The sequence below is a fragment of the Chiloscyllium punctatum genome, chromosome 2 (genome assembly GCF_047496795.1).
Source record: "Chiloscyllium punctatum isolate Juve2018m chromosome 2, sChiPun1.3, whole genome shotgun sequence".
NCBI lineage: Eukaryota > Metazoa > Chordata > Chondrichthyes > Orectolobiformes > Hemiscylliidae > Chiloscyllium > Chiloscyllium punctatum.
The window spans coordinates 146493179-147069894 of record NC_092740.1 but is presented as its reverse complement, the minus strand read 5'-3'; the positions used below and the strand labels follow the sequence as shown (position 1 = coordinate 147069894).

Sequence of the window (576716 nt, the reverse complement as noted above, 5' to 3'; positions counted from 1 at the left end):
TACCCTTCCCTTAATCGCCTTGGATCCCCTATTTCCCATTGCCGAGGACTTCTTATTTCTCGTATTATCCCGTGATAATCTATCACAATTTAGCCAATTCCCGGACCTTCAGTCCCGTGATCGCCCAGGTTCCTTTGCAGGCACCCCCGGTCTTTGGATTCCTGTGTCCTACGTCACTGTGACACAGATCACAGGCACCCCGTAGGTACACGTTCCTCCTCAAACACGGTCTCTGCAAAATCCCTCACAGGCGAGCCCCGGTCTCTAGATACCTGAGTCCCACGTCTCTGTAGAAAAATCCACAGGCACCCCGTAGGTCCCCAGGCCTCCGGAAACACGGTCCCCGCAAGTTTTTTCTTACCTGGGTTCGGTGCACCGAAATTACTCGATCGTTAACCGTCCCCACTGCCTCGGCTACACCCCTCCTTTGTTTTCCTGAGCCTCCCGGGTATCACTCGCTCAAGCCGCGTGGGGCGACAAGCAAGGAATCAGGGACTGCCGAAATCGGCAGGGTGCACCTTCTCTGATGTCCTTCCTCAGCTCCCCTTGCGGCCGGAGTGTTGACCGGATGAGCCCCCAAGTTGTTAGAAACGAAAATTGCTTCTTAATAATCGCTCTAGACAAATTCAGGAAAACAAAGTTTTATTAGCAAGTCTGCAGAGTCGGGCACCTTTCTGAGTAAAAGGCGCGCTGAGGCTTACAAAGTTTCTCATTATATACAGCACAAGTCCCTCCCCTCCTTGGTTCTAACGAGCCATGAGGTTCACATTCTTAAAAACATCATTATTCTCCAACTTGCATCCTTATCACAAAGTCTGCAACAAATGTCTTCAGACCCTCCCCTTCATGCCTCCAGACCCTAGAGGTGTTATTTTTCTCTCCCTGTAGTCTTATCAGTCAAAGACTTATTCTTCTCTGTCTGTGCTGTAGCAGATGTCTCTGTATCAATCTGTAGCAGATGTCTCTCGAGTCGTTTCCCTGTCCTGCAGTCTTTATCAGTCAAGGACTCATCCTTCCCTGCCTGTGTTTATGGTTTCATCAATCAAGGGCCTGCTTGTTTTACTCTGCTCACAAACTGCATGCACTATTTTAAACTATTCTACTTTTGAGTATACAAAATGTTTTAAGAAAGCAAAAGTCTAATGTTTTTAGAAAAGAAGTCACTCTGCTCACAAACTGCATGCACAATTGTAAATCATTCTACTTTTGAGTATACAAAATGTTTTAAGAAAGCAAAAGTCTAATGTTTTAGAAAAGAAGCAAAAGTTTTATCTTTTATTATAGATCAGTCTGTGGTCTAGGCACATCTTAAAGTTGCAAACCGAAATTACCTCTCACAATTCCACCCTTTTCTCTTTTTAAGATGTGCCTAGACCAAGATAAGCCCCCCCCCCCCACCTCCTTAAGGGCCCGGGAAATCCTTGGTCTTTCGCAGCAACATCACCTTAAGTTCCCGTGTCCCATGTTGTGGAACCACCACTGCCTGGAGTCGGGAAATATTTTTCTGAATTAGAAGCTGAATACAGGGGATTAGGCAGGGTAATACGAGAAGAAGAATCACAATCCCCCCCCAACCATCAGTAGCGCCGTGCGCCACCAACTACCACCTAGGAGACCACCCCACCATCCGATGCCACTAAGAGGACGCCAAGATTGTACTGGCACATGGGCCAATTTCCGAATTTCACCGGAAATTTCCAAAACCGCTTTACCATTATCGTCAATTTCTAGGCAGCAGTTAGTCAGATTAAACTTCCCGCACACGCCCCCCTCCGAGGCCAACAGATAATCCAAGGCAAGTCGGTTTTGATATATAGCAGCCCTCATCTGATCCTGCTGCTTAGCCAGCAGCTCCAGGGCCAGGGCAGTCCGGTTAGTAATAACCTCTACGACTGCTTGGAGCCTGATAATTCGATTTAACATATAGATAGGAGTACGGTATCCCCATGATCCGTCCTGTGCCCATGTAGCTGGCCCGTAGTATTCAATAATCCGGGCCGGTGGCCACTCATCCCCCCAATCACCGACTTGGATATCCCTTGGCGACCTACGGAGGGAGTCAAAGAGTTTAACTCCCAAATCATCGCCTTCCTCCCGGGGTAATAGGAAGAACGCAGGTCGTATTAGACCCAGGAAGCATACCCCAGCCCATCCCATGGGCAGTTTGGAGTATGCCTGATTACCGCATATCCAAAATAGGCCATCTGGAGCAGGCCCTCCCTGCCTCACAACGTCATCCCACAGCTCCTTTACCACAGGGACGCCCTCATAAGGACCAGGACCACTGCAATTCCAGTATTCGGGCTCCTGGCCCCGTGCCAGAGTCTGGACAGGAGTATCCCAGCATCGACTCCCCTGACAACCACCACCCCAGGCTCTCATCATGTCATCGGAAGAATCAGCACCTAGTTCGTTAGAGGAGGAATCAGTACGTAATGGAACGCAATTTTGATGACCTCGGTTTGCAATGTACCAAGTAATATCCTCAGGCCACCATACTCGTGTGGTCGCATCCAATACACTCTGACAGGGACTAATTCCTACCTCCACGGTCCCCTTGCCTTCAACACATAACTGGCCCTCAGGGCTATTTGTCAGTCTCCACCCCTGGCTTTTCCTTTCGTTGACATGTGTCCAAGTGGTTTGAAGCAATTCCCATATGTCTAAGCTGTGACCAGTCCACGGCCATTGTTCTGACATATGCGGCCCCCCACAAACCCAGCAATTGCTAACATTTAAAACAGTGGCTATCCTAGAGGTAAGATCAATAAACAGGTTTTGTGTTACATCAGGGAGCTCAATCCTTTCTTCTACCTCTTCGTATACAGATGGCACTTTAGAGACCGCGACCATTCTTTGACGGTCTTGCCCTTTCCCCAACCCCCGATCAGTGTTCTGTACCCTGGTCTCCTTGACTCTGTCAACCTGCTCTCTGAGCAACACGGAGGATAGGCCCCACTTCCCAGTTTTGCTAACACACACCCAGTGGTCATTTTTAGGGCATCCACGGACTTTGCCACCGTATCCTTTATTATACACCTGATAATAGGGTCTTCCGCCCTCCCGACATTCTTGCCGTGCATTCACATCGTAACACCGATCGTCCACATGGGAGTGAGAAACAAATGATCCCGAGTAGATCCGACTCCCAAGCCTCACCGTAGTCCGACATTTGTCACATCTCCCCTCACCCTCCTCCACATACAGGAGTAAACTGATCAATATCCCCACCAATACAGTCCAAGTAGAGTTCATTATTGCTGTCTTTTCAGTTTTACCACCAACGGCTTGTCCCCTTGCTCGCATGTCCAAGTGCTTTCTTCTTCAGACGGAACAGGCCCCTTTATCCTTGACGCGTGGACCCACCCTTTTTCTTTTGTCCGAACAGCTGCTTCAGTTGTTAACAGAACCAGGAACGGTCCTTCCCACCGCGGCTGGAGCTTTTCGGCCTTCCAGGTCTTAACAAGTACCCAATCTCCGGGCTCCACCTTATGCAGGAGGAAGTCGAGCGGTGGAGTCTGTGCCAGGAGACCCTTCCTCCGGAGTTCTGCAAAAGAACGGGATAAGGCCAGTAAATAGTTTCTGACAAATACATCTCCCCCTTGTAGAGTGGGACATCCATCAACCTTACTCCAATATGGTAATCCGAACAGCATTTCATAGGGGGAAACCCCGACATCCCGGCGAGGTGCCGTACGTATCCTCAATAGGGCAATTGGCAGGCACTTCGGCCAAGGTAACTTAGTTTCTAACATCAGTTTAGTCAATTGGGTTTTGAGTGTGCCATTCATTCTCTCAACCCGACCCGAACTCTGAGGATGCCAGGGTGCATGGAATTTCCATTGGATACCCAGGGCAGTACAGATCAAATGGTGTAGTTTAGAAATAAAATGCGTCCCGCAGTCTGAGTCGATAGATTCCATTATGCCATACCTCGGGATTATGTTCTCTAACAACAGTCGGGCCACGGTTGGTGCATCGTCTTTGGCAGTTGGGAAAGCCTCTACCCAGTGAGTGAAATGGTCTACTATTACTAGCAGATATTTCCATCGCTGCACTGGGGGTAATTCTGTAAAGTCGACTTGGATCCTCTGAAATGGCCTAATTGCGAGGGGCTGACCACCGGCTGGCATAGAACGCATGGCTTTCTGGTTAATACGCCGGCAAGTGGGGCATCCGACTACCTCTTGTTGGGCTAATGTGTGTATCCCCCTGCATACATAGTCTCTCAGGATCGTGTCGCACATGGCTTGCACCCCCCAGTGGGTCTGATGGTGTAATCGGTGCAGAATACCCCGGGTGATCTGTTTGTTCAGTACTTGTCTCCCATCAGGAACCGTCCACTTCCCGTTAGTATCTAGCCGGGCACCCAATTGATCCATTTTATCAATCTCCCCCTGGTTGAAGACGGGTTGTTTAGCGAGCCCTTCCCTTAACGGTATTAATGTTAATAATTGTACGGGTTTTTCGACCGCTGCCCGCTTGGCTTCCTCATCTGCCAGCCGGTTTCCCACCGCTTCCGGTGTCGACCCCTTCTGGTGGCCGGGTACATGGACTACTGCGAGTTCCGTAGGTAACGCCAGGGCCTCTAACGTTAGGCTGATCATTTGTTCGTGAGCCAATTCTTTTCCCCGGGAGGTTATCAATCCTCTCTCTCTTTCCAGATTTTTCCGAAAGTATGAACGATTCCGTATGCATACTTTGAGTCAGTATATATGGTCCCCACTTTCCCTTCCAACAACTTCAGGGCCCTCTGGAGGGCGTACAACTCACAGGATTGGGCTGACCACTTCCCGGGCAGTCGTCCGGACTCGATCGTCTGTTTCGTTGCACCATCTATGACAGCATAGCCACTGTACCGTACCCCACTGATGCACCGGGAGGACCCGTCGATGTACAGTTCCTGTCCTTCACCCAGCGGGGCTTCTTGCAGGTCCTCTCGGCTCTTGGTCTGCAAGTCTACAAATTCCACACAATCATGCTCCTGTTCTCCATCTACAGGACGTCCGTATAGAAACTGGGCTGGGTTGCAACTGAGATCTTTTGCAAAATTGAGATCGTCCCCGGTCATCAAAATCGTCTCATACTTCAGGATGCGAGAGTCTGTTAACCAGCGGTGTGCCTTCTGAGCCAGTATGGCACTAACCGAATGTGGGGAATATACTGTGATCCTTCCTCCAAAGGTAAGTTTTCGGGCCTCTTCCACTAACATTGCCGTAGCTGCCACTGCCTGTATACAGGTCGGCCATCCACATGACACAGGGTCTAACATTTTTGACAAAAATGCAACCGGCTGACGTTTCCCTGCCCGCAGCTGGGTAAGCACGCCCTGGGCAATTCCGCCGGCGCTATTGACATATAACTGGAACGGTTCCTTCAGGGTGGGTAAAGCCAATACCGGAGCTCGGATCAGTTTACTTTTAATAATATTAAATCGCTGCTCCTCCTCATCTGACCAGTCCACCTTTTGTACTTCTTGTCCCAGTTTGTCGTACAAGAATTTTACTAAAGTGGTGTAACTTTCAATCCATATCCGGCAATATCCTACTAGCCCCAGGAATTGTCTGATTTCCTTCTTCATCCTGGGTATTGGCATACCCGTAATCCCTGATATTTGTTCTGGCGTGATACGGCGATGCCCCTTACTGACTTGATGGCCCAGATACCTTACTTCTTGCTCTACAAACTGGAGTTTTGTCCTGGAGACGCGTAGGCCCTGTTTCCCCAGGAAGTTCAGCAGGGCAACGGTGTCTGCCCGTACTTCCTCTTCTCTTGGTCCTGAGAGTAAGAGATCATCGACATATTGGAGCAATTGATTTTCCGCGTTACACCGAAATCCTCCTAAGATCTGCTCCAGTATTTGTCCAAACAAGTTGGGTGACTCCGTGAATCCCTGCGGCAAGACCGTCCACCTTAACTGTCGCTTTCGTCCTGTGAAGGGATTCTCCCATTCAAAGGCAAAAAGGTTCCGACTTTCTTCGTCAAGGGGGCAACTCCAGAAGGCATCCTTCAAATCTATTACGCTGAACCATTCGTGTTCGGGGGAAATTTTACTCATTAACGTGTAGGGATTGGGTACCACCAGGTACCTAGCCTGGACTACTTCATTCAACCCCCGCAAGTCTTGCACCAGCCTATATGTCCCATCCGGCTTCCTCACAGGGAGTATTGGAGTATTGAAAGGGGACATACATTCCTCCAGTAGTCCATCTGTGATTAATCTTTCTATCACAGGTTGTAACCCCTCGCGTCCTTCCATAGCAATCGGGTACTGTTTCCTTCTTACCGGGCCTTTTCCTGGTAACATGGTGATTTGGAGAGGTTTGATGTTTAAACCCCCTCTGTTCCCGTCTCGGTACCATACTTCCGGGTCTATTTGTTGATCATCTTCTTCGGTGAGGGCGAACAACCTTACCACTATTTCCCCGTTACTTGGTACCGTTCCGATCCCTAGTTTGACCTGCAAGTCTCTTCCTAACAAATTAAACCCCGCCGATGGCAGTAGAAGGAGGTCTCGTTTAGTAGTTCTGTCTTCATACCCAATTTCCACGTCCTCCACCACTGGGACTTGTAATTTCTGTCCTCCAATTCCAGATACCCCCATAACTTTTCCTCCTGCTCGGGTGCCGGGGGGTATTTGGATTATACTTGATCTTTCGGCTCCCGAGTCCACCATAAATGTGATCTCCGATCCTTGGGGTCCTACTTTCAAGTTTACCAGGGGTTCCTGTCTATAGTCCTTTTGCCCCAAGGGTAGGAACCCCCGACCTCCCTAATCTTCCTCCATTAGTGCGTACGACCGCACTTCCCGCTTGTAGCGGGGGCACTCCCGTTTAAAATGTCCCTCTTCATTACAGTAGTAACATCTGAGTATCCTCTTTGTTTCCCTGTCGCGGTCTCACGTTCCTCCACTCTTCCTTTGTTCCGGCCATGGTTCTCTTTTCCTCTGCTCTTGCCACGACTCTCCCCTTTCCTGTTTCTGCCACGGCTCTCCCTTTTCCCTTCTTCCAGCTGTCATTTGTTGCACCGTTTGCATCATTATCTTTGTCGCCTTCTTTTGCTTCTCATCGTCCCTTCTCACAAACACCTTTTGCGCCTCCCGTAGTAGTTCACTTAGAGATTTACTATCCCAATCATCCATTTTCTCCAACTTCTTTCGTATGTCCGGCCAGGCTTTTGATACAAACTCTATCCGTATGAGTTGTTGCCCCACGTCCGTCTCAGGGTCCACCCCAGCGAACTGCTGCAAGTTCTTCCTAATCCTGTCTAGGAAGTCTGTAGGGGTTTCCTCCGGGTTTTGATGATTACCAAAGGCCTTGGTAAAATTGTGCCCCTTCGGGGCTGCCTGCCTTATTCCTTTTATCCAATATTCCCGCATGTCTCTCATGTTGCGCCGTCCTTCCTCCGTGTTCTTATCCCACTCGGGGTCGGTGAGGGGAAACTTCTGCTCCCCTCCTTCTCCCCCCTCTTTCTCCCAGACCAACAGCGCAGCTTGTCGTATCATCTGTCGTTCCTGGCTAGAGAACAATGTTTTCATGATGGAACACATCTCTTCCCACGTGTAAGTATTCGGACCCAGGAACTGATCTAATTGTTCAGCCAGGCCCATGGGGTCCTCTAGTAGACCCTTCATCTCCCTCCTGAAATTCCGTACTTCAGTACTCGTCAAGGGAACGTTCACATATCCCGTCCCTCCTTCCTCGCCCCCCATGGGCACTTCCCGGAGTGGATTCATTAATGCAATTGAGGTAGGGTTTTGTCCGTGACCCCTTCCAGCTCGAGATCTGGTCTGCACCCCTGAGGTAGCCTGTGATTCCTCCCCTTTTTCTTTCCCTTCCCCTGATTCGTCGTCACCCGGAGGAACATTTTGTGGGGCAGACGGGGTCACGTAGGGCGGCGGTAAGTGATCTAAAGGTTCCCATTCTTTCTGTCTTCTCGAGTCTTCATTAGTTGCCTGCATTTGGCAAGATATCGCAACCAGTAGCCAACAAAAGGCATAATCACTTTCTTCTAGATTATCACCCGGTTTTGAATTGACATATAAAATGAGAGCTTGCCGGACCCAGTCTTCGTCAGTACCGAATCTAGGCCACCACACTGAGTCGCCCTGAATAGGTTTCTGGGACCACTTTTCACAGTATTCTACCATCTTCTTTTTAGATTTTCCTTTTCTCCCGCCCTGATTCCAATTATTTAACATTCTTCCTAACGGACTATCGTCAGGTACCCCGGGGTATGTGTCATTGTCCCTGTTTAAGCCTACCCTTCCCTTAATCGCCTTGGATCCCCTATTTCCCATTGCCGAGGACTTCGTATTTCTCGTATTATCCCGTGATAATCTATCACAATTTAGCCAATTCCCGGACCTTCAGTCCCGTGATCGCCCAGGTTCCTTTGCAGGCACCCCCGGTCTTTGGATTCCTGTGTCCTACGTCACTGTGACACAGATCACAGGCACCCCGTAGGTACACGTTCCTCCTCAAACACGGTCTCTGCAAAATCCCTCACAGGCGAGCCCCGGTCTCTAGATACCTGAGTCCCACGTCTCTGTAGAAAAATCCACAGGCACCCCGTAGGTCCCCAGGCCTCCGGAAACACGGTCCCCGCAAGTTTTTTCTTACCTGGGTTCGGTGCACCGAAATTACTCGATCGTTAACCGTCCCCACTGCCTCGGCTACACCCCTCCTTTGTTTTCCTGAGCCTCCCGGGTATCACTCGCTCAAGCCGCGTGGGGCGACAAGCAAGGAATCAGGGACTGCCGAAATCGGCAGGGTGCACCTTCTCTGATGTCCTTCCTCAGCTCCCCTTGCGGCCGGAGTGTTGACCGGATGAGCCCCCAAGTTGTTAGAAACGAAAATTGCTTCTTAATAATCGCTCTAGACAAATTCAGGAAAACAAAGTTTCTCCAACTTTCTCCATTATTCTCCAACTTGCATCCTTATCACAAAGTCTGCAACAAATGTCTTCAGACCCTCCCCTTCATGCCTCCAGACCCTAGAGGTGTTATTTTTCTCTCCCTGTAGTCTTATCAGTCAAAGACTTATTCTTCTCTGTCTGTGCTGTAGCAGATGTCTCTGTATCAATCTGTAGCAGATGTCTCTCGAGTCGTTTCCCTGTCCTGCAGTCTTTATCAGTCAAGGACTCATCCTTCCCTGCCTGTGTTTATGGTTTCATCAATCAAGGGCCTGCTTGTTTTACTCTGCTCACAAACTGCATGCACTATTTTAAACTATTCTACTTTTGAGTATACAAAATGTTTTAAGAAAGCAAAAGTCTAATGTTTTTAGAAAAGAAGTCACTCTGCTCACAAACTGCATGCACAATTGTAAACCATTCTACTTTTGAGTATACAAAATGTTTTAAGAAAGCAAAAGTCTAATGTTTTAGAAAAGAAGCAAAAGTTTTATCTTTTATTATAGATCAGTCTGTGGTCTAGGCACATCTTAAAGTTGCAAACCGAAATTACCTCTCACAAGACGAATTATTACAAGATTTTGGTTTCAACTTTGTCAAATGCGCTTAATTGTTCACCCAGCCAACTTGAGAATTCACTAACGTTTATTAGTCCCTGAAAGTGCTGGGGAAGTGGGTACAGGTCTTGTTGGTTGACTTGAATGGTTTCAGATTGAATTCGGGTGTCCCCTGGGAGGTGGAGAAGACTGGACTCTGTTGATTTCTTTATGCTTAACGGAAGCAGCAGTTGGAGCTTAGGACTGAAATATCGAGCAAGTCCAAACCTTCAGGCCGGACATAGAGCTCCGCCCTAATCAGCTGTTTAAGGTTTCCGAGAACACATTTTGTCGCAACAAGATTTATTCTCCAGGCGTTGGTCACCCCCTTCCACAGCAACTGAGACAACAAACAAAAAACATTACTGTTGGAGTGAAGTGTGGACACTACCCCTGGTGACTGGACCAGTTTCAGAGTGGGGTAAGTAGCACAGAGCCAGTTAATCGAGGCGGAGGTTTGACTGAACTCGGGACGGTCAGCGGTGCAGAGAGATCACAGGGAATGAAACTGAAGAGAACCTTCTTTCGTTTCAACAATGCGACGAGAGGTGCGATAGCCGAATATTCCTGAGTAATTTTGAAGCAGTTTGATATCAGGCAGCGTAAGGAGTGTGGGGGCAGGTTCTGTGTGTGTGTGTGTGTGTGTGAGGGAGGGAGGGAGGAGGAAAAGGGGATGAATATGGGAAAACGGTAGGAGAAACTGCGTAGAGAGAGAGAGGATGGAGGAGGGCAGCGAGGAGAAAGGGAGGGATAGAGAAGGGGTTAGGAGTGAGGAGGAAGGAGGGAGAATGGAGGGAGGGGCGAGGAGAGAGTGGAGGTAGGGGGAAAAGATGGAAGGGGGAGGGGGAATGAAGAAAGCGAGTGAGGGGCGAGGACAAAGGAATTGGGGAAGGGAGGGATTGTTCAAATCAGAGAATCCCTGGAATGTAGAAACAGGCCATTCGGCCATTGAGTACACAGCAACCCTCAGAAGAGCATCCCCTCCAGACCCACCCTATTCCCTTAACCCTGTATTTCCCACGGCTAATCCACCTGGCCTACACACCCTGGGGCAGAAAGGGGATGAGGCTAGTGAGGAAGAGGGAATGGGAGGAAGGATGAAGGGGAGGGTGAAATGGGGCGGTGACAGGGAATGGTGAGAGAAGGAAGAAAGGAAGGAAATTTGGAGGATGGGAAATGAGGAGGTGAATGTAGGAAAACAGGTGCATTGAGCTGTAAAGGGGAGATAATGGTTGGTGAGGAATACCGTTGGAGGGCTTGGAGGATGGGGAAATAAAGAGATGGAGAGTATGAGGGAATATGTTGGAAGTGGGAGAGGGTGAAGCGCACTGATGCCGGAGAAAAAACACAAGGAATGGAGAGGATGGGAAGAGCAATCAGGCAAGGAAAAATGGAAGAGGACAAAGAGGGTGGGAAGTGGACATGAATGAGGCAAAATGAGATGTGGTTGGGGGTATTAGTCAGGATGGGTAGCAGATGGGAGAGAAGACAGTGGAGGCTGTGGGGAGACTAGCCAAAGACAGGAGAGGAGAAAGATTAGGGTGAAATGAAGGGGATAGGGAAAGAAGAGGACAGGGCAGGAAGTAAGAAAGGATGGGAGAGACAGCAGGCTGAGATGGAGGTAAGAGAGAGAGTGTTCTACCTCACCGGTGTTCATACACTGATAATCAAGTCCCACTTTTCCTGCCTTCGTCGTTAAAGTTAAAAACGTGTCACAGACAGAACATGATCAGGGCAATGCCTTGACCAGTCCAAAAATGAAAATTTAAAGTAAATTTGGCTGGAAACCGTCAGTTATCAATCACAGCTCTTAGCAGAGTGCACTTGAAAACCAATCAGCAGTCTCCTCTCACACAGTATCAATATCGTTTTCCTTTTACTTTGTTATTTTTTGCACATTTTCCTGATTGATGGAAAATAAAATGTTTTGACACTCTTGTCAGCAATACACAAGTTTTGTATTATCAAATACAATTGGATTCATAATTTTATTTGGAGCATCTTTCATCTTTTGCAGAGACATTGATGCCTTTCTTCTAACATTTTGTTCAATTTCCCCAGAAAGATGGCTTCCTCAACATCTCCCAACATGACTCCTCTATTTAAGAAGGAGGATAATTTCGGGTATCGAATACCTGCATTGCTCCACATTCCCGATACAGATGTGCTTTTGGCAATTTCTGAGAAGAGATTGGGTCCCCACGATGAAAATGCTGATACACTTATGCTCCGAAAGGGCACATACAATAAGTCTTCAAAGAATTTTGAGGTAAACTGAAAGAAACATATAAAAAGCCAGAGCATTGTGTTTAATATTTGTGTTGTTAGTTAATTTACTAAGTCAATCTGGAATAGTGTGTATAAGTTTGGATTTATTTAAGAAAAAAATGAGAAGGCCACTGAAGCAGTTTGGAGAAATGCCATTTGAATGATATCTGGAAGGAGGGAGCGTTCTCGTGAGGAAAGGTTGGATGGTTTGTACCTGTATCCAATGGAAATTGGAAAAATAGGAGATGGTCTGATTGAAACACATCAGATTTTGAGGTCACATGACAGGATGGATGCATAAATAAGGGGGCAGAGATTAGGACTGAGGGACACACTTTAAACACAAAAGATCCACCTTTTGGATGGAAATGAATATTTTATTTCTCTCAGGGTTGATCTTTGCAAGAATGGTAAATACTGGGTCATTGAATACTCTAAGGCAGAGGTAGTTGTATTCTTAACTAACAAGGAAGTAGATAGTTATCAGGGATAGGTGGGAATGTGGCTTTGGAGCCAAAATCAAATTGACCATGATCTATTTGAATGGCAGCCCAGGCTAATGCTTCCGAATGGTCTATTGTTGTTCCTGCTTTATATGTTTGAAAGTGGAATGATTAGAATTTGTTTCCAGAACTTCAGAGCTGGTGGCAAGTTAATGTAATAACCCTGCCCTTACTTGATTTGCTCTTGGTTTTATTTTCGCAGTGGGATGATGTCACATGTATTGAGTCTGCACGACTAAAGGATCATCGATCCATGAATCCTTGTCCTGTCTATGACAAAGAAAAAGGCAAGATCTTCCTCTTCTTCATTGCTGTCAAGGAGAAGGAAACTGAACAACATCAAATACAGAGTGGGAGAAACGTCACACGACTTTGCTTTGTCACCAGCGTGGATAAAGGAAAGAAATGGAGCTCTCCTACTGAGTTGACAGATAATCACTTTAACGATTGGGCAACATTTGCTGTGGGGCCAGGACATGGTATTCAACTCCAGTCTGGACGCCTGCTTATCCCAGCCTATGCTTATAAAAAAAAGCCCATTGGCCAATCACATGCTTTTACCTTTTATAGTGACGATCATGGAGAGATCTGGTGTGTTGGGGACTTCCTTTCCAAAGAGGAATGTGGTGAATGCCAGATTGTGGCAATGAATCAAGGGAATGAATCTGAAATTGTTTATTGCAATGCTCGGAGCATGAAGCGTGATGAACACCAGTATCGCGTTCAGGCTTTTAGCACAGACGGTGGAGGTACTTTTACAGATGGGTGCCTGGTCAAAAAGCTAGTTGAACCTCCAAATGGTTGCCATGGCAGTATCATCCACTTTCCAAAATCAAAAATTTCAAATCCCCATACTAAAAGTGTCATTGAAAATGATCATTTTCAGCAAGAGAAAGATGCATCAAAATCCACAGAGGATTTTGAAATTATATTATTCTCACATACAACAAACAAGGAATCACGTAGGGATTTAGGAATCTATCTCAGTACTTACCAAGGTCATCCACTGACCTGGACGGACCCTTGGATCATTTGTCCCGGTCCCAGTGCCTACTCAGAACTGGCTTTTATTGAAATTCCAGGGATAGAAATTCCTCTTGTTGCCTGTTTGTTTGAACGTGGATCCACATCTGAAAGTGAGCAGATCTCATTCACTGTATCCCAAGTTGATGCGATTATTCAGAACATTCGAGAAATAAAACCTCAGGACTCATCCATCTCACGGAAAAGAGGCCAGCATTGTTGCTGTACTCTCTTCTGATAGCCCTTCATCTGAGGTGCTTTCTGTCTTAATTAAACAATGCAAGGATATTATAACTATGCAGGTTGCTTTCCAGTAGTTCAGTTTGACAAAAGCAATGTAGTTGCCCTATATATAATGTACTGCAAAAGTTACCAAACCCTATTTGCTCTGTCTCACATTTCTCTAGTCTGTTACTAACCACACACCCCTGAACCCCAATGTGCAAAGCAAATGGTTTTATTCATCTGGAGAAGACTGTTTTCCCTTTTAAACAAAAGGCATTTCATTTTAACCTGCTGCATGGTGTGCTTGTTGCTTATTGGAATATTCACTAACTCCAAGAATGTAAAACTATTGGGAAGGAAAGGCCTGTGCTGTATTTGTTTATGATGCTGTTACAACCCTGGTCAAAGTTGGATTGGAAGAAGTACCAAACATACAGAAAACTGATCACGCCACTTGTACAATAAAAGCAGATTTGAAAACTGATTTGTGGTGTGACGTTATTGATGATCTTTTAGATTTTTTTCATTCACAATATAGACCACTCCTCTGGAATGATTAAGTCTATAGCTTGCCTTCTTATCCGAAGCAGCTTTCTCTCAGGATTGATCTTTGGAAGGATGGTGATGATTGTGTCATTGAATACTTCAAACAGAAGTAGTTGGATTCTTGACTAACAAGGGAATAGATAGTTATCAGTGTTTGGTCGGAATGTGGAATTGAAGCCAAAATCAAATCGACCATTTTCTAATTGAATGACAGTGCAGGCGAATGCCTCTGAATGCTGCTCCCACTTTATATGTTTGAAAGTTGAACAATCAGAATTTGTTTCCAAACTTTAGAGCTTTGGAAAGTTAATGTAATACCCAGTCCTACTTGTCTAACACATGTTTCTTTTATCAGTGGAACGATGTAACATGTATTCTGTCTTCCCGAGTAAGTGTTCACTGGTCCATGAATCCTTGTCCTCCCTATGATAAAGAAACAGGCAGCACCTTCCTATTCATTGCTGTCTCTGGAAATATAACTGAGCTGTATCAAGGGTAAGGGAAAGTCACCATGGTCTTACCAGACCATAAGGCAGCATGTCTCATTTGAGGGAGATGACTGGTGTTGGTTTAACCTGAGGGTCACCACATCTCAGGTGAGGAGAGAGATTGAGAAGAAGAATCCCTCCTCATCCCGGCTGGTGCAAGAATTGAACTCATGCTGTTGACATAATGGTTCCAATGCAAGTTTTGTTATTAGTGGAAGCTGGTCTGATGTACTGCTGTGATGTGCAGTTACATGGAACAAACTAATGATTGAACATTGGGGAATTGCAGCTTCAGTTTGATCAGGATGGGAAATATGGTGAAGGTTTTTAACAGTGAAGATATCCTTCGTGCAGGAATCATGGTGCTTTAGCTTTTCCAGCGGGTGGCAGCACCACATTACATCCAAATGTAAGTAGAAAAGTGCAGGAGAAAATCAGCAGGTCTGGCAGCATCTGTGGACAGAGGAGTAGAGGTCATGTTTCAAGATTGGGGAATGAGGTATGTGAGAGTTGTGAGTGAATGAAATGCTTACAATAATGATACTATTCTTAAAGCTCACCTGCTAAGTTTCTCCTGCACTTTTCTATTTACATTTGGATGTAATGTGGTGCTGCCACCCACTGGAAAAGCTAAAGCACCATGATTCCTGCAAGAAGGATATCTTCACTGTTAAAAACCTTCACCATATTTCCCACCCTGATCAAACTGAAGCTGCAATTCCCCAATGTTCAATCATTAGTTTGTTCCATGTAACTGCACATCACAGCAGTACATCAGACCAGCTTCCACTAATAACAAAACTTGCATTGGAACCATTATGTCAACAGTGTGAGTTCAATTCTTGCACCAGCCGGGATGAGGAGGGATTCTTCTTCTCAATCTCTCTCCTCACCTGAGATGTGGTGACCCTCAGGTTAAACCAACACCAGTCATCTCCCTCAAAAGAGACATGCTGCCTTATGGTCTGGTAAGACCATGGTGACTTTCCCTTACCCTCAAGTGGAGTGAATGTGTGGGAGCTGAGATAGTGGTGTTTACCCTTTCAGATAGCAGAAGACCGTTGAGCTTCTTTCTACATTGTGGTGCATCCTGCGTCACCTGGGATACAGTGCTGAGCCCAGCTACAGTTTAGGTCAAGGCTGACTTGGGCTGATGGTGTCACCTCCTGTGGAAGTCAGCAGGATAAAGGCCAGCCTCTCGCATCCAGATGGGGTCCGCCAACATTTCCAGGTCCATGTATATGCAGCAGGGAGTGAGCCTTTCCTCCCACTGGGCCATAATAATAATAATGGTCAAACAATACAGCATGAGGGCGAGTTTCTGAACTTGCAGCATCTGAAGTGGTGAGGCACAGGTGAGCTTTAAGAATAGTATCAGCACTTTCACCTCCCCAACCACAGCATTCCTCAAGAGAGGAGTCCAAGAGATGGTTATATCATGAGGTGAAGAACAGAGGATTGAGTGAGGAAAGTTGCTTAGAGCCATGGCAGACTGGGCAGGAATCACACCTGACACAGCACTTCAACTATGAAAGGGAAAGTTTAATTCTCTGTCCATTTGCCGATTAAGATTGGAACCCCAACCCTGAGGGTGTAGGGACAGAGGATGTCCTATAAAATGGTGTCATTGTCTGGCTGGAGTCTTATGCTTCAGGCACCTCTATGATACCTTACAATGATGAGTTGAAGCCAAAGTCAAAAGGCCATACTTTGTGAATATTTAATTTCCAGACATTGCTTTTGTGTCGTAAACACAAGGCTGAACAATGTATTAAATACAAACTGACTTTGGCATGTAGAAAATTAAACAGTTCCGTAATCTGATGAACATACCTACTTTGAACCTAAAATATTTGTTTTCAGCCCCAATCACAGAAAAAAGCAGACAGACAAATACAGTTAATGGATAAATAAAATAACAAATCTGGCCAGGTTACTTAAATGGCTTGATAATGTATTGTTTCATAGGTATAGATGTGCTATTCCTTGGCTGTTTTCCCTTAAACATTGATCAGGGTAACACTGTCCATTCACTCAGGCAAAAGACAGCAATACTATTTCCTCTGTTTGGGTTTCTGGTGCATGAAAGTAGGCAAAGAGCTTTCAAATCATCACATTGTCTCCCAGAACCATCTCACAGAAAACATAGTTTAATAACAACTTTAATTCTATTTCTGCCCTGATACATTCATCAATTCTCCCTGAAATTTAAGTCAGAATTTATCTCTGTCTCATCTGTTCATTAAAAATATTAGTTAGCTCCCACATCCAAATCATTCATACATTTCGTGAATAGCTGGGGCCCAAGCACTGATCCCTACACTACCAACTAATCATTGCAGGCCAGCAATCTTGTAGAGTGTGAGGGACTCCTTTATCCTGACAGCATTAAGCACACGAAGTGAGCCCACAAGTACCTTCCTGTTTTTTTGCAGATGATCCACTGTTGGCTGGGAGGGGCAGCTGTTAGGACGATGCAGAGATGGTTCAGTGTGATTTGAGCAAGTTGAACAAGTGGAGAAATTGATGGCAGGTGCAATATAATGCGGATAAATGTGGGTTTATCCACTTTGGGAAAAAACAGGAAGGCAGATTCCGATCTGAATGGATGTAAATTGAGAGAGGGGAAATATGGAAGGAGATTTGTGGTGTCCCTATATACCAGTTGCTGAAGGTCTGCATGAAAGCACAGCAGGTGGAAGAAGGCAAATGGTATGTTGGCCTTCACAGCGAGAGGATCAGAGTACGGGAGCAGGGAAACCTTGCTGCAATTATATACGGTCTTGGTGAGACCACACAGCTGGGTAGTGTTTTGGTTTGCCCATCTGAGGATGGCTGTGCAAATAGCAAGACTGCAGTGAAGGCTAATGAGACTGGGAAAGGTGAGACTGATGTTATGAGGAGAGGTTGAAGCGATTAGATGAGATGACTAGATGCCCAACAGTGTGAAAACAGGTCCTTCGGCCTAACCAGTCCACACTAACCCTCCAAAGAGTAACCCACCCAGACCCATTTCCCTCTGACTAATGCACCTAACACTGTGGGCAATTTAGCATGGCCAATTCACCTGACCTGCACATCTTTGGAGTGTGGGAGCAAACCGGAGCAACCAGAGGAAACCTACGCAGACAGGGGGAGAATGTGCAAACTCCACACAGAGTCACTCCAGGCTGGAATTGAACCAGGGACCTGGTGCTGTGTGGCAGCAGTGCTAACCATTGAGCCCCCGTGCTGCCCAGGTTAGGATTACATTTGCTGGAATTCAGAAGAATGTTGGGGAATCTCAAAGAAAGCTATAAAATTCCAACTGTGCTAGGGAGGGTAAATGCAGGGAAGAGGTTCCTGATGACCAGGGGTCACAATCTAAGGACATGGAGGAAACCATTTTGAACTGAGATGAGGAGAAATTCTTTCACCCAGAGAGTGCTGGGCTCTGGGAGAAACATCACATGACTTTGCTTTGTCACCAGCAGGAATAAACAGCGGAATTGGAGAGAAGTGTTTCCCTTGGTGGGAGTGTTTGGGAATAGAGCATATTCCCAGAATAAATCGGTTCCCAATTAAGAATGAGACGAGGAGGAACTTGCTCTGAGGGTTGAGTATTTGGAGCTCCTTCCCACAGACAGCCGAGGGGGGTGGGCAGAGTTCTTGTATATATTTAAGGCTGAAATAAATTGATTCTTGATCAGTAGAGGAATCCAGAGTTCCAATGAAAAGGCAGGAAAGTGGATGTGAAGAATGTTGGATCAGCCTTGGTCCATTTGAACAAAGGTGTAGAGGTGGATCAGCCGACTACACTTCCAATTTATTATGATCAGTCTGAGTCGTTTGAGTGCTGTGTTGCTTGGTATCCAACAACTAATGGTGCAATATGTTTTGATTTATTCTCCCATCGACGTGATCATTATTGGTTAGGCCATCACTTGTTGCAAACACATGCCAAGTTACCCTTGATAACTACAGCATTTCAGAGGGCAGTTAATACTCAATCTGAACACTGGACCTGGAATTGCATCTAGACCAGAATGAGTGATGATAGATTTCCATCCTTAGATGTAATTAATTATTGAATGAAATAGATTTGTACAACAACGATGAATTTCATGATCACGATTACTAAGACTAACCATCAATTCCAGATTACGAACAGAAGTTAAATTCCACCACATGGTAGAATTCAAGCCATGTTCCCAGATCATTAACCTGGGCCTCTTGATTATTAAACCCATTATGAGGCAATCTTGCCCTGCATGTATAAGACTGGTTAAAAAGTAAAATACTGCAGTATAAAAATCTGAAATAAAGTCAGAAAATGTTGCAAGTACAGTTCTGGCAGGATCAGTGAAGAGAAACCAATTGAACAATGTCAGGTTTATGACGTTCTCCATTCATTCCTGGAATGTGGATGTTGGTGCTCAGGTTGTTATTATTGCCTACTCCGATAAACTCTGGAGACAGGAGCAGTGAACTTCCTCTTTCAGCTTTCACAGTGAAGAAGGGAGGTCCAGGATTTGATCCAGTGCCAATGAAGGAGTGACTGAAAACCTCCAAGTCAGGATGCTGTAGGGTTTGGATGGGAGATGAAGAAATAGCCATTTCTATTATTTTCCATTTATGATATGTTAATTTTTGGTGGTGGAGATAGATGGCTTCCTTGTTTACCCATTCTTTGGTTGATCGCATATATTTTACAAAGGTAAACACTTGGAAAGTTGGCAAACTTGACTTTTTATGCTGTGATTAAACCATTTTCTTTCATAAGAACAATAAAAAATAATATTGTACTTCATCTAGTCTAATTATTAGAAGTTTTTTGCTTCAATTTGGCAAATGCACTTATTTGCTCACAGCCAACTAGATGGTTCACTATTGTTTATTGGTCTCTGATAGTGCTAGTAAAAGGGATACAGGTCTTGTTTGTTGACATGAATGGTTTCAGACTGAATTCAGGTGTCCCTTTGGAGGTGCAGAAGACTGTATTCTGTTGATTTCTTTATGGTTACAGAGGTATCAGTTGGGGACTTAGTACTGAATTGTCGACCAAGTCCAAACTTGTGCGTTTGAGTGAGCAGAGGCTGGATAACGAGCTCCGCCCTGATAAGCTTTTTTAGATAAATTTCTAGGAACACACCCCTGCATCAAGATTTATTCCCCAAGTATTGGTCACCCACCCTGCACAGCAACTGAGACAACCAACAAAAGATATTTCTGTTGCGAGTGAAGTGTGGACACTGCCTCTGGTGACTGGACCAGTTTCAGATCGGGTAAGTAGCACAGAGCCAGTTAATCGAGGCGGAGGTTTGACTGAACTCTGGACAGTCAGCGGTGCAGAGAGATCACAGAGAATGAAACATGGACGCTGACTGGGGTGGGGGTGTGGTGGCTAGGGGGTGGGGGCGCGGATGGACGGGGGTGGGGTGCAGTGTTGGATGGGATTGGGGGGGTGGATAGGGGTCAGGATGGAGTCAGATGGTGGGTGGATGAGGCTTCAGCAATGCTGCAGGTCCCTTACACACAAGTGTGTGTCTGCTCAGAAACAAACACTGAGACAGAGAGAGGAAGCAAGGCAGGCAGAGCAAGGAAGAAGGAAACTTCAGAAAACTCCGAGCCCCAGAGGAGAGGCATTGAATCAATTAACAGAATAATCAATTATCTGAATTAAATAGTGCCCACCCATCATAATCGAAGTTCCTCTGTATTCTGAAACCAGACTTCCAGGCCTAACAACAGATACATCAATGGGTTGACTCTTAGCAAGCCATCGAGAACCATCAGCAACATTTCAAGGTGATTAAAAACAATTAATTTGATACAACTGAATGGTCAAGTCCTTGGAAAATTCTGGAAGGTTGCCAAGAGGCTTTAAGAACCTGGCCTGGCAGGACTCAAGTGGGCCCCACTCTCCAGCCTACATAGAGGCATGTTGGGATATAGCAGTGACCAGAGCAGTTCGACCTCCAACCAGACAGAGAATCAACCCATTATGAGGGGAACAAACTGAACAATAAGACAGACCAGTGAAAGTTGTGAGTATCTCAAAAGTATTTGTTTCTAAAGAATCAGATAGTTAGAAATAGAATTTTTAAAATTGTAAAGTTTAATTCTTACCTTTGTTGTGTTCAAATAAAGTCATAACCTTGTTCACAGACTGAAACCTTGTGCTCTGCAGTCCTTTCCTGATACATGCTAAGGTACCTGGGTAAATCAATATTGTGTACAATGGTCAAGGAGCGCACAGAGTCTGCGAGATTCCCTGTTCCATACAAAACATATGTTATTGATCATACAAATACGTAGAAAATAATCAAATCCTTCCATAAAAGAACATCACATGTTAAAGCATTTGCACGAACAGTTCTAGCTCTTCAGGCTGCAGTAGGTGATGTTACAACAGCATGTGGTTACTCGTTTGCTGAATTCTGTATATTTGCATGTAAAGCATGAAACCTCGCATGTAATAATTTTAACCATGGCACACTGAACAGCTGAAGACCAGCAACAAGGTCATGTGTAAATAATCTGGACTAAATCTTAATCTTTTTTGGCAAAGTCTGAGTCGCGTTGAATTTCCATTGGAGGGTTTGTTGCCATGAGGCCTAACCAGTTACCTCAAGATATCCTACCGCACCTCACTGATGACCAACAATGTCCCTATGTCATCTCTTACATCTGATTTCCACCCCATCCTACCAGATGCCATGGATGATGAAATGATCAATCCCATAAAATAATTTTAAAAATTATTTTGTGGGGAGAGTAAGAAGTGCAGCTCCTGTGTTATCCCCCCCTTTCTTCCCTGTTCCATTTTTAGCTGTGGACCTGTATGATTGCCGTTTCAGGTGCTTTTTTGTTTTGCATGGAAATTGCATCCAAGGACATCTCGATTATTCCACAGCTTTCACAGATCAATTCAAAACCAATTCATTACTCGCATGAATTATCTATCTGACCAGTCCACAAATATACTCACAATTTGAATGTGCTTTTGCCTCCTGGGATTTCAATGTAGATGTAGATTTCATAACACTTCAATCTTTGTCAAAAGCTTTTCCTATGGTTGTCAATTTCAGATTCCTGCCTTCACGTCATCTAAGTGAGACCAATGTTGATCGCCATGTTCTGGTTTTGCTTACTTAGACAAACTGGCCAATCTCATTCCAGATCTGGAAGATAGACATTGGTTCTGATAGACATTTATTACAGACATACAGCAATAATTTATACAGGAAAGCACGGCATTTTCACACTACATGCTGCAAATTGCATTGACAATGGCCACCAGTCAATGTTCTACACTCTGGCTATTTGTTCACTTGCATTATCCCTCTTAAAGTCACATCACAATATTCAGTGCCACCTTTTATAAAGGAGGGAATTGAAGACAATACGTAAGAGACTCATAAGAATGGTTCCAGGAATTAGGAATTTTAGTTGTGTAGATACTTTGGAGAAGATATGCCCATTTTCCTCAGAGAAGAGATTTAATAACGATATTCAAAATCCTGAGAGATCTGGGCAGAGTTGTTCCCAATGGTGCAAGAATCAAGTACTACAGAGAGAACATATTTAAAGCAATTTGACAAAAAAAGAGTATGGACAACATGAGGAACAACATTTTCAGGCAGCGAGTGACGATTATTTGGAATAAGCAGCCTGAGAATGTGGTGCAGGCAGGTTCAGTTGAATCAGAATCACACAAAACCAGGTTATAGTCTGGCAATCACGTCACCTGATGAAGGAGCAGTGCTCTGAAAGCTTGTGATTTCAAATAAACCTGTTGGACTATAACCTGGTTGGACTCTCCTGCTCCTTGGATGCTGCTGACCTGCTGTGCTTTTCCAGCACCACACTCTCGAGTTTAACCTGGGGTCACCTGACTTCTGATTTTGTCCGCCCCAGTCCAACACCGGCACCTCCACATCAAGATTCAATTGAGGCACACGAGGAGGAACTGGATTATTCTCTGATGAGGAAAAATATGCAGTTTAACAGAAATAGCTCCAAAGTAAACTGTCACTTTAGAAAACCAGGGCTTACACATCACTTGGATATTGCCAATTTGAAAGTCTGTCTGACGGCAGTCAGATGAGACACCTTCTTTCTGGAGGGTTGTGGGGGAGGTGGGTGGGTGTTGGTGGGTGGGGAACAGGAGAAGGCCAGGCTCACAACTAGGCGTGCACTCAGCTGGTGAGGACCATGACCTTATAGAGTGTAGTCTGGAGCAACTGGGGCCAGTGTAGGAAAGAGTTCTTCAATAGTCTTATGTGTTCTATCAAGGAATGCCAGACATTCAGGACAGGCCTAAATTTCAAATCTCACCCGAAATCCCAGCTGAAGCAGCAAAGCGATGCATGCTACTCCTGAACATTGGATAAACCTTGCCAAATGTACTTAGTTACCCCCTCAGCAAAGCTCAGCACCATAGTGCTATTGAAGATCTGCCAGCATTGATATGGCAGTTTCTCATATTAATGATCCACAGGGATTGGCCATAAAAGCCAGCAGTGTATGGATATTAGATTAGATTAGATTCCCTACAGTGTGGAAACAGGCCCTCCAGCCCAACAAGTCCACACCGACCCTCCAAAGAGCAACCTACCCAGACCCATTCCCCCCTTCACCTAACACTACGGGCAATTTAGCATGGCCAATTCACCTAACCTGCACATCTTTGGACTATGGGAGGAACCCGGAGCACCTGGAAGAAACCCAAGCAGACATGGGGAGAACATGCAAACTCCACATAGACAGTTGCCTGAGGTGGGTATTTGAACCTGGGTCTCTGGCGCTGTGAGGCAGCAGTGCTAATCACTGTGCCACTGTGCTGCCCAAAGTGTCTTAACTCAGTCTCATTTGTCCTTACAAGAGAAATGGACTCTCAGTGCTCACAAAAAGCCCCAAGTAGGAAGAGGGGAACACCAATGCGTGACTACAAGTAAGTTGGAAAATCTGAGATGGGCATCCCTGGTGGAGAGAATGAATGGAAATTGCAATGTATAGGTTGTTGGGGAGTTGATGTCAATCTATTTGATGCACCAGGAAGACTCAACACTGCAGGGGCATCTGTTTTAATGCCTCTAGTTCTCATGATCACTTTTTTGTCACTTGAAGCTTCAAACATTGAAGCAGGCTGTTGTATCTGCAGCAGGCCAAGTACTGCTATGCGATACTTTAAAGCAAGCATTGTCACATGTGCCCAGATATAGCCACCTTTGAGGAACTCTGCATGCTTATAGATTGAGTAGAACTGGGCGATAAGCACATCATGGGTGTGCAGGAAAGATGAGACACTGACAGTATACTCTACCACTTCCTCTGACAGCTCATTCCATACATGCGCCAGCCTCTGTGCGAAAAATTTGTCCTTTTTTAAATCTTTCTCCTCTCAACTTAAACCTATACCCTCTAGTTTTGGACTCTCCCACCTTGGGAAAAGAGCTTGGCTATTCAACTTATCCATGCCCCTCATGATTTTATAAACCTCTATAAGGTCATGCCTCAGCCTCCCACACTCCAGGGAAAAATGTCACAGCCTGTCCAGCCTCTCCTTATAACTCAAACGTTCCAATCTTAGTAACACCCTTGTTAATCTTTTTTGCATCCTTGTCAGTTTAATAACATCTTTCCTATAGCAAGGTGACCAGAATTGTATGCAGTATCCAAACCATGTAAAGAAAAGTTATTCAAGCCAATGTTTTCCCCTTTACCAACATCACTGAAATAAATTATCTAATCAAGATAAGAGAGACTGACACCTTCTCTGTGTAAAATACACTTGCATTTCCCATGTTATTATAATACCTAAGATTTCTAAATACTTAATTTACTATGTAGTCTTTGAATGCCTTGAGGTTATGAGGGGTACCATATAAATGCAAACTTTTTTTTAATTCATAAAAGAAATTAGTTTTAAAAACACAACAGGTTATTCAATGATTAGAATCTGACTGTGTGGTTATTATGCTGAATAGAATGATCATAGAATCCCTAAAATGCAGGAAGCAGCACACAACAACCCTCCGAAGAACAGTCCAACCAGTCCCAACCCATCCCTGTAACCCTGCATTTCCCACGGATAATCCACCGAGACTGCACGTCACTGGACGTTATGGGCAATTTAGCTTGGTCAAACTACCTAACCTGCACATGTTTGGTCTATGGTAGGAAATCGGAGCCCCTGAAGGAAACCCATTCTCGGGGTGAATGTGTAAACTCCACACAGTCACCCGAGGGTGGAACCAAACCATGCTCCCTGTGCTGTGAAACAGCAGTGCTAACCACTGAGACACTGTGCCGCCCAAGGAAGAGAACACCTCCCGAAAAGAACGTTACCAACAGCTACAGCAAGAAACCACGTGAAGAAACGGAAGAGAAGAGAAAATATGTTTCATAATCATAAAAACAAAATTGAAAAGGGGAGTGAGAGATAAGAAATGAAATCAATGTTTGTTAGTAAATACTGCAAATTATAGTGGAACAGAGAACAAATGCTACAAATAACTGAAGGTAAGGTTTTGGAGTAGAAAAATCAACTTTGACCTTTTTTTAAGGGGATAGGTAAATTTGTAACTTCAGTTATGTAAATGCTTTAACTGAGTTATTAATTTTTACTGCTTCAGTAAATATGTGCATTACAGCCATGGAAAAGTAGAGGCATACCTAAGTTGTAGAGACATGACTATAAATACTAAAAACAGTACATCATATCGGGCCTACATTTGAAGACCACTACTGGGATGTATGAATATAAGAATAATTTTGAACTTCAAACTTTCAAAGTATTTACGTCACTTACATAGTAGGAACTACGGATGCCCTCAGCATAGATGATGCAATTCCTGGGCTTAATTAGATATAACGAGCTTTGACATACCCTGTGGTTGTGAAAGGTGTCTGTTAAATGCAAATAATATCTTCCAGTATTACTGGTCTAAACTAATAGCAATGTAATGTAGACATTTTTCTTTCTTAACATTTTATACAGATGTGAGGTTCCAGCAAGTTTTGCATTTTGTCCATTAATGTATTCTGCTCTCTTACTGCTTCTAGAAGGTTCCTGGGTACCTGCTCAAGAAACTTGCCTTTTCTTGATTGTTTACATGTCCTTATCAGTGTTGGTCAGCAAAACCCTGCACCAAAATCCATGATACCTTATAAATTCTAATGACTTCTAATTATAGATCTAGGTAACTGAATTGTCCCATCTTCGTATAGTTTGTTCACACCATGTGAGTTACAGAACCAGCAAAATTATGCTAATACAATCTTTGCCTCAAAACTCCAAAGTGACTTTATTTTGACTTCAAAATAAAACAATTCCAGGCTGAGGAATGCCAATTGAACACTATGTGAACTGAAGAAAAGTACATTTCTGGACGGAATCTGGATGACACATTGTGGTTGCTTTCTCAATGTAAAATGTCCCACATGACCTGAAATAATAATTGACTGCAATTCACAGAATATCACGTATATTTAAATCACCCTTTGACGTTCTCTGATGTGACTATCACTGAGTTCCCCATAATCAACAGACTGAGGGTCTGAACTCGACTAGCCAGATAAATACAATGGTTACAAATAGGTTGGAAGTGAGAAATCCCATAGCGAGTAACTCACCTCCTGACTTTTGAAAGCACCTTCCATCTCCAAGGCACAAGTCAGAAGTGTGATGGAATGCATCCTCCCTTCCGTTCGATTGTCACCTTACTATGGTGGAGATGCTTGATTAGACTAGATTAGATTATCCACAGTGCGGAAACAGGTCCTTCAGCCCAACAAGTCCACACCGACCCTCCAAAGAGCAAGCCACCCAGACCCATTGACCTACTCCCTACTAATACACCTATCACTATGGGCAATTTAGCATGACCAATTCACTTAACCCGCACATCTTTGGACTGTGGGAGGAAACCGGGGGAAACCCACGCAGACACGGGGAGAATGTGCAAACTCCACACAGACAGTCACCTGAGGCTTGAAGCGAATCTGGGTCCCCGGCGCTGCGAGGCAGCAGTGCTAATCACTGAGCCACTGTACCGCCCCTTTGTCCAGTGTTCCAGTGATCCCGTGAATGATTCCTTCAGGACTTCTCAACTTCTATCAGAGCCACCAATGACAGTAATATCAGAAGGAACAAAGTCCTCAACAGTGATCCAGGCGTAAGATATTCATGTCATATTAATGGGTGCGATGGTGAATCCCATTCAACAGGCTTCCTTGCCACTGGAACTGGATTCCTTTTCTGTCAGGGACCATGTGTCTACTGATCAACATCACAAGGCATCTGCCCAGTGGAATACCAACTTCACTGGGGCTGGCCAAATGCTTGGGATGCCTGAGTTCTGACTGCTGAAGCAAATCTCCTTTGCCGAGCTCAAGGTAGGCACTTGATTGAAATAAGGACAAAGGAAGTATTTCAAAGACTACCTGAAGGTTTCTTTCAAGGAATGTACAATGTGGCAGACCCTCATTTAGAAGAAACAGGCTCCTGCACCAAGGGACAGAATTCTTTAAGAATGCTTGTCAGCAAGAGGAAGTACAGAAAAAGAACCGGAGAAAGAAGTGCCAATGTTCTCAAAGCAAGGGATCAATTTCATATCCCAGAAATACCTGCTCAATTGTAGTCAGACTTATAGCTCTAAGATCAGGCTCATCATCCACACAAAGACACAGAATTTTCGATAACGATGGAATGCTCCCCTCTGGCCTAGATGGGTGCAGCTCCCACAATACTCCAGAGGCTTAACACCAACCAAAACAAAGCAGCCCATTTAACTGGAATCACATCCACAATCATTCATTCCCTCCAGTGCCAACATTCAGTAGCAGCAGTGTGTACCATCTACAAGATGTAGCACAGAAATTCACCAAAGTTCATGAGACAAGCTTATTCAAATACACAACCATTACCGTCGAGAAGGACAAGAGCAGCAGATCCATAGGAACACCACCCCTCCAAGCTACTCACCATCCTTACTTGAAAATCTTTGTTCCTTCAATGTTGCTCTGTCAAAATCCTGAAACATCCTCCAATGTGGCATTGTGGGTACACCAAATGGACTGGGATGATGGCCTAGTGGCATTGTCATTAGACAATTAACCAGAGACCTAAGTAATGTTCTGGGGGTTTGGGCTTGAATCCTGTCAAGCCACATTATGGAATTTAAATTCAATAAAAATTGCAATTAAGGGTCTAATGATGATTATGAAACCATTGTCGATTATCAGAAAAACCCATCTGGTTCACTAGTGTCCTTTTAGGAAGGAAATCTGCTGTCCTTACATGGTCTGATCTCTGTGTGATTCTGAACTGTCTGCCGGGCAATTAGGAATAGGCAGTAAATATTGGCCAAATCAGGTATGCCCAAATCCTGTGACATGAACAAATACAAAAATATTAACATTTCACTTAAACAAAAAAAGTAATCACCTAATATCACGTGCAATTAAAGAGTGTGCAAGATGCCAAAAAGAATCTGAAAAATATTTTTTCAATCAGATAGTACGAGGCATTTCTGCATTTTGTTTGGAAATTATTTCCTTTCTGCTTAAGCACACCAAGCCTCCTGAGCATCAAATTCCCAAAGCGTGTGCCAACGTTATGACACACTTTAAGACAGTACTTATGGTGGCGAGGCCTCTGCTGAACTGGATTACAAAGGCTTATTATCCAATAACCCGAAATATTTCCATTGTATTTGGTGTCCACAGGATTGTCTAAAATGAGACAGTGGGCTCACTATCTGACGAAGTTGAGATCAGAGTGGTGTTGGAAAAGCACAGCAGATCAGGCAACATCCGAGGAGCAGGAAAATCAACATTTCGGGCAAAAGCAGATGCTGGAACCTGTACTAAAACAAAAAATGCTGGAGGTTACAGCGGGTAAGGCAGCATCCATGGGGAGAAAGCAAGTCTAGATGAGTCTAGATGCCTCTTGTTCTGGTGTCATCAAGACTTAAAACATGTCTGACCTGCCATGATCTCCAGCATTTTTTGACTATCTGTGATTGCTCCATATTTTGTTTTAATTTCTAGGAGCAAAACACATAAATCATGTTGGGAGACCTGCACCTGCTTTATGTTAGGGCACATATCGCTGCAAGCACTTGGCCAGCAGTTCATTTGTAAATGTCTCAAAGTTTCTGAACAGAATAAATTAGATTAACTAAGCAAAAGTGTTAATTCAGGGGAGGCAGTTGTATGCAGTGGTAAAGTCACCGGACTAATAACCCAAAGGCCAAGGTTACTGCTCTAGGAGCGGGAGTTCAAACCCCACCATAGCACCTGCAGGAATTTAAATTTAATTAATAAAACTGCAATTAAAAGGTAGCATCAGTGTGAAATCATTGTTGTAACTCCCTTTAGGGAACAAAACTGAAATGTGCCTCCAGACTTGTAGCAATTCAGTCGACTCTGAAATGGCCGAACAAACCACTTGGTTGAATCCAACCACTACAAAGTTTAAAAGATATGAAACCAGATGGACCAACCCAGGCAGTGGAAATGACAACGGCAAATCCATCCCTGCTGACCCTGTAATGTCGTCCTTACTAATGTCTGGGTACAGCTAAAATGGGAGAACTGTCCCAGAGTCTAGCTCAACAACAACATGATGTAATCATATTCATCAGACAAATTCTCAGATAACTCTGACACCATACCTGGGTTAGATGCCATAGCCAGGAGATTAAGATCAAATCTGGTGACAGTGGTATACAATCAGGAGGGAGTTGGCCTGGGAATTGACGCTATTGACTGTGAACCACAACATCAAATCAAACATGGACAAAGAATCCTCTTACTAATTAACACCTAATAGTGCTAATTTTAATTGATGACCTGTACTCCACTTTAAACAACAGCTGGGGAGAAAGCATCGAGAGTTACAAGGCTGTACTCTGGATGTGGGACTTCAATTCCCACCAGTAAGAGTGGCTCAGAAGCATCACTACTGACTAAGCTGCCAAGATCCTAGTGTGAAGTTATTTATTTTGGACGGAAAAAGGATAAAGCATGGTACTTTCTAGATGGTATGAAGTTAAATATAGTGCACATCCAAAAAGACTTCGGGGTTCAGATCAACGGATGTTCAAAATGTCATGAGCAGGTGCAGAAAATAATCAAAAAAGCAAATGGAATGCTTGCCTTCATATCCAGAGCACTGAAGTATAAGGATACAGATGTTATGCTTCAGGTAGACCTCATTTGGAACACTGTGAGCTGATCTGGGCTCCACACCTTAAGAAGGTTATATTAGCCTTGGACGGAGTACAACATAGGTTTACAAGAATGATATCTGGACTTCGGGGGTTAAGTTATGTGGTGAGATCATACATATTAGGTCTATTTTCTCCAAAACTTAAGGTTAAGGTTTGATCTGTTCAAAATCTTCAATATATTAAAGGGAAAGGTGGGTTAGAGAAAAATAAACTATTTCCACTAGTTGGGGATTCTAGAATCTGGGTATAGCTTGAGAATTATGACCAGACTGTTCAGGAGAGATGTTAGGAAGTACTTCTACACAAAGATGGTAGACATTTGGAATTCTCTTCCATAAATGGCAATTGATGCCAGATTAGTTATTAGTTTTAAGTTTGAGAATATCTTAAGCAAATTTATTAAGGGAAATGGGCTAAAGCCAGATATATGAAGTTAGGCCACAGATCAGCCACAATCTCATTGAATGACGTAAATAGGGTTGAGGGGCTGAATGGTCAACTCCTGTTCCTATGACAAAGCTGCTACTAGGTCTACTACAGCTGGTGAGAGAATCAATAAACAGGGAATAACTTACTTGATATTATCCTCACCAACTGATCTGCTGCACATGCGTCTGACCATCACAGTATTAACTTGATTGCAAATTGCACAGTCACAAAAACAAATTGCTGGAAAGACTCAGCAGGTCGGGCAGCATCTGTGGAGAGAAATCAGAGTTAACGTTTCAGGTTCAGTGACCCTTCCCCAGAACTGCACAATCCTTGTGGCAATTAAATTCTGTCCTCACATTGATGATACTCTCCAATAGGTTGCATCGCTGTTAAATGGGGTCGACATGAAACACATCTAGCAATTCAAAACTGGGCATCCATGAGATTTTTGGTCCATCTGTTTTCAGGTATATGCAGATTGAGACCAATTCCACCATTTCCAAGTTTTACTGATTTTTATGATGTTACACAATGTAAAAATATGAAAAGGCAGCTTTCCTTGACGCTATAACATGGTCTACCAAGAATTCAACATTTTGAAATGGAGCCAGATGAGTTGACACGGTAGAGTTCGGTAGTTGCATTATATCTGTATACCATATATACTTCTGATATTCTGCCTACTGCTGGTCAAGGTGGCATGGAGTGTCCAAGGACTGCAAAGATTCAAAAGGCAGCTTGTTGAACAAAGACCTGCCCTTGGGGAACAGTGCTTAATGTCATTTATTGGCCAGGACACACTACTGCTCCATCCAGGTTAGGGATGGTTACTGATCATGAGTGTGTATCTGTATGATAGAAGTAAGAGAGCTGACAATTACATAATGGCTTTCATGACCTCAATATGTTCCAAAGCACTTTAAAGTCAATGAAATGTGGACATTGCAAAAAATGCAGGTGCCCATTTGTGCACATCAAGTTCCTACTAAAAGGATACAGGACAGGCATTCTGATTTTTAGCGAAAGAAATTAAGGGACAAATATTTGCCTGGACACTTGCATAACAGCAGTGATTTCCAGACTGGAATCAGAGCTTTGAATGCTGATATTACCATTCAAAGAAGAACTGAATGTATACATGAAAATGAAGATTAACAGGACTCTGAGTAAAGGGAGAAGATTTGGAATTAATTGGGCAGCTCTTTCAGAAAATTGGGATGGCATTATTCTTTAATAAAGAAGCTTTGGACTAATTAAAGATGTTGTTGGATCCAAACAAATGGGGCTCGAGCTGCCTGATGTTCTTGGAATATACTTTTTCTCAGTAAGCACAAGAGATTCTATAAGCGAAAGTAAAATGTAAATCTGTGCCAACATGGGAAAAAAAACAGTCTGTGGAAATCTTCAAATGTTTCTCCCCCAGGAACCTTTACGAGAGCCCCACATAAATCAAGGTTTTATTTTGTACAAATGTGTCAGATGACATTATTTTCTTTGTTCATGTGAAGAATGCATCACTGGCTAGGCCAGCATTTATTGCCCATCCCTAATTGCCTATAGTGCAATTAAGACTCAAGCACAATGCTGTGGGTCAGGAGTCACATGTCAATTCCCTTCCCTCAAGGACATTTGTGAACCAGATGGGTTTTCCAACAATTGACAATGGATTCATGGCCATCATTAGACCTTTAATTCTAGATATTTTTTGATTGAATTCAAATTTCACTATTTGCCTGGATTCAAACCCAGGTCCCCAGAATATTATCCGAGTCTCTGGATTACCAGTCCAGTGATAGCACCACTAGGTCATCGCCTCCCCGATCAATATTAAAAATACAAATACAATACACCATACTCTTTAGACATGCCATGAGCGCACAATAATGAATGAGGAACGATGTGTAGTAATATCGTTACAGGGAATGTGTTACAATTGTAGGATTTGGTTTCACAAGAGAGAATATGAATAAAATGTAACGTTAAAGGATTTCTTGGAATAATCTTGTCAAGACAAGTTTTGCGGTGAATGATGAACTCTTGGGAAACCTGATGATCTCAGCCACCAATTTGCTGTTTCTCTGTCTTACAATTTTATGATGGCAGGTTGGAGCATGCAGGTGCAAGGGCAAGCCAGCAATAGGATCTTTATGGGTATAGAAACAATATTTCTCATTCTGTTTCCCCAAATGACACCAAAGTTGTGGGTATAGCAGACTACAACTGACATTGATCAGATGGGCTGATGGGTTGGAGCGCAGCAGATTGAGTTTAATTTAGATAAATGAGAGGTATCACATTTTGGTAAGGTCAACCAGGACAGGACTTATACAGGTAATGGTAGGGTCCTGGGAGTGTTGCCAAATAAAGAGATCTTGAGTGTAGGTTCATTGTTCCTTGAAGGTGAAGCTGCAGGTAGATGGTGTAGTGAAGAAGCCATTTGGCACTCTTTTCTTTATTTGTCACTACATTGAGTATAGGAATTGGGATGTCATGTTGTGGCTGTACAGGACATTGGTTAGCTATGTTTGTAAAACTGCATTCAATTCCAAACTCCCTGCTAAAGCAAAGATGTTGTTAAACTTAACAGGGTGCAGAAAGGATACACAAGGTTGTTTCTGGAATTGGAGGATTTGTGCTATAGGGAATGTTATAAAGCTGGTCCCCTTTTTCTAAAAGCTATTCCTTTTCACAAGGATACTGTGCCCTTGGATTTTTTTCAGAGGGGTCATAAACTAGCTCCCAGGTGACTAGTTTGGTACAGAGATGAAAATGGATGTTTGAGAGACCTTAGTTTATATGTAAACAGATTAGACTTCAGGCCAAAGTGGTCATGTTTTAGAAGTGATCGGTGAAAGGGGGGTGGTTAGCTCTCTAACTGAGCAGTTCAGTCCAGAATGAATTAGAAGTTCAGCAGTGAACTGTGTGAACAGGCTCTCTCTCGCTCTCTCTCTCTCTCCTTCTGTCCTTCTAACTTCAACCTGTAAGTATTTGCTCCATTTTTAACTGTTTCTTAAGGGGGTTTGCTTATTGGGACTGTTGTGTATATTCAGAACAGCATAATTGAGTCAAATTTGGATAGACTGAGATCTGTAGGGGCTCTTTATTCTGTTCTTTGTGTTTCATTGTGTAATTTTGTGAATAAATTTTTTTGTCTGTTTTTAAACCTGATAGTCAACCTCACTAACTTACTCCGGGTAATCTTCACTGTATGCTTATCGAAACAAACTGCAAAGTTATGGTCTAGGCTGCCTGCGTAAGAATGTTTTGAGTGGTCTGGCCTAGCCCATAACAGGAGAGCCTGAATAGGCTGGGTCTATTTTCCCTGAAGCAATGGAGGCTGAGGAGTGACCTTATGGAAGGTTATAAAATCATGAGGGGCATGAATATGGTCCTGTTGTACTCTGGAGTAACCTGCTTTTCTGTCCACTACACCAGCAATTTTGGTGTCATTTTCAAATTTGATAACCATACATCCTATACTGACATCCAAATCATTCATATAAATGACAAAAAGCAATGGACCCAGCTCCAATCCTGTGGCACACTGTTGGTCACAGGCATCCAGCCTGGAAAGCAACCCTTTACCATCACCATTTATCTCCTACCTTTGAGACAATTTTGCATCCAAATGGCTAGCTCTCTTTGGATTCTTGTGATTTAACCTTGCTAACCAGTTTAACACACCTTGTTGAACGCCTTGCTGAAGTCCATACAGACGTATCCATCGCTCTGCCTTCATTGATCTTCATTATTGCTTCTTGAAGAAACTCAGTCAAGTTAGTAAGACACAATTTCCCATGCATAAAGCTATGTTGACTATCCCTAATCAGTTCTTTCCTTTCCAAATACATGTAAAAACCTGTCCTTCAGAATTCCCTCCAACAACTTACCCACCACTGTCGTCAAGCTCACTGGTGTGTAATTGCCTGGCTTTTCCTACTGCTCTTGTACTCTTCTCAGATTCTCTCAATCCTGACATATGCCTACTTCTTTTCCTTGACCACAGCCTCAATTTCTCTAGTGATCCAGCATTCCCTACACCTACCAGCCTTGCCCTTCACATGAACAGGAACATTGAGCCTCTGGACTCTCACTATCTCAGTTTTGAAAGTCTTCCATTTTCCAGCTGCCTCTTTGTCTGCGAACAGTCGCCCCCCCGCCCCCTCCAGTCAACCTTTGAAAGTTTTTCTTTTTCCATAACTATTTTAAAACTAATAGAATTATGATCACTGGCCCCAAAGTGCTTCCCCATTGACGACCTCAGTTTCTTGCTCTTCCTTATTTCCGAAGTGAAGGTTAGGTTTTGCTCCTTTTCCAGTAGGTACATCCACATACTGAATCAGAAAATTTTGTTGTACACACTTAACAAATTCCTCTCCATCCAACCCTATAACACTATGGCAGTCCCAGTCTATGTTTGGAAAATTAAAATCCCCTACTGTTATTACCCTATTATTCTTACAGATAACGAAGATTTCCTTAGAAATTTGCTTCTCAATTTCCTGCTGACTGTAGAGGTCTATAGTACACTCACAATAAAATGATTATCCCTTGCTTATTTCTCAGTTCTACCAAAATAACTTCACTGGACATACTACCTGGAATGCCACTCCCCTTCTCCTCTTGCCTTCCTTTCTATCCTTCCTATAGGATCTGTACTCCGAAACATTAATTTGCCAGTCCTGTCCATCCCTTAGCCAAAGTTCTGTAATAGCCACGATATCCCAGGCCCACGTTCCCAACTTGCCCTGAGTTCCCCTGCTTTACCTATCAAGCCTCTTGCATTGAAATAAATGCAATTTAACTGATCAGCCCTACCTCCTTCTCAGTCTTGCTCCTGTCTTGACAGTTTGACTTGCTCCTTTTGTCAACTATATCAGCTTCAGACTTACCTCTTTTCTCTCCATTTCTTTGGGTCTAACCCCACCCCTCCCCTCTAGCAAATCTCCCCACCATTTTATTAGTCCCCTTCCAATACAGGTGCAACTGATCTTTCTTACACAGGTCACGTCTACTCCAAAAGACATTCCAAAAATGCTAATTCTTCTTCATTGCACCAGCTCTTCAGCAACACATTCATCTGCTGTTACCTCCTTCTCCTATTCTCACTCACTCATGGTATTAGGAGTAATCTAGATATCACTACCTTCAAAAGACCTATTTTTTAACCACGTGTCCAATTTCCTATATTGTTTCATCAGAACCCGGTCCTTTTTTCTTCCTATATCACTGGTAGCAACATGTACAATGACTTCCTGCTGGTCACTCTCCCATTTGAGAATATTCTGTCACCTCTCTGAGACATCCTTGATCAAGCAGGCAACATGCCGTTCTGATGTCGACTGCAGAAACATCTGTCTGTGCCTTCAACTAGAGAGTTCCCTATCACAATCGATTGCTTGGAACCTAGCATACCCAACATTACAGTAGAGCCAGTCTCAGCCCATCACCTCCTACATTTTCCATGACAGCCTACTTTGATTGAGATGGGAATAGCCACAAGACACTCCTGCACTACCTGCCATCCCCTCCCACTATTTGTAAAGGTAACCCATCTACCTGGTTGCATCTACAGTTTTCCTACCTTTCTGAAACTGCCATCCATCATACCTGCTGGCTCCCATAAATTCCTCATTGCCTCCAACTGCCGCTCCAAGTAATCTATACGATCGGACAGGATTCACAATCAAACACACTTCCTGCAGACGTAATCATCAGGAAAAGTGAAATTCTCTCTAATCTCCCACAACCAATAGGAAGAAGATATCTCTCTACTAAAAGCCATCTTTGCACTTTAAGAATCCACAGACCCAGAAAACAGCACAATCTTACCGATCCAAAAACATTGCTCTCAGATAACAGTATCGATGGCGTATATTTTTTAAAAAAATCAGGAGATATATCTCAATAAAACATATCTGATAAAAAAAACCCATGCTATTGTAGATTTACAAAAAAAGCATTAAGATTCATGTTTTATAAGACAAAAAAAGTACACTTAGCTGATCCTCAGCTGTGAGTAGTTCCGATAATGAGGTCTCTCCAAGATCAGCAACCTCTTCAATATATCCTGATAACTAAAGTTTCTAATTCTGGAACTAGTTTATGAAATTTGATAAAGTCTATCAACATGCTTAAAGTTAGTAAGCAGTTTAAACTAGGGGATTTTGTGGAGTTACAGAAAATTGTAAATAGTAACCCAGAATACAGCACAATCTTACTTCCCTGAAAACACTGTTTTCTTATAACATAACCCATGTTTTACATGAAAAGAACTTTCAAGAGATATATTTCAAGAAAACGTATATAATAAAAAATCCTCATCCTTCTTATTGTAGATTTACCAAAGAAAATTAAGAATTATGCTTTATAAGACTCAAAAAGAACACTTGGCTCATCCCCAGCTGTGAACTCTGATAACGAGGTCTCTCCAAGATCATCAACTTCTTCAATAAATCCTGATAACTGAAGTTTCTCATTTCTGAAACTGGGTTCATGAAATTTGATAATGCAAAAAATGAATTAAGCCTATCAACATGCTTCAAGTTGGTATGCGGTTTAAACTGGGAGATTGTGTGGAATTACAGAAAGATGTAAATAGTAACTTTGATCTAAGTATTTTCATACTGAAACAAGTTCACGAACAAGGTAACCAAACCATACGGACAGACCTAGTGAAAACACCTAATGAGCAAATTCTGCTGTTTTGCAGGCAATGTTTCCAACCACTCGCCATCCTGAAAGGAATTTTATCATTTCTCTTCTAATGTAACAAACCTAATGCAAGTTAATAATTGCCATTTTTTTGGACTACTAGGAACGGCAAATGGAGTTTAATTCAGAAAAATGCAAGGTGTTACATTTTGGTAAGACAAACCAGGATATGACTAACATAGTTAATGGTAGGCACCTGGGGAGTGTTGTCAAACAGAGAGGTGCAGATGCATAGTTCTTGAAAGTAGTGTCACAGGTAGACAGGGTAGTGAAGAAGGCATTTGGCATGCTTGTCTTCATTGACCAGAAAAGTGTTGGGATTGGAGTTGGGACGTCATGTTACAGCTGTACAAGACATTGAAGAAGTCACTTTTGGACTACTGCATAGAATTCTGGTCACCCTGCTATAGGGAGGATACTATGAAATTGGAAAGGGTGTACAAAACACTCACAAGGATATTATTGAAGCTGGAAAATTTAAATTATAAGGAAAGACTGGATAGGATAGGACTCTTTTTTTCACTGGAGTGTAGCTGGCTGAGGGGTGAACTTATCAAGGTTTATAAAATCATGAGGGGCATAAGTAAGGTGAATAATCAAGGTGTTCTCCCTAGGGCAGGGGAGTCCTAAGCTAGAGGACATAGGTTTAAATGAGAGGGGAAAGATTTCAAAGGGACCTGAGGGGCGATGTTTTCACACAGAGGGTGGTTCATGTATGGAAAGAGCTGCCAGAGGAAGTGGTAGTGGCGAGTACAATTACAACATTGAAAAAACATTTGGATAGTTCATGGATAGGAAAGATTTAGAGGGATTTGGGCCAAATGCAAGCAAATGGGACTAGTTCAGTTCAGGAAATATGGTCGGCATGGACAAGTTGGGGCAAAGGGTCTATTTCTGAGCTGCATGACTCTGTGACTCTAGATGGTGAAGAGGCAGCACTTTATTGCTAGTGCTAGCATACTCCAAGTATAATATTCGGTAGTGGCACATCACAAGCAAGGCAAAAGTGACACTCTTGTCCTCATTTCAGTGTCTTAAGGCAGCTGGACTAAATTAAACTGACCGCTAATACTCTGTTTCAAACAGGACTCTGGGAGGTGGGTTGTCTATGGAAGGTAGGCCATATTTGACTAATTTGGAAATTAAACAAGATACTAACTATGTTGAAGGTACACTTTATACTTCAAATTTATTCATGTCTCAACAGCCCATTTGAGAGGTATTTAAATAGTTCTGGTGGCTTTTTTCAATGATTCTTTTTCAAGAGGTAGGTTGTCATTGGTACGGCCCGCATTTGCTGTCAAGTTATCCTGGAGCAAGTGTTGCTTGGTGTGTTCCTTGAAATAATGCATTCTGTGTAATGAAGACTCTGCCACCATGCAGTTAAGGTAGGGAGTCCAAGATACTAGCCCTGCTGTAGTGCCAGAATGCCAATACATGCCCAAGCTTCAAGTGCAATATGCAGTGCAGATGGGCAATGGCAGAATAAGTTAAGCAAAATTATGCAGCATTTTGATCATTTTGCAATCTCAGTTCAACAAAGAGAACAAATTGATCCACTCTGCACCTTCCTGAACTAATCTAAAATACCTCTCTGATGTTGATTATGCAGGAGTGGCAAGTTTCAGGATGAAGCAATAAGACTTGTTATTAAAAATAATATTGCATGAACACATCTCTTGGCACAAAGGCAAAATTCAGACACAACCTCTTACATGCAGTTCTCCAATTCAGGAGGAAACAACATGAAGAGAGATTTCAGAGAAAGTAGCAGCTAGGAATAATTCACTGAAGCTTCCGAAAGCTCAAACAGTTTCTGATGCAAAAGCTTGAATAGAAAGCCTGGTTTGTGAGAGCTGGTCAAACCATTCGGGCTGCTTCCATTTTTCCAACATTTTAATAAAAAGAAACCTAAAGACCTCACACCTTGGTTACTCTAATGGTTCTGGTAAACTGTTCAGCACCTCTGCCTTACAACCTGTCTAGAAAAACCCAGGACAAAATAACCTTTTAAAGGACAACATCATCACATCTACAGGACTTGAAACATGAACTGGTTTGCACTCTGGATCTGCTGAGTTGTCAAGCGTTTTCCGTTTTTTTTAATGTCAGCTTACCAGCAACTGCAGAATTTTAAATAAAAACAAACTGCTGGAGAAACTCAGCAGGTCTGGCAGCATCTAGGGAGAGAAACACAGTTCATGCTTCAAGTTTAGTGACCCTTCTTCAGAATTGCAGTATTTTAGAGATTTACTTCAGTGACACTGAATCATTTATTAATAGTGTTGCAAAAGTGTTGGTTCTTTAAAGGTAATACTTTGAGTCAACATCATTTTTTATGGTAGCACTGAAATTAAAAAAAGACACATCATTAAAATTTCCCTTGACAGTAATTATAAAAAGCATGAAGAAACAACCAAATTAATAGCAAAGCAAATGAATTACATTTCGTAGACTAAATATTGGAAAGGAAGGGAAGACTGAGTGGGAACTACTGTTAGTTAAGGAATATTAAAAGAGACATCAACTAAATTCTCTTCTGGAGTTGTCTTTTAAAATTATATAATTATGCAAATCACTATTTTAAACACTGAAATAATTAATAATTGGCAATTATTTTCCCTTTCCTTAGGGAAAAGAGAAATGCTTGTGGCTAATTAGAGAAGTTAAATATGGCATAACAATAAAGGAAGTGGCTTACAAAATAAGTCAAACACAGAAGTAACTTTGCAAATACATGGCCTTTAAATTAAAAAAACATGACTAATCAATGGAGAAAGAATGAAAAAATGGGAATCACAAAAACAAAGAAAATAGGAGTGGGAGTAGGCCCCCTCTTCAGCCCTAAGAACTACACATAACTCCTTCTTGAAAAAATTCAGTGATTGGCTTCAACTGCTTTCTGAGGTACAGAGTTCAATAGGCTTGCTACTCTCCGGATGAAAAAAAATTCTCCTCATCTCAGTCCTAAATATTGTAAAACTAGGACCCTTGGTTCTGGGGTTGGGGGCTAGGATGTGGGAGAGGTCAGGGCCTAAAATTATTGAACTCGATATTGCGTCTGGAGGGCTGCAGGATCCCCAAGCAGAAAATAAGGTGTTTTCCTTCCAGCTTGCACTGACCTTCACTGGAGCACTGTAGCAAACCTGAACCAGAGATGTTGGCCGGGGTACAGGGTCATATGTTAAAGTGGCAGGCAACTGGAAGCTCGGTCTTTTTTGCAGGCAGAATGTAGATACTCTGCAAAGCCAGTCCGATACGTCGTTTCCCAGTGTAGAGGAGACCACATTGTGAGCAGTGAATGCAGTAGACGAGATTGTGTGAAGTGCAGGTAAAGTGCTTTCTCTACACAGATGCTGCCAGACCTACTGAGCTTTTTCAGCAACTTTTGTTTTTGTTTCTGATTTACAGCATCTTTAGTTCTTTCAGTTTTATTAAGTACAGCAGTTTTGTTCCTAAAGGACATTAATGAATCCGCTGGGTTTCTCTGACATGCTTTCATGGTCACCATTATACTTTAAAAAAATTTAAATTTTTTTTACATGCTGACAGGTCATAGAGTCATAGAGATGTACAGCATAAGAGCAAACCTTTCGGTCCAAATTCTCGATGCGACCAGATATCCTAAATTAATCTACTCCCACTTTCCATCACTTGGCCCATATCCCTCTAAACCCTTATTCATTTTACCCATCCAGATGCCTTTTAAGTGTTGTAATTGTATCAGCCTCCACCACTTTCCCAGCAGCTCATTCCATACACACCACCCTTTGCATGAAAAAGTTGTCCCTTGGATCCCTTCTAAATCTTTCCCCTCTCACCTTAAACCTATGCCTTTGAAGAGCTGAACCCCCAGGGGGGTGGTCTCTCGGTTCCGTGATCGGTCAATAAACACACCGTAAACGACTCTTTGTCAATCACATAAGCAATTGTTTATTCTTTGATACAGCTGGGTCAGTAGACTCTGGTCAGACCAGAAGAATGAGTATTCCTAGACCACCAAAAGAATCCAATAACTTACAGAGTTTGCATAGAGTTTATATACGTTGTTCAAAGTCAGACATGGAGCATGATCGCATAGTAACAACCAATCAAGTCGTGCAATTTTTGCCTTAGCCTATCATGATTTCTTGTAAATAACCTGTTCTTAGAATCATCTTTGTCCTGCCCTGTGGTTAGGGTTAACCATTAACTTCTGCAATTAACCTGTGGGTTTCAGTCTGTGGTTTCTTGTTTCTGTCTGGTTCAGTGCAGTTTAACAATGTAGAAGCCATTTTGTGCAGCTCCTTCAGACATTTTGTCCTACCTCCCAGATGCCCATATCCTCAGAGGGAGACCTCCTCCGACCCCACCTCCTGTAAAATCACGATTCCTTACTCCCAATTCCTCCACCTCTGCCATATTTGCTGCCACGAGGACCAGTTCCACTCCAGGACATCTCAGATTGCCTTCTGTTTCAAAGACTGCAATCTCCCCTCCCACATGATCAACAATGCATTCCAGTGCAAATTCTCCACTTCCCACACCTCCACCTTTGAACCGCACCACTCCAACCGCAACAAGGATAGAACCCCCACCCCCCGGTCCTCACCTTCCATTTCTCTCCCCACCCCTATATGCGTTCTGCAGAGATCATTCCCTCCATGACTCCGTCCTTAGGTCCACACCCCCCCACCGACCCACCCTCCACACGCAGCAGGAAGCCTGACTGGAAATGAACATCCTTTATTGTTGAACACAAAAGTAGAGCCACGATTTGTGGGGTACATAGGCCAGTCCTAAGGACAGACAGTTCTACAAACTCATCCCTAAGCCTGCTTTATAAAGGGCTCAGATGATGAGTTCTAGCTGGACAGGCCATTGCCTGTTTCCAAGGGAACTCATATTCAATGAAGTCCACAGGGGTCTAAAGGGAGATTATTTAGTGATTCCCTTGAGCAAGTATGGGTTCTCAAAATCCCCAACTCTAAATCATTATCTATTGTGAACAGTTGGGCCCCAAGTATTAAGCCTCGTGGTACCCCACTAGTCACAGTCTGCCAACAGGAGAAAGACCAACTTATTCCTGCACTTTGTTTCCTGTTCACCAGTCAACAATTCATACCTGTACATTACCTCCTATCCCTTGTGCTTTAATTTTTCAAACCAGCCTTCTGAAAATCTAAGTATACTACATCCATTGGCTCTTATTTATCAATTTTGGTAGTAGCATTTTCAAAAAACTCCAAGTATATCAGTCATGATTTCCCATTCACAAATTCACGCTGACTTTACTCAACCAGATCATTTTTATCCAAGTGTCTATTTAATCACATTCTTCATGATAGGTTTAAGCATTTTCTACCGATATAAGGTTAACATCAAAATCATTTGCTAATTTCTTAGCTTGCTAAATTTATTTTAAATCCAGTGTGGAGACTGCAAACATATGAACATTTTTTTGTGACATGTCACATGATAGCCTGTCATTTGTTTGATGTTGGGGTCAGTTAGCTGAGTTGGTTGGGTAGCCAGTTTGTGACATAGCATGATGCTAACAGCATAGGTTCAATTAAGTCAACACAAAGGTCACAATTTTTTCACCTCACCTCACACCTGAGGCATGGTGACCCTCAAGACCCCATTTATGTAATTTCTTTCTGTAAGTCAAAATGGCATCATAGTGTGATATATAATTACTTTTCACTGTACCTTTATAGATACGTGACAATAAATAACTCATAAAACACAGGTTAAACTCATCTCTCTGTAATGAAAGAACAGCCCTATGGTTCTCTGGGACTAAGGCAACTTTACTTATTATTTGTTGAATGTGATTTTTTTTATCACTGCTATTAATCATTGTGACATAATTTGTCTGAATTCATTTGGACGCGGAGTTTGCCTTAGCATTGCAAAAGAAGATTTTTGCATTGTTTTTGATTCCGTGGGAAAGAACACAGAACGACACAGCTTTGAGCAGAATAATTCAAGCTGCTGGCAGACCTTGAATGAATTCAGTGCTGAATCTCAGAATGATGCTGCACAGAAAGAGGTCATTCTGCTTGTCATTTCTATCCCGGCTCCTCAGCCGAGCCATTCAATTCTTCCTTTAGTCAACTCTCATCTGTACAGTACTACTAAATCAATTATGATTGTCCTTTTAGGTAATGCTTTCACATCACCAATTGTGGAAATCATATTTCTTTATGTTAGCTTTGATGTCTTTTGCTAATTGTCTTAAGTCTGGGCCCCCATTGAACTTGTTATCACTGAACAACTCATTTCATTTCAATAAAAAGATCTAAATGGCAGTGCAGATGTGACAGGGTGGAAGGTTAACTCCTGCTCCTATGTTCTATGCCAATATGTGAAAATTTGGTTACTGGATATGACTACTAGGTGAAACATTTTTTGTTCCAGTCTTAATCAGATCTCTCCTCTAATTTTTTCAATGCCTCTTCCTGCTCTCACCTCAAAACTAAAACTTTGTTTCCAATACGTACCCCAACACTACCAGGAGTTGATGCATTTGAGTGACTAAATATCCACAGGTCCCTGAAGGTAGCAGGACAGGTCAATAAGAAGGCATATGGAATCCTTTCCTTTATTAGTTGAGACATAGAATATAAGAGTAGATTAGTACTGTATAAATCATTAGTTAGGCCACAATTTGAGTTGTTTGTGCATTTCTGATCACCTCATAACTGAAAAGGATAAGATTGCACCAGAGAAGAGAAAGAGGAGATGTCAGGATTGGAGATTTGCAGATACAGGAAAAGATTGGGTAGGCTGGGGTTGTTCCCCTGCCAACAGTGGAGGCTGAAGGGTGATTTGATTGGGGTACACAAAATTCTGAGGGGCCTGGATGGAATGATTGGCAAGAGCACTTGATGGAATGATTGTGGGCGGCACGGTGGCACAGTGGTTAGCACTGCTGCCTCGCAGCGCCGGAGACCCGGGTTCAATTCCCGCCTCAGGCGACTGACTGTGTGGAGTTTGCACGTTCTCCCCGTGTCTGCGTGGGTTTCCTCCGGGTGCTCCGGTTTCCTCCCACAGTCCAAAGATGTGCAGGTCAGGTGAATTGGCCATGCTAAATTGCCCGTAGTGTTAGGTAAGGGGTAGATGTAGATGTAGGGGTATGGGTGGGTTACGCTTCGGCGGGGCGGTGTGGACTTGTTGGGCCGAAGGGCCTGTTTCCACATTGTAAGTAATCTAATCTAAAGCACTGTGGAGGGAGCATTCTTAACCAAGCCTTGAACTGGTGCAATAGCTAGCAAGTATCTTGATTCAAGAGATTAGGTTGTAGAATGGGTTTGGGTGGAATTGAAGAATATCATTGTAAAGAAGCCACCTGTAGGGATTCTCTAAGGGCCAAGAACAGTAACTATGATGTAGAAAACAATACGCTAGAAATATCGGGTGCTTGTGATAAAGGGATGGCAATAATCATGGGCAAATTTAACTTACATATAAACTCAAAACGTCAGATCAACAATGATAACCTGAATGAGGACTTCATGGAATGCTTAAGACATAGTTTCTTAGAGTAGCACATTCAGGAACTAATGAGAGAGCAGTCTAAGCTAGACTTGATATTAATGTGACAAGAACAACTATTGACCTCAGAATTAAGATGCTCCTAGATAGTAAAAATCACAATATGATTAGAATTTTATATTAATTTGAAAAAGAGAAGAGTTGGCCTAAGACTAGCATTTTAAATTGAAAGAAGGGCAACTATATGGGCATTAAAACTGGGCTAGATGAAGTGAACTGGATTACTAGGATAAGATATAAATTAACATAGAAGCACTGGCAGACAACTAAGTGGAGATTTCAGAATACTGTGTTGGGAATAATAAAGAAAATACTGAGGGTGGATTGACCATCTGTTGTTAATTAAAGTTAAGGCAAGTGTTAAACTTAAAGAAGAAGCATATAATTATGCAAACATGAGTGGCAGATCAGATGATTGGACAGAATAATGAGTGGCAGAGAATAAATTTAAAAAAGCTAATCAAGAGAAAGGATTTAAAATATGGCAGAAAGCTAGCTAGAAATGTAAAAGGTAGAGAGCCAGAGTTTCTACAGGTATCAAAAAGAGAAATAAAGTTTAAAAAATGTTGGTCCTCTGGAGAGTCAGTGAATGAGGAATTAATGGTAGATATTAAGAAAATGGTGTATGAAATAAACTCTTTCTTCACTATTGAGGAAACAAAAAACATTCCAGTAATAGTTGTAAATCAGGAAATGGGAGAGAGGAACTTAGTGAAATTGCAATTGTCAGGAAAACAAAATTGAGCAGCAAAAAGATGAAGCTGAGAGCTAATAAATTCCTATGTCTCAATGGATTTCATCCTAGGGTTTGAAAAGAGATGACCAATGAGATAGTAGATGCACTGATATTAATTTTCCAAAATATGCTAGATTCTAATAAGGTTGCATCAGAGTGGAAAGTAGCAAATATACCTCCTCTATTCAAGAATGAGGTGATGCAGAAAACAGGAAACTATAGGTTAGATAGCTTGAGTTAGTTATGTGGAAAGTATTAGAATCAATCATTAAAAAGCTGGGTACATGGTAAACATGGCAATTGAGATAGTGAACATGGTTTTTGAATGCAAAGTCATGTTCAGCAAACTTATTGGAGGTTTTTGAAGGGATAACATGCACTGTGGATAAGGGGACCCTGCAGATATACTGTATTTGGATTTCCAGAAGGCATTTGAAAAGATGCCAGATAAGAGACTATTTTGCAGAGTTGAAGGGAATAACATATTAGCATGGATAGAAGATTGGTTGAAAACAGAGACCACGTATAAGTGAGTCTCCTAGTGGTTGACAGGATATCATCAGTAGAGTGCAACAAGGATCTATGCTGGAGCCCTAACTTTTTACGATCAATGTCAATGACTTAGCTGAGAGGAGTGAAGGCATGGGAGTTAAATTTGCTGACATCACCAAGTTTCATAGGAAAGCAGTTAGATATAGCTAGGTTCACAGCGGGGGCAAATTGTGGCCATTAGAATACAATATGGGAGAATATGAAGGTTGTCGGGAAGAATAAAAAGTGGAATATTATTTAAATAGAGAAGGACTGCAGAATTCTGAGATGCAGATAGACTTGGAGTTCCAGTCACAAAGAATCAGTATGTAGCTACAGCAAGTAACCCAATAAGGTTAATGGAGTGTTATCCTTCATTATGAGAGGAATTGAACATGGAAGTGAGAATGTTTTGCTTTGGCTATGTAGGACATTGATGAGACCACATCTCAAAAACTATGTTCAGAGTTGGTCTCCTTTTTTAAGGAAGGATGTAAATGTATTGGAGACAGTCCAGAGGAGGTTGAATAGATTAATATCTGGAATGAGTGGGTTGGCTTATGAGGAGACATTGGACCGAAAGGGCTGGTTTCCAACGGAGTTTAGGAGAGAGAGGGGTGACCTGATTGAATTGTATATGATCCTAAGTGGTCTTAATGAGGACATGGAAAGGAAGTTTGTCCAGAACTAGAGGGCGTTATTTATAAACTAGGGATTGTCCTTTACTACTCCTCATTCCCATTTGCTGTCCCTCGAGAGAGGTAACATTCTAATTACTATTTTCCTGTATATAATAGTTGAAATAAATGTCTGTTGGCTTCTTCAATCTATGTTCTATACCATAACATTCATACACAGCTTTTTCTGTTATTGAAGGTAAGTATTGCCATATCAGGGGACAGACTCACACCACAACGCAAAGGTGTGTAGGTTAGGTGAACTGGCCATGTTAAATTGCCCATTGTGTTCAGGGATGTATAGGTTAGGTGCATTAGTTGGGGGTAAATGTAGAGTAATAGGGTAGTGGTCTGGGTGGGTTACTCTTTGGAGGATCGGTGTAGATTCTATGATCCTGGCTAATGCGCCAAGCCATCCTGCTACGATTGGTGAATTTTCTGAAAACATCATACTACTATTCCTACCTCCAAACACAAAATCTCTCATTCAACCCATTGACCAAGGTGAATCTTATTATTTAAGATTTAACAGGCTGATTGAAACTACTAGGTAAAAACAATGACTGCAGATGCTGAAAACCAAATACTGGATTAGTGGTGCTGAAAGAGCACAGCAGTTCAGGCAGCATCCAAGGAGCAGCTTGTTGGATGCTGCCTGAACTGCTGTGCTCTTCCAGCACCACTAATCCAGTGATTGAAACTACTGCCTGGGATAATAAGGACAGTGTTCTACAAGTTTGGAAGAACTTTAACATCAAGAATGCTAGTGTCATTATTGTGGAGGCCTGGGATGGTGTCAGTACAGATAGCCTGCATTCAGTTTGGCAGCAGCTTCTCCCGAATATTTTTCAAGATTTTAAAGGATGAGAAGAGCCTTGAAATCCAATTTTTTTGCCTGCAATACAGTCTAAAAAAAATCTTCCAAAACATCAACAATAAGGTCAGAAAAACATTGCCCCGTCATCAAACCTTTTTTGCTTGACCCAAATTGATGCCTAGGTAGACTTAAAGTAACCCTACAAGGTTCGCGGATTGGGAGAATGGCATACCACCATAGGCGCAAGCATTAAATCATCACTGGCATTGGCACCCAGCAGCAGTTATATGATCCTTTGCCACTTTAAAGCCTGGAGCATGTGTTTCATTCTTAGAAAGATAATTTCTTGCTGGCATTCACTTCAAGTATAAACCTGTTGGATTTAAGTTGAAGACTTGATCTATGGCGTAGCCTTTCTCGTCACTTTCTTACTGTGGGAGGAAATGCTAGCGCACGCTTCTTGTCTATGCAGGTAGATTCACCAATAAACTTTACGTTATGGAATGCGTAGCAGTTCTTAAAACCACCCACTGCTAGCACTAAAGGCAGGCACATTTTGAGCAAGATTTTGAGCTTTTGTCTTTAGATCTTCATAAATTGATAAGATTTCCTCTTTTATGGTGAGAAAGATTGTCCCAGATCTAGCTTTTCTTCCTGTATTATCGCCTTTCTTTTGCATACACTACCTGCAATTTTATCACCAGGACACTTCTTGCTAACATTCTTGTCACTATGCCCCTCCATTTTTGCAAAAGAAAATCTGGGAGTAGATTGTGTGATACGTAGGAACAAGAACAAATTAAAAAGGCCAATGGTATGTATAAGAGGCATGCAGAAATTATACAGGAATTATACAGGAATTATACAAGGATTATATAGGAATTATACAGGGATTATACAAGAATCTCCTTGTCACAGAGAGAGCAATGAACATTCATTAGTTAAACTTTTGAGATGAAGCTGCTCAATGTATTGTACCGTACCTCTTCCTTGCTCTGATGGCAGCTGATATTGATGCATGAGCAGAACGGCATGGAGACTTCAGTGCTGATATTGGCACATACACAAAACAAATTTTTGCAAAATGATCGCTGCTGGAATCACACTGTTACAAACAGAGGTAGACAATCGCAAAAGTACCGTTCCCTAATTCTTCAGCGACGATATGGCCAAATTGCATTGCCGAAACACGCTTTGTATGAGAACTACTTGTAATTGACAATCTAGTCCTCCAAAGCCCCTTGGGGATGAGCGACCATGATATAATTGAAGTTGTCATCAAGATGGAGAGTGTTGTGGTTGATTCTGAGACGAGGCTCCTGAATCTAAATAAGGGATGCTATGATAGTATGAGGTGGGAGCTGGCTGCGATATGATAATTATTATATTGGGGAAGGGATTACGATGGATACCCATTGGCAACCATTTAAAGATCACATGGAGGAACTGTAACAATTATTCATTCCTGATTGACACAAAAAGAACACAGAGCTGGTGGTCCAACCATAGCTAACAAGGAAAATTATGGACAGAATCAGAGCCAAAGAAGGAGTATACAAAGTGGCCAAAAAAGCAGACTGGAGGATTGGGAGTAGTTTCAATTTCAGCAAAGGAGGACAAGGTGATTGATTAGGAGGGGAAAGATGGAGTACAAGAGTAAGCTTGCAGGAAACATAAAAACTGACTGTAAAAGCTTCTATAAGCATGTGAAAAGGAAAAGATTAGTGAAGATGAATGTCGGTCCCTTACAATAAGAAACAGCGCAATCTATAGTGAGGAACAAAAATATGGCAGGCCAATTAAATACTTTACTTTCATAAAGGAAGACACAAATAGAGTAACAAAACTGTTGGGAACAAATGGTCTAATGAGAGAGAGAAACTGAAGGAAATCAGTATTAGTAGGGAAATGAAACTAATGGGATTTAAAGCCAATCAATTTCCATGGCCCATTAATGTACATCCCATCACACATAAGGAAGTGAACTTAGAAATAGTGGATGTATTGGTAGTTATTTTTCAAAATGTTATGACTCTGGAACAGTTCCTATAGATTGGAGGTCGTTCATGTAACCCCACTATTTAAAAAATGAGGTACAGAGAAAATGGTAGTGGGGAAAATGCTAGAGTCCATTATAAAAGAATAAAGAGCAGATCACATGGAAAACAGTGTCAGAAATGATAGAGTTAAAAATCACACAACACCAAGTTATAGTCCAACAGGTTTGTTTGGAAGCACTAGCTTTCGAGGTGCTGCCTCTTCATCAAGTGGTTGTGGAACATGACCATATGACACTGAATCTATAGCAAAAGGGTTACAGTGTAATGGAGCTGTAATTATATATTAAACAACTTTAAGTTAAAAATCACACAACACCAGGTTATAGTTCTTAAACAAATTTAGATTAAGTCTTTAGAATGGGATATAGTGTTTTAGGTTCTTTAATAAGCAAATCCCAGAATTACATTCTCAAGGTGGCATCAGCTTATCTAATAATAGGCATCATCTCAGCTCAGACAATGCATTAAATGTGTGAAGGTAAATGTGCCAATGTTGAATCAATTCTATTTCTAAAATCTGTATTGGGAAACAAGGAGGTGATTGAAATCTGGGTGTCCTTGTTCGCCAGTCACTGAAAGTAAATATGCATATGCAGCACACAGTGAAGAAGGCAAATGGTATGTCAGTCACAATACCACAGTTGTTGTATTGTGTGCAGTTTTGGTTCTCTTTATCTGAGGTGGGATATTCTGACTGTGGCAGGGGTGCAATGAAGATTTACCAAATTAATTCCTGGGAAAGCAGAACTGACACATGAAGAGAGACTGGGTTGGTTAGGACTATGGTCATGTGAGTTTAGAAGAATGAGGGGGTGGTCTCATAAATAAAACCTATAAAACTCTTCAGAAGACCAGACAGAGTAAACACAGGATGGATGCTCCTGATGCCTGGAGAGTCCAGGACCAGAGGTCACAGTATGGATGTGGGGTAAACCATTTGGGACAAAATTTCTTCACACAGAAAGTGGTGAGCAGTTTGAGACCAAAACATTGAATGTTTTCAAGAAGAAGTTAGATATAGTTCTGAGGACTAAAGAACTTATTGGTTAAGGAGAGAAAGAAAGTACAAGGGACCGAGTTGGAAGATAAGCCACAATCTTATTGAATTGGAGAACAGGCTCAAAGGGCTGAATGGCCTATTCCTTTTCCTATGTTTCTATGACTCAAGCCTTCCATTTCAACTTTGCCAATAACTTGCTGTCAACCAAGTCATTCCAACCTGTTGTACAATGGACCAATTATATAGGTTTCTTTAGAAGACTGAAAACAATGACAATTTATGTGACAAGGCAAGTAAAGATGTATTTCAGATGTTGGAGAATGGTTGGAATGCAGCCAAATTGCTTTGGGACCTGTGTTCATGTAATTATTGCATTGCTCAGGAAATTAAATCACATACTTGAAAGCTGCACTTGGAAACCAATTTTGTGAATTTTTCTCAATAGTTTGTAAGCATTTGTCAACGTTTGCAATTCAAAATGAATAAGTTGTTTGCTGGAGTAGTCAGAATAAAGTAAACTAAAGCTTTACTATTATCTCGGGATAAGTCCAGTAGGTTTGACTTATGTTTTTACCACCTCCCTTTGGATCTGGGCCAGTGTGTGGAAATTCATAATTGCGAGACCAGCCAGACTATAAATGCACTGACTTTGGGCAAAGAAGCAGAGAATTGCCTGAGTCTGTACGACCAGCAGCTAAAAAAGAAATGAACTGCAGAGCTATCTTCATCATCTTAGCCATCCTGATGCTTTCTGGACAATTGACAGATGGTAAGAGATTTGTTGTGCTTCTCACGGACCCTAATCATGTTGTTTACTTGCTGAACAGTAAAGTTATAACAGAAATCTTCAACTTGATACAATACTGGGCACACCTTAACGTGTGAGAGACTGGGTGAGAGGCTTTTTTTGCCTCGTTGGTAGAAATTAACTAGTATCAGTGTGTGGCGACCATTTGCATATAGGTCCATGAGCTTTAGCTCTCACAGCAGTTAAAATGTTAAAGGATGATCTGATTGAAGTCTTCAAGATATTAACAGGAAACGATAGGATAGATAAAGATAGACTATTTCTACGAGTTGGAAATTTTCGAACTAGTGGGCATAGTCTGAGAGGTAGGGCCAGACTGTTCAGAAGAGATATTGGGAAACACTTCTATAGACAAAATGAATTAGAGGCTTGGAACTTTCTTCCACAACCTCTGGTTGATGCTAGATTAGTTGTTATGTTTAAATCTGAGAGAGATCAATCTTTATTCAGCAAAGGTGTCAAGGAATGTGGAGGAAAGTCAAATATATCGAGTTAGGCCACAGATCAACCATGATCTCATTGAATGATGGAACAGGTTTGAAGGGCTGAATGGCCTACTCCTATTTCTATATCCTAAATGATTCCTGCTACAATCTGACAGCCTGTTACTTCTGAATGGGAAAATAGTTCTGAATGCTGATGAGGTTTCATATTGTGGGAGATAGATCCACAAAGAGAGAATTATTTTAAAAAAAAGATTGTGAAAAACTACAGTATTAGATATTAACATTTCACATGGCTTTCTGTGCAGGCCGAGCCATTGGTGTAGTGAAATTTGATCTGCGCTGTCATTGTATCAGATATGCACTCGGGATCCCCCGAAAGTACATCAAGAAACTTGAAATCATACCCGCAGGTCCACACTGCGCCAAAGTTCAAATCATGTGAGTAACTTCATTGGAGCTCCTTAACAGCATTGTTGAAAGATGTGGTGACCCACTTTAATGATCCTTACCCCTGAATGCATGGCCTGAGAAAGAGCAGAACGATTGGTACAGAATCTCCACAATTATTGGATAGTTTGAAAATAAAGATAACCAGTTGCACACTTTCTATATACCCAAACCACGAAGTCAAACTAACATTGTTTGTGTTTTTTTTTTCAGTGCAACCCTTAGAAAAGGAAGGAAGGTCTGTGTGAATCCAAAGGCAGATTTGATAAAAAAGATAGGAAGGGCTTTGCAATGGTACATTTTTATTTTGTACAAAATCCTAATACTGTGCATTATTTTTATTGCGAGGGGCTTTCTATTTATGAAATGCTCCAAAACTTAAAACCAGTATTCTGTTGCTAATAACAAATCCCTTTCTTTTATAGAAAAGAAGATAGTTGAGGGGAAATGGACAATCCCTTCGAACTGATTAGTAACTCTTGCAAGATTGCCGTTATTTCTGGTGATTACGTTGGTTGAACCTTTCCAGATAACTTTGTTTGAAAGGATACGTGTTATTAACACCAAAACCTGCCTGAAATGAAAGGCTCATGTCTTTTCCTGTTGGGTCATGTATTAATTTCCAAACACCTACAGATCCATCTGTGTGGAGTTTGCACGTCCTCCCCGTGTCTGCGTGGGTTTCCTCTGGGTGCTCCGGTTTCCTCCCACAGTCCAAAGATGTGCAGGTCAGGTGAATTGGCCATGCTAAATTGCCCATAGTGTTAGGTAAGGGGTAAATGTAGGGGTATGGGTGGGTTGCGCTTCGGCGGGGCAGTGTGGACTTGTTGGGACGAAGGGCCTGTTTCCACACTGTAAGTAATCTAATCTATCTTGGCAGATACTTCATGCTTACTCAGCGGTCAAGAGTCCCTTTCTATAACTGGAATTTCGATCTAGAGTGAAGTGTTGAGAGGGGGCATAGGGTCAGTACTGATGGCCAGTATATTTGCACTGGTTTAAGTCCTTTCTTTTACTCTGAGTAGATTCAGAAATACTTAAAAATATTTGTTTCATCATTGAAATTTACATCACAGTTTTCCATAAAACATACTTGTCAATCATTACCTGGAAATACTTCAACACAGTGCTATAATTCCACACTGGAAATAATATGTTATTGTGGTGGAAGTGTTAAGATAATAAACTTTTCACTCTGTCCTATTTCCTGCCTGGGTTTTTTTTTGTATGTTTAGATTATTCTTCATTATCATGTTGGTACTGAGTGTAGTCATCGGTTGTATGGGTTAGCTTAGTTGAAGAAGTTACCAACTTGCAGCCAGGTCAGTAAACTGAGGGACACTGGCTTGCTTACATAACATAGAAAGAACAATTGATACTAGATGATCAGTTATAGAAATAAATTATGATTTTTAAAAATAATTCATATTGTCACATGTAATTTGCAATGAGTTTTTATCTCAGATCAGTCAGGTTAGTTGTAGTTTGGTCTATGTTGTTTACTAGATGGAAATGTTTAAAGTCCAAATAGCAGTCACTACTTCAGACAAGTGCTCATTATAATATAATAGTGTTCCCACTCAATGTCAATTCTACTCAGTCATATTCAGTAACTGCGCAGAACAGTATGCATATCTACATACATCATTTAAAGCATTTTTAATATAAGAAGCTCCACGTGTATTGAAGATTGTTGTATCATTGACATTTTTATTCTTCATTGTCAGCTATATGTTTATAACTTATGCCAATACTTAAAATGATTATCTTCATTTTAATGTTATGGTCAAATAAAATGTATGTATTTACTTCTTAATTCTTGCTTCTTGGTTTTACAACAATAAAGGAAATGTTTATCTCTTATGTGTGATTTCTAAGTCTGAGATGAGTTACAGCATGCTGAGAACGAGTAGCGAAAAAGTAAATACATTTTGACTTAGCAATAAAGACTCAGTTTTGTGAGGTTGACACTTTAACCCACACTTTGTATCATGGGGCTTCTCTCTGTGGCTGAATTAGGACTTAATGATCTCTCTAGCTATTAGATATTACACAGTTATTGCCCCAGAGCCCATTTCAAGCAATTTTCATCTGCCATCAACTCTTTCACGGGCAGCAGTTTACAATCAGGAGGTGTGGGAGATGCAGAGAGTGATACAATTTTGCAAGTGGGTGAGTAGTCTGATTACCTGACTTGTGAGTAGATTTGCTTAAATATTCACAGCAGGATGTTACACTAGTTGTAGAATTGATTAATATTTACTGGTGCAAATGAGTAGACTCTGCTCCATCCATCTTTCCAGCATGTTGGCGGTGTAATAAATATTCCTGAAAGAGACTGAAAGAATGAAATTCCAGCCAAAATGTTTTTACAACCTCTCAATGTCACATTTAGGCATGTTTTAGACTGAAGTTGAATGACTGCATTTTCATAACAGTGTAATACAATAGGATTAAAGCAGAAGGCATGTAAAGATTATGAAGCACATTCAAGCCAGTTAACAATGCAATTCAATACACTGAGAATTAACATCTAGGACAGGCCAGAAAAGAAATAAAGCTGACAAACTATACAGGGAAAATATCAAGACATTTCTTTTAGAATGTCTTGGCTGAATTTTGTAAAGCAGCAGTGAGGGGATAACAAGGCATGTCAAAGTCAGCTTTTGATCGTGTTCGAAACTACCCAGAAGGTCAATATCAAAAGGTCAAGTGTGACTGTAAAGGTCAGTGTTGATGTCCTGAAAGTTGAGGTTAACAGAGAAACATCAAGGATGATAGGAAGGGCCAATGATGATGGACACTATGCCATCAAAGACAGAGTAAGAGTGATGGAGTGAGATTGCATCTTAAGACTTCATTGGTTGACCACCGCGTGATAGTGAGGTGCCAGCCACTCTGCCTTTGAACAGGGGTGCCACTCATTGCTGCTCCTACAACCAACCACCTCACCACTTCTCACAGCTTCTGCTGTGAAAAACAAACCAAAGCTGTAATGAATTCCAGCCCAGTAACTAACTTGTGGAGAGCTCCGCCTTTTAGCTGGAAAATATCTCTCAAACTACGGGGCGTATTTTCAAGGTGAGAGGAGAAAGGTTAAAAAAGGACACGAGGGGTAACTTTTTTTATGCAGGGAGTGTTTCGTATGCGGAATAAACTGCTAGAGAAAGTGCTGAATGCAGGTACAGACATAACATTTAAAAGAGATTTGGATATGTACATGAATAGGAAAAGTTTGGAGGGATAAGGGCCAAGTGCAGGCAGTTGGGACTAGTTTAGTTTGGGAACGTGGTCAGCGTGGACTAGTTGGCCTGAAGGGTCTGTTCCATCATGTATGACTCAATAATTGATTGTGACTTCATATTTACCATAATTCTTCCCACCATGGAATAACAAAACCATAAGACATCAATGTTTGCATTCATATAATGAGTGCAATTCTGTTTATCTATTCAGAAGAAAGACACAAGAAAGTAATATGAATGACATATTGGGATTTATAATGAGAGTGGTGATGAAAGCCTGATGAAAGGCTTTTGCCCAAAACATTGATTTTCCCGCTCCTTGGATGCTGCCTGACCTGCTGTGCTTTTCCAGCACCACTCTAATCTTACTCTGATCCTCAGCATCAGCAGTCCTCACTTTCACCATATTGGGATTTATGTTAGTTCTGAATGGACCCCTCAAATTTCAAACCTAATGTTGCTTTTTGTATACCTTCCTTGCAGCCATAACTTTGTATTTGATGCTCTGTTCAATCACCTTATAAACTTTGTGTCTTTGTATGTTATGATCTGCCTGTACCGCATGTAAAACAAAACTTTTAACTGTACGTAGGTACATGTGACAATAATAAATCAATCAAGTCAAATCAAATTAGTTGTTTGATTTGTTCTCTACGGGTTTAAGATTGAGACTTGTGTTCAGCATCATTTGCATAAAGCAAAGAGGACAAAAGGCATGGAACAAACTGTTATGGTGGTATATGGCAATGGGGGCCAGAGAATTATGGTCACAAAATTGGCACCACCGGCTGGAAGATCTTTTCCAACGATATGACTTCCTCTCTCCTCACCATTTGAAGAAGAACAAGGTATTTAAATTGTGTCTTGGTTAATATCATCTGCTCATTTACCTTCTTGTTATTTGTAGGACTTTGGTTTAAATGAAGTGGCTGCCACAGACATGGTGGGACTGAATGTTCTCTTTCCGTGCTTTACCATTTTGGGGCTCTGTGAAAGGTAATGCCCCATTTTGTTAGGGAGTATTTCTATGGGAGTGGAAGCTCTGGACCCTCTGCTGAGTCCCCATTCTTGCTGAAGTATGCCTAGTGAGACCTGTGATACCAGCATTGAGGTTATGTCACATAGCAACTGAAAATTTACCGTGGGAACTCAATATCAAGAGTCACTAACCCTTTGCCAATATGCCAATGGTAATGTAATGGACATTAAAGATCTTAGTTTTTAAACTGGACCTCATTTTTGTCATCCTTAGTCTTTTTGTGTACGTCATCATCCGGATCACAGGAAGGACTGGAGAGTATATATACATTTATTTTAATGAGCTTATCAGCTTGTCTGAAACATGAATTCGAGATACAAGCTCCCCTTTGTTATACACCTGATAATAACTAGCCGGTGAAGGAAGAAACCAGAGACAGTCTTTATCTGGAACAGAAACAGAAGTTGCTGGAAAAGCTTAACATGTCTGGCAGCATCTGTGGATAGAAATCAAAGTTAATGTTTCGGGTCCATGACCCTTCCTCAGAACCGAAGCTGAAACGTTAACTCTGATTTCTCTTCACAGATGCTGCCAGACCTGCTGAGCTTTTCCAGCAATTTCTGTTTTTGTTTCTGATTTACAGCATCTGCAGTTCTTTTCAATTTTATTTACCTGGAATAGGTTTATTGACAGAGTGAAACATTAGATTTTAGATTTAGTTTTATTGTCATGTGAACTCAAGTATGGGGTACAGGTGTACAGTGAAAAGTGTTCAAAATCACCATGCACGCTGCCATCTTAGGTACAAAACTTTAGTTACAGAAATGGAAAAATGAAATAAGTTAAAACATTCAGCACTACAGTCTTCTGAGCATAAAAGTAAATAAATAAAGTAATAAAACTTAAAATGTCAAACATTACGGTTCTTTCTTGAGGCATGGACCTGGAGATGCTCCAAGAAAACTCACTCTCCCCTGCATGGTGCTGAAGCTTGCCTGGGCACACCAGGCTTCCCAGCCGCTCGGGAGGCTTCAGCCCCAACCACTACATCGTTGCTGACCATTGCTGTCACCATTTGGGCTCTATCCACTGCCATGCTGCTGCCCCGATGGCTTCAGTTTTATGAATGCGTGAGGCCTACACCGGGCCTACTCTCTCTGTGCTGGGTTCACAGAGGCCCTCTGCCGATGCCATCTGAGCTCATGAGGTAGATGGGGAAAACAGAAGGTAGGGGAAAAACACACAGGAGAAAGAGAAGAGAAATAGAAGAAAGCAAACAAAAGCAATTAGTGAGGATGAGGAGCCTGAATCCACTACGAACTTGGAGAGACCGATTTCAGGTATACATCTCCTCACCCCACTCCACTCCACTCCACCCCACCTCAATCCACTCCACCTCACTCCACTCCACTCCACTCCACTCCACCTCAGTCCACTCCACCTCACTCCACTCCACCTCACTCCACTCCACCTCACTCCACTCCACCTCACTCCACTCCACCTCACTCCACTCCACCCCACTCCACTCCACCCCACTCCACTCCACCCCACTCCACTCCACCCCACTCCACTCCACCCCATTCCACCCCACCTCGCTCCACTCCACCCCACCTCAGTCCACTCCACCCCACTCCACTTCACACCATTCCACTCCACGTCATTCAACTCCACATCATTCCACTCCACTCCACCATTCCACCCCACTCCATTCCACCCCACTCCATTCCACCCCACCCCACTCCACCCCACTTCACCCCACTCCTCCCCACTCCACTCCTCCCCACTCCATTCCACCCCACTCCACCCCATCCCACTCCACCCACTCCACCCCTCTCCACTCCACTCCACTCCTCCCCACCCCACCCCACCCCATCCCACTCCACCCACTCCTCCCCACCCCACTCCTCCCCACTCCATCTCACTCCACTCCACCCCACTCCATCCCACCCCATCCCACTCTGCTCCACCCCTCCCCATCCTACCCCACACCACTCCACTCCACCCCATCCCACTCCACCCCATCCACCCCACTCCACTCCATCCCACCCCACTCTACCCCACCCTACCCCACTCCACCCCACCCCACTCCTCCCCACTCCATCCCACCCCAACCCACTCCACCCCACCCCACTCCACCTCTCCCCTCCCCACCCCACTCCACTCCACCCCACCCCACCCCTCCCCACCTCACTCCACCCCACCCCACCCCTCCCCTCCTCACCCCACCCCACTCCACCCCACCCCTCCCCTCCCCACCCCACCCCACTCCACCCCTCCCCACTCCACACCAATGAGTGCCTCTTTGAATGTGCTTAAATAACTACCCAGTAATGGCCCTCAAATATACTTCAACTGATACAATTAACACCTTTGGAGAGATTAGAGGTTTAAAACAACAACTGCTTACCCCCTTTTCAGGGGCAATTATGGGTAACAATAAACACTGGCTTAGTGATACTCAAATCACGTGAAAGAATTTTTAAAAAGTTGTCTATTTTCTCTACGACCTCAACTTTTATTGTTGGCTGATAGATTTAGCACCTAAGGCAATTTGGTGTCAAAGGTAAAAAAGCTTACAATTGAACTTCATTACTGTTCTCATGCTCTGACAAAAGCATACTGCCTTACACTGTCTCGGTCTGATTCACAAAAACATGATTTAGAAAACAGATAACAATTTCTAACAGTGTGCAATAGCAAAAGCCTGAATATGTTTATTTTTTTGTTTTAATTTATCCACAGTATGTTATCTGAAGCTCAATACTGAGGCATAATGAGGGACTGCACAAAAACTGCTGCCAGCTACTTAGATGTTTTTATAAGACTGGTCAGCAACTCAAGCACAGATATCATTGTGAGTTTTTCTTTTGCTTTTTCTATCAAAATTTGAGTATTTAAAATTAGGAGCTGGGAAATTAAGAATTTAAACTAGGTTACAGTAGCAACAAGTGAATTTGGTCTTCTATTAATACTAGTAAGAGTCATTAGCAGTGACCCAAAGACCTCATGTCCAATGACATTGAATTTCCGAGGTGGACAGTCATACTCAATACTTATAAATAGGCAAAAGTAAGGACTGCAGATGCTGGAGATCAGAGTCGAGAGTAGATTAGATTAGATTACTTACAGTGTGGAAACAGGCCTTTCGGCCCAACAAGTCCACACCGCCCCGCCGAAGTGCAACCCCACCCATACCCCTACATCTACCCCTTACCTAATACTACGGGCAATTTAGCATGGCCAATTCACCTGACCTGCACATCTTTGGAGTGTGGGAGGAAACCGGAGCACCCAGAGGAAACCCATGGTGCTGGAAAAGCACAGCAGGTCAGGCATCATCTGAGGAGCAGAAGAATCGACATTTCGGGTGTAAGCCCTTCATGAAGAGCTTTTGAATCCTGATGAAGGGCTTTTGCCTAAAACATTGATTCTCCTGCTCCTCGGATGCTGCCTGACCTGCTGTGCTTTTCCAGCACCACACTCTCAACTCTAATCTCCAGCATCTGCAGTCCTCACTTTTGCCTATTTACACCTAATCATGAGAGGCATAGTTAAGGTAGATAGCCAACAGTTCTTCCCCATGGTAGGGGAGTCCCCATGGTAGGGGAGGGCATAGATTTAAGGTGACAGGGACAAATACAAAAGGGTCCAGAGGGACAATATTTTCCACACAGAGAGTGGCGTGTGTCTGGAATGGGCTGGCAGGTGGAAGAAAGTACATTTTCATCATTTAAGAAACACTTAGATAGGTGCACATCTTAACCCTAATCTCTATCACTTGTCATCCATGGAATTTGTTTATCATAACCTTTCCCCTCACTTTTCTCTTTGTTGGGAATGTACTTGGCTTTGTTCAAATTATCACTTCTTTAATGGCAGTCCATTATTCAGTTCCTGTTTCCCATGCCATCTTTGATTGAAATATATCTGCCCCAGATCCAATATTTCCCAACTGGAATAATCTTTCCCTCAGTTAATTTATTCCAGTTTGGATAGTCTGGCCAACCTAAAACTTATGGTATAATGATCATTGCCCCAGAGTGTTCTCCTGTTGACACTTGACCTAATTGCCTCACCTTATTTTGAGGAACAGTTCTCATAGGACTGAAGCCATACTGCTTTTTTAAATTCTCTGAACACAACTTAGGTAGTCTTGCCCTTCACCTGACAAAGGAGCAGCGCTCCGAAAAGTTTGTGATTTCAAATAAGTCTTTTGGACTATTGCCTGCTCTCATATGACTTCTGACTTGGTCCACACTAGTCCAACACCAACATCTCCACATCCTATTATCCCAGCAGATGTTTGCATACCATAGTTCCCCATGATAGTTACTCTATAATTTATGTACATTTCTGTAAATGTCTTGCAAATTTATTTGCCTACATGTCTTCCACTAGCTGCTGGCCCATGGATTACACTGAACAACATGTTTGCACTGTTTTCCTTAGCTGTAGTCAAATAGATTCTGTCCTTGACCTCTCTCTCCAGCAACTGCAACGTTCTCAATCAATAAGGCCACCGATCCCCTTTTCTCCCTTTCCCTTCTTTTATGAATGCCTTATATCTAGAAAGATTTTACATGCAGTCCTTTTTTTAATCATATAGTTTTTCAATATGCTAACATGCATGTGTAACTGACTAACCTTGTTTATTGCATTACATGCAGTCACAGACATGCACAGTAACCCTGGTTTAGACTGTAATATATTCCACTTCCAATAATCTTTCTTCCTAAATTACTGTTGCCTACTTTAAAGCTGTCTGTCTAGCCTAGTGCTCTGTGTGCCACGATTGCCAAATGACTTTAAATCTTCCCCAACAGCACTAGCAAATTCCTCCAAATGTATATCAGCCTCCACTCTGTTCAGACCCAAACCAATGAGTTTGGATATGACCCATCTCCCCCAGAACTGCTCCCAATGTCCCAGAAATCAAAAGCCACCCCTCCTGCACTATCTTTGCTGTCAATGTATGTATTCATCTGCTTTATCCTCCTATTTGCATAATCATTTATGCGTGACCCTGGGATAATCTGAAGAATTCTACTTTTGAGAAGTCTACTCACTCAATTTTTATTGTTGGTTGATGGACTTAGCATCTAAAACAGTTTAGTTCCACACAAAATAAATCTTACCTTGAACTTAGTTCCCATTCTCATGTTCTTCGAAACACATACTCCTTTACACTGTCTCAGTATGATTCACCAAAATGTAGATAACATAGAATCACTGCAGTGTGGAAGCAAGCCATTTGACCCAATGAATCCACACCAACCCTCCAAAGAGCATCCCATCCAAATCCATCCCATCCCTGTACTTCTGCATTTTCCATGGTTAAAATATTTAGCCTGCACATCCCTGTATAATGCAGGGCAATTTAGCAAGGCCAATCCACCTAACTTGCACATCTTCCGACTGTGGGAGGAAATCGGAGCACCTGGGGGTATCCCATGCAGACACGGGAAGAACATGCAAACTCCACACAGACAGTCAATCAAATCTGGGTTCATGGCGCTGTGAGGTAGCAGTGCTAACCACTGAACCACGGTGCTACCCCAAACACTAACCAATTTCTGACATTTGTGCAACAACAAAAACCTCAATGTGTTTCTTTTTGGTTCTTTTTTTAAGCCAAAGTATATCATCTGAAGCTCAATATTGAGGCATCATAAGGAAGACTTCTGCTTGCTAATTTCGGACCCAACTTTCAAATTCTAACTTATAGACAAGGTGGTTAAAAAGGCATTTAGCACACTTGCTTTCAGTGCTCAGTCCTTTGAGTATAGGAGTTGGGAAGTCATGTTGCGGTTGTACAAGGCATCGGTGAGGCCTCTTCTGGAATACTGGGTACAGTTCTGATTCCCCAATTATAGGAAGGATTTTATTAAAGCCGGAGAGGGTTCAGGAGAGTTTTACCAGGATGTTGCCAGGTATGGAAGGTTTGAGTTATAAAAAAAGGCTGGATAGGCTGAGATTTCTTTCACTGGAGCATGGGAGGTTGAGAGATAACTTGATAGAACTTTATAAAATAATGAGGGCTATAGAGAAAGTTAATGTAGAGGGCTTTTCCCAAGGACAGGGGTTTCCAAGATTAGGGGGCACATTTTTAAGGTGAGAGGAGAGAGATTAAAAAAAGACACGAGGGGCAAATTGTTTACACAGAGGGTGGTTTGCCTGTAAAATGAACTTTCTGCGGAAGTGGTGAATGTGGGTACAATTACAATGTTTAAAAGACACTGAGATAAGTACATAAATAAGGGAAGGTTTGGCAGGATATGGGCCAGGAGTAGGCAGATGGGACTAGTTTAGTTTGGGATTATGTTTGGCGTGGACTGATTAGACCGAGGGGTCTATTTCCAAGCTGTATGACTCTATGACTATGCAGAACCACATCCTTCTTTCTGCTTAGCTCACTGGTAGTAAGGGAAATCAATATCCTCCCCTTTCAGGACATACTGTAGCTGGTCAACAAAATCCTTGACCTTGGCTGCATGGAAGCAACCTGAATTCACATCTGCATGCAGTCATATTAAAACCTTTCCATACCCCTGCCTTTCCCTAACTTCTCAAAGGTATTGAGCCTCCTACCACTATTAGTGTGTCCTGTGTACTTTCAAATGGGACATTGGTTTCGATTGTCTCTTTGATGACATCTCTCAGAGTCTTTCCAGAGGGTTTGAGCACAAGGAGGTTGCTCACAGCCTGAACCCCCCCCCCCCCCTCCACCCCCCACAGCCTGCCCCATACAGATCAAACAATGCCTTTTTCTAATTGGTTCAATGCATTCCTTCCACAGGTCCCTTCCAAACCAGCCAATGAAAATACGATTTCGATTGAAACTCCAACTCTAGCAAAACTAAGAGAGAGGTACAGGTCTCACTGATAAAGGGATGGGGGGATGGGGCAGCTTGAAGGAGTGGGAAAAATCTGGGGGTCTTGTGTTGGAAGATAGGAAATAGAAATAGAAAGTGGACTATCCCATTGATAACTTTGAGCCATCGATTTGATTATCCGCTTCAAAGCCTCTTTTCCCTTTACCAGCTTTATTTCCTTGTTATTCAAGCTATTTTACACCTTACTTCCCTATCCCGGGAATAACACATTAGGTAAAGCTTTCTCCAGATGCTCCAGAAAACCTTCCGGTGAGGATATCAGTTCTGCTCATCTTAAGGTGTAACCCGTCCAGTTTATACAAGTCCCACTTGCCCCAAAATAGGTCACAGTTCTTCAGAAATCTCTCCCTCCAACATCACTTCTGCCTCCATGTCATTAATATAGCTAAAAATCACACAACACCAGGTTATAGTCCAACAGGTTTAATTGCTAGTGTGCTTCCAATTAAACCTGTTGGACCAAAACCTGGTGTTGTGAGATTTTTAGCTTTGTACACCCCAGTCCAACACTGGCATCTCCGAATCGTCATTAATATAGATAGTAAAGAATTGAGGCCATAGGACTAATCCTTGTGGCCGTGCACTAGTTATGTCTTTCTAACCAGATAAAGACCCATTATCCTTCCTCAGATGCTGCCTGACCTGCTGCGCTTTTCCGGCAACACATTTTCAGCTCTGATCTCCAGCATCTGCAGTCCTCACTTTCTCCTCTCCATCTTCTATGTTAACCAGTCCTCAATCTATTAACCCCAGTGAGCTCCTACCTTGTGCAACAACTCTTTATTAAATCAATTTGACACAAGTTGCTCTCCCTCAAACTCCTTCAAATTCTACTGTTATGATCGCTACTCCCAAAGGAACTTTAATTATGAGATCTCTTATTTGTCCTACACTATTACACATTACTAGATGAAAAATAGCCTGTACCTGGGTAGGATTATACTACAATTTACTGCTCTAAGAAACAATCCCTGATTTACTTTAGAAATTTACCTTCCAGGACACCCTGATAGTGCCTGTAGATCTTGCCCTGGCTGCTGCTGCTGAGCAACATGAAGGCTACTCACAGCCAGCAGCAAGTAGACATCCTGATTTTCATGGCAGGCATTCTTAATGTCAAGCTTGCTTGGTGCATTTACTAAACCGGGAAGCTGCATATTAATGAGATGAGTTGTGATGTTAGCAAGGCATTTAACAAGTAATAATCCCCACTTAATTGGAATCTCACCTCACCTCAGCAAAAACATAAAAGTTGCAATGAGATGCTTTCGACACTGAGATGCGCCTCAGTCTAATTCTGCCACAAATCTCACGACTTCCACATCTTTCAGATTCTGCCCCATAACTGGGCAAGAGCATGGCAGATGGAGAACAATGTGAGTCTTTGTGAGGCACTGGAGGCTAATAAACAGGTGCAGAAAGCAACTTGAAAGGAAAATGAAATTTTAGCGCCAGGAGGATCTCAGTGCAGGAGAAATCACATCAAACAGTGTTGAGTCCACAGCTAGAGTGCTGTGTACAGTCCTGATCCCCCTGCCTCAGGAAATTCATACTTGCCACAGTGAGAGCGTACAGTGGGGGATCACCAGGTTCATTCCTATCAGAAGAGGTTGAGCAGATGGGGCCTATATTCACTGAAGTTTCAGTGCATGAAAGGCAATTCTATAGACAATTACAAAATTCTTAAAGGGATGGACAGGGTGTTTGTGGGAAGGATATTTCTCCAGAATGTGGGATTTAGAACATGGGATGCAATCGCAGTAACCAAAAAAAAGGCGTTCATTCAGGACTGAAGCAAAGAGGAACTTCTTCACTTTGGAAAGCTCTAGCCCAGAGGACTAGAGAAGCTCAGTCTTTAAATTCAAGATAGAGATTGATAATCTCCAGTTACTAATGACATTAAGGGATACGTAGATAATTCAGGAATATGGCATTGATGTAGGTCAGCCATGATCTAGAATGATGTGGAAATGCCGGTGTTGGACTGGGGTGTACAAAGTTAAAAATCACACAACGCCAGGTTATAGTCCAACAGGTTTAACTGGAAGCACACGAGCTTTTGGAGCGTCGCTCCTTCATCAGGTGATTGTGGAGGGCTCAATCCTAACACAAAGAATTTATAGCAAAAATTTACAGTGTGATGTAACTGAAATTATACATTGAAAAATTGATTGTTAAGCCTTTCATCTGTTAGAATACAGTGATAGTTTCACTTCTTTCATGTGTAAATCACAAAATCTTTTTTTTAAAAAGTTGCATTCTTGGGTTAGCTGTTAACAATGGTGATAGCTAAACAATATGTTGAAGGTGTTGGCCCCCTGTGTTCTCTGTCTATGCCATGATGTTTAGATTGATTCTAATCTAAAAAGTGAGATAACGGAGTTTTACATAAATTCATGCAGTTTTTGAGCTTAGAGTTCTACATGAATGCATGCAGTTTTTGAGCAAAGTACAATGTAACCCTGAAAGTACAAATTCACCCCACAAAATATAGGTGTGCATGTGGGTCTTTGACTGTCTGTGTGTCTATCTGTGTTGGGGGTTATGAGTGTGAGAAAGTGTACGTGTGTGTGTAGTGAGTGTAGAGTGTCTTAAGTCTGTGAGGGGGTGCATGTGTGAGTGTGGGAGTGTGTGTATCTGTAAGGGTGGTCTAGAATGGCAGCACAACCTTGAGGGGCTGAAAGGCCTGTCCCTGCTCCTATGTTTCACTGAAAGATTCTTCATAATGAATGGTTTCTCTTTAACTTTACGTTTGGAGTAGTCCAATGGAGATTGAACTGCAGCCGCCTTATATATTGTGATTATCTGCTGCCACCTCATGGAATTCTCAAGAATTACAACCAACGTATTGCCTTTGTGCATACCTTCATTAGGTTACATTCATTTGCCTTATTTTGTAGAATTCCAGCTTTCTCATATTTAGACCTTAATCTTAAAAGATGGTGTTCCTTGGAGCCCAGGGTGTCCTGCATCATCTTCAAACCCTCATTACTGCCACACAAGACGATTACTATCCCCATTCCCCCACCCCCTCCCGATCCATACCAGTTAAAATCACACAACACCAGGTTTTTTTGTCCAACAGGTTTAATTGGAAGCACTAGCTTTCAGAGCGCCGCCCTTCATCAGATGGTTGTGGATGAAGGAGCATCGCTCCGAAAGCTAGTGCTTCCAGTTAAACCTGTTGGACTATAACCTGGTGTTGTGTGAGTTTTAACTTTGTACACCCCAGTCCAACACTGTTATCTCCAAATGATATCCAGATTGAATCCCACGTTTCACATCCTCAGTGCCCACTATTTGGCTCTGAGTTGAGCTTCAACTCCAAGGACTGCATGAAAACACTACCTAAGTTAAATTGTGCATAATCTTCCAGCTCTACCTTTGCATCAGTCGATCTGTTGTTGAAAACATCACTCACTTCTTTGTCACTCCAATGATCTACTCAATTCCATACAACTTTCTTCTCCCTCCACCCCATGATCCATAAACAGGGTGGATCTGATAGAGTTATTGCTTATACCAGTTCCTGATCAGCTGAACTGGTTTCATCCTATCCTTTCCCCGGTCCTGCTTTCCCGCTTTTCCTACATCCCTGACTCTCCTGATGCTTTTCAACACTACTCCACTTGGCTGAGCTTGATCACATTGAACAATGTCCCCTCTAATTCAAAGTTAAAAATCACACAACACTAGGTTATAGTTCAACAGGTTTATTTGGAAGCACCAGCTTTCGAGGGTCCTGCCTCTGTACCACAACCACCTGATGAAGGAACAGCGCCTCAAAAGCTAGTGTGCTTCCAATTAAACCTGTTGGACTATAACCTGGCGTTTTGTGATTTTTAACTTTGTACATGCCAGTCCAAAACTGGCACCTCCAAATCATCCCTCTAATTCAGTTCACTTCTTCCAAATTAAATGTGCTACTCCCTTCCAGAAGTATGTTGAAAATTTCTCATTTCAATCATATTCTGGACCCTCCCACACTGATATAAATTGGAAAATGTTATTAAATTTGCTTCTGAATTTAAGTCTTTTTTCAGTTTAATGTGGTCAGTCCCATTTGTGACATTTTCTTTATCTTCCTTGACTCTTCTCTTGGGCCTGACCAGTTTGGTCAGGGGTGCAACTGCCAAGCTGTTTTTCATGGGGAACATTGAAATCCCCCATCCAGAGTACATTCTGTGCCTTACCACCCTCAGTACTTCCAATAAATGTTGTTTTACATGGAGGAGCACAAAATTATTAGTCACAGAACGTGGTACATGGTAATCAGCAACAGATTTCTTTGCTTATGTTTGACCTGATGCAATGAGACCTCATTGGGTCCAGAGTCATAAAGTTTCCCAGGATAATCATCTCCCCAACAGTATTGCACCGTGCTGCCATCTCTGATGGTGATGGTGGTATCTGGGACATTATCTGCAAGATACAATTCCATAAATATGACTATGTCAGGCTGTTGCTAGTCTAGCCTGAGAGACAGTTCTTCCAATTTTGGCACTAATCCCCAAGTGTTGGGAAGGAAGAATTTGCAGTGTTAAAAGGGCTGCATTTGGCACGTTACTTCCAGTGTTTAGGTCAAAGCTGGGTGATCTGATGAGTTTCAATCTTTTAGTCAGACTCTGTTGCTTTAAGATACAACTGAGCAGCATGTTCAGTCATTTCAGAGTGAAATAATTTGGATCATTGGAATCTCTTTTGGGGTAGAAGTGACCTGTACAAGAAGGATGGATTGCACCTAAATTGGCAGGGGACTAATATACTGGCAGGGAACTTTGCTAGAACTGCTTGGGAGGATTTAAACTAGTAAGGTGGGGGGGTGGGACCCAGGGAGATAGTGAGGAAAGAGATCGATCTGAGACGGGTACAGCTGAGAACAGAAGTGAGCCAAACAGTCAGGACAGGCAGGGACAAGGTAGGACTATTAAATTAAACTGCATTTATTCCAATGCAAGGGGCCTAACAGGGAAGGCAGATGAACTCAGGGCATGGTTAGGAACACGGGACTGGGATATCATAGCAACTACAGAAACATGGCTCAGGGATGGGCAGGATTGGCAGCTTAATGTTCCAGGATACAAATGCTACAGGAAGGATAGAAAAGGAGGCAAGAGAGGACGGGGAGTGGCATTTTTAATAAGGGATAGCATTACTGAGGGAGGATGTGCTGAGGGAGGATATTCCTGGAAATACATCCAGGGAAGTTATTTGGGTGGAACTGAGAAATAAGAAAGGGATGATCACCTTACTGGGATTGTATTATAGACCCCCCAGTAGTCAGAGGGAAATTGAGAAACAAACTTGTAAGGAGATCTCAGCTATCTGTAAGAATAATAGGGTAGTTATGGTAGGGGATTTTAACTTTCCAAACATCGACTGGGACTGCTATAGTTTTAAAAGTTTAGATGAAGAGGAATTTCTTAAGTGCCTACAAGACAATTGTCTGATTCAGGATGTGGATGTACCTACTAGAGAAGGTGCAAAACTTGACCTACCCTTGGGAAATAAGGCAGGGCAGGTGACTGAGGTGTCAGTGGGGGAGCACTTTGGGGCCAGCGACCATAATTCAATTAGTTTTAAAATAGTGATGGAAAAGGATAGACCAGATCTAAAAGTTGAAGTTCTAAATTGGAGAAAGGCCAATTTTGACAGTATTAGGCAAGAACTTTCAAAAGCTGATTGGGGGCAGATGTTTGCAGGTAAAGGGACGGCTGGAAAATGGGAAGCCTTCAGAAATCCAGAGAAAGTATATTCCTGTCAGGGTGAAAGGGAAGGCTGGTAGGTATAGGGAATGCTGGATGCCTAAAGAAATTGAGGGTTTGGTTAAGAAAAAGAAGGAAACATATGTCAGGTATAGACAGGATAGATTGAGTGAATCCTTAGAGGAGCATAAAGGAAGTAGGAGTATACTTAAGAGGGAAATCAGGAGGGCAAAAAGGGGACATGAGATAACTTTGGCAAATAGAATTAAGGAGAACCCAAAGGGTTTTTACAAATATATTAAGGACAAAAGAGTAACTAGGGAGAGAATAGGGCCCCTCAAAGATCAGCAAGGCTGCCTTTGTGTGGAGTCACAGAAAATGGAGGAGATACTAAATGAATATTTTGCATCAGTATTTACTGTGGAAAAGGATATGGAAGATATAGATTGTAGGGAAATACATGGTGACATCTTGCAAAACATCCACATTACAGAGGAGGAAGTGCTGGATGTCTTGAAACGGTTAAAGGTGGATAAATCTCCAGGACCTGATCAGGTGTACCCGAGAACTCTGTGGGAAGCTAGAAAAGTGATTGCTAGGCCTCTTGCTGAGATATTTGTATCATTGATAGTCACAGGTGAGGTGCCGAAAGACTGGAGGTTGTCAAATGTGGTGCCACTGTTTAAGAAAGGTGGTAAGCCAGGGAACTATAGACCAGTGAGCCTGACCTCGGTGGTGGGCAAGTTGTTGGAGGGAATCCTTAGAGACAGGATGTACATGTATTTGGAAAGGCAAGGACTGATTCGGGATAGTCAACATGGCTTTGTGCATGGGAAATCATGTCTCACAAACTTGATTGAGTTTTTTGAAGAAGTAACAAATAAGATTGATGAGGGCAGAGTAGTAGATGTGATCTATATGGACTTCAGTAAGGCGTCCGACAAGGTTACCCATGGGAGACTGATTAGCAAGGTTAGGTCTCATGGAATACAGGGAGAACTAGCCATTTGGATACAGAACTGGCTCAAAGGTAGAAGACAGAGTGTGGTGGTGGAGGGTTGTTTTTCAGACTGGAGGCCTGTGACCAGTGGAGTGCCACAAGGATTGGTGCTGGGCCCTCTACTTTTTGTCATTTACATAAATGATTTGGATGTGAGCATAAGAGGTACAGTTAGTAAGTTTGCAGATGATCCCAAACTTGGAGGTGTAGTGGACAGCGAAGAGGGTTACCTCAGATTACAACAGGATCTGGACCAGATGGGCCAATGGGCCGAGAAGTGGCAGATGGAGTTTAATTCAGTTAAGTGTGGGGTGCTGCATTTTGGGAAAGCAAATCTTAGCAGGACTTATACACTTAATGGTAAGGTCCTAGGGAGTGTTGCTGAACAAAGAGACTTTGGAGTGCAGGTTTATAGCTCCTTGAAAGTGGAGTCGCAGGTAGATAGGATAGTGAAGAAGGCATTGGTATGCTTTCCTTTATTGGTCAGAGTATTGAGTACAGGAGTTGGGAGGTCATGTTGCGACTGTACAAGACATTGGTTAGGCCACTGTTGGAATATTGAATGCAATTCTGGTCTCATTCCTTTCAGAAAGATGTTGTGAAACTTGAAAGGATTCAGAAAAGATTTACAAGGATTCACAGGGTTGGAGAATCTGAGCTACAGGGAGAGGCTGAACAGGCTGGAGCTGTTTTCCCTGCAGCGTCAGAGACTGAGGGGTGACTTTATAGAGGTTTACAAAATTATGAGGGCATGAATAGAATAAATAGACAAAGTCTTTTCCCTGGGGTCAGGGAGTCCAGAACTAGAGGGCATAGGTTTAGGGTGAGAGGGAAAAGATATAAAAGAGACCTAAGGGGCAATGTTTTCATGCAGAGGGTGGTACGTGTATGGAATGAGCTGCCAGGGGATGTGGTGGAGGCTGGTATAATTGCAACATTTAAGAGGCATTTGGATGGGTATATGAATAGGAAGGGTTTGGAGGGATATGGGCTGGGTGCTGGCAGGTGGGACTAGATTGGGTTGGGATATCTGGTCGGCATGGACAGGTTGGGCTGAAGGGTCTGCTTCCATGCTGTACATCTCTAGGACTCTAAGAGTCACCCACATTGTTGTCAGTCTGAAATCACATTTAGGCCAGACTAGTTGAAGATGGCAGAGTTCCTTTCCAAAGGGACATTAGTGACCAGATGGGCTTTTAAAACAATTGGCAGTGTTTTAAGGCCACTATTAATCTACTTTCTAATCCCAGATTTATTACTTGAATTTGAGTTGCACCTTCTGTTATGTCTGGGTTCACTAATCTAGGGGCAGTATCTCCACAGCCCCTTAATGCAAGTAGAATATAACTAGAGATTCTAACTGGAAATCAAATGATGCCCCTACTTACCCAGCTGACTGTAAGTGAAACTGTTTGGCTCTAATCAATCAGTTGACTTGCTGACCAGTTTAACTGGTAATAACCGGAATAACTGGCCGCTGATAATGGGAACCCAGTCATGATCCCACTTGCTCAGTAGCTCAGGAGGCTGGCAATGAGAAGGTGACAAAAAGGAAGCAACAACCATTTGGCAATCGATGTCAGTATGGGCCCTGGAGTGGCCCAGTATAGTCCATGGAAGGAGGGGCAGGGACATGGTCCACAGAGTGGGAGTGGATGAGGACAGTTCTTGGAAGGGGAAGGGGAGGGTGAGGACAGCCCTCGGGAGAGTGGTCAAGAAGACTGAATGCGAAGCAGTCCTGTAGACTAAACCCATTGGCTGGGATTAGGTTGACAGTCATTGCTGATAGGCTAGGTCAGCAGTTAGTAACAGAGCCCCCTGCTGTGTGGAGAGCATCTGGGAAAATTATTTCCTTAATTTTCATTTGATTGAGAAATATTTGTTCAAAAGAAATACTGTATAGGGATTTTAGATAAAACTTGCAATCTTATAAGAATTTGAAAGTCAACTGGGGACTGATCTGAGGCCATAGAGTTACTTTAATATCATTTCTTTAGCTTAACAGACTCACAAAACATCTTTGCTCTTGGTTTTGCATAATACATCGATTTTCAAACTCAATGTACCATCAGTGAGACTACATCATATAGCATCAGTAGTCTCTCTTATCTTCTGATTTCACAAGTAAGAACTATATCCATGAGTTTAATTACAGTTAAAACTGCCAGCTGGTTGTTGGTATCTTGGGATTCACTGAACTTAAAGAAAGGCAAGTCTGTGGAAGAGTGGATGATTTATTAATGCTGTAGGTACGCGGATGCCTTAGTATCCAACTTTTGATTAGATTCCCTACAATGCAGAAACAGGCCCTTCGGCCCAACAAGTCCACACTGACCCTCCGAAGAGTAACCCACCTAGATCCACTTCCCCCTGAATAATGCACCTAACACTGTGGGAAATTTAGAATGGCCAGTTCACCTGACCGGCACATCTATGGATCGTGGGAGGAAACCGGAGCACCCAGAGGGAACCCGCGTAGACACGGGGAGAATGTGCAAACTCCACACAGACAGTCACCCAAGGCTGGAATTGAACCTGGGTCCCTGGCACCGTGAGGCAGCAGTGCTAACCACTTCTGCTGCAGGAACTATCAAAAATCACACCATGTAAAGTCATATTCTCTTCTTGCATAGTGTTCTGTATTCTTAATAGATAGAGGAATATTGGAAAAGACTTAATTGCTTGTCTGATTATGATGTTCTTAGGTTCCAAGAAATGCTCATATGATCTAGAACTGTACTGGGGACTGAGAACCAATAGGGTGAACAAATAGGATTTTGAAAGCTGTTTTCAGGCAGGCAGCACAGAAGATGTAATTTCTCTCAGTGAAGGCCCACCAGAGACCTCTTGTCATCTGTTTTGTAACTTTCAAGTTTAAACTTCTAGTTTTACTTAGAGTGTGCTTCAGCCATGTTCTCCAAACCCAGGATGGATGAAGATTCTTTCGGAAAGAGTTTGTAAACTAAAATATTTACATTTCTGAGATGATCCATTATTTCAAAAGTGGACAGTATCTGCCAAACTGTTTAGTGTTTAATTTGTTTTTTTTTATTAAAAGCTGCAATTAAACATTTCTACACTTGAACTGCTTTTAAACGATTTTGGGTTTCTGCAATTTGTGTGTTTAACTCTTAAATTAGAGTCATAGAGATGTAGAACACAGAAACAGACCCTTCAGTCCAACTTGTCCACGCCAACCAGATCTCCCAAACCAGTCTAGTCCCATCTGACAGCACCTGGCCCATATCCCTCCAAACCCTTCCTATTCATATACTCATCCAAATGCCTTTAAATGTTGTAATTGTACCAGCCTCCACCACTTCCTCTGGCAGCTCATTCCATACACATATCACCCACTGCGTGAAAATGATGCCCCTTAGGCCTCTCCTATATCTTTCTTCTGCCAGCCTAAAATAATGCCCTCTAGTTCTGGGCTCCCGACCCCAGGGAAAAGACTTTGTCTATTTATCCTATCCATGCCCCTCATGATTTTATAAACCTCTATAAGGTCACCCCTCAGCCTCCGATGCTCAAGGAAAATAGCTCCAGCTAATTCATTCTCTCCCTGTAGCTCAAATCCTCCAACCCTGGCAACATCCTTGTAACTCTTTACTGAACCCATTCAAGTTTAACAACATTCTTTCAATAGGAAGGAGACCAGAATTGCACGCAATATTCCAACAGTAGCCTAACCAAGGTCCTGTACAGCCACAACATGACCTCCTAACCCCTGTACTCAATACTCTGACCAATAAAGGAAAGCATTGAAAAAACGCTTTCTTCACTATCCTATCTACCTGCGACTTTATTTTCAAGGAGCTATGAACCTGCAATCCAAGGTCTCTTTGTTCAGCAACACTCCCTCGGACCTTACCATTAAGTGCATAAGCCTTGCTAAGATTTACTTTCCCAAAATGCAGCACCTCACATTTATCTAAATTTGACTCCATCTGCCACTCCTCAGGCTATTTGATCAAGATCCCATTGTAATCTGAGGTAACCTTCTTCGCCGTTCAATTTTGGTGTCATCTGCAAACTTACTAACTATACTTCTTATGTTCACATCCAAATCATTTATATAAATGACGAAAAGTAATGCACCCAGCACCGATCCTTGTGGCACTCCACTGGTCACAGGCCTCCAGTCTGAAAAACAACCCTCCACCACCACCCTCTGTCTTCTACCTTTGAGCCAGTTCTGTATCCAAATGGCTAGTTCTCCCTGTATTCCATAAGATCCAACCTTGCCTACCAGTCTCCCATGGGGAACCTTGTCTAAACTGAAGTCCATACAGATCACGTCTACCGCTCTGCCCTCATCAATCCTCTTTGTTACTGCTTCAAAAAACTCAATCAAGTTTGTGAGACATGGTTTCCCACACACAAAGCCATATTGACTATCCCTAATCAGTCCTTGCCTTTCCAAATACATGTACATCCTATCCCTCAGGATTCCTTCCAACAACTTGCCCACCTCTAACGTCAGGCTCACTGGTCTATAGTTCCCTGGCATGTCCTTAGCACCTTTCCTAAGTACAGGCACCATGTTAGCCAACCTCCAGTCTTGTGGAACCTCACCTGTGACTATCGATGATATAAATATCTCAGCAAGAGGCCCAGCAATCACTTCTCTAGCTTCCCACAGAGCTCTAGGGCACACCTGATCAGGTCCTGGGGATTTATCCACTTTTACATGTTTCAAGACATCCAGCACTTGCTCCTCTGTAATACAGACATTTTTCAAAATTTCACCATCTATTCCCCTATATTCTATATCTTTCATGACCTTTTCCACAATAAATACTGATGCAAAATACTCATTTAGTATCTCCCGTGGCTCCACACAAAGGCCGCCTTGCTGATATTTGAGGGGTCCTATTTTCTCCCTAGTTACCCTTTTGTCCTTAATGAATTCGTAAAAACCCTTATGATTCTCCTTAACTCTATTTGCCATAGCTCTCTCATGTCCCCTTTTTGCCCTCCCGATTTCCCTTTTAAGTATACTCCTACTGCCTTTGTACTCTTCTAAGGATTCATTTGATCTATCCTGTCTGTACCTGACATATGTTTCCTTCTTTTTCTTAACCAAATCCTCAATTTCTTTAGTCATCCAGCATTCCCTACACCTACCAACCTTTCCTTTCACCCTGACAGGAATTCTTTTCATTACAGGGAATTCAAAAGTTTTAAAATCTGGACCAGAGTAACAGTCAGGATGTCAAAATCAGGAGGACCATCCAGTTTCAATAACGTAGAGGCTGTTCAGGTTTTGTATGACAGCTGCTGCAATTTTGGCATGACAATGTAGTCCAGTCAAGAATTTCTCTCTGATGCCATGGCACACACTGATGTTCAGATATAGCACACTCTCTCTCTGCTGCTAGATTCATTCTGTCAGTGTTCCTTCTCCTCAACTGGAGGTGATAATAGTAAGAAAACGTGTTTAAACTGGTTTTGCTGAATTTGCCTTTGCCAAGGTGCGTTTATGGGATGTTGCTGTACCAGACCAGTTGGTCAGTAGTAGTTAAATAATATATTGTTCTGTTAAATACTTTGGTAGAGTTAAATTTACGTCAATTTTTTTTGCTTGTATTTTAATTATGGTGTAAGAATAAAATGTGTATTTGCTTAAAACCTCGTGGTTTGACCAATCGAATCACATCTGGAACATACTTGCCTTTAAATAAACATTAGGGTCTAGGCTATCCCCTTTATGCGTTTTGAGGGTTTTTGGTCTGGTCCAGAGAAAAGGTTTCCCTAACTTTATTAGAATAGACATAGTTTAAGACCATAAGACCATAAGACATAGGAGTGGAAGTAAGGCCATTCGGCCCATCGAGTCCACTCCGCCATTCAATCATGGATGATGGGCATTTCAACTCCACTTACCCGCATTCTCCCCGTAGCCCTTAATTCCTCGAGACAACAAGAATCTATCAATCTCTGCCTTGAAGACATTTAGCGTCCTGGCCTCCACTGCACTCTGCGGCAATGAATTCCACAGGCCCACCACTTTCTGGCTGAAGAAATGTCTCCGCATTTCTGTTCTGAATTGACCCCCCTCTAATTTTAAGGCTGTGTCCACGGGTCCTAGTCTCCTGGCCTAAGGGAAACAATTTCCTAGCGTCCACCCTTTCCAAGCAATGTATTATCTTGTACGTCTCTATTAAGTCTCCCCTCAATCTTCTAAACTCCAATGAATACAATCCCAGGATCCTTAGCTGTTCCTCACATGTTAGACCAACCATTCCAGGGATCATCCGTGTGAATCTCCGCTGGACACGTTCCAGTGCCAGTATGTCCTTCCTGAGGTGTGGGGACCAAAACTGGACACAGTACTCCAAATGGGGCCTAACCAGAGCTTTATAAAGTCTCAGTAGCACAACTGTGCTTTTATATTCCAACCCTCTTGAGATAAGTGACAACATTGCATTCGCTTTATTATCACGGACTCAACCTGCATGTTGACCTTTAGAGAATCCTCGACTAGCACTCCCAGATCCCTTTGTACTTTGGATTTATGAATTTTCTCGCCGTTTAGAAAGTATTCTATGCTTTCATTCTTTTTGCCAAAGTACAAGACCTCGCATTTGTTCACGTTGAATTCCATCAGCCATTTCCTGGACCACTCTCCCAAACTGTCTAGATCCTTCTGTAGCCTCCCCGCTTCCTCAGTACTACCTGCCTGTCCACCTAACTTCGTATCATTGGCAAACTTCGCTAGAGTGCCCCCAGTCCCTTCATCCAGATCATTAATATATAACGTGAACAGCTGTGGCCCCAACACTGAACCCTGCGGGACACCGCTGGTCACCGGCTGCCATTCCGAAAAATAACCTTTTATCCCAACTCTCTGCCTTCTGTCAGACAGCCAATCCTCAATCCATATCAGTAGCTCACCTCGAACACCATGGGCCCTCACCTTGCTCAGCAGCCTCCTGTGTGGCACCTTATCAAAGGCCTTTTGGAAGTCGAGATAGACCACATTTACTGGGTTTCTCTGGTCTAACCTACTTGTCACCTCTTCAAAGAATTCCAACACGTTTGTCAGGCATGACCTCCCCTTACTAAATCCATGTTGACTTGTTCTAATCAGACTCTGCTCTTCTAAGAATTTAGAAACCTCATCCTTAATGATGGATTCTAGAATTTTACCAACAACTGAGGTTAGGCTAATTGGCCTATAATTTTCCATCTTTTGTCTTGATCCTTTCTTGAACAAGGGGGTTACAACAGCAATCTTCCAATCATCCGGGACTTTCCCTGACTCTAGTGACTCTTGAAAGATCTCAACCAATGCCTCCGCTATTTCCTCAGCCACCTCTCTCAGAACTCTAGTTTAAGAGGGGATAGATTACTTTAAACATATTCAGGAGATCCTTTTAATATAACTGAAGAGAGCTCATGCCCGAAACGTTGACTCTCCTGCTCCTCAGATGCTGCCTGACTTGCTGTGCTTTTCCAGTGCCACAATTTTGACTAGGAATATTCAGGACTGGATAAGAATCAAGAGAGAATCTTTTAACAGGTATGAAGAGAGCAAATCAACAAAGGATCTTGTGGAACATCGAAAGTACAAGGGGTCCCTTAAGAAGGCAATTAGAAGAGCAAAGAGGAGACATGAAAAAACACTGGTGGGTAAGATTAGTGATAATCCCAAAAATATTCTTGAAGTACATCAAGGAGCAGAGAATAACCAGGGACTAAGGGGACAATCATAAATTCACAGCAAATCATAGAATCCCACAATGCAGAAAGGAGCCATTCTGTCTATCAAGTCTGCACCAACCCTCCGAAGGTCATCTCATCCTATCCCCATAACCAGGAGTTTACCACAGCTAATCCAACTAATTTACACTTTTCTGCACAGTAGAGGGCAATTTAGCATAGTCAACATCTCTGTGGAGCTGACAGGCATTGGCAGGGTTTTAAATGAATGCTACACTTTGGAGAAGAAAAACGTAGGTACAGAATTCAAGAAGAGGGCCAATGACATTCTTGAGCAATTTGACACAGGGTGTGAGGAGGTATCCGAGGTTTCACTGGGCTTGTAAGTGAAGACATCCCCAAGTCTGTACGCCAGGCTGTTGTGGGGACATGGAGGGGGAAATTACATGGGCTTTGACACAAACTTCTAATTCCTTTTCAGTCACTGGGGAGAGGGCTGGGAGGAGTGTCAGAGGACTGGAGGACAGCTAATATGATTCCATCTTTCAAGAAGGGTGGTAGAGATAAGCCAGGGAATTACAGACCACTGAGTCTCACATTAGTGGTAGGGAAACTATTGGAGAGGCAAGGTTTGTTTGGAGGAAGATAGCATGGTTTTGAGGAAAAGTTGAGTAGATTAGGATAATTTTCATTAGAAAGATGGAGGTTGAGGGGGGACCCGATTGAGGTCTACAAAATTGTGAGGGGTATAGACAGGGTGGATACCAAGAAGCTTTTACCCCAGAGTGGGGGATTCAATTACTAGGGGGCACACATTCAAAGTGGGAGGGGAAAAGTTTAGGGGAGATATGAGTGGAAAGTTCTTTATGCAGAGGATGATGGGTGCCTGGAGCACGTTGCCAGCGGTGGGGGTAGAGGCGGGCATGATAGCATCATTTAAGGTGTATCTAGACAGATACATGAATGGGCAGGAAGCAGAGGGATACAGACCCTTAGAAAATAGGTGGCAGGTTTAGATAGAGGCTTGGTGGGCCGAAGACCTATTCCTGTTGTTATTTTCTTTGCTGTTTTATTCTTTGTCAGAGGGGGAGGGTAGGTCTAACAAACTTGGTAAACTTTTTCAAGGAAATGATCAGTTGTGTGAATGAAGGTAGTGCAGTTGATGTTGTTTTATATGAATTTTAGCAAAGCCTTTGACAAGGTCCTGAATGGGGGACTGATAAATAAGATGAAAATACACAGGATATAGGGTAACTTGACAAGTTGGATCCAAAGTTGACCAAAGTAATAGAAGACAAAAGGCAGTGGTACATGTATTATTGGAGGCCAGTGTCCACAGGATCAGTGCTGGGTCACTTATTGTCTGTGAAATGCATTGAGGGAATCTGTGGGAGAGATAAGCGCATTTGAGGATGACAGGAAGGTTGGCTTGCGGGGGGGGGGGGGGGGGGGGTTAATACTAAACAAGAAGTTCTTAGGTTACTGGAAGATATAAATAGGCACATCTGTGGTAGATGGACTTTAACTCTGATAAGTATGAAGTTATGAACTTAGGAAGAAGTAACAAAGGAGTACTCAATGCACTGTAGGTCACTAGGATGTTGAGAGGAATAATGGGATCTTGGGGTATGTGACAACAGATCCCTGAACGTGGCAGGATTGGTTAATAGGATGGTTAAGGTGTCACGTCAGATGCTTTTTATCAGTTGTGGTATAGATAAGAGTAGGGAGATTATTTTAGAGCTATACAAAACTTCAGTTAGGCCATAGCTGAAGTATTGTGTGCTGTTCTGGTCATCGCAATTTAGGAAGGATGGGATTGCACTGAAGTGGGGGTAGAGGACATTCAATAGGACATTGTCTGGAATGGAGCAATTTAACTAAGAAAAGAGACTGGATAAGCTCAGGCTGTTTACCTTCAATCAAAGAAAGGGCTCAGAGGGAATGAACTGAAGTGTATAAGATTGAGGGGCATGGATCGTGTGGATAGAAAGCAGCTGTTCCCTTTAGATGAACAGTCCATAGTAAGAGGGTATAATTTTAAAGATGAAAGGTTTAGAGGGAATTTGAGGAAACATCTTTTCCCCCAAAGGATGGTGAAAACCTGGAATGTATTTCCAGGAGTGGTAGTGGAGTTGGGAAACCTCACAAATTTTAAATAACATTGTCATGACATTCAAGAGTACGGGCCAACTACTGGAAAGTGACTCATGCAGAGTTATTGTAGTTTTAGTTGGTGCAGACTTAATGAGCTGAAGGGCAATTTCTGTTCTGTATGATTCTACTGATCTAGTGGCTCCAAATCCAACGATGAATTATAATATCCACTCCCTTCCTGGTCTTGGTCCTCATTACATTTATACAATCTTTCAACAATTTTATTGTTTTATCATTGGAGATTTGCTGGCACACATTAACTTCAATTTCTCCTTTGAATCCTCCCACTTCCTCCAGACCAAAGGGGTAGCCATGGGCACACGTATGGGCCCCAGCTATGCCTGTCTCTTTGTTGGCTATGTAGAGCAGTTGATCTTCCGTAATTACACCAGCACCACTCCCCACCTCTTCCTCCGCTACATTGATGACTGCATTGGCGCCACCTCGTGCACTCGCAAGGAGGTTGAGCAATTCATCAACTTCACCAACACATTCCACCCTGATCTTAAATTTACCTGGACCGTCTCTGACACCTCCCTCCCCTTCCTGGACCTCTCCATCTCCATTAATGACGACCGACTTGACACTGACATTTTTTACAAACCAACTGACTCCCACAGCTACCTGGATTACGCCCCTTCCCACCCTACCTCTTGCAAAAATGCCATCCCGTATTCCCAATTCCTCCGCTGGATCTGCTCCCAGGAGGACCAGTTCCACCACAGAACACACCAGATGGCCTCCTTCTTTAGAGACCATAATTTCCCTTCCCACGTGGTTAAAGATGCCCTCCAATGCATCTCATCTACATCCCACACCTCCGCCCTCAGACCTCACCCCTCCAACTGTAACAAGGACAGAACGCCCCTGGTGCTCACCTTCCACCCTACCAACCTTCACATAAACCAAATCATCCGCCGACATTTCCGCCACCTCCAAACAGACCCCACCACCAGGAATATATTTCCCTCCCCACCCCTTTCCGCCTTCCGCAAAGACCGTTCCTTCTGTGACTACCTGGTCAGGTCCACGCCCCCCTACAACCCACCCTCCCATCCTGGCACTTTCCCCTGCCACCGCAGGAACTGTAAAACCTGCGCCCACACCTCCTCCCTCACCTCTATTCAAGGCCCTAAAGGAGCCTTCCACATCCATCAAAGTTTTACTTGCACATCCACTAATATCATTGATTGTATCCGTTGCTCCCGATGCGATCTCCTCTACATTGGGGAGACTGGGCGCCTCCTAGCAGAGCACTTTAGGGAACATCTCCGGGATACACGCACCAATCAACCACACTGTTCCATGGCCCAACATTTCAACTTCCCCTCCCACTCTGCCGAGGACATGGAGGTCCTGGGCCTCCTTCACCGCCGCTCCCTCACTACCAGACACCTGGAGGAAGAACGCCTCATCTTCCGCCTCGGAACACTTCAACCCCAGGGCATCAATGTGGACTTCAACAGTTTCCTCATTTCCCCTTCCCCCACCTCACCCTAGTTCTAAACTTCCAGCTCAGTACCTGTCCCCATGACTTGTCCGGACTTGTCCTACCTGCCTATCTCCTTTTCCACCTATCCACTCCACCCTCTCCTCCCTGACCTATCACCTTCATCCCCTCCCCCACTCTATGTACTCCATCCCATTGTACTATATGCTACTTTCTCCCCACCCCCACCCTCCTCTAGCTTATCTCTCCATGCTTCAGGCTCCCTGCCTTTATTCCTGATGAAGGGCTTTTGCCTGAAACGTCGATTTCGAAGCTCCTTGGATGCTGCCTGAACTGCCGTGCTCTTCCAGCACCACTAATCCAGAATTAATTTCAAATAACATGACTTTAGATTGAAAAAAGTCCATCTTGTCTAAATAAAACTGATATACCCTTGCAAATATCCTTTTATCAAGTCAATTTTGAAGAAAAATCACACTTAACCAGTTTTTTCACTGCACACCTCTAGTCATGAAATTAGATAGAAATTGGTCTTTGTTGCTTTATTAACTTTGAGATAATTCAAAATCTTTGTGATCCATCTGGGTTTGTCATCATCAGAGTAGAGCTCTAACAGAATTCCTTCCAATTATGTCTTTTTTCTGTCATGAGTTTAATCTCTTCCCTCTCAAGCTAATTTCACTGGATTAAATCTGTAAGAACATTGTTTTATGGGTGATGAATCACTACATTAACATCATGTATAGCCAATGACATTTTTCCTAGCCTATTCACACAAATAAAACAATAATATATTGGAAGTCTGTGATAGTTTCTGTAAGTCACTTCAATGGTTTTCTGGAATATAGGATAATATTTCGCAAATGCTTAAGTAACTTCAAATTATTTGATTACTGGAGGGTCAATATTTGGATTTATAATTTCTGATTTAAAATGTCACCTCACAACTTTGGTTAGCTTCTCTCTGAAACTTGGAAACATAGATTGGAAGTGCAGGCTCTGAGATTTTGGCCATAAAATGTATTTTTAATCATTTTAAATGGTCTGCTCACCTTATGACCATACATCAGCTCAAAAAGATTGAATCATGTGGATTCATTAGGATCACTCCTAATGGTAAACATTAACAACTGCATTTCTTTATCCTAATCATTAGTATATTCATGATAATAAGTTCTAATCATGGTCTCTAACGTTTCATGCCATCTTCTGAATATTCCCTGAGATTGTGAGTGATAAGATGAAGATGTAAATTGTTTTAATCTGAAATTACTCTTTTTTTTGAACATTTGTAATATAAATGTGAATCTTCAATGGATATTATTTCTTCATGTAATCCATATCGTGTGAAAAGAGATGCAATTTGCAATTTTAATAACAACACTTAAGCATCCACTTTGATTCAATTTCTGAACAGGGTGTTTGGTGTACAGTAAACCTTGCAATTCAAGATCCAATTGTTGAATTTCTTTGGAAGACAATGAACTAAAACTATGGGCCCCATTCTTTTTGCCTTCATCCTTCTCAGATTTAAAAAAAAATTGTCTTTGATAATGGAATTCCCAAGCTATCTCCCTTTTCCATAGGTGATTCCTCTGCCTGCCTATTCTCAGTCACAGCAGAAACAAATCAGGATTTTTCCTCCTGCAGCATCTAAGTTTTAAAAAAAATTTACACTAGTTGTTCCAGCTGTCTGTGTGAGTTACCATACCCATCTCCTAAATTGTTGCTTCTCAGATCTTTGATGTATGTGACACGCATCTAAATAAGTCTTAAAATTTCATGAAATAATAGTTTTGTTATTTCATAAGCATGGCTTCCTTCACATGATCAACATTTTTTTTCACTCAAATGTCAGTGAGCAAAACTACTGATCCAACACCATTTATTTTTCCCCTGTAAATTCTGCAAACGTCTAATTAAGTTTTCTTTCTTGTAGTCCTAAATGTTAACTCAGAAGCTTTAGGGACAAGCTCATAAAAAAGAAAACAAATCTCAATCCTTAAGTTTCATACTTTGATGCTTGCACTTCTGACAAAACTGGTAGAGTATATACTTTCATACGTCTACTAATCCAAACATTGACATTTTAAGACCAGACATTTTCTTGACATATTCTGTCCAGCTACCCTTTCAAATTCAATCTTCTGTAAATTGAGGCACAAAATGTAGATTTCTAGTTAATCAAATCCTTCACTGGATCAGAATCATCCTCTGAGCTACGACTTCTTTCTTCCTTTTGTCTACTCATGCTGTCTGTTTAGGAGAAAGTGAGGACTGCAGATGCTGGAGATCAAGTCAAAAAGGGCTGTTGACATTTCGAGCACAAACCCTTCATCAGAAATGTAATCTTGCTTGATTGTCTACTTCCTTGAAGTTTAAGCTTTTTAAAATTCAATTTCCTGTCTTTTTCTTTCTCCTCTCTTTTGATTTTACTTTCCCTCCTTCTTCTCACACTTTAATCAAGTTTCATTTTCAACACTCCTTCTATTTTATTCTCTCCCTTTTATATCATGCTTTTCTTCTCTTTTCAAGTCACTTAATTTCACTTTCTCCAAGTTATTTCTTTTTCCATTACTAGTTTTAAAAAATTAGATAATTCTAGTAAAGACACATCAAGTTCAGGGCACCCTCCCAATTCTAATTGCTGCATAATCACTAACAAGAGTTTGATTTTATTTGTTCCCTCATCTTTCCTGCTTTTTCAGTTTTGCCATACTCAAAGGGTTCAAATAATCAGTGTTACATCTTCCACCAGAAAGGTCTTTGCAACACTCAAAGCCATTTTAAAAGCCCAATCTGCATAAGAAACAGCATCATACCAGTCCTGATTTCAGTCCAGAACTCTCACATATTTATTTCTTTTGAAGAAATACAAATTCAATGAATTCCGATTGCATAAGAGCAACCACTCTTTCACAACCCACCATGATGGTAATACTGCAATAGATGCTGGAATGCAATCTTGCTTGACATACATGCTTAATTTTTAAAATGTTGATTAGTAATGGAAACATACGCACAAGGGTACATTTGCTCATTACACAAAAGGAAAACAAAAATAGCCTTATACAGAATCTAACAAAGATTGGAGGTGTAGTGGACAGAGAAGAAGGTTATCTCAGATTACAATGGGATCTTGATCAGATGGGCCAATGGGCTGAGGAGTGGCAGATGGAGTTTAATTCAGATAAATGCGAGGTGCTGCACTTTTGGAAAGCAAATTTTAGCAGGACTTATACACTTAATGGTAAAGTCCTAGGGAGTGTTGCTGAACAAAGAGAGTGCAGGTTCATAGCTCCTCAAAAGTAGAGTCACAGGTAGATGGGGGGAATAGTGAAGAAGGTGTTTGGTATGCTTTCCTTTATTGGTCAGAACATTGACTATAGGAGTTGGGAGATCATGTTGTGGCTGTACAGGATGTTGGTTAAGCCACTTTTGGAATATTGCATGCAATTCTGGTCTCCTCCCTATCGGAAGGATGTTGTGAAACTTGAAAGGGTTCAGAAAAGATTTACAAGGATGTTGCCAGGGTTGGAGGGTTTGAGCTATAGGGAGAGGTTGAATAAGCTGGGGCTGTTTTCCCTGGAGTGTCAAAGCTGAGGGGTGACCTTACAGAGGTTTATAAAATCATGAGGGGCATGGATAGGATAAATAGACAAAGTCTTTTCCCTGGGATGGGGGAGTCCAGAACTAGAGGGCATAGGTTTAGGGTGAGAGGGGAAATATATAAAAGGGACCTAAGGGGCAATGTTTTCACTCAGAGGGTGGTGCTTTTACGGAATGGGCTGCCAGAGGAAGTGAGGGTCTAGATTAGAGTGGTGCTGGAAAAGCACAGCAGGTTAGGTAGCATCCAACAAGCAGGAAAATTGACATTTCAGGCAAAAGCCCTTCACCAGAGGAAGTGGTGGAGGCTGGTACAATTGCAACATTTAAAAGGTATTTGGATGGGTATATGAAAAGGAAGGTTTTAGCGGGATATGGGCCGGGAGCTGGCAAATGGGACTAGGTTAGGTTGGGATATCTGGTTGGCATGAACGAATTGGACTAAAGGATCTATTTCCGTGATGTATATCTCTATGGCTCTAAACATTAAAAGAAAAATCTGTTTCTTAACACCATCCATTTAGAGATGTAATCCCAGAGAAATATCACTCATATCTTAGCTTTTTAAATCAGTAACCTCTTTCCAGTTTATTTCACTTAGACTGCTGCTGTTGTTTCTATTTATGATTCCTTTTGACATCCATAACATGAATCGCCCAATTCTGGTCACTAAACATATTCAGTTCTAATAACTTGCAGATTTTTATTCAAACTCTCTTGGCTTACAAATTCCACGAACTAGACACCACAGCTGCTGAGGTGACTGGTTTCCCTGAATTGACTTGAATGCTCATCTAAAACAGAGGTAGAGACTTTTTGTTTTCTTAGAGGTTGAGTGTTCCCTTCTCAAAAGGTGGTGGAAGTAGAGTCTTTGAAAATTTTAAACAGCTGGATTTTTTGAGAAGCAAGAGTTGAAAGGTAATTGAGGCAGAACTGTGGGGTAATCAGGTCAGGCACAATCTTAGTGAATGGCAGTGTAGGCTGGGAGAACAATGGTCTATGGCTGCTCCTAATTTGTATGCTTACATTTTCATAATAAATGCAACTCCAGTTTTCCTGAATACCATGGTAACATTAAGCATAGTTCTCCAGCATATTAGTACACTGGTTTGAATTTTAAATTTCCATTCTGACTCATCATATATCCTACCAGTGTGTTACTTGTAGTACACTTTCAAAGTCTGTATAGGGTGGATTTCTCACTGAGTGAGAATGCACACATCTCTCAGAAACAGCATTTAGGTGTGTGGATGTGTGTACAGGGGCAGGTCATTGAGTCATAGAGATATACAGCACAGAAACGGACACTTCAGTCCAACTTGTCCATGCCGACCAGATATCCCAACCCAATCTAGTCCCACCTGCCAGCACCCGGCACCACATCCTTCTAAGACCTTCCTATTCATGTACCCATCCAGATGCCTTTTAAATGCTGCAACGGCACTAGGCTCCACCACTTCGTCTGGCTGGGAACAGCCTACAGAATCAATTTTCTGAGAAATTTCATGAATAATTTAGATAAACATAGAAAGAATAGTAGTTGAAACCTGAAGTGATGGACCGCTCCAACCGTCTTAGGAGAAAGTGGGGACTGCAGATGCTGAAGATCAGAGTCGAGAGTGTGGTGCTGGAAAAGCACAGCAGGTCAGGCAACATCCAAGGAGCGGGAGAATCAATGTTTCGGGCAAGAGCCCTTCATCAAGAATGAGGCTTGTAAGCTGAAGGGGTAGAGAGATAAATGGGGAAGGGAGTAGGGCTGGGGGGAAAGGTAGCTGAGATTGTGATAGATAGCTAGAGGTGGGGGTAATGGTGATGGGTCAGAAGAAGGGTGGAAAGGATAGGTGGGAAGATGGACAGTTAAGACAGATCATGAGGGTGGAGTCGAGTTGGAAGGTTGGAACTGGGATAAGGTGGGAGGAGGAGAAATGAGGAAACTAGTGAAGTCCACATTGATGCCGAAGGGGTGGAGTGTCCCAAGGCAGAAAATGAGGTGCTATTCCTCCAGGCATTGGATGGTTAGGGTGTGGCGATAGAGACAGCCCAGGACCTATGTGTCCTTGGGGGAGTGGGAGGGGAGTTGAAGTTTTCAGCCACGGTGCAGTGGGGTTGGTTAGTGCAAATGTCCTGGAGATGTTCTCTGAAGGGCTCTGCAAATCGGCATCCTGTCTCCCCAATGTAGAGGAGACTGCCTCTTGTTCCAACCATTTTATTTACTGAGGTGGGTGGGAAAATAGTGGAATAATAGTTTTAGAAATACAAGAAAGTGTTAACAGTACTTTTCATAAGGTGAAAGGATCTGCACTGCTTAGTAACAGTGCACTGCATTAGTACTGATTGAGTGTCAAAGTAATAATTCCTAAATAGAAGTGGATGTTATCCACAGCAAAGAGATTGCATTATAAAGATGTCGCAATAGCTCCCTTTAAATGTTCTAGTTTTTGAGCAATCTTTAGGCACGACACAAGCCTCCTCCACACTGCTTCATTTAACTCTATCTGCATATGTTTCTATTATATCCTCACTGGTGTTTAACCAATTTTCCCTTCAAAGGTTTTAAAAAAAGACTGACTATTCTCTCATGGATTCCACAGATGTTATTGTTTTCCCTTTAAGATGTTTGCAATGGCCATGGCACTGTGCACCAATCTACTCTTGCTCACCTTGAAAATTTGCAATTATAATTTAAAAATATGGAATGGCAGGGTATTAAGTTTTACACAACATCTTAGCAGCAGTGTCTCACACTAAATGTGGAACACTAAATTCCTTGCTCCTCAATTTGTGTTTCTTTTATCAAGGCATCAGGATACTGCAGGAGGTAAGGCTGAACTAATGACTCATGTAGCAAATGATCACATTTAAGCCAAATGAACTGGGTGGAGCTTGTGGGAAGCAGTTTTGAGTCAGGAATTTCCTTAGAACTGTTATATTCAAATTGATTCTGTTCCTCTGCCAAGAAAAGGGTGATGGTGAGCAAGGGCAATTATAAGCTTTAATTATGAATTCTAAGTTTCAGTATCCATGTTTGACCTTCAGTTATGATACGGGCAAGGCTCACCAATTTGACTGTTCCACTACTTTTCTGGTTGGCCTCATATCTTTCACTGTCTGTAAACTTGAGTTCACCTAAAATGTTGCCGCCCAGATAGTAACTTCTATTATCCTATTATGGTGGGTTTGCTATCAGCTGCCTTGGTGTGAAGTTCTGAAATTTCCTCCCTAAATACTTTCCCTCCTTCAAAATGCTGGTTGAAACCTAGCTCAACCCCCACCCCCAGCCCCTACCCTTAGCTCAGTGTCAAATTTTGTCTGATTACACACTTCCAACATCCCAAGGATGTTTTACTATGTGAAATATATATTTTTGTTTATTCTCTCATCTGACATAGGTATTACTAGCAAAGGATGCTTAGCATTTGCTGCCCATCCTAAAAAGCCCATGTTAGGGCATTTCAGAAGTCAATTACATTGTTGTGGATTTGGACTCACTTGCAAACCAGACCAGGTCAGGATGGCAGATTTTGCATTAGTGAGTCAGATGGGTTTTTACAACAATTGATGCAAGCTTCATAGTTATCATTACTCAAGTTAGGTTTATATTCCAATTTAAATTCCACCAAGTTTAATGATTGGATTTGAAGCTATGGCCCCAGTGCCCTGTAATACTTTTTTAAAGAATAATCTTATCCATTCTTGAAAGGACTCAGTCACTGGCAAGGCTTTATTATTAGCCATTCTCTAGTTACCCCAAGAACGAGCTTTGTTGGCTGTCTCAGTTCTTCCTAGTACCAGTGGACAGCATCAGTGATGCCTCTGTAATACGTACTCAGTACTGTACAATGCAGATGTTTTCTGGAATTGAAGTACTGTCAGCCCTCTCATCTGCACGTAAAATACTCCATGGCACAGCTTGAATAAAATATATCCAAGATGTGGAGGTGGCGGTATCGGACTGGGGTGGACAAAGTTAAAAATCACACAACACCAGGTTACAGTCCAACAGACTTATTTGGAAGCACTAGCTTTCGAAGCGCTGCTCCTTGACAGCTACCTGATGAATGTGCAGCACTCCGAAAGTTAGTCCTTCCGAATAAACCTATTGGACTAGAACCTGGTGTTGTGTGATTCTTAACTGAATAAAATGTGGGTGTGTCCTAGCCAATATTTATCCCACAAAATGTCATTAAACGGATCAAAATATCATTTATTTAACCATCTGTGCTAATTGGTTGTCATGCTGCCCTACAATAATGGCTACACTTTAAAGTAATTAATTGGCCACAAAGCATTTTGGATATCTTGATGTTGTGAAAGATATTGTGTGAAGCAAATTATTTGTTTTATGATTCTGTTAGAAAGCAGCTTTCATAAGACAGTGTGGCTTTCTATCTCACATAAGGCAGCTGAATCAACCACATTGCTTAGACTGGTAAGGACAAATGTTCAGCACAACATCGTGGGCCAAACGGCCTGTTCTGTGCTGTATGTTCTATGATGTAGGGTTCCTTCCCTGAAGGGTAACGAACCAGTTTCATGGTTACCCTTACCAGCAGCAAATCTTATAAATCCAGCTTTTTTCCTGAAGTCATATTCTTGAAGTGATGCCAGATGCGGTTCGATTTCATGTTCTCACTGAAGACAAACCCTGTGCTCTTCATAGAGGTGTCTCTGATAGGTCTCATTTCCCTTTTTCTTTATAGCCTACAAAATTTCTTCTTCTACAGAGAAATGATAATTTGCTAAGCACTCCTGTTATCTTTCCAGACTGCCAACATTATCATTCCAATTCTGGCACTCCCTTTCTACAGGGTGACCCCAGTAGTTATAATTAGCAGGTTTCCTGGAACAAAGTGATGCTTCAAAGGCAGATTCTGCACAGAAGGTTGATTCAATTGCAGGCCTGATTTCAGTGCAAGATATTTAAACAGTCTACACGTATGTTTTTTTAGCAAAAGTGTGGCAATTCAAAAAATGTTAATACACAAATTTTTAAGTTTAATTCAAATGTCTTGCTTATGATACATAATTGAGAGGGAAGACCACAACAACAGAGCAGAAACTGGAAACTAGTTGGTCAGCAGCCAACCACCAGAAGCCAGCTTGCCTGCCCATCGACAGTTCAAGTTTCTTGGCTTACAGGGGTTGATTCATCATCACTGGCAAAACTAGGAGCGACAGAATCAGCAAGGATGCAGAGATGAGAGAGCTGATCATGTTTAAAAAACTCACTCTGTCGATCTCTCCTCAAACACTGGCAGCCATTATACGCCAACTTACTTTGTTTTTATTGCATAATTCCAGTTTCCCATCAGGATTATGGATATGGAGCTAGATCACTATCTTTTAGATCTTACTGATTTCATTTCTTTAAACACAAAATAACATGAGAAAATATCTCTAGACTTGTGTGATAAAAGACAGAAAATGTTGGTAGAAAAATAAAGTCAACATTCTGACCAGCCAAGATAAAAAGTCAACTGAGCAAGTATACATCGTACATTTATTAATGAACAACCCTCTCAACTCCAAAACTGGGCACAGGGATTAAAAATAAAAATTAATTGCACTACTTAGTAAAGCATTACTAGTAACTTTCATAAAAAATGTACAAATTTTGTTAAAAATTTATCAAGCCTTCAAATGATTTGGTTACAGGTCGATTTATAATACAACATTGAAAACTACTTGTCATAGTAAATGATACAATGTATGTATGATTTAATGAAACACTCCAAAATGAAGTCATTAGAAATAATTTGCTTTTGTTTCTGATTCGTGAGCAATTTTAAATACATAAGTGGCAAAATGAGGTAAATGTATATGTACCAAAGAAAAATCCCACACTAAAATGTCTATTAAGACCTAAAGATGACCCAGATTTTGTGCTTTAGATTATGCTTCAACTCAAAGTTTAGACTGCTGTTGAAAAACTAGCATTCCAGAATCCAATATACAGTGTTAAGACAATGCACTAAGTAATGCTAAATATTTAAACTTTAGCAGTCTAGTTTTGGCTTCTCAATATAATGACTATAACCTGGGAAATCACTAGATCTTATTGATTTTTGTTTACAAAATTAATGTAAGTTTGAAACTATCCACCAAAAACCCATGCAAAACACAAAACTTTAAGCAGGACACAATCAATAAATTTATGGGGTTGACCGAGACATAATAAATCTTATTGTATATTGTTGCTTCTCTTGTATCATATGGACTGCGGGATTAAATATATAAATGCGCATTTCAATTCATGGCAGTAATAGTTCAGCATGACTCCCCATTTCCACCCACACCAGACCTAGCTGGGCAAAAGCAGCCGTGGCCAATATGGTCTCCTTTGATACACATGCACATGTGTTTAGTACACACTGACCACAGAAAGCAAGGTCTGCACACAACTGTTCTAGAGTTTCCATGCAAACAACATGAGAAACATTTCAAAAGTGATTAAGTATTAAGAGTGCAACAATTAACTTTGCCAATAATCCAACCTAACTGTTACTGTACCTCCTCTCAGCCTCAATTTACATCATTCAACTAAGTTATAAGGCAGCTATTCCTCCCCCAAAATTAAAAAAAAACTCCAATCCTGCCTTACTCAAATTTTATCCTTCAGGTTGGACTTCCTAAGTTATACGGTCACAATTATAATTAACTATTTTATGAAGATGATTATGGTCTATTTTAACAAATAAGGCAGTACTGTTCAACCTAAATGATGTTGCCCAGTTAATACTACGTATGCATTTCAGTCTCAGCATTCATAGCTACAGTACACTATAAGCAAAAGAACTGATATACAGCTGCTGAAAAACATTTTAAGTGCTCGCAGTGTAGCAGGGATACAATATCTGTATACATTCTGCTTGTAATGCATTGTCACTAGAAATGTCATTGTAATGCAATGTGGTATCATGCGGCAGTTGTGAGTTGTTTATATTTGGTGCTACAGGAAAGAGTTAAAGAAAGCACTGATAACAGAAAACGCTAACTTCAATTTTGTTTTCAGACAGATAGGAGCTCTTTCAATTGGTCTCCCATAGCCATTTTCAAGGACAGACATAACATTACCCAAGCTACAAATTTTCTTAAGTAGAACGTATACATTTCAACAAAGTCCCATAACTTTAGAATCAGAATTAATTGTACATATCCACATAATGATGCTAGAACAGACTGCATCGTAACAATCCAGCATTTATTTAAAACAATTGCTGGAAAATCTCAGCAGGTATGGCAGCATCTGTGGAGGGAGATCAGCTAATGTTTTGCATCTGATGACCTGTCTTCGGAACTGATGGTAGCTAGGAAAAATTTGTGTTTATATAGGTGTGCACACGACCGACCGATGGAGTAAACTATAGGTGGACACAGAGCCCTGAGAGAAGAACAGTTGGACAGACAAAAGAGTGGGTAATGGTCAGCTTAGAAGATGATTCGGTGCTCATGGTGATTGTTAGTAGCTAACAATGGGTAGTGACCATGTGATACAAAGGCCTGGTGCATGGGGCTGAGGATAAGGACATGGAGAAGGTGCCTCAAGCTCTAAAACTGTCAAACTACATATTAAGTCCAGATGTAGATAGAGTTCCCAAGCAGAAGGTGAAGCGCTGTTCTTCCAGCTTAAGCTAAATTTTGCTGGAGCACTGCAGCAACCTTGAGACAAACGTTGGCCAGGGAACAAGGTGGTGCATTGAAGAGGCAGGCAATTTGAAACTCAGGATCTTTTTGTGGACAGAATATAGATGTTCTATGAAGTGGTCACCCAGTCTATGCTTTGTTTCTCCAATGCAGAGGAGATCACATAATAAGCAGTGAGCATACACTAGATTGAGTGAAGCACAGGTAAAGCACTGCTTCACTTGGAAGGTGTGTTTGGGCCTTTGGATACTTAAGAGGGAGGAAATAAATGAGCAGGTTTTCAACAAGTGACAACTTCCACTGTTGCAGGGGAAGGTGCCTGGGGCTTTGAGGGGGCTGCTGGGAGTGAAGGAGGAGTGGACCCAGAGGAATGGTCCTTGCAGAAGGCTGGCAAGGGAGGGGAAAAGAATATATGTCTGGTGGTGGCATCCTGCTGGAGGGGGCTAATAATCCTCTAACTGTGGAAACTGGTGGGATGGAAGGTCAGGACAAAACGGAGGGGGACTCTACCTCCGTCGTGTCAGGGAAGAGAAGGGGGTAAGGACTGAAGTATGGGAGATGGGTCAGACCTGGCTGAGGGCCCTTTCAATTATAGTGCTGGGGAATCAAGAGTTGAGGAAGGTGGACATTTTGGAGGCCTCCTCGTCAAAGCCGGCACCATCAGAACAGACGTGATGGAGACACAGGAACAGTGTGAATGGAAGAGTCTTTACAGGAAGTAGGATGTGAGGATGTACATTCAAGGTAAATGTAGAGTTGGTTGATTTGTGGTTGATATTGACGAACTGCCTTTCCTGAGAAATAGAAACAGACTTGCCGAGGAAAAGAAGGGAGGAGTCAGAGATGGACCAGGTGAAGGTGAGAGCAGGGTTGAAATTGGAAGAGAAATTGATAAACCATCCCAATTCTGGATGAGAGAGGTAAGCAGCACCAGCGAGATCATCAATACACTGGAGAAAGTTGTGGTTGGTGGCCGGAATAGGACTGGAACAAGAAATGTTCCATGTACTCCACAAAGAGACAGGCATAAATGGGGCCCCATGTGAGTACCTCTTTGACCTGGAGAAAGTGAGAAGGATTAAAAGAGAAATTGTTTGAAGTGAGGACGAGCTCGGCCACACGGGGGAGGGTGGTGGTGGATGAGGACAGTTTAGGCTTTTTTTCTAGAAGCAGCACAGAGCCCTGAGAACATCCTGATGGGAGATGGACATGTAAAGGGACTGCACAGTCATAGTAAACAGGGAGGCAGCTGGAGCCCGCAAACTGGAAATTCTGAAACGGATAATAAAATGTCAGCGAAATCATAGATGTAACTGGGAAGAGTCTGGACAAGAGGAGAAAAACAGCATTTCTAAAAGACTTGCATTTCCAACTTCTCTTTCATGATGTGCAGATGCTGTGTTGCATAAATAATTTAAATAAGAGCAATTTGCTTAGAATTTATCAAACATTCTGAAATGCGGGTCATTCTAGTTAAGTTTACAAATTCATTGTGCAATGTTGAAAATTTCAGCAAATTTTCTTTATATATATCTAATTTCTATTCAAGAACCCACACACAATGCATTCAGGCTCAATGATGAAGAATGCTCATGTTTATACATATAACTGAACAGATAAATTAGGCATCTATTCTTGCATTTTAAATGTCTGAGCAAAGCTTTCAGCAAGTCTTTTAGAAACACGAGATAGGCCTTGAGAAACAGCATTCAGTTCAGGACCAGCAGCATGTATGTGAAAAATTAACACTGGTTGGTAACACCTGGTGAATACTGAAAATCAAAAACACAGATTAAAGACATATTTTCTTGGTGGTCGGGTTACTCAACACTCTTGTGAAATTCTACTGAATCCAATTTTATAGCATGTTTCAAACCAATAACATTGACATACAGATACCATTATTCCATGATGAAAATGGAGAGAAGAAAACTTGAGTCCACAGATGGGGTTTGCATTTAGTTTCTACTACAACTGAAGCAAAAGACCAGAAATCATCAGTTCCAAGATTTTTTAGACCGTGTTTATAAAATGAAAAATAATTAGGTAGGAGAAGGGAACATTAGTTCTGCTTTTGCACCCAATTTAAGTGTTAAGCAGTTATAGACAGGGCTGATCTGTGACAATACCAAGTTCCCAAACATCTCAATAATCCAACCAAATAGAAAACAAATAAATCACCTGCTATAGGTGTGACCATTAAATAATTACAATAAGTCTCAAATTGTATTCATAATAACAGTTTCCAAACCAACAGATTGCAATCATTGCTTTAATCAAACATTGGGTTCAATTTTTACTAGCAAAGTGTTAAGTCTACAAGAATAATCAATACAGATTCAAAGATGACCACTGAGCAATGACATTCTTGGAGAAACAAAAAATAAGTTTCGTTTTTTCTTCATTGCAAATCTGTATGACCTCTACTTTATCCCCAAATGTTCACATTCAACAATTAATCCCGACTATACTATAAAAATAGTAATTTTTCTTTACAAAATTTCCTTAGAATTGAATCAAATACTTCCTTTGAGGAGCTCTTCAGACTGTTGATTATTGTCCTCACCACGACATAATAGGTCTCTGGTCTAATAATTGCTCAGGGGCAAAAAATAACTGCTCAATGCTTTCCTACAAGTTTTAAAACAGAATCTGCTTAGTTCTGTGACTTGGCCTTTTGCAAGTGTGAATAATTCTAATTGGGTTAGTTTGAGATATACATGGAGAAACGCATATAACCAAATCTAAGGAAATGTAATTATATAAAATATTACATATAATGGAACTAAAAATTAAAGAAGGGAAAAAATATTCAATTAATTTGAAATATAATTTGAAAGGCAGAGCTGAAAGCTAGTATAAAATTTGGAGCAGAGTGCCTACTTATGCTGTGCTCAAACCAGATTTTTAAAAGAAAGCAACATTAAGTTGAAGGTAGTGTTAGAACATGGCATGGATATTAAGATCAAAGGATAAAGCAGAGAATTAAATTTTTCAAGATAGCAAAGTAGTTTAACAACCAAGGTTACATTTTAAGGTGCTGATAGGACTTTGTTGCACACCTGAGACCCACATTTTTAGACTGGCCAGTAATATCTAGCAATAAATGATATTTTTATAGCACACCCAGTTTTAAACCTCTGTCACTCTGCTTGTATAAGACTTCCATTCACCATATATTACAGGAAAACGCAGCAAATTATTTCAGCCACTCACCGCTTTGGTTCTCTGGGTAATAATAGTTTTATAAATTTGCACAATCTTTCACCCTTAATCATTTAGCTGGGGTGTGTTATAAATATATGCTCTTCTAATCTGCCAATATAAAATACTGAGGAGCAACTGAGTGAAAAAAATCATAATTGTTGCACCCTTAGTATACAGTGTGCAACTGCAAACAAAGAGAGAAACCAGTGTACAGTACTAGTACTGTTTAAATAACATAGCTATACATTTCAGCATAATTAAGACTACACACATACAACTCACGTTATGCCAGTACTTAAGCTTGTCTGGAAGAAGTACATGTGGCTAAAATACTTGCACGCTTACAATCATACTCACTCACAGTACCTGAAGGCTCTATAAGGTAGATCGCTAAAACAGTTTAACTACCTCTTTATTTATATATATATATAATATATATTATATATATATATATATATAAATAAAATCAAAAAAGCACACATGCCAAAAGATCACATCTATAGTAATCCTGCAGCAACACCTGGAATGATCACACAAAAACCAGGGAATGTTAGTGCACACACAAATTAAGCTGAAAAAAAAATCTTTGGAGTTCCAATCACACTGTTAGTATAACAATCCCATAATTGTTTCAATGTGAAGACTTTATAAGCTTTATAAGTCATTGAATCACACAGTGCAAAGGAAGGTCAAATGACTGCATCACATTATGACCCTTAATGTAAAGGGAAGGCTGGAAGCCACAATAGGTTAAGTTCAATGAATAGTTCATTTATATGCCACAAAGTACACCCAAATTTGTGCTATTTGATTGGTTTCATTCTGAATCTCTGTGAACTTCCGAAGCATCAGCTCGACAAATTGGACATGTACGATTTGCCTGGAGAAAAAGAAAAGCAAAATCATGTTTCATATATCTGTATTACATTTTGAAGACACTAAAATCAAAGTATACTGAGAAAATGTCATAAACCAATCCTGTGATTCCTGGTCCCAACCACAAGTATCTTCATGGATTCATCTTAACCATATATCACTTCACACAAAACAGACACCGATATTCATGCAGCATGCCTCACATTTTCTCAGAAGGTTGTGAATCTGTAGAACTCACTGCTCAGGGTGCAGTGGAGGCAGAATCTACCAACAGATTTCTCAAGAAAGGAACAGATAGGTTTCTGATGAAAAGTGGAATAAAGGGCTATGGAAAGCAGGCAGGAAAGTGGAGTTGAGACCACGATAAAGTCAGTCATGATCATGGTAAATGGTGGAGCAGGCAAGAAGGGCTGAATTGCCTACTCCCGCTCCCAGTTCCTATGTTAACGTAGGATGACCTGTGTATCTGGAGCAGAATCTGAAATAAACACGTTAGATTACTAATCGTGCATTACAGCATTTTATTATACAACGATAAAAGGCACAAATCATAAATTCAGCATACCTCTTCCAACTCTCCCAAAATATTTGCAATGCATCCAATTTTTCATGTATCCCAATTCAAGTTATTTTTAAATTCCAGAATAGATTCCAGGTGATGTTAGTATCTTCAGGTTTATTTAAATATTGAAACTATTGCATTCTTGCTTGTTAAATGCTCATTGCACAGTTAAACAGAACATCGTTGTATATCTTGCGTGGTTAAATACACAATGAAGAACTGAAAAAAACTCTTCAATGCAATTTCAGCAAAAGTAACTATATGTAGCAGAGTACAAAAATGAATGGGAAAGAAAGTAAACATCTTTTACAATTATTCATATATATTTTTAAAAATCAGATATTAGGTGTCACAGGAACAGGTGACGATGCCTAGAAAGAATTGAATAAAATTACACTGAGGCAAAATCATGTCATAAATGTACCATCGCCAAATATTTATCCCACTATACCTAACTCTATGAAACAGCTCTCTATAAAGTGAATTTACAGCACATATTACTCAGCAATATATAGTAAAGCTAAAGCAGAATTAATGAGCTCTACATATGTTGTCATAATCTTCAAGTGGTATTGTTGTTTATACCAATCTTACATGCTGGAAAAATAGTATGTGAAATTTCACTGCTGTATTTCTTGACTTTTTAAACTTTGTGGAGGAAGGGAGGACTGCAGATGCTGGAGATCAGAGCAGAAAATGTGTTGCTGGAAAAGCGCAGCAGGTCAGGCAGCATCCAAGGAGCAGGAGAATCGACGTTTCGGGCCTGAACCCTTCTTCAGGAATTCCTGAAGAAGGGTTCAGGCCCGAAACGTCGATTCTCCTGCTCCTTGGATGCTGCCTGACCTGCTGTGCTTTTCCAGCAACACATTTTCAGCTTTTTAAACTTCGTACCCAGTTTCGATAGATTTATACAAACTCTTCTATTTTTAGGGAGATCCAGAACACATCAGTAATACAAGACTCCTTGCTTAGGAAGTATTCGCTGGGTCTGCTGATGGCATAGTATATGTTTTAACTTCTTAATTAGTTATATCTAGGTGAAATTTGATTACAATGACTATTCTGTACATTAACTATTATTTTTATGCATGGTAGGTGAATGATATCTCTCGGGTGTAATGATGCTGCTTCTTTAAAAAGGTTATGTTGTCCTTGGATTTTTTTTCAGTGGTCATAAAAGACACAGGTTCCAAAAAGTCTAAGTTTGAGGGGATTCTGGGTAATCCAAGATGGAGGACAGGAAAAAATTCTGGTTGTAACAGCTGCTCCTTTATTGAGGTGTTTTAGGTATTGGAGATGATTTCCTCGAATTCCAGGAGCAGCAATTACTGTTTTATATGCTGTTGCATTGTTTTGGAATTTTGGAGAGAAAAAAAGTCAAAACAACAGCACTTTTAAAAGGGAGAGGAACAGACAAAGGCAGCACATGGTGAGGTCAGTGCAGGAGAGACAGAGAGAGAGAAAGAAACCCACATAACTAACTGACACAGCAGTGAACCTGCACAGTTACTGCCTTTGCTGTTTGAATTCATGTATCGCTGGACATCGGAGTGCATCTGGGAGAATTAACAAACAGTGAAATTCACAACTAATCTTGGAGGAACCTGTTTGGAGAGGTCACAGCACAGAAACAGGTAAGTGGATATTTTAAGTGTGGCCTTACAGTAAGAGTACAGTAGTGAGTAGAGTGGGCTCTTTCTTGATTATATGTTTTATTGAGATATGTCTCTTGATTAAACTTAAAACATAAGCCATAAGTATTAATTTAACCTGGAGCAGTGTTTTGTAGAGGAATAAGACAGTGCTATTTTCTGGGTCTGTAGACTGAAAGAAGTAAAAATGGCCTTTGGTACAGTGATATGCCCTTCTTGTCGGATGTGGGAGTTTAGAGAGAGTTTATGGGTTACTGAGGATCATATCTCCAATAAATGCCGTTGATTTCAAATCCTATCAGATCGAATGGATCGGTTGGAGAGACAGTTAGAGGCAATGAGGAATAATGTGATGGATGGCAAGTATAGGAAGGGGGAAAAAGTTGCAGATACTGTCACATAGATGGGTTAACTCCAGGAAAGGTAAGAGAGGTAGTAGGCAGCTAGTGCAGGAGTCATCTGTGGCGATTCCCATTTCGAACAAGTATGGTGTTTTGGAAAACGTAGAGGGGTATTGGATTCTCAGGGGAACGTAGCACGAACAGCTAAGTTTCTGGTACTGGGACTGGTTTTAATGCAATAAGGGGTACAGTGAGTTCTAAGTGGTCAAACAGAATCAAAAACATAGGAAGGAAAAAGGTTGAGATTCTGAAGGTAAATTACAGACAATAAGGCAGGAATTTAAAAAGGAGGTCCTCGAAAGTAGTAATATTTGGATTACTCCTGCTGCTATGAGCTAGTGAGGGCAGGAATAGGAGGATAGAGCAGATGAATGCATGGCTGAGGAGCTGGTGTATCGGAGAAGGATTCACATTTTTGGATCATTGGATGCTCTTATGGGGTAGAGGTGACCCGTACAAGAAGGACGGATTGCACCTAAATTGGAAGGGGACGAACATTTCGGCAGGGAGATTTGCTAGGGCTGCTGGGGGGGGGTAGGCGGGTGTGTGTATGTGCGTGTGTGTGTGGGTGGGTGTGGGTGTGGGTGTGGGTGTGAACCCAGGGAGATAGTGAGGAAAGAAATCAATCTGAGCCGGTGCACTTGAGAACAAAGGCGAGTCAAACAGTCAGGGCAGGCAGGGACAAGGTAGGACTGATACATTAAATTGCAATTATTTCAATGCAAGAGACCTAACAGGAAAGGCAGATGAACTCAGGGCATGGTTAGGAACATGGGACTGGGATATCATAGCAATTACAGAAAGCTGGCTCAGGATGGACAGTACTGGCAGCTTAATGTTCGAGGATACAAGTGCTACAGAAAGGACAGAAAGAGAGGCAAAAAGAGGAGGGGGAGTGGCGTTTTTGATAAGGGATAGCATTACAGCTGTACTGAGGGAGGATATTCCCGGAAATACAACCAGGGAAGTTATTTGAGTGGAACTGCGAAATAAGAAAGGTATGATCACCTTATTGGGATTGTATTATAGACCCCCTAATAGTCAGAGGGAAATTGAGAAAGAAATTTGTAAGGAGATCTCAGTTATCTGTAAGGATAACAGGTTAGTCATGGTAGGGGATTTTAACTTTCCAGACATAGGCTGGGACTGCCATAGTGTTAAGGGTTTAGATAGAGAGGAATTTGTTAAGTGTGTACGAGAACATTTTCTGATTCAGTATGTGGATGTACCTACTTGAGAAGGTGCAAAACTTGACCTACTCTTAGGAAATAAGGTAGAGCAGATGACTGAGGTGTCAGTGGGGGCACACTCTGGGGATAGCGACCATAATTCTATTAGTTTTAAACCAGTGATGGAAAAGGATAGACCAGATCTAAAAGTTGAAGTTCTAAATTGGAGGAAGGCTAATTTTGACGGCATTAGACAAGAATTTTCAAAAGCTGATTGGGGGCAGATGCTCACAGGTAAAGGGACGACTGGAAAATGGGAAGCCTTCAGAAATGAGATAACGAGAGTCCAGAGCAAGTATATTCCTGTTAGGATGAAAGGAAAGGCTGGCAGGTATACGGAATACTGGATGGCTAAAGAAATTGAGGGTTTGGTTAAGAAAAAGAAGGAAGCATATATCAGATACAGACAGGATAGATTGAGTGAATCCTTAAAGGAGTAAAAAGGCTGAAAATGTGTTGCTGGACAAGCGCAGCAGGTCAGGCAGCATCCAAGGAGCAGGAGAATCGACGTTTCGGGCATGACCCCTTCTTCAGGAATGAGGAAAGTGTGTCCAGCAGGCTAAGATAAAAGGTAGGAAGGAGGGACTTGGGGAAGGGGCGTTGGAAATGCGATAGGTGGAAGGAGGTCAAGGTGAGGGTGATAGGCCGGAGTGGGGGTGGGGGCGGAGAGGTCAGGAAGAAGGTTGCAGGTTAGGAAGGTGGTGCTGAGTTTGAGGGATTTGACTGAGACAAGGTGGGGGGAGGGGAAATGAGGAAATCTGGAGAAATCTGAGTTCATCCCTTGTGGTTGGAGGGTTCCTAGGCGGAAGATGAGGCGCTCTTCCTCCAACCGTTGTGTTGCTACGGTCTGGCGATGGAGGAGTCCAAAGACCTGCATGTCCTTGGTGGAGTGGGAGGGGGATTGAAGTGTTGAGCCACGGGATGATTGGTTGGTTGGTTGACCAAGGAACCCTCCAACCACAAGGGATGAACTCAGATTTCTCCAGTTTCCTCATTTCCCCTCTCCCCACCTTGTCTCAGTCAAATCCCTCAAACTCAGCACCGCCTTCCTAACCTGCAACCTTCTTCCTGACCTCTCCGCCCCCACCCCCACTCTGGCCTATTACCCTCACCTTAACCTCCTTCCACCCATCGCATTTCCAACGCCCCTCCCCAAAGTCCCTCCTCCCTACCTTTTATCTTAGCCTGCTGGACACACTTTCCTCATTCCTGAAGGAAGGCTCATGACCGAAACATCGATTCTCCTGCTCCTTGGATGCTGCCTGACCTGCTGCGCTTTTCCAGCAACAAATTTTCAGCTCTGATCTCCAGCATCTGCAGTCCTCACTTTCTCCTCGAAGAGTAAAAAGGCAGCAGGACTATACTTAAGAGGGAAATCAGGAGGGCAAAAAGGGGGCATGAGATAGCTTTGGCAAATAGAGTTAAGGAGAATCCAAAGGGTTTTTACAAATACATTAAGGACAAAAGGGTAACTAGGGAGAGAATAAGGCCCCTCAAGAAGGCTCGTCTGTGGAGCAGAAAATGGGGGAGATACTAAGTGAGTATTTACTGTGGAAAAGGACTGTAGAAGATATAGAACGTAGGGAAATAAATGGTGACATCTTAAAAATGTCCATATTACAGAGGAGGAAGTACAGGATGTCTTGAAAACCATTCAAGTGGATAAATCCCCAGGACCTGATCAGCTGTACCCTCGAACTCTGTGGGAAGCTAGGGAAGAGATTGCTGGCCCTCTTACTGAGATATTTGTATCATCGATAGTCACAGGTGAGGTGCTGGAAGACTGGAGGTTGGCTCATGTGGTGTCACTGTTTAAGAAAGGTGGCAAGGAAAAGCCAGAGAATTATACACCAGTGAGCCTGACGGTGGTGGGCAAGTTGTTGGAGGGAATCCTGAGAGACAGGATGTACATATATTTGGAAAGGCAAGGATTGATTAGGGATAGTCAATATGGCTTGGTGCGTGGGAAACCATGTCTCACAAACTTGGTTTGAGTTTTCTGAAGAAGTAACAAAGAGGATTGATGAGGGCAGAGTGGTAGATGTGATCTATGTGGACTTCAGTAAAGGATTCGACAAGGTTCCCCATGGGAGACTGGTTAGCAAGGTTAGATCTCATGGAATACAGGGAGAGCTTGCCATTTGGATACAGAACTGGCTCAAAAGTAGAAGACAGAAGTTGGTGGTGAAAGGTCATTTTTCAGACTGGACGCCTGTGACAAGTGGAGTGCCACAATGATTGATGCTGGGTCAATTACTTTTCATCATTTATATAAATGATTTGGATGCGAGCAAAAGAGGTATAGTTAATAAGTTTGCAGATGACAGCAAAATTGGAGGTGTAGTAGACAGCGGAGAAGATTACCTCAGATTACAACAGGATCTTGATCAGATGGGCCAATGGGCTGAGAAGTGGCAGATGGAATTTACTTAGATAAATGTGAGGTGCTGCATTTTGGGAAAGCAAATCTTAGCAGGACTTATACACTTAATGGTAAGGTCATAGCGAGTGTTGCTGAACAAAGAGACCTTGGAGTGCAGGTTCATAGCTCCTTGAAAATGGAGTCGCAGGTAGATAGGATAGCGAAGGCAGCCTTTGGTATGCTTTCCTTTATTGGTCAGCGTATTGAGCACAGGAGTTGGGAGGTCATGTTGCGGCTGTATAGGACATTGGTTAGGCCACTGTTGGAATATTACGTGCAATTCTGGTCTCCTTCATATTGGAAAGATGTTATGAAACTTGAAAGGATTCAGAAAAGATTTACAAGGATGTTGCCAGGGTTGGAGGATTTGAGCTATAGGGAGAAGTTGAATAGGCTGGGGCTGTTTTCCCTGGAGCGTTGGAAACTGAGGGGTGACCTTATAGAGGTTTACAAAATCATGATGGGCATGGATATGATAAATAGACAAAGTCTTTTCCCCGGGATGGGGGAGTCCAGAACTAGAGGGCATAGGTTTAGGGTGAGGAGAAAGATATAAAAAGAGACCTAAGGGGCAACGTTTTCACACAGAGGGTGATACGTGTTTGGAATGAGCTGCCAGAGGAAGTGGTGGAGGCTGGTACAATTGCAAACATTTAAGAGGCATTTGGATGGGTACACAAATAGGAAGGGTTTGGAGGGAGATGGGCCAGGTGCTGGGAGGTGCTACTTGATCGGTTTGGGAGATCTGGTTGGCTTGGACAAATTGGACCAAAAGGGTCTGTTTCCGTGCTGTACATCTCTATGAATCTATGAAGGGTTTTAGGGCCTGTGTGATTACAGATAACTGATACTGCCTCAGGCCAAAGGCTTTCAAGTTTTTAAAATAACACTTGCACAATGAAAGAAAAGTGGCCAGTTCTCCCAGCTCAGCTTTTCTCTGGTTTGATTTGGTTTTGGCAGTCTGGTACTTTCCTGAAAGCAGTCAGGCAGTTTGAGGCTGTTGGTCGAAGCATAAGCTAAATGAAAGATGCAGGTCCATGTCGCTCCCTCTCTTGGACTTCTCTCTTATAATGCCCTGTGTTTGATTTTACCTTTTGTGCCAAGGGGTGTTCATGGGGATTGTTGCAAATATTGGGAACAGCATCATTAAGTTGGGATAATCTGTTGGGTTTTCAGATCAGTTAAGTTTTTCTACGTGCTATTCTCTTTTGTGTATGTTTCATTTGGTAGTTTTGTAAATAAATAATGTTTTGTTTAAAACTAAGTGGTTTGACCAGCTGTATCCCTCCTGGGATATTGGCACTACACCTGCTTAAAACAAGCAGCAAAGTTAGAGTCTGGGCCATTTTCTTGAAATCTTTCAAGGGGATCTGGCCTGGTCCATAGTACGGGTCTCATATGAATTAAGTTCATCTGTATGCCTTCCAAATGACTGAAAATGCAAATATGCAGGCACATGTGAAAGAGATGCGGGGTGCGTGAAATTGTTTTGGGCATAACCACACTGAGACTTTACTCCCAACAATTTTCTCTTCTAGTGACTTCAGTCCTACTGTGTGTAAAGTGGGTTGTGAGTGTTAAGTATTGCCCACTTTTGTGGCACACATGCAGTTTGGATCACCAAAAGATATTATTTTACTGACCCCAAGTTATAATATTAGATAACAAGCTGGTGCATTCACAGAACCCTAGGCTTTTCCTAAGCCCGTATTATAACACTTAGCTGTATCTGCTGGTTCCCCAGATCTATCCTGACTGAGTCCTAAAGGCTCAGAACCTGCCCAAACAGCATAATTTTAGGCAAATTACTCATTCAATAAAATATGGTAACTCTGTTTCCTGAATGTTACAATGAATAGATTGTTGGCCCCTATACTGATCAAATGGATACAACAAAAAAGTGAATTGATCATAAATATGCAAAGATTTGATCTCTTCCTAAAAAAGCTGAACAGATGTTTCAGTAGATACTTTACACCTTGATTTTATGAAGCACAATTAGGTTTACAAAAATGGAATATATAGATCCATACTCCAAAATAAACAAATTGAAACTGCTCTAAAGTCCAATATTCTAACATCAGCTTTTTCCCAGCTGTTTATCTGAATGTATTACCATAAATGACTGTCAATTAATACTCAGTTTGTTCACCAATCATCACCAAGGGTATGGAAGTTACTACAGAAATACAATATTTTTTTTGGTTGCACTATTTGTGAAATTATACAGCTTAAACAAAACAAAAGCTTGCAGTGTAATTAGAAACAGTGATGCAATTTTCTTCAACTAGACTTTTTTTTTGCCAGAAACAACAAGTCAAAACACAAATTGAACAATGATAAAGTGTCGTCATTACTTTGTATTAGATGAGAACATTTCTAATGTCTTAGACATACTGAGATGACGTAAAACATTGTGTTGATTGAAGGTAATGTTTTTTGGCAAACTCTAGCACAAACACTACAGTATTTCCAATAATTCAGATTGATCTCTCGGAAGCAAATTAATGACAGTTTTGTCAATGCAAGCTATAGCAAATAAAGAGAATCAATGCTGTGCAAATATTCTCAAATCTTTTGCATAAGAAAGGTTAAACTCAAATCATAAAAATAATGAAGGAGGAGACATAGATACCAGGTCAAAGTGTATGATTGTAAGTTCATTTTACCTTCAGCCATTTGTCGACACACTTGGCATGAAACTCATGGCTGCAGGGCAAGACTCGAAGTAGTTGCCTTAATTCAAAATCACACATGCACACTACGCATCTGTATAAAATGTAGAAAAAGGGATAACTGCTGATTAAGTTTTCAACAGATTATTACATGGTGTGGTATTTTAAATTAAGTGTGGAGTACAGTTAGTTGGCCAGTGAGGTGGTGCTGCTGTGCTCCCAGAGTCTCTCAAGACAGGGCATAGGTTTAGGGTGAGAGGGGAAAGATATAAAAGAGACGTCAGGGGCAACTCTTTCACACAGAGGGTGGTATGTGTATGGAATGAGCTGCCAGAGGAAGTGGTGGAGGCCAGTGCAATTGCAACATTTAAAAGGCATGTAGATGGGTATATGAATAGGAAGGGTTTGGAGGGATATGGGCCAGGTTTTGGGATGTGGGACTAGATTGAGTGGGATATCTGGTCGGCATGGACAGGCTGTACCGAAGGGTCTGTTTCCGTGCTGTACATCTCTATGACTCCATTACTTCAGCCTCCACTTTGCTGATTTCAGGATACTTCTTTCCCCCGCTAATCTCTGGCCTTCCTCTCTCTCAATTTCCACTTTTGCACCAACACCAAGCCCTTATTCTTGGTCTTCTTTCTTTCTGACTGCCTCTTTGTTACATATTCACTATGTTCTGATCTCCTTTAACTGGTTCTCCTCTACCTTTTCCCAGGTCACCAACCTTTAACTCCTCAGGGTCATCTTTTTCTCCTACATGAGCTCTGATCTCTGGCTTTGATCCCTCTGATTGGTACTCTGCTTCAGCACCACTCTACCAACCCTGATCTCCAGGCCAGTCCTAATCCTAGTCTGGATTGGTTTCCCTTCTCCATTCCTACAGACCAAGTCTCCAGCCTTCTTTCCCTAGAATACCTCTGTTTTCCTCACCCTGCCCAAGACTGATCTTCTATCCTCTTGTTCATCACACTTCCCCATTCTTATTGAGCCCCGATCTCTGGTCTCAACACTTCCTGATTGCTGGGGACTGTCCACATGGGTCTCTGGCTGCAGCCTTCTGATGCTTGTGACTTGTATCCTGTGATAGCTGGCCAGCTTGCCAATTTAGTCAGGTGCTGGGTGGGAAATAAGAGAAAAAAAATTATGAGGTCCTGTTATTAAAATTGTGAGAATCTCTACATTTCCCATCTACTATTATCGCCCTTGCACCTTTCCTATAGATAACTGGACCACAGTTTTACCCACATTTTAAAAATAAACAGCATCAGGAAATAATGAACTGGAGAAGCACAGCAACTCCTCCTTACTGGCCAACATTTACTCAAAAATACCTTTGCTTTGTTGAGTTTCTTTATGAAACAGTGTTCAGATGAGGGAGAATAAATAAAACTAGTTGGTTCATGGAGACATGGGTTAACCTAACCTGTTACAAGTCAAAGAGTTTATCATAGTTTATACAGTCATAGTCTACTTACTGATCTTAAGATATACCTGCATTAGAGCAAAGACTCACCAGGTTGTTTCCTGGAGTGGCAGATTTGTCAAAGGAGGGGAGATTGTATCTATTAAGCCTGGATTCACTAGTGTTGAAGAATGAGAAGGGATTTCATTGAAACGTATAAAATTCTGACAGGACTGGAGAGACTGGATGCAGGTATAATGTGTCCCTTGGCTAGGGGTTCGAGAACAACAGGTCACATTGTCGGTACATGGTTGACCATTTCTGACTGAGGTGAGGAGAAATTTCTTTACTCAGAAGGTGGTGGATTCTTTACCACACAAGTTGGTGGAGGCCAATTCATTGAATATACTCAAGAAAGAAGGAGATAGATTTATAGACATTAAAGGCTTTAAGGGGTACGGGGAGGGAACGGAGTGTGGTGCAAAAATAAGACGACTAACCATGATCAAATTGAATGGCTGAACAAGCCTACTCTTGCTCCAACATTCAATGTTTCCACGTGTTTTTGCAATTATTCCAAATATAAAATGTTGTCAACATCATGTTATGTGTAATGGCTAAAGTTTACAGTTTGTAAATCAATGTCCAGTTGATTTGTCTCTTTACTAAATTTAGTAGGGTTTAATTACATGCACATCTGTAACACAAAGTAGCTAATGTAGAAAATTTATCTTCTAATAAAGCAATTAATTCAGCACTAAAAAATGTATCCTTGTCCCATGAATAGTTAGCATCCAGAAAATTCATGATTATCAGTAAAGGTATGTTAGTGCTAGTAAAAACACTTACTTTGAACTAACTGGAACTATATCTTTCCCATTTGATCATAATTATCTCTCCTACTTTTAAAGGTAATTGTGAATATTTGACACAAGCACCAACAAAATATGAAAACATTGCTCACTTTAAAATCTAAGATGGTTATTTTTGGTGCATTCCAATCTTACTGTAAAATTATTATCAGATATACTTACAAAGTCTGCTCTGACTGGTGGTTGTTAGGGTTAAACCTATAAGATGGAAGTTGTTCGATGTCTGCTTTTGTAAGTCCACGTGGTTTGGCTTCTCCCAGTCGTTCTGCTAGGTTAAGAAGTGCCTATATTCAAAATATGCAGCATTTAGTGATTTATCAGATGAAAGTTATTGCTTGATTTCAGCACTCAACCAACATTCAGATGTGAGAGTATTTTACTTATAATGAATTGTTTAACTGCCTGAAATTTATTTAAATCAACAGACGTCCGAGATGACTGGAAGATTTAGTGACTGTTCATATGGAGGCACATAAATACATGACCATTATAAAGTAAATCTTGTTTTTACACATGTCATGCATGTATTCTTCCTACATTTAATTGAGAGAATAAATGTGAGACACTTTCCACCACATGAAATAAAGTTATTTTTCACCTACATTCCTTGGTCATTATCGCAAAATGCAAGTTTACTAACGGATTTCAAACCTTTACGTGGAATGTACGTTACTGAGGGTGGGAGAACATAGAACCATAGGAAAAGGCCATTATGCTTTTCCAGCACCACTCTAATCTTGACTCATAATCTACCATGTCTATGTTAATAAAAAAAATCCAATATATTGCTGAATATACTCTCCAAATAAAGACCATATATATTTTCAAACTTGCATTTGCTTTAATCGTGTTATACCCTTGCTTGACTGCATGCTTATCTATCAGTTCACTGTTGGAGCATCTCCAGCAATCTCTTCTTTCACACCCCTCACATTTCCTCTGAAGATGTCACGGATCCAAATGGCCGTTCTCCTTTTGCTTATTACAGGCTGACATCACTCAGACAGGAGATCAGCGTCAATATATTTGGTATATCTCTCAGTCATCTATAATCAACCACTCCATCTCTGTTTTGTCAGACAAGGTGCCTTACATCCATTCTTGAATAAACTGAAATTTTTGATTAATCATTCAGAAGATATTTGGTTCTCATTATAATCTCCTACTTCTATCACTAATTACTTTCCCTTTCTTTACTGTTGTTTCAGATAGAAGCACACATTGCAACGTCTGCATATTTGAGTCTTCCAATGCCATTTGGTTTTAATTACAAAAAGACCTCCTAACTGCACCTCAAATATCATTCACATCTATAACACCTGATGCTAAAATCACCTTTTCTTTCAACACTTTCTCACTTCACAAATTTCATCTCAAACCAAAACATTGCTCCACTATTCTCTTTTCCCCATTATTAGTATTTTTTCATTTCATTAATAGAATGTAAGCATCACCGGCATTAATTGCCAATCTATAATTGCCCAAGAGTCAAGCACATTGGTGCGGATCTGGAATCACATGTAGGCCAGACCTAGTAAACACATAAGTGAACCAGATGGTATTCTATGACAAGCAACATTGGTTATATGATCATTATTAGCCTAGCTTTTTATTCCAGATTCTTTTATTGAATTCAAATTTCACTGGCTGCCATGGTTGGATTTCAATCCATTCCTCAGATCATTAATAAAAGCCTCAGAACATTAGCCTGGGTTTCTGGATTATTAGTCCAGAGATATTATCGCTATCCACTGCATCCCTGAAATTATGACTTCAGTTGTCATGGTGCCATTTTCTGGAATCCCTTTCCCAACCTTTCCTTCCCAACTTTAAACTCAACCAGTTTGACCATGTTTTACCACCTCTTCTAATACAGAAAATTTAGCAATGCACCTTTCTTGGCCAGGCTAAAAATGTACTCATCTGGAAGCAGATGCGTTTGCACTTCTGGATGTTTAACTTTATCCCAATTTGGGATAGTTAAAATAACCCAATGCCATTGGCCCTTTGTTCTTACAGACTGTACCTTTGAAGAGAAATCTGCAGGTAATTAAAATTGCACAGCGGCCTGCAATGCACAAAGAATTCCAACATTTCTTTTCCTCCTCTTACCTGATCCATAAGGATGCTTCCTAAATGTAACCCCTACGTTCTACTGCCATCATGGAATCCTTCCCTAATAGCGTAGTTCCCATGAATTCCCATCCTTCCTAACATTTCTAATTATAGCATTGTCAGTTGTATTCTCTATTCAAAACCTAGACCATGTCTGTTACACTCTTTCACAATTAGCAGGTGCTTTACACTTTCCAATTGTGTGCTGAATGTTCTTTTTTGACATTACTTGTTTACAACTCAATTCGGATTCTATTTTAAAGCACTGGCCACTTTGTCCTAGTATCTTTAATTATATTTTTACATGCTTATCTGTTACTGTCTCAAAGCCTCCACTGACCTTTCTCCCCTCGTAACAGCTGCTCATTGCTTATTTTCTCCAAGTCTTCTATTCCCATTCCAAATGCCTTATTAATTCTGGTCTCAACATCAAGTCTCTTGCCTCGGGTTTGTACATCACTAATTTATTAGATTAAATCCCCTCCACTGCCCTTCTTACCCTATCAGGTTTTGGTAATATTTCAGTTACAATGAAATTTAGGCTATCCATGCTTCAGAACTGACCCCTTTTGATCGCATTTCATCTTGTATTGAAGAATTATTTTTTGTTTAATCATCAAGAAAACCTTTCTGTCCACAAACTTCCCTAGTCTCAGTTTCACTTATTACACTAACCTCATAGTTTTCCACCTCACCATCTTCGACATCCAATTCCAAACTAAAAGCTGGTCCCACAGCAGGGGGAACTGGAAGCATTGATCTGCTCAGAAAAATATTATGCATTTGTTTAAAAGGAATGTAATAAAGATCATATTTTAAGTGCCGTGCACTTTACAAACAAACAAAAATTGAAGGTTTTATTTTAATATAATCATAACATTCAGTGTTAAAATTTGGCCACCAGAAATAATCTATTGGCTGACAGCATGAAATGCACAAGTTTTCATATAGGTTATAGCGAGCCTAGATCAAAAGAATAATAGGTAGAAAGTTAGGAGTTGGAAAGGAGTGGAGGGAGGAAGGAAAGGAAGGAAGGCAGAGAGGAAGACTGGAAGATCAGCAGTCAGCCTGCAAACTTCAGACAACTCTGCCAATAGCCATACCACCATGTAGGCTGGAAACATTAGTGGACGGTTGGTCTTCCCTTCAGTGGGAGCTTTGGAGCTGATTACCAATGAGATTGGTTCTAGCTCCAGAAGTCCTGGCAGTCCCATGATGAATGTACTGTTAGTTTCTGGGACCCAGCTAAGTAATGGGAGTTGAGTGGGATTTGACAACCTTATGAAGGAGTGACGAGGTGGATTTTAAATGTAATGCAGGGAGGAAGGAATTAAAAAGCAAGGTACCCCTAATGTGAAAATGACACCCTCCAAACACTCTTACACACTTCTAAAAACTTGTTTTAAAGTTAGCATGCCCACTCCGGTCTGCCAATGTCAAATGTATAATGTCAGAGGAATATTTTGACCAAATGAGCATTTAGCAAGCTCAGGGTGATTGCAAACCACACCTGGTATGGTAAGCTAGAGTAGTGGACTTGTGACCCAGATGGTCAAGAGGTCAGATTTTTCTGCTTTATTAGACTGACAGGTGAGAATCAAGAGCATGAATTTAAACCATGCAAGATCAGAAAAAGACTGGATGTTACACGTTTGATTTTTTTCCCCCACTGCCCAGAGTAGTAAGTCTTTAAAATGCAGTGTGTACTGAATTGCTGCATATCTTCTAAGGGAAGCTGGATTGGTTGTTTAGCAGGCAGAAACTGCATCACATAGAAGGCCAACAAACTTAGGAATTTGTAGATCCCTACCACTGTGGCTCATTAATTTTGATCAGGCAAGAAACATGAACTACATGTAGCTCTACTCCAGACTATAAGGTTAACTCTCAATATGTGCCAAGACAGCCTAGCCAGTGACTCAACTGTATAAATAGTGTCATCATTCACCGTCATCACTTTCTTAAGGCATCGAAGGCTCGGCAACAAATTTGGCCTTGCTTACAAAGGCAGCACAGTGCTCATTGTTTATTTATGCCAAGCCTTCTGTTCCATTTCTAAAGCACAGTGGTTAGCACTGCTGCCTCATAGCGCCAAGAACCTAGATTTGATTCTAGCCTGGGGTGATTGTGTGGAGTTTGCGTGTTCTTTTCGTTTCTGCCAGGTGTCTGGTTCCTCCCACAGTCCAAAGATATGCACATTAAGTGGTTGGGTCATGGTAAATGCGGGGTTACGGAGATAGGGTGGAGGAGGTGAGTCGGGGTGGGATGCTTATCAAAGGATCCATTAGCTCCAGAGTTGTTAATCTCTTAAGGCCTTAAGCTCTGGAAATTCTTCACCACTTTTTTTACTTTCTGTTTCTCTTTTATATGATCTTAACACACAGCCTACAGTCATAGTCCCTAATACCTCTTTATATGGCACTGTGTTAAATTTTGGTCGCTACGAAGCAACTTCAGGTATTTTATCGTGTTAAGGGTTCTATATTGAGAGATTGGTGTTGTTCTGTGGTAATGGCACTAATAGAGATGGAGATTCTTTGTAACCCTAGCAATTTATTTACTTTTTGTTGAGATCACTTGGTGGGGGGCACGTCCATTACAAATCTTTAAAGAACTAATTTTGCTCGCCCACTCTGTGGTCTGAGGCATAATAACACAATATGTCACTTACTATGAATTAAGGCCACTGAATGTTGAACATAGAAATCAGACATGGTTGACTTGGAAGCAAACATGTGACTGAAAAAATATGCTGACGCTTGTCACAATTATGTTATGTAAAGGAGTATTCAAATCTATCAACTGCATAGTAATGTTTACACCATTCCATTCAACTTCCTTTAGTAAAACACATTATAGTAACTTTAGATGATTAAAAGAAAGTTAATCTAAAAAAAAAGGATCCTTCGTCTCTTTAAGTGACAACATTGAACCATTTTAAAACACGGTTGTATCTCTGGATAAGGGTCTATTGTAGAAGATTGTAGTCAGGGTGACAAAAGTTTTTTCTGATGTGAGCTTAAAGGAGAACACAGTGCTGGAAGTGGAAGAATCTAGAGAAGGAATTCCACTTAAAACAAAGGAATTCCAGATATTTAAAATGCATAAAGGTGCTGCAATGACACTTAAAAGTTTGGAGGAATACTTGAAAACCAAATATAGAAATTCCATATTAATAAAGTAGTGTTAAGCCTCAGTGAAATAGATACTGAAGTAAAAGGGCACAACTGTAGTAACTACAATACAATATTATATCAATCCAAAATGTTTCTTATTGCTCCTTGTTTAACTCCTAACTACTGTTGCATTTAATTGGTAAATGATTTGGAATAATCTTGGTTAAAATTTAAGTAAATTATTCTGATCCTCATTTATATTTAAAAATTAGGTACCCCAAAAATCTTAACTGAATTTTAATATTGCTGTTCACTTTGGTCACCTTCACAAACACCTAATTATGGACTGGAAACTTTGAAGAACCAGACGCAAAAGCTAAATTTAAAAGAAAAATTGAAAAATATTAAAATACTTGAGCAATGTAGATGTTCAAAATTTTGAGATTCCTTCCCAATTCAGAATAAGCTTGACATTAACAACAAGACTCAACCACAAAGAGTTTTCTCCTGTTCAGTTTTCAGCCTTACGCAGTAACCTTTTATTCTGCATTGTTATTGTTTATCAAAAAATGGTACCATTACTCCAAGAGTACAGTAGATTGATCTTGTGCAACATTTGATGCATGAGAGGGGAGTGCCCAACGGAAAAGAAAGCTTCTCAGGTCTCAGATTGATGGTGCCCAATGACATGCCAAGGCATACAGATTTAAACCCTCAGCTTGATGCTAGTGTGTGCAACTTTAGCTAATTTCAGGCTGAAGACAGTGTTGAAACATGCTTTCTGCATTTGGCTTTGGAAATGTGGAAAAAAAGATGTCAGTTAGGATTTGAACTCTTAAGAGAAGGCAGCTGCATTCAGATTGAGTGAAGACGTTATTGTAGGTATGAGCTATTTTTAAATAATTAATAATCTTAATTTAATTAAGTAATTAATTATATAATATTGTTTAATTGTGGTTAGTTGTTAAGCAGTTTCTACAGGAAAGAAATCATATGACCAGGTCAAAAGTGCATTTGTTATGTTTTTATTGCTTTTTATTGCTCAGGCCAATGTAAACTTAGGCCGACAGATGTGAGAATATTTAGCAGTCATAGACCCTTACTCCAAGATACAACCGTGTTTTAAAATGGTTCAATGTTGTCATTTAAAGTCTATAATAGGCTTTTCTGCCTTATGCTTATTTTGAGTTATCATTTGTTTTAGGTGTCAGCAATTATCTGGGGACACACATGGTGGTACAGTTAAAGGATATTGATAGATTTTTCAGAATTCTTAGTCTTTGGGGGTCATAGTTAATCACTAAGAAGTGAACTACATACTCAAAGCAGATGCATTAACTGTTCATTGGTGCCATTTTATCTTGGTAAGGAGCTATGGAATTGGTAAGCTAAAGGGGACAATCTTATACAATGATTGGCATATTGAAGAATGAATGAGGAGATAGTAAGAAGTGAGTTGACTTTTAAGAAATCAAATTAGAAATTAGATCGATATTGTTTAGCCAATCCAAGACTGACAATTAACTAAATAAGAGTTCATGTAGAAATATCATGCACAGTGGGTAGTGGCTAATTCAGATTTCCAACACCTGCAGTTCTTTGTTTTATTTCATTATCCTGGGTTTTAGTGGTATAGAGTATAGAAGGATGACAGAAAGAAACCTTCAATCAAAAGAACGCAAGAGATAGCATCCCAGACAACATGAAATTGAGCTAATATTTCATTATGAGTCAACTTATTCCAAAAGTTTCAACTCTTTTGAATTTGTTTTCATGAAAACTTAATAAATTCTGGAAAACTTATGAAAACATTTCTGCACCTTGAATGGGTCATGTAACTAATCAACTAATAAACGTTAGATTGATCTTTCCAACAGCCAATCGATAATTGCACTTGGCTTCAGTCTTGCAAATGGAGACTAATTTCAATACAAATTTTAAAATTAGGATACAAAGCTCTGCAACTATACCTTTGCGTAACTTATTGGTGCCAGCAATGGCAATGATTTCAACCTTGACTGTGTTGGAACACAAAACGTAAGCTGGAAATCCAACACAGCACTGAATGAGAAGCAGAAGTGTCAACTATTAATGCGAGGCTAAACAGAGGTACTGTCTGCTTTTTCAGATGTTTACAATTTAAATCATAAGGTAATTAGTTCTACTCATCTAATTTAAAATCAGGTCATAAATCTGCAGTAGATTTCTGCTTAATTAAAAGAGAAAGGTGAATCAGAACATAACTTCAGTATAAAAACAGAGTGGAAAGCTGTTTATTTAGGCAACAGGAACGTGTCCCCACCTCATATCCTTACCGAATCAAATGAATGAGGAAATTGAAAAGCTTAAGGTTACAAAGATGACAATTAATTGCAGAGAAAAGTGCTGGAAATACCAGTTTGAGAAAATGACTTTAACCTAATTTCTAATTAAAATTTTGGTCTAAAGACTGATTTGCTAACTTTATATCAAGTCTGTCTGAAAAAAAACCATCAAAATACATATCTAGAACTAACAGGAACAACTGGGGGCCAAAGGGATTTTCATTTACTGCTTAGCTAGGGTGATGGAGGTGGGGATGTCTTATAACAGAGTGGTAGTGTCCCTGCCTCGGAGTCAGGAGTGCCAGGTTTTCAAATCTCACTCCAGTACTAGGTGGCCAAGAAAGGTGTTTTCGTAATGTAAACTTGTAAATAAGCTAGTGGCAGAGTAAGAAAGATTCCTGGATAATTTCATGTGATTCTAAGAAACGAAAGGTTCTAACAGCACTTTCCATTACCTCAAACTATAACATGCATATAAAAGCATATACTGATACAGAACTTGGCCTCTTTGGAGGCGGCTTGGTGCAGCTGATTGGATAGCCAGTGTGGGTCAACCAGGTTTGGTCCTCTGGTCGGCGTGGATTCAGGACTTGCTTCTCTGCCCTACCAATGGTGAAGGTCATAGCAATGTGGATCTGACCTGCCTACAGGCAGAAAACCCCAGAAATTGTGAGTAGTTGTGAGGACAGCACAGAATTTCCCATTTATGTTTTGCAACCTTTGTAAATTGGAACTAATGCTCACGAACATTTACCAAGAGTTGAATACCTAGTAGCTCACTCACTAGATGACTTACTGTGCAGAGAGCTCAATTTTGCAAAATTGATCCTAATTGTAGACTCCAAATATATGATCTGAGCACAAAATTATAATTGTTGATAACAGCCAGAAACATGTAGCAGAGATTTGTTTGGATTTTGTGATTCTGTAATCTTACTGAATAAGAATACTAAATTTTAATGATATACAAGCAAATACAAAGAAAACCTATGATATTACAACCTAAAATGTATTGGAATTGGACTGTACCATACCATACTAAAATACACTGTTTAATCCTTTAAAATCTTTCAATTTTGAAAAGCTTCTTTAAATTTACTTCATTCCTTCCTCTCTAGAACAAAGAGTTTGTACATTGGTTGAACCACTGAATATGTTGCAAATTTTTAAGTATTATACATGAAATACTTAAATGTCACAGTACACTAATAAATTGCAAGCCACTTTGAAAGAAATAAATTCACTTACAGGAAATATGGTAAGAAGCTAGGGTGATAAGGTGGAGGTGGTAAAGGTTGCTGCGAACGATATCTGCGTCCTGTCAGTCTTCGAGGCATGAAATGAGGATATGGCTGTTTGAAAGAAAATAGCAAATCAACAAGATGCATAAGTAGGAATTGAGATACATCATTGCAAATAATAAAATCCGCAATTGTACTCAACTATTTAATGAATAAATGAGCTTGACATAAAACATCCATGGTAAAATGCACTTACTGCCAGATAACAGTGAAGGTTACAAAACAGACAGCTTTACATACCACATTTATTTATATACTGGGAATAGTTAGTGATTGCACACAGGTAAGAAGGATTGCCTGTAGATACAACTATTTGTGAAGTAAAAATGCAACAGAACAAAATGCCCACCAAAAAAGTGACAGCATTACCTTTTCATGGATAGATTTTATCTTAGTGAGCTTCTTCAAAATTAAGCATCATCACTTATTTACTGCAAAATAAATAATTACTGAATGGTGTGTAATTTGCATTCTCAAAATAAATGATTACGTAACATTGCAAAATCCCCAAGGATAAAGCTTGTGTTCAGACAGTAAACCTGAGTTGTAAAAGTGGTACATTACTTTCAGAACGATGTAACAGAACATAACAGCATAAAATAATAAGTGCAGCAGCCAACCTTTGCACCCTTAAGCTTGCTCTGCCATTCAAAAGGTCATGACAGATCTCTTAGTGGTCTTAACTTCTTTTCCTGTTTGTTCCTCCATAACACTCGATTTCTTTTTCGATCTAACTTTGCCTTAAATATATTGAATACAATAATAGGTGGAAGAGCACATTATGATGTGGACATAAAGAATCTGCAAGGGAAAATAGGTTGAGTGACTGAGCAAGAACTTCGCAAGTGCAGAGCTTAATGTAGGAAACTGAGAGGTAAAACACTTTGGGAGGAAAAATCAAAAGGCATACTATTACTTAAATGGAGAGACTCCAAAAGTGCAGTTCAGAGGCATCGGTATGTTTTTTGCATATGCAACACAAAAAGTTAGCAAGCAGGTATGGCAATAAATGAAGTTGGCAGCTGGAATTTTGTCCTTTATTGCTAGGGAGTTTGAGTTCAAAAAATATTGAAGTCTTGTTACAACTGTACAGGGTGTTGTTGAGGCTCCATCTGGTATATAGTTTATAGTTTTGATCCCCAAGTTTTAAAAAAGGGTAAACTGGCATTGGAGGCAATTCTAAAAGACAATAGTCACTTGGCTGATTCCTGGGGTGATTAGTCCAACTTATCAAGAACAGCTAAACAGGTTTGGTCTTCATTCATTTGAGTTAGAAGATTGAGGGATGATCTTAGATTCATAGAGATGTACAGCAAGGAAACAGACCATTCAGTCCAATTCGTCCATGTCGACCAGATATCCCAAACCAACCTAGTACCAATTGCTAGCACTTGGTATTATTCCTTTAAACCTTTTTGTATTCATATACCCATCCAGATGCCTTTTAAATGTTGTAATTGTACCAGCCTCCACCACTTCCTCTGGCAGCTCTCATCCTTAACCTATGCCCTCCAGTTCTGGACTCCCTGAACCCAGGGGAAAGACTTTGTCTATTTATCCTATCCGTGCCCCTCATGATTTTGTAAACATCTATAAGGTCACCCCTCAGTCTCGGACGGTCCAGGGAAAACAGCCCCAGCCTATTCAGCCTGTCCCTATAGCTCAAATCCTCCAAGCCTGGCAACATCCTTATAAATCTTTTCTGAACCCTTTCAAGTTTCACAACATCCTTCCAATAGGAAGGAGATGAAAATTACATGCAATATTCCAAAAGTGGCCTAAGCAATGTCTTGTACAGTTGCAACACGACCTCCCATCTCCTATACTCAATAAAGGAAAGCATACCAAGTGCTTTCTTCACTATTCTTCCTACCTGCGACTCTACCTTCAAGGAGCTGTGAACCTGCACTCCAAGGTATCTTTGTTCAGCAACACTCCCTAGGACCTTACCATTAAGTGTATAAGTCCTGCTAGATTTACTTTCCACTCCTCAGCCCATTGGCCCATCTGATCAAGATCCCATTGTAATCTGAGGTAACCTTTTTCGCTGTCCACTACACCTCCAACTTTGGTGTCAACTTGTTGAAATATACAAGATTCAGGGGGGGCCTTGACAGGGTGAATGCTGAGAAGATGTTTCTACTCCCTTTGTGGAGAGCTCCCCTGTGGCAGCTCACTTTGTCTTGTTTGAATGTAATTTGATTTTAAAAATCCTCAATACTTTACACAGGTTTCATCAAACTAGATGAATTTAGTACGTTTAATGAAAATTCCTAACTCTTATTTCTGGTTTTTCATAATAAAAAGCGTATTTTTCTTAAATCTTCCATAATAAAACTAAGTACTTTAAAATCCAAGTACATAATTTATTTCCATCTGTTCCCATCCCTTCTTTGATTCAGTTGTTCATAATATCAGGTAAGTATTATCCCTTATATTAGCACTACAGCATCAAAATCTTCCACAAATGTTCCTCCCTTTCCTGATTCCTGAATTCCATTTTCAGTCAAAAGATGTGCAGGTTACGTGGATTAGTCATGCTAAAAATTGCTCCACAGTGTCCAGGGATATGTAGGCTCGCCGAATTAGCAATGGTAAATGGAGGGCTATGAGGATGGGGTGGGATGCTCTTCAGATGGTCGGTGCAGACTTAGTGGACTGAATGACCTCTATCTGCACTGGAAGGATTCTAAAATTCTATGATACAATCTCTCATTCTCCCAAACAGAGCATTAACTCATTTATTTTAATTTAATAGTTTTAATTATATAAAATGCTATAAAATGAAATACATTTGAATTGAATGAATTTGCTTATGTTACCCCTCTCAGTTATAATAAAATCTGGCTCCCTGCAACAGTGTTTAAAATCTACAACTCCAAGATTTTTGCTTACACAGAATTTGTTATGGAACCCACAATTCATCAGCACTTTTCAAGACATCAAATCTTTTCAAGAATTTTCTTTTGTGATACTTGCAGATATCGATTTCAGATACTGGAAAATAATAATTTAATTTGGTTTGTTAGTGGTGCTTGCTTGGTATCAACTGCAATTTTCCTGTTCGTTCAGTGACTGAAACAGACATTTGATTGATTCAAATAATTTTTACTTCAATGTGAAGTAATCATATTCATGAATTTAACAGATACTAGTTATCAGAGTCAATCACAATTTGTGTACTTCCATGACTGTAAATTTTATGGCATCATGTCTTACAAATGCCTCAGATGGGCTTGATGAATGATTTTCAACTTAGCTCGATATCATATTTAATTAACTAGCTATCAACTTTTAAAGGAACAATTCTTACAAACATTAGGGGATCCTTGGGCATAACTAAAGATCACCACTTTTCATAAAAACCAAAGTAAAGGATAAACTATGCCATTTTTACATATTAGATATGCATGAATAAAGTATGGTCACAATGAATAGATTGTAAATACAAACAAGAAATGTTGCAAAACACTGATCACATTGAGCATCAGCTGGGAAAGGGAATGGCAGGGCTAGCACTTCAGGTCATTAAACCTGCCTTTAGAACCAGTCTCTAGCAATCTCAGTTGTACAATATAAGCCTTAAAAACAGTAAGACCTGGCTTCCTTAGCAAAGCAAGTTTAAATCCATTTTTGAAAACAGATGTACTTGTATCAATAGACTCATGTCACATGAAACTCACATAGTCAAACCCAAATATATTTTAAAAATCTAAATATATTATTTTGCATAAAACATTTAGTTATAACATTTACAGCTATAAGCTAATATTCATCCTTGAAACCCAAGACTGTATTTAGCATAATGCATATTCACTTTAAGCACTATTCAGATCAAAAATGTTTTTTTAAAAATTACTTAGTTTAGAGAGTTTTAGTGCATTAAGTGCGAAGACCATAACTCATCTTGGAAAATCATTCAAAACCATCTACAACCCCAACGAACGCTGAATCCATTCAAATCTCACAAATACTGTAAACTGCAGCATCACAAATATTAGAGCACCAGCATTTGAAGAGAGATACAACGAAAGACCTTAGAACACAATGTAAAATGGTTTGTGCTTTTTCCATGTTGGAACAACAGTAGTTAAACCTGCAATAAATGCTCAAACTCCCAACTGAGGATGAAGCAAAGAAGCAGTTCAGTACTCACTACTCCAAAGGGCAGCTCTTGGTGCAGAGGGTCATGTGGCAGGAACTGGAGTGGCGCAGAAGGAGGAAGGGTAGGTGGGTGTGGTGATGGAGGATAAGTAAAACCACCAACAGGAAGATGTTCTCCCAGTAACTCCACCTCGTTCTCTATCCTTTGTAAAGGCTGACAAAAGATTTGGAGAACTTAAGTGTTGTTTCTATACTCATCCATTAGTATGACATTCTACCTGTTGTATTCAAACAGTTTTCAGTATTGCAAATTTTTTCTAATATTTCAAACCAAATAGGCAATTAACAAAAAACAAAACGGGCATTGATAATTCAAAGGCAGCTTACATGATTATACATGGAAATGAGAAACAATGAAGTTATGCTATCTTCTGCAAGATGTAGCACTTCATTCTACTTGCACAAGCATCGAGGAGGGACTAATATATGCTGAAAAGCTGCACACACACAGCATCTTGCATACATACAACTTTAGATCATTCCATGACACTTGCAATGAAAAGATTGATCCCAAAACAATACTCAGAACTAATCTGTTTAAATTAATGCTACTTATACTAATTTGTTTAAGTAGCTGAGCTTTTTCAAAAATTAAGCATTGTACACTCTTTCAAAAACCTGTCCAATACCATAAATACTCAAATACCACTTACCGACCGTGACTGTTGTGTTTGGAATGGTACAAACTGGCCCGGTGGTGGCACGTGAGGATGATGGTGGGGCGACAGATGTGGAGGGTGCAATATAAAGGGATCACTTGAGATAAGAGGAGGAAATGCAGCATATGAGACTGGCAAATGTTGTACAGAACATGCCTGGAGCATCTGGAGGGGATAAAAAAGATAAGTTAAACATTTCAAATCACCACTGTATTAGAAAAGATGTTACAGTGTCGGGAATAAATGAAATTAATAACCATCCAGGTTTCATTCTTTCTACTTAACTTTTCAGTTGAACACATCACTCTTGTGACAGAGAGAAAGGAAAATAATTAATCTCAGCAGGTTACAGGTGGAAAGCATACCATAAATAAAATATAGTTAACAGAATTAAAATATAAACAAATAGTTAGGTTTGGGAATTCTACCAAGCTAATTTTGCACAGCTCAAATCATATAGTGGTAGGCAGTGCCTGATCCTGTAAACTGCTAAGCCAACATACCTGCGAAATCCAGAACCTATCATTTCAATATCAAAACAAAAGGCCCATTTCACGACATGGAGAAACTCTAAATTTAATTTAGAAATTCCAGTTTTGTTTGTACATTTTGTCTGATTTTAAGTTGATGAGCTGGGAGCATTAAGGAATGTCAAATCTTAGATGGAAATACATGAATGTAGGTCCAATAACATTCATATCGATGTTTAGCCTTCGAATGAGCAAATAGTGCCAATCACATTTACATGTCGCAAATTCCTTTCCACTTTATTCTCTTCCTCGGACACTTATCAAACTTATCTTGAATGCTGACATAGTTTCTCCCTCAACCATTAACCTTGCAAGGGAATTCTACTCCTTATGAATGCCTGTAAAGATGCCTTGGTCTAATTCTAATTAGCTCACATTAATCTTGCATTCATGGTCCCTTCAGCCTGAGCATGCTACCTCATCTTATTGTTTCATTATCTTGAACAATTACTATATAATATTGGAAAAAAAAAACTTTTCAGAGTCTTTCGTTGAATTCATATTTGCTGAAACCGTACAGAATCCTAGTTCTAACAGGTCTCTTGTATATAGGTTCATTATTAATTCTTGGCTTTTAAGTTCTACCCTTGACAATAACAACTTGGCTTCCACTTCCAGCCTTTTCAACCACAGCTGCTGCTTTTAGTGGCTTGTGAAATTGTACTTTAAAACTGCTTTGTTCATCCACCGTACAAAGCTTACAGGGCGACCCATATCCACAGGTCTGGTTACCGCGGCCCGAACATATAAAAGGGAATGTTCCAGAACCAGGGATCAGGAGGCTGCCAGGAAGGTACATTTCCCATCTAAATGAATGGGTTTGCACTCATCCGCGGTTTTGGGCTTCCTCAGTAGGTCTTGGAACGTATCCCCCGTGGGCACAGGGGGACGACTGTATTTCCATTCAGGGTACAGTTAGTTTTATTTTGAAAATGCATCATCTCACGTTTACTTGCATTGAATCCCATTTGTCACTTTTAACAAACAACTCTGCCCTCTTATCAAGTCCATGCAGATTTCTTTGATCTGCTACAAAGGTAGCTACACCTCAAATTTTGGTCTTTTCTGAAAATTTTAACATCATTCTTTCTAGGCCCAATTGGCCACAGAACAAACATGTGAACCCACTTTCAGCCAATCTGCAAACCTCCCCTTGCTCCACTGTTTCTCACTTTTTGAAAGCAATTTGAACAAGTTTGCTCAACTCTCGACAATTCCTTAGACCTGAATGTTCTCTAATATACTCACAGATGATGGTACCTTGTCAAAAGTTTTCCTATAGTCAAATAAGGTACACCAAATGTATTTCCCAAAACATTCTGTGACAACCTCAAGCAATCTAGGATATGTAACTTCTTTAAAAATTTGTGCTAGCAGTTTCTAATTACTATTTCTTTACTTGGATACAGTCATTTAATCCTCAACTCCAGATAATAACTTGACTGGCTTTTAAATACTTTTAAAGGTACCACACTGCCCATTTCCAATTTCCATGAACTCAAGGAGAGCTATGAAGCATAATTTCTAGACTTTGCAAATTTCTTCCTTTATCTTTCTCCAAACACAACTGGATCTTGCTACTTTGTCTATCTTTAATCAGTTTACTAAGTATTTTTCTTTCATCCATAACAAGAATGTTGATCTTTTTTCAATCTCCTCTTAAAATCTTTTGCTTTAGTAAAGGCTTATACAAAATATTGTATTTTAATCATCTACAAATAGACAATTATTCTGTCTGTCGGTCCTAACTCACTTTCTTTGCAATCCCTTAACTTCCAGCAGTAATAGGGCAGTCAAGCACCTGAGACTGTTCAGATGTGCTTCACTGGTTTTATGATGTTTTTTGAACATGTTCCCTCTCAGTCCTCCTGAGCTTTCCTGGTCACATTTTTTTAAAAAATTCCATTTAACTATTTTTCATTATCTTTATAATCCTGCTTCACCCTTTTTCACTACAATTGGTTTCTAACCTTTACATTTACATCCTAGGACCATGGATTTAGATTGCATACAAAGTTCTAACCTACTGAATAACTGGTGCAAAGCGCAAATAGGGTACTATGTTATATCAAAATCCATAGTTTTGCCATAATTCAAAATGTTAGAGCTTGGCATTATAAACCAATGATTAAGAATATCTGTGAAAACATACAGAACCTCCTTATTTCATTCAACCATCGTTAATAATAGAATAACAATCTTAGCACTGACCGGAGGTGGTACGCTGCACACAGGATAATGTTGCCCACTAAATACAACTGAGCACCCTGGAACTTGTTGCGTGTTACATGCTGGGATGTGTTGTCCTGTGCAAAGCGGGATTCCATGTGGTGCTACAGTAGTAACAGTGTATGAGACAGGAACCGCACCCTGGTGAATCTGCACAGTAACACAAACACAGAAATAGTTAGCATTCAGAAACTGAAACAAAAATGGTTAGAGTTCAGATGCCTTTTAAATGCTGCAATTGTACTAGCCTCCACCATTTGCTCTGACACACACACTATCCTCTGCGTGAAAAAGTTGCCCCTTAGGTCTCTTTTATATCTTTCCCCTTTCACCCTAAACCTATGCCCTCTAGTTCATGTTGGCTCAAATAACAATTTAACAAAAAACTGGCAATGCAGTTAATTGTGTGCAAACTAAATGCAACAAAAATCTGAGACAAAGGGGTAATGAGGAGTAAAGTCTTGAGAAACCATTTAGGAATGTTTGAGCAGCTGTGTGCTGAGAGGGTTCTTGTTCAAGCTGGTATAGTTTCATGAATTAGACAGTATAAGAAAACTATTTTCAGCTGTCACTTTCTATGTTACTATGCATACTGAGTCAGGAGAGGAATAATATTTCCTAAGCAAATTTCTGTGTAGAAGCACCAGAAAACTTTTCCATAATATTGCATTTCACAGCAGAGAAGTTGCACAGTGGTTGACCACATGTATGATCTCTCAAACAATTAGCCACTTCTTTTGTTCATTCAAGTGAATGTGGGCTTTGCTGGCTTGGCCACTTTTACTGCCAATCCCTAGTTCCCCTCAAGAAGGTGGTGATGATCTAGAAATTTTGAAAATCAATATTTCTAAACCAGTACAGGGAAAGTCAGAAGTTATAGGCACAGAGAGGGGCTGATTTGTAAGGAAGGGTGAGGAATTTCTACGTTCTATTAATCTTCAGTTTATACTTAATTTATCATTACTCTTGTAGTATTAAGTAATTTCAAAGTAAAATCTTTAAGTATGGCAATGTAGCTTGGCCATGCAAAATATCCAATGTGGGAGCTATAGACACTTCTCATGACTAAGATGAGCCCAAGTGTATGACTGACTACACAAACTTGAGCTCCAGCATCTAAGAGCAGAGAACTACTCTGATATCATGCTTAGAGAGCTGGTCTCATCACACGTTGGGGGCAAACTAGCAGCTCGGAGATTGCTGACAGAAACAGGGATGTAGTGCACGGGTCCCCAGAGATACGCTCACTAACCACTTTCCTTTTCTGGATATTGGTATGGTCGATGGATCCTTGGAGGAGTGCATCAACAGTGAATCCTGTGGCATCACAAGTTGTCTAGCTATACAGAAGTGAGAAAGGAGAGTGCAATTCCAGTACTGATAGGGGATTCTTTAATCAAGGAACAGATAAGTGTGACCTTGATGCAATTCAAATACAGTATGTTGTTGCCCTGACACGAAAATCAAAGATGTCACATAATGTTACAGGGTATCCTCTGGGGTAGGGCAAACAGTCATAGGTCATGGCCCACGTAGTACTAATATCACACTTAGCAAAGTATATGTAGTACTGTAATCAGATTTAAAGGCATGGAGTAGAAAATTAGGAAGGAGGATCTCTGAAGTTGCAATCTTTGGATATCTGCCAATTAGCTGAAAATGTGTTGCTGGAAAAGTGCAGCAGGTCAGGCAACATCCAAGGAGCAGGAGAATCGACGTTTTGGGCATGAGCCCTTCTTCAGGAATGGATCCTTGGAGGAGTGCATCAACAGCGAATCCTGTGGCATCACAAGTTATCTAGCTACCTTCCTGAAGAAGGGCTCATGCCCGAAACGTCGATTCTCCTGCTTCTTGGATGCTGCCTGACCTGCTGCGCTTTTCCAGCAACACATTTTCAGCTCTGATCTGCAGTCCTCACTTTCTCCTATCTGTCAATTAGATAAACAAATGAGTACAGAAACCGGAAGATCTGCGGTTTTGCATCCATTAATGACGATTGAATGTTAATTTACAGGCTTTGTATAAATTTTAAACCAAGCAGTTGACTCTTATTCGTGACAATGTGGTAAGAAATGCACCAGTGAATGGCTGTCACCTATGCATAGCTCATGAATGTTTTCATTCAGTTTGCAAAGAACAAGGCTCTGTATAGTAAAATATGAAGCTTTCAGTACATGCCAAGTGCAACACATTGATTGACAATGTAAATATTGTCGGACTGGCAGTATAAAATTTGGTTGCCCTTTTGAATTGAGTATGCTTGTCCTGGTAATGCATGAAAAGCTTTGACAAAACGTGCCTTTATTTTAAGCAATATTCAAAATCCGCAATTCCAAATGATTACTCTGAAAGTTCACCTCCAAAACAGTTATCTCTGTATGCAAGGCTGAAAACACCAAAAGATAATGCAATGCTTTTCCCCCCCCTTTACTTTTGCCTTCTCCGAAACCATGAATCAGTATAATCCTCTTGATAGCCATAGGTGAAACTGTCCTAATATTTTGAGAATCGCCACTTTTGAAGAATCACAAAACCAAATTTAGGAGTTTATCACTGCAAATACATAACACTGTGACTTTACAGTAGAGCTATGTGGATACTTTTACCCAATGTATTGTATCTGGTTGTTTAACATGGCTGGTTAAAAACCTATGCAGTAAGCCTTGGTTTATTTCTCAGAGATGCTGAATAATTTAATTCAGAAATTCCCTGTGACATTCAGATGAGAGTTTTAAACTGACCAATGGATATCAAATTAAATAACGAGTTAAGAGTGGCTCAAATAAGTCCATTGTCAGAATAGATCACAGGGAGTAGAAAAAGTTTTCTGATGTTGAAGTTCAAAATAACTGTTGCAGCAGTCTAAGACATGTTGCATTATGTTCACTGTTTCCCTGATCTAGAATTGTTTGATTATAACTGTGGGAAATACTGGATGCTTGATGTCTTTCTGCTAACATTCCTTACCTCGATAAGAACAAAATACACCAAAAAATTGAAGAAGTGGAAAGAATTGAAGATTTCAATAAAATTGCAAGATGATACTGTATGCTCAATGAGCATCTAATCTCCAAATTTAGCCCAAATATATGTAGTGTTCAAAAGAACATAAGACATAGGAGCTGTACTAGTCCATTCAGACTCTCAAGCTACCCCCACCATCCAATAAGGCCATGGCTGATCTAGTCAGGCTGGAGTAGTGGTGCTTTTCAGCATCTGCAGTCATTGTTTTTACCTTGATCTAGTCAGGCCTCAACTCTACTTTTATTCCAGGACCTTATTGCCTTCAACTCCCTGATATTTGAAAAATCTGTCAACCGAAGTTTGTGTCACATATAGACAGGGTGGTTAAAAAGGCGTTTGGCATGCTTGTCTTCATTACCCAGTCCTTTGAGTATAAGAGTTGAGAAGTCATATAGAGGTTGTGCAGGACATTGCTAAGGCTTTTTCTGGAATACTATATGTCCAGTTCTGGTCGCTCAGTTATAGGAAAGATATTATTAAGCTAGAGAAGTTCAGAAAAGATTTACCACGATGTTGCTGGATGTGTAAGGTTTGAGTTATAAAGAAAGGCTATTCAGCCTGGGACATTTTTCACTGGAACATAGGAGGTTGAAAGGTGACCTGATAGAGGTTTGTAAAATAATAATGGGGAGAGATAGAGTTAATGGTAGTTGTCTTTTCCCTAGGATGGGGGATTTCTAGACTAAGTGACACATTTTCAAGGTGACAAGACAGAGATTTTAAAAAAGATGAGGGGCAAATTATTTTATGCACAGGGGTTGGTTTGCATATGGAATGAACTTCCTGAGGAAGTGGTGGATGTGGTACAATTACAATGTTTAAAAGACATTTGGAAAAGTACATGAATAGGAAAGGTTTAGAGGGATAAGGGACAGGAGCAGGCAGGTGGAACTAGTTTATTTTGGGATTATGTTGGTCATGAACTGATTGGACCGAAGGGGCTGTTTCTGTGCTATATGACTATGTTCAGAGATTAACTAAGCTCTAGAAGAAAGTACATTGAATCTTAGTTTTAAATTAAAGTCCCTTATTCTGTCACTGAGTGCTCTTTGAGATTTGCTCACCAGTGGATAAATTTCTCAGTATCTGTCCTGCCATGCCCCCTCAGAATCTCATATGCTTCAATAGGATCACCTAGCATTTGGCTGCACCTGTTCAGCCATTCTTGGTATGTCAACTCCTTCATTGATGGAATTAGCTCAGAGAATCTCTTTTGAACGGTCTTCAATGCTGTGTACCTTTTCTTAAATACCGGGACTGAAACTGTGCACAGTACTCCAGGTACACCTTCACCACCACCCTGTACAGTTGTTACAAGACTTGTTTTATGCACAAGAACACTCAGATCCCTCTGTACTGCATGTTTTTGAAGTTTTTCTCTGTGTAACTAATTGTCTGTTTTTTGATTCTTCCTACCAAATGCATGACCTCATACTTTCTTACATTAAACTCCAATCTGCTAGGTTCACTGGGTAAAACCCTATTTCAATCCCCTTGCAGATTCCTTGCATCCTTGTCATGACATGTCCTCACATTTATTTTTACAATGTCAGCATCTTTGGATACCTTACACTCAGTCCCCTCCTCCACATCAATAATATAAAAAGTAAATAAGTGAGGTCAGAGGACTGATCCTTGCAATGGCCTACTAGTTAGTTAAGTATTTCCAATCTGTGAACAAACTACTTATCCATTCTGGCTGCCGTCTGTGTGTCAGACAATCCACAATCCATGCTAATGCATTACCCCCAATATTGTGAGCTCTTGTGCAATATAAGTCAAGATGACTTATGAAAACCCAGAAGAGGTAACAAGTTGGATAGATAGAGGAGAAGCAGTGAAAGTAATATGTCTGGATTTTCATAAGGTGTTTGATAAGGTATCAGACTTTCGGCTACTGAAAAGAACCCATGTTGTTGGAATTTGCATAAAGGCAGGTATAGAGAAATGGCCAACAAACAGAAGATAAGAAGATGGGATAAGGGGGAACCACAATTATTTACAATATATATTGATGACTCGGATGAGATGAGTGAATGTGCTATAGTCAAATTTTTGGACGACAAAAATAAATGGGAAGGCAACTGTGATGACAACAAATGTTTGCAGAGGGATATAGACAGATTAAGTGAAACGACAAAATCTTGACAGATAAAACATTTAGAGGGAAAAGGTGGGGTCATGCATCTTGAGTTTAATGTTATGTAAAAGCAGAAAGACTGCAGAAAACTACAGAAAGATTCATAAGTCCTCATTCAGGAATCACAAAGCATTTGCATCCAAATTCAGCAGGTTATAGGGAAGACAAATAGAATGTTATCCTCTATTCCAAAGAGAATGCAGCAGAAAAATAGGGATGTCTTGCTAAAATGATACAAAGAACCAGTCTTCTATGAACAAGAATGGATACAGTTCAGAGAAGGATCTCTAGGCTGATACCACCTTGGGAGACATCATCATATGAAGAATAGGTAAAGTAGGCTGGCCATGAACTCACTGTGATTTAAGAAAATGAGAGGCAACCTTAGTGAAACATATAGGATTCTTAGAGGACCTGACAGGTTTGATGTGGAAAAGGCAGTTCCACTTGTGGGAGCGTTTAAGACTCAGAATATGGGATCACACATTTAAGATTGAGATGGAGGAACTTTGCTCAGAGCATAATGAATCTTTACCATGGAGGACTGTTGATGCTCGAATGTTATGTACATTCAAGGCTGAGAAAAACACATTTTTAATCAATAAAGCAATCAAAAGATCATGGAGGAAAGGCAGGAAAGTAGTGTTGAGACTCATCAGATCAGTCATGATCTTATCGAATACCAGAGCAGACTCACTAGGATGAATAGACTACTTCTATGCCTATATCTTATGGTCTTCTATCTCCTTCCCTTCTTTTACATGGATGTCACATTATGACTTTCCAATCCATTGGAACTCTACAGTAATGAATGACTGTATCAGAATGACACAAACAGTGCATAGAAGGAGATAGATTGGTTAAGTGGTAGGCAAACACTTGGTAGATGATATATAATGTCAGGTTGTGCACTTTGGCAGGGAGAATAGAGGAACTGAATGTTATTTAAATGGAGAAAGACTGCAGAAAGCTACAGCACAGTGTGATCTGGGAGTGCTGAAGCATAAATCACATATATCTAGCATTCAAGTTCAGCAAGTAATATGCTGACTTTTAAGTCTGGCTAAATATTGAAGTCTTGCTGAAACTATAAAAGAGGGTGGTTGGACCAAATCTAGAATGTGGTGAACAGTTTTGGTCTCCATATCTCAGGAAAAGTGTGCTGGCATTGCAAGCAGTCCAAAGAAGGTTCACTTAATCCTGGGTATTCAGGACTTTTGTACGGGGAGAGGTGAAGTAGTTTGAGCATGTATTTATTGGAGTTTAAAAGAATGAGGAGAGACAGTGGGCAGCACGGTGGCACAGTGGTTAGCACTGCTGCCTCACAGCGCCAGAGACCCGGGTTCAATTCCCGCCTCAGGCGACTGTCTGTGTGGAGTTTGCACATTCTCCCAGTGTCTGTGTGGGTTTCCTCCGGGTACTCCGGTTTCCTCCCACTACACAAAGATGTGCAGGCCAGGTGAATTGGCCATGCTAAATTGCTCGTAGTGTTAGGTAAGGGGTAGATGTAGGGGTATGGGTGGGTTGTGCTTCGGCGGGGCGGTGTGGACTTGTTGGGCCGAAGGGCCTGTTTCCACACCGTAAGTAATCTAATCTAATCTAATCTAATCAGACCTTATTGAAACATACAAGATTCTTGGGCTTTTGACAGGGTAGATATGGAGAGGTTGGTTCTCCTTGTGGTACACAGTATAGCTCCAGAGAGCATAATCTCAGATTAAGGGTTGCCGATTTAAAATAGAGAAGAGATTTTTTTGTCAGAGGATAGTGATTCTGTGAAACTTTTCACTGCAGAGAGACAATGAGGCTGAGATAGACATTTGTAATGAGATCGTGAATCAAAGATTATGGGGAAAACACAGATAAGTAGTGTTCATGATTATCAGATTAGGCATGATCTCACTGAACAGTCGAGCAGATTTTATGGGTCAAATGGCTTATTTCTACTCCTACATCTTATGGTCTTATAGACAGGGGAATCAGAATGAAATAGCATTGGAGAGATAATGTTGAGCACCACTGCCAGCTGATGGAAACTAACAATGGCTGAAATGTGTGGGGTGGTCTTCATCCTTTTGGTTTCATTTTCTGCATCTTTAGAAGATTATGGACTCTTTGTGTGTCTTTTTAAAATTAATACAAACGTATCTCGAAGACCTTGAAACACATGAACTCTCCTTATACTTTAGCATTTTGTCATTGCTATTTGTATAGACTGATTAAATTTATAAACATTTGCTTAAAAAAAAACTGTGGGTGTGACTAGTAGGTACATGAGAGAACCAGTTTTATCCTAATAGAGTCACAGAGATGTACAGAATGGAAACAAACCCTTTGGTCCAACCCGTCCATGCCGACCAGATATGATGAAAGTCTTTCCCAAAAGAATGATTAAAATTAACAACCCTTTAAATAAAAAGGATACACTACTAATTATTACTTTTGGGAAATGTTGAATACCCTTCAGTTATCAACTCACTTATCTGTTGTATCCAACTGGTTAATGCGATACATGTAGTCTGTGTGTGAAGATAGTAAGAATGTCATGTGCTTTTTATGCAAGTTGGCTTTTCATTTTTAGCTCACATTACTGACTAGCTGCTTTGTGAAAAAGCCAAATATTCATTCTCCCTCATACTGTATAGTTTCTCCATCAGCAAGTCCTCAGCTGTGCTACCTTGTGGTGACACATGGAAACTTGGTCCCTTGAAGCACCAGAGGAACTCAAGAGGAGGTTTTGCCATCAGACACGTAGTGTGCAGGCTTACTGACACGTGGGAGAACCTAGTTAATGCCTTAGAAGAGATTAATGTTCTGGGAGTAAACTCACAGAAAATGACGAGTAGGAGCAAAAAATGGAATGAAGCCTAAATATGTCATCTTTCTAGCAACTCCTTGAACTAGTCAGTGCCAAACTTAGTGCTGTGTCTTCCTTTGTAATCAACCAAGTCAAGTGGGGGATTTTCACTTTTAGACAGATTAGGATCTGCATTCCATCTGCCCAGGCTTATGCCTCAGAGAAGACATTCTAGTTTCACTGAAGAGCATTACCTCTACCTTGGAGACAGCAGTTACAAATGATAACCCAACTTTGACTAGCTTAGAGAACTGTCACTATGCACTGTCTCCAACAGTTGGTGACCTTGTTCCATTGGTCAGCCACCATTCACCTCAGATCAGGCATGTCCAAACCGGAAGATGTTGAGTCACTATGGTCCATCTACTTAAATGTGGTGTTTGGTTAGCTAACAAATGCAAAGAATAGCATAAATAGAACATTTTTGGTTGGCAATATTTATCTAATGTGGAGTCACAGGAATCAGTGCTGATCTTCAATGATTTATAATCAAGCGAAGGCAATGTCCTAGTGGTAATATTATTAGTCTATTAAACCAGAAACTCGGCAAATGCTCTGGGGATCTGGTTAAAATCCTGCTACGGTGGATGGTGGAATTTGAATTCAATTTTTAAAAAAGTTGGAATTAAGACTTGACCAAGATGACAAAACCATTGTCAATTGTTCGAAAAACCCTTGTAGCTCATTGATGTCCTTCATGGAAGGAGATTTGCCATCCTCGTCTGGTCCAACTTACATGTGACTCCAGACACACAGCAATGCTGTTGACTCTTAACTGCTTTCTGAAATGGCTATTAATCGCTTTGAAGCCTTAGCAAAGAAATGAAACAGTAATGACCACCTGTCATCAAGATTGCGAGAGCTGTCTCAAAGACCAGTCAAGCAACATACCTTACAGACAATGCCTCAAACATGACCATTACCATCCCTGAATGCATTCTGACCCAACAGCAGGACAGATGCACCAGGAGTAATGGCACAGTGGTATATAGTCCTCAACACTGACTCTGAATCCCATGAAGTCTTATAATTTTAGGTTTAACATGGGGCAAGGAAACCTCCTGCTGATTACTGCATACTATCTTCCCTCGGCTGATGAATCAGTGCTCCTCTATGTTGAGCAACACTTGGAGGAAGCATAAAGAGTGGCAAAATGCACTCTGGGTGGGGGATTTCAATGTCCACCATCAAGAATGACTTGACAACAGCACTACCAATAGAACTAGTCGGATCCTAAAGGACATAACTGCTGGACTGGGTCTATGGCAGGTGGTGAGGGAACCAACAAAAAGGAAAAACATGTTTAATCTCATCCTTGCCAATCTGCTGGCTACTGATGCATCTGTCCATCACAGCATCAGTAACAGTGACCACCACATCGTTCTTGTGGAGCTGAGGTCCCACCTTCACACTGAGAATACCCTCCATCATCATGCATAGCACTATCACTGTGCTAAACAGGACAGACTTCAAACAGATCTAGCAATTCAAGACTAGGCATCTATGGACCATCAACAGCAGAACTGTACTCCAGCACAATCTACATCCTCATTTCCCAGTATATCCCCCACTAAACCCACTACCATCAAGGCAGAGGAACAATTCTTATTCAGTAGAGACACTAGGAGGGCATGCCAGAAGCAGCACCAGACATACCTCAAGCTACCAAACTAGACTACTTGCACGCCAAAACAACATAAGCAGCAAATTATAGAGCTAAGTGATCCCACAAGCAATGGAGCAGATCTAAGATGTGTAGTCCTGGACAGTAGTGGACAATTAAACAAGTGGAGGAAACAGCTCCACAAATATGCCCATTCTTAATTGATGCAAGAGCCCAACAGATCAGTGAAAAGATACGGCTGAAACGTTCGCAGCAATCTTTAGCCAGAAGTGTTGAGTAGATGATCCATCTCAACCTCCTTCAATGGTCCCTAGCATTACAGACACCAGTCTTCAGTCAATTCAATTCACTTCACATGATATCAAGAAACGGTCAGAGGCACTGGATACTGCAAAGGCTATGGGCTCTGACAACATTCCTGCAAAGACCTGTGCTCCAGAACTTGTCGCTCCCCTAACAAAGCTGTTCCAGTCCAATTATTCAACAATGTGGAAAATTGTCAGATATTTCCCGTAAACAAAAACAGGATAAATCCAACCCAGCCAATTATCACCCCCATCAGTCAACTCTCAATCATCAGTAAAGTAATGCAAGTGTCATCCAGCAGCAGATGCTCAGCAATAACCTGCTCACTGACACCCAGTTGGGTTCTGACAGGACCACATTACAGCTCTGGCTCAAACATGAACAAATGAGCTGAACTCCAGAAGTGAGGCGAAAGTGACAGCATTTGATATCAAGGCCACATTCAAAAAAAAGTGGCATGAAGAAGCCCTAGCAAACTGGAATCCATGGGCATCAGGGGGAAAACTCTCCATTGGTTAGAGTCAGACCTGACACTTAGATACTGGATTAGTGGTGCTGGAAGAGCAAAGCAGTTCAGGCAGCATCCGCGGAGCTTCGAAATAGACGTTTCGGGCAAAAGCCCTTCATCAGGAATAAAGCAGGAAGATAGTTGCGGTTGTCTGAGGTCAGTCATCTCAGCTCAAGGACATCTCTGCAGGAGTTCCTCAGTGTAGTATCCTAGACCCAACTATCTTCAGCTCCTTCATCAATGATCTTCCCTCCATCATAAGAACAGAAGTGGGAATTGATTGCACAGTGTTTATCACCATTCAAGACTCCTCAGATACTGAAGCAGACAACGTTCAAATGCAACAAGATCTAGACAATATCCAGGCTTGGGCTGACACATGGCAAGTACAATTCACACCACACAAATACCAGGCAATGACCATCTCCAATAAGAGATGATCTAACCACTGCCTCTTAAGTTCAATGCTGTCACCACCAATGAATTCCCCTACTATGATCATCCTTGGGGGTTACCATTGACCAGAAATTTGACTGAACTCACCACATCAATACTGTGGTTACAACAAGTCAGAGACTAGGAATACTGTGGTGGGTAATTCATCTCCTGACTCCCCAAAGCCTGTCCACCATCTACAAGGCACAAGTCAGGAATGTGATGGAATATTCCTCACTTTCCTGGATGGGTGCAGTTTCAACAACACTCAAGAAGCTCAGGACCATCAGCCAAAGTAACCCACTTGACTGGCACCACATCCACTCCTTCCAAACCAACACTTGGTAGCAGCAGTGTGTACTATCTACAAGATACACTGCAGAAATTCACTGAAGACCCTGAGATAGTACCTCCCAAACCATAACCACTTCTATCTAAAAGGACAAGGGCAGCAGATTCATGAGAAGACCACCACCTGCAAATTCCCTTCCAAGCCACTCACCATCCTGACTTGGAAATATATCACCATTCCTTCACGGTCACTAGATCAAAATCCTGGAATTCCTTTCCTAAGGGATCAACCTACAGCATGTGGACTGCAGCTGTTCAAGAAGGCAGCTCACCATCACCTTCTCAAGGGCAACTGGGGACTGGCAGTTAATGCTGGCTGACTACCAAATGTCCATGTCCCACCAATGAATAAAACTATATCAATGATCAAAGGACCAAATGTACAGTAACTAAATTTGCCAAAACCACCAAGGTAAATAGGGAAGTAAGTGGTCAAGTGGAGGTATAGCCTCCAAAGGTATTTAGACAGGTTAATTGGCTGGGTCAATATTTGGCAGGTGCAGTAAAACGTGTGAAATGTCAACTTGTCCATTTTAGTATGAAGAATATAAAAGCAATACATCAATTAAATGAAGAGGGACTGCAGAAGTTGGCATGACAGTGGGAGGTGGGTGCCCTGGTACATGAATCACAAAGTTAGTATGCAAATGCAGCAAGTGATTAGGACAGCAAATAGAGTTTAGTTGCTTATTGCAAGGGAATTGCAACATAAAAGTAGCAACTGTACAGGATTATGCTGAGAACAGAAGCCCTGTGTATAGTTTTAATTTCCTTATTTGAAAAAAAAACTGCGTCAAAAGAAGTTCAGAGCAGGTTCACTTAAACTGTCCATCCAGGCCAGTGTCATCATAAGAATGGTTAAATCTAAATAAAAAGTAATCTTATTGAAACATACAAGATCCTGAGGGGGATTGATCAGATTGGTACTGGGATAATGTTTTCTTACAGGGGGAGACTAAAATTAAGGGACATAACTTAAGGGTAAGACAGAGATGAGGAGATAGTTTTTCTCAGGGTGGCTGGCATGTGGAATTCTCTTCACCAAAAAATATCGGCAACTGAATATTTAAATTTATTGAAGGTAGAGTTAGATTTTTGATAGACTTCGGGTTATGGGTTATGGACTGGAGCTGAGACAACTGGGTCAGATTAGCAATGAACTTATTGAATGGTGGAACAAACATGATGAGCAAAATGTCATTTTCCTACGACTGACTCCTACGTTCATTAACTTCTCTGCTCAAAAAGCCAACAGAAACCATCACACTGCCAAACAAATCATAAAATAAGGAAGATGCAAACTCTTTGATTAGTAAGCTGGCATAACCATACACGGTCCTGTCAGCTGACGCAGCTGGTAACAATGTGCAAGACAATTAGGATCAACATATAAAGAAAGAAAATAGGAAAGGAGTACTATAGGCTCTTCAGCCTTTGAGCCTGGTCCACCATTGATTATGATAATGGTTGAGCATCCAACTCAACACCCTGATCCAGCTTTCTTTCTATACTCTTTGATCCCTTGTACGCTAAGAACTATTTTTACTGCATTTCCTTAAAAACATACAATGTTTTAGCCTCAACCATTTTCTGTGGCAGAGAATTCCGCTGGCTCACACTTGCTGGGTGAAGAAATTTCTCATCTCATCCTAAATGGCTTACCCCATATCCTTGAACTATGACCCCAGATTCTGAACTCCGAAGTCATCAGGCACGTCCTTCTGCTTTTACCCTGTCTAGTCCTGTTGAGTTTTAGAATCGTGGATGCTGGTACATTTACTACATTTAAGAGTGATTTGGAGGAGCTGGTCTTGGATTGGGGTGGACAAAAATCACATAACACCTGAATATTGCTCTAAATTTTGTGTCTTACGATCCTGCTTCACAACCACCTGAAGAAGCAGCAGCACTTCGAAAGCTAGTGCCTCATAATTAACCTGTTGGACTATAAGAGGCAGCTGGATGGGCATGTGATTAAGAAGGGTTTCGAGGGATATGGGTCAAATGCTGGCAAATGGGACTAGCTTTATTTAAGATACCTGGTTAGCATGGACATGATGGACAGAGGGGTCTGTTTCCGTGCTGTACATCTCTATGACTCTATAACCAGAATATTCTTCCTTTGATAAGGAGATCAAATTTGCAAATAATATTTCAAGTGTAGTCTCACTGCAGCTCCGTACAATTGGAGCAGACATCCCTCTTCAGTACTCAAATACTCTTGCTATGAAGGCCACCTTCTTCACCGCCTGCTGCAGATTCCTGCTTAGTTTCAGTAACAGGTGTACGAGGACACCCAGGCTTTGTTGCACCTTCCCTTTTCCACTGCCATTCAGATCTACACATTTGGATGTATTACATCTAGTTCCCTTATAAAACATGGAATTAGATAGGCTGAATTATCAAATAGCATCCTGGCTGGAGACAGAATTCATTGTTAATAGATTAGTGAAAGAAAACAATGATATAATAATCTTTCATGGGAAAGGGTCAGGGAAATTAGTGAACAAAATGTAGGTCTGTGAAACTCACTAATGTTGATGATAGCTTCCATCCTCCCCATTCCCTCAACCCCACACCACGGTCTACCTCTCAAGAGGGCCAGTCAACATCATGAGTATGTATGCTTCGTTACAAAGGCAAAAGAATGGCTCTATATGAGAAAAATCCCCAGTTCAGAACATTTTTACCCACTAGAGGATTTCACACAAGGGTGCTGGTCAAGAGACATAGCCACCGGCACGGTGGTTTGCACTGCTGCTTCACAGCGCCAGAGACCAGAGTTCAATTCCCGCCTCAGGTAACTGACTGTGTGGAGTTTGCACATTCTCCCCATATTTGCATGGGTTTCCTCCGGGTGCTCCGGTTTCCTCCCACAGTTCAAAGGTCTGCAGGTCAGGTGAATTGGCCATGAGAAATTGCCTGTAGTGTTAGGTGTAGGGGAATGGGTCTGGGTGGGTTGCGCTTCGACAGGTCAGTGTGGACTTGTTGAGCCGAAGGGCCTGTTTCCACACTGTAAGTAATCTAATCTAATCTAATCTAATTCCTCTCATTCTGTAATTTGCAAGTTTTGATATTGTGCATATATTACATCTTCACAAACTCAAACATTGGTGATTCATCTGTGTGACTGCTGATAGGAACATATAGGTTTCAGGTGTATTTCAGACATTATTGTAAGGTTGTACACTGTATTCAGATCTTTATTGACAGACATACACAGGGGGCATACAAATGGGTAAACTGGTTTAATACTTGTCAAGGTCACGACTGCCAAGGCAGCTTACAATTTTGTAAGAACGAATGACTATTTATGATTTCCAAATCTACGCAAAAGTTGTTGTCAATACAAACATCCCATTTCAAAAATACTTGCTCAGCTATATTCCAGTTATATTCTACTTGACAGCTGAATACAAGCTATGAAAAGGATTATTTGTGGCTGAAGTGACACACATTAAGAGGCTTATACAAAGTGAAAGCTCATTATTGTCAATAACCAAGAAACAAGGCACACATTCAAGTAGTGCATCCAAATCAATTTACCTACCTGTTCATGGATGTCAACCACCACTGCATTCTGTTGTGGAGGGTGTGCAGCAGGGTGGAGCATGCGTGGAGATACGTTCGGAGGGTGAAATGCTCTGGGCTCCTCTGCAGCTGGCTGCTGTCCGTAAGGATGATGGTGGTAGTTTTCATCTTGGTTTACAGAACTATGTCTAGTCAGTCTTTCTCGTCTTCCTCTTTGACGCCTAACAGGAGGACTGCAAAAGTAGATCAGAATATTAATTGTATAAAATATAGAACATAGTTGAACAATACCTGTTTTTGATTACATCTTCACTTTCCAGATAAGCCACTTCATAGATTTCAACTTGTGATTTATCATATGTGCATTATTTTAAGTGAATGTTTGCAATGCAGCCAGGTGATGTTACAACTGGACAAGTCAGATCCTGGATGAAATTTGGCTTCATAGATCACATTTTCTTTTTCTTTTGGTTTTAACAAGGTAGTTTTTCATTGAAACACAAGCACACAATGCAGCAGATTTGATCTTAGCAGTAAGACAGAACTTAATCACACAAAATAAATCACGATCAAATAAACCAAATTCTTTCGTGTTAATACAAATTTAAAGATTTTGAAACACATGGTAAAATACATACCCATTAATCCAAGAACATGCCTGTATAGTACGCATAATAGAGAGAATTCAAAGCCATAGGACTTAATTTAACTGTGGCTTCAATTCCGTGCCTTGAGAATCTGATAGCACGTTCCTGGAACAACCAAGCGTAGACTATCTCGGGATGGCACGGTAGCTCAGTGGTTAGAACTGCTGCCTCACAGCACCAGGGACCTGGGTTCGATTCCAGCCTCGGGTGACTGTGTTGAGTTTGCACATTCTCCCAGTGTCTGCGTAGGTTTCCTCCGGGTGCTCCGGAGGAAAGATGTGCTCCAAAGATGTGCAGGTTAGGTGAATTGACTGTGCTAAATTGCTCATTGTGTTCGGGAATGTGTTGGTTAGGTGCATTAGTCAAGAGTAAATATTGGATAATAGGGTAGGTGAATGGGTCTGGGTAGGTTAATCTTCGGAAGGTGTGGACTTGCTGGGCTGAAGAGCCTGTTTTCACACAATATTGGGATTTTAATATCTCCATCAAGGTAGTAACCAAACATTCCTGGTCTAAAACTAAACTCTTACATGGGAGGTAATCAATTTCTTAACAGTTTTAAACTATCGGCCTTCTTTAGAAACAAATGTTTTTCACATCCAGCTTCAGCCATGACTTTTGCAAAATTACTGAACTGAAACCAAAACGCTTTTTTCAAGCTGTGATGTTTCCTGTATTCCACTGAAAAAGAAAATCAATCATTGATCTTTGAAAATGAAAGTCCAATGCAAACTACTTACATTCTTCACTGTATAACCTTTTCTAAATGAAACCAAAATTTCATAAGTGATTAAGAACACTCTCTCATATTGTTTTTTTAAAAATCACCATGGCTACAGAAATACTTACAAAATAATTTTTAAACTCTTGCAGATATGCAGATCAAAACTCACTACTACAATACCCAACACATGCAAAGTATGCCTTACATTACAAAATTGATAATGTAATGTTTGATATGTTCTAATGAAAAAAAACAATTACAGGGAACTGTTGGTACACAGTATGGATACTGTACAATGTTAAAATCTCAAAAGCATTTGCAGTAACAATTAGTCTTGCAAACTCAATAAACACTTACTGCATACTATATATCACTATCACGACTGAGATCCGAGTATTTTTCATTTTAGCAAACGTTGACGTAAACTGAGCTGGTGTTTCACCACTTTGCATTTTTTATTCTATTTCTTTGACTTCTACAATTAGCAAAGACAATAACTTATATCCTGCATATGGAAATGCGTTATTTTAATCATGTTGCTAAAAAAAGTTATATATTTTTAGCTGAAACAGGAAACAGCATTTGCTTCATCATATGATTTACCTTGTGAAGAATGGTTAGCTCAAGAAAATACTTCTCACATTCCTTTCATGAAGCAAACCACATGATGAAATATATCACTTAACTAAATGTATGTTGCATTATGATGGAATAACAATCCACATCACATTTGGGAAATTAAATGTTTTATCTCTGACACAATTTAAATGAACATTTAAATGATGTAAATGAACATCAGAAATAGGAGAAGGCCATTCAGGCTCTTAAACTTGCACTGCCATTTCATAAGATCCTTGGTGATTTGCCCTAGATCTCAACACCTATTTCACGGCAGCTCTGCAAAGGCCTCAACTCCTTTATATTTCAAAAATTCTATCATGCTCCTAATCATCTAACCTTCACAACTCTCTGGGGTCGAGAATTCTACATTTATCATCTTTTGGGAGAAGAAATACCTTTGCATCTCAGTTTTAAGTGTGTCCCCTTACTTTGTAACTATGTCCGATAGCTCGAAATCCTTCCATAACTGGAGACACCTGCTGAATTTTTACCTTGTCCACTCCCATCAGAATCTTGCACATTTCAAGAAGGTCACCCCTCATTTTTTGAAACGCTATTCATTCATTGATTATAACTGTTTAGCCTTTCATGATATCCTTCAACCCAGGAATCAGCCTAGTGAATCTTTTCTGAACTTCCTCCAATGCTAGTATATCCTTTCTTAAATAGGGACCAAACTGTACACAGAACGCCACATCCTGCATCACCAAGAGCATGTAAAGTCTCCTAGTTTTAAAATCCAACCCGAATTATAAAATGACAAAAAAAATTTGAGTTGCCTTAACTACTTGCCGCATCTACATACTAATCATTTGTGTTTCATGCACAAGAACACCATATCACATTATATAGCTTCTTTGTGGAGTCTTCCACTATTGCAGTACTCAAATCATTAGGTGCATACCATTCCTCTTCATTTCCATTAACACATTTGGCAGTACATTAGCATTAGGTTTTTCTATGCACTGTTGTGATAAAGTGGTTAATCCATGGATCTGAAACTAGTTAAACAGTGCTCGAAGAATGGTACTAAAGGGATTTTAAGCTTTGAAAGAGTGTACATTTGAAAAACATTCACATCCCCTATGGTTCCATACAGTTCTTTTAACGTCAGAAAACATTCTCTTGTAGAATCTTTTTTTTCCCTTCTGTTTCAAAAAACGGACATCAGACTCTTCTCAGAGAATGAACAGCACTAAAAAGAATGAGTGAATTGTATTGAAGCGCCAATTTTCACTGGCAGCATTCTTTCCATGAAAAATTATTAAAAAGTTTGTTTTTTTAAAAAAAAGCACCTCAGTGCTGAAATGCTAACTTCATTTTTAAACATTGTTCCAAACAGGTATAATTCTATGAAATGTATTACAAAACAAGTACTATGAGGCACAGTGGTTAGCACTGCTGCCTCACAGCACCAGAGACCCGGGTTCAATTCCCACCTCAGGCGACTGACTGTGTGGAGTTTGCACGTTCTCCCCGTGTCTGCGTGGGTTTCCTCCGGGTGCTCCGGTTTCCTCCCACAATCCAAAGATGTGCAGGTCAGGTGAATTGGCCATGCTAAATTGCCCGTAGTGTCAGGTAAGGGGTATATGTAGGGGTATGGGTGGGTTGCGCTTCGGCGGGGCGGTGTGGACTTGTTGGGCCGAAGGGCCTGTTTCCACACTGTAAGTAATCTAATCTAATCTAATCTAATCACTCGCTGACTTTATATTATCCATCCCTAATTGCTGTGAAGGTGGTGATGTGAGCTGCCCTCTTGAGTGCCTTGCCAGGCCATATTGTTGTGGGTCTGGAGTTACCTAGAAGTCAGACTAAGAAAAACAGATTTCTTTTCCTGAAGGACACTAGTGAACTGGATGGGTTTTTCTGACAATCGACAGAGATTTAATAGTCATGGTTACACTCTTATTTCCAGATATATATAGAATTCAAATTCTAACATCCAACACGGTAGGATTTGAACCTGGGACCTCAGAACACTACTTGGGGTTTTTGATTCGATAATTCCATTAGGCCATTGCCGTACTGATAATAAGAAACCTCCTCAATCAGCATTTGATTTACTGTAATTTACCTTCTTCTGTTTCGTGCAGGTGTATTGCACCTTTCCCCTGAGAAATGGTGTTGATTTGGTCGAGCTGAGGGAGGTCGCCTATTAGATGTCATTTCCCATGGTCGCATTGGTGGTGACGGGGCAGGAGATACTGCTGTATATTCAAAATACGACTGGGAGAGGCGTTGACGTTTAGGGCTTGGGCTTTCTTCACTCTACATTCACGTAAAGAGAAAAATAATATTATAATTCTTTTCCATATAGACACACATTATAATTCACTTATTAGAATATAGTAAAGATCTGATATAAAGCTAATCTTCCGTAGACATCGGTCCCTATACTTAAAGGAACATGTGAAAGCGTGGGGTTAAGTTAGCTAAGAAATCTGAACATTTGAGGAACTTGGGAGATCCTTTTGAAATTAACTACGAAATCTCATTGCTGTTTTATTTATTTTCTGTTTCCCACTCGTTCAGTTTGAGGGCTGACTGGATGTAGGGAAGGAAAGACTGTACGACAATTGAAAAGATCAGGGGAACAATAACAAAGCAATTAATTCTTTTACAGGTTTGAATCCATTAACAGGAACAGAACTTACACAAAACATGTCAAAACCAAATATGTGGTCAACGGTCTTGTCAGAACAGTGAGAGGTCAATAGTGTGGGTTCAATTCACATCACGGGTTTGAGGTTACAATGAAAGTCTCTCCTTCTCAACTTCTTCCCTCACCTGAGGTCTGGTGGCCCTCAGGCTAAATCACTACCAGCCGCTTCTCTCTAAATGAGAGCAGCCCCAATGGCGCATGAAAATGCTTTACAGAAGAAAGAAGCAATTTTTGTTAGCGGTTTCCAGTTGTTGATCAAAAACTGTTCCAGAGTATTTGTGATTATTTTACGCTTTATTGGTGTGAAGGGAGCCAAACTATACATAACTGGAAATAGCTAGTTGATACTTTACCCTTGGAGATAGTGAGGACTACAGATGCTGAAAAGTCAGAGTCGATAAAGTGTGAAGCTGGAAAAAGCACAGCAGGTCAAGCAGCAGAGGAGTCAATGTTTCAGGTCAAGACCTTTCATCCTAATACCTTACCCTTGCACACCTCATTCTCTCAACAAAGATTATGCCAAATAAAGTACACTTAGCCATCTGAAACATTTGCAGATCACTACTTGACAGGCTTCTTAAACTCTGCAAAAGTACTGACCACCAGAAGATATTGTTTCACCATGTATATGTGCTGAGGTTCCTCACTTCTTCTTCCAAGTTAATGAGTTTGGTAGTGCTGAAACAACTTTCCAACAACAACTCTCCTTGAAATAGCTCCAAACATTTGATTGTGTTAAACAATTTTTATTTACAAATTTTAATTAAGAAAAACACTATTGAACAAGGCTTTAGAAGAGTATGGCATGTTATCCTTACTTCCTGATTCATCTAACTTTAAACGACATTTCATAAAGGTTTTTTTCATTTTATATTTTAACCAAGTATGGTATCACCTAACGTAAACTTCATCCCTTTTAAAAAAACTGAATTTAAAATATTCCAAACACTTGTGTAACAGTTTATCTTGCAAGTTATTAATCAACCCAACTCCAATTTGCAACTAGAATTTTTGTTAACTGAACAAATATTGGTCACTAAACGATATGAAAGTTTTTCATTTCCCTTAGAGATCATCTTAAACTTTCAATGGGTTTTGAGGTAATTCTTCCATAAGTCTAACTTCCCAGATGCTGGATTTAGCAAAAACCTACACCCCAAAGTGATTTTCAGAGCCCATTTTAATTGGCATTCATGGGATATACACAACACAGCTGGTGGGAAGGGTGCTCAGGACATGCTGGAAGGCAAGATGGGAGAGAGAATGTGTGATTGGGAAATGGCGTTTGGAGGGGAGAGGAGACCAAGTACTTGGAGGTGGAAATTTTAGCAGGCTTACTAAGGGAGCAAGGGAAAATCTCTCCTGCTGCTCTTGGCCCACCAGTATTAGTAGCAAAACACCATCTACTGAATCTGGAAGATCTTGTTTTGTTTTGCAGCCAGATTTCCTGAGTTCCTGAGGCCCGGGGAACCTGTACTGGAGGAGTTAAGTTCAAATGTTTAATGAAGTCTGAGGCATGGAGCCTTACTTTAATATTATAACTATGGACCTCTCCCTCAAAAGCGTGAATTTTGAGCCAGAAGGGTGTCGACGGTAGTTGAGAGTGTGGTGCTGGAAAAGCACAGCATATCAAGTAGCATCCGAGAAGCAGGAGAACTGACATTTTGGGCATTAGCCCTTCATCAGGAATTCACTCCTGATGAAGGGCTTATGCCCAAAACGCCGGATGCTGCCTGACCTGCTGTGGTTTTCCAGTACCACACTCGCGACTCTGATCTCCAGTCCTCACTTTCTCCAGGTATTGATAGTAGGCTGGATTTTCCAATTTTAACAATTTAACCCTCCTTTCTCCCATCATTCTCCGTCCCAACTATCTTACCCATCCAAAATGGGGTTAAAATTAACCATCAGAACTTCAAGCATATCTCTGGGTCAGAAAATGCAAAACTACAGGCAGATTTTAGAAATATGAAGCCCAAATAGAAAATAGTGAAAATACTTAGCTGGTCTGGCCAGCATCTGCCCATGAAGAAACAGAATTAACATTACAAGTCAATTACCTTTCACCAGAACTTGGAAAAATTAGAAATCTAATACACTTTCAGACTCTCAGAGTCCAAGAATTTCAAATCATAAACTCTACTCATTTTAACCGTTCCCATTACAGTATTCCACTGTAACAACTTTCAGTTAGAAATCCAAAATCTGGCATAATCAGTTGGATGGCTTAAGAACAATGTAGGTAGGAATTAATATTGAGGATAGGCTTTCTAACATTAATCTATAATCCAAAAAAAAAGGACAATCTACAAATGGCTTGGTCTCAAGCCTTCTAAACTAAACAGAATACTATATAACCCTTTTTGGCCTGTACTGTCATCTCAACATCACTACCACCAACCATATCATGGACTGTTCCTTGTGTACTTTACACCCTTTCCCAACTTTCTTTGCCTTTGTACTTGTTGCAAGTTTTAAACATCTCTATTTTTCCAGTTCTGACATAACATCACTGACCTGAAACAACAGTGAAGATAACTTCCTGAATTCTGAAAACAAAGTGCACACTGTTGACTGTGATTCAACTGCAGCCTTATTCCTGAGCCAGCTGCAGGATGTATTCATTCACAAAGAGAGCTATAAGGACTAATAATTAGGTGTGGAAGCATTAATTGCCAAATCTGATATCAGCAGGAACATCCCTTTGAGGTCCACTAGAGATGGGAGAAGTGGGGTGAAAGGAAACACAGTAGGATGGAAATTGTTCAACAAGTTTACTTTCAGCACTGAGGTTTTTCCCAGTACTGATTCTGCTGTTAATTATCTCCAAGTCAGGGCCTATGCCTGTGATTAACAACTGTAAACTTCTGGGGAATCCCAGTTGTTCAGGGCATCACAGGGTAATTGCCAGAGACATCGATGGAGGGGTTTGAACAGCGTATCTCTTCCCTTTGAAATTTGAAAATTGTATGCAAGTATCACGCACGCTATCGTCAGGACTTGCTGAGTCTCACTGCAGCATTTTACCAATTAAAATGGGAGAGGACAGCACGAGAGAGAAGGCAAAACTACACCAAACATTCACTTCACTGAGTACATCTGATGATGGTAGACACAAGTATAAACTAGGTGTTTAAAGTGTGCAACAATCTGTACTAAGAAAATAGCACTGGGAACTGACAAGGAAATAGGGAGGGGTAGAAAGATGAAGCATGCCATAACATAAATGGAAATTAAACCACAAAGCACCAGTAAATTTTGACCCTTGTTGGGCAGACAAACTGTATATTTTACAAGGACTTTTTAAAAAATATTTCTCAATGGCTAAATTTGGGTTTTTGGTTTTCAGGAACCCCTTGAAGGTAAAGCAGATTAGAAACCCAAGTACAGTACTCAAGAAGCAAGCATTTGGAGGCTTGTTCCGCACCTTTATTACAGGATATTAAGAAACAAGAGATTCATTATCAGGCATGTGCCAAGCAAGCTAACAACAATTGAACAATTTTCCTTCATTTGCCCTCCCTATCCGCAACTTCATCCTCCTCCTCCAGTAGTTGATATTTTAGGAAACTCAAAGCCTGAAAGGAAAGGGTCTTCTGGATCATCTGGGCTCCCAATTTTCTTTTTGTTTTGACACAAACATTTACATGTGCGCAATGACAGCGAAAAAAACTCCTGTACAAATGGACACAGCTATAACAGAGAAATTAAAAGAAAAACACGAGGAGCATAAAACACTGGATTCCAAAACAAAATACCTTATCAATAAAATCTGTCTTGAACATTCTAAATAATTGAACTTTCACAGTTCTCTGAGGTAGAGAATTCCAAAGATTCACAACCATCTGACTGAAGAAATTCCTCATTTCACATCCTCTTGTTCTAAACTTATCAGATAAGTAAAAGCATTAGTCTTTATCCACGCCTTATAAGAATTTTCTAAGTTTCAATGAGGTAATCTCTCATTCTTAAAACTCTAGAAACAAGGGCCCAGTTTCCTTAATATCTTGGCAGAATACAAATCTGCCATCTCATGGATTAGTCTGGTGAATCTTTGTTGCATTCCCTTGATGACAAGTGCATTGCTCAGTAGATCAGTAGACAAAACCAGTACACAATGCTGCAGTTTCGAATAAATCAGATTAAAAAGATTATAAAAGGTGACAGATCACTATTCAAACAATACCTTTTAAGTATTATGATCACAAGACAGTGTAAGAGCAGAAAACGTAGGATGGCTTTGAGGAATTTTAAAGTAGGAAATACATATTCCAGTTTCTTTAACAAGTGCACCTAGGGAACAGGCAATAAATGCTGGCGAGCTAGCAAGCTTCACATCCCACAAATGAATTTAAAAAACAAATTCTGTAGCTGCCTTACCTATACTGAGGGTGTATTAAAGCCCGACATGCAAATAACTTTGTTTGCATTTTTATACAAATACAAAGACTGAGGAAAAAATATACTAAACAAACACTCTCTTTACCTCCTTCCCTCTTCCACTTCACACAAATTCTTTTTGGTCTCACAAATATGGTTTTCAAACTTAGTGTGAGATTTCATCCAAATATCAAGCATCTTAGCAAGCAATGGCACTCTTTGGGATTGTCTCTCCTCACCTTCAAACTGGTTAATGAGCATAGATAAGTAATCTTTCACCAACTCAATTCCACCCTGGATATGAGAAGATAATTCTTCATAACAGAACTGTTGGCAGGCAATTCTACAAATTGCATTTTCAATAACAACTACCATTCATATACAGTGAGAAAATTTATTGATTTAAAGCTTCTTACATAATAGATGGTTACATTACAGAAAGATGTCATTCAATCAGTTTCATTTTCTCTGAGAAAAATTCAACTAGTACTATTTCTCTGCACTTTCCATATGACTACTGATGTTTTAAGGCGCTTATTAATTCTCTTTGAAATCCACTATGGAATCTGCCTCCAACACCCTCTCAAGAAGTGCATTCCAGATTGTAACTATATATTGCATAAAAATAAATAGGTTTTATCATGTTCTCTTAGGCTCTCTTTTTAAATCACCCCAATTCTGTATTTTATACTTCTGGACTTCTCTGTCAAAGGCAATAGTTTATTTCAACCTAGTCTGTCTTAATTCATGGTTTTATATACCTACTGTCCTCCAAGGAGAAACAATTCCAACTTGTCCAGCCTAAGTCTTTTGGCCATCTTTTCTGCACCTGCTCTAAAGCTGTCACATCCACCTGACATGCCATGCCCAGAATTAGACAGGATACGTCAACTGAGGCCAAACCTTTCATAATGGTTCTTTGCTTTTAGACACAATGCCTCAACTTTTGAAGTCCTGGATTCTGTATGGCTTTTCAATTACATCTTGAACCTGCCTGACATCTTCAATGATTTTTACATATACACCATCAGGTCTCTTTGCCCTTGAATCTCCTTTAGAATTGTACCGTTTATTCTTTCATTGCTTCTCCACATTCTTGCTACCAAATCCATCATTTAACATTATCTGCATTTAAAGTTCATCTGACACATCTGCCCATTTCATCAGTCTGTCTATGTCCTCATGGTATCCTTTGGCCCCATCCCTCTAAATCCTTCCTATTCAGACACCCATCCAGATGCCTTGTAAATGTTGTAATTGTACCAGCCTCCACCACTTCCTCTGGCAGCTCATTCCATACACGCACCACCTTCTGCATGAAAAAGTTGCCCCTTAGATTCCTTTTATATCTTACCCCTCTCACCTTAAAACCTATGCCCTCTAGTTTTTGACTCTGATTTGCCCTACCAAAACGCATACCTCACATTTATTTAAATTCCATTTGCCAATCCTCAGCCCATTTGCTCATCTGATCAAGGTCCCGTTGCACTCAGAGGTAACCTTTATCACTGGCCACCAGACCACCAATTTTGGTGTCATCTACAAACTTACTAACCATTCCTTCTACATTCACATCCAAATCATTTATATAAATAACAAACAGCAGTGAACCCAGCACCGATCCTTGTGGCACACCGCTGACCACAAAAATCAGAATCAGGCTGTTAAACCAGATTTGTAGATGAAAAATGAGGCTAGTATACTACAAATCTCCATCTTGTAAAAAAATCTCTTATACAAGTATTTATAATTATATGTAATATCAAGCGTTTTCTCTCAAATAACCAAATGTAAAAGCATACTGGAGTACAGCAAGTGAAAAATAAAATTTCAATTCTTTAGGCATCCTGCACATATATCTTTTAAAGGATTTGAAAAACACTGAATTATATTTTCCCATTGAAAATGTTTAAGTGTTTAGTCACTAGCTATTAATAGAAGCATCAGGCCAATGTCAGTGTCCACAAAAAGGTAGGCTAAAAGATAATATTCTGCTAATCACCTATGCTACTGCTAGTACTATATGGAGAATTGGGACCAGTACTGTGTCACTTGCTTGAAGAATTTTCCTGTTCCCTTCAAGCAGTAAAATCGCAATATTATCCTTTCATGCAGTATCACTGCAGATTACTCCACATTTGATTGAATCATGACAATTCGAGTGCAATATCTACCAGTACAATCCAGTAGTTGCTATGAAGTTTGTGTTTGATTGGTAAAAGTCAGTTATATTTGAATCATAATTTTCCCACGCCAAAACTAAAAATCATGAAATTAATAATTTTTTAAAAGTACTGTAATGTGTTGTGATTAGCTAGTTTATGTGTTTTCAAGTATAAACTTTAAATGTTTAAATTAAAACCCAAAGTAGAAATGGGACAAAGTGTAAAGTACACATAAAAGGCTGGGATCATGTTGATTTAAGAGGTTAACAGCTAGCAAGGTTAAGGTAATTGAAATGTTGGGCTTTACTGATTATGATTATTATAAAACCAATGGCAATTCAGAAGGTTACCTAGATTTGTTTAGTAGAATCAGAACGAAGAGATGGAGCTGTAAAAGAGCAGGTGCAATTACTTAGCTAGAGATGCGGTGTCTGCAAATCTGGCAGCAAAGGAAGTTCAGACAAAAACTAAATTATCTTAAAAACATTCAGTAATCCCACATTAAGGACAGCATGAAGCAGACTACATCATTGTGGACATGGGTGCATCTGAAAAAGGTTCTCTGGTTTCAATTTACCTGGGTACATTTCTGCTGGGAGACGTTAGTTTAGTTCTGACTTGGAAGACTAATGAAACAAAAGAAGTGGCTCCAAGTAGCACAAATGCTACTGCTGTTAAAACTTGCAAGGTGTTAGAACTCAGGCGGTGTCTCAGAGATTCGTGGTTAAGTGCCATGGAAAAAGGTTAGGGCTGAAAAAGACAACCAGGGAGTTACTGATAGCCAAGAGTGGGATAGAGAAGATCTGTAGCAGTATTTGCTTGATGCAGTGGAGAAATACTGGAGTTTAGTGAAATTCAGTAGTAGCTCAGTGGAACTAGTTTTTTGATAAAAGCTGACAATGTGCCTATAGTTAGGTGCTTGGGAGAAGTCTCTGGAGTGCTGGGGAGCTCAATTACAGGAAAAGAGATTGTACTATCACTACATGAGCAGTGATTAAAGTGATCAATGTTACAGAGACTGAGGGATTGTCTGTGGTGTGGCCAACAACAGTTTCTGTCAATTCATATTTATCTCATATTAATTCTGAATGAGCATTTTACTGGAAAAGAAACCACAGGCCACTGATTGTCAATCACTGGATTATTACACATACACAACTGTTACATGTTTTTATACAGTACAGATATTACATTCAATCCAGGTCACACGTAGAAAAATACATTTTAACAGTCAATGACATTGTACAAACAAAGGTTAGGAGTTGAGCAATTCAGAGTGCAACTGTTCCTGGATTTCAAACTTTCACTTGAAACAGATAAAGAGGAGCAGCTCCTTCTCATTGTACAGTGAGTGAAATCACCAGTGATTGGTGGTACCCAACACAGCAAATCAGGTCAACTTGCCTACCAATATATCAGTGACTTCAAGTGAAAAGAAGCAAAAACGAAGAAATGTCCATCAAAACATTCTAGCTCCCAAAATGTTCATTTGAAAGTAAAAAGCCAGAATTATTCTCACAGCAATCTTTTCTGTTTTGTTGATAATTTGGAGAGGATAAATATCAATTGAAATTTGAAAACGGCTTCAAGTGTCTCTGTCTCTTTCTCGGGAATCTGGCTCACTTAAGCAATAGAAACATATCGCTATTGGAATACAGTAATGTCCATTTGGGCCAGTTAATTACATTGTTTATGTCAACAAGTATTGGCAAAGATTTCTATATATACATTGTGGGTACAGCTAGTGGTTACAGATTCTGTTTTAAAGAGGGATTAAGCAATATTTCACATCCTTTCTTGTGATATATCTAGAAAGAGTTTTAAGCTGCAAGTGAATGAAATTGTTTACACAAAATTCTTGCCACTATATAATTTATGCTTATTGTAACTCCAGATTCAGCTTAACCACAAGGTGACACAATGATTGTTTTTCCATCATCTGAAGATTAGGAGGAGATGAGAGTGCAGACACACAATTTCCAGTGAACAAATTAGACATAAATGCTGGATACTGTGTCATGTTTCAGCCTGCAGGGAGTTTTCCCTTATGGGCGTAGCTTTTGGCAGCAAACACAAGAGAAATTTTGCAGTTATAAAAATTATGCAGAAACAGCAATAGTCAGTAAGGGTATTATATTAGTCATCAACATCTGAAGTACTACAGGAAAATTCTGTAACTTTATAATCAACACAATAAAGATTCAGAAGTTTAAACAACTCATATCATGCTCTCCCCTATTGTGACATCCAATAAGTCTGTGGCAAAAGCAAACTTGCACTTCTCATCCTCCTCAGGCCTGTCTGTAGCCTTTTACACAACCGACCACAGCATTCTCCTCTAAGTCCTCTCCATTTGTTGTCCAGCTAGGTGGAACTGCTGAAATGTGGTTCCACCTAAACAAAGCCAGAAAATCACTTGCAAAGGCTTGTCTTCTTGTTCATGCATTGTTACCTCTGGTTTCCCCAAAGGATCTACCCAAATTTCCCACTAAAATCATCTAAATGCTGTCTTCATCAATGTACAACGTTAGTTTTTATATGTATGATAATGACACCCAGTTTTAGTTTATCACCATCTCACTCAACCTCTCTGCTTTTGCAGAGTTATCAGCTGCCTATTGCTGACATCAATTTTGGATGAGTAGAAATTTTGTCCAATTAACCATTGGGAAGATGGAAGTAATTGTTTTTGATCCCCATTTCAAACTCCAATCCCTAGTTACCAATCCCATCCCTCAGCTTGGTATCATTCCAAGATGAGAGTCTGGTCTCAACCTTGATATCACACTTGACTACAAGATTAACTCCAGGATTTACACTCATGCCATCCTTAAAACCATTTACTTTCACCTACATTAAACTGCATGACTTCAACTGACTCAGTTCATCTGCTGAACCCTCATTCATGTCTTCATCATCTCTAGGTGCAATTATTCAAAAGCATGCCTGTTTGATCAGTCACGTGAACAATAAACTAACCAAAACTCTGCTGTCAGTGTTCTAATTCACAGGAAGTCATGCTGCCCCATCACCCATGTTCACAGACCAATAATGGGTTCAGGTGAGAAATGTTGAGTTTAAAAATTATCATCTGTTTGAGCTGGACATAATCAGTTAGAAATTCTTTTTTTGGAGGAAATGATGGCAAGCTACCCTCCTGAACTGTTGTACTCCCAATGGTGCAAGTAAGTTCACAGTGCTGTCAGGGAGGGTGTTCCAGGATTTTGACCCAGCATTTGAGTTGTGATTGAGGACTCTAGGTCTGTACTTGGAGTTTAGAAGGATAAAGGAGGGAATCTGATTGATTGCAGAATACTGAGAGGGATGAGTGGATGAACAGGGGGACTAGGGCTGAGGGCACAGTCACAGAGTGAAGGAATGGTCCTTTAGAATTGAGATGAGGAGGAATTTCTTCAGCCGGGGGCAATTAATCTTTGGAACTCATTGCAGCAGAGGGTTGTGAGGGCGAAGTTATTAAGTGTATTTAAGACAAATACAAAAGTTCTTGATTAGTAATGGGATCAAAAGGTTCCAGGGTCCTGGCAGGAGAATGGGGTTGAGAAACATATCAGCTGAGTTCGACTGCTGGACCGGGGCGATGGGCCTAATTCCGCTCCTATGCCTTCTGGTGTTATGGACAGTGAAGGAATGGCAATGTATTACTAAGTCAGGATGATGAGTACCTTGGACGGATAGTTGTGGGTCCCGCTAAGTTATTTATTCGGTACAGATCTCCATGGTCCATGTGTGGCTATAACATCAGAGGCTTGAAGTCAATGCTGTGAATGACATCGGCATGCTGATCACTGTATGCAGATTTCTTAGTAGCTGCAAGTGTGCAGCTTAAGGGAACATGCTGCAGATGGTTGTATATTCATTATTGAGACTAGCAAGCACAGATGCAATGGCCGTGGGTTTGGAAGGTGTGATCTAAGAATCCTTGATGAAATTTCCCAACTGCATCTTGTAGATAGTAAACACTTCAGCTGAAAAGTGGTAAGTAATATTCATGAAACATAAATACTAGACGATGATCATCTCCAAGAAGAGACAAATTAACTAACTCAATTGTCAGTGGTGTCACTGATTTCTTCACTACTATCCTGGGAGTTAACATTGACCAGAAATCAATACTAGCAATAATAGTGACTACAAGAGCAGGTCAGAGGCTAAGAATATTGCAGTGAGTAACTTATTTCCTGACTCTCCAAAGCCTGTCCACCTTCACCAAATTGCAAGTCAGGAGTCTGATGGAATAATCCCCACTTGCCTGAACGGGTACAGCTCCAACAACACTCAAGAAACTGGGCACCATCCAAAAAAAGCAGTCCATTTGATAGGCACCACATCCAGAAACTACGATTCCCTCCACTACAGACCATTGTAGCAATTGCATGTACCAACTACAAGATGCACTGCAGAAATTCAAAGATCCTTAGAAAGCACCTTCCAAACCTACAGCCACCTCCACCTGGAAAAACAAGGAAAGCAGATACATGGGAACAACACAACTCAAAGTTCCCCTCCAGATGATTCACCATCCTGACTTGGAAATATACTGCTGTTCCTTCAGAGTTGCTAGGTCAAAATCCTGGAATTCCCTCCTTATTGCCATTGTGGGCAAATCTACAGCACAGACTGCAGTGGTGCAAGAAGGCAGCTTACCACCACCATCTCAAGGGAAATTAGAAGCAGATAATAAATGCTGGCCACCCATCAATGTCCACATCTCACAAGTGAATAAGAAATTGTCAGCAGTGGAGAGAGCAAATGTCAGAGAATGTGGTCCCAAACAGACAGGCTGCGTTGTCTTGGATGTTATTAAGCTTCTTTAGTTGTTGGAACTGCACTTTTCCAGGCAAGTGGTGTGTATTCCATGGCTCCTGACTTATGTCTGCAGTTAATAGTAATTACATTGAGACTCATCACATTGGATCCAATCACAAAGCATTGCCATACTTCCATCTCTGGAGATGAGGGAAATGTCAAAAAATATTAACACAAGCATTCAACCTTTGCATGCTTGAAAAATAATTTTGTACCTTAAGAAATTCAAAATTAAAATCCAACTTCACAAATTTGCAACTTGCATTAATGATCTCCCTTTTTCTTGTTGTATAGTGGTTAGTACTGTTGCCTCAAAGCGCCAGGGACTCAGGTTTAATTCCAGCCTTGAGTGACTGTCATGTGGAGTGTACACATTCCCCTTGTGTCTGCGTGGGTTTCCTCTGGACGCTCCGGTTTCCTCCCACAGTCCAACATGGGTAATTTAGGTGAATTGGCCATGCTAAATTGTCCGGTGGTGTCTAGGGATGTGCAGGCTAGGTGGATTAACCATGGTAAATGAAAGGTTACCAGGATAAGGTGGGGGACTGGGACTGAGTGGGATGCACTTTGAAGGGTCAGAGAAGACCTGATGGGCTGAATGGCCTCTTTCCGCACTGTAGGGATTCTGTGATTCTACTGCACCGCCCTCAGAAACTAATTTGTCATTAATGTTGTGACTAATCCCATGTGTCAGCCTTCAAACCCAACCAACATCATAGTTTAACTAGTTACCTGGTCATTCATTTACTTTTAATTCATAAACCAATTTTGTTGTGCAGATGGTTTACTAACAAATCAAAAAATCATGTTGTTTTAGTATTTGTTTATAAGTGACAAAGGCAGAGAATTTAACAATTCATGGCAACCTGAAACAACATCTGTACACTGGTTTAGTGGCCATATTCTCCTGACAAATCTGAAAGAACAGATTAAACAAATTCCACATTATTATAAATAAATTAGCAAAAAAAACTTTTTGCATGTCACACTATTACTCACTGCATTACTTATTTTAAAAAAGTTCTAAATTAAATCAAAAGGCATAGAAAATGTAAACAGGCTGTTGCATAATGCCTACTTATTAACAACTACTCCACCTTCAACCCCAATCAAAAACATTTCTAAACTCCAAGATCTAAGTTTCAGCTCTCCCCCCTCTGTAACTGGATCCACAACTTCCTGAACTATATTCTGCAATTAGTAAGAATAGGCGACACCATAATCCTCAGCACCAATGCCCCGCAAGGCTGCATACTCAGCCCTCTACTTTACTCCTTATACACTTACGACTGTGTGGCTAAATTCCCCAAACTTCATTTACAAGCTTATTGAAGATACCATTGCTGTAGGTCAGATTCACGAACAGCTTCTTCCCCGCTGTTATTAGACTTTTGAATGCACCTCTCAAATGTTATGTCTGATTTCTCCTCTGCACTTTTTCTGCGGCTGTGGCACTCTGTTCTACTACCCTGATGCACTTTGTATGGTAGATGACTGTGATTGCTGGAGGTGAGTCATCTCAGCTCCAGGAAATTGCAAGAGTTCCTCAGAGTTTTGACCTAGGCCCAACCATCCTCACCTGCTTCATCAATAACCTTTCCTTCATCAAAATGTCAGAGAGAGGATGCTCACTGATAGCTGCACAAATGTTTAGCACCATTCATGATTCCTCAGCTACTGAGGTAATTCATGCCACAATGCAGCAAGACATGGACAATGCCCAGGCTTGGGCTGACAAGTAGCAAGCAACATTTACACCACACAAAGGCAAGACAATGGTGATTTCCAACAGAGAATCTAACCATCATCCCTTAACATTTAGTGGCATTGCCATAGCTGAATCCCTCACTAACAACATCGTGCAAAACCCATCATTGACCAGAAACTGAACTGGATGAACCATGTTCAGTACTGTGTAGGTCACAGAGGCTATGAATCCTATTGCAAGTAATTCACCTCTTGACTCACCAAAGCCTGTCCACTATCACAAGGCACAAGGCCAGGAATGAGATGGAGTACATCCCATTTGCCTGATGAGTGCAACTCCAACAACATTCAAACCATTTCGGTCAAAGCATCTAGTTGGATAGGGACTCAGGGGAAAAACTTATCTGTAATACAGTTAGACTTAGTTAGCCCCAGCTGAAAGCTCTTTTGCAAAAAGGGTCTGGAGCAACACAAATGAATGCACACTTCCAAAACGAGTGAAACAACAAAGGGGAGTGACAGACATAACCAGATAAGCCAAGAAATATTTTAATGGGTTGGTTCAGGCTTAGCACAGTAAAATTATCGTACAATGCTAGTGGAGCTCCAGTGTACATGACACAATTTTGCAAGCCACCTATAAGCACAAAACTGCACACTGCAGCCAGTTATTGTTTTTAAGAAACAATAGATCTGCAGATGCAAGTTTATTAGTTCTCTGTCATTTGTGGCCAAAAATAATTACAATTAATGATTAGAAATCTTTGATTGAATTGTAATTTCAAGTCTGCTAAAATAAGATCTGGAAAGAACACGGCCTGTTATAATTGCTCCCTTGATAGTAAATTTAATAATTTCAGCTGAATTAAGTCTATATCACTGTTAAATCAGCCAGCCAGTGCCAAATGCCTAAGTTCAACTGGATCCACTCTCCATGATCTGGGGAACAAAACAAAATCAGAGTTTGGATATCTACTGAGGCATAAGAGTGAAGAGAGTCATACAGCACGGAAACAAATCCTTTGGTTCAACATGTCCGCACCGACCAGATTTCCTAAACTGATCTAGACCCATTTACCAGCATTTGGCTCATATCGTCCTAAACCCTTCCTAATTATGTATCTATTCAGCCTTTTAAATGTTGTAATCGTACCTGATTCCAATACCTCCTCTGGCAGCTTGTTCCATACTCGCACCACCCAATGCATGAAAATATTGCACCTCAGGTTCCTTTTAAATCTTTCCCCTCTCACCTTAAGCCTATGTTGGTGTGTGTGTGTGTGTGTGTGCGCATGATATTCCAACATTACAGATCAGCCGAGCAATCTTTGGAACACTAATTACCCAATTATGAGCACCCAATGTATAACATGGTGTAGTTTCTAAATCCTTAACTTCTTGTATTTACAAATGAAGGTAGGACTTACAAAGGCAGATGGAGTGGAAGAGGACAAAGAATACCAATTGTTACAATTCTGTGTTGTACTACAGATAAAAAGGAAAATTTAATTCTCACTATTTTGAAAAGGTGGCTGTCAAAAAATGATTATCACTTACCACTGTATAGAAAATTATAATCACCAAGTATGTTTTATCTAAAATGGTTCAGGGATTTAAATTGAAAGAAACTAGAATGGCAAAATTCTTCTTGTTTGTTGGCAATTCTGGTTGCCACTTCTCGACTTGACTACTTTGGAATGTCAGAATTAACTTTGTTGCAACAATGGAGAGATTGAATAGGCTGGGGCTGTTTCCCCTGGAGTGTTGTTGGGTGACCTTATTGAGGTTTATAAAATTGTGAAGGGCATGGATAGAATAAATAGACAAGTCTTTTCCCCAGGGTGGTGGAATCCAGAACTAGAGGGGATAGGTTTAAGGTGAGAGGGGGAAGATATAAAAAGGACCCAAGGGACAACCTTTTCACATGGAGGGTGGTACATGTATGGAATGAGTTGCTAGAGGAAGTGGTGGAGGCCAGTACAACTACAACATTTAAAAGGTAAAAACAATGACTGCAGATGCTGGAAACCAGAGTCCAGATTAGAATGGTGCTAGAAAAGCACAGCAGTTCCGGCAGCATCCGAGGAGAAGTAAAATCAATGTTTTGGGCAAAAGCCCTTCATCAGGAATACAGGCAGAGAGCCTGAGGCCTTCTGCTGTGCTTTTCCAGCACCATTCTAATCTACAACATTTAAAAGGCATCTGGATGGGTATGAATAGGAAGGGTTTGAAGGAATATGGGCTGGGTGCTGATAAGTGGGACTAGATTAGGTTGGGATATCTGGTTGGCACGGACGAGTTGGACCGAAGGGTCTGTTTCTGTGCTGTACATCTCTATGACTGTAAATCAAGATGCCTTGGTTGCAAGACTGGCTACAGGTATTGTAATATTTCCACCATTATCAAGATGGACAGCTGTGGAAGTGCTACCTATGTGTTGTAACTCTTAATTCATTCAATCATTAACTGAACATAATCAGGTCAACTCAGAAACCATCATCAGGTGCTTCTAAGATTTGGAATTCCCATTTGGTGTTGAGGGAAGGCAACACTTTGACAACAATCATGAATTCTCAGCCTTATTGAATGAGGTTACTGAAGTACAAGAAACTCTTGACAGAGCAGTACACAGATTTTTAGATTTGTACATTGTTCTATCAAGGACTTGAAAAGCAACCTTACGGGTAACCAGTGAATTAAAACATAACTGATGTTGGGAATGAACTGCCTGTGAATCAGAGGAAGAATGAGGAAGTACCAGTGTATGGGAGTCTGCTTTCTATGCAGACTGTGACCACATAATTGAATTACTGAAGGATTTCATAATGGAATGAGTGAAACTGAAGTGCTGACAACTATGAATCTTTCAACACCGTTTTACACAATTTGATTTATGCTAGCTTCCATCACAAGTTAAAGACAACCATTACTCAAGATTTTTGTTCATACTCAAACTATAATGTTTTCTCAATTTATTTTAGTTAATTGCTGTGGTATGTGTAGCTCGAGAACACAGTAAAATATATAAAAATTCAATTTTAGAGTTTATTCAATAAATGGATCCATTATTAGATTTTGGAAAATAACACTATTTTACAAAAACATGTTTTGTTTCAACCGGACTACATTTTTCTGGACAATCATCAGCTTCTGTACTTGTGTTTGTTCATAGCAAGTTGCTGTGATTCTATGAACGATCAAAATTGATGGATGAAAGATCAATTATCTAGTCGGGGTGCATTTTCCCAAATTCCTGAACTATTAATCTGGCTTTTTTTATTTTGCCAATCTCAAACAAAATCTTTTCCCAGACTTACAGATGGTGTTGTTGGGATACGGTTGCTTCAACAAACCATGAAGTATCAATTATTCATATTATAAACTTCAACAGCTAGTAGAAAGCCATTTAACCATGGGAAAACACAACAAGCCAGTCTCTCTTCAACTGACCTTCAAACATGATCATTTCAATTACTGATGGATCTCAATCTGGACTAGCAGCTGAGGCTAGTACAGAGTAAATTAGTAAACTATAGTAAAAGATCCTCTGGGGGGAGCAAAATGATCATAATGTTATTGAGACAGGTGAGAAGTTAGAGTCTTATAAAAGTAGCAGTGTGAAGGGTAAGCTGAACGAGGAAGACGGCAACAGTGGATTAAAATAAATAATGGTGGACAAGCGATGATAAATATTCTGGAAACAATTCATGATTCTCAAAGATGTATCAACCTAAGGAATAAAACCTCTATTAGAATAGTTAAAAAAAAGGTTTCAGATTGAATGAAAATACTGACAATGTTGACAAAAACAGCAACAAGCCTAAAGACTCCGAGGGTCATCAAGTCATAGAGAATGTACAGCACAGAAACAGACACTTCCGTCCAACTTGTTGATGCCAACCAGATATCCCCACCCAATCTCGTCTCACCTGCCAACACCCGGCCCATATCCCTCCAAACCCTTCCTATTCATATACCCATCCAAATGCTTTTTAAAATGTTACAATTGCATCAGCCTCCTCCACCTCTTCTGGCAGCTCATTCCATACACACACCACCCACAGTGTTAAAAAGTTGCCCCTTAGATCTCTTTTATGTCTTTCCCCTCCTATCCTAAACCTATCCTCTCGAGTTCTGGACTCCCCCACCCCAGCAAAAAAACCATGCCTATTTACCCTGTCCATGCCCTTCATGATTTTGTAAACTTCTATAAGGTCACCCCTCAGCCTCTAACACTCCAGGAAAGCAGCCCTAGCCTTTGCAACCTCTCCCTATAGCTCAAATCCTTCAACCCTGGCAACATTCTTGTGAATCTTTTCTGAGCCCTTTCAAGTTTCACAACATCTTTCCGATAGGAAGGAGACCAGAATTGCACGCAATATTCCAACAGTAGCCTAACCAATGTCCTGTACAGCCGCAACATGACCTCCCAACTCCTGTACTCAATAGTCTGATCAATAAAGGAAAGCATACCAAACGCCTTCTTCAATATCCTAACTACCTGCAACTCCACTTTCAAGGAGCTATAAACCTGCACTCCAAAGTCTCTTTGTTCAGCAATACTCCCTAGGACCTTACCATTAAGTGTATAAGTCCTGCTAAGATTTGCTTTCCCAAAGTGCAATACCTTACATTTATCTAAGTTAAACTCCATCTGCCACTTCTCAGCCCATTGGCCCACCTGGTCAAGATCCTGTTGTAATCTGAAGTAACCTTTATCCCTGTCCACTACACTTCCAATTTTGGTGTCATCTGCAAACTTACTAACTGTACCTCTTATGCTCACATCCAAATCATTTATATCAATGATGAAAAGTAGAGGGCCCAGCACCGATCCTTGTGGCACTCCACTGGTCAAGGGCCTCCAGTCTGAAAAACAACCCTCCACCACCACCCTCTGTCTTCTACCTTTGGGCCAATTCTGTATCCAAATGGCTAGTTCTCCCTGCATTCCATGAGATCTAACCTTGCTAACCAGTCTACCGTGGCGAACTTTGTCGAACGCCTTACTGAAGACCATATAGATAAAAGAAAACAGCAAACTATGCTGAAGAAAATGATTGAAAGAAAATACAATGAAACTAGGTAGAGACAGAAAGAACAGATTGTAAAGACCTAGTATCACAGAATCCCTACAGTATGGAAATAGGCTCTTCAGCCCAACATGTCCACACTGACCCTTCAAAGAGTAACCCACCCAGGCCCATTGCCCTACATTTAACCTCTGACTAATGCAGCCAACCTACACATGCCTGAACACTGTGGACAAATTAGCATGGCCAATTCACTTAACTTGCACATCTTTGGACTGGGGGAGGAAACAGAAGCACCCAGAGAAAACCCACGTAGACACGGGGAAAATGTGCAAACTGCACACAGACAGTTGCCTGAGGCTGGAATCGAACCGGGGTCCCTGGCACTGTGAGGCACTGAGCCACCATGCAGTCTCATTCTTCTTTTAAGAATGTTGAAAAAAAAGGATTTACAATACTAGGTATGGACAACAAATTGGACCATTTGGTGCAGAGACAGGAAAAATGGGGTATAAGGAAATGGCATATCTCAAACCTTATTTCCTCTCCCCAACCCCCGCCCCCCACCCCCCCCCCCCACCCCCCACCCCCCCCCACCCCCACCCACCCCCCACCCCCCCCCCACCCTCACCCACCCCAACTCATGGGACAGGGGCATCGCTGGCTGGGCCAGCATTTGTTGTCCATACCTAGTTGCCCTTGAAAAGGTGGTGGTGTACAGAAGATTCTTTTAAAAAAATGCCAGCAACTAAAATTCAAATGAGAAAGAAACAGTGCTTGAAACAATTAATGTTTATGAGAAATGGTACTGGAAAAGTTAAATTAATTCCTTGAAATTGATGGTTGATATGTTGAGAGTTTTAAAGAGGTGGCTGCAGACATAGTAGATGCATTTTAGTATAGGTCTCCAGACTTTTATGGATTCTGGAGAAATCTTCACAAATGAGAAGATAACGAATAAAACCCTGCTCTTTATAAAAAAGGACAGAGAAAACAGAAAACTATAGGTCAGCTAGCCTGTTATCAGGAAGAAGAAAAATACTGCATTCTATTACTAGGCTTGTGATAACAAGCACACGCAGAATATCATAACGTAACTGAGTAAAGTCGACATGATTTTATGAAAAGGAATCTGCATTTGTCAAATCTATTAGCTTTTTGAGGGTGTACATAGCAGATAACAGAAAACCACGGATTTGTGTGTTTACATTTTCGAAAGGCTTGAGAAAACATGTCAAACAAGACATTAAAGCTCATATATCCACTAGAACTGAAGATTGCTTAAAGGACGGAATACAGAGCAGGAATAAATGTGTTATTATGGAGATAACAGGATGTATATCATGAAATGCCATAAGGATCAGTTAGTGCTTGGGCTTCAGATATTTAATATTTATAATGAATGAGCTTGAAAAACCAAATGTAATGTATCCATGCTTTCCGATGATACAGAGCTCAAGAGAAAGTAAGCAGAAAGAGATTATAGATTGGTTAAGTGATCGGAATATAAAATAGGAAGTGTGAAACTATCCATCTGGTAACAGGAATATAAACAGAATATTCTTTAAAAGTGAAGCATTTGTTAAATGTTGATATTCAAAAGGATCTTGGTGCCCTTGCACAAGAATAACAAAGTTAAAAGCCACAGCAAGTAATTTTAAAAAATGTCTTGTTGGCCTTCATTATAAAGGAATTGGTGTACAGGAAAAGAAAGCCTTGTTTCAATTATATCAGACTCTGGCAGTCCACACCTTAAAGTCTACACTTACCCAAGGAGGGGGTACAATGGAGGTTCACTTAGGTTGATTCAGACATTGCATTTTGGTAAGGCAAACCAGGGCAATACTTATACAATTAATGGTGGAGCCCTGGGGAATGTTGTCGAACAGAGAGATAGGGGTGTAGGTGCACAGTTCCTTGAAAGGGGGGTTGCAAGTAGACAGGGTGGTGAAGGCGGTGTTTGGCTCACTTGCCTTCATTGGTCAGTGCATTGAGTATAGGAGTTGGGACATTATGGTGTGGCTGTACAGAACAGTGGTGAGGCCGTGTTTAGAATACTGCATTCAATTTGGATCTCTGTGCTATAGGAAAAGATAATGAGTTTTGAGAAAATTTGTAGCTCAGGTTGAGGTTCTGGATCTTGCTGAGCTGGAAGGTTCATTTTCAGATGTTTTGTCATCATACTAGGTGACATCTTCAGTGAGCCTCCAGACGAAGCTTCGTACGGTGACGAAATGTCTGCAAATGAACCTTCCAGCTCAGCTTGCAAACCTACATCCATAAGAAAAAATGTTGTGAAATTTAAAGAGGTTCAGAAAAATTTGCCAGAATTTGAAGGTTTGAGCTATACAGAGAGGCTGAGTACCTGAAACATTTTTCCCTGGAGTGTCAGAGGCTGAGTGGTGGCCTGATAGACATTTACCAAATCATGAGGGACATGGATAAGGTGAATAGTCAAGGCCTTTCTCCCAGGATACAGTAGTCCAAAACTAGAGAGCATTGGTTTAAGGTAAGAGGGAAAAGATATAAAAGGGACCTGAAGGGCAACTTTTTCTCGCAGAGTGAGTGTCTGGAATGAGCTGTCAGAGAAAGTGATGGAAGCTGGTACAACTACAACATTTAAAATGCATCTGGATGAGTACATAAATAGGAAGGGTATAGAGGGATTTAGGTCAAATGCTGGCAAATGGGACTAGATTAGTTTAGAATATCTGGTCGCCACAGTCAAGTTGGACCAAAGGGTCTGTTTCCATGCTGTATAACTCTACAACTCTATGATTCCCAGGATGAGAAGGCCATTATGTGAGGAGAAACTTCAGAGATACAGACTACGTTCTCTGGAATTTAGATAAATGAGTAGAGAAAAAACAGATGCCAACATCCCATGAAGTTCAGGTATTATTCTTATAAACATATGTTGTACTCCCTCCAAGGCCAATATATCATTCCTAAGCTGTACAGCCCAGATCTGCTCATCAAACTCCGAAAGGAGACTTCACCAAGATTTTACATTGCTGCAGCATAACCTCTGCACTCTTATTCTCCAATCCTCTCGTTGGCTTTCTTAATTGTTTTCTGTAGTTGTCAGGGCATTTTAAAGTTCAAAGCACCTGAACCCCCAAATCTCTTTGGACACCCACTGTATTTAACTGGATACCATCTAGAAAGTTCCCGGATTTATCCTTTACTCAGTCCAAAAATTAAAACCTCACACTAGCTTACAGTGAACTCCACTACGACAATTTTGCCTAGTCACCTAATCTAACAATACTCCATGTGAGATTTGAAAGAGTTATGACATTGCAAATAGAGAGAAGATGCTTTTACTTGTAGGAAGCCATGGACAAATCTAACATTAAGACAAACTCCAAGCAATTCAACCTCGGTAACAATACACATTTCCATTTCCCCAGTATTGCTGTTTGAAAATGTTGAAGTAATGGAATGTTTTAGATAAGTAATGGTATAGTTTACTGATTAAATTCACTATTTGGACTTTGGTGGGATTTTTGAAATCGAAAAGCACAAGTAGTTATTACTACCAAATCGAATTAGATTTCACTTTTTCAATGAGAACTTCATTAGAAAATCATGGAATGATAGCAGCGACTATTTAAAAAAAATCCATCTTTGATATAAAAGAATGTGGGAGCCAACAGATCAAAATGTTTTTAAAAATACTGGTGTGTGAGAAAAGACACTAAAATGAAACTACATTGGAAAGTAGAAGACAGAGGGTCTTATAATTTTCCCACTTGGGGCACTTTATAAAAAGCTGAATCCAAAAACGAATTTACAAATCAGTAAAAAATATATAAATTGATACATTTCCCTTCTTTGCCTTACTAAGTTACCACAAATGAAATTCAGCTAATTTACATTTTACACAGAGTACATTTAAACACCACAAAGTTGACTAATTTTCCCTGACGCGCAATATTATTTGGCGTAAATTGCTTGATTTTAAAGAGGACTCTGGCAAGTCAGAATCCAGGTGTATGACAGATACTAAGTATGATATCAAATGCTTTTACTTTTTACCATTTGGTTTTATTTCTCATAAACAAGGATTTGAAAGCAGACTGTATCCTCTATAGTTTTGCTAGAGAATTGCAATGTAAAAATTATATACTTTAACAGTCAAATATTTTCCCATACTAGAAATGGTTATACCATAAAATGTCCCTGCATTTCATTTTAAGAATAGGTTTTAATTACCCCATTGCACTATACAGACAGACAGATGGACACATACACATAGACACACACACACCCTCTCAGACTTAAAGCCCTTTACACTCTCACATTCAGACACTCTCTCACAGACACTCATAACCATGCCCGACATCCTCCCCACCCCCACACACATACACATTTAAGTTTGTCGGGTGAATTTGTACTTGCAGAATTATATTTTACTTTGCTAAAAAACTGCATGAATCCATGTAAGATTCTGTAAATCCAGTTTTAGATTAGAATCAGTCTGGCCATTGCGGCACAGACAGCCTCACAGGGAGTTAACACTTTCGATACCTGGGCAACATGACACCAATTGTTAAAGTGCACTTGAGAATGTAACTTTTTAAAAAAGTTTTGCGATTTACGTATGAAAGAATTGAAACCAACATGGTCATTCTAAAAGATGACAAGACTTAACAAATATATAATTTCAGTTACATCATACTGTAAACTTTTGCTATAAATTCTGTGTCTTACAATCTTATTCTGTACAACCACCTGATGAAGGAGCAGCGCTCTGAAAGCTAGTGCTTCCAAACAAACCTGTTGGACTATAACCTGGTGTTGTGTGATTTTTAACTTTGTACACCCCAGTCCAACACCGACATCTCCAAATCATTGCACTGTGAGAAGTGTCCCATCCTTCGAATATATTGAAACCATTGATCATAGTTGGTAACATAAATTTGTTAGATTAACAGTCATTGCTGAAAGTACAAGACTTGGGAACATCCAGTGTGCTTATTTTAGTACATAATTCAAAGAAAATGCATTATGCTACATTTTTTCAAATACAGTAAAAAGACTTCACATCTAGTTACAGGGTTGTCTATTACAGCATCCTAAAGACATGTATAATTTTAACTACTAATCTTGTTTTACTGCTGATGCTTCAACTGACAGAATCAAAGGCCCCAAAAACCCTACACATTTAAAGATATGTTCTGTTGTATATAAATTATTTACAGAAATGCAAGCCCAGAACTGCCTGCTCATCAATAATGCATGCTCACTCAAATTGGTGATTTTACAAAATACAAAGCTGCCCCATCTTAAAGTAGAAGAACTCTTTCAATTTCCTGTTTATGGCGCTTAAAGATAAAACTCACTTACTGTGAGACAATTTGACCACAACTCTTCTGCAGGTTTGCTCTACAGCAGAAAACATGTAACCACACTCAGTCTATTTACAAAATATTGATGGAATAAAGTTTCATTTCTTAATTAAAGATGTTCGTGTATTAAAACAATTTTTAAAAGTGCTTCAAAATTTGACCATGCAGGGTAGTGAGGAAACACAAGGCTGATCAAAAACACCAGTCTTAACTTGCTAAAAGCGAGCGATGAGTCAAGGAGAAATGTAGCTTCTTATATCTCATCATTTTTAAAAAAATCTGAGGCATCAGAGAAAAATTGAATATTTATGGAATTAAAAGAATAATACTTAAATACACCATAAATTTGCAACTAAAATAGATGAATTAATAGACTAAGTGAAAATGAAAAGATTTCATATAAATGCCATTTCGACAGCATGGTCACAGAATGACCAAGGTTGGGAACTGAACAGTTTATGATACTTCACCTTTAGAAGAAATAAGCAAAATAGATAAGGATGATGATTGGGGGCAGGGTGAGAGATATAGAGAGCGAGAGAGAAGTGGTTAAGCCCCAATAATCCAGCCTAGGATGAAGACAGTTGAGAGCTTGGAAAAAATGCCAAGAGGTAGGATATATTTGTCCATAGGCCGATAACAACAGTTGTCATGTTAGATTCAGTGCAAGTCAGAAAGTTAGTTAGAATAATACATTGATTACAGGGGACTTCAATTTTTTGTTGCAAATATCTAGTTCACGCTTCATGCGTTTTGACAAAGTCGCACATGAGAGATTATTGTGCAAGATTAAAGCGCATGGGATTGGGGGAAAGTGTATCGAGATGGGTAGAAAACTGGTTGGCAAACAGGAAACAGTAGGAATTAATGGGTCCTTTCCAAACCGGCAGGCAGTAAGTAATTTGGTGCCACAGTGATCAGTGCTGGGATCCCAGCTATTCACTATATACATTATTTATTTAGATGACGGAACAAAATGTAACACCTCAAAGTTTGCAGATGGCAGCAAAGTTACCAAGTTGGGTAGGAGGGTGAATGGTGATAAGATGCAGGGATCCTTCAGCATGATCTGGACAGGTTGGGGGAGTGGGCAAATCAATAGCAGATGCAGTATTATTTGGATAAATATGAGGTTATTCACTTTGGAAGCAAAAACAAGAAGGTAATCCACTACCTGAATGGCTGTAAATTGGAAGAAGGGAGTGTGCAGCGGGATCTGGGTGTCCTTGTGCACCAGTTGTTGAAGATAAACAGGCAGGTGCAGCAGGTAGTAAAGAAGGAAAATGATATGTAGGCCTTCATTGCGAGAGGTTCAGTACAGGAGCAGGGTTGTGTTGTTGCAGTTATACAGGGCCTTGGTGAGGCCACACCTCGAATCGTGTGTGCAGTTTTGGTCTCCTTTTCTGAGGAAGGATGCTCTTGCTCTCGAGGGAGTGCAGAGAAGGTTTGTCAGGCTGACGGCTGGACTGACATATGAGGAAAGATTTAACTAGGTTCGGATTGTTTTCGCTGGAGTTCAGACGAATGAGGAGGTACTCACAGAGACTTATAAAATTCTAACAGGACTAAACAGGATTTGATGCAGGGAGGATATTCCCGATGGTGGGTATGTCCAGAACTAGGGGTCACAGTCTGAGGATTCAGGATACACCATTTAGAATGGAGATGAGGAGACATTTCTTCACCCAAAGAGTGGTGAGCCTGTGAACTTCATTACCACAGGAAGTAGTTGATATCAAAACAATGAATATATTCAAGAAGCGGCTAGATATAGCACTTGGGGCGAATGAGATCAAAGGATATGGGGAGAAAGCAGGATTAGGCTATTGAGTTGGGCGATCAGCCATGATCATGATCAATGGTGGAGCAGGCTCAAAAGGCCGCATCCTGCTCCTATTTTTTTATGTTTCTATGTTTTAGTATGAGTGGTAGTTCTAGGAATTGAAGAGGTAATGAGGAGGATTGATGGGGGCAGACTGGTGGACGGGATCTATATGGACTTTAGTAAGGCGTTTGACAAGGTTCCTCATGGTAGACTGGTTAGCAAGGTTAGATCACATGCAGTACAGGGAGAACTGGCTCAAAGGTGGAGGACAGAGGGTGGTGGTGGAGGGTGTCTTTCAGACGGAAGGCCTGTGACCAGTGGAGTGCCACAAGGATCGATGCCACTGCTTTTTGTCATTTATATAAATGAGTTGAATGTCAACGTAGGAGGTGTAGTTAGTAAGTCTGCAAAAGACACCTAAATTGTGGTGTATTGGACAGCAAAAAAGGTTATCTCTGAGTACAACGGGATCTTGATCAGATGGGCCAATGGGCAGAGGAGTGGCAGATGAAGTGTAAATTTAGATAAATGCATGGTGCTGTATTTTGGAAAAGCAAATCAAAGCAGGACTTATACATTTCATGGTAAGATCCTGAAGAGTGTTGCTGAACAAAGAGACCTTGGAGTGCAGGTTCATAGCTCTTTGAAAGTGGACTCACAGGTAAATATGATAGTGAAGAAGGCATTTGGTATGCTTTCCTTTATTGGTCAGAGCATTGAGTATCGGAGTTGAGAGGTCATGTTGTGGCTATACTCGGACATTGGTGAGGCCATTTTTGGAATATTGTGTGTAATTCTGGTTTCCCTCCTACCAGAAAGATGTTGTGAAACTTGAAAGGGTTCAGAAAGGATTTACAAGGATGTTGCCAGGGTTGGAGGTTTTGAGCTTTAGAGAGAAGCTGAATAGGCTGGGACTGTTTTCCTTGGAGCAGAGGGAGACTGAGGGGTGACCTTATAGAGATTTATAAAATCATGTGGGGCATGGATAGGATAAATAAAGTCTTTTCCTTGGCTTGGGGTGAGTCCCGAACTAGACGGCATAAGTTTAGGGTGAGGGGGAAAATTTAAAAGGGGCCTAAGGGGCAACTTTTTCACGCGGAAGATGGTGAGTGTATGGAATGAGCTGCCAGAGGAAGTGGTGGAGGCTGGTACAATTACAACATTTAAAAGGCATCTGGACATGTATATGTATACGAAGGGTTTAGAGGGATATGGGCCAAGTGCTGGCAAATGGGACTAGATTAGATTGGGATATCTGGTCAGCATGGATGAGTTGGACCGAAGGGTCTGTTTCGTGCTGTGCATCTCTATGACTCTAATTAAAGTTTAAGAGTAGAAAATGAGATACATACAATTGAAACACCAGGAAGTATATTGCACTTAAAATGGTTGGGCTCATGTTGTTTTAAGAGGTTAATAGCTAGGAAGGCAAAGCACTGAAATACTGCGGTTTAATGATCATAAAACCCAAAATAAACAGTAGTTTAGCAGGTGGCTCGTGTCTGTTTAACAGAATCAGAATAGAGGAAATTGAGTTATAAATTATCAGTTGAGTTTACTTCAGTAGAGATATGATGTCTGCAAGATTCAGTAATAGTGGTACAGAATGAGTTAGAACTAAATTAGCTTAAAAGCATTTAGTGAACTCCAAAAAAAAGTCAAGTTAAGAAAAGCCTGGAGCAGGCTCTGTCACGGAGACTGGTGGAGCTTAAGAACATTCTCTGGTTTTAATTTATCTCTGTGTTTGCTGGAAGAAATTATTTGCAACTTGGAGCTGAGAGAGCACTGAAGCAGAAGTGGCTCAGGGTAGCAAAAGTGCTGCTATCACCAGGTAGTGATAGTTCTGTGCCACAGGATTGAAAAGAAGCCTTCATATTTAATGTAACTGAATTAGGTGAAAGAAGCCCACAAGCAATATTTGCTTGATGTAGCTGAGAAAGATTTGAGCTAAGATAAATTCAGCAACAGATTCATGAAGCTTTTTTTTTTGAATAAACGTGGAAATTGTCCTGGTTTTTGGATGCTTGAGAACCGCCTCAGGAGTTCTAGGAAATTTGATCTTGGGAGGAGAGTTTGAATTATTTGGACACGAGATAATCTTGAGTCAGCTGTTTTGAGGGTATTCCAGATAATCATCAAAAGTAAAGAATTGGAATCCCTGGAAAAGGAGTTTTCAGGAAATGACCGACAGTGTCACTATCATATGGTAGGAGATATGTCTTGATCATATCGGCCATCAGTATGTGGAGTGTTCAATCATAGTTTGTCTCACTGTAATCTTGGATGTTAAATATGAAGGCTTCTAGATTATATATAGTGTACACAGTTCAAGAGTCATTATCTTACCCGTTCACTATTTCCATTAGTCATTATTGCTTTTGTTTTTGTTCAAGTTTGTATAAAGATTTTTTGGCATTGCAATTCAACTCAGGAATCCCACCAATTTTCTTGGTCTTGGTTCTTCCACACATTCTACTCTTTAGAAGATTATGATTCGTCAAGCCAGACCATAACAAAGATTATGCATGGCCAGTATTCCGATATCTTGGATAATAATACTTTATATAAGCTGGACAAATCAAATTTGTTGTAATAGTCATTACACCTCACTCAGGTAGTGCACAGGAAATCAAGCCCTGTTAGTCCTTGAGCTGATATAACATTTCTTTAACTATTGTAGAAGGATTCAAAGTCCACAGCTTTCCTGTCTGATGGACTCAGGATAACAGAAAGCACAGACCAGATTTCTCTCCTGAATAAGAACTGCTTGTTATGATTGAATCTAACCACAGGTGAACAATTATAGACTGTTCACATACAACTCTACGCATCGTTAAAACAAAAGTAACCTTATAACATTCCTCTACAAACAAACACACAAACAAAATAAAAACTAGGCATTGCAGATGGAGGGTAAAAATTTATGGGAAACAGTTTAATGGTACCAGTGCTCAAGGTTTGATGGCAGCTTTCCTGTTGTTACTGTAGTCAATAAGCTCTCCAAGCTGTTCTTTCACTTCTTCATTGGAGACACAGAGCAACAAATTATAAAGTCTCTAATACATTTGTTAGGAGCAACAGCTTACAGCATATGATGGGGGAGAAAAAACTGGCTGCTTTTAGCTTCAGGTATTTTACTGAAGAGCAAGACACACTACTTCCCCCTCCAGAGAGTTCACATCTATTCAGCTACTAAGGAACTAGCAAACTGTCACCAAGCTGATGATCTTTGGTACATATAACTTGTTACAACTGCAGAAACCAATCAGCTACTTGCTGCCAGCTGAATGTCACTTTGCATACACGCTCTAATGCTGTTCCATCCACTTTAATGCCTTTCTCTACTGCTTGCAAAGCAAGTGCAAACATGGCTTATGACAAGTTTCAGTAACTTGCTTTTTAAAAGTACAGCAATTTCTTCCTCAATTCTTTGTTCTAAGATGGTTATTTTCCCAATTCAGTCAAAAGTCATACAAAAAAGCCAAATCAAAACATGCCATCTTCAGATGGTGTAGATGACCATTCTGCAAAATTCATTTAACATCACTTTCACGATCTATATGTTGAAGAACTAAGTATGTTATTTTACTATGGGGAGATATTGGCGTTAGGCTGGGGTGGGCAAAGTTAAAAATAATACATCAGATTATAATCCAACAAGTTTATTTGAAAGTACTAGCTTTTGGAGAGTTGCTTTTTCATCAGGTAGCTGTGGCGCTAGTACCTCCAAATGACCTGTTGGACTATAACCTGTTATTGTGTGATTTCTAACTAAGTTATTCTAGATGTAGAGTTGTGCACCATATGATCAAGAGGAAGAGTTATATGACAAACTTCATATTGAGTCTGGGAATAATATACTCAGCTTTTAAATATGAACAAAACAACCTGTTTAATTATGAAGGTGAGATGTCTAAAGTAGGTTAGAAAACTAGGTAAAAAATTAATGGTAGCTAAGTAACAGCATGGTTCAGTACGTAGGGCTCAGGTAATTATGATCTCTCAACAATGACATACTTTAGGATACAGATCATAATATAACGTCAAAGTTTGCTGATGATGCAGATTAGGTCAGAAAGTAGGCTCCTAAGAAGGTTGCCAAGAAGCTGAAATAGGATATAGGTAGATTAATGAGTAGGCAAGAAAATGACAGATAATATAGACATTTTCTAATCAACTTGTTCAGAAATATTACTACACAACTCTAAAGCAGTTTGGACTTGAACTTGTGCAGAACTGTGACATGAGCAATTTAGAAGGAAAAATAGAAAAGCTTAATTTGTTTTAAAATGGTGAAAGGCTAGAAAATGTTGGTATTCAGAGGAACTTAGTGTCTTTGGACTTGAATCACAAAGTTAATATACAGAAACAGCAAGTGATTAGCAAAGAAAATGGCATTTTGTACTCCAATCTCTTAATAACAGTCAAGATTAAATAATGTAATACTTTAGCTTCAAAGTCCTAGTGAGACCACATTGACTTCTTAATCCAAGGAAGGCTATAACTTCCTAAAGAGAATGCAATGAACATTCACGAGACAGATTTCTAGGATAAGATAATTAGCCAAAAGACTACTGTAGTGGTTGAAACAAGGTGAGCCAGCTGGACATCATAGGATATGATTTCACTGATTGGTCAAGATTAATAGCCCCAATCAGTATGCCCTGGTTGACAGATAAAAAGAGGTGTGTAAGAGATTCTGCAGGCAGAGCTAACTCTGACTATGGTGGCTAAGTGGTTAGCACTGCCACCTCACAGCACCAGAGACCCGGTTTCAATTCCACCTGGATGAATGTCTTTGTAGAGTTTGCACATTCTCCGCGTGCTCTGGTTTCCTCTGAGTCTAAAGATATGCAGATTGTGGATTGGCATTGCTAGGGACGTGTTGGCTAGGTGGATTGTTGACCATGGGAAATGCAGTGTTATCATCAAGTTGGGCTCTGGGTAGGCTGCTCTTCAAAGGGTTGGTGTGGACTCAATGGGCCAAATGGCCTGCTTAAACTCTGTAGTGATTCTTTGATTAAATGGCTCTTGATATGTAAATAAAGGGTGACTTGGTGACAGGATACTGGCCTGTGTGGAGTTATTTCAACCACAAGACATAGAAGCAGAAGTTGGCCATTCAGTCAAATCGAGTCTGCTGCAGCATTCAATGTGATCATGGTTGCTGTAAAAATCTTCAACTCCTCTGTGATAGCGTAGGCTAACCCCATGTTTCCTGGAGTTTATAAGTGATCTGCTTAAAAAATACAAAATTGTTAGGGATCTCAACAGAATAATGTTCAGAAAATGATTTTCCTGGCTGGTGCGTATGAAACTAAGGTCAACCATTTAGGACCATGGTAAGGAGCAATAATGTCAGGTACAATTTCAGAATAATTTACCTGTGAGGGGTATGGATGTTAAGTTCTTGAGTATATTTAAGACAGATGTACTGATTTTAGGTTATAAAGGCAATCAAGAGACATGGTATGGATAGTACAAAAGGATGGGAATTGAAGTAAAAGATCAGTTCTGACCTTGCTGAATAGCAGAGCAAGGTCCAGCTTCTGAATCAGCTAATCCTTTCTTATGCTCTGTACATATCAAAACAGATCCAAATTATTTCAAAACATCTATTTCTAAACAAATAATTGAAAAGTATTTTACGCTTTCAATTTCTAATAGGACTTAACGTTTTAGTGCCATGGTGGGATTTACTTTTAAAATGATATCAAAATATACTTTGTTTTTCAAAATATACACCTAATTAAAACTGGTTCAACAAATTATCAAATATTGTGTTCTCTTGGCCTTCTTTCCTCTAAATATTCAGAAATGCATTTATTATTAAATAATCCTTAACTCAATCCAATTAAATGACGTCTTCTAGCTAAAGTTAATTTACCTTTTCATCAAAGTAGAATGTCAATTAATTGTAAAAGAAATATGTAAGTCTCATCAGATAGAGCAAGTATTGGGTATCACTTCTTAAGAAATTTGTCAAAAGGTGTAAGAACTATTCAAGAAATCAGATTCGCCTTTTTAAACCTTTGAAGTAACAGTAACAACAAAAATATTACCTGGTATAAAATATCTTTAAGGCATTGCTTGATCTGAAGTACTGCTCACATTGCACTAACTGTGAACCTGAACTCTGTGTAATGTCACTTCAGGTTGCAAAACTGTGCAGGCCTAATACCGTAGACAACGTGGTTAACAGGATGGGGTGGTGCTCTCTCAGCAGCTTGCACACAACCAAAGAACTTTTTTCAAGGGTGTCTCCTAGCAACAATTCGTAGAAATGGGAGCGGCTTGTCAGAGTTCAATGCAGTCATCTTTCCAAAGCATCAAAAGGCCAACAAACTCAGCTCACTTGTACTAACCAAAAGTAGCTATTTTACTTGCTTTGCATTTTCCCAAAGCTTCAAGTGGACCAGTGGTCAATTTGTGCTGAACAACTCTTCATTTTTCTCCACCTCCCAGAACATTCTCTACAAATTCAAAAGGTACCATTTGTTGAGAATAGAAATGGCAGAAAAGTTACAGATATTTTGCATCAGTCTTTATGGTGGAAGATATTTTCAACATTCCATTAATACTAAAGAATATGGGGGAGGAAATTAAGCATCATTACCATCACCAAAAAAATAGTATGAGACAAACTAACAGGGTCAAAAACAGATAGCCCTCATGGCTTGCATTCTAGGATCTTAAAAGTAGTAGTTAGACAGCAGATGTATTGGTTGTAATTTTCCAAAAATAATTGAATTCTGAAAGAGTACCAGAGGACGCCTGTGACCTGCGGGGTTTCACAGGGATCAGAGCTGAGACTGCAATTGTTTACAATTTCTCTTAATGACTTGGAGGAAGGCAGTGAATGTACTATAACCAAATTTGGAGATGACACAGAAATAGATGGAAAGGCAGGTTGTGAGAGGAATATGAATAGTTTACATAGATAGTAATAGGTTAAGTGGGCAAAACATTGGAAAGTGGAATATAGCATGGGAAAATGCAAACTGTTAATTTTGAGAGAACAAAAGAAAGGAATACTATTTAAATTTTTTCTTCTTTATTCTGTAACAGGATGAGGGCATCGCTGGCTAGGCAGCATTTATTGCCCATCCCTAATTACCCAGAGGGCAGTTGAGAATCAACCACATTGCTGTGGGTCTGGAGTCACATGTAGGCCAGACCAAGTAAGGACAGCAGTTTTCTTCCCTAAAAGGACATTAGTGAACCAGATGGGTTTTTCAGACAATTGGCAATGGATTTATAGTATTCATTAGATTCTTAATTGCAGATATTTATTGAATTCAAATTCCACCATCTGCTGTGGTGGGATTCAAACTCTGGTCCCTGGAACATTACCTGGGTGTCTGGGTTAACAGTCTAGTGATAATACCATGAGGCCATCACCTCCCCATAAATGGAGGAGAATAGCAGAAAGCTGCAACGACAAAAGGACTTCAAGGTACTAGTGCACAAAACATAGAAAGCAAGCCCACTAGTCACAGGTTGCCAAGCTGAAAAGGAACCCCATGCGCCTACTTGAGCCAATACTCTATCTCCAACGCAGTGAGCTCATAGTTTATGACTTAACCTTTTGAGAGTTACCTTGTGGAAAGCCTTGAAGTCTAAAAATAACACATCTACTGGTTATCCTCTATCCACTCTGATTGTGGCTTCCTGGAAGGTATTTATAAAGGCGAATGGAATAAAACAAAATAATTGCTGAATAAATGCAGCAGGTCTTGCAACATCTGTGGGAAAAAAAAGCAAATTTAATGCTTCGAGTCAAGTGACTTCTCACAGAATTGGTCCATCTAGGGATGAAATCGGTGATTCACCCCCAAATAAAAGACCAACAGAATTTCAAGAAAAGTTTGAGAGGGAGCTCGAAGAAATGGAAGGGAAGATGATCAGCAGAGTTTACAGACTGGATAAAGTCTGTTAACAGCACAAAGTAACCAAATGAACAGCTTTGGTGCCAAAGATCCCAATCAAGCAAAAATAGGAATCAAAACCTCATTCCAACACTGACAAAAAAAAAATCACACAGCACTTGGAAGGACAAATGTCTTTCCAAAGACTGATGCCAAAAAATTGCTACTGGGGCAGGAAGCTTGATGAAGAATCTTTACTACTGACAACATTCAACATACCTTTTGATCAATGTAAATTCTTGTGTCTACCTTTTAGCCATTAAGCGAACCAAGATGTGTTCTAGTATAAAGTGAATGCGACATGTAAAAGTACAGTCAGCATAGCCAGATCTATGATAGTCATGATGAAAAGAACATGATCAGAATTGACTTGAAGCTATAGAAAGGATCAGTAAAATTGGAGTCAAGCTAAACAGACAAATGCTTTGAGAAGATGGTAGAATCCAGGTCTTTGGTAAAGTGTGTATACCCTGACAGAGTCAACCCAAATCCTGAAAGTCACGGCCATCTCAGAAACAAAAACTCCAAAAGCCAAGAAAAAAATTTGAAAATTTTTCTTGGTTTGAACCAGTGCATGGGTTTTTTCATGCTTTATGTCAGAGTACATAACAAATTTCTGAAAATTGCTGAAAGATGTTGTTGAGCAACCATGATCAACAGAATCTGAGAGAAGTTTCAACAATGGAACCTGTCAGTCTGCAAGTGTATGTTTCTATTGAAGGATCAAGAACAGGCCTATACAAGAATAAAGATTAATAGCATTTGCACCCAAAGCTCTAACATTGGCTGAGACCAAATATGCTAACATAAAAAAGATTGCTGGGTAGTCATGTATGGGTGAGAGAGATATGTATTCTATACATATCTTTATAGGAGAAAGCTCACAATACAGAGTGATCATTGTCCACTGAAATATATCTACAAAACAGATCTATCTAGGATTCCAGCAAGATTGCAGATATTATTCCCAGTGCTTCAGAATTACAAATTCACACTGAAATCCAAGCCAGAAAGAGAAATGGGGCTAGCAGATGCCCATTTCAGTTGCTGTCACAGAAGCCACAAGATGAAAGATCCAGCTATAAAGATCCATCACCTAGTGAAAATAAAACTTTCTCATCTGCTTACTGATATTGGTTTTAATTATGCATGACCTTGGAGTTTCAGCTTTTAGCAAAACTTTTACAACATTTAAAACCAATACCAGTAATCAGAGGAGAAGAAACAGAATCCATATTTGATCTATGCCTGAGCAACAAAAGCAGGAAAAGATAAAAAAAAACACCAGCATATGACCAAGTTGTGCCACATGAACAGAATCATCAGCATGTGATGCCATAACCAAAAAGTGGTTAATAGCGATGTGACGCATGACTTTTTACAAACCAGAGTTATCACACACAACATAGCATGTGTAACATACTCACTCACCACCAAGGGCAACAAATGCAGAATCTAGAGGCATGACATCCTACCACTAAAATGATACCATAAATAATAGTTTGACAAAAGAAAGCAAGCTATAACAGACTCTAAAGGTGTTTCATTTATTTATAGAGGCCAATTATTGATATGCCAAGGAACAATCCATCGGCCCAGTTGCCACATTAAAAGCAACAAGAAATAGACTGGAATTTCACTGTGTGTCAAAAGTGGGTTTATTTCCAACTTAAGGGAACCGGAATTAAATAAATTGGTTGGATATATGAATGATAGCTAGCCTGATCTGCAATGTTGAAGATATCATCAGAAGCATTTTAACAACATCAAAATAATAGGGCTTAGAAGGTCGGCAGCATTCATTTAAAAAATACTAATTCACGAGATTTGAGAGTCACCGGCTGGGCCAGTATTTATTGCCCATCCCCAGTTGGCTTTGAGGTGGTGGGGGTTAGCTGCCTGCTTGAACTGCTGCAGTATCTTTGCTGTACGTAGACCAACAGGGAGGGAGTTCCATCATTTTGGCTTGGCAACACTGAAGAAAAGGCAATATAGTTTTAAGTCATAATGGCAAAGGAATTGGAGGGGAACTTGCAGATGATGGTGGTATTGCGATGCATCTCCTGCCCTTGTCCTTCTAGATAGAGGTGGTTGTGGGTTTGGGACAGACTGTCTAAGGACCCTTGGTGAATTCTGAAGTGGATCTTGTAAATGATACAAACTGTTACAACTGAGTCTCAGTGGTATGGGTAGTGAACATTTGTGGAAATGGTGACAATTAAATGGGTTACTATGCCTGGTTGACATCAAGGTTCTTGACTGCTGTTGGAGGTGCATATTTCAAAGCAATTGGGACATATTCTATCACATTCCCAACTTGCACCTTGCAGATGGCAAACAGACTCTGGAGAGTCGGGAGGTGAGCTTCCTGCTGTGAGAATTCTAGCTTCTAACTTGCTCCTAGAAGGCACAATACTCATATGGCAAGACTAAATCATTTTTTGGTCAATAGTAACCTCAAGATGTTGTGTGCCTCACAGCCTGGAATCAGATGCAAATGTCAGAAGAGTCCAGCATTTTAGGCCTGCATAGTTTTAAATTAGATTAGATTAGATTACTTACAGTGTGGAAACAGGCCCTTCGGCCCAACAAGTCCACACCGCCCCGCCGAAGCGCAACCCACCCATACCCCTACATTTACCCCTTACCTAACACTACGGGCAATTTAGATTGGCCAATTCACCTGACCTGCACATCTTTGGAGTGTGGGAGGAAACCGGAGCACCCGGAGGAAACCCACGCAGACACGGGGAGAATGCGCAAACTCCACACAGACAGTCGCCTGAGGTGGGAATTGAACCCAGGTCTCTGGCGCTGTGAGGCAGCAGTGCTTAGTTCTTGTACAAATTTCCACTTGTAGAGTCTGAAAGAGAAATAGATGGGCCTCAAACTGCAACCAAAGAGCTTTAAGGAATACAAAAGATGTCCTGGGGTGAATGAGTATTCTGCAGTAACAGGACATGGACTTCAGAATATAACTATAGGCTGTCAGAAAGAAGTTGAAGTAGTTACATTAACAGTTGGTGTTGGAGTGTAATCAAAGGACTGCAGTGAAAGGAGGAGGAAGTAGTCTGGGATGGATTGGGGGAGTGGTGCTAGTCAGGAGTGAGATTGAGGTCAGAGACCAGGACCAAAGTCACAAGTGGTACTGGCAGCATGATGATTATGATAAATAAATGTGAACCTTCCTTTTTATAGAATTGGCTTTTGTAGAGAGTCATTACTGTTGTTGGCTGTCTCAGCTGCAAACTAAAGTTCTAACACAGTGCTGAAGAGGCACTAAAGTGTCTTATGTTCATCTGGAAGTGGTCCAACATCTGCTACAGAATTGGGTGAAGGACAGCTCTTATTTGGCCTTTTTAAAAATGGAATCTGGCACAACTTGCAACAGAATTTTACTCTTGCTCACGTATGAATAAGTGTCAAGTTTGTACCTGTCACAACAAAATTTGGGCATATGGAGCTGAACATCTGTGATCAGATCTAAAATATAATGCATTATTAAATGATGATGCACCACAACCAAATACATTTGACAAGAATTATATAACCAGCATGTCAAAGTTTAATCAGAGTATTACTACTGGCAGCCATTAGAATAAAATGTTTGTAAACATTAAATTGTTGTTAACTACATCACTCCAAATACCCACAATTACAATAAATTTTAAAAAAGCTACCGATTCTGTGCTGCAAGTAACAAATTATTAGGTTCTCATTTAATTATTTAAATAAAGAAGCATTTTCTGTTCATTACACACCAGAATGTTGATTCAACTGTGTGTAATTGACTATCTTTTGTTCTCTAACTGTACTTTGCAACTGTTGATTCCCAAACATGAATCTTGATTTAATCCACTCATTTGTCTTGCTGTTCAATCACCTGAGTCTGTGCATTCTCCACCATACCCACACTTCAAATGCTGTTACTCTCCTCTTTCTTAAGATCCAATGCATGCATCCAGAGAGGAAACATACTATGCTAGTAACTGTACTAGACCTTTTTTCAGCTTCATGTTGATGCTTGTGAATTTCGAGAAGCTTGGAGTTACTGGACATGCCTAACCAGTAGCTGATCTAACTTAAATTTTAATTCATGGATGTACATTTTGTGTTTATTACCTAGCCAAGGTAATTAAACTATCCACATCAAGTATCTCAGCTCTTCAAGTTGTTATGATCCAGCTGATGATAATACCAGACAAATCAGACCCAAGGTTGAAACCTGGCCTGATAGACATATGTTTAATTTTTGCAGTTAGTTAACATGGAAGTTATTAACACTGGACATTCAACCTTGTCCATGTTATGTTAAGAAATCAGCAGGCAGAGAGCTGAGTTAAAAGAATGCACGATGCAATTTATTGCATACACGTGAAGTTTTACATTAGACAAGATGGTAAGCTAAGATGTCCCACAATGCCTTACCATTTAAAAAAATACAGAAAGCCAACTGGAACACAAAATACAAATCATATTGTCTTGCTCTCCCCCTTCAAAGGAAATTCCCAGAATATAATCTTAACTACAGAATGAGGGTAGGCTGCCTCATTGCCCTGGCTTAACCTTGGGATTATTCTGCTCCAAAAACATAGTTTTGCCATAACTGAAGGTTAACCTTTGAGGTGGTCTTCTTTCTCAAGGTGTGCAACGACAAACTCCTGGTGCCCCTGAATGGGGAGATGCTATTGTGTGTGTGCACTTGAACAGGTTCAAGACTCAGCACAAACACATGTAGGCGCTACATCCACTATAGTGGATGGAGGAGGCAAGTCAGAAATAGGCAAGTCACAAATGGTGAGGTCATGCGGTTCCATTTTTGATGTCTTGTCAGTGTTTGTATAATCTACCAACAATTGATCAACATGCTGTATCCAGGCAAGATCATCTGTTGTCACAGTTCCTGTCTGAGTGAACACCATAGCAGGAAACCATTTAGGTCAGGAGTATAATGTAAGCCAGCACAGGTCAGTCAACAATAAAAGTCTCAAGAATAACAAAACAAAAATATAATGAAGAAATGCAAATGCTAAAGATCAGAAACCAGGAAAAACAGAAAAGACCAGAGAAACTCAGCTTGTCTGGCAGCATCAGTGGACAGAAAATATAGTTAACATTTCAAATCCAGTGACTCTTCTTCAGAACTGAAAGCAGCTAAACGATCACAGAAGAGTGAGGCGAGAGAAAAAACACAGCTAGGCAGACAAAGGGATTGATGTAAACTAGTGAAGAAGCCACTCAGGTAATAATGGGTGTTCATTGGGTAGAAAATGGGTTCGCTCTGCTGAAAGCAACCTATGTCATGATAGGACTTGAGGTGTAGAAGTGGGCAATAGAGATGGATGGAGATATTCATGCTCTAAAATTATTAAACTTTATAGAGTTCTAATGGCTGTAATGTTGCCAAGCATAAATGATATATTGCTCTTCCAGCTTTTGTTGAGCCTCAATGGAGCACTGTAGCAAACATAAAATTTGAAATGTTGCAAAAAAAACATGATCATGTGTTGGGATGCAGCTGAAAACTCAGGCTCATTTTTACAGACAGAGCATAGGTGTTTCATAAAGCTGCATTTCATCTCCCCAAAAGTTCGACATTTTGCCTTACATGTGTGTGTCTGTTGGCTTGATCCTGTTGTTGCTGTTGAGCTAATTGTTGTGCCTGAGAAGGTTTCAGAAGATCAAAGCAAGTTGGGTTAGAAATGCTGGAGATGCTTTGGTAACAGCATAGGGGTGTGTTTCTTAATGATAGTATCCCTGTGCTTTTGGATAGATGAATCCCCTCTTGATCTCAAAATCTGTTTCACTGTCTGTACAAATCGCCCTGCAAGTCCACTTGTGGAGGGATGGTAAGATGCAGTCAAGAGACCATCTTCATTACCATGAAGACAGGATTGTTGATACTTGATGTCATACGTATGTGCAAGGAGTATTAAGGTAGAGCATTGTCACCATGTCTAGCAGTTAATCATAGTATTGGGAAATTTCTGAATAGCGAAGAGGATTCCTAGTGCCTCTGTTTCAATTTGTGCATAGTCGTTTTCTACTTTCCTCATGGGTGTGTGAGCAAAGGCAATGGGCTTCTCTTCTCCAGAAAGTAATGTGTGATTAAACCCTTCACACACCATATGGAGATAAAAACCAATTAAAAAGTTAAGGAAGAGTTTTGAAATGTGTCAGTGTATCTGAGCATAGTAGTGCTTGTTTAGCCTTATGAAATGCAACATTACAAGCTTAATCCACTTCCAGGTCTTGTCTGGGCAAAGTTATTCATGTAATGGCTTCAGTAGTGTTGCCAACTGTGGGACAAATCTTCCCTAGTAATTCAGGAACCCCAGAAAGTGAGTGGAGTTGGCTAAAATTCTGAGATGCTGGTCCTTCTTCAATAGCGTTAACTTTTGACGGAGCTTAATGGAAGCTAGCTGAATTCATTACATACCCAAGAAATTCTACTGAAGGCAGGAAGAATTCACATTTATTGTTGCAAACATAAAGACCATACTCTTTCAGTCCTTACAGAGGAGTATCCAAGTTCAAGTGGTAATCTTCATTCTTGCCAGCAACATGAATGTCATCAAAATAACAGTGGACCCTACGCAATCCACTTAAGATATGGTCAATAGCCCTCTGAAACAAAGCTGAAGCAGATTTTATGCCAAAAAGCAAATGACAGTATTAATAATGGTCCTTATTGTTGTGATTGTCAACAGTTCATGATCTCCCATCAACATGCATCTGTGAGCTTGACAAAGATCAATCTTGCTGAATTTCTGATGACCTACCAAGCCAGCAAATAGATCATCAGTAAAGTAGAATGGGTTTTGTACAGCACACAACACTGCGCTCATAGAGACATTAATATTCACACAAATTCAAATACAGCCATCCTTCTTCAATGCAGAAACAATTGATGTTGCCTGCAAGTAACAAGGGCCCACATCACTCATGACGAGATGCCTCAGGAATTCTTGAAACTTTGGTCAAACGCATATGGTAGAGTTCTGGCTTCCAGGCATTTTGGTTGGCTGTAGGGTTTTAAATTCAGTTTCATTGAGGTTCCCTTCATACTTCCCGGTTCACCTTCAAATACAGAAATGTATGCTTCTTTAATATAGCTGCCAGACCAGTGCCTCACTTAGGCATCATACACAGCTCAAATTTTCAGTTCTAACAGCGTGGAAAATTTCTATTTACTATCCTGGCTTGGAAGGCCCACAAGCTGGAAAAAGATCTGGTGAATAGTTCCTCTGAAGCTACTCTATTCTCCTCCTAGGAGCAACTATTGCACTTTCTAAACTGAACTCTGGATTACTCTGAACTACAAGCTTAAAAATTCAGTTCTGAAGTCAAAACTAAACTAATTGCCTCAACATGTTTACTTTGCCTTTCATAAACTCAACTATATAAGCATTTTATCCATTAACACCCCCAGGAGTTTTCCCAAGCACTCGGGTACACTCAGCCACATGCTTTCTTGCATGATATATTTTGGTCACTGTTCTAAATTGACTTTGTGACCTTTTTAAAGTAACCTTCATAGATATGACCTAAATCCACCTGCCTCCCGCTTTAAAATGAAAATACATACATATTATACAACTTACATTAAAAAAAAAGGGTTTTTCCTTTGGTACTTAGAACCATCATGTTTGTTTTGCCTCATTTACATTCAGTGCAAAAGATTCAATAAAATGTGGACAGAGTGAAACCGCAATAAAGGCAGAAGAGAACCAAACAACGCCAACTGTCCCACCAGACTATGCTGAAAACAAACTGATTATGTGCAATATGTTTGTAAGTGCTCCTTAATCTAAAAAGATACCTTATCAAATCTTAAATATGCAGTCCTTGCCCCAGTATTATTTCATTTTACATACAAAAACTTTTATACCCAATGAGTGAGATCCCAAATTTAGTGCCAACAGTGAAACAAGGAACTTTGTCATGCCTTAAAGCATTTAGTATTAGATGTAAATAACCCAAAATTAATTTCAATCATCAAAAAGAGACAGTGCCATTGTAACATTTTGGGATTGATTTATATCTGGATACCAAATCTGAAAGAACAGTTTCCAATCTGAAATAATATTCAATTAAGTATTAAGTCACCAATTTCCCAACACATGTATGACTGGTGCATATAGAGCCTACGTCATTCCATGTTTGGTCTCTGACTCAATGAGCCATGTCTGGATTATGTAAGCCAAGTCATTTAGTGTACTTAAGACAAAAATGGATAGGTTCTTAATTAGTAAAAAGATCAAGGGGTACAGAAGAAGGCAGTGCAATGGGGTTGAGAAACGTAGTAGCCCTGATTGTATGGCAGAACCTATTTTTTGCTTCTTGGTCTTAATGATGTTCTGGTTTGGACTAATAAGTGACAAGTAACATTTGCAGCATTCATGCTAAGCAATGACCATCTCTAACAAGAAATATTTAACCACCTACCTTTGACAGTCAACGGATTTCTGAAACTGGAATCCCCACAACTGTATAAGACAGTTGGTCTAAAAGGGTCAACACAGAAACTTTGATATATAAATGACTGTTTCTGGGAAGGGCTGGATGGTTCTATGCTAGTTAGTTCTAATGTCTACAGCCAGATAGCATAGGCCTATTTCTTACGAGAAAATAATTGTGTATTTCCAGATCTTAAATTTAAATTGTGGTTTCAATTCAATTGCTTTAAAGCATGTCAAAACATTGCTTTAACAAAAAAAACGTTGAAACTGACAAGAGGGTGAAACATTATCAAGTGTAGGTGGAAATATGGGTTTGAGGTTACAATCAGATGAGCCATGATCTTGTTGAATGGCAGAGTGAGCTCAAGAGGCTGAATGGCCTACTCCTGCTCCTAATTTGTACATTTATACATTAATACACTTCTTTACTCAGTAGATCCGCTAACAGACTTCAGATCAAATATGATACCTTTGGTGATATAGTTATAAAACAACTGACAAGTATTTTACTTTTAGAATCATATTATACAAAGAGCAAGAATCAAAAATAGTTTCCAGGCAGAACATAGAGTCATTGAGACATATAGCACAGACACAGACCCTTCGGTCCAACTTGTCTATGATGACCAGATATCCTAAATAAATCTAGTCTCACTTGCCTGCATTTGGCCCATATCCCTCTTAAACCCTCCCTATTCAAATACCAATCCATATGCCTTTTAAATGTAATTGTAGCAGCCTTCACAACTTCCTCTGGTGGCACATTCCATACATGCACCACTCTCTGCATGAAAAGCTGTTCTCAACTTCAATGATTTTTATACATTGTAATGAACTACACTGACAAGATTTAGACAACCAGAATAATTAGAGACAATTCTCGTTGACATTTCTGATTCACCTCAGATCTTTTACAATGGAAAAACAATCTCCCGTTGCCATCAAATTTACACCAGGAGACCATCAGAACCCTTCAATAAAAAGTGTAAACATTCGAAACAACCACAAGACAGACTAACACCAAAAGTGTGTTCAAATCTGTTGATGCTAAGAGTGACTTATCTAAAACGTAGAACAAAAACAAACGAAAGCAATGTCCAGTGCCACCACGAAAATGTCACTTTCACAATGAATTAGGGTTGTTGGCCTCAAAGGTAGTGAGTAGATGTTAGTGTCTTTTTTTTCAGAGTGTTGAATTTGATTGGTTTAACAGTTCTTGGTGTAGTAATGGCTCTTTCAAACATAGAGTTTTCTGAGGGTGGCAGAAGTGACTTTGGGGGTTTTACAAAAGGTGAACAAAGAAAAGTTGCTGGAATTGGCAATCTAACTGAAGTTGGAATTGCCCTCCTTCTCTAAGGAAAGGAGAGATAATTACAGCAATAGCTCAGCATTTAAATTCGCTGGAAATGCCATCGGGATCTTTAGAGATGGCTAAAATTCCATTGAAAATGAAGCAGCTTGAGTTAGAGGCAAAAAAAAGGGAAAAAGAAATGAAACTGTTGAATTATGATGAAAAGCAGAGGAAAGAGAATAAGTACAAAAGGCCCTAGCTGAACAAAAAGAAAAAGATAAGAAAGGGAGAGGGTTTGAACTTCAGACATTAGCACTTGGACAGGAAAGTCAACTTAAAAGGATGGAGATGAAGGCTGGACATAAGCTTTGTGAGGAAGAGAGTGAGGATGAGAAAACCCATGGTAGCCAAAGGCCTGGTGGGCATCTGTTTAAATTTATTCAAGCACTGCCTAAATCTGGTGAGAAGGATACAGAAGTCTTTTCATCTCATTTGAAAAGATGGCTAAACAAGTGACCATGTAGGTATTGTTGATTGAAACCAAACTTGAAGATATAGCTAGTGAGGTATTCGCATCACTATCAGAGGAGGTATCTGGGGCATATGAGGTGGTGAAAAAAGCCATTTAAGTGCATATGAGCTTGAGCTATAAGCCTACAGACAACATTTCAGGAATCTAAAGAGGGACTCTGGTCAAACCTACATTGAGTTTGAAAGGATCAAAGTAATTTTGGTAGGTGGATAAAGGCACTGAAAATAGAACAAAGCTATGACATCCTTAGAGACACGATTATGTTGGAGGAGTTCAAAAATTACAGTCCTGAGGTAGTGAGAACTCATGTGGAAAAGTGGTGAGTTAAAAACGGCAAGATTAGCAGTTGAAATGACTTATGAATATGAGTTCATTCATAAATCAAAAATTGGCTTTCAGCATCAATTTCAATCCATGAGGGATAGAAATTGGGGAAAAGAGATATCCTCACTTGGTAAGGAATGATAGATCTCGGTGAAGATCTTAAAGATAACTTACTACAGAATAGGAAGGAAACACTTGAAGGGGAAAGACAAGTTAAAAAGCTCCAGTGTTTTCACTGCAATAAAGTAGGCCACATAAAATCAGTGTTGGTGGGTTGGAAAAAGCAATGGGAAGCCAGATGTAGGAAAACAGCATAAGCCAGTGAATTTTGTTGGAGTGGTAACGGACAGCACAATGGAGGCTAAAAAGCTGCACCAGAATTTAGAACCTGGTCAGAGGTTGGTTAAGGATAAACTGCCTGATCTTCTTAAACCATATACCTGCAAAGGTAAAGTTTGCTCGCACAGGCCAGGAGCAGCATGAAAACAGGTTACAATATTAAGAGATAGAGTATCCTCACACTCTTTGATGTTGAAAGATGAGGAAATATGAAGAACTATTGCAAGAAAAAGTGCTAGTAACGGGAATTCATGGTGAGACAAGAAGTGCTCAGTTGTGTAGAGTGAGGTTAAAGTATCAAGTGAAGAGTGGAGAAGTTGTCTGTAGGAGTACTGGTCAAACTCTCAACTCCAGAAATACAATGTGTCCTTGCTAATGATATAGCTGGCTCACAGGTGGGAGTGCTGCCTACTGTGGTTGAAAAACCAGTGGAAACTCAAGCAACAGGAAACATATCCTGGGATGTTTTCCTGAGTGCGTGGTAATAAGGTCACAAACTCACTAGTTGAAACAGGAGACATCAAAGAATACTGATAAGAAAGTTGAAGTGGAATTAGCAGAGACCCTGGTTGATCAAATGGTTGACAAAGCAGACATCTTTTGCTCAGAGAAATTAACTGAGTTATAGCAGAAAGATATGAGAAACCAAAGGAATTGTATCAAAAGGGATTCACAAAAAAGGTCATGGCGCCAAAACCAGATGGTATCTAACAGGCATGCGTGGTCTATTACAAAGTCAGTGCAGTTACAAAGACTGATGCACATCTGATTCCACGTTTGGAAGACTAGTGTTGAACAGGTGGGATATTTCTAAGTTGGACTTGCTCAGAGGATACTGGCAGGTACCTTTGTCTAAAAGAGCAAAGGTAATTTCAGCTTTCATAACGCCAAATAGACCGTATGAATTTAAAGTCATGCCATTTGGTGTGAAAAATGTGCCAGTCAAATTTCAGAAACTAACCAACTGGATTACCCAGTTTTGCAATATATATTGAGGACCCTATATAGTTAGTAAGTTTTCAAATGACACCAAAATTGGAAATGTAGTGGACAGTGAAGACGGTTACCTCAGATTACAATGGGATCTTATTAGATGGGCCAGTGGGCTGAGGAGTGGCAGATGGAGTTAATTTAGATAAATGTGAGGTGCTGCATTTTTGGAAAGCAAATCTTAGCAGGACATATACACTTAATGGTAACATCCTCGGGAGTGTTGCTGAACAAAGAGACCTTGGAGTGCAGGTTCATTGCTCCTTGAAAGTAGAGATGCAGGTAGATAGGATAGTGGAGAAGGTGTTTGGTATGCTTTCCTTTATTGGTCAGAGTATTGAGTACAGGAGTTGAGAGGTCATGTTGCGGCTGTACAGGACATTGGTTAGGCCACTGTTGGAATATTGTGTGCAATTCTGGTCTCCTTCCTATTGGAAGGATGTTGTGAAATGTGAAAGGGTTCAGGAAAGATTTACAAAAATGTTGCCAGGTTTTGGAGGATTTGAGCTATAGGGAAAAGCTGAATTGGCTGGGGCTGTTTTCCTGGAGCGCCAAGGTTGAGGAGTACCTCAGGAGATTTACAAAATCATGAGGGGCATGGATAGGATAAATAGACCAAGTCTTTTCCCTGGGCTGGGGGAGTCCAGAACTAGAGGGCATAGGCTTAGGGTGAGAGGGGAAAGATATAAAGGGACCTAAGGGGCAACATCTTCATGTAGGGGGTGATGCGTATATGGAATGAGCTGCCAGGGAAGTGATGGAGGCTGGTACAATTACAGCATTTAAAAGGTATCTAGATGGGCATATGAAAAGGAAGGGTTTGGAGGGATATGGGCCAAGTGCTGGCAAATGGGACCAGATTAGGTTGGGAGATCTGGTCAGCATGGACGAGTTGGATCGAAGGGTCTGTTTCTGTGCTGAATCTCTATGACCTGGTGATTTTTAGTCACACATGGAAGGAACATTTGTAAACTTTATCAAAATTCTTCGATTAACTTAAGGAGGCAGACTTGGTGATAAACCCGGCTAAGAGTGAATTTGCCGAAGCACAAGTCACCTTCCTGGGCCATACTATTGGACATGGACAAATGACCCTATAGATGCAAAAGCAAAGGTAATTGGGAAGTTTCCAATACCATTAACAAAAACAGCAGTACTACAGTTCCTTGAATTAAATGGGTTTTATTGGAAATTCATACCAAATTTTAGCAGTGTGTCCACTCATTGAATTACCAAAGAAAGGCAAGAAATTTCAATGGACAGCTGACTGTCAGAAGGCATTTGTGAGGCTGAAAACGGTGTTAACACTGCCCCGGTATTAGCCACAGCTAATTATGCAAAGCCATTCAAGGTGGCTATCTATGCAAGTGACGTGGATGTCGGTACTGTGCTTTTACAAGAAGATTAGATGACAAGAAGATAGAAAGAACCATCAGATATTTCTCCAAGAAACTAAACATTCACCAGCAGAAATATTCAACAGTTGAGAAGGAAGACTTCGAGCTTGGTGTTGGTCAACATTTATGTTACCAGTATTGTAACTGAGACGATCATATACACAGATCCTAACCCATTGAAGTTTATCAAGAAAGTTAAGGACAAACGTTCCAGACTGTTTAGGTGGAGCTTGCTGTTACAGCCATTCAATATGAAAGTTGTGCATGTGGCAGGACGGGAAAAGGTGATTGCCAACACGTTGTTGATACTTTGATGAGAAAGGGAGGCGATTAGTGGCAGAAGTAAATGGACTGAAACAGAATGTAGTAGTGCATGTTTGCATGCTTATTACCGAAGTAATGTCTATGTATGTTGCAAAGTACTAACAGTGTAAGATGAAGGGGTAAGATTAACAGCGTAAGTTTAAAATGAAGCCATCTTTGAATATTGATGGCTCATTATGTTTGTGGGGGGGGGGGGGGGGGAGGGGAAGAGTTGAACAAGGTTTAATCTTCTTTTCCTTCCAGGTGTGACTAAAAGTCACCACGTTATCAATAGATACTGCATAACTGTATAATCCTGAAATGACCTTTTGTTTTAACAAAGTTATTCCATCCTTTCTTTCTACAGAGGGGTTGTTGTAAAGGTTGTTGTTCCAAGATGTCTGGAAATACCTACTTGAAAAAACTTTGTTTTGTTTAAAACTGAGTGGTTGGGCTATCTTCATCACTCCTAGAATATTCACATTACACCTGCTTTGAAAAGTTAGGGTCTGGACTACCTTTTGAAATGTTTTGAGCGGGTCTGGCCTAGTCCATAACAAGCAATAATGCATAACTCTCTTATGTACTGTATGTAAGGGAGCCAGACAGTTCATCTCAGTTTTAGGAGCTCAGTTAAGAGTCAGAAGAAAACACTGTTCTAACTGAACAAAACTTTCACAGGCCAGTGTAAATTTTCTAATTGCAAAGTAGTACCAACCTCATGAGACAAACATGGGGAATAACAGAATAGCAAGAATGCAAGCACAGATTCAGCTCAGTTTTTTATTCATGCGAAACCATTAACCATCAGTTCAGCCTGATATTTAGGATCCCAGCATAATAATTCTGATAGCAGCATTATATTGCACTGCTGTTCTCGCTGATACAGATTTGCCTGACACAGCACAGGCTGGAAAGAGGCTGATAGTGAGCATGACGTTCTTGGGTCAACTTGTGGTTGTCCACGGTTGTCCCATTCTGAAAATTCTTTCATGGATCATTCACTGTTCATAAACATCTATTTTGCAAAATTAAATGTTTGATACTGCGATTACTAAAATGCTAACATAGATCCCAGAAAAGTGGAAGATGATCTTACAATGAGTATATCTACATGTTGTTTTGGCCAAAACTGCAGCATAAAAGACTCGAATATATTTTCTACACCAGTACAATTCTCCAAATTATGAAAGTCAAAAGTAGTAAGACATTCTCTGTTTCTCTTCAGAAACAAACTTTTATACATCATCAACCCCCAGATTTTTGGGAGTAGGGAAACAAGGACATTGCCAATGGCACAACGACTTAACTTTTGAGATGAAGCCTGTGATTGGAGGGCACTTGAACTGACTTTGGTCAGATTTGGTGACTGATGATCCAAAGAGAAATAACTCATTCTCCAAAGCTAGTATAGTACTGAAGTTTACTGTCACACTACATTGTCAGAATGAAAGGCTGAGACAATTTAACCTAATAGTTTAAAATTTAGAGAAGTATAACACTTTCTCAAGTTCACAGTCTGCTTCAATAACACAAAACCCCCATCCATTAAAGCTGGAGCATGGATTAATTGAATTAGAAAGTGTGTACACATAATGGATTTGAAGACACGGTTTCATACTTTTTGTTTTGTAATTTAACATACAGGATGGTTCTACAAGAATAACACAACACCAGCTTCAAATTTCTCTGTAATAGTGCTTGGCAGATATTTCATAAAACCATAAGAAATAGGAGTGGAAGGAAGTCCATTCAGCCCATCGAGTCCATTCCGCCATTCAGTCATGGCTAATGGGCATTTCAATGCCACTTACCTACACTCTCCCTGCAGCCCTTAATTCCTTGCGAGATTAAGAATTTATCAATCTCTGCTTTGAAGACATTTAACATCCCGGCCTCCAATGTGCTCCGTGGTAGTGAATTCCACTGGCCCACCACTCTCTCGCTGAAGAAATGTCTCCTCATTTCTGTTCTAAATTGACCCCCTCCTATTCTAAGGCTGTACGCACGAGTCCTAGTATCTCGCCTGACAGAAACAATTTCCCAGCATCCACCCTTTCTAAGCCATGCATTATCTTCTAAGTTTCTATTAGATCTCCACTCAACCTTCTTAACTCAAACGAATACAATCAGAGGATCCTCAGCTGATCATCGTACGTTAGGCCTACCATTCCAGGGATCATCCATGTGAATCTCCGCTGGACACGCTCCAGTGCCAGTATGTCCTTCCTGAGGTGTGGGGCCCAAAACTGGACACAGTATTCTAAATGGAGCCTAACAAGAGCTTTATAAAGTTTCAGTAGTACATTGTTGCTTTTACATTCCAACCCTCTTCAGATAAATGACAATATTACATTTGCTTTCTAAACCACGGACTCAACCTGCAAGTCAACCTTTAGAGAATCCTGTACTAGCACTCCCAGGTCCCTTTGTACTTTGGCTTGATGAATTTTCTCACCGTTTATAAAATAGTCCATGCCTGTGTACTTCTGTTCCAAAGAGCAAGACCTCACATTTGCTCACATTGAATTTCATCAGCCATTTCTTGGACCATTTTCTTAAACTGTCTAAATCTTTCTGAAGCCTCCCCACCTCCTCATCTGCCTGAGCACCTAACTTCACATCATTGGTGAACTTTGCCAGAATGCCCCAGTCTCTTTGGCCAGATCATTTATATATAAAGTGAACAGCTGCAGCTCTAACACTGAACCCTACAGGGCAGCACTTGTCAACAGCTGCCATTCCGAAAAAGAACCTTTTATCCCAACTCTCTGCCTTTGCCAGACAATGCTTGGAATGTGGGTATCGCTGACTACATCAATATTTATTGTCTCGAGCAGTTAACTGCCTTCTTGAACCACTTCAGTTCATTGGTGTAGGTACATTATAAGTGCTGTTAAGGAAGAAGTTCCAAGAATTTGACCCCGCAATAGTGAAGAACTAGTAATGTAATTCCAAGAGAGGATGGTGTGTGGTCTGGAGGGGATTTTACAGCTGGTAGCACTGCCATGCATCTGCTGCCCACTCTCCTCTGAGGGTGTAGATTTGGAAGGTGTTGTCGAAGGAGCCTTGGTGAGTTACTTCAATAATCCTGTAGATGATACACGTTGCTGTCTCTGTGGGTCAGTGATTGTGAATCTTAAAGAATGTGAATGGGGTGTGAATCAAGCTGGCTGCTTTGTCCTGAATAATGTCATGCTTCAAATGTTACTAGAACTGTACTAATTCAGACATGCGGAAGGTTTTTCATCACAATCCTGACATGTGCCTTGTAAATATCAATACAATATTCTGTTGGAAAGTCCTTGGAGGGCTTCAGAAATGTTCTATTTGACCTCAAATACCCTAGAACTAGTTACTGTTACAAAGTATGTGATTTATAATACATTTATAATATAATTCTTAAGAGCTTAGATTTTAAATGGTGGCCTAAGGGTCTTGTTTATTTTTGTGGTTTTTAAGTAATGAGGTCAGACAGTACCTCCAGACAGTGGGCTAATCCAGTATGCATCAGATAGCAGGAATCACCTTGCGTTCACTGGAAATTGTTGACACAAAGGTAGTTTTTCGATAGGTGGAGTAAACTTTGAAGGCCATTAACTTGTTTTTGATTCAAAATAATCAAGGGTCAATTTTAATTTTAAAACTCCATAGACTTTGTTTAACTGAAGTTTTAAAATTTTTTTGTAAAACTGTCTTCCCTAGTTGGATAATTTTTCTTTGGTTTTGTCTCTTATGGAATGGACTTCTGTTGTTAAAAGAATCTCTTACAGCCCCTTATGAGTATTATTCAACGAATGACCAAATTTTGAACCCCACAACTCCAACCACAACAAGAATAAAGTCCCCAGTCCTCACCTTCTACCCAAATAATACAGCGCAATATCCACCACCTACCAATCAGACTCCCACCACCAGAAATATATTTTCCTCCCCACCCCTATCTGCATTCCGGAGAGACCATTCCCCCCCGTGACACCCTTGTTAGGTCAACGTCCTGCACCAACCCACCCTCCACACTGGGAACCTTCCCTTGCCACCACAAGAGGTGTAAACCTGCGCCCTCACCTTTGTTCAAGGCTCCAAAGGACCTTTTCACATCTGGCAGAGATTTTCCTGCACATTCAAACAACATCTCATCTACCGTGTCCGTTGCTCTCGATGTGGTCCCTGCATTGGGTAGACAGGACGCTATCTCACAGGACGTTTCAGGGAATGTCTCTGGGACACACGCACCAAACAACCCAACACCCTGTGGCAGAACACTTCAACTCTCCCTCCCAATCTGCCAAGGACATGCAAATCCTACCTCCTCCAACACCAAATCCAACACACCCGACGCTGAAAGAAGAATGCCTCATCCTCTGCCTTGGGACCCTCCAGTCAAAAGGCATCAACATCGATTTCACCAGTTTCCTCATCTCCCCTCCCCCACCTCATCCCAGATCCAACCCTCCAACACAGTACCACTCTCGAACTGACTTACCTGTCCATCTTCTTTCCTACTGATCTGCTCCCCCTTCCCCTCCGACCTTTCACTATCGTCCCCCACCTGCATCTCCCGATTGCATTCCCAGCTACATTCCCCCCACCTCCACCCCACCTTCCTATTTATCTCTCAGCTCCCTTCTTCCACCCCTCCCCTAATCCTGATGAAAGGCTTATGCCAGAATCATGGACTCTATTGCTCCTCAGATGCTGCCTGACCTGCTGTGCTTTTCCAGGACCACACAGACTCCTCAACTCTATCATCCTAGAAGGTACTCATCCACAGAGCTAAAGCAAACCCAATGCTCTCAAAATGAATATACCGTAACAAAAAGAGGGAATACGTTTATGTTAGCCATGTAATATTATCATCAATAAAAGTCAGTTAACTCCAGTTGACTGGACAGCTAGTTTGCAATGCAGAGTCATGCCAACAGCCAGTTTTATTCTCATACCGGCTGAGGTTATCATGAAGGACTCTCCTTCTCAACCTCATCACTCACCTGAGGTATGATAACTCTCAGGTTAAACTCATTGATTATCTCCCTAATGAGGGGCCTTTGGGACTATGACAGATTTACTTCTTAAATCAATAAAAGTGAAGCTTACCGTAAGTTTCAAGCAGAGTATAGTCAGACTCACAAATGGCACAATTACATCTAATTATTTTATTAAGTTAGATGATGCAGCTGTCGCCTACTAAAACTTCATTTATTGGCCATTTGTAATTGCCCCCAAGAAGGGCAAAAGACAAGCAGATAAAATAAAATTCCGATAAAATTTCTTAGTTTCAGATATAATTAATGTATCACTTTCTAAAATAGCTCACAAAATTTCTGAAACAGAAAAAATTTGAAAAGTAAATCATAGTATATCACACAAATCAGCGACAGAATTATCAGAAAAGGAGGAGTGAAACATGCAGTTTTCACATGTCCAATATTTTCCAGAGAAATTACAACACTAAAACAAGTCACTTAACCAAACCACGAAACAAACAAGAGTTTAATTCTACATCACCACCCTAATTCCTTAACTTGCTCCCTTTACCTTCAGAGTTGAGTATGTGTTGCTGGAAAGGCACAACAGGTCAGGAGCATCCAAGGAGCAGGAAAATCGACGTTTCAGTTTTCCTGATCCTCGGATGCTGCCTGACCTGCTGTGCTTTTCCAGCAACACACCCTCAATTCTGATCTCCAGCATCTGCAGACCTCACTGTCTCCCTTTACCTTCAACCTGTTGCTAGTGTGGTCTCTGCTACAATCGTTAAAGTAATCTACAGTTCCATGACATTATGTCAAGAAAAAGCGGATTGTCCTAATTCTCTTATATCTAAGACTAAAGCCGCTCGCCCTCATTTTAGATTTACAAATCAAGTATCCTTTTATCACTTTAAATATTAAAATTACCCCTTGATCTCTTATGGTAGCATCATAGTGAATGTACACTGCACCTCTTCAATTGTTTTAACCACCTTTCAATAATGTAAAGTCCAAAAATGCCGTTCTATGACTGTGGTCTCATGAAAGTTTTAAGCAGACTCATATTTTGACTAATATAAAACCCACTGGAGGTACCACTTTTAAAGATCTGTGAATTTGATCCCCCAACTCTCTTCCGACTCTTCTACATTACCATCATTCCCCCAAAGCATTTATATATTTTTTTCAAAGAAGGTAGAACATTTCACATTTTTGAAATGGAACTTCATCTACCACAAATTTGCCCATTCTACTGTCATTAGTTTCCCTTGCAGATTTCATTCAACCTCAGAATGATTGTAGCTCTTATTTTCAGTACTGCCTGCAAATTTAGGCATCACCTCTGCAAGGTCTAATCCAAATCAATTGATATCCAAAATGAATTTTTAAAAATCCAGCTTAAAATACAAATGGCACAATTTCTGAACTCTCTGAAAGAAGTGCCTTGTATTTCTACTCTCTGATTCCTCCTAGTTTTAAATTCAAATTCCAAATATCCTCCCTTCTATCTTCACAAACAGTCTACAATGTAAAGCAATTGTAAAATAAGTTCATTAATTAATAGTTAAAAGACATACGGCCAAACCAAGTCTTTTATCAAATCAATTTTACTACTAAAAATGAATTTCTTCCCTGTGCAACCATTGCAAGCACAACCTTTTTTTTGCATTAGAATAATTTATGAAGTCTCTTCAATTTATTCTGTTAGCCTTTTATGCATGTCAGAAGTACAGATAATATGAAATATATTTAACAAATTCATAGTACTTATATTTTCAGCACCAGCCAGACTTTTAAAAGATGTGATCATCTTGATTGCATGAAAATGAAGGTGATTAATATTTGTAAATGACATTGCATACTTTTTAACAACATGAAATGAAAAAATATTTAAGGGAATTTAAGTTCTACTTAATCCTGTTACTAACTAGTATTACTGAGTTATGAGAGTATTCTAAATACTTATTTTAGCTATTAGCATAATAAAAAGCAACAACATGCAAAAAACGTTTTTTTCCCCAACAATCCATTTCATTTCACAACTCAGCAAATTATAGATAATAAATATAGCAATTACTTAATGTATCAGAAACAGAGGCAACTTCCAAGCAAAACAAAAATGTGACAGTCCTACTTTGGTACAGAATGTAAGGGCTTCATTAAAATAATCATCTGACATCATGCATAATTCTTCATGTCTCAGGGCAAGATATATTCAAGAAAGAGATAATTCAAAAGTAGCACTCCACTATAAAACATGCATTCTACTAGATATTCAAAATCAGGCCACTTACAAAACTATAAATACAAGTTAGAAAATAACTTTACAAGTCGATATTAACTGAAGTTTCTAGCCATGGGAATCAAATACGAATGCAGACTTATTAACATGATTTGATGCACTATTCTTATTCATATTCATACACCAATCTTGTTGCGATGATGATACCAGCAAGTAAAGCGATTACACTTTTTGCAACTTTGCATTTTAAGAAAGGATAGATTTTGCTGGATATGTGATGGACAGCAAATAAAAGTGTATTGATAAAATACAAATTACCATTGTTTTGAGATATTTTGAAGCACTGTTTGCTTCACTTCTTCTCAAAAATTCTTTTCAAGTTGTCAAAGATTCCATGACAAAGTTTCAACATTCTATCCTTTAACTACATGAAGAGTACTCATATATGCACTTATTTATTTCAAAGCCACAAACCTTTCTTCAATAACTTCAAAGTTTAAGGAGTTTGATTATCAAAAGGAGTATAATATACATCAGAAAATGATTTAATTGGAAGCATTAGCTTTTGGAACGCTGTTCCTTCATATAGGTTGGACTATAACCTGGTGTTGTGAGATTTTTAACTATGTACACCCCAGTCCAACACCAGCATCTCCAAATCATCAAAAAATGAAGTTACATATTTCTTGAAGTAACACATCTTGGAACCTCAAGAAGTTTTTCAGGGTGAAGACTCAGGCAAGAGTGTAAACAAATTGTTTGGCAATCAATTGCTGCTTTAGAGACAGAAGCTACAGCCAACACAAATCCTTCAATTATACTCTATACTGAAAGTACAAATGTAGTGATTGGGTAAGCATGTGCTTGTTGGAGATTTAAAACAATTTTGATATTAGTTGCCCCAAAGAGCTTTGGTAAGACACTTACGGAAGTTAAATATTCTAGCAGTCTCCAACATATCACTTACATTTTTACAATGCATACCCAAGGGAATCAGAGGCAAAAACTGTGATACATTACCAAGAAATGTGACAGACAGAAAACATTAAAATAATTGTCCAAAATAATGCATAATTCTTTATTTCTGTAATGGCAAAATATAATCAAGAGTGCCAATTCAAAAGCAGGACTCATCATAATAAAACATATCTACATTTTACTAGATATTCAGAATCAGACCACTTTCAAAACTACAAACTAGAAAATAATTTCGCAGTATAAGTCTGACAACTCAACAGATTTATATTACATTTGCTCACTCTTAGCAGGGGGATTAAGCTGCTTATTTTAAAATGGATAATTGCCTCCACTACAATAAGGTGGTGATATCCTGAGCTTGTTAAGAAGAAATTATCCAATAGCAAGACCATAGATATAGGAGCAGAATTAGGCCATTCGGATCATCAAATCTGCTCCACTATTCAATCACAGCTGATAGGTTTCTCAACCTCATTGTCTTACCTTCACCTGATACCAAACAAGTATGTCTCTCTCTTTCAGTCTTAAAAGCACTCAATGACTTGGCCTCACAGCCCTGAGGCAACAAGTTCCACAGATTAACCATCCTCTGGCTGAAGAAATTTCTCATCTCCATTCTAAAAGGTCAACCCTGTACTCTTGAGACTTTGGGTCCTAGTCTCTCCTAATAGGGGAAACAGCTCTGCCACATCCACTTTACCCTCTCAGTATTCTGCAGGTTTCAGTCCGATCACCTTTCATCCTTCTAAACTCCATTGAGTAAAGACCCAGAGTCCTCAACTGCTCCTCATATGAAGAGCCCTTCATCCCAGAGATCATTTTTCCAACCTCTTCTGGACCCTGTCCAATGCCAGCACATGCTCCCAAAACTGCTCACAATATTCTAAATAGTCCGACCACAGCCTTATACAGCTTCAGCAGTACATTTCTGCTCTTGTATACTAGCCCTCTTGAAATGAATGCTAATATTACATTGGACTTCTATCAGCCAACTGAAGCTGCATGTTAACCTGAACAGAATCCTGAACTAGGACTCCAAAGTCTCTTTGCGCTTTGGATTTCTAAAGCCTTTCCCTATTTAAAAAATAGTCTACGTACCTCTATTCTGCCTATCAAAGTGCATAACCTCACACTTTTCCACATAGGATTTCATCTGTCACTCCACTGCCCACTCTCGTTGCCTGTCCAAGTCATGGAGTCATACAACATGGAAACAGACCCTTTAGTCCAACCAGTCCATGCCGAATGTTATCCCAAACTATATTTGTCCCACCTGTCTGCTCCTGGCCTGTATCCCTCCAACCTTTCCTGTTCACTTATCTATCAAAATGTTTTTTTAAACGTTGCAATTGCACCTACACCCACCACTTCTTCAGGAAGTTCATTCCACAAGCGAACACTTTGTCAAAAGTTTGCCTCCCATGTATTTTTTAAATCTCTCTCCTCTCACCTTAAAAATGTGCCCCCAGTCTTGAAATTCCCCATTCTAGGGAAAAGACAACTACCATTAACTCTATGTCTGCAGCCTCCTGCCTCATTAACACTATCTGTCTCTCTCCACCTACTTTTCTGATATTTGCAAACTTAGCAACAATGCCCTCAGTTCCTTCGTCAAGATCATTAATGTATAACATGGATAGTTGTGATCCCAACACTGGCCCCTACGGAACTTCACTAGTCACTGGCTACCATCCTGAAAAAGATCCCTTTATCCCTACACTCTGTATCTGCCAGTCAGCCAATCTTCTATTCATGTCAGTACCTTGCCCCTAATACCATGGGCTTATCTTATTTAGCAGCCTCCTGTGTTGCACCTTGTCGAAGGCCTTCTAGAAATCCACGGGCTCTCCTTTAACTTGTTACCCTCTTAAAGATTTCTAACAGATTTGTTCGGCATTACTTCCCCTTGAGAAAGCAACACCGTCTCTGCCATACTTTGCCAAGTACTTCCAAATACTGCACAATCACATCCTTAATAATGGACTCTAAAATCTTAACAACCAAAGCCAGGCTAACTGGTTCATAGTTTCCTGTCTTCTGCCTCCCTTCCTTTTTGAACAGGGCTGTTACATTAGCCATTTTCCATTTCATTTACACCCTCCCCGATCCCAGTAGTTCTTGAAAGCTCACCACCAACGCTTCTATCTCCTCATATCTCCCTCAGAACTCTGGGGTGTAATCCATCTCTTCTGGGTGATTTATTCACCTTCAAACCTTGCAGCTTCTCTCGCACTTTCTCCTCAGTGTTAGCCACTACATTTACTTTTTCCACCAACATCTCTAAGTTCTGGTATGCTGCTGGTGTCTTCTAGTGTGAAAATTGATACAAAGAACCATAGCTATTTGTGTCTGTACATATTTTCATCATTATGGTGATGCACTATTAAGTCTGTTGCCCTTCTACAGATGCTGTAGTCAAGAGCTCTTTTGCACTTGCATTTTGGAGCACTTCTCAACTTGCATCATTGAACAGATGAGCATAGTTTCAGGAAATACCCTAAATTCTAGATTCCCATGAAATCAGAAATACCTCATGAAAATGAGGCCATATCCTACCAAATAGGTGATATGGTAATTTATTTAGCATGATTTAGGAAATTGCATTACATAAACGTTATTTGGAACACGCTCTCCTTGAACAGTTCTTTCTCCTTTCCAATTCAAAAGTAATTCATAGGTGAATTTTCCTTGATCAAGTTCTGAACACATGCAACAACTGTGCCTAAAAGTATCCAAACTAGGCCACTGATAAATCCACACAAATTCTTTGTTTCACAAGATAGGTATATTCTCTTCTGGTACAAATTATTAACTTATCCAAATGTTAATCGCTTCGGGTGAAGATCAGAAAAACTTGAAGATCCCAAACGGAATATGAAAGTACTTAAACTTAATCAATTAAAACTATGTTGGTAAGCTTCCTAGTCCTTATGCAAAAGTAATTTACAAGCTTTTAGGATCAAGAGATGCCAGTCCTTGAATCTCTACTAATGCGTCAAAAAATATTTTGCAGAATTCTGTGACAATATGCCAGAAGTTTGTATTACCTCTCAAGTGGCACAGTGAGCAACATAATTTAAAAAGGAGACAGTGAGGTCTGCAGCTGCTAGAGATCAGAGTTGAGAGTGTGTTGCTGGAAAAGCACAGCAGGTCAGGCAGCATCCGAGGAGCAGGAAAATCAAAGTTTCGGGCCGGAGCCCTTCATCAGGAATGAGGCTGGGAGCCTGGGGGGTTGGAGAGATAAATCTCTCCACCCCCGAGGCTCCCAGCCTCATTCCTGATGAAGGGCTCCAGCCCGAAATTTCAATTTTTCTGCTCCTCTGATGCTGCCTGACTTGCTGTGCTTTTCCAGCAACACACTCCCAACATAATTTAAAACACAAGAGCTTATGGGGTTGGGATAAAACATTATATGACTCGAGGATCGATTAAAGACCACCAACAAAGTAAGCAAAACACAACTTTGAGGCTCTGAAGAGGAGTCACTGGATTTGAAACTTTAATTCTGCATTCACTCCACAGATACTGCCAGATCTGCTGAGTTTCTCCAATTATTTCTGATTTTGTTTCATAATTTTCAGTGTGGCAGCTTGTTCTTGTGAAGTATGCAAGTGCTAAGCCCTCAGCGACTGACAATTTATATTCTTGGTACAGTTGAGGGAATGACTGCAACGTATCTAGATTTGCTGACCACACAAAGCTAGGTGGAAAGTAAGCTACAAAAAGATCAGCAGAAGGATAAAGAAAAGTAAATGAGTAAGAAGATGTCAGATGAGTATAACATGTAGACCTTTGATAGTGATAAAAATGATAAGGCAATGTATATTTTCACTACTTTAAAAATATGAAATCTTGAAATTGAGGGCTCCTTGTACAAGAAACACAATTTTACCATACAGTTGGGATATAGCAAACATTCGAGGAAAGTGCTCTATTGACCTTTATTGCAGAGAGGTCAGAGTACGAGAGAGTATGGAAGTCTTGCTACAATTCGACAGTGCCTTAATGAGGTTACACTTCAGTATCATGGACAGTTTTCGTCTCTACTCAAGGAAGGATTTGTTTGCGTTTTGACTGTCGCACAAAGGTTCATTATACTAATTGGATGAAATGGTTGTCCCTTGAGAACAGATCCAGTAAATTGGGCTTTTTCATTCTGGAGTTTAGAAGAATGAAAACTGAATGCATTGAAATATACAAAAAATTCTGCAAGACCTTTAGTGAGACAATTCTCCAGCAGGGATACAAAGAAGCACAGGATAGAGGACAGCCATTTCAAACTGAAAAAAGCAATATGAGAGAAAAATCAGGGGTTTTGAATTTTTGGAATTCTCAGGCCCAGAGAGCTGTTGATGGTCAGTCATTAGATATATTTCAAGGCTGAGAGGAGTAGAGATTTAAGCTCCAAGGATACCAAAGAATATGGCACAGTGAAGGAAAAAAATGAGTTGAGTTGGATCAGCCATAATTTTATCAAATGGTGAACTTGGTGTGAGGCTTGTTGTTTCAATTTCTTAAATAGTAGACCACACGATCCCTCCAGCCTGCTCCAAATTCTTGGTTAATTTTCGGCCTCAAATTCATTTATAAACAGCTTTCCATTTCCCTTGATTCCCTGAGAAATCAAAAATTTGTCTTAAACAGGAAGTAAAATGCTTTTGCAATCTGCTAATGATCATAATGAAGGTGCATTACAGACCACAAAAAGAATCTGTGTGCAGATGCAAGTGTATTGAATAAGTGCCATTCTTTTACCATTGAAGTCCTGGCACGTCTTCATCTAAAGTTCAGGCATTAATTTTACCTATAAAAAGAGAATGATCATTCATTTAAATGTTTAGTAATCTGGATAGTGGGAGCCAGCAATGTACATATCTAGAATTCAGTTGGATTTTCTTCAGTCCCATTAGAGCCTTAAAGGTCTCAGTCAAAACAAAAAAAAAGCACAATATTTCTGGGCCGATTAAGTTCTGTGATTGTAATACTAAATGTTTACAAATAAGCAAAGTTGTATGCTTCCCTACATTATTCATAAATCAAGTGCCAAGTTCAGAAACCTGTCCTCTTCGCCCTCTCAAATTTTAACCGCTCAAACTACAAAATACCTATAAACTTAAAAGGATTGCGACTGTGTGAAGCTATGCAGCCAGAGCAGAAAGAAAGAATTTTGAGGGTAAGGTTTGGATTTACAAAGTTAAAAATCACACAACACCAAGTTATAGTCCAACAGATTTAACTGGAAGCACACGAGCTTTCGGTGTGTCGCTTGTTCATCAGGTGGAAGTGGAGGGCTCAATCCTAACACACAGAATTTATGGCAAAAATTTACAGTGTGATGTAACTGAAATTATACATTGAAAAGTTGATAGTCTGTTAAGACTTTCATCTGTTAGAATACCGTGATAGTTTCACTTCTTTCATGTGTAAATCACAAAACCTTTTTTTATTAAAAAGTTGCATTCTCGGGTTAGCTGTTAACAATGGTGATAGATAGACAATATGTTGATAGTGTTGGCCCCCTATGTTCTCTGTCTGTGCCATGATATTGAGATTGATTCTAATCTTAAAACTGAGATAACGGAGTTTTACATGAATTCATGCAGTTTTTGAGCAGTGGCCGAGCAGAGGCTGATAGCTAAGTTCGGTACTCATAGGGAGGGCCTCAACCGGGACCTTGGGTTCATGTCACATTACAGGTGACCACCATTGCACTACACACACACACACTCTCACATGCACCCCCTCACAGACTTATGACACACTGCACTCACTACACACACACTTTCTCACACTCACAACCCCCAACCCAGACAGACAAAGACCGGGAGAAAGTGAGGAATGCAGAGGCTGGAGATCAGAGCTTAAAAATGTGTTGCTGAAAAAGCGCAGCGGGCCAGGCAGTATCAAAGAATAGGAGAATCGACGTTTCGACATTTCCTGAAGAAGGGCTAATGCCCAAAACGTCGATTCTCCTGTTCCTTTGATGCTGCCTGACCTGCTGCGCTTTTCCAGCAACACATTTTTAAGCTAAAGACAGTCAAAGACCCACATGCACACATATTTTGTGGGGTGAATTTGTACTTGCAGGGTTACATCTTACTTTGCTCAAAAACTGCATGCATTCATGTAGAACTCCGTTATCTCACTTTTTAGATTAGAATCAATCTAAACATCAGGTCATAGGCAGAGAACACAGGGGGCCAACACCTTCAACATATTGTCTAGTTATCACCATTGTTAACAGCTAACCCAAGAATGCAACTTTTAAAAAAAAGTTTTGTGATTTACACATGAAAGAAGTGAAACTATCACTGTATTCTAACAGATGAAAGGCTTAACAATCAATTTTTCAATGTATAATTTCAGTTACATCACACTGTAAATTTTTGCTATAAATTTTGTGTTAGGATTGAGCCCTCCACTACCACCTGATGAAGGAGCGTCGCTCCGAAAGCTCGTGTGCTTCCAATTAAACCTGTTGGACCATAACCTGGTGTTGTATGATTTTTTTAAATTTTGTACACCCCAGTACAACACCGGCATCTCCAAATAAAGATTTGGATTGTAATCGAAATTGAATGCGCCAGAGGAGACAAAGAGGAAACTCGTCGGCAGCTGATTGTATTCACACCACCCCAACTTCACGGGCTCCAATAATAAAAAGGAGACAAGCAGAAATAGCACAGCAAGCCACGCAGAGAGGAGAGAAGAAAACACCCAGTGCAGAAGGGACGGGAGACGAGACAACGGTCACTCTCCCACAGAGAACACGTGAGGTTCATCCGGGACACAGCGTACAGAAGGCACAGGATCTCTGTCCCCACCCCCACCCAGTGATGAGGTCACTGACAGGCTCGAGCCCGTCGCCGAGTGTATTGATGTGCGCGCGACCCCCGACCCCAACATTCCAGGTGGAGCCGTTAGCAACTTTTTTTAAACCCTCCCCCCCCAAAAAAATTTAAAAACACGAACGCAAACAGATTTCGCCTCGCCGCTCGAGTGACGCGCTTTAAACAATAAACGATCGGAGCAAACCCTCCGTGAACTCATTGTGCGAGAGTTTTACTTCCTCTACCCCTCCCCCAAATATATTTTCCAGAGAGGAGCGGAAAGCTGGGGTCCGCTTGGAAGAGTAAACTCTTTGTTTTATTTTTAATATATGTGAAGCTACTGGGAACAGACATCCGATTCCGTTAGCAGTCGGCAATAATGCGGCGACCGAAACAAGGGAGGGCATGCGAGAGGGTGAGTGAGTGGAGTGGATTTGATTCTCATTCAGTTCGCGGTTTGCGTACCTATTGTGTACAAGTTAGTAGCGTTGAGGTCCGCTCCCCTTTCCTCATCCTGAGCTCCTACATCCTACTCGGGCCCGGGGTTCGCTCCAACCTTCCGAGGACCCATACCCCCCCATTCCAAACACCCACTTCCCCCTCCCATACGTCACGTAATGGTTTCGCCCACCCAGGACAGCCAAAGGTAAAAGGCAAGCCGGAAGAAGCTTACCTGTCCCCACCTCAGAGGGAGGGAAGGGAAGGCAAGGCAAGGCAAGGGGGAGGGCTGGCGATGGGCAAACAAATGGTAGTATTTGTTATAACGCCTTTCTGCCGAAATATCAGGGCCAGTTAAGTTTCCTTAGTAGGAATGTAAATAGTTTCATGTTTAGAAAATGCCTCGAAATTGAAGCTCTATTGCGTAATGTCAAAATTCCACTGTATTTTCTACAAAGTCTGTCCAGAATTGTTTTGTATTTACTTATGGATAATTTATAACGAAAGTAGGGTTTTGAAAATATAAATAAGATAATCCCCAGACTATTAATGCTGGGGTACAGTAATTTTTTTTAAAATGTGGCTGCTGAACAAAAACAAATTGCTGAAGAAACTCTGAGAAGGGTCACTGGACTCCAATCGTTAACTCTGCTTTCTCTGCACGGAGGCTGCCAGACTTACTGAGTTTCTCCAGCAATTTCTGTTTTTCTATTAGTTATGGGGACCTGGGTTCGAACAGTGCCTTCGAAGACTATGGAAATTGAATTCAATAAAAATCTTTAACAGTAATGATGCCAAACTCATCCATACCAACCACATTTCCTAAATTGAACTAGTCCCATTTGTCTGCATTAGTTAGTTCCATAGGCAACATCTTCCTTTTAAAGTTTGTGTCCAATTTCTTTTTGAAAGTTACCATCGAATCAGCTTCCATCACACTCTAGACAATTCATTCTAGACTGTAACTCATTGCAAACAGTTTCCCTCTGGTACTTCTGCCAGTTATTTAATATCTGTCCCCTTTGGTTGGAAATTCATTGCTTGTAGTATGTTTGTACTTACTTTCTGAATCAGAATTTTGAACGTATATTGAATTGTTTTTAACTCTTCCTGTACCAAGAACAGTAATCCCAGATTCTGTAATTTCTCAGCAAAACTGGAGTACCTCGTTACTGATGTTAACCTTCACTTTCAAGGCCTTAACATCAACATTTTAACACCTCCAAATTCAGTTGTCATTCAGGCAAAACTTCGACCAGAAACACCATGTGGTTTATGACTGAAGCCGTAACTTTTGTATTTAAATCCTTGATCCAACTATTGTCTATACAAAAGGAGTTCTGATGGATTAATCTTCCCTTCACACAAATTATTGGGAAAGATCATACATGCAGCAAGCTGTTTCATACATGAGATGTATGAAATAATGAGAGACACAAGATGTGTTAGAAACTTTTCCCTTGATGGAGAGAACAATGAGAGGGGTCATAATTTAAGGTAGGGGACAAGAGATTTAGAAGGAATGTGAGGAAATTTTCTTTTCCACCCAGTGGTGAGAATCAAACTCTGTCTGTAGGAGTGGAAGAGGCAGAAATCTTCATTATTTATGAAGTATTTAGATATAAATTTTGTGATGCCAACGCATTCAAACAACAGATTTAGTGTGTGGTGCTGGAAAAGCATAGCAGGTCAGGCAGCACCCAAGGAGCAGGAGAATCTATGTTTTGGGCAACAGCCCTTCATCAGGAATGAGGATCAAGTGCTGGTCTGAAATTAGAATAGTGAGGTGCTTGTTTTTGTCTGGCATAGACTTTGAGCTGAACAGCCTTTTTCTGTGCTGTAAATCTATGTTGCAATCACCATTCTTCAATATGTCTGTCCCACCGGTAGGTCAGAGGTGACAGCACAATGGTATACAGTCCGGAGGGAGTTGCCCTAGGAATCCTCAACATTGACCATAAAAGTCTCATAGCACAAGGGTGATCTCAATCAAGGAAATATCCTGCTGATCACCACATACTACATGCCCTTGGCCAAAGAGTCAGCGCTCCTCCACATTGAACATGACTTGGCACGCAGAATGCCCACCATTGAGTGGCTCAGCATCAGTACCACTGATCAAGCTACTTGTGTCCTAAATTACACTGCTTCTAGACTGGGTCTGTGGTAGTGGAGGGAAAAACCAACAAGAGCGAAAGGCATACTCATTCTCACACTCACCAATTTGCCTCCCATTGATGCATCTGTGCACAACAGTATTAGTAAGAGTGACCACTGCACAGTCCTTGCAGAAACAAAGTTCAACTTCACAGTATTGTGTAGTACTGTGCTAAATAGGACTAACTTTGAATGGATCTAGTAACTCAATATTTGGCATTCACAAGGCAGTGTGCAGCAACAAAATCATTTTCCCAACACAATATGCAACCTTGTGGTACAGCATATCCCCCATTCTACTAATACCATCAAGAAAGGAGATCTACCCTGGTTTAAAGAATTTGGCCAAGTTGAGTGACTGGGCAAATGCAGCTATACCTGGATAAGCATGCACTCTCTCCACTACCGATACTCAGCAACAGTGTGTACAAGATGCACTGCAGAAATTTGCCATGGCTCCTCAGACAGCAGATTCCATCCAACAACCACTAATGTCTAAAAGGACAAAAGCAGCAGACTCATGGGAACACCACCGCCTGCAAGTTTCCTTCCAAACCACTCACCATCCTGTCTTGGAATTACATAGTGTTCCTTCAGTGTCATTGGGTCAAAATCCTGGAATTCCCTCCTTAACAGCATTATGGTCTACCTACAGTACATGGATTACAGCAGATTAAGGCAGCTGCTCATCATCTTCTCAATGGCAATTAGGGATGGGCAATATCCAGACCAAAGGCATAGCCATGGGCACACGTATAGGCCCCAGCTATGCCTGTCTCTTTGTTGGCTATGTAGAACAGTTGATCTTCTGTAATTACACCGGCACCACTCCCCACCTCTTCCTCCGCTACATTGATGACTGCATTGGCGCCACCTCGTGCTCCCGCGAGGAGGTTGAGCAATTTATCAACTTCACCAACACATTCCACCCTGACCTTAAATTTACCTGGACTATCTCTGACACCTCGCTCCCCTTCCTGGACCTCTCCATCTCCATTAGTGACGACTGACTTGACACTGACATTTTTTACAAACCCACCGACTCCCATAGCTACCTGGATTACACCTCTTCCCACCCTATCTCTTGCAAAAATGCCATCCCGTATTCCCAATTTCTCCGCCTCCGCCGTATCTGCTCCCAGGAGGACCAGTTCCACCATAGGACACACCAGATGGCCTCCTTCTTTAGAGACCGCAATTTCCCTTCCCACGTGGTTAAAGATGCCCTCCAACGCATCTCGTCCACATCCCGCACCTCCGCCCTCAGACCCCACCCCTCCAACCGTAACAAGGACAGAACGCCCCTGGTGCTCACCTTTCACCCTACAAACCTTCGCATCAACCAAATCATCCGCCGACATTTCCGCCACCTCCAAAAAGACCCCACCACCAGGGATATATTTCCCTCCCCGCCTTCCGCAAAGACCGTTCCCTCCGTGACTACCTGGTCAGGTCCACACCCCCCTATGACCCACCCTCCCATCCTGGCACTTTCCCCTGCCACCGCAGGAACTGTAAAACCTGTGCCCACACCTCCTCCCTCACCTCTATCCAAGGCCCTAAAGGAGCCTTCCACATCCATCAAAGTTTCACCTGCACATCCACCAATATCACTTATTGTATCCGTTGCTCCCGATGTGGTCTCCTCTACATTGGGGAGACTGGGCGCCTCCTAGCAGAGCGCTTTAGGGAACATCTCCGAGACACCCGCACCAATCAACCAAACCGCCCCGTGGCTCAACATTTCAACTCCCCCTCCCACTCTGCCGAGGACATGGAGGTCCTGGGCCTCCTTCACCGCCGCTCCCTCACCACCAGACGCCTGGAGGAAGAACGCCTCATCTTCCGCCTCGGAACACTTCAACCCCAGGGCATCAATGTGGACTTCAACAGCTTCCTCATTTCCCCTTCCCCCACCTCATCCTAGTTTCAAACTTCCAGCTCAGTTACTGTCTCCTTGACTTGTCCGACCTGCCTATCTTCTTTTCCACCTATCCACTCCACCCTCTCCTCCTTGACCTATCACCTTCATCTCCTCCCCCACTCACCCATTGTACTCTATGCTACTCTCTCCCCACCCCCACCCTCCTCTAGCTTATCTCTCCACGCTTCAGGCTCACTGCCTTTATTCGTGATGAAGGGCTTTTGCCCGAAACGTCGATTTCGCTGCTCGTTGGATGCTGCCTGAACTGCTGTGCTCTTCCAGCACCACTAATCCAATAATTGTGTCTCCAGCCAGTGATACCCACATCCCGTTCATGAGCTTTTAAAAGTGTTTTAAAAGTCATTTCTTATATTTATAGTGTACTCCAATGCAACATTGGAGACACGTAGGAAAATTCTTCAAATTGGAGAAGATACATGACTACATCTCTATCAAATTGGGGAAGATGCAAAGTGGAGATCTTATGGCCAACTAAGGGGGCAAATGACACTACCTCAACAATGCAGTGCTCCCACAGCACTGGAGTGACACAGTGACTAGGCATTTAAAATTCCTTTTTTATTTAGACAGTCCCTGGAGACTGAGGGTGACTTGTTTCCATTCTGGTTCAAGGAGTTTTGAGATGACTGACAAGTCCTTTGCACAATGTGCCAACTCTGCCATGGGCAGGGCAAGTGGTGTTTGGAGGGTCAGGTAAATGAGTTTTGGGAGGTTTTGTTGGTTGACACCTCAACTTTGCAGATGTCCCTGACCAAATCTTTTGTGTATGTTTCTTTCAAAAATGAACCTTCACAATGAACCCAGTAACTCTTATGAGTCCGTATGTGGAGATTTCCAGGGATGCCAAGAGGTCATTCCTAATGTCTTAACTTGTCCTAATAGTCTCTTGCCATGATCACGTTCTGAACAAAACAGATGTCAAACAGGGTGCTAACCACTCAAGCACAATGGAGCTAAGTATCCTTGAATCCACAACATTTTAACTGAGGTGACAAAGATAGCACTGAACCACAACTGACAAGGACTGCTAGAGCAGTCAGTCTTAAAATGCATACACAAACATTGAATTTGAATTCCAAGTGCTTCCAGTGTATTGCTTTGCTGACTGATACAATATATTGCATAGAATGTACAGTGCAGAAACCAGCCATTCAGGCAAACTCATTCCTATTTGCATTTATGCTCCATACAAACCTACTCATTGCTTTGGTCTTTCCTTATCAAACCAGAACAGCAAGTTTCCATTTCTGCTGTTTGCCGATAACACGCGGAGGAGCTGCCACTTTCAACTATGTTGTATCATTCGATCACATTGAAGAGGAATTGTCAACGAAAGATGAAAGTGGAGAATATACTGTTAAATCCCCATCCTTTTTAAGAAAAAAAGTAGCTAATGAAACTGGCTGGTCTCACAGCCTTTGCATATGCATATTGAATGTACAGTACAAATTCCCTGGCTAAGTCATGTTTTTTGTAGCATAACCACTCCTGCAGATACACTCAACTATCCTGTGCCTTCTTTTTAAATGCTTGCTCCCCATCATTGTTCTGAATGGTTGTCTTCGTGCTTATAGTACTCTCAAACAAATCTTTATTTTCAATTTGGACTCTAGCCAGGCTACTCTTGGAGAACATCATATTCAAGTACAATTTTGTCCAACACCGACATAAATAGCCATGCACTTTCTTAGACATGCTTAGGTGGCTACATTCCTACAGCAGGTGTGGCAAATGCCAGTTATAATACCTCCTTATTAACTTATGAGGTAGTTAAACACATAACTAGATGCATTAGTTCAATACTGAACCCAGCAGTACTTTTCCACCAATTCCACTACCGAACAGCCCAAATGGCCTCCTTCTTCAAAGACCAAAAATGTCCCCTCCGATGTGGTCGACGATGCTCTCCACTGCATCACCTCCACTTCCCACACCTCTGCCCTTGAACCCCACCCCTCCAATTGCCACCAGGACAGAACCCCACTGATCCTCACCTTCCACCCACCAACCTCCGGATACATTGTATCATCCTCTGTCATTTCCGACACCTCCAAACAGACCCCACCACCAGTGATATATTTCCCTCCCCACCCCTATCAGCGTTCCGGAGAGACCACACCCTCCGTGACTCCCTTGTCAAGTCCACACCCCCCACCAACCCAACCTCCATTCCAGGCACCTTCTCTTGCAACCACAAGAAGTGCAAAACTTGCGTCCACACCTTCCTCCAAGGCCCCAATGGATCCTTCCATATTAATCGTAAATTCACGTGCACCTCCACACACATTTACTGTATCCGCTGCACCCGACGTGGTCTCCTCTACATTGGGGAGGCAGGCCGCTTACTTGCGGAACGTCCCAGGGAACACCTCTGGGATACCCGCACCAACCAATCCAACCGCCCCGTGGCTGAACACTAACTCCCCCTCCCACTCCGCCAAGGGCATGCAGGTCCTTGGCCGCCTCCATCGCCAGACCCTGGCCACACGATGCCTGGAGGAAGAGCGCCTCATCTTCCGCCTAGGAACCCTCCAACCACAAGGGATGAATGTAGATTTCTCCAGCTTCCTCATTTCCCCTCCCCCCACCGTATCTCAGTCCCAATCTCAGATTCAGCACCGCCCTCTTGACCTGCAATCTTCTTCCCAACCTCTCCGCCCCCACCCCCTCTCCGGCCTCTCACCCTCACCTCCTTCCACCTATCGTATTCCCTGTGTCCCCACCCCCCCCCTTTATCTCAGCCCGCTTGGCACACCAGCCTCATTCCTGAAGAAGAGCTTATGCTCCAAACATCTATTCTCCTGCTCCTCAGATGCTGCCTGGCCTGCTGCGCTTTTCCAGCACCACACTTTTCAACTCTGGTCTCCACCATCTGCGGTCCTCACTTTCTCCTAGCAACAGTACTTTTGCCAATTTGACTAGAGAACTATTCTGGGTTCATCGTTTTAGTTTACCAAACAGCAAGTAGTTTACCTGTACTGCTAAATTTGAGGACATCAGCCTCTGAGACTATCTTAATTAACAATTGCAATAGGGGATATTCAAATGCAATACAGCTGCATCATAAAACACCTTTCAAACAAAAATACATTGCAGAAATAGCCCAATTTTTAGACATGATGAATGTTATTCATAAGCTGTTTTGTTTAATTCAATTACAAATATATTTCCTGATTCCATTCTGTTTTGATACTTAGAGGCAACTATCTGACAAAATACTGACTTCAAAGACAAATTAACAGAACACAAAGCTTCACCATCCTTCAGATGGCTATTAAATACCATTAAGCTGGTACTTTTTGGTAGTTCTTTGTCAATCTAAAGCCATCAGACAAATCAAATTTCACAAGATGAATGTTTTCAGATTTGTTCAAGTAGCAGGTTTAAATTCAAACTTTTATGGCAACCTCCTTCTCTTACAAACTCTCTCAGCTGTTGTCAGGATTTATTTCTTAGTCCTCAACATTAGGAATGATACTTAATTTCATGACACTTGGGAGACAGTGCATTTTTAAGATCAGTGGTTGAAACAGCTTCCCTTTTAGTCCTTGGCTACATGGATTTCTCTTTTGAGCTAGATTTTAGACAGTGGTAACTGGATCCACAAAAACTATGCATTGGATCTGTTCCATTGAGGTTTACTAACAATGTTACATTCTCAGGTTATAAGAATTTGTAGTTTAATGGAGTCAATTACGAATAAGCAAAATGCAAACCCAGTGTGTTGGAGAGCAGCAGAGGTGAACATTTCCAAAGAATTAGGACCTGAATAAAATCAAACATTCTTAAAATGAGCTAAGAGCCCCATCAGCATGGATGACGGAAAATGCCTTCTAAAGCTAAATCACTAACACCCTCCTACAATACACCAAAAATCATCTTTACTTTTCCAGCACATGTAATCCTGGTCAGATCTCTTCCACCATCCACAACTTAATACTCACTTGATCTATTTTTCTTCCTCCCTCCCTGCTCTTTTTATGTTCCTCCTTATTATCCAAGGCTTTCAGTATCCCAAACCCTCAATCAGCATAAAATGAAAGCACATTATATGTCTGAGAAAGACATTCCAGATCCAGAGGTACTTTAAGATTTCATTCAAACAAAGTTAAATTGAGCTCCTTTTCCTCAAAGTCAGAGTTGAAAAGTCACCATTGCTATCTTTATTGTTGCTGACTTCTCACCAGCTTCACTGATCAATATACAAGTTGAGATTGCGACAGTTCCATGTGCTGTACTTTTATGCCCTCCAAATTGATCCATCATAGGACAAGCCAAACAAGAGACACTCACGAGAATTCCAAGAAGCATAGAATTCCGCTTGGAATGCCATCAACAAACATCAATTTGGACCCCATCTACCACCCTCTGAGAAAAATAACCAGAAATGACATCAGCAATCCTAGGAAATCTGAACACACAAATAGAAAGTGGGACATAAAACCAGCACTTCACCAGAGGCTCACAGATGATGTTTCCAAGTATGGTGACGAAATGTCTAACAAAGAACCTTCCAGCTCAGTGAGCAAACTTACACCTATTTTATCAGTGCCTTTTGGAAATCCATGTGCAACACATCAGCCATATCACCATAAATCCAGTCCATTATGTCACAAAAATCTCTAGTTAGCTAAACACAATTTGCCTTTAACAATTCGGAGTTGGATTTTCCTAATTAATCTACACTTGTCCAAATGACTATTTATTATGTCTCAATTACAGTTTCTAAAACCGTGACACCACTGACAGTTAACTAACCGAACTGTATTTGCTGAGTTTATATTTAAAACCTTTTCTTTCAACAAGGGTGTAATACTTGCAATTTGCCAGTTCTTTGGCAACACATACCTGAGGAGAACGGAAAGATAATTACCAGTGGCTGTACAATTTTCCACCTTATTTTCCTCATATATCCTTAGTATTTTATCAACTTTAGGTACAACCAGCATTTCTTCTACATTTTCTATTCATTTATTAACTAATCCAACTATCTGATCTTTCACAATGATTTTAGCTACATCTTCTTGGTAAAGTCAGATGCCAAAAACTTAATTCATACACCAGCCTCAGCCGCTTTGCACATATTCCCATTTTGATCCCTAATCAATGTTACCCTCCTTTTATTACCCTTTTACCATTTATATGCTTATTGTTATGAGCACTGAGTTTTAGAAGATGTTTTGGTTTTAAAATGGATCCTTTAATTCAAGTTAAACAGAATATTTTGGAAAGGGGGGAAAATGGGAAAGTGATACTAAATGCACGCTTGAAGACAGGCCCATATAACCTGGTTGCCAAGGGGCAAGAACAGCTCAAAGAAATTTCGTGAAATATCAAGTGACAGTTTTCACATTGGGACAGCTGCTTTGAGACAGAGAGACAAGCTAGACACTATTGTGTGAAAGAACAAAGCAGCTGTTGCTGTGAAGAACAGAAGAGAACTGTTTGTATTAAGCACTCGTGTCCTGCTTGGTGATTATGTTCTGTTTGATAGGAAGGGATCAGAGATGTTTGTTCTTTGGAGATTTAAGGAACAGGGAATCAATGAACTTGACTTTGCTGGTGAAAAATCAGATTTGAAAGCCTCAAACTAAGTACAATGACTTTTGAGGAACATTAGAAAATTTGAAAGACAGCAACACTATTTTTGTTTCAAATTTGATTAGCTGTACACTTATAACCAGTCATATTTTCACTCTGGGGAGAAAAGGGAAAAGAATTTGGATCACATTCAGATTTTCAAAAGGCATTTGAGAAGATAAAACACTAGATGTTGTGAAACTTGAAAGGGTTCAGGAAAGATTTACAAGGATGTTGCCAGGGTTGGAGTATTTGAGCTATAGGGAGAGGCTGAACAGGCTGGGGTTGTTTTCCCTGGAGCGTCAGAGATTGAGGGGTGACCTTATAGAGGTTTACAAAATTATGAGGGGCATGGATAGGGTAAATAGACAAAGTATTCTCCCTGGGGTCAGGAAGTCCAGAGCTAGAGGGCATAGGTTTGGGGTGAGAGAGGGAAGATATAAAAGACCTAAGGGGCAACTTTTTCATGCAGAGGGTGGTACAGGTATGGAATGAGCTGCCAGAGGAAGTGGTGGAGGCTGATACAATTGCAAAATTTAAGAAGCTTTTGGATGGGTATTTGAATAGACAATAGGTGCAGGAGTAGGCCATTCTGCCCTTCGAGCCTGCATCACCATTTAATATGATCATGGCTGATCGTCCTTAATCAGTATCCTGTTCCTGCCTTATCTCCATAACCCTTGTTTCCACTATCCTTGAGAGCTCTATCCAACTCTTTCTTAAATGAATTCAGAGACTGGGCCTCCACTGCCCTCTGGGGCAGAGCATTCCACACAGCCACCACTCTCTGGGTGAAGAAGTTTCTCATCATCTCTGTCCTAAATGGTCTACCCCGTATTTTTAAGCTGTGTCCTCTGGTTCGGCACTCACCAAACGGGGGAAACATGTTTCCTGCCTCCAGAGTGTTCAATCCTTTAATAATCTTATGTCTCAATCAGATCCCCTCTCAGCCTTCTAAACTCAAGGGTAAACAAGCCAGTCGCTCCAGTCTTTCAGCGTAAGGTAGTCCCGCCATTTCAGGAATTGACCTCGTCAACCTATGCTGCACTCCCTCAATAGCCAGAATGTCTTTCCTCAAATTTGGAGACCAAAACTGCACACAATATTCCAGGTGTGGTTTCACCAGGGCCCTGTACAGCTGCAGAATAACCTCTTTGCTTCTATACTCAATCCCTCTTGTTATGAAGGCCAGCATGCTATTAGCCTTCTTCACTACCTGCTGTACCTGCATGCTTACCTTCATTGACTGGTGTACAAGAACACCCAGATCTCTCTGTACTGCCCCTTTACCTAAATGATTCCATTTAGGTAGTAATCTGCCTTCCTGTTCTTGCCACCAAAGTGGATAACCATACATTTATCCACATTAAACTGCATCTGCCATGCATCTGACCACTCACCTAACCTGAAGGGCTTTTGCCTGAAACGTCGATTTCGAAGCTAGTTGGATGCTGCCTGAACTGCTGTGCTCTTCCAGCACCACTAATCCAGAATCCGGTTTCCAGTATCTGCAGTCATTGTCTTTACCTCACTCACCTAACCTGTCCAGGTCACCCTGTAATCTCCTAACATCCTCCTCACATTCCACCCAGTACCTAGCTTAGTATCATCAGCAAATTTGCTAATGTTATTACTAATACCATCTTCTATATCATTAATATATATTGTAAAAAGCTGTGGTCTCAGCACTGATCCCACAGTACCCCACTGGTCACTGCCTGCCATTCCGAAATGGAGCCGTTTATCACTACTCTTTGTTTCCTGTCAGCCAACTAACTTTCAATCCAAGTTAGTACTTTGCCCCCAATACCATGTGCCCTAATTTTGCTCACTAACCTCCTATGTGGGACTTTATCAAAAGCTTTCTGAAAATCCAGGTACACTACATCTACTGGATCTCCCTTGTCCATCTTCAGAGTTACATCCTCAAAAAATTCCAAAAGATTAGTCAAGCATGATTTCCCCTTCATAAATCCATGCTGACTCTGACCTATCCTGTTACTACTATCCAGATGTGTCGTAATTTCATCCTTTATAATAGACTCCAGCATCTTTCCCACTACTGAGGTCAGACTAACTGGTCTATAATTTCCTGCTTTCTCTCTCCCACCTTTCTTAAAAAGTGCTACAACATTAGCCACCCTCCAATCCACAGGAACTGATCCCGAATCTAACGAACTCTGGAAAATAATCACCAACGCATCCACGATTTCTCGAGCCACCTCCTTCAGTACCCTGGGATGTAAACCATCAGGCACCAGGGACTTATCAACCTTCAGACCTAACAATCTCTCCAACACCAATTCCTGGCAAATATAAATTCCCTTCAGTTCAGGTCCTTCAGCCACTGTTACCTCAGGGCGATTGCTTGTGTCTTCCCCAGTGAACACAGATCTGAAGTACCAATTCAATCCTTCTGCCATTTCTTTGTTCCCCGTAATATATTCCCCTGTTTCTGTCTTCATGGGCCCAATTTTAGTTCTAACCATTTTTTTGCCTTTCACATACCTAAAAAAACTTTTACTATCTTCCTTTATATTTTTGGCCAGTTTACCTTCGTACCTCATTTTTTCTCTGCGTATTTCTTTCTTAGTAATCCTCTATTGTTCTTTAAAAGCTTCTCAGTCCTCCGTTTTCCCACTTATCTTTGCTACGTTATACCTTTTTTCTCTTTTAATTTTATATTGTTTCTTAACTTCCCTCGTCAGCCACGGCCACCCATGCCTCCTCCTAGGATCTTTCTTCCTTTTTGGAATGAACTGATCCTGCAACTTCTGCATTATACACAGAAATATCAGTCATTGTTCCTCTACTGTCATCCCTGCTAAGGTATTGCACCATTGAACTTTGGCCAGCTCCTCCCTCATAGCTCCATAGTTCCCTTTATTCAACAGAAATATTGTCACTTCCGATTGTACCCTCTCCCTCTCAAATTGCAGATTGAAGCTTATTGTATTATGGTCACTACCTCCCAATGGCTCCTTCACTTCGAGGTCCCTAATCAATTCTGGTTCATTGCACAATACCAGATCCAGAATTGCCTTCTCCCTGGTAGGCTCCAGCACCAGCTGTTCTAAGAATCCATCTCGGAGGCACTCCACAAAGTCTCTTTCTTGAGGTCCAATACCATCCTGATTCTCCCAGTCTACCTGCATGTTGAAATCCCCCATAACAATTGTGATAACATCTTTGCATCAGGCCAATTTCAGCTCCTGTTTCAACTTACATCTGACATCCAGACTACTGTTTGGGGGCCTGTAGATAACTCCCAAGAGGGTCTTTTTACCCTTAGAATTTCTCAGCTCTATCCATACTGACTCTACATCCCCTGATTCTAGGGCCCCCACGCAAGGGACTGAATATCATCCCTTACCAACATGGCCACCCCACCCCCTCTGCCCATCAGAATGTCCTTACGATAGCACGTGTAGCCTTGAATATTCATTTCCCAGGCCCTGTCCACTTGAAGCCACGTCTCAGTTATCCCCACAATATCGTATCTGCCAATTTCCAAAAGAGCCTCAAGCTCATCCATCTTATTTCTAATGCTTCATGCATTCATGTATAGTATTTTAATTTGTTACTGCCCTCACCCTTCCCATCAACTCCTATTTCACTCAACCTTACAGCATGATCCCTTTTTGAGTTTTCGGCTTCATTGATACAGTTGTCTTTCTTGACTTCCCTTGTTCTAACTTTCCCTCAAATTTCCTTATTAAGCATCCAGTTTGTCCCCTCTCCCCCCCCCACTACTTAGTTTAAACGTAGCTGTGTTGCAGTAGCAAACCTGCCTGCCAGAATGCTGGTCCGCAACCTATTAAGGTGCAAACAGTCTCTCTTGTATAATTTATGCTTACCACAAAACATACCCCAGTGATCCAAGAATTTAAATCCTTGCTTTCTGCACCAGTTCCCCAGCCACATGTTCAAGTCCATTCTCTCCCTGATTCTGGCCTCACCAGCCCGAGGAACTGGAAGCAAATTGGAGATAACCACCCTGCTTTTCAGCATTCTTGCTAGTTCTCCGAAGTCCCGCTGTAGTATGTTCCTCCTCTTCTTCCCGACATCATTTGTGCTGACATGTACCACCACCTCTGGCTCTTCACCTTCGTCTTTGAGGATTTCCTGCACTCTGTCTGTGATGTCTTTAACCCTGGCACCAGGAAGGCAACACACCATCCTTAAGTCCTGCCTGCTGCCACAAAAACCCTGGTCAGTTCTTGTCACTATGGAGTCCTCTATGACCACGGCTCTGTGCGATGTCCGACTCTTCCGCTCTGCCTCCACGCCAACTTTTGATTGGCAGACCTGGCCGCCTCGCGGACTGGCAGCGTCATCTGTCTCTACTGTTTCCAAAAGATTCAACTTGTTCCTGACAGGTACTTCCCCCGGGGTCTCTTGCATCTGTCTCCTCTCTGCCTTCCTCATCCTCTGCTCTCTTCTGGTATGGCCGGTGTAATAACTTCACTGAAGGTCTTGTCCAGAATGATCTCGTTCTCTCGGATGAGCCTAAGGTCCTCAAGTTCTTTCATCTGTGCTGCAATATGCTCTATCAGTAGCTGAACGTGCACACACTTTCCACACTTATACGAGCCAGACACACCAGAGTCATTGACCTCCCACATCAAGCACGTAGCACACTGAACCAGCTTGGCAATCATGTCTTCACCCTCTTCAACTGTGGCGTGATCACCTCATTCAACCTCCTTGTCAAAGACTCCTGAGGTAAAGCCTCACTCTTCAATCCACAGGAACTTCCTTGGACCCTCTTTTTGGGGCAAGTCTATGGACTTTTAATTTAGGTTAGAGGAGGAGGGTGGGAGGGAGGCCCTACTTTGTAGGACCTGGGGTCTAGAACACACCCACTCACATAACAATCACTTATCTTCCCGACCGGCTTTGCGCTCCGACTTCACTTCCACCCAGCACCCGCTGTTCTCTGCTGCAAAAAAGAAGGGTTTGGAGGGATATGGGCTGGGTGCTGGCAGGTGAGACTAGATTGGGTTGGAATATCTGGTCGGCATGGACGGGTTGTACTGAAGGGTCTGTTTCCAAGCTGTACATCTCTGACTCAATAAAGACAAATATTAGCATGAATAGAGGATTGGGTAAATTTTAGAAGACATTGAAGGCATTTTTAAAATGGCAACCAAGAATTGACCAAGAATTTAGGACCAAAAGGCAATCTCAGAGAAAAGGGTCACCACCCATTTGACAGGAGGGTGGAATATCTTTTCAGGGGATAGTAAATCTGACTAATTCTTTACCACAGATGGCTCTCAAGGCTAGTTCATTCAGTGTATTCAAGGCTGAGATAGATACATTTTTAACCAGTATGGAAATGAAGAGTTATAGGAAATGGCAGGAAAGTGGAGTTCACAATTATTAGATAGATCATGATCTCACTGAATGGCAGAACTGACTTGGGTCGAATGGATCTGAATCTTCTGGGGTCCATTGGATTGCAATGTGAAGTTGTTTTCCCCTCATTGTGTTCAAATTTCAGTAGCCAATTCAGTGTTTTGTAAATTTTTTTATTCACTCATGGGACATGAGTATTGCTAGCTGGACAGCATTTATTGCTGGTCTGCAATTGCCCTCTAGAAAGTAGTGGTGAGTTTCTTTCTTAAACCACAATAGTCCACGTGCAATAGGTAGATTCAATGCCATGAAAGAGAGAATTCCAGGATTTTGACCCAGCAACGGTGAAGGAACAGTGAAATATTTTAATATCAGCATGGTGAGTGGCTTGGGGGGAAATTTGCAGATGGTGTTTCCACATATCTGCTGCCCTTCTCCTATTGGATGGAAATATAGGTTTGGAATGGTGTCTTGAGCATTTTTGGCAAATTTCTGTATTGCATCTGATAGATAGTATACTCTACGGAGTGTTGATGGGGGAGACTGGATATGGTGCCAATTAGGCATGCTGCTTTTTCCTGGATGGTGTCAAGCTTCTCGAGTGTTGTTGAAGCTGCACTCATCCAGGTAAGTAGGGATGTGCCTTGTAGGTGGTGGGGTGGCTTTGGGGAGTCAGATGGTGAGTTATTTGCTGCAGTATTCCTAGCTTCTGACCTGCTCTTGCAGCCACTGCATTTCAGTGGTGAAGCCAGTTGAGTTTCTGGTCAATGGTAACACCAGGATGTTGATACAGAAATGGTAGTACTATTGAATGTTAAGAGACTCAATCTAACCACTGATTCTTATTAGAGATGGTCATTGCCTGATAAAACAAACAGCACATTTGAGCTATTAGTCCAATAATCCTTCTTCAAACTGCTTCCAACATATTTAAACCTTTCCTTTGAATTTTGATATTTTCTGCACTTAATGTTTGATTATACCCAAGGCACTGAAACAAACTAGATTTAAATACCAATATTTCACTCATTGTTCATATTGTAATGTCTGAAAAACTGTTCCTAACTGTACCACAATGCACAGAATTAAAGGAGTCTGGTTAAAAGTAAAATAATAAGACGGCCGTAATGCAAAACATATTGAAAAGTATTGGAGTGAGCTGCACTAAGAGTCATAAAGGTCTTCTGCACACCCGAAAAAGGCTCTTCTGCCCATCAAGTTTGCACTGCTCAGAAACATAAACCTAATTATTCTCATCCCATTTTCCAGCATTTGATTCATAGCCTTGTATGTCCTGGCATCCCAAGTGTACATCTAAACACTTCTTGAATATCAGGTTTGCTGCCTCTATAACACTTACAGGCAGTGAGTTCCAGACTGTAAACATTTTTACTCTCAACTTCTCTAAACCTGTTGTCCCTTACCTGAAATCTATGGTCTACGATCATTGATTCCTCCACCAGAAGGACAAATTCCTGTCTATGCCCCTTATAATTTTATATATCTTCATCATGTACCCTCCCAGTCTCCTCTGCTCCAAGGAAAACATTCCCAAGTCTATCCAATCTCTCTTCATAACTAAAACGCTCCAGCTCAAACAACATCCTGTTAATTCTTGTCTGCACTGTCTCTAGTGAAGTCACGTCCCTTCTATGATGTGGATTCCAGCACAATATTCTAGCTGTAGCCTAACCAACATTTTCATACAGTTCAGCATAACCTCCCTACTCTTAAACTGTATGCCTCAAATCATATTTCACTAAGTTATTAGAGCTCTTTGAAACAGTAACAAGTAATGCTGATATGAAAATCTGTGGATGTACTTAAAATTTCCCAAATCAACTGATAAGGTACCACATTAAAAGATTATTACTAAACAAAATAAGAGCTCATGATATAAATACAGTGTGTCATAATAACATGAATAGTGGTTTATTTAGCTGACAAGAATCAGAGAGTAGACATAAATACGTCATTTTGGCAAGATGTAACAAGTGGAGTGCTACAGGGATCAGTCCTGGGAGACAGATGGAAAAAGTAAGTTGCAAAGATAACATAAATACACTGTAGGAGATATAGACAGGTTGAGTGTACAAAAATATCAGACAGGTATATTGTGGGAAGTGAATTTATCCACATTGGCAGAAAGAAAGAAAAGCAGCACATTATTTGAACAAAGAGAAATTACAAAACTTTGAAGTACAGAGAGATTTACTGTAGATGTTTTGGTGTATGAATCACAACTACTATGCAGATACAGCAAGTGATAAGGAAGGCAAATGGAATGGTGTGCCATATAATGCAAGCAGAAAGAAATACAAAAAAAAAGAGGAATTTTGCTAATGGTGTAGGAAATGTTAGTGAGATCACATCTAGAGTATTGTGAGCAATCTCATCTCTTTATTTAAGAGAGAACTTAATTACAAATGAAGTGATTCAGAGAAGGTTCACTAGACTGATTTCTGGGATAACGGGAGTGATCTTCAAGGAATGGAGAGACATTAGACCTGTAATTAGAAGTTTAGAAGAACTGGAGGGGAGCTTGTTGAAATGTACAATATACTGAAAGGATGTTTACCATTATGGAAGAGAACAAAACTAAGGGACAGTTTAAAAGTAAGCAGTCTCCTATTTAAGCTGGAGATGAACAGAATTTCTTTCTCAGCGGATCATCAGCCTGTGGAATTCTCTTCACAGTGTAATAAAAACACTAGAGATGGAAGTCTCAAGTATTGAGGAATTTGTGGAGCTTACCCAGCAGCTCACTGAATTTATCAAATTAGCAAATTACATATTCTGATCAAGACAACACTAGGTTTGAACACTAATAATGTGCTGAAGTAGCTGATCTCTGGTTGGTTACTGGTAAGTGCAATATCTGGTTTCAACATCAAAGTAGATTGAGTATCAGGGTTTTGTTAAGTGAGCTATCAGTATCTTGGAGTCAGAGGAATTTGGGAATGCAGTTGAAAGATTTTGGAGGCATAATAATATATATACACATTATATATATAAAATATATATAGGAAAATATATATACAGCCCAGATGCTCAACAGTAAACAGGATCTGGCCCATAACGATAGGGATTTCTTGCTAGACTTTGGCAATATGGAGAGCATTATATCACACAGCATTGTGGAGGATGTGGCCCAGGATAATGGATTCAAACTGCCATCAGATATCAATCAATTTCTCCTAATGTATTCATCTTTGTACCCTCTGGGGTCTTGCCACTATTTTCCATATTGTCAAGTCATTTCTGCCACTATATTTCTGCCTTAACTTGAAGATAAAAAACTACAGTATGTTATTTAAATGGAGAAAAAAATCATAGCCTCTAGGTACTCAAAACATACAATAGAACCACAGAAGTGGAAAATTTAGTGCACTGAAAATATAGTGTTGGGACATACAGTTTCTATGAGGCACCCAATTAGCAATGAAACTTAGACAACATTTCTGTCACGTGCAGAACATCATTTTGGGTTCTTAGCAGCATGTTAGTGTAGAATAGTATTATGATGGCATCATATTTAATCATTGTGGACTCTAGTTTGAAGGATTTGGAGATACCTGGATTTTCTTTTTAGAAAAATATCAAAAGACACTAGAACTTTTTTTTTGAACAAGGCAATTCTTGGACTGCATGGTTTCAGATAATTGTGAGCTTTGTTGCTTGAATTCACTTCAGGAAAAACATCTAAATGATTTAATGATTGTACTTTCTGGTTGTTCTGTTTGAATTGTGTTTTGCAGACTTGGAGATACTTTTGGATTTCAGCTGGTGGGAAAGCCTGCTACAGAGTAATCTGTTGTAGAGTCATATAGCATGAAAACAAACCTTTTGGTCCAACCAATCCATGCTGAACAGAATCCCAAACTAGGTGAATTCAGCATGAAACCTGATTGTCCTCTTTAAGAGCAATTAGAAGACTTTTGAATACTGTATTTTCTGAGTAAACTGTATCTGCCAAGATCCCAGAAGCAACTGCTCATGTTTGGTTACACACCTCTACACATGCCAGAATGTCAGACTGACAGCCATCCAAACATGGAGAAAATGAGGACTGCAGACGCTGGAGATCAAGTAGTGTGTGTGGTACTGGAAAAGCACAGCAAGTCAGGCAGCATCAGAGACAGCCATCAAAACATCTCAATCCTTCTCCCTTTTGACTTCAACAACAAGGACTTATTGACCAAAAGTGTTTTGCCATAGTTAAATTTTGTAGAATTTCTGTGTTAATTTCTGTGTGTTTTGGGTTATTTAGAGTAAATATTCATATTTTTATATTGCCAATTAAGTACATTGATTATCGGTCAAAGCACTGAGTATAGGAGTTAGGAGGTCATGTTGTGGCAGGACATTGGTTGGGTCACTTTTGGAATATTTTGTGCAATTCTGGTCTCCCTCCTATAGGGAAGACGTTGTGAAACTTGAAAGGGTTCAGAAAAGATTTACAAGGATATTGCCACGGTTGGAGAATTTGTGCTATATAAGGAGAGAGTGAGTAGGCTGGGGCTATTTTCCGTGGAGCATCAGAGGTTGAGGGGTGACCTTATAGAGGTTTATAAAATTGTAAGGGGCATACATAGGGTAAATAGACATGATCTTTTCCCTGGGTTGCAGATGTCCAGACCTAGATGACATAGGTTTAGGGTGAGATTTAAACGGGACCTAAGGGCAACTTTTTCACGCAAAGGGTGGTGCCTATCTGGAATGAGCTGCCAGAGAAAGTGTTGCAGGCTGGTAAGTTACAACATTTAAAAAAGCATCTGGATGTGTACATGATTAGGAATGGGTTCGAGGGATAAGGGCTAAGTGCTGGCAAATGGCACTGGATTAATTTAGAGTATCTGGTCAGCATGAACGAGTTGGACCAAAGGGTCTGTTTCCATGCTGTACATCTCTATGACTCTATGACCAGTTTGCTTCTTCATTAAGTATGATTTTATAATAAAAGCAATAATTTTGCATTCATTAAAAGAAACCCATTTGGTATATTTTTACTTTGCCATCTAATATAGAGAAAGCATATAATCTGCCATGTTGGGAACTAGGTAAAACAATTAAATCTATTTTATAAAGCGCACAATATAGTGGGACTAGAAAAAGACAATGGACTTGTTCCGTGTCACAACAATATTATCTCTGTTTATTACAAAGTAGCAGTACAAGATGCCCAGCTCAAATGTTTGAGATGCCTTCCCCTTGCAGCATAATTTGAATTAATTTGGATATCTTGCAGGGCCAAAAGTGGAGGTCGTAGACTCTTTCAAAATAAGTATTTGTAAAAGAGATTTTTTAAAAGTCCATCAGGTATATCTTGACATTTTAAATGAATTAACAGAAAGCTCTAGATCTACAAAAAAAAGATTAAATTCATGTGTCTTGACAAATACCTGAGACAGAATCTATACTAAACAGTTGAAAATCATAAAAGAATTGCAAGACAATAACAGAAAGGTATTCACAAAAGGGAATTTGGAAAATCCATTTTCTCAAGAAAAATCAGTTAAGTTTATTTTAGAAAGAACTAAGTGACATTAATGCTACATCAAAAAGTCAACCATTTTTGCAGATTTGCAGTCTTTTTATTAAAGATACTGCTTGTAACAATCAAACAGTATTAAAATATGTATACAATGCATTAATAATGCCTCATTGGTGTGAAATAATTTTATTGTGTGCTTCAACTAAAATGTGTAAAACTACCAACTGTACTTTAATCGTGCAACTTGAAATATGACACAATTGAAATAAAGCATCTGCGACCCAGCTGCCTGGGTCCCTGCATACATGAAGGTGTGAAAATCTGGCACAGTCCTTCATTATGTAAACTGTTTGACAAACCAGTCTCTTGTGTTATTTGAATGCCATAACTAAAAAGGTTGCTTAATGTTCTTTTCCATTTCTTAGACTTAGATGCACAAGCAATTGGTGCATCAGGTAATTTTGTTCATCAAATGATCATCAGCAAAGAAAACTTACTTAGCTAATCACACGAGTTTTCACAATGTATTCCCAAGTGCAGGCTGCCCAGCCACAATGAGTTACAATAGGGCACACAATTAGAATATATAGGTACAGGCTGTGTGTAGCTTGTCTTTTCTAACATAAGATGAAATGGTTCACTGTAATGGAGTTGCTAGATTTTGATCTTACACATGTGAAACAGTTTTCTTACAGAAGTATCTGGGGCAGCATGGTGGCTCAGAGGTTAGCACTGCTGCCTCACAGCACCAGGGTCCCAGGTTTGATTCCTGCCTCAGGTGACTGACTGTGTGGAGTTTGCACATTCTCCCATTTATGCGTGGGTTTCCTCCGGGTGTTCCGGTTTCTTCCTACAGGCCAAAGATGTGCAGGTCAGGTGAATTGGCCGTGCTAAATTGCCCATAATGTTGGGTGCATTAGTCAGAGGAAAATGGGCCTGGGTGAATTCCTCTTCGGAGGGTCGGTGTGGACTGGTTGGGCCGAAGGGCCTGTTTCCACACTGTGTAGGGAACCTAATCTAATCTAACATGGAAGAGTTATTTTCAGACTGTGCTTCTGGCAATGACTTCTGTAATCAGAAACTCTCAGACTGTGTGCAAAGTTAGTTTCTAAATATGGGAGCTCAACAAGAATTCCAGAATGATTCCAACACAACACAGTGAATTATAACTGAGTTTTTTTCTCAATTTATGTAGTGTCTTTCAAATACAAGATGTTAATTACAGATAATATAATCATCTATGATATAACTAGCTTACTAATTAGTTATCAGATGAATGATTGCTAGACAGTACAGTAAAGGTTAAACTTATCTAAATTGATTATTCATGCAAACCAAAAATAAAACTGCATTTAATTATTACAGGTTTGCAATCTTGTAATTCAAAGCATATAAACCAAAAACAAATTTATCAAATCAACCTCTCTAGTAAGTATTTTCACACTCTGAATCCAATGTTGAACATAAAATATTAATTCAAATTCTGAATCAATAATTCTTAACATTTGGTGTCCAAGATGCTCCTAACAATAAAAATAGAGCAAATAATCCAAAGTATATTATCTGTAGAAAACATCTACTCAAAACCTAGATAGTGATGAAAATGCTTTATCTTAATTTTCACCTTGCTTAGATAGATTTGTTGACACCTTATAGAACAGACCAATTGTAATTAGCTCTTAATGAAACTTGACAAAACTATTCAACTAAAAACAATGTATTTTTAACTTTATTAGTAAAGAGATTTTAAAATCAACTCCATCCTTAGTTTTCATCCTGGTATCTGAAAGGACATTTTTTTTCTATTCAATATCTTTTCTTTTACATCATTCTCATGAAGTGTCCCCTGTACTCAGATCATGTTCTCAATGAGTATCTACATTAGTCTAAGCACAACGACTCATTAACACATTTATCACCCAATAGTGCACTGCATCATTCATCATTCAAAGTGTTGGGAGTCTGTGTAAAACACCTCTTTACTAGAAATAGATATGCAGAATTTTTTCAAAAGAGGATAAATTAGCCACAACACAGGCTACTGTACATATCAAATCTCATTTCATTCAAAAGGAGAAAATTTGAATTTGAATTTAAATAAAATTTTAAAACTTACCTTATCACTGTCTTCATTGAAAGGAGGGTCACATGGACTTGGGTGATAGGGAAAGGAAGGAACCATGCCACCTATGAAATTATAGACAATACCAATGAGTAACTTAGCAGCAAAATTTTTGTTTATCCATCCATGAACAATATTTCCCAAAAACTAGGAAATTATCTTCCACAAAACATAGTAAAGAGATAGGGGATAACCCAAGGAAGGCTTGAATAATATTTTGGCAAAGGTGCAGATTCAGATCTGGATCTGCTGTTTTTTCTTACAAAAAATATTAATATTCAGACATAAGGCAAATTGATATTTCCTTTAAAAAGATGTGGTGGGCTGCTTTATTTCAAGATGTTGATTGTTTGAGAATTGCCTAGCTTGTCTAGCATAATTTGGAGATGCCAGTGTTGGACTGGGGTACACAAAATGAAAAATCACACAACACCAGGTTATAGTCCAATACGTTTATTTGGAAGCACTAGCTTTTGGAGCGCTGCTCCTTCATCAGGTGATTGTGGAGTATAAGATCATAAGATACAGAATTTACCACAAATGTTTACAGTGTGATGTAACTGCAGTTATATATTGAAAAAGACCTGGATTGTTTGTTTAAGTCTCATCTTTTCGAATAACCATGTTAGTTTCAGTTGTTTCATATGTAAATCCCAGAATTTTTTTTAAAGTTACATTCTCAAGTGAACTTTAACGATAGGTGCCATGTTGGCCCCAGGTAATGCATTGAAAGTGTGAGGTGCCCTGTGTAAGGCTTTCTGTGCCCGAATGTTCAAACTGATTCTAATTTTAAAAAGGGATTTACAAAATCTTACATGGATGCATACATTTTATTTTGCTCAAAAACTGCAATTCTACAAATACAAATTCACCCCACAAACGTGTGTGTGTGTGTCTCTGTCTATGTGGGTTGTGCAGTAGGGTCACATGAACCCAAGGTCCCGGATGAGGCCATCCCCATGGGTACCGAACTTGGCTATCAGTCTCTGCTTGGCCACTTTGTGTTGTCGCCTGTTCCAAGTCCCTTTTCTAGATTAAAATCAGTCTGAACATTGGGACACAGACAGCCTCACATTGGTCACCTCACACCTTCAATGCATCATCTTGGCCTACATGGCACCTATTGAGCAATAGCTTCTTCAAAGAGATATTAATTTTTAAAATTCTAAACTTTAAAATCCAGCTTTTATAGTCACAAAACAGATGCACACTAAATTTGGATGGTACTATAAGAAAATGAATGTTGGTAAGGCAAAACCTCAAGAAAGAGTAGCATAATCATATTACTATTAACACACTGACTTTCCTCTTCATTTGTTTTACACAATGTTTCCTGTGTAAGGCATTTGCCATGTATATTTTAGTCATTTTTGAGCTAGCATTTGACTAGTTGTGTTGCTTTCTAGCAAGCTCTTCACCCATAGCTAAACAGTCAAATTAAGTTACATTTTCAGAACTAACATAACAAGGCAACATTAAAAATTTTTGCCAGTTATTTATATTCCTCAAATCTTTCACAATATAATGAGGCTTATTATTGAATACCCAATTGCTTGACACATATTTCTCAAAGGAAGAGTGTTTTGAAGGAGGGCCTATAGAACTGAAAGAATTTACTAAAATAAGAATGGTAAAGCTATTTAAAATATAGTGCATCATTCTATTTTATTAATTATTACTCAGTAGTTTGACCAGGCGATTGTTCAGTTCATGAAACAGCTGAATTTCTCTCATCTTTACCATTAGCTATTTCATTGAAACAAAATTCAAGCCCCCTTTGATGCAACATTACAAACATTTGTATTGAATAAGCATATTATAAGTTTGATTCAGGAAGTCTGCAAAGGAAATACTACTTTCAAGCTGAAAAGCAAAGTGACTTTGTGTAGCTGCTAGTTCATTTTTAACATTTTTAGCCTGTCTGTGCTAGTTACCAGCCTATATACACCCATGTATCCTTTATGTAGTCAAGGTTAGAGAACTTGCAATACTTAGTCATATGCTTTAAATAAAGTAGCACTACTATTAAACACAGGAAGTTTCTATCTATTTACTCAAACAAATCTATATAAGCTCATTATAATTTGCTTGAAACATCAGGACTCTTTACTGTAATTGCATAACTAATTTTAAAATGAAAAGCTAATTTTCTTTTACAGAAGTAAGTCGGAAGTCAAATGCATTTATACTTGTCATTTTTAAAGAAGGTCTAAGAACTGAATTTCTATAGGTCAGCTATTCTTCTATTGGTCTGAAAATTAATGCACTCTGTTTGAGAAAAGTAACATCCACACATCAGTTTCAAATTCACATCACATCTTCTTGCAACAATGCACATTGATTTTGGATGGTATTTTGAGAAAGTGGATGCTGGTATTTTTCCCCAGCACTCCGCAATACATTTCAATATTATGCGCATGGAGTCAATGTGAGGAGTAGATATCCTACATTTTTACCACTCTTAAGCCCATTACTTCTTTACTTTCTCTACCAAATTATATTTTCCATCCACTAATTGAAACATGTTGTGTGCCATACTGCTGAGGGTGGCATCTTCCAAACAATGAATTAAGTTCTAATGTTAGAGCTAATGTTTTTTTCAGGGAAGATCATCATTCTTGATTGATAATTTCAGAATGAAGGGTATCAAAACTGAGGGAAAAATAAATCCTAAATCTCTGGATAGCTTTGTATGTCATATTCTGGATAGCCAGAGAAGGGCCACTGGTGTTGCTACACAGTTGCTGTAAGAAGAAATGAATTTACATACTTGAGGCATTGGAAATAATTCTGGAACAGGATAAGGTGATATCAAAGGTGAATATTGGTAATATTTAAATTCTAATTAATTTAAATATTACCAATATTCTTGCAGAAAGGATAGTATATTGGGGAGAATTTAAACTATTATGATCTGGCATGGTTCAATGCAAGACTGGAGGCAGGACATGGCAGATAGCAGTGTCAAGGTTTGAAGGTTGAAAGGATTAATCAAGTTGGAGTAGAGACTTCACTGAAATACTTGGAAAACATCAATATATTGCTCCAATTAGCAATGAAATAGAAAATTCTAGTCAGCAGCACTTGTAGAGTTCCATACAGAGTTAAATGTTTCAAGTCAATTCATGCAAATGGGACAAATTATAAATCTAATAGCAAGTGAGAAGAGGTCTATGCTAACAGTGGGATGATAAGAGGAACAGATGTAAGAGAAAACAATATGGAAGGTCTATGATACAATGGTAAGCAGGAAAATTAAGGCCAAAAATAGAACCAAAATGGGATTAGTAAAGGAAACAAAAATGGATCAGAAGGTGGGAAGGGTATAATAACCAACAATTGCCATCTGAAAGCAGAACAAGATGGAACAAAACCATAACAGTACATACACAAAGAACAAAAGAGGTTACTGTCTAAAAGTGTGGGACTACACTTTAGAGTCCACATGGCTATGATGTGTCTTATCAAAAGACAAGATGCTGAAAATGAACTTATACTTAGCTTTCTTGGAACACTGAATGAGGCAGAGGGCAGTGTAAGAGCAAGGTGTGAAGTGTTAAAATAAGTTGAGAAGTGGAAACTCACATGATCTCTGCAGACTGAACAGAGTTACTTCACAAAGCAGTTACTCAACATACACTTGGCCTAAACAATGTAAAGCTGGTGGCATTACAATGGCAGTGACAGTACACTAAATTGAAAGAACTACATATAAAATCACCATTGGACCTAGGAATCCTTTTAAGGCCTTTCAAGGTGAGAAGAGGAGAGGAGGTTACACATGAAATGTTGCAGGCGGCTTGTTGGGAGACCAAAGACATTTTTTCCTTAATGTGGTTGTCTTTCATTGAAGCATAACATACAATGCTGCAAATTTGCTTCTAACAATAAAACAGGTTTACTACTCGAGAGGAATATAAAAAAAAATGATGCAGTTTGAAAGATTTCACAACACATAGTAAAATAAAGTCCCATCTACTTCCCAATGCCATTTTACTGTTTCTCAAAAGGAAAGAAAAAAATTTCCATCCCTGTCCAATCCTGCTTTTATTCACTGAGTTTTGTCCTATAAGCTGTGAAGTTTGCCTCCTTGAATCCTCACACCATTGAGATTTTAGATTTTCTCAGCTCTGAATAACCAATGCACATTTCTAACCAAACACTCCAGGAAGCTTTCAGTCATCTACTCTCTTCCATACAGGTTTAAGATCATGCTCCTGAAAAGACTTACCCAGTTAATTACTAAACTGCTTCACAAAAACAAAATACAGGGGATACCAACATCCAAATGTCACTTGATTAAAAATTCCTAATTGTACATGGTGGAGGCTGGTTCAATTACAACATTTGGAAAGCATCTGGATGGGTATATGAATAGTAAGGGTTTAGTGGGATATGGGCCAAATGCTGGCAAATGGGACTAGATTCTTTAGGATATCTGGTTGGCATGGATGAGTTGGACCGAAGGGCCTGTTTCCATGTTAGATATCTTTATGTCTTGCTCTAGAGCACTGCTCTAACATAGTCAAGGCTCTACAGTAGCTATAGCTACCTCAGAATTCATGACTCCAAAATTCCAGATTACGACCCTGTTTTTATTTTATTTATTTCTAGGAAGTGGGTGTCACTGGCTACACCAGTATTATCACCCATCCTGATTGTCAAAAAGGCAGTTAAAAGTAAACTAGTATGCTGTGGGTCTGCAATCACGTGGACTAGAGCATGACTTCTTTCTGTTTACCACATTCCACTAGAATCTAACACAGAATATTTAGTAACATGGGCAGATTTATGCTTAACTGTATTTTCACATTAGAAATATCATCCCTACATAAAAGTTCAAACAACATTAATTTATTGGTAACTTATCACCCCAGTCTGAAGGCTGACATATCATTGCATCATATATTGTTTTTATTTTTCACAACATTAGATATATTTACCCCCAACAGTTTGTCAATCCATGATACTGTCTTGCAATTTCACTATTTTTCTATAGCTATCATATGATTTGTTTTGGTTCTTAGAAATAAAACTAAACTAGCAACCCAGAACAATAAGAGGAGAAATTACATTTTATCCATCTGATTTATATAGTTTATTCCTCTTAAATAGTTATTTAATCGAAACGATTATAGTTTTAAACAAAATGGTCATGGGTGGAGTTTTTGTTTGAAATGGTCCAAGAATTCATTTAATATAATTTGAATACAAATTTATTTCATCTGTTCTATTATGCTTTTCAACATTGTTGGTGTCCTACATGATAAGACATTGTGGTTCAGCATCTTTATTTCTTAACTGAAAACATATTCTCCTGTAGAATTTTCATTACTGTAGCCAAATTAATAAATTACTACAAACATTAAAAACATAATTCATGAGATCTAACAAAAGTTTATGACAATCCTAAATGTTCAAAAAGTTATAAAAGTTGCAATTATTAACTTTACGAATGCAATTAATCATCTCACCTAGGAATATTAAAGGCATCTCAAACAAAATGCAATATACAAACTGATATTTTATATTCAACCGGAAAAAATATTTAAATTTTAACTTTTGAGTATCTTCATATTATTATTCATTTATGCATTCCATTTAGGAATAATTCCTTTACCAACTTATTCACAGTTGTCATGGTGATTATCCACCGTTGTTCCAGAGATTGAGTACTTCATCTAATCTCAGTCAACAGCAAAACGAATACAAATGTTCTAGCTTCTGTGAGATTATGAAAAATTCAGGTCAGGTATTGTGCAGAACATTCCCAAACCTGCTATTTTTGCTTGTATTGTATACGTCAGGTGCAAACCATCAAGAAATTATGGTCTGATTGCAAAGAAGGGCAGATTTAAGTTTTACATTTTTGCAGTATATCTGTTCATACACACGACATACTGGAACAGCAGACTATAGACTGTCTTTACACTTTTACAGTCAGTATTCTTAATAAAGAATATCAGGTAACAATATTTGTATGTTTGAATGCACATGGAAGTGCAAAAATACCTGGTGCAGTTACCAAATGTCAATACAGCACCAATTTTACCTAAATTGATTCTTAACAGTGCACGGCAAATATCCTTATAATGTTGCATTATTATCTTAAACCAAATAAAGCTTTCACCAAATAACTCTAATATGCTTGCAGCCAATTGTTTTCAGAGTTAGGGTCAAGAGTGGACCATTTGACAGCTTGAGGCTGTTCTGCTATTCAGATAATTCATGGTCAACCTATAACTGAATCCTTTTACCCATCTTGGTCCATGGCCTCTAATAGTCTCAGCTCAGAAAATAAAATATCAGTCTTATTTCTGAAATATTCAATTAACCTGGTCTCCGTTTTTAGTTTTAATTATTTCATGATTTGCGGATAGTTTTATTGCCTATCCCTCGTGACTCCAGAGAAGGAGGTGATGAGCCACCTTCTTGAAACACTGCAATGGTAAGAAATAGAAATCAAGAACTTAGGAACAGGCCATTCAGCCCTGTGACCCAGCTCTACCATTCAATAGGCTGATCTGGTTGTGGTTTCAACTCCAGTTTCCTTCCTGTACACGGTCGTGAATAAATTCAGTAACACACCCCCTACTACTTCGTTGGGGAGAAAGTTCCACTTTCTTATACTCTCTGTATGAAATGCTTCCCACCTTCAGACCTGAAGTGTCATCAAACTCTAAATTATGATCATGTGTCCTTAGTCTCGAAATGCAATCAGAGAGAGGAACTGAATACGTAAATCATCTTAACACTTATCACTGTGCTGTAAAGAATGCAAGACTAGTCAGGCTATGCAACCACTCGTTATAATAAAACCCTCAAAACCCCATTATTATTCTGCTAAACATGTGTTGTATTGTCCTCAGTAGCAATACAACTTCCTTAAGAAATGGTGCCCAAAACATAATGCAGTACACCAGATAAGGTCTTACCAGAGTTCTACATAATTAAGGCATAACTTTCACCCCATTATATACCAGCCTCATCGAAACAAGAATTAAATTCCCCAAGTCACTGATTGTTTTGTACCTATCCACTAGTTTCCAGCAACTTTTGTACATACATGCTCCTTGGAAGTTTCTAACTTCTTGATGTTCAGAAAAGATGTTTGCTTTTATTAATGGATGAGCTCACAGTCTCCCAAAATGAACTCCAACTACTTGCAAGTTTTTCCCTACTTGCTTAATTTACTGATATTTCTTTGCAAGACTCTGGTCTAATCTATATGACGTACAGTCCCACCACTTGTTTTTAGCAAACCTGGATGAACAATTCTCTATTCTTTCATCTCAGTTATTGAAATATTGAAATAATATACTCTAGAGCAGATCCCTGGGAGACACCATTAATGATTTCCTACTGTTGGATGATATATTCATCATCCCAATCTCAGCCTCCTACCCAAGTCCATGCCCAGACAAAATAAAATTCTGACCTTGTGGAATTATATTGAATGCTTACTGGAAGTCCACATAAATGACACTCAACAACATCCTTTCACCTATATTATTGATGATCTCCTCAAAAAATTCAATGGTTAGTTAGAAATGATTTACCTTACACAAATCCATACTGGTTCTTTCTCATCACTCAAATTTTTCATGTACTTCTTTTAATATCCTTGGGTGGAAATCATCAGATCCTAAATATCTTTGTCCTCATTATTTATCCCATTATCTTTTTTTTAAAGTTTTAAAAATTGAGTAAGTTCTTCATCTTGATTTTATTTTCAAATTTTCCTCATCTTGCTGGTATTAAAATGATGAAATTGAATTCAATCAGTAAGTCACAGAGATTTTAATATTGCCTGCAATTACATTGTAGTCAGTTGAGGTATTGTTGTACAAGTTAATTGTTCTTAAGGAGCTATGTTCTTGCTACATTGACTCAACTCATGATATGGGTGTCACATACAGTCTAATAGTATAGCAAGGAGCTCTACTCTATCCTTCAGAGGTAGCAAATGTCTCTACACCACCTCTTCATGCCTGACCAAACATAGTTGTACTTATAGCTATCATGCAATAAATAAACAAATATTGTTATTATTTAAGAACAGTTCAGTTTACATGGATACTCAATAGTGGTGTATCCGGTACCAAAAGAAAATCACGAGATAGGACTAAGACAAATCAAAGACAAAAGGAGGATTGGTGGCAAAGAACAACCTCAAAATAACCCTCACCCAGACCCACATACTGGTATAGGTGGCAAAAAGCACAAGGTACCAGAATGGTCAGATGTTAAAATGCCACACAGCTCGCTGAGCTTAGGTGAAATCAGCATCAGCTTTGTCTCAGTGGTAAAATTCAAACCAAAGTCAAAAGTGAGTTCAAGTTCTGTTCTCAGAGACGGAATTCAAAACATAGGCAGATTATTATGCACCATTATTAATATGCACCATTATTAGAGATCTTTCAGAAAATATATCTTTCAGAAAACAAGGCGCTCACGGTTGTGGATGATAGACCTTATTGCATGATTTAGAAAGCAGCAGTGAAATTCTCCCTAGATTTCTAACCAACTTTTATCCCTCACCAGCTTCACTAAGAACAGATTATCTGGTCATATCTCATCACTATATTTAAGACTTTTCTGTACACAGTAGCTATACTTGAAGTAATTAATTGGATATAAAATATTTGGGATGTAATGTGGCCCAGAAGGACACTGTCTAAAATAGTTATTTCAATCTTGAAAATTAGAATGGACATTTACATGATATTGTAGTTTAGTTTCATCACACTATTGTAGTGGCAGGAAATACTCTGGTGACATTATTACTTGCCTCTTTTGATATACTGTATTCATTTGGATCTCTATGTGGTAAAACACTACATGACATTAAGTAACAGGCAATTATTGAAGCCAAAAGGTTGAAATCATTCTAAATCTGGACAAAACATGCTGGAGTTATTTGCAGTCCTGAAATGATGATAGATGTTATTTAGTAAGTTTTGAGAAGATTTATAGCTTGGGTTGAGGAGCTGGAAGGTTCGTTTTCAGACATTTCGTCACCATTCTAGGTAATGTCAGTGAGTCTCCAGATGAAGCACTGGTGATATGGCCCACTTTTTATTTATATGTTTAGATTTCCTTCGTTTGGTGATGTCATTTCCTGTTCTTTTTCTCAGGTGTGGTAAAATGGGATCCAAGTCAATGTGTTTGTTGATAGAGTTCCAGTTGGAATGCCATGCTTCTCGGAATTTTCACGCATGCCTTTGTTTGGCTTGTCCTAGGATGAATGTGGTGTCCCAGTTGAAAAGGTGTCCTTCCTCATCTATATGTAAATATTCTAGTGGTACTGGATCATGTCTTTTTGTGGCTAGCTGATGTTCGTGTATCCTGGTGGCCAGTTTTCTGACTATTTATCCAATGTAGTTTACGCTACAGTTCTTGCAAGGTATTTACAAGTGCGGCCCATCAAATTTGAGCAGCACCTTGCCAAACATTTGGTCAATACATGAGGAAGGCACCATTCATTGATACTACTGTCAGCTTAGTACACCAGTCATATGTGGGGAATTTGGAATTATATACCACAAATTATGATTACTGTTACACCTCTCCAAATTTCAGTCATAGAATACCTGAAGTCTGGATAGCCATATTAAATCTAGGCCTAATTTTTATTCCAAAAATAAATTTACTATGGCATAATCAAATTCACTCATGTTATTTCTGTTATAATCATTGTGATATAAACAGTTACATTTTTACATTGATAGGATTGTAGTATTTTGATACCAGAAAGTGTTAATATTTGACTTTTTTTAAAATATAAAATTTCTGGACTTTAATTGGAGTATAGCAAGAGCAACATTGTTTGTGGTTTAAGTTTTACCAGTCAGACTTCTTTTATTTACCAATCTGGTTGGTATCCAATAAACATTACAAGTTAAATTGCCAGGCAAATATTTCGCTAGGAAACCTGAAATTTAAAAAGCTTTCTGCATCTCATTCAAGGTAAAGGCATGTGACTGAGGTTACATTCTTTGATATAGCTACCTATCATCTTTTTCAATTTTAACTGATTAGCATTTTAAGAATGTATGATTGCTAAAATCTTACGACTAAAGAAATTTTGTTTAAAAATTACACAGTAAGGTATTTTTCTGAGCACCCCATGCTGAAAAAAAAGCTTTACGAAGAGCAATGATATATTTGGAGCATGTATTTTGAATTCAGTCCCTAAACTACGGAAAGGAATTGAAGGGAATCATTCTGCAACTGGTTAGTATTTTTTTTAACAAAAGCTTTTTGAGTAAGTCACAGAGACAGCTAGCATTAGTTGTTGCATATGTTTGCAACAGCTGAGAACAGATATAAAATTCAAATAGATGAAATTGGGGAAGATAATAAACTGTGAAAATACCAACTGTACAGTTCCAGTCAAATGCGATCTCACAGTTGAGCAAACTTCAAAACTTTAGCCAAACCACTGCTATAGGAGCTGGGGTTCACAATGTAGTCTAAACAGAATAGAACTGCAGATACATTGGAATTTTAATGGAACATTGGTGATCCCTTCACAAACAATTCAATAGCAAAGCAAAGATAATTATTTCCATTGTTAACGAAATTAAATTTTTAATGGCATGCAGAGGCTAAGATAGAGTAATAGAAGTTGCTTTAACAATTCGGAAGAAGGGTTTCTAGACTCAAACATCTACTCCATTCCCAATCTGCAGATTTAGCTAAATCTCTCCAGCAATTTTAATATGGATTGGCTTCAAACTTGAATAATTCACATTTATTTGAGCGTAAAACTAAGCAGATCTTCTATTATCCACGAGCACTACAGGTATTTACTCCCAGAGTTGAGACATTTTGTGATGATAGAACTTTTCAAACATACTTTCTGCAGTGGGAGAAAGTGAGGACTGCAGATGCTGGAGATCAGCTGAAAAATGTGTTGCTGGAAAAGCGCAGCAGGTCAGGCAGCATCCAAGGAGCAGGAGAATCGACGTTTCGGGCATAAGCCCTTCTTCACAAGGGCTTCCTGAAGAAGGGCTTATGCCCAAAACGTCGATTCTCCTGCTCCTTGGATGCTGCCTGACCTGCTGCGCTTTTCCAGCAATACATTTTTCATACTTTCTGCAGTGTGTGGCTTGCTTCAGCTAAATATCAATACAGCTACATTTTAACTAAAGCCACACTAATAAAACTCAGTCTCATAAAACAGCTCAGGCAAGGCTTGACATCGCACTGGAATTTTATGATTAATCTATACATTTGCATGAACAACAAAATATTGACCCTGACTGTGATATGGTATTAAAATTCAAAGGATGAACATGAAATTGGGAGAGATAAAGAAGTCAAAACATTTTATGAATGCTATCAGCTCCCCATAGTGATACACGTGATCAGAGTATGCACTACTTTATAATAAAAGAAGCATTTGTGCCAGTTTTGAATAACATTGTGGCCTCTGACTTTCAGGAAATATTTTAATCATATATTATTCCAGGGTATTACTGGTATTTTGGATAATGAATTAGCAAGGATCATGATACAAAATAATCTCATTTTTCTACAAGTCCTTATCCCCTGTTATCCACAACATACTATTCTTGCTTCATTAGGTCAACTTCCATTTCTCAGACCATATACCTTTCAGGTATCTTATGACTGGGCTACAGAGATCAAAAAGCAATGGTGCAACAGTGTTAAGATGCAGCTACACAGTACATGAAGAAAGAAGAGGAGAAATTAGCCTTCCAACAAAATAAATGAAGTCCGGCGCTGATTTAAAGGTAAAAGTTATAATGATTGCTATTTCATATATGTACGCTGCAGTGAATAAATTCAATATTATTGAAAAACTTTGGCCAGAATGGAAAGAGAGAATCTACCTTGAAGATGCACAAAATTGAATGCATCATGAAAACAAAAACCAGCTGCTAGCCTGATCGTGAGGTTCTCAAAGGTTATCAGCATGGTAACATCACCAAAAATTTATTCTGCATATACACTCTAAATGGGCCAAATCAAAATTGGAGTCCAGCAAAAACTTAATAGCAACAACTAGTTGATGTAGCTACTTTCTGGAACATAAAAGTCTAGTGTGGAAGACAACTAAGATTGTTTAGAAACTGCCGACAAACCTTGACAACAATTCACCATCAGAAAGTGGAACTAAATGAGAGCCCATTATGCCACATCAGCAATATGGATGAAACGTCACATGAATTTTGACATGCCAACAACTGAACTGGGGAATGGAAAGGTTTGAAAACAGTTCAAATGCGAAACCTCAGGACACAAGCAGGCATGACTCATAGTGGTACTTGGCTACATGGCCAGAGGAACAAATTTAAAGCCAATGGTAATTTTCAAATGTAAAGCCATGCCAAAAATCAAGTTCCCTGCAGGAGCTTTTCTGCACTTCAATGGCAACAGTTGGATGGATGAGGATCAACAAAATATGAACTAGGTGTCCCTGTGGGTGACCTTGGCCTCTGCCATAACAAAATGCAGATTAGTAGGAAACATATGGCTTGAGTACCACATGTCCCACATAATGGACATGCAGAGTTCACTATCTGAAAATGTGTCTCAATAAAAACATTCAGGTATCATGTTCCTCCTAAAAGGAATAAGCGTTTGCTTAATGGAAATAAAGCAGATTGAGAACAAAAAAGGAAACCTTAGTTTGTGTAATCTCACCTCAATTATTGGACTCCAAAGGTTAAATTATTTCATTAAATATTTGCTGCACTCTTTCCAGCTTGTCAGTACTCATAACTGGGATTTTTGATAAAATTTGATAAGGATCAGCATTCTAAATTTTGAATAAAAATGATACTAATGAACTAATAGGTTACCACCACCACATTTCAGTAGGTGAATACCAAGAAATCCATAGCTGTCAGTACAATATCGATAACCAAAAAATGCTGCAATTTACTTCAGTAAAACTCCAAGAAACTATTATGATCCTAAACATATTCCATATATTTATGAACTTTTCAACATCTGCATTTGTGATTCCTGCAGGTCAGTTTGCAGAGTCAAAAAAATTCCGACGACTGTGCTGTACATCTCTATGACTCTACGACTGTTGCAAAAATGACAAAGGGACATTACTAAAAGTGACAAATGTTTGCTTCTTAAAAACTGAAGAATCCTACTTTCATGCAAACTGAACATGAACATTGCTATTCTAGGAATGCCAATGCAAATAAGAATTCTAAGTTTAATTTCCACTTAGGCTTTTAAAGATATTGAATTAAAATTACCAAACGAAATCCAATTATGTACAATTGATGTTTACTGAATTACTTGGTCTGAAATAAAAACACTATCTATTAAAAATAATCAGTTTGCTCTCAATATTTAATCAAAAGGTTATGAAAAGAGGCAATTGACCACATTTATGGTCAGAAAATGTTTATCATAATCTAAAAGCTCTTGACAAACTGGTGGCAGAAAAGACAAGGACAAAATAAGGCTGTCATATTAGTGTGCCTTCTTGTTTGGGTAACAGCAAACCCTCTGCTTATTTCTAGCAGTTCACATTTTTTTGAACTTGGCATCTTCTGTTCTTTTATGCTTAAAATTCATGTCAGTGTGACAGATTGTCTATTGGGATTTATCTCTTTCCAGCATTCCAAAAACAAAATGGTAGCCACTCAAATTCTTAACTATTTCCTGCAGTCTGCTCATTGATTCTCTCAACTGCTGTTTATTTATTCTTAGACTGGGCTGACCCCTTTCAGTTTTGACAGTAAGTTTGTACACCCAAAATGCTAACTTTAATATTACTTTAACTCTGGACTTGCAACATTTGCAAGATTGCTTTTAATTTGCTTTAGTAAGGGAATTTTTTAAACAAGACTTTTATGTAGATTCTCATTTACAGAGACACACACCACAAACCAGTCTGTGAAACAAGATCCTCATACAAAAAGAGCAGTCACATATCTGAAAATAATGTGAAGAGATGCGGGAAGCTGGGCTGGGGTTGAGTTACTGAAAAAGAGTAGTTTATGTATTAGATGAGTACTAGAAATACAAACACACTTGTAGAGAACAGGCTGATATATATGCATCATGTACTATACAGTAAATCATATCCTTGTTAGTCTGCCAACTTTAAATTTCCAGGGTAAAGAATCATTAAAAACAAACTAGATGCAAAATAATTTGAAACCTCATGCTTCAGAAGCTGATCATGTGATTATTGATTTCATGACACCATACGGCATCACAGAAATGGTATTTCAGAAAATGGCACCTAGAACTTTCTAAAGTGGTATTAGTCATTTAGATACTTCCAACATTCAGCAATGCTAGAGGACTCCTTATTCCCTTATCCCCAACTGGTTTCAGAGACCAGAATATCCAAAGTAAAGTGTTTTCAATCAACATGCCCCAAATTAAATTGGGTAAAGCAAAACAAACATTCTTTTTATTAAGTGTTCAAAAACAAACAAATGGTTGTTTTCTTTTCATGAAATTCCAAATAAGTAGTTAATGGTTTGTTCTTTATTAAATGTGTTCTGAACACATATTAATATTGAAAACCTAAAGCTTGTAGTAGATGGAGCAGAGAAAGATGTAACGATTTTCATGATTTTGAGATCATGACAATAATGAGTTACTGTAGAGAATTGTGCAAGGATTCTTGATTCCAGCATCGTGGTAATGGAAGGAGGACCAATCTCTAGGTCAGTAAGCTTAAACAGACAAGGACCAGAACAATAATCAAAGTAATCCTAGAAGTCTGTGGGAAGCTAGGGAAGTGATTGCTGGGCCTCTTACTGAGATATTTGTATCATCGATAGTCACAGGTGAGATGCTGGAAGACTGGAGGTTGGCTAACATGGTGCTACAGTTTAAGAAAGGTGGTAAGGACAGCCAGAGGACTATTAACCAGTGAACCTGACGTCGGTGGTGGGCAAGTTGTTGGAGGGAATCCTGAGGGCCAGGATGTACATTTATTTGGAAAGGCAAGGACTGATAAGGGATAATCTACATGGCTTTGTATACGGGAAATCATGTCTCACAAACTTGATTGAGTTTTTTGAAGAAGTAATTTTTTGAAGATTGATGAGAGCAGAGCGGTAGATGTGATCTATATTGACTTCAGTTAGGTGTTCGACAAAGTTCCCCATGGGAGACTGGTTAGCAAGGTTAGATCTCATGGAATACAGAGAGAATTTGCCATGTGGATACAGAACTGGCTCAAAGGTAGAAGACAGAGACTGGTGGTGGAGGGTTGTTTTCAGACTGGAGGCCTGTGACCAGTGGAGTGCCCCAAGGATCGGTACCTAGTCACTACTTTTCATCATTTATATAAATGATTTGGATGTGAACATAAGGGGTATAGTTAATAAGTTTGCAGATGACACCAAAATTAGAGGTGTAGTGGACAGCGAAGAAGGTTATCTCAGATTACAACAGGATCTTGACCAGATGGGCCAATGGCCGAGAAGTGGCAGATGGAGTTTAATTCAGATAAATGCGAGGTGCTGCATTTTGGAAAGCAAATCTTAGCAGGATTTATACACTTAATGGTAAGGTCCTAAGGAGTGTTGCTGAACAAAGAGACCTGGGAGTGCAGGTTCATAGCTCCTTGAAAGTAGAGTCATGGGTAGATAGGATAGCGAAGGCAGCATTTAGGATGCTTTCTTTAATTGGTCAGGGTATAGAGTACAGGAGTTGGGAGGTTATGTTGCAGCTGTACAAGACACTGGTTAGGCCACTGTTGGAATATCGCGTGCAATTCTGGTCTCTTTCCTACCGGAAAGAGATTGTGAAACTTGAAAGGGTTCAGAAAAGATTTACAAGGATGTTGCCAGGGTTGGAGGATTTGAGCTATCGGGAGAGGTTGAATGCTCAGGCTGTTTTCCCCAGAGCATCAGAGGCCGAGGAGTGACCTTATAGAGGTTAATAAAATCATGAGGGGTATGGATAGGGTAAATAGACAAAGTCTTTTCCCTGGGGTGCAGGAGTCCAGAACTAGAGGGCATAGGTTCAGAGTGAGAGGGGAAAGATATAAAAGAGACCTAAAGGGCAACTTTTTCACACAGAGGGTGGTACATGTATGGAATGAGCTGCCAGAGGAAGTGGTGGAGGCTAGTACAATTGCAATATTTAAAAGGCATCTGGATGGGTAAATGAATAAGTTTGGAGGGATATGGGCCAGGTGATGGCAGGTGGGACTAGATTGGGTTGGGATATCTGGTCAGCATGGACAGGTTGGACCGAAGGGTCTGTTTCCACGCTGTACATATCTATTACTCTACTGGCTATAGAGACAACAAACAGAAAAGTGATACTCCAATGAAGAGAAATGTTAAAAACTTGAACTGAGAGTCAAAGAACAAGATTTTTCTTTCTTCCTATCCAGGTTATGAAGATGCTGACAAAGGCTTCACAGATATCTGGTCGGCATGGACGGGTTGGACCGAAGGGTCTGTTTCCATGCTGTATATCTCTATGGCTCTATGACTCTATACAGAGATTCAGAATGGATTAAAATTAAAATTGGCTTTATTGTTACATGCATACAGTGACAAGTTTGCAAGTCGCCACTTAGGGTGCCACATTAGCTTCATAGATATCTCGGTATAGATTAAGTACAAATTCTTAAAGAAAATTAAGAAAACAAAGAAATAAAGCATCTACCATTACAGACCTTCGTGCCACCTTAGGTACAGAAATACAAAATTAAAAAGAATAAATTTTTATTTTTATTTTTTATTTACAAACAGCATGCAACAAATTGAACTGGAGGCTGTTTGAACAGTGAAGATGTGGAGGTGCTATTTGAGGCTAAAAAAGGAGATAATGAGACAAGAACATAGACAGATGAAGGAGGATTAAGGGTAAAGCCACTGACAGCAAGAGATGAGAGCTTCTACTTAGATTTGAGTATAAGAAGAAACTAGGCCTTTGAACACCTGAAGCAAATGAGATTTTTATTGCTTTGTTGCAGTGATGGAGGAGATCAGGGTACAGTGATTCAGTTTTTGCACAGGGGAACTGCAAACATACAGCAATAAAGGTTTCATTTTATCAGCTTGAAAGTTTATGAACTGTACAATAAAATACTAAAAGAACTGTATTTCTGTCAAACTTGAATTTAACTTTTGGAATTATGCATGTGAATCTCACACACACTCACAAATAAACAAATTTCACTCAATGAAACTGCTAGCATGAAAGAATCAATATCCTAAGAAAGTTTACAAATTTTAAACTGAAATAATGGTCAATATACAGGCAATCTTGCGGCACAGTGGGCAAAGACAAAAACTTGGGATTCAAATCCCACCCCAGGACCTGATAACCCATAGAAGTGCGTTTGTAATGCAGACAAACAGGTTAATATCAACTTGTGAATTCTTTTAACAGATGTCAATGGCAGAAGTGAAGAGTGAGTCCTGGCAAGCTATGTGATAAGACAACTTGAATCTCTGCTATCATTCTCCTTAGCTCCTGACAACAACCACACATTAACTGCACATTGCCACAACCACTTAGAATCCTTAGAGGAACACGTTGCTCATAAAGTAGCTGGCTGGTACAGGTCAGAATGGTGTCAACAGCTTGGGGTTCAATTCCTATCCCAGAACGATTGCCTTGTTACCCCATTAGTGGGGGAGATTACAGTACTGTGAATCAGGTCTGTCTTTAGACAGAAACTGAAGAAAAAGAATTATGGATATATAAAGGAAATGAAATCCAAGGTAGGAACAACTAAGCAAGGTAGGAACAATAAATAAGGTGCCTGTCAGAAATACTCAACAGATGCTAGTCGTGCACACTAAGTACCACCTGTAATGAAAAAGGTTATTCAGATATAGATATATTTTTGTGATCTTCTTTCCAGTTTAACCCCAGTTGCTTCTTCCATGCAAATTTTCACTCTCCAATAAGCAGCAAATAACTTATGCAAGTGGCCATACATGTGCACAGAAAACAAATGTTCACAGGCTGCAAGTACACCATGTGGGCTAGATCCAGTCCATTTCTTTACATTCACCTACAGAAGGCAGACATTGCTGGTTCGGCCAGCATTTATTGCCCATAGCTTAGGAAGGGAGTTCTAGGATTTTGACAGCGCCAGTGAAGGTGATATTGTTCCAGGTTAGAATGGTATGTGCCTGAGAGAGGAAATTACAGGTATTGGATGCCCTTGTCCTTACTGTTGTAAAAAGGCTTCAGATGTGTAAGGAGTTGTTGGTGAGTTGGACATCATACACGCTGTTGCCACTGTACATCAATGGTGCAGGAAGCAAATGCTGAGGGTGATGGGTGAGGTGAATGGTGTTCACCTGAGTGTGTGTTGTTGGAGCTGCATTTATCTAGACAAGTGGACAATATTCCATCATATTCTTTAGTTATGCCCAGTAAATGTGGACATGCTTTACTGAACTAGGTGGCATGTTACTGGCAGCATGGTGCCTGGACTGTGGCCTGCTTTTGTAGGCAGTGTATATACTGTTTGCACAGTTCAGCTCCTAATCAATGATACCCCAGGATTTTGACATGGTGGTGGTAGCTTCTTGGATTGCTGCAATCCATTTGGTATAAGTACAGCCCCAATGCTATTAGGGAGGAATTTCCAAGATTTTGATCTAGTAACACTGAAGAAACAGAAATATATTTCCAGGTCAGGATGGTGAGTAGCTTGGAGGGGAATTTGCAAGTGATGGTGTTCCCATGTATTTGCTTCTACAGGGCACTGCTCATGAGTGAAAGCTGCTGCTAAGGAACCTTAGTGAATTTCTGCAATTCTGCAATGCATCTCGTAGATGGTATATACTGCTGCTACAGAACGTTGACAGTGGAGGAAATTAATGTTTGTAGATTACACTGTTCAGGCAAATGGAGAGAATACCATTACATTCCTGACTTGTGCCTTGTAGATGGTTGGTAGGCTTTGGGGAGTTGGGAAGTGAGATACTTCCTGCAGGATACCTAGCTTTTGAATTGCACTTGTAACCATAGTATTTATGTGGCTAGTCCAATTCAATTTCTGGTCAATGCTAATACCTCAGGATGTCGATAGTGGGGGGGGGGGTTCAGTGATAATTATGCCATTGAATGTCATGGGAAGATGGCTGGATTCTCTTTTGTTGGTGATGGTCCTTGCCTGCTACTCGTATGGTGCAGATATCATTTGGTACTGGTCAGCCCTCGTCTGGTTATTGTCAAGGTTTTGCTGCATTTTGACATGGACTGCTTCAGCATCTAAGGAGTCATGAATGGTGTAAATATTGCACAATCACCACCAAATAAACTCCACTTCTGACCTTATGATGGAAAGATGGCAATTGATGAAGCAATTAAAGATGGTTGGGCCTCGGACACTCCTCGGAGGATCTTTTACAGAGATATCCTGAAATTTATATGTAATGGGCCAGACCAGGCCAAACTCCCTCAAAATAGATTAAAGCAGCTTAGATCTTAACTTTTTATTATTTTAGCGGTAAGTGTAAGGCATTGTGTTCCAGATGCAATTTGATTGGTCAAACTTTAAGCAAAACAAACTATTTTATAGAGCAGTTGAAATGCAAACAAAATAGAAATGAAAGAATTGGCTTAACTGCAACTATTGGAGTGATCTACAAAATGATATATAAGCTACTACTAATTAACTGTTCCAATATAGCAATACCCCATAAACACACCCTTAGCAAAGGCAAATTCAGTAAAATAGATTGTCTTGCATGCAATTCTAGCAGTAGGAAGAGAATCCCAATTTTTAGCTGTAACAGAGAGAGGGATAAGAGCTACCACATCCAGCTTCAAGATCCCAGCAACTGCAGACAGCCTTAAACTAAAAATCCTGGTTCTGTAGACCTTGACCCCACCCATTCAGACCACTTCTATTGTTTCAACTTTTTAAAAATCCCAATGCCTCACAAGCTGTTTACTTTATTAGCTCAGAGTAGACCGCTCGATTCCCGTCTGACCCATTCTTCACAAAAAAAACTAGGACAAAAGTTATAATATTGTCACTAAGATGACGGATCTCCAACTACCACAACCATCTTCCTTTGTGCCAGGTATGACTATAATTAACAAAAGTTTTTGTCCTGATTCTTACTGACTATGGTTTTTCTTAGAACTACTTGATGCCACATTCAGTCAAATGCAACATTGTTGTCAAGGCCACCACTCAAGTTCTGTTCTTTTGTCCTTGTTTTTAAGGAGGTCAAGAGCTGGGTGGCCCAGAAAGGGATGCCCACATCCCATGAGTGTATAAATAAAATATGGTTTGTAAAAGAGAAATCACTAAGTTCTTCGAAGGAATAGTGCGGATAGTGGGGTAAAATTAGATGTGGCATATTTGGATTTTCAAAAGACATTCAATAAGGTGCCACATAAGTTAGGGACTCAATGTTAAAGTAACATATTAAGCATGGATAAAATATTTTTAACTAATAGGAAACAAAGAATAAATAGGTAAAAACAAGGACTGCAGATGCTGGAAATCAGATTCTAGATTAGAGTGGTGCTGTAAAGGAACAGCAGTTCAGGCAGCATCCAAGGAGAAGGAAAATCAACGTTTCAGGCAAAAGCCCTTCATCAGGAATAGAGGCAGACTGCCTACAGGGTGGAGAGATAAATGAGAGGAGGGTGGGGGTGGGGAGAAAGTAGCATAGAGTACAATAGATGAATGGGGGTGGGGATGGAGGTGATAGGTCAGAGAGGAGGGTAGGGGAAGGTAACAAAGAGTACAATGGGTGAATAGGGGTGGGGATGAAGGTGATAGGTCAGAGAGGAGGGTGGAGTGGATAAGTGGAAAGGAATATAGGCAGGTAGGACAAGTCATGGGGACAATGCTGAGCTGGAAATTTGGAACGGGGGTGAGATGGGGGAAGGGGAAATGAGGAAACTGGTGAAGTCCACATTGATGCCCTAAGGTTGAAGTGTTCCAAGGTGGAAGATAAGGCGTTCTTCCTCCAAGTGTCTGGTGGTGAGGGAGCGGCAGTGAAGGAGGCCCAGGCCCTCCATGTCTTCGGCAGAGTAGGAGGGGGAGTTGAAATGTTGGGCCACAGTGCGGTGTGGTTGATTGATGCGGGTGTCCCAGAGATGTTCCCTAAAGTGCTCTGCTAGGAGGCGTCCAGTCACCCTCCCATCTTGGCACCTTCCCTGCCACCGCAGGAATTGCAAAACCTGCACCAACACCTCCTCCATCACCTCCATTCAGGGCCCCAAAGGAGCCTTCCACATCCATCAATGTTTTATCTGCACATCCATCAATATCATTTATTGTATCCGTTGCTCCCGATGCGGTCTCCTCTACATTGGGGAGACAGGATGCCTCCTGGCAGAGCACTTTAGGGATCATCTCTAGGACACCCGCACCAATCAACCCCACTGCCCTGTGGCCCAACATTTCAACTCCCCTTCCCACTCAGCCGAAGACATGGAGGCCCTGGGCCTCCTTCACCACCGCTCCCTCACCACCCGACACCTGGAGGAAGAACGCCTCATCTTCCGCCTCAGAACAATTCAACCCCAGGGCATCAGTGGACTTCACCAGTTTCTGCATTTCCCCTTTCCCCACCTCACCCCAGTTCCAAACTTCCAGCTCAGCACCGCCCCCATGACTTATCCTCCCTGCCTATCTTCCTTTCCACCTATCCACTCCACCTTCCTCTCTGACCTATCACCTCCATCCCCACTCCCATTCACCCACTGTACTCTATCCTACTTTCTCCCCACCCTCCTCTCATTTATCTCTCCACCCTGCAGGCTCCCTGCCTCTATTCCTGATGAAGGGCTTTTGCCCGAAACATCGATTTTCCTGCTCCTTGAATGCTGCCTGAACTGCTGTGCTTTTCCAGCACCACTCTAATCTAGAACAAAGAATAAATGTATGTTTCTTGAGTTGAAAAACTGTAATTAGCAGAATACCACACAGGTCAGTGCTTAGAACTCGAATATTTGGGTTCAGAAAAGATTTACAAGGATGTCACCAGGGTTGAGGATTTGAGCTATCGGGAGGCGCTGAACAGGCCGGGGCTGTTTTCCCTGGAGTGTCGGAGGCTGAGTGGTAACCTTATAGAGGTTTACAAAATTATGAGGGGCATGGATAGGGTAAATAGGCAAAGTCTTTTCCCTGGGGTCAGAGAGTCCAGAACTAGAGGGCATAGGATTAGGGCGTGAGGGGCAAGATATAAAAGAGACCTAAGAGGCAATTTTTTCACATAGAGGGTGGTACGGGTATGGAATGAGCTGCCAGAGGAAGTGGTGGAGGCTGATACAATTGCAACATTTAAGAGGAATCTGGATGGGTATATGAATAGGAAGGGTTTGGAGGGATATGGGCCGGGTGCTGGCAGGTGGGACTAGACTGGGTTGGGATATCTGCTCAGCATGAACGGGTTGGACGGAAGGGTCTGTTTCCATGCTGTACATCTCTATGACTCTATAATCTATCTGAAGGGTTTGGATGAAGGGATCAAATGATGGTTGCTAAAATTTGCTGATGACGCAAAACTAGTAAATTGTGAAGAGTGTACAGGGACAGCAAAGGAATACAGGTAGGTTATGTGAGTGGGCAAAAAATTTGCAAGATGGAGCATAATGTGAGAAAAGGTAAGCTTATATACTTTGACAAGATTAGAAAAGGAGCATGTTGGTTAAGTGAAGAGACACTGCAGAAATCTGTGATACAGAGTGATTTGAATGTCCTTGTATGTCCATCACAAGAAGCTAGCTTGTAGGTAAAGCAAGAGTTTGGGCAGGCAAATTTAGTGTTGGCCTTTACTATAAGGAGAATGAATATAAAAGTCACAATGTGCTGGTAGATTCAGTTGTATTGAGCTGCCGTGAAACCACATTTGGACTACTGCGTAAAGTTTTGTTTTTTTTCCCACTTAAGCAGTGATATAATTTTATTGGAAGCAGTTCAGAGAAAGTTCACATGGCTTGCTCCTGGTACAAAGGAGTTGTCTTATGAGATAAAGTTGAATATAATGTATGCTTATTGGCATTCAGAAAAATTAGTGGGCAGTTGATCTTATGAAAGACAGAGGAATTGACAGGGAAACACTGAGAAAATGTTAAGGCCATCAGATCGTCCATGATCTTACTGAGTGGCAGAGCAGGCTCAAGGGAGTAAAATGGCCGATACCAGCTCCATTTCTTATAATCATATTATGACTTGAACATTCTAAAGCTCTCCTGTCTCCTGACTAGTGTCCTATTTTTATGCTTTGTAAACTTCAGCTCATAATAATCTGACACATAGACCCAATCAATACCAGATTCTACTCAGTCAGTCCTAATAAGGCATTAAGTATAAAAATCTCATCCCCACATTTAAATTCCTTTCTGATATCCTTCTCTATCCCCCTTCAGCATTACAACACAATACCTGGTGGCTCTGTCCTTCCATAACTCTACGCTGAACCACATTTGACAGTTTATGTACCTTCACCGTTCTTCATCCCAACAGGGGGGGGGGCAGTTTTCAACTGCACAGCTCCACATATTGGAATTTCTGCTTGAAAATTCTCCAACCTTGAAATCCAAATCTGACCAAATTTTTAAGTGCTCGCTCTCTTCCATAGTATATTTTTGGACTGGCATCCAAATATTGCCGATGCTTTGGAATGCTTTTCTAATGTGCAGGCATTACACAAATACAGGTTTCTACTACTGCTTCTGGTCATCACAAAAACAGGATCAGCATCACTTATGTTACAGCCAATCAAAGAATCCCTGCAGTGTGAAAGCAAGCCATTCGGCCCTTCAAGTCCACACCAACCATCCAAAGAGCATCCAAACCCCCTCACCCTATTACTGTAACCCTGCATTTCCCACAGCTAATCCACCTAGTCTGCACATTCCTTGTCACTACACTTCCCTGGCCAATCCACCCGACTTGCACATCTTTGGACTGCAGGGGAACATCAGAGCACCTAGAGGAAACCCATGCAACCACAGGGAGAATGTGCAAATCTGCACACAGTCAGTTGCCCAAAGCTGGAAGTAAACCAGGGTCCTTAGTGTTATGAGACAGCGATGGTAACCACTGAGCAATTGTGCCATCCCAATCAACCAAGTAAATTGGGTTAAAGTGTACAGTATAACTTTGGCGAAGGACAACACTTTTATAATACTCCTTGTATGAGTCATTACCTCTAGGAAGAAAAGAAATTAATTTGAAAGGTGAAATAATTAAAATCTGAACAGCTCTTGCTACTGCTACAGTATGCTCCAATTCAAAGTTATTTATGTAGTAAAAGTGGAATTAACCAATAATTTGATTGTGCAAACAACAGAGTTCAGTGCCAAATAAATTGATTAATCAGATCATTTGAATTAAGCAACTTTAAACAGAGATAGGATTACGTGCAATGTGGTTGAATAGGGTAAATTGTGATTGCAGGTTTTCATCATGCTGTAACATGATCCCAGTTGTTAGATAGCATGCAAAGGAAAAGACAACATACACTCATTGTTAGGCTTCAATTAAGCTGGTAAATATGTATTTTTTTTAAAAAAGCATCAACTCCATGTTGGGTGCAGTCCCTGACTATTGACTCCATCCCTAGCTGAGGACTCCCACAGACAACATCATCATCAATGGAGGAACTAACACATGACATACTGGAAATAAAACCAGGAACCTCACTGATCTGTATAGCACAGCAATTATTTGCTAAGCACAGAGAAGCCAACCCAACCATTTTTGTCAAATAAGTTTGCTTCAAAACCAGCAGTTCTATGTTTGAAGTTGAAATCAGCAGAGCGGTCAAGTTAATGATCATTGGACCAGTCTTGACAATTATTTACTTGATTCACAAAATGCAGCAAACCACTTGCTATATTGTATCAAAACCAAAATGTGGCACTATGCACTGGTGATAGGTTATATTAACATCCTGTCTTATGACAACTTTCAGGCTACAAACTATGGTTTCAGTTTGGATTGTCAAAGTGCAAAACAACATGTCTCAAGTCAGCTCTGCACAGGGAGAAGATTTTAATTCAAACAAAAGTTTACCTGAATCCATCAGGAATCACTGTGCATAGCTATTTGTAAAGCATCTTTGTGAACTGTGTTACCAAATGGGAATATGTAAAAGTGGAAGGCTGAAGAAGAACTGGCAGAACAGTAATAGAAATAATGACTTAAATCAAAACAAGGTAAGCAGTATGAATTGGTTTTGAATGGACAGTAGTTACCAGAATATTGCAGAATTAAATGTAACCCAACAGTCAAAATAGATTAATGTAACAAAAAAACATTCTTACGTTCCAAACATTTTCATGGTTTACAGGTTATGGGTTCAAAAAAAATACAAATACGAACTGTCTGCTTTCACAAATTAGATGATAATTGGTGATCAGGAACAAAACCCATTGATATCAAGTTGCAGAAGCACCCTTACCACTTATAAAAGCTGAAAAGCTTAATGTAAGTTTAATCTAAGTGATTCTATCTTCTATGAACTTAATTATTTACAGCTGTAAACAGAATGATTGGAATAACAGGAGTTGATTTCTGTTACTCAGGTAAATGTAAGCAACTTCTGTTTAAAATTGCCATCAATCCTACAGTATTCCCCTTTCTGAACAGATACCTCTCTCCTTTAGTAAGAACAAAAGCAAAATATTGAAGATTTAGGATGTGATATCTGATGAAAAGATGACAAAACATTAGTTGCCTTTTTCTCTCCCCACAAATTCTGCCTGACTTGCATGTTTCCAGCACTTTTAAAAAATTGTTTATCTACTGTTGATTGGTTTTAAATCTGTCTTAATTCAAATCAAATTATATTTCCTCTGTCATTCCTGGCATAACTTTGCTCCCAGTCAAACATCTTGATTTTATAACTCATTCTTAGCTTTCAAGTCCCTCTGTGGCCTCACCCCTCCCAATCTCTGAATCTTCCTGAACTCCACAACCCTGTTAGAAAATTGTAGTTCTAATACTGGCCTCTTATGGATTATCATTTTAACTTGCTTCACCATTACTGGCTGTGCCTTCATGTACATGTCCTAAACGCTGGAATACCTTGTTTTATTTCTCCACCTTGTTTCCTCCTTTCAGTCAGTCCTTAAAAACCCACTGCTTTGACCAAGTTTTTAGTTATTTGATGAAAAATTTCCTTATATGACTTAATGTGATATTTTTCGTGATGTGCCTGGAGACATTTAACTATTTTAAAAAGGTATTTTAGTTGTAGATGTCTCAAAAATCCTTGCAATATCTCCAAAAATGTTTGAGGCTTATTTCCTTAATACTAAACCCCTCCCTCCTAAATTCAGAGAGGGGAGGAGGCTTTTGATCCACGACACGTTTTATCATGAGCTTCCACATCAACCAGCCCTTTCCCAATGATCAACGATTCTGAACAACCATCACACCTCCAGACCTGGACATTGGTACACTAGATAATCAATCTCTCCCACTAAGACAGCTTTACCAGTTGTATTTTTAACATTGGGCCAAGTCTGGAAACATTTCCAAACAATCTTATTTTTCATCACAAGGGCAAATAATGTTCTGATATCACACACATGCATCTGCCTTTCGTACTGCCTCCCCCAGTCGACCCCAAACCAGCGGCGGAGCAACTACTGAAAGTTACTGAACGTTCTAGCTCATTGGCACCCGGGGTCCGCCCCTTTCCACGTCTCTATAATTAAGTGCTTCTTAAGGCCATACGGTTTACCTGTTGGCCGGGATGCTCCAGTTGCGATATCCGTGGCCCCTTGCCCTAGAGTTGGATTGTTTCCGTGACTTTGGCCGCCTGTTTGAGCCTGGTGCTGGAGTCCGCCCGCCCCCGCTTGGCCGCAGTAAGGCCAGTTGGAGTTGCCGCTGAATCCCGACCTGGATCTGGACCTGGTCCGGGGCGGTTCCAGGAGAGGGTGCGGGCCGGCCTGGGGGAACCTGCTGAGACTGCCGGCGCCCCTGTCCCACGGTTCGAGGCGCGGAACCAGCTCCGCGTGTGGGCTGCCCAGCGCCAGTCTGCCCCCTCCTGCGGCTTCTTGGCTGCTGGGCGGCCGCGGCTCCTCCGCCGGTGCAGCCTGTTCGCGGCCCCCGCTGCCGTCTTTGGGTGGAGCGGACTGTCCGGCCCGCAGCCGCGGGTACAGACAGGGCTCTTGTGTCGAGTGAGAAGTGGAAGCGATCGGCATCTGCTGCAGCTGCAGAAGGGGGTGGGGTGGGGTGGGGTGGGGTGGGGGAAGGTATATCCTGGGGGGAGGAGGAGGAGGGCTGGCTCCCGCGATCCCCAAGTTTGCAGACTTTGTTATCACAGTCGCCGCGGTTTGATACAATAACCGAGGCCGAGGAGGAGGAGCAGGCGGCCGCTGCCGCTCCCTCTCTCCACAGCCAGCGAGGCCGCCGCCACCGCCTACACTTCACTCCCTTCGGGCCCCAGGAGCAGGGAGAGGCCGCTGGGGGTCAGGTCCCGGGCTCCAGGCTGCCCCAGTCGCTGTTTCACCGCCCCCGCCCCCGCCCCCAACCTCTTCGATCGTGCTCGACGACTGCAACAAAACGTCAACAAGTTTCTGTAATCTGGTCTGTTTTTTTTCTGTGTCTCTCTCTCTCTTCCTTCTTTCCTGTGTTTATTTTGAGGAGGTCGGCTTGTTTTGATTTTTGTTTCTCTTCCTCTTTCTCTCGCTGTGCCCCCCCCCGCCCCCGTCTCTCTTCCCTCTGTATGTCTTGTGCCGGGGGCCGGGTTATTTACAGCGGCCTCATGTGCTGCTGACTCAACCCGCTCTCATGGGTTGCCTTCCTCGCCAGAGGGAGGGGAGGAATAAATAAATGATTTGAGAGTCACCGGCTCTGAACATTCACATTCCCCTCTTCCCCAAACAACACGCAAAACACAACACCCCCAACATATCAGCCTCTTCGGGTCCAAGACGTCTGAACTTCATTCAAACGACATTTTACCCCAAATCCGCATCTGAAACGGATCCAAACCCCACGCCAGCTTTTGACTCCATTCTAATCCAAATCAACCTCTGACCCTATTCTAAAATACATCCCAACCCAGATCCAAATCCTGCCACAAGTGTATAAATTCTTAACCCAAACCTATTTCAGTCCCTGGTTCAATATTAAACTCCATTTAGCCCAATCCAAACCTAGATTAAAACCCTACCTAAACCAATTCATTGCAAACCCTGTTTGGGATGGTTTACATGATGTGCGGGGAGGAAAGGGATTGGGTTGTCTGTGTGTGGGGCTGAGCACCCCTCACTATGTGCGGTCTTCACTGGAATTCTAGTAGAATGGGTGCAACACTTGGAATGAATGTGAAGGAGATCAAAGCGCTTTCATCTGCAGACTCAACCCATCAAACCAAGACGACACCAGCAGCAGGAAATGAGACATCGGCAACTCACAATTGTGACTGCACCAATCATACGTTACACGTCGCTCGGCTGTTTATTTTCTTTCTCCGGTTTATTCGATTGATGGTCCGTAAAAGAAATATAGACGCACAAAGGTTTTTTTTCCCCAGCTGTCCCGTCTCTTTATTAGTTAGCCTGTCAATTTCGAAGGCTGTAATCGACTGTTTGATGTCGATTGCGCCAGACTTGGCTCCGCTCGAGGAGAACTGAGCAACGCAGCTGCCAGTTATTTACTAACATAGGTAAAGGCTGGGAGGGAGTTGTGTGACTGCTCAGAGCAGATGACCAATGGGGTGGTTAGCGAATTGATGTTTGAATCCTTTTGTTTCATTAGCAAAGAAAAAGACACAAGCCTTGCCAATAGATGACTGTTCTGGTTACATCGATGAGTAACTAAATCCCCTTTGTAGTTGGACCTTTGGTTTTATTTTGCCGTTAGGATCAGCAGTGGAAGTACAATTTATAGGAAATCAGTTATCATTCTGACTGAACAGATACTACTTTATTTGGCGTTTACCCAAGGGGCGTTTATTCATTTTCTCATGTAGGTTCCTGTGTGATATTATGTTCGAGGTTTCGCACAGCAATCACGCGATTTTTTTTCCTTTCCTCATGTCTCTCTCCCCAGCTGCACGTTATTATTTTTCCCGGTGTTATTTCTAACTGAGAATCACAGGCGCTGAAATACAGCTCCAAGTCGATGTCTGAGAATACCTTTGACACACATTGACAAAATTCACATTTTAGCTGCGCGTTTTTTAAAACATACATCGACCTATGAATGTGCAGTTCAGTCACTTCATTCTAGGGTGAAGCATCCTCGATGATATGAAGTTTCGTGTACCAATGACATTTCACCGCAGAATCCATCACCCATGGTGTGTGTGTCTTATTTCTTTGGAACGAATGGCTGGTGTCTCTGTGTTTAAATGGACACGAAAGACCATCTGGCATTATTTAAGGAACAAGTAGTTCTCCTAAGCTCCTGGTTAAGGCGCAATCACGCTCCCCATTCCAGTAACTCCGGTATTGTTTTTGTAGGCACATCATGTTCTCACATTGCGGTCTTGTCAATCGAAAAGCGCTGAATCCCAGAAAGGTTGACAGATTTTGATATATTTTTGTGATGGTGTGTGTATATATAAGGTGGTAAACGAACATTTATTAATCACTAATTAGTCGTATTGAATTCTTATTCATAAAAGTTCAAATTCTATAACTTTTTCTCGTGTGCAATCCCATATTAGAGTATTTTGTGGGCATTTTTGTAAGAGATTTGGGAGGTCGAAGATTAGCTTTTTTTGTTATAACAGGTCCACATTGAAGCTAAATTCAATTTAATGTTAAAACGATGTTACCACAACGAACTGGATAGGAATGGTCATTAAGCACCTGCAAAGTAGCCGTGCCATAAAGTACTGGACAGGAAGTTTATTAAAACATTTAGACCATATGGTATTCGGAAAATGTAGCCTCATGGGTAAGCTGGCAGGTCAGCACTTTGCTGACTGCTCGAATTGGAAAGTACTGTACTCCAGGAACGTTTGCTCCACTTCTGTTCTCGATGTACGGACATGATTTGAGCCAGAACATTGGAAACGCGTTATTGAAATTCCCTGATAAAAATGTAGATTTGTCAAGCCGTGAATAGGAAAGTAAGCGATTTGATGTAGATACGCCATTTATACTCAGAAGGAAAATAATTGAAGGGGGTTGCTTAACAGAAAGACCTGGAGTTCAAATGTACAATTCTTTGAGAGTGCAAGTTCAAATCTATAACACCATAAAAAGGAAAGCAGCAGGCCTCCTTCACCGCCGCTCCCTCACCACCAGACGCCTGGAAGAAGAACGCCTCATCTTCCGCCTCGGAACACTTCAACCCCAGGGCATCAATGTGGACTTCAACAGCTTCCTCATTTCCCCTTCCCCCACCTCATCCTAGTTTGAAACTTCCATCTCAGTTACTGTCTCCTTGACTTGTCTGACCTACCTATCTTCTTTTCCACCTATCCACTCCACCCTCTCCTCCTTGACCTATCACCTTCATCTCCTCCCCCACTCACCCATTGTACTCTATGCTACTCTCTCCCCACCCCCACCCTCCTCTAGCTTATCTCTCCATGCTTCAGGCTCACTGCCTTTATTCCTGATGAAGGGCTTTTGCCCGAAACGTTGATTTCGCTGCTCGTTGGATGCTGCCCGAACTGCTGTGCTCTTCCAGCACCACTGATCCAGTATTTGATTTTCAGCATCTGCAGTCATTGTTTTTACCTTATAAACTGAAGCAGGCGAGAGTGTGGTGCTGGAAAAGCACAGCAGGTCAGGCAGCATCTGAGGAGCAGGAAAATCGACATTTCGGGATTCCTGAAGAAGGGCTTATGCCTGAAACGTCGATTCTCCTGCTCCTCGGATGCTACCTGGCCTGCTGTGTTTTTCCAGCACCACACTTTTCAACTCTGGTCTCCAGCATCTTCAGTCCTCACTTTCTCCTAGTTTCGGGCAAAAGCTCTTCATCAGAAACTGAAGCACACAGTGCAAGGGAAAATAAGTCATCATAAGTTGACAAATGACTAAGCTGCAGTTAAAATTTCGTGCAGCTTTGGACACCCCACTATTGAGAGGATATCTAGACATACCGAGTGAACTTCCATAGAATCACTAGATCAGTGTTTAGGGCGGAAAACTATCACTGCAAAGACATACTTGAGGTGCTAGAGCAGAGGAAGCACACTCAAATGAACATATGGTTTAGAAAAATGTACCAATTAGGAGAAACAATTATTCCAGAGTAAAAGGCAAAATCATTATTGTCCCACCAGACAATAGAGCTGCTTTCTCAGAGCGAGATGACTGATGGTGGTTTAACCTGGCGGTCACCACACCACGTGAGGGGAGAGGTTGAGAAGGAGCATCTTTAGCCAGTGCAAAAATTGGACCCTTGTTATTAGTGTCAGCCATCCAACTACTGACACACTGAATCTTGGATAATCGTCAATGGGGGAGGGGATCTCAGTGCTTTCTGAACAGGTTTGCCTTCTGTATATTAAAATGAAAAATTGACAAACCTGTAACTGAACATGATCTTTCTTCAAAGAGGGAAAAGTAACCAAAGCCAACAAACTCACTGGATGGAAAAAAAACGAGAAAGTTGAAGCATAAAGAAAATGAGAAGCAAAGGGACAGTATTGTAAAGAGACTGGCAAATAATATAAAATGGAATCAAAAATCTTCTTGTATAAATATAAAGAGCAAAAAAGATCAATGAGAGGAGAGGAGAGACCCAAAAGGGAATCTGTGCACAGAAGCAGAAGACACTGCATCTTCACCATCTAGGAGGTAACTAAGATACTGAATGGTCTAAGAATTAATAAAGACCAGGTATTACAAAGGCTGCTGTATTTAGAATGGATAAGTAAGCAGCATCAGATGAGATTTCTCCAGATATACTGAGGAAAAGTAAGGGCTAGCTATAATCTTCCAATCTCCCTTTAACAGTAGGTGATACCAAAGAAAATACCAGAAAATAGCAAATCTGGCCCCTTGTTCAAAAAGGGGCATAAGGACACAAAAAAGACAAATAACTGCATGCTAATAAATTTAAACGTGGTGATAGCAAAGTGATTAGATATGATAAAATGGGACAAAATTAACAGTGTTGTATATGTGTTGATTAATTAAGAAAACCTAACACAGATTTGTTAGCAACAAATCCTGTCTAACTGACTTACTTGAGTGTTTTGATGACATATGGTAGGTAGATAAGAAGAAAGCATTTAATGTGTGATGAAGATGGATTTCCAGAGGGCATTTGAAAAGTGACACGTAATAGACTTAGCAGTAAAATTGAAGCAGATTGAATAAAAGGTTGCAGGAGTGACAAAGAACAGAGTGGCAGTTTTTCATGTTGGAGAAAGCTACACAGTGACATTCCCTCAGGACTGGTTCTGATTAGATTAGGTTAGATTCCCTACAGTGTGGAAACAGGGCCTTCGGCCCAACAAGTCCACGCCAACCCTCCAAAGAGTAACCCACCCAGACCCATTTCCCTCTGACTAATGCACCTAATACTATGGGCAATTTAGCATGACCAATTCACCTAACCTGCACATCTTTGGATTGTGGGAGGAAACGCACGCAGACACAGGGAGAATGTGCAAACTCCACACAGACAGTCACCCAAGGCTGGAATCGAACCTGGGTCCCTGGTGCTGTGAGGCAGTAGTGCTAACCACTGTGCCGCGCCCCCTGTTTTAGGAGCACTGATTTCCCTGCTAATATATTAATTAATTAGACATGAGTATACAGGACTCATTTTCAAAATTTGCAATTGACACAGGTCTTCGTGGTATTGTGAACAGTGAGGAGGATTAGTTGAAGGGAAGGATGGACATGTGCCAATTAAATTTATTGCAGAGAAATGTGGAATAATACATCTGGTAGGAAGAATGAGGAGAGATTATCTACACTAAAGGGTATAATTCTAAAGGGGTTGCCTGAATAGAGTGACTTTGGGCAATATGTACACTAATCATTAAAGGTGAAGGGTAGGTTGAGAATGTGCTTAAAATTGCTATAAGATTCTGGCTTTATAAATAGAAGCATAGAGTGCAAAACCAAGGAAGGTGTAATAAACCTTTACAAATCGCTGGTATGGCCATTTCTTGACCCAGGAAAAATGTGAAGGCTTGAAAGAAGATGCAGAATAGATTTCTGAGAATGGATCCAGGTGTGAGGGAATTCAGTTACCTGGAAAGATTGATGAAGCTGGGTTTATCTCCTTTGAAAAAAGAAGGTTGAGAGGAAATTTGATATAGCCATTCAAAATCACAAAGGATTTGGAGGGAGTAGATGAGAGAGAAGCTTCCCTTCGGCAGAAGCATCAAGGACACAAATATAAGATGATTGGCAAAGGAATCAAAAGCAAAATAAGGATTTGTTTTACAGAGAATAGTTAGGAAAGAGCTGCTTGAGAGTGTTACGAAGATGGATGGTGTGACTTCCAAAAGAGAGTTGGATAAGTTTCTTTAAGATTAAAAAAAAAGTTACAGGAATTACCTGATTTGCTTCTTTAGAGAGCTATGACTTCGATGAGTTGAGTGTCCTCCATTGCTGCCATCACTATGACCTCTGGATGGAAAAGAAGATTTAGCAGAGGTTATAAAATTACTATAGCCTTATTCACTCTAGGAAGACTTATTTCCAATTGGCGAACTGATAATGATTTCTTTGTGAAAAGATTATTGTAGGATTGAACACTTTACCACACAGAATGGTTAGGTTAGTAATTATTGCATCTTTTCTCAACACTTGGATGGATATTGAGGCATAGGGATGTGTAGACTATATGGACAGAATAGAGCAGGGGATTGGTTTTGGATTGTTCTAACTTGAGAGTTAGCTGAATGGCTTCCTTTTGTGTTATAGAACTGTACAGTTCTAGTGTTAATAGTTGAAAGACGATACAATGTCTTTTTTTTATAAGTTTGTATTTATGTCACACTCAATTCAGATCATTTCAACAATTTTGAATTGGATTGTTCTTTAAATCAAAATTTAAGTTCTCAAAGATGGGAAGAGAAAAGTCTATGTAGCAGCAGAGATTGCCATTTAAAACCAACAGTGAGTGGACAAATAAATTATTTATTAAAGTTGCTATGGTTGACACAGGAAACAATATCCTTGTAATGGGAAAAAATAGTTGAGATGGAGGTGTGATTGAGAAAGGAACAAAGAAGGAACAGGAGTGTTTATTTTGATCTACTATAACAATGGACATAACAAGGACCAATGAAGTGTTATATTCAACTCAAAATGTTATCTCTGTTTCTTTCTCCACAGGAAATGGAATATTCCTTGTGCTTTTTGTTTTAATTTCAGGACCAATGCAAGTTCTATTGAAGACACAATTTTTCTAGGCAAAGAGATAAACATTAAAAGAGAAATTAATGAATGTGATATCCTTGTTTGTCCAGGCTAATGAATGGAGACTAGTTATTGTCTCTACTCCAGGCAGATATAAAAGGCCCACAGACCATCCTGATCAGGATGAACATACAGGTTTTGGATGTTCAAAGTAAAGATTGTTCAAGGCCAGGAAACTAGAATTGTTTAAAATGTGCAGGGCATCAGAAGAGTTCAAGTATGGATGGACAAAGGGAAAAACAAGTTGCGACAAGAAAGAAGCATTTTGTAGGATAGGATTAAGTTCAAACAATTGGATTACCAGTAGAGTCTGAATCTTACTTTTTTGGTGTCAGTTTCCTTGAGTTTCATAGAGGGTTTCTTGCTGTGAATCTGGCAAGATCTCTTGCTATATCTTGCCAGATTCACAACCAGAAACCCTTGCCAAACTCAACTCATGAACTACCTATCCTGCCTAGATGACATCCCTCTCTTCTGATTGCAGCTGCATCCTACCACTTGCCATTCTCGAAACATTGCTGTGATATCTTGGAATAGACCAGTATCCCTGACTTAAATGCAGTTGTGCACTCAGATAAGCACTGTCAGTCTGGAGCTGCACTGCATGGTTCCTGCTGTTGGTAACCAGTGGAAATTGGTGCTCTGCATTGAGGGCAGAGTCTCGTAGGTCCTGCTAGAGGGGGCGATGCAGACACAGAATGCCTTTATCCCCCAGGGCCAACAGTGGAGGTCATGACACCAAACCATGGCGGCCCGGTCTGAGGTTGCCATCGGATTGAGTGCACTCACAGCTATGGGAAGGAATGAACAGCAATATGGGAAGAAGGTTGATTACCTCCCCTCTAGTAGCATAAATACCACCATCTTCTCTCTAATACCTTATACTGATTCCATTTCTGCTGCTTGTAAAGGCAATATGTTTTTACTTTTCTGTACTTTTGATCATAGACTGAATGGGGAAAGGATGGGTTTGAAAACAGGGATTGTGAAAGGGAATGCTGCGCTCTTTCAAAGCAAGTTAGCAAAACTCATTGCAAATATTGTTTACAGTGTTGTTTGTTAAATCAGTGAGGAAAGCATAGTTGCAGACAAACTGGCACCAGGGTGTTTGCAGAAAATGAGATTCAGCCAGCAAGATGTAGCTTGTTAACCTGTGAAGTATCAGCCAGGTATTGATGACAAAGGCTTTCTGCCCGCCAACAACCATGTGCTTGGCTCGCAGGTAGGTGAACAGCTTGTAGGTGTGAATGACATAGCCAGAAGCCTTAGACCTCCAGAAGGGGAGGTTGTGTCCATTTTCTTTGCAATAAAAATTATCTAAAGCCTGAGGAAAGCTAGTTTATTTTCTCTGACCAATTGCTGTAAGCTGTTGCTTTTAAAAAAATAGGTCAGAGATTGTATAAGTTGTTAACCGGTCACTGAAAATGATAATATCTGGAGAAGAGAGAGATCAAGGAGCAACAAGGCCTCACAAGCCAAAAGGAGAATTTCAGCGAATGCTATGAACAGGGACCATTGATGTTTCCTCCAGTCGTTACAACAATAGTTGTTTTTTGTCTTGATGTGTTTGTACGGGGACTTTATGGGGGGGTTAGAGTTTTAACTGGTAAAATTATATGTTGACGATTCTTAGTTGATTACCTGCTAGAAACTATTAATTTGTAATAAATAATTCCTGTTAAAGAGAAACTTGGTCCATGCTTTCTGTTAACCTATGTCTGAAATACACATGTTTAGAAAGTTTTACCTGCAGCAAACCTTTTATGAACCACTATCTATAGGGCCAGGAGTGCGCCAGTCGATCAAATATTCCAGATAATCAAGAGGTACTGCAGTCAGCCCTGACCAAGCAAAACTATGAGACATCAACATCCATCAAAAAATCCCTCAAACACAACTTCTTCCACATTGTTATCAGTCTCAAGAACGGATATTAGAGTTGATCTTTCTCTGCACCTTCTCTGTAGTTGTAACACTACATTCTGCATCCTGTTCTGTTATCGTGATATACTTATATAAGGTATGATTTGTCTGGTTAGCACGCAAACAATACTTTTCACTGTATCTTGGTACATGTGGCAACAATAAATCACATCTATGTAAAAACATCAACACGCCTCCTAAAATCAATGTAAAAACATGCAGCAGGTAATAGAAACATAATGCAGGGACATACACATCACTGTTATACTTTACTTAGGACATAAATACTCAGACAATGCGATAGGTCGTGGTATTTGAGGTAGATAATTTTTGCTTGTTTAGAGTGCCAGTTGATAAGGCGCCGGTTATAACAAAACTTTACTGAACTTTGATAAAATCTTTAACTTTGATGATGTTGTGTATGGAATGAGCTTCCAGAAGAGGTGGTGGTGTCTTGTACAATCACATTTAAAAGGTATGGGGATGGGCATATGAATAGGAAAGGTTTAGAGGGATATGGGTCAAATACTAACAAATGGGACTAGATAAATTTAGGATGTCTGGTCAGCATGGAAAAGTTGGACTAAAGGGTCTGTTTCCATGTTGTATATTTCCATGGCTGTATGACTGCAAGAATCACAGGGCTTAATTTGCAGTCACCTCCCTATCCCAGTGGGCCGTGACATATTACGTCCACCTCTCATCAAGGTTCATGCTCTCATCTGCAACAACATCCCTTACTCACTGTCACCCATGAACCACAGTCTTTAGTCTGTCCACCCCATCAACCATAGCACTCACCTGATAATCTTCCCTTATACACGTGTGAATTGATTTGTTTTTATTTTAGACACAGATTTGCTCCGAAACTTAATATGGAATTCAATTGAATTATAATCATTTTGTTTTTCCAGAAGATCTTTTCCTAATAGATTTGATCATTAACCCATTTTCATTACAAAATAGAAGGTCTACAAAAGTTTTTTTTTGCTACAATATGTTTTCTAAGTATGATAAAATCAACTTCCAGCATATCTTTTTCAATTTGGTTGGTCACATGTACAAGAAATCCCCTTATAATTATTCCACTGCCAATTATTTCTCGTTAAACCAATGGTATATTGAGAGTTGGAGGGCCTGATTGTTTCTGATCCTCAGTTCTGTTCTCAGTCTTCATATATACTGATTTTACTTCTGGACGTTCTGACTCATGATTCTTCCTTGCTACTGTCTTTAATTTATCCTTCGTTAATGGGGCATTTTCTCTTCTTTGTCTTTCTGCCTGTCTTTTCAATTATTGTGCACCATCGTTTTTTTATTTCACAACCTTGACCACCTTGCAGCCATGATTTTATAATGATGATAGTTTATCACTATTTACACTGCTAATGTATCTATCTCATTATCAATATTTTCAGTTATAAATATATTATAAATCCAGAGCATTTAATTTTTAAGAATGATTCTTTGCATTTGTTAATCATAGAATTAACTCTACATGAGTCCCACTTTTCAGCACTAGGCGCATAGGATTGAATGTTATGACATTTCAAGTGCTCATCCAAACATTGTTTGAAAGGTTATAAGATCTTCTGCCCTCAACTACCCTCTCAGTTCATTCCAGATCCTCACTACCTTCTGAGTTAAAAGGTTTTTTCTTCAAATCACCTATAAACCTCTATCCTTTCACCTTAAAATAATGCCCCCTTGATATTGACCCTTCAACTAAGGGGAACAGCTGCTTTCTATTCACCCTGTCCATGCCCCTTGTAATCTTATACACCTCAATCAAGTCTCGTCTCAGCTTTCTCTGCTCTAAAGAAAAGAATCCAAGCCTGTCCAGCCTTTCTTCATAGCTAAACTGTTCCAACCCAGGCAACATTCCAGTGAATCTCCTTTATGCCCCCTCCAAAGCAATCACATTCTTCCTACAGCGTGCTGACCAGAATTCTACATAGTACTCCAGCTGTTGCCTAACTAGAAATCTAGTACAGTTCCAACATAACCTCCCAGCTCTTATAGTGCCATGACTGATTAGACAATTGTCCAATGTACCTTCTTAACTACCCTGTTAACTTGTGATGCCATCTTCAGAGATCTGTGGATAAGCACTTGAGATCCTTCTAGTTTTCTCAGTTCATATACCATTAGTTCTCTGTTCCTTTCTGTACCACTTTATTTACCTTTACTCAGATTGATACACTGTTCTTATTACCTCAACTTTTCAAATTTTGAAACCTCTCTCTGGGAGTGGGAATGGGACTCCCACTCCCATTCTTGGTATGTCTTATGTTGACCTGAGAGGACAGATGAGACATTATTTTAATGTATTTTCTGAAAGATGGTATGTCCAACGAAGCATTCCCTCAGTACTGCTGTAGAGTGGGAGGAGTATTAGACTTGTATTACATGTTCAGGTGCTGGAGTGAGACTTAAACTGAGGACCTTCAAACTCAACAGAGAATGCTGCCAACTGAACAATTACCAACACATTAGAACAAAAGGCTATTTCTCTCAAGATCAAACTGCACTTTCCATTTGAGCTATCACATAGTAAAACTCTACAGTCTGAACACAGAAAAAAACTATTTGCTCTTGCTCAATATTATTCAGCACAATGTTGAAATATTGCTTCCAATGAAGCAGTTATACTGGTTTTATAATATCATGTTTCAGACCAAATGCTGACAGACACATCCAATTTCTAGAACAGTAGACGCCACCTTTTAAGTTTCTGTGTCAAGTATTCTCAGTGCCTGGTGGGATAAGATACTGGCTGGAAACCAGAATGTTGTGCAATAGTTGAACTTCTGTTGTATGAAGTAACTCCCAAATGATGATGCCAATAAACCGCTGCTCTCTGAGCCACTGGGTTAAAAGTCACCATTTTGCAAACACTCCAGTAATGCATTTAAAATGTCCTTCGAGTTGTATTCCAAAATTATTTTGAGCCCAGAAATTAATGACAACATTAATATGCAACTGCCTGTTGTGGACTCTCAAATCTTTGGGGTACTTTGCCTCTTTTTGTCTCCAGGCATTTCTGACGGTCACGATTCTGCCCTGAGGACAACTGCTTGGAGAGTTTTGACTTTTCTGGTTAAAAAGTTAAAAGGTAAAATTGCTATCCTCTGCTGTTTTATAAATCTCCTTTTTGGAAAGCAACAGAAGAGCCCTGCACGATATTTTGAGTTAAGCCTGATCTTATTAAATAATAAAGAAATAAAACAAATATTGACAGTATGTTGTCGTGATGATTAACCTGGCAAGATCTTTGGGTTGCATAAAATACTATTTACAGGGTTAAAAATCACACAACACCAGGTTATAGTCCAACAGGTTTAATTGGAAGCACACTAGCTTTCGGAGCGACGCTCCTTCATCAGGTGATAGTGGAGGGCTCGATCGTAACACAGAATTTATAGCAAAAATTTGCAGTGTGATGTAACTGAAATTATACATTGAAAAATTGATTGTCTGTTAAGCCTTTCATCTGTTAGAATATAGTGATAGTTTCACTTCTTTCATGTTTAAATCACAAACCTTTTTTTTAAATTGCATTCTCGGGTTAGCTGTTAACAATGGTGATAGCTAGACAATATCATATATACAGGGTGTTCTGCTGTACTGCAAAAGTTGTGTTCCTCTGCAATCTTGCGCTATAGAAAACCGCGATAGAAAATCACGCTGTAGAAGATCGGAAATAGAAAATCGCTCTACCCGTTCAGTAGAAAGTTCACATTATCCAAAGTCTACAATTTGTCAATTGCATTATAGCCAACTTGGGTTGATGAAATGCAGAACCTCCTGGAGCGTCGGAGGCTGAGGGGTGACCTTACAGAGGTTTACAAAATCGTGAGGGGCATGGATAGGATAAATAGACAAAGTCCCCTGGGGTGGGGAAGTCCAGAACTAGAGGTGATTAGGTTTAGGGTGAGAGGGGAAAGATATAAAAGAGACCTACGGGGCAACTTTTTCACGCAGAGGGTGGCACGTGTATGGAATGAGCTGCCAGAGGAAGTGGTGGAGGCTGGTACAATTACAACATTTATAAGGCATCTGGAAGGGTATATGAATAGGAAGGGTTTGGAGGGATATGGGCCGGGTGCTGGCAGGTGGGAATAGATTGGGTTGGGATATCTGATCGGCATGGACGGGTTGGTCTGAAGGTTCTGTTTCTGTGCTGTACATCTCTATGACTCTGAGACTCTATGACCTCTATGGGCATTGTGTGTCCACGATTACCAACCCACTTACAGCACTGCGACTCAAGCACTTATGAAGGTCACCTGTGGGGCTGAAGTGAAAGCAAAATACTGTGGATGGTAAATAATCTGAAACAAAAACAAAGTGCTGGAAATACTCAGCATGTCTGGTACCATCTGATACCACCACAGGGTGGCACGGTGGCTCATTGGTTAGTGATGGAATGAGCTGCCAGAGGATCCTAAAATTGTAAATAGTTGTTAGTTAATTATTCTCTGTTATACTTTAACAAATAAAGTTGTTGATTTTACTTTAAATAGTACTTGTCCACTCACATTTTTACAGATTACTGCATGGGATAAAACTTTTTTTGTGTTGCTGGTTTTGAATTAAGCAGGAGGGTTTACCTTGTGTCATAACAGGAATCTAATCTAATCTAATCCATTTGAGGAGGAAATGTTAATTCGGTTTTCAATGGAGAGTGCAGGATGACATGGCAGGAGCAGTACCTAAAAATGAGGTGTCTGTCTGGTGAAGCTACCAAACAGGACTTGCATGCCAGCACATGATAGACACAGCTCGGCGAGCCCACAAACAAGGAATCAGATCTGAGTTCTACAGTCCTGCCACATCTAGTCGTGACAATTAAGTAACTCACTGGAAGAAGAGGATCCACAAATATGCCCATTCTCAATCATGGAAGAGCCCAACACATCAGTGCAAAAGATAAGGCTGAAGCACTTGCAGCAATCATCACCCAGAAGTGCTGACTGGATGATCTATGTTGGCCTCCTCCAATGGTCCCCAGTGAATTTGATTCACTCCATGTAATATATCAAGAAACATTTGAAGGCAATGGGTACTGCAGAGGCTACCATTACTGAATCCCCCACAATATACATCCTTTTGATTACCATTTATTAGAAAGTTGACTGGACTCACCGCATAAACACGATAGATACAGGGACAGGTCAGAAGCTAGGAATATGGTAGCAAGTAACTCATCTCCTAATTCCTGAAAGCCATTATTTATTAGATGCAAGTCAGGATTATAATGGAATATTTCCTTCTTGCCTGAATGGGTGCAGCTCTAAAAATGCTCAAGAAGTTTGACACCATCCAGGACAAAGCAGTCCACTTGACTGGAACCACATCTGACACTCAGGAGCAGCAGTGTGCCCTTCCTACAAGATGCATGACAAACATTCGCCCAAGGTACTGAGACAGCATCTTCCAAACTCACAACCATCTTTCTCCAGAAGGACACGGGCAGCAGAAAAATAGGAACACCATCACCTGCAAGATTCCCCCCAAGCCACTCACCATCCTGACTTGGAAATATATCACTGTTCCTTCACTGTCGCTGGATAAAAATCCTGGAATTCTCTCTCTGAGGGCACTGTGCATCAACCTACAGCATGTGGACTGCAACAGTTCAAGAAGGCAGCCCACCTTGTCAAGGGCAATGAGGGCCAGGCAATAAATGCTGGCTAGCCAGCGATGCCCACGTCCCATGAATGAATTTTTAAAAATGCTGCTGGACCTGCTGTGTATTTCCAGCACTTCCAGTTTTCATTACTCATGTAACTTAGTTTGGCTCATTGCCACCCTCAGCTACCTTTCCTGGAAGGTCTCTCCTTTATACTTGATTTCCACACCATTTGTCTCATAATTCAACTATTACTTGTTTTACCAAATTTATTCAATTGCATTCAACAATTTCTCTTCCCATGCCAGCACTTGCAGCTTTATGTCTTCATTCCATCCTGAAGCATGCTCCGCTTTGGGACTTCCATGTTCTTACCCGCTGAAGCATAGGGAGTGCAATTCAACAGTGGCAAAAACTGGGTGGTAGTGAATCAGCTATCCATTGGAATTGCAACTACGTTTTATTGTCACGTATACTCAAGTACAGGAATACAGTGAAAAATGTGCAATATTGCCATTCTCTGGTGCCATCTTAAAATACAAATTACAAAACCAGAATAGTTTTTTAAAAAAAGCAAGAGAAGAAATAAAAGAAACAGAGCCAAAAGAAAAATAAACATGTCCACTTCTTAAAGTCCTTATCCAAGAGAAAAGGAAAATGTCTAGTCTTGGCCTAGTGTTTCAATCAGCCTTCTTCTGGACATGCCCCATTGATCACCTTTGCTACCACCACTACCTCCACCAATCACTGGAACGATCCATCTCTGTCCCTGCTGCTGCCTCTGATCACTGAAACGAGCCATCTCTGTCCCTGCTGCTGCCTCTGATCACTGAAACGAGCCATCTCTGTCCCTGCTGCTGCTGCCTCTGATCGATGGAACGAGCCATCTCTGTCCCTGCTGCTGCTGCCTCCGAACACTGGAACGAGCCATCTCTGTCCCTGCTGCTGCTGCCTCCGATCACTGGAATGATCCATCTCTGTCCGTGCTGCTGCCTCTGATCACTGGAACGAGCCATCTCTGTCCCTGCTGCTGCTACCTCTGATCACTGGAACGATCCATCTCTGTCCCTGCTGTTGCTGCCTCCGATCACTGGAACGAGCCATCTCTGTCCCTGCTGCTGCTGCCTCTGATCACTGGAACGATCCATCTCTGTCCCTGCTGCTGCCTCCGAACACTGGAACGATCCATCTCTGTCCGTGCTGCTGCTCTGATCACTGGAACGATCCATCTCTGTCCCTGCTGCTGCTGCCTCCGAACACTGGAACGAGCCATCTCTGTCCGTGCTGCTGCCTCTGATCACTGGAACGATCCATCTCTGTCCGTGCTGCTGCCTCTGATCACTGGAACGAGCCATCTCTGTCCCTGCTGCTTCTGCCTCCGATCGCTGGAACGATCCGTCTCTGTCCCTGCTGTTGCTGCCTCCGATCACTGGAACGATCCATCTCTGTCCCTGCTGTTGCTGCCTCCAATCACTGGAACGAGCCATCTCTGTCCCTGCTGCTGCTGCCTCCAATCACTGGAACGAGCCATCTCTGTCCCTGCTGCTGCTGCCTCTGATCGCTGGAACGATCCGTCTCTGTCCCTGCTGCTGCCACTGATCACTGGAACGATCCGTCTCTGTCCCTGCTGCTGCTGCCTCTGATCACTGGAACGATCCGACTCTGTCCCTGCTGCTGCTGCCTCCGATCGCTGGAACGAGCCGACTCTGTCTCTGCTGCTGCTGCCTCTGATCGATGGAACGATCCGTCTCTGTCCCTGCTGCTGCCTTTGATGGCTGGAACGATCCACCTCTGTCCCTGTTGCTGCCTCTGATCGCTGGAACGATCCATCTCTGTCCCTGCTGCTGCTGCCTCTGAATGCTGGGAGGTACTGCCCTTTAACATGGTTTTTGACCAGATACCATTTGGAGCTTGGTTTCAATAAAATAAATGCCCATGCAATGCATCATGTAACAAGCTAGATACCAAATTAGCTCATTGTTGGAAAATTAAGGGTAATGGTTGTCTGGTATTTTCGTGACTCCCATCAGAATTCTGCAGGGACAAATTCCCATGCTCTTTGCAGTAAATATTAATAACCTGGATCGAAGTGTGGGGATCATAATTGAGAAATTTGCAGAGGAGGATAGCTGTAGACTCCAGGTGTGTATCCATGAAGCTGTCAGGGCAGAGAAATTAGATTAGATTAGATTAGATTACTTACAGTGTGGAAACAGGCCCTTCGGCCCAACAAGTCCACACCGCCCCGCCAAAGCGTAACCCACCCATACCCCTACATCTACCCCTTACCTAACACTACGGGCAATTTAGCATGGCCAATTCACCTGACCTGCACATCTTTGGACTGTGGGAGGAAACCGGAGCACCCGGAGGAAACCCACGCAGACACGGGGAGAACGTGCAAACTCCACACAGTCAGTCGCCTGAGGCGGGAAATGAACCCGGGTCTCTGGCGCTGTGAGGCAGCAGTGCTAACCACTGTGCCACCGTGCCGCCCACAGGTGGTAAGGGAATGGTAAGGGAAATTCAGCTGGAGAAGTTCACAGTGATTTTTCAAGGTCAAAAATTAAAAAGGAATACATAATTAATGGCAGAATACTGATAGGTGTAAAGTGTGGAAATTTGCAGTGAATGCCCACAGATTTCTTGCTACTAAGCTTCCTCCCCATATTGGAATTAATATGGAGTTGTGGGAATCTCTGCAGTTCTATGCTAGAGTGAGTCATGCCATGAAAATGGCCCTACTGGAGACAACATCACATGCTGGCTGAGAGGTGGTGAAGTTTTAAAAGCAACTTGCTGAGAATATAAAATTTTGAGCCTGTGGCATGTCACCCTTTAAATCATGGAAAGTATAGTGTAGTCAGTGGAAGATCTCTGATCATCGATGAGCCCGTAAGGCTACAAGACATGATAAGCACTATCAACCCATGTCAGCAGTCATGAGGAAAGAAACATCAATGTTCATCTATCCACCAGGGTTGTACCAGGGGCAGTAGGCAAAGTACCTTCCAGAACCATGGAGGCTGTTTTGAAGTGAATTGCTGGTGATTGTTTTTTAACAGCCAGTGGAAGTAAGCTTCGCCAGCTGGGCCAATATTTATTGCCCATCCCTATTTGCCCTTGAGAAGGAAATGGCGAGCTGCTTCTTGAACCACTGTAGCCAATGTAGTGTAGATACATCCACACTATTGCTAGGAAGGGAGTTCCACAAACTTTACCCAGCAACAGTGAAGGAATATATTTCCAAGTCAGGATGGTGAGTGGTCTGAAGGGGAGTTTGCAGAGTGTGGTGTTCCTGTGTATCCGCTGTCCTTGTTTTTCTAGATTAAAGTGGTCATGAGTTTGGAAGACGCTGTCAGTGGATTTTTGGTGAATTTCTGCAGTGCATCTTGTAAATAGTGCTGCTACAGAATGTCAATTATGGAGGGAATGGATGTTTGTGGTTGAGGTGCCAATCAGGCAGCTGTTTTGTCTTGGATGGCATCAAGAAGCTTGATTGTTTTTGGAGCTGCACCCATACAGGCAAGTGGGGGGAATATGGGGTAATGTTAGTAAGATGTGGACCTAGTCTAGCAATTTGTTTTTGGCATTCTGTCAAATGATGATTTGTCGTGTTTGTTACATGCTGTTATTGTAATATCAACCATAAATGGTTATTCCTTTGTTAATATTAATAACTAACTAAAGAACATAACTAATCAGGTGATCTACTGAGGTTAGGTCTTTGGACACTAACTGGGTCTGTTATAGATCACATTATCTTGTTGGTGCTGTGTTCCATGCTTAGCCAACTTCTAGGTACATGGCTAGTTTCTCCCCTTCTTCCTGTTCCACACAAGAACTGCTAGTTAGTTTCGGGTAGTTAACTAAACTCAGTGGTTAGCACTACTGCCTCACAGCACCAGGGTCCCAGGTTTGATTCCAGCCTTGGGTGACAGTCTGTGTGGAGTTTGCACATTCTCCCAGTGTCTGCGAGGGTTTCCTCTCACAGTCCAAAGATGTGCAGGGCAGGTGAATTGGCCATGCTAAATTGCCCATAGTGTTAGGTGCAATAGTCAGAGGGGAAACGGGTCTGGGTGGGTTGCTCTTCGGAGGGTCGGCATGGGCTGGTTGGTCCAAAGGGCCTGTTTCCACACTGTAAGGAATCTAATCTAAACTTGCAGACCTTATGGGATGTTCTTGCACCCATGGACAAACCATGAATATAGTTGGACAAGGCTCTGGATTAGAGTGGTGCTGGAAAAGCACAGCAGTTCAGGCAGCATCCGAGGAGCAGGAAAATCGATATTTCAGGCAAAAGCCCTTCATCAGGAATAGAGGCAGAGTCCCTGCAGGGTGGAGAGATAAATGAGAGGAGGGAAGGGGTGGGGAGAAAGTAGCATCGAGTACAATAGGTGAATGGGATGGGGATGGAGATGATAGGTCAGTGAGGAAGGTAGAGTGGATAGGTGGAAAGGAAGATAGGCAGGGAGGACAAGTCATGGGGACAATGCTGAGCTGGAAGTTTGGAACTGGGGTGAGGTGGGTAAAGGGGAAATGAGGAAACTGGTGAAGTCCACATTGATGTCCTGAGGCGGAAGATGAGGCGTTCTTCCTCCAGGCGTCGGGTGGTGAGGGAGCGGCAGTGAAGGAGGCCCAGGACCTCCATGTCCTCGGCAGAGTGGGAGAGGGAGTTGAAATGTTGGGCCACAGTGCGGTGTGGTTGATTGGTGCGGGTGTCCCAGAGATGTTCCCTAAAGCATTCTGCTAGGAGGTGTCCAGTCTCACCAATGTAGAGGAGACTGCATCGGGAGTAACGGATACAATAAATGATATTGGTGGATGTGCAGGTAAACCTTTGATGGATGTTGAAGGCTCCTTTGGGGCCTTGGATGGAGGTGAGGGAGGAGGTGTGGGCGCAAATTTTGCAATTCCTGCGGTGGCAGGGGAAGGTGCCAGGATGGGAGGGTGGGTTGTTGTGGGGGCTGGACCTGAACAGGTGGTCACGGAGGGAATGGTCTTTGCGGAAGGTGGAAAGGGGTGGGGAGGGAAATATGTCCCTGGTGGTGGGGTCTGTTTGGTGGTGGCAGAAATGTCATCGGATGATTTGGTTTATGCGAAGGTTGGTAGGGTGGAAAGTGAGCACTAGGTTCTGTCCTTGTTACGGTTGGAGGGGTGGGATCTGAGGGCGGAGATGCAGGATGTGGACGAGATGCATTGGAGGACATCTTAAAGGTAAATTGTGGTCTCTAAAGAAGGAGGCCATCTGGTGTGTTCTGTGGTGGAACTGGTCCTCCTGGGAGCAGATACAGCGGATGCGGAGAAATTGGGAATACGGGATGGCATTTTTGCAGGACGTAGGGTAGGAAGAGGTGTAATCCAGGTAGCTGTGGGAGTCGGTGGGTTTATAAAGAATGTCGGTGTCAAGTCGGTTGTCATTAATGGAGATGGAGAGGTCCAGGCAGGGGACGAAGGTGTCAGAGATAGTCCAGGTAAATTTAAGGTCAGGGTGGAATGTGTGGTGAAGTTGATGAATTGCTCAACCTTCTCGCGGGAGCATGAGGTGGCGCCAATGCAGTCATCAATGTAGCAGAGGAAGAGGTGGGGAGTGGTGCCGGTATAACTACGAAAGATGGACTGTTCTGTGCAGCCAACAAAGTGACAGGCATAGCTGGGGTCCATATGGGTGCCCATGGCTACTCCTTTGGTTTTGGAGGAAGTGGGAGGATTCGAAGGAGACAAGGCATTTGCTTGAGAGTTTCAAGCAGCAGAATAGATGGTTGAGAAGGCTTATGAAATCCTTCCATTTTTGTTTAGCCTAAGTATAGAATATAAGAACAGGAAAGATATGGTAGAACTGTATAAATCAATAGTTGGACAGTAAAATGAATACCTTGACAGTCCTGGTCACCTCATTACCAAAAGAATGTATCAGCATTAGAGACAGGACAGGGAGGATTTATAAGGATGTTATCAGGACTGGAAAAATGCAGCTGCAAGTAAAGGTTGGATTGGCTGGGGTTGTTTGCCTTAGAACAGAAGATGCTAAAGGAAGTTGAATTGAACTGTACAGTATTGTAAGGGGTGTGGATGGAATGGATGGGAAGGGTCTACTTACCATAGCAGATTGTTCAGTAACTACAGAGCATAGATTTAAAGTATTTGGTAGGAAGATTACAGAGGAGATGAGGAAAAACATTTTCACCGAGCATGTGATAGGGTCAGAAATCACAGAGGTGAGATTATACCTACCTGGTTAGCCTATGGCAAAGACCTAGCTAGTCTAACTAAGTAGATGTCTGCAGTTGCAAATGTTGTTCATATTCAACATATGTAACCAAGGTGACAACTAACCAACATGCGTCCCAAGTTTCCACATCTTTTTGGATATTCAACATCTGTAGTATGGAGAGGAGGTGGCCTACTGGTATTATCACTGGACCATTAATTCAGATACCCAGATAATACTCTGGGGAGCTGGGTTTGAATCCTGTGTTGGCAGATGATAGAATTTGAATTCAATAAAAATCTGGAATTAAGAGTCTGTTGATGATTGTGAAATGATTGTTGGGGGAAAAAATCCATCTGGTTCATTAATGTCCTTTAAGAAAGGAAACTGCCATCCTTTCCTGGCATGGATTACATGTGACTCCAGATGAACAGCAATGTTGTTGACTCTTAACTACCCTTTGGGTAATTAGGGATAGGCAATAAATACTGTACTGGACAGCAAATGAATAAAACAAAAATCTGTCTATCTCTCCAATGCTCAGCTCCAGCAATGACTTGGCAGTTTTGTTGAATTAAAATTTGGCCTGTCATTCATGTCTATTGCTCCTTCTGGCTCCAGTAGTTTTATTTTCACTATTGAAAGAATGATTTGGATACAATATGGTATCTGCCTTTGGAGTGGACTTATTAAGTTTATTTCTCCACTAGAAGACTGCCTCTTATAACTCTGTGCTGGATGCATTCAATTTCTTTCGGTTCATTTCAGAGATTTTTACTGGAATCTCAGCTTTGCCATTTGACTGGAGACAGTGTAGAAATGATGTATGGTGTTGAATTTCCCAATGCTTTACAAAGTAGCTGAATTCTTCACTTGTGAATTGATTGCCATTGTCACACATTACAATGTCTGGATTGCCATAATGACTGAAGTCTGCTTCTGGGCAGTCTACAATACATTGGTGTTTTTTGATTACAGCTAATCTAACTCCACTGGTCAGAATAGTAGTCATTGAGACAAGAAAATCAATTGCTATGGGAGTAAAGAGGTCTATGCCAAAATGCATCCATGGTCTCTGTGGTATGTTCTATGTCATATATGGTTATTGAGCTTACTTAGCTTGGTATTGGTTACAAGCACTGAACTGGGTGATGTGGCTCCTTAATCTCATGGTCATCTTTAGCCAGTGGAGCAGTACTCTTCTCTGACTAAGGCTTGTCCTAATTCTTTGATGTCTTGCATGGATACACTTCAGCATCTCTTTTCTCATCTCTTTAGGGATAATCACCCATTTTCCTCATACAAGAGTGGGCTGACACTACAGGTCAATATATCCCCAAGAATCTCTTTCAAACTGGTCTGTTCCTGATGTCATTCTTTCATCACTACTTCCTGTAGCAGTTGGAGAGTTGCATGTGTTTGTGTGATTTAAGCAATACTCTGTCTTTCAGCTTCAATGTGCCTGCTGGATTAATATTTCTCATAGCAGCCAAGTTGTGCTTCTTATTGAATCTGGAAGATTTCATATTGTTTTAGCTTCCTCAGTTTCCTTCGTAACAAGCACTGCACTCAATATCATGTCAGCATTATATATCTGTTTACATTGCTTGTGTGACATCTTCAGATGATGTTTCCGTAAATGAAGTAACGTTCTTTACAGATCCTTTAGATCAGATAGAGGGTTTCCTCCGGGTGCTCCGGTTTCCTCCCACAGTCCAAAGATGTGCAGGTCAGGTGAATTGGCCATGCTAAATTGCCCGTAGTGTTAGATAAGGGGTAGATGTAGATGTAGGGGTATGGGTGGGTTACGCTTCGGTGGGGCGGTGTGGACTTGTTGGGCCGGAGGGCCTGTTTCCACATTGTAAGTAATCTAATTCATTAAAATGGTTGGAGTTCAAGATTTGAAGTATCTTATGGTTGTACTCTGCTTTCAATTTGACTATCCCAAACAGATATTGATTAAAATGTTCCCAAGCAAAGACAAAAGTCAGATACTCTTTCTCAATCTAGATGTAGCATTATTCAGTTTGCATTATAGCCGCAGATGAAAATGCAACTGTATGTCCATGCTTCATAATTGTTGCTCCAAGTCCTGTTTTGCTAACATCACACTGTGAGGTGATTTCATCATGAACCATAGTACCTAAATGCTCATGTTGTTGCCATTAGTTTTTTTGATTCTAGTGTTTTATGGTCTGTACTCCAATGCCACTGTTCATCTTTAGCAGCAAGTCTACATAAAAGTTCACACTCTAATGACAAATTAGGCAAGGACTTTGGTAAGTAGTTCACAAATCCAACAATTCATTCACTGTCTTCACGCCAGTTGGTCACTGCAACCCTGCCACAGCTCTCACCTTGTCAAGATCCACATGAAGTTGTTTTGCTGTCATGTGCTTGACTTCAGGCATCTTCAATCACATCTTTATCTTGTTCATTTCCAAGTTCATTTGGTGGATTGCTCCAGCAATTGCATCGGATACCGATCACAATCTGTGATGGTTTCTTCTATTGTGTCTCCACATTCATAGACAAGCAGAACATCCACCATCATTTTCTTCCTAAAGACTATCCCACACTGTCTGCAAAGTTACTGTTTCAAATTGGTGGAAATACCAAACAGCAAGCATCTTTTGAATGTAGATGTAGTCAACTGCTATTTCTTTCCAGCTTCGCTAGTCAGTAATCAGCCTTCATATTGTGGTGAGTAAAGATATTTGCCTTATCAAGTTGTGGTAAATGTTCCTTAAGCATTGGTATGGGGTGGTGACATCTCAACAAAGATTTATTGAGGTCCTTTGACTCTGTGCCTCTCCACGTCTCATTGCTTCCATGCTATTAATCCATTCTGTCAAAGTTATCACTTTATGACTCCCATTTTTTTCCAACTCTTCTACCATATCTTTCTGGTGAGACTTAAGGGCAACTGAAGCTCCTTAACAGATGCTGCTCACTGCTAACACTCCCCTTCACTTCAAATGATATTCAACAGGTAGATATTGAGACCTTTAAAAAACACATTTGTAATGTTTTGAGATCTGGCTGTCCTTGTGCTTGAATCACAAAATGCTGGTACACAGGTACAGCAAGTAATTCGGAAAGTTGATAGAATATCACGACTTATTGCGAGGGGAATTGAATGCAAAAGTAGGAAGGCTAAGTTCAGTTAGACAGAATACTGGTGAGACTCCAACTGGAGTACTGTGCACCTTCTTTAAATAAATATGTAAATGAATTTGATGCAGTAGAGATAAGGTTTGCTAGGCTAATATCTGAAATAGGCGGTTTGGATTATGAAGAAAGATTGGAGTATGAACATGTGAAGCTTGTATCTACTGGAGTTTAGAAGTGCAATCGGTGACTTTGCTGAAATGTATAAGATCCTGAGGGCTCTTGGCAGGGTAGGTAGGGAGAGGATGTTTCCTGTTATGAAAGAATCTAGATCATGGTGTCTTAGTTTAAAAAAAAGGTTTGCCCATTTAAAACAGGAATTAGGTGATTTCTTTTCTCACAGTGTTGTGAGTCTTTGAAACTCTCTCCTTGGAAATGTGATAGAAGCAGAATCCTTGAATATTTTTAAGGTAAATAAATGCTTGTTAAACAAGGGCTTGAAAGGGTATCAGGGTATTCGAGAATGTGATTTGATGTTAACAATTTGATTCAGTGTGATCTTATTGAATGGTCGAGCAGGCTCAAGGCACTGAAAGGCGTACTCCTGCTCCAGATATATATGTTTATAATATTTTATAATCTGGTCAGCAGTCAATGAATTAGTGGCGTGTGAAAGGTGACAGATGACTTCTGGCATGTTTAGGACTACTATCAAAGCTTTTAGATTGCTTCAGCTGAGATGATTGATACCTACTATCTGGAACTGCAGATCCTTGTCTTCCCATTGTTCTGGGCTCAGTTTCAATTGCCATCTTGACATGAAGATAGTTCCGCTATAGAATCTCAACCTTACTTTCAAGGGCTTCATTTTTGGATGAACGTCATGAACTACTTTGCAAAGAAATGCAAACCTCATGATGTTGCATGAAACTCCCAGTTACTATCTGATACTCTGCGTTCATTTGATGTTTTTCTTCTACCAGCATCATTTGGACCGTCACAAATTATTTCTCACATTTAAATCTAATGATACCGGTTTGTTGTAGGGTGTAGATTGACTTGTCAGAATCATCAGCTGACATCTCTTCTCCAGCCATCCTTAAACATTTGTTTTGCTTCTTTTTAGCACAAGAACCTCCTTTCTGGTCTGATCGATGTAATTTGTACCAACATTAATGACGGTAATTGGATTCCTCCCCACCCACTCAAAATTTCTCTCCAGGCAACATAATCTCCATTACCACAAATTCAAAGAACAGTATTTGTCCCCCTAATTATAAAGTCCCCTACCACTACTGTGTTCCTATTTTCCCCTACTACTTGAATGGCTCCTTGTACCAAGTTGCTGTGGTTAATTTATCCTCCTGCAGACCCTGTTCTCATCCAAACAGCTTGTTAGAATCTCATAATTGCAGGAGCTGAATTACCTCAAATGCTACCCCTTGCACCCCCGTACCTGCTTCATCTACAGTCACATTCTTGTGTCCTTCATTAAAGATCAACTTTGAATGAGAGCTGTGACTGCCTCCAGAGCAAAGTGTCAAGGTAACATTCCCCATCTTGTCATTCAATTGCCATTCATAGAGTCATAGAGTCACAGAGATGTACAGCATGGAAACAGACCCTCAGTCCAACTTGTCCATGCCGACCAGATATCCCAATCAATTCCCACCTGCCAGCACCTGGCCCATATCCCTCCAAACCCTTCCTATTCATACACCCATCCAGATGCCTTTTAAATGTTGCAATTGAACTAGCCTCCTCCACTTCCTCTGGCAGCTCATTCCATATATGCACCACCCTCTGCGTGAAAAAGTTGTACCGTAAGTCTCTTTTATATCTTTCCCCTCTCACCCTAAATCTATGCCCTTTAGCTCTGTACTCCCCCACCCCAGAGAAAAGATTTGGTCTACTTATCCTATCCATACCCCTCATGATTTTATAAACCTCATAAGGTCATCCCTCAACCTCTGACACTCCAGGGAAAACAGCCCCAGCTTATTCAACCTCTCCCTATAGCTCAAATCCTCCAACCCAGGCAACATCCTTGTAAATCTCTTCTGAACCCTTTCAAGTTTCACACCATCTTTCCGATAGGGAGGAGACCAGAATTCATGTTGGTACCAATTACATCGATAAGACAAGAAAGTAGGTTCTTGTGCTAAACAGGAGCAAAACAAACGTTTAGGGATGGCTGGAGAACAGATGTGCTTCCATGCACAAGCTGGTATCATTTGGTCTAAAGGTGATAAATGATTGACTGCAGCTGGATCCAAGCATCTCAATTTGAAACTGACATTCCTTGAGCTGCAACCATTCAACATAGTCATGTTCACTAGATCACCTTGGTACATGGAAAGTTCCACATGCTGCAGCAGCAACACGTCACCTATCCTGCAATCAATATTGTATTTAATTAATTAATTAACTAACTAACTAATTAATCTTGCATCTCTTCTGTTTACTCTTGAAGTGTCTCCTGCTCCTTTGCATTTTATTGTGCTTGTTTAAATACAATTATTAATCTTATACCTAATAAACTATTTTGAATGAAAAGAGAAAGAAAAAGACTGGTGAATTAAACACAAAGACCTTACTATAATTTTAAAAATTTACCTATTCACCGATCAGCTGCTTCGTTTAGCCAGACAGTTGTATTATTCCTCTGTTTAACTCTTTAAGGTGTTTACCTTGGACAGAAGTCTGAGGAAGCCCATCTTGATGTCAAGAGTTCTTCACTTCATCCTTGCTTATTTGTACATCACTTTAAATCTATACTCTCTTGTTCCTTTTACAAACAAGAAAAATTTCTCACTATCTACTCTGTCTATCTTCCTCATGATTTTGGAAACCTCTAACAGATCTACTCTTAGTTGACTTTCCTTTAAGAACAGTGATCCAGACTTCTTCAATCTATCCTCAGAACTGAAATTCCTCCCACGAGAAATTCTTGCTAACTGCATTTTTGCTTCTGCATTCCCTCCAGTGCATTCACACCCTTCCTTTACTGCAGTGTCCAGAACTGTACATCATACTCCTGAGATCTAACACTTGTACCTTTGAACTGCATGGCTTGCTAGGCCATTTCAGAGGACACCAAAGAGACAACTATATTGTTCATATGGGCCTGGAATCTCACAGGAGATTCTCCGCAGCTACACTGGCCCCACACCCCACCTTTTCCTCCACCACATCGATGACTGTATCGGCGCTGCCTCGTGCTCCCACGAGGAGGTTAAACAGTTCATCCACTTTACCAACACTTTCCACCCCGACCTCAAATTCACCTGGACCGTCTCAGACTCCTCCCTCCCCTTCCTAGACCTTTCCATTTCCATCTCGGGTGATCGAATCGACACGGACATTGACTATAAACCGACCGACTCCCACAGCTACCTAGACTACACCTCCTCCCACCCTGCCCCCTGTGAAAACGCCATCCCATATTCCCAATTCCTTCGTCTCCGCCGCATCTGCTCCCAAGAGGACCAGTTCCAAAACCGTACCACCCAGATGGCCTCCTTCTTCAAGGACCACAATTTCCCCCCAGACGTAGTCGACGATGCCCTCCACCGCATCTCTTCCACTTCCCGCTCCTCCGCCCTTGAGCCCCGCCCCTCCAACCGCCACCAGGACAGAACCCCACTGGTCCTCACCTACCACCCCACCAACCTCCTTGTCCAGCGTATCATCCGCTATCATTTCCACCACCTCCAAACGGACCCCACCACCAGGGACGTATTTCCCTCCCCTCCATCAGCGTTCCGAAAAGACCACTCCCTCCGTGACTCCCTCGTCAGGTCCACACCCCCCACCAACCCAACCTCCACTCCCAGCACCTTCCCCTGCAACCGCAAGAAATGCAAAACTTGTGCCCACACCTCCCCACTTACTTCCCTCCAAGGCCCCAAGGGACACTTCCATATCCACCACAAATTCACCTGCACCTCCACACACATCATCTATTGCATCCGCTGCACCCGATGTGGCCTCCTCTATATTGGGGAGACAGGCCGCATACTTGCGGAACGTTTCAGAGAACACCTCTGGGACATCCGGACCAACCAACCCAACCACCCCGTAGCCCAACACTTCAACTCCCCCTCCCACTCCACCAAGGATATGCAGGTCCTTGGACTCCTCCATCGCCAGACCATGGCAACATGATGGTTGGAGGAAGAGTGCCTCATCTTCCGCCTGGGAACCCTCCAACCACAAGGGATGAACTCAGATTTCTCCAGTTTCCTCATTTCCCCTCCCCCCACCTTGTCTCAGTCAAATCTCTTGAACTCAGCACCACCTTCCTAACCTGCAATCTTCTTCCTGACCTCTCCGCCCCCACCCCACTCCGGCCTATCACCCTCACCTTGACCTCCCTCCACCTATCGCATTCCCAATGCCCCTCCCCTAAATCCCTCCTCCCTACCTTTTATCTTAGCCCGCTGGACACACTTTCCTTATTCCTGAAGAAGGGCTGATGCCCGAAACGTCAATTCTCCTGTTCCTTGGATGCTGCCTGACCTGCTGCGCTTTTCCAGCAACAGATTTTCAGTCCTGGAATCTCATAGACCAGATCAGGTAAGGACGTCAAGATATAAATGAACCAGATGGGGTTTTATAACAATTGGCAAAATTTTTGTGGTGTCCCCTTTAATTGAATCATGAGAATGATTGGTAGAAAGAAGATCAAGAAGATAAGGAAAATACAAGCTCATCTTTCCTACTTCAAGATTTGGTTAATTGAATTTATATCAGTCACCATGATGGATTTGAACCTGTGACACAATGAATTAGTGCAGTGCTATATCACTTATAGGGCTGTAGTCATATTGCCACTATGGCATAACCTTCACCTGATATAGTGCCAATTCAAACTAGTGTGTAATTTGGAGTATGATGCAATGATTACAGATCTAATACACATAGATATATTTAAATAGGAGTTTACAGCATCCTTGGGGGAACAGCTGGTCAACCTCAGAAACTCTCTTTTAAAATGTTAGTGGAAAAAAATGATATGAAATAGCCTTCCACCATATTTTTGGAAAGAAGGAAAGTATTCTTTAAGCAAACCCAAGAAGTGAATAAGGATACGGATGGGGACGAAGAAGAAAATTTTAGTCTATATCAGCAGGGCCTTGAACCTGGTGGAATCTCTGAGGGAGAATCCTGATGGTGTCTGTACACTGAGAGTTCTCATAATGTTCTGCAGAATGAGGACTAGAGAACACCAAAAAGCCTGACGTACATGCCGTGGCATTTGTGGATGAAGTGCAGGAACATGAAGCGCGAGTATGACATGATGATGTTCCATGTCAGCGCTCAACAAGCACATAGATGCCAGGCAGACTTACAAATATTCAAAATTGGAAAAAATCTGAGGTACATTAACAGAAATACTGAGGTGTAGAAAGGCAAACAAGGGAATCTGATGCAACAAGGGAAAAAAAGAAAATCCAGATGACCTGAGCAACTATGAATTTTGACTTTTCCTTGCACTTTCATATCATGTATCCATTTTGAATTCACAGGAGCTGGAGAGAGGCAGCTCATGCCCTGACTGCTGAAATGCTCTTGGCTGACATTCTCTGAGATTTGCAGCCTGTGAAATTACTGCCAAAGACTGAGCAGGCACAGACTCAGCAGTCATGATACAAAGCAGCATGTGGTGTCACGCCTTACTGGAGAGCACACTGAAAAATCAAGCTGACTATTCCCAGCATCACCTCAAAAGTTAAAGATTTTATTGAATATGCAAAATGCACCAATTTACCTGAATTATAAACCCAGATTGATAGAAAGCACATAGGTTTCTGTCCTTCACAAAAATTACTGTTTATAAAAGTAAATCGAACATAGAACATAAAACAGTACAGCACAGGACTAATGCTACAGGTAAACAATTATGAACAATTGGCAGATAGGTCTTCAAAACTCTAAGCTCCTTATAAATTTTCTCATACGCAAACTGGCAGAGACACATACAAACAGGGGGAAACAATACGAGTGGCATGGATAGGGGATAACTGGGAAAGCAGTTCAGTAGTCTCTGTTCACAGGATCTACTGAAATGGTTCCTGCACTGATCAAAACACTGTTTCTTGATTTTCCTTCTCTCAATGTGTTTTCACTGCTTTGCAGGAAGCCAAGGGGGCTGGTTCACACTTATAAAAGGCTTTACTTCAAGCTTAGATTAGCTTCTACTGAAGAGAACAAGAGAACTTCTGAGCTGGTGGAGGTCTGATGGCTTCTGAAAATATTGCTAACAACCCCAAGCTTTTCAGTTCAGTGAGAAGCAATCAAGTAGTTGTTGATAGAGAGAAGGCCTTTGTCATTGGGCTGTGGACTAGTCACCAGTTTTCAATCAAATTCTTGTTGGTAGACAAATATCTATATGTGCAGAACCCTTCAGCTCCAGCTTATCTGCAACTATCAATCATTGATGGTACCAGTAGCTGTGTAAACAATGATTGTCAGATTATTTGCTTTCAAGATATGCAACAGTCCTTGCTTTTAAACAGTTCCTTTCTCATTTCAGCCTACAATTATACATGCAGAAAAATAAAATGAAATGGTCTTTACAGTAGCATACTGATATTAGGGAGCCAGCAGGTGAGAAGTAGATACAATTTGAGTTAAATCCTCACGGTCCTTGTGGCTTTCAGCATTATACCTCTTATGTACCACCAGCATTTCCCTATCAACAATGAACTGTAGATCAGTGGGACGGCTACAGTTTCAAGAAGCCCATATTTATACTGTGCAAGCCCTTTGAGTAAATGCCACATTTAGTTCTTCATGGGAGTGGCCACTCTTTTCATTTTTCTTGTTTTTTTCTGTCAAGAGATGCTTTTGTAGAGTCATAGAGTCATAGAGATGTACAGCACAGAGACAGACCCTTTGGTCTGACTCATCCATGCCAATCAGATATCCCAACCCAATCTAGTCCCACCTTTTTTTAGATTAGATTAGATTACTTACAGTGTGGAAACAGGCCCTTCAGCCCAACAAGTCCACACCGACCCGCCGAAGCGTATACCACCCAAACCCATACTCCTACATTTATCCCTTCACCTAACACTACGGACAATTTAGCTTGGTCAATTTACCTAACCTGCACATTTTTGGATTGTGGGAGGAAACCGGAGCACCCGGAGGAAACCCACGCAGACACGGGGAGAATGTGCAAACTCCACACAGAGAGTCGCCTGAGGCCAGCACTTGACTCATATCCCTCCAAACCCTTCCTATTCATATACCCTTCCAGATGCCTCTTAAATGTTGCAATTGTACTAGCCTCCACCACTTCCTCTGGCAGCTCGTTCCATATACATACCACCCTCTGTGAAAATGTTGCCCTTTAGGTCTCTTTTATATCTTTTCCCTCTCACCTTAAACCTATACTCTCTAGTTCTGCACTCCCCCACCCCAGGGAAAATACTTTGTCTACTTATCCTATTCATGCCCTTCATGATTTTATAAACCTCTATAAGGTCACCCCTCAGCCTCCGACACTCCAGGGAAAACAACCCTAGCCTATTCAACCTCTCCCTATAGCTCAAATCCTCCAACCCTGGGAGCATTCTTGTAAATTTTTTCTGAACCCTTTCAAGTTTCACAACATCTTTCCGATAGGAAGGAGACCAGAATTGCATGCATTATTTCAACAGTGACCTAACCAATGTCCTGTACAACCGCAACATGACCTCCCAACTCCTGTACTCAATACTCTGACCTATAAAATTAAAAATCACACAAGACCAGGTTACAGTCCAACAGGTTTAATTGGAAGCACTAGCTTTCGGAGCACTGCTCCTTCGTCAGGAACCACCTGACGAAGGAGCAGTGCTCTGAAAGCTAGTGCTTCCAATTAAACCTGTTGGACTGTAACCTGGTCTTGTGTGATTTTTAACTTTGTACATCCCAGTCCAACACTGGCATCTCCAGATTCTGACCAATAAAGGAAAACATACCAAACGACACTGTTTGAATGGGTTTTTACTATCATCAAATCATCCAATTACTTTTTCCTTTATGCTCCACTACTAGATCACTCCACATTTCTGGTTCAATTACCAATTTACATGCAAAGCCTGTCAGTGGCAGTGCAACAACAATAAAAGTGAGAAAGGATAGGGAGAGAGAAAAGGGATTAAATTCAAATGAAGTTAGATTGGGAATGAATGCATTCCTGCTTCCCCCAGATCCCCACAGTGCCCACCCTCTTCTGAAAGCTTAGAGGGTATTGATGCAGTCACTCTTTTTCTGGACACAGTCTTGCTTAAATGAAGCTCCTCCAATTTCTCTGCAAGGGTACATAATGCACCCCAAATGACTGACTGTACATCAATGCACATTCGTTGCTGTTCAGCTTCTGAGGTACAGCATCTGCGCTGAGCTGAGCAAAGCTTGGTGCATCCTGTATCTTGCCACACTGACTCTTCATTGCTGTTCCTGTCTGTACTGTCTGCTCTTGTTTGATTTGTGAGTTACCAGATGAAACACACCTTATCTTTCTTACCAGATCTACTGAAGTGCGAGTATCTGAGAATCCAATGATGTTACAACTGCAGAATGAATGACATGCTCTGAGGGATTTTTGTCATCCTCCTACACCATCCCCTGCAGATGAATTATTATTGTCAGCATAAGAATTTTTTTAAGCAATGATTATGCACATGCTAATTTTGACTCATGCTGGCTTCAAATGAGAACAACTGAGCGCTGAGTGCAGTGTGGCTATCTGATACTTAATTCTGTCACCGAGTAGCTTAAAAACTTCAATTTCTGACAACCAAGCATGTCAAGACTCAACTGATGTCCAGCACTCCCTCTTTTGCAGTTTTCACGATTGTGATGGCAGGAAGGGACCTCTGACTTTTTACCTTTCCTGGTTTGGTGCTTTCTTCTTCAAAGAAAGAGAGACCCCATGTGTGAGATTAATGGCACATATTAAACAAATGGATGGAGAATATCTGTTAAGGATGATTATCAGGGAGAAGCACAAAGATGAAGCCTAACAACAGCAGTGGACATAGAGGTTTTTGAGGAAGCACTTAGAGGAAGAACTGCAAATTCAGTTGATCTGGATCGGTAACAAATTCGGCCCAAGTTCTTTGCTGAAAAGTAGGTTAATGTCACTGTACAATGAAAGATTTTCATGGCTACACAGAGTGCTTTTGCAAACTAATTGTCCAAAAAATATGCCTTTTGCTGCCATTCTTTAGTTATTTTCTCCTTGTTCTTATTCCCAGGTCTACTGATTTAGAGGGCAACAGTGCTATAGCAGGATCCAGATGTGTTGGCGCAGTTCCCTCACTTGAAAACAAATGGCTTTGTGTGTTGTTCAATAAGATTTAGGCTCCCTGCTGGTCCCTACAGCTGCCTAGACATAGTGGTAAGTGCTTATTTACTTTAATATGCTCAATGTACAAGCTTGGTGCCATCACTTGCTCATGAAAAAAACAGTGCATTACATTTATGCAGCACCATTATTGTAATAAAACATTAGACCATAACACTTTAAAGAAGTGTTATCAAACAATGCTCGACACTGAGTCTCATTGGATAAATCGCAAAGCTAGGTTTTAAAGAAAATCCTAAGTAGGAGAGAAACGTGATGAAGTTTAGGGATGTAATTTCAGAGCTTAGGTGTCCAACAAGGAGATGTTCCCCACAAAGCTGACAATAATGCTGCTGATGCTGTTGAGATTATGGCAAACCTAGCCACGTTTATCTCAGTCCAGAGTGGACTTCCTTCTTTCAACAAAAAGATGGCTTGGATCCTGGAAATAAATTTTGGAGAAATTGCCACATCAGTATTAAGCTTCAATTATAAAGGTGAAAGGGTGTTTGCATAGATCGCTACTGAAGTTAATATTGTCAACCAGATGAAGAGTATTGCAGAGGACATTTTCAGTAAGGACTATAGGTCAATCAAGGAAAGAAAATGTAGTTACCATTAGAAGACCTATGAAAATCACTGGCAAGATTCCTGGAATGTAAAGGTTCTCAAATTGCACAAGAAGGCCTTTCCCCACTGCTTGGTTAAGGGGAATGACCTGAGCTCAAGGGAATTGTCTTGGTCCAACATAAACAAGAAAACAATAAGCAAACAAACACACACTTTCTGAAAGCACTTTGTAATATGGAAACAACAAATCAATTTATCATTAATTTCTAAAGTCGAATTGTTTCTTAAGGCTAGAATTTATTTCTTAAATGCAGCATTATAAAATTGAAGAACAATGGGGATATAAAACCAGGTATGCAGGAAAACATTCTCTCCAGAACAAAAATAAATCAATAGATATACAAGAACAAAAGTGAATCATTCACTCCTTCCAACCTGCACAGCTACTGAATTAGCTCATGGCAGATTTGTATCAATGTAATTTACCCACCATGTCCCTTAAAGACCAAAAAATATCAGTTTCAGTTTTAACATTTTCAATGTCTTAATTGGTTTTGGAGGAATAGAGTTGCAGGTTTTACTTTCATTTTGTGAGAAGATATGTTGGCTCTAATTTTAAGGTCATGCACCCATGTTCTAGAATCTAATGTAATTAGGCATTTTAACATTTTCTTTTCAACATTTGTGTTGCAATCCCAGGTAAGCGGAGTTCAACTGTTGGATTCTAAAAGGACACAAATTTCTCTGGAGTTTCTCTAGTAGATAATGATTGTGGCATATTATAGAGGCTGCAAATAAATAGTAGAACTGAGAAGAATGTACAGTAGCACATCCTCACAACATGTCAGAAGTGTGATGGAATACTTTCTACTTGCCTGAATGAGTACAATTGCAATCACACTCAAAAAGCAGCCCACTTGATTGGTATCCCATATATTACCATCAACAACAGTTCCTCCACAACCGATACTGGGTGGCAGCAATGTGTACCATTTACATGATACATGGCAACAACTCACAAAAAGTCTGTTGACACTACTTTCCAAACTTATGAACTCTACCACCTAGGAGGACAAGAGCAGCATGAAACATCACCACCTCCAAGCTACATACTATCCTAGCTTGGAAATGTACTGTGGTTCTGTCATAATCGTTAGGTCCTTATTTGAGCTTACTTTGAGTTTCTTTGGAATACTGCGGGAGGTTGAGGATGAAGAACCCACAAAGAAAAGAATTAAAACAGTAGGCAACCTGAATCTCAAGGTCAAGCTTGTAATGTTCAGCAAAGTGCTAACGCAATCTGTGTTTGATTACCGTAACATAGAGGAAAATGCATTGTGAGCAGTGAATATAGTAACTTCAAAAAAGTGTAATTAAATTGCTGTTTCACCTGGAGAAAAAATGTAGTGGGGCCTTGAAACTGATAAGGAGCAGATGAAAGGCCATCTAAAGGTCATGCTTCTCCCATTGCTTCCTGTCATAATTAGAGAGTTCCATTCATTGATCCGTGTTATGAATGGGATTCTTCCCTCCGTCCACTGCTCTAATTCATAAGTGGACAGTGCTGTCTTCCACCCAAGGTGCCATTTGTGAAAGGAGACTACTGCATTTCACTCACTGATTGCATGAAAGTTCTACCCTTTTCTCAATACCATCATTCACAATGGACCATACTAACCCCACTCTCTACACCCATTCACTGAACACCCTTTCAGTGGAAACATTATGGTGTGTAAACATGCAGGGTTTAAGTTTCCTGTAAACAGCTAATCTGAATCATCAAAGTCCAAATTAAATTCAAACTAAAATACTGAGCATTAACATATACTTTCCTCTTTGGAAAGCATATAAAATAATATAAACCAGAGCCTTAAGAAAATTACTGATGATAATCCAAAGTTGTTTGAAGAAAATGTTTGTAGTCAGATGTCACTAAACGATACTATGTTAAAACCCAAGGACAAACAGCAAGGACAAATTTCCCAGTTACATTGGCGCTCGGTAAGCCTGGACAACAGAACAAATCCTGGAAGGGTGAACCAGGAATTAAATAAATACACCCACATATATCTTTAAGGTGGGCCACAGAGATTTTCTGGCTACAGATTGAAAAGAGCCAGCCACATGAATGTTTAGGGAGCTGAAGCTTGAATCTATGGACAAGGCTATATAAGTTGCATTGTTTCTATAGCAGAAACCTTTGTCCAATTTAGTTTCATTAAAAACCAGGAAACAGGACTAATAAACAAGCAGCAAAGGATTTGACCTCCTCCTCTTTCTTTTTCAGGCAACAGCAACAGCTGCTAAACCTATCATAATACACCCTTCCATTATCAAGATGAAGTTGTTTCTGTTCTTTTACATGTATTTGACATTATTGAGACCAGCTGCAGGATTGTTTAAGTCATGCCAGGAATGCTAAACTGCCTTGTGTAGCATGTCAACACGAGTGTTCCCCAATGACCATAAGCCCTGCACTTGTGGTTTTGGCCTGTAGAGCCAAGTGAAATCAGAATGAAATATAGTGACTCCAGACCCACAGCAAAGAGGTTGACAATTGACTCCACCCTTTTGGCAATAAATGTTGGCCCAGTCAGTGACACCCACATCATGTAAGATAATGTAGTACAACACAAAACCTAAGGCAATAACTCTGGTCAGATAGCTTGACACCCTATGACAAAGGCTGGTAGGAGATTGGTAGGGTGTTCTTCCAGTATGTTGGCCAACATCTATTGCTGAATTGGCATCAACAAAAACAGATTATCTGGTTACTTTTCTCTATCTGGGCTTTGCTGTGTGGAGATTGGCTCCTGTGGTTCTTTACAATACAGCCATAGCTAATTATCAGAAGTGCAATTCATTTGCTGTGAAATATTAGGATATTTTGAGATTGTGATAAGATAAATACCAGTTCTGCCTCTTTCCTTATTTCTCTCTCTCTCTCACTCTTTCACTTTCTTCCTTCCTTCCCCCTTTTCCTTATTTCTTTATTTTCTTTCTTTTTTGCCTTTTTCTGTGCTTTCTTCATCAAAACTGACCAGTATGTAGTAGAAGTGCATGACACTGAAACAGTTATGTTCTGTTGTGGGGAAAATCACCTGCCTTGGAGTCAGAATTGGGATTCAACGACAGACTTTATTGTAAAAAGATACTGGAGCTCCAGGGAGAGAGAGGGGTCCGCCAGCACGGCTCTCAGCTGCGAGCCTTCTCTCACCCTCGGTGCACATGTCACAACATTTTGTACATTTCATGGTATAATAGTTTAAGATTAGACTAGATTACTTGCAATGTGGAAACAGGCCTTTCGGCCCAACAAGTCTACACCGACCCTCCAAAGAGCAACCCCCCCAGACCCATTCCCCTACATTTACCCCTTCACCCCTTCACCTAACACCTATTCAAGTATGGAGTCTGTGTTTGTACAGCATAGTTTGTTTACAGAAAACATTACAGAGTCATTGTCAGTTTCAGCAGCTACTCAGAAGTCCATTGCTGCAGTAATTCTTCCTGAGAAGGAAGATCGTTTTCCATTACTGAAAATCTGAAGTATTAACACTTGTATACAAGTAGTCTCAGGTAGTTAACATTTCTATTGAAGGTGGTGATTGGACTCAGATAATTCAGCAGGCAGTGGACGTTACTGATCTGTACTCTCTCCCCCACTTGCCTTAAACTAATCATCTATGTTCTATGTCTATTGTGCTGTTATCCTGTTAGCCTCAGGCAGTATCTGTGTATGCGTTGCTGTATTTTTCCATGCAATGGCTCAGCGGCCATCTTGTGTGTTAAGTAACCAACTTATGGCTCAGCGGCCATCTTGTGTCTGTGTGCCTGCGTTAGCATGGTCCGTGTCAATTCCCACTTCAATTCAAATGGAGCAAGACTTGGATAATATTTAGGCTTGAGTCAACAAGTGCCAAGTAACAATCACATTGCACAAGTACCAGACAATGACCATCTCCAAGAAGACATAGTCTAACCATCACCCCTTGAAAATCAATTGCATTACCATCACCATCAATATCCTTGGATTTACTATTGAGTCACATAAATAACGTGGCTACAAGAGCAGATCAAAATTTAGGAATCCTGCAGTCAGTAACTTATCGCTTTTCCACCCAGAGATTGTCAACCACCTACAAGGCACAAGTCAGGAGTGTAATGGAATATTCCACACTGGCCTGGGTGAGTGCAGCTCTAACAAAATTCAATAACTTAACACTACTCAGAGGAAAGCAGCCCACATGATTGGAACAACACCCACAAATACCCACTCCCTCCATTACTGTAGCAGTAATGTGTACCATCTAGAAGAGGCACTGCAAATATTCATAAGGATCCTTAGAAAAAGCCTTCTAAACCAGTCACCTCTACCACCTAGAAGGTCAAGGACAGCAGATACATGGCAACATCATCACCTCCAATCCAAACACAATCCTGACTTAGAAATATATCACTTTTCCTTCAGGGTTGGGGAAACTAGGAATAGAGGCATAGAGAAATACAGCATGGAAACAGACCCTTTTGTCCAACTCATCCATGCCAGCCAGATATCCCAACCTAATCTAGTCCCATTTGCCAGCACTTGGCCCACGTCCCTCTAAACCCTTCCTATTCATATACCCATCCAGATGCCTTTTAAATACTGTAATTGTACCAGCCTCCACCACTTCCTCTGGCAGTTCATTCCATACATCACCACGCTCTGTGTGAAAAGGTATCCCCTTAGGTCCCTTTTATATCTTTCCCCCTCACCCTAAACCTATGCCCTCTAGTTTTGGACTCCCCCACCTCAGGGAAAAGACTTTGTCTATTTATCCTATCCATGCCTCTCATGATTTTATAAACCTCTATAAGGTCACCCCTCAGCCTCCGACACTCCAGGGAAAACAACCCCAGTCTATTCAGCCTCTCCCTATAGCTCAAACCTTCCTACCCTGGCAACATCCTGGTAAATGTTTTCTGAACCTTGTCAAGTTTCACAACATCTTTCTGATAGAAAGGAGACCAGCATGCAATATTCCAAAAGTGGCCTAAACAATTACCTGTACAACCACAACATGACCTCCCAACTCCTATACTCAATGCTTGACCAATATAGGAAAGCAAACTATATGCCTTTTTCACTATTCAATCTCTCTGCAAGTCCATTTTCAAAGAACCATGAACCTGCACTCCAAGGTCTCTTTGTTCAGCAACACTCCCTCCAAAATGCACACCTCTCATTTAGCTCAATTAAACTCCATCTATCACTCCACAGTATTTAAAGGGCATCTTGATGGGTATATGAATAGGAAGGGTTTAGAGGGACGTGGGCTAAGTGCTGGCAAATGGGACTACATTAGGTTGGGATATCTGGTTGGCATGGACGAGTTGGACCAAAGGGTCTGTTTCCATGCTGATCAAGATCCCATCTGATCAAGATCCCATTTTACTTTGAGGTAACTTCTTCGCTGTCCACTACACCTCCAATTTTGGTGTCATCTGCAAACTTACTAACTATACCTCCTATGTTCACATCCAAATCATTTACATAAATAATGAAAAGCAGTGGACCCAGCACCGATCCTTGTGGCACACCACTGGTCACAGGCCTCCAGTCTGAAAAAGCAACCCTCCACCACCACCCTCTACCTTCTACCTTCTGTATCCAAATGACTAGTTCTCCTGGTATTCAATGAGATCTAACCTGGCTCACCAGTCTCCCATGAGGAACCTTCTCAAAAACCTTACTGAAGTCCATATAGATCATGTCCATCGCTCTGCTGTCTGCAATAAATGTTGACACAGTCAGCGATGCCCACATCCCAGAGTTTAAAAAAGAACTCACTTACAAAAGACATTATTCTTGTCAAATACTAGAGAAAGGCTTTCATCTACTGAACCTCATGCAGTTATAAACTAAACTTATGCAGACTGGCATCAAGCTGCATTTTGAAATCTCATTTAATTGTCACTCTGTCTCTCTCTTACATGGATTGACAGATTATCCCTAAATATTCATCACATTGCTTGAGAAAAGGCATTCTTCTGAAATTCACTCTGATTTTGCATGTAGTTTTCAAGACGTGATCTGATACTGTGAGGTGTTTGATTTGAAAATTAAAGCATATAGGATGTGAATGTGTTTTCGTGTCGAAATAGCTAGGCAAGAGGAAGCAAAGGCCAGAAATATCTCAGCATTATGTTGATTGGCAGAGCATGAATAATACAGTGCACTGGGGTCAGTGGTGGGACATCTTTTTTCCATTCAGAGAAATAATTTATATCCAAAAACATTAAGATGTTTAGCTGGGGAGAAAGAAAAATCTTGAGGTCAAATTCTTAGATTATCATCAAATGGGGGTGGTGGTAGTGTGGGGGGGGGGTGGTGGTGGGGGGTGGTGTTGGCTGCATCAAATGTTAAAAAGATCTTCTGGGATTAATGCAGGTAGAACAAAGGATAGGCAGTCCACTTACTTCCAGGAGGCTGTTGGTATTTTAAATTTTAATTTTGTAAATTAAATTACATTGCAGTGTTACTAGTAGTTGGCTGGGCTTTATCAACCAGGAGGTGCAGTACTGATGCTGCTGGTCTTCACATATAAAGGGATCCAGAATTGAGGAACCAGATCCCTTACACCATGATCAGATTTTAGGACTCCATTTCCCCTGACCCCATTCTAGTGCTCTTGACTTTGGACCCACTTGGTCTGACAGGCTGTTGCAGAGTCCTCCCTACCCAATTAGATGCCAAACCTGTTAATCAAGCTGACCTCTGGAGAGAAGCTCATCAAGTATAAAAAGACACATTCTGTGGATTCCACACATGTGAAAAACCCAAATTTCCAGGCTTTGCACCCAAAACTTTGTTCCTTTTGCTGCCACTTAGGGTGCCCTATGACAATGCATGATGGCGGAGGTACAGAGAGAAACAGGGAAAATTATAAAAATGGTGCTTTTAACTACAATTGTCATCAGCTCAGTGATAGTAGTTTAAAGAAAGCCTGCTTGCAAAAGCTTCCCCACCCTTGTGCTGCACTGAAGTAAGCAGAGGTAAGTACTGTTATGAAGGTGTAGGTACGTACTGTAACTTTAAGACAGAGGAAGCTAGCAAGGACTGACTGAAAGCACAGAGTGTGCTGAACAATTTAAAAATGTAACATTTGGTTGACACAAATAGCTGGTGATGTGTTGCCATGGTACAAAAACAAATTCAAATGTAAATTATGCCTCAAGGACCAAAATCCAATTGAATTTGAATTTAACTGTTTGTGATGACATCAAACCAATGAAATGATCCTATGCTTTGGGGTATAAAACTGCACATTTTGAACAGTTAGGGGAGACCTTCAAAGAAAACCAACAAGTACGGACTGCTAGCCGAATAACTCTCTGAAAGGTACCTATCCATAAGAAAAGTTGTGCAGCAGAAGACTGAAGAAGTGATGACCCAGGAAAATACAGAGGAAAATCCACAAAGGAGAATCAGCAAAGCTGGCTGGCTTTGAAAAGGGATTTTTTTTTGTAAATCTGGGGTTTATTTATCAGACCAGTATTGTAGAGTAGCAGGTAAAAGATAGGTTTAAGAGAAAGGAATTGTAAATAGCTGTAGTTTTAATGTTCTCTGTTGGACTTAAAGAATAAAATTGTTAACTTTTGCTTTAAATAGTGACCTCTGGGATAGTTCTTGCCTCTTGAAATTTAACAGAGCGTGAGCTTCTCTGTGTGTCAGGTTTAAATTAGCATAGGGGTTTACCCAATGTCATAACACTACTCTCCAGCATTGTCAATAGCTGCCCCACACCCTGTAGCTCCAGCTGATAATAACACTGCTTGTGCCAGCAGGTGGTTCTGGTGTTAGCTGACTTTCCGGGCCAGACATTTTTCACCCTGTACCATCCCAATCACTAAATACAGTAATTAACGCTTTAAAATAAATTCCATTATTAAAACTGACTTGACAATTAGCACTGGAACATGTAGCACGTGTTTAGATATTTTGCAAGTTTTGAGCTGATGTGGAAACTTGTACTTCCAAAATTCTCTCTTGAATAACAATGTTCTTATTTCATTCTTGTTGTACATACAGTGTCCAATGAACTTAGAGATAATGGGCATAAACTGTGTGACACAACTGAAACCCCTGACTACCATGTTCACCCCTCCATGATCAGAATCTCCTCCCCACAACCATCAACTCCACTCCTACACAATCGTACGTCACGCCCATTTGCACATCCTTCTCCCAACTGTCATCTCTACGCTTCCAGAATCAGATTCATCCTCTGGCTACTATTGCCACACTCCCCCAACCACTACCTTCATGCCCCTCTCCAATTTTATCCCCCCTGTTATGACCCACTTGGGAAACTGTGCTGATAGTCCAGCCCTACTATTGCCGGGGTGACCACAACAGATTTTTCCAGGTCCCCCCAGTTTACCTGTCTGATTGATTCAGGTTAAAGGAAAACCGGTTTCTGTATTTAATATAAACAACCATTTATTACAAATAAATGAGTTCTAACCACAGGTAGACAAAGCAATGAACTATCAACACATAACTCTTACTAGTTAAAACTCTAATATCTCCTCCCCCTTTAAAATCCACTACACACACATAGACACAAGCAAACAACAAAAAACATCGGGGTTACTTGTAGAATAGAGAAAAAATACAGGTGAAGCACAATTCAATAGAACCAATCCACAGGTTTCGATGAGCTGTTCCTTTTTCTCCCCAAGATCACCTATTCTCCAAAATCCTTCCTTCCTGGTTCTTTCAGTTCTTTGCTAAAGGTGCAGCAGATTTACAAATTAATAGTTCAGTTACATGTTAGAGACAACAGTTTACAGAAAATAACTGACTGTCTTCAGGCTTGTGTCACTATGCTGCAGAGATAGAGATACACACTGCTTCTTCCGATCTGAAATCCTTCTATCTCCAGACCCACATTCACATGCACACACACGCACACATACACATACATGCACGCAAGCAAGCACACTCGCAGAATGGCATCTGCAAGTGGTTACAATTCCACAAACCAATCAGCAACATACTGCTAGCCATATCTCACTCAGCACAAACACCCTGGGTCAGTGCCATCTTAACTCCCCTCCCCCATTGCTTGCAAAGCAACATTGTGAGGCCAATTCACTATGAGTTCCAGTGACTTATTTTTGAAAATGGAGCAATTCTTGCCCCAGTCTTTGTTTTTGAAAATGTCTTTATCTTATTTTAGTAGGATCAAAAGTACCGAAAGTAAAAAGGTGCTGTCTGGAAACTCCTGACCACCATCTCCACTCCCCCACAATTAAATGTCCTGGATTACATCACTAACCTCAATGAAGAATCATATTTAACTTAAAACATTAACTATGTTTCTCTCTCCACTGATGCAGCTGGACTTTTGTCCAGCACTTTATAGAATAGCATCCCTACAGTGTAGAAGCAAGCCATTCAGCCCATCGAGTCAACAACAACCCTCCGAATAGCATCCCGCCCTGTCCCACCTATTCCTGTAACCCTGCATTTCCCATGACTAATCCACCTAACCAATACATCCCTGGACACTAGGGACAATTTAACATGACCTAACCAGCACATCTTTGGATTATGGGAGGAAACCGGAGTACCTGAAAGGAAATCCATGCAAACTCCACACAGACAGTCACCCGAGTGTAGAATCGACTTGTGTCCCTGGCGCTGTGAGGCAGCAGTGCTAACCACTGCACCACAGTGCTGCCCCAATTTTTATTTAATTTGTTTTAATTTAATATTTTCAGTCGCCACAGTATTATGCATCTTTGGAGAAAACATGGGGTGTCATTTTTGACGAACTCATAGAGACGTTCTCTTTATCAATCCTAATGGGTTTCTCTTCTATAGTCTGAAATTTACCTCATAATCCTATAGCAACCTGCTTGTTATATTTCCCCACTCACCACAGGTGGAAGTACGAGTTACTGCTGGGATGTACCATCTTTAAAGCCCAGCCCATATACACAGTCAATTCCTGGCAGTCCAGGGCTGCTCTACACTGTTCCTGTCAATCGTCCCAGACATGTCAAACAAGGGAAATTGGCACCCTGCTTTTCTGATGAGGACCTGGAAGTCCTGGTGAACAGGACCAAGCATGGTTAGATCACATGAAATCCAGGGGGAGCTGGCAAATTCGATACAAAATTGGCTTGATGGTAAGATGTAGACGGTAATAGTGGAAGGATGTTTGTCAGATTGGAAGCCTGTGACTAGTGGAGTGCCTCAGGGATTGGTGCTGGGCCCATTACTGTTTGTTATCTATATCAATGATTTGGATGAGAATGTACAAGGAATGATTAATATGTTTGCTGATGATATTAAATAGGCGGTATTGTGGACAGTGAGGAAGGTTATCAGAAATTGCAGCAGGACTGAGTAAGTGGATAAGTGGGCTGAGAAATGGCAAATGGAGTTTAATATAGATAAGTATGAGGTCTTGCATTTTGGGAAGTCAAATGAAGGTAAGAGTTTCATGGTGAATGGTAAGGCCTTAAGGAGTACAATGGAACAGAGGGATCTTAGAGTTCAGGTTCACAGTTCACAGGTAGACTGGCCTTCATCAGTCAGAGCATTGAGTATCGAAGTTGGGAAGTTTGTAGCAGTTATACACGACACTGGTGAGGCCGCACTTGGAGTATCATGTTCAGTTTTGGCATCTTGTTATAGGAATGTTGTTATTAAACTGGAAAGAGTGCAGAAGAAATTTACAAGGATGTTGCCTGGACTCAATGGTCTGAGTTATAGGGAAAAGTTGGACAAGCTAGGACTTTTTCCTTTTGAATGTAGGAGACTGGGGGGGGGGGAATCTTATAGAGGTATATAAGATCATCAGAGGCATGAGTATGGAACCCAAGTGCAGGGAAATGGGGTTAGTGTGGATGGACACTTTGGTCAGCATGGACCAGTTTGGGCCAAAATGCCTGTCTCAATCCTGTAGAACTCTATGATTCTGTGATTCTATATGAGCACTGCCAATCATTTGTCTGGAGATGTAGGTGATTGCTGATCAAAGAAGAAGGCTGGAGGAGAATATGGCAAGCTGAAGTTACCAGGTTACTCTGATTTTCACATCAGAAATTGTTGTATAGATTCTATCCAGCAGGTTGGAGAATGGGAAACTGCATATCAATGCAATACTACAGCGTAATAATGAGAGGTAGGCCTCTCACTGCTCACTAGCAAGAATCTTGTCTCATCATATGACACTTGGTTGGAAAATGGGACTTTTTGCTTTTTGTCAGGAAGCTCCTCACTGCATATCCCCAACTTTCTTGCCACATCATTCAAGGAATGAGAAGATTCTATCCCTGCATTTTACTGGAGTGTACCAGCATCTGTTTACCTCTGAGAACTGATTAAAAAGAAGCTTGTCTCTCCATTGGGTTGAGAGGCTTTTGGTGTCAGGCTGTACTCTAACTGGCTGGTATTCTCACTGACTGATATCACAAGAGTGGCAGCTGTGGGGTTGGCATGTCTCACTCTGATTCAGGAGCAGCTGCTGTTGTGAAGTTTGCAAACTCCAGCCTCCTGCAGATCCCAAACAGGTTTCAAGCTAGCCTGGTCTCAGCTGCTACATTTGCTAAAGTGCAGTTTGCAGAAATATTCATTCATTGCTTCAGATTGGGGGATGGGGAGTGCGAGCAAAATCCTATCGCAATATCATTCCATTTGTTCCTAGGTAACTTTGCATACTGATTCCTTAGACCAGTTTCCCAGCATGTAAACTGCAAAAGAGAAACAAAGTGTTTATCAACTTGGATGTTAATAAAGTTTTTGTACACCTGAAGTTATTTCCTCAGAGACAATAATGGCCTCAGAATCTCCATTTGAAGAATTACTGAAAGTCCTGTATTTTTTGTATCTATATTTTGTTACATTCTTTTGTGTATTACAAAGGCATGTGTGTCATGGTGAACAAGATGGGTTATAAGTAATGTCCTCTTGCAAATACGGAGTCATCAAGTATATGGTTGTTCTGAGTAATATAACATGGCTATGAATTGTTTAGAGCCACCAGCCAGTTCAGTTGGCTGGATGCTTAGCAATATAGTTCAGAACCATGCCAACAGCACAGATTTCATTCCCAATGAAGTGTAGGAGAACACACCAGGAGCAACAACAGGCAAACCTGAACAAGAGGCTTCATCCCAGTGATGACAGAAGAATTGTGCTTAGTACTGAAGATGTATGCTCCAGAATCAGCCAATTCCCTAGCCAAGCTGCTCTAGTATGGCTAAAGCACTGGCATCTAGCTGGTATTGTGGAAAATTACTCAGGTATGTCCTGTACACAAAAAGCAGGATAACTCAGATCGAGGCAGTTACATTCCCATTGGTCTGCTCTGGATCATCATCAAAATGAGGGGTTTGTCAAATGTATTAACAAGTGGAACTCACTTAACAGTAATCAGCTCGCTGCTGCTCAGTACTATTTGCATGCCAAGTAGCGGAAGCATTATGCAAAAGACAGTCAAAACTACTAGATCAGATCTAAGCTTTACAGTCTTCCCATATGTGAATGGCAATGGACAATTAAACAATTTACTCAAGGACAATGAAGTTTTACAAACATCCCCATCCTCAATGTTGGGGAAAGGAAAAGTCAAGGCTGAAGCACTTGCAACATCTTCAGTCAGAAGCAATGAATAAATAAACTAGCTCAGCCTCCACCTGAGGCCCCAACATCACAGATAGAGTCATAGAGTCATAGAGTTGTACAGCACGGAAACAGATCCTTTGGTCCAACTCATCCATGTTGAGAACGATATCCTAAATTAATCCAGTCCCATTTGCCATCACTTGGCCCAAATCCCTCAGAACCCTTCCTATTCATATAGCCATCCAGATTCCTTTTAAATATTTGAATTGTGCCAGCCTCCACCACTTCCTGTGGCACCTCATTCCATATACGCATCACCCTCTGCATGAAATGTTGCCCCTTAGGTCTCCTTTAAATTTTTCCCCTCTCACTCGAAAACCAAGTCCTTTATTTCTAGACTCCCCCATCCCAGGGAAAAGACCTTGGCTAATTACCCTATCCATACCCCTCATGATTTTATAAACTTCTATAAGGTCACCACTCAGCCTCTGACTCTGCAGGGGAGGCAGCCCCAGCCAATTCGATCTCACCATCCCTGGCAACATCCTTATAAATCTTTTCTGAACCCTTTCAAGTTTTACAATATCCTTCAGGTAGGAGGGAGACCAGAATTGCACACAATATTCTAAAAGTGGCTCAACCAATGTCCTGTATAGCTGCAACATGACCTCCCAACTTCTGTACTCAATGCTCTGACCAATAAAGCAAAGCATACCAAATTCCTTCTTCACTATCCTATTTACTTGCGACTCCATTTTCAAGGAACTATGAACTTGCAGTCCATGTCTTCAGACAGTTCAATTCATTCCCCATGATATCACAAAATTGCTCAAGAACACTGAATGCTATAAAGGCTTTAAGCCCTGACAATATTCCAGCAATAGCACTGAATACTTCTGCTCCAGAAACAGTCGTGAACTTAGTCAAACTGTTGCAGTTCGGCTATAATACAGGCATCTACCTGAAAATGTGGAAAATTGTCCGGATCTATCTTGTATACAAAAGCAAGACAAATAGAACCAGCCAATTGTGACCCCATCAGTCTGTGCTCACACGTCAGCAAAGTGATGGAATCGGTCACCATTGTCAAAATTCCTCAGATAATATCCATACCCCACCATTGTTCAGCTGTTGCATCAATGGTCTTCTGTCCATCATAAAGTCAGAAATGGTGATGTTCACTGTTGATTGCGCAATGTTCAGTATTTGCAAATCCTCAGATACTCAAGCAGCACAAAGCCATATGCACAAAATCTGGGCAACATTAGGTTTGGGCTGCTAACTTGCAGTAACATCTGCATCACAGAAGTGCCAGACAATGACAATTTCCAGAAAAAGAGATTAGTTAACTGTTTCCCCTTTGATATTCAATGGCAGTATCATGGCAAATCCCCATTGTTCAACATCCTAATACTTATGACTTCAGCTATCTGTAAGAATAATAGGGTGGTTATGGGAGGGGATTTTAACTTTCCAAACATAGACTGGGACTGCCATAGTGTTAAAGGTTTAGATGGAGAGGAATTTGTTAAGTGTGTACAAGAAAATTTTCTGATTCAGTGTGTGGATGTACCTACCAGAGAAGGTGCAAAACTTGACCTACTCTTGGGAAATAAGGCAGAGCAGGTGACTGAGGTGTCAGTGGGGGAGCACTTTGGGGCCAGTGACCATAATTCAATTAGTTTTAAAATAGTGATGGAAAAGGATAGACCAAATCTAAACACTGATATTCTAAATTGGAGGAAGGTTAATTTTGATGGCATTAGGCAAGAACTTTCAAAAGCTGACTGGGCCAGATGTTCGCAGGTAAAGGGATGGCTGGAAAATGGGAAGCCTTCGAAAATGAAACAACGGGAGTGCAGAGACAGTATATTGCTGTTAGGGTGAAAGGAAAGGCTGGCAGATGGAGGGAATGCTGGATGATTAGAGAAATTGAGGGTTTGGTAAGAAAAAGGAAGCATATGTCAGGTACAAACAGGAGAGATTGAGTGAATCCTTAAAATAATATAAAGGCAGTAGGAATACTTAAGAGGAAATCACAAGGACAAAAAAGGGGACATGAGGTAGCTTTGGCAAATAGAGTTAAGCAGAATCCAATGGGTTTTTACAAATACATGAAGGACAAAAAATGTCCATATTACAGAGGAGGAAGTGCTGCATGTCTTGAAATGCATAAAAGTGGATAAATCCCCAGAACCTGTTCACATGTACCCTAGAACACTGTGGGAAGCTAGGGAAGTGGTTGCTGGGCCTCTTGCTGAGATATTTGTATCATCAATAGTCACAGGTGAGGTGCTGGAAGACTGGAGGTTGGCTAATGTGGTGCCACTATTTAAGAAAGATAGTAAGGACAAGCCAGGGAATTATAGACTGGTGAGTCTGACATTGGTGATGGGCATGTTGTTGGAGGAATCCTAAGGGACAGGATTTACATGTACTTGGAAAGGTAAGGACTGATTAGAGGTAGTCAGCATGGCTTTGTGTGTGGGAAATCATCTCTCACAAACTTGATTGAGTTTTTTGAAGAAGTAACCAAAAGGATGATGAGAGCAGAGCGGTAGACATGATCTATATGGACTTCAGTAAGGCGTTCGACAAGGTTTCCCATGGGAGACTGGTTAGCAATGTTAGATCTCATGGAATACAGGGAGAACTAGCCAACTGGATACAGAACTGGCTCAAAGATAGAAAACAGAAGGTGGTGGTGGAGCATTGCTTTTCAGACTGGAGGCCTGTAACCAGTGGAGTGCTACAATGATCGGAGCTGGGTCCACTACTTTTTATCATTTATATAAATGATTTGGATGTGAATATAGAAGGTATAGTTAGTAAATTTGCAGATGACACCAAATTTGGTGATGTAGTGGGCAGCAAAGAAGGTTACCTCAGATTACAACAGGATCTTGATCAGATGGGCCAATGGGCTGAGAAGTGGCAGATGGAGTTTAATTTAGATAAATGTGAGGTGCTGCATTTTGGGAAAGCAAACCTTAGCAGGACTTATATACTTAATGGTAAGGTCCTAGGGAGTGTTGCTGAACAAACAGACCATGGAGTGCAGGTTTATAGCTCCTTGAAAGTACAGTTGCAGGTAGATAGGATAGTGGAGAAGGTGTTGGGTATGCTTTACTTTATTGGTCAGAGTAGTGAATACAGGAGTTGGGAGGTCATGTTGCGGCTGTACAGGACATTGGTTAGGCCACTTTTGGAATATTGAGCATAATTTTGGTCTCCTTCCTATCGGAAGGATGTTGTAAAACCTGAAAGGGTTCAGAAAAAACTTTCAAGGATGTTGCCAGGGTTGGAGGATTTGAGCTATAGGGAGAGGCTGAATAGGCTGGGTTTGCTTGCCTTGGAGCGTCAGAGGCTGAGGGGGTGACCTTATGGAGGTTTACAAAATCATGAGGGGCATGGGTAGGGTTAATAGACAAAGTCTTTTCCCTGGGGTGGGGGAGTCCAGAACTAGAGGGCATAGTTTTAGGGTGAGAGAAGAAAGAATGGGACCTAAGGGGCAACTTTTCCACGCAGAGGGTAGTCCGTGTATGGAATGGGCTGCCAGAGGAAGTGGTGAAGTCTGGTACAATTACAACATTTAAAATGCATCTGGATGGGTATATGCATAGGAAGGGTTTGGAGGGATATGGGCCAAATGCTGGCAAATGGGACTAGATTGGGTTGGGATATCTGGTTGGCATGGATGAGTTGGACTGAAGGGTTGTTTCCATGCTGTATATCTGTAAGACTATATGACTCTATGATCTGAAAGTGAATGGACCAGCATTTTAATATTGTCCTATGACTATAAGAGTAGGTCAAAGTCTAGGAATCTGGCAGCAGGTAACTCACCTCCTAGTTCTCCAAAACCTATTACCATCTGTAAGACACAAGTGAAGAGTGATGTTATACTCCCCACCCACTTACCTGAATGAGTACAGCTTCAACAACCCTGAAGAAACCTGATGCCAAGGAGGAAAAAGCAGCCCACTTGATTTGTATCCTATCCAGCACCTTTGACATTCAGCCCCCTCCATCACCAATCGACAGTGGCAGCAGTGTGTATCATCTACAAGATGCATTGCAGTAATTCACCAAAGTTCTTTCAACAAGGTTCTTCCTCCTGGGACCTCTACTGCCTAGAAGGGTAGCAGATGCATGGGATCACCACAACCAGGAAGGTACTCCCCAAACTGCACATCATCCTGACTTGGAACTATATTGCTGTTACTTTGCTCTTCCTGGAAAATCCTGGAATTTTCTCACAGCACTGTTGGTGCACTTATTCCCCACGGTCAGCATTAGTTCAAGAAGGCAACTCTCCACAACCATCTCAAAGGCAATTTATCATTTGCAATAAATGCTGGCTTAGCCATTGATGCCAGCATTCTGTGAATGAATGAAGAATGTTCTGGCTGAGATAGACTTCAGGTCACTTCATTGCCCTGCCCCTAAGAGTGGAAGGCAATGGCAAACTGACACTGACACAAACTGTCAAGAAAATGGCTCAAGTTGGACAATGACTTAACCTTGGATGGAGACCCCAGGAAAGGATAGATTGTGTTCTGTGCCAATGTACCATATTGTTTAATTCCCTGCAGAACCTGCCCTAATTAAATAAAAAAACAATTGTCATCCTGCTTTACCAGAGGGTTTTTTTTACCGCGGGATCAAGCTACAAGGATGAAGCAGGAGCAGTTAGACTGCTGAAGGCAATGGAGCCAGTACAATGCATAGAGAGAAGAAACAAAATGAGAAAGTGAGCAACTGCAAAACACATAGTTCACAACATTAACGGAAAAAATTTAACTTCTCCCTGCTGAGCAGGAAATGAAGGAGTGCAGCAATTAAAATTACAAAAGCTGCATTTCCAATGATGCTCCATTTTAACACAGCCACTGGGAGCCATGAAATGTATAGGACCCAAATAGAATTGTATTGACTATATGCTTTTCACATGGCTTTTCTGCAGATAAAACTGCGGGAAGCTACTGAACCCACTTTAAAGTTTCTTTATTAGAGGAAGAAGCAAAAGGGAAATCCATGCCTCTGCTGTTTCAGATGTCCCCTTTCAGCTGTGAGAACCTCACACTATTCCTCTGCCCATCTGCTGGGAGCCTCCTCAGACTTCCCTTCCCCTTACCACCAATCAGACGTCGTTTACCACACAAAATGGTCAAGCAACTAATTGATTGTTCGCATTCCAGTGAGACTCAGATATTAAAACCTTTGGATATCAGAAAAAGAGTGTACATTGAATCAAATCAGACATATCAGGAGCCTTCAGGGCTCATTCTTTAGTCTGTGTTGGCTTAATCAGTCTGGGGTGAGGAGACAGGGTGTGTGCTATAATTGGCTGAAGTGTCTCCAATTAAAGAAAGAATGAAAAAGCCATTTAGGGTTGCCGCTCCAGATTGCTGTCCTTGGAAGTGTGTGTATGTGGAACTTCGGGTAGCTGGCCATTTGTTGCTTAGATTTACACATGACAGAAGAACCATTTAGGCAAAGTACTGAGATACATAATAATCCGTGAAACTGTGTCGAGAAGCTAAATCAGTTTCACTAGAGAAAAGGGAAGGGAGAAAATATTCGATTTAAAACAAAGAACTAAAACAAATATAAAATTAATAAGTGCAAAGGCTCCTTGTCTGCTTTAATGTTGTGCATTTTCAGGACACTGGGTAATGTTATGTGTGACATCATTACAGCAGAGTGGATATGTTTTGATAGTGAATAGAATTTGTCAGAAGTTTGTGTATTAGTTTCACCCTGATGTGGGAGTACAGAGTTTGTGTCGTTGGTAGCTAGTTTAATTCCTGCTGACTCTTCTGTTCTGTTTTGACAAATAGTCAGTGGAACAGAAAAAGTAGTCCAGTGGTGGATGTAAATACACCATCAGCAATATAAACTTTGCATTTTCACGAGTGTGGAGCAAATACACTGTTACATTTTTGTCTTACATATTTGGTCCAGTGAAAGTGGTGATATAGCATCCAATAGCAGAAAACAAATCTTCAGCACACAGCTAACAATAGGTATATATAACATATTTATTGTACTTACCCCAAGAGTACAGGAAGCAGTTCTTTAACTTTTCACATCAGTCCTTAAACACTGTGGGCAGATTCCAGATCCAAGCAAATCTGATTGTAGACTGAATCAAGTATATACAGGTCAGTGATACATCGGTTAGGATAAAAATCAAAGCAGTATATCTCTAAGGAACATCTCATCACATTCTTACACCCAACACTCTTCAAGGTAACCGGGAGAGATTTAAAAGTAGCTGTGATTAATATTTTTCAATAGGGCAGATATTAAGAAAATATTTCACTTTGGGTGGATCCAGAACAAGGGGGTGTTAGTGTAATTAAAAAACCAACAGAACTGATTAAGAATTTATGAGAAATTTCTTTGCACAGGAAGTCATGAAAATGTGGAACTTGCTGGCAAATGGATGAGTTGAAGAAAGTAACATTGATGAATTTGAGGAGAGGTTTGACGCAGGAACAAGGATAAAGAAGAGAATATAGGTGCATAGGGACAAAGGTTTGAAGAGATGATTAGAGTGGAAGAGGTGTGTGTGATGTGTAATGTATAAATACCAGCTTAACTGGATATGCTATAAATTCAGTTCGGAAGAATACATACAACCAGAACAGGGTTAGGCAGTTCTGACTGAAATAAGTGTTGTAAAGACCACCATTTTTAATTTTTAATTACTTTTGTTGGGGACTAAAATGAGAAAACGACTGTTTAAAAGGATTGTGGAAGGAATTGCTGCACTTTTAAAAAACAGACGATTCTGGGTAATCCAAGATGGAGGATGAGAAACATTTATAGGTGTAACAACTACTCCTTTTTTGAGGTATTTTAGATGTTGGAGATGATTTTCTCAAATTCCAGGAACAGCAATTATATGCTGTTTTATAAGCTATTGCGTTGTTTGGGAACTTTGGAGAAAAAAATGTCAAAATAATAACACTTATCAAAGAGAGAAGGACAGACAATAGGCAGCACATGGACAGTGAAGGAGAGAGAGAGAGAGAGAGAAAGAAAGAAAGAAACCCACACTGCTAACTGACACAACAGTGAATCTGCACAGTTACTGCATTTGCTGTTTGAATTCATGTATCATTGGACATCGGAGTGCGTCTAGGAAAACTTGACAAACAGCGATATTACCTTAAAAGGCTTATAAAATCATGAAGGGCATGCATAGGATAAATAGACAAAGTCTTTTCCCTGGGGTGGGGGAGTCCAGAACTAGAGGGCATAGGTTTAGAGTGAGAGGGGAAAGATATAAAAGAGACCTAAGGGGCGAAGTTTTCACACAAAGGGTTGTGTATCTATGGAATGAGCTGTGAGAGGAAGTGGTGGAAGCTGGTACAATTGTAACATTTAAAAGGCATCTTAATGTGTATATGAATAGGAAGGGCTTAGTGGAATATGGGGCAAGTGCTGGCAAATGCAACGAGACTAGGTTGGGATATCTGGTTGGCATGGACAAGTTGGACCGAAGGATCTGTTTCCGTGCTGTACATCTCTATGATTGTATGACTCTCAGTTACTTGAACTCATTGTGGGTTGTATTTACACTGTTGGTTTGCAAGTAGCAGAGGAAGAGAGCTAAGACAGGAGAGTTCCAGTGTGTTTGTGTGGACTAAGTCCCACAACAGATACTGAGAAGTTTGTGCAATTATGATCAGTTATGGATGTTGGTGGTCATCAGCAAGATGACAACACTCTGATTGATTGGCTGCTGGGCAGATGAACAGCTTATGTGTTTTTGATAGAGGGAGAGAAATCTCTGGGCTGCTGAGGCAACAGCTTCCATGTCTGTACCTTTCTAAAAGATAAAGTAAAAGTAAGTGAAGTAACTGAAACTAAAGTAAGCCAGTTATTTTCACCCATCAATTGCTGTAAGCTGCTGGACTTAATCAGTAACTAAGAGACTTTATAATTAGTGTAACAATTGCTCTGTGTTCCTGCAAGCAAGTGAAAGAACTGGAGAAGAGATCAAAGAAGACAAGGTCTTGGAAGGCCAAAGAAGCATCTAATTAGTTCATCAACTTTGAATCAATTCAATGGTGGAGCCTTCAAAACCTTTTGGGGAAGAGAATTCCATGGGCTAACAATGCTCTTGAGAAAAATAGGGAATTTTTCTCATCTCTTTCTTAAAAGGAAGACCTGTTATTCTTAAATTGTGTACCCGGTTTCTAGACTCCCACCCAAGAGATAACATCCTTCTAATTTCTACTCTAACAAGTCTACTCAGAATCATATATGCTTCAGCAAGTTTCCCTCTCATTCTTCTAAATTCCAATGGATTATGCCCAGTTTATCCAAACATTTCTCATAGAATATCCCCCTCATCCTAGGAATGAATTGAGTGAACTTTCTCTGATCTGTTTCTAATGCCATCATATTCATCTTCAAGAATGGAGAACAAAATTGTACAAAGTATTCCAGCTATTATCTCACCAAGGCCTGGTACAGCTGCAGCAAAACTTCCCAACTGCTTTATTCCATTTGCCCTCCTAATCACTTGTTGTACCTACATACTAACTTGTGTGATCCATATACCTGGAAACCCAGATGCCCCTGGCCCATCAAATTATGTAACCTGTATACATTTAAACAGTATTCTTCCTGCCAAAATGGACAGGTTCACAATTAGCCACATTATACTCCATCTGTCAAGGACCTGGAATGATCCACTAGTGACAGCTTGTCAAAGTAAGATGGATCCATTTATCCCAACTCCCTAGTTTGTATGAACTAATCAATCCTTTACACATTATAATATGCTACCCCTTAAACCATGTGCTCTTATCTTATGCAATAATCTTTGATATGGCACCTGATTAAATGCATTTTGGAAACCCCAGGTGTATTCCATCTACCAGTTCTTCTCTCTCCACTGTGAATATTACTTCATCAAAAACACTAATAGATTAGTTAAACACAACTTCACTGTCTCAAAATCACATTGGTTCTGCCAGGTAAAATCGTAATTTCATGTTAATAATAGGCAGGTGAAACTATTATAACAGCAGTTCATTAGCTCTGGTGTAGTAACATCTGTAAGGATTGAATTTAGAAACACCAAGAGGATTAAAATAATATAGGGGTTGTATATATACCCTTAAACCAGTAGTAACATTGAAGAAGGCATTAACAGAAAATTAAAGTTACAAGTAATAAAGATTCAGCTGTAGTTATGAATGATTTCAATCTGTGTATAGATTGGGCAAATTACATCAGCAGCAATACTGTAGAGGAGGATTCTTGGAGTGAATACAGGAGTCTTTTCAAATTAGTATATTGAGGAACGAACTCAGGAAAGGCCGTCCTTGATTGGGTCTTGAGTAACGAGGAAAGAATAATTGACAAACTAATAGTGTGTGGGCCCTTTGGGAAGAGTAGGTAAAAACAATGACTGCAGATGCTGGAAACCAGATTCTAGATTAGAGTGGTGCTGGAAAAGCACAGCAGTTCAGGCAGCATCCGAGGAGCAGTAAAATCGATGTTTCGGGCAAAAGCCCTTTATCAGGAATACAGGCAGAGAGCCTGAAGGGTGCAGAGATAAATGAGAGGAGGTTGGGGGTGGGGAGAAAGTAGCATAGATTACGATAGGTGAATGGGGGAGGGGATGAAGGTGATAGGTCGGGGGGGGGAGAGTGGAGTGGATAGGTGGAAAAGAAGATAGGCACGTAGGACAAGTCATGGGGACAGTGCTGAGCTGGAAGTAGCACTGTCCCCATGACTTGTTCTACCTGCCTATCTTCTTTTCCACCTATCCGCTCCACCTTCCCCCCCCCGTGACCTATCACCTTCATTCCCCCCCCATTCACCTATTGTACTCTATGCTACTTTCTCCCCACGCCCACCCTCCTCTCATTTATCTGACCACCCTTCAGGCTCTCTGCCTGTATTCCTGATGAAGGGCTTTTGCCCGAAACGTCGATTTTACTGCTCCTCGGATGTTGCCTGAACTGCTGTGCTTTTCCAGCACCACTCTAATCTAGAACCTTAGGGAAGAGTGTCCACAACAGGATAGAATTCTTCATTAACATGCAGAGTAATGTGATTGTTTCTGAGACAAGGGTCCTGAATTTAAATAAATAAAATTAAATGGTATGAGGTGCGAGCTCGCTAACTGGGAATCGTTATTTAAAGGGATGGCAATAGATATGCAAAGGCAGATATTTAAAGAGTTCATGGATGCAAAAAAATCAAACAGAAACATGGTCAGACCAAGGCTAACAAGGGAATCTAAGGATAGTATTAATCCAAGAAAGTGGCATGCAAATTTGCCAAAAAAAGCAATAGACCTGGGGTTTGGGACCAGTTTAGATTCCAGCAAAGGGAGACAGATTGATTAAGAGAGGGAAAATAGAGTATGAGAGCAAGCTTTCAGAAAACATACAACTGACAGCAAACACTTCTATACATATGTGAAGAAATTATAGGTATGTGAAGAGAAAAAGATCAGTAAAGACAAATATAGGTCCTCTTCAGTCAGAAACAGGGGAACAAAGAGATAGCAGACCAATTAAATACATATTTTAGTTCTGTCTTCACAAAATAAGACACAAATATTACGCCTAATGTGAAGGAGAAATTAAAAATAATGAATATTGGTAGGGAAATTGTATTGGGGAAACTAATGGGATTAAACCAGATAAATTCTACAGGCTTGATAAGCTTCGTCCCAGAGCACTTAAGGAAGTGGCCCTAGAAATAGCAGATGTGCTAATGATCATAGAGCCATAAATTCCTCCAATGTGGAAGAAGGCCATTCAGCCCATACTGACCCTCCAAAGAGCAGCCCATCCAGACCCACCCCTTACCCTGTCCTTGTAGCCTGCATTTCCCATGACTAATCTACCTAACCTACACGACCCTGAACATTATGGGAAATGTAGCATAGCCAATCCACCTAATCTGCACATCTTTGGACTTTGGGAGGAAACTGGAGGAAACCCGCTCAGACACAGGGAGAATATGCAACTCCACACAGACAGTTGCCTGAGACTGGAATCACAACTGTGTCCCTGTGAGGCAGCAGTGTTAACCACTGAATCACCACACTGCCCTGATCATCTTCCAAAATTTTATAGACTCTGGAACAGTTCCTATGGATTGGAGGATAGCTAATGTAAATCTACTGTTTAAGAAGGGAGGCAGAGTTGCCTGATGTCAGTTAGCCTGGGAAAAGTACAGGAGTCCATTATAAATGATGTAACAGATGAGCACTTGGAAAATAGTGACAGGATTGGACAGAGTCAGCATGGATTGATGAAGGGGAAGTCCTGCTTGACGAACTTTTTGAGGCTGTAACTAGTAGAGTGGATAGGGGAGCCAGTGGATGTAGTTCACTTGGATTCACATAAGGTCCTATATAAGAGATTAGCATGCAAAGTCAAAGCACATGGGAGTGGAGGTCATGTACTGAAATGGATCAGAAAATGGTGAGCAGACAGGAAACAGAGAGTAGGATTAAATGGGTCTTTTTCTGAGTGCTGGTCAAAAACTAATGAGGTACCGTATGGATCAGTGTTTGGATGTTAGCTATTCATAATATATATTAATAATTTAGATTAGGCAATTATGTATCTCATTTCCAAGTTTGCAAATATCACAAAGCTGGGTGGAAGCAGGGAAGCTTTATCATGATGTGGGCAGTTAAGTAAGTCATAATCACAGAGTCATAGAGATATACAGCATGGAAACAGACCCTTTTGACCAACTTGTCTATGCTGACCAAATATCCTAACCCAATCTAGTCCCACCTGCCATCACCTGGCCCATATCCCTCCAAACCCTTCCTATTCATATAGCCCATCCATATGCCTCTTGAATGTTGCAATTATATTAACCTCCACACTTCCTCTGGCAGCTCATTCCATATACATACCACCTTCTGAATGAAAATGTTGCCCCTTAGGTCTCTTTTATATCTTTCCCCTCTCACCTTAAACCTATGCCCTCTAGTTCTGGACTCCCCCAACCCAGGGAAAAGACTTTGTCTATTTATTCTATCCATGCCCCTCATGATTTTATAAACCTTGTTGGTAAGGGAGGATATTCAGTCCCTTGCGCGGGCGGACCTAGAGTCAGGGGATGTAGAGTCAGTGTGGATAGAGCTTCGAAACACTAAGGGTAAAAAGACCCTCATGGGAGTCATCTACAGGCCCCCAAACAGTAGTCTGGATGTTGGAGGTAAGTTGAATCAGGAGTTGAAATTGGCTTGTCGCAAAGATGTTACTACGGTTGTTATGGGGGATTTTAACATGCAGGTAGACTGGGAGAATCAGGATGGTATCGGGCCTCAAGAAAGAGACTTTGTGGAGTGCCTCAGAGATGGATTTTTAGAGCAGCTGGTGCTGGAGCCGACCAGGGATAAGGCGATTCTGGATCTGGTATTGTGTAACGAACCAGAATTGGTCAGTGACCTCGAAGTGAAGGAGCCATTGGGAAGTAGTGACCATAATACAATAAGCTTCAATCTGCAATTTGAGAGGGAGTGGGTACAATCTGAAGTGACAATATTTCAGTTGAATAAAGGGAAATATGGAGCTATGAGGGAGCAACTGGCCAAAGTTCAATGGTTCAATACCTTAACAGGGAAGACCGTGGAGGAACAATGGCGGATATTTCTGTGTATAATGCAGAAGATGCAGGATCAGTTCATTCCTAAAAGGAAGAAAGATCCCAGGAGGAGACATGGGCGGCCGTGGCTGACGAGGGAAGTAAAGAAACATATAAGGTTAAAAGAGAAAAAGTATAACTTAGCGAAGATAAGCGGGAAAACGGAGGACTGGGAAGCTTTTAAAGAACAACAGAGGATTAGTAAGAAGGAAATACGCAGAGAAAAAATGAGGTACGAAGGTAAACTGGCCAAGAATATAAAGGAGGATAGTAAAAGCTTTTTTAGGTATGTCCAAGGCAAAAAAATGGTTAGGACAAAAATTGGGCCCTTGAAGACAGAAGCAGGGGAATATATTACTGGGAACGAAGAAATGGCAGAGGAATTAAATGGGTACTTCAGATCTATGTTCACTGGGGAAGACACAAGCAATCTCCCTGAGGTAACAGTGGCTGAAGGACCTGAACTTAAGGGAATTTCTATTTGCCAGGATTTGGTGTTGGAGAGACTGTTAGGTCTGAAGGTTGATAAGTCTCCGGGACCTGATGGCCTGCATCCCAGGGTACTGAAGGAGGTGGCTCGGGAAATCGTGGATGCGCTGGTGATTATTTTCCAGAGTTCAATAGAATCGGGGTTGGTTCCTGAGGATTGGAGGGCGGCTAATGTTGTGCCACTTTTTAAGAAGGGTGGGCGGGAGAAAGCAGGAAATTATAGACCAGTTAGTCTGACCTCAGTGGTGGGAAAGATGCTGGAGTCTATCATAAAGGATGAAATTACGGCACATCTGGATAATAGTAACAGGATAGGACAGAGTCAGCATGGATTTATGAAGGGGAAATCATGCTTGACTAATCTTCTTGAATTTTTTGAGGATGTAACTCGGAAGATGGACGAGGGAGATCCAGTGGATGTACTGTACCTGGACTTTCAGAAAGCTTTTGATAAAGTCCCACACAAGAGGTTAGTGAGTAAAATTAGGGCGCACGGGATTGGGGGCAAAGTACTAGATTGGATAGAGAATTGGTTGGCTAATAGGAAACAAAGGGTAGTGATTAACGGCTCCATTTCGAAATGGCAGGCAGTGACCAGTGGGGTACCGCAGGGATCCGTGCTGGGACCGTAGCTTTTTACAATATATGTAAATGATATAGAAGATGGTATCAGCAATAACATTAGCAAATTTGCTGATGACACAAAGCTAGGCGGTAGGGTGAAATGTGATGAGGATGTTAGGGGATTACAGGGTGACCTGGACAAGTTAGGTGAGTGGGCAGATGCATGGCAGATGCAGTTTAATGTGGATAAATGTCTGTTTATCCACTTTGGTGGCAAGAACAGGAAGGCAGATTACTACCTCAATGGTATCAAATTAGGTAAAGGGGCTGTTCAGAGAGATCTGGGTGTTCTTGTCCACCAGTCAATGAAGGCAAGCATGCAGGTACAGCAGGTCGTGAAGAAGGCTAATAGCATGCTGGCCTTCATAACAAGAGGGATTGAATATAGAAGCAAAGAGGTGCTTCTGCAGCTGTACAGGGCCCTGGTGAGACCACACCTGGAGTACTGTGTACAGTTCTGGTCTCCAAATTTGAGGAAAGACATTCTGGCTATTGAGGGAGTGCAGCGTAGGTTCACGAGGTCAATTCCTGGAATGGCAGGATTGCCTTACACGGAAAGACTGAAGCGACTGGGCTTGTATACCCTTGAGTTTAGAAGACTGAGAGGGGATCTGATTGAAACGTATAGGATTATGAAAGGACTGGACACTCTGGCAGGAGGGAACATATTTCCGTTGATGGGGGAGTGCCGAACCAGAGGACACAACTTAAAAATACGGGGTAGACAATTTAGGACAGAGATGAGGAGAAACTACTTCACCCAGAGAGTGGTGGCTGTGTGGAATGCTCTGCCCCAGAGGGCAGTGGAGGCCCAATCTCTGGATTCTTTTAAGAAAGAATTGGATAGAGCTCTTAAAGATAGTGGAGTCAAGGGGTATGGAGATAAGGCTGGAACAGGATACTGATTAGGAATGATCAGCCATGATCATATTGAATGGCGGTGCAGGCTCGAAGGGCAGAATGGCCTACTCCTGCATCTATTGTCTATTGTCTATTGTCTATTGTCTATAAGGTCACCCCTCAGCCTCTGACACTCCAGGAAAAACAGCCCAAGCCCATTCAACCTCTCCCTGCAGCTCATATCATCCAAACCTGGCAACATTCTTGTAAATCTTTCCGATAGGAAGGAGAACAGAATTGCACGCAATATTCTAACAGTGGCCTAACCAATGTCCGCAACATGACCTCCAACGCCTGTACTCAATACTCTGACCAATAAAGAAAAGCATACCAAATACCTTCTTCACTATCCTATCTACCTGTGACTCCACTTTCAAGGAACTATGAACCTGCACTCCGAGGTCTCTTTGTTCAGCAACACTCCCTAGGACCTTACCGTTAAGTGTATAAGTCCTGCTAAGATTTGCTTTCCCAAAATGCAGCACCTCACTTTTATCTAAATTAAACTCCATCTGCCACTCCTCAGCCCATTGGCCCATCTGATCAAGATCCCATTGTAATCCGAGGTAACCTCCTTCGCTGTCTACTACACCTCCAATTTTGGTGTCATCAGCAAACTTACTAACTTACTTAAGCTCACATTCAAATTATTTATATAAATGACTAAAAGTAGTAGACCCAGTCTGAAAACCAATCCTCCACCACCACCCTCTATCTTCTACATCTGTGCCAGTTTTGTATCCAAATGGCTAGTTCTCCCTGTATTCCATGAGATCTAACCTTGCTCACCAGTCTCCCATGGGGAAGCTTGTCGAACGCCTTAATGAAGTCTATATAGATCACATCTACCGCTCTGCCCTCATCAATCCTCTTTGTTACTTCTTCAGAAAACTCAATCAAGTTTGTGAGGCATGATTTCCCACACACAAAGCCATGTTGATTATCCCTAATCAGTCCTTGCCTTTTTAAATACATATACATCCTGTCCCTCAGGATTCCCTCCAACAACTTGAACACCACCAACATCATGTTCACTGGTCTACAGTTCCCTGGCTTGTCCTTACCACGTTAGCCAACTTCCAGTCTTCTGGCTATCTTCTGTGATTATCGATGATACAAATATCTCAGCAAGAGGCCCAGCAATCACTTCCCTAGCTTCCCACAGCGTTCTAGCATACACCTGATCAGATTCTGGGGATTTATCCACTTTTATGCATTTCAAGACATCCAGCACTTCCTCCTCTGTAATGTGGACATTTTTCAAGATGTCACCATCTTTTTTCTTGCATTCTATATCTTGCATGTCCTTTTCTACAGTAAATACTGATGCAAAATACTCGTTAAGTATCTCCCCCATCTCCTGCGGCTCCACGCAAAGGCTGCCTTGCTGATCTTTGAGGGGCCCTATTCTCTCCCTAGTTACCCTTTTGTCCTTAATGTATTTGTAAAAACCCTTTGGATTCTCCTTAACTCTATTTGCCAAAGCTATCTCATGTCCCCCTTTTGCCCTCCTGATTTCCCTCTTAAGTATACTCCTACTCTCTTTATACTCTTCTAAGGATTCACTTTGTCTATGCTGAAAATGTGTTGCTGGAAAAGCGCAGCAGGTCAGCAGCATCCAAGGAGCAGGAGAATTGATATTTCGGGCATGAGCCCTTCTTCACTTGATCTATACCTTACATATGTTTCCTTCTTTTTCTTAACCAAACACTCAATTTCTTTAGTCATTCAGCATTCCCTATACCTACCAGTCTTTCTTTTCACCCTAACAGGAATATACTTCCTCTGGACTCTCATTATCTCATTTCTGAAGGCTTCCCACTTTCCAGCTGTCCCTTTACCTGTGAACATCTGCCCCCAATCAGCTTTTGAAAGTTCTTGCCTAATACTGTCAAAATTGGCCTTCCTCAATTTAGAACTTCAGCTTTTAGATCTAGTCTATCCTTTTCCATCACTATTTAAAATCTAATAGAATTATGGTCGCTGGCCCCAAAGTGCTCCCCCACTGACACTTCAGTCACCTGCCCTACCTTATTTCCCAAGAGTAGGTCAAGTTTTGCACCTTCTCTAGTAGGTACATCCACATAATGAATCAGAAGATTTTCTTGTACTCACTAAAACAAATTTATCTCCATCTAAATCCTTAACACTCTGGCAGTCCCGGTCTATGTTTGGAAAGTTAAAATCCCCTCCCATAACCACCCTAATATTCTTACAGATAGCTGAGATCTCCTTACAAGTTTGTTTCTCAATTTCCCTATGAGGGGGTCTATAATACAATCCCAAAAGGTGATCATCCATTTCTTATTTCTCAGTTCCACCCAAATAACCTCCCTGGATATATTTCTGGGAATATCCTCCCTCATACAGTTGTAATGCTATCCCTTATCAAAAACACCACTCCCCCTCCTCTCTTGCCTCCCTTTCTGTCCTTCCTGTAACATTTGTATCCTGGAACATTAAGCTGCCAGTCCTGTCCATCCCTGAGCCATGTTTTTGTAATTACTATGATATCCCAGTCCCATGTTCCTAACCATGCCCAGAGTTCATCTGCCTTCCCTGTTAGGTCTCTTTCATTGAAATAAATCCAGTTTCATTTATCAGTCCTACCTTGTTCTCTGCTTTGCCTCTGCCTGTCCTGACTGTTTGTCTCGCCTTTGTTCTCAATTGTACCAGTCTCAGATTGAAATCTTTCCTCACTATCTCCCTGGGTCCCACGACCCCTCCTTAATAGTTTAAATCCTCCCGAGCAGCTCTTGCAAATCTCCCTGCTGGTATATTAGTCCCCTTCCAATTTAGGTGCAATCCATCCTTCTTGTACAGGTCACTTCTACCCCAAAACAACTTCCAATGATCCAAAAATGTGAATCCTTCTCCCATAAATCAGCTCCTTAGCCATGCCATCCTGCAAGAATGTTTATTTATCCACCGTAAAAGCATGCGCCATACAGTATGAGTTGCGGCTTCTTGATGAAGGGCTTTAGTCCAAAACGTCAATTATCCTGCTCCTCGGACGCTACCTGACCTGCTGTGCTTTTCCAGCACCACACTCTTGACTCTAATATCCAGCATCTGCAGTCCTCACTTTTGCCCTGAAAATCGCATCTGCTTATCCTGTTAGTTTAAGTGGCTCAGCTGATAAGTAGTTCATACTGTGTGCTTTATACCCTCCTTTGATGCTACCAGTGAAAATGGGATCTATTGGAAATGGGAGTAGACCCTCCAGATCAGGGTGCTATTCGTTATTTTAAAGGCTTTTAGGGGGTCTCCATAACTCTGCAAAAGTCTGGTTCAAAATGTGAGGCACTGTGGTGCTTCTGTGCATAGTATAAAGAACATAATTTCAAAGTCTGAAGATGGCACAAAATTTGTAAACATAGCGTAGAGTAAGAAAGACATAGGCAAATGAAAAGCAAATTCACATGTCAGGTTTTAATGCAAAGATGTGGGGTGATGCAGTTGGACAGAAGAATGAGGAACAGTAATATAAATGTGACATTAAAATGTTAAGCTTTGTATGCAGGAACAGAGCAATGTGGAGATTCTGATCTGCAAACTTTAGATGGTGGTAGTACAAGTTAAAAAAGGATCCTTTATGAATAGAAGCATAAAATATAAACATAGGGAAGTACATGAAGCAAAAAGGAATAGAAAATATGTTGATAGAGTTAGACAAAGTCAGCTGGGAGAAGGCTCAAGTGAAGAATTAATGCTGCATACATCTGTTTGGACAAATGGCCTGTTTCTGTGGTGTCAACTTCTATTTTACAAGCAATATTAAAAGAATTACTGTTCATCTTTCAACTAGAGTACTGTCCAATTCCAGGCACCACCCTTCAGGAAGGATGTCAGGTCTTAGGGAGGGTGACAAGCAGATTTGCAAGAATGATGCAAGGGACTTCAGTTAGAGGAGATATTTGAGAAACAATGATTGTTCTTTTTAAAACAGAGAATGTTAATAGAGGATTTAATAGAAGTGTTTGTATATATAGATGTGTGTGTGAGAGAGACTGAGGGAGAGATGGCCTTCTGATACTTTAAGATTTAATCACTGCATTTTCTAAAATACATTCATCTGGGATGATGTATTGTAAGCTCCATTTGTATTGGAATCAACCTTAGCATACAAATGAAATGCAGGAAGTTCCAGTTCCCCTGTTCAAATTCTGTCTTGCTTGTTCCTGTGTTAGCTGACATTCAGTATGTATCAGGAGATAATAATCTGCTGGCACAGCCTCTTACCAGTGACCCTCACTATACTGAACCATAACATACAGAAAGCTGTGTCTCTAGTCCTGAGTCGAGTACTTGTACTGTTAACGTATTTATGTTCTGTTGTCTCTTGCTCACATATTCCAAACATTGGGCCTCTCTCCTGGGTTTGAGAAATATTTGTACAAGCCGTTCTGAGCCTTCAACCCTTTCCATCTGCCTTCCTTTTCACTAATTCAAAACTGTTATTTTAAAAAGGCGTTGTCTTTCCTGAGAGTTTATGGTTGCGTTCAGATCCTGGATCAGCAAAGCAGGTTTGTAAAAAACCTTGTCACTTTTCCTTCCTGTCTAGGATACAATAAGTTTATAGGCTGCACATGGATGTAGGTTTTTGTCTATATGTTTGCAGTAAGGTTCAACCAGCTTTTGCTAGTTCTCTTCTAACAAAAGCAAACTTTGCTGCATAAACTTTACTATACTAAATTTTTCTATGGCAATGTCCTAATCTTTATAAATTGTACACTTAAACATCAAGCTCCTAGAGGAGCTAAAATAGGAAATGCTTTCAGTATTTATCTTTAGACTTGTAAACAGTGAAATAACCCCACAGAGACCAGTATCCTGTCACCAAGTCACCCTTTATTTCCACGTGCATCATACTTGAGACACTGATCCACCTTTCTCAGAGACAACTTTCAGACTCCTGTTTATAACACTCCTGTTTATTTTGTTTATTACGTCCACATTGCTGCTATACAGTAACCTAGTGCTATACAGCAGTTATGCTTATTTTCCCCACAGCACCCATGTTGTTTGTGTGTAAAAGCACAGACTTAGTGAAGACACCATTGTGCAAAAATAACTTGATTCAATATTTCCAGCACCAGGGAAAACATCCATGTGGTCAGTGAACCAATAACAAACAAGAGCTGATAGGGATGATGCATACGTGGACACTCCTGTTTATAGCTATCAGCCAGGTCTCCCTGATTGACAGCCTCAAACAAGGCTTTCAGGGGGTCTCCACAGAAGACACCACAGAAGTTGACACCACAGAAACAGGCCATTTGTCCAAACAGATGTATGCAGCATTAATTCTTCACTTGAGCCTTCTCCCAGCTGACTTTGTCTAACTCTATCAACATATTTTCTATTCCTTTTTGCTTCATGTACTTCCCTACGTTTACATTTTATGCATCTATTGACAGCCAGATTAACAGCCTCAAACAAGGAACTCATATTCTATGAGGTCCACCTGGCTGACCTTATTAAAATCACTACAAGAGGGTTATAGTATCTGTATGGTATGCGGGCATGTTGATAATCAAGTTTGTACTAGTGCTGTTGAAGTGTACTCCCTCTCCCAGACTGCTGCAGGAATTAGCCAATCTTATCTTACAAAACCTGGGCATTTTATTTGAACAATCTCTTTCTCTGGCTACATCATTGATGTCATACAAGTGACTAGAATTTTAGATACCTGCAGTCATTAAAAGGCTGTTGCTATTGACCAGCACAGAGCACATCTTCTTGCTCAGGGAGAGAAAGAACACTGCCAAACGTGGACAAAGGTAGCATTAGGAGTCAACAGAACATGATGCTAGTGACTTTGTGTGTTCTCTTGTTCATTGCAATCTTCCTTTCAGTATTCACTGTAGCCAAGTATAGTAAGGTAGGATTTCTGCTTAAAAACTTCAGCAACATTATGGGCTAGTTCCCTAATTTAAATATTTTGGAAAGGAGCGTTGTTTTATAAGTCTCATGTGATTGATTAAACAAAGTCCAGATTTTATTACATTCTATTTCTACATAGAACTTGTATGATTAGTGTTACACAATTACTATTAATTGTGAACTTGGATTCTAAAATAGAGGTGCTTTGGTTTTTGATTTTTATTTCTGCAAAGGTCATGAGCTGATGGAGATTTGTGTCAAGCTCATGGTTAATTCTTCCAAGTCTTGTGATGTCATCTGCAATACAGAGACAATCTGTAGTTTCTTGATGATACAATCCATACCTTGTTGGAATAATATCCTGGTTGATGGTTAGTCCAGATGGTAACCCAAGGAAACAGTATTGACCAAAAGGTATACTAACAGTTATCTGTTCCCATGTCTCCAGGGAAAACTGTTCAGATGAATATCCATTCTTGACATCGGACCCAGAAAAGTTTGGAATCAAGCTCAGTGTAGGGATCTCATGTGCATATCATTTAGCACGAGATTTAGTCACCTTGGATTAAAAAATACATGCAGAGTGCCATCTTTCTTCAAAACACAAGTAATGAAGTTCCATCAATCAGTGTGACGTTTGACTCTCTGGATGATGTCTGTGTTTTGCAACATGGAATCTAGTTCTATTTTGAGCTTGTCCTTGCTGTGAATGCTGCACTCATGCGAAGGGTTCAGCTGAATTGGCTGAAGACAGATATATCTTTACACCAGAATGTGACATGTTGTGATGTCATGTAACTGTCCTCAAGGTAAACATGTGTCTGGTTTGGAAGCTATACAGCAACACAACAGTTGCAGAACAGGAAAACAAATAATTAATGAGCACTTATTATATTAAATCAAATAAATCATTATGTTAATACATTATGCATAATACTTTTGTGTAACTAGACAGTGGCCTGATCTGTGGATTGCTGAATCTAGTGTACTGTCCAGTCAGAAGAAAGCATCATATTTCTTAATGGCTGGATACAGCTGTAGGAAGACAAATAACATGAGAAGAAGAAACAGCTTGTAAAGATTTTTCCACAAACAGTACATATTGGATGTCAATCAATGTTCCCATTCATTCCATATCTGTCTCTAATGTAATGTTCTTCCTCAACCACCACCATCTTCCAATTCCAATGTTACTGCCTAGCTCAGGCTAATCCTGATGTCCCTGCCCAATCTATATCTGCTTCTAATCACAGTGTAGATTAGCCATCCCATCATTGGACATCTGCCCTCAACTTCAAAGTTGCTACTCATGCCATAACTGTTCTAAATCCTGAATACAGTCATGCTATACCTGCCCAGTATCAGAAGGATATTGTGCATTTGACTTATTTTCCCAATCATAGTGATACTGCTCAATCCACATGTGCTTCCAGTTCCAATATTATTGCCTAGTCCTTGTCTATGTTAATCCTGTTGGTACTGTCCAATTCATATCTGTTTTCAATTCCAAACTTATTGTCCATTTCATTTTTGTCCCCAATCTCAATGCTACTGTCATTCCCTTTTTTTCTGTCTCAGTGTCCATGTTGATACTTGCCTTGTTTCTGCCATTACTCACATTGTTACCACCCTTCCCAATTCCACATAGAATTACAAATTTACTGCCATCTGACATTTGAGCCCAATGCCAAATGTTAGTGCAGGTCAGGTAAGTGTCAATACTTAACATAAAATATTGGAGAGCCCCTGGTTGCATGTTAAATTCAAAAGTCCTTTTATTAGTCAACAGGAATATTTATAACATTTTGAAGAAGCTTATCTAATTAATATTTACACAGAGCAGTCCTTTAGGAACATAAATTTACTGTATTGTTTACACTGCATAGGAGAATAAAGTTCAAAATCACACAACACCAGGTTATAGTCCAATAGGTTTAATTGGAAGCACTATCTTTCGGAGCACTGTTCCTTTTCATCAGGTCCACAACCACCTGATAAAGGAGCAGCACTCCAAAAGCTAGTGCTTCCAATTAAACCTGTTGGACTATAACCTGGTGTTGTGTGATTTTTAACTTTGTACACCCCAGTCCAACACAGGCATCTCCAAATACAGATGTATAGATAGGCTGAGGCTGCGAAAGCTCCAGAAAGAAGACTTGCAGGAAAGATATAATGAAATAACAGTTTGGGGTTGCAGATCTCAAAATTGCATTTAAGAAATCCTGGATCAGGTACTAATATTATTCTGCCATTTCCAGAATCAGCAGTCAAATCAGCAGATTACATACACAAGAGCTATAACTTTTCTCTTAGTCACTGAGAAACTTAAATTTGCCACAATTGCTTTTCCAATTGTTGCATGGCAAAAAATATATCTATTTATTTCTCCGTATGTCTGTCTATTTATCAGTACTTTTCCATTTATCTGTCTATCTACCTACCTTTCTATTGATTTATTTCTCTAGCTAGAGTTTTTCATTTGATGGATTAGGCACACATTTAAAAGCCTGCTTCAAAGTTGATGCAGGCAGGTAAATTGACATGTAAGATTTCACCAATTTTGGTGAGAAATGGGCAGAATGTAGTTGAAATTCTTGTCCATTCATCCATCTCAATTTATTTATCTCTGCATTCATAATAGCACATTACAATGTAAAGTTAGCTGGCAGCATTCTATCTCAAAATACTTTGAAAATTCCGAAGCCTGGTTTTGTAAATATGAATATGATATTAACATATGATATTAACTTCTCCATCAGCAATTATCCCTGTGGACTATAATGTGAATGGACAACTTCAATATTAAATCTTTTCCAGTAATGTCACATTGCAGAGTAATCTTTGTCATTGATAAAAACATTATTTCAGTTTTCTGCACTGCTACACACTCAGTAGCTACACCAAAAGGTATTGTGAAAATGTGCTAACCATCTGTGTTTCCATGTTCTGAACCTCAGAAAGCTTGGGTAGATAATCAGGAATTGTAAAAGAGGAGCTTCTCTAATTTTAGAAAAATTCTCTCCTTCAAACTTCGGAGGAAACATGACCTGGTGGTAGGAACACATGCCTCTGAGTCAGTAGATTGTGGGTTTATGTCACATTTCAGAGATTTGAACACAAAATCCATTGCCATTCAGTTAACAATCTGCTTTCCTATTTTTGCAACCTCACATTTATCCATATTATACTTCCTCTGCCATGCATTTGCCTGCTCACTCAATTGGTCCAAATCACTGCTAAACATCTCTGTATCTTCCTCACAGTTTATCCTCTCATCCAGCTTTGTATCATCTGCAAATGTGGATATATAGTTTAGTTCCCTCATCTAAATCATTAATATACATTGTGAATAGCTGTGCTCCAAACACTGATCCCTATGGTACCCCACTAACCACTGTCTGCACCTTGGACAAAAACCCATTTATACTACTCTTTATTTCCTGTCTGCTAACCAGTTCTCTATCCATGTATGTACATTAACTCCAAGCCCACACACTTTAATTTTACATACTAATTTATTTTTGAAAAGCTTTTTGAAAGTCCATATAAACCATATCTACTTGGCTCCCCCTTGTCAATTCAATGCACTACTTCCTCAAAATATTCCAGCAGATTTGTTAATCATAATTTCCCTTTTGTAAATTCATGTCAATTATGTCCATTCTGCTAGTCAAAAGTGAGGACTGCAGATGCTGGTAACCAGAGTTTAGATAAGAGTGGTGCTGGAAAAGCACAGCAGGTCAGGCAGCATCCAACGAGCAGTGAGGAAGGGCTTTTGCCCAAAAGGTCGATTTTACTGCTCCTCAGATGCTGCCTGACCTGCTGTGCTTTTCCAGCATCACTCTGATCTAAACTCCATTCTGCTAATGTTTTCCATGTGCTCTCATTCCAGAAGGAAACAGCCCATAATAGAGCAGAAAGGCCCAAGAGGTGGTGGCTGTCTGTCATTCGGCTCCTCACCCCTTATGTGAAAAAGATTCTGATTCTAGTCACTCTGAAGTGGTTGACTGACCAGGTAAAAGCCCCTGGACTAGTATTGGAGGCTTCCCTTCCATTGTTGTGACCTCCTGACTGAAGGCTATCTCCCTTGGTTTAACTGAGAACTGCCAACAACCACAACAAACTTCCTAGCTTTGTGTCTATGCTAAATGTCAAGACAATACAGCAGTACTGTAAGCCTGCTATTTCTGACTGAGGGACCAGGTGCAAAAAGGCAAGGCAAGACAAGGCAGGGATGCTGTGAGCATCTGGGCATGTTTGAAGGGAGCAATCAGACCACCCTAGATGTGCAGTTTGGCCCAGTCCATGAGCTAGGTGCAGGTCCCTAACCCCTCAGTGTCCTTGCTGTAGCACTGCATTAATAGCTACCATTGAGTATTGAAATGCTGGAGTAAACTGGAAGTGGATCAGAGATGTGCTATGAAGGTTCTCAGCATTCTGTTTGCCTCAGTCAAGCAGTAGAACAGGAAGGTGCATATCAATGAGGCAGGGTGTGCAATTAATAATTTTGTTAAAAAGCAATAAACCCCATTAAAGCACAATTCACGGTTGCCTAACAAGAGCCTTACTTTGACGCCCCAAATTTAGTTAAAAGATGCAGTGTGCATTTCCCATTATTGAGGGGCCTTGCTAGAAATTGGAATCCCTTGTTAAAGGGAAGAGGGCGGTCTATGTAAAGATGAGGCATGAAGGTTCAATTGGGGCGATTGAGAGTTATAAGGTAGCCAGGAAGGATCTGAAGAAAGAGCTAAGAGCAGCAAGGAGGGGACCTGAAAAGTCCTTAGTTGGTAGGATTAGGGAAAAACCCAAAGGCTTTCTATAGGTATGTCAGGAATAAAAGAATGACTAGGGTAGAAATAGGTCCAGGCAGCATCCAAGGAACAGGAGAATCGACGTTTTGGGCATAAGCCTGAAGAAGGGCTTATGCCTGAAACGTCGATTCTCCTGTTCCTTGGATGCTGCCTAACCTGCTGCGCTTTTCCAGCAACACATTTTTAGCTCTGATCTCCAGCATCTGCAGTCCTCACTTTCTCCTAGGAATAGGTCCAGTCAGGGATAGTAGTGGGAAGTTGCGTGTGGAGGCTGAAGAGATGGGGGAGACACTGAACGAATACTTTTCGTCAGTATTCACTCAGGAACAGGACATTGTTGCCGATGTGAATACTGAGTCACAATTAATTAGAATGGACGGCTTTGAGGTATGTAGGGAAGAGGTGTTGGAAATTCTGGAAAGGGTGAAAATAGATAAGTCCCCTGGGCCTGATGGCATTTATCCTAGGATTCTCTGGGAAGCAAGGGAGGAGATTGCAGAGCCATTGGCCTTGATTTTTATGTCCTCATTGTCTACGGGAATAGTGCCAGAAAACTGGAGGATAGCAAATGTGGTTCCCTTGTTCAAGAAGGGGAGTAGGGATAACCCTAGTAACTATAGGCTGGTGAGCCTCACTTCTGTTGTGGGCAAAGTCTTAGAGAGGACCTCGACACGGTCCTGTTCCCCCTTAGTCCAAGAACTCCCCACCTACCTTCGGGACACCACCCACGCCCTCCGCCTCCTCCATGATTTTCGCTTCCCCGGTCCCCAACGCCTTATCTTCACCATGGACATCCAGTCCCTGTACACCTCCATCCCCATCACGAAGGACTTAAAGCCCTCCGCTTCTTCCTTTCCCACCGTACCAACCAGTACCCTTCCACCGACACCCTCCTTCGACTGACTGAACTGGTCCTCACCCTGAACAACTTCTCTTTCCAATCCTCCCACTACCTCCAAACCAGAGGATTAGCCATGGGCACCCGCATGGGCCCCAGCTATGCCTGCCTCTTCGTAGGATATGTGGAACAGTCCATCTTCCGCAGCTACACTGGCCCCACCCCCTACCTTTTCCTCTGCTACACTGATGACTGTATCGCCGCTGCCTTGTGCTCCCACGAGGAGGTTAAACAGTTCATCCACTTTACCAACACTTTCCACCCCGGCCTCAAATTCACCTGGACCGTCTCAGACTCCTCCCTCCCCTTCCTAGACCTTTCCATTTCTATCTCGGGTGACCGAATCGACACGGACATTTACTATAAACCGACCGACTCCCACGGCTACCTAGACTACACCTCCTCCCACCCTGCCCCCTGTAAAAACGCCATCCCATATTCCCAATTCCTTCGTCTCCGCCGCATCTGCTCCCAGGAGGACCAGTTCCAAAACATTACCACCCAGATGGCCTCCTTCTTCAAGGCCTGCAATGTCCCCCCAGACGTAGTCGACGATGCCGTCCACCGCATCTCTTCCACTTCCCGCTCCTCCACCCTTGAGCCCCGCCCCTCCAACCACCACCAGGACAGAACCCCACTGGTCCTCACCTACCACCCCACCAACCTCCATGTCCAGCGTATCATCCGCCGTCATTTCCGCCACCTCCAAACAGACCCAACCACCAGGGACATATTTCCCTCCCCTCCCCACATCAGCGTTCTGAAAAGACCACTCCCTCTGTGACTCCCTCGTCAGGTCCACACCCCCCACCAACCCAACCTCCACTCCCGGCACCTTCCCCTGCAACCGCAAGAAATGCAAACCTTGCGCCCACACCTCCCCCCTTACTTCCCTCCAAGGCCCCAAGGGGCACTTCCATATCCGCCACAAATTCACCTGCACCTCCACACACATCATCTATTGCATCCGCTGCACCCGATGTGGCCTCCTCTATATTGGGGAGACAGGCCGCATACTTGCGGAACGTTTCAGAGAACACCTCTGGGACACCTGGACCAACCAACCCAACCACCCCGTAGCCCAACACTTCAACTCCCCCTCCCGCTCCACCAAGGATATGCAGGTCCTTGGACTCCTCCATCGCCAGACCATGGCAACACAACGGTTGGAGGAAGAGCGCCTCATCTTCCGCCTAGGAACCCTCCAACCACAAGGGATGAACTCAGATTTCTCCAGTTTCCTCATTTCCCCACCCCCATCTTGTCTCAGTCAAATCCCTTGAACTCAGCACCGACTTCCTAACCTGCAATCTTCTTCCTGACCTCTCTGCCCCCACCCCACTCCGGCCTATTACCCTCACCTTGACCTCCCTCCACCTATCGCATTCCCAACGCCCCTCCCCCAAGTCCCTCCTCCCTACCTTTTATCTTAGCCTGCTGGACACACTTTCCTCATTCCTGAAGAAGGGCTTATGCCCGAAACGTCGATTCACCTGTTCCTTGGATGCTGCCTGACCTGCTGCGCTTTTCCAGCAACACATTTTCAGCTCTTAGAGAGAATTGTAAGGGATAGGATTTATGAACATCTGGATAGGAATAATGTGATCAAGGATAGTCAGCAGGGTTTTGTGAAGGGCAGATCGTGCCTCACAAACCTTATTGAATTCTTTGAGAAGATGACTAAGGAGGTGGACGAGGGTAAAGCGGTAGATGTTGTGTATGGATTTTAGTAAGGCGTTTGATAAGGTTCCCCATGGTAGGCTACTGCAAAAAATACGGAGGTATGGCATTGAGGGTGAGTTGGAGGTTTGGATTAGGAATTGGCTGGCTGGAAGAAGACAGAGGGTAGTAGTTGATGGTAAAGGTTCATCTTGGAGTGCAGTTACTAGTGGTGTTCTGCAAGGATCTGTTTTGGGACCACTGCTGTTTGTCATTTTTATAAATGCCCTGGAGGAGGGGCTAGACAGTTGGGTGAGCAAGTTTGCGGATGATACGAAAGTCAGTGGAGTTGTTGCCAGTGAGGAAGGATATGTCAGGTTACAGCGGGATATAGATAAGCTGTAGAGCTGGGCAGAAAGGTGGCAAATGGAGTTCATTGTGGGTAAGTGTGAGGTGATTCACTTTGGTATGAGTAACAAAAAGATGGGGTACTGGGCTAATGGTCAGATACTTGGTAGTGTGGATGAGCAGAGGGATCTTGGTGTCCATGTACACAAATCTCTGAAAGTTGCCACCCAGGTAAATAGTGCAGTGAAGAAGGCATATGGCGTACTGGCTTTTATTGGTAGAGGAATTCAGTTCCGGAGTCCTGAGGTCATGCTGCAGTTGTATAAGACTCTGGTGCGGCTGCATCTAGAGTATTGTGTGCAATTTTGGTCGCCATACTATAGGAAGGATGTGGAGGCACTGGAATGGGTGCAGAGGAGGTTTACCAGGATGTTGCCTGGTATGGTAGGAAGATCGTATGAAGAAAGGCTGAGGCACTTGGGGCTGTTTTCATTGGAGAAAAGAAGATTTAGGGGTGACTTGATAGAGGTGTACAAGATGATTAGGGGTTTAGATAGGGTTGACAGTGAGAACCTTTTTCCACGTATGGAGTCAGCTATTACGAGGGGGCATAGCTTTAAATTAAGGGGTGGTAGGTATAGGACAGATGTTAAGGGGTAGATTCTTTACTCAGCGAGTCATGAGTTCATGGAATGCCCTGCCAGTAGAAGTGGTGGACTCTCCCTCTTTATGGGCATTTAAACAGGCATTGGATAGGCATATGGAGGATAGTGGACTAGTGTAGGTTAGGTGGGCTTGGATCGGCACAACATTGAGGGCCAAAGGGCCCGTACTGCACAGTATTTTTCTATGTTCTATCTCTCAAGCAATTCTGACACAGTTCTCATCATAGTCTATATTATGCAGATCCCTATGAAATTCTGCCCCTGATCTGTTGATGATTGTCACATAAAATCCCATCTTGTTTACTAAAGCCTTCAAGGAAGAATATCTGTGCTACATGTGACTCCAGACCCACTGTAATGTGGTTGACCCTTCACTGCCCTCTGAAATGCCCATGCAGATCAAGGGCAATTAGGCACAGAAATGGGCATAAATACTGGCTTTGTCAGTGACACCCAGATCCCATCAAAGAATTTTACTAATGCTGCAGTGCTAGGGATTGAGATAATCATTCCAGCTCATCTTTGTGGTGCTTCTTCTGGTATCTCAGTCACTACAGTTGCACTCCCACATAGCTATTAGTGAAAGCTACGGATCTGTTTCATCTCCCAGCTCTTAATTGACTGTCCTGCTTCTGTAGTGCACCCTCCCTATCTAATTGAGTGGTGAAAGTGGATTGGCCAATTCCCATGAAATTAAACTGGCATGCGCAAAATGGAACTGCCCAGGATTAGAGTCCAAATGGGCACAGTATTGGCTTCCTGGCACTCGTGGTATAATTCAAGTAAAGCTCCCTATGCCTTTGAGAAGATACAGGATCTGAAATGCCTTTGCAGAATACAAACTGTCATGCTTGGAAATTTAAAGCACAATCTGGTAATCATGGTAGCCTCTCAGTTAGTTCTCTGCACTGATAAATAATCCAAAGAATTGTGTTCTCAGTGCAACATCACAAGCATAAAATATTTTAAGGTTTAGTACTATACTTGCTCCAACGGATGTTAGTTAGCTCAGTTGGCTGGATGGCTGGTTTATAATGCAGAGTGATGCCAACAGCATAGCTTCAATTCCTGCACTATCTGACGTTGCACCTGTTCAGCCTCTCCCCTCACCTAAGGTGTGGTGACCCTCAGATTAAACCACCATCAGTCATCTCTCTCTGAAATGAGAATGTGGGACTCTGGCAATTGCTGCTACTACTTGTTCCAAAGATAAAAATGCATGAAGTTTCTGTACTGTTCCTGCATTATCAATCTGATGATGGCAATAATTTTGCAGATCCATTGCATATCGCAATGTTGTTCATATTGAGTACTCTGCATTGATCAAGTTTTAATTACGACAACAGTAAAAAATACAGCAAAATTGCTGCAACAACAGCATACTAGTCTCCTGTTCACATATTCCTTCTGTCTCAGACTACACCCTCCCCCTTACACCATTTCTCACACTTGACCTTTCTCCCTGTACTCGCTTTTTCACACCAGACTCTTGACACTATACCTTAACTATTCCAAATATTCCCCGGTTCTGTGTTCTTAGAGATTCACATTAAATCCTAGTAACTGTACACTAACTCTTCACCGACTGTGTCGTAGACTTCTGTTTCTCTATCTCAATTTCACACTAGATCCCAGACACTGTTCTCTCATTGTTTCACATTCTAGCCACTGGAACCCCACTGTTCCACTTTGGACCCAAGTCATTCTGTCTCCACATTATCACATTAGGCTTCTCGATATCTCAAAAAGGAGAAAGTGAGGACTGCAGATGCTGGAGATTAGAGTCGAGAGTGTGGTGCTGGAAAAGCACACCAGGTCAGGCAACATCCGAGGAGCAGGAGAGTCGGCGTTTCAGGCAAAAGCCCTTCATCAGCTACCTGACCTGCTGTGCTTTTTCACCACCACACTCTTGACTCCTCCATGTCGAACTCCTTTGAATTAACCCCAGCCATTGTACTTGAGTATTTCCCTTTGATATGCTATGCCTACAATCTCAGTCCTTAATTTCACTAATGCAAAATCAATCACTGAACATTTCTTCGAACAATCATATTTTATATCTTTTTCCTGATTTTCTACTCACCAATTTCCTTCTTTCCTCAAAATTTCATTCAGGATTAATATCATACTGAGAATGAACTAGAACATTTGTTCTACTGGTGACAAAACAGAAACATAGAAACTAGGACCATTTGGCCCTTTGATCCTACTCTGCTATTTAATAGGATCATGGTTGATCCTCTATCTCAATGTCATGTTCCTGCTTTCTCTCCATACCCCTTGATACCTTTAAAACCTAAACATTTATCTGTCTCTATCTTGGATATATTCAGTGACTTCACCTCCACAGCTTTGCGCGATCGAGAATTCCACAGGTTCAGTATCCTTCGAGTGAAGAAATGTTTCTTAATCTCAGTCCTAAATGGATTACCCGTATGCTGAGACTGTATACCCTGGGTCCTAGACTCCTCAATCAGTGAAAACATTTTCCCATATCCAGTCCTTCCCTGTTAGAATTTTATACATTACAATCGGGTACCTTTCAACCCTCTATAATGTAGTGAATAAAAGCCCAGTTGAACAAATCTCTCCCCATAAAGCTGTTCTAGATGAGACCCTGGTTCTGTGTCCTCAGCAATTAACATTAAGTCCGAATAACTGTACAGTAATTCTTTACCAACTACTTCATAAACTACCTCAGTATTAATCTCGTGAACCCTTGCAAGTTCTTTGGCAAGTACATCCTTTTTTAGGTAGGGAGACCAAAACTGCACACAATACTCCTACTGTGGTATCACCAAGGCCCTGTGTAATTGCTGAAAAACAGCTCTACTTCTGAACTTGAATCCTCTTGTAATGAAGGCCAATATGCCATTTGCCTTCACAGTGGTTAGCACTGCTGCCTCACAGCGCCAGAGACCTGGGTTCAATTCCCGCCTCAGGCGACTGACTGTGTGGAGTTTGCACATTCTCCCCGTGTCTGCGTGGGTTTCCTCCCACAGTGCTCCGGTTTCCTCCCACAGTCCAAAGATGTGCAGGTCAGGTGAATTGGCTATCCTAAATTGCCCGTAGTGTAGGTAAGGGGTAGATGTAGGGGTATGGGTGGGTGGCGGGTCGGTGTGGACTTGTTGGGCCGAAGGGCCTGTTTCCACACTGTAAGTAATCTAATCTACCTCTATGACAGGCATACAAGGACATCTAGCTCCCATTGTACATTCTCACTTCCAAATATATCACCATTGAAATAATACTCTTCCTTTCACACTAAAGTGTATAACTTGTTGTACTGTATCTGCCGTTTGCTTGCCAACTCACTCAACTTGTCGAAGTCTACTTCAAACCTCCGGGCATCCTCCTCACAATCCCATCCAGTTTTGGATTGTCAGCAAATTTGGAAATGTCGTATTAGTCATTTATATACATGGTGAGTAACTGGAGGCTAAGCACCGGTCCTTATGGTACCCCATTATTCACAGCCTACAACGCAGAAGACCCATTTTATTCCCACTCTCTGTTTCCTATTTGTCAACCAGTTCTGAGTCTAGGCTAATGTATTAGGCCCATCCCATGTGCTTTAATTTTGCCCATTAACCTTCTTTGAGGGACATTATCAAAATTCTTCTGAGATACCAAATACACTATATCTCCTGGTTCTCCCTTATCGATTCTATTCATTATATCCTCAAAGAATGCCAGTGGATTTGTTAAGCATGATTTGCCTTTCATAATCCTAAACTGGCTTTGCCCAATCCAATGAATACTCTTCAAATTTTCTGTTATCACATCTTTGAAAATATTTTCAAACATTTTCTCCACTACTCATATTGTAATTCTCCGCTTTTTCTCTCCCTTCCTTTTTAAGTAGTAGGATTACATTTTTCACTGTCCAACCTATAGGAATTGCTTCAGAGTTTTTCATGCTGTGTGTGTGCGTGTGTGTGTGTGTGTGTATTATTAGTTCTTCTTTCATTTAGTAACTAATAAACTCAGTCTTTGTTAACTCAAGAAAGTCTCATTGAATTGGCTCCTTTTAAAGTAAATTTATTTAGCCTGGGCAAAAAGTATCCACAAGGGAAGGGATCCTAAATAAATTAATCTTGCTGTCACCAACTGAGGGGACAAGTGTATAAAGAAGGAGAACCAGTTCATCCTTCCACTGGAGAGCTAGTCTATTTGGGATATCCCATCTAAAATGTAATAAGTTGGAGAACCTCATCTGGGAAATGGTCGTAACAAGTTAAAAAAGTTTGGGACAGAATCATTGCTGCAAAAGTAATTCAAATATCAACAAGCAGACACGACATTTCTAATCCATCAACGCCTAAGGCTTTCCACAGTAAGGCTCTTTGCGTTAAGATGTCATTCAGTGATATTATATTCTGATCTCATCTCTCAATGTAACTTAAATATTTTGCCCTCTGAGTAAATGTTAAAACAGGGAACCCACCTGGAAAAGTGCACTCCAGCCGGGCTCACTGTCTGCTCAGCCGGATGAACCCAAAGAACAGCTGTGCAAAGTCAGAAGTCCAACAATGTGCTGTGTTCTCAATAAACCTGTTGGTTCTTTGTGTGCCATCTATCAGCACACTCAGTCAGGAGTAATGATAGTGCTGTCTCCAAGGGTTATTCATAGTCAATTCAATATTGAGTTTCTCCTTGTCTCCCATACAACTATCAACATTTCACCATTCTCAAGCATGAAAAGTAAAATGAAATATGAGTGGTGTGCACTTTGTGTATAGCTCAGACAGGGTGGTTTGATCATGGTGTCTGCTCTGGCTCTGTTACTGGAGGAGGTTCTGATATAGTAAAGAGAGAATACAATGTAATTATGTTATACAGTTTTCTGATGTGGACTGTGTTCAGTTGTCTCATTCCCATGTCTATCATTTTATATGTTTATTGATTATAGTTTTTTCACATAGGGAGAATTTAGCTTTGATGCAAGGAAGGGGTTGGAATGGGTCCATCCACTGAGCTGATTATTGATAGAGTTGAATGTGACAGCATGCCGATGGGGTGCCAGGGCTACTAGTTATATCTGGATTTGTGCACAATGGATCTGCAAGTAATTGCCAGCCTCAAGCATAGCTCAGAATCATCTTCCCCCATTACTCAGCCAATACATAGAGCTGCCCTGTAGCATTATTTGTAGTGAGTTGGAGGATATACTGCTTTATATCAACAGAGTGCATCAACAATGAATGACAAGGAAGAAATTATGGATAGGAAATATGTTAAAAGACTACTATATTATCAATACAAAGTTCTTTAGTGAATTCAATGCATTAATATATACACAGCACCTAAACAAATCTTCCACACAGAATTACATAGAAACTGCAAAATAATTCCAGGTTACCTGGGTCAACCAACGTGCAGTTTTTATTTTTTCAAAAGGACAAAGTGCCTTCTCTGTTTCTTGTCTCTTTATCTTCCTTTCTTCAAACAGCCTATCTAACTGATTCTCAATACTGATGGCTCTCTATTTCAGTCACTAACCATAGTATCACAACTTGTGTCAAAACACTTTCACCCAATGTTATAAACTCTTTAATTTATCCTTATGTTTGTGTTCCCTTGTTCCAGACACTCAACAACATGAACTGTCGATTGTATCTGTTCTCTTCTGTTCCTTCATTATCTTAAACAAATTTAGCTAACTGCCTCTTAATTTCCCCAGTTTCAACAAAAACAAACACAATTTTTGAGTCTTTCCTCATATTAGTTTTTTCTCATACCAGGCAGCTTTCTAGTTGATCTGTCCTGTACTATATTAATATATACATAATCTGATATGTGGTGTAATACATAGGATTTATAATTTAAAATCACTTGGACAAGATAAATTATTAATTTGCATAGCATAATAGAGATATTAAAATGATAAATGATTTCAACAGGGTAAATATAGAGAAATAATTTTCTTTGGTGAGAGAATTTGGATCAATATAAGAACAAAGGTACATGGGACTTAGAAGCAGGAATATATCATTCAGCCCTTCCAGCCTACTCCACCAGTTAAAATTATAGCTAATTTAGTTGTTGTCTCAACTCCACATCCCAACTTTCCAGTCTTTGACACCCTTGTCTATCAAAAGTATATTTAGCTAAGCCATTAATAATTTCAATGGCCTCCACTATTTTCTAGGAATGAGCATTCCACACATTCATGACCCTCCAAGAGAAAAGATATTTCTTCATGTCAGTCTTCAATAGGAGATCCCTAATTTTTAAATGGTATTCCTGATTCTAAACTGCCCCACAAGGGAAAATACCCCCTCAGCATCCCCCACGTCAAGTTCCATCAAGGTCTTATATGTTGCAATATGGTCATATCTAATTCTTGTCAATTCCAATGGGTAGAGGCCCAGCTTGCCCAACCTTTCCTCAAAATCATTCCTTAATATCAGGGATCAGTTGAGCAAAGATCCTCTGAACTGCTTCTAAAGTAATTATATGTTTTTTTCACATAGGAAAACCAAAGTGGCATCACCGTTAGATTAGAAGTAGGCCATTCAGGGATTCTATGATTCGGAAGTGACCCTGGTAAACTGATAGTGGAAATCTGAAACTTGCTCTCCTAAAATCTGGGGATTATGAAATTTTCAAGGCTTTGATCCATAAAGTTTGTGCAAGCATGACTCCAGATTCCTGGTGGCTTGCCATTTTAATTCTCCATCATGCTTACTTGTTGACATTTCCTGTGCCATTTCAGTAAAACTCAATTCAAGCTCAGGAACACCCCCTCAGCTTTCAGTGAGGCACATTGCAACCTTTCAGACTCAACACTGAGTTCAACAATTTCAGACCTTAGCCCTTTCCCTAATTTCATTACAGTTGTTTTGCAGGTGCTGGTCTTAATCTTGCTTTTCATGTTGTTACTTTCAGACACAACTATTCATTAATCTGTGATTCAGATCCTCCCTGGTCAAATCTTTTGTTTCTTCACAACATCGATTACCTCTGTTTGCCTTTGTACCACCAACTATCTTGTCAGTTAAACATTAATGCTCTTCAGCCTATCACAGACCTTCCTTTGCGTTCTACTTTCCCTCCATTCAATTGCTCAAGATGTTTATTTCTACTTTCTTTCCATGCTGATGAAATATATATTGGGCTGGGTATTACATGCCTGCACCAGGTCTGGGAGAAAGTGAGAACTGCAGATCCGAGTCAAGAGTGTGGTGCTAGAAAAGCACAGCAGGTTAGGCAGCATCCGAGGTGCATGAGAATCGACATTTGGGCATAAGCTTTTCATCAGGAATGAGGCGTCCACAATGATCCCATGTGGTTGTAGGATCCCAAGGCGGAATATGAGACGTTCTTCCTCCAGGTGTTCGGTGGTGAGAGTTTGGCAATGGCCAATGTAGATTTCACCAGTTTCCTCATTTCCCCTCCCCCTACATTATCCCAGGCCCAAGCCTCCAACTCGGCACTGCCCTCTTGACCTGCCCATCACCTTTCCCATCTATCCGCTCCACTCTCCTCTTTGACCTTTTGACTTCCCCTCAACCCCACACCCCTCCCACTAATCTCTCAGACCCCCAGCCCACAAGCCTCATTCCTAATGAAGGGCCTATACCCAAAATATCGATTCTCCTGCTCCTCGGATGCTGCCTGACCTGCTGTGCCTTTCCAGCACCACATTCTCAACCCTCACCAGGTCTGGTTTGGCAGGGCTGGAGGCATGTAATATAGTTCAGGTGGCTACCCCACCACCCATTGTAGCTCATCCCATAACACAAGGAATGTGTGTGTGTGTGAGAAAATTGACAACCTTCCTGCCATGTGTAGATAAATAATTAAGGGTCTCTTAAGCTGGTCCAAAACTCAATTAGCCATAGTAGTACCCTGTCCATGCTATAATAAATTTAGTGTGGACAGGTTTTAAATGTTTTCTTAAAAAGGTGGGAAGCAAGATGGTGATTATACAATCTCCAGGGAGTGTTTTTTGTATATCCAGGTACCCACTCCAAATAACAGGACTCCCACTTCCTTGTTCTCTGTCTGTACTACGAACCCACTACCTCTACCCTTCACCTATCCTGCTACCCAAGACGCCCAATTCTATCCTGTCAATATCCCTGATTTATCTTGGTCCAGGACCCCTGGCTGCCATCCTTACAGTTTTGCCTGTAGTCCTGGCAATGGTCACTACCAAATGCTGGCACTACCAGGGCGTTCTCCCACTGAGGGGCAGAAGTCATCTTGCTACGACCACCCACAGCATACCATCTAGATTTGGTCCACTGGATTCTGACAAGCCATTTAAAGAACAAAGAACAAAGAAAGAACAAAGAAAATTTACAGCCCAGGTACAGGCCCTTCAGCCCTCCAAGCCTGAGCCGATCCAAATCCACTGTCTAAACCTATTGCCCAATTCCTAAACATCTGTATCCCTCTGCTACCCACCTACTCATGCATCTGTCCACAAACACCTTAAATGAATCTACTGTTCCTTCCTCTACCACCTCAGCTGGCAACGCGTTCCAGACACCCACCACACTCTGTGTAAAGTACTTGCCGCGTGTATCCCCCTTAAACTTTTCAACCTCTCACCTTGAACACGTGACCTCTCATTATTGAATCCACCATCCTGGGAAAAAGCTTATCTGTATCCACCCTATCTATACTCTTCATGATTCTGTAGACCTCATCAGGTTCCCCCCTCAATCTCCTTTTTTCTAATGAAAACAATCCTAACCTACTCAACCTCTCTTCATAGCTACTACCTTCCATACCAGGCAACATCCTCATAAACCTTCTCTGCACCCTCTCCAAAGCGTCCACATTCTTTTGGTAATGTGGCGACCAGAACTGTACACAGTATTCTAAATACGGCTGAACAAATGTCTTGTACAATTTTAACATGACCTGTCAACTCTTATACTCAATACCCCGTCCGATGAAGGCAAGCACACTATATGCCTTCTTGACTACTCTATCCACCTGTGCAGCCACCTTAAGGGTACAATGGACCTGAACTCCCAGATCTCTTCCGTTTACAGTATAGTTCGTTCTCAAATTAGACTTCCCAAAATGCATCACATCACATTTGTCTGGATTGAACTCCATCTGCCACTTCTCCACCCAACTCTCCAGTGAATCTACATCCTCCTGTATTCTTTGACAGTCCCTTATGCTTTCTGCTACTTCACAAATCTTTGTGTCATCTGCAAACTTACTGATCATACCAACAGTGCCCTCTTCTAGATCATTTATGTATATTACAAACAACAGTGGACACAGCACTGACCCCTGTGGAACACCACTGGTCACCTTTCTCCATTTCGAAAAACTCCCTTCAACCACTACTCTCTGTCTCCTATTGCTCAACCAGTTCTTTATCCACCTAGCTAGAACACCCTGCACACCATGTGACTTCATTTTCTCCATTAGTTTAGCGTGGGGAGCCTTATCAAACGCCTTACTAAAGTCCCATGTATATGACATCAACAGCCCTTCCTTTATCTAACAACTTGGTCACTTCCTCAAAGAACTCTATTAAGTTGGTAAGGCATGATCTCCCCTGCACAAAACCATGTTGTCTATCACGGATAAGCCCATTCGTTTCCAAATATAAATAGATTTTATCCCTCAGTACCTTCTCCAGCAACTTTCCCACTACTGACATCAGGCTTACTGGCCTGTAGTTATCTGGAATATCCCTACTACCCTTCTTGTATTTGTTAGGGGCTCAGTAGATAACCAAGAATAAAATCCCCATCCTCAAATAGGGTCGGTATGCCAGACGTAGGCTTGGGATTCCAAGTACAACCTATGTTCTTTATTTTACAGCGTGGTTGCTTTAACCCTGTTTGTTTTTTCCTCAGTCTTACACTGTTTCTCATGTCCCTTTTACTTTTTTCATCTACCCATTCACAGTCAGCTACGAACACCTCCCAGCTTTTTGGAGTTTCAGGCTCCATCCATATATACCTCCATCCCCCAGTGACATGCAGAATTCCTCCAACTGGCCAGTACTTCTTTCCATTCTGTAGTTAGCAACGAATTAATGCAGCCATACTTCAAATTACCCATGAGGCAATGAGACAGGTCACTGACAATGTGTAAAGGAATAAAACCAAGCGATCCTGCGAATTAATTCTGATTTTGTGATTCAGGGCTAATACAATTGATTATTAAAACATAACAAATAAAATAATCATTGTCTGTAATTCAGAGGTGGAAATTAAACAAGTGACTAAGACGTTTTAAAAGTCATCAATATAAACTGGAAATTCATTTATTCAGTATTCAATATTTAAAATGTAAAATGCATATAGTTTCCAACTCTGAAATCCATTATAGTTACCTGGTTCAAGTCCCTTAATGTAAATCCCATATTAGGTTCCTTAAGCGGTCCTGACCAGTCATTGCTCATTTACAATGCTATAGGCCGTGAAATGACTGCAGCTGCATTAAAAGGTCTTGTCTACTCACATGAGAACCAACAAACCTCTAATGCACGAATAATGGCTGAATCCAAAGACACAGATGTTAATAATAGGATGTTAATTTTGTTACATGATTTATCACAACCTAGTGTTGAACTGAAACTTCAGTTGTCATTGAGGGAGGGGAATTGATATAAAATAAAGCTACGACTGGCACACCATAATCACCAATGAAACACAGCAGTCTTAAAATTAAGTGGAAACAAACAAGTCTGAAACAAAAATTAAATCTGCTAGTATCATTTTCTGAAAACAATGCTATTGGTATTTTGGATCTATCTTTATACTTCCAGTTTTACAAAATTTAACTAAATTAAATAAGGTTCATGCAATTCCTCCACTCAATGAGCAAATGTTCAAGTCTGAAGTGATTTTCCTCAATGTTAGGTTTAGGTTATAACTAAAATTGAGCAGAGACCTCCTCTCATCCTGGAACAGAATGATTCTGCACCCGAGGCTCAGATTTCGTGCTACTGCTTTACTTCCTTTGGTCAATTCTTTCATTAGTACAACACGTCAGGGTAAGAGAGGTGAAAATGATCTTTGGCAGTAGCATGAAATAATGGGGAATTTGAGAGCAAGTTTATACTCATGTCAAATGGTGCAGAATCAAAGGAGAAGACTTTTTAAAAAAAGATTATAATGTCATCTTCCTCCGTATTAAACTGATTTGAAATTAAATAAGGTTGGCTTTCACGTAAGCATAAAAGTGATTAGTTAGAAATTGACAGTAGGGCAATCATGGCCTGTAAGTAGGGCTTTTGCCCGAAACGTTGATTTTCCTGCTCCTCAGATGCTGCCTGACCTGCTGTGCTTTTCCAGCACCACTCAAATCTTGACTCTAATCTCCGGCATCTGCAGTACCCACTTCCATCATGCATCAAGTCGGCAGCTATTGCATATTCTGTAAATTATGAAAAGTTGGGAACAATTAAGTGCAGGACCAGGATTTTGGGCTTGTAATTCCATTAAGAACCAGTGTCTAAGGAGTTGAAATTTGGGTTGTAACTTGAGATTCCCTGATGAGAGGAAACATCCTCTCTGCATTTTTTCACCCCTCGGGATTTTAAATATTTCAAAATCTCTTCTTATCTTTAAAATTTCAAAGTGCATGGGCCCAACATACACAACTCTTTCTCATAAAGCAATCCCTCCATCTCAAAAGTCACTCAAGCAAACCATTTCCTGAGTTGCTTCCAATCGGAGTTTATCCCTCCTGAAGTAAAAAAATCAAACACAGTATATGAAGTGTACTGACAATGATACTGCCTTCAACCTCTCATGTGAAGAGTGTGTCTCTGAGGGACGCCCAGGATTACATTGAAAATTTTGATCAGAGCATCCTTACATGGGCTAAATGAAACTCTTAACATCTAAGAACAAGTATTGGTGGACATGGGGCAGGTGGATTAACATTAGCTGGTGGAGATTAGCTGGATGGTGAGTTCAGAGAGGCATTACTTGCTGCAGGACTCCGAGTCACTGACCTGCTCTTGTAGCTGTTGTATTTGTATGGCTAATACAAGTTCAGTTTCTGGTCAATGGTAACCCCCAGAATGGTAATAGTGGGGGATTCGGTTTACTTACTGTGTTTAACACAGCACAAAGTCGTGAGGCACTTCAATTGAATTTAATGAAACAACATTTTCCACCAACCTTTACACAACGCCCACTGCTAAATCAAGTTGTAAATGTTAAAGCTGCACTCCCATGTAAGTTGCCAATCAGTGTGGGAGGTGGTTCATACTTGTTGGGTCTGATTGACAGAAGTTTAGCAGAGTCAGGAAGAAGAAAATTCTTGAGCCACAGCAGTCAGCCTGCTCAATACACATTCCTACAGAGGGATGCGATAATTATAGAATCCCCACAGTGTGGAAGCAAGCCATTTGGCCCATTGAGTCCATACTGATCATCCCACCCAGAACCATCCCACCCCTGTAACCCTGCATTTCCTGTGGCTAATCCACCTCGCTTATATATCCCTGACATCATAGGCAATTTAGCATGACCAATTCACCTAACCTGCCCATCTTTGGTCTGTGGGAGGAAACCGGAGCACCCGGAGGAAACTCACGCAGACAAGGGAAGAATGTGCAAACTCTACACAGACAGTCACCTGAGGGTAGAATTGAACCTGGGTCCCTGGTGTTGGGTGGCAACAGTGTTAAATATTGAGCCACTGCATTGCCCCAGTGTATTGGGATGTTGTGTATGTTGTTATATTCTTCTTAACCAGTCCTCTGAGACTGATTAGAACTTTCTTCCACTCAGAGGCTGTGGGTCCTCAGGGGATTAAAGGGTCCAGTGCTGGATTCGCATTCCCTTTAAGGATGGGGCATGTGGTATTTGAAGGGGTGGTAGGTGGTATGCTCAGGTTTTCACATGCTCTCTCCCCTGTTTGTGCTAGTCTCCACCTGGGCTCAGTCAGAAATGCTCAAGATGGTTAGCACTTTGGCAGATACTTCTTCAGTTGGGATACTTGCATAAGAGATTCCCATGAGTTGGTGGGACTATTGTAATTTTTCACTTTAGTGTTTTTCTGACCTCCTGGGAATTGCTTGCCATGGTGGAGCTCAGAGTAGACAACTTTTTTTGGAAGTTTTATGTCAGGTATACAGATGATGGTGCCTGCTCAACAAGATTATTGACAGTAGCCAATGCTTTGATGCTGGGGATGCTGGCCTGAAAGAAGGTGCTGATATTAAAACATCTATCCTGCCACTGAATTTGCTGGACTTTGCAGAGGCATTGCTGGTAATATTTCTCTGGGGAATCTCTGCTGTCGCCTGCTTCTTGGATGCTGCCTGACCGGCTCAACTTTTCCAGCATCACACTTTTTGACTCTGATCTCCAGCATCTGCAGTCCTTACTTTCTCCTATATATACAGAAGGGCAGGTAACAGAACAGCACTGCAAACCATGAGCTTGGTGCTCACTTTGAGGTCTTTGTCATGAAACACTCTTGTCCCTCAGACAGCCAAAGGCTGGATGTGATGTTGAATTTCATCATCAATGTCTGTACTCATGGAAAAGGAATTATCAAATATATGAGAATTGATTCACATTGTTCAGAGGCTTGCCATGAATCTTGAGAACTGGGGACAGAGTGGTGCAGCTGGAGGAAGCTGCTAGAGGACGTTTGTCTTGTAGGTGTTTAGCCCATGGAGGCCTATTCTCTCATTGACCTCTCTGAACGCATCAATGATGCGTTGGAGCTCAGCCACTCAGGCTGGATACTGAAGCTCAATGGCAGTGTTTGAGGTGGTCTTAGTTCTGGACTGGAGGCATCACTGGTTGAATAGTTTCCTGCTCTTCCTGTTGAAAAGCTCGACTTCAGCAGGAAGGTTCATGGATATGATTAGATTAGATTCCCTACACTGTGGAAACAGGCCCTTCAGCCCAACAAGTCCACACCGACCCTCCGAAGAGTAATCCACCTGGACCCATTTCCCTCTGACTAATGCACCTAACACTATGGGCAATTTAGCATGGCCAATCCACTTGACCTGCACATCTTTGGACTGTGGGAGGAAACTGCAGCCCCCGGAGGAAACCCACGCAGACACAGTGAAAGGTACTAAGAAATGTGTAACCCAAAAACTGAGCTTTACTGGTGCCAAAAGCCTTAACACCCCTCCAATGCGCACAGAACACAGATTAATCTGATCGTTTGGGAGGGAAACCCCAGCCCCATTTCCAGGTGGATACAGGGAGAATGTGCAAACTCCACACAAACAGTCACCTGAGGCTGGAATTGAACCTGGGTCCCTGGTGCTGTGAGGCTGCAGTGTTAACCACTGAGCCACCATAATTAGTGCAAATACATAGTCTTTCTTGACCTCAGTTTGCACACATATTTGGTCTGTGGTGGATCAGTTGATAAGGATCATGGCTTCCATATTGTTATGCAATAGATTTCTCTCACAGTTGACTGAATTGAAAGCTTTTAGGTGTCAAAGGCTGCCATGAATAAAGATTGCTGCTGCTTTCTACACTTGTTTTGGACATGTCTTGCTGTGACAATCATGTGCGCTGCGTCTCTTGAGGGACAGAATCTACGTTCTATTCAGTTAACTCCAGCATGTTACAGAATCTTTGAAGGCTAAACTGTGTGCCTTCATGGAACCAGCCAATACTGGAACCAATCACCCAGGGGCCCTGAGAAATTACACTGGGTAGGAATAGATCAGTAAGTGTAACAAGGCAGTTTAAGGCCAATGCTACCAGCAGAAGTAGTTAAAATTATCTATTACCCATTGTTAATTGTTGCTTTCAATTTTATCCACTTCATTACAGCATTTCATGCTGCCCAACAGTTTAATAGATTTTATGATCTGTTTGTTCTCATTAAAATTAACATTTTTTTCTGAGTACTCAGCTTCTTACATTCATTTCCTGCAGCCTGTCTGGTTTTTTGGCTATCAGTGGTTCATTGTCAGTCCAAACTCTCCTTTCCCTTTGTGGGTTACTTTTCTGCTGTAAAAGAAGATTCCTGAAATACTAAAATAAGTAGCCTCACACAGGCAGATAGGCAGACAGACAGTCTCCTAATGTAGGTTGCAGTCTATGTCAGGAAAATTAACATTTCCTGTTGCAACTAAAATTTCAACACTCATTTTCCCAGCTCTTCCACTGCAGTCCGATTCTGTGTATTTAGTTATTGGCACCTTGGAACAGATTCCAAGCAGTAACTTGATCCTTTCCTCTTCCTATCTTCCAAGTTCCACCCAAACAAACCCTGCCAATTCTCAGTTCCTTTCCCTCAGTAATACTCAAGAAATCTCCTGATAAACAGCGTCACTCCGCCCCTCTCCTTCCTGAGATGCTCATGATCCCGCAAGATAATCCCTAATCCTTTTATTTTGCCAGGTTTGAGCAACTTTAAAAATATCAGTTTGGTGTCCATTTCTCATCATTTTATTTCATTCGCAAATTCACAGTAACTTTTAATTGCATTTTAGTTTTGAAAAACACATAAGCCTGAATCTTTTAAGTTGTGGTAACAATGAGTGCAGCATATCATGACAAAAACACTTACTTTTTAATATTGCTTAGCAAACCTAAATATGCAGCAGTGGAGCTAAAATGAAAATGCTTTGGTCTTACTAACTGCTGCATACGAAGATTTTCCCGGTGTAGTGCTAGATGCTGTGCATTTTTTTGTCCATGACCTTCCAATCTCAATTGTTAAGGAAATGCACCCAGTGAATTTTATTGAAGCAGAGTAGTTCCCTTTTTATGGCATTAGCTAAGATATTCTGGCAAAATTAAAAGTCCAGTCTTTGAATTACAATGAATGGAATGTAAATAGGTGTGAAAGCAAATTAATGGGTAGGTAGATGAGTAAGAGGATGGTTAGATGGGTGCATGAGGAGGTGGATGAGCAGGCAGGTATGTGAGGTGAGTAAGAGACTGAGTGGTCAGGTGGCTGAGTTGGTAGACATTTGAGTGGGTGAGGTTAATAGGTGAATTAGTCTGTGAGGAGAGTAGGTGAGTGAGGTCGGTAGGTTGCTGATTGGGTGAAGTGGGTATGTAGGGCAAATAAATGGGTGGGAGAGGCAGCAGCTGGGTAACTGAGTACGCTGGTTGTCAGGTAGGACTAGTTGGTTTGGATCAGGATGGGTTTGGTTGGTCAAATGGTGGTCATGTTTGGTAGGGAAATAATCTAGTCTAGTCAAAGGGCAGTCAGGTTTGTCCAGGAAAGTGGCCAGAGGTGTTGTGTGGTCGGAGAATTGAGGGTTGGGTTGGGGATATAGTTGAGTGTTGGGATGTGGTTGGGCTTGATTAGAGCAGATAGCCATGTAGAAGAGGTGGTCAGGCTGGATTGGGAACAAGTTGGGTCAGGTCAGGGGTGTAGCTGAGTTGTCACATGGGATAGTCAGGTGGTGGGATAGATGAGTTGGGTCAAGGAGATGGATGAGTTGGGGGCAAAAGATTCCTGTTGGTGGTGGTGTTGTTGGTGTTGGTGGTGGTGATGTTGATGGTTGCAGATGAGGAAGTGGGGGTGCAGTTTTTTTGGTTTGGATTAGTGGTGATTGAGTTGAATCGAGATGGTTATTAGGCAGCTGGGGAAGATAGGCAGGAACTTAGGTATTAGATCTTACTGCTTTTATGTTTCTGACAATTCCAGGTAATTATCTAGGTCAGTCTCACAGAACTCTCCCAAGTCTCCAGTTCTCGCCTGGATTCAGGGCTCCAGTAGTGGGGGATTAACTTTAAGAAGTTTGAATTTCCTGAGAAATTCCATAGAATCTGGACACACACCTTCAGTCATACTCTTGTTCTCCAACAATCTAGAGACTGGAAGATTTAACCCATAACAGTTTAGCTGGTCAACTGAGTCCATCCTAGTTAACTGAGACACAGCTAGCATCTTCTAATAGATCCCTCTAGTGATCCCACACTAATAGATCTCTCTAGTGATCCCACACTCGGTGCCGAGGTAACATTCTCAGCTGAGTCAAAGGCTGGACTGTCAGGTCTTATTCTTGACAACATGATCCAGGCTGTAGGAGTGCTCTGCTGAAGGGGCCACACTTCAAACCACAGCTGTGCCTGAGCTCTCAGTTCAGATCCCATGGCACTACTTGAAGGAATAAAAGGACCTCTGCTGTCCTGACCAATACTTAGTGCTCATAAAAGATTATAAAATGTTGAAGCAGAAGTAAGCCTTCAATCCAATGATTTTGCTCGACCGGTTAACATCAGATCCAGGAGAAGGAGTAGGCAATTCAGTCCTTCATGCCTGCTCCGTCATTTAATATGATTGTGGTTGATCTCATCTTAGCCTCAACTCTATTTTCCTGCCCAATTCCCATAATCCTTTAACCTAGTATGAAGTGAAAATCTGTCTGTCCAACTCCTCATTATTCAATGTCCCATCATCCATTGCATTCTGGGTAGTGAATCCCACAGTTTCATGACGCTTTAGAGAAGTAATTCCTCCTTATCTGTTTTAAACCTGAAACTCTTCATCTAAAACCATGCAATTTGGTTCCTTACAAGGGGAAGCATCTGGCATTTAGTTTTCCAGTATTTGATAAGGATTCAATGAGATCATGGTTGATCTGATAATCCACAACATCAGTTTTCTGCTTTATCTGCATAACCCTTTATTCACTTAGAGTCATAGAGTCATAGAGATGTACAGCATGGAAACAGACCCTTCGCTCCAACCCGTCCATGCCGACCAGATATCCCAACCCTTGCTGATTAAAAATCTAGCTGAGTTAGAATTAAATATGTTAAAAAATCCATAGATACACAATCCTCAGAGAAACAAAATCCCCTAAATGTAATTTAAATAGGCAATCCCTTCTCCTGATATTATGCCCTCTGGTCCCAAAATCTTCCACAACAGGAAACAACCTTTCACATCCACTCTGTCAAATCCTCCAACAATCTTACATGTTTCAACATTATATCTTTCTCCCAGACTCCAATGAGTACAAGTCCAATCTACTCAACCTCTCCTCATACACAAATCCCTCAAAACACAGGATCAATTGAATGGCATTTCCTGGACTGCATCATATGCCTGTATATCTTAGAATAGGAGCCCAAAACTGTTCACTGTATTTCAGCTGTGGTTTGACTAATGGCAAAAGGCAAATTTCCAAAAGGCATTCAACAAAGTGCCGCACAACAGGATGCTGCATAAGATAAAGATGCATGGTGTTATGGGTAATGTATTAGCATGGATTGAGGATTGCTTAACTAACAGGAAGCAAAGAGTGGGAATAAATGAGTGCTTTTCTGGTTGGCGATCGGTAACTAGTGGTGTTCCTCAGGGATCAATGTTTATTCATGATTTACATAGCTGATTTGGAGCTTGGGACCACATTTGGTATGTCAAAGTTTGTGGACGACACTAAGATGACTGGTAGTGTAAAGTGTGCAGACGACTGTGAAGCTTTGCAGAGGGTCATAGATACTTCAAATGAGTGGGCAAATGTCTGGCAGATGGAGTGCAATATTTATAAATGTTAAGTCATCCATTTTGGTAGAAATAACAGTAAAAAGGACTATTATTTGAATGGTAAAAAAATTACAGTACGTTGCTGAGCAGACGGACCTGGATGTCCTTATGCATGAATCACAGAAGGTTGGTCTGCAGGTGCAACAGGTAATTAAAAAGGCAATCGAATTTTGTCCTTCATTGCTAAAGGAATTGAGTTTAAAAACAGGGAGGTTATGTTGCAGCTGTATAGGGTGCTGGTGAGGCCACATCTGAAGTACAACATGCAGTTTTGGTCTCCTTACTTCAGAAACAATGTACTGGCACTAAGAGGGGTGCAGAGGAGGTTCACTAGGTTGATTCCAGAGTTGAGAGGGTTGGCTTACAAGGAGATTATATTCATTGGAATTTAGAAAAATGAAGGGGGATCTTATCGAAACATAAAATTATGAAGGGAATAGATAAGATAGAGGTAGACAGGATGCTTCCACTGGCAGGTGGAACTAGGACAAGAGGGCATAGCCTCAAGATTGGAGGGAGCAGGCATTGAGAAGGAACTTCTTCACCCAGAGGGTTGTGAATCTATGGAATTGCCTGCGCAGTGCATTAGTTGTGGCTTCCTCAGTAAATGTTTTTTTAAGTTAGATACTTTTTTAAACAATAAAGGAATTAAGGGTTATGGAGAAAGGGTGGGTAAGTGGAGCTGAAGCCATAAAAAGATCAGCCATGATCTTATTGAATGGCAGAGTGGGCTCAAAGGGCCAGATGGCCTACTCCTGCTCTGAGTTCTTATGCTCTTATGTTCTTATGTAACACTTTGTCTGGTTTTAGCAAAACCTCTGTATTTCTATACTCCATTTCCTTCGAAATAAAGGACAGACTATTTTGTCATTATCATATTGCTATTATGGGATTTCGTGTTCAAATTGTTTCATTATTTATTGCAGTGATTAAACTTCAAAGGTAAGGTAAATTGACAGTAGTTTGGGATTTCCTATGGTCATGAAAGGTGCTGCATAAATGTAGGCATTTATGTAACTAAATTCCTGGGAGAGGCGACATCAAGGAGGTATTTGATAATGTATTTGATGACCTTTAATCACATGAAAGGTTAATATATAAGGTAAGATCATATGGGCTTGGGATAATACATTAGCTTGGATAGAGGATTGGCTAACTAATGGAAAGCAGTGCATTGGGATAAGTGGGTCTTTTCTCATGGGCAAGATGTAACTAATGAGGTGCCATAGAGTTCAGTCCTCAGGCCCCAACTATTTATAATATATATTAATGAGTTAAATAAAGTGACAGAATATACTATAACCAGACTGCAGAGGAGTTTGGAGGTCATGTGGCTGTACAGGACATTAATTAGGCCACTTTTGGAATACTACATCAATTCTGGTCTCCCTCCTATAGGAAGAATGTTGTGAAACTTGAAAGGGTTCAGAATAGATTTACAAGTTGGTTGGTTGGGGGCAGCGGGAGGATGTGGGTGTCTGAGCTATCAGGAAAAGCCTGAATAGGCTGGACTACTTTCCCTGGAGCGTCAGAGGCTGAGGGGAGACCTTATAGAGGTTTGTAAAATCATGAGGGGGCGTGGATAGGGTAAACAGACAAAGTCTTTTCCCTGGGTTGGGGAAGTCCTGAACTAGAAGGCATAGGTTTACCGTGAGAGGGGAAAGATTTAAAAGGGAACTAAGGGGCAACTGTTTCAACCAAAGGGTCGTGTGTATATGAAATGAACTGCCAGAGCAAGTGGTGGAAGCTGGTACAATTACAACATTTAAAAGGCAACTGGATGGGTATATGAATAGGAAGGGTTTAGAGGGATATGGGTCAAATGCTGGCAAATGGAACTAGATTAATTTAGAATATTTGGTCGGTACGAGTGAGCTGGACTGAAGGGCATGTTTCTGTGCAATACACCTCTATGACTGATTCAGATAAATGCAAGGTGCTGCATTTTGGGAAAGCAAATCTAAGCAGGACTCATACACTTAATGGTAAGGTCCTAGGGAGTGTTGCTGAACAAAGAGACCTTGGAGTGCAGGTTCATAGCTCCTTGAAAGTGGAGTCGCAGATAGATAGGATAGTGAAGAAGGCTAGGAGAAAGTGAGGACTGCAGATGCTGGGGATCAGAGCTTAAAAATGTGTTGCTGGAAAAGCGCAGCAGGTCAGGCAGCATCAAAGGAGAAGGAGAATCGATGTTTCGGGCATAAGCCTTTCTTCAGGAATGACGACGATGTGCCAAGCAGGTAGGGAGGGGGGGGGGGGGCGTTGGGAATGCGATAGGTGGAAGGAGGTTAAGGTGAGGGTGATAGGCCGGAGAGGGGGTGGGGGCGGAGAGGTCGGGAAGAAGATTGCAGGTCAAGAAGGTGGTGCTGAGTCTGAGGGTTGGGACTGAGAAAAGGTGGGGGGAGGGGAAATGAGGAAGCTGGAGAAATCTGCATTCATCCCGTGTGGTTGGAGGGTTCCTAGGCAGAAGATCAGTCGCTCTTCCTCCAGGTGTTGTGTTGCCATGGTCTGGCGATGGAGGAGGCCAAGGACCTGTACGTCCTTGGTGGAGTGGGAGGGGGAATTAAAGTGTTCAGCCACGGGACAGTTGGGTTGGTTGGTGCGGGTGTCCCAGAGGTGTTCTCGGAAATGTTCCGCAAGGAGGCGGCCTGTTTCCCTAATGTATAGGTGGCCACATCGGGTGCAGCGGATGCAGTAAATGATGTGTGTGGAGGTGCAGGTGAATTTCTGATGGATATTGAAGGATCCCTTGGGGCCTTGGAGGGAAGTGAGGTGGGAGGTGTGGGCGCAAGTTTTGCATTTTTTGTGGTTGCAGGGGAAGGTGCCGGGAGTGGAGGTTGGGTTGGTGGGGGGTGTGGATCTGACAAGGGAGTCGCGGAGGGAGTGGTCTTTCCGGAATGCTGATAGGGGTGGGGAGGGAAATATATCCTTGGTGGTGGGGTCCGTTTGAAGGTGGCGGAAATGACAAAATGATCCGAAGCATCAGGAGGTTGGTGGGGTGGTAGGTGAGGACTAGTGGGGTTCTGTCCTGGTGGCGATTGGAAGGGTGGGGTTCTAGGGCAGAGGAGCGGGAAGTGGAAGAGATGCGGTGGAGAGCATCGTCAACCAGGTCTGAGGGGAAATTGCGGTCTTTGAAGAAGGAGGCCATCTGGGTTGTTCGGTTTTGGAATTGGTCCTCCTAGGAGCAGATGCGGCGAAGGCGAAGGAATTGGGAATATATAGTGAAGAAGGCGTTTGGTATGCTTTCCTTTATTGGTCAGAGTATTGAGTACAGGAGTCGGGAGGTCATGTTGCAGCTGTACAGGACATTGGTTAGGCCACTGTTGGAACATTGCGTGCAATTCTGTTCTCACTCCTATTGGAAAGATGTGAATTTTGAAAGGGTTCAGAAAAGATTTACAAGGGTTTTGCCAGGTTTGGAGGCTTTGAGCTATAGGGAGAGGCTGAACAAGCTGGGACTGTTTTCCCTGGAGTGACAGAGGATGAGGGGTGACCTTATAGAGGTTTACAAAATTATGAGGGGCATGGATAGGGTAAATAGACAAAGTCTTTTCCCTGGGGTTGGGAAGTCCAGAACTAGAGGGCATAGGTTTAGGGTGAGAGGGGAAAGCTATAAAAGAGACCTAAGGGGCAACTTTTTCACGCAGAGGGTGGTACGTGTATGGAAGAGCTGCCAGAGGAAGTGGTGGAGGCTGGTACAATTGCAACATTTAAGAGGCAATTGGATGGGTATATGAACAGAAAGGGTTTGGAGGGATATGAGCCGTGTGTTGGCAGGTGGGACTAGATTGGGTTGGGATATCTGATCGGCATGGACGGATTGGACTGGAGGGTCTGTTTCCATGCTGTACATCTCTATGACTATGGCTCTAAAATAAATTGCAACGAAAAACTAAGACATTTGCAAATAATATGGATAGCTTAAGTGAATGAGCCAAAATTTGACAGATAGTATTAATGCAGATTGTGTGAGGTTATCCATTTTGGTCAAAAGAATAAAAAATTATTTAAATGGAGAGAAACTGCGAAATGCTTTGGTATAAAGATATCTGGGAGTTGCAGAAAGCTTGCATGCAGGTATAGCAGGTAATAAAAAGGACAATGGAATTTTGGCATTTATTTATGGCAAATCCATAAAAGGAATAGAATATAATGGAAAGAAGTGTTGCAATTGTACAAGGCATTGCTGAGACACATCTTGAGTACTATGCTCAAGTTTTGGTCCCTTTACTTGAGAAATGAACATTGGAGGTAATTCAGAGAGGGTTCACTAGATTAATTCCAGAGGTGAGACTTGTCTTATGAGGAGAGATTGAGCAGTTTAAGGCTATAGTGTTTAGAAGAATGACAAGAGATCTAATTGAGGTATATAAAGTCTTAAAGGGGATTTACAAAGTAGACATAGAACAGGTGTTTCCTTGTGTGGCGTGATCTAAAGTGAAAGGTTTTAGTTTTAGGATAAAGGGAGGCAGATTTATGACAGATGAGGAGGAATTACATCTCTCAAATTCACTACCCCAGAGTACAGTGGACACCAGGACATTGAATAAATTTAAGGAGGAGATGGATAGATTTTTAATTAGTAATGGGCTGAAGGGTTATGGGGAGAGGGCAGGAAGGTTGAGTTGAGGCCAAGATAAGATCAGCCATAATCGTATTAAATAGCAGAACACACTGAATTGCCTACTCCTGTTCCTAGTTGTTATGTTCAATGGAATAGATTCAAAAATCAAAGTCTGATTCAGAGGAAAGGGATTCTAGGAAATTCACTTCTGAACCTGGAAGATAATCACAATGACCATGTGCTACATTACCCAAAAACCCCTTGCCCCCAGATTCTGTACCAAGTCACACCAATCTTCTCCACAAACATAGCCAGCACCTCTAAATATTTGTGGTGAATCTGAGGCCGTAGCATCAGCCAGTGACTTATTCCAAAGTTTTTTGATCTTCTAGGGGAAGAATGCCATCCTGACATTCCAACCACCTAATCTAATCAAAGTTTACATCATTTATACCCATAGCTCCTCAATCTTCCTAATTGATTTAATTTGAATAATCTGTCCACTTTTAGACAGTGTAGCTTTCATTATTTTAAATACTTCAATCAAATATCCATAAAATCTGTACTTTTCTCAAGTAACATTCCAAACTCTATGAGCTTGCTGTGATAGCCAATGGATTTTAGAATAAATATTAATCAAGTAGTGTTCAATCCTCTGTACCTAGTCCTGGACCTGCATATCTCCCATTTATGTGGAGGAGTCAGAATTAGATGGGAGTGTGGCTCATGTGTAACCAGCCAAATCAGACCAACAGGGTAGGACTAACCTCAAAATTGCATTCAATAGACATATCACTATTAATGCTGATACTGCAACACTGTCCTTGTTATAAGATTCTTCCCTTGAGTAACCAGGGCACCTGCTTATTTCAAACAGTAAAGCAAATTGAAGAATTTTGCATTTATAAAGTGCCAGTGAAGACCTCGGAGTGCCAGCAAGCCAGCAGAGTGTTGATGTTCTTGTATTATAGTAAAAATATTTGTCAAATTATGATTTGCAATCAGAAAGTGTGTTTATTTGCGATATTGGTTGAGGGATAAGTATTGGGTGAACACTGAGGACAAATCTTCTTCAAACAGTATAATGATATATTTTGTAAAATATTTATTCTTCATGGGATGTGAGCAGCCAGCATATGTCTTTCATCCCTAATTACCCTTGAGGAGGTCGTAGAATCATAGAATCCCTACAGTGTGGAAACAGGCCATTGGGCCCAACAAGTCCACAGTGACCCTCCAAACAGTAACTCACCCAGACCCATTCCCCTACCCTATTACTCTACATTTAACCCTGATTAATGCACCTAACCTACACATCCCTGAACACTATGGATAATTTAGCATGGCCAATTCACCTAACCTGCACATCTTTGGATTTGGTGTTAGTGAACTATTTTCTTGAAGCACTGCAGACACAGATGGAGTAGGGATTGGTTAATATCTCATTCAAAATATGGCATATGTGATAGCACAATACTCCCTGACCATTGCATTGGTATCAAGATTAGAGTGGTGCTGGAAAAGCACAGCAGGTCAAGCAACATCCAAGGAACAGGAAAAATCGAAGTTTTGGGCCAAAGCCCTTCTTCAATAATTGAGTCTGTTTCAGAATGTGGTTGAAGAGCTTCAGGGCAGAGGAGATGACCTGGAGATTGCAGTGAGGGACAGACTCACTGAGATCCTTGTAAATAGAGGAGGAGAACTTCTTCAAGGTAGGCATTCTTGGAAGAGGATTGCATTGGTGTTAGCCTGAAATATATCCTTACATCTCTACACTAAACCTGATTTCTTGTGACTTGTGGGGGGGGGGGGTGTTTCCAAAGAAATTCTCTGGATTACAACTGGCTTGGGATTATCCTCTTATGGCTTTGATTTAACTTTCCCACCCCTGAACCTACCATTGAATAGGCAGGATGACTGAGCTGCACGATATTTCTGCATAAAGTATGAAAGATATAAATAAATCTTGAACTCAAAATAGCTCACCATGGGGTGAATGCTATAAAGTCCCAGAGGTCTACAGCATAGAAAAAGGCCCCTCAACCCAATGGGTCTGCACCAGTTAAAGACAAGCACCTAACTATTCTAACCCCATTTTCCATCACACATATTCTTTTGTTTCTATATGGTATATTTGCTAAAAGATCTTGAGGCTTAGAAAAGGTTTACAATGTTTTTTCCAGAAATTTTCTTGCCAAATTTATGGGACAATCCCAATATATTAAGTCATACTTTGATATGCAGAATAAATTCTAATTATAAAGGATGGGACACCAGGGGCAATGCAAACATTGTTATCCCTTCAATCTTATTCTTCATTCCTGAACTCTCCTTGCTGTTTTGAAATTCTATTCCACCAATAACCCCTGTTTTCAGCCAAAACACTGGCTTAGATTTCTCTTCTTTCTTGTGCATGATCTCATTCAACCAATGGAACAAACTCAAAAAACTATGCTGGACTCCCCGTGTTACTAGAAGACTCTATTATTCATATTATGAATTCTGTTACCATTGTCTGTTCTTCTCGGACAATCACTTGCTGTCATGTGCAATTGATCAGTTTATATTTCTCACATCTTCTCTAAACCTCTTTGGATTTCCATTCCCATTTTTTAAGTTGTTCCTCAAAATCTACAGGCTAAAAGTTGGATTACCTTATTTTCTAAGCATGGGGTCACAATTCAAAACTTGTCCATGTCAATTCCATTGAAGATGGGCAACACGTGAATTTGGTGCAACCACATTATTACCATGATTATAACAAGACTGAGTATCAGCCATACTCTTGACTACCACTGCATTCACAAACTTCCAGTTGCTTTTGCATTTGGCGTGGTATTGAGTTGCATTGTGATGTTGCTAGCCTTAATTAATCTGTCTCTCTTCAGGAGACACTGTACTGAAGAGTGTTCCTCAACTCAAAATGAGGCAAATGGAAAACCAGGGCAGAGTGAGAGTATGATGTAGCCCTGGTAATGGAGGTGAGCCGGAAGAGTTACGCCATGGTTCTACAGGAGGTCAGCAGGCCCTCAGGGATCACCCTCAATCAAAAATGGTGGCTAGAGAGGTGAACCTCTAGTATCTGATCAGATTTGGAAGAGGCTATTTATACCCTCAAGCCTGCTTTTCCATTTGATAAAATCATGGCTGATCTAATTATGGTCTCAACACCACTTTCTTCGCTGCACCCCATAATCTTTGCCTCCTTTGTCAGTCAAAACTCTATGTAACGCAGCCTTAAATCCATTCAATGTCCCTACTCTGTTGCTCTTCGGGGAAGAGAATTTCACAGACTAATAACCTTCTGAGAGAAAAGGTATTTCCTTCCTTCAATCTTAAATAAGAAATGCCTGTTTTAAACAGAAGATGAGCCCAGTTCAAGACTGCCCCACAAGTGAAAACATGTTCTCAGCCTGTTAAGTCCCATCAGGTTTTTATACGTTTCAAACATTCATCTCTAATTCTTCTAATCTTCATTAGGTAGAGGCCCAACATTTCCCTAAAACAATATTTTAATACCAGAAAATCAGTTTAGAAAATCTCCTGTGAACTGTATCTTAAATAATTATCCCTTCTCAGCGTACAGCCTACCCCAAATGCATCAATATCCTGTATCCCTCCATTTCTATTTGATTTTCCCCCAAACTCCTGGAATAAACATCTAAATTCCATTTCTTTCCTAATCACCTGCAGTACCTGCAGGCTCATGTTTTGTGATTCATGCATGGAGATACCTAGATACTCTGTCCCATAAAGTTCTGCAGAATCTCAGCAATGAAATAACATATCACTTTTCTACCTTCAAAGTGGAGAAATTCACATTTTTCTAAATCATTGATGTAGATGGTAACTAGTTCAGACCCCAGCACTGATCCCAATGATAATTCACTAGTTACAGTTTGTAAATCCCCAAAATGATGCACTTATTCCCTGCTCTCCATTTCCTGTTAGCTAACCAACCTGTTATCAATGCTGTCGAGAGTGTGGTACTGGAAAAGCACAGCAGGTCAGGCAGCATCCGAGGAGCAGGAGAATCGACGTTTCATTCCCTCTGCGACTCCCTCGTCAGGTCCATGTCCCTCACCAGCCCACATCCCATTCCTGGCACCTTTCCCTGCCACCGCAGGAAGTGCAAAGTCTGTGCCCACACCACACCCCTCACCTCCGTCCAAGGCCCCAAAGGATCCTTCCACTTCTGACAGCGATTTACCTGTACCTCTACCAATGTCATCTACTGTATCCGATGTGGCCTCCTCTACATTGAGGAGACAGGACGCCTTCTTGCGGATCATTTGAGAGAACATCTCTGGGACATCCACACCTACCAACCCCACTGCCCTGTGGCTGAACACATCAACGCCCCGTCCCACTCCATCAAGGACATACAGGTCCTGAGCCTCCTCCACCACCAAACCATTATCACCTGACGCCTGGAGGAAGAGCGCCTCATATTCCACCTTGGGACACTGCAACCACATGGAATAAATGTGGATTTCAACAGTTTCCTCATTTCCCCTGCCCCCACATTATCCCAGTCCCAAGCCTCCAATTCGGCATCGCCCTCCTAATCTGTCCATCACCTTTCCCATCTATCTGCTCCACCCCGACCTATCACCTTCATCTACCTATCGCTTTCCCAGCTACCTTTCCCCCCACCCCCACAACCACCCCCCTCACCCCCCACCTCCCATTTATCTCTTAGCCTCCCGGCCCACAAGCCTCATTCCTGATGAAGGGCTTATGCCCAAAATGTTGATTCTCCTGCTCCTTGGATGTTGCCTGACCTGCTGTGCTTTTCCAGCACCACACTCTTGACTTTGATCTCCAGCATCTGTAGTCCTCACTTTCTCCCTGTTATCAATGCTGACCTGTTACTCCCTAAATTGGGAGCTTTTGTTTTGTTGTAAACTTTGATATGGCACTTAATTGAATGCTTTTTGGAAATCTAAGAACTCCACATCAGTACATTTTCTCTAATCCTCTTTGCTTATTGCTTTCCCAAAGAACGCTAATTAATTAGTTGAATACAATTTCCCCTTCACAAAATTGCGTTGACTCTTGTTGACTATATTATGATTTTCTAAAATGCTATTTTATTGCTCCCTTTAAAATGGATTCCAGCATTTTCTCTACAGTAGGTATTTGCTTAACTGGCCTATGATTCTTTTTTTCTTCCTTGTTTCTTGAATGAAAGTGTTATATTTGTGATTTTCCAATCCACTGGGAACTTTCCAAAATCTAGGACATTTTGGAAGATTACAACCAAGGCTTCTATTCTCTCTGCTGCCATTTTTTTAAACATAAGAAAGATCATTTGAGGCAGACCATCAGGTCCAGAGGACTTGGCTATTAAATTGAAAACTGACAAGACGTCACTACCTCTTATGCAAACCCTAAGCATTTGCATCACTCCCCATACAAATGAGGCAGTACATAGTTCCACAGTTTTAATCATAAATGAAGATCAGGAGTCCTACCCAACAGCAGCTTTTGCCTCTATGTTTTACTGGTACAATTATCTTCAGCAAGGTTCATTGATATGAATTCTCTCTTCCTCAGGTCATGACAGTTCTGATGGTGTAGTGTTCCAGAGTTTGTTTGCAACCAAACAATCAACAACTTTACAGTTCATGGTTTTCCACTTCTGGTGAAACACTGGTTTATTTAGTATTTGCAATATCCATGTAGCTTTTGTAGGTGTTATATGTTTACAGCAAGATCACACAATATCTACAAGAACTCCTTAAACTCATCAGGAAAACTGACTTGTTCATGACAATTGTTTGCATCCTCTGTTTATAAGAATTCTGTATGTTCCTCTTTCTGACTCTGACTGCTTTCTCTGTATCTGAATCTGTGCACTGATTGCCTTCATCCTCCAGCTCCTCTGTTTTTATCACTTTGTTTATGCAGCTTTCCTTTAAGTCAGCCAGCCGCTAACTTCTTTAGAGACAAAAAAAAATGCAGATGCTGGAATCCAAGGTAGATAAGTAGGAGGCTGGAAAAACGCGGCAAGCCAGGTAGCGTGAGGAGGTGGAGAAGTCACAGCTGAAACACTGACTTCACCTCCTGATGCTGCTTGGCTTGCTGTGTTCTTCCAGTCACTAACCTTTTAACATTCTTCCTGTTGGTATGGCTAGGCAGAAGTGGGTACTGCAGATGCTGGAGATTAGAGTCAAGATTAGAGTGGTTCTGGAAAGGCACAGCAAGTCAGGCAGCATCCGAGGAGTAGGAAAATCAACATTTTGGACAAATGTTGGACAATCACCAGAACGAAGGACCCAATACCCAGCATGAGCAAAACCAATGTAGTGTACAAAATCACATGCAAGGACTGCACAAAACACTACATAGGACAAACAGGAAGACAGCTAATGATCCGCATCCAACTAGCCATGAAATGACACGACCAGCTATCCTTAGTAGCCACACACGCAGATGGCAAGCAACATGAATTTGACTGGGACAACACTACTATTACAGGACAAGCCAAACAGAGAACAACCAGGGAATTCCTAGAGGCATGGCACTCATCCACAGATTCAATCTATAAGCACATCGACCTTGACCCAATATACCGACCACTGCAGCGGACAGCTGGAACCGACAACCGGAAGCGGCAGATTCAAACCACTACAAATGCCGGAGGAAAGATCACAGAAGCACTTCACAGGAGGCTCCCAAGCACTGAGGATGTCACCTAGACAGGGGACGAAACGTCTGCAACACAAATTCCCAGCTCGGCGAACAGAACCACAGCAACGAGCACCCGAGCTACAAATCTTCTCACAAACTTTGAATTTTGGACAAAAGCTCTTCATCAGGAATGAGGTTGGGAGCCTCGGGGATGGAGTCATAAATGGGGGGTGATATGGGAATTAAACCTACACTGTTGGCATCACTCTGCATTACAAACCAATGGTTCGGTCAACAGAGCTAACCTACATCAAAAGATACCTGTATTCAAACAGAGTTGCAGACCATACATTTAATGAGAGCTTTATTTCAGAGTCCATAAAGCTCACAGTCCAGTAATTACTAACTCCCCATATTTATACAACCAATTTGCACCTAAATAGCAATTAGTTACTAGATCCATCACCTGTTCTCTCATTCTATTAAGTTTCAGGCAGTCCTTCAGTGATAGCATTTCTTACTATTCCAGGATGACCATTTATTCCCAATATAACTGAAACAAATTCTTCAAAATCTTTTTTCAATAATTCTTCCAAACAATTACAGATTCCAAGGACATTTTAAAGAAATTTCTTTACAATACTGCTTCTGGGTCAAATGACATTTGTCACAAGTGTTTGGAACTTTAAATATCACTAAACCCATTTTGCAGTTTAACACTTCCTCTTTGGAAAGTAACATGCAAATTCATTCAATGGACCTGTACGATTGAAGTTATGAATTCCTGTATCACATCAGCCAATATGTGAGAGGTCAGGATACTTCACACTTCTGAATAAACCAGGAGATGCCACCTGCACGTGCAATTTTATTAATAAAAGCAATTTACACTTATGCCTTTAAAGTATAAAAATTAGCTAAGGTGCTAATTATCACAATAATCTGACAAAATTGGATGCTGTACTAAAGGAGGAGGTATGAGGAGGGGTAACAAAATGCTTTCTTAAAGAGGTGCAATTTAATTTGGATATTTACGAAGGAGAACATGGTAGGAAAACGTAGGAATTTAGACAGGGAGAAATTCCAACAATAAAGAACAAAAAAAAAGCTGAGAAACTTTAACAGGTAACTTGGCAAAACTTCCATGACACAGTGTGCCAATGGTACCAGCTGGTGACTGAAACCTGTTGATGTCTATTGCAAGCAGTGGTACAGAAGTCAAGTACAGTCACTTTGGCCATCTGGATGTTACTGGAAAATCTCAGGTAACCTGCTCATTATACACTGCTCTACAACCTGCCAGTAGTATACACATATTTAAGCATGTACTAAATCCAAAATATCCCTCTCCTGTGCTTTGTTCTTCTGTTCCTTTTCCTTTTTCAGCACTATCCAGCAGTGATAGATATGATGCAGTACTTATGTTGCAGAGATTGCCAACAAACTTCTCCTTTAGCGAGCTGTCTATCCTGCTTTGTTTAAGCTTCAATTCTGCCAGGCTTTTGACAACAGCTTTAAAACAGGACAACTCCCCAGAAAGAAGTGAATTTTGGGAACTCTGTGTTTGCCTTTTAATTTCTTTTAAATGAGACATTCAGAAACAAAAATAAAAATGTTAGTATTGTACTAGACCTGGCTTAAAGAATGTTTGCTCCCAATGGTATTGAGTTGCATTAGGATCAGTTTCTGGAGCTACTGTTCATATCAACTTAGTCAATAACAAAGCACAAATTTTTGTTCAGCCTGTGCATTACTCCTATGTTAGCAAATTTAAGCACAGCCTCATACAGAAGACTTCCACTCCTGCCTTTTGTTTCATCATACTATATACCCTGCTAATGTGTAAATCTAATTTAGAAATAGCTGTAAATCAATTCCTTGCACAAACAGAAATGATAAAATCAGGCTGGTCTGTGTTAATGTGCTTCAGCTTGCCTTGCACTGTTACTTTACTCCTCTTGCATGGCTCCTGAAAGTCAATCTTATTTCTGGCTTTGTTTTTTCATCGTCTGTGTTTGTGCAGATGCTTGAAACGGCCCTGCCTTTGGGCTTCATAACAAACTGACTGAGTCACCTCATTTGAAGACAGGTTTCAGCATTGATCTACCTCAAAGAAGAATCCATTCTCACTTCAGTCAACTAAACCTGTTACCAAGAGAAGCCAACATTGAATCTGCACATATTTGGTGTTTTTTATCCATGTATGTGAGTCACGTATATACAACTTGGCTTTAACTTCTAGACAAATGGTTTATGACTATTTAAAATTAAGTGGTTTTGAATCAATAGGAACATCCTGGGAAATACTAATCCTGATATTCAGATCAAAGGTTGATGTTGTAAGACAGTTGTACTTTGTTCTGAAAAAAATTCTAAAGCAGTTTGTATTTAAAAAAAAGGCTTGAAGTTTATTTGTAGTGACTTTTTTTTAAAACAAAGGTTGCTTTGGGAAAGGTGCATGACAACACTGACTTGTCCCAACACTATTTAGTTCTGCAAATTGAGACTAAATCCCACGCTGACATATGGAATGAAATTACTTTTCTGTCCAAAAAGGTATTGAGGGGTATGAATGGAATTAGTAGGCCCAGTGGGGTGCCTAGTGGAAATGAATTTACACTACATAACTGACCATTAGCTAGCACTGATTTGTGCTAATTGACCAACTTTTGTCCAAGACATATTAAAACCAGATGATATAGGAAACAAACATGGGGAGTCAGAACACAATTCCATTCTCTGGGCTAAACTACTGAATTAATTTCACAGTGGCCCATATTCCATCAGCAAGTCACCCTTTATTTACACTTTGAGAACCCTTGACATTAGTCCAGCTTCCACAGAGCCAGCTCTCAGAGTGAACAGGAAGTCTGACACTCCTGTTTATATCAGGTTAACAGGTTAACAGCCCCAATCAAGGAACTCATATTCTATGAGGTCCACCTTGGTTGCTGTCCAGAGTGAATTTTATTAGGATGGTTCTGCGATCACTGAAAAGCTATACTCGTATCGACCTCCACTAGAATTGGGTGACCATTTAACCAGACATTTATTTTGACTGGTTCTGATTTAGACAATGAGGGTATGCCTTCACTCAAGCTGAGTCTGCCTGGCAAAGGTGTCCACTTCCATCAGCATATCATGTAACATATATAATCCATTTGCTGCATTTTCTTCTTCTATCGACAGAAACCGATATCCCGTCACCAAGGCACCCTTTATTTACATGTGGATAATCCTTGAAATTGAACCAGCTCCCTCCAAACTAGCTCTCAGAGTGCACTGGATGTCTGGTACTCCTGTTTATATCTGTCAGCTAGGGCTCCCTGATTGGACCAGAATAATAATCCCAACCAGGGAACTCATTTTCTATGATGTCCACCTGGCTAACCTTGTTACAATCACTAACCACATTCCTGTTAACATGGTTTTGAAAGGCTTGTGACTCAGAATCGTACAACACAAAAGGAGGACATTCATCCCATTGTGTTTGTGCTAGCTCCTTGAAAGAGCTATCTCACTTCCCTGCTCTTGCTCCATAGCTCTGCAAATTGTCATGTTTAATTGGTTAATTCTCGTTTGAAAATCATCATATATTTCCACCATCCTCTTCCTGATCAGAACAACTTGTGTAAAAGAAATTCTCTAAAATTTCCCATTGGATCTTTACTAGTAATCCTTTGGTTACTGGTGCCAGTGGAAAAAAAAGTTTCAGTTGGCTTTTCTAAAAAAAAATCAAAAACTTTCTCCATTTTAAGTATGAGAGATGTGATTTTTTTTGTGTTGTTAGAGAGATTGGGCAGCAGCTGGTGAGTGGGAACTGTTTCAAAGGTGAGGATCACTGGAAACATAACTATATTGTTGCCCATCTGTGCGAGGCATTGTAATCTTGTCAATATGGAACTGGTAACATGTTATACGGCTTGTTACCTATGATTGCATCCAAAAGCAATCCCTGGCCATTTGATGGCACCTCCTAGTGAGATCACTTGCAGTTATGGAGTCTAGTTCATTCCCACATAAGTGTTATGTAGCCAATAAAGTGCTTAAGAAATGTTGGGATGGATTTAATGGAGTTGAAAAATGTGATGCTGGAAAAACACAGCAGGCCAGGCAGCATCTGAGGAGCAGGAGAATCGACATTTCGGGCATAAGCCCTTCTTCAGGAATCCTGAAGAAGGGCTTATCCCCGAAGCATCGATTCTCCTGCTGCTCAGGTGCTGCCTGGCTTGCTGTGTTTGTCCAGCATCACATTTTTCAACTCTGGTCTCCAGCATCTGCAGTCCTCACTTTCTCCTAATGGATTTAATGGAGGCAAAAGAGTTTCACCTACAAGCTGAAGAACCTTGCTGCCTCTTTTAGGGAATGTCCCCTGCATTGTTCTACTCAGGCACATACCCGAACAACTCTGGGTCTTTCTTAGGATCAAAGATCTTGAGACAGAAGTCCCATAGGTCATATGCTGCTGACTAATCCAAAGCTGGCAGCTCTACTGAATGGCAGTACCAGAGAGCACATGTGGCTATTGCCAGTACTACATCCATGTGAGACTTGGGACCATCACTGGATGCCTGGCCTCAGCTGAGTGAAGGCTGGCATAGGGAGTGCAAGGAGATCAGCAGCATCAACTAGATGGTGACTGTCAGCACTCAGTGCCTTTGAATGAGGGACCTGCCTGCACATGGGTTTGCTTGCTGTGTTCTCACAGGGCCAGTCCCCATCATTCACTGCATCAATATCAGTAGAAGTGGGATAAGGCTGTTCAGGTGGCATTAATTTAAAAGTCTCAATTGGCAACAGGGTGGGAAGGCAGTCCACATGTCAGCTATTCACTAACATCATCATCTGGTGGAAAGATGACTGGAGACCCACCCTCCTGCCTGATTAAATGCTACCAAATGCATCATGGGATAAGGGCATGACGTTCTGCCCGAAGTCATTGCTGTAATGCTGGAAGCAGAGCACCAACTTGTGTGCAATAAGGTCTCACAAACAACAAGGTGCAGAATCTTAAAGGTCGCACACCAATATGGTTTATGGTGAGAAATCTGAGAGAATCGCATGAGAATCAACAAGGGAACAATTAGCTATACCTTCCAACAGAATTCTGGATGTTGAGATTCTTACCAGGGATTATTGAAATGTGTATTAATGGGGAATATTGCTTGTTGCCACCTACATTAATGCTGAATCCCACCTCACTAATATAAAGCTCCCTATCTTATCATGGGAGGATAGTCTCCAAACACCAAGAATTTCTGACATGAAAATCAGAGAGGATAACTGGCATCTGCAACTCATCATTTGCTCTTCCAGCCACCATCTTGGAGACCGAGTACCAACAATTCAGGGGCATGTTCCAGGATACATGTAGCCAGTGCCCCATGTCCAACCTTTCCATGCTATCATGATAGACCTCTGATACACCTACAGTATACTTCTGTTGGCTTTGGACTTTACAGTGCGCTGTGTAAAGATAGTGTCATTTCATTTTTTGTATTTTTGATTGTGGACTAGAATGGGAAAAGGACTGATTTAAGGATTGCATAAAGGATTATTGCTCTTTTTAAAAGTTGGTTACTGACACTCCCTTTAAGTGTGGTTTACACTGCCATTTGTTCAAGCAGGGGGGAATGGACTGCAGAATGGCTGGAGCTAGCAAGTGATAACGAAGGGCGATTCAGCCAGCATCAACTAGCTATTTGATCTGTGGAATGGTGATCAATTGTCAATGACAAAGGTCTTCTGCCTGCCAGCAACTATGTGATTGGCTCCCAGGTAGTTGAACAGCTCATTGGTGTGAATGTTTAGTCAAAAGCCCTCAGACCTCCAAGAATAAAATGAAGGTGCTGTCCTTCTCTCCGTAGTAAAAAACATCTCACGCATAAGAAAGCCAATGTATTTTCCCTCAGCAGTTGCTGTAAACTGTGGTTTCTAACAATTCAGAGACTTTATGTTTAAACCAGTCACCCTGTGCCTCTTGCAAACAACTGAAAGTAGCTGCAGAAGGAAAATCGAGGAGTAGCCAGTCCTGACAAGCTAAAAGGATCATCTCAGCTGTGGACAGGGACCAATGAACTGCCTTCCTCTTCTTTCCTTCTGCCCATCACACCCTTTTTTTCTTTATATCTATCTATCTGTGTTTGCACATGGGCTATTTATAAGAAGGGTAGAGTTTTAACAAGTCAAGTCATATGTCTACTGTTCATAATTGTTTGTATGTACCGAAAACCTATGTATTTGTAAGAAACAGTCATTCCTGTTAAGTACAGAAACTTGACCCATGCTTTCTGTTAACCTAGGTCCAAAAGACAAGTAAATTGTGATATTTTAAAAATCTTCAACTTTTGTGAAGACTCCAAGAATGGCAAGACTTAACTTCCAGTGTACACTGCCCCAGTGCTGCATAACAACTAACTACTGTCATTAGAATGCTGCTGCAAGACTACTTTCTGTGCAAGGACAAGCCACCTAGCTCACAGACTGGACCAGACTACTCACATGCTCTCTTAGCACTCGCTCATTTTGCACTAAACCTAAATGCTCAAAGCATCCCTACCTTGCCTTGCTCTTTCATTTTGCACTTTGTCCCTTCAGCCACAGTTTAAAATTTCATAGTACTGCTACATTGCCTTGCTGTTCAGTGCAGAGAAAACCAAGCAGCTGGTCAGCGGTCAGTCAAGGGGGTGGATATGTTGTTGTATGGAACAATGCTGCCTCAACCTCATGCCTGCACCAGATACCAGCAGCTCATGTGGAAACACACTGCATGTGCAGCAAGCAAATGGCCATGTCTCAAAGTCTAAGGGAAATGGTCCTCAGTTAGGCCCAGTCAGGAGGTCCCAGCAATATAAGTCAGGAGATACCTATCAACCTAAGGGTCTGGATGTAAGTTGGGGTCCTCCCCTCATAGGGACAGGCTGCCCAATGTCAGGTATTCCATCACCAATCTTGGCTTTTTCTGCACTATTGGATTGGTAGAAAGGGAGGGACTGAGTGAGGCGAAAGGAGGAGGGGGTGCATAGTGAGTATTTATAAAGGAGGTTAGAGTTTTAACTTGTCAAGTTATTGTTGGTGCAGGTGGGGTAAAATTGGTGAGATGTCCCAGTGAATCAGTAGTCAATGGAAAGGCCATGCACTGTTTGTAGTGTGGAGGAAATAGGTGGCTGAGAAGATATGCATGCAATAGTGGTAGAGCATGACCCTTGATGGAAAGTGAGTGAAGTAGCACAGATACAGTGACTGAGATATCAGAGAGAAGTGAGGAGGTTGTTCACCTTTCTACATTGCTGGGCATTCCTCCAAAAGATTGAGATAGCATTGACCCAGAGGTAAGCTCAGGCAAGACTGGCAGCACTAGTGTTGTAACCTCCACTGGCATTTTTCTTCTGAACTACCCCATCCACAAGAATCTCTAGGATCCTCTCTGCAAAGCTGGGCACCAACTTCCCCTTATAGAACATAGAACATTACAGCGCAGTACAGGCCCTTCGGCCCTCGATGTTGCGCCGATCAAAGCACACCTAACCTACACTAAGCCACTATCCTGCATATACCTATCCAATGCCCGCTTAAATACCCATAAAGAGGGAGAGTCCACTACTGCTACTGGCAGGGCATTCCATGAACTTACGACTCGCTGAGTGAAGAACCTACCCCTAACATCTGTCCTATATCTACCCCCCCTTAATTTAAAGCTATGCCCCCTTGTAATAGCTGACTCCATACGTGGAAAAAGGTTCTCACTGTCAACCCTATCTAACCCCCTAATCATCTTGTACACCTCTATCAAGTCACCCCTAAACCTTCTTTTCTCCAATGAAAACAACCCCAAGTGCCTCAGCCTTTCCTCATAGGATCTTCCTACCATACCAGGCAACATCCTGGTAAACTTCCTCTGCACCCGTTCCAGTGCCTCCACATCCTTCCTATAGTATGGCGACCAAAACTGCACACAATATTCCAGATGCGGCCGCACCAGAGTCTTATACAACTGCAGCATGACCTCAGGACTCCGGAACTCAATTCCTCTACCAATAAAAGCCAGTATGCCATATGCCTTCTTCACTGCACTATTTACCTGGGTGGCAACTTTCAGAGATCTGTGTACATGGACACCAAGATCCCTCTGCTCTTCCACACTACCAAGTATTAGATTAGATTAGATTACTTACAGTGACTGACCATTAGCCCAGTACCCCATCTTTTTATTACTCTTACCAAAGTGAATCACCTCACACTTAGCTTGTTTGTCATGTTCTTTTCAAATATCGTAAAAGGTACAGGAGAGCTCCAGACTATGCTTGATTATGTGCATTATAGCTTTTGAAAACTTGGCACTGGTGCCAGGTATCCTGGGATATCCCGACAGTGGCAGCAGCTATGGCGAGTAGCAGAACCAGTCTAGAATCAGATGAGAAGGAGTACCACAGGGAAAGGGTAATTTGGGGACAATATTATGAGAAAATCCTCTAGACATCACAGAGAAAAACCCTCTAAGAAATGCTCAAACCATGAAATTTATACTTGGCCAAAATCACAGGTTCAGCCAACAAAAAAAATTATTGGACAATGTATTTTAAACATTGGTTGATGGATAAACATCAGCTAGGATATTGACCAAGCTCTGCTGATGGAACAGCAACCTTTGCAGTTCCTGTAGTTTTTCCCATTTAAGGCAGGGCTTGGAAACAATAGCTCCCTGCACCGTTGGGAATCCCATTACAGTAGCAAAGCCATGTGTGAGATTTTCCTACCCTCTACCTGAAATGAGACCTGAAATCTCCCACTTCTGACACTAATGCAAAGTGGTTGGTTAATTGAGAGACTTGCTATGTAACACTGCTCCCTACTAGGAAGTCCACTTCATAAAAATTGAGGGTTATGGTAATCTTGACAGCCACTGTCAACACTATCTTTACCTTGCTGTATGGATCTAGGTTGTGGTTGAAATAGGAGATAACTCAGTGACCAGGCAACCTCCTTGATGACCTATAGATGTGTCAATAATTGTATCTGGCTGAGAGGTAGAGGGAGTTAACTGAAGTGCTTTCTTGATCATTCCTTTTGTGCAGTTGCAGGGCAAGATGTGGGGACTGCAACTAAAGACACCATAACTCCAGCAAGCAGCTACACAATGGGTAAAAAAACTGTACCAATCTCAATGACGCAGTATTACACCCTTCAAAATCCAAGTCACCAAAACTGCAAGCACACACCACGGTACTTTCATAAATTTTGCGTAACTGGAAGCATGTCAAAAATCTCACTGCAAGATGCATGGTTGGCCTATTAGGTAACACTAGTAAGAGACCCCTCATGTTATGTGCTCAGCTGGAAGTAATTCAGAAATCACATTAATCTGGCAGTACAGTGATGCCACAGAACTGCATATTTTGGCCTACCATTTTAATCAAATTTCTGATTCTCTGCCCTAAATTTACCTTATTTGGTTCATGATTATATTTGCTTTATAACACTCCAGCAAAACACCTTGGAGTGTATACTTATGTTATAGATGCTATATAAATGCAAATTGTTGTTATTGTAATTAGCTTATTGTACTCAGGCTATAGTTGGTTAAGCATATTTCGTGGCAATTTATGAATACATTTTCTTGATTTTTTTCCCAGTTACACAAATTGGGAAAAAGTATTTCTGATTTATAACTGGCTGTGACTCCTGCCAAGTTCTTCTCTACATCTTTGTTATTTGGAATCCAAATACCCATGAAAATGCACTGTTGGCAGATAAAAACGTATAAAAACGAAGCTTAAGGAATTCACGTTACATATTCACAATGTGTTATGGTGCAGAAGGAGGCCATTCGGCCAATCGTGCCTGCACTGGCTCGTTAAATGAGCATCATTACTGAATGCCAATCTGCTGCTTTTCCCCTCCATATCCCTGCACATTATTTTTATCCAAATAAACCATCCAATGCCCTGACAACGGTTTAAACTGTCAACCAGGTGATCGTCACTGCAGGGTGCTTGAAGCAGTGGGTGTGGGGTTAGCACCTGAGGCTGTTTTCAATCAGCGCTAACTTTAGTTGAGTTTCACTACACAGTATAAATCTGAAAGTACAGCACAGACACACACAATGTAGTGTATAATCGTTCACAGGCACGACATCTTGCCCGAACTAGCTGTTCTCTTTGAGGCTGTGAAGTCTGCAGGCAAATAGACTTCAAAATGAAGATGAAAATGAAAACTGGTCCAACAGCTGTCAAGCTGAACGGAGATTTTGCTGCTGAGTGCAGCCTGCAGAACCTCGCAGGTTACAGTGTGGTTTCTATTGATCAGGCGATTGAATTCCCCCACAAATACTGAAGCTGAGGGCACAGCCGACACACTTGCTCACTTTGTTATGGGTTTTGGCAATGATCCTTGGTAGCCTCGTCTGAATGCGTCACGCTCTGGGGCAGGTTATACACACACATATGGTAGCCAGTCCATTTCACTGATAAGTCATTTAACTGGATTTGGTAATGTTAAGTGTGAACATGTCTATGTGTATCGGACAAGAAGAATGCTAAGCCAGGTTTTGCCTGTGCGAACAGGCAGATGGGCGGAGTCAAACTCTGCTGCGTGACATGTAGCTGTGGGTTGTGTCTGTGGTGTTGGCAAACTTACTTCTGATTTTTTTCCACAATAAGCCGAGGATGATTTGGCTAGCAACCAAATATTGTGTGCAATATTGTGTGTTTTGTTTAGTTGCATGACTTGCCAGCTAAAAGCTGAATGTTCGATGTCGCTGTCTATTGGGTGAAGTGAATGGTGTTTTGCATATGCTGTTTAATTTCCTCTCAGTACAGTGTGCCAAGCACTCTGGAATAGAAATGTATATTTTCTAAAAGAGCTCATAGCTTTCGTGCATGACGCCCCATAGAAGCTCATGGTTTTGGTCCAAGATCTCCCACACTTTTCTGGGAGACAAGGTGGAAAAAATTTCTGAGTACAAATCCCTGCCAGAGACATCTCTAAAGACCAACTCGAAAGAGTCTTCATTACTCTGATGCCTCCGTGTGGCCGATTTTATACAAGATAGTCCAAAGCTCAGGAACAGAGCTCCAGAATTCTCTGCTTCGGGGTTCTGGGGTTGGGGAACAGTCAAATCTGAACAGCTACATGAAAAGAGCAGGCTGGAAATAAACAAAGGATAAGACCTGAAAGAAAGAATTTCAGCACAATTAAGTCACTAACTCTCATCAGAAATGGGACCCCTTCTGCTTGATTTTTCCTCTCGCTGCTTCAGGGAACAGGAGCCTGTTGTAGATCCAAGAAAGGCGCAACATATGTCCTCCCACCCCGCCCACACCGTTGGTTGTCCGGTGTGATCTTCTCGCCGTTTTTACATTCCTCGATTATTCAATTTTGATTTTTGAACGAAACAATCGTTCTTCTTCAATCTTGTTTGTCAAACCCGAAGATTGTCAGCACAGATTGCTTGCAGGAGCGCCCAAAAGATTAATCCCTAAATCTTCGAGATTTCCTGTGATGCCAGATATGAAATATGAAAGTCTTGGCTCATGAAATGAAGATCTGGAGTTCTAGACTCGCAGTCCTAGTGTAATCGGCTCCCTCCTCCATCACCCAACAAAACAAAAACTGTGGAATGGCTGTCTGCAAATAAGTCGCACTACCAGATATTTTAACAAATGACCACATTTTTCTGCATTTATTGAAAAAAAAGTGGTCAAAGTATACATTTTAGAAGTTATTTTTTTGCTAGTTTTAGCTGCCTTTATTTATATAGCCCATCTAAACCAAAAAAGTCGATTAATTTCAAACTTGAATCTTTCAAATGACTAAGTTCTCAACAGCGTTTTTGGAGAAACAATATGAGTATATCCTCACTACCCTTAGTATGAACATGTAGTTTCACCCTTCAACAGCCTCACTCACATTCAAAGGCTGTTCACTCTCGTTAAGCACCCAGTCACACATTTTAACCCAGTATCACTCTGATAAAGCTGTGCTGCACCTTCTCGAAGGCCAATATATCTTTCTTAAAAGTACAAACTTAATGATACTCCAGATAAAATCTAACCAGAGCTCTGAACAGCTATTTTTGTGCCAACCTATGAGTTTAGGTGACTAATAAACTTGGTATCCTTGACTTCTTCACAATTGCTAGCTTCTCACCATTTAGAATATACTCTGAACTACCTTCCTAAGCTTAAAAGTAGTGACCTCATAATTTTCAACATGAAACTTCAGCATTCAGTTTTCCTCACTCATTCGATCAATGTAATTTTGTAATTTCTGCTTTTAATTCACTGGTTTATCAACAGACTCAGATTTAAGATCTCCAGTCTTTGCTCTAAGTTATTAATAAATATACTGAAAAGTTACGGCCTCTCGACAGATCTGGATGGGGAAGGGGTTGCATGACTAGTTACATCCTGCCAATGTGACATCATAGTCATTGTATTCTCCCTGGGGTTGGTGACGATCCCACTAAAAAAAATCCATTGTCTGGGTAGTAGTTATTCACATGCATGATGTGTGCTGCTAGTGGTTGCAGACAACATCTAGATTATTGAATACAAACACTTTCTCTTCCTGAACATATCTCCAGTTCCTCTTACTTTTCTCCAAATACAGGCCACATGTGGGCAGTCCATGACAGCCAAACCAGAGGAAATTGTGTTGAATCCTAGAGATCTCAGCCTTTCTGCTGATAGGGAATTATGTATATCCATTCCACAGAGTTTTTACAGTTGCGATATGCAAGTATTCAGAGGATTGTAAGATATGATTGACATTACCAGAGTAGATCATGGGATGTCAGGACTGTCCTATGAGGAGAGATTGAGGGGACAGGCTGTATATTATCTCAAGTTTAGAAGAATGAAAAGTTATCTCAGGGAAATTTACTAAATTCAAGGGCTAGATAGGACAGATGCAGAAAAGATGTTTCCTGGCAGGGGTATAGAAGGTTACCCCAGATTATAATGGGATCTTGATCAGATGGGCCAATGGTCTGAGGAGTGCCAGATGGAGTTTAATTTAGATAAATGCGATGTGCTATATTTTGGAAAAGCAAATCAGAGCTTTAGATCACTTTTTGTTTCATTGCGTTTTTGGTTGCACTTCAGTCCCATGCTCCTGATCTTTGGGCATCTAGTTCAGAGAGGTGGGCCTGGTTAGGCTGGTTCTAAACAGATCCGAGCAACAGGCTGTGGAGGGGGTCATCTCTGTCAACTGCCTGTCCCTCTTCTGTAGTCACGTTCAAGCCCAAGTGTCATTGGAGAGGGAGCATACACTCTCCAACTCCATTTTGATTTATTCCATCACTTTTTGATATTAGCATTGCCCTTAACAAGCTTTGCTTATAAATATTCAGTTGGCTGCACAGGTGGTTTTCCTGGTGGTGGAAAAGAAACAAAATAAATTCTCTTTCTAAAATTGGCTTATCTGTCTCATATTATATATATTAAATTTTTTTTAAAAAAAGGGAGCTTAAGTGCCCTTTTGTGAAAAATAGAGCAGTAAAGGGTGCTTATGGTGAGTCAGGAGGCCTGGGTTCAAGTCCCAGTTGCTCCAGAGACATGTAATAACATTCCTGATGTATAAGTAAAGCACATCCAGTTCCCTTCCTAGTCTCCCTACCATGCCCCCTCGCTTTTGATGGTTTGCATTGTTCATTATGGGCTTTGCATGTAAACATCAAATTGGCTGCACAAGCGATTACTGGTGATTACTAATAATTAAATACAAAAGAAGTCATGGTGATGTGGTGGTGGGAACATTGTTTGGTTGTATGTAATAATACTTCTCAATGTAAAATTTAAAAAAAAGACCCAGATGTAACATTTTTTAAAAAGTAGATCTAAGGCTCTGTTGGTACAGTGGTAATGTCCCTAACTCAGGGAGTGATATGCAGAACTGTCTATCCTAGTCTGGGATTATGTATGCCGCGAGTCGTTGCTTTATTTTGGTGTTCAACAATATATGATGCACCTTCTGGAGTAATTATAGAACCCAAAACTATTGCTCTTTCATATCTCTCATCCCCAAGTATAATTAGATGACTTGGATTTTGTGGCCAGTGGCAAAGGACAACATTCACCAATACACTTAAAAAACTACTGTCAAATATTTTAACAGGGTTTAACGTTCACACTTCCTCTATTTTGACGTCAGTTTCAATTTGGTGCCATTTACAGAGAATATAGTACATTCAGTAACAGGCTGATCAGCCAATCTAATGCATGCTCTATCAGATTGAAGAATTCTGATCTATTTCAATGCACAGACTAGAAGCTGGCAATATAAATCACATTTATATCATTGTAAATAAACAAAATAAAGATTGTATCAAGTGCTTGGAGTAAGGGAGAAATGTAAACTTAGATCACAAACTTAAAAGACATAATTAAACATTTTGTAAATGCTGTTCTGAGGGAACGAGATTCCATACTTTTAAAGTTAGTTTTGCAGGGCAAGAGAAGTAACAATTTATCAAGTTTCCTTTGATAGCAACTTCCATGATCATCTAGGAAGGCCAGGGCAGCAGATACATGGGAACACCAACACCTACAAATTCCCCTCCAAGTCACTTACCTTCCTGATTTGGAAGTATATCATCGTTCCTTCAGAGTAATTGGACCTCTCTCCTTAATGGCATTGTGGGTTTACCTGCAGCATTTATTGGCCAGAATATTGACTATAGGAGTTGTGAGATCATGCTGCAGCTGTACAGAACATTAGTTAGGCCACTTTTGGAATATTGCATGCAATTCTGGTCTCCCTTCATTCGGAAGGATATTGTGCAAATTGAAAGGGTTCAGAAAAGATTTACAAGGATGTTGCCAGGATTGAAGGGTTTCAGTTACAGGGAGAGACTGAATAGGCTGGGGCTGTTTTCCCTGAAGCATCGGAGGCTGAGGGGTGACCTTATAGAGGTTTAGAAAATCATGAGGAGCATGGATAGAGAAAACAGACAAGGTCTTTTCCCTGGTTTGGGGGAGTCCAGAACTACAGGGCAAAGGTTTAAAGTGAGACGGCAAAGACATAAAAGGGACCTAAGGGTCAACATTGTCACACATCGGGTGGCATGTGTATAGAATGAGCTACCAGAGGAAGTGGTGGAGGCTGATTTAATTACAACATTTAAACGGCATCTGGGTATAAGAATAGGAAGGGTTTAGCAGGATAAGGGCCAAGTGCTGATAAATGAGACTAGATTAATTTAGAAGATCTGGTCAGCATGGACAAGTTGGATCAAAGGATCTGTTTCTGTGCTGTACATCTCAGTGACTCTATGATATGCAGTGCAGTGGTTCAATAACGCAACTCACTACCAACTTCTCAAATGCAACTAATGCAATAAATTCTGCTCCATTTGGAGATGTCTACATCCCACAAGTGAATAAAAAAAACCTTGCTGTCACAATTCCATGACCCAGCATACTTTAAAGGTAGATTTCTCTTGCCAATATAGGGAGGAGGTACAAATGAGGAACTTAACATCTTTCAGCCTCAATTTCAGTCAAGTTCACCCAGTGGTAACAGTCAGTTAGGTTTGTACCCAACTGATATTATGGTTAATAGAATTAACAGGGAATAAATTTGGACAAGGTATAAAGACAGAAGTGGAGCCAAACTCATCCATCTTCTTTTGGCAGATAAGCCCTGTATGTTTTTGACCCAGTTCTTCCGTGTTAATCAGAACAGTCAATAGAAGACATGGGTTCCAATAGAAATCATCTCCTGCCAAGGAAACATTCCAGTGAAATGGAACATTTTTGAAAAAGATTGACTATTATTTCAGCAGTTTCACATACAGCACAAAAATCATTGAGATGAATGATTAGTTAAATTCGTTTCTGGTATTGTTGATTGAAGGATAAATGTTGGTAACTTCTGTATTACAGTACTCTGTAATCTATTGAATCTCTTGGAATACCAAAGAAGTGAAAAAGGGTTTAGCTTAATGTCTCAACAAAAGGGCGTAAGTTCCAACAATGGAGCATTTCCTTGATAAATGGGTTTATGCTTGGAGTAGTATATGAGCCCACAATCTACTAATGTATAGAAGAGAAATTAACAACCAAACTAAACATTCTGCAACAGTTTGCAGCAGGATGTTGTGGTCAAAATGCTGAGCAGAGGGAAGTTTAACAAACCCTCTTTACAGATTGCTGTTGTGAATATTCAGAAAGAAGCAAAGTTTATAACGCTGTAAAATACAAATGGAGAGAGGCTGTGTACAGACCACTTAACACAAGTGTATTTTTAGCCAACTCATCTGGGGTGAGAGTAAGTTTTCTTTACATAATTTTTAAAAATTCACCAAACAACTGACAAACCATTACAGAAATGCGTTGATAGCATCAGCTTTTAACTTTGGCTGAACTTGTTCTCTAGTCTGGGGGAGAAAACCAGCGGCAGAGGCACTGCACAGTCTAGACTGCATAATGTTTCTCAGCCCCTCTTAATTCCACTCTCCACATCTCAATCACTCTCACATTCACTCACATCATTTCTCATTTCTTTCTTGCCCAGTCTTCTCACAAGGTAGACAAGTAGGTGGCTGGGAAAACACAGCAAGCCAGGCAGCATCAGGAGGTGGAGAATTCAACGTTTCGCGTGCAACCCTTCTTCAGGACTGGGGGGTGGGTGTAGGGGGAGCTGCAGATAAAGGGGGAGGTGGGGACAGGGTGGTGAGGTTGGGATATGTGAAGACAGGTAGAGGGTAAACCCTCAATGGGAGGTATGAATCTGGTAGGTGGCTGGGAAGAATGGAAGGGATGGGACTGGGAAGGGAGTCGGGAGATGGGAAGGGAGGTTATTTGAAATTGGAGAACTCAATTTTGAGTCCACCAGGCTGTCCGCTGCCCGGGTCGAAGATGAGGTGTTGTTCCTCCAGTTTGTGGTAGTCTTCTCACAAACCAGTTTCAATCCACTCTTCCCATCTCTCTTGGAAATTCCACTTACCTCTCTTGCTGATATTCATCTTAGGGTTAACTGTAGCTTCTTTGTAACATTCATCTTTGATTCAGTGGCTGCAAGTTACACTCTGAGACCTGAGTACATCATTGAAGGTGGTACTCTGAGTTGTTCAAATAATTGTTACACTATCAAAGGTGTTTCTATTGAAAATACAAGGTCAAGTCTGCTTTCTCATGTCATTAGATTAGATTAGATTACTTACAGTGTGGAAACAGGCCCTTCGGCCCAACAAGTCCACACTGACCCTCCAAAGAGCAACCCACCCAGACCCAGTGCCCTACATTTACCTCTTCTCCTAACACTACAGGCAATTTAGTATGGCCAATTCACCTAACCTGCACATTTTTGGACTGTGGGAGGAAACCGGAGCACCCGGAGGAAACCCACACAGACATGGGGAGAATGCACAAACAGTTGCCCGAGGCGGGATGTGAAAGATCTTTAAGGAAGAGAATGCGGTTGCAGGGGGAGGGTTATTTCACTAAAGGGTGAAAACACTTGCTAAATATGTTTAAATAACCAGTTCAGAGATGTTGTGACACCTCTGGGGCAGGCGAGGCTTGAACCCAGTCCTCCTGGGCCAGAGGTAGAGATATTTGTTGAATGGGGTGGAATGTGAATTAGAAACATCTGTTTGAAGGATTAAATTTGTACCTAGTTTTAAAGCTACTTGACAATGATAGTAATGTAAGCAGTGATGGATCAGTGAACCACAAAGCTGCAGGTTTAACAATGAATGCTGATTAGTCTCAATGTCTTGTGGAGCTGTATATGTAGGCTTCATGTATCCACTTACACTGAAAGTGTGTGGAGTGCTATAGTTAACATGTTTAATTACAGCTGTGGAACAAGCTGCACAGGTTATCAGATGCAGCTCAAAACATCCTGATGAAGGAGATCTAGAGTAAGGGGGTGTCCTGTTCTCACTTAGCTTGCCGTCTTGTCCCTCTTTTGTGCAGCAGTTGGTGCATGCCTGCCTTGTCTTGTGTCTTCTACCCACTCCTCATTCAGGTCAAGAGCTATCTCAGCAAGACACCATAACCAAGTTAGTTCCTTCCTTAGCAAGTTTTGAGAAGATTTGTAGCTCAGGTTGAGGTTCTGGATGTAGGCTTGCTTGCTGAGCTGGAAGGTTCATTTCCAGACGTTTTGTCACCCTACTAGGTAACACCTTCAGTGGGCCTCCGGGCAAAGCACTGCTAATAATTTCCTGTGGTGGAAATTACATCACCAATCCAAAGAAACCCAAACATATAAATAGAAAGCAGTAATTATTGGCAGTGCTTCGCCTGGAGGTCCACTGAAGATGTTACCTAGAAGGGTGACGAAATGTATGGAAATGAACCTTCCATCTCAGCAAGCAAACCTAAATTCAGTTCCTTCCTTCTGGTGGCTCTTATACATTCTCCAACAAGGCGAAATAGCACATCACATATATAATAAAATTAAGAACTGCAAATGCTAGGAATCTGAAACAAAAATGGAAATCAGATGAAGGGACAGTGGACCCAAAACATTTACTCTGCTTACTCTGTCCACGGATGCTGCCAGCCCTTCTGTGTTTCTCCAGCAATTTCTGTTTTTGTAACACATCATGATTTTAAGAGACATCCTGAGAAATTTTCCAGATTAAAAGACCAGGTCAGATTGATGTCTGGTCGGCACAGACAAATTGAACTGAATGGTCTATTTCTGTGCTGTATGACACTATAATTCTATTAAATGTGTCTTGAGTGTGAATGAAGTCTCATCAAAGTGTCTCAGCAAGTTTTCTGATACATTGCAGAGTTCCTCTTTACAGCTCCAGCAACGAAGACCATGGGGTAGTCCGTGTTCCTTTAAGTACCAATTCAAACTGATATCTGAGCTGTGTGTCTAATCAGCTGGTCATTGTTGGGGTAGTGTATTAATTGAAATGTTAACCACTAAAATACTATGAGCTCTGGCAGGTAACATAAGTGACCATCAAGCCCTTCACTCACTGTGCCAACTGCTGGTCGCAATTCCTTTACCAAGATGGCATCTTGAGCTTAGTGCTATGTCAATGTTTCACCCTCATCTAGGCAACTTCCATTGTCTTTTTAATGTTTTAGGTATTCAACACAATTCTAAATGGTATTTATCCCTCAACCCAACATCACTCAACCAAATTATCTGGTTGTTGTTACATAGTTGATTATGAGAGTTTGATGTACATGGCAGTTTTTATGGCATAACAGAGATGGCACTTTAAAAATTGCCTGTAAAGCATGTTGGAATATGCTAAGGTGTTTTATGAGTTCAAATTCTTTTTCTTTTCTCATCTTGCTCTTTCTCCGCCTTTCATTTAGGCTCAAATCCTACAATTCTCCTCTTTATGGTGGAGTTGAAAGATGATGGGACCTGTGCAGGTTCTGCAATTATACATTACTCCCAACTTATTCCCCTGTTGATTGAGATGGTGAAGCTAAATGTGAACTTATTATATTAAGTAATATTACTGCCACACATGATGGGAGAGGCAGTCTGCACAAAGAGCAATAGCTTGTCGGTGCTAATACAAGGATACAGATGAAGAGCCAGAACAAGTTGTCATATATTAAAAGAGACTGAAGCATCCTGAAGAATGCAATTTTTTAAAAAAGCACTGAAGATGTTGGTTGAGTTTGGAACATTTACAATAGTTGTAACTACTGGGGGCAGGTTTGTAGAATCATAGAATCCATATAATGCAGAAGCAGGCCATTTGACCCATCGAGTCCACGCTGGCTCTCTGAAGAGCGTTCCACCAGACACACCCCACCCCCACCCTCCCCATCCCTGTAACCCTGTATTGGCTAACCCACCTAGCCTACACATTCCTGGGCAATTTAGCATGGCCAATCCTAATCTGCACATCTTTGGACTGTGGGAGGAAGCCAGCACACCCTGAGGAGACCCACACAGACACAGGAGAATGTGCAAACTCCAAATGTACAGTTGTCCAAGGTTGGAATTGAAACGGGATCCCTGGCTCTGTGAGGCAGTAGTGCTGGAAGACAGTAGAAAATAGAATCCTCTCTCCTGCCACTGTAAACATTTGGGGCAATTGCTGCTGATTACAAAAATTTCTAAAACTTACGATAGGAGGGTGGTTCTGGAACCCCACAGGAAGTGAGGCCTAACTACTGGAATATACAGCAATAAAAGGGGCTAATAATTCACATACACACTGGGATCTGATCTCAGTCAGTACCATTACTGTTACACAGGTATGGCCAGGGAACTGAACCCATCATTAATCATTACTATAGTTCAGGTATGCTTAAAGATCCAGTCTGCCTGTGCCATTGCTGTAACACTACTGAACTCAGGGGTCCGAGTCATACTGTCATTCAACTGCAGTCAGAAAAGTGAACCTATCCGTGAGACATAAATGCAACAGAGTTCATATTTATTTCACCTACCCACCATTCCTCTGTCTTCTATTGATCTAGTAAGAACCTGATTGCTGTGCTTGAGCATTGATGGTGCATTACACTGCTGCAATTCCAGCTATTTATTGTTACTCTTCTGCTCAGCTGATAATCTTCAGAATCTCTGGAGCACAGTAGAAGATTTTTGGGAAGGATCATGAAACAAGACTCAGATCACATGTAATTGTGTCTGACCTTTGATATCATATTTAATTAAAATCTAACTAATTCTGACATATAGATTCTCATAAAAGAGCAAGTTTTGACATCAGATGCTCCTAACACTGAAAGATTGGCAGAAACAAAAGTTAAACATTCAGTACAGCCCACAGTGTGATTCAAAGGGGAAGAGGAGAAAAAGGAGATAGGAAGAGAGTGATTGTAACATCTTGTGATGATTTTGAAATTGGGCACATTGGAGTGTGTAAAAGAAAACAGGAAGTTATTACATGCTCTGTGCATATAAGCACACTTGGCAACATTGGTCTTTTATTTACATGGTATTGGTAACAGACATAGCACTGGTTTGAATGTAAATGTCTGCAAAATAACAAAGCCAGGTATGTCACCTTTGTTAATGAAAAGTAAAGTGATAAGCGTAGCCAAAAAAAACAGCAAAAGTCTTTTATTAAAATAAAAATATCACAAATAATATGGGAAATGAATAGTGAAGACTGGGAAACATACAAAAGCAGATGGAGACTCAATTTAAGATCTGCTAGATGTCTCTGCCAGCAGGACTTCACCAGGTCAGCACTAACAATTTATAGGTTCAAATCTGTAGATTAGAACATGGATCCAAGCTTTTAAACTCTGAGGTGAGAGAGCCACTACTGAGTCAAGGTCATATAGGAAAGGACGCACACTAACTCCAACCAATCGCACATCAGTTGCTGCTGTGGGAAGAAAAACTATTATTCTAAAGGGTTGTTAGCTTGTAATTGCTAATATTTGAAATACAATATTTCAAACAATTGAGATTATAACAATTGTAGTGATTTGAACTAGGACCAGGTGGATCTCATTGACTATGAGATCCTTAATTGGGATTGTTAACCTGGGCCAATCAAGGATCTCATAATTAATGAGATTCACCTGGCCCTAGTTCCAGTCAATACAAACCGGCTAAATGACACCTCTCCCAAAAAGACTTAGTTGGATCTGATGGCCTAATTGAGAGATAGTATAGAAACAGGGTGTTATTTCTAAATTACCAGGGACATCTGTACCTTTGAAACATTTGGCCACTGTCTTAGGTTTGGAACAATAGCATTGCCAATGAGCCATGATAATGGACTATTTGAAAAGTAACAGTGGAGGTAAAGAAATGCAGTGATTTTATGTTCTACAGCAGTGTTTGTTATTGGGTTTTTGTCATCCATGTTTGCTGATGACTAGCCATCAACACATCCAACACAAAAGCAATGCTTTACAGATGCTGGAATTCAGAAATAAGAACAGAGAATGCTTGAGATACTCAGCAGGTCTGGCAGCATCTATGGAGAGAATAAATAGGGTTTCAGATTATTAACCTTTCATCAGAAGTTAGAATTGTTTAAAAAAAAGTCTTGGATTTCTTCAAGTGAAGTGGCAGAGGTTACGAAGAGCAAAAGGAAAGGTTTATGATAAGTGGGACTCGGGAGAGATTAAATGACAAAAGCTTTCATGGTGTAAAGCTGAAGTGAAAGGAAATGGGACAAGTAAATAATGTAAAGATGTCTCCAGTAGAGGTATGAGTGGTAGGATCCTAAATAGTTGTCTGTAAGCAAAGGAAATAAGAGAATGAGGCAAAAATAAACCAAATTAGCAAAGAAAATCAAAAATTCAATGGAAAAAGAGGCTTTGATCTGAAATTGTTGAAATCTGTGTTGAGTCCAGAAGGTTGGACTGTAAAGCCCACTCAGAAGATAAGATATTACTTGAGTCCTGATTGATTTTTATTATCAAATAATAAAATACAAAGCTTCCCCCAACAACTGACCCCTCACCTGGAATCTTTCCAGGGTGTACTGCAATTTGCCAGCATGTAGTGTACTTGTGTACATGTGATGTCCATGAATTGGAAGAGTACCAATTTCACAGGAAATAGTGACATTGGATGAGATTACAAAGATAAGGAGAGGCAAAGCCATTGAGCGATTTGAAAACAAGAATTGGAATTTTAAAATCCATATGTTGTTTTACTGGAAGATATTGCAGGCCAGCAAGCACAGGAGCAACAGGAAAATAAGACTTGAGTTAAGACAAGAGCAGCAGAATTTTAGTGGACCTCATGTTTCCAGAGGGTGGAATGAAAGACCAGCCAGGATTGGATTGTAATAGGGTTAGCAAAGGCATGGGCAAAGGTTTCACCAGGAGATGAGCTGAGACTGGTGAAATCAAGTGTTGTTGTGGAGGTGGAAATCGGCAGTCTTACTGATAGAGTGAGTACAAGGTTGGAAACTCTCCTTAGTATCAAATGTCATGCTAAGGTTTCAAACAGAGACTTAATCAAAGACTGTTATTAGAACAGGGATAGAATTGATAGTTAGGGAAGTGGTTTAGAATAAGGACTAAAAGCAATGATTTCAGACTTCCCAATATTTAATTAAAGGAAACATCCTCTTATCCAATATTGGATTTCAACTAAGCAGTCTGGCAATTTAGCAATTGTAGAGGTATTGAGAGAAGTGGTGGTGAGGTAGAGCTGGGTGTCATCAGCAGGCATGTGAAAGTGAATGCTGTGTCTTCAGATTTGTTGCCAAGTGGCAGCACATAGTTAAGAAATGGGAAGGGACCAATAACAAATCCTTGAACAGCACCAAAGGTCAGTGCAGGAGCAGGAAGCAAAGTCACTGCAAGTGATGCTCTCGGCCTGACTAGGTGGATCACAATGGATCCACATGAAAGCCTAAGTACCCAGCTGGACAATAGTAGATAGGCATTGGAAAGGACAGTAATAATCAACCAGATCATTGGTTCAGACAGGTCAGAAGGATCAAGTGGGAACATTTACCTTTGTTACAGTCTCATGGATTTCATTTATGACTTTAAGAGATCTTTGGTATTTGGCAGTGACCAAAACTTAGTTGGAAAGATTGAAGCAGGGAGTTTGGGACATATTGGGAATATTATTTGGAATCAACAACATATTCAAGGACTCCAGAGATGAAATGTTGTTTGGAGGTTGGATAGTGGTTTGCAAGGAGAAAGGAGGTAAAACTTTTTTGTCGCGATAGATGTTGGCAGCATTTCAGAGGTGAGGGGGACAGCATCTAACGAGTCTCTAGTCAACATCTGAAGAGAGGGTGATCCTTACCTGGATCTGGAGGGAGTGTAGCAAGCTGGTTACAAAAATGTACTACTCAGTGTCAAGGAACAAAGAGTAACATTTGATGAGTGTTGCAACTAGAAGGCTCTTTCAACCCCCTGCTTTTTTTTTGGTGTATATTAATGATTCAGAATTAAATGTAGGGAGCAGGATCAAAAATTTAAAAAAAATCTAAAACAAAAATTAGCTACTTAATAGTGAGGAGGGCAGCTGTAGACTGCAAGAACATATTAATGTATTTGTCAGCCAGGCATAAGAATGGCAAATGGAATTCAACCAGATAAGTGGGAAGTGATGTATTTTGGAAGTCAAGACAAAGGAATAAACAATAACTGGGAGGACATTGAATGTGAGAGATCTTGGACTGCACATCCACAGATCTCTGTAGTATGGCAGGACAGATTGATAAGCTGGATAAAATGACCAATGGAAGACTTTCCCTAAGTAACCAAAATACGGAAGAGAAATGCTGAGAAGTTATGCTGGAATATATAAAACACTATTTGAGTACTGCATGCAATTCTGCAATGGTCACCACATTCCAGAAAGGACGTAATTGCATGAGATAAGGTATAGAGGAGATTTATGAGGATGATAGTGGGATTTGAAAATTGAAGCTATGAGGAAAGATTGGATAAGATGGAGTTTTTTTTCTTGGAACTAAGATGGCTGATGGGAGATTTCATTGAGATATACGAGGTTGTGAGGGTGGAGCGCATGGGAATGACCTATTTCCTTTAACTGAGAATTCAGTTAGTGGAGTTTGGAGTCATAGATTATCGGGAGGATTAGAGGACAGATGAGGAAAGCATCTGGAACTCACAGCCTGAAAGGGTAGTAAAAGCAGAAACCCTCAATCCACTAAAACAGTGCTTGGATATGGAACTGAAGTTCTGTAACCTACATGGAAGCTTTGGCAACCGGCTGTTTCACTCTAGTTTTTTTCTGTCCAGTTAAAGAATTCTTTTCCCTGGAGGCTGAGGGGTGACCTTATAGAGGTTTACAAAATTATGAGGGGCATGGATAAGATAAATAGATAGTCTTTTCCCCGGGGTCGGGGAGTCCAGAACTAGAGGGCATAGGTTTAGGGTGAGAGAGGAAAGATATAAAAGAGACCTATGGGGCAACCTTTTCACACGGAAGGTGGTATGTGTATAGAATGAGCTGCCAGAGGCAGTGGTGGAGGCTGGTACAATTGCAACATTTAAAAAGCATTTGGATGGGTATATGAATAGGAAGGGTTTAGAGGGATATGGGCCGGGTGCTGGCAGGTGGGACTAGATTGGGTTGAGATGTCTGGTCGGTGTGGACGGGTTGGACCGAAGGGTCTGTTTCCATGCTGTACATCTCTATGACTCTAAATATGAACCAAATGCTGCAAAATGGGATTAGGCTATGAGGTTCATTTTTATTTTTGGAAGGTGGGGATATAAGGGTCCTCTTTCTGTGCTATATATTTTTGTTCTAGATTTTATAAATATTCCAAATATCTGAAAAGGAGGAATCCAGGATTTGGGGAAGATAATAAAGTGGTAGCATGTGAAGTGGTCCTTAGGAGGACCAGCCCATACTTTTTCAGTGCTGTAATAATCAATAATTCATACAGGGGCCTGTGGACCAGGAGCATTGGCAGCCTGCCCTGCCACTGCATGGCCATCTCGAGGTAGTTAGTCCCACCATTCCTACCCCTCTCTCCACTGCATCAGGAAATTGGAGGCCTACTAGAAACTTTCAGTCAAATTCCTATTGACAGTGCTGAGCTTAATTGCCTGCCCATCTCTTGGGGACCCGTGACCCTACCAGATTCTATGCCCATCTGGTCCAATATGGCCAACATCTGAAATGGCGTCCTATACCTGCCAGTCCTGAAAATTTCAGAGTCATGCCACCTCCTCTACTCCTACCTTCTGGGGATCCCAAAAATTCAGACCTTTATGTCAATTATATTGCTACAAATTTAATCAGACAGAAATAATCACAAAATTCACGATCATTTATTAATACCTGCTTACCAATCTGCTTGATCAGTCATGTAATTGCTAATTAATGAATTATAGTTGAGATAATTTGTTAGTATTGTATGAAAGAAAGGAAAATAATTGTTAGTTACAGTACGTTGCAAATGAATTCACCAGATTTTATGCAACCCTAACTACATCACTGCCAAAGTCTCCCTATTAAAGATCTCATTGTGTTATTTAGGGCTCGTAAATGGTTTAATCTGGTTTACCAAAATAATTTGACATGGAATGTACTCTTAGGATGTCTGAATGAACTGCGCTTGCTGACTCCAACACATTGAAACTCACTTTGCCTGGGGAATAATTCCATATGATTCTTCATCTTAATATAATTAATAATATTTACAGATAAAGGTAATTTATTTATTTACTTGCTTCAAAACTTGTATTTCAAAGCTAATTATTGGGGACGAAATATGAAAACTATTGAATACTGCATGATCATGTTAAATATGTAATTCTGTTAACCAATAGTATTTTTATTCAGTAAGCTACCAATCAAATTAGAATGTCATCTATTCTTCAAATTTCTTTTTAACCCAGGATTCATTTTACAATTACCACAAATCAATCTCATTTCACAGTAAACAAAATTTGACTCAACTAGCTAAAAAAAAACTATAAGGTAAGGAGATTTAAGTGAAGTCAATTAAGAATTTAAGGTCCTTAAATAATGTGCTACAAGAGACTGAGCCACGTTTTGCTATAATTTAAATAGATTATACAAATAAATGTGAAATTGCCTGTCCTTTCTCCATTCTTGTTCCCAAAAGTTGGGCATGGAGATTAGCCCACACTTACTCGCAAAATACTGTACTAATTTGAACTGGTTTAGACAGATTTGAATAGATTTGGAGGTACAAAAAAATCCTGGCAAATTTAAATACTTGCAGGTTAGTGTCCTAGATCTTTAAATAAAATGTAGGTGAGACAATTTGTTTATTTTCGGTGACTTGTGTTTGATTAAATTAAAAGTGAGAGAAATGCCTCTTAAAATTGCTAATGTGGTTCTGGGATTTGAAGATGATTCCAAAATTTGCCAAGAAAGTTTAGAAGGAAAGAAAAAGGCCATACTTTTAGAATTAGCAGCAAAGTTAGATTTGGGTTTAACCAAGGACAAAAGTAAAGCTGAAATAGTAAGGGAGTAACTCAAACACTTAAGTGTGTCAGAGAAACAGACAAGTGCGGTAGAGGTAGAAAAACCTAAATTACAATTGAGGAAAATGGAGTTAATTGAGGAAAATGGAGTTAGAAGATAAACAGAGTGAGAGAAGGTTCTTAGCTGAGCAAAAAGAGAGAGAAAAAAGGGGGAGACAAAGAGAGAGAGAATTTGAACTTGAGAATTTGTGACTTAGCAAAGTCAACAGGATGGAGATTAAAAGCGAAGGTAGTGATACATACAAATATGTCAAAACTCTGCCACTTTTTGGTGAGAAAGATGTTGAAGCCTTCTTTATTTCATTTGAAACATTGGCTAGGCAGATGGAGTGGTCCGAGGATTTAAGGGAAATGCAAGTTTGGACTAAACTGGTAGGCAGGGCTAGTGACGTATTTGCCATGCTGTCAGATGAGATGTCAAGAGATTATGAAGAGGTTAAACAGGCGATTTTAAGTGCTTATGAATTGGTACCAGAAGCATACAGACAGCGGTTCAGAAACAAAAGAAGAAACCAGGTCAGAGTTGTGTTGAGTTTGAAAGAATTAAACATAGTCATTTTGATCGATGAGTGCATGCTTTGAATATACTCAGGACCCTTGAGGCTCTAAGAGAGATTATTCTGCTGGAGGAGTTTAAAAACTCACTTCCAGAGATGGTAAGAATTCATGTGGAGAAACAGAAAGTTCAGGAAGTGGGAAGGGCAGCAGAATTAGCAGATGAGTACATGTTGGTGCTTAAGGCAAACATCTGGCCAGAATTTTGTCCTGTGAGGGATAGAAGTTGGAGAAGGGGAAATCCTACGCTACAAACCAAGAGTAGAGAGCACTGGTTAAGAATTTATCACAGGATAAAAAAGAAGCCCGAGAGGGTGGATGGGAGGTGGAAGGCCTCAGGTGTTTCCACTGTGGTAAAGTGGGACACATAAAGTCACAGTGCAAGTCGTTAAAGAAAGGCGCTGTGGGAAAAGATGTGGTAAAAGAAGCTAATCCAGTGGCATTAGCGAAGGTAGTAAAGGAGACCCCAAGAAGAGCTGAGGAGCTGCGGGAGAGTGCACAGCACAGGCAGGGGCTGGGTATGGAGTTAGTACCTGATCTCTACAAAGAATTCACCTCTGTGAGTAAAGTTTACTCAAAGAACAGGGGAGAAGGACAAAAACTTATAATTTTGAGATATACAGGATCTAACCAGTCTCTGATAGTAAAGGATGAGCAAATATGCACTCCTTCTGATCTGTTACCCAAGAGTGTGGTGATTTGTGGAATAGATGGACAGAAATTTAGCATTCCCCTATGTAAGATTAGGTTGGAGTGCCAAATCCAGACTGGGGAAGTTACAGTGGGAGTGAATGAGTGAGTGTCAGTTCCAGGAATTCAATTTGTTCTTGGGAATGATTTGGCAGGATCCAAGGTGGGAGTGACACTCCTTGTGGTGGAGGAAGACCAAGAAACTGAGGAGTTAAAACTGAAAAACCCGGTATTTTTCCAGACTGTTTGGTAACCATATCCCACTATCATAAGTCACAGCACGAAGTGAAAAGTAAAAAGAAAGATGAGGGAGTTGAGGTTCAGTTAGTGGATACCCTGTTTGACGTAATGGTGCAGGAAAAACCTGAACAGGCGGAGAATCAGACTTAGTTCTGAAAGGCTAAGAGACTTGCAACAGCAAGACAAGACGATAAAAGATAGATATGTGGATGCGTACTCAGAAAAGGAGGCAGAGAATATTCTGGAGGATTATTATCTGAAACATAGAATCCTAAGATGGAAATGGAGACCACGGCAGGTTAGTGCAGAGGAGAAATGGGCTGAAGTGCACCAGACTGTGTTGCCAGTAGCATACAGACAGAAGGTGTTACGGGTAGCACATGAACTACCTTTAGGAGATCACCTAGGTGTACGAAAGACTCAGGCTAAGGTACAAAAGCATTTTTATTGGCCTAGAATGCACAAGGATGTGGTTAACTTTTGCCATGTGTGTCATACATGCCAAATGATGTGTAAGCTACAGGTGGTAACAAAACCACCACCTTTGTTGCCAATTCCTGCAGTTGAAGAATCTTTCATGCATGTTATAATTGATTCCTGAGAACTAAAAGTGGGAACCAATAAGTTTCTACCAGATTCCTGGAGGCAATTCCACTACAGAGTATCAAGGCAAAAAAGGTGGTAGAGGAGTTAGTAGCTTTCTTCACATGGTATAAGCTACCCAGAGAGATTCAATCACCAAGGGTGAAATTTTACTGCTAGGTTGTTTAAGGTGTTTATGGATAGCTTAGGTATACAGCACTTTAAATCCAGTGCATATTATCCTGAATCCCAAGGAATTTTAGAAAGGTGGCATCAGACCTTGAAGACCATGTTGAGAGCATATTGTCAGGACTATCCGAATGATTGAGACAAAGGTATCCCATTCGTATTGTTTGCCATTACAGATGCCCCAAATGAATCTACTCAGTTCACTCCCTTCAAGTTAATATTTGGTCATGAAGTGAAAGGCCCTTTAACATTAAATAAAGAAAAATTGACATGACCAAAGTTAGAGATCTCACACTTAGATTATGCATCAGAGGTGAGGGAGAGATTAAATTGAGTAGGTGAGTTAGGTAAACAGCACCTAAAGAGGGAACAGTATAGAACAAAGCAGGTGACAAATAAAAACTCTGAGACTTGGATGTTTTCTCGAGGGGATGATGTGTTAATACTGTAACCTGTGATAGGAGATCCCTTCAATGCCAGGTTTAGTGGTCCCTATCAAATTGAGAAAAAGTTGAATCAGGTGAACTATCTCATAAAAATGTCAGATGGGAAAAAAAAGGTATCGGGTATGTCATGTGAATGTGTTGAAACCATTTTATACTAGAGAGAAAGAACTGGAGAAACTGGTGTTAGTTACTGCCCTGCAAGTGAGGAATCAAATCCTCATGATTGAATTTTAGCGTGCCTCAAAATAGATTAAAAAATAAAGAAGTCCTTGAGGAGTGGGATAGGTTTGTAAGCAATTTGTCTCAGGAGCATAGAACGCAGCTGAAAGATTTGTTACTGCAATATAAGGACATGTTTAAGAATCAAATGGGGAGGTCTAATGCTATTGTACATGAAGTAGACATAGAGAGTACTGCTTCAATAAGACAACACCCTATCAGCTTAATCCTTTCAAAACCAGACAGGTCCAGGTGGAGGTAGATGTCATGCTCAAAAAGGACATCATTGAACCAAGCCAGAGTGAGTGGAGTTCGCTGATCATCCTAGCTCCCAAACTGGACGGAACTCAGAGATTCTGTGTGGATTATCAGAAAGTCACCACCGTTACAAAAACTGACTCATCCAATTTTTAGATTGGAGGACTGTATTGAGAAAGTTGGACATGCCAGTTACATCACCAAGTTGGACTTAATGTGTGGTTACTGGCAGGTACCTTTATCAGAGCTGGCAAAAGAAATTTCTGCGTTTGTAACCCCAAAGGGCTATATCAGTTGAAAGTGATGCCCTTTGGAATGAAGAACGCACCTGCTACATTCCAAAGACTCAAGAATAGAGTTGTGGCTAGATTAACAAACAGTGCAGTCTATTTGGACAATGTAGTGATCTTTAATAAGTCCTGGAAAGATCACATGGTACAGTTGGCAGAGCTCTTGGAATGACTACGAGAAACAAAACTGGTGATAAACTTAAATAAAGCGGAATTCACAAGAACAGAGGTGACATTCTTGGGACATAACATCGGTCATGGAAGGTTGACCCCATGGAACGCAAAGACAAAGGCCATCAAGGAATTTCCACGACCAACTTGAATTCTTAGGACTCAGCAGATTCTATCGGAAGATGGTCTAAACTTCAGCAGTGAAGTGACATTGTTAACTGGTTTGCTGAAGAACACAAAGTTTCAGTGGACAGAACAATACCAGGAGGCATTCGACCATTTGAGGTCAATATTAACCACCAAACCAGTTTTAGCTACACCAAACATTTCAAAACCTTTTAAAGTTATCATCAATGCTAGTGACATTGAAGTTGGAGCTGTACTCCTACAGGAAGATGAGGAAGGGATTAAACTGCTAATTGGTTACTTTTTGAAGAAGATCAACATCCACCAGAGGAAATACTCCGCAATCAAAAAGAACTATTGAGTTTTGTACTGGCCTTACAACATTTTAATGTGTATGTCACGAACAATGTGTTGAAATGGCTGTGTACTCGGATCGCAATCCACTTCCATTTTTAGAACACTTTAAAGGCAAGAATATGAGAATATTTCATTGGAGTCTTATGTTACAGACTTTTAATTTAAAAATCATACATGTTGCGGGTCGTAAGAATGTAATTGCAGATGTGTAATTGCAGATTTAACTGATTAAGTTTAGTTGAGATTTGTATTTCAGGTGAATTTATATTATAGTTATCTGTATGTTAGGGTAATGTGCTTAAAAAAAAAGAAAAATGAAGCCTTTTTTTCATTATGATTAATTTTTTTTCTTAAGGGGGATATTATGAAGATGTGGGTATATTGTACCATTTAAGAAAGTTAAAAGCTAGCAGAACTACCTGACAGCACCAAGTGTTGTCAACAAGATACAATGTAGTGAGGATAGCTGGTTACCTGAAGATAAAAACAGATTTGCATTAGGCTAATCAGTTTAAATTATATTCCAAAAAAACCCAAACTCAAATCCAGTTTGAATTTAGTACCTTAATTTTAAAAGCCAATGACACAATCCAATGCTTTGGGGGTATAAGACCGGTAAAAATTAAACAGTTGAGAGGAGAACTGCCAAGCCACCAGCATGTAAAGACTCCCCAAAAATAGCTCTCTTAAAGGTACCCTTATTGATCAGTAACCTGTGAAGCAGAATCCCCAAGAAAAAGAAAAGACAGAAATACAGAGAACCACCAAAAGCTACCTGGTTTTGAGATAAGCTTTGTTTTGTAAATTTTAATCGGGATTCTTATCGGACCAGTATTGTAGCAGGGAAAGTAGAAGATAGGTAGATAGGTTAGAAGAAGGAGTTGTAAATAAATGTTAGTTATTTATTCTGATATACTTTAAGAAATAAAGTTGTTCATTTTTACTTTAAATAGTTCTTGGCCTCTCGAATTTTCACAGATTACTGCACAGGATAAATCTTTTCTGAATTGCTTGTTTAAATTAAGCAGGAGAGTTTACCCCATGTTGTGACATCTTCAACTTCATAACCGCCTATCATCAAATGTATTGGAAGAACTTACAGGCTATCAATCCAACAGTTTATTCATATCACAACACATGTTCTATGGCCATGGAACTTGAACACATAGGTTCAGGTCTAGAGGTAAGAATGCTACTGCATCATCATACCTAAAATCTTAAACTAAACTTTGTTTGTAAGGTCTGGATGAAGTAATTGGCTGCTGGAAAAAGCCAGGATCCATTGAAGGACAGAGAGTAATCTGGAACAAAGACAGAAATTGCTGCAGAAAGCCAGCAGGTCTGATAGCATTTTTCGAGGGAAAGCAGCCTTAATGTTTTGAGTCGAGTGTCCCTTCAGAACTGCAGTAATCTGGGCAAGAATGAGGACAAATAATGCCTTAATGCTGGCATAGAGCTTCATGCCATTAAAACTCACAACATAAATAATGCTCCAACTAAATGTGACAACTCTATCAAATCATTGATTACTGTCCTCTTAATTTTCCATTAAATCCTACACACGTGTCCCAACCTTAACAACAACTTACATTTATAATAAATACAGAAGCAAAATACTACAATAATCTGAAATAAAAACAGGAAATACTAGAAATAATCAAGATGGCAGGTGTATCTGTCAAGAGAGAAACAGTTAATGTATATCAGTTTAATAATATTGCATGGGAGTATATTTAATTGCATTTATACAACTTTGTTAATATATCAAAATATTCTAAGGGACTTCATGGATGCATTCTTATACAAAATACAACTATAAGCCTCATAAGAAATCAAAGAATTGTATAGTACTGAACAGGCCTTTCAGTAAGTCAAATCTGTACTGCCAAAAATATACTACTGCATACACTATGTACCTGTTCCTGCACTAGGTCCATAATCTTGAATGTTATGTCATTTCAAGCGTTCATCCAGGTACTTATAAGGCTTCTGAAATTCCCCACCTCAAATACTCTACCAGGTCGTGCATTTCAGACCCAATACCACCCTCTATGTGAAAACACTTTTCCTAAAATTCCTCCTAAACCTCCTGCTTTTCAATTTAAAATAATGCCCCTTTGTTATGGACCTTTCAATGAAGGGAAACAGAGGGAGACAGAGATATAAGTCTGTATCATCAGTTAATAACAATGACTTGGCAAACTTTTCAACATGGTGAGCGGAACCCAAATAGAGAAATCTAGTTTCCATTTCTAGCAGATCTCATTTTGTTGGTGGGAAAAGGGATGAAATTTGAACCACTGAGGTAAGAAGATCACAGTGAACAGCGGTATTTGATTTGATTGATCAGTGCAAATAGACACAAGAATCACAAGGCTAAGGTGGAAACCTTATTGCTTGTAAAAGCTAGATTTAATGTTTGTTAATTTCCAGGTTTACAGTTAATTTCTGACACCTAATTTCACTGTAATTGATGGCAAACAACAAGGCGGGGGAGCAGTTGAGAAAGAGGAAGAGAAGATTTCTATTTACCCTTTGGATTGTCCCTTATTTCAGGATGCTAGTAGATGACAGGTATACTGCTAGGCTTATTGGAAGATTATTCGGGACAAACAGAAAACATGGGTGCAACATCTTCCCAACTCTGGTCAATAGAGACCCACCATTAGTAGCAACATGTTGCCAGAGTCCGCATATCTATACAGTGCATGGCAGAGCTGCCCGATAAACAGCAAGAAGTAGGAGAAGGACATATTACAGAGTGAAGGGTGTAGCAGAACCAACTAGGTTTCTAAGACATGTTCAAATGACAGTACAAGTGAAGGCCTGATCTGACAATGAACAATCATTACATCTTGATCAATCCAACTTAATGTTGTGAAAGTAACTGAGTTTGTCATTTTCTACGTAGCTGGTATTTTCAGATCCCCCTGGCATTTCTCAAGAGCCTGTTTACCAATGTGTCACATGTTTGGGTGAAGGAACAAATCAACTTCCCGTCGATGTGACACTGTAGACATAGAGGGCAAAGGAGATTCTACTATCTAGCTTTCCACAATGATAAGACATAATAGACTGCACTCCACATCACTGTTAGGGCAACAATGCAACAGCTGGAGTGATTCATAAATGGAAAATCACTCCATTCCATCAACATGTAGGAGGTCTGGACCAACACCAATGCCTACTTGCATATTTCCCCAGTAAGTGTGATGACTCATTCACACTAGCCACACCACAGCTTCACGGCTGGTTACTGGGAGAGAAAGGATTCCCTAAAGGACGTGGTTGCTTACTCCCTTGTGGTTACCTGAGATCTGACCCCAATGTCACTAGAATGCCAGCTACTTACAAAGACAATCATGTCAGGCTGCTAAGAATGTGGTTCAGGGTGAGCACTCCAGTCATTTCCTGCAAGATTAATGTAGTGATAACATGTCACATTTTTCATAATATTGTATGGCAAAGGGTCACTTGCCTTGCTGAGACAGAGACTGGTGAAGGAGCCATCTCATTGGACCACAAAGATTAGACACTGTCCTCTCAGATGGAGATAGAATCAAGGTAGTAGATGATGAAGAAAGGCATCCTGAGGAGCAGGCCTGGCTATAGATAGCTGAATCCATGCAAGTCACCATTGCTGTCAGGGAACATTTTAATACTAATCCTAACTAGCTCTGAAGATTTCACAACCTGATGAGCTTTTTATAGTTGTGGCCTTTAACGTATTCTGAGTGATGCCAAATTCCAACAAGAGAGGATGCATCTCCTGGATATTCACTGGCATCACCATGGCTACATTTGAGCCATCATGTTTTTACAGTACGGAGAAAGGTCTGTCAGGCCACTGTGTCCATGCCAATCATCAAGCATCTATCTATTCTAATCTCGATTTTCAGCGATTGGCCCATAGCAACGGCATTTCACCTGATCATCTAAATAGTTCTTAAATGTCTTGTCAGTTTCCGCCTCTATCACCCTTTTAGGCAGATACCCACAACACTCTGGGTGAAAAAATGTTTATCTCTACTCTCCTCCAACCCTTCTGCTCTTTACCTTAAAACTGTGTACCTTGGTTTTTAATCACTTTCCTAAGGGGGAAAGGCTCCTCCCTATTGACCCTAACTATGCACCTCATAACTCTGTTCATCTCAGTCAGGTCTCACTCAAGCCTTCTCGGTACTAAGGAAAATAACCCCAGCCTGTCCAGTCTCCCTTCATAGCTCAAACACTCCAGCTCAAGCAACATTCTGAGGAATCTCCTCTGCACCCTCCCTAGTGCAATCACAATAGTGTGGCAATGAAACCTGCACACGGTACTCCAGCTAAGTCCTAACTGATGTTATATACAGTTTCACCATAACCTCCATACACTTAGTATTCAATGTCTTTACTAATAAAGCCAGGTTTCTCAGATGCCTTCTGAACCAACTTATCCACCTCTCCAGTTGCTTTGGAGGATTGAAGGACATGCACATGAAGCTGCACCATAAACACCCTGGGAGTCTCCTGTACTTTAGGGTTGAGCTTGAAAATCCCTTTAAAAGCTGGGACTGCAAATATATATCGCCTTGTGCCTAGTCAAAATCTATCCACTAAATCAAGAGCGCTTGTGAATAATATGAGGAGAAACTTCATTTTTTCCATGGACGAGCACCAGTTCTAAAGGAAGTAAAGGGAGCCAATGATGTGCAAGACAAAGCCACATCTGTGATCGCCACACAATTTGCTATAAGTCAGGTTAATCACAATGTTAAGTTTGTTAATGTCTTTATATAAGGCTAGGAAGGAATAGGTTGTGTCTATTAATTGCCAGATCGCTATATAAAGAATGCACATATAATGCTGGGATATGGAAGATTGAATAGTCAATAAACTGTACCCACAAAGGAAGGTGCCTTGGATTTCTGTCTCACGGACTGACTTAGATTCACAATCACATTTGTATTAGAAGATGATTGTCCAAAGTTGAAGGTCGGAAACAAAGGTTCTTTTCAGACAGATAATTTGAGTTACTTTTGAGAAGACTGGCTAAAACCAAGTGTTTAAAGTTAGGAGATGATTTCCCACTGATGTTCTGTGAAGCTGTTTATGACCAACGGAAAAATGAAGTGCAGATATGGACTAAGGTTATGTCCTTGCAAAGAGATAAGAAGGTATGGCCTTAACATGTGCTTCTCAGAGCTAAAGGTTTAATAATCTGAGACTGAGGAAAGTTTGGAAAATCTACCAACATTTATGAACAATATTTATAAAGAAAGATTACTTACTAAATGCTTTTGAGGTTTGGTCAGACTTTAATAAACTTAAAAAGCAGGATGGATATTCTATAGAAGAATATAGAATAGAATTTAGCAGACTATGAGATTGCAAAGATTCTTCCTGCTGTTTCCTAACTCAGTGTTTAAATTGATGCACTGTGCTAAGGTGTTCCACAAAGATAGGTGCTGGGTCCACTTTTGTTTGTCATTTACATAAATGATCTAGATGAGAATATAGGAAGCATGGTTAATAAGTTTGCAAAGGACACTAAGATTGGTGATATGGTAGCCAGTGAAGAAGGTTATCCAAGATTACTAAAGAGATCTTGACCAGTTGGTTCAATGCACTGAGGAGTGGCAAATGGAGTTTAATTTGGATAAATGTGAGGTATTGCATTTTTGGTAAAACAAACAAGGCAAGACTTAGACAATCAAACGTAGGGTCTTGAACAGTGTTGTAGAACAGAGAGACCTAGGGGTTCATGTACATAATTCTTTGAAGGTTGCATCACATATAGATAAGGTAATTTAAAAAGTATTTAGCATGCCTGCCTTCATTGCTCAGACCTTTGAGTATAGGAGTTAGGACATTATGTTGAGGTTGTACAGAATGTTGGTGAGACCTCTTATGGAGAACTGTGTACAGTTCTGGTCTCCCTATTATAGGAAGGATTTTATTAATCTGGAGAGGGTTCAGAGGTTCAGAGGGTTCCAGGATGTTGCCAGGAATAAAGGGTTTGAGTTATAAGGTGAAACTGGTGAGGCTGGGTCTTCTTTCACTGGAGCATAAGTGGTTGAGGGGTGACCTTATAGATGTTTATAAAATAATAAGGGGTATAGATAAGGTGAATGGCAGGTATATTTTTTTTCCCTAGGATAGGGGATTTAGTGACTAGGGGACATATTTTTAAAGTAAGAGGAGAGAGATTTAAAAAAGACGTGAGGGACATTTTCTTTTACACAGTGGTCCACGTGTGGAATAAACTTGCAGAGGAAATGGTGGATGCTGGTACAGTCATTTAGATAAATATATGAATAAGAAATGTTTGGTGGGATATGGGCCAAGCGCAGGCCGGTGGAACTAGTTTAGTTTGGAATAATGGTCAACATGGACTGGTTAGAGCGAAGGGTCTGCTTTCGTGCTGTATGACTCTGTGACTCCATATGGATAGACTCCTAGTACTAACTGAAGTTAGATTTTTGGAAAAAAAAATTCTTTTTGGAACAGGTAAGACTGTAAGATGTGGGCACAGAATTAGGCCATTTTGGCCCTTAGAGTCTGCTCTGCCATTCTAGAATGGTTGATATGTTTCTCAACCTGATTCTCCTGCCTTTTCCCTGTAATGTTTGATCCCCTTACTAATTAGGAACCTATTTCAGTCTAAAATACATTAAATGACTTCGCTTCCACAGCCTTCTGCAGCAAATTCTACAGATTAACTACCCTCTGGTTGAAGAAATTCCACCTTACCTCATTTCTAAAGGGATGCCCCTTAACTCTGAGTTGTTGCCCATGGTTCCTAGACCTTCGTGTAAGAAGCCTTAAAATAAGGTGGTAAGATATTCATTCCCAACAGCTTTCATTGCTCAGCTGGGACACTTAGCAGTAGCATAAAGCATGGAGGATTCGATGGCAGTACTGATTTGACATTGGCCAGATACAAACTGAAAGCTTCTAAACAATGCAAGATTCAGAAAGAAAAGGAGAGAATTTAGAGATAACCTTGGCAATTTTAACAGACAGCAGGAACTGGTGAACCAGCAGAATAATTAACCCCACCCGGGGTACGGTCAACAGCAGTTTTAGATCCAACTCAATATACCATTATTACCATTATGCAATGAATTTGTCCAAAAGGGAATAACAAGGCTTTTGTAATTGCACACAAAATGGAATGATTAGAAGGAGAAGGTGACGGTACCGATCAAGGAGTAGGAGGTGTACTCATTCCTGGAAATGAATCCAGTAATGAATGCTTTGGTTGCAGACTCATTCAAATAAGTTCCATTGAACAGTGAATGTATGACCACTGTATGGAGTGACACATGACCAAGATTTTTTTAAAACAATAAGCACTAAAATAACATTGAAGAATTTGAGAGTTCTAGCTGCTTCAGGTTTGGGGATCACAACATAGTGAAATCATTGAGAGTGGTGATTCTGAAAAGTATCTGAGGTGGCCCACAGGTATAGTGTCAACTGAAATAGTCTTATTACTGAACTTACTGTTGTCAATGAAAAAGCTGAAATGAAACTGGAAATGGAACACAATAGGCAATTGTTTTGGGAAGCCAGTAGATTTACAGTTTATACAATCTAGATATAATTTTATTCCTTTAACAAACCTACCTTATCTAATCAAACTATTAGTCAGGTGTTGCTAACAACAATAGATCGGAGTTTAAAGCAACAAAAGCTAATTGTCTTAAAACCACATTGGCAGTTTGCCCATTCATCTTCTCACCGGCTAAAAATCATAGTGAAGGATGCAGGAGTAGGGGACAATGAGTAGATTAAACCAAAACATGAGATCAGTGACAAATGGACACTATCAAAGTTGATACTAAGTCTCCCATTGGCAAAATTAACAAAGTTGAAGCAATGGACTTGAAGATATGAGATAAGTAAAAACATACTTTATCTTGCAATTCACAAACCTAACTAGATTCAGTCAGTCCACAATAATATATAACAAAGAGGAAGATGTAATGGTGGACAAGGCGATGGAAAAATACATCCAGCTTTGTTTCGGGACATCAGCTAAATTCTTAACTGACAATGGCAGGATTTGGCAGGTGGTGACAGGGAGAGAGAGAATTTGCCAATACTGAATTTAGGGTTATGTGTGAAAACATGAATATTATGGGAACGAACATATCCAGAAAGTACCTTTGCTAAAGGTGTGTACACAAAAAAAGTGAAATGATAACAGATGAGATGCTTCATAGAATGTGGATCAACCATGTTGTAAATTAACATCTACCTCCTGAATAGGCCAATTTTCTGATAAGAGTTCATGTTTCTAAGAGTTGGATTAATATTACCAAAAGGGATAGTACTTCAAGGACAACTAGGAATGGGCAATAAAATGCCGACCTAGCCAGCAATGCCCATGGCCCATGAGTGAATAAAAAAATACTCAGATAGGATACTCTTGAGAGAGAGGTTGGGGATGACGGATTGAGGGGGGTGGTTGTCACAATATTGCATCATCCAATTAGTTAAAGCAGGATTTGAAGACAAGTTATGGGGTGAAAGGCTGCTGTTCCAATGCTCTATACCACGCAAATGCTTGTAATTAGAAGTATAAGCTGCCCTTCATCATGCATTTAATTGGGGTGGAACCAAAAGTAAATGTTTCTTGGAGCAGATAGGTGCCATGGCTGACACCTCATTGCAAATACAAAAGCAAATTCATAAATGTATTGCTATTTAAGAACCAAGCTTTTTTACTGTCATCCCATGTTAGTACTCTAAGGGAATGACATTCTTTCCCAAAGTCCTAGTGTAGCTGAATGTTTTTTCATTGTTCACTGCGGAAAAATCACAAATCAGAAAGCCTTCAAAAAGATGAAAGGATTCACTTTTATTCAGGAACAGTGAAAATAGAGAAAATGCAAATTTTAAAAAAGCTGCATTTATATGTGGGAACAGATAGGGGCTACTTGCTCCTTGAGCAACCACAAATTTACAGCCAATGAGAGTGATCACTACACTCAACTCTCATCTACTGGAACCCCGGGTCAACTAAATTGTGCCTAGTTTCCTGTGCCTGATGCTGCAGCCATGTTCTATCAGTCAGAAGATGTTGTTCCTCTTGCTCAATGTCCTCATCTTCAACAGTTGAAGACTGCTACCATTCTTCCAGCACTTCAACATCTATCAATTCCCCTCTTTACCTGTTTCAGTTGTGCAGACCACAACATACAAAGATTACATAGCACACTGTGTCTGGAATGTACTGCAAAATCACCATCCCCCAGCCCTAGCAATGATCCATGTATCGGAGCCTCATCTTCAACAGACCTATTTGCTTCAACATGGAAGAATGGGCTGCCTTATGTCTGCACTTGGCTTCAATCAGGGGTTGTGCAATGGGGTGATCAGAGGGTAGCCTTTATCCTTGTACTTAGCATATTCATTCAGACAGTGGGACATGAAGATCTCTGACATGGAGAGCCATGGAATGCCCTAATGGGATCTTAGACATAAGGACAATCTTTTGATTAATGCAGCACTAGCTATGTCATATAATTACAGTAGGAGATTCTAAGTGCTGTAAGATGTCTGACACCAACTCCCCCCATAATTAGAGCTTAAAGGCAAACAATAAGTCTGCCTTGACTTGCTGTTAGCCGAGACACAAAGCCAGGCAGCATGGCATGGGCTATGAGCAGTGATCAGTCAAGAGGATGTGCTACATCGATCTTACACTTGCACCATGTGCCTGCATCTTACACAGCAAGCATACTTATGTGTGTTTCAACCAAATGGGCACGTTTCAAAGTCCAAGAGGATTTGTGTTCAATCAAGCCAAGGGAAATAACCTTCACCATAGTGAATGGGATGCCAATTCAGCAGCTAGGACAGTTTATTGCTTGGAGTGGCCAGAGTCAGAGTTCACATCACAACAGTCTAGGGAGTGGGCCACAGATAGTTCTGAAGATCCAGGGCACCAAATCAAATCAGTTGTGGATCCACACAGTTATCAGTCAGAGGTCTACTCAGCCATCAGTCGAGGCTATCCACCCAAGCCGGTGGTCGAGGGAGGGGTGTCCATGAGTTGCCAGGTATCCGCTTTGATTTTCCTATTGGGAATTGTTGTCATTTAGTTAGGGTATGAAGAAGTGCAATCAAGATAACTGCAGGAGTCAATGAATTTATAATGAATAATAGTTGATAGTCTGTCCTCAAAAATTGAAACACAGAAGTCAAGAACAGATAGGGAAGAGTCTGAGATGGATCATGTGAAATTGAGAGAAGTGGAAATTGGAAACTAATTTGAGGAAGGTTTCCACTTCTGTACTTTATCTCTATTTCATGATCTTTCATCATTGTCATTCAGTACAAATGTAAACCCTGGTTGATAACTTTCTGAAGACCCACATATTTCATAGTAATTGTATTTCCCATCATGTAAAGAATGTCTTCAAAAAGATTATTGTACAGAATCCTGAGGGACAGGATGTATATGTATTTGGAAAGGCAAGGACCGATTAGGGATAGTCAACCTGGCTTCGTCCGTGTGTAATCATGTCTCACTAACTTGATGTTTTTTGAAGAAGTAATAAAAAGGATTGGTGAGAGCAGAGCAGTGGACATGATCTTTATGGACTTCAGTAAGATGTTCTACAATGTTCCTCATGGTAGACTGGTTAGCAAGATTAGATCACATGGAATACTGGGAGAACTAGGTATTTGGATACAGAACTGGCTCAAAGGTAGAAGACAAAGGGTGGCGTTTGAGGGTTGCTTTTTAGATTGGAGGCCTGTGACTAGCGGTGTGCCATAAGGATTGATGCTGGTTCCACTGCTTTTCATCATTTACATAAATGATTTTGATGTGAATATAGGAGGTATAGTTATTAAGTTCGCAGATGACACCAAAATTGGAGTTGTAGTGTCGTGGACAGCAAAGAAGGTTACCTTGGAGTACAACAAGATCTTGACTAGATGGGCCAATGGGCCAAAGAATGTCAGATGGAGTTTAATTTAGATAAATATGAGGTGCTGCATTTTGGAAAGGCAAAATGACTTATACACTTAATGGTAAGGTCCTGGGAAGTGTTACTGAACAAAGAGACCTTGGAATGCAGGTTTATAGCTCCTTGAAAGTGGAGTCGCAGGTAGATAGGATAGTGAAGGCAGTGTTTGGCATGCTTTCCTTTATTGTTTATTGTAGAGTTGGGAGGTCATGTTGCGGCTGTACAAGACATTTGTTAGGCCACTGTTAGAATATTGTGTACAATTCTGGTCTCCTTCCTATTGGAAAGATGTTGTGAAACTTGGAAGTGTTCAGAAAAGGTTTAGAAGCATGTTACCAGAGTTGGAGAATTTGCGCTATTGGGTGAGGCTGAATAGACTGGAGCTATTTTGCCACAGGCTGACGGATGACCTTCTGCAGGTTTACAAAATCATGAGGGGCATGGATAGGGTGGTTAACCAAGGTCTTTTCCCAGGGATGGGGAGTCCCAAACTTGAGGTCATAGGTTTAAGTTAAGAGGGGAAAGATTTAAAAGGGACGTAAAGGGTGCCATGCAGAGGGTGGTGCGTGTATGAAATGAGCTACCAGAGGAAGTGGTGGAAGCTGTATGACTTTATGACTCTATCCTGCAGCTTAACTAGCACTAAAATAGACACTTCCCAATTGCACTTCAGCTAATCTTGAACAGAAGTAAGGTTATTTTATTATTTTTAAGTTTTCTCTAATCAAATAATAAAATTGTTTCATAGATACTTCTACATAAAAGTCTTGGCTGGAGGTGTACTTTTCATTTAATTGTATTATGTTTGTATAAAGATAAGTTACTTCAGATCTCATTAGAGAATAAAGGATGTTCAATTAATTTTAAGTCTCAAGAAAGCATTCACCAACCAGAGAATAAGGAAAGGTCTCAGGGCTCTGTTAATTAGATTAGATTAGATTACTTAGTGTGGAAACAGGCCCTTCGGCCCAACAAGTCCACACAGACCCTCCGAAGAGCAACCCACCCACACCCGCTCCCCTACATTCACCCCTTTACCTAACACTACAGGCAATTTAGCTTGGCCAATTCACCTAACCTGCACATTTTTGGACTGTGAGAGGAAACCGGAGCACCCAGAGGAAACCCATGCAGACACTGGGAGAATGTGCAAACTCCACCCAGACTGTTGCCCAAGGCGGGAATTGAACCTTGGTCTCTGGCGCTGTGAGGCAGCAATGCTAACCACTGTGCCAATATGATTCTTACTTATGTTACTTATAATATTAATTTTTTGCCAATCAGAAATTCTAACCATAAGCAGTGCTAATATCAGATTATGTAGAAGCTGATTGTTACAGAAGTTGGAGTATTTGTGCCAGCATTTATACTCCATCCCAGCAAAAAGTTCTAAGCACACTGACCTGTGCTGCTCCCATATTGTACCAAACCAGGTTTGGTTTATTCAGCAGCAGTATTTGGTTGTCAATGAACTAAAAATGCTTAACACCCAAGAACTACAAACTGCATAAGGAAAATACTTATATAACATTTTCAAGAAAAACGGGTACCCAATAAACACAGTCCACTGATTCCTCAGAATCAAGCCCAAACAAGCAGACACAATGCAACCAAAAACTATAGCCATATTACCTTACATCAAAGATGTGTCAGAAATGACTTACAGACTACTCAGACCCCTTGGCATCATGGTAGCCTGCAAACTTACCAACACACATAAACAGTGACTAATGAACCTAAAGGATCTCTTAGATACTACCAGCAAAACTAACTTAATATACAAGTTATCATGCAAGAACTGTAAAAAACACTATCATCAGACAAAAAAGCAGGAAACGTTCCACCAGGATACATGACAACCACTAGTGACCTAAAGACATGACCCACGATCACTAGCTTCCATACATACAAAGAAGGACACCACTTTGGCTGGGACAACACACACGTCCTAGGACAAGCGAAACAAAGACATGCATGAGAATTCCTAGTAGCCTGGCATTCTCACCAGTAAACACATTGATTTAGATCCCATCTACCTTCCCTTGATAAAAAGAACCGGAAATGAGATTACCCACCTTAAGAAACCAAGATTTATAAATAGAGAGGTAGGATGTACCAGCACTTCACTGGAGGCTCTCACTGATGATGTTACCTAGTATGGTGACGAAATATCTGAAAACAAACCTTCCAGCTCAGCGAGCTAACTTACATCCATATCATCAACCTGAGCTACAAATCGTCTCAAAAATCGCCAATTAAAAATATTATTGGAAACAATAGTAGTAACAGATCCAACAAGGTTAAGTAAGATTCAGTTGCTTAATATTGATCATCTGTTATTCATTGGTTAATTGGAGAAGGTGGGCTTCCAGTTTTATCCTGTCATAACCCTTCATTATTTCAAATATCACTTTTAAATCTTCTCTGAATCTTTTTTGTTCCAGAAGATAAAGATTCACTAACTCAGCCAACAATTTAGAAGAAAGCCTGGCTATCTTCATGGTAAGTCTGTTCTGACAATTCTCTATCATTTCAATATGAATGCTATAATAGGGCATAAAGATCTGTATGTAGTACAGGACTTTTCCCAAACCATTGCCTTAAACATGAATCATTGTTAACTCTATTATTATACATTATTCCTTTTTATTCTGAGAGCACTGAATTCAGCAGTTCAGATTCAAAAGCAAAATTGTGACTCAGTTGAGTCAAACTGTGGCGCTTAGCAATTGAATAGAAAGAGTCCTAACAGCTCAAGATGGATGGATGTGTTCACAGTGACAAGAAGGGCCGGCACTAACTCATTCCAATTGAAACAATTTTGTGTTACCAAATACTGGTCTCTGGTTAAATTTAACAGCAGAATTCACATTTTCATTGTGATGTCAACTATTATCTTGGCCACATGTTCTTTAGAATAGGTACAGTTCCATGTTAATACCACCAACCATCATTTTACAGTTTGGTAAACATTTTCTCCCACAGTCAGAATACCAAATGATGATAATAACAAGGGGTGTTGCAAATCAACTTATTGCAAATCTTCTCAAAACTTGCTAATCAATACCTATTTAATAAATTTGATATACCATAATTTCACTCCATAAAGTGCCTTGATATATCTGACTGTGACCTGATTTATTTCCTCACAGAATGTAATTTATGAGGGATAGGGAGTGTCCTGTGAATGGGTTTAGTTCTCACTGGAAATTCAACTTCTTATGAGCTAGATTTAATATATAATGTGCAGATGGCATAGACTTTGAAAGATATAATTTGGCAAGGACTGAACATTCCCATTACTCTGACTGAGTCCAGGCTGAATGACAAGCTCACTTCTTATTATAGATATTTTTATTAAACTTTTCTTTTTTTACAAAACCATGAATAAAAGGAAGAGAAATTACAACAGCAGCAAACATTAGTCTATATACATATAACAATGAAAAGAAAACCCACAACAGCAATAACAATACACCCATACACAACTATACCCATGGCAAAACAGACAAATCAGTAAAGGTAGTTAATGAACAAATGAACAAGCAAAACAGCTCAGCACAACAAAACATTAGATCTCAACCTCTGAGAGCATTAAGTATTGCACATAACATATTCGGAATTCTTCCTTCAAGGACATCAAGTACACTAAATCAGAACACCATGGCTACACGAAAGCCCTAGTTAAAATGGCAGATTAATCTGCATCCATGTAGTCCAGAACGGGCTGCCATATCCTATAAAAATTTTCTATTTTCCGGTGCACTACATTCGTGAAAAGGTCCAAAGGAATATGTTCCATAATAAGCCTATGCTGACCTAACAGACCCGGGGTTAGGGACGGTGTGGGACTTCAGCAACCCAACATATTAAAATATTTTTCCGAGTGCAGAAAGTGAGGATATTAAGAAGTGTATTTTCCCCCATGAGCATGCAAAGAGTGTATATTGGGTAGGCCCAGGAGGAGAGAGATAGGGTCCATCTTAACCTTGGCCCTCAAGACCCTCTCAATAAGCCCTGCCACAGAACTCCAATATGTACGGAGCCTGTGGCAGGACCATAAACAATGAGTGAGAGTATCGATGTTTATCTTACACCTAGGACAAAAGGGGGATGCTCCCACCTTAACTTTGAGAGACAGCCAGATGGACCCTACGCAAAACCTTTAGCTGTATGGCGTGGGTCCTATTACAAATCGAGATCTTCCTTGCATTCTTGTAAATGTCCCCCCAGGCCTCCATAGAAATTTCAACCCTTATTCTCTCTCCCAAACCCCGCAAAGCTACTCAACATCTTCTGATAGATCACCCCCCAGCGTATGATAAAGCGTACGAAGAGAGAGAGTACTTTTAGCATAAAGTACCCTCTTCTCCAAAGTAGTTGGCCAAGAGCATGGTCCCTTTCTAAATAAAATCCCTGACCTGAAAAAAGGGGAAAAGATCTTTGCTAACTCATCCATATTTACAACTTATTTGTTCAAAGGACATCATTACTTCACCTTCAAATAAATCATCCAAACAGGAGATTCCCCTGGCTGCCAAGAGCTTATATCCGGGGTCCATTACCCCAGTTGAAAATCCAGTATATCTACTACAGGGGTAAGAAATGATGTTTTGGACATACTACCCTCTCTCTGCCGCATAATCCTCCATGCCTTAACAGTATTAATAATAATCCGATTACGGCAATATTCCATGACCATCTTCATTTTATCTAAAAATAAACAAGACTCACTTCTGACAATTACGTAAGTTGTAACGAAAATTTCTCCCAAAAGTCAGTGTGTCTTCCTCTGAGAGCTTTCTTGTAGGGTTGGCATGCATTCAATACAACCATTATCAGCAAGATCATAGGGCTGATTGCATGCTCCTCTATTCGCTGTGAACTCTATCATGAATGGACCATGGGACATTGTAATGTTACTACCGTATGCCATCAGATACTAAGGGTTGGATTTTCACTCCCAAGATAAGTAGGTTAATTTGAATAATTTCCCAACTTAATAGATTTGTTCCTGTAGAAGACGGTCAATTAACACAAGTATTGCTTTGGTGGAGTGGGTGTGGGATGAAGTTAAGAAATGGAGTTTATGTGGCTACAGAGACAACCTAGTGCCAAGACAGCTGGTTAGAAAACTTGTCTGAGCAGTCTGACACTTCGTGACAGTTGTTTTGAAAGCTTTTAGGCTTTCTAGCTATGACTTCTCATGCACCACCCCACCCCATACAATCTCCATTATGCCTTCACTTCAACCTTGTCCATTCACCAAGTAAACACTTTGTACAGAACCAGTGAACCATGTACAGTATTAACAATGTCATGTATGGAACTGCTGAGATAAAAAATAATCAACAAATGAAATAGGAACATACTCAATCCCTTGACTCTATTTCACCATTCAGCAAGATCATAGCTGATCTGTTTGTGTTTTGGATTCCACATTTCCATCTGCCCTCAATAACCCTTGATTCCCCTGTTAAGCAAGAATCTATCCACCTCTATCTTAAAAATATATCCTGATCCTAGCTCCACTGCTTTCTAAGCCAAAGGGTTCTAGAGTTGCACAGCCCTCAGAGAGGAAAACAATACTTTTCATTTCTATCCTGAAGGAATAACTCTGAATTTTAAAACAGTGCCCCCCAGTTCTGGGCTTATTCACGAAAGGAAATATACTTCCATAGCCATCTTGTCAAGACTATTCAGGATCTTACATACTTCTGTCAAGCCATCTTTGGTATGATCCAGCTGATGTTATTACTAAACAAGTCAAATCCCAGATTGAAACCTGTCTTGTTTTAGTTTTAAGTTGCTGAAACATAAGCATGCAATACTGCAAATTTTGCTTTAACAACAAAGCAGAAGTTTATTATTAAAACAAATGAAGATAAAGTAGGATAAACCAAACTATCTAATTGTAGCATAAATACAAAAATTTTAAAGACATACTAAAAGTTTTTAATAAAATTAATTCCTGGGACATGGGCGTTACTGGCTGGCCAATATTTATTGTCCATCCCTAGTTGCCCTTGAAAAGGTGAACTGCTTTCTTGAATGGCTGCAGTCCATTTGCTGTTGGTAGACATACAATGCTGTTAGGGAAGGAGTTCCAGGATTTTGACCAAGCAACATTGAAGGAATGGCGAAATATTTCCAAATCTGGATTGTGAGTAGCTTGGAGAGAAACTTGCAGATGGTCATGTTCCCATCTATCTGAAGCCCCAGTCCTTCTAGATGGTAGTGTTCATAGTTTTGGAAGGTGCTGGCTCAGGAGCCTTGGAGAATATCCGCAGCGCATCTTGTCAATAATGCTGCTACTGAGTGTCAATGGAGGAGGAAATGAATGTTTTTAAATATGGTGACAATCATAGATGGGCTGCTTTGTCCTGAATGGTATCAAGCTTCTTGAGCATTTAGTACAGTCTCACTAATCCCCAAAACAAAACTTTTGTGTAATATCCAAAACATCACTTATACAGTACTCATGTCAGGTGATGGAAGAGTGAGATATGGTGTAGACTGTGTGATTTATACATTATATATATTTAGTATCACTTATTATATGTTTAGGTTTTGGTTTTGAGTTAGTACAGTCTGTAACACCTCAACAGGTTTAAGTCACTTCTGACTTTCACTTAAAATTTGGAACTACAGATAGTTTCTTCCTGGAGCTATTTTACACGTGAGTTTAAATGTACTCAGCTTTAAATAACCTCTTCAGAGTTTACCACAACACATCAGGTCTGGGACTATCACTAACTCTATTCTAAGGTAATCTAGTTTCACTATATCCTTTCCTTCATAAGACCATCTTCATTGAAGTTCTTCATGGGACTGCCCAAAACACAAAGTAGAACTAAAAGTCCGTCTCTACAAGTAGTGGAGGTTTCCCTTAAGCTTAAAAATTCTGCCTGATCTTCTAAACTGGAATTTGTTTGTCATAAAACCCTATCAATGACCACAAAAACCCATTCATTCTAAATTCAGGTCTCAAAAACAGTTTTTAAATAAATCACCATGCTACAGAGATACCTACAAGTCATTTATTGACTTCAGATACATACAAAACCCACATTACTAACTCAAAACCCAAACCCAAAAGTATATTAAACCCAAAGTACATTAAAGTATTCTAAAAATACATATAAATCACAGTCTACAGCAGACCCCACTCCTCTCATCCCCAGTGGAAAAAAAGCCAGCCCGTTCAACATTATTTCATAATATAAACCACTCTTTCCAATCATCAGTATACTAAACCTGATCTGAGCTATTTCCATTGCATTAATGTCATTAGGAAAACAAAATTTCTTGCAGTATTTGAGAAGTGGAGCAGAATCTTCTCTGGTTCAGAATGACATGGGCTATAGCGAGAAATTTGGGAAGATCAGGTGCAACATCCAATAAGACTTTGTCAATATTGAGACAAAACAAGTTGTATTTACCAACCAAGTCCTGGACATTGAGTTGAGATTCTTGCTAGTGAGAGGTGAGGTGCCTTGTAACATAGATAACCGCTCACTATCACTTGGACTGCAACTTAATCTCAACCCATTCTCCCATCAACTGGTTAAAAACTGGACACTGAAAATTCCCAATATGAAAGTCAGAGTGAGTACATTGTCAATCCAGCTCACCACATGCTCCTGCAGACCTCCATCTTGGACAATAGTCTTCAGAAACTTGGGGCATTTTCCATGGGAAGCGAACCACACCAATGCCATATCCATGTACATTGGCATCCAACACATACCAGCCTCATCATATCATCATAGCATATCTCTCATCTATTTAGAGCCATAGAGTCATACAGTACGGGAACAGACCCTTCAGTCCAACGAATCCACATCAACCATTGTTCCCAAACTAAACAAGTCCCACCTGCCTGAGTTTGGCACATCTCTGATCTATTTAAAATCAGAGACCTACAGCATGGAAACAGATCCACCAGTCCACGCTGACCATTGTTCCCAAACTAAGCTAGTCCCACCAGGCTACGTTTGGCCCATATCCATCCAAACCTTTCCCATTCATGTACTTATCTAAATGTCTTTTAAACTTGACATTTCAACACTGCACTTTGGAGCACTCACTGCAATGCTACTGCAAGGAGATTGTGTGTGTTTGGACAGGCACCTAGCTCACAGATTGAACCAGGCTGTATCTCAGGGCTACTCATTTGGTCTTTTGCAACTACCTGTGTGTTCACAGTACCTACGTTTTGCTTTTTAGTGCTTAGGCCCCTTAAAGACCCTCTACTTCTGACCTGCCTTGCAGTTTACCACAGATATAAAGTCAGGCAGCTTGTTAGCAGCAGTCAGTGAAGGGGATGGATGTGCTCCTGTATGGCACCGCTGTATGTTAATTCCACAGCTGTACCATGTGCTGGCATGGACCTGTTTAAAATTCTAATGGATTTGTCAATAAAAGACCAGCTGGTTCATACTGTTCTACTTAGAAGTGATACCACATCAAAGTGACTCTCTAGTCCATAAGATATCAACAGTCTCCTTGGAGAGGAACCCTAATCAAAGACTGAAAGGATTGGGATGAGGTCAATGGAATCTGGAAAATTATCTTTTTATTTCCCCTCGGTTATTGAGGTTAGCCCAAATTTTGCATGATTTCTTTTACTTGCTTGCCTTTTGTATAATAAGGTCTTCATTCCAGCCAGCTATCTCATGAAGTTAACTCTGAACAACTCCATAAGACATTGGGAACAATCTGCAAATTTCCAATATCAAACTCTGGCATGAAACAACTGGGTTATGTATTAAGGGAGATTCTGCGAATGTTTTTAATATAAATATTCACAAACTTGATCTTACTTTCTAACACTTTAGATGTAAAAAAAAAATTGTTGTTGGTGACGGAAATGAAGCATACCATCCTGAAACTTTCCCCACAATATTGGTTAAAACAGCATTCAAAATAAAAAAAAATGAAATAAAAACATCTGTTTTAAAAGCTTTCAGGAAGATTCCCGTCACATTTTTTTATGCTTAGCCTCCACATTTAGGGCTGGAAAAATAATAAGATTTTTGGAAATATTCTGATTGTGTTACTTTGTAGGTTTTGGTTGGCAATATACGGATGTTTTAGTTCAACATATCAGAGACTTCGTTAATGGTTGCCCTTAAAGAAAACCACATCCTGTCTTTGACGTTAAACACGTCACACTTGCTGCTTTTCCTGTCAGTGTTATGTATTTTTTTAAAAAACAGCATCTGCTGTACAATTGAATAAGACAAGATTTCAGAAGATGATTTCATACTGTCCAATTTGTGCAAAACCTGTTTATTTTGGTAAGTCTGTGTTCTTTCTAATATGGAGCTGAGCTGAAGTAAGAATTCATTCTGTAATCCAGTTGATGTAGTTTGTTTCTGCTCATGTTGATGCAGTGTTGTGCAACACAACTGACATTATTATTTGACAAAAAATGGCAGTAGTAATTAATGTGCGTCAACTGTGTTTGTCCTCAAAGGATGTGTCCTTTCTATAACTGGTTGAATTGGGCCTCAGCCAGACTTTCTGAGTTGAAACAACACGTTGCAAAGATACTTGGAAACTGTTAGCTCAGCCATTGCTGGTGTGAAACGTATGTGAGATGTAAGTGCTTGGCTTGTGAGTGACTTCAATCTTTAATTGTTAAAGTTTTGAAACTAATCAGTACAAAGTAAATATGGATGTTGGTAAGATATAATAGAGTTAATAAATTTCCCTCCTTATGAAATATATGGCGGGGTCTTAGGCCAAGAGGAAATAGCCTGACGTTGTCAGAGCAGCTTATCATATGCACATTTGCGAGAAGGAAGAACTGATCTTTCTATCAATCAAATACTGTTTTAATTGTCACAAAAACAGTGTATTGCTGGTCAAACTCAGCAGGTGTGGCAGTATCTGTGGAAGGGAAGCAGAGCTAACTGGGAGTTCTGAAGAAGGGACACTGAACCTGAATCGACAATCTGGTATTCTCTCCATGGATGCTGCCAGACCTGCTGAGTTTCTCCAGCAATTTGTGTTTCTGTTTCAGATTTCTAGCATCCATGGTTCTTTGTTTTATTTCTGATTTAATTGTCATCGCACAAAAAGCAAAGATTAAGTGGCCACGCTTTAATTTCTGAAGAAAAACCTCATCGCAATGACACTTTGTTTCATTCACCATTTTAAAAGATGCAATGCTTCAGTTTAACATTGCTACAATAATCAAAGAAAAAGGATATTAAAGCTTTCAGCAAAGGAAGGAAGATGTATCTAGTTTCTAATGTGGCATCGTGAATCAAACAAATATTGACATTTTTAAAAACATTAGAAAAAAATTACTTCAGATTTTGATTTAAAAGAATCCCTCATTATCATTTTTTCATTTTACAGCGGAGAGAAAGCGATCTTTAGGCAAAGACTATCACCCTCTTTGTCTAAAATGTTACCGATGTAAGCGCCAGTTAAGTCCAGGCCAACATGCAGAGGTATGTAATGTGTTGAACCTCCATCTGTCTGCCCAAGTATTTAACTGTTTAGCTGTATTGTGACTATAATCTGTCTCCTCAAACTTACTCTATATCTGCTCTCTCCTTTTGGGAATTGTAAGCAATCAGAACATTTGAGGCTTGCTTTTTAATCATGAACATCAACATCCTTTTTTCTCCAATCTATATATTGATTTGAAACTAATTACGTACCATCTTTTAATGTATCATCTGGGCCAAAATCCTGTCTTCCCTCTCTAAGGGCATTATGGGTCTACCTGCAGCAGAGAGACTGCAGCGTTCAAGAAGGAAGCGCACAACCACCTTCTCAACAACTAGGAATGGGCAATAAATGCTGGTCAGCCAGCAATGCCCACATCCCCTGAGCAAATATATAAATTTTTTAAAAATCTGAGTTAGAGTTCCAATGCTGAGCATTCCTTATTTACATGATAGGGTATCTGGGAGAATGTGATTGTCATTGGGGTTGCATGTTTAAACAGTGGGTGAATTGGCTACAGCCATTTTGTGCAAGTTCAGTTGTGTACGCGAGTGTGTTCGCTTACACACCAATGGGAATTGATGGCTATAATATAAGTAACTGCCTTTCAAACTGTTGGTACAAATAAAGGGTATTAATTTAATTACATTTATTGAAGTCAGCTCTTTTCCATGGTGAAAGTCAGACTGCACATGAGTGCATTTTAAAATGAGGTTTTGCACATTTTGAAGGATTATTGGTAATTCAAACCACATCACTCAACTTTACAAGTAACTCTACAATACCTCAGAATCAAATCCTTCAGAACGACAACTGTTGCCATATAAATACATTCAAACTAAGTTTACATAAAAATTCATGCTTTAAACGTTTATTCATGTGCACTTTTTTGTAATGGATAGGTCAAATTATCAATCATAAAAATGTGAAGATTAATATATGTAGTAGTGTTACAGCCTCTGTAAAACAGGATAGTAATATCTCCTCTGTGTGTTGGTTAACAGAGAATACTCAACATGAATTCCAGTAGTTAATGTCCCATCCAAAGACTATTGAAGTGAATGCAACTAATTAAAAAGCATGGGATTTCTCCTGATGGCTGAGCTAGCATTTCTTTCTCCATGACCAAACATATATTTTGAATCAGAGCTGTTTGTAGGGCCTTGCCACTGAGAATCATGTGGGCAGAGTCCTTGTGTAGATATTTTTAATCAACCAGTTCTGACGTGTTATTACACATCTCGGAGCAGGTACCATGTCTCCTGGCTGAGAGATAGGGACATTACCTCTGCACCACAGGAATCTAGGTGTATATTTAAGACTGAGACAGATAGACTCTTGACCAGTAGGGCAATCAAGGGTTACTGTATAGGGAAAAGGCAGAAAAGTGAACATGAGGAATGTTAGATCAACCATTATCCTATAGAATGGCAGAGCAGGCTCAAAGGGCCGAATGGTCTACACCTGTTCCTAATTCTTATGGTCTTATAATAACCTGATCAACCTCATGAAATTGATTTTTGTCCTGATTGCTTTGGTAGTTGTAGTGATTGTAATAAGGTCAGCCAGGTGGACCTCACGGAAGATGAGTTCCCTGATTAGGGCTATTAATCTGGTCCAATCAGATATAAACAGAACTGTCAGACATCCTGTTCACTCTGAGAGTTGGCTCTGCTGGAGCTGGATCAAGTGTCAAGGACTTTCCATGCATAAATAAAGGGTGACTTGGTGATAGGATACCGGCCTCTGTTATGTCAGTTATATCAGTGGTGACAAGAGAAAAGCATGCGCCTGAAGAAATTCTCTTGTAACAGTTGTCTTTGTTTTGTGGTAAGCGTTTCTGGCATCATGCTGATATTTGGGAAGCTTGACTTGTTCAATTCTGCTGTTGAAGACAGAGCCCAGTATGTTCAAAAATTTCATTTATTTTTCTGGGTAAATTACTTTGGGACAGGTGAAACGCAACAAGTAATTCTCCTGACAGATTGTGGATTCACAGCTTTTTCGGTTATTAGGAGCCTAACTTTGCCTCAGGTATCACATACTAAAACCATTCAAGAGTTGATGGATTTAGTTAAGGAATATTACGACCCTAAAACTTCTCAAATTCTGAGATATTTTCTGTTTTATTCAGCAATTTCTGAACCAAGAAATCTGTATTGGAATTTTTGACAAGGTTAAGACGACTGGCAGATGCATGTCACTTTGGTTTAACCCTCAATGAAATTCTGAGAGAATGTTTGGTATGTGGGATTAATGATACAATCATGCAAAAGCACCTACCAATTGACGCCCAACTGATCTCCAAATAGGCATTACAACTGGCTTAATCATTGGTAAATGTGGGCAATGGAGCATATGAGTTATAGGATATTCCGATGGAAGTCAGTCCGACTGAGCTTAGGGAACACCATTTGAGTGAAAGCAATTGCGTAGCCTCACTCAGGACAAACCCTGAACAGAGGGATTCTAAGTCAGGACCCAGCAAAACCCCAAAACAAAGCCAAGCCTCCACCAAATGATTAAAATTTTCCTCAGGATCTGGACTGGCAAGCCATTGCAGTTGCTGCAAGGATGCGGACTTAGGACGACAGCAAAAGAGACTCACAGACCTAAATTGAATAGGAGAACTCATGAGCTGTTATCCACGAGCGGGCACACCCTGGCAAGTCCACCTACATTGGCTTTGAACAGTTAAACTGCTGAGCAACATCTTAATCCAAACCAATCAAAATAAATATCTGGTTAAATGGTCACCTGGTTCTAATGGAGGTTGATACCAATATGGCTGTATCAGTGATTGCAGAACCAGTCTTTAACAAAATTCTCTCTGTACTCGAACCCTTAAGTTTGCATAAGACCTCAGCTAAACTGTTGACCTATACTGGGAAATTAGAGGACAACTTTGGTTCCTGTCTCTTCAGAGAAGCAGCTGGTTCAGTTACCACTGATTGTAGTAAAAGGCTGGGGCCCAAATCTGATGGGATGAAATTGGTTGAGAAAGATTCACCTAGATTGGCTCAACATTTTTCGTTTAGAAATTGGCTGTCTGAGCGAAGTCCTTTTAAGTAACTGAATGTTTTTCAGGAAAGTCTAAGGACTATCAAAGGAGCCAAGACCAACTGGAATGTTGAACAGGAAGCAATTCCACAATTCTGTAAGGCCCACCCAGTGCCATTTGCTTATGGCAAAAGTGGATGCAGAAATCAGAAAGCTGGAAGCTGAAGGAACTCCACTCCATCCCAGATCAAGGAATCCCACCCCATCCCAGATCCAACCCTCTGATTCAGATCCATCCTCTTGGCCTGACCTACCGGTCCATTTTCCTTCCCACCTAATCAGCTCCACACTTCCCACCGACCTATCGCCATCAGCTGCTAACTTCACCCATCTACTGCTATCCCACCTACCTTTTCCCCTAGCTCCACCCCCTCCCCCTATTTATCTCTCAGCCTGCTTCCCCCTCCCCAGACCTGAAGAAGGGTCCTGCCCAAAATATCAACTCTCTTGCTCCTCAGAAGCTGCCTAACCTGCTGGTTTTCCAGCACTACACTTTATCAACTCTGACTCTCCAGCATCTGCAGTCCTCAGTTTCCCCTAGTGAAGGAATCATCAAACAAGTCCAATTTGTAGAATGGGCAGCACTGATTGCCCCAATAGTGAAGCCCAATCGTTCAGTTTGCCTTTGTGGGGAAATTCAACAAATGGTAACCTTTTTTTGCAGCAGGATAAATACCTAATCCCTCACATAGAGGATTCCTATGCAAAACTGGCAGGGAGGCTGGGCATGAGCTACGCATACTTGCAATTGAGGCTACACCCAAAGTATGCTACAATGAATATCCATAAGTATTTGTACAATAAATGAGAATGGGGTATCTCCAGCCTGTGCAATTTTTCAATCGACAATGGATAACATTTTACAGAGTCTACTTCAGGTTGCCATTTATCCAGATGATATGCTAATAAGGAGTACTTAGAGAACTTGGACATCATCCTTAAATGTTTCTCCCAGATGGGCATTTGCCTCAGAAGGGAAACAATATGTGTTCCAGGCACCCCAAGTGACCTACTTGGGCTACAGAGCTGATAAGACCAGTTTACACCCATTGGAAGATAAAGTCAGGGGAATCAAAGGTGCCTCAACTCCCACATCTGTACTGAAGCTTAGGTCTCACCTTGGGTTAATGACCTATTATGGAAAGTTCTTACATAACCTGGCCTCCATCCTGGCACTTTTGCAGCAATGGAAATTGCCCTACATGATTGACAAAGGTCAGGTCCAGTGATGTATAAAGTTCAGGTAAGTGCAACAGTCCTGAACAAACATGTGGAACATATGAAGGCTGCAAGCTCACAAAGGGAGCAGGAGAAAAACATGCTGAGCTTCTTGACCACCTTTCCGACTGTTCTGGAACCCATAGGTTCTCCTTCTCTGTCAAGCATTGAAGATACCTCAGAATCTGAGGTGGACATGGTGAATATCACCACCTCGACACCTGAATGAATTTCTTTCGAGATACTCTGGGCACAAGAGGTGAGCATGTTACATGCTGCCTATATCAGAGGCAGAAGGAACCTGACTCGGTGCTAAAATGACCCAGGAGGAGCTACAAAAAAAAGAACTGGCCTAAGTTCTGGAACTCAGAGGGGGAGGGATGTAGTGATTGCAATTAGGTCCACTAGGTGGACCACATAGAATATGAGTTTCCTGAATGGGGCTGTTAATTTGGTTCAGTCAGGGAGCCCTGGCTGACAGATAAGGAGTGTCAGACATCCTGTTCACTCTGTGAGCTGGCTCTGAGGGAGCTGGATCAGTGTCAATGACTCTCCACATGTAAATGAGAGGTGACTTGGTGACTGGATATTGGCCTCTGTGGAGTTACTTTAGTAGTAGTCTTACAGACCATTCATTCTAATGGAATGAACATTAGGCCTGTCCAATAAAAGACCAGGAATCTGCTCCACCAGGTGTAGATTAGAAAATGCACCCTTAAGAAATCATTTAAACCTATCTAAGCTTTACTAAGATTTCGGTTGGAGTACTATGTGCAGAATTGGCCTTAACACCACAGGAAGGATGTTGAGGTTTTGAGATACTATAGTGCAATTGACTAGGCACGATTTTAAAAAAATTAATTGTTTTCTCATGAGAACAGTACAAGTTATGAGGTGAGGTAATAGAAATGCTCAAAATTATAAACATGATGGGACAGGGTTGGTAAAAGCAGGTAATTTCTCGTAGCGATGAGGAATAGAATGAACAACAATAGAGAAAACATTAAATTTATGAGACTTAAAAGAGAGCATAGAGACAGAAGAGTTTTCTTTTGAATTAATGGTTGAGGTAGAAATTTGGGTTGTATTTTATATTGCCAGGGTTGGAGGTTTGAGCTAAAGGGAAAGACTGAATAATCTGAGGTTATTTTCCCTGGAGTGTCGGAGGCTGAGGGGCGTGGATAGCATGAATAGTCAAGGTCTTTTCCCCGGGATAGGGCAGTCCAAAACTAGAGAGCATAGGTTTAAATTGAAAGGGGAAAGATTTTAAAAAGACCTAAAGGCCAACCTTTTCACACAGAGGGTAGTGCATGTATGGAAAGAACTGTCAGTGGAAGCAACGGCCGCTGGTACAATTTGTGACTATGCTGCCACTTTGAAAAGGTTATTTTGTGCTTGGCATTTTTGAAGAGAGATTGCAAAGGCAGAGGTGCCAAAGAATCTAGGGGGAAACAGCAAAGAAATGGAAGGCAAATGGCCAGTTCTCCCATTTCAGATTTAAAAAATTTTTTTTTGCTGTAGCAGTCACAAAATGTTGAAGTCCAGAAGTGTTGCAAGCTTCAATGAAGGTCTCTTCTGACTTTCTCTGAGATCTCTCTCTGAACATTGTTCCTTCCTGTCTGCAAGAATCTGTTTTTGAATTTGCCATTTTGCCAAGGGGTGTACTTATGGGATGTTACTATATTGGAACAATTAATTAGTAATAGTTACTGTATCAGGTTGGTTAAGTTTGCCAATAGTTACTTATCCTAAATTCTGTTTTCCTTTGTTCGTGTTTCAACTGTAACGATTAAATAAATTCTGTTTTGCTTAAAGCCGAATGATTTGACCAGTTGCATAAAACCTGGAACATCCACTTCACGTTCGCCTTTAAAAGAAAATTATAGGGTTTAGGCTATCTTCTTAAAATATTTTGAGGAGGTCTAGCCTCAACTGCCAAGAGAAAGTGCATAGTTGATGCAATGGTGGATACAAGTCAAGCTTGACCGTGGCAGTAAGTTCAAGGTTCAATGCAGGCAAGCCACCTCTTTACCTGACATTCCACAGAAAATTGCCCTGTTTAATGGATCGTCCATTTTATAAGTAAACAGTGGTTATGTTGTTTGGAACAGAAAATAAACATAGCTTAGGTTACGTGTTAAACATATTTAGAAGATTTCACAATGATTAAATAGAAATGCACAGTTGCAGTTTGGGAACAGGCATTTTGACGGAAAGAATACAAAAGAATCAAATCCAAATGGTAAGTGGTTGCAGAGCCCTGAGTTGCAGAGAGACCTGGGCATCCTAGTGTATGAATCATTGAAGTGAGCTGGTATAATAGCTAATCAGGAAAGTTAATAGAATGTTATCACTTATTGTGAGAGGAATTGAATGCAAGAGCAGTGAGGTAATTCTTCGGTTATACAGAGGACTGCTGAGACTGCATCTGGAGCAAAGGTCTCTCTAAGTTGTGTAGTTGCGTGTGGGTGCAGTCATTCCAATGTTCTGCACACAGTGACTGGTGCCCAAATACTGATCGCAGCACTGACTTCCAGTTCCAAAGGTCACTGCATAACATTTGGATGCCTCTGCACAGTAAGAAAACTCGAGGGAATGCTGGTTGGAATACTTTGTCCAGAATTGGTCTCCATCCTTACAGAAGGATTTAAATGGATTGGAAGTACTTCAGAGAAAGATTTTTAGACTAAAACCCAGAGGAAGCCAATAGTCTAAAGATAGGGCTGAAATATGAAATTGATGAGCAGAATGTGGATGTGTCAAGGGAATATGTCATGGAGAGCAGAAAAATGCAAACTTTTTTTTGTTTAAGTACCATCTGTGGATACAGTATACTTCTCATCCAGGCACATTTCCATCTGACTTAAGACCATAAGTCTATAAGATATAGGAGCAGAATTAGGCGTTCAGCCCATCAAGTCTGCGCCACCATTCAATCACATCTGATATGCTTCTCAATCCCATTCTCCTACCTCTTCCTAATACCCCTTGATTCCCTTATTAATCAAGAACTTATTTTATCTCTTAAATACACTCAATGATTTGGCCTCCACAGCCTTCTGCGGCAGTGAGTCCCACAGATTAACCACCTCCTGGCTGAAGAAATTCCTCTTCATTTCAGTTCTGTAAGTTTCAATCGATCCCCCCTCATCCTTCTAAACTCCATCACGTACAGACCCAGAGTCCTCAACCACTCCTCATATGACAAGCTCTTCATCCCTGGGATCATTCTTATATATCCTCCAATGCCAGCACATGCTTCCTGAGATATCGGGCCCAAAACTGCTCACAATATTCCAAATGCAGTCCGACCAGTGCCTACATCCGCAGCAGTACATCTCTGCTCTTGCATTCTAGACCTCTTAAAATGAATACTACTATTGCATTTGCATTCCCAACTGCCACTGAACCTGCATGTTAACCTTAACACATTTCTGAACCAGGATTCCTATGCCCTTTGTGTTTCAGATTTCCAAACCTTTCACTATTTAGGAAATAGTCTATGCCTCTACTCTTCCTACCAAAGTACATAACCTCACACTTACTCACATTACATTCCATCTGCTACTTCTTTATCCACTCTTATAGCCTGTTCAAATTCTTCTGCAGCCTCCCCACTTCCTCAACACTACCTGTCTCTCCACCTAGCTTTGTGTCATCTGCAAACTTAGCGACAATGCCCTCAGTTCCTTCGACCAGATCACTAACGTATAACGTGAATAGTTGTGGTCCCAACACTGACCCCTATGAAAATCCACAAGTCACTGGCTGTGATTCTGAAAAAGTTCACTTTATCCCTATTTTCTACCTTCTGTCAGTCAGTCAATCCTCTATCCATGCCAGTACATTGCCCCTAACACCATGGGCTCTTATCTTATTTAGCAGGCTCATGGGCTGCAACTTGGGGTACATTTTAATTAAAAAAACTTTATATCTTATTCACTTCAAGAAAATAATTTCCTACTGTGATTGGTGTAATGCTTACTAATGTTGTTTATCGATGTGAAATGATTAGTTATAAACCTTGGCTGATGTGCCCATGGTTTGTGAATTTAAAGTCATTTGGGAGGAACTGAGTGCTATTGTGTCAGAAGAGCTGCCTTTTGAATGGGATATTAAATCAGGCCCCATTTGGCTATTGAGATGGATGTAAAATATCCTTTATGCTATTTGTGAAAAGAATAGGTAGCTGTCCTGATTAACTTGCTGCCAATACCTTTTCAACCAATACCGCCAAAAATATACCACTGACTATTGATCTTAAATGTTGTAAGTTAGATCTTGCTGCATGCAAGTACATCCAGCAAATAAGGTGCTGTGTTTGTTATGGAAAATTTGACTGCTTTTAAAAATAATTAATTGGTTGTGATGAATTCTGAGACATTCTAAGGATGTGATAATTTGCTATTGAAATTATTTATGGGAAATGAAACTATTTCTTTTTATTTTGATTAACTTCCCATTTTTTCAATTTTGTTTAGTATGATGAGAAGCCATACTGCAATCACTGCTACTTACAGCACTTTGGTCCAAGAGGTAAGACAATATTTAACTAATATACAGGGACATAACAAATATAGACCTGCGCAAAGACACATGGATATAAAAAACACACATAGATGTAGTTGAGCACGCATGCACACATGACAAGGCCAACATGTATTGCCTATCCTTAACTATTCTTGAAGGTTCAGCAGGTCTGGAAGCATCTGTGGAGACAGATCAGCGTTAATATTTTGGATTGAGTGACCCTTCCTCAAAACTGATGCTGCCAGATCTGCTGAGCTTTTCCAGCGATGTCTGTTTTTGTTTCTGATTTACAGCCTCTGCAGTTCTTTTGGTTTTTACCCTTGAAGGTTTTTGTGAGCCATTCATATCGCTGCCTGTACTGATCTGTAATTCACTTCCCTCCTTCCTTTAACCCTGCCTCACAGTGGTTTAATATAATTAGTTTTAACAAACAAACTGTATTTTTCTCATAATAATGGTAGAAATGCAGCACAGTGGTACATGGTTGAAGGACGATAGCACTGTCAGAGGTTCCATCTTTCAAATGAGGAAGTAAACCAAGGGTGGCCTGAACTCTCAAGGGTTCACACATGATCCCATAGGACTATCTGAAAGACATTATCCACGTGACCCTGAACAAGTTTTATCCATTAACCAGTACCATGACATCAGATAACAATTCAAAAGTAGTTCATTGTCTGTGAAACAGTTTGGGATGTCCTGAGAATATGAAAGATATTTTATAATATGCTGGTTTGTTCTTTATTTTTACAAATAGTTGATGACTACATTAACCATTCACCCACTTCTGCTAATGCACTTCCGCTTTTTGAAACATTGAACAAACTATGGAAACATTGGCCTTACATCTTTTTATAATGTAGGGTAGAATATATATTTATTATTCAGATTCAGTAACATTGCAAGATTACTATTTATTAATTATTTGAAATTAACCTGAGATTGTAGTGGTAGGCTTTCTTCTTGATTCTTTGTAATTGAGCAGTTTTTTACAGCACCTCAGGAAGCAGCAAGAATCAGCTATACACTGTGCAGTAAAGCCATGTATCATTCAAATGAGTTTCCCTATTTTTAAATAGCTGGTGATTACAATTCAGTAACTAAATGGGTTTTTTTGTGTCTCAATCTACAAATAATCAGACTTATCAAATTCAACTTCACAGCATGCTGTAGTGGAATTGGTATTTGTAACCTTTGCGTTAATAAAATGACAAAACATATATATTCTATGTAAAAAATACTGTATTAAACACGCTACAAACAATGGTCCTGCAAAACCCCATGGTAATATGAATCTTGAAGCTGTGGTAAGATTTCCAATCATCTACCAGAGTATTTAGGGGCAGGTACCTCTCAAGTAGTCATGTGCCCACATTGCAGAGTACCTGACAGCCCATATGGACCAGAAACCCTAATTGCTGTTGATTTAGGTGAGGTGTGGGGAAACTCCCATACCAATATAACTGGGTCCCTCAGGCTGCCACAGGAGTCATGAAAGGTCTGGCAAGTTGTCTTGCTGAAAGAAATTGGTGTTTTATTTTTAGAACAGAAAACCTGTTGTTAACTCCAAGAATTAAATAAAAACAAAAGGCCCATAACAGGTTTAATTCTATTTGAGAAAAAAACACAATGTTGAGATCAATGATTTTAAGTGAAATTAAATAGTGGCACCATTTTTATATTTGGAAAAAATTAATTTATTTCTAATTCGTGGCGTCATTGTGCAGTTTTTTCACACATTTTGAGGAAAATATGTTGGCACTTAGAACTGGTGATTAATGCTGTGTATTGTTTTAGGATAGGTAGTAAGGCACCTAATATGAAAGGCCATTTGCCTGCAGGGCAAGGATGCAGTTATATTACTGATAAAGAAACACAAATATAGATTGATACACTTATATACTAAAGGCACATACAGAAATACTCACAAACACGCTGAGGCACATATAAGTATGTACGCTTACAAGCGTATGGTTATAAAAAAATGGACACACAATGTAATACACAAACAGGTGCCTTATGTGCTTATTGGTCAGGTTTCCATGCTGGGTCTCCACATGAAGTATTTTTAAAAGCACTGCAAAATTTACGTGGAGATGTCTGCCATCATTCGGAGATGAATGGTCTTCTGATTTACCTTCTTCTCTACTCAGTGCCTTCCTGTAGAAGGCAAAACAAAGAACAGAAACTCAGAGAAGATCGTGCATTAAACACAAACCCTTCCACACTGAATGCCGTGGTGTCTGTTAGAGCTTACATTGGTAGTTGACTTTCAACCTCAAGCTTTCCACCGATCAAGGAATGTTGGTACAGAAGACAGATGTCTCTATAATGGGATAGGCAAGTTAATAGATAGAAATCGTTTCATACTTGAAAGTTCAAAAAAAATCTTAGTGATTGGTAAAGTAGCTCCACACAGGCCAGTATCCCATCACCATCACCCTTTATTTACACTCGGAGAGTCCTTGACACTGATCCAGCTTCCTTAGAACCAGCTCTCAGAGTGAACAAAGCCTCTGACACTCATCTTTTTTTTAAGAGTTGTGCTCTTACTTTTTCTTGTGTGAAGAATTTCTGTTTATTTTTCTTTTTTTTTATTTAACCCACACTATCGCCTAACTGCGGTAGTGCTTATTTTTTTTCCCCAGCACCCATGGTGTGTGTGTGCAGGTGTGAGACACAGTGAGACACAAGGTGTACGAATCTTTATTCAATTTCCATCATCAGGAAGATAGGAAAACACCCGGGTGACACTCATGTTTATATGTGTCAGCCAGAGTTCTGATTGGATAGGATTAAAAACCTCAATCAGGGAACTCCTTTGTTATTAGGTCCAACTGGACCTCATTACAATTACTATGATCAGTTTTACTGTCTCAACTGAATATTATTTAAATATAGAAATTGGCACTGAATGCAAATGGGTTGATGCAAACTTTATGCTCCACACAGACCTCTTTCAAATCTACATCATCTGGTCCTATCATCATATCCTTCACACCTCACAATTGTCTATGGGAGACATCATGTTGCAATGACAATAAGAACTAAAAGCACTTACTCAATGTAATAAGATGAATTCTACACCTTTGTATGTGAACATTAACAGGTTTTATACAATATAACTGTATCCAAGTGTCAGTAAGAGAGACATCTTCTGGAACCTGGTACACTCAGGTTTCAGTTCCATGGTCTGATGTCACTATGACATAACTCCTTTCACAGGTGCTGAGTAGCTATTGTAGAGCAAAGGCATAATTATTCCTTTATTCTACATCACCTCAAGTACTTTTGCAGTATTCATTTAATCATTAGCATTTAACCTTGAAGATTAAACTCTTTATTCCTATTCAGCACTCTTCCCCTCTTCCCTTTCACTTGAGACATTAACTCCAACAGTGTTCTCAGATCTGAAGAGTGCAGGAGGATGGCAGCTTGTTTGCAGACAAGAACATTTCCTGAATTCCATCAGAGAATAGGAGTGTATTATCATTAATAAGGAGATCAGGGTGACATGGTGGCTCAGTGGTTAGTATTGCTGTCTCACAGCACCACGGATCAGGCTCAATTCCAGCCTTAGGCAAGTGGGTGTGTGGAGTTTGCACATTAACCCTGTGTCTGCATGGGTTTCCTGCAGGTGCTTCAGTTTCCTCCCACAGTCCGAAGATGTGCAGGTTAGGTGGATTGGCCATGCTAAATTGCCCATAGTGTTCAGGAATGTGCAGGCTAGGTGGATTAGCGAGGGGGAATGGGGTGTTACAAGGATGGGGGGAGAGGGTGAGTCTGAATGGGATGCTCTTCAGAGGGTCATTGCAGACTCAATGGGTCAAATAGCCTCTTTCTGCACTGCAGGGATTCTATGATTAGGGTTTAGAAAAAGTTCATGTGTTTCCCTGTATTCTGAAGGGCAATTGTGAGCCTATTTTTAAAAAATCATTTCAATTCTGCAGTTATCTCTATCATCAACAAAGGCCTGCTTTTCCGAGATAAAAAGTAATCTCTGATCTTAAACAAAGATTTGTAGCAGAAATCTTCTTCCAGCTAATCATTGGAGGATGGAGAATGATTCCTGGTAGACTGCATCTACTTCAGTGTCTTTGTTACATTGTTATACTGTATCAATGTTATGTAATATGCGACACTGTGTACATAGCTCTGCTTAGTAAGGAAGCATTAGGAATGATGTACATGGTCCCTGTGATGCTACGTCCAGTGTAACAAGATGAAGCAACCATCTGCACTTTCACTCTGACTTTAATATCTCCTCTGCTCTAAACTCAAATGCAGGATGCTTTGAAGACTTGAGACTTGAATCATGTTGTAGCATCCAAATGAATAGACACCTTTGTTCTTGTATCAGACATTTGCACAGACGTAAAGCTAGGAATCTTACCTTGGTCGGCAGCAGGCCTTAATTATGTCAAGGAGATAGTCTTCGCTCAAGACAACCTGGCACAGTAAGTCAAGGGCAGCCTCTCCTATCAGCCCAGAGGCTTGGACACTGTTAGTCACTTGCAGCAGAGTCACAACAGTCTTCACATAACGGTGAAGAGTTAAATTTCAGGCAGTCCACCACCTACCTTGACTCTTTCTGCTGAATTGGTGTCTGTCTTTGAGTGTGTGTGTGTGTGTGAGAGTGAGAGAGAGAGAGAGAGAGAGGGGGGGCTATTCAGGAAGTAGAAGAAAGTGGGTCACAGAACCATTACTATTGGTGCAGGTGACAGTATGTCCTGAGCAAGCGAGTAGGTAGCACAGAGGGCATGTAGAGTTAGTGTTATCTGGGTTGGGGTGGGTGACAATGAGTGGGGAAGACGTTACAGGCAATAAAGAGAATGTAAGAGCATGAGCCTTAATCAGAGCTGGGTACAATAGCACAGAGTGTGAGGTTTTGGAGAGAAAATAGTGACATTTATGGTGGCAGAATGCAGAGAGTCAATGACCTTCTTCCTGCAGTGACGGGCTTTCCTCCAGATGATTGAGATTGCTTTAACCTTGGACCAAGTTGACATGGTCTGGAGTTGTGGCGCCCACTGGAAGAAGAGAAAGTCCCACATCTGCACCACCCTATCCAGCAGGTCTTCCAGGTCCCTGCCCACAAAACAAATGCTGATTTCCCCCTGTCTGCCATGTCTGAGGCAAATGTCAGGAACTGTGCAGGGTAGCTCTGGACTAGCAGGCTTGTCTGGGTACACAACAGGCTTGAAATGTATTGCTGGAAAAGCGCAGCAGGTCAGGCAGCATCCAAGGAGCAGGAGAATCGACGTTTCAGGCATGAGCCATGTGGTTATGGTTGTGGGCGGCACGGTGGCACAGTGGTTAGCACTGCTGCCTCACAGCGCCAGAGACCCGGGTTCAGTTCCCACCTCAGGCGACTGACTGTGTGGAGTTTGCGCATTCTCCCCGTGTCTGCGTGGGTTTCCTCCGGGTGCTCCGGTTTCCTCCCACAGTCCAAAGATGTGCAGGTCAGGTGAATTGGCCATGCTAAATTGCCCATAGTGTTAGGTAAGGGGTAAATGTAGGAGTATGGGTGGGTTACGCTTTGGCGGGGCGGTGTGGACTTGTTGGGCTGAAGGGCCTGTTTCCACACTGTATGTAATCTAATCTAATCTAAAACCTTTCTTTGGCAGAAGTAGCATCGCAGCTCAAGCTTTAGACTTGTTTAGCTGAGAGTAATGTCTACTATCTGAAATTTCAGCTCTTCATTACCTCATTGCATTAGGCCCTCAGTTTCACTTGCCCTCCTGGGATGATTACTGTTCCATCATATTGCCTGGACTTTACCATTGGTTTCATTTATCAATCACTGTCTTGAACCACTTCTTACAGATTTGCAAAGCTTATGATGTTGCATGCAACTCTGATAGCTCACTACCACCTTCCCAAGAGTAACTAGAAATGAGCAATATTGGACTAGCCTGTGATGCTCACCTCCCATGAGTGAATTTAAAAAAAGGTTTATCTGATACTTCATGTTCATATATTGCACTCTTTCTGTCATCATCATTCTGACAGTCACAAATCATTTATCCCCTTTAGACCTGACAAAGCCGTCATGTTGAATGGTGTAAAATGACTCATCAGTCTCATCGACTGATCTCTGTCCAGCAGCTATTGTTATACCCTTGATTTGCTTCTTTCTAGACAAATGTTTGTATATAAAGTGATTCAGCTTCCTGCAGTTAGAACACTGCCTTCCCCACTCTGCGCATGCTTTCTGTTCTTTTGTGCAACACCCTCCACTATATTCACATCCTGTTTTCTACCCTCTATCTTTCTGCTGGCTGTTCTGCAAATATTTCTTCCTTTTTTTCCCCAATTTCTTATTCCCAGTCTGTAATGTCTCTTAGTCTAATGCAAAGCCTTGTCTGTTCATTTAACACTCCTTTGTTGATGACTGACAATCTCAGCACTTTTGCAAATATCGATTAACTTTCTTGACAGTAGGTTTCTCCTGTCTTAGCAGATGTGCTCTCTGGCAGGATATTTTATGCCTAAAACAGTCCTAACTCATCTGTCCAAACTCACAAGATTCATACAGATGGGTCTTCCTCTCCCCTACTGAACACATACCATTCATAAGTATCGTTAGTCGAGACTTCAAAGTATGTCTTTAAAGCCTTCCAAATCTCTATAGCCTGTGTCCTCTGCTCTGTGTATTTTAGAATACAACACAGCTTTCTCCAGCACCAATAACAGGGTTGCTGCTTTTAATTGCTGAGATTTACTATTTCATTCTGTAGCTATTTCATATTTTTGTCTTTGGGAGTGGCAAAAATTTCTGTTTCATATCTCCTTTTATTTCCACATTAAAATTCACATTTATCCTGACCCAGCCAGCACTACAAAGATGCAGGCTTTGGTTCTAGTGCTTCCATCTTGTTTTCTTTCAGTAGCTGTCTTTTTTATAGCTAAGAAATTTCATCAATCACGCTGTCACACTTTGGACATCATGTAATTTCTTTTAGTGGCTACCACAACCTAAAGTGAAAGCAAGCCATAGCAGAGGTAAAAAAAAATCACACAATGACTCCAAGCCAGCCAGAATATTATGTATAAATGCATTTCTGCAGTCAGCCGGAACTTCAATCTGCAACTGTTCAGTTGCAAACTGATAAAAAATGGCTGATAACTATAAATATAGGCTGTACAGAACACAGCATCTGGGTACACATAATCATTCATCTCTAAGACTCCAATGGGCAGCAGAAAGCATGTATTACAGTACCTCTTTGTGAACAGTCCTTCCAAATTCAAATGGGGCTTAGAACCAATGACTAGAATAAAATTTCAATTGGGAAAACAGCTGGCTTGCAGATGCTAAATGTATAGTAAGTGAAACGTAGAATGGCCGTGAGGATGCAGTTTAGCTGAGATTTAAGTGACAGCACTAAGATTAATTATAACAGTGTAGGAAATTTGATCAGCAAAGGTTTTTTGCAAGCACCTAACAGCCATGCAGTAAGTTCTTCAGTATGCTATGTTTGCAGAGACATTAACCTTTTTCAAAAAGACAACATGAAATAAACAAACTGATATTTGAGCACTGTGGAAGAAGAATGTCAAGTAATATGCATCAGCTTCAGGGATGGAGCTTCTGTTGTCCTGTCCTTTGGTTGGTGAGTCCTTCAACTATCACTTCATTCTTCTCATTAGTATTTCTGTTTCAATGTAGGAACAAGACGACCAACGTCCCGATCTACTCCTGGAGCAGCTGGATCCAATGTTCCAGTTGAGAAACCAAGCAGCACTTAAAGCCATCCAGCTTGAGGATAGCTTTGCAGCTCCAGGATGAAGAAACTTAAGACAGTGACACAAAAAGGGAAGAATTTGTACAGAAATTGTATGAGCTTTAGAAAATAATTTTCCATTATTTACAATTACTGCGTGGACTAAGATACAGACATTTGCTCTTTGAGTGTTTAGAATTAGAATTAGGTTTTATTGTCACATAATTTGGTTACATAATTTTGCAAGTGATGCCAAGATGGTAACTTCCAATGTCTGATAATAGTGCTGTGATCCTGCCTATATCTGGTCTTCTGGAATGTGTTTGTAGGTCCGAAAAAGTTTAGTTTTCATATGACAATATCAACACCTCAGATTCTTCACAAAATAACTTGGTGAGTTCACTGTCTCTCCCCATCTTATTGATCTGGTTGTGGAACATCATTTCATCTCTATCAATTGGCATTAGTCCCAGTCATTTATTTTCAGTGTCCGGTGCAGTGACCATAATAAAGTCAATTATTTGCAGCAATGCATTAATAATATTTGCAATTTCATTTAACCTGTAAGTATTTTGTATCATTCTATAATTAAAAAATGTGCATGCTTCTGCCTAAACCTCTAAATTTCCTGTCATTTTCTCTATATGTCAATTTTGAATTCCATTTTAATGGAACGTCCTGATTTAAGGACAAGCCTAATTACTCTGTTAATATTGACACAGGGCTATTACAATTCTCTCAAAATTCCAATTATTATCTAATGCCCTTCTTCAGCTGTCCTCTTCTATGTTGAACACCATTTGGCTGAGGGCAGCTACAGCACCTCATTTAAAGCTGCTAGTTTTGTTCTAAATCTATCACAGTTAGCACAATGGTAGTGCAACATAACATGATGGATGATATTGGACGGCATGGTGGCTCAGTGGTTAGCACTGCCGCCTCACAGTGCCAGGGACCTCGGTTCAATTTCAGCTCTGAGCTACTGTCAGTGTGAAATTTGCACACTCTCTATTGTGGGTTCCCTCTGGTGCTCTGCTTTCCTCCCACAGGCCAAAGATGTGTAGGTTAGGTGGTTTGGCCTTGGGAAATGCAGGATTACAGGGAAAGGGTGGAAAACTCTACAAAAGGTCGATGTGGACTTGATGGGCTGAATGGCTTGCTTCCACACTACATGGATTCTATCACATTCATTCTCAATGTGAACTCAGGACATCAGCCCCAAAATGACAGTGGTCAATCCCAGCTACACTCAGATACACCTGTGATAGGGTGGACGAAGTGAGGTCAAATAGATTATTCTTTTCTTAGTTTCTCACCACTTGCAAAGGACCTTTATGTCATGTATATCCTTCAGCAGTGGGCCACCTTGGTCAGTAATGGTGTTGCTGAAATGCTCTTGATGATGGACTCTCCCACTCAGAGTACATCTCACACACTTCCCCATCTTCAATGATAGGGGAGTCCATAATGTTAATGCAAGGCTGGAATATTTGACAAGATTTTCAGGCTAAAGTGCCAAGTGGATGATTCCTAGGGTCCCCAGCATCACAGGTGCCAATTTTCTTTCTTCTTTTTATCCAGCAGTGTTCATACACACTTTTGTTTTTACCCCATCACCAAATCATCCATTGTGTTTTTCTTACCGATTAACAACCACCAATAAATTAATTACAACGGTGGCACAGTGGTTAGCACTGCTGCCTCACAGCGCTAGAGACCCGGTTCAATTCCCACCTCAGGCAACTGTCTGTGTGGAGTTTGCACATTCTCCCCGTGTGTGCGTGGGTTTGCTCCGGTTTCCTCCCACAGTCCAAAGATGTGTAGGTTAGGTGAATTGGCCGTAGTGTGAGGTGTATGGCCGTAGTGTGAGGTGTAGGGGAATGGGTCTGGGTGGGTTGCTCTTAGGCGGCACGGTGGCACAGTGGTTAGCACTGCTGCCTCACAGCGCCAGAGACCTGGGTTCAATTCCTGACTCAGGCGACTGACTGTGTGGAGTTTACACATTCTCCCCGTGTCTGCGTGGGTTTCCTCCGGGTGCTTCGGTTTCCTCCCACAATCCAAAGATGTGCAGGTCAGGTGAATTGGCCATGCTAAATTGCCCGTAGTGTTAGGTAAAAGGGGTAAATGTAGGGGAATGGGTGGGTTGCGCTTCGGTGGATCGGTGTGGACTTGTTGGGCCGAAGGGCCTGTTTCCACACTGTAAGTAATCTAATGTAAGTAATCTAATCTAAATCACCTGTGTTTTCCAACTGATTCATTTCACAGATGTGAGTGTTCAGCCAATTTGATTCACTTCACATGATTTCAATGTGATCACTGCATACACTGCCTTCCACACTGTCTATAGCCTTTAATATCATCCCAGCTGTAGTACTGAAGACTAATGCTCCAGAACCAGCTGTATGTTTAGCAATACTGACATCTGATGATGTGAAAAACTGCCCAGATATTTTCTGTCCACAGAAATTCACAACAAACTAATCTGTTCAAATACTGTTCCATCAGTCTACTTTTAATTATTATAGTTAAAAATCACACACCAAGTTATAGTCCAAATTTGAAAGCACAAGCTGTCAAAGCACTGCTCCTTCATCAGAAGACTTGTGGGGCATCATCAAAGTGTTGGAACTTGTTAAACAAACTTAAAAAACCTGCTCTTGATGTCAGCTTGGGTTCCACCAAGGATATGGCTCCAGACTACATTACAGCCTTGGGACGGATTGATGAAAATTGGATTGATTGATTGATATTGGATACAGCAAAAGCTATAGATCGCCCAAACACAGCAGCTGTGGTGCTGGAAAACTGTGTACCAGAACTAGCCATACCCCTAGCCAAGCTGTTTTGAGTGTGGATGCAACAAAAGCATCTACCTGTCAATATAGAAAATTGTTCAGTTATGTCCTATTCAAGTAAAGGAAAACAGATGCAATTTGACCAATTACCTTTCCATTTGTCTATTCTGCTGATTATAAAATTTACTGATGATTTTCACCAAGAGTGCTATCAAGTGTCACTTACTCACCAATAAACTGCTCACCGATATTCAGTTTGAGCTCAGGCTTCTATTCTCATTATGACTTTGGTCAAAACTTGGACAAAAGCTCTGAATACCACAGATGATGTGAGAGTGACTGCTCTTAACAGCAAGAAAACATTTGATTGAATCTAACATCAAAAAAAAAATATTTGTCCTTTTAGAAACGTGTCAGCCCAGGACATCTCTACAGGTGTGTTTCAGGGTAGTGTCCTAAGTCCAAACATCTTGAGCTGCTTCCTCAATGAGCCTCCCTCCATAATAGGTCAGAAATGGGAATATTCAATAATGATTACACACTGTTCATTGCCATTTATGACTGTTCAGATACTGAAGCAATCTGTGCTACATGGAGGAAGACCTGGATGTCATTCAGGCTTCATCCATGTGGCAGGTAACATCCATGTGACACAAGTTCCAGGTTATCACCATGCATGACATGAAAGAGTTTAACCATTTAACAGCATCGCCATCACTTATTTTCCAACCATTAACATCCAGTGGTTTACATTGTCCAGAAACCTACCTGTACCTGCCATATAAGTATTATGATAGCCAGCCTAGATCAGAGATTAAGAATACGGTGATGAGTAACTCATCTCTTGATTCCCCAAAGCCTATCCAATGATGGAACATTTTTCATTCACCTGGATGCATGTCTTTGCAACAACAATGAGGATGCAAAACGACTTCCAAGAGCAACTTCCATTGATCAACATCCCAACCACCACTTTAAATGTTCCACCATCAGCACACTGTGGCAGCATCATGTACTACCTACAGAATGCACTGCAGCAAGTCACCAAAGGAACTCGGCAGCACCTTCCAAACTCATGATTGCTATTACAAGAGTAATAGGTGCTTGAGAACACTGCTACATACATATTCTGCCATCTTGGCTGGAGCTGTTCCTTCTCTATTGCTGGGTCAAAATCCTGGAATACCTTTTCTAACAGCACTGCTGATGTCAGTATTAGGTATGGACTGTAGTGCACCACTAGCTTCTCAGGGACAATTAGAGACCTAGCCAGGAATGTTAACGCTCCATGAATGAACAAAATAAAAATCATTGTTTGGGATTTAGCACGCAATTTAAGGGCTATTACAAATTGTTGTACTGTAAATGTGCCTGGTGCACTAAAATACCACCTGGAATTTAGCCTTCATATCCATATTTCCATTGAGGATCTAGAATTTACGGCTGGCCCATTGAAACTGAAGGAGGAGGATGGCAGGATGGGTCAAGAACTGAAGGAGAAGTCTCAGTAGTTCTCAAAAGCAACACCAGAGATCCTTATGAAGGAGATACAACTGAGGAGCGATATGTTATATGCAGCAGATAGAAGATTTCAATGTGTTACAGCTAGGAGCACTGTGCTGAAGGCGTTTGTTTCAGAGCCCCAACAAGATTAATGACTGAGTATAAGTGGTCTACATAAGATTCTATCTCACAAAAATACTTGTCAAAATTTGTACCACCACCTGAACCACAAACTTAACACAACACATCCACAATTTGACAATATGTCGAAACTCACTTGACACATAGAACATAGAACATAGAAAAGTACAGCAAAGAACAGGCCTTTTGGACACGATGTTGTGCTGAGGTTTAATCCTAGTGTAAAATATAATAACTTAACCTATGCACCCCTCAACTCACTGCTCTCCATGTGCCTGTCCAGCAGTCGCATAAATATCCCTAATGACTCTGCTTCTACCACTACCGCTGGCAACTCATTCCATGCATTCACAACTCTCTACGTAAAGAACCTACCTCTGACATCTCCTCTATACATTTCCCTAATATCTTAAAACATGTAGAATCCTTCACAGGTATGACCCACACCTTTAGAAACCTGCTCATTGACTGTGTGAGACTTTACATAAACACACAAAACATATCTGCCAAAATATTCATTCGCAATCACCACTCCTTTTCCAGGAAAAAATACTGTATAATATGAGACAGCAGGAATTCACCAGGAGGAGGGATAGCCGAACTCCATCATGTCATACTCCTCAATCAAAGGGATCAAGGCATGCCATGCCCACAGATAGCACTCCAGGGACATGTCAACACTTCAGCTTTCTTACACCTCCATATTTATACCTGAAAATGTATCTACCAAGTTCCAATACAGTCTCATCACATTTCATGTAGTGGCAATACAAGATGTACTCTCTGGCCTTAACATTGAAGACTCCCAGCAGAAAGATCCACCCTTCTCCTGAAAGGAACTGAAATAGGAAGAAGAATCCCGAGAGAAAGGAGAGTAGGAGCTCATTTTATTTTTCTGCAAATGCTGGTATTCCTGCTCGCTCATTGCTATTCTGTCATTGTGCTTGTAGACGTCTGTCAGTTACTCAAACTGTAGCCTGAGGCAAATGCATCACAACTTATAGCTTCTCATGGACATTGCCAGGGTCATCTGAACTGCTGCCTTTACATTCACAGCAGCCATTCACCTTGCCTACTCCTAGCAATCGGTTTCTTGCATTCCACAGGAGCACCAGGTTGACAAGACCACTTATAGTCACTGAGGGTAAGCACCAGGTCAAATGGTTTAAGGTTTGTAAGTGTTTTGGTTATTGTAATGTTTTAATTATTTTTAGTATAAATAGTGAGTGATGATGGTTTGTGGGTATGGGTGGTGGTGATCATTTCAAAAGTGATCTGCATAAGGAAAGATTTGACAGAACTGGCTGCAGATGACAGACTCCCTAAGTCCTGGAAGGTATAGTATGTGACAAATGAACTTCAAAGTCTGATGATGGCATATACTCCTCAAACACATCTTCAGTTGCTGATAGTAATACCCAATCTCTCATGACCAGCAGATAGTGGAGAGTGCAGCAAGTCACCAGTGACCTGAGCCATGTTGCTTGTCACCCTGACACCACCCATGCAATTCTGTTGGATGCTGAAAGATCTGTGATTGTTTCATGATGCAACGAACTGGATAACAAGTGTTTACCTGAATCATTCCTGAAGAAGGGCTGATGCCCGAAACGTCGATTCTCCTGTTCCTTGGATGTTGCCTGACCTGCTGCGCTTTTCCAGCAACACATTTTCAGCTCTGATCTTCAGCATCTGCAGTCCTCACTTTCTCCTCGAAGATTTACCTGAATCATCCACAGCTCATGGTTGCATGTGAACAATACTTTGAGGGAGTGGAATCCCATCTTATTGCTGAACTTCCAAGTCCAAATGAGGTGCTTGCATTGCTACATGTGTGAGTCAACTGATCCCCAGTCCATGAGAAATCCTGCAATCCAGTTGAATCTGAATGGTCTACACCTCTGGTCCTCACTGACAACAGGGGTTGTTACGTTGTCATTCCACCAAGTGTATAAAGCCACAGAAACCTCCCTTCAGTAAAGATGTCAAGGATTGTGAAATGTCATATTACACACAGCAACTTTTCATATGCCCATAGTGTAAAACAAAAGCTACAGGAAATTCAGTCTTGACTGTATTCTGAGGGATGGGGTTTTGTTCCACATGCTCAATGGTTATGAGCTCACTGGTAAAGTGCAGTCTCTTTCCGTACAGGTCTTGGATCATGTGAATGCATGAATCATGCTCTAGAAGACGTTGGAGAGATAGGACCTTCTGCTGAAAGCTGTCCTTGATGTCCTCATTGTCTTTTCTGCAGAGGCTGATGTTGTTCTACCTGACCTCATTTATTTCTTGTGTTATTCCTTCAGATTGGCCTGAGCCAGAAGGCCCAATGCCAACCATTCCTTTTCTCATAGGGACTCCTATCAGGTCAACATAGAACCCCGTCTCTTTAAATGAAATCCTCAGAGAATTTCCAGGAATTTCTTCCAGCGTAAAGACCACTTTTTTCCATCTACGTAACATTGCCCAGCTCTGTCCTGTTTTGGTTCATCTGGTGTCCAAGCCTTTATTCATGTCTTTATGTCACAAACAAAGAATTATGAAATTATAGATTGCCATAAAAATAATTCCTACTTTAAATGGGCACAAGAAGCTACAAGCATGGCTGCTACAGATCACCTTACTGGACATCTGCAAGTTCTAAATAAGAGACACATGCCTGGGCATACAAAGATTCTTGAAACACCAGAAGTTGGCAAACAGATATTAGGGGTATGAGAATCCAAGCTTTAGAGAGAACAGCACACACGAGGAAGAACATCAAAGGAACTCAGTGGAGTTAACTTCTTTGTTTTCGGAACCCTTGATTCCCCAAAATCATCAGAGCACCTCTTTAGAAATGGCCTAGAGTGGCTTGTGTGCAGAACTATAGTATAAGACTCTAAGCAACATCCTCAGATCATTTGAAGGGTTAATGTGGATGGAGAGGGTGTAGTGATTGTTACAAGGTCAGCCAGGTAAACCTCATAGAATAGGGATTCCCTGATTGGGGCTGTCAATCTTTTTATGATTAGATTACATTAGATTACCTACAGTGTGGAAACAGGCCCTTCGGCCCAACAAGTCCACACTGACCCTCCGAAGAGCAACCTACTCAGACCCATTCCCCTTAAATTTACCCCTTCACCTAACACTACAGGCAATTTAGCATGGCCAATTCATGTAACCTGCACATTTTTGGACTGTGGGAGGAAACCGGAGCACCCGGAGGAAACCCATGCAGAGACGGGGAGAATGTGCAAACTCCACGCAGACAGTTGCCTGAGGTGGGAATTGAACCTGGCTAACCACTGTGCCACCATGCCGCCCCCAAGTCTGTTCCAATCAGTGAGGCCTGGCTGACAGAACAGGAGTATCAGAGGTTCTGTTCACTCTGAGAGCAAGTTCTGAGGGAGCTGGATCAGTGCCAAGAATTCTCCACATGTAAAGAAAGGGTGACTTGGTGACAGAATGTTGGCTTCTGTGGAGATATTTCAGGAGGAGAGCAATTGACTGAAGGAAGATATAAAGACAAGTATATATAAACCTAATGCTGTTCTTGTTAATGGAAGCCAAGCAGTGTGTAAGCGCTGAAAACACACCAACAGTGGAGACAATGAAAATCTCCCTTCCAAAGTCTGCTGAGCTGCTGTGTCTACCTATACAGGAAAACATCAAGTATTCATCTACATAAGCCATTACAGCTACTGGATCTGACTTCAAAAGTTAAAATATTCTTTTCAGCTAAAAGGCACTCAGATAATGGACCCCAATAGTCTAGCACAGAGACTTGTTGGGACATTCTCCTTATAAGTATTCTTTTGTCTTATTTATTCTTGGTAATTTGCATTTTTAAAGTTAATTTTACCTACTTGTTCTAAAGGAACCTTTAACAATGGCTTGCAATAGGTTAACCTTTAACCTGTTTAAGCAGAAGCTTGAGTATTGGTCTACTTTGACACAAAATATTAAAACATTTTAAAAAAGGAGGATAAAATGAATCAAGAAATTAATTGACAGTTCACTAATGCCTTTGTGAAATACACCTAGCGTTTATGACTGTTAACTCTTGATTCATCCCTGTGCTTACTGATCACCATTGGCTCCTTGCTGACCAATGCCTCGATTCTAAAACTTGCAATCTCCTTTACAACTTCCTCCACAGCCTTTACCTCCCCTGACTTTGCAATCTTTCCTTGTTCTATAACATTCCAGAATATTTACACTCTTCCTTCTGGCCCCTTGTGCATTCCCAGTTTTAATTGTTCCACCTTTGGTACCCTGAAGCACTAGGTTCTAATCTCTGCAATTCCATCTCGAAACCTCTTTGCCTCTCTACCTGTTCCCCCTTTATCACAGCTTTAAACCTGTCTCTCATTTCTCCTAATAGCTCTTTATTTGATATATACTGTCCAATCTAGTTTGATGGGGCTTGTGCAAAGTTTTTGGAATGTTTTGCACATTAAAGGCAAAACATATTTGCAAGTTGTTGCAGCTGTTGGACAACTTTCAAGTTAAACTTAACTTTAGACACATGAATGGGAATTCCTCAATAAGAAATTAATAAAATTTACAGGACACTCTAAGGAACCCACATTGACAGGAGCCCAGCAAAGTAACCTGAGAAAACTGCATAATGTACATTTTGCAGGTATCTATGTTGTATCTCTACATCTTTCACAGATGGAGTCAGGACAACTTTGTGGAAATTTAGGATGTACGATCCTGCAAATCTCACAGTGCCTTGTGTCAGTGCTTCAACCATTCCATTTATGAAGAACTGTAAAATACCAACTGCGTTACTTCAAAGTATTTCTAATATGCTTTTGTGCTAAGAATCCAAAAGTAGAGAGAAATAGGGCAGGAAATGGCTTTGATGACACCCAGATTAGGTAGCATATTTTATCTGTTGCATCCTTTTGTGTGACAACAATGAGGTTGAGACAGGAAATGAGTAAAACTTGATATTGCAGTTAAATGCCTTTGGATTGCTTTAAACAAAACTTTTTTTTGAGATACAATTGTATCAAAATTACATTTCTCGCAGAAGAACATTTAAATGCTCTCTTACGTAACAACACATTATTCAAATAAAGAAAAAGCAGTTAAACTTACAAATGGAACATACTAGTCTGACCCATCTTGTATATTTCAAAATGGAACTTCAGTACAATCAGAACATTCATTTCCAAGCTTTACTTTTTTTAACCTCTAGCCTGAATTCTCTTTCCAACCACTTGAAGTTATTTACCTTTATTTAGTTCCTCCAAACTGAATACCATGATGCACACTAAATAGGAGTGAGAAGGTTTTCCAGAGTGACCCAGACCAATTCCCTGAATTAGGCGGAAGTGAGCACTACCTATGCTGGAGATCAAAGTCTAGATTAGAGTGGTGCTGGAAAAGCACAGCAGGTCAGACTGCATCTGAGGAGCAGGAAAATCGACATTTCCGGCAAAAGCCCTTCATCAGAAATGAAGCGGGGAGCCTCAGGGGTGGAGAGATAAATGGGAGGGGTGTGGGGCTGGGGAGAAAGTAGCTAAGAGTACAATAGGTGGATAGAGGTGGGGATGGAGGTGATAGGTCAGAGAGGAGGGTGGAGTGGATAGGTGGGAAGGAAGATTGGCAAGTAGGACAGGTCATGAGGATGGTGCTGAGCTGGCAGGTTGAAACAACTGGGGTAAGATGGGGAATGGGGAAATGAGGCAACTGGTGAAGTCTACATTGAAGCCCTGGGGAGGGAGTGTTCCGAGGTGGAAGATGAGGCGTTCTTCCTCCAGGCATTGAGTGGTGAGGGAGTGGCGGTGGAGAAGGCCCAGGACCTCCATGTCCTCGGCAGAGTGGGAGGGGGAGTTGAAATATTGGGCCAAGGGGCAGTGGGGCGGATTGGTGCGGGTGTCCCAGAGATGTTCCCTAAAGTGCTTTGCTAGGAGGCATCCAGGCTCCCCACTGTAAAGGAGACCGCATCGGGAGCAACGGATACAATAAATGACATTGGTCGATGTGCAGGTGAAATTTTGATGGATGTGGAAGGCTCCCTTTAGGGCCTTGGATGGAGGTGAGGGGGGAGGTGTGGGCGCAGGTTTTGCAATTCCTGCGGTGGCAGGGGAAGGTGCTAGGAGGGGAGGGTGGGATGTTCTGGCACATGGACCTGAGCAGGTAGTCACGGAGGGAATGGTCTTTGTGGAAAGCGGATAGGGGTGGGAAAGGAAATATATCCCTGGTTGTGTAGTCCGTTTGTAGGTGGCGGAAATGTCAGCGGATGATGCGGTTTATGTGGAGGTTGGTAGGGTGGAAGGTGAGGACCGGGGTGGGGGGGCAGGTTCTGTCTCTGTTGCAATTGGAGGGTGGGGTTTGAGGGTGGAGATGTGGGACATGGATGAGATGCGTTGGAGGGCATCTTCAACCACGTGGTCAGGCAAATTACGGTCCTTAAAGAAGGAGGCTATCTGGTGTGTTTTGTGATGGAACTGGTCCTCCTGGGAGCAGATTCGGCGGAGATGGAGGAATTGGGGAAACTGGATAGCATTTTTGCAGGAGGTAGGGTGGGAAGCGGTAGCTGTGGGAGTCAGTGGGCTTGTAAAAAAATGTCATCATTGATGGAGATGGGGAGGTCCAATAAGGGGAGGGAGGTGTCAGAAATGGTCCAGGTGAATTTAAGGTCAGAGTGTAATGTGCTGGTGAAGTTGATGAACTGCTCAACCTCCTTGCGGGAGCACGAGGTGGCGCTGATGCAGTCATCAATGTAGAAGAGGAAGAGGTAGGGAGTGGTGCCGGTGTATCTACAGAAGATGGACTGTTCTATGTATCCAACAAAGAGACAGGCATAGTGGGGTCCATGCGGATGCCCATGGCTACCCATTTCGTCTGGAGGAAGTGGGAGGATTCAAAAGAGAAACTGTTAAAGATGAGGACCAGTTCAGCCAAATGAATGAGAGTGTCAGTGGAAGGGTATTGGTGGAGATGTCGGGGGAGGAAGAAATGGAGGGCTTGGAGGCCCTTGTCATGGTGGATGGAGGTGTAGAGGGATTGGATATCCATGGTGAAGGTAAGACATTGGAGGCCGGGAAATGGAAGTCTTGAAGGAGGTGGAGGGCGTGGGTGGTGGCTACGTAGAACTGTCCATCTTCCGTAGTTACACTGGCACCACTCACCCCCCCTTCCACCGCTACATTAATGACTGCATCGGCGCCATCCCGTGCTCCCACAAGGAGGCTGCGCAGTTTATCAACTTCACCAACACATTTCATCCAGACCTTAAATTCACCTGGACCATTTCTGACACCTCCCTCCCCTTATTGGACCTTCCCATCTCCATCAATGATGACTGACATAACAGTGACATTTTTTACAAACCCACTGACTCCCACAGCTACCGCTTCCCACCCTACCTCCTGCAAAAATGCTATCCCATATTCCCAACTCCTCCACCTCCGCCATATCAGCTCCAAGGAGACCAGTTCCACCACAGAATACAACAGATGGCCTCCTTCTTTAAGGACAGTAATTTGCTTTCCCACCTGGTTGAAGATCCCCTCCAACGCATCTCATCCATGTCTCGCATCCCCGCCCTCAAGCCCCACTCCTCCAACCACGAGGACAGAAGCCCGCCCGCCCGCCCCCCCCAAACCCCCCCATTCATCCATCCTACCAACCTCTGCATAAACCGCATCATCCACCGACATTTTCGCAAGGATATATCTCCGGGACGCCCGCACCAATCAACCCCACCACCCCATGGCTGAGGACATGCATATCCTGTGCCTCATCCACCACTTCTCCCTCACCACTCAACGCCTGGAGGAAGAACACCTCATCTTCCGCCTTGGAACACTTCAACTCCAGGGCATCAACTCCAGCACCACTCTAATCTAGACCCTAATTCCCTGAATTTCCGACTGCCCTTTTCCTTAATTGACCCAACTAAGATTGTCTTGAATTTTCTCTGATTTTCCAATGCAGTCAGTGCAAAATTTGAGGCAGGATCTTTTCTGCTGGGTTTCCAAAGATATTTCACTTGCTGCTTGCTTTCTTTGTGCGTGATACTGTATAATATACAGTAATGATAGATGACTTCAAGGTTGGGAGTTTTAACACAAGCTATATTTTAGAGACCACACAATTACCTGTATGATCCCAGTAGAGGCAAATAACTTAATGAAATAGATTCAAATTTCCAGTTTTTAATTTTTCTAGGCTATTAGATGGAAATGTTTTGCAGTCAGGAACTGAAAGCCAAACATCAATTAGGATTTGATAGATTTGTCATGACTAGGATTTGAACATGGAAGGGGAGAAAGTGAACGCAAGTTTGTGAATGAGGCTTCAGCCAATCATGATCTGTCACAGTATAAATGCAGAATGAGGAGAAATAAAAAGACTGTGGGAAATGACCCACATCTCTGTCTGAGCTGCAAACTCATCAAAACTGGCTGACATGACAAGATTTCATGTTTTAAGACTTTTACTGTAGCAACAAGACTAAAAATACCATAGACTAAACACCACTGAAGTTGTTGTTGACAACTTCACATTTATAACTGTGGAACTGAACTTTCCAATTTTATTTTTAACACAATTGAAAAGCTCACTTCACAGTATATGTTATACTGATCCTTAAATCATTATTCCATTTTCTCAGGTTTAGTCCAAAATGATTCCTAATTCCCAAAAATTAACTTACACCTTTTTTCCTTTCTAGTCTAATGTCTTGTAACCCAGAACTAAATTTTGCAGTGAGATTTTCCTATTAGAGTGTCTCTTAAGGGAAAAAAAATGCAAATCTTCCAACTTTGTTTCAAATCCTCATAAATTTGATCTTTTCACTCTGAATGTGAGCTCCCTCCCACCATCCACTTTCCTGGATAGTGAGCCATAGAAACTTCTGTGATTCTCTGTGATCTTTGGCCTCTGGCCTCTGGCTGCTCTTGCACTCTTTCCCAGCTTGCAGGGATAGCTTTGAAACTCTTCCCTTCTCAAAGGTGAAAGGCAGAAAAGGTTAAATGACAAAAGAGTATATTGTTCAAGAAAGAAGGGAGTGGTAAGAGGGCAGATAAAGGAACAAAGTTGCAAGTAAATGAAGTGAGAGTGACAATAAAAGGATAAGCACCAGCCGTCAGCCATTTGAAAATGGGAACCTTGGCTAGGATCTGAAAGTGTTGAATTTCCCCCCTCAAAGCAATCATGCAATTAATGATAAAGTTAGTCTTGACCTCATCTTCCACTCTCAATAGCCCTCACATTCACCAGGTTATCCTCCACCATTTCTGTTATTACCGGCAAGAAAGCATCAGCAAACACATTTTCCCCTACCCTTTCAGCTTTCTGAAGGGACCATTCCTTCTGTTGCATTGGACATCTATAACACCCAACATCTCCTCCCCAGGGCACATTCCCATGCAAGTATATGATGTAGAATCATAGCATTCACAGGACAGAAGATGGCCATTTGAACCATAATGTCTCTATCAGTTCTCAAAAGAGCTACACAGCTAGTCCCATTCTCCAGCCATATCTCCACTGCCCTCTAAATTAATCACTTTCAAACATATTTCCGTTCACTTTTGAAACCTTATATGAAATCCGCCAACACCACTCTCCCACACAGTTCATTCCAAATTCTAACAATTTTCTGAGTAAAGAAGTTTCTCATCATCTCACTCTTTGCTCTCTTTCAATCTTGAAATTATGCCTCCTATTTACTGACCAACTACTGGAAACAGAATACCCTTCTTTACTGTGTCAAAATTGCTCATTATTTTGAATACCTTATTAAGGTCACCTCTTAATCCTCTCTACTCCAAAGAGAATAAACTCAATTTCTCTAATCTTTCCTTGTATCTCAAATCCCTCATTCCTGGTATAATTACAGTAAATCTCTTTGCTCTCTCTCCAAGGCTTTAGCATCCTTGTAAAGCCTGCTGTTTATCCTTTTACTTCCGACCATCTCAGGTCCTAAGAACTGAATCTCCTCTTTAAATCATTCTGCCTCTCATATATTTTCTTATCCTTTATAGCATTCCTTAAAGCTTACATGTTTGATCAAGCTTTTATTCAACGTTAGATCTTTCATACAGCCCAATGTAACATTATACTTGATTACACTCCTGTAAAATGTCTTGGGGTGCTCTACTACATTAAATGTGTGATATAAATGCAATATATTGTTCCTTTACCTGTTTCACCACCAAATTCCTTAGCTTTCTATTGTGACATATTTCAAAATAATTCAAAAGAATAGGCATGACTTGCACTACTTCATTTTGTTTTCTGTTAAACGTCAAACAAATACATTTTTTTGAGAGTTATAATGAAACAGTATGAATTTCTGCCATTTTTTCTGTCTAAGTAACAACAATAATAGTGCTTTCATAGTACACCATGTGAAACTGTGTCATGTTGTCCTGGCACTGTAATCACTATTCCTGTGGAGCAGGCTGATAAAAATGTCAAACCTTGCTTCTCAGATATTTTTAATAATATGGACTTACATGCAATGTTATTACTAATCCCATTGATATAGAGGAAAAGCAACCTTATTATAATGCAGTTTTCATCAGGCAAAAACAAGATCAATCCCTAGAGACCAATCTGTTCAGGATTCAGAGTGTTGAATTGATAATTGGTCTGTAATAGAAAATTGCCACCTATACCAGTCAATTCGAAGGCAAGGATGCAGCTCATCTACAAATGAAATCAACTATTATGTAAAGAGCTGCCACAAAATCCACAGATGAAAGTAATTTGCTAATGTTCAGTAGGACATATTTGTAAACCAAATCAGATGGTGTTATTTTTACTTTTCTTGAATAATTGTCATTTCTTAACAGTATTCCGTGATACAGATCTCTGCTCTTTGAGACCTAACTTATGTTGTTTTGTGAAAATAGACTATTGCTGAATGAAACCAAGCATCCAGCTCCTTATACTCTCTTTCGTTTATTGCACAAAATGGAAACTACTTTAACAGTCAGATGCTTAACTATATAATTCCATGAGTGACGATAAAGGGGAAAGAATGGAAACAGCAGGCACATGAGCAAGTGAACAATTCAAATTTGGAGGGTCATTGTTTTATTTATATAAGCTTATTTCTGAAAGTCTGCATGTTGTTCTTTTTTTAAGGCATTTTAAGCTGGAGGTTTCAATAGTTGCTATCTCTAGCTCATAAGCTCTTGATAAGTTACTTTCATTACTATGGAAATTAGGTGAATAGCAAACTTAAGTCATAGAATTTGCCTGCTTAAACAGAGAACCTGTCAGCATGCAACTGGCAGGCTAGCCATGATCAAAGAAAACAAATCTTCTTTTGTGGAATCTTTGTCTCTAGTTACACTCTAGAGTACTGAATTAATTTGAAAATGACATTGAATCACAAATCTATTTGCATATTCCACCTGTTCGCCCCCATCAGTCTTGTTTTGGCTGCAAATCCAACAGTTCATTCTTTTGCTGATCCTGTTCTTTTGATACCATATACACTGCTGTTACGATAGGTTTATATTTAGAATTTAATTTAATTCAATTTACTGAGATGTGCATGTTTCTGTGTATTGGTGTATCTGAGCTGAGTGTATCTCTGCATAGGTAGCATTCAAATATTCTGGATTTCATGATTTTCATATTTGTCAGTGGAAAGCTTATAGGAGTGTAGATAAACTTAGGTATTCTGGATTTTTAAGGCTACAGGATAAACGAGGACTCAACACAGTTCCTGTGAATGGACCAACGGAGAACATCTATGGAGGCTCACGCACAGGTCCCAATTCCATATGATCAAACCATGTAGTTCCTTATTCATACAATTAGTAGCTATTATTAGAATAAAGGTATAGTTAACCATTTACTCTCCAACGACCAGGAAAAGATGGCACACTAGAAAAGAGACAGGTACAGCTGAATGCCTTCATTTCTTGGGGACAGACAGTGCTTGGTATTAATGTCATGGTTGCCAGTGAAATTGTGGCAACTAGCATTGCTTTTCTCAAGTCCAACTCTAAGTCAACAATCTGGTGTGTAAGCTGTGTAACCAGGCAAATCCCACTTTCACCGTCAACACATCCCTCCCACCATCCCTCATATCAACACTCCATTTGTGCATTTATGCTCTCAGACCCACAAGAACTGCCGCCTCATCAAGAAGTGCTGCCTGAAGATGAAGGCCAAGAGGAACAGCAGATCTCTGAGGAAGAAACACAATCACTTGATCTGACATTCACAGCCACCATCCCAGACACTGGCACCAGGTCTACCTTAGAAGATAATGTGGAGATAGGATCTGCACATGACAAGCCATCAGACGTGAATGATTTGCAGCAAGGCCATCAAGAAAGGATTACATTTGTGATAGCTCCCCAGAGGCAAGTTCTTCTGCAGACATTTCCAGTCGGGAATTCAATGAGATACTAGATAGGAAAAGACAGATGGCATTGCATATCACAATACTTAATGAACTCACAGACCTGTCATAGTCTGCAGTCTGTCAAATACCATGAAAGATTCCAGATCAAACCTGGCATAAAACTTTACACAGAGATCAAAAATTCATCATTTCCAGCTTGGAAGTGCTGGCGAAAGGATGAAAGTTGGTGATGTGGCAGAGATGGTAATCCTAGGATGGCATAAATGCAGGTTCAAAACTTCATCTCAGAGTCAATAAGACATCAAGATTCTGAAATGGGTAATTTAGTCTCAGAAATGAGGAGATATATTCTGCTGAGTGTTGTAGTGCTCCCTCTTGACCAGTCCAGGAAGTGCAATGATTTATTTAAGATGTTGATGGACAATTTCACACAGCATGGCTGTCAATTCTAGAACCACAACCTGCATTCAGTTGCATGACAGAGGGGAGTCATTATCAGTCACGTATACAGTGTGCAGTTCTTGTTGCCAGACAATATATGCTGATTTGATGTGGCAGCTCAAAGATAGTTGAAATGGCTGATTGGTGCAATTTTTCTTAGAAAGCAGGAATGCATCAGATGATAATCTGAGCATTGACCATCAGAAGGTTTAATGAAATCCCTTCATGGTTCTAGTACCCCACTGAATTGAAGCACTTCGGAGACTGCATTTGTGCAGTCAATAGGTTGCTGCCTCATGGAGAAGTCCATTAACCTGGCAGAGTCGTATTCATATACCTCCTGCTTCTCTCTGCTTCATATGCACAATGTCTGTTCTCTTGCTCTGCACCTGCTATCTAACCTTCTTGCACAGCACAGTGACTTCCAGAAGCTTTGCAGCAGCAAGTGGAAAGTCAAAAGTAGCTCACCTAAAAGTTGGATGGCAATATCTTTGAATAATGCTAAGAGCATCCCTTGTGTAGGTTGTATTCTCATGTTGTTGGGGTTTAAGGGATGGGGTCGAACAGAAAAAGTATGAGTCAAAATGACAAATTCAGTGCAAAATTAGCATCACAAGCTAACTGAATTAACAAGCTTTTCTGCCTTCACCATTCACATAGAGTACCTGCATCAGTGTTCTCCATAGCTTTATGATCAACACCAGCCTAGCTCTAAGCCATCCGAAGTGAATCCCCTGCTATTATTTCTTTTGTGGGCTCCTGTTTGCTGAAGTCAGCAACATCATACAGCCCACTTTTATAGATGCAGGTATTAAAAAATGAATGAGAACGTGGTCGGCATCAGAAGGGGAAAATTTCCTCACAGCGATTTGCCTTCATCCAGCACAACTTCAACAAATGCCCCACTTACATGGAGGTTGTTTTTAAATGCAGTACCCAGCAGAGGAAGCAGTAGATCATGGTAATTTTACCTGTTGGGATCCAATTAAATACAGTCAAACCATTTTTCACCTGAAACAGCTGTCGAGAGGACAGAGAGCAACCACTGGAAATTCGAGGAGGTGGGCATTGGTTATCCACCACATTTAAAGTAAATGGCAGTAAGAATGGTTTCAGGTGGTAGGAGTCTGAAATAGGTGACATAATGATCTTACTTGGTGGGGAGGAAGCAGCATTTAAACAATCTCTGGACTTCAGAGGATGGTTTTGCATTTACTTGATGAGTCCCTTGTGCCCAGAGAACTGCATCTGTATGGGAAAGCTACAGGCAGGAGGCTGGAAGAACACAGCAAACCAGGCAGCATCGGGGGGGTGGAGAAGTTGACATTTCGGGTGTAACCCTTCTTCAGAACTGGGGGTGGGTGTAGGAGCTACAGATAAAGGGAGTGGCAGGGGCAGGGTGGTGAAGTGGGGATAGGTGAAGACAGGTAGAGGGTACAAACTGGTTGGTCAATGGGAGGAATGAATCCGTTAGGTGGAAGGGAGGGGGAGGAGCTGGAAAGGGAGTCGGGGGATAGGAAGGGAGGTTATTTGAAACTGGAGAACTCAATGTTGAGTCTTCTAGGCAGTAGGCTGCCCAGGTGGAAGATGAAGTATTGTTCTACCGATTTGCGGTTTGGTTTGTTGTAGCAATGGAGGAGGCCAAGGATGGTCATGTCGGAAAGGAAATGAGAAGGGGAATTAAAATGGACGGTAACTGGGAGGTCAGGTCAGTCCCTGCAGGCCCAGCTGAGATGCTCAGCGAACCATTCCCTAAGTTTACATTCGGTCTCCCTAGTCTACAGGAGACTACACCGGAAGCACCTGATACAATAAACTAGGTTGGAAGAGAGGCATGTGAACATCTCTCTAACTAAGTTGGAAGAGATGCAGGTGAACCTTTGACTAATTAGGTTGGAAGAGAGGCAGATGAACCTCTGTCTAACTAGGTTGGAAGACAGGCAGGTGACTCTCTGTATAACCAGGTTGAAAGAGAGGCAGGTGAACCTCTGTCTAACCAGGTTGGAAGAGAGGCAGATGAACCTCTGTCTAACTAGGTTGGAAGACAGGCAGGTGAACCTCTGTCTAACTCGGTTGGAAGACAGGTAGGTGAACCTCTGTATAACTCGGCTGGGAGAGAGCAGGTGAACCTCTGTTTAACTAGGTTGGAAGAGATGCAGGTGAACCTCTGTCTAACTAGGTTGGAAGAGAGGAAAATGAACCTCTGTCTAACCAGGTTGGAAGAGAGGCAGATGAACCTCTGTCTAACTAGGTTGGAAGACAGGCAGTGAACCTCTGTCTAACTCGGTTAGAAGGCAGGCAGGTGAACCTCTGTCTAACTCGGTTAGAAGGCAGGCAGGTGAACCTCTGTCTAACTCGGTTGGAAGACAGGCAGGTGAACCTCTGTATAACTAGGTTGGAAGAGAGGCAGATGAACCTCTGTCTAACTCGGTTGGAAGACAGGCAGGTGAACCTCTGTATAACTAGGTTGGAAGAGAGGCAGATGAACCTCTGGTTGGAAGAGTGGCCACAATGAACCAAACCGCAAATTAGAGGAACAACACCCCATCTTCCGCCTGAGCAGCCTACAGCCTGGAGGACTCAACATTGAGTTCTCCAATTTCAAATAACCTCCATTCCCATCTCCCACCTCTCCTCTGAGCCCCTCCCTCTCCCCCCCACTCCTTCCTGCCACCAAAGGTATTCATTCCTCCCATTGACCAACCAGGTCCTACCTCTACCTGTCTTCATCTATCCCCACTTCACCATCGTGCCTCCGCCACCCCCTTTATCCGCAGCTCCCCCTACACCCACCCCTGTTCTGTAGAAGGGCTACAGCCGAAACATCAACTTCTCTGCCTCCTGATGCTGCCTGGCTTGCTGTGCTCTTCCAGCTTCCTGCCCGTCTACTTTAGATTCCAGCATCTGCAGTTTTTTTGTCTCTAACCAAACATGGAAAAGCTAGAGAGGTCTCCCTGTTCACTTCCTGATTAAAACATCAAAATAGGCCCCAGAATTTGGAGTTTCCACTTGCTTTCTGTGGCATTTCAGTTGCCTGCAAATCACTGTTGATTAACATCAGAAATAACAGTTGCAATCTGAATGCGTAAATTATCTGCTTTTTATTAGATGCACAATTAGTGGAGAGCTGGGAAAGGGTTAAGTTGAACCCCAAGCTCTCTATGTAAATAATGTAGAGTAGCAGGGGAAGTGACAAGAAAATTTGTATCTGAAGGGTTTCAATGTTGTTTAGAGTCTTACTCCAAAACTAAAATGTCTGCAAAGTTAATGCACAAAAAAAAGCGAAATCAAGGGAAATACATGCATTTTTCTTTAGTGTTGGATAAAGTGGAACAAATTCATTCATCCCCCTTGGAATTGCAACACTGGATGACCTTTAAGGAAGGGATGTTTCACCTACTGATCAAACACATTCCAACAAGAGGAAAAGACAGGCAAACCAAAACCAGAACTCCTTTGATGGCAAGGAAGACACAGGGTGTTTGATACATGTCAAGTGAATTCTGGATTAATCTGGATTTTTCTGTTCTTCATGCGAACTCATATATGCCTGGGTTTCTTTTAAATTGTATATAATCAATATCTACATGATGGTAAGAATGCAGAGTCCCACCTTCAGGTTTGTACAAGTCCCATCCTTCTAACTAAGCCCAACTCATGACCACTGGGATTACAGTCACATCATAGTATACTTCAGACACGCATCTACATTTTCATTAAATCCTACATTTTCCATTTTCTCAGTTTCAGTACACTATTTCAGGTCAAGGTCATGTGCGGTTTAGAGGTTGGCTTGTAGGTGGTGGGATTCCCATATTCCTGCTGCCCTGTCCTTCTCAGGGGTAAAGGATACGAGACTGGAAGATTTTTCCAAAGGAAGCTTGGGGAGTTGGGTGAAGATGTACTGCTTGCATGTAAGTCATTCCTAGACCATCAAGGCTTTCAGGGACATTATTTTTGGTGGAACATATTCAAAATAAAGGAATCATGTGCCTCCCTCACATGTCTCTTCGTGGACTTGGTATTTTATACTGAAGCCCTAATATGCCTGTCAACCTGCTCACTGATAATCTCCCCATTCTCCCCATCTAAGGATTGTAGCAGACCACAAAGTTACTCACCACTTTTCAAGACACAGCTCTGCCGTGGCTGAGGTACTGGAACCTCATCTTCAACAGTGTGCTCAATTGTTAGTCTTGTGGAACTACAAGAAGCTCTGTACCTCACCTCAGCCATGTTTTGCAGATACAGGAGTGATAGCATTAGCCACATTTTCAATGGAGAGCCCTACTACATAGGATCTATCTCTGCATGGATCTTAAATAGTTTTGAGAGCACTAAGTTCCAGAGAATGGCACAAGGGATTTCTGGAAAAAGTGCACAGATCATTCTGAAGAAAAGTCCTATTGCATTTGAAACCTTGATTGTCTTCTCTCCACAGATGCTGCCAGACCTGTGGAGTTTCTCCAGCATGCTTTGCTTGTATTTCAGATTTACAGCATCCACAGCATTTTGCTTTTATACACCTGGAGGATTTCTTTCTGGTGGTTGTAACACACTTGGGCATTGGAAGAGTAGAAACCTTTTGAACTTCTGCATTGAGCTGCTGAGGCTACTCCCAAAGAGCTCTGATCACCATCTCAGACAAAACCCCTGGGAAACCTGCAATAATTCCAAACCCACAGATCTTGTGGACTGGCCCTCAGAATCTGTCTTTTACCTGTTTAATAGGGCATTGCAAGCTTCCTGATGCAATGATGTGTCATTGTCTGGGATATGTCACACTGATTCACAATAGAGCTCTGGAAATATCCACTAGTGAAATATTCAGTGTTGCTGTCATCTTCAATGCCAATCACAGTGAACTACCTTCCAAGCCATTGGGTCACAGGTCATCCTGAAGCAGTTCAGTGAATACGTCCCTCTGACATCAGCTCTCCTTCACCTGCTGATAGTTAATGTGTGTTCAGAGCACTCTGCAATATGCCAGTTCTCATCATGCACAGGCCTCAGTTATCTCAATCCCCAGCAACCTCAGTCTCTGATGCGAAGCCCTTCATTAGGAATTCCTGAAGGGCTTATGCCCGAAAAGTCTATTCTCCTGCTCCTCGGATGCTGCCTGACCTGCTGTGCTTTTCCAGCACCACACTTTCGACCCTGATCTCCAGCATCTGCAGTCCTCACTTTCTCCCATAAACTCAATGAGCCAAATTCACTTCCGTGCTGTAAATGACTGACTCTTTGAGACCTGAGAGTTAGTTCATGGAAGAGGCAACAATTCAGAAGTTTCTGCTTGATGCCAACAGACAACATACTCTCAATCCCCCAAATATAAGAGCAGTTGCCTGTGAATTATTCTAGTCTGAAGACATAACAGTTTGGTAACATGACACAGAACAAACTGTCCTTGGGAACACATCTACCAAAACAAGAGCAGCTTCCTGGGTTCCACAGACAAATAGAATAAGCAAGGCCCAGATTAATGAAAGCAAAATACTTTGGATGCTGGAAAACTGAACTAAGCAAGTGCGAGAGAAACTCAGCAGGTCTGGCAGCATCTCTGGAAAAAGAAACACATAACATTTCAAGTCTGAGATGACTTCTCTTCAGAACTGAAAGAAGCTGGAAAATGGTAGTTTTTATGTTAGTGGTTTACATTCCATCTCATTTCTCCAGCTGCTGTCCGGACCTCTGAGGTCTGTGCATGGCAATGGCTAGAGGATCCAGAAGTGAATGCATCAATGTGGCAAATGCCATACATGGACCTTGAGAGCATTTAAGGGAATGTTGCTGTAAGCAGAGAGAGGAGGATGAGTGGAACAGATGGTGAGGGCGCTGGTACCAACAATCAAAGGCAATATTACTGACAGTAAAAGAGAGATGGAGATAGGTGTAAAGAAAATGGAAAAAATGGTTCCTCTCTGCTGAGAGCAAAGCCAACAAAGTATAAACAAGACATTGAATGTTAAGTAGTCATTGGTCATCATGCCAGAATTTGGTTAGCATTGTGAGGGCCAACTGCAGCCTCTACTCATTTTGTTGGTGTTCACTTAACACTGACTATAAATAAATGCTCATCTTTGGAATTGTCTGTTTGCTTACATGTTTGTGATGTTCCCTGACTGGACAATGTCAAGCTGTGGGCTTCCAGTGAGCATTGTGGACAGAGTAGCAGTGACTTAGAGAGAGTGTGTTTTCGGGATGTAGCCGTGGACAGGTAAACTCTGGCCTGGTGGTTAAACAGTGTCTAGGGTGAGAACATAGGGTTGCATTTGCAAGGGAATGTCAGCCACACTTGCTGTATGCAGCATTGCTTTGCAGCTGCTTTAGCATTATGTTGCAACACTTGTCCAAAAGACTTTGAAAGGTGGCAAAGTGCTCGGATGTTGGTCCTTATATCTGCTAAGTGGTGAGCAACATTCCCTCAAAGCTGCACAGTGTCAGCATGCTGATTGCAACATTGACTTCTGGCTCCGGGTGTATCTGCCATGCACCAGTTTCGGAGGCCTGCTGGAGAAAATTAGATGGAACATTAGTGATGAGTTGTTCCAGGAATGGCATGTGGTAGAATGTTAGCCATGAGATGGAGGTGCCAGTGTTGGACTGGGTGGACAAAGTTGGAAGTCACATGACACCAGGTTATAGTCCAATAGGTTTATTTGAAATCACAAGCTTTCAGAGTGTTGACTTCATCTGATGCAGGAGCAGCCCGCTGCAAGCTTGTAATTTGGCTCAGTGGTTAGCACTGCTGCCTCACAGCGCCAGGGACCCGGGTTCAATTCCCACCTCGGGCAACTGTTTGTGTGGAGTTTGCACATTCTCCCCGTGTCTGCGTGGGTTTCCCCTGGGTGCTCCGGTATCCTCCCACAGTCCAAGGATGTGTAAGTTAGGTGAATTAGCCATGCTAAATTGCCCGTAGTGTTAGATGCATTAGTCAGGGGTGTATGTAGGGGAGTGGGTCTGGGTAGGTTACTCTTCAGAGGGTCGGTGTGGACTTGTTGGGCTGAAGGGCCTGTTTCCACACTGTAGGGAATCTAATCTAATCTAATTTCAAATAAACCTGTTGGACTATAACCTGGTGTCATGTGACTTCTGACTAAGTGGTAAGATGAGGCTAGGATCAAATGTGAGGGCTTTGATAGGGGAGGGGTAAGTAGTTAATGAGACAAGTCTGGTCAATTACAGCACAAGATTTCGTTGGGTATTGAGGTGAAAATCCCTTCAAAAACTCAATACAAATATACAGCCAAAGAAATGTAAAATTCAGCCCATTAAACCAGTTTTTAAATTTAAGAACACTTATATTTATTCAGGAACTAGTTAACCACCCAAGAGGCCTATCTCCTCAACTTGCTTAAATCAGACAATTTTTCTGTCTGTTTCTTTAATTAATGATTGTTGCTGCAGCTACATTTTTTCTTCAAATTCCTCATTTTCCTGTTAAAATTTAATATTTTCCACTTCCTTCTCTGAATTTTTTGTTCAGTTGTTTGTTTTACTTTATTTAATGTAATTATACTTTTCTTTTACCATATTTTGATTTCTCTTTTTTTTTCTGAAATCGTGTGTAAAGAAGGAAAAGTGTGTTTCTGACTGGTGTAAGACAGAAAATACAAGTGAGAACCAAACTGAACAGAAAAGGTCAGAAGACAGCTGAACAAACAGGTTCATAGCTCCTTGAAAGTGGAGTCGTAGGTAGATAGGATGGTGAAGAAGGCGTTTGGTATTCTTTTATTGGTCAGAGTACTGAGTACAGGGGTTGGGAGGTCATGTTGTGGTTGCACAGGACATTGGTTAGGCCACTGTTGGAATATTGCATGCAATTCTGGTCTTCTTCCTATCAGAAAGACGTTGTGAAACTTGAAAGGATTCAGAAAAGATTTACAAGGATGTTGCCAGGGTTGGAGGATTTGAACTATAGGGAGAGGCTGAACAAGCTGGGGCTTTTTTCCTTGGAGCGTCAGAGGCTGAGGGGGGATCTTACAGAGGTTTATAAAATTATGAGGGGCATGGATAGAATAAATAAACAAAGTCTTTTCTGTGGGACTGGGGAGTCCAGAACTAGAGGGCATAGGTTTAGGGTGAGAGGGACAATATATAAAAGAGACCTAAGGGGCAACATTTTCACACAGAGGGTAGTATGTGTATGGAATGAACTGCCAGAGGAAGTGGTGGAGACTGGTACAATTGTAACATTTAAGAGGCATTTGGATGGATATATGAATAGGAAGGGTTTGGAGGGATATGGGCCGGTTTCTGGCAGATGGGACTAGATTGGGTTGGGATATCTGGTCGGCATGGACGGGTTAGACCGAAGGGTCTGTTTCCTTGCTGTACATCTCTATGACTCTATGACTAAGAAGAAATTATGAGAAAAAGCTGGCAGCTAAACGTCGATTTCGCTGCTCGTTGGATGCTGCCTGAACTGCTGTGCTCTTCCAGCACCACTAATCCAGAGGGGCTGTTCAAAGTCTGCTATCAATGTACAAATAGTAAAAGAGTGATTCAAGGAGGAGCAGTGCTGATTAGAGATCAGAAAGCCACATAGGGAGATTCCACGCAGGCCATAGAGGAAGGAACTCAGTCACTAGACACGCTCAAATTAATAAGAAAGAAATTTTGGATTTACTGGAAGTGTTGGCAATTCAAGTTGATAAGGAAATGAGACTGGATGAGATACATCCAAGGAAATGAGAGCAGAGGTTGCAGGGGCACTAGCCACAATCCTTCGGTTTTCCTTGGACTCAGGGATGGTCCAGAAGGTGGGAGAATTGCAAGCATTATGGCCTTGGTCAAGAAAGGTTGTAAGGATAATCCCAGCAATTACAGACCCATCAGTTTAAATTTGGTGACTTGGAAATTTCTAAAAACAATTATTCTGGATAAAATTAGTGGTCACATTGTCAATGTTGGTTTGATTAGATAGTCAGCATACATTTAACCAATTTGCTGACGTTTTTTGAAGACATAACAGAAATGCTCAATAAGGATAACACTGTTGATGTGGAAGGCTTGTCGTGGAGTTTTCTAGTGGACGCTAATGGGATTCTTGCTTTTCTTGACATACATTAATGACCTAGACCTTGATGTGCAGGAGACAATTTCCAAGACTGAAGCTGACACAAAGATGGTTTGGAACTCCAAATGGACACAGACATAAAGTGGGTGGACAGGTGCAGATAGCATTCGATACAGAGAAGTGTGAGGTGAGGCATTTATGTATGAAGAGCATTGAAATAGGGGATACAATTCTAAAGGGGGTGCAAGAACAGAGAGACCTTACGGTATTTATGCACAAATCACTAAAAATGATAGGATAGGTGAGAGAACAGTTTATAAAGCATATAGTGTTCTCGGCTTTATGAATGGGGCGTGGAGTACAAGAGCACGGAGGTGATGTTGAACTTGCGTAAGACACTTGTTAGGCCTGAACTGGAGTCTTGTGTACAATTCTACATGCCTCATTATGGGAAGGATGTAAATGATATGGAAGGAGTATAGAAATGGTTTACAAGGATGGTTCCAGGGATGAGAAATTTCAGTTACAAGGATAGACTAAAGACGTTGTGACTATTCTGGTTGTAGAGAAGAAGTCTAAAAGGAGATCTGATAAGAGTTTTCAAATCATGAGTGGGCGTGATATCTCCATAATTATTTGAAGCCCTCAGTCTCCCAGTTCTTCCCTCCACTATTGTTTCACAACTCTTTTGCCTAAAAGATACCAACTCAAATTTCTCTGTCTGAAACTGCATCTACCCCTGACCTAACTAAATCACTTGACCATTTATGTCTCATTGCAATTTCTTCCTCATAATTTGAGCTGATTAACCTTTCTTGAATATCAGCGTGTAGGTAAATGATAAACAAAGAAAAAGGTTCAGTATTGATCCCTGCTGCAAACTACTATCAGATTCCTTCTTTTTTGGCTGTGGAACATATTGTCTTTGATCCTAGTTCAAATCTGAATCTTGTATTGCATTATCTTCCATTCTTGTGCAACTGATGTTTCCAGTGAGCTATGCTGGGTCAGGCCCTTTTTAATTGCACTGAAATAAGACAATTGACAGCCATTTACAAATGGCTATTGTTTTCCTTTATTCATTTGCAATCTGAACCAAATCAGGTTTTCGTATTCCCAAATATTCTGAAAGTCACATAATCATTGCAGCAGCAAACACTGGTGATCGGACCAAATGAGAATTCTGACTCCAAGGGATTGCCTGGGAAATTGGACATTCCATTTGATGATTCCTGCGTATCTGAAACCCTCTTAAAAGCCATTCAAGTCAGAGAATTTGAAGAGTCCTGACTCACTTAAACATAATACAGGTCATTCTGTTATAAAGCATTTTTCGTTTATGCGAATTCACAATGCGATTGAAGAATTGGGGACACTGTTTCTAAAGCATCAACTTGGAAAGCATGAATTCATTATAATGCAATTCCAGCCCCATTAGTTTAAATGCTGCTGCTATTACGCGATTTTCTTATAACATGGGATTGCATGAGAATGGAACTACCGCGTTATAGCAGAACCGACCGTAGTTAGCCAGGAAAATTTAGAGGACTAAAAACCTGCTCTAATTCCTGGTAAACAGTTAAGAAAACCCCTGACTCATTTCTGTTCATCCCTCTAATCCACTCTCCAATCTACTACAAACCTCATAGCTCCTGAAACACCCTAGACTTCTCCCAGCCCTGTAGTAAAGGCACCTAAAACCCCCAAACTGTGTTGGACCAAACACTGCATCCCTCCTGACCCTATCCCAATGATTTCAGCCCCTAAACTCTCCCTACTTGCTGGTCTCCCCTTGGTTGACAGGTCCCATCAGACCAAACACTGCTCCCAACCTGATCAACAACCCTGTCCCTAACCCCCAAACCAAATCCCTCCTGACTTATTTTCAAGGACTCATCCGTTTACCTGGTACCATGGCATCCTACCAACTTGGTACCCTACCGTTTCACCCAAATAACAGACTACCCAAGTGATAAAATACTCCCTCACACTTCTGACATCATAGTCCCCTTACCAATATGGCACCTTTGCTCCTTTCCCACATGGAACATTACTTCCTTTCATCCACCTGTACCCTAAACCCTCATATACCTGGCATCCTAATCCCTCATTCACCTAAAATTCAACCCCCTTATATAACTGGCCTCCAATGCACTGAACACATCTGCTCTCACCTAGCACCATGCCTCTTCATTCACATTTCCTTCCTACTACCTCACACACTTAGCCTCAGCCCACTCACCTATCTGTTATCCATTTCCACAGCACTCTCATTTGGCAACCCATTCCCTCGCTTGGAACCTTTACTGCTCTGGTGTAAATTGTGTTTGCATGAAATTTATTATTCTTACATTTGCCCTAAAGAGTTCAAAATGAAAAGCATTAGCATCCTGCCTCTTTCTTCAGCAATACTTAAGTTCTGTGTGACCAAGTGATTACTGCAAACCAGTTTAAATTTTCGACAAATCTATTTATCTTCACTTTTGTGTGGTCTCTAATACCATTTCACAGCGCCGGAGACTCGGGTTCAATTCCCGTCTCAGGTGACTGACTGTGTGGAGTTTGCACATTCTCCCAGTGTCTGTGTGGGTTTCCTCCGGGTGCTCCGGTTTCCTCCCACAGTCCAAAGATGTGCAGGTCAGGTGAATTGGCCATGCTAAATTGCCCGTAGTGTTAGGTAAGGGGTAGATGTAGATGTACATGTAGGGGTATGGGTGGGTTACGCTTCGGTGGGGCGGTGTGGACTTGTTGGGCCGAAGGGCCTGTTTCCACACTGTAAGTAATCTAATCTAATCTAATCTAATCTAATCTAAAAAACATTATAGCACAATGTTTTTCCATTGTAATCATGCTTCAAGTTCTCCTATTTTATTTCTAATGTATGCTATACATAACGGCACTACACTTCAAAATATTCAAATTTCTTTGTACACATACTCTATTTTAACAGAGTCTTTCCTCCCATTGCTCTAAATTTCTTTTTATTCTGCATATGCTTCTCCAGTCTATACTCCTTCTCAAGCTTACCATCACACATCTCTTTACTTACATGTCCTTACAAAAACTTATAAATCACTTGGCCAAGTGCAATCTTGCTCTAAGTCCATTTCTTGTAATGGGATGACCTCTGCCTTCACATAAGCCAAGTGACTTATAATCTGCTTGTTAAAGAAGTCCTCAAATGACACAGCACAGCATTAGTAATATTAGGCAAACTCCCTGAAATATCACATTTCATGCACTGAAATATGTAAAAGTGTTGTTCAGTTGAAATTTGATTCTTATTTTAAAAATCACAAATTATTTTTAATACAATGACAATGGAAACTTTTCTTTTACTTGTGGGATGTATCTGGTTGGGGCGGCATCCACTGCCCGTCCAGAGTTGCCCTCGAGAAGGTGGCGGTGAGCTACTTTCTTGAACCAATTTGCTGTTTGTACACCTGCAAAGCTATTAGGGGGAGAGTTCCAGGATTCTGACTCAGCGATACTGAAGGAATGGCAATGTATATCTAAGATAGGATGGTCAGTAGCTTGGAGAGGTACTTGATTGGTGGTGTTCCAATGTAGTTGCTGCCCTTGTCCTTCTAGATCAGTGAATTTCAAATGGTCTATCATTACAAGATGAGGAGTGTGCCATAAAATGTTCTGGATAAGGTATTCTTTTACCTGAGCATGGAAGCTGCATCCATACTCCAAACTCTTCTGGAGGCTCAGTGTTTATTATAGAAGTCAGTATCTTTTGACACCTGGCACCTCTATCAACTGTGCATGTGCAAGCTTTTAGCACCATATGTTTTTAGACTTCTAATACCACACATGCAGTATGGGTAATGTTCATGTGCCAGGGAATTGTTTGTCCCACTGAAGTGCACCATTGATACTGAAAAGGGTAGAAACCATTATTTTAGGTAGTAGTGTCTGTAGGTTTGGAACATACTGCCTAAGGAGCTTTGGTGAATTTATGTCATAAATCCTATAAATAGTACACAGTGCTGCATATGAGTGTTGGTGCTGAAGGGAGTAATGTGGCTCCAATTAAATGAATCACTTTACTCTGGATAGTGTCAAGCTTCTTGAATGTTGATGGAGCTGCAATCATCTAGACAAGGGTGGAGTTTTCCACCACATTCTGACTCATGTCTTCTAGATGGTAGACAGGATTTGGGGTGTTAGGAATTGGGTTACTCACTGCAGGGTTTTTAGTATCTGATCTGTTCAAGTAGCCACAGTGTTTAAATGGCTAGTCCTGTTCAGCTCTGGCCAATGGTAATGCACAGGATTCAGTAATGGTTATGCAGTTTAATGTTAAAGGGTGATGGTTAGATTCTCATTGTGGACATTGTCATTCCCTGGCAGTTGAGTAGTACAAATGTTGCTTGCCACCTATCAGCCCATGCCTAGATAATGTCGAGGTCTTGCTACTTCTTTGCATGGACTGCCTCATTATCTGAGGATTTGCAAATAGTGCTGAATGTTATGCAATCAGCAGCCATATGATGCAGGGAAAGTCATTGATAAAACAGCTGAAGATGGTTGGATCTAAGGTACTAACCTGAGGAATCCCTGCAGAGATGTCCTGGAGTTGAGATAACAGACCTCTAACAACCACAATCATCTTCCTTTGGGCCAGGTATGACTCCAGTCAGAGGAGAATTTCCACTCTCCTCACCTCTAAATCCAGTTTTGATACGATTCTTTTATGCCATATTTGGTCAAATACAGTCTTGATGTCAAGGACAGTCACTCTTCCTTTGGAATTCAGCTCTTCTATCCAAGATTGAACTAAGGGTGCAGGAAGGTCAGGAGTTGAGTGGCTCTGGTGGAGCCCAAACTGAGTGTCCGTAAGATGCTGCTTGATAGCTAAATAAAATAAATATCTGTGAATGTTGAAGAATGCTACAAGAAAGCTTTTTGTGTATAGGATACAACTGGGCAATTTTCCACGTTGTCAGTTAGATGCTAGCGTTGTAACTGCACTGGAAAAGCTTGGCAAGGGATGTAGCAGGTTCTGAAGCACAAGTCTTCAGCACTAATGCCAGAATGTTGTCAAGGACCACAGCTTTTGCAACATCCAATGTTTCCAATCGTTTCTTCATATCATGTGGAGTGAATTGAAGACTGGTATCCATGATACTGGGAACTTTCAGAAGATGTTGAGCTGGATCATCCATTCGACACTTCTGGCTGAAAGTTTTTGCAAATTCTTCAGCCTTATCTTTTGCACTGATGTACTGGGCTCCCATTGAGGGTGGGAATATTTGCGGAGCCTCCTCCTGTTGTTAGTTGTTTTAATTGCCTCCCACCACTCTTCGTTAGATATGGCAAAATTGCAGACCTTAGATCTGATCTGATTGTTGTGGATTGTTTATTTCTGTCTATCAGTTGCTGCTTATGACATGCAAGTAGTCCTGTTTTGTAGCTTCAGCAAGTTGGCACCTCATTTTTAGGTAAACCTGGTGCTACATTTGGCATGCTTTCCTGAACTCTCTTTGACCCTGGGTTGATGGTAATAAAGTCGGAACTGTGCCAGGCCATGAGGTTGTGGATCATGTTGAGAATCCACTGCTGCTGATGGCGCACAGTGCTTCCTGGATGCTCAGTCTTGATCTCTTCAAAGTCTATTTAGCACTGTGAAATTGCCAACAATATGATGGAGGGTATTCTCAATGTGAAGACAGGACTTCCTTTTGATAAGGGCTGTGTGGTGGACTCTCTCACTGATATTGTCATGGAGGGATGCACCTGCAGCAGGCCAATAGGTGAGGCTGATTTCAAGATTGATTTTTTACTTGTTGGTTCTCTCACAACCTGCTGCAGATCCACTTTAACAGCAGTGTCCTTTACGACTCAACCAGCTTGATCGGTAGTGGTGCTACTGAGCCACTCGGTGACAGATATTAAATTCCCCAGATTATTCTGCACCCTGCCACCTTTGTGTTTCCTCTAGGAGCTGTTAAATATAATCAATTAGCTGAGGAGGCGTGGTATGTGGTAACCAACAGGAAATTTATTTTTCTATGTTTGACTTGATGCCAGAAACTTCATGGTATCCAGAGCTGATGCTGAGGAAGCCCACGCACCTCTCTCTTCTGATTTTATCACCACCTGTGCTGAATCTGACCTCCCAATGGGGCTGGACATACCAGGGCTAGTGATGACATTGCAAGGTATGATTCCATGACTATGTCAGGCTGTTGCTTGATTAGTCTGTTTGGCACTTGTCCTCATCTGTTTGGAAAGAGGACTTTGCAAGATTGACAGGCATATGTTTGCTGTTGTCGTTTCTGGTGCGTTAGGTAATACAAGGTTTTCTGTCTGGATTCTAGTGCTTGTTACAACTGAATGGCTTGCTAGTCCATTTCAGAGGACATTGAAGAGTCAACTGCATTGCTATGTGTCTGGATAGGGTTTCATTCCTAACAGGCATTAATGAACCATATGGATTTTTACAACAAGCACCAATGGTTCAGTGATAATCGTTGGACTTTGAATTCCCGAATTTTTAAAAAAGATTGGATTCAAATTCCTCCAGCTGCTATTGTTGGATTTGAACCCAGGTCTCCGAAACATTACCTGGGTTTCTAGATTTGCAGCAGTAACATCAACTCCCTCTGCTAAGAATTAATACATTTGATACTTTGCATTCATGTTATACTCAAAGTATGATCAGTATAAATTTTGTGTACTCTATTTAATGATGACAACTTTCACCTTCTATCGATGCAGAGGCCTGGGTTCAAGACTTGCTCCAGAGGTATGTCATAATAGCTCTCAACAGGTTGGTTAAAAAAATTGGCTCAGTTGGTAGAACAACCTATCTTTATGAACCTCATCAATTTCCACCTGGTTGAAATCAAGATAAGTAAACTAGCCGAAGTCTGCTACAGGTGATTGTACTATTTGCCAAGTTACCAGCTAGGCAGTGAAATTGAGAATGATCCCTGATGATTATACTCAGTCGATTCTCTTTGTTGGTTCATTTATGAATGATAATTGCCACAAGAGGGTGTGACATAACCAACTTCAGGGCTGATAAATACAATTGTGTGAATGACTACTTTCTTTAACATTCTGCCATCTTCTGTCAGTCAACATGGAGTTAGAATGAACACAGCTGGTGCATTAGAAATTAGTGCAGAGTTAGATACAGGATGAGTAGCTAAAGGGTTGGAAAAGTGTATGTGATAGCATGGATGGGCATGGAGATATGTGGAGATAGGGAAGAATGAATCAGCATAGGGACGTAAAATAGCACAAGGGTGGGTGGGGGACATGAGTTGGCCCTAGAAGGACTTACTAACACCAGCAACACAATACATTGGATTACCAATAGCACATGGGATGCAATATGGATCCAGAATGGATCTGTAAATTCAACTTCCAATCCCAAAGATCACCCCACCAAATGACCTCGTTTTTTCTCCAATCTCCCTCTGTATCTGCTCATGTTATTACTGCAGGATATAATAAACCTCCCATACCCATCACAATACCTGCCTTTCCCTCATTAGTGAAATGGAGTGTAGGATACTGAAACTGATCCACATATTTGTTGAGATCCTTCTAAAAAAACACGTGAAGTGTCTCTTCCTTTCACCTATGAATGGCCATACTTCCATGTGAGCTATATGAAAAAGATACATGGAGTGTAACATACCATGCAGTTTTGGGAGAGGATTCTTCGACAATTCTCTCCTCCCCATGTATCCTACTCAGGACACCCCCATATTCACTGAAGTTCGCTGCATAGTACACAGGCATTAAAACCACACTATGCTTCCTCCGTATTGTAGATCGATTTGGAGCAGGCATTAGGCGTTTTTCCATTCTATACACCATCGGGGTAGAACCTGAAGTCACCTCCCCTGACTGTACAGCATAAGAGTGAATGTTGTTATATTCAGTGATGTCTCTCATGTATGATGCCAATATTTTCTACCTGATATAGCTGTTTGGGAATGTCTTTCCCTGAAATGATCTGAATGGCTAACACTACTATCAACATTTCATGTTTAATAAACAATCAGGCTTGGCCAAATACATATGTGTTAAACCCGATTTGGCAACTGGTCAAATTTGTTGATCCTGGCATTGGATCCTTGAACTGTGAAGGGAAACTTTCACTCATGTATCTGTTGCAAATTTTTCCAGGTCTGCCTCAGTATCCAACTACTATATACGGAACTGACATGATTTTATACCGATTGCTTCCCATGTTGCTTCTGGACTTTGAACAATGTGATAATAGTTTTTGCAAATTGTTCCAGGTAGGGGCCAGCATCTGCTGGGAGTACTGCCATCTTTTCATCTGGATTTGTTGGCCTGATCTCAACATCCATTTTAACTGGGAAGCAAGGGTGTGGATCTTTTGGTCCAGACTTATCAAATCTTTGCAGTTATTAATCCTACTCTTGTATTAAATCCATTCATCAAATGATTAACCAATATCCTTCTTTCTCGTCATATTTTTCCCTTCCCTTGAATTGGTTTTAATGCAGACAGTTGCTCTCCAGACCAGAACCATAGCCTGTGATCCCTGCACCAAGTTCCTTGCCCAATTACTTGTTCCGGCAATTCCAGAAAGAGCAACTTGGTCAATTTAAAACACGAATCAGGTAACTGAATCTCTGAGACTTTTAAGACAATGAATGCCAACTCATGATATACATTGTTATATAAAACTCTGTTTTTCTTGACTAAAACCAGTCAATTGGGAGTCAGGGTATCTGTCTAGAGCATTGGACAGAATCACTGACCACCGCCATTGATGCAACCACAGTTAGACTGAGAATAGGCTGTGGTAGTTCCCAACATGCTAGGGCTATCCAGACTCCAAGATCATCCACCACGCCATACCTCAGCTTCGGGTTTTTAGTATCACTGCCACTATTTTGTCCTGAAATGTCACATGGTGTCAATTAACCTCCAACCCAGTTTTGCAGGGATCAAAGGATTGGTTCCTAATTCCAGAGGTCCAATGGACACCAAGCATTCTGGGAGTGCAAGCTCAACTAACCATGTAACCTCACACTGAACATAAATCATCCTTATCTCTGGATTAATGTGAATCTAACCATTCCAGCAAATCTGTCGATCTAAATATTATCCCTAGTGGCAAAGTGACCTTGCCTGCTCCTTCAACCAGCTTCGTCCCCATCACTATGATGACCATGGTTATGGCCATAACCTGATGCCACTCCATGTTCCTACAACAAAAGAAGCACTGGGTTTGGCCTCACAACATGAACCATGCTGTTACAGTTCATTATAAATTTGAGACAAGCATACTCCAGTTTTACAGAACTGGGAAGTTGGCCTACATTTGCGGACACTCCTTTGGATGAGAATGTAATTGGGATTTCACATCCCCTCCTGCTTTGGGTTTCTCGACAAATTGGCTTCCTTTCAGGATGTTCAGGCAGTCACCCTTCTTATGTCTGAGTTCAGCACAGGCACTATCTTCATTTGGTTAATGTGGAACCATTTGACACACTAAGGCCATTGGAGAGCATAGACCATGTGGCTAGTGTCCACAATACTGTATAGGCCTCCATATGAGGCCTCAAACACTAGCACTATTGCATCATTCTGTACCTCCACGTGATTCCTAAAATACCACTCCTATGTTCTTTTTGGCATCAGCAACATTTTAATGTGCTGGTGTCTCTACCCAACGTTACAGACTGCTTGATCTGTACAGTTGCCATGGCCATTCCCACAAATCACATCTCATGTCTGCTGGTCTGACAGTGTCAGTATAAGGTGTATTGAAAACCTGCCTGTTAATAACTCATGCCCTTAGGCTTATTCCTCATATATTCATGAGGACCAGGGGTAATATCTCATTCCATTTCAGTGGTTGACCCATGAGCTCCTTCCACAGGAACGTTTTAATGGTTCTGTTCATGCACTCCACTGTTCCTGAAGATTCTGGGAGATATGCCACTTACCCACTATCCCTAACAACATTAAAGTGGTTTACATCACCTATCCCAGAAAAAAGACTTCCCTGATCAGATTCCACATATCAGGCAAATCCCATCTCAAAAACACTTCCTTTATAAGGATTCCTGCCATCCATTGAGCCAAGGCCAACCTACAGAGAAAAGCCTCCACCCATTTTGTGAAATTATCCTCTAGGACTAGGCAATACTTGTTTCCTCTTTCAGTCCTGGCAGATGAAAAATAATGTCAAACTGTATGGATCGCCTTGGCCCCTCTCCCCATCAGGTAACTCCCAATTCAAATGTACTGTTCCAGAGTTATTCTATAAACAGATCAAACATCTCTTCATACAGGCCTCCATATCCAATCTTATTCCCAGTTACCATATAACCTAGCTAAAATGTCCCCTTGTCCCCTCACTTCCTGGATGTCCCACACCAGGGCCTCCATGGACCAAATGCATTACCTTGTTGGTAATCCTTAAACACCACTCACTTATTCCTGCTTGAATAACAATCCTTCCTTCACTGTGATATCACTAGTCTGCCAGAGTCCTTTGAAATCCTTTCCTCCCTGTTTGCCTCAATGATAGCCTTTAAAATTAGGTCTCTATGCTGGTCTTTTGTCAAGTCCAGGAGAAGGAGCATGGATATTGTGCCTTCCTCATTTGCTATGGTTACCACGATCCCTGACTCATAAGGATCCCAGCTTAGCCCTTTTCCTGGCCAATTTGTCAGTTCTTTTATTCCCCTCCTTCAGCTATCAAGTGGCCTTTTTCTTATACTGGTTTTTCTTTTCTTTCCAATCATTTTTCTCTTTCTGCATCCATTTTCCTTTATTTCATTTTTGTTGGAGCTCCTTTGTTGGGCTTCGCCTACTTAAACCTGTTCCTTTAAGAAATGCAGGGCTGCTGTAACAAGTTTTGCATCTAGGTACCACTCACGCAAATTAAGCAAATGGGTTTAACCGTTTCAATTTGAAGAAACAATATAGTAAAACAAACCAATCTTTGGATGCTGTAAGGTTTCTTTAGCTGTATTTTCTTTCAGGAGAGCTATGCACCTGGACAATCGGGAGAACTTTACTGCCTTTGTTTAAAAGCGGAACTGCAGGATGATGGGTTTGTTTTAAGGAGAGACATGTCTTCTTACTTGAAAGAACGTAGATTTTAATCAGAAAGGAAGGAGGTGTTTATTCGACAAGAAAGCAAGCAAGGTTCTTGAGTAAGCTTTTACCTAATGGATGTAATACTATTGTTCTGGGTTTTTGACGGGGTCAGAGTCGTTTTTCCAGAGTTGAAATGTCTAATACTAGAGGGCATGCATTTAGGATGGGCGAAAATTAGTACTGCAGTTGCTGGAGATTAGAGTCAAGACTGTGGTGCTGGAAAAGCATAGCAGGTCAGGCAGCATCCGAGAAGCAAGAAAATTGACATTTCGAGCAAAGGTCCTTCATCAGGAAGGTCTTCTAACGTGATGGGGGAAAGTTAAAAAAAAAAGAACTTTTTTTTACATAGAGAATGGTAGGTGTCTGGAATGTGCTGCCATGGATAGTCATGGAGGCAGATACAGCAAGGGCATTAAAGGGGCTTTTAGGTAAGCACATGGATATGCAAGAGATGGAGGGATATGGACCAAGGGCGGGCAGAAGGGATTAATTTATTTTGGCATCATGTTCGACACATCATGGATCACAGGGTCCGTTCCTGTGCTGTACGGTTCTATTTTTTTCTATGTTCTATTTCCAAAGTCATGTGGAGGATCAAGCTGGTCATGAGGTTTCCCTCAGCTGAGGTGACCTCTCTCTGGGTCCATATAGCCATATATAGCTCAGCACACTCTGAACACAGTCAGACTAGATAGCATGGGGAATTCTTAGGGGATATGACCACATAGGTTACTGCCAGCAGCCAACTTGGCCTATTGGACACTCAGAGTTGAGGGCAACCTCAAGGCCATACACACTTCTTTCTGGATCATAATCACCGCATCCTTTCCCCCTTTACCACCGAGCTTGAACCATCCACAAGGATGAATCACCCTGCAACCAAACCACCCTTAGTGCCCCATACCCTTGCTACATTAACAAAAACAGAAGCAAATTCTGAAGAAGGGTGACTGGACCTGAAATGTTAATTCTGCTTTGTCTCTCTACAGATGCTGCCACCTGCTGAGTTTTTCCAACAAATTCTGTTTTTGGTTCATTAAGTGGTTTAATCTTTAGATCTATCCCATTCATGAACAAGGGCTACTGGGCTCACAGTGCCATGCATAATCCTGCCGTCCACTAAAAGTCTCGTTGGTGGGTGGTAAAGGTTACTCTGTATGTCAGTTTTCAGCAAAGACCAGAAAGTGGCCAGGAGGTGTCGCTAACAGATAGGATATTCCTTTCCCACATCAACATTGTGTGGGAGGCCTACATGCCCTCGTCAGGCCAGTCCACCTACTTCCTGCATCAGTCCGCACGAAAGCTCGAGTCCAGGGTCTAGGTTCAGGGTGAGATCCTAGTGGAATCTACGGCTCCTTTGGTGCGTGAAGTCTGTAAGTAGGATTTCAGTCAGATGAAGACATCTTCTCACTCCTCTGTTCATTCCCAATCCCCCTTTCCGGGGCAACTGAGACAGAGGGACCGCCATGTCTGCATCATCCTTGATAAATTCCCTGTCAATTCCTAAAACGATTGGACCCCAGACATATTCTGTTTTATATTCCGCACTGCCTTCCATTTCCTTTTCTCCATCGGCCCTCCTCGGATCAAACAGTCAATCCTATAAACTGAGCTCCCTCCTCTCTACCCCAGCTGAGTCTTCCTGGAGTTGATCTTTGAGTTGTAACATTTGCAGTAACTCCCCCAAGAAGGACCAAGTGCTACTTTTGACTTGCTGAGAACAGCAGTGAGTCAACCATATATTGCACTAACTTTTTGGAGGAACAGAACTCATCCATCCCTATGCCATGCACAGATGGGAGACGGAGGGACTATTGTGCAACCCTTCGGGCAAATAGCTCCGTGTATTTTGTTGGTCAGTAAACATAAATGCAAACTTATACTGGCCCTTCTTCGTCACTAGTATGGTCTGCCAGAAGTGACCAATTGGCTGCACTCAAAGCCCTGGACTGACGGCAGAAATTAGCTTTGATTTACTATTTGAATGAAGGATCTCTCCCTTGAGACTTTGAGAACTGGCTATTTGGCTGAAGCATCTTCAGTGTAATTTTTCATATGTTGTGGGCACATGGCGCAAGTGTGAGGGTGGTGGAACATGGTGCCATACACCACAAGTTCACCCTCTAGACTGAACATTTCTAATAAAAATAACAAACTGCCTGTCTTTGTACCTGTCTCTCTTTAAAACTAACCCAACATCTTGCAGTTCCGATTTTAAAAAAAGGCAGTAAAGTTATCTAAAATTCAAGGCAAGAAAGAAGTACTGAGAGTCTTTAAACACTGGTTGAGGGGATAAAGTGCAACAAAGCAAGACAGGGATACCATGAGCTAGCGAGGGGTCTGAGATAAACCCTGGTTGAATTCATATCATGGGCGCTTGTCCGTGTCAGCAAAGTGTCCTGGCAACAGCTTTACAATGTAAGGCGCAAGTGTGCTCCCAGGTGCTGTACTGAAACGCAGCCTTTATTCCTGATGAAGGGCTTTTGCCCGAAACGTCGATTTTGAAGCTACTTGGATGCTGCCTGAACTGCTGTGCTCTTCCAGCACCACTAATCCAGAACCTGTATTGTAAGTAGGTCAGAGACCTTTCATGAGGCTGTAGCTAGGCTGGTACATGTCCGATACAAACCTCTGGGATGGACAGTATGGGTAGTTGCTTCCCATGGAGCATAATCTGAAATGTTAGGGACTGCTGTCCAGGATGCAGGCCAACAGGAGGCAGCAGTGGGCTGGGAGCAGTGAGCAGATAGCCACTCTGCCTTTCAGGTACTGAATTTAGCTTCTATCCAGTGGATGGGAGAATATGAAACTGTGCCTCATTGACGTGATCTTAGGTACTAATAATAGCTTGGAAATACACGCAAATGGGTGCAAACAGTTCTCTCGCCACTTACGTGTGAGGTTCTTAGACCTTAAAATCTTGGTCGCAGAATTGGACTTCTTTTCTCAACGTCAAGAAACTCATTTTTATGATTTGATCGTAATTTTCGAACTGAGTCACCAATGCCGACATCATTCTGGGGCCGGGAAGATTCTACCTATTACTAAAATTCTGAGGAAAACTTTGGTTACTTATTTTCCTTCAAGATCCAAAGCTGATTTCCTCCACCCAAGTGAGATTTCATACCAGCTTAATGAACCCCTCAGTGTTAGGCCTTTCAGGTGCTTACACGATAAATGGGGCTGCTAGAGGTGGGCGCCGCAGGGAGTGGAGTGCAGTATTTCTCCCTCCAACTCTATTTTGATTTAATCCCTGCCCCACCCCACCCCACCCTCCACACTTCACTGTTTGATCACACAGCATTGCCCTTTGATGTGAAGGGCACTGCTCGGGTGTTTCCTTTCTTCCTGGTGGTGGAAATTTGAATAAAGATTCATGCACCTTGTGTCTTTCACTGTGTCTCACACCTGCACACACAAAATATGGGTGCTGGGGAAAAAATAAGCACTAAAAAAAATTAAATGGGGCTGCTGGTTCTTGTTGCCTATCCATCCTCATTAATATGAGAATTTCAGGACACTTATTGGTTACTCAAGTTCAAGTTCCATCGGAACTTGAGAAGCAGTCTGAGTCATTGCAGTGCTGGTGTCTGCGAAGCTGGTGAAACATATACTCCAGGAAATGGTTACCCCAAGTCTATAGAAGGTGCAGGTTATAAGAAAATGAATAAATACTGGACAGGATAGGAAGAAGGTACTGCAGAAATCCTCTAGCCAGTGGTACTCAGTAGTTATTATTCAGTTTGAGTAGCAGGGAGACTCACTCTTCCTTGGATAAACGTAAAGAAGAGTCAAAGTGCAGGCACCGTAGGAGATTTGAATGCAAATGGGAAAAAGAAAAGCAGAACTACAACAGTCATAGAGGATTCAATGGTTCGGAGCATAGACCAGCATTTATATAATCACAGCATAATTCCCAAATTATCCGTTGCCTCCCACATGTCAGGGTAAAAGGGTATCACTGAGTGTATACAGTATGTTGTGCAAGAAGGAGTACAGCCAAACACTATTGTCTACATTTAAACCATGTCAAAGCTGAAACAGGATTAAAGTCCTTCAGGCGTAGTTTCAAGAAATAGGGGAAAAAGAATCCAAAATGGGACCTCAAAGGTAGTAACCACAAGATTATTACAAGTGTGACGTGCCTGGTGCAGGAGGAAGGGGGTTAGATGCTTGGAACACTGGGAACAGATCTAAGGTAAGAGACACCTAACATAGAACAGAGAATAATGCAGGCCCTTCGGCCCTTGATGTTGTGCCAGCCTTTTATCCTACTCTAAGATCAGACTAACCTACATACACACTTCATTGTACTAACTTCCATGTGTCTATTCAAGAGTTGCTTAAATGTCCCAAATGCATCTCATAGTGCATTCCATGCATCCACCACTCTCTGAGTAAAGAACCTACTTCCCCTAAATCTTCATCTAATTACCTTAAAATTATGCCCCCTCATGCTAGACAATTCTGCCATGGGAAAAAAGTCTCTGGCTATCCACTCTATCTATGCCTCTCACCATTTTGTACACCTCTATCAAGTTACCTCTCAATGAGAAAAACCCTCGCTCCCTCAAACTTTCTTCATAAGACATGCCCTCCAGTCCAGGTAGCCCAACATTTCAACTCCCCCCTCCCACTCAGCCTAGGACATGGAGGTCCTGGGCGTCCTTCACCGTCGCTCACTCACCACCCGACGCCTGGAGGAAGAACGCCTCATCTTCTGCCTCGGAACACTTCAACCCAAGGGCATCAATGTGGACTTCACCAGTTTCCTCTTTTCCCCTCCCCCACCTCACTCCAGCTTTAAAATTCCAGATGAGCATTGTCCCCATGACTTGTCCTACCTGTCTATCTTCCTTTCCACCTATCCACTCCACCCTCCTCTCTGACCTATCACCTTCATCCCCACTCCCACTCACCTATTGTACTCTATGCTACTTTCTCCCCACCCTCCTCTCATTTATCTCTCCACCCTTCAGGCACTCTGCCTGTATTCCTGATGAAGGGCTTTTGCCCGAAACGTCAATTTTCCTGCTTCTTGGATGCTGTCTGAACTGCTGTGCTTTTCCAGCACCACTCTAATCCAGAATCTGGTTTCCAGCATCTGCAGTAATTGTTTTTACCTAGCATCCTGGTAAATCACCTCTGCACCCTCTCTAAAACGTCTACATCTTTCCTATAATGAGGTGTCTAGAACTGAACGCAATATTCCAAGTGTGGTCTAACCAGGACTCTGCAGAGCTGCAGCAAAACCTTACAGCCCTTAAAACTCAATCCTCCTGTTAATGAAAGCCAACAGACCATACTTCTTAACAACCCTCTCACCTTGGGTGGCAACTTTGAGGTACCTATGGACATGGCAGTATGGAGGAACGGAGGAAATTTGGGTACCAAGATTCTTACCTTTAACCCTGTATTCTGCATTCAAATTCAACCTTCCAAAGTGAACGACGTCACTTTTAAAGGTTGAACTCCATCTGCCACTTGACAGCCTAGTTCTGCATCCTGTCAATGTCCCATTGCTCCCAACAATAGCCCTCCATACTATTCACAACTCCACCAACCTCATGTCATTGGCAAACTTACTAACCTTACTTCCTCATTCAAGTAATTTATAAAAATCACAAACAGCAGAGGTCCCTGCAGAAAACCACACAGTCACTGAGTTCCAGGCTAAACACTTTCCATCTACTACCAACCTCTGTTTTCTATGGGCCAGCCAATTCTGTATCCAGACAGACAGATTTCCCTGTAGCCCATGCCTCCTTACTTTCTGAATGAACCTACCATGGGGAATCTTATCAAATGCCTTGCTAAAATCCAAGTACACTACATTCACTGCTCTACCTTCATCAATGTGTTTTGTCATATCCCCAAAGAATTCAGTAAGATTTGTGAGGCACCTGTACAAATGGATGGGTAGTACCTGAATAAAGCTGGAAGCTGAGAGGTCAACCAACTTTGTTGACAAGGATTTAAACTAGTGTGATAGAGATAGGTACCAGAAAACAGATCAGGGACAGAAAGATAAAAATAGCTGTAAAGTTAGAACTATCCCAAAAATTTCAGGGTCTAAATTGAGCAATAGTGCAAAATGCAACAAAAATGTCATACTTTGCATGCATTACAATATCCATAGTGTAAATGATTAAGTTAATAATGAGTTGCAAGCTACATGAGATTGCTTCAAGTGATGTACATTTAATGGCTGCCACAGATTGCACGCAAAGGTATTTACTGTATTCTGTGCAGGCAGTGAGATTACTTCTTCCTGCACTCAATGCAGGCATAGCTTCTCTAGTGTATGTGGGTGTCTGTGGTTCCGATGCTTTAACTAGTTTTTTAAATTCATGACATAAGATCGAAGTTACAACTGCTCTATTCAAGTCACAAGTTGCCTTCTGGGCAGACTTTTGTTGAGAATACCAGTGCACTGAGAGTGCAATTGCATTTCTCCAAACAGAGATTATATGGTGTTCCTTTAATAGAAACATAGTACAAAAACAGTTTGGCTATTTCTGATTACCAAGTCTTCAGGAATGATACCTGAAATAACTCCACAGAGGCCAGTATCCCGTTACCAAGTTACTCTTTACTTAGATGTGGACAGTCCTTGAAACTAATCCAACACCAACAGAGCCAGCTCTCAGAATGAGCAGGATGTCTGACACTCCTGTTTATCTTTTTTTCTTTTTTATTGTACAGAGTTGGATTCAGTACAGTAATGCTGAAATAAATCCACACAGGCTAGTGTCCCATCACCATGTCACCCTTTATTTACAGTCCTTGACACTGACACTCCTGTTTATACCTGTCAGCCTGGACTCCCTGATTGGACCAGATTAACAGCCCCAATCAAGGAATTAATACAGTCCTTGACACTGACACTCCTGTTTATACCTGTCAGCCTGGACTCCCTGATTGGACCAGATTAACAGCCCCAATCAAGGAATTAATATTCTATGAGGTCCAACTGGTTGACCTTGTTACAATCACTACAATAATGAATGATAAAAAGGACAAGATGCGGAAGTTCTGAACATGGATGATGTTACAGTGCTAAATTAAAGAAAGGACTTACTCAAGGTTCCAGGACTAAATCTATTTGACTTGTGCTGAGGAGTACAGAGAGTGTCATTACACTGTTGTGAGTTTTTTTTCTCAACCTCCAAGCAGTGAGAAGGTGAGAGATGAGCAAATCACTTCAAAGTTTTTTTTTAACAAAATTACTGATGTAATATCAAGAGACATGAATTATCTTAACATAGTCTGGGAAAAGAAAATGTAGGAAAGAAGAGCTTCTAATAACTGCACAAGAACATTTTCTTAATTAATATATTTCCAGTTCATCAAAGAAGAAAGCATTTTTGAAGTTGAGCGGACTCTAATATAGTGTTGATTGGTTAGGTAACATTGACCACAATATAATCTGGTTTAAAGCAGGCATGAAAAGAAGTATCTAAAGTGAAATTGCTCAAATGGAGAAAAAATGTCAGTGATTTGTGACGGAGCCTAGCTCAAATAGAGATTGAATAGATGATTTCCAGGACAAAGCACTCAAGAATGAGTTAGTTCAGGTATAAACTAGACTTTTTTTAAAGGGAAAAGGTAAAGTATCTAAAGCTTACATGGTCAGAATAGTAACTGAAATTAAAATAAAAATTAAGTTTAAAAAAAAAGGTCAATCCTGTGGGGACCCTCTTTCAATATGGTTAGCTATCAAAGCCTCCCAGGCAAAGTGCCCCCCTACTAGCTTGCTGTTTCTGGACAAAATGAGGACAGTTCGGGAATATTGTCAAAACCCAATAGTTATCAACACTGTTAAAGCATGGAGGGCAAATCAGCAGAGGGAAGGCAATTTTGGCAAAACATCTTCTTTTACACCTATAGTAGGAATGCCAGGTTTTCAACCGGGGATGATAGAGTCAGAATTCAAATGTTGGGCAGCTAGGGGTGTGTCTTGCATGGGCGATTTATTTGAGGGAGACACAATGATGCCCTCCAATCAATTAGCACGGAAATACGAGCTATCTAACAGAGACATCTTCTGTTTTTTTTCAAAGTTAGAGATTTTATTCAAAAATAAACTACACTTTTGATTGATCCCTACAAATTCGACATAGAGAGGAAGGTGTTGCATGCTAAGAGTACTCTTTCTGCTAGCACTTTATATCTTCAACTGGAGGTGCCTCCTCAGAGAGTTCGATCGACTCTGTAGGGTGTGGGAGAGAGAGCTAGGTGTTGAAGTCTTCTCAGAGTGATGGGAAGATATTTGAGAAAATGCAAGAAAGATATCAATTTGCAATTGGACCCATGCTTTACAATTGAAGATTCTCCATCGGGTCCACTTGGTTCCAGACCGTTTGTCAAAATTTAAACCAGGGGTATCTTCAACATGTCCTAAGTGCAAGGTCTGTACAGGCACTCTCACCCATTGTCTCTGGTCTTGTGGTAGGCTTCAAACATACTGGAGTGCTGTGATGGATGCAATGGAGAGGATTTTGGGTGTAAGGGTGGAGAAGGACCCAATCTCTCTTCTTCTCTGCCTGCCCAGTGTGTTCCCTGCAGACGCACATAAGAAAAGACTTTTCAATATCCTCACGTTTTGCGCAAGAAAGAATATCTTGCTAGGTTGGGTATCCGAAAACCCCCTGGGCCTGTCGGGTTTGCGGGGAAGATTTGTATGGTGCATATTCCGTAGGATTTTCTAACAAGTATGGTATACCACAAAACTGAGACTTTTTGTAAGACATGGCAGCCCTTTTTGGAATACCTGGACACAGATTTATCTGCCACACTAATAAGGGCTTTTATGTAGCCTTAATGATTGTGTTTTACGAGTCCGATAGGAGGAGGAACTGGGAACGTTTGAGAGTCTTGTTTGGCTGAGTTGAGTTATTGCTATCTATTAGTTTGTTATTGGTTATTATTAATTTAGTTAAATAGTTAGTTGGGTTTTTTAATTATATATTTTTCTATATAAATATAATTTGTACATAAAACATGTACATTTGTACATGAGGCGGGTTGGTTTTCTTGTGTTCTTTTTTGTACTGTTTTGAATTGTATTGTTTTGTATTTGTTATAGTATTTTAAAAATCTATTATTTTAGCAAAAATATATTTTTTAACAAAATGCCCTTGATCAAATATCAGAAGTAAAATCCAGTTAACAATCAGGAAGAATACGTAAAGGAAGAAATTTAAAATGATAATATGGGGGCAAATACAGGTTCTAAGCAGAGAATTAGAGAAATCTTGTCTATTTAAATAAAGGCTTAAAGAGAAGTTGAGAACCTGCTTAAAAAAGCATATGGGCTACTTGGATTTATACATATAAAAATATATTATAGAAACAAACAGACGATGCCAAAACTACTGACATCACTGATTAGGCCTCAGCTGGAGCATCTTGGACCAATTGGGGCACTACACTTCAGGAAAGATGCAAAGATACCAGATATGAGGGACTTCAATTTTGAGAAAATTGGAAAGTTGGAACAATTCTTTTTGAAACACTGAAACTTAAGAAATAACCTCTTCAGTAATTTCAAGATGTTTAGAAGTTTTGGTAGCAGGAATAGCAAAACAAACAAAGTTCCTCTGGTAAGCGGATCAATAACTTAAAACGTTGCCATGGAGCTGCTTTCTCATTAGGGACAGATAACTGGTTTAACCTGCAGGTCACCATGCCTCAAGTAAAAGGAGTGGTTGAGAAGGAGCGTCCTCCATGGTAACCTCAAATGGTACAGGAATTGAACCCACATTGTTGGCATTACTCTGCTTTACAAATTAGCCATCCAACAAACTGAGCTAAGCATCAATAATAGAGGTTGATTAAAGTCAAAATCACTAGAAAAACGTTGGAGCAGATGAAAATTATTGGCATTTGAAATATACTATCTGAAAATGTGGTGCAAGTTGATTCCATAAATAATTTAAAAAGAGAGTTATACAGGTGCTCGAGAATGAGGAACATACAGAATAATGGGGGGGGAAAAGGTCTTGTCTTGTGTTGGTCATATTTATTATTCTATGATTTTGATGATTCCATATTTAACCTAGATTGGCAGTATCAATTGGAAAAACAATAGGATGGCTGGTAGTAGAAATAGGGGATGATATTACACTGGTGTGGCATATCTTCTGTTGTTCTATATTTGGTGTTGAGAAATTCTAACAGTTATGCAGATGGAGTTTATCTAACCTAGGAATGCTTGATACTGACACTAGATGCCCAAAACACAGAATTTTCCATTTCTTATGCTAACTTTCTTTAAAAAATACACAAAAAGAACAGTGGGGGGGGAGGTTAGATAAATGCAAAAATAAATGAATGACACCATACTAGTTTCAAGATCCATGATTGTGCCTTCAACAGCAGGCAAACACGAAGAAAAAAACAGGACTAAAGGCAGACATGTTCTTTGAACCTGAGGGCTTGCACTCTAAAAATAAGTGATTACAGAGATAGAAACCTTACAGTGACTGTCGTTGGGAAAATGCTAGATTCCATAAGTGATGAACTATTTGCAGGACATTAGAAACTTATAACACAATCATATATAATCATAATGGTTTTACGAAAAGGAAATCATGTTTGCCAAATTTATTAGAGGCTTCTGAGAATGAAACAAGCAGATGGACAAAGAAGAACCAACAGATTTGTGTACTGGATTTCTAAAATGCATTTAATAATGTGCCATACAAAGTTCAGTATCAGAGATAATATCGATAGCGTATTTGCTAATTAAAAATACGAGTAATGGGATAAATGGATCATTTTCAGGTTTACAAATTATAAATAGTGTAGTGTTGTAGGGATCAGTGTTTGTACCTCATCTGATAATATCTATATTCATGATTAGATGAAGAGAGAGTACAGTGTAGCCAAAATTTCTGATGATGAAAAGTTGTGAGGACACAGAATCTGCAAAGAAATATAAATAAGTTAAATGAGCAGGCAGAAATTTGGCAGATCGTGTATAATTTGGATATGTCCAGTTTGGCTGGAAGAACAGAAAAATATGTTGTTTAAATGGAGAGAGATTGTAGAATCTTGTGGTAAAGAGGGATCTGGGAGTCCTTATAAATTAATCAAGATGGCATTCTTTCTAACAACTAATTAACAGATTAAATACAATGTTAGCCATTATTGCAAGGGGCATGGAGAATAAAAGTCAGAAAGTATTGGTCACTACGACTGATACTGCCACGGACAAGCATATGTGCAAAAGGCAGATCGGTGAGGGTGAGGTCATGTATGATTTCCTCTCCTGTTGATTCCCCCACCATCTGCCACAGGCCGAGTCTAGAAGCTCTGTCCTTTAGGACTAGGCCATCTTGATCAGTAGTGGTGCTACCAAGCCATAGCTACTCCACTAAGAGTACATTCTGTGTCTTTTCCACCTTCAGTATTTACATTGTGATGTTCAAAATGAAGGAGTACTGATTCATCAGCTGACACGGGGAGGGTGGGGGTGGGATGGTGGGGAGGAGTTGCAGTATATGGTAATCAACAACAGGTTTACTTTTCTACGTTTGACCTGGTGCTATTAGACTTAATAGAATCCAGAGTCAACATTGAGAACTCCAAGGGCAACTCCCTCCTGACTATATACCACTGTGCCATCACCTCTGCTAGGACTAGATCTTTTCTGCCAATGGGACAAAACATACTCAGAAATGGTGTTGGTGATATCCGGGGTATTGTCTGTAGAATATGATTCTGTGAGTATCATGTTACTGCTTGACCAGTCTGCAGTACTGACAGTCAGCAGCAGCTTCTTTTCATTGCATGTAATTTCCCCTAAAGAACTGGCAATTGGCTAGATGTTTGCCTAAAAAGCTATTACGTCAGCCAATACTGTAGGTTCAGCTTACCTGCAAACTAGTTATCAAGAGGATTGTGCTACCTTCCTTGATGGACCAAGTACAGGTAAGTTGTCATCCCTGCACCTGTTAAATTTAAGCCCACAGTCTCTTTCACAATGTGTCATTACATAATTACAACATTTAAAATGCATCTGGATGGGCATATGAATAGGATGGGTTTACACTGCTGGCAAATGGGACTAGATTAATTTAGGATATCTGATTGGCATGGACGAGTCAGACCAAAGGGTCTGTTTCTGCGCTGTACATCTCTATGACTGTATGTGCACATTTCTCATTTGTTACAAAGCATGATCTCAGTCTCACGGGAATGAAGTGGCAGAACATGAAACTAAACTTGAAGACTTCAAGCTTTGCAATACAAATGGCAATGAAGTCATCATTAAAAGCTGTTGGTCTGGCCATGTCACTCGTTGCTTGATTATAAATTTCCCAAGTTTATCTCTAATGCCAAGATGTAGTACATATATTGAAATAAAGGTAGGCAGAGAAAACTCAATTAAGATACACAGAAGTTCATCCTCAAATGTTGCAATATTAGTTCCAACACCTGGCACAACATAGTTAATATCGCTAGGGGTTGATTTGAATTAATTTAAATGCAGGTTGCTTGATGTGTTAGTTAAATACTTGGTGTACAAGATAACACGGCTGTATTTCAATTAGATATTGATCATTATGTGCATTCAAAATGAGCTCTTGTGCTTCTCAGCACATCACATCTGAGACTCATCTGTCGATTTGACTGGCAATTTGATCATCACAACTTGATTTACTCTTACCACTGGAAATAGGTGAAATGGCATCTAGTGGGTCTGCTTCACAAATCTATTTTCGTGTCTGTCATTTTACAATTGTAGGGACATTAGAATTAGAATTAGGTTTTATTGTCACATATACTCAAGTACATGGATTCAGATGTACTGTGAAAAGCTTATAATTCATTTGGTGCAAAATCTTAGTAAAGAATAGAAAAATAAAGAAACTAAGTTAAATGTTCAACATTACAGTTCTTGTCGAAAGTAATAAATAAGAAATCAAGTTAGAAGTTCCAAATTACTATCCTTCTTTAGCCATGGGTCTGCAGTCACCTCCGTGCCACTTTCCCCATGAGGAATCGATTTCTCTCCTGCACTGGGCTCAATCTCTTGATCCCCGTACCTCTGTGCTGCTGCATCACCACTGCCTGCATCCAGGCTTTCAAACTACATTGACACAGGCTGCCAGAGTCACCCCTGGTCCTGTTCCAGGTCCCCAGCCACTTCCACGATGTTCCGATTGCCAGAGTTCTGTTTGGGCACACCAATCACCTCATGGCCAAACGGCCAAGTCCCCGCTCTGAGCCCCCAGCCATTGCCATCACTGCTACTGCCTCCAAATACTACTAAACACAAATGAATTGGGTAAAATGGCTGCGTTATTATCCCAGCCAGTGTTATTATGGATCAAGTCAGATCCCAGACTAAAATCTGGCTTGGTAGATGATATTGTATTTTATTTTTGGTTTAACAAGGTTGTCTTTCACAGAAACCCAAGCATAGAATGCTATAGATTTGGTTTTGACATTAACACAGAATTTTATTACACATAAGAAATTAAAATCAAAATGGAATAAACCAAACTATTTACACAAAGCACAAATGTAAAGATTTCAAAACAAACAATAAATAAAATCCCATTAATCCAAAAAGCACTCCTTCACAGTATTCACACCATGGAAAATTCCCTTTTATATCACAGTGAGAATTTGACTTAACTGTGGCTTCCATTCCCATCTCAATAATCTGTTCAACTTTTCCTTCAATCTTCATACAAATAAGCTTAGTCTTTCTCAGCTTAAAAAACAAACTCTTCAGGTTTTTAACCAAACTGTTCTGGTCTAGAACTTTAAACTCCATACACTGAGTCATCTTTAAAACTACCTCCTTTGTTTAGGCGAAAGTGTCTTACACATCAAACGTCAGCCAAGACTTCTGTAAAACTGAAACCAAAAGGTTTCTCCAAGATATGGGTGTTCCCCAGCATTAAAAAAAAACGTCAGGAGCCTTCTACCTGAAACTTGATGTACAACTGTTTACTCTGTTTGCTCATAAAATTCTTCCAATGAAGACAAACCTTATTACTTCCCAGGAACTCTCTCTCTCACACATTGTGTTTTAAACTAAATCACTGTGGCTTCAGAAGTACCTGTGAGTTAACCATTAAACCTTTTCATAGATGCAGACCAAATTCATATGCCACTAGGTCAAAATTCCAACAGGAGAATCGATGTTTCAGGCATGAGCCCTTCTTCAGGAATGCAGGAGAATCGATGTTTCGGGCATGAGCCTTTCTTCAGGTTTCCTGAAGAAGGGCTCATGCCCGAAACGTCGATTCTCCTGCTCCTTGGACGCTGTCTGACCTGCTGCGCTTTTCCAGCAACACATTTTCAGCTCTAATCTCCAGCATCTGCAGTCCTCACTTTCTCCTATTCACATTTTTTTTTACCAATTAAGCACTTGATATAAATATTTCATTGAAAACTCATTATAAGAAACCTGCAGGATCTCTTTGACCTCATAAAAAGCACTTGTGAAATGTCTGTTCAACACTCAAGCTGCTACCTACTGTTTTGTATTGTATAATCACGTGGCATTAGACAATCTGGTCACCAAATTCACTCTACATACTTTGAACTGTTTTTCAGTAAATGGAGATCTTTCATCAAAATAAAAATTTACCAAAAATGAAGTCTTAAAATTGGAATTTATCTACTTATTATACTAATATCAAACATAGAATTGATACTTTCCCCAGACTCATATTTTTGTAACTGCATTTATACCCAGCTTTTATGAACCAGGCCAGACCTCCTCAACACATTTCAAGATAGTAGCCCAAACCATATCTTTGCTAGTTGCTTTAAGCAAGTGTATGGTGGATATTCCAGGAGTGATGCAGCCAGCATCACTGAATTTATTTGCAAAATTACCAAATCAAACACAAACAAATGATAAAAGAATACAGAATAACTTACACTATCCCAACGTAATGATGCTGTTCCAAATTCTTGCAACAATCCAGAGGAAGTGGTGAGGGCTAGTACAATTGCAACATTTAAAAGGCATTTGGATGGATACATGAATAGGAAGGGTTTGGAGGGATTTGGGCTAGGTGCTGGCAGGTGGGTCTACATTGGGTTGGGATGTCTGCTCTGCATGGACGGGTTGGACCAAAGGGTCTGTTTCAGTACCGTACATCTCTATGACTCTATGACTATAACATCCCTTGGCAAAGAAAGGTAAAATCAAACACAGGGTCTTACAGGAGAGAGAGACAGGGAGATGGCAGAGAGATTCAGCATGGAACACCTTCTTCAATGTTGCTACTTCTTGGACCAGCAGCTTCAAAACCGACTGACTAGCAGCTCTGAACCCAAACCAAACCAGAGAAAAACTGAGATTGAAAAACTGGCCACTCTGCCTTCATTGTACAAGTGTTTTTTTTTAAACTTGAAAGTCTTTTGCTTGAGCCAGTATTTATTAGCTATGATCAAATTGGCCCTAAAGCCCATCCATGCCACACTTCTCGGCAACTCTGTGTTTAATACCCTTCTGAAAAAGAAACTAAAGACAACATAACCTTGTTAAAGGTGCAACATCATCACACCAGCTGTCTAATAAAAGTGTGTTACATTTCTCCACTAGTCTAGAGAGATCATGCTAGAGTTTTGCATTAAAACTTGCTTTTCCAAGAGTGTTATTTTGTTTGGAGATTAAAATGACTGCCAAAGGCTTGAAAAACTTCATCCAAAGCATCTGTTGCTTGATTTAGCCATTGGCAAGCTATGCATCATCTATACTTCCAAATGATTACATAAATATTTATTTGCTCAGCTTCTGATTTACTATCTTGTTTGGAAACAATTATGTATCTTAAAAATGTTTTATCTGAGATGCAAAATTCTGTTTGCCCCATCTTACAAATTAAATCTTCCTTTGAGCAGTGGTAGGAGAGAAGGCAATTCATGACTCTCAGCAAAAATACATCCCAGTAAGGAGGAGAAATTCTAAAAGAGGTTTAAACCAACCATGGCTATCTAAGGAAGTTAAGGACAGTATTATGTTGAAAGAAAAAGCATACAATGAGGACAAAGTGAGTGATAGCCCTGAAGACTGGGATAAATTCAAAATCCAGCAAAAGTAGGACTAAAATGCTAAAAGACAGAAAATAATCTTTGAGGGCAAACTAGGGAGGAATATAAAAACTGATAATAAGAGCTTTTTTCAATACAAAAAAGGTAGAGAGGTCAAAATGAAAAAAAAAGCCCTTTAGAAAATGAATGTGGGGAGATGATTATGAGGAATAAGGAAATAGTAGAGAAGTTGCAGTTAAGACTTCCCTATTCTTATTCTTCAACTCTCTTGAAATACCTCAAACATACAATTAATATTAAAGAACGGGGGCGGGGGGGGAGAATAGGTATCATTACCATCACTAGAGAAGTAGTATGAGACAAACCAATAAAGCTAAAAGCAGGTAAGTGCCCTAAACATTGCATTCTATAACCTTAAAAGAGATAGCCACAGAGATAGTGCATGCATTAAATGTAATTTTCCAAAACTTCTTGGATTCTGGAGAGTACCAGGGTATTGGAAAACAGCCAATGTGACACCTCTATTCAACTGGGAGGAGAGAACAAAGCAGGTAACTGTATGCCAATTAGCCTAACATCTAATGTTGGAAAATTATTGGTATCAGTAATTAAGAAAGTAGTAGCAGACCATTTGGAAAATCATAATCTAATTAAGCAGAGTCAACAATGGTTCATGAAAGTGTCTGACTAATTTATTAGAGTTTTTTGAGGAAGTCTCAACAAGAATGAACAGAAGGGAACCAGTTCTATAGGGTTATAGGGTTAAATCATAAGAACTCATAGTGTTGAATGTAGAATATAGCATGGATAGAGAATTGGCTCATGGGCTGCAAACAGAAAATAGGGATAAGGATTTGTTTTTCAGGTTGGCAAACCATAACCATTGCGGTTCCACAGGGATCATTGTCGGGATTGCAGTTGTTCACAATAGATATTAATGATTTGGAGGAAGGAAGTGTAGCCAAATTTGCCCATGACACAAAAATAGGTGGAAAGAGGGGTACAAGCAGTTTAGTGAGAGATATCGGTGGATTAATTAAATGGGAATAGTGTATAATGTGAGAAAATGTGAAGTTGTTCATTTTTGGAAGGGGGAACAAAAGAACAGAATATTATCTAAATTTAAAAGAATTGCACATAAATGCAACACAAAAAAACTTGGGGGTATTTGTGCATGAAACATAGAAAGCCAACACACAGCTGAAGCAGGTAATCAGGAAGGCTAAGGGAATGTTGGCCCTTATTTCAAGAGAGTTGAAGAATAAGAATAGGGAAGTCTTAACTGCAACTGTACAAAGTGCCGGTGAGATCAGTTCTGAATTTCTGTGAGCAGTTTTGGTCCCTTATTGAATAAAAGTTATTATTTCATTGAAGGCAGTCCAGAGAAGGTTCACTACGATGGTCTCTGGTATGCAGCCCTTATTTTATAAGCAAAGTTTGAACAAGGTGGGACTTTATTCATTGAAATATAAAAGAATGGGAGATGATCTTATTGAAATATATCGGATTCGTAAGGCATTTGACAGGGTAACAGCTGAGAGCATGTTTCCTCTGATGGAAGGTTTTAGGACCAGGCTCAGAAAAAAGGGGTGCTGATTTAAGCCTGAGATGAGAAGGAGCATATATTTTGACTTGAATCTTCTTCAATCGTTGAAGGCATCAACTTAAAGGTGGTAATCAATTGGTTACTGAACATCCAGTCATGCAACAACTGGTCAAAGAACAACAGGCAGATGATTTTAGGGCTCTCTAAACTCAGGTCAGAACCCAAACAAATGTCAGAATTTATCAAGATTAATAATGTTGGCAGAAATTCATTTTACAGCGTCAGCAAGTTGGAAACGTGCAACTGTACTGAATTGGTCGAAATGTTTTCCACTATTATTAACAATGAAGAGAGTTCAGATTGCAAAAACAAGTAAGGTATGTGCAAACACACAAGCAATCAGACAGCCAATAATACCCAGCTTGGGTATTCTATACTGCACTAGGCCAAGTAGGCCCTGTAGATTCCAACCAAGAGGATGGTAGCAGCAAATCTGCCAAACAGCTCACACAACGTAATTATGAGGATACATCTTACAACAATAAAGACATTAAAAAGTTACAGCCCAATTGATTTTAGCTCAAGAGGAATGCATGAATGTTACAGACTGGTACATATAAAAGCATAAACTTCTTCTCTCTGTGCTTGGTATCCAGCAGCTGTGAGGTTCAAGTTGTCCATCTGTTGCCTTTTGGTGCTCATTGGCTTCTCAGACAGGATGTGACATTGGATTGCTCTGTCTCACGTGGAATTATAACCATACTCACATGATAGTTTCAATAATATTTTTTGCAAAACATTTTCAGATGCGATATAATATTAATATAGTTCCGCCCAAGGGTCCTGGCCTGTTATAAACTAACTGAGCCTACTACTGAAATTTATAAACCTTTTCCTTAATTTTTTCATTCACAGTATATGGATATTAAGGTCAGCATGGGAGCAAGCTGGAGAATTAAAATGATAAAGCTCAGGGTCACACATTCAGACTGAATGAAGGTGTTCCACAAACTGTCTGTCGCTGGTCTCCCGAATGCAGAAGACACCAAATCATGAGCAGCAAATTAAATTGAAATAAGTATAGTCATTCCTCCGTATCCGTGATGGTTCTGTTCCTGAGAACCCGTGAATGATGAAATTCACGAGTAAGAAGCTCATTTAAAAATAAGTTAAAAATTGCAGATGTTGATTTTGTTGTTAATTACTTTTTGGCACAGGTAGGCAAATTTGTAATTCGCAGATACAAAATTTACAAGCAAAACTCTGCTTCAAATGCAAAGAGCAACTTGGGGCCTTGGACAATGAGAAGGGAGGAGATGAAAGGCCAGGTATTGCAAGTTCTACACTTCCAAGACAAAGTACAGTAGAGAAGATTTAGGTTTTATTGTCACACGTACTCAATTACTGGGGTACAAGAGTACAGTGAAAAGTGTACAATGTCATCAAATATAGTGCCAACTTAGGGACCAAGTATTTAGCTACAAAAAATTAGTTGCTGAAATAGAAAAGTAAATAAATAAATTAAAATGTTCAGCACTACAGTCTTCTTAGTATCAAGGTAAAAAAATAAAGAAATGAAGTTTAAAAATGTTAAACATTACAGTCCTTTCCTAAGCCATGGGCCTGCAGATGTTCCCAGCTGGCTTTTTCAAAAGGGTTTGCTCTCCTCTGTGCTGGGCTAAGACATGCCTGTGGGGAAAGTGAGGACTGCAGATGCTGGAAATCAGAGTCAAGAGTGTGGTGCTGGAAATGCACAGCAGATCAGGCAGCATCTGAGGAGCAGAAGAACAGATGTTTTGGGCATACGCCCTTCATCCTGATGAACAGCTAATGCCTGAAACGTCAATTCTTCTGCTCCTCGAATGCTGCCTGACCTGCTGTGCTTTTCCAGCACCACATTCTCGACTAAGACACGCCTGTGCTTGCCTTCACTGCCGCCGACCTCGATCAGGCATGCCAGGCTTCACCGCTGCTTATAAGGCTTCTGCCACAATCGTTGCTGCCATCTTTTGCCACAGCCTCAATGTTGACCGCCATTGCTGCCATCCTTCGCCACCAGCCCCAGCGGCTGCTACATTCTATTGCTGCGTTAATCACCTTGCTGCAGAGTCCAGCTCTGGTACCACTTCGAATATCGATAAAACTGCAATGTCACTGACTGTGATCCATCACCTCGTGACCTATCGTCAATGTCCCCCAGCCACTGCTTGTTGCCTCCATGACTGAGCTCTAAAGATTAAAGATCGAAAAAAGAAAGAAAAAGTGCAAGAAAAGAAGAAAGAAAAGCGGTTTGAGTGGATGACTTCCAGTGAGGAGCCCTACTCAACCGCCAACTTGACAAGGTAGGGGGTATTGGGATGATTGGAAAGTTGATTGATGTACATGATGGAAAAATCCTTACAGAATGCTGTAATTGGAGGGCAGGAGAAAATCTGGTAGTTGCACCATGCTGGAGTCGATGGAAAAGGCAAAGGCTGACCCATTGAACATGGAGGCTGATGGGTAAAAAGTGAGGACAAGGTAAATCCTATCATGGTTCTGGGAGGGAATGGAAGGGATAAGAGTATAGTGTGAGATGAAGGTTCATAGTATATTGTTATTAAATGGAACATGTCTTCTAAACTCAAATTCAATGGATTTTTGTTTTTTGAGTTGTTTAAGTGTCATGAACACTTTTTAGCATTGAATCGAAAGAATATTTCCAAGATATGATGCAACTAAGCTAAATGTTTAGAAAAGCTATCTGATGAGATAATTGTGGAAGACCATAAGATCAACTGTTTATTAAGTTGAGCTTTTACAACCGAGAGAGACAGACAGATGAAAAGACCAGAGATCAGAAACAGATTCGGTTCAGAAGATCCATACTAGAAGATGTGCTGTTTAAAAACTGCCAAGCAGTCCAAGTAAATGGTGGAAGCCAAACGTGTGAAAAGTTATTCAATATTCCTGTGCCCACGTCTCGAGAAGAGACAAGAGTGTCACACTCTAGTGAACACACAAAAATTCACTGAAAGGAAAGGCTTGTGACCTTTTTGTTAAGAAAAAGATTAGAGTGCAGTTAGGTGTTTTACTTAACTGAAGTTGCATGTCCATAAAGGATATTGTTGGTGAAAAGGGCTGAATCCTTATTTTGCTACAAGGTTTGTGAAGGTTTGTAGCTCAGGTTGAAATGACATCACCACAAACCCCAGGAACCCCATCCAGGACAAACATAAAAATAGAAAGCAGGAGACAACAGCTTCACTTCACTTGGAGGTCGCCACTGATGATGTTACCTACCCAGGTAATGAAATGTCTGGATATCAAACCTACAGCTCAGCGAGCAAACCTACACCCTTATTTTGCTGTTTATGATAAAATATTTCAAAATTGTTTTCTATAAAATCATTTTTTCTTTTATTTTGGGCAACAGTTATGTTCTTTTATTAAAAGCTGATTAGTATTTTTGTCTAAATATGTTCAGTAACTGACTATCACAGTAACCAAATTGCAAAAATAAAACTTTTGTTGTTTGAAGTCAGTTTTCACTAAGTAGTATTAGTATTATTTCATTAAGTATTTCCAGTATTACCATCAATGTGGATCATAATAAGTGCATGAAACAGAAGAATTTACCTTTCTAGCCATGGTCTGCTATAAACTGCAGCAAAGTAGTTAAAGTTGGAAACTGGATATTCTCTGAGAGAAAACAGAAGGAAAAGAGACATTCAAAATCATGAAGAGTTTGGACAAAACAGTTAACAATAATGTGTTCCCATCAACAGAAAGGTCAAGCAGATACACTATTCAGGGTGATTGCAAAAAGAATCATTGACAACAAGGACTCTCAGCAACTTTTATAAATGCACCACATAAAGCATTCTAACTGGATGCATCATGGCTTGGTATGGCAACTGCTCTGCCCAGAACCATAAGAAACTACAGAGCTGTGAACACAGCCCACTCCTTGACACAAGCCAACCTTCCATCTATTTATTCCATTTATACCTCTCGCTGGCTCGGAATGACAGCCAATATCATCAAAGGCTCCTCCCATCCCATATATATTCTCTTCCATCAGGCAGAGGATACAAAAGCTCAAACACACGTACCAGCAGGTTCAAGAACAGCCTCTTCTCCGATGTTATTAGACTTCTGAATTGACCTCTCAAAATTTCAAATGTAATGTTGACCTTGCTTTTTGCACACATTCTTTACAGCCGTAACTTTGTACTCCGTGTTCTGTTCCGTCAGCCTTAGATCTTTGTCTGGCATAATCTGCCTGTATTGCACGAAAAACAAAACTTTTCAATGTAGGTAGCACGTGTGACAATAATAAATAAATCCAATCAAAATCAATGGGGACTTTTTGCAATATGTTGCCAGGATCTGGAGTGCACTGCCTCAGAGTATCCTGGTGACAGATTCAACTGAGTCATTCGAAACAAAATGATTATTTGAACAATGAAAAACGATGTGCAATTATGGGGAGAATACAGTGGAAGGGGACGAGATGAGTCCCCATTGAGCCGACACAGATTTGGTGAGTTAAATGGCGTCCTCCAGTATAATCATTTTGAATGTGTGATACCAGTTTGACAATGGCACAAAGAGGAGAGTCTCTGGATTCTTAGCCGCCATCACCTGGGAAACGACCATCTGTTTGAATCTGAATCCAACCGTCACCACGTGCACAGAGCATGCGCCTCTGCTTCGGTTTGGCGAGTGGGCCGGAAGTTACGTTGATCAAGGAGGGAGATTCGAATGTTGGGGTTAAACATTCAAAAATCAAACGGGTCAGAGAGCCAGATAAACGGAGCGGTGCGAGCCCAGGAACCGGATAAACGGAGCGGTTCGAGCCCGGGAACCGGATAAACGGAGCGGTGCGAGCCCGGGAACCGGATAAACGGAGCGGTGCGAGCCCGGGAACCGGATAAACGGAGCGGTTCGAGCCCGGGAACCGGATAAACGGAGCGGTGCGAGCCCAGGAACCGAATAAACGAAGTGGGGTGAGCCCGGTAGCCAGGCAAAAGGAACGGGTCGGGTTGGTTTGTTGAGCCGCGGAGATGGGGGTTGGTCCCGGGTAAACGGAGCGGGACCTGAGATGTCCCGTTCGACCCTATACAGAGAGACATCCCGGGCTGGGGTGCGGTGGCGTTTCAGGGGGCAAAGTAGGTAATTAGTATAGAAACGTTACTTTCCTTCGGCCATTGGTGCCGGGCACAGGGAGGGGCTGATGTGTCTGCTCTCGGTTAATGGATGTGGTTGTTTGGGGAGTGGGGTGGGAGGGAGAGAGAGAGAGAGACGGAGGCACTCGATCTATACTGAAGCAGGATCTGAGGCCCAAGCGGCTCTACCCCAGTATGTTTTTGAAATGGGCGGATGAAATCTCGGCTGAGCAATGATGGGTTAAACCTGGCTCTGTTTTCGGTCTGTTCGTAGCTTATTGTCTACCGCACCTTTGGTACTCTATAATATATGAGTTGCCTGCTTTGGAGAGCTGTCATGTTAGTTTTATGGGATCCACCAGAGAGGGCGAAGGGGCTCTCGGACTAATCGGGATCCTTCAATAATACACTGAAAACCGCCAAATGAAGACTAACCATGAATGATACTGCCATAAGTTCAATAATGACCCTGAATTCATAGCATGTTTACACAATGACAGGGTTTTCAGCCCATCTAGTCTTTGCCAAAATGTTGCGTTATTCTAAATTGAAGAACTGTGGATGCTGGAGATCTGAAACAAAAGCAGAATTTGCTCAAGAAACTTGGGCAGCATTAGTAGGAAGAAAGCAAAACTACCCTTTTGAGTCTGGTGACTCTTCATCCTAGCAGCTAGAATTTGTTTTATAAAGCAGCTAGGAAAAACTTAACTCTGCTTTCTCCTCACAGCTGTTGAGTTTCTCCAGCAATTTCTGTTTCTGTTGAGTTGTTTATGTTCCAGGACATTAATCACCTTCTTGTTCCAGCAGCTAGTCTTTGCTTTTGGGATCGTTCATTGGTCACGGGCTGTGCAACAAAGGTATAAAACAGATAATCTTACATTCTGCTTGTCTTCTGCTTTTTTTCGCCACATTCATTTTTGCATTTATGCTGACTTTAGTGCCTTGTTGATGTTACATTTTGGACAACTGAAAACTGTCAATCATTCTGAGATCCCTCTCTGGTCTTCCTTCGATCTTGTACTCCAATGGACAAAACACTTGACTACTGAAACTTTCTTGACACTGTAGATTTTCTTGGATAATTCTGTATTGCAACTTTGTGTTGCTTTTTAAAAAACCTTAACTGCAGGAAAGGTAAGAGAGGTAGGCAGGTAGTGCAGGAGTCTACTGTGGCTATCCACATTTCAAAACAAGTATGCTGTCTTGGAAAATGTAGGGGGTGATGGACTCTCAGGGGAGTGTAGCATGAACAGCCAAGTTTCTGGTATCCAGGCAGGTTCCAAGCGATCGATTGTGATAGTCAGAGGCACAGACAGATGTTTCTGTGGCAGGCAGCAAAAAATCACAATGGTGTGTTGCCTCCCTGGTGCCAGGATCAAGGATGTCTGAGAGCGTACAGAATGTTCTCAAAGGGGAAAGGGACCAGCAGGTCATTATACACATTGGAACCAATAACATAGGAAAGCAAAAGGATGAGATTCTGAAGGGAGAATATAGAAAGTTAGGTAGAAATTTAAAAAGGAGGTCCTCGAGTAGTACTATCTGGATTACTCCCAGTGCTATGAGCTAACGAGAGTAGGAATAGGAGGATAGAGCAGATGAATGTATGGCTGAAAAGTGGGTGCATGGAAGAAGGGTTCATACTTTTGGATCATTGGAATCTCTTCTGGGGTAGAAGTGAACTGTACAAGAAGATGGATTGTACCTGAATTGGAAAGGGTCTAATATACTGGCAGGGAGTTTTGCTGGAGCTGCTTGGGAGGATTTAAACTTGTAAGTTTGGGGGTGGGACCCACTGAAATTGTGAGGAAAGAGATCAATCTGAGACTGGTACAGTTGGGAAAGGGGGTGAGTCAAACAGTCATGTCAGGCAGGGACAAAGCAGAGAACAAGGTAGGACTGATAAATTAAACTGCATTTACTTCAATGCAAGAGGCCTGATAGAAAGCCGGTGAACACAGGGCATGGCAAGGAATGTGGGACTGGGATATCAGCAACTGCAGAAACGTGGCTCAGGGATGGACAAGATTGGCAGCTTAACGTTCCAGGATACACATCCTATAGGAAGGATACAAAGGAGGGGGCAAGAGAGAAGGGGGAGTGACATTTTTGATAAGGATAGCATTATAGCTGTATTTGAGGAGGATATTCCTGGGAATACATTCAGGGAAGTTATATGGGCAGAACTGAGAAATAAGAAAGGGGTGATTGCCTGATTAGGATTGTATTATAGACCCCCTAATTGTCAGTGTGAAATTGAGAAACAAACTTGTAAGGAGATCTCAGTTCTCTGTAAGATTAGTCAGGTGGTTATGGTAAGGGATTTTAACTTTCCAAACCTAGACTGGGACTGCCATAATGTTAAGGGTTTAAATGGACAGGAATTTGTTAAGCTTGTACAAGAAAATTTTTTAATGCAGTATGTGGATGTACCTACTAGAGAAGATGCAAAACGTGACCTATGCTTGGGAAATAAGGCAGGGCAGGTGACTGAGGTGTTAGTAGGGGAGTACTTTGGGGCCAGCGACCATAATTCTATTAGTTTTAAAATAGTTATGGAAAAGGATAGACCAGATCTAAAAGTTGAAGTTCTAAATTTGAGGAAGGTCAATTTTGACGGTATTAGGCAAGAACTTTCAAAAGCTAATGGGGAGAGATGTTCGCAGGTAAAGGGGTGACTGGAACATGGGAAGCCTTCAAAAATGAGATGAGAGTGCAGAGACAGTATATTCCTGTTAACGGTGAAAGGTAAGGATGGTAGGTGTAGGGAATGCTGGATAACTAAAGAAATTGAGGTTTTGGTTAAGAAAAAGAAGGAAGCATATGTCAGGTATAGACAGGATAGATAGAGAGAATTCGCAGAAGAGTATAAAGGCAGTAGGAGTACACTTGAGAAAAATCAGGAGGACAAAAAAGGGACATGAGATAGCTTTGGCAAGTACAATTAAGGAGAATCCAAAGGGTTTTTATAAATACATTGAAGGACAAAAAGGTAACTGGGGAGAGAATAGGGCCCCTCAAAGATCAGCAAGGCAGCCTGTGTGTGGAGCTGCAGGAGATGGGGGAGATATTGAATGAGTATTTTCCATCAGTGTTTATTGTGGAGAAGGAAATGGGAGAAATAGAATGTAGGGGAATAGATGGTGACATTTTGAAAAATGTTCACATTACAGAGTAGGAGGTGCTGGATGTCTTGAAGTGCATAAAAGTGGATAAATTCCCAGGATCTGATCAGATGTAACCTAGGACTTTGTGGGTGGCTAGGGAAATGATTGTTGGGCCCCTTGCTGAGATATTTGTACCATTGATAGTCACAGGTGAGGTGCTGGAAGACTGGAGGTTGGCTAACATGGTGCCACTGTTTAAGAAGGGTGGTAAGGAAAAGCCAGAGAACTATAGATCAGTGAGCGGTCGTGAGCAAGTTGTAGAATCATAGAGATGTACAGCACAAAAACAGACCCTTCGGCCCTTGTTGGAGGGAATCCTGAGGTACCAGATTTACATGTACATGACTATTAGGGATAGTCAGCGTGGCTTTGTACATGGGAAATCATGTCTCACAAACTTGATTGAGCTTTTTGAAGAAGTAATAAAGAGGATTGATGAGGGCAGAGTGGTGCACATGATCTGTATGGACTTCAGCAAGGTGTTTGACAAAGTTCCCTATGGGAGACTGGTTAGCAAAGTTAGATCTCGTGGATTGTGGGGAGAACTAGCCAATTGGACACAGAACTGGCTCAAAAGGTAGTAGGCAAAGAGTGGTGATGGAAGTTTGCTTTTAAGACTGGAGGCCTGTGACCAGTGGAGTGCCACAAGGATTAGTACTGGGTCCATTACTTATTTCTAATTTTATAAAATGATTTGGATGTGAGCATAAGAGGTACAGTTAGTAAGTTTGCAGATGACCCCAAAATTAGAGTTGTAGTGGGCAGCGAAGAAGGTTACCTCAAAATCCAACAGGATCTTGATCAGATGGGCCAATGGGCTAAGAAGTGGCAGATGGAGTTTAATTTAGATAAATGAGAGGTGGTGCATTTTTGGAAAGCAAATCTTAGCAGGACTTAGGGAATGTTGCTGAACAAAGAGACATTGGAGTGCAGGTTCATAAGTTCTTAGAAAGTGGAGTCACAGGTAGACAGGATAGTGAAGAAGGCGTTAGGTAAACTTCTCTTTATTGGTTAGAGTATTGAGTACAGGAGTTGGGAGGTAATATTGCGGCTGTACAGGGCATTGGTTAGGCCACTGTTAGAATATTGCATGCAATTCTGGTCTCCTTCCTATCAGAAAGATATTGTGAAATTTGAAAGGGTTCAGAAATGATTTACAAGGATGTTGCCAGGTTGGATGATTTGAACTATGGGGAGAAGTTGAATAGGCTGGGGCTCTTTTCCCTGGAGCGTTGGAGGCTGAGGAGTAACCTTATAGAGGTTTATAAAATCATGAGGGGCGTGGAAAGGATAAATAGAAAAAGTCTATTCCATGGGGTCGGGGAGTCCAGGACTAGAGGGCATAGGTTTAAGGTGAGAGGGGAAAGATATAAAAGAGACCTAAGGGGCAACATTTTCACGCAAAGGGTGGTGCACGTATAGAATAAGCTGCCAGAGGAAGTGGTGGAGCTGGTATACTTGCAGCATTTAAAAAGCATCTGAATGAATATATAAATAGGAAGCATTTAGTGGGATATGGCCCAAATGTTGGCAAATGGGGCTATGTTCTGTGAGGATATCTGATCAGCATAGCCGAGTTGGACCGAAGGGTCTGTTTCCGTGCTGTACTTCTCTAAAACTCTCTGACTCTTTGGAAACTTGTTTTTTTATATATCATGTATACCCTGCTTTTGCAGATATGGGGACAGCTGTGAGAAAGGGAACAGTTGACACCGGTCTGTGGTGGTTGTACTTCAATGCACGTGGTAAACGAAACAAGTAAATGAGTTTGTAGCACTGATTGAAATTGGTAGGTATGATGTTGTGGGTATCATAGAAACACAGAAAGCTGTAAGGGAATCAGGGCTGGAAACTAAATTTCCCAGGTTCCATGTCCTATTGAAAGGACAGCTAGGTGGGTCAAGGCGATGAGGTTGCCTCATTGGCAAGAAATGAAATTATTTCGATAGCAAGAAGTGATAGAGTCCAAAGGCATAGAATCTGTGTGGGTAGAGTTGAGGAACTGCAAAGGAAAAGGGACGATGATGGGAGTTGTGTACAGGCCTCTTCGCAGTAGTCAGGATTTGGGGAAGAAAACAAATCACGAGATAGAGAAACCATGTCAGAATTTGACCTTGATTAAGGAGCTGAAGTTAGAGGAACATTAGGGGGCAGTGACCAAATATGATAGAATTCATCTTGCTATTTGAGAGGGAGAAGCTGGAATCTGATGTAACTGGATTACAATTGAGGTAAAAGTAACAACAAATGTTCGAGAGGGGAGCCGTGCACGAAAGATAGTGGTGCTGCAATAACAGGACTTTCTGCTCTGCATCCCAAAATACCCCCAGAAAATCATTCCAAGGAAGAAACAGTATACTAAGGGGAGGATGAGGCAACCATGGCTGACAAGGATGGGGGGTGTGGAGGGTTTGAGAGAAGGTGCTTGAGAAGGTGAAAGGTCTGAAGGTGGTCTACAGAGTTTGAAGGAGATAGCTGAAGAGATTTTGAAGGTATTGATAGCTTTCAAGAATTACTGGAGTTGGAGTGGGTCCCAGACAATTAGAAAATGTCTAATGTAACACACCTGTTTAAGAAGGGTCGGAGGCAAATACAGGAAACTATAGGCCAGTTAGCCTGACCTCTGTCGCTGGCAAGATTTTACAGTCCATTAAGAGCCAAGTCAGCACAGCTTCATCAAGGGGGAGGTCATGCCTGACAAATCTGTTAGAATTCCTTGCAGAGGTAACAAACAAGTCAGACAAAGGAAAGCCAGTGGATGTCATCTAAGTGGATTTCCAGAAGGTCTTTGACAAAGTGCTGCACAGAAGGCTGCTAAATAAGATAATAGCCCATGGTGTTGGGGGGGGCGGGGAGAAGGTGCTGGCATTGATTGGGGATTGTCTGAATGGTAGGAGGCAGAGAGTAGGGATAGACTGGGCCTCTTCTGGATGGCAGCTGCAGAGGTTAGTACTGTTCACAACTATTCATGGATACATTGATCTGGATGAAAGACCTAAGAACATTGTTGCTCCGTTTGCAGATGACACATATAGGTGGCAAGACAGGTCATGTTGAGGAGGTGACTGGGCTGCAGAAAGATTTAGGCAGACAGGTTAGGAGAATGGACAAAGAAGTGGCAGATGGAATCCAGTGTGGGGAAAGTGAGGTTTGGCACTTCTGTAGGAAGAAGAGGCATAGATTATTTTCTGAACAGGGTAAGGCTTTGGAAATCTGAAGCACAAAGGAAGTTGGGACTCGAAGTTCAGGATTTTCCTAAGTTAACATGCAGGTGAGGTGAAAGTGGCAGCAAGGTTACATTAGACAATTTGGCATCAAGGAACCCTTGCAAAATTGGAGTCAATGGATATTGGGAGTAAACTCTTCGGTGGTTGCAGTCATACCTGGCACGTATGAAGGATGGTTTTGGTTGTTGGATGTCAGTCACCTCAGCTCCAGGGCATCTCTGCAGGTGTCCCCAGGGAGTGTCCTAGGCCTGACCATCTTCAGCTGCTTCATCAATGACTTTCCCTCTATCATAAGGTTAGAGTGGGCACACTGGTTTCTCTTCAGAGACTGAAGAGGTCCATGTTCAATTGCAACAAGATTTGGATAATCCAGCCTTGGGCTGACAAGCGGCAAGTAACATTCTTACCACACGAATGCCAGGCTGTGACCATCACCAATAAGAGGCAATCTGACCATCGCCCTTGACATTCAGTGGTGTTACTATCTCTGAAACTTCCACTGTCAATATTCTGGAGGTTATCATTGACCAGGAACGCAACTGGATTCACCATGTAGAAGCTGGCTACAAGAGCAAATCTGAGGCTAGAAATACTGCAGCAAGTGACTCCCCAAAGCCAGTCCACTATCGACAAGGCACAAGTCAGCAGTGTGATGGAAAACTCCCTATTTGCCTGGATGAGTGCAGCTCCGGCAACATTCAAGAAGCTTGACATCCAGGACAAAGCTGTCAGCTTGATTGGCACTGTAGCCATAGGCATCTACTCCCACAACATGGATACTCAGTAACAGCTGTGTTTACTATCTACAAGGCACACTGCAGAAATTCACCAAAGATCCTCAGACAGCACATTCCAAACCCACGACCACTTCCATCCAGAAGAACAAGGGTAGCAGATACATGGGAACACCATCACTTGCAAGTTCCCCTTTGCCACTCATCATCCTGACTTTGAAATAACAGTGATATATTTCCATGTTGTTGAGTCAAAATCCTGGAATTCTCTCTCCAGTGGCATTGTGGATCAACCTACAGCAGGTGGACTGCAGTAGTTCAGGAAGGCAGCCCTCTATTATCTTCTGAAGGGCAACTGGGAACGGATAATAAATGCTAGCCAACCACCGATGCCCACATCCCACAAATGAACTTTTTTTAAAAACCCGTTCAGTTGACAGTTCGGAAGGCAAATACAATGTTCACATTACATTCTAGTACTCTTGAAAGGAAGAGCAAAGATGTATTGTCAAGCCTTTATAATGCTCTGGTCAGACCGCATTTGAAATTTTGAGAGCCGTTTTGGGCCCTGTCCTGTGTCTAAGGAAGGTTGGAGGGGTCAAGAGGAGGTTTACAAGAATTATCGCGAGGATTAAGCACTAGTCATATGAGGAGAGGTTGAGGATGTACTTGACTGAGTTTGAGGGTAAGGAGTGAACTAACTGAAATTTACATAATACAGAGTCCTGGGTAGAGTGAACGAGGAGATGTTTGCACTAGTAGAAGAAATTAGTACCTGAAGGCACAGCCTCAATGAAAAAACAATTTGATTTTTGATTTAATTTATTGTTATCGAATGTGCCTAAGTGCAGAGAAGTTTTTTTTTTGTTGTGCGAGCAGTATGGGTAGATCAGAACATGCAATGACATACAGATCATGGGGTGTTTAGATAGGTTAAGGCTGCATAGGAGATGCACAAAAGCAAGATCAACATTGGATTTGAAATTAGAGATCTATTCAGTAGGGAAGAAGCTGTTCTTGAATCTATTGGTAAGTGTGTTTAAGCTTCTGTATGTTCTGCACCTTTTTGAACTAAGTTGAGGAAGAATTTCTTCAGCCAGAGAGTGGTTAATCTGTGGAACTCATTGTTGCCTAAGGATGTGGAGACTAAGTCATTCAATGTGTCTAAGACCAATGGGTTCCTGATTTGGTAATTGGATCAAGGGTTATGGGAGAATGGGTTTAAGAAACATATCAAAAGTGAATAGCAGAGCAAACTTGAAGGAGCAGAATAAGGGCATCTGGCTCCGTGTTATGATCTTGCGGTGGATCAACTAAGCCCGTCCACAAATTTGACATTAGCTGCTTGTTCTTGTCAGCTTTTAGCTCTGTTAGAAATGTTACAACTGCCTAGATAATATCACATCAATATTATATCCAATATTATCATTTCTTAAAAGCGCCACAATGAATTTGTTTTGGGTGATAAATGAAGCTGAATGTGGAACCCTTGGGATTCAATGTACTGCACTGGATTTGGTGGTTTAGACGTTTATCCTTTTTATCCTGTTTTAAGCTTGGGTGACTGCCAATACTATCAAATTGTGCAATTGGATAAATCGAAGCTAGGTTTCAGTTGTAAGAATCTGCTTCCTCTGTCAGCTTATGGAAGCGTTTGTCTATGTTTTGGAGCAGGTAAGGGAAATGCAGTTCCTTTTCTGGTCACTGTGCGAGCTGAGATTTTATTGGTGTCTCTCTTCTATGCATGACTGTTTATTGCCACCACTCTGTAATTCTGTTGGTTAATTGCTACTCTTCTCCGATTTCTTCTTCTTCAGATGTTAACAGTCCTTCATCAGGCTGTAACAAATGCTGTTTCACTGTTCTACAGCTGAGTGGAACTGCACTGGCACGGTTCTTTTTTATTAACAAACTTACTAGTCAAACTTTCCTGCATTACTTCACCTCACTCTTGAATCTATCAGTTACTGGGGTTTACCAAGGAATTAAGCGAAACCTGAGAACTGCAGAGATCAGAGTCGCGAGTGTGTCGTTGGAAAAGCACAGCAGGTCAGACAGCATCTGAGGAGCAGGTGAATCGACGTTTTGGACATCAGGAATCTAACCTTGCCAATATTTCTTATCTATATTCTAGTCTTTGATATCATCCGTAAAACCGAGCATTAGTTTTTAGAAGTTCCTATTAGCTGACTATCACCATCTCTACTGGTGTTTAAAAGACATCTTGACCAATGAGCAGAAATTTGCTCTAATTAAATATTTCAAAGATTGAACTTTGGTCCCTCCTACAAACTGTTTCCTAGCTACTAATTTCTTGCTTCTGCCTAGAAATTGGAACTATGGTGTTATATTTGATCCCAAGATGAGTTTATATTTTCATAACCACAGCATCAGAAACAGATTGCCTGTTTCCACTGCTATTCAATCGCCTAACTTGTTCTGCCTCATCTACTGCTGCTCGTGTTCAAGCTTTTGTCTTTTTTTTTTCTGGATTTGGTAATTTGTATATCCCTCTGGCTGATTTCCCACATTTTAGACTTAAGTTTGTGGTAATCAAATTCTGCCTGTTTTTGAATTGTGTCCCACTTCCCCATCACTCCATATGCTTACAAACTGAGAAGGTAACTGGCTAACTGGTAGAGGTCTGAAGAGAGGAATATAGACTAAATCAAGTACAGCAACCCAATGCAGTAGAATAATCCAAACTGTTCAGTATTCTTGTTATCTCTCAAACTGAAGTCCTCCAGCATTGCCCATTTTTACCATTGATGAACCATGATCAATTTCCACCCTGTCATAGTTTTTGAATGCTAGGAATGTAAGTAGACCACTTAGCCCCTTGAGCCTCTTCTGCCATTCAACGAGAGCATGGTTGATTTGTGACCTAACTCCATGTGACCATTGACCCATTATCCCTCAATACCTTCGCTCGACAAATGCTGATCTCTCTGGTTTGAAATGAACTGCTCTAGCATCAGCTGTTATTTGTGGAAGAGAGTTCCAAATCTCTACCATCATTTCTCTGTAGAAATGCTTCCCAACATGTGTCCTAAACAGTCCGTATCATGATCGTGAGAAGCACTCACTGGCAATGCATATAAGCCAACAATGTTCCTTGTGGTTTAGCTTCTTGACAAATAGATTCCAATTAGCATAATAACCACATTTTCTTTACAGCAGCATGATACTCACCTATGGTGAGACAATATAGATTTGAAATTGGCAAAGAATCTGAGGGGAAGTGAGGTTTTTTTTGTGGTAAGTTATCGAGAAGAACTGCTTGAAAAGGTGTAGAAGCCAATTTAGTTAACTTCAAAAAACTCATATACTTCGTGCCAAAAGAAAACACTTGTGGTGAAAGAGCTAAGAGTGTGACTAATTAAGCATTTCTTTCAAAGAGACAATGCAGGCATAGAGCCTGAAAGGAGTGTGTGCTGTAAATTGTTTAATATTGTAATAACATTAGTGTATGTTAAAACAAAAGTAACTGAGTAAGATGGATAATTCATTGTAATAATAATTTGCCTTTACATTGCCAGTCTTAGCCTGTCATATTTATTATTTGGAGGATACCCTACTGTTGGGACAAATCAGCTAAACAGTGGATCTGGCTTTAAAGTCAACTAAATGCTGACCACTTTATGTTTATTTCAGGAACTATTTAATATTTGAGGATTTTGTCCATTTTCCTGCGGCTTTGTGTTAATTAGACATTTTGAGGAAAAAATCGAATTTCTGCAGCATGGAACTATTCTAACATATCCTCAAAAATATTGCAGGTGCTGATTATTTTTTTGTTGACTATGGCCATTGATTATGAAGAGCTGCTGAAACACTATGAATTACAGGAAACTATTGGTACAGGTACGCATTTCCATACACAATTGCCATTGGAATGGCACTATATGTATTTGAAGTGAAGTTTTTTTTTAAACTAAAGGAGCACAGGTGTAGCACTGATGTGTTCTTGACATAAGGAGTTTTGATTTTAAGGTTTGACAAATGTATGCTCAAGACAGTTCTTAAAACCTAATGTGGTATCTGGCATTACATGATCCAGAGTTCTTGAGTAAGAGAACTTATGACAACGCGATTGTTTGTTTTTATTTGGGAAAGGCGATCATTTTCAGTGCCACTTGTTGAGCAATTATTAGGGAAACTGCATAATTTTTTTCCAAAGCTGACAGCTTGGCTTTCAGCCTGCAAATGAGTCTGCATATCATTATTCATCATGATCAGAGACTCAACAGGAGTATTGATTCTGTTTAACATGAAAAATTCCACTGATTTCTTACTAAACGTGTGCCGCTTGGAATTTGCAAGTGTTTATTCAAAATATCCTAGGAAGACTAAACTATTTGAGGGATAGGTTGTGTATGGTTAGAAAGTGATGAGCTTCATGGGTTAAAGATCAACTTCAGAATAAAGCTTGCTGGTCCTTTTGGAGAAATATCAACTAAATAGCTTGAATTTTCTTTATCCCCTACAGGGGGGTTTGCTAAAGTAAAACTAGCTCGCCACATATTGACGAGGGAAAAAGTTGCCATAAAGATCATGGACAAAGAATTACTTGGGGTAAGTTGCCTGAAATAATGGATGGATGATGTAAGCTGAATCAGTTCACTCCCTTGAGAGTTTGATTAGTAATGACAGATTTTAAAGTATCATTACGAACTTCAATTTTTACTGCCTGTTCACTTCTCTTCAAACTCTAATCTTAAATAAGAAAGGCTTATCAAACTATAAGCAATTAAAATAAGTATGCTCTTGATGTTTGTATTTATGTTTTGGTAGGAAGACTTGCCTCGAGTTCAAACGGAAATTGAAGCAATGAAGAATTTGAGTCACCAACATGTTTGTCGTTTATACCATGTTATAGAGACAGCACAGAAAATCTTCATCATCCTGGAGGTGACTGGCTGAATAAATTTATAATTATATGTATATTTTAAACTGAAATTGTGAAATAAATTTTCATCCTGTATTGATCGTTTCAACAAAGCCGTTGAAGATGAGCTTTAATTCTAATCCAAGATTTTATCTAGACCTTTATTTTTTTTCCCCTTGCCTTTTCAGCCAAATTAATTATTTAATTCTTTTAATTAAAAAGTAGAATGAGATATTCTTTATGTTTGCTTATCTTTCAGTTGGGTAATAGATACAAATTGAGCTTCCAGCTGTTAGTCTCTGATCAGTAACTTGAATGCAAATAGAGCTTACAATCTTGAATGGGAATGAGGAACAGAAGTTTTACTGAGCTAACCTGCACCAAATCACATTCGCCTATAATCTCCTTTCTGATTATCGAACTGGCGGAGCTACAATTCTTATAATTTGCTGCATACTCGTCACTTCCTGTCTTCGTAACCTCCTCCAGCCCTCTAAACTTTTGAGATCTCTGCATCTCCTTGCACATCAACAATTTTAATTGCTACAGAAATTCACAACTGCAGTTACATCTGCCTGGGCCCTAATTTCCAAAATTCTCTGCTTAAGCTTGTTAGCTTCTTTTAAGCAAACGTTTTAAGATGCTGATTTAAATCCAGTCTCTGAGTTTTTGTTTACCTGCATAATATCTCCTTATAATACTTCGATTGCATTATCATGCTGATAATGCTCCCGTGAAGTATGTATGCAAAGTCAAAGACGTTCCACAAATGTAAATTATTATTCCATCACCTGTAATAAGTTCAACTTTGAAGTTAATCCGAAATAAATTGGAGATGAAAATCAATATGTATGATTTGAGAGCATTTAAGATTTATCTCTGCATGCTTTTTTCGAAGCAGTTTTTAAGTGCATACAAATATTTTTATTCCAGTACTGTCCTGGTGGAGAGCTATTTGACTATATTATTGCAAAAGACCGATTGTCGGAAGAAGAAGCTCGGATCTTTTTCCGTCAGATTGTATCAGCTGTGGCTTATGTTCATAGCCAGGGCTATGCTCATCGTGATCTAAAACCGGTATGTATTGTCAGATAAGGAATTTTGTTCTGATATTTGAAATAAGTGAAGTTAATGTGTTATCAGACGTTTTTTTAACATGTGCAGAAAGACTTAATTAATTCCCCATATTATACTGGCTTGCTAAGTGTCAGATTACATTAAGGACTACCAACTGCTGGAGTTGCATGTAGGTCATGGGAGACATCAACCCACAAAGGCCAATTGTGAACCAATGGAAGTTTACATCAATCCCAAAGCTTTTATATTTTCTCTACAGTCTGCTCATGAATTAAGATTTATTTACTCAACTCCCTTTGTCACCATTGATATTGGAATTCAGGACACTTGACATCTGTTCCAGCAGAATTACTATTACTCTACCACCTGGTAAGGTCAATAGAATAGTGATCCAGGGTCCTGGGCTAATGTTCTATGGGCGTGGGGTTGAATTCCACCATGGCAAACATTCAAGTATAAATTAAATAAGATCTGAAATTAAAAGCGAGCCAAATGATGAGGTAGTCACCATCAATTGTCATGAAAATACATCTGTTTCACTAATTTCCTTCAGGAAGAAAATGTGTCATTCTTGTCTAGTGGTCATGTGACTCCAGACCCACAGCAGTGTGGTCAACTCTTAACTGCCTTCCGAAATTGCCCAGGAAGCACCTCAGTTCCAAGGCAATTAGGGATGTGCAACACATGCCCACCTAGCCCAGTTCTGTGCATTGTTGGAGCAGACTACTGCAGATGGTGGAATTTGTACTGAAAACAAAAAACGCTGGTGATCACAGTAAGTCAGGCAGCATCCATGGAGAGAAAGCAAGCTTATGTCCCTTCACTGTGGCATGGTGGCTCATTCGTTAGCACTGCTACCTCACCACCAGGGACGTTGGTTTGATTCCACCCTGGGACATTATCTGTCTGTGTGGAGTTTGCACGTTCTCCCCATGTCTGCGTGGGTTTCCACCGGGTGCCTTGGTTTCCTCCCACAATCCAGGGATGTGCAAGTTAGGTGAATTGGCCATGCTAAATTGCCCATAGTGTACAGAGATGTGTAGATTAGCTGCATTAGTCAGGGGTAAATGTAGAGTAATAGGGTAGGGATATAGGTCTGTAGTTCTCTTCAGAGCGTCAGTGTGGACTTGTTGGGCCAAATGGCCTGTTTTCTCACTGTGTAGGGATTCTATGATTCATCTGATGTACATTGGTTGTGGGATCACTTTGCTGTATCAATTGCATGATGCTTCTGTTCAGTTTGTATTTTGTTGCTTCATCAGATTGTGACCATATTCCAGCAACCTAAAGCACCCCCCACCAACACTTGGTGATCAGTGACCCTCCTTCAGATCCAAAATATTTAACTCTGCTTTCTGTCCACAGGTGCTGCCAGACCTGCTAAATTCCTCCCTGAAATTTTTATTAATCTGAGAGCATCAACTAGGAATGCAGAACTTTGATGTTTTGACAATTTTTTAAGGACACTTTACCTGAATGCATGAAGTATTCACATCATTTATGTGGAGGAGCCAATGTTGGACGGGTGGACAAAGTTAAAAATTACAAAACACTAGGTTATAGTCCAACAAGTTTTGAAAGCTAGTGCTTCCAATTAAACCTGCTGGACTAAACCTGGTGTTGTGAGATTTGGAAACTTATTCACAGCAAGGTAGATGATTTAAAGGCACATCAATACATTAGTAAGGGAAAATCTCAGATCAGAAGAACATTATAGGGAATCTGCTTAGGTGAGGGGTTGCAGTAAGGAAACAAGGGGCAGCAAACACTGATAGTTCTTCATGGGACACTAAGCAATAATGGTCGTGGATGACATGGTATTAATTAGAATAGACGAGCCAGTATATTGAGTAAGTACGGTAATCATGGGAGACATTCAATCTGTATGGAGTCTAGGTAAATTTGAGAGCTAAAGCTGCAGGCAATGAATTTCTGGACTGTGGTCGGGATGTTTTTCTTTTGGTTTTGAATAGTATAAAGCCATACTCCGTAAGAGCAGCAGTAAGCCAATTCACCCATTGAATATCCTCTGCCTTTCATGAGATCACAGCTGATCTTATAATGCTCAACTTCACTTTCTCACCTTATTCCCATTACCCTTGGTTCCATTGCTGGGTTAAGAATCTGCCTATTTCAATTCAGCTTGATAACACTCTGGTAAGGAATTTCACAGATTCACTACTATCAGAACAAATTCCTTCTCATCTCTGTCTCAAGTAAGATTAGATTAGATTAGATTAGATTAGATTACTTACAGTGTGGAAACAGGCCCTTCGGCCCAACAAGTCCACACCGCCCCGCCGAAGCGTAACCCACCCATACCCCTACATCTACATCTACCCCTACCTAACATTACGGGCAATTTAGCTTAGCCAATTCACCTGACCGGCACATTTTTTGGAGTGTGGGAGGAAACCGGAGCACCCGGAGGAAACCCACGCAGACACGGGGAGAACGTGCAAACTCCACACAGTCAGTCGCCTGAGGCGGGAATTGAACCCGGGTCTCCGGCGCTGTGAGGCAGCAGTGCTAACCACTGTGCCACCGTGCCGCCCACAAAGTGGTAATCCTTATTCTGCAATTGTGTCCTCTGGTCTTTGATACTTCCACAGCAGGGGAGAAAAAACCTTTCCACGTCTATCCTGTCTTGTCCTTTTGAGAATCTTGTCGTGGACCTAGCAAGGGAGTTGTGGAAGGGATTATCTTTACGAAACGCAGATAGGGGTGGGGAGGGAAATATCTCTGGTAGGGTCAGTTTGTAGATGGCGGAGGATATTGCAATGCATATCATGGTTGATGAGGGTAGGAAGGTGAGGACCAGGAGGACTCTGTCCTTATTGTGGTTGGAGGGGTGAGGTTCGAGGGCGGGATAGAGTATTCCAAATCTTCATAACTGTGTGTAAGACAAATTTTGCCAAGTATGAAATGGCATTCTCTGTATTTTTAAAATGGTGCCCCAGGGTTCTAGCTTCCCTGGCTGGGGAATCTATCTTATCTGCTCTATCCTGGATCTAGAGTTGGGGGCTAAATGTAGTGTGTCACAGCTCGCAGATGGCACTCGAGTGGGAGAGCAAGGTGTGCAGAGGACACAAGGTCTGCAGAGAGATATGGTTAAGTGAGTGGGCAAGGGTATGGCAGATGGAATATGATATTGGTGAATGTGAGGTCAACAATTTTGATAAATAATAGTCCATTTTGTTGTAATTCTTATGTGGTGAAAAATTGAACATGCTGCTGTGCAAGGGGACCTGGATGTCCTTGAACATGAATGACAAAAGGTTGGCTTGCAGGTGCAGCAGGTAATTAAAAAGGGAAATAGAATATTGTGCTTGTGGGAGATTAGAAATGTTGTTTTTGCAGGTGGGGGGGAAGGGAAGGGAAGGGGGACATTATACAAACGGTCGCGGAATTCTTGTAGCATACTTAAGGCTAAGACTTCAATGAATATAGAGGGTCTTTGAAAGAGAATAGTTTTAAGTTAGGAAATAACCATGAAGGGTTGTAGCTGACCACAAAAAAAAAGCAGCAGGGGTATAAAGCTTATAGTGTGATAAGAGAAACTGGATAAAAGAACAAGCTGTAACAAACCAGGAACAAAGAATGCAGACAAGGACAGCAGGATGGCCAGATAAGAAAATAACTAACAAGTGAGGTAATCGGCTTATGATAGGATGGGAAAAGGGAGGCGTGATTCCTCAACTTGTAAATTAAATAAGGATGCTAACAGGCTCTGTTTTCGCGCACATTTCTGCTTGATTACAGAAGCGTCCAGTTCTTGCAAGACTGTAATAAATTGTTCGTGTTTCCAAGGCTTTGTCTCAGGCTGATTTGATTTGTGAGTGAGTTCTGTTTCTCACAATTGGGGGCTCGTCCGGGATCCAAAGCTCCGGCCGCTCGACACTCTTGGGACGGCGGGGGAGGTGCACCTTGCTGATTTTGGTGATCTCCGACTCCCTTGCTTGTCGTTCGCGGTTTGGGTGAGTACGATCTGGACTGGGAGACCCTGGAAACAAGGCGGGCAGATGCGGCGGGTTCAGTCGGGCAACTCTTGTGCACAAGACCCGCGTAGGGAAAGGTCTTAAATTATATATCCGGGCGACCGGGGGCAGCGGTATTTGCTGCAGGAATTGCCGTGGGATGGGGCACACCAAAATGACCAGGTAACTCTGTGCACAGACCAAGGTAAGAAAAGAGACCTTTAAGTATTGCCTTGGTGGTCGGGCGTACGAAAGTATAGGGAATTGGCAATTATATAAAATTTAAGCATATGTCCATGGATAACAGTCCATGTCAGAAGGGCTAGTACCTGAAGGGCTACTGAGGGTGCACTTTGTAACTAACTTATGGCCAGACGTCCAGAAAAATAGTCAAAAGCTAGAGGAGTCGTGTGTGTGTGTGTGTGTGTGTGTGTAGAGCTGTACAGCAAGTAGAAAGTTTAACCCTTTGTGATTTGGCTTGAATGCACATTCGTTTGTTGGTGATTGAATGTTTGTGCTTTGTTCCCTGGAGCTTGAGATCCACGACTGTTTTGAATCTGATTCCTACTATGGAAATTTTAACATGATTTCCTTGAAGGTTAAGGATTTTACAGATTATGAAATAAAAAGAACAGGAGTTAACACTTTATAGGTCATGACTGCCTTACTATCAGTTTCTAACTAATCTCTTTTATCCTTACAAAAGTTATGGAGAACAGTTGAAGTCTCAAACAAAAAGCATATAATTGGTCAGATTAATCGGACGAGTAAGGTGTCTAGCCAGGACCCTGAAGCGGGTGTGGAAGAAGGTGACACCAGACCTCATTAAGATTAATTAAATTAGCAACAATGGGAGGCATGGGGAGTTGCCTGTGTAACAATCGATCCGTAAATAACATTAAAGGGAATATATCCCGCCCGGCAGTTCTTTGGGGAGAATGTTGGGTAATTGGGAGCACCACTCCCGGACGCGGGAAAAAGATAAGCTACAATGATAAACTATTGTTGTTTCGTTTGGACTAGAGAAAGTATTAAGGCGCCTGGGTCCAATGAGGATTGGCTGTGTCAAGATCTAAATATATGTCAATCGGAAAGAAACATTCAGTCAAGAAGAGTCAGAATATGCGGCTTGTTGGATAGGGAGTGCGGGAGTAAAATTATGTCCCATGAATACGGAGGAATCAGGGAAAGAAAACAAAATGAAAAAGGTGGGGGGGGGCGCAGAGTCTCTCGAGCCACCACACGTAAAGGAGGGGCAGAGATAATAGAAAATGTAAAATTTATGTCCCTTACGAGAGGCTCCGATTGGAGAAGGTACAATCGGATATGTAAACGCTCCCTTAACTAGCAGTGAAGTTAGGGTCTTTAAAAAGGAAATGAAAAGTTTAATAGATGTTCCAGTTGGACTAGCCGAATAATTAGAGCAATTCCTAGGGCCTAATTTATATACCTGGGGAGAACTGATGGCAATTTTAGGAACGTTATTTTCAGGGGAAGAACGAGGTATGATTAGGAGAGCAGCTTTGTAGGAATGGGAAACGAAGCACCCAGTTGGGGAAGAAAGAGCCCCAGCAGAACAGAAATTCCCAAATGTTGACCCTCATCGGGAGAATAATGACAGAAGAGATAGGGAGTCAATGCAGGATTTACGAGAAATGGTAATATTAGGAATTAAAGAGGCGGCATCTAGATCACAAAACTTTGTTAAGGCCTTTGAAGTATGACAGGAGAAGGATGAAACCCCTTCTGCATTTCTTAAAAGGCTCTAGGAGGCCACAAGGAAGTACTCGGGAATGGATTCCGATAATCCGATAGCACAGGGACTCTTGAAGGTCTAGTTTGTAACTAAATCATGGCTGGACATACAAAAGAAATTAAAGAAATTAGATGGATGGAGTGAAAGACAGATGGAAGAACAGAAAGTGAGGCACAGAAAGTGTATGTGAAAAGGGAAGATGAGAAGCAGAAACAGAAAGTCAAAATGATGGTGGAGGCAGTAGAAGAAATAACAAAAAGGAGACTGGGATCAGGGGATAACAGGAAGGATAGGGGAGGACACAAAAGACAAAGGTTGGACACCCGGGAAAGGAGGCAACAGGCAGGGTGTTACCATTGCGGGAAAGTGGGGCATTTTAAACTGGAATGCCCGGAATTAGCACAAGAAAGGGAAGCCGTTTCCCTAATGACCTTAGATGAAGATTTAGGGGAGTCAGGGGTTCCTTCTTCCTGAGACCCACCGGGAACCCTTGATAAATTTAAAGGTGGGACCTGAAGGGGAGTAGGCAGTATTTTTGGTGGACACAGGAGCGGCACGGTCAACCCTAAGTTTTAGACCTACCGATGTTAAAATGACTAACAAGAATCTCAGGGTTTCCGGAGTAAAAGGCGAAGAATTCCTGGTGCCTATTTTTGAGCCAACCCTAATTAGAAGAAATGATGAGAAAGTGATAGGGCAATTACTATATATTCCTGACATTAGAAGTAATCTATTAGGTAGGGATTTGATTATATTGCTGGGCTTAAAAATTGGGGTGGAGAATAGTGCAGTAACTGTAACGATGGCTAAGACAACCCAAGGAAGATGGATCCTTCCGGATGGAAGGGAGTTATTAAGTAAACCAGTCATGAGAAACATCCTAACCACCTTGCACCAAGGTAGTCCTTGGGGCTCCCAAGCTATGTGTGACAGTGTTAAGGGAGTACGGATGTAAAGGGATATACACATTAGCCAATCAGGTATGAGCAGGATACCCGACTTGCCAAAAGATTAATAAGGAAGTAACGAGAGGGGGGGCCAAGAGGTGGAAGAAGCCCTGGGGTAAGACCTTTTTCAAAGAATACAGGTAGATTACACAGAATTACCCCCAGTAGGGAAACAAAAGTACTTATTAGTCCTAATGGATCACCTAACTGGGTGGGTGGAGGCTTTTCCAATGTCCTCAGCTACTTCGAAGGGAGTAATGAAAACTCTTTTAGAACATATAATTCCTCGATATGGAGTGGTGGAAAATATAGCTTCAGACCAAGGTAGCCATTTTATCTCTTAAGATCCTACAAGAAGTAATGGCGGGATTAGAAATTTCTTGAGAATTCCACACTCCTTGGCACCCGCCTTCCTCTGGACGGGTGGAACGAATGAATCAAACTTTAAAGAAGCAGTTGTCTAAGCTAGTCCTAGAGACTCGATTACCATGGACAAAATGTTTACCTATCGCATTGCTACAAGTTAGGACTGCGCCTAGACGTGATATTGGCCTCTCGCCTTATGAGATGATGTTTGGATTACCTTTCTTGGATGGAAGAGGGGAATTACCAACTGTAGAGTTCAATGATAAGTTTTTAAAGAACTATATTGTGGCGCTCAGCTCATCTTTGTCCGTCCTTAGGAAGAAGGGTCTGTTGACCCAGACACCTCCACTTGAGTTCGCCGTACATCGGATGCAACCGGGTGATTGGGTCCTGATAAGGACCTGGAAAGATACCAAACTGCACCCAAGTTGGGAGGGACTGTTCCTAACCCTCCTGACTACTGAAACAGCTGTCCGAACTGCTGAAAAAGGGTGGAGTTATCACACTCTTAAGGGCCTGGTGGACGCTCCTTCACCTCCGGCAGAATGGCAAGCTCATCCTACAGGCAACCCTCTGAAAATCAAGCTGAGCAAAAAGAATGGACTGAGATAAGAGACTATTAAGTATTGGTTTAAAAAAAAACTGTATCCCAAAACAATTGTAAGTGTTGCATGGACTCACTCCTTCCTGGTATTTAAAGGGTTAGGGAATAGACAGATAGGGTTGTGAGCTGAAATGAATGGTCAGCTTTAATGTTGGCTAGCTGCCAAGGGGGTGGGGTGGGGGGGTGGTGGTTGCGGTGGGAGGCTAGCTGCCAAGGTGGCGGGGGGAATCATTTTACCACTTTGTCAGAATTATGCTAAACTAAAGGGGCATACCAACTGTTGGGTATGCGCAGAGATCCCACACCATGGGAAATCCGGAATTCCTCTCACGATAATACCACTTACCAAAGAAGAACAATTTGACTCTGGCTCAAATGATACAACTTGGAGATTTGAAAGGGGTAATTATAACTTTGCGGGATGGTTCCCTCGGCCAGCCCCGAAAACTCTGGGTGCTATTGATGGCCTTAGAGATTTCCCCCCCCCCCCCCCACCCGAAAGGAGCAGTAAATACCACTTGTTTCTGTAATCCGAATGATACCACACCCTTCCGATTAGGAAAATCATTTTGTGTCTACACCAGCCAAGCCACTGCCATGACCATTCCCTGAATATTAAATGGGACATATTGGGTGTGTGGCTTAAAGGCCTACCCATTTATCCCCGGCGAGAAGTACGTTTGGAGTGGCGGATGTAATGGGAATGGGTGTTGGGACCATCCAGTTCAGACACCGCCTCAAAGCCAGAAAGGCTGGAGTGGCTGCTGCTACCTTACCTATGTAATTCCCCACTTGATGTTAAAGAGAGCCCCAAGAATACCTCGGAATAAACAGGGAGGAAGGCGAGTAACCCGGAAAGTAACCAAAGGAGATCGCCTCCTCTGGACTTTGATATCTATGTATGGGACCGCTCGAGCAGGAGTAGAAATACAAAAGTTGGCGGCTTCCCTGGAAGAGTTGGCCAACAATACTGCTGATGCGTTGGCCGAAACCGAATCTCAGGTAGCAGCTTTTGTCTCCGGCTGATTGATTTGTGAGTGAGTTTTGTTCCTCACATGCTTCATTGCTAGAGGGATGGAATTTAAAAATAGGGAGGTTATGCTGCAGCTGTATAGAGTTCTGGCGATGCCATACTTAGAGTACTGTGTACGGTTTTGGTTTCTTTACTTGAGGAAAGATGTACTAGCACTGGAGGAGGTGTAGAGGAGGTTCACTAGGTTGATTCTGGAGTTGAGGGTTGGTTTATGAGGAGCGATTGAGTATACTGGGACTGTACTGTTTGAAACTTACAGAAACATATAAAATTATGAAGGGAGTGGGTAAGATTGTTTCTACTGGAAGGTGAAATTAGATCTAGGGAGCATAGCCTCAAAATAAGGAGGAGTGGATTTAGGACTGAGTTGAGGAGGAACTTCCACCCAAGGGGTTGTGAATCTTTGGAATTCCCTGTCCAGAGAAGCAGTTGAGGCTACCACGTTGAATATTTTTAAGACAAAGATAGATTTTTGAACAGTAAGGGAATTAAGGGTTACGGTGAGTGGGTGGATACGTGGAGCAGAGTTCACAGAAAAATCAGCTATGATTTTATGGAATGGTGGAGCTAGCTCAAGGTGCCAGATGGGCTACTCCTGCTCCTATTTCTTATATTCTTATGTAATAGCAAGATAAGTAATATCCTGTGCATGTTATTCAATTGATGCCAAATAGACAAGTCCAGGTTTAGATTAGTTCAGCATGCTGCCTATTTAAACTGGAACTCTCCGAACAGGGGGGAGAAAAGTAATATTCTTTGCAAAATTCCAACTGGGATTATTTTACTTGCTGAAAGGTACTGAAGAGGAAAAAAATTGCATTCTCTTTGATATCGCAATTGTTTAAATAGTATGTTGTAGGTGAAGTGTATTTAGACTGACCCTTTTGAAGTGCTTTAATTCTGAGCTTCAAAGGGTTGTCTTGTTGAACATTTTTATATAATGCATCTCATTAATTTTTTTTAATGCATTAGCCAGATTGGATTTAGAATTTGTGAATTAGAATCCCTACAGTGTGGAAACAGGGCATTAAGCCTAATCAGTCCGCACCAACCCTCTGAAGAGAATACCACTCAGACCTATTCCCCTACACCTATTACTCTACCTGCATATCTTTGTGACTGTGGGAGGAAACCGGAACACCCGGAGGAACTCGTGCAGACACTGGGAGAAGGGCAACCACCTGTGGGGTTTGCACAAAGGTTGGAATTAAACCCGGTCCCTGATGCTGTGATGCAGCAGAGCTAACCACTTGAGCCAATGTGCTGTCCTGTGGTTTAGCTGCACACATTTTAATGTGCTTCTAATAAAATGAGTCTGACTTTCAGTAGAATGTAGTTGGGAGAGGTGAGTATTCATATGAAATTTCAACTGTGCAATTATGAAATACTGGAAAATTATAAAAGAATTATCATTTATGAACTGTGGTCAGAAGTCTGTTTCTAAACACAAAGCAAACAAAATTTTTAATATTATTTACTTGTAATTTTATCATTTGTTTAATTCCCTGGGTAGATAATTATGATCTCCAGCAACCAGAATATAGCTTGTTTTGTTTCTTGTTTGTATTCACCGCCTCTAGGTTCCCAGTATTGATACTGTGCTGCAGCACATTTGCAGAGTAAAATGTGGCTCCTGCATGTAGGTTATTTAATAAAATGTATCAACTTGCCAAAATGGGGATTTGCATGTTGGAACTGCAGTGATTGACCAGCATTCTGGTTCATATGTTTCTCTTGGGGTTTGAGATATGTTTTCTGTACTCTCATAGGACTCCTGATTTTCCTTCAGTTATTAATCGTGGTGGCAAGGTCAGCATTTCAGTTTCAGCATTCATAATAAGTATTGTAACTTTTTTTCTTCCCTGTAGGAAAATCTACTGATAGCTGAAGATCATAATATAAAGCTAATTGATTTTGGTCTATGTGCAAAACCAAAGGTAAGTTGTCACTACAGAAGTTTGTGTTATCCACTTTAATTTTCTGAAGCTGGCCTATTTTAATTTCAAAGTTCTGGCAACAATAAATATTCCAGAACAAACTATTCAATTGGCAGGGTTTATGGTTTGTTTATCGAAGTCCAATGGATTTTCTATGCTGATACTATCTCTGCAGTCCAGATAATGTTATTTGTGTGTAAAACCTGCTGACCAGCCTTGAGCTTGAAGGCAATTAACTTCTTTCGTACTTTGAAAAGTTTGTGTTCATGTGTTATTTGCAGCTATTGTGACCCATTGTGGTCGAAGTATTTTGAAGGCTAACCTCGATAGTATTGACAACAATAAAGATTTCTGGCTGGAAAATTTTTATTTTATTGGCCACTGGTTCAACCTAGTTGTAGAATAAGTCTGAAATATTGTCTCCTTGACAGTTCAACATAGTTTGTGAAAGTAAAAATATACTATTAATCCTGCTAGTTAATTCCTTTAATCTTCCTGCTTTACTGTTAAGTTACTTTATTTATGTTATGAACATAAGGCTTTCGCAATCTAGACAACACAAAGTACTTTGTAGCCAATTATGCACTTTTTCGAAGTGTTACTCTTTGTAATATGGAATTGGTGAAAGACAATTTGCACATAGCCAGGTCCCATACCTACAATTAATTAATTAAACAGATCATTTCTGTTTGGCATGGGTGAAAGAGTTAGCATTAGGCAGAGCACAGGGAAATGTCCCCAATTCTGGGGAAGGTGGGACCTGTTTAAGAAGGACAGGTTGCACCTGAACTGGAGGATAACCAATGTCCTGAGCAGGCGGTTTGCTAGAGCTGTTCAGGAGCGTTTAAACTAGATTGGCAGGGGTGTGGGAAGCTGCGGTATAGATCAGGTGATGGAGTAGTAGTAGTAAACAGCCAGATACAGCATGCAGAGAGTCTGTAAGAAGGGATAGGCACTTGATATGCCAAAGGTGCAGTCAGTGTGATGGGTTGATGTGTGACTATTTTAATGCAAAAAGTATCAGGCATAAGGGTGATGAGCTCAGACCATGGATCAGTACTTGGAATTATAATGTTGTGGCCATTACGGAGGCTTGGATATCACCGGGGCAGGAATAGTTGTTGGATGTTCCAGGGTTTAGATGTTTCAAAAGGAATGGAGAGGAGAGGCAAAAGAGGTGGAGGAGTATCACAGCTCCAGAAAGGGAGGTTGTCGAGGAGGGTCTGTCTAGAGTCCGTATGGGTAGAGTCAGAAACAGGAAAGGAGCAATCACGTTATTGGGAGTTTTCTACAGGACCTCCAATAGCAACAGAGGCACGAAGGAAACGATTGGGAGGCAGATTTTGGAAAGGTGAAGAAGTAACAGGGTTGTTGTCATGGGTGACACTTACTTCCCTAATATTGATTTGATTGGAACCTCCTTAATTCAAATAGTTTGGATGGAGCAGTTTTTGTCAGGTGTGTCCAGGAGGGATTCCTGATGCAATATGCAAAAAGGCCAACTAGAGGGGAGGCCATACTGGAATTGGTGCTTGGCAATGAACCATGCCTGGTGTCAGATCTCTCCAATGGAAGAGCATTTTGATGATGATGATCATCATCACAACTTTCTGACCTTTATTATACTCATGGAGAGGGATAGGGGCAGACAGTATGGGAGAGAAATTAAATGCTATTAGGCAGGAACTGGATTGCCTAAATTGGGAACAGATGTTCTCAGGGAAATGCGTGAAGAAATGTGAAGATTGTTTAGGAAACACTTGCTGATAGTGTTAGACAGGTTTCTCCCACTGAGGCAAGAAAGGGCTGATGGGTTGAAAGAGCCTTTTGGATGACAAAGGATGTGGAACATCGATTCAAGAGGAAGAAGGAAATTTACTTAAGATTAAGGAGGCAAGGATTAGACAGGGCTTTAGTGGGTTACAAGGTAGCCAAGAAGGAACTGAAGAATGGACTTCGAGCTATGAGGAGGGCATGATAAAGCTTTGGCGGGTAGGATTAAGGAAAACATAAGGTGTTCTACAGTTATGAGAAACAAGAAGATGGTCAGAGTGAGTTTAGGTCTTTCAGGGATAGTGGAGCGAACTTGTGCCTGGAGTCAGAGGAAGAATGGGAGGTCCTTTGATGAAAAGTTTGCTTCATTACTCTCTACTGAGAGGGACATTGACTTTTCTGAGGATGGCATGAAACCGATTGATATGCCAGAACAAGTTCATGTTAGAAAGGGGAATGTGCTACAAATTTTTAAAAACATAAAGATAGATCAATCCCCCTGGGCCAGACGTGATATACCCTAGGTTACTACAGGAAGTGAAGGAAGAGATTGCTGTGCCTTTGGTGATGATCTTTGTGTCCTCACTGTCCACTGGAGTAGTGACAGATGATTAGACAGCGGCAAATGTTAGTCTCTTGTTCAAGAAAAAGAATAGGGATAACCCTGGGAATTACAGACTAGTTGGTCTTGCGTCAGTGGAGGGCTAAGTATTGGAGAGGATTCTGAGGGACTGGATTTATGATTACTTGGAATACCATAGTTTGATTAGAGATAGTCAGCATGCCTTTGTGAGGAGCAGGTCATGCCTTGAACCTTATTGAATCCTTTGAGGATGTGACAAAACACATTGAAGATCGAGCACTGCATGTGGTGTCCAGCAAGGCATTTGATAAGGTTCTCCATGGTAGGTTCATTGAGAAAGTAAAAAGGCATGGGATACAGGGAAATCTTGCCATCTGGATACAGAAATGGTTGGCCCATAGACAGAAAGGGTGGTAGAGGTGGAAAGTATTCAACCTGGAAATCCGTGACCTGTGGTGTTCCACAGGGATTGGTTCCAGGACCTCTGCTCTTTGTGATTTTTATGAATGACTTGGATGAGGAAACGGGAGGGTGGGTTCAAAAGTTGGCTGATGACATGAAGGTTGGTGGAGTTGTGGATAGTGTGGAGGGCTGTTGTAGGTTGCAATGGGGCATTGACAGGATGCAGAACTGGGCTGATAAGTGGCAGATGGCGTTGAACCTGGAAAGTGTAAAGTCATTCACTTTGGAAGGTCAAATTTGAATGCAGAATAGACGGTTAAAGGTAGGATTCTTGGCAGTGTGGAGGAACAGAGGAATCTTGGGGTCCATGTCCATAGAGCCCTGAAAGTTGCCACCCAAGTTGATGGGATTATTAAAAAGGCATATGGTGTGTTGGCTTTCATTAGCAGGGGATTGAGTTTAGGAGCTGCAAGGTTATGCTGCAGCTCCCTAGAGTCCTGGTTAGGCCACACTTGGAATATTGTGCTCCGTTCTGGTTGCCTCATATAGGAAAGTTGTAGAAGTTTTAGAGGGTGCAGAGGAGATTTACCAGGATGCTGCCTGGACTTTAGGGCATGTCTTATGAAGAAAGTTTGAGGGAGCTAGGGTTTTTCTCATTGGAGCAAAGAAGGAAGAGAGATGACTTGATAGAGGTGTACAAGATCGTGAAAGGCATAGATGTAGAGTGGATAGTCGGAGACATTTTCCTATGGCTAAAAAGTCTTTCACGAGGGGGCATAATTTTAAGGTAAATGGAGGAAGGTTTAGGGGAGATATCCACTGTTGAGTCTGTCAAGGTGCTGAGATGTCTGGTGGCATTTATGGTTTATTTTTGATAATAGTAAAAAGCCTGTTCAGATGACTTATCCTAGGGTGGGTGATGTTTGAACCCAGGCTGCCGCTTTCTGTGCCAGAAGAGCCTTTGTAATTTTGTCTTAAGGTTAACCTAATGGGATTTCAGCACTTGGTGACAGTGAGAAAGAACTGATTGCAATGAAATTAGTATTTCGGAGGTAATTGAGCATTGTGCCCCTATGTGATGTCACTTGACTATGTTTGCTCCACTGTTTGCCAATCAACTGGATTAGGTTGATTGCAATTTAACCCTTTGAACACAATCAAAAAAAAATGTACTTGAAGTTTCAGTCTTCAGATCCCTGATTGAATTCAATCAGTGGTTGCCTTTATGTTGAAACCAATCACGTTTTGATTGTCTTAAAAAGATGGCATGTTGTTCAGTATCTGAAAATTTACAAGTGTAATGTTTCTCTATGGCTATTTTAAAAATAAAATGTATTAATCTTGGCATTTCAAGAACATAGAGGGGAGTCATCAGTTAGATTTTTGTGTTGCTGCTGGACTCTGGAGAGTTTGGATAAAATAATCTGTAAATTTGAAGAACAGCAACTTGGAGGTCTGCAAAAATGATCAGTGTACTCTCTAATATTAATGAATTTAGGAGAGAGAGTTGAAATAAAGTATAAAATTAGCTAAGTAACTGAACATTGCTCGAATTAAATGGTTTCCATTTGGCTTATATAGACCTAATTACAGTTTCAATTTTATCTGTTTGCAGGGTGGTTTAGATTACCCTTTAAAAACATGCTGTGGTAGCCCAGCCTATGCAGCACCTGAGCTTATCCAAGGGAAAACTTACATTGGCTCTGAGGTGAGGTATTTTCTTTGAATAGTAAATAGTAATTAATTTGTTTTAAATCTCAAATTAAGGGCTGTCTTAAGCAGGTTGCTTCCTCAGTCTGGTCCTACGCGAGAAATTGAACATGCATTTACTACTTTGAGACTCTTCAAATTTGGAATACAAGCTGACTGTGTTAATCCAATGTCTTGTTGCTGTCTATTCATCTTTTGAGCTGAATTAGAAGTCATCTATTTGGCTCATCACTCCTTTGCCTTGAAGAATTGATTTTTGTTTTTTAGTTCCATTCCATTACTCTTTCCCATATCCTTAAGAAGTGAAAGCTAATGACTTTGAATTTGTTCATGGGATGTGGATATTAATGGCTTGGTCAGAATTTATTGCCAATCCATAATTTCCCAGAGGCAATTAAGAGTATACCACAATGCAGATTTTCTTTCCTAAAGGGTATGAGTGAGCCAGGTGGGGTTTTATATTCTGCACACGATAAAATATTCTTGTCCTTTTGCTTTTTTGGATGACGTTGTTCTCTGTGGTTACTAATTCAGAGATGATTGGAAATAAGGAAAATTTATTTTCTTCATCAAAATCTCTAAATTTCAAAATCCTCTTGATAATCTTGTAACTTTTCTTTGGAACGAAGTTAGGTAGTCTTCACCATTCACCAAGCTGCTTATTTTGTGTCCTCGTCAAAATTTGATGATCTTGTCAACCTAATGTCTAGATAATTAACAAGGATCCCAACATTCGTACTGCAAATAGCCCATTTAGATCTCTCCAGAGTGTATCTGTTAAGTACAAATCTTTTTCTCTCATTTCGCCAACTTCGAAGCTGTGGAATCATATGCTTTTAATTTTATTAACAAGCCTCCAATGTAGCTGATTCTGTAACGTTCTTTTCATAATTCTGCTGTATTCTGTTATAAATGTGGACAATTAAGCTACAGGAGCAGGACGCTTTACAAACATGAGGGAGGAACTCAGCATGTTCGTGCAAAAAAAAAGACTGAAGTTATTGTAGCTGGGCTTAGCCTGAAGTGCCAAGTGGATGATTCATGTCAGTTCCCTCTTGAAGTTGGTAGCTTCTCCCATCCCAGGTTGAAGGGATTTCAATTCATTGAGTCATTACAGCCATCTGCCTTATCAAGGCTATGAAGGCCCTCTGTAAAGCAATCCAGTTAGTCCTAATGCATGTACAATTTCCTTTTGAAAGCATTGATTGTCTTTGTCTTTGCTGCCAACACTAAGCAGCGAGTCCCAAGTCTATTCCACTCGTTGAGCTTTGTGAATGGAAACTTCTTCCTCAAAATCCCTCTCTTTTTGTTTTTAACCCAAATCCTTAAATGTGTGTTTATCTAGTCCCTGTACTGTCAGCTAACAGTAATTTTTTTCTATGTCTACCTTATCCTAACCTGTTGTCTTAAAAAAATTACAGAATTTTACAGTATAAATAGGTCATTCAACCCATCACATCTGTATTGGTTCTTGAAAGAGCTAGTCCCATTCTCCAAGCTCTATCTATGTTGCTCTCTAAATTAATCATTCATCTTGTACATTCCCATCATATCTTCTTTACCCCAAAGTAGAGTCCCAACATCTCCAACCTCAACTTGAACCATTTTAGTAAATTTTCTTTAATTTCTTTTGAGGATCTCCCAGTCTCAATTGATGTCATATTTAATGGCTGTGTATATGAGATACTACAAAGGTTGTGGGCATCAACAATGCTCCAGTTGTATTAAAGACTTGTATTCCAGAGGTAGGCATCCCCTATACAACTGTTGCAATACAGCTACAACACTAGCATAAACTCATAATTGCAGAAAATTGCCCAGTTATACCCTGTCCACAAAAGGAAAGACAAATTCAATCTGGGCATTTACTACCCATTTAAACAGTTCAAAAATCAAAATGATGTTATTAGCAGTACTGCTCAGCAATACTTTGTCAGCAAAAACCTATTCACCAATGCTCCGTTTAGGTTCTGCCACAGATATCTGGCTGTGGATCACATTGCATCTTTGGTCCAAAGATGGCCAAGTGTTGAATTCCAGAGGTGAGGGCAAAGTTACACTCCTTCTCATCCAGACCGAATTTGACCAAATGTGTCTCAAGAAGACACGGTAAAATTGGTGCAAAGAAGCATTGAAGGAAACTCTCCATTGGTTGAAGTCCTGCCTAATAGAAGATGTTGATCAGTGGCTAAAATGTTTAGCCCAGGACATGGCTGTAAGAGTTCTTCAGTTTTATTCATAGTTGAACCATCTTTGGCTTCTTCACAAATAACCTATCTTTCATCATAAAGACTAAAGTAGAATGTTCCCTGATTGCACAATATTCAGTCCTATTTGTTACTCTTCAGGTAATGAAGTGGTCTCTACCAATGTCCAGGCCTCAGTGCGTGGTGGCACAGTGATTAGCACTGCTGCCTCACAGTGCCAGAGACCTGGGTTCAATTCCCGCCTCAGGCAACTGTCTTTACTGTGGAGTTTGTACTTTCTCCCCGTGTCTGCGTGGGTTTCCTCCAGGTGCTCCGGTTTTCTCCCACAGTCCAAAAATGTGCAGGTTAGGTGAATTGGCCATGCTAAATCGCCTGTAGTGTTAGGTGAAGGGGTAAATGTAAGGGAATGGGTCTGGTAGGTTGCTCTTTGGAGGGATGGTGTGGACTTGTTGGGCCGAAGGGCCTGTTTCCACACTAAGTAATCTAATCTAATTTTGCTCAATGTTTCCATTAAATCATAGCTAATTTGATCCACAACTTCTCTTTCCTGTCTTTTTTTTCCCCATAATCTTTGATTCCCTCACTGATTAAAACATCTGTCTCCGCTTTGAAGATCCTCCAATGTCCAGCCTCCACAGCTCTTTGCAGTAAAGAATTCCATAAATTCACTAACCTCCTGAAGATGTTCCTCCTCATCTGTCTTAAAATGCCAACTTTTTCTCAAGGGCAACTAGGTATGCCAGCAATGTCTATGTCCCAAGATTTAAGCACAATCACACTGGATGAACTTGGGTTTTCTTTTGTCGAATAGTTCTACAACTAACTCCTTGATATACTTGTCTTGACAATGAATTTTCAAATAGTTACATAGTTTTACTTCGGTTGAGCAAGGTTTAGAGGGATATGGGACGAGATTAGGTTAGGATATCTAGTTGGCATGGACGAGTTGGACTGTTTCTCTGCTGTATATCTACCTCTGTGTATGGTGGGGACTTGGGGCGCTACACTATATTATGATTATCATTTAAAATACTTCTAGAAATTTCTTAACTGTGATACAACTGCTTGCATCTTTTGCTTTAAATTAAGATTTATACTCTTAAGATTTATGATTTTCTTTTAACAGGCTGATATCTGGAGTATGGGAGTTCTTTTGTATGCACTTCTCTGTGGATTTCTACCATTTGATGATGATAATGTGATGACTCTGTATAAGAAAATCATGGTATGAATGTTTTCTTGTGCTATCTGTATGTATTTGCATATATATTATTTTTGTCAACATTCTCCATTCCTCCCTTTTCCTTGTGCTCTCTCCTTCCCCCACTCCCCCAATCCTGTTCACTCTCCTCCTCCCCACCCCACTGTCACGCTCTTCTTCCTCACACACTCTTCCCTCCTTTTTCTCCCTCTCTCATGTCCATAGTATTTTAGTTTGGCCAATGGAGTAGACTCAAGTTTTTGCAGCGCTTTTGTAAAGTTAAGTTGTTCAGTCACCATTTAATTTACAGTTCAGTTGATGAGGCAGAAGGATGTTGTTAGAATTTCCATTATCTTGGGTAATTTGTGTATAATGGTAAATGATTTGTACAACACCATGGGACAGAATCCCACCTTAGAAATCACATCCTGGTCAAGGCCCAAAAATTTGTGTAAGTTGTCATTTTCTTAAATAAAAATGTAAGAGTTTGGCTTGAATGAATGATTTCAGAATGTGACACTCGCAAGAAGTACTTCCTTGTCAGATTATGGAGTGCAGTTGAAGTCTTTTTTTCAGAATTTGTTAGTCTTCCTTCCTTTAGAAAAATTGAATGTGTGCTAAAAAGATGCACTTGATTTATAAACCTTTATCTTGTAAACTGAGCTGTGTTGGTCACTGTCTTATTTGGAACATAGTGTTTAAAGAACACTATATGCCAAATATATGGCCATGCCACATTCTTTCTGATATTAATTTGCCAGAATATAATTTTTATGTGGGGCCTAGCTGGACAGGAAGCCAACCTGACTTGCAGCTCTGCAATTTTCCTTTTGAGCAGTTTTAATCACATTTTCACCTCTATCCTGTTTCCCATTGATCTATCGCCCACCTGTGACAAAAATTATATATTTTGTTTATACATCAATGTATGCTTCTAACATTGTCTCTTATGTTTCTAAGTAATTAAACATAGAAAAAGTGTAGGCCACTTGGCTCTTTTGAGCTTGCTCACCATTTCTTATGTCAGTCCTATCATCCCATGAATCTGTCTGGTAAACCTTTATTGCACTTCCTCCGTAGCCAGCACATTCATCCTCCGATAAGAAGACCAAAAATTGAGCCCAATACTCCTAGCTGTGGTCTCACCAAGATCCTGTAAAATTATGGCAAGACCGCTTCTGTACACAAATCCTCTCACTAAGAATGCTAACATGCCATTTGTTGCTTTAATTGCCTGCTGCACCTGTATCCTTATTTCAGCGACTGGTATACAAGGACACCCATCCCTTGTTGCACATTCCCACCTCTTAATTTACAGTCATTCAGATAATCTGGCTTCTTGTTTTTCTACCAAATGGGATAACCTTATTTATCTGCATTATGCTTCACTTGCCATCTGAGTCAACTTGTCCAAAACACACTGAAAATCTCTGCATCCTCTCTCAGCTCACCCTCCCAGCCAGATTTGTCATCTACAAACTGAGATATTACATTTGGTTCCCTCATCTTAAAATAGGTTGTGAATCTAAGCACTAATCGCTGCAGTACCATGTTGGTCACTAGCTGCCACTCAGAAAACAACTTCTTTATGCCTACTCTTTATTTCCTGTTTGCCAGCCTCTTCTCTACCAGTACAATACCCCCAATTGCATGCACTTAAATTTTACATGCTGAATGTAATTACATTTTGTGAAGCATGAAATGAGAAGAACTGAATGACCAATGTTGCTGGTTGATTTTTACTTCTACTGTAATTTGAAGCTGCTATTTGTTGAGAGAGACTCTATTTTATAAAAATTTTAACTTTTTTTCTCTTCCCCCCCCCCCCCCCCCCACAGAGAGGAAAATATAATGTACCTAAATGGCTCTCACCGACAAGTGTTCTCGTTTTGAATCAAATGTTGCAGGTAGAATTCCCTTGTATCAGTTACTTTTGAATCGATTTTATTTTGGAATTGATTTTTAAAAATTGAGTCTTAAAACATTTGTCTCCAAAGATCTGAAAAATTGATCAATGTACAAAGTTATTTGCTGTGTATTTTTTGTTGGTGTAGCTGTGCAAAAATAATGACCACTGAGTCAGCTAGCACCATATCATAAAATGTGTTCGCTAAGAAAAGTACAATGGAATGTCATTTGTGAACTTCACGTTTAAGAATACATATATAACCCAAATAGAAGACAATTTTTTTTTCAGTTTGAGAGTCTTTGTTTTGTGGAATTCTCTTCTCCAGAGAATAACCGAGGCAAGGTGATTTAATCTAAGGTTAGATATCTAACATTCAAAGACTGGGTTCAAGAGATTTTACTACTAAACTTCAAGTGCTGATCAGCTTTTTGTTTTTGATACTTGTTAATACAAAATCTAATTTTTTCATAGTCAGTAACTGTGTCATTACTTCCCTGACCTCAAGCTGATTACAATTATCAATCAAGCATAAGAACTGGTATTAGATTATCCATTTTCTTTTCAGTGACTGTGTTGGAAATTGGACAGTAGGATTGTGTTTGTCAACAAAGAAGGTCTCCATAGTGTATTAGGTCAGTCTCTATTTGAATTGCCTTATTTGTAGGTGACATTTAATTTCTTATTTCTTTAAATACCCTATTTGCAAGGGTACTACCCAATTATTAATGTTATTGAGAGGGTATTATACATTGTGCATTGGGTCTGAACAGCGCCTGGGAGCTTGAATACAAGGACATCAATTGGAAATTTTAAATTCCATATACACTCCTGGAAAAATGGGTATCAAATGCATTTTATCTGAGTGCCTTTCAAAGATGCTTTGACATATTCTGAGTGAACTTCTGGTCTTGTAGATCCAAACATTTTTAAGGAGTGTGATGGTGCATATTCTCTTTAAGAATTGGATTAAAGTGCAACTTGAGTGCTTCCACTTTTATTTCCTGATTTTTGAATCTTCAACAATCTTAGAAAATAGTGAAATTACTTTTTTTGTGAATGATGAAATGATCCATAAGGATTTTCTTTAGCATGTTTTGATGTTTGTATTGAATAACTTGGAAATGTTTTGGTTATATTGTGTTCTATGTAATTTATTTGATCTGTGATCTTTTCTCCATTGGCATATGTTGGGTGATTTTCACCTCAGCCTTAAAAATAAACTACCAAGGCAGTAAAACTTGTCCAATATTGTGCTAATCATCTGTACTTCTGAGAATCATCACGTAACCAGGATTTCCACTTCTTAACGATTCTTTTCTGAAGGGAAGTTCATATTATTATATAAGCAGTATCTGAAAGATTGATAGGCAATGTACATTTTAATGGCTTATACTTGCATACAGGTCCATATACTAGAAGTGCTTGATTGAAGGTGCAGGATATCAAGTTCTAAGAAAATTTATTTGACCTACTCAATTTCAGAATCCTCAACCATCAATGATTTCTTATGTTGGGCACAGTGTTTATTGTGCAACATTATGTTGAGTGTCATAGGGTTCAATCAGCCCTTCCAGATAAAGGACATTTGCCCAAAATGCCAAGTTTCCTACTCCTCCGATGCTGCCTGACCTGCTGTGCTTTTCCAGCATCATGCTCTTAACTGTAGGGTTCAATCAGTGTCATATAGCAGAAAGGTGGAAAGTAGTGTTTGACTTGCCGTGAGGAAGGTCTACTTATGGTTCAGCCAGCATTTGACAAAAGATATGCTGAATTGGTGTTAAAACTTGGAATGTTTCAAATGCATTGTTTGAAACTGGCAAGCTGCCTGGGACTTTACTGTTTTTCTGGGGGATTAGCTTAAAGATGGGTTTTTTTAAAAATCCTAGTTTATAAAGAGCAAAACGTTTGGCAAGATGGTACTAAACTTGAGCAAAGTGCAAGTCTCCTATCCTTTCCTCACTCTTGATTTTCTGCATCAAATATGTTATTGGACTCAACAGGTCTTGCAACATCTATAAAGGGACAAACTGAGTTTCAGACGTTTCATCAAAAATCTGATGTTCTTATTTGTCTAGAATATTTACTCTGCCATTAATAAAGCTTGGGGAAAATATCACTCTTGGAAATACATGTAGGATTCAGATGACCAACTAGAATCGTCTGTAAGTTCAGGAGTATACTGTGATGATTGAAACACTCCAATAATCCATAACTTTTTGTACAGTTACGACAATTCACTTGATTTTCAGCAATGTTTACATCAGAGTTGCCCAATCCTGCTGAGAGAATGAATGATCAGACATATGAAAACGGTTCATCTATGGTTCAACTATGATAGTCTTGAGATTGAATAACCCATCAAAAATGAAAGACCAGCTAGTAATTCAGGGTTCACCCCAGTTAATTTGCCTGGTGGATTGTTCTGAAGTGAATATGTTCCTACTGGCATTGTTGGTGCACCTATTTGAAATGAACTTGTGGTTTAACAATGCAGCTTCTCAGGGGCACATAGGGATGGGCAATAAGTGCTTGCCCAACCAGCGATGTCCATATCCCTGAGAATGAATAAAGGACATTTGGATTCGATTCTTGAGTAATGCCAGAACCTTCTGAACATAAGAATTGTTGAGTTGTTCTCTAGCCCTAGTCGCTCTGATATTAATGTTGCAGCTGTGTCTGCTCATTAGAACAGAATGGTACAGCACAGGAACAGGCCCTTTGACTAAGACACATGCTACCTTTTTAAACTAAAAACCTGTTGTCTCTATGTAGTCCGGATCCCTTTGTTCCTCACTTAGTCATATATCTGTCAATCTGCCTCTTAAATGTTAATATTGTGTCTGCCTCAACCGCTTCATCTGGCAGTGCATTCCAGACGCTTGCTAGCCTCTGTTTTTATATTTTTTTTAAAAACTTGCATCGCACATCTCCTTTAAACTTCTCCCCTTTTACTTTAAATGTTTGCCCCCTTGTAATTGACATTTCCCTCCTGGGTAAAAGACTTTGACTATCCATTCTATCAATGTTTTCATAATTTGGTAAACTTCTATCAGGTTGCTGCCTCATCTTTCAAAGTTCAACTGAAAAGAAGTCAAATTTATTCCATCTCTCCTCTTATCTAATGCCCTTTAAACGAGGCAACATCCCGATGAACCGCTTCTGTACACTCTCCAAAGCCTCGACATCCTCCTTGTAATGTGGCACCAGAACTGTACTCGATATTCCAAATGTAGCTTAATTAAAAGTTCTATACAGCTTCAACAAAGCTTGCCAATTTTTACGCTGTACACTGACAGGTGAAGACAAGCATACTACATGCTGTCTTGACCACCGTACCCACTTGTATTGTCACTTTCAGGGAACTGTCGATCTGTATGCCTATATCCCTCTAGGTGTTTGTTGGTGCTACTAAGAGTTGTGCTATTTACTGTGTACTTCCGTCCTGCATTCAATCTTCCAAAATCCATTCACCTTGCATATCTTTGGATTAAACTCCACCTGCTATGTCTCCAGCCTATCTATATTCTGCTGTATCCTCTGGCAATCTTTCTCATTATCCACAGTTTCCCCAATCTTTGTGGTGTCTGCAAATTTACTAATCAGGCCATCTACATTCTCCTCCAAATCGTGTATATATTGCAAACAGGATGCCAGCACTGATCCCTGTAGAACAACACTGGTCACAGATTTCCAGTCACGAAAACATCCTTCCACAGCTACTCTGTCTTCTGTGAGTAAGCCAGTTCTGCATCCATCTTACTAGTTCACTGTGACCTCCCCTTTTGTATAAGCCTGCCACAAGGGACCTTATCAAAGGCCAAACTAAAGTCCATATCCAATGACTACTGCCCTGTCCTCATCAGTCATCTTTGACACTTCCTCAAAAAACTGAATTAAGTTTGAGAGACATGACCATTCCCACACACTGCCATGCTGCCTATCACTAATAAGTCCATATTTTTCCAAATGAGTAAATGCTATCCCTAAGAATCTTCTTCAATGATTTCCTTACCACTTACTTAAGGCTCACCAGCCTGTTTATTTTCCCAGAGTATCCCTGTTGCGCTCTCTTTAAATAAAGGAATAATGTTAGCTATTCAGTCCTCTAAGAGCTCTCCTGTGACTAAAGGGGATACAAAGATTTCGTACAAGGATCCTGCAATTTCCTCACCTGCCTCCCTGAGCATTCTGGGGATCATTCTAGTAGTTATGCTAACTAAATAAGATGATCCTTGGGGTAACTGCTTGAAACTAATTAATGATTGAACAATCGACAAGATTCAGTCACACATTAAATCAAACATGACAATTGAACATTTGCTAAATTTCCAACAACTAGACAATAAGTTACAACTTAGCATCAATAGAATATTGTTTGAAATGTTTAATGCAGTTAAATATTTTTCGTTAGCCCGTCAACATTTACAATTGTTCATTTAATCAATTTATAAGAAATTTGAGTATATAATATATATTGAATAAAATATTGAAAATTGTGATAAGCTTGAATTTATATTAAAACCTTCTTTGAAGCTTCTCAACAGTTCACACAGTGAACTGCTGTTGGAATCGAGATTTATGCAAATATAACACCAGCTATTCCAACTGACAAACGCACATTTTAGGAGGAACTATTCTTTAAGATCATCTTAAATTTGAGTGTTCAATGGTTATCATTGTATTGGAGCATAAATACTGCCACTAGTTTAGACCTTAAAGATGTGCTGTTTGATTTAATTTGCATTTTTAACAAATTAATTTGCATAACCATTCTCATTCCTTCCAACAGGTGGATCCAAAGAAGCGCATTACAGTTAAACATCTTCTAAGCCACCCTTGGCTAATACAAGATTACAGCTGCCCAGTTGACTGGCACACTAAATATCCAGTGAGTGGTTTAAAGTTAAATGTGGTCCTTTTTATTGTGTTAAAGCTACTAATCCCTGCTAAGAGTTTGAGCTAAGTTTAATGGTTATTACTGGGTACTACCTAGGATTTAGTTAATTTTGCTTAAACTTTCTGCTACAAATCAAAATGTGACCAATCTTAGTTGGTCAGTGTTTATACTTATAGTGTTAGACTTGGGAAATACTTTATTTTTCTGAAGCCTTGCTTGACTAGTATGAAATTTTCCAAAAGCAGAAATACATCCATCATTATGAATTCATTTATTGACAGTTGAGTGCGTGCCAAGAGCTAACCTTTCCTCAAAAAAGTGCATCATTTTAATATTGAAGAAATGTTTGTGCTTTTGATAAAAAGTTATTTAACTATCACAAGCTGGGCACCAATATTTTGCAGATTTCATTTCCCAGATTAATGAAGGTTACCTGTTTCTGCCACTTGAAGGAGCACTTGTCATTTCAAAAACTAATGGATGCAACCTGCTTGTAAACTAACAACTGGAATATTTCACTTGCTTTAAGCTGTTCATTTCCCTTGCTTTTATTTCAAAGATCTACTGATCTTTTGAGGGCAGGTAAAAGGAATGAGATTTATAAATTATGGTATCATTTTGTCATTTAACAACATTATTGTGCTTACAGGATTACAAGTAGTATTTCATTTAGTTCTGCTATTTATAGCTTAAATAATTGTGCCTGAATTTCAAGGATTTTTTTTCCCTTCCTCCTCTTGAACTGAGCTGTTTTTGCATATTTAGAGTACTGAAGTTTCTGTGAAGTAAGCCAAAACTAGTAAGGAGTATGTCTTTATAGATTTACCAATGAACAAACATATATTCAAAAGTAGATGTTTATTACCCTTCTAATATTTAAGGCAATCGTGGCTGACCTGGAAACCACGTTTGTACAATCTGAACTTGAGTGAATATTTCACTTATTAAGTGAGTAATAGATATGATAGAGTTCAACATAGTACTTGAAAGGTTTACATTCAAAACAACTGCTTAGATTCTGGATTTGGATAAGTTTAACTTTATAATGGTATGAGACAGAGGCTGTAAACTGAGCAAATCTGGTAATGGGTAAAATAACATATCAGGAAATCTGCTTTTTTAAAAAAAACAGAACCAATTTATAGATTGGAAATGCTTACTCGCCAACAAAAAGTGCCATGAATAGATGAAGTATTAAAAGGTAAAAGCAAACATTTTTAAAAATTCAAAAAATGTAGATCCCGAAAAGATACAATAGATAGTTAAAAGGTATCAAAACAGATAACTGCTATAGAGAGTATGAAAAACTTCCAAAGGATATTGAAATTTAAAAACCACTTTTTTATAGTTTGATTAGTAAGAGAAGGATGGCCCAGAAGCATGATGATGATTCACTAGCAAAAGCAAGGAAGTGATAGTGTGCTGAAAAATTACTTGCTTCAGCATTTTCCTAACAGATGAGATTAGTATGCCAGACATCCCAAGGAAATTTAACATTAAATCAAGGTCAGGAACTCTGCAAATAATAAACTAAAATAACTAAAGAGACATGAATCCCAAAACCAGATGCTTTCCATTCCAGAGTTTAAGGGTGCAGATGAGAACATTGTAGATGCCTGAACAAAATCTTCCAAAGTTCTCTTTTCTTCATTTAGGCATTTGCCTTTTAGATTGGCAAATTGTACATATTGTTCTATTATAAGCAAGTTAGCTTAACATTTGTTGGGAAATTGCTAATATCTATAATCGAGTGATTGAACACCATGAAAATTTTCAGCTGATCAAAATAGAACCAGTATCAATTTGAAAAGGTAAAGTCATGTTTGATGACTTGCAACGGTGGCAATAGTGGTGTACAGGAGAATTTCTATGATTTTTTTTATTGCACTTTGATACAACATTTGGTAAAGTCGCTTATAAAAGAATCTGTTACTAAAGCAGCTCATTTATTGGTTAAGAAATTGACTGAGTGTTATGACACAGGGTAAACACTCCTGCTTAATTTAAACCAGCAACACAGAAAAGATTTATTCCGTGCAGTAATCTAATAAAATTCGAGGGACCAAGAACTATTTAAAGTGAAAATTAACAACTTTATTTCTTAGTGTAACAGAGAATAATTAACTAACAACTATTTACAACTCCTTCCTCTTACCTATCTTTTACCTTCCTCTTCTACAATACTAGTCCGATTAAAACCCCCCGATTTAAGATTTACCAAAATTTCAAGTTTTCAAAAGCAGCCAGATGTCAAATCTTCTCTTCGTATCTTCCTCAGTCATCTTTTCTTCTTCTTAGGGATTTCTGTTTCACAGGTCCCTGATCGATAAAGGTACCTTGAGAGCTATTTTTCAGGCAGTCTCTACATGCTGGCTCGGCAGCTCTCCTTCCAACTGTTCAATTTTCCCCGGTCTTATACTACAAAGCATCAGATTGTCATTGGCTTTTAAGATTTGTCAATATACTAAATCCAATCTTGACTGGAGTTTGGTATTTCTTTTGGGGGGGGTATAATTTAAACTGGCCTAATTCAAATCTACTTTTGTCTCTAGGCAACCAGCTACCCTAGCTATTGAACCACCTGTTACATTATATATTATTCAAAACACTTGGTGTTGTCAGATAGCTCTGCTAGCTTTTAACTTTGTTAAAGGTACAGTACACCCACATCTTCGTAACAGGAGGCAGTAAGAGTAACGGGCAATGACACTAATTCTCTCAATGTGACTAGTGAAGTTGTGGAAGGATCTCTGCTTGGAACTGAATTAGTCATTCTATTTGTTATTGACTTGAATGTTGGAGTAGAGATTCACATCCAAATTTGCCAATCATACAAATACAAAGGAACCTTGATTATCCGAATGAGATGGGCGGGTAATATTTCATTCAGATAATTGACTGTTTGGTTAATTGATTCAATGCCTCTCCTCTGGAGCTCAGAGTTTTCTGAAGTTTCCTTTTTCCTCGCTCTGCCTGCCTTGCTTCCTCTATCTGTCTCGGGGTTTGTTTCTGAGCAGACACACACTTGTGTGTAAGGGACCTGCAGAATTGCTGATCTCTTTTTCTCCCCCTCCCCCCACATCAGTTCAATGGGATTGACATAGTGAGCACTTGCTAAGTCCGCTCCCCGTTCAGGAGACTAGGCAGCGGCACACTGCATGTGAGCCCCCGGCAACGCCCCACCTGGAGGCTGGACTGGACACCAACAGCAAGACTGCTGCTGCCTTTTTTTTGGGGGGGGTGGGCGTTGGTCTCAAAATAGCGTGAGCACTTTTTTTCACTGCAATGTTTTGGCAAGTTCCATCAAAAGATGTGATCAGTGTTGGAACTGCCTCTTTGATGTAATGTTTCTATTGGGACCTTGAGGTCATCTTCGGATAATCTGAAATTCGGATAATTGATATTTGGATAATCGAGGTTCCTCTATGTATTGACATCATAAACAATGAGGAGAAAGTGAGCACTGCAGATGCTGGAGATCAGAGTAGAGTGTGAGATGCTGGAAAAGTACGGCAGGTCAGGCAGCATCTGAGGTGCAGGAGAATTGACGTTTTGGGCATAAGCCCTTCAACATCGATTCTCCTGCTCCTCGGATGCTGCCTGATTTGCTGTGCTTTTCCAGCACCACATTCTATTCTCCAAACATAAACAATGATGCACAAATTGCAAATCTTTAGTAGCTTCACCCAACCAATGATAAATGGATTTCTATGTAAGCAAATATAATGTCGGCCTGGCAACATATTGTAGAGAGAAAGCAGAGTTAACATTTTCTGGTCCAGTGACCCCTCTTCAGAACTGGAACTGTTCTGAAGGGTCACTGAACCTGAAACGTTAACTCTGCTTTCTCTTGACAGGTGCTGCCTCACCACTGTTTTTCCAGTAGTTTCTGTCCTTATGATTTCAAGCATCAACAGTTGTTGGGCTTTTTATATTTTTAAAGCAAATTATAGTGTTCAATAGACAATAGGTGCAGGAGTAGGCCATTCTGCCCTTCGAGCCTGCACCACCATTCAATATGATCATGGCTGATCATCCTTAATCAGTATCCTGTTCCTGCCTTCTCTCCTTAACCCTTGATTCCACTATCCTTGAGAGCTCTATCCAACTCTTTTTTTTTTGTTTAAATGAATTCAGAGACTGGGGCAGAGCATTCCACACAGCCACCACTCTCTGGGTGTAGAAGTTTCTCCTCATCTCTGTCCTAAATGGTCTACTCCATATTTTTAAGCTGTGTCCTCTGGTTTGGCACTCACCCATCAACGGAAACATGTTTCCTGCCTCCAGAGTGTCCAATCCTTTAATAATCTTGTATGTCTCAATCAGATCCCCTCTCAGCCTTCTAAACTCAAGGGTAAACAAGCCCAGTTGCTCCAGTCTTTCAGTGTAAGGTAATCCCGCCATTCCATGAATTGACCTTGTGAACCTACGCTGCACTCCCTCAATAGCCAGAATGTCTTTCCTCAAATTTGGAGACCAGAACTGCACACAGTACTCCAGGTGTGGTTTCACTAGGGCCCTGTACAGCTGCAGAAGAACATCTTCACTTCTATACTCAATCCCTCTTGTTATGAAGGCCAGCATGCTATGAGCTGCCTTCACTACCTGCTGTACCTGCATGCTTGCCTTCATTGACTGGTGCACAATAACACCCAGATCTCTTTGTACTGCCCCTTTACCTAAATTGATTCCATTTAGGTAGTAATCTGCCTTCCTGTTCTTGCCACCAAAGTGGATAACCATACATTTTACCCACAATAAACTGCATCTGCCATGCATCTGACCACTCACCTAACCTGTCCAGGTCACCCTGTAATCTCCTAACATCCTCCTCACATTTCACCCTGCCACCCAGCTTAGTATCATCAGCAAACTTGCTAATGTTATTACTAATACCATCTTCTATATCATTAATATATATTGTAAAAAGCTGCAGTCCCAGCACTGATCCCGCAGTACCCCACTGGTCACTGCCTGCCATTCCGAAATGGAGCAGTTTACCACTACTCTTTGTTTCCTGTCAGCCAACCAACTTTCAATCCAAGTTAGTACTTTGCCCTCAATACCATGTGCCCTAATTTTGCTCACTAACCTCCTATGTGGGACTTTATCAAAAGCTTTCTGAAAGTCCAGGTACACTACATGTCCTGGATCTCCCTTGTCCATCTTCAGAGTGACATCCTCAAAAAATTCCAGAAGATTAGTCAAGCATGATTTCCCCTTCATAAGTCCATGCTGACTCTGACCTATCCTGTTACTACTATCCAGATGTGTCGTAATTTCATCCTTTATAATAGACTCCAGCATCTTTCCCACTACTGAGGTCAGACTAACTGGTCTATGATTTCCTGCTTTCTCTCTCCCACCTTTCTTAAAAAGTGCTACAACATTAGCCACCCTCCAATCCACAGGAACTGATCCCGAATCTAACGAACTCTGGAACATAATCACCAACGCATCCACGGTTTCTCGAGCCACCTCCTTCAGTACCCTGGGATGTATACCATCAGGCCCCGGGGACTTATCAACCTTCAGACCTAACAATCTCTCCAACACCAATTCCTGGCAAATATAAATTCCCTTCAGTTCAGGTCCTTCAGCCACTGTTACCTCAGGGAGATTGCTTGTGTCTACCCCAGTGAACACAGATCTGAAGTAACAATTCAATTCTTCTGCCATTTCTTTGTTTCCTGTAATATACTCCCCTGTTTCTGTCTTCAAGGGCCCAATTTTAGTCTAAGCCATTTTTTTTTTTGCCTTTCACATACCTAAAAAAGCTTTTACTATCCTCCTTTATACTTCTAGCCAATTTACCTTCATACCTCTTTTTTTTTCCTCTGCGTATTTCCTTCTTAGTAATCCTCTGTTGTTCTTTAAAAGCTTCCCAGTCCTCCATTTTCCCACTTATCTTTGTTATGTTATACTTTCTCTCTTTTAACTTAGCTTCCCTCGTCAGCCACGGCCACCCATGCCTCCTCCTAGGATCTTTCTTCCTTTTTGGAATGAACTGATCCTGCATCTTCTGCATTATACACAGAAATATCCGTCATTATTCCTCCACTGTCATCCCTGCCAAGGTATTGCACCATTGAATTTTGGCCAGCTCCTCCCTCATAGCTCTATAGTTCCCTTTATTCAACAGAAATATTGTTCGTTTTATCCTTTTTAAAGGATTGAGCAAGGTTGTTTCTAAATGGCCAAAAGCTAGAAACAGTGAAGATGACAGATGACTTGGGAGGGTTCCAACTACTTACATAATTAAAATGTCGTCATCAGATGCAAAAGTTGAGTAAATAGATTTCCATAGGATCATAAAGAATATATGGGTCAGAACCAAGTTGTTCAATCCACTATGTCTGTGCCAATGTTTATTCTCCACTCCAATCACCTCCCATAGAAACATGAAAAATAGGAGCAGCAGTAGGCCATTCAGCCCTTTGTCCATGCTTTCTCACCATATCCCTTGTTCTAAGAACTGTATCTAGCTGCTTGTAAATGCTTTGGTCTTAACCACTTCCTGTGGCAGAGAATTCATCCAGGCTCATCACCCTGGGTGAAGAAATGTCTCCTCATCTCAGTAAATGGTTGACCCCATGCACTTAAACTGTGACCTTTTAGTTCTGGATCTTTCTCTTCCTTTCTGCTCACATCAACCATCATGACCATCTATTCTCTTCTGAAAGTATTTTGTCCAGCTTCCTCTTAGGTGCACTTACACAATTAGTTCCTCTTTGACCAGAACTACTCTGCAATATTCTGGATGCTTTTACGTTCTTAGTAATGCGTGTTATCAAAAGTTAAAAAGGTTTAGCATAGCCTTGTTTTCAATACTAATAATGTAATATTGAAATTCATTTCTAAAGGGTTAGAGTACAAAAGTAGGGAATAGAAGTCATGATTCCAACTGCAGAAAGCATAGCACCTGCAGAGCTGAGGGCAATTCTGGGCATCACACCTTAGACCGTTCCCTTTGAAAGATGATTTGACCTTATCAAATGAAAAAGTGTAGTCTGAAAGCTTCTGTCAAAGTATCTGTGCATTCAAGTTTTGGGTATTATGGTTACTGCACAGGGCACGTGGTGATGAACTTCTGCCTACACAGAGGGTTCATTTGTCATACTTTTGGCATTACCAGCATTTTAAGTGAGATATAATTGAAACAAATCTCAACATTAAATTGGGCATCCACGAAGCACTCTCGATCATTAGCAACAGAATTGTATTTCACTGTAATTTGTAACCTTGTGGTTCAGCATATTTTGTTCCTAACTCCCAACAGCATTGTGTCAGGGTAGTGAAGCAGACTAAGTAAGGATTGTACGAGACCATAAGACATAGCAGCAGAAGTAGGCTGTTCAGTCCATTCAGTCTACTCTGCTATTCTGTGAGATCACAGCTGATCTGATTTTCTTCATATTCCTTGATTGCCTTACTGGTTAAAAATATATCTTTTGGGGGGGCAATCAAAGATGGCGGCGATCTGATAAGTCGGCTGTGCTGGGCTCTGCACCAAAACCCAAATGGGGACGAGCTTTGACCCCTTCTCCCACTAGTCATCCATAAGAAAAATCGATAAAACAAAAAATACAAAATAGCTAGAACCTTTTAAATTCTGATTCTAATATTCTGGGAACAAGAGAGTATGAATAAAGGAAAGGGAGCGAGAGAATTGCAGCAAACCGGGCACTCCCCTACAGTGTCAGGCACAACCATGGCCGCGGCCCTGACTCCTACGGCAGCGCCTTTGAACCTGTTCATAAAACTCCAAGAGAAAATCAAATCGGTGCTGGAACTGATCTACTATGCTACAGAAGCATGAGCAGGAGATCCGAACGTTGGATTGACACATTGAGGTGGTTGAAAGAAGGACCGCGGCCAAAAATTTGGAGGGGCGGATCCAAACACTCGAAGGGGGCACAGGCCACTTTGGGCAGTCATGACTAGTGGTTCGTTTAGATGGTGCACCTGAAACAAAAAAGGGAGCCATTCCCCGATCAAACCACAGAAAGGAAAGGGTTGACATTGCCCTGTTACAGGAAACACACTTGAATGACAAGGAGCGTTTTAAGTTACAACAGGGAGGATTTATTTGGGTACTCTTCTCTTTCAATTCTAGAAGCAAAGGAGTGGCCATACTAGTACAGAGGAATCTCCATTCCAGATAATGGGACAAATTAAGGATGAACATGGGCGGTTCATCAACCTTAAGGCCTGAATACATGGGGAAGAGTGTGTGGCATTCTGAATGTCTATTGCAGGCCCACCCCCACCACACCCCCTTAAATTCTTAATTGACGCAGTCTCCAAATTAATGGCTCTTAGGATGCCCCACACAATTATAAGAGGAGACTTCAAGTGTCTCACAGACCCCAAGATAGACAGGATGTCAAAGGGGGATCTCTGGTATCTTCCTGCAATCCAGACAGCTAGTGGACTTGTGTGAGGAGTTAGAACATGTAGCGATGTCTCCACCCAAATGGAAGGGTTTTACCTTTTTTACTCCAGTACACACAAGTGCCACACGAGAATTGATATGTTCTTTGTTCCATCAACCGTCTGGAATCTATGCTATCCTGCAGGATTGGGAATATAGCCATTTTGGACCATGCGGCAGTGCACTTGGATGTTAAGATCAAGGGTAGTGGAATAGACACGCAGCGCTGGCACATGGATCTATTTCTTTTGAAGGATAACAAATTTATAGAGTACTTCACAAGAGAGTTTAGGACCTTGTGGGACATCAACTTGGGTACAGAAAGTAACCCCATCGCTGCTTTAGGAGACCACCAAGGTGTATTTAAGGGTTTTGGATGTAAGTTTGCTCGTTGAGCTGCAAGGTTCATTTTCAGACATTTTGTTACCTTACTAGGTAACATTTTCAGTGGGCCTCAGGTGCAGCAATGCTGAAAGTTCCTGCTTTCTATTTAAATGTTTGGGTTTCTTTAGGTTGGTGATGTCATTTCCTGTGGTGAAGTCACTTCCTGTTCTTTTCTCAGGGGGTGGTAGATGGGGTCTAACTTGATGTGTTCATTTGATAGAGTTCTGGTTGGAATGCTGTGCTTCTAGGAATTCTCATGTGTCTCTGTTTGGCTTGTGTTATCCCAGTCGAAGTGGTGTCCTTCCTCATCCGTATGTGAGGATACTAGTGAGAGAGGGTCATGTCTTTTATGTGGCTAGTTGACTGCCAGACAACTCAGGCCCCTTGGCATCATGGTAGCCCACAACCCCACCAACACACTAAAACTTCGTTATTTTTATACACCATTCTGTTTAAAGGTCAACATTCTGTTTGCTTTCCTTTTACTATCTGCTGAACTTGTTTGCTAACTTGCTTAATTTATGCGCAAGGACTCCCAAGTTCCTCTGCAGTCTTTCACCATTTAAATGATATTCAGCTGTTGTATTCTTCCTGTCAAGGTACAAAACCTCACAATTTTTAACACATTATTCCGTGTGCCATTTGCATTTCCACTTTTTTCATCTGTAAGCTTGGCTATAGCACATTCATTTTCCTCATATACCTCCTGTTGGATGTTCTAACTATTGTGGCATATTGTAAATATTTGTTGCTCAAATAATAATCATTTGGACACTTCATTAATTACAAGTTGCCATCCTGAATCTGCCTCTATTCTCCCAAAACTGTCGTCTTTTAGTTAGCCAATCTTCTATCCATGCTAATGTATTACCTCCAACACCATGGGCTCTTATCTTAAGTATCTAATGTACGTTAGCTTGTCAAACACCTGGAAATGCAAATACATTCATAAGGGGGGAGAAAAAAGGTTTGAAGTTGCTAAGTAACTAGTCAATCTTCTGTGAGATTGAGTGGTTGAGACTATTAGCATACTTTCTCATTTTTAATACCATATCCTCCCTGTTGGATTTTAAAGAATTTGTAAAATGTTCCCAACTCCAACTGTAACTTCCAGCAACGTGATACTAATATTGTGCCTCCGATATTGGCATCAATTTATGTTTGAAGAAGAAATATTGGAACGTTTCAGCAAAAACTAAGGTGGATGGAAAAGTTCTATAAGCTTCTGAGTAAGCAACTTCCTTAGGCACACTTTCTTAGTCAACTGAGAGTAAAAATAGATGAGGTGGTCATCGAATCAAAGAATCAAGGAGGGAAGTGGCTGTTCAGCTCATGATGCGTACATTAGCTCAATGTACAATTTTTACTCTGTTCCATTTTCCTACCTCTTTTACTTTAACTTTTTGAAAATTCCTATAGATTCTGCTCCTTTGGATTCCATGTGGGGCTTTGTGTTCTAACCAATCTTTTTGAACATAGAAGTTCTAAAGTTCACACTTTGAAGTGCCTCAGGAGCTTTATCCTTCATGAAGATGTTGCATAAAAAACATTTGTTGTTCTCAACTTGTGTACTAGTTGAAATAGATTTTTCCAATTTACCTGATTTAAAGCCTCCAAGTTTTAAACAAACCTACTGTTAACCCCTTTCTTCTGTTGAAAGGAACTAGAGTTTCTGTTTGCTTTTGTCATAACAAGAGCATCTCCTCTGTGGCAGTGTCTTAGTAAATCTCTAGGCTAGGAAGAACACAGGAGAGGATACATAATTTTTGAAGTTAAGGCACTAACATCCAAAAACCTGTAGAAGAGTCTGGAATTATAAATTCTCTTTTTGTGTTAATCAAGCCTTTAATTTTACAGTTCCATAAACTTTGTTCTTTCAAAATTTAAAGAATTTTGCCTGTAATTGTAAGGCCACAAACCATGTTTATATTCATTCTTTCAATGCAGCAACTAGGTATTTTGAACAATATTCTAATAATGCAGGAATATTGTCAATCCTTTAATAATTCATTGACTCTAGATTGTAGTCATTGCACACTCTGTGTACAGGGTTGGCTGTAATACATTGATCCTTTTTTTTTTCCTGTATGCATCCTGTAATTTGCAGATTAGCCATCTTGATGAGGACTGTCTTACAGAATTATCTGTGTTCTTCAAGCGTTCAAAAAAGAGTATGTCCAGTTTGGTGACAGAGGTAAGAATCTGTCTTCCAGATTAATAATCCTTGTACATAAACATGTCATTTTGACATTTTAGGTAAATCAGTACAGGAAAACCATTTTATGTCTCATGCTACAATTGAACTATTTCTGTGTTATGACATTTCCAAGAAGAGAGGGGCTCATATCTGTTGATAGGAAAGTCCAAAAAGTAAGTATTTAAAATAATTCAAATTAGTCTTTGGCAATAGATTGTGAAATATTGCTTCCAGTAGGTGGGTGATTCTAGTAGTGTGAACTTTGGTAGGTGAGTGGTTGGTGACTTTGGTGGGTGAGTGGTTGCTTTACTTCTGCAGTTGGCTGAAAGGACCTGTCCAGTTTCCTACAACAATGAACTTGCTAATCATTTGTTTTCTGAAATCAGAGACAACATTTCTTTCTTTTTTATATCCACATGCTGGTGTATCTAGTGGAAGTTCTCAACTGTCCCTTCATAGCACATTGTTGCTTGATGGTGCGCTAGTTTGTAGTTTGTTAGTTCGAGTTGCAGTTGGTATTTAAGCCCTTTTGTTTGTGTATTGCTGGAAGGATAAAATGTTAACATGTCTGTATTTCCACTCCTATCATGTCTGCAGTCTGGGACATAACTGAACTGTGATCTTGTGAAGATTTTCAGTGCAAATATCTGGTAATGAATATCTTCAACAAAAGGACTATCCAACTAGTCTTAACGCTCAACAGAATTACTATTGTTGAATTCCCCACCATCGTTATCATGGGTGTCAACACTGGCATCTAAACAAGTTGCATAAATATTTCCTCCTTCCACCTATCGCATTTCCAACACCCCTCCCCCAAGTCCCTCCTCCCTACCTTTTATCTTAGCCTGCTGGACACACTTTCCTCATTCCTGAAGAAGAGCTCATGCCTGAAATGTCGATTTTTCTCCTGCTCCTTTGATGCTGCCTGACCTCCTGCACTTTTCCAGCAACACGTTTTCAGCTCTGATCTCCAGTCCTCACTTTCTCCGCATAAATATTTATATCAGATACTGGTTTCTCGGGCAAGTTACTCAATTGACTATGTAAAACCTGTCTATTGTCTACACATCACAGTTCAGGAGTGTGTTGAGATTCTCTAATTGAATGAATGCAGATCCAACAAACTTGAGTTTGACACCACCCAAAATACAAGCAGCCTGTTTGGTTCATACCATGGTCAGTGCCTTCAACATTCATTTCCCCCATGCCCCTTGTCCTGCAGGACAAGGGCAGCAGCTACATGGGAGTTTGGAGAGCCTTATTCTGTGGTGTAGGCCTCTGATTCAATGACACCTTTCAATCCAGGTTGCATGCCATCTTGACTTTGAAGTATTTCCCTGTTTCTACTTTATTGACACTGGGTCCAAAGTCCTGCACTTCTTTTTCTAACAGCAATGCTTGTTAACCTCCATCATACAAACAGCAGAAGTTCACAAAGGAGGCCCACTACCAACTTCTCGAGGATAATTGGGGATCAGTATTAATTTCTGGCTGCCCTATAACACATTACCTTGATTACTTGTTATTATCTCTCTAACTTAATTAGTTTGTTCAGTTCTTAATTACTTGTTACTTTGGTTTGACCTGTCATGTGAGATGTGCTTACTCATGTTCCAGCTGTTTGGTTTGTCTCTAGCGCCATCTTAATTACCTGGAATTATCTTGCCATTATCTCTACCCCTATATATTCTGTACCTGTGCGCTTCCCTCTACTTCACCCCACAAAGGAGCAGTGCTCCGAGAGCTTGAGATTCAAAATAAAACTGTTGCACTGTAACCTGGTGTCATGTGAGTTTTGACTTTGTCCAGCCTGGTGCAATACTGGCACCTCCATATCCTAACTATGGAAGTCTGCACGTCAGGAAAAAAAATGCTTGACATTGTGGTCAATTGTAAGGTTGGCAGAGATTTGGTCCTGGATCTGTTTGCTAGTTGATGTCATGACTTGCTTAGTCTGCATACATCCAGTACACATGTAGGGTGTGCATGAAAGTTATCCCCTTCATTTAATATATTGAATCCTAAGCCAACAAAACGTAAGTCAGTGGATGAAACTTATTTCCCCAACCTCCAATTGCACAAATGTTCAAACATTTGCTCCTTGGTTGCTCTAAGAATAAATCTATGTTTGGCAAATTTTGCTGCTTATTTTTAGATATTTAATCCTGGACCAGTTCCCTCCTTTTCATTATTTTTCTCTTTTTCATTTTCACTTTCTTAGTAGCCTGAGAACAATTAGACTATTCAAAATTTACTGTTTCTTGAAGTTCAGTTCTAACCAGATATTTGTCCAGCTCTTCAAAGTAAAATGATGCTGCGTTCAACTTTACCTTTTCATATTTGCTTCGCTTAGCTCCTGCGGGGTGGACAGATGGATTGGATGTAAATTTTTCAAGCTGTATTCTGCCTTGTGTGTTTTATCTGATCATTATTGCAGATGTGTCTTTGAAATAACAAATCCAAGAGTGGTCTTCATTTAATTTGAAGACTTTTTTTTATTTAAACACTTTTTTTTCTCGGCTTCAATGATGCCTGCTTTCTTAAAAAAAAGTTCATTTCAAATTAATCGTTATGCACAAAGCAAAGAAAGGTTTAGGTGTGCTGCATTACAGATTAAGAAAAATGCAATAAAGAATGTATGCTTTAGCGAGATGCGAGTTCAGTATAAATTTCCCTTGATGCCCTAAGGCTCAGCTTATTCATTCAATGGGATGGTAAAATCCTACCTATCTAGTTTGCAGGGGAATTGCTAAAGGATGTTTAAAGCTTAGTTCTGTTTGTATGCTGAACTGTTTCAGAGCTAATTCATATACCAGCAGGTCAGAGGGTAGCATGGAATTATCATTTAATCAGGATATTTTAGCTTCCAGTTAATATTTTGATGAAATAATTATATTAAATTACAGCCAAGAAAGAAATTGTTGGTATTACAAGTTGGTGATCTGGTAAGGTGCTCAGGAATGTGTGTGGCAGTGGGGGGAGGGACACCTTGCATGAATGAATTCAAGGTTTGAACATACTTAGCCTTTGTAGGAATAGTCTTTTGAAAAATCTTTGCTACTTTGACCTTGCCCAACAGCTCTCTTTACTGTTGATTTCCTCGCCCCTGTGCCCACACTACTCTTTTCCATTCCCTGCACCACCACCCCCCACCTCCCTGCATGCCGCTGAAGTCGTTGTTATAGCTAGAATGGAAGAGTTTGTATTAAAGTTTATGTTGAGTCTCCCTTTCCTTCTGCTTTTACAAAACATCCAGGCAACAGACAAGCAACTGTTTGTGTGGAGTTTGCACATTCTCCCTGTGTCTACATGAGTTTCCTCCAGGTGCTCCAGTTTCCTCCCACAGTCCAAAAATGTGCAGGTTAGGTGAATTGGCCATGCTAAATTGCCCGTAGTGTTAAGTGAAGGGGTAAATGTAGGGGTATGGGTCGAGGTGGGTTGATCTTCGGAGGGTTGGTGTGGACTTGTTCACGCTGTAAGTAATCTAATCTCTAACCTAATCCCAATTTCATCTGAAGCTTCAGTGAGTGTGAAGCCTCCTTGGATAATCTTTCTAAGATATCTTTTGCTAGTAGCTAATATAAATTCAAGTTAAATGTTATATGTCCAGCTATGTTTAACATGGTTTTTTTTCTGTCCTTCTAATAATTAGTTCTTTTGCTCCTTTTCAAAGGTTGTTACTGGTTACTTCTGTAAATTGTCCTTCCCATGGTCTGCTCCTACAACTGCTAGTTATCTTGAACAGTTTATGATTTGCTCAGGTACAACAGCTTTCTACTCCCTCTGCCATGTTCTTTTGTCTAGTGGAAATATGATAGAATAACAGCTGCGTATCTGCTGCTGTTGCATAAGAAGAACCATGGCAAGCCTGTTCGCTTGTTTTCTTGCAGTGAAGACCATAGCTTGCCTTCAACACCCCTTGGAGAATTGCGGGTGAGAAATCCATTTTGAAAATTTTGCATGAATCCAAACGTTATGTTAACTTTGTTTGCAATGTAAAGGTGGTAACTATATTTGAAAAGCCAATTTTATAAAGAGCATACTTTGGAAGGAGGGGATTTTAATGCAATTGTATGAACATAGGAATTTGAAGCAGAGGTAGAGCCCTACTCTGCTATTCACTATTTCACTGGTATTCTGTTTTTGAAATCAATCATATATTTTTTAAAAAATTCAATTACCTCCACCGCCACCTTAAGCAGATAATTCCAAACTTGCACAACTCTCTGAGAGAAAATGAATTTCTGTCTCTTGTTGTTTGTCCTAAAAGGGCAGCCCCTAATTCCATGCTTTCCATGTCAACTGTGTCAAACCACCGAAGACCCCAGATGCTTCAATTAACTTACCCCTTCATTTTTCTAAGGTCTGGCGAAATTAAGCCTAATCTGTCCAATTTATCCTTCTAGAACTACCTGCTCATTCAATCTGGTCAACTTCCTCTGAATCACCTTCAATGCATTTACATTAAAACTGCACACTAGATGTCCTATGTAATTGAGGCAGGTCCTCTACTTTTCTGTTTATCTTGCAGTAAACAATAGTATCCCTTTTGCAGCTTTTATTACTTGCACTGCCAGCGGGCTCATGTTTTGTGACTCTTGCACTAGAACACCTAGATCTACACAGCTGAATTCTCCAGTCAATCTCCATGTAAAGAATACTCTGACTTTTTAAAATTCTTGATGCCAAAGTGAATGACTTCACATTTGTCCACATTATATTCCATTTGTTAGATTTTTGTCCACTCATACATTTCTACATCGATTTGCAAACTTGTTATGTCCTCTTCACAACATACCTTCTTACCTCTCTTTGTTTTGTCTTAGCTATCAGGCCTTTGCTCCCCTCATTTTTAGGTCAAGCTATCCAGAGCCATGATATTAAACCAGTGTGAATCCCTGGAATTTGAATGGAATTTTGTCTATATAGTGGGATTTTGTTAAGGGAGAAAGAGATTATTGAAAAATTAACTTGCGTTTTATTTAGAATCACAGCGTGTTGATTTTAAGCTAAGAAAAACCCAGAGACGGGCATAAGCTTTTTTTCCTCATTTCCAAGGAAGACTGAAGTCAGGAATAAGTGCAGGTTCTTCTAGAAAGAAATTATCTGTGAGGATTGTAGTTTGTGAAAACTTTCAGATCGACCATGTTTGGTTAGAAATCTGCATATATAAATATTTATACTATCAGTGATAAGTATTACAAACAGCTGCTTTGAAAGTAGCCATGAAAGTGGCCAAGCAGAGGCTGATAGCCAAGTTTGGTACCCATGGGGATGGCCTCAACTGGGACCTTGGGTTCATGTCATACTACAGGCGACTCCATTGCTCTGTATACACACACGGACAGACAGGCACACTCAGACCTCCACTCATACACTCCAACACACCTTCTCACAGACTTAAACCCCTTAACACTCACGCTCACATACATACACACACCCTCTCACAGACACTCATAAGCACGCACGCGTACAAACAAACCCACATGCACACCTATACATATAAGTTTGCAGAATTACATTTTACTTTGCTCAAAAACTGCATGATTCCATGTAAGATTCTGTAAATCCACTTTTTAGATTAGAATCAGTCTGACCATTGTGGCACAGACAGCCTTACACAGGGAGTTAATAATACCTTATCTGGGCCGACATGACATCAATTGTTCAAGTGCACTTGAGAATATACCTTTTTTTAAAAAAGGTTTTGCGATTTACATATGAAAGAACTGAAGCCAACATGGTCATTCTAAAAGATGGGAAGATGAGAGACTTGACAAACGATCTGGGTCTTTTTCAAAATATAATTTCAGTACATCATACTGTAAACTTTTGCTATAAATTCTGTATCTTACAATCTAATTCTCCACAATCACCCGATTGAAGGAGCAGTGCTCTGAAAGCTAGTGCTTCCAAGTAAACCTGTTTGACTAGTAATTCCATCATGTGGATTCTAGATGAAACTTTTAAATATATTGTGGTAATGGAAGAAAATGTTAAATTTCTGGTTAATTACTGGTTAATCTTTACGTTTTTTTTTAAAGCAAACTTTAACCTTTTAATTGTTCTCAGTCCAAGAGGAATGTAAGTTTTGAAGATGTGGAAGATAATGGTCGCTATGTGTGCAGATCTGTGGAATTTGCAGATGAATGTGCCCTATATGATCCACTTTTTTTGACGCCCCAAACAGAGGTTCGCAGAACGTTTTCTTCTTTATCGCGTTGTATTACTTTGCCGCAACTGCTTACAAATTTTGACGACTGTATGAAATATAAAATCTAGTATTGAGATCTATATCTCTAAGTTACATATCTGCTGCCTTTTTACAATAGGAACTGAGTTATACATATGGCATATTACTTCATTTTTTTTTAGAATCTAGATATTTAAATCAATCCTTTGATCTATAGAGTGATATTGAGCATTCCAATATTTCGAACAATGCAAAATATGTAGTTTTATAATATTTTGCTTCCACTGCTGTCATTCTTTGTATTACATTTATTCATTAGTCATGTCCTTATCAGGAAGTTGATATGTATGTGCTTTTAGTGAAGTCCTCAGGTAATTTGTACAGATTCTTGAAATTTTTGGGTTTTTTTTGGCATTGAACTTTTCAAAACACCACTCTTCATTTGAGATTGAATCACAAATATCATCTCTACATCAGTTAGAGTGATCAGTCTGAAAGGCTGTTTACTTGTTATATAACATATGGCTTACAGACTGTAGCCCAGTTAAATTTGTTTGTAAATATGCAATTCATGTAAATATGCAATGCTTCATGTATTTTTCAAAAAGAGTGTTTTTTTTTGTCAAACTTGCTTTTTCAAGTCTCTTGTTAAATTTTACATAGTGGTACGCTGATGTTTCTTCTTTTATTGCATTTTTTTGCACTATTTAGTATCCCTTGTGAATATGCTAACAATGACACAACTTTCTGTAAATAACTGGTATCTTTTGTATTTCAGCGACCACGATGCAGATTACTTAAAGATTCTTCAGAAGAGAATTTACGATCTTCAGGCAAGCAAAAAATTGCTTCAAAGAAATCTGAAAACAAAGAAAATAAAAAGCGGGTAAAAATTGTGAAACCAGATGATCACTTTGTGCAACCTGAAGCCAAAACGCCAGTTGTTAATAAAAACTATGGAAAGAAAAATCTGTTCAATTCCAAAGAACATGCAGATATTCATCATAAAGGTAACTTTGTTGTTAAATCTTAAATGTTCTTATCTGTACATTCCAAGAATAGTAAGCATCCTGAACAGCTAGAGGGTCACAATGTTTTTCAACTCAAATAATGCCATACTTTCAAAATCGAGCATAATGTCTTAACAGTTTAATGCCAGTGTGTCTTCAGGTCAAATATCACAATCAATCATTTGTGCTTTATTCTTCATTTTGCCACAGTTGCCCGGTGCACATGTTGTACAAAACACCACCGCAAAGTGAGTTGAACTGGGGGCTCACATTTTTATCACAGTTTCCAGCTCAATTAAAGCTACTATCTGGTAACCTTTTATCACTTCTGATCATGTTCTGTTAATCATAAGAGGTCAATCTTGAGCTGCCCGACCTTAGAAAGCCCTCTAATGTGTGTTTGCAGTACATCCAACCAATAATAAATTTCCCCTCCCCTCTGGACTTGACCGAACTGGAAGAGCTGACTCCCATTAGTCAATGGAGCCTATTTCACATGAGCAGCCAAGCAGGGATAAGCTGAAACAAATTTAGTGTGGACGTGGGATTAGACCATCTAGTATCATGCAGGAAAAATTATATATTCAGTCATCCCACTTTAGACCATTGTGCATTTCAAACTTCAAGCAAGCATGTACAGAATCTTTAATTCCTTCTGTGAGAATATTTATCCCTGAAATGAACAAAAATTGAGAGATTTGGAAGTTTCAAACATTTTTTGTTTTGGTTTACTTGCCAGGATATCCCTCCTGATTCAAGATTATCTGTGATCCCAAATTTGCATTGCCCTCCACTTGCCTTTTCTATGTGGCATGTGCTGCAATATTGCATGATTCTGATTTTGAAAAATACTGTGTTCACTTATAACAGATCAATATTATGTTTAACTAGTTCAAGGGTTACTTACTGGCTGATACTAAATGGTTACAGCAATAATTATCCATGTCACAGTAAAACATTGTATGTCCTCCAGTGCTGACTGTGTTGGATCATGGTTGCTAATTAAATTTTCTTTGCAAAATTGTTAAAGTTCATTGCAGAACTGTTGAAACCCCCAAGTTAGAGTTTACTATAAAATAATGTATTAAATGTCAGGTTTTAAATTATTTCCATTCTTTAACCGTTAGCCATGATCAACTGCAACAAGGAGATGCCTATAAAACATACTACAAATCAGCTTTTCTCAGAGGAATTAACAGGCACAGCATTTAGCCCAGAAAGACGGTATGTAGCGGAATGAATGTTTTAGAAATGAATGCTTACTTATAGCTATTTGCTATTTCTTTCAATCTTGAATAATTTTCTATTGTCTGAACGTGCAAATTAAGAATGTCATTAGACCCCTCAATCTGATATGTCATTCAATACAATCATAGTTGAACTGATTATTCCTCAATCTTGCTTGCCTCCAATAGCCTTTCACCCCATTGCTTCTCAATTCTCAATATACCTTTGCCTTAAAAATAATCATAGGCTGCTTCCACCACCTTTTTTTAAGGAAGAGCGTTCCAAGGACTTATGACCCACTAAGTGTAAATATTCTCCTCATCTATTTAAAAGAGAAACATGTTTTTTAAAAAATGATGACCCCAGCTCTATATTTTCACACAAGAGGAAGCATCCCCTTTCAACATGCACACCATCGAGATCCCTTCAAGCAAGTTGCCACTTACTCTTATAAATTCCAGTTCATACAACCTACGACCTGTCCAGTGTTTTTTTTTAAATAATAGCTGGAGCTGTATACAGTAATTTATATATGATCTATACCTTGTTTAGAATAGGCACTCTCAACTTTTCGATTCTATTCCTTTAGAAATGAATCTTTATGTGTAATTTGTTTTGTGCCCCCATTTTCTTCCCCCACCCCCCAACCTTCAGTCAAAGCAACACGCTCAGACACCGTATGGTTTTACCTCCATCTTTATTCCAGGCCCTGAAGGGACAGAACGATCGCCCATGTGTACAGGGACATGAGTTCATGGTCTTCTCTGGAATATTCTCCGAATATAATTCAATTTCTTAATAAACTGTATTGTCATTTTACAGGGAGGAGCATACGTATTGATTGATTAGGTGACCGTTACAATCAGCGTGTGTCAATAGTAAAGATTAAGCCATGTGGTGTTACACAATGAATGTTCTTAACCTTAACTGGCTTTACGTAATGAATACTTTTCATCTTGTCAAACTGACCTTACATACTGAATGCTATTACCAACTTTCATAAGACTCTGACAGCCACTATTTAAGCAAGTTGTTGATATGCTGACACAATATGCAGCGATTATAACAACAAGAATTACTAGTTCATAACATTAATTGGAATTTGAAGAATCCTCTCATGTGGAAAGAAAGATTCGCCAGTAAAGTTCTTAAATTCGCAGTCATTGGTGACCGTTCCATCCCCTCCAAGTCAAGTGGAAACGAGCCAGTTCTCCCAAATCTCCTCCTTCAGTAAAGTCCAACCTGAAAACAAAATTCAGTCTGTCCTTGTGCATCACTCCATGGAGAAATCTGATTTCTTGGATAATGGTAGTTAAATATTTAACAAAACTGACGAGACTTCCATCCTTCCAGCTTCAGATGGAGGATACCAGTGCATCTGAGTCTGCAGTGTAGCAGCTGCAGCAGGCTCGGTGAATGCAGCATTTTTTTTTGCTGCTTCTGCTCCCGCTCTGCTGTTTAAGTATAACAAATCCAAGTGGCTGTTGTGATGTTAGCTTGATCAGTGAACCATCATATTCGTTGATATGATTGAAAGATAAGGTAAAGCTCACGTGGTTTAATGTCTGTAGGAAGGCCTCTGACTAGAAGCTTACCAACCTCCTCTTCACTGTTAGTTTCTTCACTTTTCTTCATTCTCATGACTGAGGAGCTGATTGAATCTGAATCTGAATCTGAATCTGAATCTGTTGGATCAGGTTGTGGAGGGGTGGGCACCTGTGAATGGAGAAACTCTAGAGACAATGTTAGCTGCTGAAAGTATCTTTGCATTTCCCCTCTCATTCCTTCCTTACCAAGATGGTTATCAGTATGAAGACAGTCACATGTTTTAACTACACTAAATTGTCTGCCTATTTCAACGTTCTTTGAATTCTTGAAATCTGTTACTCTGTTCACTATTTATGGCATTATCAAGTTTTGTACAATCCATAAACTTCTAAATTGTACTGCCTAAACAATTCAGTCAATTCTAAACAACAATCAAACCCTCGGCTACCTCATTCAGCTTATTCAAAAATTATTTTTCATTTGACAAATGGCCTGAAATATGAAAGCTGTCAGGAAAAGTATTTCAAAAGTCTGGAACAGCAAGAAAACAAGAAAATGTTTCCTGTGCTTTAGTAATTGAAAAGGCAGTTTCTTTTCAGATTTAAATCTCAAATATTCGTGGAAAACAAATTTTAAAATATGTTCACCAAAGAAACTTCCCAAATAAAACATTCAGAATTATAGTGGCAACTTTGGTAGAGACCAACATTCTTTGACTTGGCAACATGAAGGGGGCCAATGAAATCTTAACAATAATTAACAGAATTTAAACAGCTCAGCCTCAAGTGCTAATATTCTCTTGGATTTTAACAAGATATCAAACTCAAAGTGCTCTCTTCTTTTTGTGAACACTCTGCATTAAAATCACAGCAGCAAAGATATTTTAATACAATCCTCTCACTGGCTCAAACATAACCACTGATTCAACTGTGCTTTTTCTTTTAAACTGGTATTGTAGAATATCAAACAAATGAGAGGCTCCAGGCAATCAATTAATTTGTTTTAAGGTTACAAGTTTGATCATTTTATAAAGGACATAATGTTGTACAATTTCAATGTAAAAACAAGATCTGCCCCATTACATCGCCCACAAAACACATTGAACTAAGATCCTGATTCAAACAAGGCAAAACAGTTACTGGCACAAGGGAATATAAAGAGAGACCAAGGTTTAAAATCTTACCTTGTGGGCCCATCCATCTCGAGACACCGATGTTCCAGGTGGCCACTAACACTGTCTGATAGTAACATTAATTTGGATCCTGCTGACTACGACCATATTGTCATCCCCGTTTTGCCCCCCTCAGTCAAAGCAAAAAGCTCAGACGCAGTATAGTTTTACCTCCTTCATCTTTTATTCCGGAGGGAGAGAGAACAATTGCCCATGTGCACAGTGACATGGATTCACAGTCTTCTCTGGAATAGCAGTTTCATAATGAATTATTTAGTCATTTTACAGGGAGGAGCATCCAGATAAAGGCAACATACATATTGATTGAGTGACCGTTACAATCAGCGAGTGTCAATAGTACACATTAAGTCATCTAGTGTTGCACAATGAATGTTCTTAACCTTAACTGGCTTCACATAATGAATACTTTTCACCTTGTTAAACTAACTTTACGTACTGAATGCTTGCAATATTGTTAAATGGCTCTCCACAATGAATGCTTTTCCACCCATTACTCTTATCTCCAGCATCCCATTGTTCACTAAGTTCTTAGCTGATCTGAGTCATGCTTAGCTGATTATCTTGTTTCACAAAATTCAAAACTCAACTCTTTCCCGACAGTCTCAATAGACCTAAGTCACAATTTTGTTATTTGCGTATTTGCATTCCAAGATCTCTTTGCATCTCTGTCCTGTTTAGTTTTGATTTTAAGTGACCTATTGCCATCTCATTTTTTCTTTTCATAATGTAATACAGTGCACTTCCCAACCATGCCATTAAAGGGGAAAACCAGCATTTATGCTGCATGCGAGGAGTGTGTTGATGGTTGGCAAGTGGGCTGTGGTTGATCCATTACTATGGAGCATACGTGTTAATGATTGATTGTTAACTGACAGCTTTGTTTAGATTTCAAACCAAACAGGTTGACTTTGGTCTGAAACGAACGAACAAATGGCTATTACCTGTTTGGTGTTGCAACAGGTGCATGTTTGTTGGATCTATGTGTTATTATCAGGACAAATACATGCTCCACTGCAGGTCTGACTGACAAACCTAAATTGGTTAGCAGCATAATTACTCTCTCTCAGGATTATTCAGCAAATGTTGTTCAATTGCTGATTCTCTACAAATGAAGAGCTCAGCACAGATATTGCCTGGAGACTAAGTAATAAGGATAGATTGTTGGCTTCTGATTGGACTTTGATTTTCATGCTATAGGGTTATATCTGATAGTGCACAGGGTTTGTGAATGCCAACAGCTTATTACTAAAGTAAATTCAATTCCTCCTAACATAAGCTGCTGTTTGAAGACTTGGTAATCTAGTGCAGAATGTTTTGAATTCTTATCAAGCCCACTCCGTTTCGACTGTTCTCTGATCACTATCAAATGGCATTTACAAAAACTGAAAGTCATAATTTTAACTGCAAATGAAATTGGTGTTCATTTAATTTTGAAAAGGAGCTTAAAATAAGCTGTGCACATATTAGCAGTTCACAATTTTCCTGAGCTCCCTCATCTATCACTTTGAACTCTGATACACTGGAGTGCTTTTCAAGTACTGAACAGCTAGGGACTGTGTGTCAGAATTTTAGGAAATCTGAGCGCAGAAATCATTTAAAGGGTCAGGGAGAGAGACAAAAAATAATTTAAGTGGCTAATGAAATGGAATCCATTATCTGAAGACTGCTTTAATATAAAGGGTGGAAGATATAGACAGATTCTGTTGAACCCTGTTGGATTACTGCATTGCATTCTGGGCATCTGTCACTGACAGAATTTTAGTGTTTTCTTTTAAATGTGATCAACATATTTGACATGCAAGATCTGTGTATTTTCTTTTCCTCCGAATAGTCCCAATTTAAATAATTCCAGCCTTGAGATTTTTATTTGCCCCAGAAATTCATAAATGTGGCATTCTCTCAAAGTAGGTACAAAGGATGAATAAAACAATATAATTACACTTGGGACTATTTCAGTCCCTTTTACAGCAGACCTGTAATTTTAGATGAATTGATGCTTTGGCTCAAGCGAGGTTCTTCTAAAAATAGCAAATTCTCTGAGAGTTATCAGGTGATTGGTTCTGAGATGAACTTGAAGTTGGAATAGGTACAGTATGTTTGGCTACCTGCTGATGAGCTAATGTTTGAAGGCAATGAAGCTTCTGTTTTTCCCTTTTGATTCTGGAGTAATTAAGCTACAGTCTTGTAACCAGGTTCAGCCACATGACCGAGATTAGTACTTCTGACATCCACTCAGGTAAGAATGCAGAAGCCATCAAAATATAATAGGATGTTAATGGTACCTAGTCACTTTGATTTTCATAAATAAGATTTATCTTCCCTTTTGGTCCTTTATGGATCATGGAAATAAATTGTGTGCAAATGTGTACAAAATATTATCTTCGAGGAAAAAAATCTATCAAACTTGGATCAAAACTTTGCTTCCACTGTGCCATCATGAGCTTGTTCCTTAGATTAACCACTCACTGGATTAATATTTCCACAGATTTAGTTTTAAATTCACCCTCCTCCATGTGGGCTGGTTCCACTGACACCTTATGTTCTACATTATTTAGTCCTATTTAGAATCCTAAAAACAGCAACCACGGTACACTTTGGATTTCTGTCTTTCAGTTTGAATATGGCATGTTTATGTACTTGTTCCTCATAATGTAATCCTTTCATTCTCTGTGATTATTTGGCTTCTCTGTTTGGTACCCTCAACAGCTGCAATTTCCTTTTTGTACAGGATTACCTCATTTCAACTGAATCCCTGATTTCCTTTTACTCACTGCCCCTAAGCATTGTCATAATAGCTTCAATTTATTGTCAATCAGGACTTCCAGATACCTTTTCCTTTTAAAATGTACATTTTTTTTTTCCAATTTAAAGAATAGATCCTTGCTGAATTTCTTGTCTCTGTTAAAACACTTCGCATTTCTCTCCATTGAATTTCATCTGCCACCTGTCTGCCTATTTGACAAATATATTCAAATCCTCCTGTAGCTTATCCTGTTCAGCTATTGAGTCTGCCACCTTCATTAGTTTTTGTGGTCATTGTACTTCTAGTTCCAACTGATTCATGAAAACACAATAAGACATTCTGGTCTTCTGGTTCACTGGCTATTGTGTGCTTGCTTGTTTGAAAGCAGTTAATATGAATCACCATCATGATCATGACCAGGATGAGAATGGTGTTAAAGAACAAAGAAAATTTACAGCCCAGGAACAGTCCCTTCGGCCCTCCAAGCCTGAACTGATCCAAATCCACTGTCTAAACCTATCGCCCAATTCCCAAGGATCTGTATCCCTCTGCTCCCCACCTACTCAGGCATCTGTCTGGACGCACCTTTTAATGAATCCACCATGCCTGTCTCTACTACCTCTGCTGGCAACGGGCTCCAGGTATTTTCTACGTGTATCCCCCTTAAACTTTTCACCTCTCAACTTGAACACATGACCACTCGTCATTGAATCCCTCACCCTGGGGGAAAAAGCTTATCTCTATCCACCCTGTGTATACCCTTCAGGATTTTGTGGACCTCATTCAGGTTCCCCCCCCCCCCCCCCCCCCCCCCCCCCCCATCTCCTTTTTGCTAAGGAAAACAATCCTAACCTACTCAACCTCAGTTCATAGCTAGCACCTTCCATACCAAGCAACATCCTCATAAACCTTCTCTGCACCCTCTCCAAAGTGTCCACATCCTTTTGGTAATGTAGCAACCAGAACTGCACACAGTATTCTAAATGTGGCCGAACCAAAGTCCTCTAAAATTTTGACATGACCTGCCAGCTCTTATACTCAATACCCTGTCCAATGAAGGCAAGCATACCATATGCCGCCTTGACCACTCTATCCACCTGTGCAGTGACCTTCAGGATACAATGGACCTGAACTCCCAGATCTCTCTGCTCATCAACTTTTCTCAAGGGTCTTCCGTTTACAGCATAGTTCGTTCTAGAATTAGATTTGCCAAGAATATATCACCTCACATTTGCCTGGATTGAACTCCATCTGCCATTTCTCTGCCCAACTCTCCAGTCTATCTATATTCTCCTGTATTCTTTGGCAGGCCCCTATGCTTTCTGCTACTCCACCAATCTTCGTGTCATCTGCAAACTTACTGATCAGACCAACAATGCCCTCTTCCAGATCATTGTTGTATATCACAAATGACTGTGGCCCCAGCATTGATCCCTGTGGAACACCACTGGTCATCTTTCTCCATTTTGAGAAACTCTGCAGCCGACCAGTGACATCCCTGACCCGAGCACCTGGGAGGCAACATACCATCCGGAAGTCTTGTTCTTGGCCACAGAACTGCCTATCAACTCTGCTTACAATAGAATTCCGTATGAGTATGGCCCTACAAGTCTTTTTCCCGCTCTTCTGAACAGCACTGCCCGCCATGGTGTCATGATCCTGGCAACTGTTGCCCTCCCCGGTGAGCCATCTCCCCGAACAGTATCCAAAACGATATACCTGTTTTGGAGGAAGATGACCACAGTGGCCTGGTTGGGCAACAGTTCCATGCCTGTTGTTTGTTACTGCAAGCCCTCTACGTTATTTTGTGAAGTGTTGTTGTCTAATATAGAAATACAATGTATAATAAAAACCTTCATGCTTTGTAATGAATGAGGCCACATCCATTATACAATGAGAACTTTTAAGTGTTGATACTTACAGGACCCGTTCATTGGACATGGATCTGAATCAGGCTAATGATGAAAGTGGCCAGAAGAAGAAAGGTGCCAAGATGTTTGGAAGTTTGGAAAGGGGCTTGGATAAGATGATCACAATGCTAACGCCTAACAAACTGAAAAAGTCTTTTAAGGATGGACCAAGGAGAATCAAGGTTTGGTTTTATGCTTAGATATGATCAGTTCAGAAGTTAAACATCAAATATAAAAATATGAAATCAATTATGCTGAATGTGCTCTATTATAGTCATATGTGTCAAGTCAGTCTCTTCTAATTATCAATTGACAACTTGTACTTGAATGGAGCTTTGATCTACATGTGACCAAAGTCATGAATGACATACTCCAGTAGTCATTCATTACTCTTACTCTTCTCTCTAATTTGAAAGCCTTGTTTAACATGTCCATTGCTCAGCTTCAGAGGACTGCCTTTGCTCTGCCTTTATTGTCTTACTCGGCTTTCTCCACCCCTGTGCCACAAGTCGATCCCTTGAGGAACCATTTCTGTACCCCTTTTCTTCTTGTAACCACTTACACTTGCCAACAATATGTGCAGATATTGATCAGCTCTGTGTGTGCACACTGACTCCGAGCTCCACTCAATCACCTTTCCCAACCCCTCCGCTGTCTCTTTACAGTGAGATGACTTCTGTGACATCAGACTTTGAATTTAACTTCTCCAGCTAAACATTGAAAAAACCAAAGCTGCTGTCTTTGGACTATGCAAGCTCTATGTGACTGATTCCATATATATCTTGACAGGGGAAAAAAAACGCAACTGCGGATGCTGGAGATCAGCAACAAAATCAGAAATTTTCTTCCGTTCCGAAGAAGAGTCACTGGACCTGAAATGTTTACTCTGCTTTCTCTCTACAGATGCTGCCAGACCTGCTATGTTTTTCCAGTAATTTCTGCTATATCTTGGCATATTTTTCAGCATTTCTGATTCTATATCCCTTCTGTTAGAAAAATTGCTTACTTTCACCTCCATTTTTTTCATCTACCTGAGAACAAAAAAGTCAGATTAATTTCTTTTGAACTTGAATTTGCTTGTCTTCCTACTTCCTTTGAGACTGACCTTAAAATTAATTTTACACCAACCTTTTTGGTTGCCTTTTAATCTTTCCTTGGCTTGGTATTCATTTTTCTCACATCAGCTTCTTTCAACATAAAGGATACTTGCAAGCTGTAGTGCATGTCAGCTTTGTCCATTTTGGTAATTTGCTTTCAATTAATTTCCTAGCATTGAAAAGCTGGTACGTTGGGAAACTTTTTTTTCATTTGCTTTTGTAAGGATGTGATTATGGTTACCAAAGCACTACTTTTCCAAAATTTCTAATTTTTATATAGTGCTGAATCAAACATTTGAATTACATCCTGATGAGCTTATGGTACATCATGAGATTAGAAGCTTTCATTGTGCTATGTTCAAAAGCTGTAAAACTTGCAGTGTTTCTATGAATTGAAAAACATGAGTATAGAATGTAAAGCAAAAGGTAATTTTGTTTCCAAATGTACTCGAATCAGATAAGTTTTGTCCTGCACCAGGGAAAAATAGTTGAATAAAGGAATTTACTGAACTTTGATCTACCAGGTTAATGACATCCAGCTCTTAAGACTCTGGACTTCTATCTGGAGACTGATAAAATTCAGCCATCACACATCCTGGAGCTAAATGAGGTTATATTATCTGTCTCTTCTGTGAACCAATGAATTCTAAACAAAAAAGAAAATGTCAGTACATTCAATTCTGATCTTTTCAAATCTGATTTTATTTTTTTTAAAAGTGACTCAAAACAGTACATTTTAGGAAATTGCTGAAAAAGAATCTCAATCCAAGAGAAAATTGCTGACTATTTATCATCAGTGATTGAAGCTTTTGGTAGAAAAAATTATCAAGAATTTTTTTTTTTAGATTATTATATGAACAAATGTTAGCTTGCAAGCTTAATCTTCACAAAATTTGATTTGGATTTTTTTTTTATTTTCAAAAATACTTTAGTTCTCTCACAGGATCTCTCAAAAACAGTGACTACTTAAATTGTGGTCGAATGTCAGGCTATCAGAGTTTTGCCTGGCACCCCATTCATGAATGAGCCAAATGTTGACTAGTCTTTGGATGATGTCCAGTCACTCTCAGAATGTGGGTGTCACTGACTATACCAGTATCTATTGCCCATCATGGCTGCCTTCAAGTGTGATGGCAAGCTGCCTTCCTAAACTGCTGGAGTCCACGTGGGACACTGACAACACTAATAAGGAAAAAGATCCAGGATCTTAACCCAGTGATAATGAAGGAGCACAAACTGGCTTCGCAGGTGATGTCTAAGGAGCCCTGATGAGTTGTTACAGTGCAACATGAAGATGGCGCATACTGTTGTCACTGTGCATTGGTGATGGAGAGCATGAATGTTAAAGGTTTTAGATGGATTGCCAATCAAGTGGACAGCTTTTTCCTGAATGATGTTGAGCTGCTTGTGTTGATGGAGCTGCTCTCCTCCAGGAAAGTGGGAAGTCTGCCATCACGCTTCCAACTTGTCTTGTGGATGATGGAAAGGCTTTGGGGAGTCAAAAGATGTATTACTCTTTGCACAATTCCCAGATTCTGACTTTCTCATGTAGCCAGTGTATTCACATGGCTAGTCTAATTTAGTTTTTGGTTAATGATAAACCTTTGCAGTATCCAGTGTCTTCAGTTTATTGATATCCTGTAGTTGCCACCCTTCAATTAATTTGATTCACTCCATGACATTGGATCCTTAGGAGTCTGAGAGAGATCATCCACTTGGCACTTCTGACTAAAGATGAGGCATTTGCAAGTGTCCTGGTCTTCATGGAGCTGCTGGGTCCTCCGTTCATTGAGACTGTGGACATTTGTGAAGCTTGCTGTTCCCAGTGACCTGTTTTAATTCACTACAGTTTACAACTGGATATGATAAGAATAAAAATCTAATTTATTGGTTGTGGGATTGCTTAACCCTGTCTATGCCATTCTGTTTATGCTTAATTGGCATGCAAGTAGTCTTGTATAGTAGCTCCACCTGGTGGGCACCTGTTTAGGGCCACCCCCGTCATGGCCTCCTGTAGAGTACATGGACACTGGCACTCGACCGCTGCAAAATCTTCACAACCATCGCAGCATGTCTCTGACACACTGGTAGGCAGCTTGAAAGGATAGACTTATGTTGTAGGGCATACCAGCAAACTGTTGAAAAGCTGCTGCAAGGCACCTTGTTTTTTTAAGGTATGCCTGGTGTTGTTCCTGGCATGCAATCCAGTCCTCTTCATTGAACTAAAGTTAATCCCCTGGCTTGGAGGATACGCTGGATCGTGAATTTGGAGAATGTGTTCAAATACAATTGCGTTGCTGCTAATGATCCACAGCACCTGATGGATGCCCAGTCCTGAGTTGCTAAATCTGTTCAGAATCTATACCAAATAGCAGCATGCTAAAGCTACTTAAGACAAAGGAGGGGGTCTTCAGTATGAAAGTGGAACTTTGTTTCCACAAAGGCACTGTGGTGGTAACTCCTTCTGACTGTCATGGACAGGTATATCTGTTACAGGTAGGTTGGTGAAGGTGGGGTCAAATACATTTTACTCAATTGTTAGCATTCTCATCATCTGCCAATCTAGCAGCAATGTCCTTTAGGACTTGGTCACCTTGATCAGAAGTGGTGCTACTGAGACACTTGATGATGAACATTAGAAATCTCTGATCCAGAGTACATTGCGGTCTTATCACAAGATGTATATTCCAATTGGGATTCGAAGTAGAGAACTAAATTGGGGTGCAGGAGAATCTGTCTTATTGATAGGATTGAGCCTGGAATAGTAATGGTGTTTTCTGGAACATTGGCTGCAAGGCATGATTCTGAGAGAATGACTGTTGAATTGTTGCTCAACAAGTCTATGGGCAGCTCTTCCAATTCAACATAAGCTTTTAGATGTTAGGAGAACTCTGCAGGGCTGACAGTGCTGCATGTGCCATTGTCGCTTCTTGTGCCCTGATCAATGTCTGGTCCAGCACGTTGCTTTCATTTTATCAGACATCGTAGCAGCAGTTCAGATTAAATTATAGAATACAGTGAAAGAAGAGTTGTATGTTTTCAATTCTGGGTTCTTGCCAGTTTCTCCCTGCCACTTAATTATTTAGAATCCTAGCCAAAGTACCAAATCTGCAGGTTTTGTAGTCTACATTGCCTAATCAGTGTTTATCCAATTCTAACTTTGTCAACCCCTTTCTTGCCTTCTGCCCTGAACTGCTAAGACTGCTTTAACCATTTAGGCTGTACTTCTCTCGACACCATGAGGCTGCCCTTGTTGCCTGCTCCTTTGCTCTCATCCTGAACCTTTTACAGACCTCTGGCAACTTTCAGTGCTCCAGCTATGTGTACTGTGTAAAGTCTGGTACTGACCATGCTCCCAACTCATTTGTGACCACTCATTTGATGCTTCCTCAATAACAGTGATTACTGAAAATGAACAGTTAAAGGCTTGCAATGTTACTGCATCAAAAGCTAGTAAGTGCAGTCGTCTATGCATTTATTTGAAGTATACTTATGATTTAAGGACTGAAGAGATTCTGCCACCCCTTCTGGAATCTTTCTCCCATCACTTTTAGTTAAACTCTTGACACTTCTAATGTTTTAAAACCTCTATCTGCTCACAACTCTGGCTGGACCCCTCCCATGTGATCCCCTGAATTGAATTAAACCATGCATCCATGAACGCCTCTGCAGCTGACATTAAAATGTTGTTACTTTGTCTTTGCTCTTGATCCACTTTCACATTTGTCCTGACCAAATCTGCTTTTCTCGTCCTTGATATCCTGTGCCCCTGTTACAGCTTTCACATTTACATTTATCCCAATAATTGATGTATTTCTTTGTTATCACTTCCTAGCGCCTCCATGGTCCACTGTATTCCCATAGCTTCAATCTTTACAGGAATTTTTTTTTATCTGTGACCTTTTCTAAAAGTTCTTTAGTTTCAAGGTAGAAACCCCTATTGCAGTCACTAGGATTAGTTGAGTCAACTAAGTGGTTGTAATTTGAAGCAAAATTTGTGTATTCTAATTCACTTGGTCAACAAATTGGTGTTGATGACTAATTAAATACTGCCATATACATCTTCAGCTGATGCACTTTGGCTCTGGGAGTCACAAGGTGCATTACTTGCTGCAGTAATCTTTGCATCTTACCTGCTCTTGTCGCCATTGTGTATTTATGTGGTGAGTCCAGTTGAGTTTGTCTAATGATAACCCCCAGGATGTTGATAGTGGGGGATTTGGTGATGGTAATGCCATTGAATGTCAAGGGGAAGTGATTAGATTGTTTGTCTGTCTGTCTCTTATTGGTGATGGTCATTGCCTGGGCGCAAATGTTATTTACCACTTGTCAGCTTAAGTCTGGATATTGCTCAGGTCTTCTTGCATTTGAACATGGAGTGTTTCAGTATCTTAACACAAATGGCGCTGTACGTCATGCGGAAAATGTCACTTCCGACTTTATGATGGAGGAAAGGTTATTAATAATGCAACTGAAGATATTTGGGGCTAGGACACGATCCTCAGAAACTAGTGCAGAACTGTCCTGGAGCTATAATGACTGACCTCCAGCAACCTAAACAATCTTCCTATCTGCCAATGGAGAGTTTGCCACCAGATACCCAGTCATTCCAGTTTTGCTAGGGCTCCTTGATGCCACTTTTGTTTGAAAGTGACCTTCATGTCAGGGGCTGGCACTCTCACTTCCCCTCTGGAATTTGGCTCTTTTTCCACGTTTGAACCAAGGCTGTAATGAGGTCAGTCACCTTCCATCACTTTACTGATAACTGAGAGTACACTGTTGGGACAGCAATTGGCCGGGTTGGATTTGTCCTGTTTTTTTTTTTCAGTATAGGACCTACCTTGGCAATTTTCCACACTTTAAGGTGTTGTAACTACTGGCTAGTGGAACAGCAGGTTCTGAAGCACAAGTCTTCAGTATTATAGTTGGAATGTTATCAGGACTATAGCCTTTGCCGTACTCTGCTTCCAATGGTGTTTTGTTTTATATCACGTGGAGAGGATAGAATTGCCTGAAGACTGGTATCTGCAATGCTGGCAGCCACTGGAGGAGGCCAAGGTGGATCATCCACTCAGCACTTCTGGCTGAAGATTGCTGCGAATGCTTCAGCCTTACCTTTTATCCTGAAGTTTTGGGCTCTTTCATCATTGAGAAATAGAGATATTTGTAGAGCTGCCTCTTCTAGTGAGTTGATTCATTGTCCACTACCAGTCACTAGTGGATACTGTGGACTGCAGAGCTTAGATCTGAACCATTTGGTTTTGAGCTCACTTAGTTCTGTTTATCACTTTCTGCTTATGTTGTTTCTCATGCAATTGTTTGGTAACTTCAGGTTGACGCTTCATTTTCAGGTATGTCTGGTGCTGCTCTTGGCATGCTCTCCTGCACTCCTTGTTGGACCAGGGTTGATCCTCTGGCTTGATGGTAATGGTTCAGTGGAGGATATGCAGGGATGTGAGGTTGCAGGTGTAGTGGTTTTAAGAATATTGCCTTTGGGTTTGGGTTATAAAGGTCAAAATCAAAGAGCAGTAAAACAACACAGGCTTACTTAGCTAAAGAGCTGAAGACGTGCTGTCTGCTAAGCCTTTCGTAACAGCAGTCCAGAGAAATATTTTTATTTTGGAGTTGAAAGTAAATTAGTTTAAAAGCATTCACTAGAAGGATAATTACATTTAAAAGGTACCCAGAACACTGACTTAGAGATGGGTAGAGCTTAGGAAGGTTCACTAGTTCTAATTTATCTGGATGTTTGCTGCGAGAGATTATTCTTTGCAGATTGGGCCTTGTGGTTTGCAGCTTACTGACAGAAGTTAGTTAAAACAGATGATTGTCAGACAGGCCTTACTACAAGCAATACGTGTTTTTTTTAAAAAGTACTAATTACTACTTCAACTGCAGAGCAGGGAGGTGAGGCTTAATCTCAGTTTGAAGCTTGAAGTCAGTGGGAAAATCTGCATTCAGCCTCTGTTTCTTATTGCACAAGAAAGTGACCAGATTAGTTTGAAAGTATCAGAAAAGTAGCCAGAACAATGCACTGACCATCCACAGGCAATAAACTAAATGAAAATTTTTCTTCCTGAGAATAACTGGAGCTAAGAAACACTACTAAGAGGACTGTGAAATGCTTATGGGTGGTTCTTACTGAAGGAAATAAAATTGTGTATTAGAGGATTCTTGGAATTGAGAAATAAATCTGAAGAGACAATATACATGGTTTCAAGGTAATCACCGCTAATAGTGCATTAAAAATAATAGTTTATATTATTTTTTTAAAAAGTTAAATCTTGTGGCATTGTTCTGTTCATTAAATCAAGGCATTCTGATTTCTTAAATGCTAACAGTCTCTAGTCTCGTAATAACATGAAAGGTAGTTGTCATAAAAACAATTACTGAAGCTTTAACAATTATGTGCTAAATTTCATTTTAGAATACAATAAAATGTCTTTCGTATATATTTTATTTTTTACAATTTTAATTTGTAGAAAATGTATTCTATATTTTCACAAATGTAAAGCTTTACAAGATGTTCCAGCTGTGTCTAATTTTGGTAAAATTGAAGAATGAAGAGGATCCTGTGGCCTGTTCTGATTTCTGCTGATAGTAAATCTGAGTGGCCAGAATGTTAAAGATTAAATGGGGTCCAGATGGTTTTGCAAGGTAGAAAGTGCAAGATGTTCACACCTGGAAACCGCATCTGGGCTAATAATAAACCTTTTGTCTCCAAAGTCCCTGGAAGGTGTTCAAGATGTCAATCACAGTAGACTCATAGAATCCTTAGTGTGGAAGCAGGCTATTCAGTCCATCATGTACAAACCAACCCTCCAATGGCAGTTCACCCAGACCCACCTCTGTAACCCTGCATTTCTAATGGCTAATCCACCTAACCTGCATGTATTTGGACTATGAGAGGAAACCAGAGCACCCAAAGGAAACCCACGCAATCACAGGAGAATGTTCAAACTTCACAGAGACTTTTGAGGGTGGAATCAAAAATGGATCACCGGCACTTTGACGTAGCAGTACTAACTACTGAGCCTGCTTGCTGCTCCCAACATTTGTAAATGGTTATTATTTAAACTGTTGACATTAAGTTTTTGTTTAATGAAATTGTGCAACTCTTAAGTTAAACAACATGAATCAAATTGGATTTTCCCACTATACCCTTATCAAATCTATAATTCAGGTCGATAGGTTGAAATAAATTACAAAAATCCTCTATTGTGAATGAAATAACATTTTAAAAATAAAAATTAGTTCCTAAACTAAAAGGAGCATGCCGATTCTACTAACCTTCAGCTTGTCACCTAGCATGCTCTTCTGTTCTTCAGCTTGTTGTCTCTCCTGCTCCAATAGTTCTCACCGATCCACTAACTCACCAGCCCTCATTTATGAGCAGCCACAGGCAGGAAGAGCAGTTTCATGCTGCACACTAGCCATGAGCGATGGAAGAAATGCAAGAGGGAGGATTGGCAAGAGAGTCAAGGAGTGGGAGAAGCCTCTCCAGGTTAGCACCAATTGGACCACAACTCAATATCAGAGCTACTGCAAAAGCCACTGATGTGAAACCGAGCAAAAATAGGCTCTGTTAACCCATTGATATTAAAGCAGAGTGGCTTAAAATCGGAACTTGCCATGTTTAATTCCGAGATTGAATGTACTGGGAATTTAATGGATAGCTATTAACATTTCCATCTGATTCAAGGCTGAAGTAATTCACTGAATTTCACAAATAAGTTCAGTCTGCAATGATCTGATACAGAGAACAAGTCTCTTGTTCATAAGGATGCAGGTTGCAGCTCACACTTAGAATAAAAAGGCCAGGTTTGTGAGAATTTCAATGAGTCTGAAAGCCTAACTTTAGCTAGAGGGGATGAATCTTCAATTTGTTCATCAGGTGACAATCAGCCCAAGCAGTAGAATCTAACCAGCTGACAAGAGGGGTGGGGGTGCAAGCCCTCAGGAGGAAGCAACGCTGTGTCCCTTAAGTAACACAATATTCTTCCAGAACAAGTGCCAAGTCAAATATAACTAGAGAGGGGGTGATGGAGGCAGGAGGACAGTTTATCATTTTGTATGTTATATAGGGATTTTTCTGTCGTTTATTGCATAAATTGGCTAATGAAATACTATTTAGTTCATATTCCTTGATTTGTGTTATTTCAAACACCGGCAGCACAGTGGTTAGCACCGCTGCCTCACAGCGCCAGAGACCCAGGTTCAATTCCTGCCTCAGGCAACTGTCTTTGTGGAGTTTGCACATTCTCCTGTGTCTGCGTGGGTTTCCTCTGGGTGCTCCGGTTTCCTTCCACAGTCCAAAAATGTGCAAGTTAGGTGAATTGGCCATGCTTAATTGCCCATAGTGTTAGGTGACGGGGTAAATGTAGGGGAATGGGTCTGGGTGGGTTGCTCTTCAGAGGGTCAGTGTGGACTTGTTGGGCTGAAGGGCCTGTTTCCACACTGTAAGTAATCTAATCTTAACTCAATCTTGTCATGCAGTTCCTTTAAGTTGGCTGTTAGAAATGTAGGTTGTTTTTAATAAAAATTAACCATTTCCATGGGGATTGTAACAAGAATTGAAATCCTGTAGCCTTTGAAAAATCTCTTCTCTTTTGATCTCAAAGGTTAATTCAAACTAGAATTGAATTGCCTTCAGAATGGTGATGTGAGCAGGTAGTATCATTATTCATGTTGGCTTCAGCAGATTTAGCTTTGTGTTTTAAATCAGTTATTAGAGTAAATGAAATGTCTTTTTATAACAAACAGGAATGTATCCTCAGTGATATGCTTACTCCAGCATCCCTTGCTATTGTTACTTGTGCCTCGTATTAAATCAATCCTTGTAAGACTGTAAGTATCCCAGACAATAACAGTGAAAGCTACAGTTTTATCTGACTACTCTCTTTGTAAAATGCTGACTGACAAGCTGCTTCCATACTCTTGTTGAAAACTGGTCAGTTTTTCAATTTCATTTCTGGTATGCAATAAGTTATATCACCTATCATGGCAAATTGTTATTTTAGCTAGACATAATAAACCCAGACTGAACTTTTTCAATTGCAATGATCTGGGTCACTGAGCGATCATCTGAACCTTAAATATTTACTTTTTATTCTACTATGCAAATGTATACTTGAATGTACAATTCTAAACTGTAGTATTTTAACCGAAGAAGAAATGTCTCATAATTTTCTTGATTGAAGCATGGGAAATTGTTATTACCATTGTACAAGTTCATAATAATCAATTGCGAATGAACAATGTAGCAACTGCATCAAATTAGCTGTATTGAGTGGTAAAATTTGTGTTCACCTTTTCACAGGCGCAATATAATGTAACTACAACAACCATGCTGAATGCAGATGAAGTTTTGAATGAAATAATCCTGGTTCTGCCCACAAAACGTGTTGATTTCGTGCAAAAAGGGTAAGTTGTTTTATATAATATTAGTCAGCTTCCAGTAGTGGTATATGATATAGAGACCATGTGCATTACTCAGTTGAAAGATATGGAATGGGAGAGAATGAGATGGGAGTAGATGGATGATAGGTTTGGAAACTCTCAGCAGGAGCTAGCTCAAATTGCCTAATGGTACCATTGGAGAGGAATTGGCAGGTGAGGTAACTGGAAATTGTCAAGTGTCACAGATGAAAGAAGTTGGCAGGTGTATAAGTACACTTTTTTTAGCAACTGGTTGTTTGTTGCTGCATGATCTCATTAGCTAGAAAAATGGGGCTGGCAAGCACATACGTCCTGGGTGTGTTTTCAGCAGAGATGCTCATAAAATGTCAGATGGATTGTCCATCACCTTCGCACCCAGCCATCAATGTAAGTAAATAATTAAGGGTCAACTGAGCTTTGCTAAAAGCTCTATTGACCCTAATATTACTTTAAATCAAAAAGAAACAAAGAACTGCAGATGATGAAAATCAGAAACAAAATCAGAAATTGTTGGAAAAGCTCAGCAAGACTGCAGTATCTGTGGAGAGAAAGCAGAGTTAATGTTTTAGCTCCAGTAACCCTTCTTCAGAGCTGATGTGTAGATAGGAAGAAGTAGTATGCTAGACAAGGGATGGTGGGGGATGGGAAAGAGAGTAAACGATAAGAGGAGATGGAGCCCAGAGAGAGAGAGTTGGGCAGACAATGGAATCGGTAAAGGTCAGCTTGGGAGAATGAATAGATGCTAATGGGTACTGTTAATGGCTACCTCGTACCATAAAGTAGTTGGTGCAGGCAGTGTGCATGGAGTGAGATCACAGGATTGTGATGTCTCTTAATGGTGAAACCCACTATTATCTGACAATGCAGCTGCACTGAACCAGCTTAAGGCACAACTTAGTTTGGAGTGTAAAGTTTTCAACATTATATTCAGAATGTTGTCAGAGTCTTTGCTGTATCCAGTGTCCCAATCTTTTCCTGATATCGTACAGAATAAATCAAACTGGCTGCAGATCTTGTGTTTTTCTTCTTTGCTGTGGTAACAAAGTCACATGCTTAGCATTCTCCAAGGCCCTAGGAATAAAATACCAAAAGGCTTATTCTGGCCTTGGGTGGTAGGGGCACAGATGACAGTCTGTGTAAGCACGTAGGTATTTTGTAGAAATCTCAGTGGGACCTAGAGGTGAATAATCCGCTTGGGACTTCTAAAGGTGATTGCAAATCCTTTGGTCTTTCATTTCACACTCATGTTTACAGCTCAGCCATAATTGTGTGTGGCAGAGCTTTGATCTGATCTGTAGGTTATGCAATAATTTAGCACAGCATATACGTGTTCTTTATACTACTTGGTGTGTATGTAATCCTGTTGTAGGTTCACCAGGTTGGCTCCTGTTTTCCTTCTGTCTCTCTCGTTCTCTCACTCTGTTTCCCCCCACACCCCCTGCATATAACTCACAGAGACATAAAGTTTGTGATGGCAGTTTATAATGTGCTATTACTTTTGGGAACTTGGATTCTCAAGTACAGTTAAATAGATAATTGATATTTTTGTACTGTGAAGTTCTGATTCTCCTCTTTTAAAAAATGATCAGAGACATTTAGAACAGTAAGCTAAAGACCGCCTTTCAAAGAAAGTATATGACCTGTGTTAAATGATTTGGCAAGGTGGCTGGGGAGATGATTGCTGCAATGTTTACTAAGCAGAGATTTTGTGACCTACAGAAAAGTTAGATGGCTAGGGCGGTGCACAGGTCAAATTCAGAAGAAATACCCTTTGAGCAGAAGGGTAGTTTTTAGTTTGTATCTTCAAGTTTAGGTCTTTAATCAAGAAGTCAGGAGTGTCAGTGGGTTAGCCTGTCAGCGTGTCTAGGGGAGCAACAGTAACAGAGAAAATTACATCGGGTGAATGTGCCAAAAATCAGTGAAAGGAAATATTTGTGACCTTTTTGGTTCATTGAGATTTGTTTTTAAAGTGAGGCTGGGAGTGATGCTTCATTAGTGTTGAGAGAATGTGAAAGATATAATTTGGGGGTGACAGTGGCATGTAGAGTGTTAAGTCAATCTGATCTATCTTTGTTTCTTTTGTGTAACAAAATTACATTCTTTCATTTAAAAATACATTGACAACCTTGTGTTAATATATTCCATGAATGGTCATGGTAACCAAATTGCAAAAATAAAACTTTCATGGTCTATCAAGCCAGGTTTAACTCTGGAATCTGACTTGTCCAGTGTTACCATCAGCTGGGATTACAAGTTGAGGTCAAAATAGCATCTGTATCATTTGGACCAACTGGGATGGAGAAAAATAAGAGTTTTACTGTAGAAAAACATGGTCATGTGATTGATATATAGATTAGCTAACTCCAAAAGTGTGGGAATGCAGCCAAAGCGAGGCAACTGGCAGCTTGAAATTTCAATTGTAGAAGTTTGCTTCCATGTATAAATCTGTATCCTTAAAAGGAAGTGAGGTTGGAAAGGATGGTCTATAATTGGCATTATACCTGAATACATGAGTCTGAGGTTTTCCAAAAACAATGTATTTTAACTGGATTCAGTGAGTAACATTTCTAGTTTTACTCCTTTTTATATGTTTTTAACTCCCTAGACAAATTCGGTCTTCTAGGTACTCAAACCATGATTTAGAAACCGTGCTGATTTTGAAGTATTTGGGATTATTTTTCTTACAACAAATAAAAGGGCGACCTATATTTCTTTTCAAGGTCAAGTAAACCTCTAGTCAGAGAAGCAGGACCTCCACTAAGAACTAATTGGTTTTCTTCCAAATTGAACATATGAAAATGCTCAAGAAGAGACCAACTAGTCAGCCAGCTTGTTTCACGTGGCTGTGATGACAGATGCATCATAATGCATTCACTCCTCACCCCAATATGAAGCCATGTAATCCCTGCTAGAACAATGGGAAAAGATCACAGGACAATTAGGAAAGCCACCTCAAATCCTCCTCCTTGTGCTTTTTCATTGTTTGAGGTTCGTCCAGGAGATCACATTAATCCTGATTTATTGGGTAAAGAGTACGCATTTGACAAATGGTTTCTGCCCCAGCCAGAACTGTTCCAGTGTGCACTCAAAGACACACGCAAATTCATTGAGTTACCTGATTCACTGGCCACTGTTCTGAGAGAAGAGGAACTGCAGAATCTCCAGCCTAGCTGGACTTCTCCTGTAACTTGTAAGCATGGCTCTGGTTCCTTTCTATTTCTGCAACTGAAGTAATTGATCCACATAGATGAAATCCCTTCACACTTTCATAAGCTTAAATCAAATCATTCTGAATCTATGCTTGTAAAGTATAAATACCCATTCTGAGGTTATTCTTACAGCTTAGAGCTGGCACCAACACAGTAAACCAAACTGTACATAATATACAACTTACCTACTATGCAGTCCTAAAATTCTGTTGTTTGGTTGTTTCAAGTTTAGTTTTAGCATGCCGGGTTAAAATGAGAAAGAAACTGATTGTGGAACTTTTTCATTCCTATTTCAAAATTTGCAAGTTGTGCTTCATTGAGAAGTGATGGATAAATGGGACCATCACGAATGGATTAAGGAAGGCATGGCCTCATTTTAAATATACATTCAGACAATAGCTCAATTTTTTAATCATTCTCTTCACTGAGAAAGCTAAGACTTTTGAATAGTTATTTTCTTCAATAACAAGGATGCTCTTTAGATAATGTTAACATTTGGTAGCGTCACTGTAGAAAACATACTTTTGCTATGTACCCAAGGGCCACCTTTCCACAATTTAAAATGTGGACGTTACTTTACCATAAGCAGAAGAGTTTACCCCACAGACTCCAGTAGGGTGGAGCTGCTTAGAATGATCCATTCTGGAAAAAGTTGAGATGACTGTAAGACCGTGTCATTCTAGGTTAATTTGTTAATGTTGAGAAAGCAGTATTTGGAGATTCTTTTTTGTCTTGCACACTTTCAACATGCAATGTAATTGTATTGTTGGCTCATTCAAATATTCTGAAGAGCCCCTCTCAAACCTGACATTTTGATTCTGCAGGAATTGTAATGAATTTTGAACATCCAGTGGACATTTCTCTAGCTCCCTGGACTCCATTGTGAATGTTTCCAACTCTGAATTAGTTAGATACTTGAGAGAGATCCTACTTCATTACCTGGATAGTTACCCAGGAAATGTTAGATCAAAATTTTATCTAACTCCTGAGTAACTACTGACTGTGTATCACTTCTACTCCCCCACTCTTCACCTGGCCCCAGTGCCCAACCACCACCACTGACCCCTCTGACTTTCTCTTTTGTTTCCCTCCCCTCCCCCCACAACGCACACCCAAATCTGGTGCTCCACCCTGCCCTATCCAATTATCTTTCTCATCATTCACCATTACTCTTAAAAATTACTTAAACTTCACAAAGCTTTTCCGCGTGTCAGTGAATGAAGACTTGGCAAACTAGTGCCATATAAAGGGAATGTTCTGAAGAAGGGTCACTGGACTCAACAGTTAACTCTACTTTCTCTCCACAGATGTTGGTACACCTGCTGAGTTTCTCCAGCAATTTCTGTTTTTGTTCCACAACAAGGGAGCATGGGATATAGTTTGATTTTAGCCATATGAAGAAGGGCATTGAAGGAAGTACTGGTCAGAAATGCTGAGCTGAGTCTTCAGGTTTTAAAAAAAACGTAGAAGCAAAGTGGCCATCTAACTGACTGCCTCTCTGAAAATTTGGCCCTAATTTTCTGGTTTCCATCATTCAGTTTGTTTCCTTTCCTCTAGATGGTGCTGTTGCATTAATAGCTTGCTGTCCCAAAATTAAATTGGTTTGATTTGCAAAGTACTTCTACAAAATACCTGCTGCCTATGTCTGTTGCTTCCACTGATTTCTACCTATGGATATTTTAAAGCAATCTCTTGATGTTCCAAATGTTATTGACAGCGTACTGAGCTGAAACGGTCGGGTAGATCATTAGTATGACCGGTGGGGTGAATGGATCTCATGCAAATTGCATTGCCTTTTCCTCACTTGACAGTGGTTTTGTGGAAGCATTGGCTATGTGCACATTATGTATGGTTGACCTTGCTTTAAGAAACTCTTCAGAATGTCTGTCAGCATAATTGCATAGAGCCTACAACACAACCTGGTTGGTTGGATCAACTGGTCTGTGCCAGTGCTGCTTCCACAAAAACCTCATCCAGTCACTTTATAACTTTAACAGTATAGCCATTTTTTAAAAATCTCTTCAATGCTTATCTGGTTTTCCCTTGAATGCATCTATGCTATTTACTTCAACTACTGTTTGCAGTATTCTTACTAATCTTTTGAGTAAGTAGATTTCCCCTGAATTCCTCCTTGTATTTACCTTTGATTATATTTTGATTTCCAGTTTAGATCTTCCCCTCAAACGGAAACATCATCTACATCTATTCTTTCATAATCCTTTTTCAAGCATGCCTCCCCACACGCTCTGTTCTCTATTCTAGGGAAAACAACCCCGCACTTGGTGAGCATTTCCTCTGTAAAAAGTTCCTTGTGGACGTGGAATCTCCCTCATGAATCTATTTTGCACCTTTTCCAGTGGTTTCTTTTCTGTAATAAAGAAACCAGAGCTGTACACAATACACCAATGGTGGCCTAAAATGTTTCTATACAAGTTTAAATAGCTTCTAATTTTGTTTTTTTTTTCCTCTCAAGAAATTATCTCTGTATTTGGTTTGCTTTTTAATGGCCACCTTAACCTGCATAATTACTTCTTGTAATTTGTGTATTTCTAACCCTAAACCCCTTTTCTCTTCTACCCCATTATCCATAAAGTAAGTTGGCTTCTTATTCCTCTCTGAAATTCACAATAGCTGGTTGTTTTTGGTATTTTCTATAATCAACCGGTTCAGAGATATTCATATAGACCTCTGGAGCAAATGGAACTTGAACCCAGGCCTTCTGACTTAGAGTTAGGAACATTACCTGTGCACCACAAGAGCTAATCTTGCATTGAAATTAATTTGCCAGTTGCACACCATTCTGCCAGTTTAGTCACATATTCTATAAGTAAGTTAAGGATACACAAATAACAGTTTTGTCTGGTATACTTGTGCCAGTGTTTTAAACAAATATCACCACTCAAAATGTGACTCAGTTTCTGCAGAAACACAATCCGTTTTCCCACAAGAGGATAATGTCCCACACGCCGCCACCACCATGTCCCTCCCACCATCCGGTGAAGGTCACTTTGCGCTACATGAACCTAAATTAATTTTGCTTAATGTATTTTCTCCCCTCTGTTATCAACTGAAAGCCACTTGCCTGGAGTTCCCATTTATTTAGAGGGTTTTCTTTCAGCACAATTCAACCAAATAACACTGAAATATTTCTAAACGTAGTTGAATTTGGACCGCAGTTTGTGTCTAACCAAATCTAGTTTCTACTATTTTCTTTACACGAGTTTCAAATATGTCACACTGGAAATGCACATTGCCATCAGAATTGGTCACCCACCCAGAGTACATTGAACACCACTGGAAGTTCTACTAATTACATCCATCCCATACCTTTAGGTTTTTAATTTTAGACTTGTTCTTTTGGGCACTAAAAATGCAACATGTAAAAGCTTTTTAAATGTGATCTTTGTTTTAGTTTACAAGGAAAATGCTGAATAACCCTTGTTATAATTAGAAAATATTTTGTTCACAGGAGAAAATTAGGGCTTTAAATGCTAGAATTGAGAGTCAAAAAGTGTGGCGCTGGAAAAACGCAGCATCTCAGGAGGAAGAGGAGGAGGAATGTCAACATTTCAGGCATAAGCCCTTCACCAGATGCTGCCTGACCTGTGTTTTTCCAGCTCTGCAATTTTTGACTCTTATTTTGTTCAAAGTTTGCAACAAAGTGATGTGCAAAAGTGTTGTAAGGAAAAGCTCTTTCTCGTAACAGGTAGTCAGGGTGTACTGCCTGGAAATGTGGAGACAGGTTGAATTGAGGCATGCAAGCTGTCATTGGATGATTTTTGGGCAGCAATGTTTTGCGGGGGTGGGGGGAAAGACAGGAGATTGGCATCAGCCAATAGAATCAGTGCAGGCGCAATAGGCTGGAATAGCCGCCTGTGCAACAAAATCCTGATTCTGTGAGAAGAAATTTTGAAATTATATTTTAAAGCACAGATCAGTGTGCTGCTTGGTAGATTTTGTATTAGATATGCAGATAGTGCGTGGAAACTTTGTGTTGGTGAATTTTGAGAGCAGCAATTTTCAAAATATATGTAATTAATGCCAGAATTGTCTTTTGTGCATCAAACAGAACCACCATCCCCTAGATTAGACAAGTCTGAGTCATCCATATGTGTAAAATATAATTTTTGTTTAAATCCGATAGTCAAATGCACTAATTGATTGTCCAATTGTCTTTTTTCAAACAGTAGTTAAAGTAGTAATATCACTTGTTCATGTGTGCCAATGATACTACTTTTTAATTGAACCATGTGCCTTCCATTAGACTTTATTAAATTTCACATGTAAAGAACATAAAAAATCTGAGTATGTGTGCTACATTGGAGAGAAGATTTGATATTCACACCATGGGTAATCTATTTTGTGTACAAAAGCTAAATTCCTTGATTTGGCATTAATAAACATGGTATCTTTATGTTGCATATTCACTGTATAATCTTTTGTTTTCTAACAGCTATACCTTAAAATGTCGGACTAGATCAGACTTTGGAAAGGTCACTATGCAGTTTGAACTGGAGATATGTCAGCTTAGCAAACCTGAGGTAATTGGAATTAGAAGACAGCGACTAAAGGGTGATGCCTGGGTTTACAAGCGTTTGGTTGAAGATATTTTATCCAGTTCCAATGTTTAATCAATGATTACATTGGAAATTTAAACTTGTGTGAATATATAGCTTTTAACATCTCATGGTTATTAAAGGACTGCTTTCTTATAATGGCTTTACTCAAAGGTATTCTCGATTTTAGAAAGTCTGTTTTACTACTTCCCTGCACAAATGTATTTCATCTAATTGGAAACAACGGTTTCAAGATGCAATGGCTACAGGCAAATGTGTTGTATGACGTTTAAGGTTTGTGTACATACATAAGGGGATCTCTTTTAGTGACTCTCTTAAAGAGCCGACTGCTAATTAAATCTTTAAAATTGCTTTTGGAGATTGTCAACTGAGACACTACTTTTAAAAGTACCAACTATGGAGAATGAAGGAGGATTAGGCTAGGTTCTGAGATGTTTGTATTCCTACTAGACCTGAAATATTATTACATAAAAGTGTTAGCTTCCTGACTGGAATTAGCCACAAGTGAGTAAGTTTTAAGAACTCATTTATGCACCAAAATATAATGAAGGATAAAAAGGGAGTATTTACATGGGGAATTGTTTGGGATCATCATAAACTTCAGAATAGTGTTCTTTTAAACTAAAGTGCCATGGCCATGTTACGCTACAACCTCACTGTCTGAAAATTGAGCTATAATTAGCTTTTCATAATAAAGAAAACTCATGAATAAATGTATAAGAGAGCTCTAATAGTTATGTTTACATTCAGTTCTCCATTTTTATTCGTATACTTTTCATCATGTAGCTTGTTTATGCAATTTGTATATAGTACATTCATTGTATCCATATGGTGTTATTCCTGAATAAACTTGTAATTTTTGTTTTAATGTACAATTTTCATTTTAAATCTTAATTAAAAATTTAACAATTAACTTTCAGATGTGACTATCTTTTTTTTGGAGAATCCAGTATTCACAGAGCCCTGTATTCAAGGATTGCTTAATATATCATTTGCATAATTCTCTTCCTGTCTGTGATTTAAAGAGGATTTATTGAGATCGTTAAAAGAGTCACAGCTGCGGTTACCACAGTTGAACTATACACTCAGTATGTTGCATAAAATTAAGTTGATTTAAATAACTTGCCTCTCTTTCTGAATGTTAAATGAAATTCTGTATTTACAAACTAATGATCTAAAATGGACTGATGTGACACAAGGAAATTGCCTCTGGAAACCGTGTGCATTTACAGCTTATCAGTAACCTGTCACGGTAACAATTGGGACACACAATAAGGATGCACAAAGCACATTGACCTGTAGAATATTTCTTAATTTTCCTTTTTGCTGTTCAGTTGTTCCATGTCCCTGATTGCATTTTTACTTTGTTTCATTAAAACAATGCACAATAAATTGACAGGCATACCAGCCAAAAGAAAAACATCATAAAGGTCTTGAGGCAATTGGAAGGGGATATCAAAGTGTCTGATTAAATTTACAGTATTGAGATCTATTTACAGTCCTCAAGCATACTTCAGCTAATCATGCAGCTATAAACTTAAGATAAATCTGATTTTTATGACAATCAATGAAGTGATGAATGAACGCACCAATTTACATATATTTAACATGTAGCACAAGGCCATTTAGTGTGTGACAGTTCCCAGCAGCGGCATGAATATCCAGTAGCACTCAGTATTTTTTTCATAGACACGATGCTGTGTTGCATAATCTATGACTTCGTCCACAAAGGTAAAAAGTCTACACTTCAGCTGATGAAGGACACATTTACATTACAAGGCTTTCACTCCATGCTTGCACCCTTTTTCTTCACAAACATACGAAAGAGAGTAGGCCATTCAGCCCCTTGAACCTGCTCTTCCATTCAGTAAGACCACGGCCGATCAGATTCTAATCTCGATTCTATGTTTCTGTGTATATATCCCCAATAACCTTTCATCCTCTTGGTAATCAGCAATCTAACTACCTCTGCCTAAAAATATTTGAAGTTTCTGCATCCAATGCCTTTTGATGTAGGGAATTCCAAAGGCATTCTCAACCTTCTAAGAATTTGTTTATTCATTCCCGTCTTAAACTGGCAATCCTTTATTTTTAAATAATATCCCTAATTCTAGATTCTCCCACAAGCCGAAACCTCCAATCCACATCCACTTGATCAATTTGCCTCAGGGTTTTGTTTCAATTAAGTTGCCTCTGCCTATTCTAACATTACAACCAGAATGGAAGGCAGAACATTACAGGATTGGAAAGGTACCGCCTATTACCCTAGGTATCCTCCGAGAGGTGCTTACAAAGATTACATTACTAATTTAATCTATATCTGGTATTACACACTGAACTACACCTTGTAGACCTAACAGACCTAACCTGTCTGTCCTTTTCTGATAAGGTAATCTACAGGTTTTATGATGACTAGCTCACACTCTCTCTCTCTCTCTTTCGCTGGTATCTCAAATGCACAAACTGTTTCTGAGGTCCACTCTCACTTTCCATACTGTTTCTTTGTCCGTTTTAGTGCACTTGATTGAGAGTATCTACAAGGCCCCATGACAATTTTGACGCAAGCAGGCTTCATTTAATCAAGATGCTTACACTTACCCTTGTCTTTGTGAAACAATTCCAATCTTCTGATTGTGAAACTGTCAGATATGTGCAGTGGTGCCAAGAATTAACAATTTGTGGTTCAGGTAGTTTGCTGCCATTATTCCCCCTTTGCTGGGTCTGAAGGCCTACCTGATCTATGGTATGGTGGGAGAAAGCTAGTCATGGCTGAGATGAGCCTCTTTCTTTAAACAAGGTGTAGTTCAGTGTGTAATACCAGATATAGATTAAATTAGTAATGTAATCTTTGTAAGCACCTCTCTGAGGATACCTAGGGTAATAGGCGGTACCTTTCCAATCCTGTAATGTTCTGCCTTCCATTCTGGTTGTAATGTTATCAACTCAAATGGAGTTAAGTGCAGTCTCCAACATTAACCCTCTCAGAACTATTAATGTGGTTATACACTTAGTGACATTTTTAAAAACGTTGAGCACTGCAAAGTGTTTAAATCTAAAAGCTAAAGTTGATATTTTAATGAATTTCAATTATATTGTGCTGATTGATACCTTTTTAGAATTAAAGACAACTGAAACCTAGGATTCCATTCAGCTGTTTGAGAGCTAGTCATTTACTCGCATTCTCTGGACACTGAAAATTTTCTCTTTCCAGTATTTACAAGTTTTCTTTTTAAAAGCTAATTGTTTCAGGACGGCCATTCCAACACTGACCAAATCTCATTCTTAAAATATTCCAAACTTCCTTCTGTTCTTTGGAGGTCAGGTATTTCAGCCATCTAATTACTGGGACTAAGAGCAGTCAGAA

The 576716-nt window shown here is 40.8% G+C and overlaps 4 protein-coding genes and 1 long non-coding RNA gene across 19 annotated transcripts; 4 read left to right on the top strand and 1 right to left on the bottom strand.

Annotated features, from left to right (window-relative positions):
* Positions 1-9630: 9630 nt before the first annotated feature.
* LOC140491528 (sialidase-2-like) lies at positions 9631-14012 on the top strand. Of its 4 annotated transcripts, none has more exons than XM_072589855.1 (3): positions 9631-9930; positions 11575-11778; positions 12483-14012. In XM_072589855.1, exons 2-3 carry the CDS (start codon positions 11575-11577, stop codon positions 13539-13541), a joined length of 1263 nt encoding a protein of 420 aa, XP_072445956.1. In that variant the 5' UTR covers positions 9631-9930; the 3' UTR covers positions 13542-14012. The 4 variants fall into 4 exon arrangements, with proteins under 4 accessions (XP_072445956.1, XP_072445948.1, XP_072445939.1 ...); XM_072589847.1 differs by having other exon boundaries at positions 9633-9930; positions 11571-11778; XM_072589838.1 differs by lacking the exon at positions 9631-9930 and adding an exon at positions 9947-10057.
* A 76164-nt stretch (positions 14013-90176) lies between these two features.
* On the bottom strand, positions 90177-489368 carry LOC140491490 (E3 ubiquitin-protein ligase RNF38). Of its 7 annotated transcripts, none has more exons than XM_072589767.1 (16): positions 489272-489368; positions 488740-488909; positions 488264-488326; positions 308231-308321; positions 261889-261960; positions 228475-228545; positions 142919-143112; positions 138872-139085; positions 124059-124226; positions 121312-121482; positions 120651-120812; positions 116442-116545; positions 110429-110513; positions 107801-107922; positions 105356-105455; positions 90177-96424 (listed from the first exon to the last, which is right to left on the bottom strand). In XM_072589767.1, the coding sequence occupies exons 6-16, from the start codon at positions 228538-228540 to the stop codon at positions 96362-96364; spliced, it is 1449 nt and encodes a 482-aa protein (XP_072445868.1). In that variant the 5' UTR covers positions 228541-228545; positions 261889-261960; positions 308231-308321; positions 488264-488326; positions 488740-488909; positions 489272-489368; the 3' UTR covers positions 90177-96361. The 7 variants fall into 7 exon arrangements, with proteins under 7 accessions (XP_072445868.1, XP_072445877.1, XP_072445885.1 ...); XM_072589776.1 differs by having other exon boundaries at positions 489219-489283; XM_072589784.1 differs by lacking the exons at positions 261889-261960; positions 308231-308321; positions 488264-488326; positions 488740-488909; positions 489272-489368 and adding an exon at positions 256825-257046.
* On the top strand, positions 205331-241782 carry LOC140491521 (uncharacterized). 3 transcript variants are annotated; one of them, XR_011963327.1, is made up of 4 exons: positions 205331-205464; positions 205721-205798; positions 240072-240242; positions 241486-241782. It is a non-coding gene; the product is annotated as an uncharacterized lncRNA (long non-coding RNA). The 3 variants fall into 3 exon arrangements; XR_011963326.1 differs by lacking the exon at positions 205331-205464 and having other exon boundaries at positions 205472-205798; XR_011963328.1 differs by lacking the exons at positions 205331-205464; positions 240072-240242; positions 241486-241782 and adding an exon at positions 224623-225854 and having other exon boundaries at positions 205472-205798.
* LOC140491514 (cysteine-rich protein 1) lies at positions 411897-430329 on the top strand. The gene is made up of 4 exons (XM_072589808.1): positions 411897-412013; positions 413083-413177; positions 421938-421992; positions 429659-430329. Exons 1-4 carry the CDS (start codon positions 411971-411973, stop codon positions 429736-429738), a joined length of 273 nt encoding a protein of 90 aa, XP_072445909.1. The 5' UTR covers positions 411897-411970; the 3' UTR covers positions 429739-430329.
* melk (maternal embryonic leucine zipper kinase) lies at positions 489338-574212 on the top strand. Of its 4 annotated transcripts, none has more exons than XM_072589703.1 (19): positions 489339-489636; positions 490603-490652; positions 500703-500787; positions 501413-501498; positions 501718-501834; positions 502745-502888; positions 513440-513508; positions 517882-517974; positions 521310-521408; positions 523223-523291; positions 528083-528181; positions 539116-539202; positions 543013-543141; positions 545281-545400; positions 546180-546411; positions 547539-547635; positions 555045-555213; positions 565448-565551; positions 573229-574211. In XM_072589703.1, the coding sequence occupies exons 3-19, from the start codon at positions 500727-500729 to the stop codon at positions 573404-573406; spliced, it is 1953 nt and encodes a 650-aa protein (XP_072445804.1). In that variant the 5' UTR covers positions 489339-489636; positions 490603-490652; positions 500703-500726; the 3' UTR covers positions 573407-574211. The 4 variants fall into 4 exon arrangements, with proteins under 4 accessions (XP_072445824.1, XP_072445804.1, XP_072445815.1 ...); XM_072589714.1 differs by having other exon boundaries at positions 490600-490652; XM_072589693.1 differs by lacking the exon at positions 489339-489636 and adding an exon at positions 489643-489798 and having other exon boundaries at positions 573229-574212.
* The last annotated feature ends 2504 nt before the right edge of the window (positions 574213-576716 follow it).

What these genes read in the sequence shown, in the direction of transcription:
- LOC140491490 (XM_072589737.1), bottom strand. Translation starts at nt 255,606, where the DNA reads ATGCCGATCGCTTCCACTTCTCACTCGACACAAGAGCCCTGTCTGTAC. An exon ending in TGGTTGACATCCATGAACAG is followed by an intron (nt 124,227 to 138,871) that starts GTAGGTAAATTG and finishes GTTACTGTGCAG; the next exon opens with ATTCACCAGGGTGCGGTTCC. An exon ending in AAACACAACAGTCACGGTCG is followed by an intron (nt 120,813 to 121,311) that starts GTAAGTGGTATT and finishes ATCTTTTGTCAG; the next exon opens with CCTTTACAAAGGATAGAGAA.
- melk (XM_072589693.1), top strand. Translation starts at nt 489,732, where the DNA reads ATGTCCCGTTCGACCCTATACAGAGAGACATCCCGGGCTGGGGTGCGG. An exon ending in TGTCCAGTTTGGTGACAGAG is followed by an intron (nt 539,203 to 543,012) that starts GTAAGAATCTGT and finishes TCTTTTGTCTAG; the next exon opens with TGGAAATATGATAGAATAAC. An exon ending in GCATTTAGCCCAGAAAGACG is followed by an intron (nt 547,636 to 555,044) that starts GTATGTAGCGGA and finishes TGATACTTACAG; the next exon opens with GACCCGTTCATTGGACATGG.
- LOC140491528 (XM_072589838.1), top strand. An exon ending in AGTCTTCAAAGAATTTTGAG is followed by an intron (nt 11,779 to 12,482) that starts GTAAACTGAAAG and finishes TTATTTTCGCAG; the next exon opens with TGGGATGATGTCACATGTAT.
- LOC140491514 (XM_072589808.1), top strand. Translation starts at nt 411,971, where the DNA reads ATGATTTCATACTGTCCAATTTGTGCAAAACCTGTTTATTTTG. An exon ending in TGCAAAACCTGTTTATTTTG is followed by an intron (nt 412,014 to 413,082) that starts GTAAGTCTGTGT and finishes TTCATTTTACAG; the next exon opens with CGGAGAGAAAGCGATCTTTA. An exon ending in GTCCAGGCCAACATGCAGAG is followed by an intron (nt 413,178 to 421,937) that starts GTATGTAATGTG and finishes AATTTTGTTTAG; the next exon opens with TATGATGAGAAGCCATACTG.